General features: G+C 41.2%; 4 protein-coding genes, 2 non-coding genes and 1 pseudogene across 31 annotated transcripts; 2 read left to right on the plus strand and 5 right to left on the minus strand.

Annotated features, from left to right (window-relative positions):
- Positions 1-8,405: 8,405 nt before the first annotated feature.
- On the minus strand, positions 8,406-71,834 carry LOC129051710 (nuclease EXOG, mitochondrial-like; annotated as a pseudogene).
- A 639-nt stretch (positions 71,835-72,473) lies between these two features.
- Positions 72,474-360,180, plus strand: GREB1L (GREB1 like retinoic acid receptor coactivator). 13 transcript variants are annotated; one of them, XM_054538185.2, is made up of 35 exons: positions 72,474-72,580; positions 202,000-202,109; positions 205,141-205,232; positions 218,596-218,761; positions 219,320-219,517; positions 230,444-230,620; positions 236,146-236,322; positions 239,436-239,558; positions 270,217-270,345; positions 274,789-274,905; positions 275,537-275,656; positions 276,670-276,807; positions 279,493-279,678; positions 284,769-285,095; positions 286,285-286,413; positions 287,354-287,488; positions 289,631-289,828; positions 308,213-308,393; positions 312,367-312,559; positions 321,600-321,733; positions 325,697-326,036; positions 331,324-331,439; positions 332,110-332,354; positions 335,383-335,960; positions 336,194-336,296; positions 340,181-340,336; positions 340,581-340,720; positions 342,889-343,050; positions 343,155-343,362; positions 348,594-348,759; positions 350,196-350,423; positions 351,335-351,476; positions 352,763-352,963; positions 355,397-355,535; positions 357,401-360,180. In XM_054538185.2, the coding sequence occupies exons 4-35, from the start codon at positions 218,605-218,607 to the stop codon at positions 357,562-357,564; spliced, it is 5,907 nt and encodes a 1,968-aa protein (XP_054394160.1). In that variant the 5' UTR covers positions 72,474-72,580; positions 202,000-202,109; positions 205,141-205,232; positions 218,596-218,604; the 3' UTR covers positions 357,565-360,180. The 13 variants fall into 13 exon arrangements, with proteins under 13 accessions (XP_054394160.1, XP_054394156.1, XP_054394162.1 ...); XM_063716852.1 differs by lacking the exon at positions 205,141-205,232 and adding an exon at positions 104,287-104,509 and having other exon boundaries at positions 72,493-72,580; XM_054538184.2 differs by lacking the exons at positions 72,474-72,580; positions 205,141-205,232 and adding exons at positions 199,309-199,827; positions 201,032-201,052.
- On the minus strand, positions 285,911-286,014 carry LOC112130000 (small nucleolar RNA SNORD23). Its single transcript, XR_002912323.1, has one exon. It is a non-coding gene; the product is annotated as a small nucleolar RNA SNORD23 (small nucleolar RNA).
- On the minus strand, positions 358,924-430,899 carry ESCO1 (establishment of sister chromatid cohesion N-acetyltransferase 1). Of its 10 annotated transcripts, XM_054538191.2 has the most exons (13): positions 430,507-430,899; positions 416,046-416,176; positions 407,057-407,159; positions 404,699-406,815; positions 399,363-399,477; positions 397,543-397,609; positions 395,579-395,693; positions 392,241-392,372; positions 374,664-374,753; positions 370,801-370,944; positions 367,211-367,398; positions 365,136-365,236; positions 358,924-362,040 (listed from the first exon to the last, which is right to left on the minus strand). In XM_054538191.2, the coding sequence occupies exons 4-13, from the start codon at positions 406,226-406,228 to the stop codon at positions 362,000-362,002; spliced, it is 2,523 nt and encodes an 840-aa protein (XP_054394166.1). In that variant the 5' UTR covers positions 406,229-406,815; positions 407,057-407,159; positions 416,046-416,176; positions 430,507-430,899; the 3' UTR covers positions 358,924-361,999. The 10 variants fall into 10 exon arrangements, 8 of the variants coding, with proteins under 8 accessions (XP_054394166.1, XP_063572925.1, XP_002828146.2 ...); XM_063716855.1 differs by lacking the exon at positions 374,664-374,753 and having other exon boundaries at positions 430,507-430,827; XM_002828100.6 differs by lacking the exon at positions 358,924-362,040 and having other exon boundaries at positions 364,030-365,236; positions 397,543-397,603.
- Positions 430,874-458,778, plus strand: SNRPD1 (small nuclear ribonucleoprotein D1 polypeptide). Of its 2 annotated transcripts, XM_054538195.2 has the most exons (6): positions 430,876-431,021; positions 436,081-436,196; positions 442,088-442,373; positions 452,675-452,751; positions 453,697-453,888; positions 457,621-458,778. In XM_054538195.2, exons 3-6 carry the CDS (start codon positions 442,360-442,362, stop codon positions 457,695-457,697), a joined length of 360 nt encoding a protein of 119 aa, XP_054394170.1. In that variant the 5' UTR covers positions 430,876-431,021; positions 436,081-436,196; positions 442,088-442,359; the 3' UTR covers positions 457,698-458,778. The 2 variants fall into 2 exon arrangements, with proteins under 2 accessions (XP_002828147.1, XP_054394170.1); XM_002828101.4 differs by lacking the exon at positions 436,081-436,196 and having other exon boundaries at positions 430,874-431,021.
- Positions 458,779-478,115: 19,337 nt separating this feature from the next.
- Positions 478,116-533,811, minus strand: ABHD3 (abhydrolase domain containing 3, phospholipase). 4 transcript variants are annotated; one of them, XM_054538193.2, is made up of 10 exons: positions 533,519-533,780; positions 532,593-532,756; positions 532,401-532,487; positions 531,317-531,499; positions 513,073-513,118; positions 493,184-493,296; positions 487,938-488,111; positions 485,832-485,880; positions 485,589-485,754; positions 478,116-478,973 (listed from the first exon to the last, which is right to left on the minus strand). In XM_054538193.2, exons 1-10 carry the CDS (start codon positions 533,663-533,665, stop codon positions 478,801-478,803), a joined length of 1,302 nt encoding a protein of 433 aa, XP_054394168.1. In that variant the 5' UTR covers positions 533,666-533,780; the 3' UTR covers positions 478,116-478,800. The 4 variants fall into 4 exon arrangements, with proteins under 4 accessions (XP_054394168.1, XP_054394169.1, XP_024091876.1 ...); XM_054538194.2 differs by lacking the exons at positions 493,184-493,296; positions 513,073-513,118; XM_024236108.3 differs by lacking the exons at positions 493,184-493,296; positions 513,073-513,118; positions 532,401-532,487 and having other exon boundaries at positions 533,519-533,811.
- Positions 533,812-541,109: 7,298 nt separating this feature from the next.
- LOC112130015 (small nucleolar RNA SNORA81) lies at positions 541,110-541,279 on the minus strand. The gene has a single exon (XR_002912335.2). It is a non-coding gene; the product is annotated as a small nucleolar RNA SNORA81 (small nucleolar RNA).
- Positions 541,280-553,940: the final 12,661 nt, after the last annotated feature.

A 553,940-nucleotide genomic window follows, 5' to 3' on the forward strand; every position in this document is an offset into this window, starting at 1 on the left:
TCAGGAGTTTGAGACCAGCCTGGCCAATATGGTGAAACCTCATCTCCACAAAAAATACAAAAAAATTAGCCAGGCATGGTGGCATATGCCAGTAGTCCCAGCTACTTGTGGGACTGTGGTGGAAGGATCACTTGAGCCCAGGAGGTTGGGGCTGCAGTGAGCTGAGATTGCACCACTGCACTCCAGCCTAGGTGACAGCGTGAGACCGTCTCCAAAACAAACAAACAAAACAAAACAAAACACGCCCCCCACACACACACGCACAAATAAAATGTGTACTGCAAGTGTCATTTAAATATGTAGATATAGATCAATAATTTGATTTATCTAATTCATAAAGAAACATTTCATTCTACAGAGAAATATGACTTGTTAAATAATATGTTCAAGTTGATTAAAACTCACACATAAAGTAATTTAACAATTGAACATATTTTCCCAACACATACCAAATCAGAACAATCTGTCTCTGTAGGATATGATTGAATTCCCAGCAGCAAATAGAACTTGCTGGCCCATTATACTAACACAAAGGCTGTTAGAATGTGAATGCCTGATGCATATTAAGCACTGACATTCAGGGGTCAGGTGGAATAGTGTTTTATAAACTCAATCAGTCTTTATTACATCAATAACAAATAATTTTACAGAAACAATCTCCAGGCTCATGATATCACAGAAGGTGCATATAATTCAAATCTGAATAGCCATATTTGAATGATCAACTGTGTTTTCTATATAAGATATAATAAAATGTTAGCTTTTGGTCAGGCACGGTGGCTCATGCATGTAATACCAGAACTTTGGGAGGCCGAGGCAGGTGGATCATGAGGTCAGGAGATCGAGACCATCCTGGCTAACACGGTGAAACCCCGTCTCTACTAAAAATACAAAAAATTAGCCAGGTGTGGTGGCACACGCCTGTAGTCCCAGCTACTTAGGAGGCTGAGGCAGGAGAATCACTTGAACCTGGGAGGTGGAGGTTGCAGTGAGCCAAGATCGCACCACTGCACTCCAGCCTGGGCAACAGAGCAAGACTCCATCTCAAAAAAAAAAAAAAAATTAAAACTGTAAACTTCTTTTTTTGAGATGGAGTCTCACTCTGGAGCGCAATGTTGCAATCTCGGCCGACTGCAACTTCTGCCTCCCAGGTTCAAGCGATTCTCCTGCCTCAGTTTCCCAAATAGCTGGGATTACAGGTGCCTGCCACCACGCTCGGCTAATTTTTGTATTGTTTTAATAGAGACGGGTTTTCACCATGTTTGTCAGGCTGGTCTCAAGCTCCTGACCTCAAGTGATCCACCTGCTGCAGCCTCCCGAAGTGCTGGGATTACAGGTGTAAGCCACCGTGCCCGGCCATAAAATGTTAATTTTGAAAACATTGCAAGACAGTGGATTCAGGCAGCCTCACTGGAAATAATCTTGTTATATACCCATTTACAGATGAGGAAACTAGGGAACAGCAACACTAGGTTACTCGCTCAAGGTCAGATCAGTAAAAAGTGTCAAATTCGAACTATTACCAATGTGTTCTGAACTTTAAATTTGGGTTATTCCCTGTGGCACCATGCTGCCTGCATCTTTTCAAAACATGAATTGTACTGGGGAGATTATAAAGCAGTTAGCTGGGTGTGGTGGGGCGTGCTTATACTCTCAGTTACTCCGGAGGCTGAGGTGGGAGGATCACTTGAGCCCAGGAGTTCAAGGCTACAGTGAGCTATGATAGTGCCACTGCACTGCAGCCTGGGTGACAGAACGAAACCCTGTCTCAAAATATAAAAATAAAGAAGGAGATGTGAACTCCATCCCACTCCTCACCCCGTATCTGTTGATCTAGAGTCTAATGACCACCTAACTTAATAAAGTCAGGTGCCAGAGTAAATGAACAGTCCACAGATTTGGGTTTCACAGACGTTTCTTCCTGATCCCATGGACTGAATCCGGCCTCTTTTCCTCCTTGGTTGGCAATGGCACTCCTCCCAGGCATTTAGAAGCGAGCAATTGGGCCTTAAAGGAGAGAGCTGGTCTTGAAAAAAGCTGTTCTTCCTGACCTTTCAACTGGCAAAATTCATACTAGCTTTCATAGACCGTATGCTGATTTAGTGAGTACTGACGGTGACAAGTCATTGCACTATTTTACACATTTTATCTTTTGTTTTATCCCTACAAAAACTCACTGAAACATGTAGCATTCTTATCATGTCATTTTACACATGAAGAAACACCTTAAGGGAGGTTAAGTAATTTGCTCAAGATCATGAGGTAGCAAGTGTTGAATGCAGAATTTGATCCAGGGAGGGAGACTCCAGAGCCCAGGCTATTATTCTTTTGCCTTTGAACATAAAAATAGTTGAGGCCATTCTGTGCTGAACTCCCGCCTCCACCTTTAATCATCAGGCCCCAGCAGTTAAGATCTCTTCAAAGGTTCTGCGTGGTTTCAGACTAATTGGGTAACAAAACAAGTATCAGAAGTAAAATATCCATTTTGAATCTAAAAAACAGTCTCTAAGATTTAAAGTTTTCATGGATTAGAAGACTGAATATTTTTGCCAATTCTCCCAAAATTGGTCTACAGATTCAGTGCAATCTCAGTCAAAATTCTAGCGACTTCTTTGTATATATGAAAAGCTGATTCTAAAATTGGCTATGATTCATAATCGCCAAAACAATATTTTAAAAATTGGAGAATTCGCACAACCTGATTTCAACACTTAATCGAAAGCTATGGTAACCAAGAGGATGTAGAATTGGTGAAAAAATAGGGACGTAGATAAATGAAACAAAATGGAGAATCCAGAAATAGACTCACAAATAGATGGTCAACTGACTTTTAACAAAGGAGCAAAAGCATTCAGTAGACAAAGAATACTCTTTTTAACAAATGAAGCCAAAACAATTGGATACTCACAAGCATAAAAAATCAACCTTAATCCACATCCTGCAAGATATACAAATATCAAATTAAAATCTATCATAGGGCTGGGCGCGGTAGCTCACGCCTATAATCCCAGCACTTTGGGAGGCCAAAGTGAGTGTATCACTTGAGATCAGGAGTTCAAGACCAACCTGGCTAACATGGTGAAAACCCATCTCTACTAAAAATACAAAAATTAGCCAGCTGTGGGGGCACACATCTGTAATCCCAGCTACTCAGGAGGCTGAGGCAGGAGAATAGCTCGAATCCAGGAGGCAGAAGTTACAGTGAGCCGAGATTGCACTGTTGTACTCCAGCCTGGGTGACAGAATAAGACTTCATTTCAAAAAAACAAAAAATAAAATAAAATAAAATAGATCATAGACCATTTAAATAAAACCATAGACCATATAGTAAGATCTAAAAATATAAAGTTTCTGGAAGAAGAAAACATAGAAGAAAATTATTATGACCTTGAGTTACACGAAGATTTTTTAGATATGACACACAAAAAAATATGAGCCACAACAGAAAAAAAAATCAATAAATTGGATTTAATAAAATTTTTTTTAAACTTTTACTCTTTGACAAACACTATTAGGAAATTAAGAGACAATTACCTACTGGGTACAATATCTATAAATCACATATCTCTACAATATATAAAGAATTCTCATATATCAATAATAAGAAAACAAGCAATCTGGCCAGTCACAGTGGTTTATGCCTGTAATCCCAGCACTCTAGGTGGCCAAGGCTGTTGGATTGCTTGAGCCCAGGAGTTCGAGAAAAGCCTGGGTAACATGGTGAAACCCTATCTCTACAAAAAAATACAAAAATTAGCCAGTCATGGTGGTGTGGACCTGTAGTCCCAGCTACTAAGGAGGCTGAGGTGGGAGGATCAATTGACCCAGGAGTTGGAGGCTGCAGTGAGCCATGATCATGCCACTGCACTCTAGCCTGGGCAACAGCACAAGACTGTCTCAAAAAAAAAAAAAAAAAGAAAAGAAAAAGGAAGAAAAAACAAGCAATCCAATTAAAATGGGAAAAATAATTGAATAGAGCCTTCACCAAAAAAGATATATGAACAAGATATAAGCACATAAAAAGTTGTGCAACATCATTAGGCATTAAGGAAAATCAAATTAAAGCCATAATGAGATAGTACTCCATACCTATTATAATGGCAAAAAAAAAAAAGAAAAAGAAAAAAACCCAAAAAACATGACAATACTAAATGCTGGCCAGGATGCAGAGCAACTGGAACTCTCATGCATTGCTGGTGGGAATACAAAATGTACAGCCATTTTAGAAAATAATTTGATGCTTTCTTATAAAGTTAAACATATATATGCCGGGTGCAGTGGCTCACACCTGTAATCCCAGCACTTTGGGAGGCCGAGGCAGGCTGATCACGAAGTCAGGAGATTGAGACCATCCTGGCTAACACGGTGAAACCCCGTCTCTACTTAATATACAAAAAATTAGCCGGGCGTGGTGGAAGGTGCCTGTAGTCCCAGCTACTCGGGAGACTGAGGCAGGAGAATAGTGTGAACCCGGGAGGCGGAGCTTGCAGTGAGCAGAGATTGCAGCCACTGCACTCCAGCCTGGGCGACAGAGTGAGACTCTGTCTCAAAACAAAACAAAACAAAAATATATTTACCCTATGAACCACCAATCCCAATTCTTAGGTATGTACCCAAGGGAAATCAAGATATGTGTTCATACAAATATCTGAATATAAATTTTTATAGCAGTACAGCTGGGTGCAGTGGCCCACACCTGTAATCCCAGAAATTTGGGAGGCAGAGGCGGGTGGATCACCTGAGGTCAGGAGTTTGAGACCTGTCTGGCAAACATAGTGAAATCCCATCTCTACTAAAAATACAAAAAGTAGCTGGATGTGGTGGCAGGTGCCTGTAATCCTAGCTACTCTGGAGGCTGAGGCAGGAGAATTACTTGAACTTGGGAGGTGAAGGTTGCAGTGAGCTGAGATAGAGCCACTGCCCTCCAGCCTGGGTGACAGAGTGAGACTCCATCTCAATAAATAAATAAATAAATTTTTATAGCAGCTTTATTCATAACCAACAATGACTGGAAGCAACCAAGATGTCTTTCAACAGCTGAATTGGTAAATACATCATAGTACGTCCATAGAATATCGCACAGCAGTAAAAGGGATGGACTAATTTTATATGCAGAAATATAGATGACTATAGGCCGGGCACGGTGGCTCGCGCCTGTAATCCCAGCACTTTGGGAGGCCAAGGCAGGTGGATTACAAAGTTGGGAGTTCAAGACCAGCCTGGCCAACGTGGTGAAACCCTGACTCTACTAAAAATACAAAAATTAGCCGAGTGTGGTGGCATGCGCCTGTATTCCCAGCTACTTGGGAGGCTGAGGTAGAATCGCTTGAAACTAGGAGGCAGAGGTTGCAGTGAGCCTAGAACGCGCCATTGCACTCCAGCCTGGGCAACAGAGCAAGACTACATCTCAAAAATAAAAAATAAAAATAAAAATAAAATGGATGACTATATAAAGCCTTGTGCTAAGTGAATAAAACCAGATGCAGAAGGCTATATATATACATATATATACACACACACATATGTATATATATACACATATGTATACGTGTGTGTATATATATATTTCGGAGACAGGGTTTGCTCTGTCACCCAGGCTGGAGTGCAGTAGCGCGATCTCGGCTCACTGCAACCACCACCTCCTGGGTTCAAGCAATTCTTGTGCCTCAGCCTCCTGAGTAGCTGGGACTATAGGCATGAGCCACCACGCCCAGCTAATTTTTGTATTTTTATTAGAGATGGGGTTTCGCAAATGTTGGCCAGGCTTGTCTTGAACTCCTGACCTTAGGTGATCTGCTTACCTCAGCCTCCCAAAGTGCTGGGATTACAGGCATGAGCCACTGCGCCCAGCCAGAAGGCTATATATTATATGATTGTATTTATATGACATTCTGGAAAAGATAAAACTATAGAGACCAAAAGCACATCAGTGGTTACTAGGGACTAGGGAGGAAGGGAGGGGTTATCTACAAAAGAGCACAAGGGAACTTTTGGGAATGATGGAAATATTCTGGATACATTCGTCAAGATTCCTACATTGTGCACCTAAAAAGTATGAGTTTACTGTGCCTAGATTATAACTCAGCAAGCCTGACTATGAAAAAAGTAAATGAATAAATGCAGTCTCTAAAGCAAGGGTTTTTCAAATTAGTGAGATATAATCCATCAGTGAGTAAGTTGTGAACTCAGTTTAGTGGGTTGTGACTGGCATTTTAAAAAAGTGAAATTGGCTGGCCATTGTGGGGCTCATGGCTATAATCCCAGCACTTTGGAAGGCCAAGATAGGAGGATTGTTTCAGCCTAGTAGTGTGAAATCAGCCTAGGCAATATGTGAGACCCCAGTCTCTACAAAAAGTAGAAAAAATTTAGCCAGGCATGGTGGCACATGCCTGTGGTCCCAGCTACTTGGGAGGCTGAGGTAGGAGGATTGCTTGAGCCCGGGAGGTGGAGGTTGCAGTGAGCTGAGATCGTACTACTGCACTTCAGCCTGGGTAACAGACAGAGATTCTGCCTCAAAATAAATGCATAAAGTGAAAATAGACTAATATAAGAAATCATTGCACACAGTAAGAGGAATATTGTTAATGAAACATTTGTTTCAGTTTCATATGTATATATACATGTACTATAATAATGTGTCACAAAAAAGAAACCATCATTCGATCTGTTTTTAATATAAGGAATTTAATACAGGAAACTGGTTACACAAATGATAACGCTGAGAAGCCAAATAGGGGAAGGTGAGGTAACCAGAGATTAGCAACAGCAGAAATCACTAATCCTTTTAGACTACAGGGACAAAGAGAGGAGGCAGTGTGGCTAGATCCCAGAACTGGACTCATCTAATGACAGGAGGGCCTTTCTGGCTGGAGCTGGAGCCAGCGAGGAGATTTAGCCACTGTCAGAGATGCACCTCGGGCAGAGAAAGGCGAGGAGAATCATCCTAGCTTTTCCATTCTTCCCACTCTCCAGCGGTGTGGCAGGGCCTCGTATCAGTAGGACCCAGCCAGTAATCACTTAACAACCTGAGAGCCTCAGAAACACAGCCTGTTGGGATCAGCATCCCCATGACTTTGCAGCAGAACAGGAAAGGATTTGAGAGCAAACAGGCCAGGGGCTGCCACAGTTGTGAAGTAATATATATTTCTGATTGAGGTTTGGGTTCTAAAAGATTTAAAAACCATTACCTTAGACGACAAAGCTACCCTGTCAATTTTATGTGGTTCTCTCTACATATTGAAAGAATAAAATCACACTTTTGATCATTAGGGGATAGCAAATTTTGCCCTTTTTAATGTTCTGGTGGAAGGCAGTTTGAACTGAAGAAGTCAGATAGGGAGAATAATCCACTTCTCTCAGTAGTGTTTTGTTTTGTTTTGTTTTGTTTTGTTTTGTTTTGTTTCAGAGACAGGGTCTCACTCTGTTGCCCAGGCGGGAGTGCAGTGGCAGGATCATGGCTCACTGCAACCTCTTCTTGGGTTCAAGTGATCCTCCCACTTCAGTCTGTCAGGTAGCTGGGACTAGAGGCACGCACCACCATGCTCAGCTGATTTTTAAGTATTTTTTGTAGAGATGGGGTCTTGCCATGTTGTCCTCCCAAAGTGCTGGAATTATAGGTGTGAACCACCATGCCCAGACCCTTTTTAGTTTAGGAGTAGTCTTATAAAGGTCTCTTAGTAAAGAAGTTAAAACTTCTAACAGATGCAGGTGAAATATAGGCTAGAAACAACAGAACAGGAAAGAAGTACACAAGCAGCAAATATGTAAGCAAAGGAACCAGATGCTTCTCTCCTTGACTGCGTACATGGAAAATCATAGTACGTGCTTAAGAATTGGCAAGCTGAGTACCAAATTGCCTCTGTTGGCAGCTATATGTGTGAGAATTCTACAAAATTGCCCGGATCCACAAGGACATCAGCGACCAAAATTCATTTACACCACCGTATTTCTGACTGGTGGCTATCTGTTACTCTGGTTCCAAAACTCTGACCTTCAATTACTTTAGATTTCTGATCCCATCCCAAGAAATGGTTCCCAAGGCTCCCTCAGCCCTTTACTACCTCCTTGATTTTAGACCAAACCTAATGCTTGATCCCTTGTGCTTGGAAACATCCTAGCACCCACTTTTGGACTTCTACCCTGTACCGACGGTGCACGAACAATGTACTTCAATCTGTTCATTTTCTCTCTGGTCTCTTTCAGTCATCTTTAATATAATTCTGGCAATATCATTTTAAACTCAACTGTATAATTATCAAGAGTTATTTTTAAAGGCAATGAATATTTGTTGGGTGAATGAGTGGATGGATGGATGGATGGATGAATGGATGGATGGTTGGATGGATGGATGGATGGATGGATGGATGGATGGATGGATGGATGGATAGATGAAGGCAGTGGAAGTCTCAGTTCCACTTTTCAGCCAGGCTGAGGGGAAGTCCTGAAGCCAATATCGTGGCTCTTCGTTTAAAGACCACCAGAATGCCATTGCACTGCCATCTAGTGGTAGCATAGCCACATATAGGAGAAGAAATTGCAGAAAAACAAGCCTGAATGCAAAATGAGTGAATGTCACAGCTGTTTCTCAGATTCTGGCTGCTTATAATTGCCTCTCCTCAGTTGACTATCTTTGATAGTAATACCATTTCACCTTGATTGTTTAACACATGTACAAAGAACACCAGCAGGGTTATATAAATAGATTTCACTAGCTCAGACACCATATGGTGGGATAGGTACTCATCGGTACAATGATGCCAAAGATCTGTGTGTCTTTTGAGACAGTCAATGGGCCCATGGTTTTCTAAAATGTGATAACCAGCTGTTTTCAAAGGGAAGCATGATAACAATGTTATTACTTCCACACTTCAGTTTTAATTTGATGACTTCTTTTAGAGAACATACTTTGTTTCTGGACAAATTGTAGTTTTTTCCTTTATACAATCTTTTCCTGGATAAGTGATAAATTGGTAGAAACTCTTTATCTCAGAATGAAATTATGTAAAAGCAAAATAAAATAGCTGCAAATTGTAGGCAACCAGGAGTATAAAATGAGGACTTCATGTAATAATAAAACTGTATTATTAATAATAAACTGTATAATTAAGTTATCTTGGCTGAAGGGAGTTGAGATTGAGTCAGGCTGGCCTGAGAGATATGAAAACATCTCCCTAAAGGACTTTATATTTGTTTTTCTTTTTTCCCATTATCATCTTATCTTTATCTTGAAGCCTTGGCATTTCTGTTAGAACAAACACACCCTAAAATTTTTTTTCTTGTAATACCACTTGGAAAGATAGCAGTGGTATGTCAGATTCAGACAAATTTGTATGCCCCAAGACATTTTACCACCGATACTCAGGATAGCCCATGAAAGGACCCCATGTAAACCCAAATCTAGAGATCTGGCTCAGAAAAACAGCCACTATTTTCCCCAGAAATGCTGACTGCCTTTGGACCTTTGGCTCAAAGTACCACCTGCCCAGTGCTACCCAGGTAGACAAGCAAGCACAGAGGCCAGCAAACCGTAAGCTGGTGACTGTGGGCAGACCCTTCTCAGCCTCCTTAATCTTAAGAACAAAAAGCTCATCTGGAAAGCAAGGAACATCGATTTGGCACCATCTGGTCACTAAAAGGACTGCTGCCTCGGGCAAGCAGGGGCTCTGATCAACCCTACAAAGTATTGTCCTCTAACTCCCAAGTACCTGTGGTGACCGCCTCCTTCCAAAGAGCGAAGGAAGGTTCAGTTCAGAGGACGTTAAGGTTCCTTTGGCTCACACAGCAGACAAGAAATCAGACCCCTTTTACCAAGCAGGCCTGGGGCCCACAGATACCCATGGAAATCAGTATGTATTTCTGAGTCAAAAACTTCCATCCATGTGAGAGAAGATTTGAGTCAACCTCAGCTATCTTTCTTCTTTAGAACTGTCTGCCTCATACTTTGTGGATGCCTACTTTGGAAAGGTGAACCTTGGGCAAGACATTAAGCTCTCTAAGCCTCAATTTTCTCACAGATAAAATGGGGATAGCTGTATTTACCTCAGAGGGTCATTGTGAGACAATACCTGGCAAGCACTGAGTCTAGTGTATAGAACGAATATATAGAATGCATTAAGTGAGCAGAAACTGTAGTTGTTGAGTGCTTCTACACAGACAGAAATGGAAGAATAGCAGGTTCAGGAGAGGAGAAATAAGAAACAAATACACAGTGCATGTCAACAGGATAACACATAGAGGATTTCTAAAAGCCACCTCCAAGACAAATTCAGGTCCCAGGAGGAAGAGACTGTACAATCCTGAGTTTCAAGAAGGATGAACAGATACATCAAAGGTGATGCATGATTTGGAGGCATAAAACTAAGCAGTGCCTTCACAATACTACACATCCAGAGAAACACAAATGCAGTGTCATCTGTGGACACGGTCCTCCTGTTAACTTCATACAAGATCAGCCCTCCATCTGCAGGTGTCATAGCTTCCTCAACAATTAGTTCCCAAGTCAAATAAAATACCCAACCAAAAAATTGTAGATCTTTCATCTTTTAGGGAAATTTTTAATTGTAAATTTAGGATTCCACCATTTCTTTAAAGCAAAGTCACTAGTAGCTGAGGGTGGTGGCACACGTGGGTGGTACCAGCTACTCAGGAAGTGGAGGTGGGAGGATCACTTGAGCAGCCCAGAAGTAGGAGGCTGCAGTGAGCTATGATTACACCACTCCATTCTGGCCTGGGTGACAGACTGAGACCCCATGTCTTTAAAAAAAAAAAGCAAAAAGCAAAGCCACTATAATATATTAGTGTAAGGAGGGTGTGCCTGCTTCCTTACAGATGATATCACACATGTTCTTGTTTACTTATTTATTTAACTTAATTTTTTTTTAGATAGTACCTTGCCCTGTCACCCAGGTTGGAGTGTAGTGGAACAATCTCAGCTCACTGCAATCTCCGCCTCTTGGGTTCAAGTGATTCTTCTGCCTCAGCCTCCCCAGTAGCTGAGACTACAGGGACTCACCAGCACGCCTGGCTAATTTTTGTAGTTTTGGTAAAGATGTGGTTTCATCGTGTTCGCCAGGCTGGTCTCAAGCTCCTGAGCTCAAGTGATCTGCCTGCCTCGGCCTCCCAAAGTGCTGGGATTACAGACATTAGCCACTGCGTCCTGCCAATATCACACATGTTCTGAGATGAAAACCAGAATGGCTTTCTTGTCTGGGTTCCTGACTGCTCCTTAGCTTTGAGTTCTTCTAGTTTCTTCTCACAGAGACTCATGAAGTAATCATCTGGTTCAATCCCTGCATTCTTCAAAGTTTCCAGGAATTTTTCCAGTGTGTCCGCTGATCTGGCTTCCTCAATCTTTCTTGTGCTCAGGTACAGTGAACTCCTAGAAATCCAGGTGCTTACAAGTGTCCACAGAGGAGCTATTTCTGACATCACTAGTTCTATCCAAACAAGGAAAAAACATCAGTTCTGACAACTTCTCTAGGTCCCAGAGGCTCACTTGGAATCCAGTTAACTAGGACTGAAAGCCAGTGGCTCCACTGGGTATCACAAAGGCCCCTAGTGGCATTAGTTCTGTAGAAACTGGGCTTCTACAGGCCAGGATCACCTCATAAAGGCGTGAAGGGACTGCCGTCTTGTCCTCACCAATCACCTGGTACCTCTTTTCTTTCCATCACTTCTAGTCTGAGGTAAGGTCAAAGGCCCAGATACTACCCAAATATCTTCAAACCTCCCTGTCAGTTCTCAACAGAACATTTCTATTCTGTTTCAACATCCAGAATTATTATGAAATCCCAAGGCACAATAGTAGAAAGGTAAAAGTTTTCAGCCTTTACCTGAACATTTGTTATTTCCAGCTGGAGCCGTGTGTCCTCATGACTACCTGCTTCCAACATGGTCCTCGCTGAAGGCACTGAAGGTTGGAGGGCTATTGGGACCAGGCTGAAATATACAATGTTTTCTGTCTGCATCACCTTGTCTGTGTTCCAGTTAAAGGGAATCCAAATTGTCCCCAGAGCCTTTTCTGCAGATTCATCCAGCCCCCTCACTGCCACCACTGCCTCAGCACCCTGACTCCAGAGGAACTGCAGGGCTGTGAGCCCACCTCCCATGGTGCCCACTATAGCCCTGACCATGCAGCCACTCAAAAAACACCAGGAGCCTCTGAGGTGGGAAGTAATACCCTTGGCAGTTATCTGACCCAAAGTACCACATATTTGCTTTATTTTTTTATTTATTTTTGAGACAGAGTCTCGCTCTGTCGCCCAGGCTGGAGTGCGGTGGCGCGATCTCGGCTCACTGCAACCTCTACATCCCAGGTTCAAGCAATTCTCCTGCCTCAGCCTCCTGAGTAGCTGGGATTACAGGCGCCAGCCACCATGACTGGATAATTTTTGTATTTTTAGTAGAGACAGGGTTTCACCATGTTGGCCAGGCTGGTTTCTAACTCCTGACCTCAGGTGATCTGCCCGCTCAGCCTCCCAAAGTGCTGGGATTACAGGTGTGAGTCACCATGCACAGCCACATGTTTGCTTTACATGGAATGTCTGGGGACTGTTAAACATGTGCCTAGGCATACTTCCACATTCGAATGGGTTCCAAGAGTCCTGTGGAAAAGGAACTGAACTCTCTTCATGATTGGACACATTTGATGAGCAGGTGCGGGGATGGGTGGAGGGAGGGACATGACCAGAGCTGGATAAGGAAAGTGAAAGCCCTTAGGGGAATCCTCCTGAGCGCACAAGTCTGGAGAGTGGGCCAGACTGCATCAATCTGAGTGCTGGGAACGGTGATTCTGAGTAAAGAGTGAGACTATTCTGGAACTACCTAGAGTAACTGTGGTAGAGATGAAAGAACTGAATAAACAGACCAAGAGACTCTTTCGGGGTCCTCTTCTCTAAAAACCTGGGAGTGAGAAGTGGGTTATCGACAACACCTGTAGTGTCAATAATCTGAGCTCCCATTGCAAAGTTCTCTTCCTCAATTATTGATGAGAATCCCTTGGGTGAACTCCAAGTATCCTATAGAATCCACTAGTTAGTGGGTCTTAAATAAGATCTCTTTCCAGTCTCTTTCTAAACTTCAATAAAATCTCGATTTCAGAATATAATCATTAAAAATAAAATCAAATATTTGAAGAGGCCAGGAAACCAGAAGTGTAAAATAAGGAGTCTGTGTGACTTCAGGTGCTCTGATAAGGAAGTACTCGGTGAGAAATATTAGAGATGCAAGAGGTAGATTGGGAGAAATGCCCAGGAGGGACAAGGGGAGCAGGTTGGGCAGGAAGGGCCTTCAGATTTTGGATCTGATCTGACACCTGTGAAAGGCGAGGGGGGAAAGAAGAAAGCTTGACTAGAAAGGGACTCTGTTCTAAGAAAGTTTCACCAGACCAGTGGGAAACCCTCAAGCCAAAGCCACCCATTACAGGAGCACCCTGAACCAGCACTCACAACCATACCCAGTCCTTCACAGGAAAGCAGCCTGGGGAGCACGGTGCTGTTGCAACCTGGAAGGGGATTGGGGAGCACAGTGTTGTTGCAACCTGGAAGGGGATTGGGGAGCGGCAGCTGAGGCTCCCTGCCAACTATCTTCCCTGCGTTAGGAAATCCAAGTGGTGCATTTTCATCCCCGCTCCATAGAGTTCATTCAATAATGTACTATAATCTGTAATAAGGATACTCCGGCCACATGGAGTTGAGGTGCAGCAGATCTCCCACATGCTAAGTGGCATTTCCCTTTCTGATGCCTCTCCAGAACTTTGGAGCAAGGAGAGTATTAAATGTAATCCAATCTGCTGCCTGCAGCTCTGTAGTCACTCTGTTTCATGGCCCACTAACCTTGGCCCTGTTGATTTCTGCCTTCTGCAAAAATTACCTTTTCAGGCCAGGCACAGCGGCTCACGCCCAGCACTTTGGGAGGCCAAGGCAGGTGGATCACTTGAGGTCAGGAGTTCAAGACCAGCCTGACCAACATGGTGAAACCGCATCTCTACTAAAAATACAAAAAATTAGCCGGGTGTGTTGGTGCATTCCTGTAATCCCAGCCACTTTGGAGGCTGAGGCAGGAGAATCGCTTGAACTCCAGAGGCAGAGATTGCAGTGAGCTTGTTGCCCAGGCAGAGACTGCACTCCAGCCTGAGCAACAAGAGTGAAATTCTATCTTGAAAAAAAAAAAATTGCCTTTTCATCCCTTCAAGCCTGTTCTCAGTGCTGGCCACCTGCCATGGCCTAGCACCTCCTAGAAGTCCAGGATCAGCTGCCCAGGAAGCAGCTCCCCAACAAAGTATGAACTATGTCTGCCTCTGCCCACCTCTGGATTTCAGGTGCCCGCTTGCCCTTCCAGGGGTAATTGCTGTCTCCTTATAACAGGTAACCACTGTTCTCAGTGTCTTAGTGTCCTTCCAGTATATAAATGACATACAACTGATATTCATCTGTTTTCTTTCTTTTTCTAGACAAATAATAATGACAACACATACTGTTCTGCACCTTTTTTCATCTAACTACAAATGTTGGCAGTCTTTCTACCATTTCATAAAGTGCCTTGTTTTTTATGGTTGAATAGTACTGTTTGTATAGATGTGCTATGATGCTTTATTCAAGCAGGCCCCTCTTGACGGACTCCTACAAATTAAAAGTTGTTACAAATCTGTGACTATCACAAACAATGCTGCAATGAACTACCTTGTACTTTTCTTTTCTTTTCTTTTTTTCTTTTCTTTTTTTTTTTTTTTTTTTGAGACAGTCTCACTCTATCACCCAGGCTGGAGTGCAGTTGCAGTGGTACAATCTTAGCTCACTGCAGCCTCCGCCTCCCAGGTTCAAGCAATTCTCCTGCCTCAGCCTCTCAAGTAGCTGGGATTATGGGCACATGCCACCATGCCTGGCTAATTTTTGTATTTTTAGTAGAGATGGGGTTTCACCATGTTGGCCAGGCTGGTCTTGAACTCCTGACCTCAGGTGATCCACCTGCCTTGTTCTCTCAAAGTGCCGGGATTGCAGGTGTGAGCCACTGTGCCCAGTCTTTTTTCTTTTCTTTTTTTCTTTTGAGACAAGGTCTCACTCTGTGGAGTACAGTGGCACAGTCATGGCTGACTGCAGCCTCAACCTCCCTGGCTCAAGTGATCCTCCCACTTTAATCTCCTAAGTAACTGGGGCCACTGGTGTGCACCATCTTGCCTGGCTAATTTTTTTTTTTTTTTTTTTTTGTAGAGACTATGTTGCCCAGGCTGGTCTTGAACTCCTGGGCTTGAGCAATCCTCCAGCCTCAGCCTTCCAAAGTACTGGGATTACAGGGATGAGCCAGCATACCTAACCTGTATGTCATTTTCAACATGTGTGAATTGCTAAAGATAATCAAAGACAGACATTAAAGTAATGAAAACAGATTTTATTCAGTAACTACTGACAGTAGCTGAAAGAGGTGAGCTCCATTCCGATTTATCCAGAGGTAACTGAGCAATTTAATAAAAGAATAACGGAGAAAGGAAGGGGAATAAACGGGGGCTCAAATACAGTCAGGGAAGTGAAAAATTACAAAAAGTGGGTAAGAACTTGGGTCAACCTGTCGCAGTGGCTCACACCTGTAATCCCAGAACTTTGGGAAGCCAAGACAGATGGATCACTTGAGCTCAGGAGTTTGAGACCAGCCTGGCCAACATGGTGAAACTCCATCTACAAAAACTACAAAAATTAGCTGGGCCTGGTGGTGCACACCTGTAGTCCCAGCTACTTGGGAGGCTGAGGCAGGAGAATCACTTGAGCCAGATTGTTTGAGGAGGTCGAGGCTGCAGTGAGCTGTGATCTTGCCACTGCACCTCAAATCTGGGCAATAGAGTGAGACTCTTAAAAAAAAAAAAGGTGGGTGAGTGTAAATGTGATTAGGCCAGCTATGTCTACTAGCTGGCTTTTTTTTTTTTTTTTTTGAGACAGAGTATCTCTTTGTCACCCAGGCTCGAGTGCAGTGGCATGATCTTGGCTCACTGCAACCCCTGCCTCCCAGGTTCAAGCAATTCTCCTGCTTCAGCCTCCCGAGTAGCCGGGACTACAGGCGTACAACACCACGCCTGGCTAATTTTTGTATTTTTAGTAGACACGGAGTTTCATCATGTTGGCCAGGCTGGTCTCGAACTCCTGGCCTCAAGTAATCCACTTACCTCAGTCTCCCAAAATGCTGGGATCACAGGCGTGAGCCACCACGCCTGGCCTACTAGCTGGCAATTATTGAAGTTAGGACTTTCCTACAGACTGAGAGACAGGTCCTATCCTTCCTGGTGGTTACATTTCAAAGGAATGGCTTTCAGGTCCCTGAGAATGACATGCCTAGTTTATATGAGATATGTATATATACCGTCGGTATCCATGGGGGATTGATTCCAGGACCCCAAAGATACTAAAATTCCCAGATGCACAAATCCTTGATATAAAATAGTGTAGTATTTACATATAACTTACATGTATCCTGTCGTATACTTTAAATAATCTTTGGATTACTTATAATATCTAATATAATATAAAGCTATATAAATAATTGTTATTCTGTATTGTTTAGGGAATGATGACAAGAAAAAAGTCTGTACATGTTCAGTACAATGCAATTTTTTTCCAAGTATTTTTGATCCACAGTTGATTGAATCCAACAGATACAAAGCACTGGCTCTATAACCCAAAGGGACAAAGGATTTACAAATGTAAGCTGCTTTCAACTAAATTCTCTAAGAAAGAAGGAGTCAGGGCCTATTGTCAGGTGTTGGCTAGAATAAACTGAGCTTGAGCTTTCACAGACAGGAACTCAAAGGGAGCGAGGTTGTCCCAGGGATGCAGCTTTAGGCAGCCAGAAGCCACGCTGGAGTTGGCCAGGTCTCTTAGAGCTCATGTTCTGCCAAGAGTTATTTTGCAGTTCTCAGAATGTAGCCGCAAGATAAATATCATTAAGTTCCGTCACTGGGTCAAATTGCCCTCCTTAGAGAGGACATCAATTTATGCTCCTACCCAGAATGTATAAAAATGCCTGTTCCTGCCGGGTGTGGTGGCTCACGCCAGAAATCCCAGCATTCTGGGAAGCCAAGGCAGGAGGATCACCTGAGATCAGGAGTTTAAGACCAGCCTGGCCAACATGGTGAAACCCCATCTCTACTAAAAATACAAAAATTAGCTGGGCATGGTGGTGCACACCTGTAATCCCAGCTACTCAGGAGGCTGAGGCAGGAGAATTGCTTGAACCCAGGAGGCGGGGGTTGCAGTGAGTGAAGATCACATCACTGTACTCCAGCCTGGGCGACAGAGCGAGACTCCATCTCAAAAAACAAACAAACAAACAAACAAAAAAACCTGTTTCCTCACTTTTCCTCATTCCCAGCTGATGCCAAGTGTTTTCACTTTTTATCATGATGAATATAATAGATAAAACACATTTCATTGTAGTTTCAATTTCACTTATATTATTGTCATTGAGATCTTTTAATATAATTAAGTTTATTTGTATTTTCCTTTTTTCTGAGACAGAGTTTCGCTCTGTTGCCCAGGCTGGAGTGCAGTGGCATGATCTCGGCTCACTGCAACCTCGGCCTCCCGGGTTCTAAGGCATTCTCCTGACTCAGCCTTCTGAGCAGCTGGGATTACAGGCGCGTGCCACCACGCCAGGCTAATTTTGTATTTTTAATAGAGACAGGGTTTCACCAGGTTGGTCAGGCTGCTCTCGAACTCTTGACCTCAGGTAACCTGCCCACCTTGGCCTCCCAAAGTGCTGGGATTACGAGCGTGAACCACCGCACCCCACTCCACTGTAGCTTTAAACAAAGTCTTGAAATAAGGTAGTGTACATCTTCCAGCTTTGCTTTGATTTTTCAAGATTGTTTTGGCTCTTGTTGGTCTTTTGCATTTCCATAAAATTTTTAGAGTCAATGTGTCAATTTCTAAAAAAAAAGTTCTATTTGAATTTTGGTTGGAATTGTGTTGAATCTACAGATCGCTTTTGGAAGACTATTAATCTTAACAATATTGTGTCTTCTAATCCATGATTGTGATATAGCTCTCCATTCATTGATGTTTTATTTAATATCTCTTTCAATGTTTTATATTTTTTTAGTGTAGAGATCTTGCATAATTTTTATACATTTACATTTAAGTGATTTACATTTTTTATGTGATTGTAAATGGCATTTTAAATGTTAATTTTAATTATTCACCAGTTAGCAGAAATATAATTGAATTTTGTGTCTTGACCTTGTACTTTATGACCTTGTACTAATTCACTTAATACACCTAGTGCTCTTTGGGCATTCGTTCTGATGTTTCTGTAGAAACAGTCATGTCACCTGTGGATAAAGACAACTTTACTTCTTTTCTATTCTTTAATTTCACTGTGTTCAAGGAACCTACTCAGTAAAATTTCAATATTTTGGAAATTTTGTGATATGTGTTTTGTGTCTTAACACATGATTCATGTTGATGAATGTTCCAGATACACTTTAAAGATGTTTTTCTATTTTTTTCTGGCATCCACTGTTTCTCAGGAAAAAATTATCCGTCACTTATGTCACTGTTTTTCTTTATGTAATGTCATTCTCCAGCTGCTTTCAATATAATGTCTTTACTTCAGTTTTTGGTAGTTGCACTATGATGTGTCCAGTTATGACTTTCTTGTACTTATCTTGCTGGCATTTGTTGAGCTTCTTGATATGTAAGTAGATTATTTCCACCAAATTTGGGGAAATTTCAATTATTTTTTTCTTCAGCTCTTTTTTTGTTCCATTCTCTTTCCCTTCTCATTCTGGGACTGAAATTATACTTATGTTAGACAATGATATGGTCAGGCTTTGTGTCCCCACCCAAATCTCATTCTGAATTATAATCCCCGTAATCCCCACATGTCCAGGGAGAGACCAGGTAGAGATAATTGGATCATGGGGGTGGTTTCCTCCATGCTGTTCTTCTGATACTGAGTTCTCACAAGTCTGATGGTTTTATAAGTGTTTGGCAGTTCATCCTGCATCATTCTCTCTCCTGCCGCCTTGTGAAGAAGGTCCCTGCCTCCCCTTCACCTTCCACCATGATTGGAAGTTTCCTGAGACCCCCTAGCCATGCAGAACTGTGAGTCAATTACACGTCTTTCCTTTATACATTACCCAGTTTCGGGAAGTTCTGTAGAGCAGTGTGAAAATAGACTAATACAGATCATTTAAAATATCCCACACATCACTGAGGCTCTGCTCATTATTGTTCATCTTTTCTCCCCTTCATTTTCAAAATACGTAATTTCTAATGGTCCTTCTCCAAGTTCATGGACTATAGTGGTCATGAGAATGACCAAGCCTGTAGCTACGGGAAGCATAATTGACTGAGGGTCTGAGCTGCCACACTGAAATTCATCACTATGTTTGTGCTGAGGACGCACTTCCTACAGGCTGCACCCACTCAAACACTGAGTATGGCATATGTTTAAGGACTCTTCTAAGGGCTGACTTTGGCTCAAGTACTCCCCAGTGGCCTTGCTGAATTTTCCCTGGATTTCAAGACAGCCTAGGAAGCTTCCACCTCACCTTCCTTCCCTCTCCCCTTCACTCCAGGACAGACTTGGAGGTTCTCACAGCCTTCCCCAGTTCCCTTCCCCCACATTTTCTATAACAATAATTTCCCTGAATAAAAGCCTTTCATGTTTAATCCAGTCTTAGTGTTTGCTCTGAAGGGACACCTGAATAAAATAAGTTAAATCGTGGGTGGATTGACAAAACACGCAGTGAGGTGAGGCTCTGGGGTTGACTCACCCACTACCTGGCAGGCACACAGGATGCTATTCTGTTGACAAGTGGAGAAAAGAGAGCCCCTGGAAAAAGACAGCAGCTCTATTGTGGAATATTTCACTGGTGGTGAACTGAGAAACTGTATCAGTGCAGAGCGATATTGTAAAAAGTAAGTTAACAGAGACTTTTGAGGCCAGGCACAGTGGGTCATGCCTGTAATCCCAGCACTTTGGGAGGCCAAGGCAGGTGAATCGCTTGAGGCCATGAGTTCAAGACCAGGCTGGCCAATATGGTGAAACCTCGTCTCTACTAAAAATACAAAAATTAGCCGGGCATGGTGGTGCACATCTGCAATCTCAGCTACTCGGGAGGCTGAGGCAGAAGAATCACTTGAACCCAAAAAGCGGAGCTTTCAGTGAGCTAAGATAGGGCCACTTCACTCCAGCTTGGGTGACAGAGTAAGTGAGACTCCATCTCAAACACACAAACAAAAAAACAGAGACTTTTGAAAAATATGGGGAAACAATACCTATAAAGTCAGTGGAGTTGGCTGGTTATTGCTAAATTGCATTGATGTTCTGCGGAATGATAATGAGAGATTGAAGACTATTAGCAAAAATTTAGGGACAAGCCACAGATCTTCAGTGAGAGCTTACAAAGAAGCCTTTATTTCTACAGGGGAATGGTAGGCCCAGCTGAGTGGCAGGCTAAAGACCTAATTGTTAGAGTTGTAGAGCTCCGAAGACATTTGAATGCTCAACCTAGGCAGGATTGTTATGTGAAGGACAGAGGACTGGTGGACAAATCTGTGATCCAGTCAGATGGGATGAAGAGGAGGGATAGGATGAGTTCCAACTGTGGCCCCCGAGAGCAACTATGGTAACAGGGGCTATTGTCTATCACACTAACTTCTCTCTTCTGAGTTTCCCCTCAGGAAGAAAGGCCGGAAGGAGCTATAAAGGAGTTGCTCCTCGTACTTATGTAGAAACATGACTTTGTGGAGCAGAAGTGGTCAGTGGTAGCAGCCACAAGAATATACCTCTCAGATCTCCAGCTTCAGGGACTATAATTGCTCACAGGCCATAGCTACTGTGCTCTGAAATCTATCGCTGCATTTGCATCTGGAGTATGCTTGACGTGAATGACGGTGGCAGGGAGCTAAGGGAAGCCTGCTCCTGGGAGACACTGGAGTCCTCTGCTGGCTGGCTTTGACTCAAGGACTCTCTGTTGTCTTTCCAAACCTCTCTTCTTCACTTGGGGTCAGACTTGCATTACAATTTGATGGTTGTCCCAGTCTTCTCCAGCTCTCTCTCCATTTTCTCTCACAAGTGTTTCCACTAATAAAATCCTTGCAGTTTTGATATGAAAAATGCTCAACATCACTAATTATCAGGGAGAGGCAAATTAAAACCACAATGAGACACCACCTTACTCCTGCAAGAATGGCCATAATTAAAAATTAAAAAAAAATAAATGTTGGCATGGATGTGGTGAAAAGGGAACACTTTTACACTGCTGGTGGGAATATAAACTAGCACAACCATCATGGAAAACAGTATGGAGATTCCTTAAAGAACTAAAAGTAGATCTACCATTTGATCTGGACTGGGTGCAGCGGCTCACACCTGTAATCCCGGCACTTTGGGAGGCCGAGGCAGGTAGATCACTTGAGATCAGGAGTTCAAGACCAGCCTGGCCAACATGGCGAAACCCCGTCTCTACTAAAAATACAAAAATTAGCCAGATGTGGTTGTGGGCACCTGTAGTTTCAGCTACTTGGGAGGCTGAGGTAGGAGAATTGCTGGAACCCAGAGGGCAGAGGTTGCAGTGAGCCGAGATCATGCCACTGCGCCTCAGCCTGGATGACAGAGCGAGACTCTGTCGCAAAAAAAAAAAAAAAAAAAGAATTACCATTTGATCCAGCAATCCCACTACTGGGTACCTACCCAGAAGAAAAGAAGTCATTATATGAAAAAGACACTTGCAGATGCATGTTCATAGCAGCACAATTAGCAATTGCAAAAATACGGAACCAGCCTAAGTGTCCATCAACCAACAAGTGGATAAAACATGGTATATATACACTGTGAAGTACTACTCAGCCATAAAAAGGAATAAAATAATGACATTTGCAGCAACCTGGATGGAGTTGGAGACCATTGTTTGGAGACCATTATTCTAAGTGAAGTAACTCAGGAACGGAAAAACAAATATTATATGTTCTCACTTATAAGTAGGAGCTAAACTATGAGGACACAAATGCATAAGAATTATATAATGGACTTTGGAGACTTGGTAGGAAGGGAGGGAGAGGGTGAGGGATAAAAGACTGTACATTGGTACAGTGGATGTGCTTGGGTGACAGGTGCACCAAAATCTCAGGAATTACCACTATAGAACTTATCCATGTAACAAGAAACCACCTGTTCCCCAAAAACTATTGCAATAAAAAGAAATCCTTGCATGTTTGATTCCTTCTTGGTGTCTACTTCTCAGAAAACTCAGATTAACACACTGACCCTTTCTTCTGCTATCCCCAATCACTATTAAGCCCAGCTAGTGAATGTTTTTATTTCAGAAATTGTACTTTTCAGTTATTGAATATGCGTTTGGCTCTTGTTTTATAGTTGCCATTTCTCTGTTGACATTTCCTATATATTATTCAATAATTATTGTGGTACTTTTCATCAGTACTCTAGGGGAGGAAAAATAGCCCAATTTATTATCTAGACAAGCAAACTTTTTATCTAAAATACAACTGGAAAAGAGCAAAGATGTCAAATGTCCTCAACTTTAAGAACTTCCAGATTTAAATTTGTTCTTTAATTCTGAGGAAATACTATTAAATATAATAAGCACATCTCATCTTAATTGACTAGGAATTTATGTCACAATGTTTTAGAAAGGATGCCATCTTTTCTGGGATAAAAAAATTGTCAAGTTATTGTACTAAAATTATATAAGATGTCAGTTAACATTAGGGGAAGCTGGATGAAGGATATGAGCAACTCTCTGAACTATTTTGCAACTTTAGCTCCTATCCTTTGCTGAAATGGTCCTGATTAATATAGTTCATAAACAGAAAATGTATTCATTGAATATTTGTATAGATAGACCTCAACAGAGAACTTCTGAAACACTGATCCTCATCGGTGAATTAAAATTTGAGATTAAAGAAATTATCTCCTTTCTTTCTAATATATTCTGAACATATCCAAATTCAAATCATTCTTTTAAACTAAGCATTAGTAATGTCTTTTCTATCCATTCTCTTATTTTATACTATATATATTTCCTGGGTGATCTTGTTTACATTGTTTCAGCAACCACCTCTGTGCTGATGAAAGTAAATTTATATCTTCCACTTAACCTTCTCCTCAAAGCTTCAAGAACCAGATATTCAATTGCCTGTTAGCATCAACACATCACTATTTCCCATGCAGCTCAAGGTTAACTTGTCAACATGAAATTAATCATCTTTCCCACTAACTTTACCCTTTTAAATAGAATTTTAAAATGTTAATTGATAAAAATATAATCTATCTGAACTCTAAAAGATGACATCCAACCATCAAACCTAATTATTTTTTTCTTCCAATTATTTGAGTCATCCTTTTTTCCTGCTTACTACTACCATCATCTACTATAATTACATCATAATTTTAGTCTCAATTCCCACCCTAATACATCCCCCACATGCTGCCAGGGTTGTATCTGAATTGCAAGGCTGTTTCTCTGTTTTCTATCTTTATTTATTTTTTTTAGAGACAGGGTCTTGCTCTGTCACCCAAGCTGAAGTGCAATGACATGACCATAGCTTACTGCAGCCTCCAGCTTCTGGGCTCAAGCCATCCTCCTGCCTCAGCCTCCCGACTAGCTAGTACTACAGGGGTGGGCCACCATGAAAGGCTGTCTCTTGAGTGGCTTCCCATTGCATAGAAAATACAAACTCTCTTTGATCTCAGCTTTGCTCCCGTCTCTAGCCTTCCTTCCAGGCACTCACTTTCCCCTGCTTTATCTCAAGCAGTTAAACTTGCCCACAATATCATGTTGTTCTTTGATTTCCCAGCTTGACTCATGTCTTAGACATCAGTGCTCTTCCTGCCCTTGTCACCTGTGACTGTTCCTCCTTTATCAGCTCAGGAGGTAGCTACTTCATGACGCAACTCCTTAATTTCTAAATTCAGATCTGGTGCCCCTCTCTGAGCTCTCAAGAATCATGTCCCTATTTTCAATTGCTGTGGCTATCACAGTGGTCTTTTTCCTTTGTCTCCCTCTCATTTGTTTTTCTGCTGTAATTGAGAAAATAGTACTCTAAGTTACAGATACTCCTAATGAACACTAGATGGCACTCTTATCTTTTGTTTGAGCAAATGAGTTGCTATTCTACCTCTAAACTCAGTTTTTAAAATTGTCGTTTTCCTGGTTAAATCTCAGAGTTAAAAATAAAAGCATTTCTGTCCTGAAGTTGTTTGTTTGTTGTTTGTTTTAATGAAACCAAGTCTTTATATGTATGCAGGTTCAACAAGGAATGACTCAATCCCAAAACAAATACTACTCCATTAAATAAATTGGCTTAGCCCTGCCATCCCAGTTAGTACTGCTATTGAAACAAATATATTGATTTTCAAAAGCATGTAAGTAGTTGTGTTTTGGGAGGTAAAATAATGGAACTTGGAGAGAGGGCTGAAAAATTTGTGTTTTAAAGGTTTTTCTAATCTTCATAAAAGATAAACTAACCCTTTGCAATGCAAATGAGTAGTAAATATTTTATGATCTATTATGATTATCTGTAGAGCTTTCAAAGTGTTAAATAGTTTAAAAGAGGTTTGAGGATTACACCAAAGCAATACTATATCAAGGAAAAAAATTTAGAACATGTTTTCAAAAGCAAAGGTTTGACAGTGCTTTAATTATTTTAATTTTTTTAAATGTTTCTTATACACAGAAGACTCATATCATGTTACCTTTTATCTTCCTTCTCAAATCTAACACTCTCCCAGTTTACCAGCTCTGTAAATGGCTCCACTCCCATTCAATTATTCTAGCCTCAAACTTTGTGGTATTCCTAATTTTTCCCTTCCCTTCATAATCTATAACCAAATCATTAGCAAATAAATCTACTGGTTCTTCCTTCAAAATATATCTCTAGGTTGGGTGCAGTGGCTCACGCTTGTAATCCTAGCACTTTGGGAGGCCGAGGGAGGCAGATCACGAGGTCAGGAGTTTGAGACCAGTCTGACCAACATGGTGAAACCCTATCTCTAATAAAAATACAAAAATTAGCTGGGCGTGGTGGTGGGTGCCTGTAATCTCAGCTACTCGGGAAGCTGAGGCAGGAGAATTGCTTGAACTCAGGAGGCGGAAGTTGCAGTGAGCCAAGATCGCGCCACTGCACTCCAGCCTGGGCGACAGAGCGAGACTCTGTCTCAAAAAAAAAAAAAAATATATATATATATATATATACACACACACATGATATATGTAAGTATATATACACATTATATATATGATATATATAAGTATATATGCACATTATATATATGATATATATAAGTATATATACACATTATATATGATATATATAAGTATATATACACATTATATATGATATATATAAGTATATATACACATTATATATGATATATAAGTATATATACACATTATATATGATATATATAAGTATATATACACATTATATATGATATATATAAGTATATATACACATTATATATGATATATATAAGTATATATACTTATATATGATATATATAAGTATATATACACATTATATATGATATATATAAGTATATATACACATTATATATGATATATATAAGTATATATACATTATATATGATATATATGTATATATACACTTATATATGCTATATATAAGTATATATACTTATATATGATATATAGTATATATACTTATATATATGATATATAAGTATATATATCATATATATGATATATAAGTATATATATCATATATATGATATATAAGTATATATATCATATATATGATATATATGTATATATACACATTATATATGATATATAAGTATATATACATTATATATGATATATATAAGTATATCTATACATTATATATGATATATAAGTATATCTATACATTATATATGATATATATAAGTATATATACTTATATATGATATATATAAGTATATATACTTATATATGATATATATAAGTATATATACTTATATATGATATATATGTATATATACTTATATATGTAAGTATATATATACATTATATATGATATATATAATGTATATATACACATTATATATATATCATATATATAAGTATATATATGATATATATAAGTATATATATATACACATTATATATATATATGATATATATAAGAATATATATATTTATATAATCTGTCCACTACTCTTATCTCCACTGGCACCACCCTGGTCCAAGCCACTGCCTCTCTCCTACCACAAGAATTTTCTTAATGGTCTCTTTGCCCAAGCTGCCCAAGCCACTATAAGCCCTCAGCTCTGGAAAAGAGGACAACTCCATTCTAAATCTATTTTACATAGAACCCTTAACGAACAACTTCAGGTAAAAACTCCTCAAATTTGAACTAATCTAAGAAAGTTCATATAGTAAAAAGAACCATGAAACTGTTTAAGCAACGAATTGTAGGAACATTCGCTAGCCATCACAATCCTATGCTTCCAGAAAAGAGAATTCGATATTGCTTTCTATTACAGCAGATATTACCAACAATGTTCTTTTCCTATTGGATTCTAAATAATCAGAACTTCCCAAAAGGAGTTATTTATATTAGTGAAAGAACAGTGAATCTTGAAAGTATTTCTCCTGTGGCAATAATGCTTTTTGTTATATAGTGAATGCAGCTTCCTCAAATAATTGAAAATTTCATCTTCTTATTAAACAGTCTAGCCTCTTTGCAATCATTTTATTGGAGAACATTTGTTGGACAAGCCTACCCTTCCCGGGTGATTTACACGGATTAAGTTAGAAATGGAGCAACATCTTATTCCTTTCATTAAAGAGGGGTAATTTCTCCCATAAAATTTATTGGTATGGTATAGGGAAGCTCAATCTATTAAATTTTCTTGGAAATTTGTTTTTAGCTCCATTCAGCAGATCAATCTCCAGCCAGCCTGAGCCTAGACAATATGTTTCTTTTGTCATCTGATCTAACAGAGAAACTGAGAATCACATTTTAAGGGACTGGAATGAAGTGTTCCTATCATCTGCTTCTTTTTTATTTATTTTTTTTTTATCTCTCAGTGTCTTCTGAATCCAGTTATTTTTCACCATGTATTTTGATTCAATTTATTCCTCCATCCTCAGTTTACCACAGGGAAGGAACATTATAAACACATATAACTATTTGAAAATAATATTTAGGCACCCCTTTTAAGGCACAGAAGTTATTGCTTCTAAATTCAAGTTAATTTGTTTTCTAATATAGTTTGTGTAAAACTATTAAAAATTTTTTCATTTCTGATTCCAAAAATATTTTTTTCAAGATTGAACAGAAGAGATAGGGAACAACTGTGCAGATTATGGTAGCCAACATTATAAATAGGAGTCATGCCTTAGATATTGCTTCCTTAATATATTGTTAATAACATTGGTTACCATTTATTGAATATATTCTATGTGTCAGTGGCTGAGCTGAGCACTTTCTGTGCTTTCCCATTTAACTTATTTAGTCTTCACATCAACCCTATCAAGTAGGTGTTGCTCTCTTGTTTTATAGCTGGGGAAACTGAGGTCGGTGATGTTAAGAAACTACCCAAACCCACACAACCAGTATGTGACACTGCAGGGCTCAAGCCCCAGTTCTTTCTGGACTCAATCTATGTTTGTTTATTTGTTTTTAACCAAACTACAATTCCTTTGATGCTTGCTCTTCCCTGCAAATGTTCTCAAGTGGATACTCACAAGAATAACTTACAAGCTTCAAGTGTTTGGGAGATTTTGAATCCTTGATATTTTCTATCATGTTCAATGAACTAGTCTAAAATGCACTCAAACATGGAGACTCATCTGAGCCAAGTGGACAATTTTAGAAAGCACTTGCTGGATTGTCTTTAAAATTGCATCCTCAGACTTATAAAACATTTCTCAAAATTAACCGGAGAAATCAGGTACTGCTTTTAGTAATAATAATAATAATAAAAAAGTCCAAACTACTATCTATATACAGTATACGTAAAAGTCCATACAATTGTATATAGAGGTTATCTATATCTATTATCTATGTTTTGTGGCCATGATGGTTGATATAAAAGCCACAATCTTGCATGGCATTTGATTTTGTTGTGAAGTAGATAAGAGTCCTGTAGATTTCTAAGAGCCTAAAAAACCCTCAAGTGCTACTAGTCCTCTGCTCACATTACCAGGGAAAATGATGAAAGTTTAGGCTGATGGATGTGCCTTAGAAGCAGCACCCTGGGACACCAACATAGACTGAGTGCTAAAGGAGAGATGACTATAAGCGAAATAAGTGGAGCATCTGTTAAGACCCAGAGAGGTGCTGCACTGATTTATGATCAGGCTAGTCATAGACTGTAACTATTATTATTATTATTATTATTATTATTATCATTTTGAGACGGAGTCTCACTGTGTTGCGAGGCTGGAGTGCAAGTGGCGCCATCTTGGCTCACTGCAACCTACGCCTCCCGGGTTCAAGCAATTCTCCTGCCACAGCCTCCCGTGTAGTTGGGACTACAGGTGCGCGTCACCACGCCCGGCTAATTTTTTGTATTTTTTTTTAGTAGAGACGGGGTTTCACCATGTTGGCCAGAATGGTCTCAATCTCTTGACCTCATGATCCGCCCACCTCGGCCTCCTAAAGTGCTGGGATTACAGGCGTGAGCCACTGCGCCTGGCCATCTTTTTTTTTTTTAAAGAAACATAAACATAAATTTAACTAGCAATAGTTAATTCATTATTTTATATATAGGACTTTCCTCGTAATTTCTATTATTCTCTAGGAGATTTGCTTTAATTATTTAAGAAATGTTGGATATTAGATGAAAATATCACTGAAGACAGAAAATATTATCTATTTAAAGTATGGCCAGAATATAGACATTTATAACTAATTTTTCATACCTATTTTACCCCAGGGGAAAATGTTAAAATTAAATTTAGGTTTGATCACTAGATAAATCTTTTCTTCCTCACACTATATTTTGATCCTGAAATAAGTTGTGATATTCAGTTATAACAGAGAAAAAAATACGTGGAAAATATGCCACACAAATTAAAGGAAAATTATTTTTGTTCTGATTATAAATTTAGAATTTTACATTATACATTCTAAAGGCAAGATCTAAAGAACTTCTAATAAGTATTTGGGACTTCTATTGAGAGCAAATTAAAAACACCTAATGCATCAAAGAAAGAAGAAAAAAACATAAAACTTAGAAGTTAGAGAATTTTAGAGGGGAAAATGTATAGGCTTAAAAATAATAGCTGGAATATTTTTAAAGCTGTTACATGAGGATTTAGATTTCCCTTCCTCCCTGACCAAGCATGGGAGTGCTATTGAGGGAAGTAACACCTATTTAAAGGATGTTAAGAAAGTAAAATTTTGTTTTGCTTCACACCAATAAGCTAACATTGTAGCATGAAGTTGGTCAGGTAACACGTTTTGTAATTACAGTGGCAGATGCTGGTCATTATAGAGTCCCAAGAAAGTTCCAGGCTCTGGGCTTAAAATCCTGGCTTTTCTTTGATATGGAGGGCTAGAGATTCCTCCACCCCTTCCCAACACCTTCACCTCACCACTCCTCTGCAAAAATTCAGGTTCAGCAAAAACTCATCAAACATCTTTCAACCTCATATTTCTTTATTTGTAGCCTGTTTACCTTCTTTCATAATATTAGTTTTCTTAACAAATTTTCTCTTTTAGCCTTCTGTTTTTCAATACTTTTAGCCAAAATCTAATGGTATAGTAGTTATAGAATATGTCTTTTGTTTTTTAAAAAATGTCATTTTTCATGCATATTGTAATAGCTCTGTCATCACACCCTGTTGAACTTTATATAGCTCAGTCTCAATCACCATTCTTAAACCTTATTTACACAGCACTTAGGTAATTGTTAAAAGTGTTTTTACTTCTTTTTCTTATGTCTTTATATATTGCCTTCTCAATGTATGTGGTCTTTATTGATTAAAATTTGTTGTTGTCACTACTGTTTCATTTGCAGTCTCAGCCCACATTTAAGTAATTTTCACAAATGGCAGCCAGCAAGCGATCTGAACAAGACAAGATACACCAGAGTAACACTTTTTTTTTCCTTTGAGACGGAGTCTTGCTCTGTTGCCTAGGCTGGAGTGCAATGGTGCTATCTCAGCTCACTGCAACCTCTGCCTCCCAGATTCAAGTGATTCTCCTGCCTCAGCCTCCCAAGTAGCTGGGATTACAGGCACCCACCACCATGCCCAGCTAATTTTTGTATTTTTAGTAGAGACAGGGTTTCACCAGGTTGGTTGGGCTGGTCTCGAACTCCTGACCTCAGGTGATCCATCCACCTCAGCCTCCCAAAGTGCTGGGATTACAGGCGTGAGCCACCGCACCCAGCCAATGCTTTTTAAAAAAAGAAACAAGGAAAACAAGCCTAAGTACTTAAAACTACCCAAAGAGGCTTTGATTTGACCACTCCACACACATTCAACAAATCAGCCGAACTGAATTTGAGAATGAATCATCCTTTGAATCTGATCCCAGCCTCATAGCCCATTGTGCTGCATACCTGTCCAGAGCTCAGGTATTCTGGAAACAGCAACAACATAGCAACCAAGGTAAGGTATTGATTGGCTGGTTTTTAGGGATCCATATGCTGCTAGGACATTCGGTGATCACTTACAAAGATAGGTATGGTTACCATGATCTCTCCTTTTCTAGAAATTAAAGATTGTTTATTTTTTATTTATTTATTTATTTTTTTTTTTTGAGACGGATTCTGGCTCTGTCGCTCAGGCTGAGTGCAGTGGTGCAATCTCGGCTCACTGCAACCTCCGCCTCCCAGGTTCAAGCTATTCTCCTGCCTCAGAGTAGCTGGGATAACAGGCATGTGCCACCACGCCCGGGTAATTTTTGTATTTTTAGTAGAGATGGGGTTTTGCTGTGTTAGCCAGGCTGGTCTCACACTTCAGATGATCCGCCCGCCTCGGCCTCCCAAATTGCTGGGATTACAGGTGTGAGCCACCGTGCCCAGCCCAAAGATGGTTTATAAAATTCTGATACTTAAAGAATCACTTCATGATTTCTAAATGGACATATATCCTGATGAGTGTATCCTAGAGTCATTTTTCCACTCATTCCACAGCTGTGTCCTGGGATACAGGCACACATGATACAGATGTGAGGAAGACACAACAATCCCTGATTTCACAAAAGCATTCGTGGCTGACCCTCACCCCTTGACATCCACAAGGGACCCCTCTACCTCTTTGCTCAGGAATCTAGCCAGACCCATCTTGGTTTATGCTTGCAAATGTACTGTCAAGTTTTTTGTTTGTTTGTTTGTTTTGAGACAGAGTCTTGCTCTGTCACCCGGGCTGGAGTGCAGTGGCGCTATCTCAGCTCACTGTAAGCTCCGCCTCCCAGGTTCATGCCATTCTCCTGCCTCAGCCTCCCGAGTAGCTGGGACTACAGGCACCTGCCACCACACCCAGCTAATTTTTTGTATTTTTAGTAGAGATGGGGTTTCACCGTGTTAGCCAGGATGGTCTTGATCTCCTGACCTTTTGATCCCGCCTTGGCCTCCCAAAGTGCTAGGATTACAGGCGTGAGCCACCGCGCCCAGCCTAAGCCATTCAATTTGTTTCTAATCCTGCTTCCAAAGTATTAGATGGTTCATCCTTTCTTTCAAATAACTTACCTGAAGAATTAATATTAATAATAATGGGCTGGGGGCAGTGGCTCACGCCTGTAATCCCAGCACTTTGGGAGGCCGAGGAGGATGGATCACGAGATCAGGAGATCGAGACCATTCTGGCTAGCACGGTGAAACCCTGCCTCTATTAAAAATACAAAAAATTAGCCAGGCATGGTGGCACACACCTGTAGTCCTAGCTACTTGGGAGGCTGAAGCAGGAGAATCCCTTGAACCCTGGAGGCAGAGGTTGCAGTGAGCCGAGATTGCACTACTGCATTCCAGCCTGGGTGAAAGAGTGAGACTCTGTCTCAAAATAAATAAATAAATAAATAAATAAATAAAATCATATATATATATAATATGTTGATAATTAGTACTTGGCTTTACTCCAGGTATTGTGCTAAATATTTCACATGCATGGTCTCATTTAATCCTTGAAACAACCTATATACAGTTGTTATGCTCATTTTACACATAGAGAAAACTGAGGCTTGGAGAAAGTGCAAAATTTTGCCAAAGTTATACCTAGTAAGTGGTGGGAAAATTGATTTGGAGTACTCTGACTTCAAAGTTCCAATTTTTCCCCTTCTTTTCCTATCCCCCCCATTCTCCTCTTTAGTTTAATTAATTTATTTATTACATTGTTATTATTTGGAGACTAGGTTTTACTCCCATTGGCCAGGCTGGAGTGCAGTGGAAGGATGTCAGCTTACTACAACCTGTGCTTCCTGGGCTCAAGCGATTCCCTGGCCTCAGCCTCCCAAGTAGCTGGGACCACAGTTGCACACCACCACACACAGCTAATTTTTATTTTTTGAGATGGAGTTTCGCTCTTGTTGCCCAAACTTGAGTGCAATGGCACAATCTCTGCTCACCGCAACCTCGACCTCCCGGGTTCAAGCCATTCTCCCGCCTCAGCCTCCCAAGTAGCTGGGATTGCAGTCATGTGCCACCACGCCCAGCTAATTTTGTATTATTAGTAGAGATGGGGTTTCTCCATGTTGGTCAGGCCGGTCTCGAACTCTCGACCTCAGGTGATCCGCCCGCCTCGGCTTCCCAAGGTGCTGGGATTACAGGCGTGAGCCACTGCGCCCAGCCCACACACAGCTGATTTTTGTATGTTTTGTAGAGAGGAGATCTCGCTATGTTGCCCAGGCTGGTCTCCAACTCCTGAGCTCAAACGATCTGCCCAAGTTGGCCTCCCAGTGTGCTGGGATTACAGGGGTGAGTCACTGCACCCAGCCTAAAGCTAAATTACTGTTTATTTTTATGACTATGGTCATTATGACTTATTACCAAACTTGTTTTCTATTTTGAATGCGCCAAAGGGTGAATGTCTTCATTCCTGAAGTTCATCAGTGTCTAACGGCACAGGAAACAGGGACAAAATGCTTAATTTAGTTAAGACGCTTAATACCACATGAATCAGTCCTTTTCAAATCTGTGTCAATCAATAACTGAGGAAGATTAATCTGGCAATATTACTATTCTTATAAATTTTTGTTTTAGAGACAGGATCTCACTCTCACTAAGTTGCTCAGGCTGGCCTGGAACAGTTGGCCTCAACAATCCTCCTGCATCAGGCTCCCAAAGCGCTGGGATTACAGCCATAAGCCCCGGTGCCAGCTGTCTGGCAATATTATTTTATTGTTGGTTATGATTGACCTGACTAACAATGCTTACATAAGGAGAATAAAAAGATAACTCTCCACTTTTTTAGATGCCACATCGTGCCCATACATGTTTTTACCATCGTGCTTCAAAATTAAATAGAATCCTCAAGAAAGTATATCTTATTTAAGTATTTGAAAGAGATTCTATAATATTCTAAATGGTATGTGAGATAGAAAATGTATGGCGGACATCCACTGTTTTTGTCTGCCCAGGATAATTTCCTCCTCTTCCGAGGACAATGCCCTGATTGCTATTCTTGGCCTGCGCCTACAGGAGACTGGCCTCATGCCCCTAGTTCAAAGCTTGATCATGTGACCCAGGCCGAATTAACCAGAAGTGCTGTAATTGGTTCAGGGGTGAGCATGTGCTCCTATCCAGGCCAATGAGAGTCAACCTTGGGTTTTTCTCCAGAACCACGGCGAACTATATGTGGTCTTTCTCCTGGGTTTACTAAACTGTTCAGAATTAAGTTGAGTTGCTACTGACTAGCTTTGCTGATACTTGGGAAGACTCTACCTGATCTCATTTTCTCAGAGGAAAGCAGAGATGGAAAAACACTGCTTTAAAGGGCAAGTAAGAATCTGAATAAGGGTAAAGGTTAAGGGAGGGAATTCCAGGTTGGAAAGGCCAGAAAGCAAAACAGTGAGGTGCAAATGTGCGTGGTGAGGGTAGGGGGTAATAAAGAGACAGCCAGGATGGAGTGGAGGTGTGGTGTTAGACGTCATTGAAGGTAAAGATGCACAGGTGAATGGGACCGGGTCTTGGAGGCCTTGAATGTCAAGAAGAAAATTTGTAGCTTTGTGGGGGCAGGCATTAAGGAATCACTATATAAATTTGAGTGGGTGGTTAAATATTAAACAGGAACATTAATCTGACAGTGTTGTGAATGATACGTAGAATGGGAATATGAAAAAAACTGAAGTCAGTGTGACCGGCTGAATGTAATTGATTTTGCTAATTTATTTAAAATTACACTGTAATCAGTGTAGTGACTGAATGTAATTGATTTTGCTAATTTATTTAAAAATAGTTTGGCTTGCTGGACGTGGTGGCGTATGCCTGTAATCCCAGCACTTTGGGAGGCTGAGGCGTGTGGATAACTTGAGGTCAGGAGTTCGAGACCAGCCTGGCCAACATGGTGAAACCCCGTCTCTACAAAAAATACAGAAATTAGCCCAGCGTGGTGGTGGGCGCCTGTAATCCCAGCTACCTAGGAGGCTGAGGTAGGAGAATCGCTTGAACTCAGGGAGGCGGAGGTTGCAGTGAGCCGAGATCATGCCACTGCACTCCAACCTGGGCGACAGAGCAAGACTCTGTCTCAAAAACAAAAAACAAAAAACAGTTCGGCTCATAAGAATAATGAGAGGATGAAAAGTAAAACAAAGTTCTTTTTGAAGTCCCTAGTCAACAATATAGCAACCAACTGAAATGAAATATAATGGTAGAAAATAAGATTACATCAAGCATTTGTACCAAGATCAGAATGTTCTAAGGCTTATTAACTGGTTGGCTTTTTTTTTTTTTTTTAAATAAGCTACAAATCAATGTGGTTTACTTGGCTCCTGGCCTCCTTATAATCAGCCAACACTTGGACACAGGAAGGGGAACATCACACACCGGGGCCTGTCGTGGGTTGGGGGGAGAGGGGAGGAATAGCATTAGGAGATACACCTAATGTAAATGACGAGGTAATGGGTGCAGCACACCAACATGGCACGTGTATACATATATAACAAACCTGCACGTTGTGCACATGTACTCTAGAACTTAAAGTATAATTAAAAAAAATTTTAAAAAGACAAAAAATAATAATAATAAAAATCCAACTAAAAAAAAAAAAGCCACAGTCCCCATTAAGCATTTCCAACAGGAGTAAAAGCAGAAGCAAATAGATACATTATGAAAAGTGAGTTTAACTATTGTCTCTGAAATATCTCCTATCCTTCTCTGCCCTCCTGTTTCTATCAACCCTGTTCAAGTTCAGACTCTCATACCTCTGCCCTGGGTTATTGAATTAGGTTCTTTCTCATTTTCTTGCCTTCTTTTTTTCTCTATTCGATCCAATTTATATATTACTCCCAGATGATCTTCTTAAATTACAGCTAAGATCATATCAACTCCCTGTTCCAAATACCTAACAATTTTCCATTGGGTTCCAAAAGCTTTAATGTTGTATTCAAGGTCATCCAGAGGTCTGTCCTCAATTTCCTTCCCTGGCCTTGTTTCTCAGTACATCCTGCTTTCACTACATCAGATGAAATCATACCATACTTTCCTCACCAAACAAGAGAAATATTTTTATCCCCAAAGCGTATAACCTCTCTGTCCTCAGGGTTCCCATAGTTTTCATTTTAATCTCTCAGAGCACATCACATTAACCATCACCCAAAATCCCTCTTCTACCAACTTGACAATAAGCAGTTTGAGGCACTGGATCTTGTTCATTTTGTATCTTCCACAGCACCAATATAAACTTTTTTTTTTGAGACGGAGTCTCACTCTCACCCAGGCTGGAGTGCAGTGGCTCGATCTCGGCTCACTGCAACCTCTGCTTCCTGGGTTCAAGCGATTCTCCTGCCTCAGCCTCCTGAGTAGCTGGGATTACAGGCACGTGCCACCACGCCTGGCTAATGTTTTGTATTTTTAGTAGAGATGGGGTTTCACCATATTGGCCAGGATGGTCTCAATCTCCTGACCTCGTGATCCGCCCGCCTCAGCCTCACAAAGTGCTGGGATTACAGGCGTGAGCCACCATGCCCAGCCTAAACTTCTTTACTTTGGCTTTTATCAAAATTATACATGCCTATACTTGAAAGAACCAAGTAGTTCTTTCTCAAGGTTTATTGGGAAAAACAGCTATCCTTTACCACTTCTCCTCTTGTCTAATAATTTTGATATTTACCTCTATCTAAATAATCCACTTATACTGCTATTTTATGATTTGTCAGTTTTAGGCATTATGAATAAAACTGCATGAAGGAAGACAAATATTTAGATCTTTCCCCTCCCCCACACGTTCCCACAACATACTTGAGTTCTTCCTATCCTCCATCTTCTTCCTATCCTCCATCTTCCCAATACAGTTATAATTTTTGTTATATCCATATTACTTATTAATATATAAATGGCTGGGCGTGGTGGGTCACGCCTGTAATCTCAGCACTTTGGGAGGCCGAGGCGGGTGGATCACCTAAGATTGGGAGTTCGAGACCAGCCCGACCAACATGGAGAAACCCTGTCTGTACTAAAAATACAAAATTAGCTGGGCATGGTGGCACATGCCTGTAATCCCAGCTACTCGGTGAGGCAGGAGGATCGCTGGAACCCTAGAGGTGGAGGTTGTGGTGAGCTGAGAGAGCGCCACTGGACATCAGCCTGGGCAACAAGAGTGAAACTCTGTCTCAAAAACAAAAAAAAAGTAAATTATATAAGTATTATATTATAAAATTATTATATAAGTAAGATGGATCTAACAAAGATAATGATATAAATAATATGGATCTAACTATACATATACATATTATGACTATGTAAATACTATTCACAGCTAAGCCTTATAGGAAACTATAATTATTTAGTCTTTTCTGTATGACTCTTTATTTTCTTTAGTATTAATTATTGTGTAATGTCTTTCATTTGCCTTGTTATCTATATATAAATATTTTTTCACTAAGTCAACCCCCAAATCTCCACTAATTGTCTAAATCTCTTAATACATTCACATGTATCAGGTGTTTCATCAATTTAATCTTAAGAAGCTTTCCCTGTGTTTTCTGGCTTGTTCCAGTCTGGACCAATTGCCCTCTATCCCGGTAGATAGGCATTGTCTTGGGATATTTCTTCACCATCGTTATGAGAATTCTGTTGGCTTTTCTATTATGTTGGGCCTTTTGTTTCCTGTTTCTTTTTCTTTATTTTATTTTATTTTATTTATTTTTTATTTTTTTGAGATGGAGTCTCACTCTGTCGCCCAGGCTGGAGTACAGTGGCACGATCTCGGCTCACTGTGAGCTCTGGCTCCGTTCACGCCATTCTCCTGCCTCAGCCTCCCAAGTAGCTGGGACTACAGGCACCCACCACCACGCCCGGCTAATTTTTTTTGTATTTTTAGTGGAGGCGGGGTTTCACGTGTTAGCCAGGATGGTCTCAATCTCCTGACCTCGTGATCCGCCCACCTCGGACTCCCAAAGTGCTGGGATTACAGGCATGAGCCACCGCGCCCGGCCAATACTTCTGCTTTAGACTAATACCCCCAGCTGCAGGTGTGCCTGTTGTGCTCACAGGCCAGGAACCTCTGTTTCACCTTTAAAGAATAAACCTCCATTATTTTGCGAGGTAAAAGACAGTCATCCAGCTTTATGGAATTGAAGAGGAGATCTGGGAATGTAACTACTTCATAGAGTTTCGACTTAGCCTTCTATTTTGAGCCCCAACTTCCAACTATAGCTGATGCCACCAATTCCTAAGTCTCTGGAAAATCCTTGTATATGTGTTTGCTTCCAGGCTTTCCTGTTTCCAGTTTAGACATTAGCTTTCTCAAATCTGCTAGATCCGTTGTCGTATATCCATCTCTTCCCAGCTTCCTAAGTTTTGTTACTGTTGTCTGCTTTCTGGTCCTTTATATCCCTATGGATTTCTGTCTTTTAAAAAATCCCAGCTGGGCTTGGTGGCTCAGGCCTGTAATCCCAGCACTGTGGGAGGGTGAGGTGGACAGATCACGACGTCAGGAGATCACGACCATCCTGGGCAACACGGTGAAACCCCATCTCTACTAAAAATACAAAAAAAATTAGCTGGGTATGGTGGTGCACGACTGTAGTCCCAGCTACTTGGGAGGCTTAGGCAGGAGAATCGCTTGAACCCAGGAGGCAGAGGTTGCAGTGAGCTGAGATCGTGCCACTGCACTCCAGCCTGGGTGACAGGGCAAGACTCCGTCTCAAAAAAAAAAAATCCCTTTATTATTATTTTAATAGAGTTTCAGTAGGATGCAAAAATAAATGAATGAGTGGAATTTGTCATTTTCATCCATAAGTTGACTTTGAAATGTTCTAGTCTCCTACAACTATTATTTTATTTTTGCACACAACTAAATGTTGAATTTGGAGTTAAATTTCTCTTAGTGACCATGCTTCAGTTTATGGTATAAAATAAACCATTTATCTACCACTATGCCTTTAGTTTTAGTTTAGTCAGAAATTTGAGGAGCAAATTGCAACATAGAAGGGAACACACATCTGGCCTGGCCCTGGCCATGGCCCTGGCCTTATCCTTCTAAATTTCTTTAACCTCCAAACTCTAGTGTGCCTCTGAGAACAAGGTGATCTTTCCAAGTGTGGCCTTGGCTGTTGGGAATAGGAAGCCAATTATCTGAGTTTCATGGTCCAATAATTTTTTTCTTTTAAAAAAAAAGACCTTTTTTTAAATCTGCCTACTTTATTTGGTAAAACAAAACAACAAACAAAACCTTACTTTTTAGAGCAGTTTTAGGTTCATAGCAAAATTGAGAGGAAAGTACAGAGATTTCCCACATATCGCCTATCCCACATGTGTATAGTCTTGCCCATTTTTAACATCCCCCACCAGAGTGGTACATTTGTTATAACTGATGAACCCACATTGATAGATCATTATCATCCAGAAGTTCATAGTTTACATTAAGATTCACTCTTGAGTACATTCTCTAGGTTTAGACAAATGTGTAATGACATGTAGCCATGATTATAGTAGCATACAGAGTAGTTTCACTGCCCTAAGACTCCTCTGTGCCCTGTTTATTCTTCTCTCCCTCCCATCAACCCTTGGCAACCACTGATCTTTACTCTGTCTCCATAGTTTTGACTTTTCCGGAATGTGATATAGTTGGAATCTTATAACATGCAGCTCTTTCAGATTGGCTTCTTATTTCACTTAGTAAAATGCATTTACATTTACTCTATATCTTTTTATAGCTTGATAGCTCATTTCTTTTCATCACCGAATAATAATACATTGTCTGGATATACCACAGTTTATTTATCCATTCACCTACTGAAGGACATCTTGCTTGTGTCCAAGTTTTGGCAATTAAAAATAAAGCTACTGGCCGGGCACAGTGGCTCACACCTGTAATCCCAACACTTTGGGAGTCCAAGGTGAGCAGATCTTTTGAGCCCAGGACTTTGAGACCAGCTTGGGCAACATGGCAAAACCTACCTCTACAAAAAAACAAAACAAAACAAAACAAAACAAAACAAAAGTTAGCTGAGCATGCTGGCGTGTGCCTGTTTTCCCAGCTACTCAAGAGGCTGAAGTGGGAGGATTACTTGAGTCCAGAAAGTTGAGGCTACAGTGAGCCATAATTGCACCACTGCATTCCAGCCTGGGGGCCACAGCAAGACCCTGTCTCAAAAAAAAAAAAAAAAGAGAAAAGAAGGAGAAGGAGGAAGAGGAGGAGGAGAAGGAAGGAAGAGGAGGAGGAAAGAGAGAGGAAGGAAGGAAGGAATGAAGGAAGGAGAGAAGAGGAAGAGGAGGAAGAGGAGGAAAAGGAGGAAGAAGAAGAAGAAAGAAGAAGGACGAAGATGACTATAAACATTCATGTACGGTACTTATTTGCTATTTGTATATCTTCTTTGCTCTGGTGACTTAAGATCTTTGAGCTATCTTTTAATCAGGTAATTTGTTTTCTTATTGTTGAGTTTTAAGAGTTCTTTGTATATTTTGAATAACAATCCTCTACCAGGTATATTTTTTGAAAATATTTTCTCCCAGTCTATGGCTTGTCTTCTCGTTCCCATAACAGTGTCTTTCACAGAGCAAAACATTTTAATTTTAATGAAGTCCAGCTTATCAATTCTTTCTTTCATGAATCACAACTTTGGTGTTGCATCAAAAATTTATCATGAAACCTGAGGTCACCTGAATTTTCTCCTGTGTTATCTTCTAAGAGTTTTATGGTCTTGTGTTTTTCAAGTCTGTGATCCATTTTGAGTTAATTCTTGTGGAGGGTGTTAAGATCTGTGTCTAGATTCATGCTTCTGAATGTAGATGTTCAGTTCTAGTACCATCTGTTGGAAAGTCTATCCCCTCTCTATTGTATTGCCTTTGCTTCTTTGTCAAAGAACAGTTGACTGTATTCATGTGGGTCTCTTTCTGGGCTCTCTGTTCTGTTCCATTGATCTGTTTGTCTATTCTTTCATCAATATCATGCTGGCTTGATTACTGCAGTTTTGTAGTAAGTCTTGAAGTCAGATAGCATCATTTCTCCAATTTGTTCTTTTCCTTCAATATTGTGTTGCCTATTCTGGGTCTTTTGGCTTTTGGCTCTCCATATCAACTTTTTTTTTTTTTTTTTTTTGAGATGAAGTCTCACTCTACTGCCTCGGCTGGAGTGCAGTGGTGCGATCTCAGCTCACTGCAGCCTCTGCCTCCCAGGTTCGGGCGATTCTCCTGCTTCAGCCTCCCAAATAGCTGGGATTACAAGCATGCACTTCCACACCCGGCTAATTTTTATGTTTTTAATAGAGACGGGGTTTCCTCATGTTGGCCAGGCTGGTCTTGAACTCCTGACCTCAAGTGATCCGCCCTCCTCAGCCTCCCGAAATGCTGGGATTGCAGGCATTAGCCACTGTGCCTGGCCCCCATATCAACTTTCAAATCAGTTTGTCAAAATCCACAAAATAATTTTCTGGGAGTTTTACTGGACTTGCAATGAATCTATAGATCAAGTTGGGAAGAACTTAATAGCTTGACAATACTGACTCTTCCTATCCATGAACATGAAATAATCTCTGTATTCATTTAGTCCTTTAATTTATTTCATTAGAGTTCTGCAGTTTTCCTAATATAGACCTTGTACATATTCTGTTAGATTTAAAATTAATTATTTCATTTTGGGGGGTGCTAATGTAAATGATGCTCTGTTTATTTTTTGTTTGTTCTTTTTTTGTTTTTTTGGTTTTGTTTTGTTTTGTTTTGAGACGGAGTCTCACTCTGTCACCCAGGCTGGATGGAATGCAGTGGTGCAATCTCGGCTCACTGCAACCTCCGCCTCCTGGGTTTAAGCAATTCTCCCACCTCAGCCTCCAGAGTAGCTGGGATTATAGGCATACGCCACCACGTGCAGCACCATGAGACAGAGTTTCGGCCTGTTGCCTAGGCTGGTCTCGAACTCCTGGGCTCAAGCAGTCTGCCCACCTTGGCCTCCCAAAGTGCTAGGATTACAGGCTTGAGCCACCTGATACTGTGTTTTAAATTTCAAATTCCGCTTGTTCATTTCTGGTATATGGGAAAATGATTGACTCTTGTATATTAACCTTGAATTTTGCACCCTTGCTATAGTTGCTTATTAGTTCCAGGCTTTTTGTTGTTGATTCTTTTGGACTTTATACATATACCATCATTGCATCTGCTAGCAAGGAGAGTTTTATTCCTTTCTTCCCAATTAGTATGCTTTTTATTTCCTTTTCTTGGCTTATTGTATTAGCTAGGACTTGGAATACAATGTTGAAACAGAGTGGTGAGATGGACATCTTGCTTTGTTCCTAATCTTAGTGGGAATGCTTTAAGTTTCTCACCATTAAGTCTGACGTTAGTTGTAGGTTTTTGTAGATATTCTATTCTGTTTGTTTGTTTTTTTGAGACAGGGTCTCACTCTGTCGCCTGGGCTGGAGTGCAGTGGTGCAATCTCAGCTCGCAGCAGCCTTGACCTCCCGGGCTCAAGTGATCCTCCCACCTCAGCCTGTCAGGTAGCTGGGACTACAAGTGCATGCCACCACACCAGGCTCATTTTTGTATTTTTTGTAGAGATGGGGTTTCGCCATGTTGCCCAGGCTTGTCTCGAACTCCTGGGCCTAAGCAGTCCTACCGCCTTGACCTCCCAAAGTGCTCAGATTACAGGCCTGAGCCACCGTGCTCAGCTAATTTGTAGATAGTATTTACCAAGTTGAAGACATTCCCCTCTATTCCTAGTTTGCTGAGACTTTTTATCATGAATGGAAGTTAGATTTTTGTCAACTATTTTTTTCTGCATCTATTGATATGATCATGTGAGTTTTCTTCTTTTAGCTGTTGATGTAATAGATTACATTATTTGATTTTTGAATGTTAGACCAGTCTTACATACCTGGAATAAATCCTACTTGGTGTGGTAATATAATTCCTTTTTACACATTATTGATTCAATTTGTTAATATTTTTGAGGATTTTTGTATCTATGTTTATGAGAGACATTGGTCTGTAGTTTTCTTTTCTGGTAATGCGTTTGTCTGGTTTTGTTTTAAGGTAATGCTGGCCTCATAGAATGACTTAGGAAGTATTCCCTCTGCTTCTATCTTCTGAAAGAGGTTGTAGAGAATTGGTATAATTTATTTCCTGAATGTTTGGTAGAATTCATCAATGAAGCCATCTTGGCCTGGTGCCTTCTATTTTGGATTTTTTTTTTTTGAGACAGTGTTTTGCTCTTGTTGCCCAGGCTGGAATGCAGTGGTGTGATCTTGGCTCACTGCAACCTCCGCCTCCTGGGTTCAAGCGATTCTCCTGCCTCTACCTCCTGAGTAGCTGGATTACAGGCACGTGCCACCATGCCCAGCTAATTTTTTATATTTTTAGTAGAGATGGGGTTTCATCATGTTGGCCACGCTGGTCTCGAACTCCTGACCTCGGGTGATCCACCCACTTTGGCCTCCCGAAGTGCAGGACTTACAGGTGTGAGCCGCCGCACCCGGCCTGGAATGTTTTTAATTAGTGATTCAGTTTCTTAATAGATATATTAAAGAATTCATATTATTTACCTTTGGGTGAGCTTTGGCTGATTGTGTTTCTCAAGGAACTAACTGGTCTGTTTCATCCGTGTTATCAAATTTGAAGTCATGGAGTTGTTCATAGTATTACTAGATTATCCTTTTAATGTCCATGGGATCTGTAGTGATATCCCCTCTTTCATTTCTGATATTAGTAATTTGTGTCCTCTTTCTTTTTTTCTTAGTCTGGCTAGAGGCTTATTGATTTTATTGATCTTTTGAAAGAATCAGCTTTTGTTTTGTTGATTTTCTCTATTGATTTCCTGTTTTCAATTTTAGTGATTTCTACTTTTTAAAATTATCTCCTTTTTTCTCCTTACTTTGGATTTAATTTGCTTTTTTATTCTAGTTTATTAAGGTAGAAGCTTAGTTATAGATCTTCCTTCTTTTCTAAAATATGCATTCAATGCTATAACTTTCCCTCTAAACGTTGCTTTTGCTGCATCTCACAAATTTAGATAAGTTGTTTTTTCATTTAGTTCAAAATATTTTAAAATTTCTCTTGAACTTTCTTCTTTGACACATATGTTATTTGTGTGTTGTTTAATCTCCATGTGTTTTGAAATTTTCCAGTTATCTTTCTGTTAATTAACTTCTAGTGTAATCCCATGGTAATCTGAGAGCAGATATTGTATGCTTTCTTTTCTTTTAAATTTGTTCTCACGCCTGTAATCCCAGCACTTTGGGAGACCGACACGGGCACATCACGAGGTCAGGAGATCGAGACCATCCTGGCTAACATGGTGAAACCCCGTCTCTACTAAAAATACAAAAAAAATTAGCCGAGCGTGGTGACGGGAGCCTATAGTCCCAGCTACTCAGGAGGCTGAGGCAGGAGAATGGTGTGAACCTGGGAGGTGGAGCTTGCAGTGAGCTGAGATCACGCCACTGCACTCCAGCCTGGGTGACAGAGCGAGACTCTGTCTCAAAATAAAAAAATAAATAAATAAATAAAATAAAATAAATTTGTTAAGATGTGTTTCATAGCCCAGAATATGATCTACCTTGGTGAAGCCTCCACATGAACTTGAGAAGAATGTGTATTCTGTTATTGCTGGAGGAAGTAGTCTATAGATGTCAGACATATCCAGTTGACTGATGGTGTTTTTTGAGCTGAGATTCAACCCAGGGAATCTGGTTTCTATAGTAGCTGTTAGCCTGTAGTCCCAGCTACTTGAAAGGCTGAGGTGGGAGGATTACTTGAGCCCAGGAGTTCAAGATAGGAAGTCTGGTTCCGAAATTCCATGCACCTAGCTACTTCACTATGTTGCCTCCTGGGGGATTGATTTCTCTCAGTTTATTTCATAATTTTAGAGGTAACCACTTTAGCTGGAATTTTAACATTTCATTTGTATCTTGTAGCTATCTACTGTGTGAAAGACAACATGGAATGAAATACAACAAGGCATTTCTGTTTCGAGTTCATCTTCTCAAATCGTTTTTATTGTAAAGAGAAATTAATTATCATTTTAGCTTGTGATAAAAGGATAAAAATTAAATGTCATCACTGCTGAATAGGTCAGCTTGCTATAATTTATAATTTATTTATAATATAAATAAATAAGTATGATCCAGCTCTACTTACTTGACTAGCCTCATCTTGCTCTGCTCTTCAGAGCATATTAGCTGCCTTTCTGTTCCTGTCCCCCTACCTGTAACTCCTACATACTTCAGGTCTCAGCCTAAATTATCAATTCCTCAAGAAATTTATCACTGCCTTTCCAATATAAATTAGACTTCTCTGATATCTGTTTTTATAGCTCTATGTTTTTCTCTGATGACTCATACTGTAATTATAATCATGTTGTTCTTTGTATATCTGTGTCTGCTATCACTTTTTTTTTTTTTTTTGAGACAGAGTTTCATTCTGTCACCCAGGCTGGAGTGCAATGGCGCGATCTCAGCTCACTGCAACCTCCACTTCCCAGGTTCAAGTGATTCTCCTGCCTCAGCCTCTGGAGTAGCTGGGATTACAGGCGCCCGCCACCACACCCGGCTGATTTTTCTATTTTTAGTAGAGATGGGGTTTCTCACTGTTGGCCAGGCTTGTCTCGATCTCCTGACCTCAGGTGATCTGCCTGCCTTGGCCTCCTAAAGTGCTGGGATTACAGGCGTGAGCCACCGGGCCCGGCCTGCTATCGCTTTTAAACTCGACAGGCATCTTGATTATTTATGCACTGTTTTATCCCCGGCACCTAACACAGGGCCTAGCACATAGTAAGCACTTTGTTTTCTTTTTGTTAATAAACTGCATCTATGTAATTAATAACTCTAAAGCTAATAAGTCAAATTATTGATCTGAGCATGTCAAATGGGTAAAATGGAAAATTGAGCAAATTTATTTATAGGCCACTAAGACAACCATATCTTAAAGGTAATTTTTAAAAAGCAATAGCCCAGTGATTGAAAGTATGTGTGCTTATATACCTTTTCACCTTGTAGCAATCAAGAATTGGGGCATGTAAAATGATTAAAACAATATTGTCTGAAACTGAAAAGGACAGCCTGCCTCCTTTGCCTGGAATGCTGCCTTTCCTTTAATGTTCAACTCCTCTTGTATTTTCTTCATGAAGTCTTCTTGTAAGACTGAAACGCCCAGTGACTTTTCCTCCTCTGAATTTCTGTTAAAGTCCAAGGCCCCAAAGTCAGCACTAGATCCTATAGCCTGCCTTGTATTGTCCATAGCTGCTTTCAATGTTAGTCTTATCTCACCTTATTAGATTGTAAATCCCTGGAAGGGAAGAAACATACCTTTATACCTCTTCTATAATCCCATGGCGCCTAAAGCAGTGCTGAGAACATGATGTCTGCATAATGAGCACTCATTGAGTTGTCTGTAGGCAAAAACAATTAATTAATCTGACAGTTTGCAGTTTGTGGGTCATGGGTGTGTTTGAATCTTTTCAGCACGGAGCTTGCTCTCCAACTACTGTCAGCCTGGATCGTCAGCAATAAGGAGGGATACGGAGTCTCCTTTCTTCCTCTTCGACTTCTCTAAGGTCTTGCCATAAAACAAACTAAAACAAATCATTAGAACTGTTCCAACTCTGGGATTTGCTTCTCTTTAAGGAACACGGTTTAATGGTCAAAAAAGCAGCTGCTTTGTATTCTGGAGAATGTACCTAATTAATCAGAGGCCAAACAAATAGAAATAAATTCAGGCTTCCATTTTATTATTGAGTAAGGCCCATTTGACCTCCAAACAGATTTTGGGCAGGACAGGAGCATGTCCTGCTGATTTGAGGAGCTCCTCACAGATCCGTGGGAATTTTGGTAGGATCAAGCAGCGTCCTTGAGCAATGGCAGCCTCCTTTACTGTAGACCTCTAGAAAAAATTGCCAAGAGGTAATTGCTAGCCATACAATGAGAAGGAAGGGAGAGTGTTGCACTGAAGACAGAAAGGATGTGGATGGCTGGCTCTTTCTGTAATCCTTCATGCTGACCCTATTCCATTCAATTGGTCGTTTGTGAGCTTTTCAAAATTATTTCTTGAGACTATTATGTGACTCAAGTGACTCTAAGGAAAAGTAAGAATTCCTTCTAGCTTTCTAGGAGCTTGCAATCTGCTCAGAAAGATAAGATTACACACGAGGCAGGTAGGTAACAATAGAAGACAGAATTTGATGACATATTGATCAGAGAAGGGCAAAATCACTCTGAATGGGAATTATCAGAGAAGATTCTGTAGGGTAGTGGAAACTCTACTGAACTTTGTAAGGGCCATTTATGGTGATATTTTCATAGCTAGGTCATTAACAGTTAATTTACTTCCTTCCCCAAAATGGTTCAATTTACATCAGATGCTGAGTTATTTGATTTACAAAATCCGATTTAAGAGTCAAGGTGGCTCACACCTGTAATCCCAACACTTTGCGAGGCTGAGGCAGGAGGATATTTAGAACCCAGGTGTTCAAGACCAGTCTGGGTAACATGGCATAACCCTGTCTCTACAAAATATGCAAAAAATTAGCTGGGTGTGGTGGCGTGTACCTGTAGTCCCAGCTACTCAGGAAGCTGAGGTGGGAGGACCGCTTGAGCCCAGGAGGTAGATGCTGCAGTGTGCCATGATTGTGCCACTGCATTCCAGCCTGGGTGACAGAGTGAGATTCTGTCTCAAAAAAAAAAAAAAAAAAAAAAAGCCAGGGGCAGTGGCTCACACCTGTAATCCCAACACTTTGGGAGGCCAAGGCGGGTGGATCATTTGAGGTTAGGAGTTTGATACCAGCCTGGCCAACATGGTGAAACCCCATCTCTACTAAAAATACAAAAATTAGCTGGGTGTGGTAGTGCATGCCTGTAATCCCAGCTACTCGGGAGGCTGAGGCAGGAGAATTGCTTGAGCCTGGGAGGCAAAGGTTGCCGTGAGCTGAGATCACGCCACTGCACTCCAGTCTGGGCAACAGAGAGAGACCCTGTCTCAAAATAAATAAATAAATAATAAAAATAACAATACTGTGTAGCTTACCTACCTATGAGTTTGTCTAAGTAAATAAAGGACTGTTTGGTTAAGCAAATCGGTTTATCCCTGTGTCCTCTCTTTCTATAAAAATGAGGGCATCAGTTTAGAGAGCAGTTTCCCAAAGAAGTTCTACAAAATGTTAATAGATATTAAAAAAAAAAAAAAGGTGGGGGGCTGGGCGCGGTGGCTCACGCCTGTAATCCCAGCATTTTGGGGGCCTGAGACGGGCGGATCACCTGAGGTCAGGAGTTCCAGACCAGCCTGACCAACATGGTGAAACCCCATCTCTACTAAAAATAGAAAATTAGCCAGGCGTGGTGGCATATGCCTGTAATCCCAGCTCCTCGGGAGGCTAAAGCAGGAGAATTGCTTGAACCCGGGAGCCAGAGGTTGCAGTGAGCTGAGAACACGCCACTGCACTCCAGCCTGGGCAACAAGAGCAAAACTCCATCTCAAAAAAAAAAAAAAAAAAGGCAGGGGGGTGCTACATGCTCATGTGTGTTTCACAAACTACCGGTTAAACAAAGTTATACTGGGTTCTTATAATAGAATTTCTTGCAGCCTTTAATATGATTATTTGAATTGTGGCTTCTCAAGATGAGGGTAAAGTATTAATATGTACCATTTCCCAAGCTTATTTGACTATAGGATACCTTTTAAATAAAGTGTCACTAGGACTGTGCTCTAAAAACTTGGGCAAGAAGAATGCCTTTTCTGACTTAATTCTGTGATTCTGCGTTTGTACATTAAATGTATTTTTGTGGATCTATATGAAATCTAATTATTTTGCTAGTGTTAATTTCACTTAGAACATGTAAGAATTAGGCCAGGCGTGATCACTTAGAACATAAAAGAATTAGGCTGGGGCTGGGCGCAGTGGCTCATGCCTGTAATCCTAGCACTCTGGGAGGCCTAGGTGGGTGGATCACCTGGGGTCAGGAGTTTGAGACCAGCCTGGCCAACATGGTGAAAACCCGTCTCTGCTAAAATTACAAAAATTAGCTGGGCATGGTGGCACACGCCTGTAATCCCAGCAACTCGGGAGGCTGAGGCAGGAGAACAGCTTGAACCCAGGAGGTGGAGGTTGCAGTGAGCAGAGATCGCACCATTGCACTCCAGCCTGGGTGACAAGAACTAAACTCCATATAAAAAAAAAAAAAAATTATGCGATCTTTTTAATACATACCAAACTTAGAGAACATGTTTGTTTGTTTTTCTCAAGTAATCTAAACCAGGTTGCAGTTACAGGTAATGTGTTATGCTAAAAGACTGAAATGGTGCCAATTATATAATTGAAGTTCAATATTTTCTTGATATTAATTTTATAGTCTTTTGATTCTCTAGCGTTTTCGCCAAAGATGGCCACCTTAGAAACAACTTTTTGTGCTTAAGTTTGTCCATTAAAAGGACTCTGTTTGATATGAGCCCATTTTTCTGTGGCAGAAAATCACCTGATCAAAACAAGGTTAAACCTCAGAAAAGTTACCTCCTTAAATAAAGCCTGGAGCTTTATTTAATTATGATTTTACTATCTGATAACTACAGATTGCCTCCACTCCCAAGAAAAGATGACAAGTCAAGTTTGTTTGTTTGTTTCCAGAATCTGCAAACACTTACTTTTACATTTAAAAAAGTTACCCTGCCTCGAAATGTCAGCCTCTGGGGTTTTGTGAGACCCCTGCTGATTGACCCTACCCTTGACCTTAGCTCCAAAGCCCAACTCCATTCTGGCATGCTGGTGTAGAGAATTTATTTATTTTAACAGTAGGGAGCCAGAATTCCAGGAATATGCTTTTAAAAAGCCTCAAGAGCTATTTACCAGATCATCAGCTCCACAGGACTGGGAGGCCTCCACTAACACACAAAGTGGGTAGTAGTGGTTGGTGGCAGCCAAGGGCTCCAGGGGCTGGCTCAGCTCTAAGCAACAGGACATAAGGGAGTGTGAAAGGACTTCCACTAGAAGTGGTCTTTTTGATCATCAGGAAAAAAAGGAAAATAGACATATTTTAATAGTAGAGACCTTTCAGTAAAAAGGGGTGGTCCTTTAAGTTCCTCAGGTTATATTTATTAAAGCATGGAGGCAGTCTTAGGGCCAACTCTCCATTTTATCTGTCTGCCTCTATCCATTGATTCTCATTCTCTGTCATATGTCCTGTTAGTTTTACTATAAGATTGTAAAGTATGAGATAATATGCATCTTTATTCTCTTAAAAATGGTTTTTATTAGAATTGGGTAACCTGCCTGTTAAACGTTTGTAAAATACTAAAAAGTACGAAAAGGAAAAAATAAAAATTACTCATATGATGCTATCCAAACACAGCTACTATTAATAATTTAGTAAATTTCCTTTAGTTTTTTCTTGGGTAGGGCAGAGTCTCTTTTTACACATTTATAATAATTTTTATATACAATTTTCTCAGTAGATTTACTTAAATATTTTGAAGCATACAGAAGAGTTGAAAACGTTTTATTGTGAACACCTATATTCTCATCGCTTATTTATACAGTTAACATTTTACTATAAATGCTGTATCACATATCTCTCTATTCATCCTTCAATCCATCTTATTTTTAAACATGTTTCTTTTTATTTTTTGCGACAGGGTCTGGCTCTATTGCCCAGGCTGGAGGGCATTGGCGCCATCTTGGCTTACTGCAACCTCTGCCTCCTGGGTTCAAGCCATCCTCCCACCTCAGCCTCCCAAGTAGCTGGGACTATGGTGCATGGAACCATGCCTGGCTAACTTTTATATTTTGTGTAGAGACAGGTTTTCACCATGTTTCTGAAGCTGGTCTTGAACTTGTGAGCTCAAGCAGTCTGCCCACATCAGCCTCCCAAAGTACTGGGATTACAGGTATGAGAAACATGTCAAAGTAGGCATATAGACATTATTTTCTTTTTCTTTTCTTTCTTTCTGTTTTTTTGAGATGGAGTTTCACTCTTGTTGCCTAGGCCTGGAGTGCAATGGCGTAATCTCGGCTCACTGCAACCTCCACCTCCCGAGTTCAAGCGATCCTCCTGCCTCAGCCTCCTGAGTAGCTGGGATTACAGGCATGCGCCACCATGCCCGGCTAATTTTTGTATTTTTAGTAGAGATGGGGTTTCTCCATATTGGTCAGGCTGGTCTCAAACTCCTGACCTCAGTTGATCTGCCTGCCTCGGCCTCCCAAAGTGCTGGGATTACAGGCGTGAGCCACTGCGCCTGGCCTGACATTATTTTCAATTGCTATATTTCTTGCAGTGAATTTTGACTTTCTTTTAAATTATTTCCCTATGGTTGACCAATTGCTTACTTCCCATTTTTTACTATTTACATAGACTTCATAGGAAGGATACACTTCTAAAATTTAATAGTAATTTCTGGCTATAGTAGAAGAGTAATACTGGAAAAATTGATAGGGACCATGTTGTGGAAGGTTTTGAGTACCAGGGAAGTTACAGCAAACTGTAGTATAGTTACATTCTTGGAATCAGATAGATCATATACTTATTAGGTAACTGACATTGGAAAAACTGTTAAACCTCTCTCAGGCTGTTTTCTCACCTGTCAAGCGGAGAGGCTATTATTACTTGTCTTACAGGGTAATTGTAGGGATTAAGTAACATATATGCTACTTCCTTAAAAAATAGAAGATTTTATCTGTACATAATAAATAGAAGATTTCTCAAAACAATGGTTTCATGTCAAAGTTCATGGAAAAAATGTATTGGAGGATTTTTGAGTAGGACAGAGATGTAGATCAGACCTGATTTTAGGTGGCTTAATGCTGTAGAATTGTGCATGATGCATAAGAGTGAGGGAGAAAGGTTATAAGGAGGTAGATTTGATTCAATTTAATAAATATCTACTGAGTGTGTTTGAAATGTAAAGCACTGTGCTAGGTGCCTTGGGATTATAAAGCAGAGTGAGACAGCTGCCACAGAGATTTTAATTTGGTGGGTAATGCATTGGGTGAAGCAAGAGCTATAAAACCAAGCAGAATCCATCCACCCTGATTCATTATTTACCATCCATCCACCCATCCATCCATTTACTCATCCACCCATCCACCCATGCATCCATCCATCCATCCATCCATCCATCCAATGAATATTGATTTGCTCCTGTCCTATGTCAGTTAGTGTTCTAGATGCTGAAGATATAGCATGAGCAAAACAGAATAAAATCCTTGCCTTCATGTAGCTACATTCTAGTGGAAGAGGAGACAATATATAAATAAATGCATAATAAAATATCACATAGTATAATAATGAGTATCTTGAAGAAAAAAACAATGTAAAGGAATAAAGCCGTGTGGACAACTGGAGCCCTACCTCATATCATATCTTTTTTTTTTTTTTTTTTTTTTTTTTTTTTTGAGATGGAGTCTCATTCTGTCGCCCAGGCTAGAGTGCAGCAGTGTGATCTCGGCTCACTGCAAGCTCCGCCTCCCACATTCACACCATTCTCCTGCCTCAGCCTCCTGAGTAGCTGGGATTACAGGCACCCACCACCACGCCCGGCTAATTTTTTGGATTTTTTTTAGTAGAGACGGGGTTTCACCGTGTTAGCCAGGATGGTCTCGATCTCCTGACCTCGTGATCTGCCCATGTTGGCCTCTCAAAGTGCTGGGATTACAGGTGTGAGCCACCGTGCCCGGCCGTCATGTCATATTTTTAAAACTTAATTTCAGCTGTAGTAATAACGTGAATGTGAAAGTAAAAACCTTAAATTTGGCCAGACGTGGTGGCTCATCCCTGTAATCCCAGAACTTTGGGAGGCCAAGGTGGGCAGATCGCTTGAGCCTGGGAGGTTGAGGCTGCAAAACCGAGATGGCACCACTGCGCTACAGCCTGGGCAACAGAGCAAGACCCTGTCTCAAACAAACAAACTTTATGACTTTGAGAAAACATAGGATAATTATCTTTAAGACTTGGGGGTAGAGGATGATTAAAAAGTATAAACTATGAGAGGTAAAAGATTGATAAATAAAAGTTCACATTAGGAACGTCTGCTCATCAAAGACACTATAAAAAGACTGAAAAGACAGGATATGAAATGGAAAAAGTATTTTTTCTTTTTCTTTTCTTTTTTTTTTTTTTTTTGAGACAGGGTCTTGCTCTGTCACTCAGGCTGGAGTGCAGTGTTGCAGTCATAGCTCATCTCCACCTCCTGGTCTCAAGCAATTCTGCCATCTCAGCCTCTCGAGTAGCTGGGACTACAGGGACCACCACCACGCCTGGCTTATTTTTTTATTTTTTGTAGAGACGGGGTTTCGCCATGTTGCCCAGGCTGGTCTTGAACTTCCAAGCTCAAGGGATCTGCCCACCTCGGCCTCCCAAAGTGCTGGGATTACAGCCATTGCACCCAACTGGAAAAAGTATTTTCAGCACACACGCGCGCGCGCGCGCATACACACACTCTCTCTTTCTTTCTCTCTCTCTCTCTATCTTATTTCAAGGTATTGGCTTATATGATTGTGGGGACTGCCAAATCTGAAACCTGTAGGGCAGGCCAGCAGTTTGGAAACTCTCAGGCAGGAGCTGCTGCTGCTGTTTTGAGTCAGAATTTTTTCTTCCTTAGGGAAACCTCAGTTTTTCTCTTAAGGACTTTCAGCTGGCTGGATAAGTCTCACCCACATTATCAAGGATAAGCTCCTTTACTTAAAGTAAATTATTGTATGTCTTTTTTTGTTTGTTTGTTTGTTTGAGACAGAGTTTTGCTCTTGTTGCCTAGGCTGGAGTGCAATGGCGCAATCTCAGCTCACCGCACCGTCTGCCTCCCGGGGTTCAAGCGATTCTCCTGCCTCAGCCTCCTGAGTAGCTGGGATTACAGGCGCCCGCCACCACACCCGGCTAATTTGTTTGTATTTTTAGTAGAGACGGGGTTTCACCATGTTGACCAGGCTGGGCTTGAACTCCTGACCTCAGGTGATCCGCCCACCTCGGCCTCCCAAAGTACTGGGATTACAGGAATGAGCTACTGTACCTAGCCGATTGTAAGTCTTAACAGTGTCTCCAAAATACTTTCACAGCAACATAAATAACATAAATAACTGGGTGCTTTAGCCTAGCTAAGTTGATACATAAACTCACCATCACAGTCACAAAACAAAGAAGTTATGACACACATTTGTCAAATGCTGTAAAAGCTGGAGGCCAGAGAGAGAGGGTGCTTAAAAGAGTTCACAAGGAGCCTTCTCATACCCTAGGTGAGAATGTCAGTGACTTGACAACATATTCAGGATCCCCTTATCAGAGTGTGGATTGGCCTCAGTAAAAGCAGGGAATATTCCTTTAATGAGACCAAATTGTATCAAGCAGTCCCCGCTTATCAGTGGTTTTGCTTTCTGTGGTTTCAGTTACCCATAGTCAACCATGGTCTGAAAATATTAAATGGAAAATCCCAGAAATAAACAATTCATATTTTAAATTGCACGCTCTTCAGAGTAGCATGATGAAATCTCATGCCGTCCCACTCCATCCTACCAGGGAGATGAATCATCCTTTCGTCTAGCCGTCCATGCTGCACAGGAATACTTGGGAAATGTTGTGGGTTCAGTTCCAGACCACTGCAACAAAGTGCGTATCTCCATAAAGCGAGTCACACAAATTTTCTGGTTTCCCAGTTAGGTTTACATTATACTGTTATTTATTTATTTATTTATGAGACAGAGTCTCACTCTGTTGCCCAGGCTGGAGTGCAATGGCGCGATCTCGGCTCACTGCAACCTCCCCGCTCCAAGTTCAAGCGATTCTCCTGCCCAGCCTCCTGAATAGCTGGGATTACAGGCACCTGCCACCTCACCTGGCTAATTTTTGTATTTTTAGTAGAGATGGGGTTTCACCATCTTGGTCAGGCTGGTCTTGAACTCCTGACCTCGTGATTCACCCACCTCAACCTCCCAAAGTGCTGGAATTACAGGCGTGAGCCACGGTGCCTGGCCTATACTGTAGTTTATTAAATGTGCAATAGCATTGCATCTTTAAAAAGTACGTACCTTAATTAAAATATACTTTATTGCTAAAAAAGTAGCAGTACTAATAATGCTAACAATAATCTGAGCTGTCAGCGAATCATCTTTTTTTTTTTTTTTTTTTTTGCTGGTGGAGGGTCTTTCCTTGTTGTTGATGGCTGCTGACTGATGAGAAGGATGGTTGCTGAAGGTTGGGGGCTGTGGCAATTTCTTTCTTTCTTTTTTTGAGATGGAGTTTCACTCCTGTCACCCAGGCTGGAGTGCAGTGGCACAATCTTGGCTTACTGCAACCTCTGCCTCCCAGGTTCAAGCAGTTCTCCTGCCTCAGCCTCCTGAGTAGCTGGGATTACAGGTGTGCACCACCACGCTCAGCTAATTTTTTCACCATGTTGGCCAGGCTGGTCTTCAACTCCTGACTTCAGGTGATCCGCCCACTTCGGCCTCCCAAAGTGCTGGGATTACAGGCATGAGCCACCGTGCCGGGCCTGGCAATTTCTTTAAAAGAAAACAGTGAAGTTTGCCACCTCGATTGACTCTTTCTTTCAAAAAGATTTCTCTGTAGCATGCAATGCTGTTTGATCCGCTTTTATCCATAGTAGAACTTCCAGAATTGAAGTCAGTCCTCTCAAACTTTGATACTGCTTTATGAATTAGCTTTATGCAATAATCCTTTGTTGTGTTTTTTTTTTTTTTTTTTTGAGATGGAGTCTCGCTGTGTCTCCAAGGCTGGAGTGTGGTGGTGTGATCATGGTTCCCTGCAACCTCCGCCTCTTGGGTTCAAGTGATTTTCCTGCCGCAGCCTCCTGAGTAGCTCAACTACAGGCATGTGCAACCACGCCCAGCTAAGTTTTGTATTTTTAGAAGAAACTGGGTTTCACCATGTTGGCCAGGCTCGTCTCGAACTCCTGGTCTCAAGTGATCTGCCTGCCTCAGCCTCCCAAAGTCCTGGGATTATAGGTGTGAGCCACTGCGCCTAACCCTTTGTTGTCTGAAAATTTCAACGATGTTCACAGCCTCTTCACCAGGAGTAGAGTCCCTCTCAAGAAACCACTTTCTTTGCTAGCTCATCAAGCAAAAAAATTCCTCACCTGTTCTTTTCTTTTCTTTTCTTTTTTTTTTTTTTTGAGTTGGAGTCTCGCTCTGTCACCAGGCTGGAGTGCAGTGGCATGATCGTGGCTCACTGCAACCTCTGCCTCCCAGGTTCAAGCTATTCTCCTGCCTCAGCCTCCCGAGTAGCTGGGATTACAGGCGCTCACCACAATGCCCAGCTACGTTTTGTATTTTTAGTAGAGACGGGGTTTCACCATGTTGGCCCGGCTGGTCTCGATCTCTTGACCTCGTGATCTGCCTGCCTAGGCATTGCAGAGTGCTGGGATTAAAGGCGTGAGCCACTGTGCTTGGCCACCTGTACAAGTTTTATCAGGAGATTGTAGCAATCTAGTCACATCTTTGAGCTCTGCTTCCACTTCTAGTTCTCCTGTTATTTCTACCACATCTGTAATTACTTTCTCAACTGAAGTCTTGAACCCTTTGAAGTTGTCCATGAGAGCTGGAATTAACTTCTTCCAAACTTCTGTTAATGTTGATATTTTTACTTCCTCCCATGATCACAAATGTTCTTAATGGCATCTAAGTGGTGATTCCTTTTCAGAAGGTTTTCAATTTACTTTGTCTAGATTCACCAGAGTAATCACTACCAATGGCAGCTATAGCTTTAAAAAATGTGTTTCTTTTCTTTCTTCTTTTTTTTTTTTTTTTTTTGAAATGGAGTTACTCTCTTGTCGCCCAGGCTGGAGTGCAATGGTGTGGTCTCAGCTCACTGCAACCTCTGCCTCCCGGGTTCAAGCGATTCTCCTGCCTCAGCCTCCTGAGTAGCTGGGATTACAGGCATGCAGCACCACACCTGGCTAATTTTTTTTTCTTTTCTTTTCTTTTTTTTTTTTTTTCGAGACAGAATTTCACTCTTGTTGCCCAGGCTGGAGTGCAATGGGGTGATTTAGGCTCACTGCAACCTCTGCCCCCTGGGTTCAAGTGATTCTCCTGCCTCAGCCCCCCAAGTAGCTGGGATTACAAGTGTCCACCACCATGCCCAGCTAATTTTTGTATTTTTAGTAGAGACTGGGTTTCACCATGTTGGCCAGGCTGGTCTCAAACTCCTGACCTCAGGTGATCTGCCCACCTTGACCTCCCAAAGTGCTGGGATTATAGGCGTGAACCACGGCACCCGGCCTAATTTTGTATTTTTAGTAGAGTTTCACCATGTTGGCCAGGGTTGTCTCGATCTCCTGACCTCAGGGGCCACTCGCCTACGCCTCCCAAAGTGCTGGGATTACAGGTGTGAGCCACCATGCCCGGTCAAAAAGTGTGTTCCTTAAATAATAAGACTCAAGGCTGGGTGCAGTGGCTCATGCCTGTAATCCCAGCACTTCAGGAGGCCAAGGCGGGCAGATCACCTGAGGTCAGGAGTTCAAGCCCAGCCTGGCCAACATGGCAAAACCCGTCTCTACTAAAAACATAAAAATTAGCTGGGTGTGGTGGCAAGCACCTGTCATCCCAGTTACTTAGGAGGCTGAGGCAGGAGAATCCCTTGAACCTGGGAGGTGGAGGTTGCAGTGAGCTGAGATTGGACCATTGCACTCCAGCCTGGGCAACAAGAGTGAAACTCCATCTCAAAAATGAAATAAGGGCTGGGCGTGGTGGCTCACGCCTGTAATCCCAGCACTTTGGGAGGCCGACATGGGCAGAGCACCTGAGGTCGGGAGTTTGAGACCAGCCTGACCAACATGGGGAAAGCCTTTCTCTACGAAAAATACAAAATTAGCAGGGCATGGTGGCACATGCCTGTAATCCCAGCTACTTGGAAGGCTGAGGCAGGAGAATCGCTTGAACTTGGAAGGCGGAGGTTGCGGTGAACCGAGATCATGCCGTTGCACTCTAGCCTGGGCAAAAAGAGCGAAACTCTGTCTCAAAAAAAAGGAAAGAAAAAATAAGACTCTAAAGTCAAAATTACTCTTTGAGCCATAGGCTACAGAATGGATGTTGTGTTAGCAGGCATGAAAACAACTATTTTTTTTTTTGGGGGGGACAGAGTTTTGCTCTTATTGTCCAGGCTGGAGCGCAATGGTGAAATCTCAGCTGTGCCTCCCGGGTTCAAGCAATTCTCCTTCCTCAGTCTCCCAAGTAGCTGGGATTACAGGCATCCGCCACCACGCCCAGCAAATTTTTTTGTATTTTTAGTAGAGACGGGGTTTCTCCATGTTGGTCAGGCTGGTCTCAAACTCCCAACTTCAGGTGATCAACCTGCCTCGGTCTCCTAAAGTGCTGGGATTACAGGAAAACAACTTTTAATCTACTCATACATCTCCATCAGAGCTCTTGGATGATCAGATGCATTGTCAACGAGCAGTAATATATATATATATTTTTTGTTTGTTTGTTTGTTTCTTTTTTCTTTTTTTTTGAGTTGGAGTTTTGCTCTTGTTGCCCAGGCTGGAATACAGTGGTGCAATCTCAGCTCACTGCAACCTCCGCCTCCCGGGTTCAAGCAATTCTCCTGCCTTAGCCTCCTGAGTAACTGGGATTACAGGCATGTGCCTCCATGCCCAGCTAATTTTGTATTTTTAGTAGAGATGGGGTTTCACCATATTGGTTAGGCTGGTCTGGAACTCCTGACCTAAGGTGATCCACCTGCCTCAGCCTTGCAAATTGCTGGGATTACAGGCACGAGCCACTGCGCCTGGCCCCAGCAGTAATATTTTGAAAGGAATTTTTTTTTTCTGAGCGGTAGGTCTCAACAGTGGGCTTTAAAGTATTCAGTAAACCATGCTGTGAACAGATGTGCTGTCATGCAGGCTTTGTTGTTCCATTTATAGAGCACAGGCAGAGTAGATTTAGCTTTTTTTTTTTTTTTGAGACAGAGTTGTACTGTGTCACCCAGGCTTGAGTGAAGTGGTGCCATCTTGGCTCACTGTAACCTCTGCCTTCCGGGTTCAAGTGATTCTTCTGCCTTAGCCTACCGAGTATCTGGGACTACAGGTGTATGCCATCACACCCGGCTAATTTTTGTATTTTTAGTAAAGACGGGGTTTTGCCATGTAGGCGAGGCTGGATTTAGCATCATTTTTAAGAGCCCTAGAGTTTTTGGAATGGTAAATGAGCAATGGCTTCAACTTAAAGTCATCAGCTGCATTAGTCCATAAGAAGAGAGTCAGCCTGTCCTTTGAAGCCAGACATTAATTTTTCTCTAGCTACAAAATTCCTAGATGGCATCTTCTTCCAATGTAAGGCTGTTTTGTCTACATTGAAAAATCTGTGGTCTGGTGTGGTGGTTCATGCCTGTAATCCCAGCATTTTGGGAGGCTGAGGCAGGAGGCTCGCTTAAGCCCAGGAGTTCAAGACCAGCCTGGACAACAAAACGAGATTCTGTCTCTACAAAAAATAAAAATTAAACAAAAAAGAATGTCTGTTGTTCAGTGTATCCACCTTAACCCATGATCTTAGCTAGATCTTCTGGATAACTTGCTGCAGCTCCTACATCAGCACTCGCTGCTTCACCTTGCACTTTTTTTGTTACGGAGGTGGCTTCTTTCCTTAAACTTCATGAACCAACCTCTGCTAGCTTCAGACTTTTCTTCCATTGCTTCCAGCACTCTCAGCCTTCATTGAATTGAAGAGTTAGAGTTAGGGTCTTGCTCTGGATTAGGCTTTGGCTTATGAGAATGTTGTGGTTGGTTTGATCTATCCAGGCCACTTAGACATTCTCCATTTCAGCAATAAGGCTGTTTCACTGTCTTATCATTCATGTGTTCACTGGAGTAGCACTTTTAATTTCCTCCAAGAACTTTTTCCGGCCAGGTACGATGGCTCATGCCTGTAACCCCAGCATTTTGGGAGGCTGAGGCAGGCGGATCACTTAAGGTCAGGAGCTCGAGATCAACCTAGCTAATGTAGTGAAACCCTGTCTCTACTTAAAATAGAGGCATGGTGGTGGGCACCTGTAATCCCAGCTACTCAGGAGGTCGAGGCAGGAGAATTGCTTGAACCCAGGAGGCGGAGGTTGCAGTGAGCCGAGATTGAGCCACACTACACTCCAGCCTGGGCAATAGAGTGAGACTCCTGTCTCAAAAAAAAAAAAGAACTTTATCTTTGTATTCACAACTTCGCTGTTTGGTGCAAGAAGCCTAGCTTTTGGCCTCCCTCAGCTTTTGATATGCCTTCCTCAGTAAGTTTAATCATTTCTAGCTTTTGATTGAAAGTGAGAGACGGCTGGGCGTGGTGGCTCACGCTTGTAATCCGAGCACTTTGGGAGGCCGAGGTGGGCGGATCATGAAGTCAGGAGTTTGAGACCAGCCTGGCCAACACAGTGAAACCCTGTCTCTACTAAAAATACAAAAATTAGCTGGGCGTGGTGGTGGGTGCCTGTAATTCCAGCTATTTGGGAGGCTGAGGCAGGAGAATCACTTGAACCCAGGAGATGGAGGTTTTAGAGAGCTGAGATTGTGCCACTGCACTCCAGCCTGGGCGACAGCGCTAGACTGTGTCTCAAAAAAAAAAAAAAAAAAGAAAGTGAGAGACATGTGACTCTTCCTTTCACTTGAACACTTAGAGGCCATTGTAGGGTTATTAATTGACCTAATTTCAATCTTATTATGTCTCACAGAATAAGGAAGCCTGAGGTAAGGGAGAGAGAAGTGGGAATGGCTGCTTGGTGGAGCAGTCAGAACACACACAACATTTATATATTAAGTTCGCTGTCGTATGTAGATGGGCATGGTTCATGACACCCCAAACAATTACAATAGTAACATCAAAGATCAGTGATCACAGATCACCTAACAGATATAATAATGGAAAAGTTTGGGTGGGGCGTGGTGGCTTATGCCTGTAATCCCAGCACTTTGGGAGGCCGAGGTGGGTGGATCACGAGGCCAGGAGTTCAAGACCAGCCTGGCCAACATGGCGAAACCTGAAACCCCGTCTCTACTAAAAATACAAAAATTAGCTGGGTGTGGTGGTGTGCGCCTGTAACACCAGCTACTCAGGAGGCTGAGGCAGGAGAATCGCTTGAACCCAGGAGGCAGAGGTTGCAGTGAGCCGAGATCGCGCCACTGCACTCCAGCCTGGGTGACAAGAGCACTCCGTCTCAAAAAAAAAAAAGGAAAAGTTTGAAATATCATAAGAATTACAAAAATGTGACACAGAGACATGAAGTAAGCACTGCTGGAAAAATGGCACGCATAGACTTGCTTGATTCAGGGTTACCACAAACCTTCAGTTTGTAAAATGCAGTATCTGAAGTACAGTGAAGTGAAGCACAATAAAACAGAGGTGTCCCTATCTCTGCTACTCACCTGTTAGTCACTTAGCAGTGTCTTGGTTACCGGATCAAAAAAGCACAGTAGATATAGGGTTTGGTACTATCCATTGTTTTAGGCATCCACTGGGGGTCTCGGAATGTATCCCCTGGGATAATGGGAAAGTACTATATTACAGAACATCTGAGGTGAGTCATAGAAATTATGTAACCATGGCATTTTTATCACTGATAACTCAGTAGTGAGGCCAAGGGAGACTGTCAGAGGTAAAATGGAAAGAGGGGAGACAGTGATTACTGGATGACAGGGAAAAGATGTAAAGGTTTACTGTGCATTGTTTTTGGGTTTTTTTTTGAGACAGAGTCTTGCTCTGTCGCCCAGGCTGGAGTGCAGTGCTGCGATCTAGGCTCACTGCAAACTCTGTCTCCCGGGTTCAAGCAATTCTTCTGCCTCAGCCTCCCAAATAGCTGAGATTACAAGCATGCACCACCATGCCTGGCTAATTTTTATATTTTTAGTAGAGATGAGGTTTCACCATGTTAGCCAGGCTGGTCTCCAACTCCTGACTTCAAGTGATCTGCCTGCCTCGGCTTCCCAAAGTGCTGTGATTACAGACATGAGCCACTGCGCCCGGCCAACACTGTCTTTTTAATGCCCAAAACTAAAAGGAGACATGTCCGTGGGGAAAGGATATATCAAATTTGAAAAGAGTTCACTAATGACCAAAAATTCCAAATCATAGCTGGGACTCCCTCAATTTCTTTAACCTTTGCCCAGTCCCTCCACCCCACACTATTCTTCAGCAATTAACTGAATTACTTAAGTTATTAAAATAAGAAAATATCAGCATGAAACGTGTAAGAATGGAAAATAAGTAAATAAATTAAAAATGTGAAAGAAACAAGCAAAAAGTTAAAAAGAAAAACCATTATGCCTGTAATCCCAGCACTTTAGGAGGCCGAGGCAGGCAGATCACCTGAGGTCAGAAGTTCGAGACTGGCCTGGCCAACATGGTGAAACCCCATCTCTACTAAAAACACAAAAAATTAGCCGGGTATGGTGGCAGGTGCCTATAATCGCAGCAACTTGGGAGGCTGAGGCAGGACAATCGCTTGAACCTGGGATGGAGAGGTTGCAGTGAGCCGAGATCGTGCCATTATACTCCAGCCTGGGCAACAAGAGCAAAACTCCATCTCAAAAAAAAAAAAAAAAAAAAAAACTAAGAAAAACAATCCAAGGAAACATGAAAAATTCCAACAACTCGTTCTGTGTAGTCTCAAAAAAATCAGATATTATTATCTCTCTACTAAAAAGTATCTATGAAGAGATGTAAGCATTTAAAGAGGACATTATGAAATAACCTAGGCTAGGTGTGATGGCGCATGCCTGCAATCCTAACTCTTGGGGAGGTTGAGTGGACACATTGCTTGAGGTCAGGAGTTTGAGACCAGCCTGCCCAACATGGCAAAATCCCATCTCTACTAAAAATACAAAAATTAGCTGGGCGTGGTGGTGTGCACCTGTAATCCCAGCTACTTAGGAGGCTGAGGTGGGAGGATCTCTTGAGCCTGGGAGGCAAAGGTTGCAGTGAGCTGAGATTGCACCACTGCACTCCAGCCTGGGTGACAGTGAGACCCCCCCATCTCAATAAAATAAAATAAAATAACCTAGAGAGTTTTAAAAGCAAGCTGGCAAGCCTTGCTTTTAAAGCAAGGCTGATCCATGTGTCAGAGGTCCTTCCTTTTTAAGGTGGAATAATATCCCATTGTATGTATTTATCACATTTTGTTTATTGATTCATTTATTGATTCATCTGTAATGGATACTTGGGTTGCTTCTACCTTTTGACTATTGTTAATAATGCTGCTATGAACATGGGTGTACAAATCTCTCTTGAGTCTCTGCTTTCAGTTCTTTTAAGTGTATATCCAGAATTACTGGATCATGTGGCAATTCTGTTTTTAATTTTTTGAAGAACTGCCATACTGTTTTCCACAGCAGCCGTACCATTTTACATTCCTGCCAGCAGTGTACAAGGATTCCAGTTTTTCCGCATTCTTGGCAATACTTGTTATTTTATTTTTTCTTTCTTTCTAATAGTAGCCATCCTGCTGGGTATAAGGTGGTATCTCATTGTGGCTTTGATTTGCATTTCCCTAGTGATTAGTGTTGTTGAGCATCTTTCATGTGCTTGTTGGCCACTTGTATATCTTCTTTAGGAAAATGTTACTCAAATTCTTTGCCTGTTTTTTGATCTGGTTGGTATTTTGGTTTTTTGTTTGTTTGTTTTTTGAGATGGAGTCTCACTTTGTCACCCAAACTGGAGTGTAGCGGGGCGATCTCGGTTCACTGCAACCTCTGCGTCCTGAGTTCAAGTGATTCTCCTGCCTCAGCCTCCCGACTAGCTGGGATTACAGGCACACGTGCTACCACACCCAGCTAATTTTTGTATTTTTAGTAGAGACAGGGTTTCACCACATTGGCCAGCCTGGTCTTGAACTCCTGACCTCAAGTGATCTGCCTGTCTTGGCCTCCCAAAGTGCTGGGATTACAGGTGTGAGCCACTGTGCCCAGCCTGGTCTTTTGTTGTTGTTACTGAGTTTAGGAGTTCCTTACATAGTCTGAGTATTAACCGCTTATCATATACAAGATTCGCAAATGTTTTCTGTCATTCTGTAATTTTTCTTTTCCCTCTTTGTGTCCTTTGATGCACAGTTTTTTATTTTGATGTAGTCTGTTTTATCTATTATTACTTTTGCTGCCTGCGCTTTCGGTGTCATATTCAGAAATCATTCCCAAATCCAATGTCATAAACCCCTGGTTTTTAGTAAGTGTGTTTTGACTGTTCATAACTTCTAACTAATCTGTAATTGCAGATTATATTTATTTTTATATAGAAAAAATTAACTCATCAAGCAGATTTATTCTTTTAATAATTAATTTGTAGCTTTCTTATTTTAGGGTCAAGAACTATGGCTTAGGCTCTAGATTTCCATTCTTTAGAATTTGTTAAGATTTTCCTTGTGGTTTAGAACATTTCAATGTTTGTAAATATTCTTGGACTTTAGAAAAGAATGCATGTAGGCTGAGTGCAGTGGCTCATGCCTGTAATCCCAGCACCTTGGGAGGCCGAGGCGGGCGGATCACCTGAGGTCAGGAGTTCGAGACCAGCCTGGCCAACATGGTGAAACCCTGTCTCTAGTAAAAATACAAAAAATTAGCTAGGTGTGGTGGTGGGTGCCTGTAATCCCAGCTACTCGGGAGGCTGAGGCAGGAGAATCGCTTGAACCTGTGAGGCAGAGGTTGCAGTGAGCCGAGATCATGCCATTGCACTCCAGCCTGGGCAATAAGAGTAAAACTCCATCCAAAAAAAAAGAAAGAAAGAAAAGAATGCATGTACTATCTTTTTAGAGTTCAACGTTATCTATATGTATTATATGTGTTTTTTTGTTTGTTTGTTTGTTTGAGACAGAGTCTCACTCTGACACCAGGCTGGAGTGCAGTGGCGCAATATCTGCTCACTGCAACCTCCGCCTCCCGGGTTCAAGCGATTCTCCTGCCTCAGCCTCCTGACATATGTGTTTTGTTTATTTTCCAAATCCTCTCTGTTTATTTTTGGTCTATGTGATCTGTCAAATTCTTAAAGAAATGGGTTAAAAATTTTAAAATAAATTCTCCTTTTATCCCCATTAGTTATTTATTTGAATATTTTGGTGCTATGAGCTTGCACTTTAGAATTAGCATATCAGGGTTTGAGTTCCATGTCCATCTATCACTGTGAACTACGAACATCATTTAATCTCTCTGATGTCTAGTCTTCATTTGCAAAATGAAAGAAGGCATTAACCACAGTCATTCCATGGAGTTGTAAAGATTATTTGAGAAGATGTATTTAAAGCACTCTCACTACAGGTGTGTTCAAAAGATACTCACTATTCTTTTGTCTTGTCCTACTTAATGCTTTTTTTTATTCATTCATTCATTCATTTTTTTTTTTTTTTTGAGATGGAGTCTTGCTCTGTCGCCCAGGCTGGAGTGCAGTGGCACAGCTCACTGCAGCCTCTGCCTCCTGGGTTCAAGTGATTCTCCTGCCTCAGCCTCCTGAGTAGCTGGGATTACAGGTGTGCACCACGACATCCGGCTAATTTTTGTATTTTTAGTAGAGACAGGTTTCACCATGTTGGTCAGGCTGGTCTCGAACTCCTGACCTCATGATCCGCCCACCTCAGCCTCCCAAAGTGCTGGAATTACAGGCGTGAGCCACTGCAGCTGGCCCATTCATTGATTCTTGAGATGGGGCAGGTGGCAGCAGGGGTGGGGTGGTGTTCTTGCTATGTTGCCCAGGCTGGTCTCAATCTCCTGGCCTCAAGAGATCCTTCCACCTGAGCCTTCTGAGTAGCTGAGATTACAGGCATGCACCACCATGCCTGGCAGTGTTGTTTTTTTTTTCCTTTGAGATGGAATCTTGCTCTGTCGCCAGGTGGGAGTGCAGTGGTGTAATCTTGGCTCACTGCAACCTCTGCCTCCTGGCTTCAAGCGATTCTCCTGCCTCAGCCTCCCGAGTAGCTGGGACTACATGTGCACACCACCATGCCCAGCTAATTTTTGTATTTTTAGTAAAGACAGCGTTTCACCATGTTGGCCAGTATGGTCTGGATCTCTTGACCTTGTGATCTGCCCGCCTTGGCCTCCCAAAGTGCTTGGATTTACAGGCGTGAGCCACCAGGCCTGGCCCGTGCTTTCTTTTAAATCATCAATTTCACTTTGATTTTATATTGCTACTTTTGCTTCTTTTTGTCTTCACTTGTTTTACCTTTGTTGGCCATCCATTTAATTTCAATCTATGTTGTTTTAATTCAGATATTATTCATAAAGAGAATATAGCTGTATCTTCTTGTTTTTTCAGAGAGATTTTTATCTTTCAATAGGGAAATTTAGCCCACTGAATTTGTTGTTATTGATGCTAAGAATGTATTCATACACCTTAAATTGTGTTTTCTCTTTTTTATACTTTGTTTTTCCCTTTTCTTCCTGACTTTTGTGGTGTTGGTGAAGTGGTATTCGTTTTAGTTTCTTTGTTTTTCTTTCTTCTCAAATTATTTGAAAGTTCTACAAGAAGTTGTGGTATCTTTAAAACAAAACAAAAAAACTGATATGTTTATAAATAACCGATATGCTTATAAAGAAAAAAAGGATGTATCTTTTCTCTTTTTAAGACAGGATCTCTGTCACCAGACTGGAGTGCAGTGGTGCCATGATGGAAACTGTAGCCTTAACTTCCTGGGCTTAAGTGATTCTCCCACCTCAGCCTCCCAAGTAGCTGAGAGGACAGGATCATGCCACCACACCCGACTAATTTGTTTATTTTTTATAGAAACAGGGTCTCACTATGTTGCCCAGGCTGGTCTCAAACTCCTGGGCTCAAGTGATCCTCCTGCTTTGGCCTCCCAAAATGCTGGGATTACAGGCATGAACCACTGTGCCTGGTGGTATATATTTTCTTATTCCCCATTCTCTTCTCCAAACATAATGAGACTTTTAATGGTTAAAATTCACTCCCCAAGGGCCCATACCACCCACATTTATTGAAATAAACTGGGATTTTAATTATAGATTATTTTTAATATTTCAATTTTTGTTTTTTCTATGCTATATAGCATTTGTATTAGATTTTATAAAAACATTATCAATAATTATTTCGATCCCACAGGGCTTTTACTTTCCAGTACTTTTTGTTTACTCTATTTACCTCTTCATTGAGTTTTATTTAATTGCAAGTAGCATCAAATGTTCTTTATATATATACATATATGTTCTTTATATATCTACATAATAGATATTTATATATCTCCATAATAGATATTTATCAGATAGATGATTTGCAAATGTTTTCTCCCGTATTACGGGTTGTCTTTTCACTTTCTTGATTCTGTCCTTTGATGTACAAAGGTTTTTAATTTTTATGAATCCATTTATCTAGCTTTTTCCTTTGTTGCTCATACTTTTGGTGTCATATTAAGAAACCTAATCTAGTGTCAAATAACTCTATAAAGGTAGTTTTACAGTTTCAGCTCTTACATTTAGATCTGTGATCCATTTTAAGTTAATTTTTGTATCTGCTGTAAAGTAGATGTCAAATTCATTCTTTCTCATGTGGATATCCAGCTGTCCCGGCACCATTTATTGAAAAGACTATTCTTTCCCAATGTATTGCATTATTTTGATATCCTTGTTGAAAATCAATTGACCATAGATGCATGGGTTTACTTCTGAACTTTTAATTCTATTCCATTGATCTGTATGTACTTATGTGAGCACCACATTGTCTCGATTACTATGGCTTTGTCATGAGGTTTGAAATTGGGAAGTGTAGTCCTCTGACTAGGTTCTTTTTTCTTAAGTTTATTTTGGCTATTTTTGATCCTTTGCATTCCCATATGAATTATAGGATCAGCTTATCAATTTCTACAAGACAGGCAAATGGAATTTGATAGAGATTATGTTGCATCTGTAGATCAACCTGGAGAGTATTGCCATCTTAACAATGTTAGGTCTTTAAATCCAGTAACACAGGATGTCTTTCCATTTACTTAGGTTTTCTTTCATTTCTTTTAATGATGTTTTGTAGTTACAGTATATAACATGTGCTCCATTTTATTTTTCAAGCTTCCAACATATCAATAATAGCTCCCCTGAATTTATTTTTTCTCTTTTATTTTTTCTTTCACAATTTCAATTTCTTCATCTTTTTGCTCTGTACTCTGGAAATACTGAGATGGTCTTATAATTTACTAATTCAGTTTTCAGCAGTATCCATTTTTTCTATTAACTGCTTCCTTAGTTTTTTCAACTTAAATAGTCATCTACTGTTTAATTTCCAACAGCATTCTGGTTTTCAGATTGCTTCATTTTCACAACCTGTTTGTTACTCTTTAAATTTCACTAAGAACATGAACAAGATTTTTAAAAAAGTTTTGTCTTATTTCCTGCATTAACTCCATTTTAGTGGGTAATATTTGCTCTCGTTTGGTCCTCTTCCTTCAAATGGTAGATTCTCTCCTTATGATTGGTGATATTTTTTATCTGCTCATATTTATAAGTGAAGATCTAGATCATTCAGCATTGGTAACTGGCATCCGATCTGGAATTAGAGAGACCTTTGTTCGGTTCCCCACAGTGTATCTTCCCCTCTGACAAAGATGGTGGTAGGTTGGTTTTCCTTTCCAGTGAATTGGCTTTGAGTGGGAAAGTAGTAGCACCCTTTCTAGTAGAAGGCAAATTTTTTTTTTTTTTTTTTTTTGAGATGGAGTCTCGCTCTGTCACCCAGGCTGGAGTGCAGTGGCACGATCTCGGCTCACTGCAAGCTCTGCCTCCCGGGTTCACGCCATTCTCCTGCCTCAGCCTCCCGAGTAGCTGGGACTACAGGCGCCCACCACCACACCTGGCTAATTTTTTATATTTTTAGTAGAGACGGGGTTTCACCATGTTAGCCAGGATGGTCTCAATCTCCTGACGTTGTGATCTGCCTGCCTCGGCCTCCCAAAGTGCTAGGATTACAGGCGTGAGCTACTGCGCCCGGCCAGAAGGTGAGTTCTTATAATGCATGAGTATGCTGAGCCACTAAGCCTCATATCTTAAATTGAGAGAAAGGGAAACACAGTGAGGAAGCAAAGAAATAAAGTATTTGCAGCTTTGCCCAGGAAAGAACTTTGGGTATGATTACTGGCCCATGGAACTCATAGGAAGAGGATAGTCTACTAAGTGTCTAAGGAAATTGTAAGGTCAAATCAGCTAGAAACCTGACCTTTAAAATGCCTTACATATAGGCCAGGAGTCGTGGCTTATGCCTATAATCCCAGCACTTAGGGAGGCAGAGACTGGAGGATGGCTTGAGCCCAGAAGTTTGAGGCCTGCCTGGGCAACATAGCGAGACCCCATTGTCCACAAAAAGGAAAAACAAACAAACAAAACCAAAAAACAAAACAAAATCCTTAAGTATGAATGAACCCTCAGGACTCCAAACTTATATCAGCAGGAAATGCGCTGTGAAAACTGTGAAGTCTCTGAAGGGCTTACTTCCTAGTGTGCACTTCAGATATGGTCATGGAGAATAATGAACAAGGAAGAATATTCCAGAGTGTGGAGCCAAGGGCCACAGAAATAAATGCAAAATGGTGTTCATCCTTGAGAGCAGAACCAGGACGTAATCATAGAACTTCCTCCACTGCCAAGGTGCAGGATCGTCACAGTAACTACCCAGAAGGATTCTGCCATTTATGTATGAACTCTGTTATGAGTCTCATATTTTTCACTAAATTTAGGGTTTTAAGGCAGCGTATCTATGTAGAAACACTTGGGAATCACTGTTATGGGAGATAGTGGAGGGATGCACAGGCAATGATTACAGTCAACATTTAATAGTGTTCCGGGCTGGGCGCAGTGGCTAACACCTGTAATCCCAGCACTTTGGGAGCCTGAAGCAAGCAGATCACCAGAGGTCAGGAGTTTGAAACCAGCCTGCCGACATGGCGAAACCCCATCTCTACTAAAAATACAAAAAATTAGCCAGGTGTGGTGGCGGGTACCTGTAATCCCAGCTACTCAAGAGGCTGAGGCAGGAGAATCGCTTGAACCTGGGAGGCAGAGGTTGCAGTGAACCGAGTTCGTGCCACTGTACTCCAGCCTGGGCGACAAGAGCAAAACTCTGTCTCAAAAAAAAAAAAAAAAAAAAAAAAAAAAGTGTTTCAGGCACTAATGCATCTTTTTTTTTTTTTTTTTTTTTTTTTTTTTTTGAGACGTAGTCTCACTCTGTCACCAGGCTGGAGTCAGGATTCAAAACTATGGGACCATTTTTCAGAATGTTCTCTGTGAACCCTATCATCTTTTATAATTATGGAGGTCTACTGGGCATGATGAGGGACATAGAAATCCCAAAGGGAAGACAAGGCATATACACAAATTCAGGACAAAGGAGTGTGAAATCTTTTTTTTTTTTTTTTTTTTGAGTTGGAATTTTGTTCTTGTTGCCCAGGCTGGGGGTGCAATGGTGCAATCTTGGCTCACTCCAACCTCTGCCTCCAGGATTCAAGCGATTCTCCTGCCTCAGCCTCCCAAGTAGCTGAGAATACAGGTGTGTGCCACCAACACCTAGCTAATTTTGCATTTTTAGTAGAGATGAGGTTTCACCATGTTGGTCAGGCTGGTCTCAAACTCCTGACCTCAAGTGTTCCACCTGCCTCGGCCTCCAAAGGGTTGGGATTACAGGCGTGAGCCACTGCACCCAGCTGGGAGTTTGTTATCTAATGAAGATAGCATTGAACTCTTTTCAATCTACCAGGATATATAGATTACTCTCACTTTTACCCTTGTTAGGGACTTGCCTTGTTTACTGATAAATCACCACTACTACTGATATATTGTGCCGTCTAACTCACAGTAGGTGCGCAATATCTGTTGAATGGATGAAGAATGAATACCAGAATCCTGTAATATTAGACTATGGTCCTTGAGTGACTGCCAGATTTGCTTTCACATTTCTAGGGTCTAGTGTACTTGGTACTCAACAAATAGTCCTTGAACTAAACAGAGAGAAAACTGCACTGGTGGTTTTACTTTAAAGCTGCTCATTGTTCAGTTTCCTTATCTTTAAATTGGAAGGTGTTCTGCTTCTGCCCAACCCCCACACACTCTGCAGACCTTGTGATGGGTTTTTCCAAAAGATTCTCACCTGCTTTAACTTATATGAGCTTAGTTTATATTCACCAGGTGAACTTAAAATTTCAGGTTTCTACAGCACTGTCTTTTCCACGTGTATGGCCAGTTCTCATGATGAGTTTACTAAGTGACTTTGGATTCTTTTTAGCTATTGCTAATCATCTGCACCTTTCTGTTGTAGTTATTTTAAAGCCCGCACGCGCGCACACACACACACACACACACACACACACTTGAGTCAGGGTCTCTCTCTCTGTCACCAGGCTAAAAGCGCTGGGAATACAGACATGAGCCACCGCGTGGGGCCAAAAACATACGGATTTTATTTACTAAACCTGTATTGTGTGCATGACCCAGAATTATGAGAGTACAGCAATGACTGAGTAAAGCCATGTTTCCCACCCTCGTGGCACATAACAATGTTTCTATGTGTTTTTAAAGGCCGAACAACAGGGATTCAATTGTAAAATAAAAATATTTCGGTACAAAACATTATTGAAAAAAAAGACAACTATGTCTTCCGAATGGAGGAGGGAAAGGACAATCAAACCTCGAACAAATCGTTTATCTTGCTAGTCACAGCTTAGCTATGCCTTGTTATTTTCCGGTGATTCCAAACTTCCAGTCCATTCCCTCTGCATGAATCAAAAGTGACAGGAAAGAAAAAAACGTATTTCGGATATGGCAAAAAAGAAAAATGCAAGACAAGCAAACAAAAGTACTGGGACATCGTATGAGAACTACTTTAATTAACAATGTCTTTAAATGGTACCTAACACTCGACAATGATTCCAACCCACCCGGGCCTGGGCGCCGCGGCTGCCTCCCCACTCCCACGCACACGGGGAGCTCTCTGGGGCTGTACTGCACCAAAGGCACTCAAAATACATCAGCCTTTCCTTACCTAGATTCTTCCACCACATCCAGCATGGAGCTACTGCTTCCAGAGATGTAGTCGCCTATCTGTGGCAACAATTAGTTTTAAAAATGGAGCTGCATCTCTAATAACAAAAGCCTCCAGCTGTGAAAAGTGGAGCGAAATCTCTCTACCGGGCCGCAGCATCTCTCAAGAACCTTTTCCCCGCAGCTCCCGTCAAGACCCAGGGCCAGCTGGACGCGGCTGCCCTGGGGTGGAGCCGTCCCCGTGGTCCCGGGAGGCTCCCGACGAGCCAGGGCCCGGGGCCGGAGGGCGTGCTCCTCCGGGAGGTGCAAAAGTCGGCTTGGGCCCGGAGCTCCCGGGTTTGTTTGGTTTTGTCCGCGCCCTGCCCCCACCCTACCCCCTTCATGCAAAAGGCCAAGGGTTTCCGAGCCGCCACTGCCCAGGCCGAGTTCACGCTTGGGGCTCTTCAGCCGCCGTCCAGTGAACAGAGAAAGCAATCGCGCGGAGGCGAGAGCACGCTGAATGAACGCGGGCTCCGGGGAAATAATTTTTCCTCCTGGCTTCGCGCGTCAGCACACTGGGGTGCAGCCCTCCTTCACAGAAGACGCCCCACTGCACGACCCCCTGTACACCCCTGCCTCCGCACCCCCCAGGGGCTGCGCGTTCCTCTGTGCGGCGGGGTTTGGGAATGGAGGCGTGAGGACCGCGCATCGAGGGCTCCACAGGCTGGGCGGGGGGCGTCGTTGGAGGGGGTGGGGGAGAAATGCGCGCCCACCACCCTCACGGAGGGTGAGGGACCCCCAAAAGCCACTCGCGGACGCGGAGGCAGCGGGAAGGCGAGAGGCGGGGCGGGGGGAGGGGGCGCGGGGGTCCCCGCTGCGGAGGCCAGGGCCGGCGGGAGGGGCAGCACCTGAGGAATCCGCCTCCGGCTGCGGCGACCGCCGCCTCGCTCCGCCCCGGGGAACTGAGCGCGCGGACCGCGCGCCTGCCAGAGAGACGCCAGCCGCCGGCGGCGCTAGCACCTCGGAGTCGGGCGGCCGGAGCAGCGGAGCGCAGCGCGGCGCAGAGAACTGCACTGGGGGTGGGGAGACCAGCCCGGCCGAGCCGAGGGCCACCCCCTGGTCCTCTGCCCTAGCGCCCCGCCAGGGCCAGGTGAGCGGCCGCGGGGACTCCGGGGCGCGGGCGGGGGGTGTGAGGTCGCGAACCGGGCGCGGGAGCTCGCCTGTGACCGGCAGGAGCTGCCCTTTGGCGGGCTGGACGCCCTGGCCGCGCGGGGAAGCGCCGCGGCGGACTTTTCTGGAGGGATGGGAAGCGCAGCGGGGGTGTGAGCGGAGAGCGTGCGGGCGGCGAGGGAGCGCCAGTGCCAGCCTGGGAGTCGCGCCTGCCCTCCCTGCCGCCTCGCGTCGCCCACCGAAGGGACCTGGCCGTGCTGTCCGCGCCCGGAGGCCGAAGGCCTGTCACCGGGCTCTACTCGCTGCCTTTGTGGCGGGAGCGAGGCGGCCCGGGGTTGGGACGAGGGAGCTGTGGCGCGCCGAGTAGCGCGGGGTCCCCGGGCGGAGGCGGCGACGGGGCACCTGGTCTGTCTCCTCGAGCCCAGGGGCAGTGAGGGGGTGCCGGGCAGGCGGGCGGGCGACAGGTAGGGCGCCGCGGAGGTGGCGGGGACAGGATGGATGGAGCTCAGCCTGGGAAAGTTGAGAGCGTCCAGAGGTGGCTGGGCGCTCGCTCGGCGTCTGTGGGTTTTTTTCCTCCACACCAAATGTCACTTCGTCACAAGCGGGCGCGCGTGTCTTCCGGCCAGCATGTCCATTTTTCTGTGCATGGCTGAGGACCACTCTTATTCCGAATGAGACACAAAGAGTTGTGTTGACAGCTCACCCTGACACAAGCAGACAGCGAGTGAGGTGCGCCCTGGCCGGGGAGGGTGAGGGAGACTCGTTAAAGGAAATCCATTCCCGCCGTCCCTCTTCCCAGCTCCATTAAGAGGAAACTCCATGTGGAGATTCAGTGCGTGGGGTTTCTCAGTTACATGAGTCCAAGGAACGTCCCCGAACGCGACTCGTCTGCCCGGAACTGCCGCTGCCTCTAACCGAGGCTGCGGGTCCTGGAGAAGCTCCTCAGTCTTGTCCCTTTCTCCGATGAACGTGACGGTTCCAAGGTCCTTATCCTCCCCACCCGCTCCTCTGGCCCCGGCTGAGACGATAGAAACCACATTTTAATTTCTGCTTTTCACACCGTAAGGTGTTTTTTTCCCCCTCCCCCCGCCTCGAGGCGGGAATCTCTGCTTAAATCACATTTTTAAACCTAGCCATTTAAATACAGGGAAGAGCTTTCCCACAAAAGGTTTTTGAACTCAATCCCCCTTAATAAAACCTCTCATTCATCTATATATGTTCTTAGACTTTAAATCCTGAAATTCTGCTTTGAGTGTTGTGACTGTGTTGTTTCTTCTCTTTGCTGAAATTTTCTAGGAGGTCTTATGAATGATACTGAAAAATTATTTAAAAGAGAAAAAATTAAATTGTTGAGATATTTAGTAATACAATTACATGCATATAGGTATGTATTTCAAGAGGAAAATGTTTAATGAATGAATATTGAAAAGTAATATAAGTAGGGTAAACATTTCAAACAACAGTGAAGAGTATACAGTGTAAATTAAGCCCTCTCTCCTCCCCTCCATACAAGCCTTCATCCTTCTCAGAGGCAGCCATTCTTGTACATTTTTTGTATATCTTTCCGTAAGTCTATTAAAATGGAATTACATTATAGATATAGATGATGAAAGGGATTGAATATAAGACTGAACTATATATTCGTGGTGATGACTATTAACTTGATACCCACTCATGATGACATGAGATTATTTAGCCAAATGTGGACAATTATTATCTTGAAGATCAATTAGAGGGCTAAAAATCTTAGAACAGTATGCAGTGGAAAGCAAAACTATTAAGCGAATATCTCTTCCCGCACACGCACCAGTTTCCCTACACTGATTTTTGCAATCTTTATTGAATTTTTCCTCCATTTTGGAATTCTTTATGAAATAGAGAATGAGAACTGTAGAGTTTACTTTGTCTACTGCAGTGTGTATCTGAAAACACTGAAAGGGCGTATGTATACTCCCATTGATATAATATAAAGATGTTAGTGGTAAAAGATAAATACGAAGGCCAAGTTTCAGATGTTTGGTTGCATCTCTTAGTTCTAGGCCTGGATTTGCCACAAACCCGCCACACGACGTAACTTTTTTTGGGAAGCTTTGTTTCCCACTCGGTTAGATAAAGGAATTGAACTATGTGATCTTTAAGGGTCCTTCCAACTCCAGAGTTCTACGATTAAAGTAGTTGTCCTAAAACTGGCTAAAGATAACCCTTGGACTGTGGATGTTAGACAGTGGGGCGACAAAAAAACATTCCTGAATGGTGGATTCATGAAGAGGAGGGTTAGAGATGTTTAAACTATATCCCTGCTTTTATGAGTTTGATGTCATTGGAGAACAGCTACTCTCCTTACCCACAGAAAGTGTGTTTATATTGCTGATAGAGGCCAAACACCGGGCTGAGGGCCTCTGCATGTCACCTTGTGTGGCTCAGGAGAGTGAATTCTTCTCGCAGCCCACAGTGTCATTTTTAGGAAAATTACTCTTACCAAACTCTTCTTTTTGGTAAAGTGGAAATAAACTTTGAAAGAGACTTGATATAATTTAGTTAATACTTCTCTGAAGTGTTTAGATTATGAACATCCCTTATAGCTAAGATATTTTGGTTACTTGATAAATATTCACTTAGGGAGTACGTTCTTATTAGGAAACTTCTAATTTGTAAAGTACCTGCAGCCTTTGGGCTAATGATGGGGACAGGAGTTGAGGAGTGATTGTAAAGTTGTGAAAGTAAAAATAATTAGTTGATTTTAGTCACTATGTATGGTCTAAATTAAGGAATTTCAAAGGTACACTGTAAGCGGTGATCGCAAAAAGTGTTGATGTTAAGATAGAGATCTCACACTGAAAGCTAAAGCTTTCTAAAAGCACCGCTGATGAAACATATGTAATTATTTTGAATAAGTCTAATATAAATAAATTGTTAATTCGCTTTAGGAATTGTTTGGGATCCTAAGAATAAAAACTAGAAGAATATATTTGTAAGGGTACTTAGAGTAATATTGGTTGATTAACGAAGCTGACAGAAACAAAAGAAAATTCAATACCAGTAGTGAAATTCTTCAAAATGGTAATAGTGTTTATTTTTTCCAGCTCCCTTCCCAATCTTGCCATACGAATGAATATTTTTACAAATGTTTTATATTGCAGATAATTTTCACCCTGATTTTTATAAACATTTTTTCTGTAGCTTACTTCCCGTTATTTACAATAATTTTATAAAAGGTTATGCAGTGGATGTTCGTTATTAACTTAAACCTTCCTATTTTTGATTTTCCAGCATAAAAAATATAATGCCTATTCTTTTTTTTTTTTTTTTTTTTTTTTTTTTGAGATGAAGTCTTGCTCTGCCACACAGGCTGGAGTGCAGTGGTGCGATCTCCATTCACTGCAAGCTCCGCCTCCCGGGTTCACACCATTCTCCTGCCTCAGCCTCCCGTGCAGCTGTGACTACAGGCGCCCGCCACCACGCTTGGCTAATTTTTTGTATTTTTAGTAGAGTTGGGGTTTCACTGTGTTGCAGGATGGTCTCGATCTCCTGACCTCGTGATCTGCCCGCCTCAGCCTCCCAAAGTGCTGGGATTACAGGCGTGAGCCACCATGCCTGGCCTATAATGCCTATTTTTATACATGTAACTTTATTTCTTTTCTTTTCTTCTTTTTCCCTTAAATTCCTTAGGATCGTTTTTTTCTTGAGGGATAGTATAATGTAGTTGTAAATGGGTGGGTTCTAAAATTAGAGGTTCTGGGTTTAAACCTAGCTCCATTACTCGTTGGCAATATTGGACAAGTAATTTATTTTCTCAGAACTTTAGCTTACTAAGATGTAAGATGGGTTATAGTAATAGTTCTTTAAAGTTAAGATAAAAAGCAATAACACATGAAACACAAATATTAACTCTTATTTTTATTAGGAAATTTCTAGATTTACAGTAATTTCCACATTACTTTCTAAAAGGACTATATAAATTTATACTGTCATTAACATATGTGTGTGCTTATGTTTTCTTAAAACATATTATTGTTACTAATTTGATCAGTGTAACATTTTATACCTTTCTTTTGCTTTGTTTTTCTTTGGTCTTACACAAAGTGAGGGATAGATAGTTTTTTCCGCCATATTGCTATAGCTTTCCAAATTGAGTGATGGAAATTTCATTACCTCAGTCATTTTGAGCTGTACCATAAGCTCGACATATAGGAGTGGTCAGTTACACCACTAATGAATGGTGAACCAAATTTTCCAATAGACTTTTTTCAAACTAATTGTAGTTTTCTTGTATTTTCAGTCTATGGTAATATTTATTAGCTATTACTATTATTATTATTTAACTCTTAGAAAAGTAGCTGTTAACTAAGATATAAACAATATTTAAGTGAAAATGCAATCTTCCTTGAAGAGCTGATTTGTGGTTAGTATTGTGATCACAGTTTGCTGGAATTTTACTAGGAATGCTTCTCAAAACTCGAGGAAAAATCAGAGAGAAAATTTATGATCTCCAATCATGTTATCTTTTGGCTACAAATGGATAATGAAGTTATGCCCACTGACTTGAGTTCTTATATAGTCAAGGTAATTTAGACTACAAAAAGCATGCCCTTGTGAATTCTGGAATTCCAGCATCCCTGATATTTTTGGCAAATACACACCCAACATGGATAACAGCAGCTCTTTGTGCTGTTGAGCCCCAGAAGGGCTCCCTATTGTGTACACTTTCTTCCCTCCCATTCTTGACTGGTGATAGCAAGTCCTTCAAGTCCAGTTGTGGAGTCCCACAGTGACTCTTCTCTTCTACCCAACTCTGTATTTGCCCCTACCACCCCACCCTTCAGTGCAGTTGTTTTTGACCTGCCTGTGATGTAGAGAATTCACTATCTTTTCAAGGTTGTGGTTTCAGATTTTATTTTTATTTTTCCCTATGCTTTATGAGTATCTTCAGCAGTCCCTACAGTAGGACTGTCGCCATGTTAGCATAGATTAACACATAATCACTTGATAAATGTTTGTTGCTGTGAGATATATCTTGTATTGTCTTCTCTGTTCCTCGTCATAGTTCTATTTTTATGGTGCCAGTCTGCAGGAGCAAGCACCAGTTGTGTCCTGTATTCCCGTGTTTGCCTATATTAGCAAGGTTAGGAGTTAGGAGGAGACCTGCTTGTTACGGCTCTTCCAACTTTTTGTGTGCCTAGGAGACTTTCTTAACTCCTGTGCTTTACTTTTCTTCTGTAAAATGGGATTAACAATTACTGCTCTAATTACCAACCTTCTGGATAGGTTTATTTTGAAGATAAAATGAAATAAATGTAGACATATTTTAGAAAAATGATCTACAAATTCATATTATGTTGTCAAAATTACATATTGTCACTACCCTTCTAGGAGTGTCCATATCTTTGAGAAAACTTCATCTTGATGTAGAGTTGCACTTAGAGCTTGAGGTTACATGCAGATTCTTGGGGTCCACTCTGACCTGTTGAATCAGAAATTCTGGGGATAAGGCCTACCAATCTGCATTTTAACAACCCTTCTGATACTGAAGCACTGTTCTAGGGAGTCAGAAACTTCAGCACCCACTAAAAAAGTATTCTCCTAATAGTTAAATATTAGTTATAAAATAATCCAGAAATATCATAAATCATTCTTGCATGCTAACCATGGAATGAAAATTAGCTATTATTATTAGCTGCTATTTGTCTTTTAATCTCTCAAAATTTAATTCAGGTAGGAATTGTAAACTCAGATGCATGGAGGCGCCAAGCAGTAAACCTGAGTTGTGAAGCAAGACACTTGTAAAGTAATAGAGGTGATGAGTTCTGGTGGACAAGAAAGTCTGAAGGTGGCAGAGTTTCTAAGTCTCCCCTGATTGTTGCCTTTTGGGGTTGTGGGCCACTGTTGCTAGGCCATTTGATTTTTCAGGTGAAGCCAGAAATTCACATTTTTATATGAATTTAAATGTTGGCAATACATTTTAAAGAAAACACATGGACCTAATAATCTGGAAGCCAGATAACTTCCAACCTCTGTGTTAAATAATATGGGTGAACATATTTGCATTTGAATGAGTGTGAGGACAGAAGAAACAATCCCATTCAACATTATTAATCAAATAAATGTATATTAAAATCACACAGACACTTTTTAACTTTCAGATTACAAAGATTCAATAGATTGATAAAATCTAATGTTGGCAATTGGATAAAGAAATGGTTGTTCTTATACTAAGACTGATGACAAATGATTACAACTTTTCTGGGGAGTAATTTGGCATCATGTTTCAAGACTTTAAATGTCTATACCTGCCCTGTCCAATATGGTAGCCTCTAGCCACATGTGGCTATTTAAATGTAAATTAATTAACATTATATACAACCAAAGATTCAGTCTCTCAGTTATACTGGTTACATTTCAAGCACTTAATAGGTGCTCATGGCTGGTGGCTGCCATGTTGGACTGTGTAGATATAGAACATTTCCATCACTGGGGAAAGTTCTGTTGGACAGTGCTGGTCTAAACTCTTTGATTTGGAAATTTCCTTTTGGAATTTGTTAGAAGAAAACAATTAGACAAATGCACAAAGGCATATAGCAAAAATATCACTTGAAACATTATTTATAAAAGTAAAAAAATTAGAAACCACCTAAACACCATGTTATTAAAAATCAAGTTGTAGTAAATATCTATGAAAATAGTGTTACATATGTTGTGAAACTATTTCTATTGTAGAATCTTTTTTTATATTTCAGTAGATAACTTAGTTACAAGGGGTTTGGGAATCACCTTTTCTCTTGTCACAAACGCAAGTGAGTATGACAGAACTTTCCCTTTTTAGCCTACAGCTCTTATAGTAGGATGGGTTGACTTTCACTAAAACATGAGCAGAGGCACTTGAGAACTCTCTAAATAACATCCGTATCAGCTGGATTCTGGTTAGATATTCAAAATCTCAGGCCCCATCCCGAGCCTACTGAATCAGAATCTCTGGCAGGACCCAGAAATCTTTATTAACAAACTCTGCTTACTAGTGGTATCTGCCTTCTATCACTAAATTGCTCAAGCTTCAGTTGTTTTATCTTGGCCAAGTTAAATCTGACCTCTGTCCAGGTACTGTTCTAAGTGCTGGGGATGCTGCAGGGAAGAAAAGTGAGAGATATCTGGCTGGGTGTGGTGGCTCATGCCTGTAATCTCAGCACTTTGGGAGAGCAAGGTCGGTGGATCACCTGAGGTCAGGAGTTTGAGACCAGCCTGGCCAACATGGTGAAACCCTGTCTGTACTAAAAAAAATACAAAATTAGCCGGGCATGGTGGTGTATGCCTGTAATCCCAGCTACTCAGGAGGCTGAGGCAGGAGAATCACTTGAACTCCAGAGGCAGAAGTTGCAGTGAGCTGAGACTGCACCATTGCACTCCAGCCTGGCAACAAGAGCAAAACTCCGTCTTAAAAAAAAAAAAAAAAAAAGGAAAGTGACAGATATCTCTGTTCTCAGGAGAATCAAACAATGAACAAAAGAAATTGAGGAAAATATGATGTTTTTTAGTGAGAAGTACCAGAGAGAAAAGTAGAGCAGAAAGGGGAATTAGAAAGTAAGCTGGAGGTTGCGATTTTCTACAGGTGTCATTGAGAAGTGACACAAAGAAGTGAGGGACTGAGCCACTGGAAAGGTTAAGGGAAGAGGGTTTCAGCTTGTTGTTAGAGGGGCAACTAGGAGGCCTGGGAGCTGATGGGGAGAGGCAAGCGAGGGAGCGAGTTGGGGATTAGGTCAGAGAGGTAATCTGGATCTTTTTACTTCAAATTCTTTGTTCTCTCTAGTGCACCACACTCTCAGATTCTTTGGTTAATCAGTTTGTAAAGAGATCAAACATCCTGAAATTCACTTTTCTTTAGCGTGATCTGTCAATTCCTTCTGCCACATTTGCCTGGGGTGCTTGTTAAATACGGATTATTGATCACTAGACCTACTAATAAGAATTTCTAGGATGGGACCCACGAATGTGCGTTTAAAAAAAAATGTTCTGCCATAGTCTGAGGATGAATGTGCATTTTAAGTGTCTTCCCAGGTGGTTTTTATGGACACAAGTTTTAGAACTACTACTCAAATGTATCATTCTGTAATTGTAGTTATTTTTAGAGCAGGTGCACTTCAAGTTGTCACCTCTGCCTGTGTAGGTTAGTGTGAAGAGAAGATGTAATTGGTATAATATCTCTCTGTATTTTTAAACCTATTTAAATGGACACTAATATAAGTTAACACGTATATCTTTTTGGGGTGTTCGGGGAACTCTGAGTCTGTTACCATAATTTGTATCCACATCAGATGGTGGGGGAGCCTTTTCACTTGAGAGTTCTGCCTCTCACCCATACAGTCTGTTCTATTTTTTGGAAAGGGCACATTTATATCTCTTTGTTTTTTTTCTCATGTTTTCTTTCTTTTCCTCTTGTTTCCTTTCTTCTTCCTTTTCTCTTCTTGAAATCTAACCACGCTAAGTCAAACATCATCAACATTTTGGTAGCCATTCTTTTATGCATCTCTATGCATATTTATGTATAATCAATATTAATAATCTTACATAAATAGGATCATATTATGCTTTTTAAGAAACTTGTAGGCCAGGCACAGTGGCTCATGTCTGTAATCCTAGTGCTTTGGGAGGCCCAAGTGGGAGGAAGATCACTTGAAGCCAGGAGTTCGAGACTAGCCTGGGCAATGTAATGAGGCTCTATCTCTAAAAACAAACAAACAAACAAACAAATGAAAACTGTAGTTACTTCTTTTTTAAAAATTTGAGGGCTGTCTTTTCCCTTTCCCCTTTCTTTTCACTCCAACAATGTCACTTATCTATTTATGTTGTTACAACTTTTTCCATGATCATGTACCCTTATATATATTTTAGTACCATATATGTACTATCATATCTTTCTAATTTTCACCTAATATTCAATAAAACACAAGGAATATAACTCTAGGCTAACTGGTGTAGCTTGTCTTTATTCTTTTAAATTGTTATGCAATATCCTATAAAAATAATCTATAGCATCTGTATTCCACAGTTAAACAACCATTATTTCATTGAAGGGCATTTATTTAAGCCAAACAAGAAACAAGAGCTATATATTAAAAGATAGACATGTGATAACACAATTTAAAAACATTTTTGTAAAGCAAGCACCATAAATAACTACCATAGACATATGATAGATTGGGGAAAAAATCTGTACCATATGCAAATAAAAGATTACCATCTCAGCTGGGCACAGTGGCTCACACCTGTAATCTCAGCACTTTGGAAGGCCAAGGTGGGCAGATCACAAGGTCAGGAGTACAAGACCAGCCTGACCAACATGGTGAAACCCAGTCTGTAGTAAAAATACAAAAATTAGCCGGGCGTGGTGGCACATGCCTGTAATCCCAGCTACTCAGGAGGCTGAGGCCGGAGAATCGCTTGAACTGAGGAGGCAGAGGTTGCAGTGAGCTGGGATTGTGCCAGTGCACTCTAGCCTGGGAGGCAGAGTGAGACTCCATCTCAAAAAAAAAAAAAAAAAAAGATTACCATCTCTAGTTTATAAGGAACTCTTATAAAATGGTAATAAAGTATTTTATGAAACATAATTTTAAAGTATTTTGCAAACATTGTCACTAGCTATTCACAGAACCGCTATTCCAAATGGTCAATAAGTATGAAAAATGCTTAGCCTTATTAGTTGTTTAGAAATGCAAGTTACAAATAATAGTAAACTATCACTTGATACCTACTTGATATTACTATAGAACTTTAATCAACATTAAAATTTCCAGAAGTAGCTTATTTGTTCTTTGAAAAATCTGTGCAGAAACATTTGTTTTGAAAGTTATATTAGTCCGGGTGCGGTGGCTCATGCCTGTAATCCCAGCACTTTGGGAGGCTGAGGCGGATGGATCACCTGAGGTCGGGAGTTTGAGACCAGCCTAACCAACATGGAGAAACCCCGTCTCTACTAAAAATACAAAACTAGCCTGGTATGGTGGCGTATGCCTGTAATCCCAGCTACTTGGGAGGCTGAGGCAGGAAAATCGCTTGAACCAGGGAGGCGGAGGTTGCTGTGAGCCGAGATCGTGCCATTGTACTCCAGCCTGGGCAACAAGAGTGAAACTGCATCTGAAAAAAAAAAAAAGTTATATTAAAGCGGCCGGGCACAGTGGCTCACGCTTGTAATCCCAGCACTTTGGGAGGCCGAGGTGGGTGGATCACCTGAGATCAGGAGTTCAAAACCAGCCTGGCCAACATGGCGAAACCCTGTCTCTACTAAAAATACAAAAATTAGCTGGGCGTCATGGCGGGTGCCTGTAATCCCAGCTACTCAGGAGGCTGAGGCACGAGAATCGCTTGAACCCGGGAGGCGGAGGTTGCAGTGAGCACCACTGCACTCCAGCCTGGGTGACAGAGCGAGACTGTCCCTCCCCACCCCCCAAAAAAGAAAGTTTTATTAAAGCTATAAAACATAATTTCCCAGGGTTTCCTGTTTGCTCAGATAATTTGAGGGAAATTGACTTTTATTTCAATCTTAGCTCATAAGCCAAATGATGAGAACAGAGCTTAGAAAATTTAATTTTGATATCAATTGCCCATTTGTATTCAAAAGGGTTTCCTTCTAAGACAGAGCTTTGTTGGATTTTAGAGCCATAGATCAATCTACCCTGAGAGGAAAACACTGCAGGGTTTACTTGACTTGCCCAAGGTCACTAAACTAGTCCTGCATGTTTTCTAGTTTACCATATTGTTTCACAGTGTCTTCTTATACTTGTAATTGCAGCTAATATAGAGAAAACATATTTCAAGGATTTTTTTTTTTTTTTTTTTGAAATGGAGTCTTGCTCTGTCGCCCAGGCTGGAATGCAATGGCACAATCTCAACTCACTGCAACCTCCACCTACTGGGTTCAAGTGATTCTAATGCCTCAGCCTCCTTAGTAGCTGGAATTACAGGCATGTGCCACCATGCCTGGCTAATTTTTGTATTTTTAGTAGAGTTGAGTTTTCACCATGTTGGCCAGGCTGGCCTCGAACTCCTGACCTCAGGTGATCCATCCGCCTTGGCCTCCCAAAGTGCTGGAATTACAGGTGTGAGCCACCGTGCTCACCTATTTCAAGAATTTTTTCTCATTTTCAAAAACCAAATATACAACATTTAGAGAAATTATATGTAATGTGTTTAGATTTTAAATAGAAATAGTAGCATGTGAGAATAATATTAACAAATCAGAAACAGAAACATTACTTGTAATTCTGCCATCCTTACAAAGTGAACTGTTATTGCAGTTCTGCTTCAAGTATTTATCTATATGCATTAATGATTTTACATACTGTTAATATGATTTCCCTAATATTTCCCAAATCTTTTGGTAACTTTGACTTCCAGGCTTTTTTTTTTTTTTTTTTCTTAGAGATAGGATCTTGCTGTGTCACCTAGGCTGGAGTGCAGTGGCACAATCATAGCTCACTGCAGCCTCGAACTCCTGGGCTCAAAGGATCCTCCTGCCTCAGCCTTCAGAGTAGCTGGGACTACAGGTGTGTACCACTATGCCTGGCTAATTTGAAAAACTTTCTGTGGAGATAGGGTGTCACTTTGCTGTCCAGGCTTTCAGGCTTTTTTTGTTTTGTTTTGTTTTGATAGAGAGTCTTGCTCTGTCTCCCAGGCTGGAGTGCAGTGGCATGATCTTGGCTCATTGCAGCTTCCACCTCCCGGGTTCAAGCAATTCTCCTATCTCGGCTTCCCGAATAGCTGGGATTACAGGTGCACTTCATCACACCCAGCTAATTTTTGTATTTTTAGTAGAGACAGGGTTTCACCATGTTGGCCAGGCTGGTCTCGAACTCCTTTCCTCAGGTGATCCGCCCGCCTGGGCCTCCCAAAATGCTGGATTACACACATGAGCCACCATGCCTAGCCGCTTTTGGGCTTTTTAAGCTGGTCTGCATGACTCTACTTTCTATCTGTTTTTCACACGTGTCATTTTTAATCCTTGAACATTGTTTTGTATCATTCTACAAATGATCAAATGTCTTTTATAGGTACCAGTTACCTCCCTTAGCATTTCCCAAAGGGTGTCACCTTAGACATTAACACCCCAGTCTTACGCTGTCAGCTGCATGTAAAAAAAACCAGAAAACTAAAGGTATTAAACAGTAATGAGTTTATTATATCACCAACATTTCTCAGGGTGGCAGGAAGGGCACTGCAATTCTTGGGTTAATTTGGGTGCTTGACAATGTCCTCAAGAACCAAGATTCTTTTGGTCATTCTCCGCCATCCTCAGCTTGTTGATGTTCGTCTTCCAGCTTGTCTTTTCACTATCCCAAGATATTTGCAGCACACATGACTCATACCCTCACACAGCTTTGACTGGAGTCAGAAAAAGGCTCTTTATGTTCAGGCTAAATGCTTTTAAAAGAATTTACCTACATACTTTGATGTCCCAAATCTTGGTGAGACTTCACTGCATGGTCATGCGTCAGCCAGTCACTGACAAGGAAAATGGGATTACCATAACTGATGTAGAATATTCAAGATTTACTCCAGAGCCTGGGAAAGGGTCTATTCTTTGAGGTAAGCATGACAAACTGTGGGGTAAATATTGAAGAAGATCAGGAAATGGCTTGATTAGGCAACCAGCAGTGTGTACTATAAAATTGAATTTACTTAGTTCCCTTCAAGGCTCTTCATAATCTGACCCCATGATAATTTAATATAAAACCTCTATTCTAGACAAGTCGATCAGTTGTCTTCCCTGCCTATCTATCCTGCTCATGTGCATTCCTACCTGTGCCTTGACATATGTTATTTCACTTTCTTAGAAAGTTCTCCCTGTTTATTAGAGCTGATGTAGCTATTTTAATTAAAATTTAAAATTTAGTTCCTTAGGCACACAAGTCCCACTTCAGTAGCCCTGTGACTAAGCGGCTGCTGTATTGGATAGTGAAGGAACAGAACATTTCCATAATCACAGGAAGTTCTGACGGAAAGCACTGCTCTAGAAATTCTTACAAAGCATACCTATTATTTACACAGTGTTTGCCAAACTATGGACCACCTAGATGAGAATCAGCTGTTTGAGATGCTGTTTAAATGCAGATTCTGAGCCATAGGAATAGGCCCTGAGCCACTTTCATGCCCAATAAAGATGAAGAACACTGCTTTGAGATCTAGTTTTGTTTCTTTTATGGAAATATACTGACCATTGGAGTTTTCATTAGTTTTCTCCTTCTCTAGATTTCTATAGCATTCATAGTTTGATGTAAAGTTTTAGAATTTCTTTACGATATTAATATTCTCTAATTGTCTCAGAAAGTATTCCTCCTGAATATTAGAGTATAAGCCTTTTAAGAGGAGGTACTGTGGCATATTATCACTTGTATTTTCCAAAATGTCGAATATAAAATTGGGTTCATAGTAAATACAAAGTATTGACTGCTTAATTACATTCTACAGAATTGTCAATCTATAGTATATTCACTTGGCAGTTCTTTGAAAATCATAATACTGTCTGCAATATTGAATATGGATGATAGAGTATTTCTGTAATTTTTTTTCTTTATTTTATTTGTTGGAAATAAACCTGAAAATCTTGGTTATATTTCTAACAAGTAGTATATGAGGATGTTCCCCATAATAAATTAGCATCATTTTAAAAAATGGCTATTTTAAAGTGCTCTGATCTTTTGATTCTCTTTGTAGAACATAAATTAGTCAAACTTCTGAAGCCATAGTTGATAAAGCAACTTTCTGTTGCAAATGAACTCCCCACTTGAACCAGGGTTCTTCTCCAGATTAACTAGAAAATTCAGGTAGCTGTTCTGGCTGCTCTACTTTGATGATTTAATAATGGCCTGAAAATCACTGGAGCAGGAGGTTAAGGTCTTAGCAACATTAGAGAATAGGTGTACATTTTCACAAGTTGGAGCACAGTGAATGATCACGGTGGAATAGTAATAGGGTAGTCATGACTAGCAGCAACTCACTTAGTTCTAAGGTGAGGAATATTTCTCTTTGTGCATAATTTCACAGACTGTATCATTCCCCAGGGTGATGTGAAAACAACTACATTCTCTGGTAGGCTCATTACCTGTTGGTACAAAAATCAATCTAATCTATTAAGAATAAAATCTCTATTGAACAAATAACTACCTTCCTGAGACTCTTGATATTTTTTACTCTGAGACAGTTGCCACATAATTTGATTCCAAAAGAGGTCACATTTCTGAGATAATGAATCAATGCTGCCAAGCATGATGGCTGGTACAAAATAGACTCCCAGTCACGCCTGTAATCCCAGCACTTTGGGAGGCCAAGGCAGGTGGATCACTTGAGGTCAGGAGATCGAGACCAGCCTGGCCAACATGGTGAAACCCCATCTCTACAAAAAATACAAAAATTAGCTGGGTTTGTTGGTACACGCCTGTAATCCTAGCTACTCAGGAGGCTGAGGCAGGAGGATTGCTTGAACCCGGGAGGTGGCGGTTGCAGTGAGCCGAGATCGTGCCACTGCACTCCAGCCTAGGTGACAGAGTGAGACTCCATCTCAAAAGAAAAAAAAAAAGACTCTCAGGAAGTGTTAGTTATTTTTCCTCATTAGACTTGTTGAATTTAAATGACAAGTCTCAGACTTTATTAGAGAGTAGCAATTAGTTGCTACTATGCACGGCTAATTTTTTTGTATTTTTAGTAGAGACAGGGTTTCACCGTGTTAGCCAGGATGGTCTCGATCTCCTGACCTCGTGATCCGCCTGCCTCGGCTTCCCAAAGTACGGGGATTACAGGCATGAGCCACCGTGCCCAGCCACAATTAGTTTTAAGCGTTTGCCTCCCAATTAAAAATGTTACCAAGTTCTTACTTTTCTGGGAAAATTAGACCATGTAAAAATAACCTTTTCCCCCCTTGTTCATTTTAATGGAGCAATAAAATACTAGCTGTGGTATTTTTTACAGTATTGTTGGTCAAAAATTGTATCAGAGTTGTTTCATATCAGTAGGTATTAAATGGACCATTTGCATAATCTACTGAAGATCTTTTAGAGTCTGTAAATGTGTGTCTGGTTATGGTATTTCAGGTATTCTAAACGTTTGAGGTTTTATGCCATCATAAAGACCTCTGAGCCAGTGGTATGCATTATCTCAACTTCTGCCTCCAGAGTAGGAACTGTGATGGAACAGTGTAACACATGGCATAGTTGCATATCTGGAATTTCAAAGGGAACATATGTATGTCAGAGTATGTGTGTATGCACAAAACACAGCTTTTGATTTTAAAAACTGCCATAAAGGTCTTCTCTGCTTAGTCTTCTGCTGTTTATTGATTTAATTAATAGCAGAAATTAATAATTTAATTCAACAATATAATTATTAAAAATGTACCCCACCTCACACATTGTGCACATATAATTTCTAATCCTCACAACAGCCCTGTAAAGTAGGCATCATTATTCTCACTTTTACAGCTGAGATAACTAAGACTCAGATAAGGCTTAGGTAAATTTCACAAGAGCCTTCAGGTAGTAAGTGTAAAGTCAGAATTCAAATCTAAGTCTGGCTGATTTAAAGCTTTTGTTCCTGCCTCTGTACTCTTGGGTACCTGTTTTGTGATTCAACTAGATTATAAGATCTGGATGTCAGGAATTGCATCTTACAATGTGTTATATTACCCAAAAAGGTAACTTGTGGCAAATGTTGCTGTTCTTGCTGAAGGTGCTATAGATAGCTGCCAAGGGACATTTTAGCCTTTGCACATACCACTAGGGGACCATTTAGTGCCATATTTTTGGGTAACAGGCTGTACAAGGCTCAATTTTGGTTGGCAAGGAATGGTGCCAGTGGGGGTCAGATCTTGAGTTTATTCACCAGACTGCAAGTGCTTTGTCCCTTTTGCTCACTGTTCTATTCCCGGCACCTAAGACCAAGCACATAGTTGCCCCCTCAATAAATATTTGTTAATGACAAATAATAATAACAGGTCTGTAGGAACTGTTAACTTTCTTCCGTGGCTATGTATTACATCCTTAACCTAGGCCAAAATTCCTTCTGATCTAAGCCACTGACTACACAGGAATTGGGGCAAGGGTGGGTAATGGAACAACATAAGCTTATTACATTGACTGGAAATACCAACACAAGCCCCATGCCCTTTGGAAGCTAGTTCAGTAGCATTATCTTTTAAATAAAGGATGGTAATGAGGAAAAATAAATTCAAAACAATTCTGTGGCAGAGGTGGAGATACATTTCATTCCCCTTTTGTTTTTGAATTATACAAAATGATGATGTGTTTATAATCCTTTGTGCATGTTCAATTGATCATCAAATTTACTTACTTACAAATGTACCTATATAATTTAAGTAATATGGGCTTTAAATTTGCCAACAAATATCCTAGTTAATAAAATATAGTCTAAGCCGTGTATTTCCAGGATAATACTGCATAGTGGAATAGAACCATGGATTGATAGTCTGGAAAAAAGTGTTTTGAAAAATGTGACATTTCCTGTACAGTATAGATGTTACAATTCATATTGCTTATTAGATTTTAAATGGACAAGATGTCCAAAATCAAAACAGTGTGGGCTTATTTTAGATACTGTTGCATGGGAGATTACCAGACATCTGTGTGGTGTTTACCCCTGGAAAGCTAAAGTTCACATATTGCAAACAGACACCATAATTCTATCCTAGATTAAGGTTTGTTTAACCTGTACTGATTTTTTAAAAGGATTTGAAGTAATAATTGGCAGCAATAATTATCAAACTCTCAGTTTTCATTTGGGTAAAAGGAATGATTTCATGAAATACATTTGTCACTTCTTTAAAAATAATTTTCTCATAATTTTTCTACTGAGCAAGAGGTGTTTATTCAGTGGGGATAATAGAATACACCATTGGGCAGGAAATTAACAATAAGAGTAAGCTAATAAGTCTTTTTTAAGCACCTATGATTGGAAGGGATGCTGTGGAGAGAGAGAGGAAAATGAAGAGCTGTCCCTGCCCTTGGGGAAACTGACAGTCTAGTTAAAACACAGTAATGTGACTTGTGGTTTTCTAGATTCAGATCTCATTTTATTCAAACCATGTTCCTCAAACCATTACTAATATAGGAAAATATTTATATAACATAATATGTAAAGGTGTTTTTTGTCCTGTTTCCCAATACCTAAATTACAAAAGAATTCAGTTGAACTTATATCAAATGGAATCTTATGCCCATTTAATTTTTTAAAAACTAGAAGATGTTTTTAACTTGTTCATGAGGCATTGAACATATTATAAAATTTGAAATGGTATTGGTAATGTTAAGAAAATCATGGTATGATCCTTAAGTTGTTAGCGACACTCATGGATATTAAGGTACCTATAAATAACACCAAAACTGTGGCATTCCTTTTTTTCGTGGTGGGAGTATGAATTTGACCACTGTTCAACTCATATCCTTTTTTTTTTTTTTGTCTTATAGAGCAGAAACTAACTTTAGTTAGTATATCACTTTTGAGATGTTCTTTATATAGAAATTTAAGGCATGGGAAATTATCATTTAGAAAGAAAATGAATGAAAGCTCATTTGGACCTTCAGACTATGTTTAAAGCACATTGTACAAGATTAATTAGTACATAACTATTCTACTGATGTAGATTATATTGAGAAATAAATATTTGAAACATAGATCTTAAAGCATTTTCTTATAAGTTCACTTTTTAGAAATTTGGATTTTCAGCAATTTTATATCACTGAAAGCTGTGTGTACTCTAATTTGGTCCTTGATATGTTTCTCATCATGAGCAGTATTAAAAAACAATAGACAAAATATTTACCATAAGTATGTTATTTTTAAATACATTTCCTTTTAATTGAATGAAATTAAATTTTCTACCTGATTTGTGGACCATCAGAGAAAAGAAGATACATATTAAGGAGTGAAAAAAAGGAAAGAGACTGAAAGATTAATTAGAACTTATTCCTTGTACAATTATATTTTAGGTTTAAACTGTTAGTCCTTTATATTAGGATCCACTAAAAATCTTAAGTTAGCCTGCTAAATTTTAGCTCCTCACAGTAGCTTGTTTTCCAGAGACTTACCATGCAAAGGACCGTCTGTTCCGAGTTGACTTTTGTTAGTAGTAATTCTATTTTGACTTAGGTGTTCAGAAATACTTTTCCCTTAACTCTTACATTTAAAGCATTAACATATAAATCTAATTAAAATTATGTATTAAGTTGACTGATTAAAAATAGTTGTATAGTCACAATTTTCTTTCTCCTAAGAATTAGAGATTTAAATCTCTGAAAACATTAATGTGTGTGGGGTGGTTATGATAGTCCAGCTGCCATTGTGTGTGTTTCATTTAAATGTAAATTTATCTTAGAGACTCTAAAGTTGAGCTCAGAAGGTACAGAATTTTAATTTGAATAGTCATTTTCTTTTTTTCATGAATACTAAAATCGGTTTTATACTAAAGAAAAAAAACCTATTAAACAGCCAATACTCAATTACTTCGTTTTAAAGTTTCTAGTATGATACTGAGTATTATTTTATAGTTCTATGTAAAGGAAAACAGTGGTGTTTTAAAGAGAAATCAGGTTGTGGAAATACATTTCTAATAATTAAATCTGAGCTGTGAAAAAGATTACTAACGTTAGCAGAAACACATTGACGTATGTATGACACATACATATCTATATACTATGTATATATTTAGACTATATATATATTTTTCCAACACACAGTTGCTGGCTTGAATATATTCTTAACCACTGATTAAAATTTAGTCTTACACTTAGTCTGATACTGTAATTATAAATAAACTTCCAGGAGCAATTCTTGAGGACAAGTTTTTAAGGAAGCTTCTGCTTACTGCTATTCTCTTTAAAACAGGTCAAGATTTGAAGCTCTGTAATTTTGCTTTATTTCATAGCTGTTGTTGGCATTGTGTCAGCTACCATGAATTTTCTCTTAAGCAAGGTTACCTTCTGTTGCTTTTAGCAGCCTTTTCTACTTCCCTACAATAAAATAGGCCATTTGTGTGAGTTGCTGTTGATTGCATATTTTGAAGTCATTTTTGTCTTTAGTCATTTAATTACCAGCCTGTGATTATCTTGTGTTAAAAAAACAAACAAGTAGGCAGAAAACCTCTTTGATCTACCCTAACCTTTCTATATGTAAATTTTGGAAAAGCGACACTGTAGCATGCCAATAAAATTTACTCCTGCATTGACATTTCCAAAGTAATTATAAAAAGGATTATAAAATTTACTAAAGGAATTGCTATTTGTTGGTTGACAAAATTTACTTAAGCCACATAAATGTAAATATTTCTCAAGCAACCCCTATAGAGTCAACGGTTGCCATCAAAGAAAAGACTTTTGTTTATTCTAAATACCTTTATTTTGTTTTAATTTTTTATTTTCTAAATACCTTTATTTTATAAAGCTAGGAAAAATTAAAGTGTTTTGAACATTTTGAGGTCTTACATTTTTACTTATGCCATTCTTTAATATAAATGTTTCCATGATTTAAGTATGACATAATTCTGTATGATTTGCTTTAAATTAATAGTTACTGGTTAGAATTTAAAATTGAGTTTTATAGTAACCAGTAAGGATGCGAATTGTGTATTTATGGCAGTATACTGATTTACAGATTCTATGACAGACGGTCAGACACACTGGTTTTTATGAAAATCCATGAGCGTTTTTCTCCTGTTTACTCCGTGATTCCAGAATAATATGTAGGGGTGATTTCCTTGAGAACAGGAGTTATTAGCATCATTCTTAGGGGTAGTAACAGTACCCCTCCTTTCAAACACAGATCTTTTTTTTTGCTCCGTCTCCAACTTCCCTGCCATTCCTCTTAACTTCTGAGGCTTGGAGAAAATGAACTTTAAAAACTAGAATTCTTTCTCTGTTTTGAATGACAGACCTTATGGGGTTACTTATGTGGTTGGGCTTTTCTCATCCCAGATGGAGTACGTAAATACTTCATAAAATTCTTTATAAGATTAGGTGCTTAGAGATGCTTTTGCTTGGTTACACTTTTGCCTTCCCAAACAGTTGTTTCTGTTTTTTCACACAGAAAGCATGTTCTACCTCATTTGCATCAAAGCCCAGTTAGTTTAAGACAGATAATTTTGTAACAAAAATTTTATGTTTCTTAACATGATTTGGAAATTAGTATTCATCATTATTATAATTACTTGTATTGGTAGTTTGTCATTGTAATTGTACAAAGTGTTTCTAGGTTACAAAACCTAGAAGTTCTTTGCAAGGCAATGGGCCAGTGATATCAACCCATGGAAATGGCCATGGTAAAGCAGTTTTCTCTGGGTTCATTTCTAGTTTGTGTCATGGTTTGAGAAAAACAATAGATGAGAACCAGTTAGTATGAATATTTTTAATCATTTCATCTGCTAAAACTTCATGCCATGCCTAAGAAACGATGGGCTTACAGGGGTATTTTCAAGAATTGCTTTATAGAACTTCCTTATTAAACATTTTATAAGGACATTCTGCTTTAACAAATTACATGGTGTTGAGGTGGGGAGTATATGTAATTGTAAAAGGTTTATACCCCACATGCAGATTATTACCTGGTGACTGAAAATGCTGCCTGGATCTTTTTTTGCAGTGCCAGGGAAGGTGGGGGATGGGGAGAATGAAACTTGAATCAGTGGCCATCTGGCCCAGATTTGGCTGATTTCCTGTGCACTGCCCTTTGTTTCAGCCAGACAATGGATTGTTCCTTGAAAAGATAAGAACTCCATTGATGACTTTGTGCTGAATCAGCACGTTTGGTTTGGGATTGCAAGCACAGACTTATATTGAAGGGTTTTCATTTGTTGGTAGGTCACTATCCTTGTCTTCATCCATTACAAAAATAGCCTTAAGGTTGTTTTCTGTAGTTTCTGTGCTGAGATTACAGACAAATTGAATAAAATAATTGGACATGTAGTTTTCTAGTTTTGTACTACCTGTCTTAAACATTGAAATCTCCTTGTCTTTAGTTTCCAAAATTAATATCTCCCTGATCGTGATTTTTGATAAATCTTTATATAGAATCTTTTCTTAAGTCTGAACTTGAATTTTCCATTTGAGTCTTCAATGACTTAAGTTTAATGTTGTCCTAAATCTAAGTTAGACTTTTATGATATGGTTATGTAAATGGTAAATTTTTTGTGACATCTGTCGTCATATATCTGCAAATTACATTTTAGGGTGGTAGAGCTACTCCTTACTTTAAATGCTACCTACTCACTGTGACACTGTTTAATAAATGGTTATTGACTAGAGAAGTAGGGGTCTCTCACCTAGCATTCTAAGTCAGTCAGTCATCAGTTTTTGTAGGTTATCTCAGAAGCAATAGAGATCAGAGAGTAGTTAAGTGTCATTTTTCAGAAGACAAGAACAACCTTCACTGCTACCAATTTGTTGTATGACAAAGAAATACAAAAACAATCATTTTTACGTCTGAAGTCATAGGAAGATTGTTGGCAGATTTTGTCTACCTTTTAGTTTAATTCTCATCTCTTTACAGTTGAGTTGCCTTGTGACTCCCCAGTGCAGAATTTTCTCTGAAACCACTGATAACTTCAAAATCAAGCATCTGAGCAAAATAAACTGCTTTGAGATCTAACCTATAATTCATTTGTGTAGATAAAGGTATGTTGTTTAGGTAGAATCAAAGGGCCTGATCACAAGAAAAAAGCTTAATAGTTAGTTCCTTAGGGATCTAATTACGTAGCAGATGGGACCACACAGCACAGTTCGCTGTTATTTAGTGTAATTAATTTTAGATCTGCATCCAGAAAAAAAAAAAAAAAAAACGATGACAACAAATGACACAAAATCTTAGTTTGCATCCATATAGGGCAGTATCCACTCATAATTGTTGTTCCTCTTCTCTTTTGGATCACTTTAATCTACTCCTTACTCTATTCGATGCTAATAAGGTCTCAGAATTGCTTATTTGCTTTAAATGCATGAGTAGTTTGGATACACTGATATTAAGGGTGTCATGGATGTTCATTGGAATAGAATACTCAGATTTAGAGGATTGGTTAATTAAACTGTAAAATAAGCCAGAGTTAAAAGCTACAACAACAACAAGACCAAGACAAGTTCTACTTTATTTTCCCCCTGCTTTAATCCGAAACTAGTTCAGGGAACTAGTTCGAGGTAGAGGGGAAGGTCTTATCCTTTCTCCCCCTCCCCCCTCCTGGTCACCCTTCACCCCCGCCCCACGCCCCCCAACCTCTGACTCTCCTTCAAATCTCACTGAGGAATTATAGTCTCTGCAGAGGCTTGGTTGCAGATGCCTGGAAAGTTTACACTGCAGAGAGTTGTTTTGTTTGGCATAGCTAATCAGGAGCCAGGCTGGAATTGCTCATAGCTGTCATTCAGGTTTTGTTTCAAAGTCCAAGGACCTGCTGGGAAAAACAAAAAGCTAATGAAAGCTGACTGTATTTAGGCCTCAAATCTGTAGAAACTGAAATGATGTCCTGACAGTGTATTCTTATTCTTCCACATTCTTGCTGTTACTAAGGTAACAGATTTTTAGAGGCTTTCCATCTTCATTGTCAAGTATTTGCTACACTTATTGTTGTTTTTCAGATTAGAGCAATTCAGATTATCTCCTTTTGAGATGAAGGAAAAAGAGAAAATAATGGAAATAAAATGTCTGAATCAAATACCCTGAATGCTAGTAAGATCAGTTTTTTTTAATGCCTTAAAAATTGTTAAATTCATAACACATTAAAATTTAGGACAAGTTCACTTTCCCAACTTTGTGATGCTGTGTGTATGAAATTCCCATTCTTGTAAGGTGAAATAGTACATATTCATATAATCAGTAAAGAATATATCTTATAGGAAAAAGGTATATAGTGAACTATACTGTCTTTAAGATCTTCCTTCCTGAATGAAAAACCAAATTACATAAAAAACTGACGAGCTTGAATTCCTATCTGTAAATGGTAAAATCAAGTAGCCTGAAAAAATGGACTGTGATGGGCATATTTATTGAAACCATTGTTTTTTTGATATTTGTTTTTACAGGAAGATTTGTCTTGATAGATTAGCACTCACCTATATTGAAATGCTGTTGTTTTTACAGTCTATTTGGGGCACATATCAAACCTGTGGTTTGATAAGTGATAAGCAAAAGATTATTTTGTGGAGACAAGGTGTTCTTTGGGTTGGCTTTAGAACTGAGACTCTTCAGGGATGCTTCTCAATAGTGTTATAACCTTTATGAATCCTCTTGCCATGATGTTGACTCATTTGGAAGATGACACAGTTTTTCTTTTTTTTTTTTTTTTTAACGGGCTTATCAAACATCTTCATTAAATACTCTTTTCCCTGTAGCAATGACTGTAATATTGAAATGACTTAATTTTAGTATTGATCAGATCATGTCACTAATTTGGCCCCAACACAGCAACACAGTAAAAGCCTATGTTCATGGAGATAAGATCTGGCTTAATTTTCTTCCAAGAAATAATTAAGAGAGTGGGCAGCTGGCTGAATGGAAAAAAACCCGTAAGGATCTGGAAGAAAAGTATTAAAAATGTATCTGGAGGCCCTTGTTTTAATTTCTGTATCTCTGTTCATGCTAGTTTTCCAGCCTGGAATTTTATCTTTTCTCACCTCTACTTATTAAATCCTATATGTCTCAAGGTCTGGCTCAGGTCTTTCTCCATTCACTAAGCCCTCTTCAGCTGCTGGTGTCCAGAAGATAGTCAAGAGAGGCTGTATCCTCAGCTGGTTACAGTATTGAAAGAACTGTGTTCAAATAGGGTTTCAACATTTTTAGGAGGAGAATGATTAGGATGGGGGAGATACAAAGGGAAAATAACGGATGGAATAGATCATTTGAAATGGGCAAGTTTAATCTAGAAAAGATTTAAAGAGAGACAAGGTATCTGTCTTCAAGGACTGACATATGCAGCTGGAATTAGATTTACTCTAATCAGCTTTAAGGCAGTGGTTTCAAATTGTGCTGTGCAGAGCTTCAGGGATTTTGTGGGGAGACTTGGGCTGCAGGGAGGTAGAGAAGAGCCAGAGACGAGTGGACATGCTGAGTGCCCCCTGCGGCTGCCAACTGAAGAGTTCCACTTTTAACTGCTTTATGTATTGTGTTTGTGCCTACTATTTCTTTTAAAAACACATTGCATGCTTTAAAAAATAAAGTTTTGAAAAACACTGCTGTATAGAATAATAAGTGAGAGAGTTTGGGTTCAAATTACAATAAAATGTTCTAGCAATAAGAGACTTCGAAAAATTAAATGAACTGCTTTGTGAGATGTGAGTTCCACATTAAAGCAGAACATTAATGACCCTGGCAAGGATGTTGGAAGATTTCTGCTTTTGAGGAAAGGTTGAGTTAGATGGCCTCCTGGATTTCCTACAGTTCTAAGATTGTGTGATTTATTTCTTCTCTTATTGTCAGTATCAGATAATCTGACATTTAGCTGTTTGTTTGTTTGTTTGTTTTTTTGGAGACGGAGTCTCACTTTGTTACCCAGGCTGGAGTGCAATGGCATGGTCTTGGCTCACTGCAACCTCCACTTTCTGGGTTTAAGCGATTCTCCCACCTCAGCCTGCTGACTAGCTGGGACTACGTGCGTGTGTCACCACACCCGGCTCATCTTTGTATTTTTAGTAGAAACGGGTTTTCACTATGTTGGCCAGGTTGGTCTCAAACTCCTGGCCTCGTGATCCGCCCACCTCGGCCTCTTTTTTTTTTTTTTTTTTTTTTTTTGAGACAGAGCCCCCAGGGTGGACTGCAATGGCATGATCTTGGCTCACTGCAACCTCTGCCTCCTGGGTTCAAGTGATTCTCCTGCCTCAGCCTCCTGAGTAGCTGGGATTACAGATGCATGACACCACACCCAGCTAATTTTTGTATTTTTAGTAGACACTGGGTTTCACCATATTGGCCAGACTGGTCTGGAACTCCTGACCTCAGGTAATCTACCTGCCTCGGCCTCCCAAAGTGCTGGGATTACAGGCATGAGCCACTGTGCCCAGCCACATTTAGCTATTCTTAATTGGGCTTTTTGAGAAACCCCACCTCCCCATTACATCCTGAAGTTACAGAGAGTAGGAACAATGTCTTCATTGTTTTTGCTTTTGGATTCCTCAGATCCTAGCACAGATGTAGGGGCTCAGTAAATACCTGTTGATAGAGAAATGACTGCAAGAAGCACTTGCTTGATTGCCTTATGACCCCATCCAATCATAAATGATGATAAGGGAAGGTATTTGCAGGAATTTTTTTTTCTACTTTTGCTTTCTGCCCTTAAGAAATAGTAGAAATGACAGAGAGTTGTGATAAGCCAGTCCCACCCCAAGCTCTTTTTTTTTTTTTTTTTTTTGCCCAGGATGCCAGAATACTGCTTTGTCTGAAAAAGTGAACATTGCTCCCAGAGAGCCTAATAGCTAAAAAATTAAACATGGAAATCAGGATTCTCCATACAAATAAGAAACTGAGGCACAGTAGAATGGTGAAGTGAGGAGATTTCCAGATATTCCAAGTGCAAATAGGGGAATATGTTATAAGAGGATCACATTGTCAGCCTTGACTTCAGGGTCTTTTGCCCCCTGATTTCAGTTGGTTCTCATGATATTGAGAACTAGGACTAAAGGATATGAATTACAGGAAAGTTCTTCCAGATGCACGATTGGAATCTAGTAACGGTGGTAGACTTGATAGGGGTAGGCAGGTGCTTGATGAGCACAGCAGAATCAAAAGCAGCACTTTCACCCATAGAAGGCCTTTCATATTTCCTGCCTTTGTCTTGGGTGGGAAAGGGAGAAGTGTTTGTGCCAGCTTCTGGCACATTGCCTTGTGCCAAGTAGACACTAAAGAAGTACTTATGGAATCAAGGTGAAGTTTATTAATGGTACTTTCAGAGGAATTACCAATTATAGTACACACCATAGATGGGAATCATAGTTCTTCTTGCTTGAAGTCCCCTGTTCCTCTACAAAGTCAGGCGAGTTTAGGAACAAGTTTCATGATGTCTATATATATATATATATTTGTTATTTCAGGCAAGGTTTCACTCTCTTGCCCAGGCTGGAGTGCAGTGGCACAATATTGGCTCACTGAAACTTCTGCCTCCTAGGCTCAAGTGATTCTCCCACTGCAGCCTCCTGAGTGGCTAGGACTACAGGTGCACCCACCACGCCTGGCTAATTTTTGTATTTTTTTGTAGAGATGGGGTTTTGCTGTGTTGCCCGGGCTGGTCTTGAACTCCTGGTCAGCCTCCCAAAGTGCTGGGATTACAGGTGTGAGCCACTGTGCCCGGCCCTGGTGTCAGTCTCTTAGAGTTCAAATGAGGAGATTGGTCATATCTGAAAACACAAATAGGCTTGTGAAGATCTCTGTACAAGTTGTTCATTGTTGGTAAGTGACAAGAAGAATGTCTGGAGCCAGTAAATGATTCCAGCACTAAAGAAGCCTTGCCATACCCCAGGAAAAGGGTTACTTTTCATTAGGTGAGTAGTTATAAATGCTAATTATTAATATGTGTACCGTAATGCCTGGGTACTTTCTGGGATGAAGATGTCATAAACAGAAAACTAGATTGCAAAGGGATCTCAAAATTAGTCTAATACTCATGTCTGTTTTACTGATGGAGAAGAAATTGGGGCCCCAGAGATACTTAAAGAGCCAGGATTAGAGCATAGGCTGTTTGATTCCCAGTATAATCGCCTATTCATAATGGTAAAGGAGGAGGATATCTTTATTCATTCCATAAATTTTTTACAATATTTAGGAATGGCCTTTCTTCTCAAAGATGTTTTATAATTTGGGGATTATGCCCAATTCTGGGAATTATTTATGTATCCTTAAAGCTACTGAACATGTCTTATGGCTTTATGCAATAAGAGGACACTACAGGTGTCAAGAACATTGTAGAGCTGCTCATGTAGTATACAAGATAACACTTTAATGCCTTAGGCAACAAGTGCTTTCTGCCAGTAGGACTGAAAATACAAGGCCTATGGAAAAAATTAATTAAAACAAGACATGAGAGTCAGAAGAGGAAATAAACCAATGAAGACAACTGATTTGGAAATGGTGTAATAGTAAGGAAAAAAAAGGATTGTTTAAGCATACTGGAACAAATTTTTAACTCACTTAAAAGAATATGTTATTAATACTTCTAGGGCTTTAATAAAAACTCAGTTGTATATACATATTTATATGATTCTTAGCAACAGTTCATTAACATGTTTATCAATTAATTAGTCAGCATACTTGATTTATAGCGAGCATCTCTAGAGATCAGAAATAGGTAGGATTAGGATAAAAATTTCACAGATGAAGATAAAACATACAACAAGAAAGAACTTAAAAACATATTTTACTTTACTGTTATATATATTAAAGAGTCTAATAATGAAAATTAGGTTGCATTCTACACCTGTTTCCCAGTCACCCAAATCCCCTAACCAGAGATAACTCCATTTCTAGTATACCCTTCCTGAGATATTCTGTGTATGTACATGTATTTAGGAAAATATATTGAACATATCGTTTGGTACTTTGGAGATTGATGAAAACCTATCTATGAGCTAGTGCTCTTAACAGTGTAACATGCTATCTTGTGATGTATCTGGGAAGTGTCACTTGTTCAACAAAGGCTGGAGGATGGGCTGCGAGGAATGTCACAAGGAATGTCACAGGGATTCCCATCCTGGGTGGAAGTGGACATTGATGACATTGAAGGTTCTCCTCCCAAATTCTGTGATATACTTAAGTGCCTACTAGGTGCTAAGCACTGTGGGGACAAAAAAGAAGCATAAGGAACTTAATGTTTTAGTTCGGAAGATAAGATACAAATTCACATGCACACCACAAGAGAGAATGTAAATTCTGTAAGACAAAATAGTGGTATCACAAAGCTATATCAAAATAGTTGTTGAATGACCTGGGTAGATGGCAGTTAGTACTATGAGTTAAGCAAAGGGTGGAAAAGTCTAAGAAAACTTTGTTTACAAGGTGGGATTGCACCTAAGCCTTGAAGAATTGAATTTGGATTAATAGGGAAGAGGTAAAGAGAGTAGTTTATCATCGTTGAACGCTGAAAGTGAATACAGGGATGGCGGGTAGACTGGGATGAAAGTGAAGGAAATAAGACGTTGATTTGGAGTAAAGCTGTTAGGTTAAGACCATGTTATGGAGTCAGTGAAGTCCAGGATCTGAAGTGCAGCCTACATAAAATGAGTAACAAGGGCCCACTGAAAGTTTCTTTTTTTTTTTCTTTCATTTTTAGTTGACACATAATAATTGTACATATTTATGGGATACAGAATATTTCAGTACATGTATACAATGTGTAATGGTCAAATCAGGGTAATTAGCATGTCTATCACCTCAAACATAATTTTTTTGTATTATAAACAGAATTCTCTTTTAGTTTTTTGAACACATAAATTATAGTTAACCATATTCTCCCTAAGGTTCTACAGGACATCAGAACTTATTCCTCTAATCTAGCTGTAATTTTGTATCCATTAAACTACCTCCCCTGTCCTTCCCCTCCCCTCACCCTTCCCTTCCTCTATTATCTACAATTCTACTCTACTTCTGTGAGCTCAACATTTTTTATTTTTAGCTCCCATATATGAGTGAGAATACATGAGTATTTATCTTTCTGTGCCTGGCTTATTTCACTTAACATCATATCCTCCAGGCTCATCCATGTTGCCACCAGAGATAGGATTTCATTTTTTTTTTATAGCTGAATAGTATTTCACTGTATATACCACATTTTCTTTATTCATTTATCTGTTGATGGACATTTAGGTTTATTCCATATCTTGACTATTGTGAGTAGTGCTTCAGTAAACATGGGGGTGCAGATATCCTTTTATACTGCTTTCCTTTCCTTTGAATATATACCCAGTAATGCAATCATTGGATTCTATAGTAGTTCTATTTTTAATTTTTTTGAGAACACCCATACTGTTTTCCATAATGGCTGTACTAACTTATGTGATGGTTGTACTAATTTACACCAACTATATATAAGGGTTCCTTTTTCTTTGCTTCCTCACCAGCATTTGTTTTTTTTTTTTTTTTTTTTTTTTGTCTTTTTCATGGTAGCCATTCCAACTGAGTAGAGATGATATCTCATTGTGGTTCTGACTTGCATTTCCCTGATGATTGGTGATGTTGATCATTTTTTCATATAGTTGTTGGCTGTATACAAAAGTCCACTCAAAGTGGATTAAAGACTTAAACATAAGACCCAAAATTATAAAACTATTAGAAGAAAACAAGGGAAATGCTTCAGAACATTGAGTCTAGGCAACAATTTTATGGCTAAGACTCCAACAGCATGGGCAATAAAACCAAAAACAGACCAATGGAACTATATTAAACTAAAAAACTTCAGCATAGCCAGGGAAAAATATCAACAGAGTGAAAAGATGACTTGTAGCATGGAAGAAAATATTTGCAAACTATATTCAACAAGGCACTAGTGACTGGAATATTCAAGGAACTCAACAGCAAAAAACCAAATAATCTGGTTAAAAAGTGGGCAAAAGATCTGAATAGGCATTTCTCAAAAGGTGACAGACAAATGGCCAACTACCAGACATTTCTTAACAGGAATGTGACAGTGTTGTATTTTAGAACGGCAACTTTAAGCTATTGCATACATATGGGTGCACGTGAACCTGAATATTAGTGTTGGAAATAAAAGAAAAAAAAGAGACTCAAAAAATAAAAGGAAAAGAGATACATGATTGCTGATTGAATTTTGGAGTCAGGGGAGAGGGATGAGAGACTGATAACTCTACGTTTTCAAGCCCAGTTTCCTGGGAGAAAGATGTTGCCATTAACAGTAATAGGAAAGACAGAAGTCAGTGTTTTGGGGATGGAAATGATGAATTTGATTTTAGATTAAGGTTGAGATGATGGAGAGACATTGAAATAAAAGTATGTAGTCGTTGAAAGAGTGGGACTAGTGTTCTTGAAAGAAATTGGATGTGGAAGGCAGCATCCCTAATGCAGTACCCAACTACACCCTGAGTGTACCATCTCTCCGGGAAAGAAAAGCTGTTCTCCTATTTAGCTGAACTCCCATCAGACCCAATTTAAGTGAGAGTGAATTATTTACTTATGACAAGGTAAAGTCCAATATAGGGAGATGAAAAAATGACTATACTTTTATTATTTGACTGAAATATTACATTTCATCTCTATAGGATATATGTTTTTGTTGTACTGTGATTGACATTTGTTTAAATTCTTGAATACTATTTCAGCTGTTTAATTCTGAAAAAGAGTTTTAAGATCGTGTTCTGGTTAAGTTACCCTTCAATATAACATTATAGTCTTTATTGTTATTAACAAATAATAGTTCTTATGTACATTTAAGTAGTGTGAAATTTAGTGAACTTATTTTTATCCTATGGCATATTGTACCTGCCTCTGACTTAGCAGTTTTTTGTTTTGGCGGGCAAAAAAAGAAAAAAAATTTACTAACGACAATGTAATACCCAATATCGAATGATTGGGTGTTTTACTGAATGACTGATCTATATAACTGCTAAGATCACTATGTGCAGATAAGGAAGGGGTGAACTTTATTTATTGGTCTCTTCCTCTTTGGACAGAGTCTTGATGCTCCCCTCCTTGGCCTGGAGCCTCTTATCAGGGAGCTTGCATGCTTCTTTGGTCTCAGACCTGTGGGCCTCAGCCTGGTCAGCCAGGAGCTTCTTGTGGGCTTTGTCTGCCTTCAGCTTTTGGATGTGTCCCATGAAAATCTGCTTTTTTTTCTTTTTCTTTCTTTCTTTCTTTTTTTTTTTTTTTTTTTTTTTTTTTTGAGATGGAGTTTTGCTCTTTTCACCTAGGCTGGGGTGCAATGGCACAATCTCAGCTCACTGCAACCTCTGCTTCCCGGGTTTAAGTGATTCTCCTGCCTCAGCCTCTGGAGTAGCTGGAATTACAGGCGCCCGCCACCACTCCTGGCTCATTTTTTTAATTTTGTTTTGAGATGGAGTTTCACTCTTGTTGCCCAGGCTGGAGTACGATGGCGTGATCTTGGCTCACCGCAACCTCCACCTCCCAGATTCAAGCGATACTCCTGCCTCAGCCTTACGAGTAGCTGGGATTACAGGCATGCACCACCATGCCTAGCTAATTTTGCATTTTTAGTAGAGATGGAGTTTCTCTATGTTGGTCAGGCTGATCTCGAACTCCCAACCTCAGGTGATTCTCCCGACTTGGCCTCCCAAAGTGCTGGGATTACAAGCATGAGCCACTGTGCCCAGCCTAATTTTTGTATTTTTAGTAGAGATGGGGTTTTGCTATGTTGACCAGGCTAGTCTTGAACTCGTGACCTCAGGTGGTCTGCCAGCCTCGGCCTCCTAGGGTGCTGAGATTATAGGCGTAAGCTACTGTGCCTGGCCTAATGCTTGTTTTTGAACGTGCTCCCCTTCACCTTCCAGTATGGGATGTGATGCTAGTGGTGGTCCATCCTCTTAGGTTCACAGTACCTTCTGAGCAGCCAGTGCAGAATTCTCATACTCCTTATGCTGGTTACCGTCTTGGGCATTTGAGAATTGCCTGCCCTTGTGGCGGGCCAAAGTGTTTTTCCGGTATCAAGACTGGGAATGGACAGTCACGGGCTTGAGGATGATCAGCCCATCTTTGATCATCTTCCAGGTCTGCCTGCAGGAGTTGGTGTTGGCAATTCCACTGATCTCATTGGGGTCCAGTCAGACCTTTTGCTATAGCAGAGGACCCTGGAGGTTAGCCTCCTCTGAAGCTGACCATACTCATGCCTGGGGCCTCAGTGCCTGAAGAAAAATTGTTTTAGCAATTTTTAAGCTGAAATGTAATTGGTTGAAACCTCTGGAATATCCCAAGTGAGAAATTATACCTTAAGGTAAGGAATAAGTTTTGTTTGTCCTGAGGAGCTGGTATGCATCCTCTTCTGTGTTGATAAGAGACTGTTGTGTTCCCCCTTTAGTTCCTGTTCCCTAGGAAAGTTAGAGCTAAATTTGATGCTGAACTCTACATCTATTGTTTAGTATATTTGATTTCTTGTATCTCCTGGACCTGAACTTTCTTTTCCTATTTTGTTACATGATGTATATCTCTTACTATAAGCCAGTGCACATCTTGTGGGGGAAGACTAAAGGTACACATAAATGTATTGAACCATTCCCAGAGTCAAGGTTGTGTTTGCTCATCACATAGAATAATTCCAAGGTCATAATAGGTACTCTAAAAATGTTTTGGAATGAAGTTCAACAGAAGTTCAGAAATTTCAGGAAGACTATTTGAGTGGGAAAACTAGAGATGCTATCTTGAAAAGGGGGGCGTTTATGCTTAACTCTGAGAAACAAATAGTGTTTCATAGGCAGAGATGGGCTGATGGGTTTTTTAGGGAAGGGAGTTGCATGAGCAGAGATGTAGAGGCAGAAAAACATGGGCCTTAATCCTTGTTAGGGCAAATAATCATTTTGGAGAATCATGGGGAAGGTGGATGGAATGGTAGGAGGGAAGCCTGGCTGCCTGCGCTGTTAGGATTATCATCTGTGGCTATTCCTTGGCTTTTATCTCTTTCTCATCATGTCTAGAGCCAGGCCCCAGATACCCTAAGCCCAGGGTGTAAGAGTTCATAGGAATAGGAGAGGGCACACACCCACTCTTCGAGTGTCCTCTCTCATCCTGCCCTTGACGATTAGTCATTGACTAATCCTTTACTTAAAACAACTAAGCTGTGATGTTGTTTTAACCCTGCCTAAAATCCAAGGAGTCCACAGGCTGCCAGGAAACCTTAATTATTCTTTAGTTTACTCATCAGGAGTCCCTGAACATAAAGTACGCTTACACACGTAGTCAGCAAGGACTTTCTCAATGGGTTATTTCACTACTTGAAGCTCTCTGGTGAAATTTGGAAGTAATAAAAATAACTGCTTATATTTATTGAGCATTGTGTGCCAAGCACTCGACTGAGTACATTGTATTGATTGTGTCATTTCATCCTTATCACCATCCTTAGACATATATGCTATGATTATCTCCATCTTAGTAATAAAAAACAGGTAGAAGTCTAGTACACTACACTTGAGTTCACACAGTAAGTGCCAGAGCTGGGATTTGAATCCAGGTAGCCTGATTTCAAAGCCTGAACTATTAGCCAGTACATCATATTGATTTAAAGGAAACACATTAAGAAAGTATGAGAGACACATGTTCTATATTCAGTAGATGATGACAAACAATGAAGTGTGACTGTTATTTAACAGTATATAACAGACCTTTATATTTCAAATTTCATGAACTGAGTGGTTTTGGGCCCATTGAGGCCTTTGTTTTGTTATTTTAATATTTAAATAAAAAAAATCTTTGGATGTCTTTAGATGGGGCATGCAGTCTTCTTTCATGCATGTCCCATATCACCCCACAAATTTATGGCGTTAGTGTATTGTCATGTTAGTTCAGAATTCATTTATTGACTGGACATGGTGGCTCTCGCCTGTAATCCTAGCGCGTTGAGAGGCCAAGGCAGAAGGACTGCTTGAGGCCGGGAATTTGATACCACCCTAGGCAACACAGTGAGACTCTGTCTCTACAAAAAGCTAAAAAAAAATAGCCAGGCGTGGTAGCATGCACCTGTAGTCCCAGGTACTTGGGAGGCTGAGGTGGGAGGATACCTTGGGCCCAGGAGTTTGAGGCTGCAGTGAGCTATAGTCTTGCCACTGCATTCCAGCCTGTGTGACAGCAAGACCCTGTCTCAAAAAAAAAAAAAAAAAAAGAATGCATTTATTATGTTAGTTCAGAATGTAGCCCCCACTCATGCAGGTTGCTGTTTAAGTTAAGGAGAGGGGAAAAAGGGATGATGCCAGCCATGCAGGTTTCTTTTATCAGGGAAGGAAAACCTTTCCCAGAAATCCCTGCAGTGGACTTTCCATTAGGTTTCTTAGCTAGAACTAGGCTGCATGACCATCCCTCACTACAGGGGAGGCTAAAAGGGTGGGGAACAGAATTCTCATGATGAGTTTAGACCAACCAAAATCTTCCCTTAAAGCTGTGCAAATTGGCACCCCAAACAAAACTGGAGTCCTGTTAGCAAAGAAGTGGGGGTAGATACTAAAAACAGGACTAAGAATATCTGTCATTCATTATGTTCTTTAAAATTATGATTGACTGCACACTACCCTCACAATGGACTGATTCATTAGGATAAGCTAACTGCTGTAGCACACATCCTTAAAATTCCAGTGGCTTAATTACTTGCTCATGCTGTAGTCTGACACGGTGAGGCACTTCTCCTTGCCATCACTCAGGGATCCAGGTCCTTTCATCTTGTTCCACTACTGTCTTCCAATTCTAGACTCCAAGATTGCTGTGGAAGGAAGAGAGCACATAGGGAAGGCAAACAATTCTTAACTGTCTTGGCCTTCACATCAACCACGTTCCATTATCAGAGCTAGGAAATGTTCGACCTTGTCTCCAGGGAGAGGAAGTGGGTTTGCTGTGCATCTAGCCAGCCTCTGCCACACTGCAGTTGAGTGAAATCTAGTTGTCACTGAAGACAGTTGACAAAATGGATAAAGGTATTTTTTTACAAATGTAAAAAATGGCTTTCATAAGAAGTTATAAATGGACTTATAATTTTTTGATATTTCTTAAAGATATTTCACCTACTTTTCCTCTTTATCAACAGTTAAAATATGAGGCAGCCTCAAGCACGTTATTTCCAAAACACCTTCCTTGACCTCTCCAGACAATAAGCAGCTCACTGCATTTACTTCTGTGCCGGGCTACCCCTTAGCTGTAATAACTGGTTGGAATACATCTCACTTGGCTCAAATCTCAGAGGGTGAAGACTATGTACAGTTCATCTTTTAATCACCAGGGCCTAATGCCAAGAAGATAATTAAAAAAAGATGTAATTGAATTAATGTCTAAATAGATAAATGCATGTATTGACAATAGTAAAACTTCAGACTAAAAAGAGAGAAAGCTAGTTTTAAATTCATGAAAATTTTTATTTATATAATTTTTATAAAAATGCTTTTCTCTGGCAGGCTGGGTACAGTGGCTCATGCCTGTAATCCCAACACTTTGGGAGGCTTGAGGCGGGTGGGTCACCTGAGGTCAGGAGGAGTTTGAGACCAGCATGGCCAACATGGAGAAACCCCATCTCTACTAAAAATACAAAAATTAACTCGGTGTGGTTGCGGGTGCCTGTAATCCCAGCTACTTGGGAGGCTGAGGCAGGGAGAATTGCTTGAACCCGGGAGGCGGAGGTTGCAGTGAGCTGAGATTGTGCCACTGCACTCCAGCCTGGGTGACAGAATGAGACTCCATCTCAAAAAAAAAAAAAAAAAAAGCAAAATTTTGTAGCATAAATGATAATGATAATTTGAACTAGCTGCTCACAAATAATTAACATATGTAGTAATATTTTGTCACATCTAGTTCTATTCAAGTGATTATGAGGTGAAGATCTTAAATTTTTTTCATAAATATATTAAGTATGCTGTTCAGTTTGAGTGGCCTTATATTTCACATCTGTGGAGAATAAATGAGATTTTTCTTTTATTAGTAATATTTGTCATACTTATTTTAATTTTCTATTCATTAATTCAACCAACATTCAGTGAGTTCCTGTGCAAATAGAAGATACTAATAGACACCCTAATCTGTAATTATATAATTAAATGATTTTATTAGTTGGGATGAGGGCTAGAAAACGTTAGACTAACTAGGAGTTCATGATTTGTCTTGGAGATTTAAGAAAGTTTTTGAAGAGGTTTTCTGTGTTGAGATGAAGAGGAAGATTGAGACAAAGCACAATGGAGAGTAGGGGAAAGAGCACTTCAGAATGTTTGAAGGTGCGAAGAGAAAGTGCTTGACACATGGGAGGAACTGAGAAAGAAGGCTAGGGCCATCAGCTGGAGGGACAGGACAGGTGGAGACGTAAGCATGGGCCTCCCAGACCATGGTAAGGCCACTGGACCTTTACTTTAATGCATTTGTGCATGTGATTAAAAAAAATGAAAAGAAAAACTTACCATTTTAGATGAAAATGCGTAATAAACATTTTAGCCATCATAAAATATTTTAGAATAAGATATGTAAATACTGTCTTAGTCCATTTTGGTTGCTATAACAAAAATACCACAAACTGGATGGCTTATAAACAACAAATATTTATTTCTTACAATTCTAGAGGCTTGGAAGTCCAAGATCAAGGCACCAATAGATTTGGTATCTGGTAAGGGCCCATTTCTCAATTCATAGATGATGCCTTCTAGCTGTATCCTCACATGGTAGAGGGGGCAGTGGAGCTCTCTGGGGTCTCTTTTATAAGGTCACTAATTTCATTCATGAGGGATATAACCTTATGACCTGATTACCTCCCAAAAACCTAACTCCTAAAACCATCACCTTGGGGGTTAAGATTTCAACATATGAATTTTGGAGTGACACAAACATTCAGATCATAGCAAATACCAAGTATATATATATATATATATTATATATATATATATATATATACACATACACACAAACAACACAATTTTTATTTCTATTTTTTGAGACTGGGTCTCACTCTGTTGCCCAGGCTGGAGTCCAGTGGCATGATCACAGCTCACTGCAGTCTCCACTTCCCAGGCTCAAGCGATTCTCCCACCTCAGCCTCCTGAGTAGCTGCGACCACAGACATGTACCACCATGCCCGGCTAATTTATTTAGTTTTTATTTTTCAATTAAAAATACTGGCCAGGCACAATGACACATGCCTGTAATCCTGGCACTTTGAGAGGCTGAGGTGGGCAGATCACTTGAGCTTAAGGGTTTGAGACCAGCCTGGGTGACATGGTGAAACCCTGTCTCTACAAAAAAACTAGGCAGGCCTGGTGGAGTGCACCCATAGTCCCAGCTACTTGGGAGGCTGATGTGGGAGGATCGCTTAAGCCCAGGAATTCAAGGCTGCAGTGAACTATGAGTGCACCACTGCACTCCAACCTGGGCAACAGAGCAAGACCCCATCTCTAAAAAAAAAATAATAATTAATTTAAAAAATTTTTAAATACCACACTTGTAATAACAATGAAAAAAATAAAATAGGCTGGGCTTGGTGGCTCATGCCTGTAATCCCAGCACTTTGAGAGGCCGAGGTGGGTGGATCACGAGGTCAGGAGATCGAGACCATCCTGGCTAACATGGTGAAACCCCATCTCTACTAAAAATACAAAAATTAGCTGGGCATGGTGGCACACGCCTGTAATCCCAGCTACTCAGGAGGCTGAGGCAGGAGAATAGCTTGAACCCAGGAGGTCGAGGTTGCAGTGAGCAAAGATTGCGCCACCGCACTCCAGCCTGGTGACAGAGTGAGACTCTGTCTCTAAATAAATAAATAAATAAAAATGTTGGTTATATTTCATAAAGGGAAGGAGAGAAACTAAACTAGGTTGAGAGAAATGTAGGAAATAGATTTGAATAAGTGGGGAAAAATATTTTTGTTACAAGTATGTTATTTTAAAATTTTTGGCTGGGCGCCGTGGCTCACGTCTGTAATCCCAGCACTTTGGGAGGCCGAGGCGGGCGGATCATGAGGTCAGGAGATCGAGACCATTTTGGCTAACACGGTGAAACCCCGTCTCTACTAAAAATACAAAAAATTAGCAAGGCGCGGTGGTGGGCGCCTGTAGTCCCAGCTACTCGGGAGGCTGAGGCAGGAGAATGGCGTGAACCCGGGAGGCGGAGCTTACAGTGAGCCGAGATAGCGCCACTGCAGTCCGGCCTGGGTGACAGAGCGAGACTCCGTCTCTCTCTAAAAAAAAAAAAAAAAAAAAAAAAAAAAAAAAAAAAAATTATTTATTTTTTTAGAGCTGGGGTCTTCTTCTTTTGCCCAGGCTGAAGTGCAGTAGCAGTATATATAATAAACAAAAAGCTTGGCCAACATAGTGAAATCTCATCTCTACTAAAAATGCAAAATTAGCTGGGCGTGGGCGTAGTGGTGCTCGCCTGTAATCCTAGCTACTCGGAAGGCTGAGGCAGGGGAATCACTTGAACCTGGGAGGCAGAGGTTGCAGTGAGCTGAGATTGCACCACTGCACTCCAGCCTGGATGACAGACCGAGACTCTGTCTCAAATAAAATAAAATAAAATAATAAAATAAAATGTTAATATTCTCTGCATATAAAGCATTCTTACCATCAATTTTAAAAGAACAAATACCTCAAGAGAAAGGGATCTAGGGCAGAAGTTGACAAACTCATCCTAGACCAAATCCAGTCCATGTCTTATTTTGAAAATAAAGTTTTATTGAAACATGGCCATGCTTGTTCACTTGCGTATTGTCTGTGACTGCATTTGAGCTACAATGACGGAGTTGAATGTGACGTCAAAACCAGCAATGTTTAGTCTCAGTTTCCTGACCTCTTATATAAAGGAAAATCTACTGTTGGTGGTCTTGGAAGACAATGTAGAGTCTCTTCTCTTTGGGATGGTTTTCAGTGGTTCTGTTTAGCTTCAGGAGAATGGACCAGTTGGGCTCTTGAGGTTCATTCCTCACTCTCATTCTGTTTTATCTTGAACTTGTCTTGGGTCAGGTTTTTACATGGGAATGCCTACATAAGACCTGTCCTCTCTTATGCATTTATTCCCATTGGATCAGTCCTCAATCGACCTATCTTTCTACCCTGACCTTCTGCGACACCACCTCTTCCGTGGTAAACCTGTCCCGGAGGCCTCGTTGTTTTTAAGACCCATTCCCCATTCTCTGACCTTCATCAATACCTAACTCTCCAACCATTTATTCTTCTTTGCTCTTGCACTCAGGTTGTTGACTTTTATTGAAGAAATTCACACAACCTAGGAAATGGGTGGTTCATTCCCACCCGTTGTACATTCACAGTCTCTCCCCTGGGCTGGGAATGCTGCCCTGAAATCTTACATGATTCCAAATAAGCTCCTCTCCAGTTACCTCTAAAGGTTGGCCAGCCTAACCTTACTTCTCTCACATCAGCATGCCTGTTCCACCATCCTTTCCAGCTCTCTGAAAATGAACTTGCCTTTTACTGCACAGAGAAAATGGAGGCCTTCATGTAGTAAGTCCTGGAGCTTAACCTTGTCTCATTCCTCAGAGTGAGGAATCCACTTGTGTGACACCTTCCTTCTGCTGTATTGTAAACATTTTATCTCTAAAATGTTTTCTTTAGCTTATAAATTAGTTCATTTCTAGTCTTTCTATTAAAAAAAGGAAAGGAAGAAAGGAAAGAAGGAAGAGAGAGGGAGATGAGGTGGGGAGAAAGAAGGAAAGAAAGAAAAGGAAGAAAGGAAGCTTTTTTGATACGTCTTTGGATCCTCCATTTCTCACCAATTGTCCTACACGGCTCTCCTTCCCTTTACAGCCCAGCCTTTTTTTTTTTTTTTTTTTTTTTTTAACGGAATCTTGCTCTGTCACCCAGCCTGGAGTGCAGTGGCGCGATCTTGGCCCACTGCAAGCTCCGCCTCCCAGGTTCACGCCATTCTCCTGCCTCAGCCTCCCGGGTAGCTGGGACTACAGGCGCCCACCACCACGCCCGGCCAATTTTTTGTATTTTTAGTAGAGATGGGGTTTCACCGTGTTAGCCAGGATGGTCTCAATCTCCTGACCTTGTGATCCGCCTGCCTCGGCCTCCCAAAGTGCTGGGATTACAGGCTTGAGCCACCACGCCTGGCCCAGCCCAGCCTTTTGAATACAGGCTGTCCACTTGTCACCAGTTCCTGGCTATGTCATAAGATTTAGCCTCCTGTGAGGCTTGTGCAGGTGCCCTGGCCAAGTTGCCATGCTAGGGGTACCCTTTTCATCCTTCTTGGATTCCTTTGTGCTTGTGATAAGAGTTGGCTTTTGCCTCATTCTTAAAATGTGCTTCATTTTCTTTGTTGATATTGTTCTCTTTTAGTTTCCCACTTATGTTTTTCTTCAGCTGGTTTGCATGCTCTTACTCATTTTCCTGTCTCTTAAGTAGAATTTCAATCCTTAGCCCCTTTTCTCACCTTCTTCCTAGGCAATCCCATGACCTTTGTACTAATGATTTGTAAATCTCTACTCCCAGCCTAGGCCTTTGTGTAAACTCCTTCATCAAGTGCCTACTAGGAGATCTGCATGCCTAGATGTTCTAATGTGATCTCAAACTGAACATGGTCAAAATTCAACTCCCTGTCACCCCTGTCATGCCATCCACACCATGCCATGCTGCACCCTGTCATACCGCATGAGCCACCAGACCATAATGCTCTGTGACTTGTCTGTCTGCCCAATTCTATTTTGAGGTTCTTGAGGGCAGGGATCTCATTTTTTATCTCTGTATCTTCAGTGTCCGGTACATTGAGTTTGCTCAATGAATGTGTGAGAGAATGGAAGTAAGGAAGAAGAGTGAAAGCAAGAAAGTGCCAAAAATGTTCTCCTTACTCTAGGGCCTGCTGATAAAACACAACAAAAACTCATGAGGCCTGTCGAAATGGGTCTAGCCATGACAAGTGACTTTTTATTTAGTGTTGAAGCCATTTAGGCTTACAGATTGAAGGATATTAAAGTTACAACAAGGCTGGGCACAGTGGCTCATGCCTGTAGTCCCAGCACTTTGGGAGGCTGAGGCGGGTAGATCACCTGAAGTCGGGAGTTCGAGACCAGCCTGGCCAACATGGTGAAACCCCGTCTCTACTAAAAATATAAAAATTAGCCGGGCGTGGTGGCAGGCGCCTGTAATCCCAGCTACTTGGGAGGGTGAGGCAGGAGAATCGCTTGAACCTGGGAGGCAGAGGTTTCAGTGAGCCGAGATTGTGCCATTGCACTCCAGCCTGGGCAACAAGAGCAAGACTCCATCTCAAAAATAAATAAATAAATAAAGTTACAACAGCATCCTCCTCAAAATATGAAGTTTAGTGGTAAACATTGAGAATTTTACATTTAACATTTAGCACACTTTTGCTTAGTACCTGAATTTTTGGTACTTGGTGGTATTAAGAGCACTTAGTGTAAAGTGTTCTGGGTGTAAAATGTTCTGGTATCAACTGTTCTCAATACTTTGAAGTCAGAATACTAATCCTTGAGCAATTCGTAACACTGACTAAAAGATAAGCAACAAAGAAAACACCAGTCATGTGGTAGATGTGTAGAAAAATTATGGTTTTCAGAGTCCAGATTTGAATTACTAAAATAGCAATCAGAAATCATAAGGAAAAGATATGTATGCCAAACTCAGTGCAGAAACCAATTGATTATCTATTTTTAAAATTCAGATTGTCTTAATGTCAATGTTTCATAAAGAAAAACTCAAGACTTTTGGAAATTTGAAACTAATTAACATTAGAATAGTCTAATAGTTACGTTAGAATAGCAATAGTTCCTGTACACCTGAACGCATGTCCTATGAAGTAGTGTTATTTACAGCTAACTCCATGTTTCTTAATTTTCCTGACAAATATCTTATTGTAAAAATAAGCATTCAATAAAGTAAACAAAAATCATTAAGACATTACCAAATGTAATATTTATATTAAAATCATTCTAAAAATGCAGTTTGTCTCATCATTTCAAATCCCTTACTTGTTTAAAGAAAAGATTACATTTTAGAAAATTTGAGAAATAGAGAAAAAGGGCATCTATAATCCCACCAACTTCATATAGCTTTTTGCAGAAACATTTATTTTCATAATTGTAATTATATATGTAATTTTATATTCTTCTTTTAAAGTTAGTATTTCTCTCATGAATATTTTTCTGTGATGTTACTGAATAGTTATTATTATAATTTCTTATGGAAGCCTAATTCCATCTAATTATATGCCTAAATTTCTTTATCATTTACTGGATACTTTAAATGAGATCCAGTTTTTTACTCTGTACTTATGGATCCCTTCCCAGCATACTTTGTACTTTTTCCTTAGGGTAGATTTCTGAAAGTATAATAGTTCAGTTGAAAGTTATACTTTTAGATACATAATATCTTAATAATTTTCCAAAAGATTCTTCCAATTTTTAATTCCCCCGGAATGTAAGAGTACCAATTTCACTGCGAATTTGGCAGGTTTAAAATTTTTTTCTTAAAGAAATGGGGTCTTGCTGTGTTCATTTTAAGAGGTGGGGTCTTGCTATGTTGCCCAGGCTGGAGTGCAGTGGTTATTCACAGGCACGATCATCATGCACCACACAAACTCCTGGGCTCAAGCAATCCTCCCACCCCAGCCGTGAGAGTAGCTGGGACTACAGGTGCATGCCACCTGTGGCTGTCCTGATTTAGCAGGTTTCTAAAAAACAGTACTTTATTGGTTGTTTTTTGTTTTGTTTTTAGTTTGTAGACTATTTTAGAGCAGTGTTAGGTTTACAGAAAAATGAAGCAGAAAGTACAGAGGCTCCCATATATACTGTTTTGAACCCCTCTTCCAGTTTCCTCTATTATTAGTATTTTGCATTACTGTAGTATATTTGTTACAATTGATGAATGAATATTTACACATTATTAACTAAAGTTCATATAGTTTATATTAGGGTTCACTCTTTGTGTTGTACATTGTATGGGTTTTGACACATATATAGTTTCATCTGTTACTATTAGCATATCATGCAGAATGGTTTGATTGTGCTCTACCGTTGTGCTAAAAATCCTTTGAGCTCCACCAGTTCATTCTTCTCTCCCTCCCTGTAAGTCCTGGGCAACCACAGGTCTTCTTACTGCCTCTTGAGTCTTGCCTGTTCCCAGAATGTCATATAGTTGGAATCAGATAGTAGGTAGGCTTTTCAGATTGGCTTCCTTCACTTAGCAATATACATTTAAGGTTCTACCATGTCTTTTTGTGGCTTAATATCTCCTTTCTTTTTTTTTTTTTTTTTTACTGAATAATATTCCATGGTGTGGATGTACCACAGTTTACCTGTTCACCTTTTGAAGAACATCTTGGTTGCCTCTAGTTTGGGCAATTATAAATAAAGCTGCTAAAAACACTTGTGTGCAGGTTTGTTTGTATAGATATAAGGTTTCAACTTGTGAGTAAAGTATATGTATTTATATCTACTTGTTATTGTTTAATACATATATTATCTTCTCTTCCATCTCGAATGTATTAAGGAAATAAGTGTTTAAACACTTTTTTTTCTGCCTTCAGAGCCTGTTTTCTCCAGGTTGCTTTTTGTTTGCTTGTTTTGTTCTCTATTTTCCATGTCTGAGATGTTTCTCAGTTGTCTAATAATTCTGGTTGTCTGCTCTTATTTAAGAGCAGTGCCCCATAAAGCTGATAAGAAGCTGTAATCCATGATGTCTCGCTATTTCACTGAGGAATACCTACTGTCAGTATGTTAAGCATTTCTTCTTGGACTGGTTAGATTCTACAGAGAAAAACCTAGCCTCCTGTCATGATGGTGTAGGACTGGTTACTATCTTTCTGGGAGCTGAGTTGGAAAAGAGGTCTGGAGGTGGGTGGACTCAGCTTTCAGTATATACAATGTTCACCTAATCCCCTTGTTTGCAGAATGGCACCCCCACCCTCAACTCTGGCTGTCCAGCTTTCTGTAGAATAGGGGAGGTATAGTTGCCTGCCTGGAAGTGAAGAAAGTATCTGGGGATTGAACCGACTTTGTAAAAGAGAATTTCAGTTAATTCTCCTGTTACTAAGCTCACCTTTGTCTCCATACCTGGAACCTAACCTGGTGCTGCCTTTGGGGAGGTGGTGTGGTTTATTGTGTAAAACTAGTTGTTTCTAAGCTTCCCTCATTGCTGAGTTGAGATTCAACTTCTCATTTCTGCAAGGTCAATTATTGCCTGTCCATTTGCTTTCAAGTTTATAAATGTTGTTGCTGTTTCATTTACTTCTGTCTTTTGCCCTTCTGAATTCATGCCTTTAAAAACCTCTTTACTATACTTTTAATTGGGTTTTGGTAGGAAGAGAAAATAAATGCATTTATACAATCGGCCATATTTATGTGGAATACTCATGTATCTTTTTGTTAAAGGGAAGGTTTAAAAAACTCTATAGGTAGTAGAAGCTAATTGGCTAAAAACGTCAGAAAAATATTTTTCAAAATTTTAATTAATTAATATTTGCTATAAACAGACCCTTGCATAAAATTTTGGTACATGTCCATTCTGACTTTTCTGTATGAATACATAACGTGATTTATTTTCATTTTTGTGTGTCTCAAAAATACAATTATTAGAGATAGAAAGCAGATGAGAATTGGCTGCAAACAGGCATGAAGGATATTTTTGAGGTGACATCTTCAAAGTGGATTGCAGTAATGGTTGCATAACTCTACAAATTTGTGGAAAACTTTTGAAATACATACCTACAATGGGTGTGTTTTATGGTATGTAAGTTAAAACTGGATAAAGTTGTTTTAGAAATTTCCCACTAACCAGCCAAATAAAACTCAAATCATTATAACATATATTATAAATATTTGTTCACTTAAAAATTTATTGTGTGGCTAGGCACAGCAGCTCATGCCTGTAATCCCAGCACTTTGGGAGGCCAAGGCAGGAGGATCACTTGAGCCCAGGAGTTTGAGACCAGCCTGAGTGATTTAGTGACACCCCATGTTTATGAAAAATTTAAAAAAAAAAAGCCAGGGGTGGTGGCATGTGCCTGTGGCCCCAGCTACTCAAGACGCTGTCAGGAGGATCACTTGAGCCCAGGAGTTCAAGCCTGCAGTGAGCTGTGATGGAGCCACTGCACTCCAGCCTGGGCAACAGAGCAAGACTCTATCTCTTAAAAAAAATTATGGTGAATACCTTTCATGTCAACAAATTTAATTTAGATCTATAAAGTATAAATGGTGTTTAATTAACACATTGTATTTCTCCCCTACTCTTTTCCCCTCACCTTACAAAATATATGAAATCCACTCTCATAATAAATTTTTGCTTACCTCTTTTCATTCTTGTTTATATGCTTACATACTGATGCATAGTTATAATTATTGTATGAAATTTAAATTGTGATGATAAAACAGCACCCTAACCATTTTTCCATATGCTACATAGTTATTGTTGACAGTTATTGGGTTGTTGCAAAAGTAACTGTGGGTTTTACCATTACTTTTTTCTTTTTTGAGACAGAGTCTTGCTCTGTCACCCAGGATGCAGTGCAGTGGCGCAATCTCAGCTCACTGCAACCTCCACCTCCTGGGTTCAAGTGATTCTCCTGCCTCAGCCTCCCAGGTAGCTGGGACTATAGGCGCCTGCCACCACACACAGCTAATTTTTGTATTTTTAGTAGGGACGGGGTTTCACCATATTGGCCAGGCTGGTCTCGAACTCCTGACCTTATGATCCTCCTGCCTTGGCCTCCCAAAGTTCTGGGATTACAGGCGTGAGCCACTGCACCCGGCCTTTGCCATTACTTTTAATGGCAACCTAATACATAGTACTTCATAAGGTACATGTACATTAATTACCTATTTTTCTATAAGCATTTTTGCTGTTTCAAAATTTCTACTGCCAAAAATGATGTAATGCATACTTTTATGCATTTAGCTTTTTCATCCTTTTTTGATTTTTTACTTAGAATAAATCCCTAGAAAGTCTCTACTGCACTTAAACTTAATCATGAATGACTTCAGAGCAAAACAAACTGGCTTTTACATAATTCCATTTTAATGTACCTCAGAAAATTCCACACATAGGGAACCTATCAGTTATTTGTTGCTAATACCTGTTAAATTGTTCTACATTATGAGTTCTGATATTTTGCTGAACATATATTTTATCAGATATACTGATTCAAAAGAGTGAAGAAAAGCAGGAATTCTGTGGGAAAAAAAATCCTAGATATTATTTTGCTGAAAGGCAGCAGCAACATCACAGTGGTTTTGCTTTACTTAAAATTCCCAAATGAAGAGGTGAAGAACCCACTTTAGTTAGGAAGTCTGAGGTTTCTAATGCCGGTTTATCCTAAATAATTGTCTGTGTTGGGGTATCTCATCATTGATTTGGAGCTGTGCTTTACTGGATACAAGCTGAGAGGCTTTCTTTTAAACCGAAAACAAACTTTAAAAAGCTTTCATTTAGCACGAATAGATCACTACTTGGCCAAGTGGGGAAGTGACTGGGCATTCTGGAGAAGGCTCTGAGAGTTCTCAGCATCTAGGAAACACCTCTAGGAAACAACCTTTAACATGAGCAGGGTACTCAAGTCACTGGAGTCAAGGAGTCTGAGAGTTTTGCTCTTCTGAAATGACCAGCTATTTGCAGTCTGTATTAACTGTCTTTATGATATGAACATCTTGTTCAATGGACAAGTTAGATGGTAAGGGCTTAGGAAGCCCAGGATCAACTTGGTTCCTAAGGAACAATGTGTGTTTTCCTACAATCTTCCCTACACTTTCCTCTGTGCTATAGCCAGGGTATGACAACCAGAGGCTTGTCACAAACATTTAAAAAGACAATTTTTAAAGGTTGTAAAACTTTTAAAGCCAGCTTCCTCCTTTGCAAATGCAACTCCTTCTCACCCCACTTCAGTACCTGGACAGCCAGGAAGCCCAATGTTAGGGGCAAAAAGTGCTCTGTCCCTGCCACCCCCTTTGTATGTGTTGTACCTGTCAGCCTGTCACACACCCCTACTTAATCCCCCAGTTGATTCAAGGGTCTGTTTAAATAAATAAAAAAAAAGCTCTATTGAGCTATAATTCACATAAAACTCACCCACTTAAAATGTACAATGCAGTGGTTTTTAGTATATTTACAGAGTTGCACAACCATGATCACAATTAATTTTAGAACGTTTTTATCACCCTCCAAAAGAAACCTGTACTCATTAGCAGTTACCTTCATTACTCCCCAAATCCCCCAGTCCTAGAGAATCACTGATGTATCTGTCTCTATAGATATGCCTGTTCTAGAAATTTCATACAAATGGAATTATATAATTTGGGGGCTTTTGTGACTGGCTTCTTTTACTGAACATAGTTTTCAGAGTTCATCCATGTACTAATACTTGTTTCTTTTTATTGCCAAATGCTACTCCATTGCATGATTATACCACATTTTGTTTATTCTTCATCAGTTGATAGACATTTGGTCTGTTTCCACTTTTTTGGACTATAATAAATAGTGCTTGCTGCTGCAGTGAACATTGTGTACAAATTTTTGTATGGATGTATGTTTTCAATTCTCTTGGGCACATACCTAGTCCTGGATTTGCTGGGTCATGTGGTAACTCTATGTTTAATATTTTAAGGAAACTGCCAAATTGTTTTTCAAAGTGGCTGCACCAGTTTATGTTCCCACTGCCAAGGTATGAGATTTGTTCTCTCACCATATCCTCACCACCACTAGCTAATGTCTGTTTTTTTCCTTTTAGCCATCCCAGTGGGTGTGAAGTAGTATCCCATTGTGGGTTTGATTTCCATTTCTCTAATGGTTAATAACATTGAGCACCTTTTCATGTGCTTATTGGCCATTTATATGTCTTTTTTGGAGAAATACCTGTTTAAATCCTTTGCCCAGTTTTTGATCATATTTGCCTTTTTATTGTTGAGTTGTAAGAATTCTTTACATATTCTAGATACAAGGCTTTTATCAGATAAATGGCTTAAAAATGTTTTCTCTCATTCTGTGGCTTGTCTGTTCATTTTCTTTTTTTCTTCATTTTTTGTTACTTTTTAATTTTTATCATTTTTAAAATTTTCTGTTCATTTTCTTGATGGTATACTTTAAAGCACAAAAGTTTTTAATTTTGATGATGTTCAGTTTATCTTTTTATTTTGTCACTTATATTTTGGGATTTGTGTCTAAGAAACCGTTGCCTAATCCAAGGTCATGGAGATTTATACCTATGTTATGGTTTTCTTAGTGAAAAATATCCTTTTTGCCACATAGCCCAAATATTATTCTTATTTTCCTAAGTTTTATGATACAAACATCTGTCAACATAGTTGAAAGCACATGAGTTTTTGAGAATACAATCAATGCAGGTTTTCTTGGAGTCCAGGTCATATCTGGGAGAGTAGTGGAAAATGAGACCAATGCAGGAAGAACTTGGAGAGTCCATCTAGGTACAAAGATCCCTGGGAATATAATTGTTGTTAGAACAAATCAACCAGAACCTCCTCATAATGTTCTCTGTGGTTCATGCCGTAGGAGCACTTATTTAAATATTTTTGTCTGAAATTAATTTCTATCTAAAGCATCTTATTAAAATAGTGAATGAAAACCTGAAAGGTGCTTGGAAGGGGCCCCAAATGGACTAACCCTATATAGAATTTAATGCCATACTAAGTTGTTATCTAGCAAAATTCCAGTGGGAAAAATTACAGCTAACACATGTATGTAAATAGGTGACTATACTTGCTTGTGGGGTAGAGGTGGTTCTCTATAGCTTAGCATTGTCTTCAGTGTTCAGATTACCTGAGCTCACCCTTTTTAATAGACAGCATTTAATAGAGCAGGGCAGTATGTTAGAGCAGTGCCTCTCAAATGGTCTGTGATGAAGACCAGTTTATTTTCTTTTCAACTTGAAATAGGACAATAATTTTGTAAAATGCAATAAACATAAATAACTAGAAAAATTAAATTGTGAAAGACATAAAACATACAACTCCCACATTTTCAATATTAGATTAAACAGACATAAAGTTACTCTGTCAAATTGCTGTTCTGTACTTGTCCGAGGACCACACTTTCAGTAGCAGTGGTTTAGGGGGCGAACTATCCTGATAAGCTTATGCCAGGGCTTGAATTACCTGTACATGAAGTTCATTAGGAGATCTCTTTGATTAGAGTGTATACTCAGGGTAACAGGAGATGATTGTGTCTTCCAAGAGATGAGGGCAAAAATTTAGCTATTCTTCATTCTGTAGGGTAAAAAGATTCTAACAGGAAGGAGGAGGGTGTAATAAAATAGAAATGGCATCTCTAGAAATAATGTTCATGTTTCAGATTGATTATAGGGAGGAAAATGAAACACAGTGAGCCTTTAAAAAAATAAGTCACGAGACTTCGGGCAAAAAACAAATAAATATGTGGTCAAGTCTGAGGCTATGGAAGTAAAAATGGAGCAACAGCAGAAGTATTCAGTGAGCCTCTCTTACATACTAAATATGGTTCCCCGCACTTTGCACATATAATCTCAGTTAATCTTCACAACAATCCCATGTGGTATTATTATTATTATCATTTGAGACAGGCACTCACTTTGTCACCCAGGCTGGAGTGCAGTGACCTCAAGTGATCCACCTGCCTCGGCCTCCCAAAGTGCTGGGATTGCAGGCATGAGCCCCTGCACCTGGCCTATGATTTTGATTTTATTTTGATTTTGTTTTTAGAGACAGGGTCTCACCATGTCGCTTAGGCTGGTTTCAACTCCTGGATGCAAGTCACCCTCCTGCCTCAGCCTCCCGAGGTATTGGGGTCACAGGCATGAGCCACTGCACTTGGCCAGATCTTAACATTTTGTAAGGGACCTTTTATAATCTACTTCTAGTCATGTATCTTCTCTGAACTACATGCTTAGGTTTTTAAGGTCCTGTGTCTACCTTGTATATAATAAAGTATTTCATCTAGCCTGCTTTGAGTCCTGTTAGTGCCATGCCTTTTAAAATGAGCTAACCCTCTAGTAGAGCAATTATATAGGAATTTTTTTTGGCCTGAGTTTTTTGTTTGTTTCGAAAAACAGAAAAGAAATAGAATAGAGTATGTGATTAGTCATACATGCTATTTTTTCCCACACCAAGACTTACACCAAGAACTTGTACTAATTGTTCTAAAGAATTGCACACTCCACACTATTGGCACTCTGTAGATGTTAAATAATAACTCCTTGGGGAGTAGGAGAGGTCTTTTGTTAAAATGGAGTGCAATGTTCATTGCCATTTGAGATACATGTTCCCTGATAAATGGCCCAAATATTTGCAGTTGTCTTTTATCATGCATTCATAGTCAGCCCTGTCATCTGTATCTTCTTTCGAAAGATCATTGGAAGAATTGTCTATTTTTCTTACATGTTACTAAAAATGAATTTTAATTTAAAACATAGTCAATATTTTTGTTTCCTGTAGGAGCCTAGTATCTTATGACTCACTCCTACTTTTAACAAGGGAAACATTGCCCTTGAATGTATTTGTGTACCAAGCATGAGAGTTAATAGTTACCATCTTTTCATATGGGTAGACTTGTTGCTCTAGGGAAGTGGAGGAAGAGTCTAACAGGTTTTAGCAGCCTGTGAGAGGAGGAAAAGAATATCAACATTAACTTAAACCTATCTGCATGAAATAAGTTAAAAATCTTTTTTTTTTTTTTTTTTTTTTTTTTTGAGATGGAGTCTCGCTCTGTTGCCAGGCTGGAGGGCAGTGGCATGATCTCGGCTCACTGCAACCTCCGCCTCCCGGGTTCAAGTGATTCTCTTGCCTCAACCTCCCGAGTAGCTGGGATTACAGGCGTACCCTGTAATCTACCACCATGCCCAGCTAATTTCTGTATTTTTAGTAGAGATGGGGTTTCATCATGTTGGCCAGGATGGTGTCTATCTCCTGACCTCATGATCTGCCCACCTTAGCCGCCCATAGTGTTGGGATTACAGGCGTGAGCCACTGCGCCTGGCTTAAAAATCATCTTTAACTTATTAAAAGTCAGTATGATATTATTACTTTTTCCCCCATTCTTTTTTTTTAGTGGGGAGTGTGATGCATAAGACATTTTGGGTTGTGTTAGCTAAAAATAGCCCCAAAAGCTTTTTTTCCCAGAACAAGAAGATTATCCAGAAAAAAAAAAGAGCTGTGATCTTTCTTCCACCTGGGGGAAATGGGTGTGAATCTCTCTGTGGAGGGAGCTATACTGGTCCCTCATTTCTGGTGTGAACACATGTGTGCCACTGCAGGGCTGTAGCCAGATTACTGCTTTTGGACCAAGGACCACTGTCTGGGCTGACTAGTCAGCACCAGTAATTAATGAATAGTGGTAACCTCAGGTTCGAAAAAATACCAAGAGAGTTATTTCTTTCAACAGTAAATAAAAATGAAAAGGCTCCCATTTTATATTAATTGGATATTCTTTTTATAGTTTGTCCCCAATCATACATACAGATTTTTTGAAATAACTATTTCCCTTTTATGTAAGTCTAAGAACTTTTGTGCAGGTTTAATTTTGAGATAAATTCTGGGGGTATGTGGGAAGTTATGCTGTTTACAAAAAGCAGGGAATTGAAACAGGTGGCATAGAACTTGTAAGGCTACCATGCTTTTTTTTTTTTTTTTTTTTTTTTTTGAGCAGAGTTTCACTCTTGTTGCCCAGGTTGGAATGCAGTGGCACGATTTCGGCGCATTGCAACCTCCACCTTCTGGTTTCAAGTGATTCTCCTGCCTCAGCCTCCTGAGCAGCTGGGATTACAGGCGCCCACCACCATGCCCAGCTAATTTTTATATTTTTAGTAGAGACGGGGTTTCACCATGTTGGCCAGGCTGGTCTTGAACTCCTGACCTCGTGATCCACCTGCCTCGGCCTCCCAAAGTGCTGGGATTACAGGCGTGAGCCACCGCACCTGGCCGGCTACCATGCTTTCTTTCTCTTTCTTGATCACCCTCCCAGTGGCTGAGGACAAGAAAATGAAGACTGTGCATCATACCCTTCATTAGAGGCTGAGCTACCCTTCTGTACATTCAAGGAACTCTGACTTACTGAAAGGAAACTGCTAACAGCCACCTCTCTTTCCTTCTGTTTCCTAGACCTACAGTGGTAAAGATTTACCAGAGAGGATCTTCTGTAAAGTATGCTTTTTAGGCCAGGTATAGTAGCTCATGCCTGTAATCTCAGTGTTTTGGGAGACTGAGGCAGGAGGATTACTTGAGCCCAGGAGTTTGAGACCAGCCTGGGCAATGTAAGAGAGACCTCCCCTCTCCAAAAAAACATTTTTTTAAATTAGCACCCAAAGTACCAGCTACTTGGTAGGCTGAGGTGGGAGGATCACTTGAGCCCAGGAGTTCGAGGCTGCAGTCAGTGAGCTATAATCATGCCACTGCACTCCAGCCTGAGAGACACAGTGAGACACAGTGAGACCATCTCAAAAAAAAAAAAAAAAAAAGGCTTTTTAGTCTTATCCTTAACATATGTATCTATTTAAATAGAATGTAAATTACCATTTTACTGATACTGACTTAAATTATTATTTTGTGTATTTTGTGATTCCAGTTTACTTTGCACCCTTGATTTAGCATAGGAAGGGAAACAATCCGTGTTTATTTGGAGGACAAAAGTACAGTCACTGTGATAATCTGGATTGTTTTCTGCTTTATCTAGGCAATTAAATCAGAATTGTATATTTGTCCATGGGTGATATTTGATGGTGATATGCCATTACTATAACAACAGGCTACATTCTTGGTGGCTACTAATTGCCTCCAGAATTAAGAGGACATGGAGGGTTTTTTGTTGACAAGACACATAGTATTTGTAGAAAATGCAAAAAGGATGCTGTCAGAGCTACTTTATTCAGAATCAGCAGCTCACTGACTGCAGTGACTGTAAAAGACGAGACTCCTGGGATTTACCAGTGACTTACTACTGCCTTGTCTCTGTGATTGCTGACAAATGCTATGCTGTTACTTGGCTTCTGGGAAATGGAAAAGGTAGAGTGGGGCTTCGGCCTTGGAGTGCTTCTGTGGAAAATATAACAGTAGATAGAACACCTGCTTTCATATTCTACTTCTTCATTCAACTACCGAATGGATCATTTTAATCGCCCTCTAGATGTAGCCAAAACAAGAGAGTGAGGGGTTTCAGTGCATGCTAATGGTAGTACCATATTCCTTTTAAAGATGAAATAAGTTTCTTAACCTTTAATTTTCGGGCAGCCTTGCTGTATTTTGTATTAAATGGATGAGTCATCTTTTTATATGTAAATCACTGATTTATTTTGAAATCACAATACTCTAATATAAATTCCCTTAAAAAACACAGCTTATATAAATGTTTATATAATCCTTAACTACTGGGCAGATGGTTCCATTTCACTTTTCTGAATCATGGTTTGGGTTTTTCACCCCTAAAACAAGTCCACTTAAGATAGACCATCTCACCAGGTGCGGTGGCTCACGCCTATAATCCCAGCATTATGGGAGGCTGAGGCAGGTGGATCACCTGAGGTCAGGAGTTTGAGACCAGCCTGGCCAACATGGCGAAGTCCCGTCTCTACTAGAAAATACAAAAGTTGACTGGGTGTGGTGGCATGTGCCTGTAATCCTAGCTACTCAGGAAGCTGAGGCAGGAGAAATCGCTTGAACCTGGGAGGTGGAGGTTGCAGTGAGCCGAGATGGAGCCACTGCACTCCAGCCTGGGCAACAGAGCAAGACTCTGTCTCAAAAAAAAAAAAAAGATAGACCATCTCAAGTTTATGGTGAATTTTACTGTCGAGTCAAGGCATGTAACACTTAGCAGACCTGTGAGCTGGCATTAGTAGCTGTTGTTTATATAATGAGACTTCCCCTTTTGAAATGCTTTATAATGAGCAATGCTTGTCCTATAGGATATTTGTCCAGCCAAGCAGTTTATTCTCTAAACATAGTTCTATATTTATTCTACTGATGTCATCAACTAAAAATTAATTTCTAGGCCAATATTCTATCATGTTCTTCAGCCAGGTGATCACACATCACAATCTGGCCCTGTTTCACCTCCTCTCCCACTCGCCCCAGGCAGTACCCTAGCTATACTGAGGACCTGACCCATTGTTCCTGAAACCCAAGCATTCTCACATCTCAGCAACTTTGTACACACCATTTCTTTGCTCACCTGGAGTGCTGTCCCGCCCTGACTCTACCCAAACCTGTTTGCCTGATGACAGCCTGGCTCAGTTGAGCCCTTGGGTTACCTCTTTGTTAAAGCCTTCCCTGACTCGCTATCTACCCTTCACTCACTATCCACTCTTCATGTTAGAGACATGTGGGGCATTTCCATGTTGAGCTCACATGTCTGCTTCACCACTGTAGAGTAAGTGCTTTTTCTCCTTTGTGTTCTCAATACCTAGTACAGTACTTGGTTGGCTGAATGAACAAAGAGGCAGCCTGTGTCATGTTTATTCTTTTTTATTCCTTTATACTATTAAAAGAGGGAGGAAGTGAAGAGCCCATGTTATTTGAAAATACTGTGAACACAATGTCTGTGTATTAAAAAGCATATTGAAATCATGAATCAGTGGCAACCTTCCACAATATTGTGAAGAAGGTGGTTCCCCAAGACTTCCTTATAAGGTTGAACTCATGCATCTCATTGGGGACTAAAACCTTAAAGAAAGAGAAATGGAGGCTGGGCATGGTGGCTCACACGTGGAACCATGAAAACACCCCTGGCCATATGTACAGGTATCTCTACATAATGACACCAAAAGGCTGAAAGATTTGTTAAGAATAACAAAAACCACTGTAAAGAATTACTGGTCTACATAGTTTACTCTGAATATTTGTGTAACATGAACTGTAGAAGATACAGGATGGGCTTGGATGTTATTTTCAGTGGACTAGGGAAGCAATATTTCTACATTGGTTTTAAGTATAGAACAACATTTGAAGAGTTAAATTATCTGCTGGGGCAGTTTTATAGTAAAATTTCAAAAGATACAGAACTGATAAGTTCTGTAAAAAATCGAAGCACCAGAATGAGGGGAAACAAATTAGGGATGAAGACAAGGTAGAAGGATTTACATGGGAAGCCTTGTTAGGTGCTACTGGCATCAATAAGTAACTGTCCAACATAGCTTAATGAGCTGCTTTAAGAGGCTGATCTTCCTTGATGCAGTGTCTGGTGCTGTGTTAGTAGGTTAAAGCTGGCTTTGATGCTTGTACCAAAAAACTGTACTCTAAGTCAAAGGCAGAAACTTGGTTCTTTTTAAAAATTGAGACATAATTCACATACCATAAAATTCAACCTTTTAAAGTATACTGTTTGGTGTTATTTGTATATTCACAGGGTTGTACAACCATTACCACTATCTAATTCCAGAACATTTTCATCACCCCCAAAAGAAACCCCGTACTCATTAGCTATCACTTCTCACTCCTGCCTCCCCCAGTCTTTGGCAACCTCTAATATTTTCTGTGTTTATGGGTTCACCTATTCTGGACGTTTCATTGGAATTATATCATGTGTCGCCCTTTGTGTCTGGCGTCTTTCACTTAGCCTGATGTTTTCAAGGTCCGTCCATGTAAGCATGTATCAGTACTTCACCTCTTTTCAAGGCTGAATTGAGAAATGCAGCTCTTGATCAAAAATCAGATGAGCAAAAGACATTTTGTTACTTCCTGCTATGGGAAATTTTATGGAGTGAAATGAATGCCATCGTAGACTAGGTTCTGAAGTTTGGTCACTGGGAAAGACCTCAGGAATGCTACTGTAGATGTAGTTAGGTTTTTCAACTTGGAGAAGCAAGGAAGAGAGCACAGCAGGGGAACTGTGGGCATCTCAGAGGCATAAAGGTCTTTTTGTAAGGTTTATATTTATGTTGAATGATTCTAAAGAAGGACCAGGAAGAGAGGATCAACATTGGATTGGGTGGCATCACGAACCAGGGGCAGTTTAGCAACTGGATATCTTAACAATCTCTGTTCAGGATGGGGAAGGAACAAAGAGGGGCTGGGGAAGTCATTGGCAAGAAAGCAATAATCACAAAAGGAGTGATTTTGCAGCTCTGGTGTGGCCTTGGCAGAAATATTTTCTGTTGGCTGTGCCACTGGCCTTGTCTGTGCATGTAAGAGACTGCAGAACTGATTTGCACCCTCTCACATGAGAGGGATACGCTCTGGTTCTAAGATTAAGGAGCAAGTAGACTTGGCAACGTGAGGCAAATAAAACACAGCCAAACTACTAAACAGAACTGACCATTCACCCATTGAAAGTGGTAACCCTTGACATAAAATCTCTTTAATGGGAGCAATCATTTTATTTTATGTAATGAAGTGTTACCTGATTAAAAAAAATTCTTTAATGGTCTTCTGGCACAATATGAATTATGAATTACCAGAAGAAGGCAAGGAGTTGGACTTCTTAACCAACTAATTAATTAAGCACCGTTTATTGCCTGCTATGTGATGACCTTCATGCTAGGTATTTTGTATATATTGTGTATATTTTCTCTTATGGGTTTAAATACTAATAATTAATCCCTTTTTATTCAGCCAAAAGAGTATGTGTAAATATGCCTGTTTGCCAATATAGTCACTCATTTACAAAGTCACTATAGTTAGAGCTAGGCTCTAGGAATGAATAAGACACGGTCCCTGTCCAATAGATTATAATAGTGCTGTTCAACAGAGCTTTCTTTCTTTTTTTCTTTTTTGAGAGAGAGTCTTGCTGTCTTACCCAGGCTGGAGTGCAGTGGAGCGATCCCGGCTCACTGCAACTTCTGTCTCCCAGGTTCAAGTGATTCTCATACCTCAGCCTCCCGAGCAGCTGGGATTACGGGTGTGTGCCACCATGCCTGGCTAATTTTTGTATTTTTTTTGTAGAAATGGGGTTTTGCCATGTTGACTAGGCTGGTCTTGATCTCCTGGCCTCAAGTGATCTGCCCACCTCAGCGTTCCAAAGTGCTGGGATTGCAGGCATGAGCCACTGCACACAGAACTTTCTGTGATGATGGAAATGTCCTATTCTGCATGGTCCGGTATGGTAGTCACAGCCACATGTGGCTCTTGAGAAGTTGAAATGTGGCTCATGTGACTGAGGAACTGAACTTTAATTTTTATTTATTTTAAATTAATTTAAATATTCATAGTGGCATGTGAGGCTAGTGGCTATCATTAGATAGCACAGCTCTAGAAATTCACAGTCAAATAATAGAAAAACAGGTAATCAAAATTTAGGGTGTGATGTATCCTCCAATACAGGTCCCTATAAAATGCCCTAGAAGCTCAAGAGATGTTTCTGGTGGTGGAAGTGACGAGAAAAATGCCCAGAGGAGAGGAGATAACATGGAAGTGAGACTTTGAAAGCAAAATAATAATAATAATACAAAGGGAGGGGAGGGAGTGGAGGAGGTTCATTCCAGGCAGATGTGCAGAATCCTTGAGGCATTAGGAACATGTATGCAAGTTCCAGAAAAGCCATGTGGCTTGGTAGGGTCAATTGTATAGTGGTTATTATAATATAATAATGTTATATATAATATAATAGTTATATATAATATAATAATGACAAAAATGGATTTTATGGTAAAGGGTAAAGATTAAAAACAATTTTAACACAGCATTTATTTTATGGTATACATTGTTAGAAGAACTGCCATACTTGTCATTTACAATACTCATTAGCATTCTCATTTCACAGAGAGAAAATTGAGGCCTAGAAAGTTAAAGAAATTTGCCAGGGAACACACAAGGATTGGAGAGTCAGGATTTGAATCCAGGCCTGTTTGACTTAGAGATCAATCTCTTCACAATATGTCTTTCAATTTAAATTTTTCTCAGTTTGGCATTGTGATGAATTTCCCTTGGTATGTGTCCCATGATTCATTTCTGGCCATTAGACATCTTCTATTAGTTTTTTGTCTCTAATTTCATATTTAAAATATTTTCTGGCTAAGAGATAGGTATTATAAGATGAGTCTATCCCATTAACAAAGAATTCCATGAACTCAGATTTTGGAAATTACTAAAAATGTCTCTTCTTTTTCTGTATAGTTATGGCACTAGGAGCCTTTTATATCCTAAAATGGGGTAGTTAGGGAATTCGTCAGTTAAATTGGAGGACCCAGTCCATTCATTCCCAAATTTGAATGGGCTCCTGTGACCATCAGGTCAGAGAACCCTTGCTTCCTCATGGTGAGGAATGGCTTGTTATTCGAGCCTTTCCACATCTTAACCTAAAGGTCATGACCCTAACCTCTGACTTCTTTTTTTCTTTTTACTCTTCCTAAGAGCGAATCTTAGTGACTGGACAGAGGCTTTGCTTTTCTTAGTGAAGAGGAACTGGACATCTGCACCTGTCCGGCAGGCAGGGTCAAGTCCTGAAAATGTCCCTTCTGGCTGGAAAGTGTGCTTTGTGAGGACTTTTTTGTTTTGTTTTTTCTCTTCAGATGCGAAAGAACTTAATATTATTTGCTGAATTTCCCTAAAAATCCGTGACAGAGTCATAGTAAGATTCATCTAACATTTGTACCTGCCAGGCCTTGAGCATATGCGGGAGTATAATAAACACCTGCTTCAAGGAGCGCCCTCCACTGCTAATGCAGGATGAGAGGACAGAAGCAGGCAAGCCCTCCTGGAGGTCTTTCAAGGAGGGCAGGACTTACCTGAGGAGAGAAAGGTCAGGCTATACATGGAGCACAGGTGTGGGCAAAGGCACAGGGTAGAGAGAAAGAGTAGAATGGTTTGGCTGAAGTAGAAAATTCAACTTTGGCTGCACATGAAAATCACCTGCAGAGCTTTAACAACACTTCTTTATTACTAAAAAGTCAAAAAACAATGGATGCTGGTGAGGCTGCAGAGCAAAGGAACACTTATACACTGTTAGTGGGAGTGTAAATTAATTCAGCCACTATGGAAAGCAGTTTGGAGATATCTCGAAGAACTTAAAACAGAACTACAATTTGACCCAGGAATCCCATTACTGAGTGTACACCCAAAGGAATATAGCTCATTATACCAAAAGACACGTGCCCTCACATATTCGTTGCAGCACTATTCACAATAGCAAAGACATGGAATCAGCCTAGGTGTCTGCCAATCAGCAGTGGATTGGATAAAGAAAATGTGGTACATATACACCATGGAATACTACACAGCCATAAAAAAGCGTGAAGTTATGTCCTTTGCAGCAACATGCATATAGCCAGAGGCCACTATCCTAAGTGAATTAATGTAAGAACAGGAAAACAAATATCACATGTTCTCATTTATAAATGGGAGGTGGACATTGGGTACACACAGACATAAAGATGGAACAGTAGACACTGGGGAGTACTGGAAGGGATGGAGAGAGGGTGGCAAGGGTTGAGAAACTACTTATTGGGTACTACTTTCTGTTCCTGGGTGATGGGATCATCCATACTCCAAACCTCAGCATCACTCAGTTTACCTATATACCCCCTGAATCTAAGATAAAAGTGGAAATTATTTTTTAAAAATCACCAGTACATACACATAAATGAAAAAAATACAACAGCACCCCAATCATTCAGCTTTTTTTTGTTTTTTGTTTTTTTTTTGAGACAGAGTCTCACTTGGTCACCCAGGCTGGAGTGCAGTGGCGTGATCTCAGCTCATTGCAACCTGCACCTCGTGGGTTCAAACAGTTCTCCTGCCTCAGCCTCCTGAGTAGCTGGGACTATAGGCACATGCCACCACACCTGGATAATTTTTGTATTTTTAGTAGAGATGGGGTTTCACTGTATTGGCTAGGCTGGTCTCGAACTCCTGACCTCAAGTGATCCACCCTCCTCGGCCTCCCAGAGTGCTAGGATTACAGGCATGAGCCATCATTCTGCTTTAATTGATCTAAGGTATAGCTTGAGCATCAGGATTTTTGAGTTTTACACATGATTTTAATGTACAGCTGAAGTGAGGGACCATTGCTAGAGTCTCTTTACATGGAATGTGGTTCTCTGACCAGCAGAGCCGCCCCACCTGGAAGCTTGTTAGAAATGCAGAATGTCAGGCCCCATTCCCAGACCTAGGGAAGCAGAATTTGCATTGTCACAAAATCCCAGGTAACCCCAATACACATTAAAGTTTGAGAAGCACTGCTATAGAGAAAAGATGAGAAATATGGTTGCAGAGGGCCTGATTACCTAACCAGGTTTCCCAGCCCTTATACTGGGCTGGGCATGAATTACAGGTGTGCAGTGATAATACTGTCCCCTCAAGCCATTAGGAATGCTTGTACTTCTTGTCGGCAAGAAGTCTCCTCTGGTTATCTCTGTGTGCTCCTCGGATATCGCAAGTTCTTTGGGTGCCTTGAGGGAAAAGGGCAGGGGAGCACCAGCCACAGAGCATCTGCCAGGAGTGGAGATCCCCTGAAGATTTTTGATCAAAGGATATTACGTGTGTCATGTTGTGATGGAAGAAGGTCTTGACAGAGACATATAGAATGGACTGTGTTGGGGGTGTTCTGGGGTCTGGGAGGCATGTTAGGAGAAAGTTGCAATAATTCACACACAAGGTGAGAGAAGCCACAACTAAGGAGCATGGTCATGCTTAAGAATCGGGATAGCACTTATATACCATTCCCAAGTCTTCAGAGCAAAGCTTGGAAGGAATTTCAACAGATTCCCTTATGCCTTTCTGAAGACACCTTTTAACTTTGGTTTTGTTTTGGTTTATGCTTGTGTGGCATTATCTCCAAGGGTCGGGAGAGTTCTGATGATTAAAATCTACTTGGCATAAATAAGGTCATAAACATTCAGCACTCACTCTGCATGACCCCCTAGTTCTTGGTGGGTGGGATCATCTGACTTGAGGGTTATTAGTGGATTTCAAAGGAGAAAGGAAAACAATGATGGCCATCATTTGGTGACGGGGCAGCGAGGAGGAGTTTCAGGAAATGGAGAGGTTAAAAGTCCAAGTATGAAAGGCTTGCTTTTGTGGAATCGGGACCATATACTCCAGTAGGGACAGCCCTCACAAGGGAACCCACACATTACAGGAGATTGTTTTATTTGGAAATAAATGTTGAAATTATTGGTATGTCAAATTGATTTATTCTTCAAGGCGAAGCTAGAATTGTACCTCTTCTGGGAATTCTTCCCTAGTTACCCCAGTTCACTGTGCGTCCACATTCACTCTCAGTCTCAGGCTCTATTTCTTGTTCTCCTTTTCTCTCTTTCTCTATCTCTCTCATTTCCTAAAATTCTCTTTAATAGTTCAACAAGTATTTTTTTAGTTTCGATATTTGAAAAGTAACTGTGGTATCTACTTATTTTCTAATAACTTACTTAGAGTTTATTTCATTTTTCTGATTTATGATTATATCCTATCTCCCAAAATACATGGTAAGCACCTTGAGAACGTGGACCATATCTTATTCGTCATTGTCTTCTTAGGGCTTTTTGCTAAGTGTGTACAAATAATGATGATTTTCTAAGATGAGTCATTTCCTTGGGGGATTTGTGACTTTATAAAATAGCTATTTTCAAGGGTGCTCCTGATTGAATGTAACCAATTAAAAATACTTTGCCATATACATTTGTGTTTTTCAAGTTTGTTGATATTTCCAATGAAAACAATGAAGGCTGAGGCAGGAGAATCGCTTGAGCCCAGGAGTTTGAGACCAGCTTAGGCAACATAGTGAGACCTCGTCTCTATGCAAAATGTAAAAATTAGCTGGGTATGGTGGCGCATGCCTGTAGTCCCAGCTACTTGGGAGGCTGAGGTGGGGGGATCACTGGAGTGTGGGAGGTTGAGGCTGCGTATGAGCTGTGATCATGCCACTGTACCCCAGCCTGAGCGACCAAGCAAGACTCTGTCTCTGGGGAGGGGGTTGAGGGGGAATGGAGGGTATAGAAAGGAAAGGCTAAAGAATCTTCAAAAGGCTGGGCCTGGTGGCTTATGCCTGTAATCCCAGCACTTTGGGAGGCCGAGACGGGCAGATCACTTGAGGTCAGGAGTTCGAGACCAGCCTGGCCAACATGGTGAAATCCTGTCTCTACTAAAAATACAAAAATTAGCCAGGCATGGTGGCAGGTGCCTGTAATCCCAGCTACTCGGGAGGCTGAGGCACGAGAATCACTTGAACCCTGGAGGCGGAGGTTGCAGTGAGCCTAGATTGTGCCCACTGCACTCCAGCCTGGGTGATAGAGCAAGACTCAGTCTCAAAAAAAAAAAAAAAAAAAAAAAAGAATCTTCAAAAGTACAGTAAATATCCAGTGTTCATTTTAAGCTACATGGTTTAAAATTAAGCCAGAAAATATTCGGATCTTTTTGTGCTTTCAATGACTCATTTCAAAACAAGTTTTTTAAAAATTATAAATATATAGACTCTCAGTAAATATCCCTGTTTTCCTAACCTTTTTATATGGTACTCATTTTCCTTAGTTGCTTTTCTCCTCCTACCATTTGGGTTTCTTTTTTCTTTCTTTCTTTCTTTCCTTCCCCTCTGTTCGGAAGTGATACCATTTGTCATAGGAAGGTAATCCCTGGCTGCGTTTGTCATCAAGAGTGTCACTAGCCATCTGGATGTGACCCACTAAGATGTTTAACCGTTAGATTGTATTTTATGGGCAGTGTATTGAACTTAAATGCTTTAACAATTTCACTTACTTTCAAATCTTGACATGCTATTTTCACGCCCTTTCTTGGAATTCTGAAACCTAGTTATTTGCCAAATTCAAAAGGCAGATATATTTTGAAACTTGGGACCACTGAAAATTGTCAGTGTCACCTAAATTTTGAAGGGGAAATTATTTTAATTGTAGTCTGTTATGATATTAGACATTATGATAAAATAAATGTGTATTACATATAGGATACCAGCTAGAGCTTGACCAGAAAGAATGAAACTACTTTACTGAAATTAAATCAACACTTTAAAAAAAAATCTAAACCTGGAGAAAATCTTTTTAAAGAATTCCTTAATGCATCGATCAGTAGTTTATATCCTTAAAGAATTCTTTATGGTATAATAACATTTATAACAGAACAGAAATAAGCCATTTCCTAACGCTGGCTTTTCTGCCTACGGAGGTCATAAAAATTGTTAATGCAGATGAGGTTGCCTTCTGTTGTGTGATGCTAATAGGAAATGGATCATTGCAGTTTATGGGGTACTTAGCCATTTTGGTTCATGATAAATGGCTGACTTCAAGTGACATTCCTTCACGGATTTCCCACTATTCATCACCTGAAAGAATGGAACCCAAACATGAAGTTGATTTTGAAGTTGTCAGGAGTTTCACTGTGGTGTAAATCCATCATAAGCCAATGTTTTCATTGATTTAGGAAGAAATTGTACAAATAGAAACACTCTTAAATGTTTTATGCTTCTATTTTCTTTTGCTCCAAAGCCAGTTTTGTGGCTCTCTTATCCTGCTCTAACTTCTGTTACCTCTTCTCTTTCCCATCCCCCTCTCTAAACATTCTCTTTTGAAAACGCCCTAGATTTTATCTTTGCAGAGATGCTTTGATGTAATTACGTTGTTTTAATCTATAAAATCAACCCAACATAAGCAGAAAGAATGGAACATATTTTCACCTAGTCTGTCCATCTAGGTGGCAGGTTTTACACTAGTATGGAGGACTTCTTCCACTGCTGTGTTCTTGCTGTTATCTTATTCTCTTTCCTTTTTCATCATCTTTTCTTGAAACACTCCCTCCTCACCCCTTCTTCCCCAACAGGACACACACACCATCCATGTGTGAGGGGTGGTGGGGGGAGGGAGGCTGCCTATTTGAACAAGATCACATTATCTAGGATCTTGCTCTTAGAAAATTATTCCCTAGCTTACTTTCAGGGAGGCATTGTAAGACTTACTCAAGATCTAGTCATGCCTCACATGTGCCTAAAGGAAGTTTGAGTCTTTCCTGTGTTTTCTTGATGTCTGGGATGTTTATCTCTGAGGTAGAGCCTGTGTTTAATTCAGTAGCATGATGCTTTCTGTGCTACTGGCATTTGAGAGTGTTTGATATCTGGCAGGATGCTATTCGGAAAGAGAATGTAAATATTCCTGCAGGTTGTCTTAGAAGCATTTAATGTAACTGAGATAATTTGCCATTTATTTCATGGCTTCTTAAAGGTATTTTGAGCCTCATTATCTATGTGCATTGTTAGAGTGAAGCTGACAACAGGTTATTTTGTTTGCTTGGTAAAACTTAACAGGAGGAAGCCATCCTTGGCTTTCCTTGAGGTGCTGGTATCTTGGAAGGGAAGCTAGCCAAACTTTTCCTCCCAGAGGCTGTCTTTTGACACAGAACATTTTAGTTCCTACCAGATTTCTCTGAGAGGCTTTCATGGAGCCCAGTTACCCCTTCCCAGTTACCCCTTTTAGCAAATGATATTCATGAATACCCTGCTCACAAAGAAATTTAGGTGAATAAATAGAAAGCATTTGAGATATCTGGACTCTTTTCGTGCTCTAGAACCCCAGATGCTAGGGAAAATTTGGGAGAAAGCCTAGAAGTGGTAGAATTTAAATATTAGTTAGGTTTCTTATGGCCATCTTTCCTATGGAAACTCTAGAAATAGCTCATGGGATATAATTTAATTACATGGTCTTAGATAAATCCTCATCAGTCTTTTATAGCTGGTTATGATATTTGATGAGATAAAACAAACCAACTTTTTTTTTCAGATTTATTGAATGAGAATCACTAATCTTGAATACTTATTCAGCTCAGCTCAAACCAATTAGCAAACTTTAAAAATGGCCAGTTCTAATATGGTACAGGCCATTGAAGCATATTCATAACTTAATTTTTGGCCTGCGTTTGCGTGATCTGGCCATTGGTGGCATTGAGGCTGGGATTGGAAGGAGGTTGCTTAAGGGAGGAAGAATGGACTAAGGGAGAAAAAGGAGGAAACTGAGGAAGAGAGGCTGAGAACATAGATACCCTGGTAGACACATACTTTTGACAGCATTTACCACATTTTAACTCTGGTATGTTGAAATGAACATTGATAGCCTTTTACTTTCTTCCTTCTCTTTTTTGTTTCTTCTCCTCCTCCCTTCCCATGTATGGCTATAAATATGTTGAAACTAAGCAAAAGCCAACTAAGATCTAAGGTATGCAACTTTTTCTGGGATGGAGGGTGGAAGACTGAAAGAAAGACACCTTGTTACCCAAAGAGTGCCTTGGGAATGAATAGTAAGTAGTTGTATGCTTTTTTGGAGGAGGTGGGGGTTCCACATTCAGAGGATCTTAATTATTACTGTCAAAAGACAAAATTACAACAAATTTAGTTTTATATCTAATTGGCTTTTATTTGCAATTCATGAAAGAGGACAGCCTCCATTCTACAAAATAGAATGAGAGCTCCTACTAGGCAATGGCAGAATAGTGGGTTTTGTAAGGTGGAAAAAGAAAACAGAACAATAGAGAGGGAAAGCTGATTGGTTAATGTCAGATTATTTCAGGTTACTGTTTTGTAAGGGTTAAAGCAGAAGGACTTCCTTACTGAACTGCCTCAGGCAGACTGGGACCTATCGGCTTCCTTAAAGCCTCAGTTTGATGATGTGACATTTAACATGAGTGACTCCATTTTGGTTTGATCTGGTCTGTTGGAGCTTAGTGCAGGAGTTCAGTCCAAACAATGGCCTTCCATAATGTTTATTTGTTTGTTTGTTTTGAGACGGAGTCTTGCTCTGTCGCCCAGGTTGGAGTGCAGTGGCGCGATCTTGGCTCACTGCAACCTCCCCCTCCCAGGTTCAAGCAATTCTCCTGCCTCAGCCTCACGAGTAGCTGGGACTACAGTCACGTGCCACCATGCCCGACTAATTTTTTGTATTTTTAGTAGAGACGGGGTTTCACCATGTTAGCCAGGATGGTCTTGATCTCCTGACCTCGTGATCCACCCACCTCAGCCTCTGAAAGTGCTGGGATTACAGGCGTGAACCACTGCACCCGGCCTAATTTTTCTATATTTAGCAGAGACAGGGTTTCACCATGTTGGCCAGGCTGGTCTCGAAATCCTGACCTCAGATGATCTGCCCACCTCTGTCTCCCAAAGTGCTGGGAGCCACCGTGCCCAGCCCTATGTTTATTTAACATTACTTTCACTCTACATTGGCAAGCCTTTTGAACGCAATGTGTTCTTGAAGTCTGGGTCTTCACATGGATACCTTTAAGGTGAACTTGAAGTTTTTATGCACTGTATTCTCACCCCCTGGGTGCAGTTACTATCATCTGTTAAGACTTGCACAGAAATCACCAAATAATCTCTTAGAATTAAACAAAAAATAGGGGGAAAAAAGTTCCCAAATGGAAAAATTCTTGTTCTTTTGTTTTTTAAAAAAATTCTGAAATATATTGGAAATAAATGTTTGGGAGAACTAAACTATTAAGCATAAATATAACATTTTTCCGGAGACTTTATAATTGATGTTGAAATTGTCACTAAAGAATTGGTTAGCTGTTAATGGTTTTCGCTCTTCACTTACTGATTCAAAGGTGTGATGTTAGTTTTACCCTGTAGGCTGTTAGTTTGCTTCTTCGCACTTCAAAAAGATCTAAGGTCACTCACTGATTATGACTTTGCCACTTCCTGCCCTATTGTCCTCACAAAGGGATTTTGTGAGTAACCTTACTGTAAAGAAGTCAGCCCAATGAAAAATTCTTGATATTTGCATGTCTATTAAATTTAACATGTTTGCTTTTTCATTTGAACCTTTAATTGAATATTTTTAATTGTATAATTTATAAGGTCATACTTATTGGGACTTGAGAGTTCCTCTTATGAGAGTTGAAATGCTTTTTGTTTACTTCCCTGGATTATGCAGTAGAGTAAAAGAGGGTCAACAGAAGCTGACACTGTGTTGGGGAACAGCCAAGTCAAGAGATGTTCACATTTCTGTGAAATTTTGTTGATCTACAACCAAAATAGCAAAAAGCATTAATGCATTCTTAACACCTTTTAGTCAGTTGCCCACCCCCCATAGAATTTACTCTTTTGATGTAGCAGTACTGATAAACCTTTCCTGCAATTGTCATGCCTCTTCTTAGATATCATCTGGGTGTGACCTATGTGTCAGGCTTAAACTATCAGAGCAATGCATCTGGTTGTGAATCAGTAGAGTACTGCCTTGACTTACTTTCACATCTTCATTAGTTAAGCCCATATTATTATTATTATTATTTTCTGATTGTGGTCATTCTCTGGTACAAGTTATTGTCAGTCATACAGTCTCTGGTAGGGGAATAATTGAACAAAGTTGGCAAGAGCATTGAGCAAACAAAAGATGATATTTCTGTTTTTGTTTTTATGATTGCTACTTCACATCATTCTGTGTTTTTTCAGCACTTCACTATGTGAGGCACAACAGCCTATAGAGGACATTTAAAGACACAGTCCCCACCTTTCTCAAGTGTATGTTTTTAATATTTTTCATTTGGATTATTAAAAAAAAAAAAAAGTATGTCTGACCTTTCCCTAGAACCCCAGATTTATACATACAACTGTCCAGTCTGTATCTCCATTTGGATATAAATAGGTATCTGACATGTAAGATGTACAAAATGGGAAGAAGCAGACAGATTGGGAACCTATTCTGGAGATAGCCTTACTAGCAGATTGAATGGAGGATCTGTTAAGAGAAAGAAAAAATAAAAAATAACCCCTAGGTTTTTATAACCTGAGCAGCTTGGTATTGTCAGTAACTGAGAGGAGAGGGGTAATGGGAATGGAAAATGCTCATTCCCACCTAGGGGCTGTTATCTTAGCTGATCTTTGTCCTGGAATGCTCTTTCCCCAGATCTTCACATGGCTGACTTCTTCCTGTTGTTCAAGTCTTCCCTACAATGTCAACTATCAGGCCTTTCCTGAACATCTCATCTAAATTATATATCCCTCCCTCCTGTGTTAATCTTTTTTTTTTTTTTTTTTTTTTTTTGAGACAGAGTGTCGCTCTGTTGCCAGGCTGGAGTGCAGTGGCACGGTCTCGGCTCACTGTAACCTCCGCCTCCTGGATTCAAGCGATTCTCCTGCCTCAGCCTCCCAAGTAGCTGGGACTACAGGCGCCCACCACCATGCCCAGCTAATTTTTGTATTTTTAGTAGAGACAGGGTTTCACCATGTTGGCCAGGATGGTCTTGATCTCTTGACCTCATGATCCACCTGCCTTGGCCTCCCAAAGTGCTGGGATTACAGATGTGAGCCACTGTACCTGGCCCCTATGTTAATCTTTATCCCATTACCTTATTTCATTTTATTCCTAGCAAAGATCACTATGTAAAGTTCTTATTGATTTACGTACCTGTTTGATTCCCTTACATAACCATTCTATCTACCTCATACTTGCTTGTCTCCATTTCAGCCCGCTTTCAGTTATTGACAATATCTACCTGCTCTTTTTATTTTTTCTTTCTCTAAACAGATCCCTCATTCAATCTGCTAGTAAGCCTGTCTCCAGAATGGGTTCCCAGCCTGTACGCTTCTTCCCATGTTCATATTCTCATTGTAGTTCCAGCCATCATTACCTGTTACTTGACTGACTACAATGGCCTTCTCTCCCCTGCAGTCTATTCTTCATACAAAGCCAGAATGATTCTTTTAAAGCAGAAGTCAGATCCTCTCCAGCTGAAAACCTTATGGCAACTTCCCATCACTCTTGGAACAAAATCTAAATTCCTTGCCCTGTGAGACCCTGCTGGTCTGGTATCTAGCTAACTTTACTGTCTTATCTCCTATCACTTTCCTTTCACTTACTTGCCTTCTGACTATTCCCCAAGCCTGCCCAGCTCATTCCCAGCTAGGGGCTTTTATCTTAGCTGATCTTTGTCCTGGAATACTCTTTCCCCAGATCTTCACATGGCTGACTTCTTCCTGTTGTTCAAGTCTTTCCTAAAATGTCAACTCCTCAGAGAGGCCTTCCCTGAACATCTCATCTAAATTATATTCCTCCCTCCTGTGTTAATTTTTATCCCATTACCTTACTTTACTTTATTCCTAGAAAACATCACCATCTAAAGTTCTCATTGATTTAGGTATCTGTTTATTGTATTCGCCATCCCCCCTAGAATTATGCACCATGAGGGTTGGGGACCTTGTCTGTCTTGTTCACTGAGGTATCCCCAGTGCTTGTAACATTGCCTGGTATGTACAGTAGGTGTTCAATACATGTTTATGGTTGAATTAGTAAATAAGAATATTGAGACCCATGGGGCATATAAACTGCTGAATCACTGAAGGTAAGTATAGATTATATTTTAGGGGGGATATTCCTGCCAATTTTTCATGATAATTAAGTGGTCTATGGGCAAGGGAATGAACCTTCTCTTCTGGTTATTCAATCAATTTGTGACAAGGAAAAAGAGACTAGCAATCATAGCTTTTTCTCTTTTAATATCTGTGTATATAAACTGGTCATCATTTATCAGTTCTGCATAATTTTCTTTGCAACCTGATGTGTTATGTGCTTGAACAACAGTACGAAGTGTACTCCTTGCAGATAAGAAGAGTCTGAAATTGTGGTAAGTACTCATTACAATGAGAACAGCTTGCACTGAACAGGCAGTAGCCATGCATACATCTCTCTTAAGAAAGAAAACATCAAATTGCAGACTCAGTGTGGTAAACAGCAGTTCATTTAACTGCAAAGCTTCTGAATATATAATGATTTTCCAGGAATTAATGAACATGTAGATAATGACAACTTACTATTTCTTTTGTGACTAAATCTTTGCAAATGAAGTATAATAAATTGGGCATATGCCTATGATTAAGGGAGAAGGGAGAAGAAAACAGAAAGATCTTTTTCTTTCCCTTGCTGTTTGCTGATAAACATCAGTAGATTATAGGGCACAGACTCACCAAAATTAAAAGATGGTGATATGTTTTATCTTTTTTATTTCTGAGACCACTCTAGGAATATTCTTAGACTCTACTTTCCATTATTCCATTGTGTTATTTTCTGTCACGTGATTGATAATGTTTTCCTTTCTACATTCTTAGTAAAAGTAGCAGACTTCAAAGTTAAGAACTTTTCCCACTGACATTCTTCACAAATTTCCCTGTCCCAACTGTCTTCTGTGTTCCACTGCACAGTAGCAATTTTTCCCTTAGGAGTTTTGAGCACCTTTCCTTCCGCTGTTCCAATGGCAAGTACCCAAATCTGAGTTCTGCTACATTCTCTCACAATAAAAGCTTTAGTTACATGCAGCAGTTACCATTAATCCTTCGATCAGTTCCCCTGGTAGGAACTATGCAGGAATCTAGAGCTGGTGGATTTGGGGCTGACCGACTTGGCCTGGTAGAATTAAGGTTCACCGTTTCTCTGTTACTTGAATATAACTTTCTTCTTAATTGGGATCTGATTTTTGTCCTGGATGATATCCTGTTTTTAAATTAGAGAGGTGGTCCTAACACTGAGATTTTGATCAGCAATATAGAATAAGAGTTTAAAGGTGATTCTTTCTCATTGGATTATGGATAGATTGATCATGAATTGGCACCTTGAAGATTTCTAAACATCACTGGTTCAGGGATGGTGATTACCATGTTGAAGATATCTTCCTTTTACCCCTTCTAGTCACCTTTTCACCCTCCTCTACCCTAACTCTCCCTACCCGGGAGGCTGTCTGTGAGGACCACAGTGAGGGGCTCCTGTGCCCTCTGACTTCTGCCAGTAGCAAAGCCCCAGCAGGAGACTCGAGGGGGGAGGAGTGAGGTCAGGCTCATTATTCTCCTGCTCCCTCCTTGTGGGGTTGCCTTGGGCTGCCCGTGCCCCTCGACCTAAGGTCATGGTTCTTCCCTATAAGACTTTCTCCTTTGGGGTTCCTGTAATCAATCCTTCTCATCTCTTTTCCTCCAGGAGTGTTAACAGTTCTGCCGTTACTGTTGCCAAATTAGAGCAGTATCCCTTTTAGTACCCCGACACCATGTCCATATCTTTGCAAATAGTTGCTTTCAGATAAATTTCTACAAGTTATGCTAATTTGGATGTGCCATCTGTTTCCTGTTTGGATCCCATCTGATACAAATGACTTACTGTTTCTTGGAATTTTGACACTATCAACTATTTTTGACTAAGTACCTACTATATACATATCACCTTAATACAGTCTGTGGAGTAGGCACAAAATAGAAGAGTCACTGCCTTCTGGGGTGTCTGTCATGTGAGATAGACAGCTTCTCCTTTACCTTCTTTAGTATTCAGTCAACGTTTATGAAATAGCTACTGTAAACCAGACATGGAGTATGCATCTCAGGCAGATAGAAAGCTGAACACTGTTTGGTCCCTGCCATTATAAATTTTTATTTTAACTGTGTATTTACAGAACATTCTAGGTGTTCAGATAATTGTAATTCACAGTCCTGGACCAGACAGAGATGAAGTCCTTCCATCCCAGCCTCACACATTTGCCAAAACTAAACAATAGCTGAGAGTATCATCACCACTATCACCGTTGTCATCATCGTCATTGGTCCATAGGGACCTGATTGGGAGAATGTGGAGGGATGGGCTTTGCCCTAATTCACCTTTAGAGTATTGGTACCACACAGTGCCTTGCTTCAGCCTGCCGGTGTCTCTCACTCTCACTCTGTGATTTATTTCGTTTTCTTGGGTCATACCACCAGTTTCGTAAACCTCTCTGATGTCCACTTCCTGAACCTTTGTCAGTGCTTTGTGGCCCTGGACTGAGGGGAGAGGTGTCAGCCTGATTTCTGTGTCCCTATAGCTCATGGTGCTATTGACACTCAGTAGTCCTCAGTAAATCTTCTGCCTTGGGAGCTTGATAATCAGAAATCATCAGCTTGTTTAGTTGTGCCTGATGCCTGGGCCTGTCCTATTCTGTTCTAGCCTCCACCTCCTACTTCTATATGGTGACCTCTGTGATTCTCAAGCGTGACCATTTCCGGAGTTCATAACAGGACCTCTTTTGTGCCTTCGTCTCTTTGGATGGGAATCTTGTAGAGTATCAAGGAAACCCTTCTGGGCAGATGGAAGATTTCAGTTAAGCACAAGTCTTTTCTTTATGTTGGCATTGGGTAAAACATACTCAGTGGATATACTTCAGAAGAAGGAGCCTGTAGTTAAATAAACTTGGGCATTGTCTTTAAAAAGTTTCTTCACTGTAGGGCAACTCTAGGGCTGTTGGCCACATTTTAGGAAAACCTGCTTCGTATAGTTGAGTTGTATCCACCAGAACCTTAGGCTGTAGACTTTTCCCTACATGGCTGTCAATGCCTGCTAACCCAGAAGAGCTGTTCAGTCAGAAGACACAGTATCAGGAAGGTTAAAAAAGATCTGACACTCCCTGTTCTGTCCGTGTGAGTGCCCCTGCCCAGTTGGGAAGGCCTCATGGTCATCTTTAGCATCGTTCTGTGAGAGTGTTTTGGCAGCCCTGCATGTCGTATTCTGAACAAGAGACATCATCACTCTGCACTACAGCCAGAATGCTACACTACAGCTGGGGCACTGCACGATGCTGTTTGAGTGATCTAAGGGCCGTGGGGGTAGCCAGAAGGAAATCTACTACTGCACCTTACGGAATGACTAGGACCTGTTATAAAAAAGTAAAAGTCATAATCAGCCTTTTACCCTCTGGCCTTTTACCCTTACTTTGTCTCCTGTAACCTGCCCTAAATCTATTTCTCCTATTTTCTCTCTCAGTTCATCTTGCCCCTTCTCTGTGGGTGAGCAAAACATAATCTATAGCTGTATGGTTTCATCCAAATCAGGGTCTAGCAATGTCTGGAGACATATTTGGTTGTCACACTGAGGGAGTGCTACTGGAATTAGTGGGGAGAGTACAGGGATACCGCTAAAAACATCCTGCAATGCATAGAACAGCCCCCCATCCCCCCTACACACACACACACACACACACACACACACACACACACACACACACACACACACACACACACACACACACACACACACACACACACACACACACACACACACACACAATGAAGACTTATCTAGCCCCAAATCTCAATAGTCCTAAGGTTGAGAAACCCTAATCTGACCTTAACCTGTCCAGTAGAACTTTCTGTGATGATAGAAATGTTCTATACAGTAGTCATTACTATATGTAGCAGTTGAGCACTGGAAATGTGACTAGGGCAACTGAGAAACTGAATTTTTAATATAACTTTTATTTAAACAGCTGCACTCTAGCTAGAGGCAGCCATACTAGACAGTGCAAGTCTAGACCATGTATCCTGTCTAAATACCTTGGTTTACAAATGTTGGGCAGAAAAGGTTGGTAACTGAGAGAAGAGAGGACCGATGAAGGAGTTTAGAGGAAGCTGCAAGGTAAGTGTATCTTCAAGAAGCCATGAGACTGACCAAGTGCAGTGGCTCACGCCTATAATCCCAGCACTTTGGGAGGCAGAAGCAGGAGAATCACTTTAGCCCAAGAGCTCAAGGCTGCTGCATTTTTTTTACATGAAAAATACCTATTTTCTAAAAGAAGAAATGTAATGACAAAGAATTGTTTTATATTTTTTGCAAGTCCTTTTAATGTCTGACTTACTAGAAAACAACTGAGTTCTCATATCTGCTTCTGCATTCAATGTAACATGTCATGTAGCCTCTGGAAAACTCTTCTGTATACTCATGAGAGAATGACTGAAAAAGATAAATTCCATCTTAATGTTATGATGAAAACAGTTTTGACTTTACCGACACCCTGAAAGGATCTCAGATACCCCCACAGGTCCCTGTATCATACTTTGAGAACTACTGCTAAACAGAAAAGTGGCTGCAAAATTTTATTGATTTCATATTCTATTACTAAGAGTTTGACATTTCCGTCATTAGTAATCATTCTCTCTGCTATACGGATACGTTAAATACGTTGTTAAAAAAATACACACAAAAAAATTTTAAATTTGAAATTATAAACATGAATAAGAGTTAAAAATTTTTTCTTCCTGCACCTCAAGTGCTGTCTTGCACAACACACACCTCCTTGGAGACCCATTATTGTAGAGGATGAAGTCTTTGAATGTAAGGCCTTTGGGTTTGGTGAGTAGAGGGCCTATATCGCCAAACTTTGAGAAAACAATATCTATAAAATGGTGATTGTAGAAGTAATGTTTACAAGGAGTGACAGGAGTGATGGAGGGTGAGGAAGTTGAGATAAACTACTTTAACACTTGGTGAGGGACAGAGGACAATAGCTGATTTTCCAGGCAAGGACTAAGCAGAAGGTACACTTGAATCAAGACACTTTGAAAGAGCCAGTTATCAGTGCAAGCATTAGTTATTTTGACTTCTCTCACAAGAGTAAAATAAACAAAACTGTAATGTCTTTGACAGTGGGGTGATAAATGCCTCAAAGCAAATTACACATAAAATTTGGAGATATTCTGACAATGGTGTTTTTGTAACAGAGTCAGACAATATAAATAGTTAATAGGTGTATAGAGGTTTATTCTAAGTTGGTCAAAACAAGTTATTCTAATGGTTTTGGATTGGCATCACCAGGCAGGAGTGACCACTCCTTTAGCAGATAGGTGTTCCTCTTTGCAAATGAACATATTTCCACAAATGAGTCATTGAAGATAATCCTCTGAAAAATGATAAATTATGCCCTAAGCGGCACCCATCCATCTGCCTGCTCAATGTATCTTTCCCTCCTCCAGGTACATGTGCTGCTCAATATGGAAACATTATTCTAAAGATACTATGCACTGCTGGATACCACCTAATTTCCAGAAACAGCTTGGTTATATTGGGTTGGTGCAATCGAATATAACCTGGTTATATTAGGTTTTGCCATTAAAAATAATGGCAAAAATCTCAATTATAGCATGCTGAGATGACAAGCATGTGGAAATGTATACATTTTTTCTGGCCACTCTCAATGGCAGAGAGGATTTTCTTTAACTTTTATTTCAGGTTCAAGGGTACATGTGCAGGTATGTTATATAGGTAAACTCATGTCATGGGGGTTTGTTGCAGATTATTTCATCACCCAGGTACTAAGCCTAGTACCCAGTAGTTATTTTTCCTGATCCCATCCCCCTCCCACCTTCCACCCGCAAGTAGGCCCCAGTGTCTGTTATTTCCCTCTTTGTGTCCATGAGTTCTCATCATTTAGCTCCCACTTATAAGTTAGAACATGTGGTATTTGGTTTACTGCATTACTGCATTACTCTGCTAAGGATGATGGCCTCCAGCTCCATCCATGTCCCTGCAAAGGACATGATCTCATGCTTTTCATGGCTGCATGGTATTCCATGGTATATGTTTAACACATTTTCTTTATCCAGTTCTACCATTGATGGGCATTTAGGTTGATTGCATGTCTTTGCTATTGTGAATAGTGCTTCAGTGAACATTCACGGGCATGTGTCTCTATGACAGAATGATTTACATTCCTTTGGGTATATTCCCAGTAATGAAATTGCTGGGTCAAATGGCAGTTCTGTTTTTAGCTCTTTCAGGAATCACCACACTGCTTTTCCACAGTGGTCGAAATAATTCACACTCACACCAACAGTGCAAAGGCATTTTATTTTTTCTGCAACCTCACTAGCATCTGTTATTTTTGCCTTTTAGTAATAGCCATTCTTTATGTATTCTTTATTATTTTTATTGTTATTTATCTATTTATTTTTTGAGGCAAAGTCTCACCCTGTCGCCAGGCTGGAGTGCAGTGGCATGATCTCGGCTCACTGCAACCTCCGCCTCCCGGGTTCAAGTGATTCTCCTGCCTCAGCCTCCCGAGTAGCTGGGACTACAGACGCATGCCACCATGCCCAGCTAATTTTTGTATTTTCAATAGAGACGCGGTTTCACCATGTTGGCCAGGATGGTCTTGATCTCTTGACTTTGTGATCCGCCCACCTTGGCCTCCCAAAATTCTGGGATTACAGGTGTGAGCCACTGTGCCTGGTCCAGTAATAACCATTCTGACTGGTGTGAGATCATATCTCATTGTGGTTTTGATTTTCATTTCTCTAATGATCAGTGATACTGAGCTTTTTTTCACATGCTCGTTGGCTGCATGTATGTCTTCTTTTCAAAAGTGTCTGTTCATGTCATTTGCCCACTTTTTAATTGTTAAAGTCCCTTATAGATGCTGGATATTAGACCTTTGTCAGATGCATAGTTTGCAAAAATGTTCTCCTGTTCTGTAGGTTGTCTGTTTACTCTGTTAGTTTCTTTTGCTGTGCAGAAGCTAGCAGAGAAGATTTTAATATTTTTAAAAATATTAAATATTTTTATTTAATATTGCTGGTAGTAGAATTTTGGTGACTAAGAAAGAAAAATAAAAGCCAGGAAGGTAATCGCCATACAAAATCATGCAGGCAACTGTGTCTACTCCACCAACTCTGAAAAGTCAATTTTGGGGACTTTAACATATATTATACAATATGAAGACAATAGCAAACAATATTTTATTGAGTACTTACTAAAAGCCAATTATTGTTATGAGCTAACTCATGTTACCTCATTTAATCCTTAAGACAACCCGGCAAGGTCACTGGTATTGTCAGCATTTTGCAGAAGATGAGGCTCTGAGAGGTAAAGAAACGTAGACAAGGTTGCCCAGCTAATGAGGGGCAAAGGAGGAGTGCAAGTCCACAGATGCAGACTCTTCTCTTTCACCCCGTGATGTAGGACAGCCATACCAGCAGTGACTTAAAACAACAGAGCATTTCAAGACATTTGCTTTTGGTTTGTAGTTTTTCTAATGTAATTTGACAACAAGCTAATCATGCCAACACAAAAAAAGAAGGTATCTGGGTTTTAAATACTTTCTCCTCCCATTTGTCTTTCTGCTAAAACTCAAAAACAAAAAACAAAAACATCTTGTGTCAAACCACATTTCTTAGAATCCGCCAAAGTACTTGGCTCAGGTTGATTTTCTTTCCCAAAGCCAAATTACTCTGCTGTTTCCTCATCTTTACAAAGAATAAAAAACAACAGTGGTAGCTTCTTTTATTTCTCTTTACTCACTGTTTGTATGGGTTTTTTCCCTCCTAGACGTGAATTTTAATTTTTTTAAGTAAACGAAATAACTGTTGACCAATCCCTTGCTTATCCTAGTGTCAAAAAGTGGGCATTCTTTTCCCTGACTGGCTACAGCAAAAACAATAAGGGAATTTCTGCAGAAGTGATTACCTGGTACCTAGGAATTGTTTGTCTTGCCTGTTCACCTGCTCTTCCTGTATCTGCTATTAGTGACTTTTCACCAAGGTGGCCTAAGTATTGTGGTTCCAACTCCCAAGTTGCTATGGTGAGGATGCTTCTGTTCTTTGCTACAGTTTCTTTATAATGCTTGTTCCTTACACAACCCATTCCTAGGACCTCAGAGGTGATGGGAGATAGTTTAGGATATAGTTTAGATAGTTTAGGAAGATCCCATTGGTTTTGTGTGAAAGCGTGGAAACTTTCACAGTTTCCACGCTTTCACACAAGGTCAAAAATGATTAATTACTGTTTCATAAGCCCACAGTACCTGAAACAAGGTCTGCTTGACACATAGTAGGCACTTGATAAGTGTCTGTTGAATAGGAAATGATGGCAGCTTGATTAAGATGTCAGCAGGAACATCAAAACAAGGCCAGGGCATCTGACTTGTGCAATGGGGAAGAAGAACCTATTACAGATTTATGACTTCATATTTCCTAATTCCCTGTTTCATGGTTTGTATTTTGTGATAATTTTAGATCATGGATTGGCAAAATTTCTCTAAAGGGCCAGATAGTACATATTTTAGGCTTTGTAAGCCAATCATCTATGATCCGTGTTGCAGTTACTTAACTCTGCAGTTTTAATGTGAAAGCAGCTCTAGACAATATGAAAATGAATGAGCGTGGCTGTGTTCCAAAAATATTTTATTTACGAAAATAGCTTATAGGCTAGATTTGGTGGGAGAGCATGGTTTACCCATCCTTGATTTTAAAGGTGGAAATTTAATGGATTTCAGATCAAAAGATACTAGATGAGTCAGCTTCCTATCTTGAAACAAAATGAACACATATAAAAGTCTTTAGGCTTTGCCTTTGTAACCGTTAATGTAGGTCAGTGGATTTGGCATGTAGGCAGAGGGTAGAGAGTTAAGGATTACATTCAGTAAGATCTGCTTATAATCTATTAGTTTAAGGTTTTTATTTATTTATTTATTTTTATTTTTTGAAGATGAGGTCTTACTCTGTCACCCAGGCTGGAGTGTGGTGGCATGGTTATGACTCACTTTAACGTCAAACTCCAGGGCTCAAGCGATCCTCCCACTTCAGTCTCCCAAGTAGCTGGGACTACAGGCACACGCCACTACGTGCAGCTAATTTTTAAATTATTTTGTAGAGATGGGGTTTCACTATGTTGCGCAGGCTGGTCTTGAATTCCTAGGCTCAAGTGATCCTCCCGCCTCAGCCTCTCAAAGTGCTGGGATCACAGGCATGAGCTACCATGCCTGGCTTAGTTTAAGATATTGATCATTAAGAATTTTTGCCCTTTGGCCCAGTAATTTTTCATCTCAGAGTATGTCATAAGAAATAATCAGCAATAAAGGCAAATATTTATGTACAGATGTTCAACACGTATCATTTTAAATAAAAATTTAGGAATCATTTAAATGTTCAGCATTAGAGGAATAGTAAAGTCTATTATGATATATTTACATAAAAATATGTAAGCCTTCTCCCAGCATTTTTGGGGCCCAGGGCAAGAGGACACAGGGAGGCCTACTAATATATGTCTAAATATTTTAAAGTTATAAATCAAGCTAACAGACTGCTAAAATATGTTTCATCCTTCTGCTTTGGACAAATACACCTTCTTAATGACCTGGAAGGCCAGGTTTAAATCCAGAATTCTCAGACTCTTTGGAATTCCCTGTTGGAATGTGGTGGCTTGAGGAGAGGCAGCCAGCCTGCTCCGCCTCCCAGCTCTGTTTCAGCCCCGCAGCAAGAGGAGCCTTACACAACCCTCACATCGAAGTCCATCAGCACTCTGTAACCCTCCCCTCCCCGTTGTGGGCCTGGGGTGCACACAGTGCTGTGCAGTCTGCCCTCAGGGATAGGCCTGAGGAAGGTGGCTAAGCAGCACCTTTTCATCATGGCATTTCAGGACTCCAAGTACTGTGAGAATGGTCTAGAAGGATGGCTCAGACTCTATAGAGATAACCTTTTCCTCTGTGCACCCGCCCTTCACATGATGAGGAAAGGAGCCAGAGGAGGGCCATAGTGAGGCTGCTTTAAAACACAGGGTCCAGGGCAAGGGAGCATTTGCCTGGTTTTATTTTTTATTTTTTATTTTTTATTTTTTGATATAGGGTCTCATTCTGTCGCCAGGCTGGAGTACGTTGGCATTATTTATTGGCAAAAGTAGGGCATGAGCAATTTCCTTTTGTACCAATCTTTGTCTAAGTGGTAGAAGACAGATCTGGCTCAAATTATAAAAACTCAAAGAAGGTACAATATTATATTAGAATACTCTTGAGGTTACAACTGAAATTTGTCTCCCAGATCTTTTTGTCTCTGCCAAATAGCAGTGACGCATTTTGAAGGCACCTGAAGAGATGAAGCTAGAATTAACAGGCAGAACATCAAGCACAGAGATGGTTATTCCTGTTTTATCCACATGCTTTTGTGTTCTTGGGACTTTCTGAGCTTGCCTTTTCCCATGTTACCTGGCTGTAAAAACCACTTCCTTGCTATTGGGCTGTTGCAAAAGATAATAGATAATAGTTTCAGAAGTTGTTTTAAGTTGTTGAAAATAAAGTATCTGTATAAATACAAAGTTGTATTGTCACCAGTGTTACCATGATTTATGACTATGCCTTTTTTTTTTTTTTTTTTTTTTAAACGGAGTCTTGGTTTGTCGTCCAGGCTGGAGTGCGGCATGATCTCGGCTCACTGCAACCTCTGCCTCCCAGGTTCAAGCAGTTCTTCCTGCCTCAGCCTCTGGAGTAGCTGGGATTACAGGCATGGGCCACCATGCCCGGCTAATTTTTGTATTTTTTATAGACACGAGTTTTTGTTGTGTTGGCCAGCTTGGTCTTGAACGCCTGACCTCAGGTGATCTGCCTGCCTTGGCCTCCCAAAGTGCTGGGATTACAGGCGTAAGCCATCGCATCCAGCCAGGCATCTTCTTTTCTAATATTTTTTTTTAAATCTCCTATCCAAGTGGGTGTCATGTTACGTGCCTATAATCGAGCTATGCAGGAGGATCCCTTCAGCCTGGGAGTTCAAGGCCAGCCTGGGCAACATAGTGAGACCTGTCTCTAAAAATCAATCAATGGATTAATCTATCAATTCAATCAAAAGATCCCCTATCTAAAGTTATACAATGTTAAAAAAAATTGCAAACTCATTATACAATAAATTTGTGATTGTAGGCCTGGCGCAGTAGTAGCTCACACCTATAATCCCAGCACTTTGGGAGACCAAGGTGGGTAGATTACTTGAGCCCAGGAGTTCAAGACCAGCCTGGGCAACATGGCGAAACTGTGCCTCTACAAAAAAAAATACCAAAATTAGCCAGGCATGGTGGCATGCGCCTGTAGTCCCAGCTACTCAGGAGGCTCAGGCAGGAGGATCACTTGAGCCCAGGAGGCAGAGGTTGTAGTGAGCCGAGATTGCACCACTGCACTCCAGCCTGGGCAACAGAGTGAGACCCTGTCTCAATCAATCAATCAATAAATGTGCAAGTATAAAAAAAATTAGTTTATCAAGTATCTTTTATGTGACTAAGAAGTATGATCTGCTGCTCATTTTCCTCACAGCTATGAACTAAAAGCCATTGAGCTGACCTGCAGTCAGTTTCAGCTCTGCTGCTTACATCTGGGTAACCTCATTTAAGTCCCCAATCCTGCTGATCTGTTTCCTTAGTTAGAAAATGAGGATAAATCTGCCAGGCACGGTGGCTCACGCCTGTAATCCCAGCACTTTGGGAGGTCAAGGCGGGTGGATTGCCTGAGGTCAGGAGACCAGTCTGGCCAACATGGTGAAATCCCATCTCTGGTGAAAATACAAAAATATTAACTGGGTATGGTGGCATGTGCCTGTAATCCCAGCTACTCGGGAGGCTGAAGCAGGGGAATTACTTGAACCAGGGAGGTGGAGGTTGCAGTGAACTGAGATCATGCCACTGCATTCCAGCCTGGGCAACAGAGTGAGACTCTGTCAAAAAAAAAAAAAAAAAAGAGAGAGAGAAATAAAAAAAAGAAAATGAGAATAGCCTCCTGGATTTGTGTAAGAGTTCAATGAGATGCTACTGTGAAAATACCCATTTCAGAACTTGGTATGTAGAAAGTATTCAACAAATGTCTAGAGAATCTAAATCTGTTTGATCAAGCCACCGCAAAAGAAGAATGATAAGGATAAAAACAGCAAGTAATAGTAGACTAGTGCTTAAATTCAGATGAAAACCCCCGGTATCTTATAGGTTTTTTTGGATTTTGTTTTTCTTTTCCTCCCAGGTGGGACCTTAAAGACTCTTCCTTATCCTTTCTTAATTCTTTTCATTATGTGCCTCTTAAAAATTGGTCTAGATTCTTCCAAGGATAAAGCGATCACAACAAGGCCCACATCTATGGGTCAAAACCCAGTCATAATTGGTCTGTACCTTCTAATATCTACAATTTTGAAAATTTTAAATAATGTAAATCCAATGAGTATGAAACTCAGATACTTTTTCATGCATATTCTATACTCTACCTTCATAAAGAGGAAGTCAGTGATAAATATGCCAGTATAAGAAATGTATTCCAAAAACAATTTGTGAGATGTGTCAGACTCAGATTATAGTGACAGCTCTTTTAACCTTGTAGGAGTCACCAGGGCTCTCTTTCTCATATATAAAACATGCGTAACAGATGCCCACTGACCGAAAAGAGCTGGGAAAGTGAAGATCTGAAAGGAGGACTCAGAGATCACAGGGTCGCTGACCAGTCATCCTGAAACACTGGTGTGGGTGAACAGTAGGAACTTTGTGGAAGCTGAGTGTGGCCTGCTCTGGAAGAAGGACTTCACCCCATGGAGAGGTCTATGGGGAGCTGCTTAGCCCCCGAGTAGCTGCCTCTGTGAATGCACAGCCAGTAACTGGTGGTGGGCCTGGAGTCCCTCTTGGCCAACAGTCAGGAAGAAAACCTAGATGTGGAAGAGAGGAGAGCAAGAACAAGCAGATACCCATTCTGGCACCAGTGACCATTTGTCAGTTTTTGACTGAAGCAATATTCTAAGGGTAATGGCTGTCTTCACTTCCACTTCCAAATCTCACGCCAACCTCTTCCATACCTACAAACTCTAATTCAAAATCATACAGAGAAGGGGAAACATTTCCTTGGTTAACCAAATTGACGAAGCCCAATCCTGCACATCCACTTTAACTCTTTCTTTCAATTAACCAACCAATTGTAGATCCCAATCATGCCAAATTAAAAGGCTTTTCCTATTATTTATTCTCCTATCTACATTTCAAGTATGTTGATAAATGTTAGGAAATTATGCCGGAAGGCCATATACTCTTATATTGTATTTTCAGAGTTAATAAAAGTTAGAATATTTTAGTTTTAGAGTTAGTGTAATTAGCTGGATAGAATTTCCAATTTTAGTTACGGAGAAGAGTTAGTATTTTTTTCCTTTTTCTCAGAGATCTTACAAAGACAACTAGGAAAAAGAGAAACAGATGTTAAAACTCCAACTTAGACTTTGAAACATCTGAAACCCAAACTATAATGCATGAGCAGGCACTGCCAAATACAGTGAAAGTAAACCAGGGCATGGGTAGAGGCTTAGAGGGGAGAGCCCTGTGCTGAAGATCAGAGACAAAGCTGGCAAAACAGTTACCAAAGGAAAAGGAGCACCCTTAGAGACAAAACCAATAATTTTTTGTTATGAACATTGAGAATAGGTGTGCAAACTAATGCAAGAGCTTCCCTAGAGCTGGTTTGGCCTAAAGAAAAAGCAAGGTTGTTGGAGCTAAATAAGGAATGCCCACAGAAATAACATTCGTATAAAGCAGTCTGTGGGTAAGGCATGGTAAAGGAAAGAGACTCAAATTTTTGAATAGGACTTTAACTTCCACTTCTCTTCTGATCAAGAAGTTAAAGCTAACTCACACACACAACATTGTGTCAAAGAGAGAATTCCTGCTAGCTCAAAATATGGTCCTAGTCTCAGTTCTACATGAATCTGCTGTAAATTGCTGGTCCTAGAACTTGTCTCATTCAAGAATGAGTCATCAAAAAGGAAACTGCACAGAATATGTACAAAGTTACAATCAGGAAAAGGGAGAAAATTGGTAAATGCAGAATACTAACATGCACTAACAAGAAAAAAGGTTGCCTTAGAAGAGCATATAGAAATTGTCACCAAATAAGCCATACACTAAAATATATATATAAACATGTATATATAAAATATTGTAATTATTGTTAAAAAACAAGAGCTTAAAGTGCAGATACAAGAGCTCAGGGACTATATGGCAAGTCAAATGAAAGATGAAATACAGTAAAGCTCAAGAAAACAGATTAGAAAAATAAAATTATTATGCCGGGTGTGGTGGCTCACACCTGTAATCCCAGCACTTTGGGAGGCCGAGATGGGTGGATCACGAGGTCAGGAGATTGAGACCATCCTGGCTAACACAGTGAAACCCCGTCTCTAGTAAAAATATAAAAAATATTAGCCGGGCATGGTGGCGGGCGCCTGTAGTCCCAGCTACTCAGGAGGCTGAGGCAGGAGAATGGCATGAACCCGGGAGGCGGAGCTTGCAGTGAGCCGAGATGGGGCCACTGCACTCCAGCCTGGGCGACAGAGCCAGACTCTGTCTCAAAAAAAAGAAAAAAAGCAAAAGAAAACTATTTTAGTGACAAAGGCCTTCTTAGAAGCAGCACAAAGGAAGAGAAACATTTTGAAACACGGTAAAGGACAGGAGGAGGATTGAAAAGAGAAAGTGAAATGACAATGAAGAGTTCTTAAAGATTAGAGGAAAAATGATACATATGGAAAACAAGTCTGATATTTGCATAACCACTGTTCCTAAATAAGATGAAAAAAGATCAAAAATAATATTTAAAGATATAACTTGGCCTGGTGCGCTGGCTCACGCCTGTAATTCCAGCACTTTGGGAGGCTGAGGCAGATGGATCACCTGAGGCCAGGAGTTCAAGACAAGCCTGGCCAACATAGTGAAACCCTGTCTCTACTAAAAATACAAAAATTAGCCAGGCATGGTGGCATATGCCTGTAATCCCAGCTACTCAGGAGGCTGAGGCAGGAGAATTGCTTGAATCCGGGAGGTGGAGGTTGCAGTGAGCCAAGATCACATCACTGTACTCCAGCCTGGGCGACAGAAGTCTCAAAAAATAAAATAAAATAAAATCTTAAGAAACCTTATCAGAAACTAAAGAAATCTTCCATCAACAGATTGAAAATACTATTTCCCAGTTTTTTAAAAAGTGAAGGATAGTCCAGGCGCGGTGGCTCACACCTGTAATCCCAGCACTTTGGGAGGCTGAGGCGGGTGGATCACCTCAGGTCAGGAGTTCAAGACCAGCCTCGCCAACATGGAGAAACCCCATCTCTACTAAAAATACAAAAAAATTAGCTGGGGATAGTGGCGGGCACCTGTAATCCCAGCTACTTGGGAAGCTGAGGCAGGAGAATCACTTGAACCCAGGAGGCGGAGGTTGCAGTGAGCTGAGATTGCGCCATTGCACTCCAGCCTGGGCGACACAGTGAGACTCCATCTCAAAAAAAACAAAAACAAAAATGCTATGCCATTACCATTACTAAGTAGGGCTTCTGCTAGCAGTTCTAGAATTGTTCAAATAATTTTCTGCATTAATGGAAAAAGCATATCATTATCTCCATAGATGTCAAAAAGGCACTTTATAAATTCAACATCTGTTCTTGGTTAAAATTTCCTAAAAAAAGTAACAAAAGATGGATTTTTTTTTTTGCATGATACACAATATATCCAACCCCAAACCAGCATCATGTTTAATGGGTAAATACTAGGAACATTCCACATAAGGATGTTCACTATTAGCAGCTTGATTTATCATCATTGTGGGCTACTGACAATAAAGTTAAAAAAAATTAGAATAAGGAGGAGGTGAAATTATTATTTGCAGATGTGATTACCTCATAAACTCATGAAAATCAATGTTCGAAAAGCTATTATAAACAGTAAGATAATTCAGAAGGTGGCTGGATGTATAATTTAAATGTGAAAGTAAGTAGTGTGTATGTATAAACAACTAACTGGAAGACAAACTAGAGGAAAATAAATCATTTAGATTAACAAGAAAAGGAAAAAAAAACCAACAAAAAAACTGGTATTAAATTTAAACAGAAGTATGCGTGATCTAGATGAGTGATTCTCAACTGGGGATGACTTTGCCACCCACGGGACATCTAGCAATACCTAGAGACATTTTTTATTGTCTAATTTCAGTAGTGCTGAGGTTGAGGAGCCTTGATCTAGGTAAAGAAAACTTTAAAATGCTACTTAGGACCACAAAAGAAGGCTAATCTATGTTCTTGGATAAGAAGCTCCTAAATAGTAAAATACATAAAATTTTCCTAAATTGTTATATAAATACAATGAAATGTCAGTAAAAATAAAATGAACCAGAAAAACTGATTCTAAAATTCATATATAAAATTAAGCAAAAAATTCTAGAAAAATTCTGAATAAGAACAGTAGTAGTATATAGAGAGTAATCCCTATCCGATGTTAAAACGTATCTAAAGCTATGATAAATATAACAGTGAACTAATTATAATAGACTCAAATACATACTAGAATTTAGGATATAATAGAGAAGACCTTTCAGACCAGACGGGGAAAGATACATTATTTAGTAAATAGACTTAAGTTAATTGGATACAATCTGGAAAAAAGTAAAATTAGGCCCATTTGCCACATCTTACACCAAAATAAATGAAAAATTAATTGAATATTTAAGTGTAAAACTTATGGTAGTAAACATGGGATTTTTTTTTTCTTAATCTTAAGAAGGACTTCTTAAGTTTGCAAATAAAAGATTCGTAAGTTCAATACATAGAAATAAAAATTGTATTGGTTGGGCACAGTGGCTCACACCTGTAATCTCAGTGCTGTAATCTCAGCACTTTGGGAGGCCAAGTTGGGCAGATTGCTTGAGCTCAGGAGTTCAAGACCAGCCTGGGCAACAAGGCAAGACCCCACCTCTACCAAAAATATTTTTTAAAATAGCGGGATGTGGTGGTGTGTGCCTGTGGTCCCAGCTACTTGGGAGGCTCAGGTGGGAGGATTGCTTGAGCCCAGGGTTGGGGAGGTTGCAGTGAGCCGAGATTGCACCATATAGCCCAGTCTGGGTGACAGAGCGAGATCCTGTCTCAAAAATAAAATAAAAAATAAAAATTGTATAATATAAGTTAAAGTCAGAAGACAAAAGAGTAACTGGAAAAATATTTGTAACTGATATTACAGACAAAGGGCTAATTTCCTGACTTTGTGAAGAGTCCTTCTATATCAACCAACAAAAAATGGAAAAATGAATAAAGAATATGAACAGACATTTCATAGAAAAGCTATAAATGGCTCTTAAACTTGAAAGCATACTTAGCCTCACTCAAAATAAAAGGAATACAAATTAAAACTGCAGTGAGCTACTGGTTTTCTTCAATTAAATAATCAAAGTTCTAAGATGGGCACAGTACCGTGTGGCTACTCCAAAGGCTGAGGTGGGAGGATCTTTTTGAGAGGCCAGAGTTTGAGGCTGTTGTGCCCTATGATAGCACCTATACATAGCCACTGCACTCCAGCCTGGGCATCATAGCAAGACCCCATCTCTAAAAACTTTTTTTTTAAATCAAAGTTCTGAAAGTTAGGATAACATTCTGTGGGTGAAGGTGTGATGAAGAGGTGCTCTCACACATTGTTGGTGGGATTATAAATTAATATAATTTCTGTGGACAGTAATTTAGCAACATCTATCAAACTTTTAGAGGCACAGAAGTAATTCAGGAATCAAAAACCAAATACAGCGTGTACTCACTTACAAGTGGAAACTAACCTATGGATACACAGAGGCATACAGAGTGGTATAATGGACATTGGAGATTCTGAAGGAAGAAGGATGGGAAGGGGATGAGGGATGGAAAATTACCTTTTAGGTATTTGATTACCTTTAGATACTGTTTTCAGTCGCCGGGAATTCCAGGTCAGTGACTCCCAGATAGAGAAGTTGTTACTATATTTGAATTGTTGAAAAATTTGGGCATGTACTTATGGTTCTTAACTAATAATATTTAATAAAATAAGCTCAGCACATAGATGGCCAATTCACACTTACTGAATCTAACTGAAGCAGTACTGTATTATCCTGTTATTACAGATAAGAATAAAAGCTGTGTTCAAGAGCTTAGTTTGTGGGAGTTTGGGTGCAGATGTACTGCCTATTTCTACGGTATAATTTGGCTCTTGGGAAAAAGATAAATCTTGATTAAATATGATAGGCATTTTTATATGAGAAAATAACAGATAACTGGAAATTCTAGGTAACTGGACATTTTTGTCTCTCTCAAAATCAACCAGAAAACTTTTTTGTTTTAATCTTTATCATTAAAAAATGCTTCTGGCCAGGCGTGGTGGCTCATGCCTGTAATCCCAGCACTTTGGGAGGCCGAAGCAGGTGGATCACAAAGTCAGGAGATCGAGACCATCCTGGCTAACACGGTGAAACCCTGTCTCTACAAAAGTACAAAAAATTAGCCAGGTGTGGCGGCATGTGCCTGTAGTCCCAGCTGCTGGGGAGGCTGAGGCAGGAGAATGGCGTGAACCAGGGAGGTGGAGCTTGCAGTGAGCCGAGATGGTGCCACTGCACTCTAGCCTGGGCGACAGAGCGAGACTCCGTCTCAGAAAACAAACAAACAAAAAATGCTTCTAAGGAGAATTACTCTACTTTTCTGCCCTAGAAGGAAACGGTATTTGTCATAAGTTAATTGCTGCATATGAGGACTCCTGCTGGTCCTAGAGTCACAGTCCTCAGAAGCAGTTCCATATGGCATGGGTGTAGATTCTGGTAATTTAATACCTAGAATTGCCTTTTCATTGCTCTCAAGACACTTACTGGAATTTCAGAAAGGTTTTAAATAAAACTACTGGTAGAAGTCTGTTTTACTGATCTTTTCCTTATTTTATGTCAAGTTTGGACATAATTTTAGTTTTTGAGCTTCCTAATGACACCAAAGTCTCTTTCTTAGAGAAATCCCAAGTCTTACCTAATTCTGTCCAATTACACTAGGGAATTTGTCTTAGAGATTATAAAGAGAGTGTTTTTGTGGACGTGAACCTTCTAGACTGAAGCTTTTTGGTAAAATGTTAGTTATAATAAGTTGATCCAGATTAGCAGCATTATCTACAATTCTTCTCCACCTTTGGGAGACAAATAACCAAATATCTGCTACATTTTTTCTTGTACCTCTCTTCTATGCTCGAATCCAACAGAAATTGAACTGAATGAAATAATGGCCACACTGCTCAATACTATATGGCAGAGAATATAGTCATGCTGACTTGTTGCGAAGGTACAGGTATATATTTTTTTATGTCATCTAGTAAATTATAATAAACGAGGGCCTGGTGTGATAGCTCACATATGTAATCCCAGCACTTTGGGAGGCTGAGGCAAGAGGATCACTTGGGCCCAGGAGTTTGAGACAAACCTGGGCAACAGAGGGAGACCCTGTCTCTACAAAAAGTAAAAAATTAGGCAGGTGAGGTGGTGCATGCCTGTAGTCCCAGCTACTCAGAGAGCTGAGGTGGGAGGATCACTTGAGCCTAGAGGTTGGGGCTGCAGTGAGCCGTGAATTATGCCACTGCCCTCCAGCCTGGGCGACAGAGCAAGACCTTGTCTCAAAAAAAAAAAAAAAAAAAAAAAGTCCCATGTTCCAGACTACAGGGTTCACATGCACAAAAACACTCTATAATCTCTATGACAAATTCCAAATTCCCTAGCCTAATTGGACAGAAATAGATAAGACTTGGGATTTTTCTACCAAAGAGACTTTGGTGTTATTAGGAAGCTCAAAAACTAAAATTGTGTCTAAACTTGACATAATGTATATAATAAATTAAGAAAATCTAAATAAAACTACTTACTAAATGTCCCCAAGCAGGGAATTGGTTAATAAATGATGGTACTTTTATATTGTAGGATTCAAAGTCTTCAAAGATTTGTCCATAGTTGTTTTTAGCATATGAAAATATCATAAATTGATACATGGAAAAAGAACAGTGTGTATGATATGATACCCACGTTTTTGCGAGAAATTACACACATATGCAGAAACAAAAAAAAAGTTCATATAAAAAATGTTAAAAGGAGTTGATTTTGTTAGGGTTAGGTTTGGCAATAAGTAACAAAGAGCTAAGAAATAGTAGATTAAATAAAATAGAATTTATTTCTCTCTTTTAGGAAGTCCCAAGGGAGGCAATCTAGGTCCAAGATGGTATCAGGGACCCAGGCTTTTTCTGTCTTTTGTTCCCCAACATTCCTACAGACACCAATAGCCGGTCGCTGGGGCTCCAGGCATCCTGTCTACAGTCCTCCCCGACTCTCAGCAGTAATTTTATATTCTTTTTATAAAAGTTAACCTGTTGGATGATCATGTCTTTTAGTGAATAAACCAAGTTGCTTTTCACTAAAGCATCATGTTAATTTTGTTTACATTTGTAACACTTTAGTTCATTGTTAATACAAATCATTTTTAATCTGATATATTAGATAGATGTAAAACAATAACATGAGAATAAGACTGCTACTGCCTTCTGAAAAGTTCTCTTTGACCTAGATCTCTATTAAACTCATCATTAAACAAGTTCTTCCCATTTAGAAACTTCCCGAGCAGTTAAATAGAAGTATTAACCAGCCTGTTGTTCCTTCCTCCTTTTTCCCTAAACTTGCTCTCATTTCCCATTTGGCACATGAAACCTTTTGGTAGATGTCTGCTCTTCTTTTTTTGTTATTGTTTTTTCTCACCTGGCTGTCTCAGGCTTAAAGACTGGTCTAGCCACAAAATCCATTGAGACATTCAGTTTATGAAATAAATCATGAAACCTTGAATTTCTGGGGCAACTGTTAAAAATTACAATCAATATTGTGTGTCATAGGATTCCTTTGGAAAAGAAGAAGTAAAAGGATAGCTTATTACAAACAAATTTTAAAATGCTATTTTCCTAAGGTTCCAATCTGTTCTTGAATTCCCTCCTGGGGAGTCCAGGTGTTAGTAACACAAGGTAAACAAAAAGGCCCTCAGGCATGTCATGATGCAAATTCAACTCACACACATACAAAGGGCAATACTCCCATCCAAATTAATGGGATGACATTTGCTGAAGTCCTCAAACTAGAAACTTCCCAATTATCCTAGGCTTCCCTCCCTTCCTCATGTCCCACACCTGCTGGGTCACTAAACCCTGTCGACTCAGCATCCTATGTAAGCCTTAAATAAATGACATCTCAGCTCCACTGTCCTTGCCAGTCCCTCTTCATCTCTCGTCTAGACCATTGTAGTCATCTCCCTACTGGGCTCCCTGCTTTTGGACTGTTCCTCTTCCTGTTCCCACTCTTCCATTTTTATCTTTGAATTATCTTTTTGAATTATCTCCTGTGAATTATCTTTTTGAAAAGCACATTTGATCACACCATTCTTTTGAGTACTATCTTCAAGGACTCCCTTTTATCTGTTTAAAAAAAAAAAAAGGAAGAAAGAAGAAGGCCCCAACCTTTCTTTTTTTTTTTTTTGGTGGGGTGGGGAGGTGGGGGCACGGAGTCTCACTCTGTCGCCCAGGCTGGAGTGCAGTGGCTGCGATCTCGGCTCACTGCAAGCTCTGCCTCTCTGGTTCATGCCATTTTCCTGCCTCAGCCTCCCGAGTAGCTGGGACTACAGGTGCCTACCACCACGCCCGGCTGATTTTTTTTGTATTTTTAGTAGAGACGGAGTTTCACCGTGTTAGCCAGAATGGTCTTGATCTCTTGACCTTGTGATCTGCCCGCCTCAGCCTCCCAAAGTGCTGGGATTACAGGCGTGAGCCACGACGCCCGGCCAACCCCAACCTTTCTTAACCTAGCTCCACTCTCTAGCCTAACTTCAGGACCCACACAAAGCTACACCTACTTCTGCCTGTTTCTTTATGAAGAATGTCTTCAGCTTCACCCTTTCTCTGTCATGAACTCCTGGTCATCTTTGAAGTCCTGATTCAGTGCCATTCCCCCCCCCCCCCGTTCCCCAGGATGTTTAAGCACTGTGTGTACTCCTCTGTGAGAGCCCTAATCACACTGGATGGAATTGTCTGAGCTGTGAACTTCTGGATGGTGTAGTCTTATTCATGTGTATATCCTCAGCATCTGTCCCATTGAATTGAGTGAAATAAAAGCAAGTACAGGATATGCTTTGTGTATCCCAGTAAGACCCCAACCTGAAAATAGTGCCAAGACAACCAGGAAACTTAGTGGTCCAGCTGAGCTGTATGAAGCAGAATTAGGCAGACAGTCTGCAGTAGTTCAAATGGAGTCCTGAGAAATTGTGTCCAGCCCTCATGTCACCCTGGCCTGCCCTGATTTTCTTTGCTTGTTCTGCCTAACTTCTTCATTCTATTCTCTCACTTGCTCAGGGGGGTCCATTTGGCTTAATCTGTTGGACCTGCCCCTTTCTCAGCACTGAAGGCTGATGCATCTGATATGTGTGTGTGTGTGTGCGTACATGCATATGTGTATATGTGTGCATGTGTGTGTATGTGTCTCAAGATGAACTCCCAGAAATAGAACTGGATGTGTCCACTTAGGGGGTTGTATGAATGAGGGGAAAGGGGACAACAGGAAATGATAGTAATCAGTTACTATGTACTGTTTGCCAAATGTCAGGATTTGTATTTAATTGTTAAAACCACCTTGTGAATGGTAGTCACCATTATTATTATCCCCACTTTACAGATGAGTTAACTGAGGCAAAGAGAGACTGAATCACACACACCCTTGAAATATGGGGGAACTGGGATCCAGTCAGCATATGTCTTAATCCAGAGTCGCTGCTGTAAGCGCAATTAGTCTTAAAATATTGTAATGGAGGCCAGGCGCGGTGGCTCACGCCTTGTAATCCCAGCCCTTTGAGCGACCAAGGCAGGCAGATTGCTTGAGGCTGGGAGTTTGAGACTCCTGGCCAATATGATGACATCCCCATCTCTACTGAAAATAACGAAAATTAGCTGGGCATGGTGGTGTGTCCCTGTAATCCCAGCCAGTTGGGAAGCTGAGGCACGAGACTGGCTTGAGCCTGGGAGGTGGAGGTTGCAGTGATTGGAGATTAGGCCGCTGTACTCCAGCCTGGGCAACAGAGTGAGACTCTGTCTAAAAAAAAAAAAAAAAAAAAAAAAATTGTAATGGACCATATTACAATTGACCCTTGTCTTATAAAGATATCTCTGAAGGGCAAAATAATGAAATGTTTGCTTTTCCTTGAGTTTTTTTGTGAGCACTGGTATTTTTTTTTTCTCATGAATGACTTAACTCCAAGGATAATTGTGGGCAAAAAGATACTCCTTTTGAACTTGGACTTAATCTCAAGGACTTGATTGCTTTTCCACCCAGAGTGTCCAAGGAAGACTTTCCAGACCTTTTCCTGGGTCTTACGCACCTGGCTTTGAGCAGCATTAGTAGCCTATTGCTCAAGTTTCATTCTAACCATTAGTAAATGTTTATTGGTCTCCTTGATGAGATGCCTGATGAAGCAAAATAGGTAAACAAAAACAATGAGGATTGGTCCCCCTTCCCCAAAACAACCCTCACAATCCTGTTAATTTCTGGTCCTCTGCTGCTGAGGGAACACTTTAGAGTTCCCTCTGGGCTGCTGCATGCATTTCCCATCTAGCCCCCTCTCCTGTGTTACTTTCACTACCAGCTCACTCTTTCTTGGTTTCCAGATTCTCTGTATTCAAATTCTGGAGTATATCCTACATTCAAATTTCTTGGCACTCCTCTTTACCCACAATGTTTTTTTTTTTGGGGGGGGGGTCTTTATCTTGGATATAACTTTTTCCCTAGGTCTTCAAAGGGGTCATCAATCCTGCATTTAACTTTGTAACTGAAGAAAAACCATAATTAAACCAGTTCTTATAGAACACCTGGGTCCTGGCTGTGGGTCAGCTGTCAATTGCTCTGTTGTCTGGGTGGCAGGTCAGCTGGAGAAGAAGCCCCAGAGTAGGGCCAGGCAGTGGCAGTTTGTCCTAACCATGCCAAGGGCAGCACCGACGAGCTGCAGCCCTGGCTCGTGAGGGCTGGCCTCATTATTTGGGAATTGGGAAGGATAAACAAATATTTTCACAGGGTGTGTCCAGAACTGAGTATTCAAGGTCACTGTGGTACAGACAGAATGCATGGTGTCAGTGTGTCTTGGTGTCTGGCCTTAAGTGGCCTCTCTTAGCAGTATCTGTAAAGAACACAGAGCATGCTGTAACCTCTGCTGTTGATACTGGGTGCGCTCTTACCACGACTTAGAAATCTCTAGATCTGTTTCCATTTCGTGTTGATTGCTTTGACTGTAGAGCCCAGCTTGCATTTTCTGTGGATTGGACCTTTGTCCTGCATGTTTTGCTCCTCCACTTGAAACTGACCTATACTGCTCTGATTCATTAGTCCCACCCATGGAAGTGGCAGGTACTCACAGGAAGTCTCAAATGGCCTTTGGTTTTCTTCCACTGAGGTGGGGTGAGAACACACAGACATACCTAAGTCTCTCTTTGAAAAAACTTTACTAGAATGAGTTTGAAAAAAAAATTTTAAGGGAATGTCAGAAGCAAACTTGCTTCCTTGACATACCTAATTTTTTTTAGATGATAACATATGCCATCCCAACTCCCCACTTCCTTCCAACCTAGATAGCATTAATGGAGGTAAGAAGCATTGAGTGACTGTTAGAATTTTTAAAAATCACAGTATTATACAAGTATTGGATTTTTCTTGTTCTTTAATGGCAATGTCCATCTGCATACAGTATAGGTTATAACACTTTCTAATATACATATACTGTTCCATAGTTTTGAGAATTTCTTTTTTATAAATCGACATCAGGCTATTTCGTCTGCAGAGTTTTTTTCTGGCTTCAAAATCAGTGCCTTGTCATTAGCAAACTTCACTTACTAGTTTTAGTCAAGTCTGAGCTACACAATGGTTGAATTGATGACTATTATATTTGTTTAACTGCTGTAAAGTAAGTTTGCAACAATAGATGCTTGCACTTAAATAGGCATGCCGAGCATTGGGGCCCTATCAGTCATGCAGAGATTTCCCTCCTGCTGTCTCCTCTGATGGACAATTCTGCTGATGTGGATATTCAAAAAGAAGGGATCAGGAAGAACAGATGATGGATAAAGACAATCTTCTGTCTTGAGAGGAAATCGGAGAAATCCCTTTAAGGAATTTCTTTGTCATGGTGTCAGAAGATTAATTATGCTCGTGTGAGAACAGCTTTCTCATTGGGTAAAAAGAGACATTATCCTTCTGACTTGTGACAGAAGATTTTCAAAGAAAGAGAGTTAAAGATTTCAGCTGCTCTAAAATCTTCTTATTCTGTTGTCTTCTAAGAATTCTCCGAGACCCTTGCATTACATCCATGACATTCAAGGAATAATGAATGAATCTGGAATTTTTGTTTCAAGAAATTCCTCCTCCCGTTCCTCATGTAGAGTTTCAGAAACCTTAATACCTGAGTTTGTATATCAGCTTTAAAAATGACATAATAATGTAGGTGATAACTTATTACAAACCAGGAACAGTTTCTTGTTGTAGTGATATGACAGAGGAGATACGGGCAGTACCACCAAAAAATTGTACAGAAGATTAATAAACACAGTTTTTAACAAGGCAATGAATTCTATAATCTGAAAAGGTATCTTTGAAAAATTCACTCAATTGTATGATTTAATTTAGTTGTAAATAGTGACAATATTTAAGATATTTACATTCTTCACAGCCACTCTGAACAAAACAAATTGGTATTCTGAAAAACCTTTGAAAGTTAGAGACTCAATATATTTCATGGAACATAAGAATAGTAAAGTTGTTCCAAGTAACTTTATTTTCCAGATAACTGAAACTTCAAAACTTAAACAAACAAAAAAAAACATTTCAATGAAAAATCTTCCTAAAATTCATTAGTTAATACTCTGCCTTTTAAATAATGCACATTAACTGACCCAGGGTCATAAATATGAAGATCTGCTGTTGTACTACATTGAAATACATTGTTATCCTCAGGGACTGTTGAAGCATAGTGTAGGGTTATTTGCCTCTATGCTAAGTGGCCTGAGCAGCCCCATTTTTATTTTTATTGTCACTTTTTATACAAATGGAGTCTCTTTCCTTCAGGTAAGTTATCTCTTCTCCCTAGAATGTATGTATCATGTTGCTGGTAAATGGCTATTTTGCTTCATACCTGAGGGTAAGCCTGTACCTACAAAACAAATCAGTTCCGTTTATTTTCTCATTCCACTCTAAAAAAAAAAAAAATTTTTTTTTTTTTCTTTTTTGAGATGGAGTCTGGCTCTGTTGCCCAGGCTATAGTGCAGTAGCACAATCTTGGCTCACTGCAACCTCCACTTCCTGGGTTTAAGCGATTCTCTAGTCTCAGCCTCTCAAGTAGCTGAGATTACAGATGCCTATCACCATGCCCAGCTAATTTTTATATTTTTAGTAGAGATGGGTTTTCACCATGTTGCCCAGGTTGATCTTGAACTCCTGACCTCAAGTGATCTACCTGCCTCACCCTCCCAAACTGTTGGGATTACAGGCGTGAGCCACCACACCTGGCCTACCACTGTAAAAATTTATTTTTGGCCAGGTGCAGTGGCTCAACACCTGTAATCCCAGCACTTTGGAAGGCTGAGATGATAGGATCACTTGAACCCAGGAGCTCGAGACCAGCCTGGGCAACATAGTGAGACCCTGTCTCTACAAAAAGTTAGAAAATTAGCTGGGCGTGATGACATATACCTGTAGTACCACCTGCTTAGGAGGCTGAAATAGGAGGATCAGTTAAGCCCAGGAGGTTGAGGCTGGCTGCAATGAGCCATGATTGCACCACTGCACTTCAGCCTGGGTGACAGAGACCCTATGTCAATACACACACACACACGCACGCACGCACGCACACACACACACGCACACACACACATGCACACAGTCTCTCTTATTTCTGGGTATCTAGGTTCTAGTTACCCAGAACCTGGGTATACTGGTTCTAGGCTAGGTAGTAGAGGTTTCCCAGAAGTCTGGTGTCTGGAAGGACGTAGTACTATGCACGCACATATACACACTCACGTGCATGCACTGGGTTCATTTATTATAACTGGGTTCATTATAACTGGGTTCATTTATTAACTGTATTAATTGTATAGTGATAGTGATACAATATTTACATTATGTATAACGTATCATCTTAGTTACTCTGTGAATATATCATCAGGGTAATACTTTTATATCAGAGCCTTAAGAATAGATTTCTAAGGCCGGGCGTGGTGGCTCATGCCTGTAATCTCAGCACTTTGGGAGGCCAAGGCGGGTGGATCACCTGAGGTTGGGAGTTCGAGACCAGCCTGGCCAACATGGTGAAACCCCGTCTCTACTAAAAATACAAAAATTAACTGGGTGTGGTGGCAGGTGCCTGTAATCCCAGCTACTTGGGAGGCTGAGGCAGGAGAATCGTTTGAACCCGGGAAGCGGAGATTGCAGTGAGCTGAAATCGTGCCATTGTACTCCAGCCTGGGGTACAAGAGTAGAACTCTGTCTCAAAAAAAAAAAAAAGAATATATTTCTAGTCTGGGTTTGGTGGCTCACCCCTGTAATCCCAACACTTTGGGAGGCTGAGGTGAGAGGATTGCCTGAGGCCAGAAGTTCAAAAGGAGCCTGGGCCACATAGCAAGACCCCACCTCTACAAAAAATTTAAAAATTAGCTGAAAGTAATGGCATGTACCTGTAGTCCCAGCTACTTGGGAGACTAAGGTGGGAGGATTGCTTGAGTCTGGGAGGTTGAGGCTGCAGTGCCATGGTTGAGGCTGCAGTACACGGTTGTGCCATTGTACTCCAGCCTGGGTGACCAACTGACGGAAGACCTTGCCTAAAAAAAAAAAAAATTAAATTTCTAGTGACTGTACCACTTTAGGTACTTCTTCCCTACCTTTCCTAGGGCCCCAACATTGCTGTTGTGAAATGGTAGTCACACCTTGGTTTTAAATAAAAATGAACTATTACATTCCTCAAGACAAAATCATTAAAATGTGCATTAAATATTAGCTAATATTAGTAAGTTTTGCAGTAACTATAGTAATTGTACGGTCAGATTCAGATTTTTGTGAGAGTTTGTAGCCATGACCAAGTGAGTCTTGTTTTAATTCACACTTGGTATCAGTACCTGGGTAAATAGATTTAGGTTCAAAATTTAGAATTCTTGAGTTTTGAGCAGGATCTGAACTTTATTATCAGTTCCATATCCAGTTTGAGTTTTTTGAAGATGATAAAACTGAAGTGATGATTCTCATGAAACACACAAAGTGTTTAAGAAATAGCTCCAGGAAAATAAAAGTCCAAAAAAGTTTTCTCCTTCCTTTGTGAAGAGGGAATTGATGATTCAGTTACATTTTGTCTTGCTGGATAAAAAAATCGCCCCATTATTGATCACAAGGTCAGGAGATCGAGACCATCCTGGCTAACACAGTGAAACCCCGTCTCTACTAAAACAAACAACAACAAAAAAAATTAGCCGGGCATGGTGGCACACGCCTGTACTCCCAGCTACTCAGGAAGCTGAGGCAGGAGAGTCGCTTGGACCCAGGAGGCGGAGGTTGCAGTAGGCTGAGATCGCGCCACTGCACTCCAGCCTGGTGACAGAGTATGACCCCGTCTCAAAAAAAAAAAAAAAAAAATTGCCCCATTATTATCCTTTTGTGCTCTCTTTTAGCAGGATGAGTTAACCTTTGAGAGGCTTTAATTAAAACTGGAGGTAATTCACCTTGATGACTTAGAACATTTGAAGATAAAAGTTTACTAATTAATAAAAAATATAGCCAGTTACAGAAAACGTTTCTCTCTTTGTCTTTGTGAGCCTGCCATTAAAAGAGAACGATCAATTTATCCCCCCACTAGCTGTATGAATTCAGTGGAAAAGAACTTTGGGTTTTCTCCTTCCTAAACCCTTGCTACATTGTTCTGGCAGTACATAAAAGTGGGTCATTTGTACCTAACGTATTTTACTGATGCTCCATTAATCTTAGTGACGGTGTTCTCTCTTTCCCTGTAATAAGCAGGACAGCGGGTTATTATGGGAAAAGAGGAGATGGTAAGCATTTCTTAAATGATTGTATAATAGGAAAAGGCCATTTAATACTTTGGAGCCTAGCCTTTTTGAGTATGGATACATGATCAAAATACCCATGATTGTTTTGTGTTTTTTTTGTAGTATTTATTAATAGCATATCATACCTTTAGCATTAAGAAGAATGTTAAAACAATTTGTGAAAAAGATCATGTGTGTCTTTGGATGTATATCAAGAAGGTCTTCATTCCAAAAACAAATGGTTTGTAAGACAAAATTAATCTGAGAAGATAGATGAATCAAGGACAAAAGATTTTTTGGAGTGCTATTTTGTTTTACATGTAAAAGCTCTATCACACTGCTTCTTATACACAATGATTAAAAGGAAAATTAACTTAAGACTTGAGAGTTTCTCAGCCATTGAGCGTTTAAACTAATCTTATGAAGGCCTTGATTATAGCTATAGTGTGTTTTGCATTTCTTTTTTCTTTTTTTTTTCCAAGACAGAGTCTCGCTCTGTTGCCCAGGCTGGAGTGCAGTGGCTCCATCTTGGCTCACTGCAAGCTCCGGCTCATTGCAAGCTCCGCCTCCCGGGTTCACGCCATTCTCCTGCCTCAGCCTCCCAAGTAGCTGGGACTACAGGTGCCTGCTACCATGCTTGGCTAATTTTTTGTATTTTTAGTAGAGACGGGGTTTCACCGTGTTAGCCAGGATGGTCTCGATCTCCTGACCTCGTGATCCACCGGCCTCAGCCTCCCAAAGTGCTGGGATTACAGGTGTGAGCCACTGCGCCCGGCCATGTTTTGCATTTCTTAAAATAATTTCCTCATTAAATCATTCTTCATTCTTTCAGTGAGAGGATGCTAGATGAGCAAGGCTGCACTGACGTTCTATCTTGGTCTCCTCTGTTAGTGGCAGGTTTCAAAGGTTAAACTAGCTACAGGTGAAAGGTAATCACTGGTAGTTTGGTGTCTTTCCAGATCCCACTGGAAACTGTAATAGCCAACTCTGTTCATTTGTAAAGAAAAAAAGAAAAGCCATTCCCTGAGTAGCATGGAATGGGAAGCAACCACCCTCTTCTTCCCTCTTACTTAAATAAACAAGCTAAATGGAAAAATAAACTTTACTTCTTCACATCTGGTAGAAAGCTTTCTCTTCTGTTGAAAGTTTACATGCTCCCTTTGCTGTGCTTGGCCGTGTGAACCAGGTGTCTCCCTTCCTTCTGTGAAATGACTTGTGTAGCTACCATAGTGAGAGACCCTGATTGCTTTACCAGTAATCCAATAGCATTATTATATAGCAATAAGCAAAATAAATCCCTCAGCATTGGGAATTACATGGGATGACATTCACCCCAGCTGCCCACATACCTGTTAGTAGTAAAGCAACAGGATCTTATGACAGTAATGCTGCAAGGAAACTTTGAATAAGCACATAAATTCTGCTGGGTTCCCCTTATATGGAGTCAGATTATACTTATTCTTTTGCATGTGCTCTACTTAATGGGACTAATTTTCAGTTTATACAGTGATCTATTTCTCTTTCTGGCATACACTGACTTTAGCAAGCCAGAGCAGGATGCTACAGGCAGCGGCACCATGATTTCTCAGGCACACTGGCATTTACTTACCACCAGCTTACTGCTAGTGGTCAGAATTTATCTTTGCAGACTCCCTGTGCATCTTTCTATACCCTCCCTACCCCTCTCCAGCCTTTATGCTTCTGGACCACTTTATCAGAACTCTTCTCCTTTCTGTTTTATCCTTCTCTAGTGAAATACTTCAGTAATTGGTATTCAATAATGTGATTTTACTGCTTAACTTTTCCATGAAATGAGGGTGTCAAGTATCATTTGCAGCCTCCTTAACCTCAAAATTCCACAGACTTCATATGTCTTATTACATAGTTGAACATTCCACAGTGTTCTTTAGGAACACATACCCTTCATGTAATGCAGGATCCAGTGATGATTATTGAAATCTTGGTTAAAAGCCATTTTAGAAGAAAAAGTAGAATATAAAACTTGGAGGAATCCCTTTTTCTTCAGATCCTAAGCATACTGTTGAATCTCAGTGATTTTGTGAGGCTTTATTTCTGATGAAGCTGTTGGGATTCTTTTGCCGTTTGTTTTTAGTGTTTTGATTTTTTTTTATGTTTTATAATAAAGAGCCTAGTTGATAAACAGTGTTTAATTTTGTTTAGTATTCTTGTTCCATGATAGTGCTAGCCTGAGAGGAAAAGGTAAAGGTCAAATGCTACAGGCATCCAAGAAGTAGTGGAGAGTGGACGTGATGCTCATCCCAGGACCCGTTGCTGCTGTCATGGCAAAATGGCCTTTTGAAACTCTCTGGTGCTTGTAGGCACCCTTCTTGAGGAATTCTGAGCGCTTTGTGACCAGAACCATAGAATGGCAAGGGGCTTAGGAGGCACCATAACTGATTTGTTTCCATTTTCTGAAGGAGGAGATGGAAGCACAGAGCAGTCAACTATCTAGTCCTAAAGTCAGACAGTGAGAGGTCTTTTTAAAAATTCTTTTTTTTCACCGGGTGCGGTGGCTCACACCTGTAATCCCAGCACTTTGGGAGGCCGAGGCGGGGCCAGGAGATCGAGACCATCCTGGTTAACACGGTGAAACCCCGTCTCTACTAAAAAATACAAAAAATTAGCTGGGCGTGGTGGTGGGCGCCTGTAGTCCCAGCTACTCGGGAGGCTGAGGCAGGAGAACAGCATGAACCTGGGAGGCGGAGCTTGCAGTGAGCTGAGATCGCACCACTGCACTCCAGCCAGGGTGACAGAGCAAGACTGTCTCAAAAAAAAAAAAAAAAAAATTCTTTTTTTCTCCTTTCTTTTTAATATGTTTGGTTAATCCTTACAAATAAGTATCCCATTTAATAATTATACACAATTTTGATCTCTCTCTTAATCCAAATAAGTGGTTTTTCAAACTCTAATGTCATAGAGTCAAGCTTAGGGCTGCCTATTTGCTTAATCCATCAACCCTTTCTGGGGTGTTCAAAATGCAAACTCCTGAGTCCTTTCCTAGACCCACTGACTCATGAATCTCTAAGAGGGAATAAGAGCTCTACATGGCAACAGTGTTCCTCAGGTAATGCTGATGCAGTCCTTGAGCTAAACTTTGTGAGAAACACTGATCTAAAATTCTGAATGTAAAGGGTGTTTCATTGGCCACACCAGTCACATCAGGGAAAATCAGTAGTAATTCCAAAGAGATTTTCTATTTTGTTATATTCAGATCAAATATAGCCCAGGCTGTAGCCGTTGCTGAAACAAATGGAAATATCTGTTCTATTCTTCCTTGCTACTCCAGTTTATCATTCAGCACTTTCTACCACCACCATCACTGTCAGCCAGCAAAATGACTTGCAGAGCCTATCTCTGGGCACCAGGCCTCAGGGCTGACCCACTCCACCTCACTTGTCTGTTGATTGTCTTCATCCACAGCTATGATCACTTGTTTCTCCATGCTGTTTCTTCCTAGGATTCTCCTGTGTTTCTTCACTTTTTACCCCAAAATAAAAATAAGTTGTTTTTCAACTTAAGCCGCCAGCCTACATATCTCAACTCCTTTAGGAGGTTCCTTATATTTTACTTCTCAACAAAGACTTTCCCAAGGCAGATAACAGAATGAAACGTTATAAAGGAGAGTGAGGATCATGTCCGTGGATCAAAAATTATCAGTCTGAGTTAGGTTTTAAACTTATCTTACTAGGCCGGGCACAGTGGCTTATGCCTGTAATCCTAGCACTTTGGGAGGCCGAGGTGGGCAGATTACCTGAGGTCAGGAGTTCAAGACCAGCCTGGCCAACATGGCGAAACCCCGTCTCTACTAAAAATACAAAAATTCCGGGCATGGTGGCAGGCGCCTGTAATCCCAGCTACTCAGGAAGCTGAGGCAGGAGAATTGCTTGAACCCAGGAGGCAGAGGTTGCAGTGAGCCGAGATCGCACCTCTGCACTCTATCCTGGGTGACAGAGCCAGACTCCATCTCAAAAAAAAAAAAATTATCTTATTAGAAAAGTTGAAATTTAAAAGGCACATAGTGGAGTCAGAATGTATTTGATTGTATAGAATCATGTAAGAGTGGACTAGGAATCCCATATTGTTTCTTCAATTCTAAGCCAGTTTTAGGCTGTCAGTCTGACCCCAATCTGCGTAAGTAAAATCATGTTTAACCAACATAGCATTAGTTATTTCTCCCTTGAATTTTGATTAACAATTTTGATTACAGTTTGGACCATTTTACATATTCTTTTCTGTGACTATGGGGAATTCAGTGTAGCTTAGCCTGAAAAGCACATGATAGAGTTTAAAAGATATAGGTTTGAATCTTAGCACTGCTAACTTTCTTGAACAAGTCACTCAACCTTTTAGAGTCTGTTTTCTCATATAATGAATGAAAGGCTCTATCTCATAATGTCATTATAAGAATTAAGTGAAGCAAAGTGTTCAAAGCTTTCAATGCAGTTCTGAGATGTTGTTTATAAATTTTTGGTTAATTTAGACATTGGTTATGTCTAATGACAATTAGGAAACCTCTCTCAACCTTAGACTAAGATAACATGTTGTTGGGTCTGTTGTGTTCATAAGGATTTTTTTGAGCAACCTAAAATAATAACATTCTTATAAAGATCTAGAACCTACAACAATACAATTGTTTTCACTTTTATTCTGATTACCTTTTACCGTGGATGCTTTATTGACAAACCCCAAGTCCACCTCACCTCTCTGGCAGCTACCTAAGTGGTATGGGTTTATTTGTGTCTCTATTTTTGCTTCATTTGTTTGCTTCTAAGATCCCTCCCGGCTCAGGCCATGCTCCTCATCCCCACCCGCAGGATCTGATGCTACAGGAATATAATTGTGGTCCCACTACCACAACCCCTCATTGCAGCACAATAGAAAAACATTGGGGCCAAGCGCGGTGGCTCACGCCTGTAATCCCAGCACTTTGGGAGGCTGAGGCAGGCAGATCACAAGATCAGGAGATTGAGACCATCTTGGCTAACATGGTGAAACCCCGTGTCTACTAAAAATATTTTTAAAAATTAGCCGGGCGTGGTGGTGGGCACCTGTAGTCCCAGCTACTCAGGATGCTGAGGCAGGGCAATGGTGTGAACCCCGGAGGTGGAGCTTGCAGTGAGCTGAGATTGTGCCACTGCACTCCAGCCTGGGCAAGAGAGCGAGACTCCTTCTCAAAAAACAAACAAACAAAAAAAACACACTGGTTTTGGAGTCAGAGGACATGCATTTGAGTATCAGTATTTGGCTACTTATGAGTGTGGTAATTTTATAAAGATTAACCAAGATTTTTTCTTTCTTTTTTTTTTTTTTTTTTTGAGACAGAGTCTTGCTCTGTTGCCCAGGCTGGAGTGCAATGGCACAATCTCAGCTCACTGCAACCTCTGCCTCCTGGGTTCAAGTGATTCTCCTGCCTCAGCCTCCTGAGTAGCTGGGATTACAGGCGCACGCCACCATGCCTGGCTAATTTTTTTGTATTTTTAGTAGAGACGGGGTTTCACCATGTTGGCCTGGCTGGATTTGAACTCCTGACCTCAAGATCCACCCGCCTGGGCCTCCCAAATTGCTGGCATTACAGACGTTGAGCCACCGCACCCGGCCCTAACCAAGATATTAATAATATACATGAAAGAATTCTATAAAGTAGAGAAGTGTGTTCTTCCCATGGTTAGGGATTTATATAAGGAGGAGTGTTAACATTTGTTGCATACCTAATATATGCAACGTATTTCACATACATTATTGTCTTTACTGTAACACTATGAAGTAGGAGATATATCCATTTTACAGATAACTAGCCTCAAGCTACATGATTATGAGGTAGTGAAGCATGATCACCACTGCCTGTCTTGGCTTTCAGAGCAGTAATGGTCAGGCCATTTTTGGTCCTGCCTTGGCTACCAAGAAGAGAGGAAATGAGTAGATGAGAAAATGGAAGGAGACGCTCTGTGTTGCAGTCAGCAAATAAGGAGCTATCTGAGAATTTGTACTAGTCACTGACTTGATAGGATAGATATCTGCCACTTGACTTTGTGACAAAACTGGAAAGACAGGAGAGGCCACAGCACTGGCAAGGGTTCCTCCAGTTGAAAATTTGCGGTGGAGAGCTGTGCCTCTCATCTGCAATCATCTTGAAATATGACTCAGCCACAAGCTTCTTGATTTCTGTACTTCCCTTGTCCTCTGTCAAACGAATGTGATTGCAAGTGCACACTGCAGCCTGGGCACAAGGGATCTTTCCACCTCAGCTTCCAGGATGTACTATCGGCATGCACCACCACACCCAGATAATTTTTTAAATCTTTTGTAGAGACAAGTTCTTGCTGTGTTGCCCAGGCTGATCTCAAACTCCTGGCCTCAAGGGATCCTCCCACCTTAGCTTCCCAAAGCACTGGGATTACAGGTGTGAGCCACCACACCTGGCTACTTATTATAATTTTTAAACCTAAAGGAGTGGTGAAGCCAAAAAGCATTTTGGAGTTCATACTGACTGAATTTTTCTAGTGTTTTTCTGCTTGAACACAAATGAAGTCAAAGCTTTCACCTGGCCTGAAAGCTTCAGCTGACAGCAGTCCATTAGGTGTAAGGTCTTTCCTTCCATGTCAGTGCAGCCTTGCTTATGACCCTATTAGGCTTTGACAAAACAATGGGAGTACCTTTCAAAGGGAAAGTGGCAGCTGAACTGCTTTTGTTGGTGGTGAGGGGCCATTGTTATAATCAAACAAAACTGGGGAGATATGATGAGAAATTAATTTCCTGAAAATAGAAATTATGGGGAAAGGTTTTCATTATTAAACCTCAATTTTGGCTTTAGGGTTTTAGGATTAGCATTTAAATTATTGCAGCCGTTTTTGCCTATGTGCTTATAGGGTCTCTAAATGCATTTGTAAAATTTCAGACTGATTGATGGCCTGAATTGATGTTCAGTCCATCATCATGGACTGAATGTTGAAATGATGTCTACAACAAATTTTAATGTCATTACAGACCTTTAAAATATTAAGAAGATTAAAAGAGAAAAAGGCCACTGTGTCTGGTTCGTGAATTTTGGTCATGAACATGTTATATTCAAGAACCATCCTTAGGTCCTTGTTCTAGGCTTCACTGCCTCAAACACAACTTAGATGGGATTTTTTTTTCTGTAATAATTACACTTAAGCACCTGATGATCTAATGAAGACAATTTCTTAATGTGCCAAAATGAGTTCTTTGTATCTTATTTGAATCTTTTGTTGCTTTAAGCTAATCTGCTTTAGGGTTCTCAAATCCAAGCATTTTACAATGCAGGCTCTAGCAATGGCATTCATCTGGAATGCTGCCTTTTGTTTACTAGCTTTACCAGACGCTCACTGCTTCCTTTGGTCATCTGGTGTCTTCACTAATGTGATTTGTACTCTTAGGCTCTGCAGGTAGCCATGAGCCTTTATAAGTGAGATTTACAATGGGACTCACCACCCTGGCTGCTAATGAAGGTAGCCACAGGGATTTCGTTTTGTTTTTTTCATCTGTCCCCCAAAAGAGTAGAGGAAATTGTGCTCTGGGTTTTCTAATTCTCCTTGTTTTCCATATAATTTTTACAATTGATTTACTAACCACCATACAAAAATATAAATATCTTTGTTTAGGAGTCAGAATGTTTCATCTGCCAGCCCCTCATGCTAATCACTAGAATTATTATTGAACCTGAAAAGAACAAAGTGAAGTCTCTGTTTAAACTTAACCAATTGGCATTTTACCTTCATCTGTTTTTGTCTTTGAGGAAGATTTTTGACCAATTTGGTTATTTAAAAAATAAAAACTGTGTGACTGGGCAACTTGGATTCTGGTTCCAGCCTTGCCATTTAGTACTTAAGTCATGGACACCTTTTGGTTTCTTATCTGGAAAAAAAAAAGGGGGGGGGGTTAGTTAGCAAGGTACATATAAGAGCCAAGATGATGTTTTATATTCTTCTAGCTTTCTTTTCTACTACCATAGTGAACTAAAGTGCCCTGACTGGATTTGTGGGTAAACCTACCATTGAAAAACAACCTTGTATCTGATAAAATGTCTTGCCTAGCTGTCAAAGCAATAAATATAAAATGTTAGTGTCTTCATTTTAGAAATGCTATGATCTCTAGATTATAACCCAGTTTTATAGAGACAGGAATTTGCCCATTTCTAGTAGGGAAACACAGAGCCCATGTATTATTGTGCTTCACAAGACAGTGGTTCTCAGGTATGGTTTAAAGGTCTCCCAAAGGTCATGGCATCTTTGGATTATACAACAAGAGAGGGCATAAGCAATTATTGGGCTCAATCCACTCAGTTTTACTAATGAGGATCAAGAGACCCAGAAGTGCTTAGTAGTTTGTCCCTGGTCACAGAATTTATAGAGCTGCCAGTAGAGCCCAAACCCCAAGGACAAAATGGCCACATACCAGGGTGGACATGTCCTCGCTACCTCTTAATGAAACACAGGGAGCAGAAGGTTAAGAAGAGAGTTTTTTGTTTTGTTGTTTTTTTTTTTTTTTTTTTGAGACAGAGTCTCGCTCTGTCACCCAGGCTGGAGTGCAGTGGCACTGTCTTGGCTCAATGCAACCTCTGCCTCCAGGATTTAAGTGATTCCCCCACCTCAGCCTTCCAAGTAACTGAGACTACAGGCATGTCCCACCTCAGCTTCCCGAGTAGGTGGAACTACAAGCTTGTACCACCATGCCTGGCTAATTTTTGTATTTTTAGTAGAGACCAGTTTGACCGTGTTGGCCAGGCTGGTCTTGAGCTCCTGACCTCAAGCAGTCCACCTGCCTTAGTCTCCCAAAATGTTGGGATTACAGGCGTGAGCCACCATGCCCAGCCTGGATTGTTAATTCCAAGTCTGAACACTTAAAAATCACTGCTTGAGGCTGGGTGCGGTGGCTCACGCCTGTAATGCCAGAACTTTGGGAGACCAAGGCGGGTGGATCACGAGGTCAGGATATCGAGACCATCCTGGCTAACATGGTGAAACCCCGTCTCTACGAAAAATACCAAAAATTAGCCAGGCTTGGTGGCAGGCGCCTGTAGTCCCAGCTATTCGCAAGGCTGAGGCAGGAGAATCGCTTGAACTCGGGAGGTGGAGGTTGCAGTAAGCCGAGATTGTGCCACTGCACTCCAGCCTGGGCGACAGAGCAAGACTCTGTCTCAAAAAAAAAAAAAAACTGCTTGATAGTGTTAGACATTTGGCTTGTTTCTCCCTTGCAACTGACAGCGTAAAGTCAATCCGATCTCACAGATGTTGTACTGAGGTGATGGCTCCTGCAAAGGTGTTGAAACTATAGTTCCTCCCCTCTGGGAATTTACAGTCTAATCTGGAAATAAAACAAGTATACAAGTGGTACTGTGTGAGTTAGTGGGAATACAAATGAATAAAACACAAACTGTGACTCTAAAGATTGCAAAATCTAAAGGAAAGATGGATTTTAATACAACTTCATAGGCCAGGTGTTTAATAGCTGGTTCAGGGTAAATTCAGGGTCGTGTGGGAACTCACAGGCAGTCTTAAATCAGACTGTAAGAAATGAAAGGAACTTACAGTAAAATGCTGGCCAGTGTTCCTATTCTTGAGTTGGTGATTGCTACTGGAGAAAATCCCTCATCATTGCAGACTGAGATCACTCTAAATTCATTGTCCCTATCCCTAAATGCTACCTACTTATATCTTTGACTGCCTTTGGCTGAGTTCCTTTCCTTTTTATCTAATCAGTTATTCCAAATCTATTCCACTCTCTTCAAGCCTGTACCCACCTGCCCCTTTCTCAGCAGGCTGCTCCTCTCACTTCTAGGAATCCCTGAAGAGTCCCATTAATTGCCTTGACTTTAGCTGACCCTAAATACTAGTGAAGCCAAGTTCTTTATCTCCAACCCTGGGTTCCCTTGCACTTCAGACCCTATTAGATTACTGCTGGATATTTCCATTTGGCTGTTTCACAGCCATTTTGAAACCCACGTGTCTAAGAACTGAATGGATCACCTTCTGTCCAGAAATCTCACCTTCTTTCTCAGAATTCCCTGAATCAGAGAAGGTACCATCATCCACCCCAGTTTGCCTGAAAAAAGAACTACTCTGGCTGGAACATGCCATGTCCAGGTAGGAGGCTGCAGTAATCCTTGCCGTAGTCTTTAACACATTGTATATAGTTGCGTGAGAAATAGCATTGTCAAGTGATTAAAAACATGGCTTTTGAAGTATGATGGATCTGTGTTTGATTCCTGGCACCATCACTTATCAGTCAGCTGTGTGACCTTGAGCCAATTATTAAACTTTCTAAGACTGGGTTACCTTTTCTGAAAGATGGAGACCATAATAGTACTTACAGGCCAGGCGCGGTGGCTCACACATGTAATCCCAGCACTTTGGGAGGCCGAGGTGGGTGGATCACTTGAGGTCAGGAGTTCGAGACCAGCCTGGCCAACATGGTGAAACCCATCTCTACTAAAAATACAAAAATGAGCCAAGCATGGTGGCATGTGCCTGTAATCCCAGGTACTCAGGAAGCTGAGGCAGGAGAATAGCTTGAACTTGGGAGGTGGAGGTTGCAGTGAGCTGAGATCATGCCACTGCACTTCAGCCTTGGGGACAGAGTGAGACTCCATCTCAAAAAAAAAAAAAAAACTACTTACAGGGTATTCTGGGGATTAAATGAGATCTCACATATGAAGCAGTCATCATAGGTATTCCTAACTAAGATCAAGTAGAGCAGAGATCATTTAGATCATTTCTGACTCACTCACTTCTGTATCTGCCAGACCTGACACAAAGAAGGCACTCACTAAATACTTGTTGAATGAGAAAATGAGGTAGCGGCAAGCCTAGATAAGGCTACTGACAATAGGGATGGAGAAAAGAAGCAATGCAAGGCAGAGACCTAGACGTCTTCCTGAATTACTTCCCCATGTCATCAATCACTAATTCCCACTGATTTAATTCCTAAATATTTCCCAGGCTCATCCCACCCTCTGTAACCCTCCCATAACTGCACCCACACAGGCTATCATGACCACTCACTAGGACTATAGTAGAAGTTTCTAAACACTCTCCCTGCATCCTGTTTTACTTCCTCACAAGCCCCTACCAGATTGCCACTGGGGAAATCCGTTCAAAGCTAAAATGCGAACATGTCATTTCTTTGCTTAACACCCATTCACGGCTATCTTTTATCTACAGGATCTAGTCTCAGCAATTCAGACCTGGGCTACATTTCCATCTTTCTTTCCGAACATGCCCTCTCTCACATTTGGGAGTCTAGAACAAGATTACTTGGTCTTGGTCTTATCTTCTGGACATACTGTGCTATTTCATGTCTTCATGTTTTTAAGAGGTTTCTGGTTATTCTTCTTCTTTCCACAGCCCTTTCTCCTGTCCTAATTAGGTTTACATTTGTCTGCAAATGACAGGAAACCTGAAACAGCAAGTTAGAAGTTTCTTTCTTCTTGGCATAACATTTGGAGGTAATAGTGCAAGACTGATAAAGCATCTCTGCTATCATCAGGGAGCCTCGGTCCTGTCCCGTGCTTCTGCTATCAATGTGTGGCTTCCATCCTTGTTCTCTCTCTCTCCTCTGCCCCCTCTAGAACCTTATTCCATTAGTCATCACCTCTTCCTTTTCTTTAAGGAAAGAACCTCATCCTGTAAGCATCCCTCCTTCTAATTATTTCTTCCTGCCATTGTACCTTTCTTACAATTATCAACCTATTTCCACCCTTTTTCACCACACTTGCTTCTTGAAAGGCTAATCACGGGAGGGATAGCATTAGGAGATATACCTAATGCTAAATGACGAGTTGATGGGTGCAGCACACCAGCATGGCACATGTATGCATATGTAACTAACCTGCACATTGTGCGCATGTACCCTAAAACTTAAAGTATAATAATAATAAAATAAAAGAAAAAGAAAAGAAAGGCTAATCACATGCCATGGGACATTTTCATTCCTGATCCTATTTGATTTCTCCTACCTTTTAAAACTGTCCACCACCGATCAGCCTGACCAATATGGTGAAACACCATCTCTACTAAAAATATAAAAATTAGCTGGGCGTGGTGGTGGGTGCCTGTAGTCCCAGCTACTAGGGAGGCTGAGACAGGAGAATTGCTTGAACCCAGGAGGTGGTGGTTGCAGTGAGCCTGAGATTGCTCCACTGCACTCCAGCCTGGGCGACAGAGCGAGACTCCGTCTCAAAAAAAAAAAAAAAAAGAAAAGAAAAAAGAAGAAAACCAACAACAACTATAACTGTCTACCACCTTCCATTTCTACAGATTCTCTTGTCCCTCAGCTTTCACCACACTGTTCTGCTCCTGGCTCCCTTCCTGCTTCTGCTGCTCCTTCTCCATCTGCTTTGCTGGTTTTACTCTTCCTTTGCTTCACTCTTTTTTTTTTTTTTTGAGACGGAGTCTTGCTCTGTCGCCCAGGCTGGAGTGCAGTGGCGCAATCTCGGCTCACTGCAAGCTCCGCCTCCCGGGTTCACGCCATTCTCCTGCCTCAGTCTCCCGAGTAGTTGGGACTACAGGCGCCTGCCACCATGCCCGGCTAATTTTTTTGTATTTTTCGTAGAGACAGGGTTTCACCATGTTAGCCAGGATGGTCTCAATCTCCTGACCTTGTGTTCCGCCTGCCTCAGCCTCCGAACATGCTGGGATTACAGGCATGAGCCACTGCGCCCGGCCTGCTTGACTCTTAAATGACAGTGTTTCTCATGGTTTCCTCCTGGACCCTCTCTCATTCCACATACTTCTCCTACCTAGGCAGTCACCAGGTAATCTCACCAGTACCCATAGCAGCTGGGCATGGTGGCTCATGCCAGTAATCCCAGCACTTTAGCAGGCTTAGGTGGGAGAATCACTTGATCCCAGGAGTCTGAGACCAGCCTGGGTAACATAGTGAGACCCCATCTCTACAAAAAATTTAAAAATTAGGCCAGGCACGGTGGCTCATGTCTGTAATCTTAGCACTTTGGGAGGCTGAGGCAGGTGGATCACTTGAGGTCAGGAGTTCGAGACCAGCCTGGCCAACATGGTGAAACCCTGTCTCTACTAAAAATACAAAAATTAGCCAGGCATGGTGGCAGGTGGCTGTAATCCCAGCTACCCGGGAGGCTGAGGCAGGAGAATCGCTTGAACCCAGGAGGCAGAGGTTGCAGTGAGCTGAGATCGCACCATTGCACTCCAGCCTGGGCAACAGAGCAAGACTCCGTCTCGAAAAAAAAAAAAAAATTAAAAATCAGCCAGGCATGGTGGCATGCACCTGTAGTCCCAGCTACTCAGGAGGCTGAGGTGGGACAATTACTTAAGCCAAGGAGGTGGAGGTGGCTGTGAGCCATGATTGCACCACTGCACTCCAGCCTGGGTGACAGAGTGAAACCCTGTCTCAAAACAAGAACAACAACAAAAAACCCAGTGTCCATAGAGGCTATCTCTGTGGCTGCCCTCTGTCTCCAGGGACTGCTTGTTTAGTCCTCACATCCTGAAGTCAAGTCCTGAATTTCTCACTGCACAATGAAGGGGCTTCTCTTCTCTGTTCCTTCCACCCCTGATTATGTGCGACCTCCATCACCTCTTCCTAGACTCCTGCACAAACTTTTTATCTGGTCTCTAATCAAGCTTTCACACTCCCAAAGTTACCTTTTATGTTTTAAAACATCTAATTATGTAATTTTTTTTTGAAAACTTCCATTGGCTTTCTCCTGCTTCTAGGATTATATTCAAATCCCTAATTTAGTGTATAAGGCTCCTTATAGAGACTGGCCCCAACTTACTTTTTAAATTTTTTTTTCTCTTGCCACTCAATCTCCATCCCCCAAATCATGCACCCAACAATTAACTTTAGTATTTCTAAAATACACTATGCCTTTGATAGTCTGCTCTGTTGACCTGTGAGGTCCTCCTAATTTGATGGGTTCCTACTTTGTCCTTTAAAGCAGGGGTCCCCAGTCCCCTGGCCATGTGGCCTGTTAGGAACTGGGCCGGCACAACAGGATGTGAGCCGTGAGCAAGTGAGCATTACCACCTGAGCGCCACCTCCTGTCAGATCAGTGACGGCATTAGATTCTCGTAGACTCCCAAAACCTATCATGAACTGTGTGTGTGAGGGATCTAGGTTGCATGATCCTTATGAGAATCTAATGCCTGATGATCTGTCACTGTCTTCCATCACCACCAGATGGGACCATCTAGTTGCAGAAAAACAAGTTCAGGGCTGTCACTGATTCTATATTATGGTGCATTGTATAATTATTTTGTTATATATTCCAATGCAATAATAATAGAAATAAAGTACACAATAAATGTAATAGGCTTCAATCACCGTGAAACCATCCCCCAACCCTTGGCTGTAGAAAAATTGTCTTCCACAAAACCAGTGCCTGGTGCCAAAAAGGTTGGGGACTGCTGCTTTAAAACCACCCAAAATATCACCTCTTGTGTGATGTTGTTTCTATTTCTTCAGAGTTGCTACCCTCTGAGCTTTTATAGTACTTTGTTCCTACTTCTAATGAACATTTATACATGTACAGATCTGTCTTCATGTCTAGATTGGACTCTTTTTGAGATTAGAGACTGCCTTTATCATCATTCCTAGCACAGTTCTCAGTCGTTTCTAGGTGAATACATGAATAAAATAATAAAATCAGGGAAATGGAATAGATTTTGCTTTTTTTTTTTTTTTTTTTTGAGGCAGAGTCTTACACTGTTGCCCAGGCTGGAGTGCAATGGCGTGATCTCAGCTCACTGCAACCTCTGCCTCCTGGGTTCAAGTGAGTCTCCTGCCTCAGCCTCCCGAGTAGCTGAGATTACAGGCACGCACCAATACGCCCAGCTAATTTTTTGTATTTTTAGTAGACATAGGGTTTCACCATGTTAGCCAGGTGTGTCTTGAACTCCTGACCTCAGGTGATCCACCCGCCTCGGCCTCCCAAAGTGCTGGGATTACAGATGTGAGCCACTGCACCCAACTAGATTTTGCTTTAATAATAATTTCTGTTTTACATATTTTGAACATGTTGAGTTGACATATTGAGTTTGACGGGATGGCAGAACACAAAAATGATGTTCCCTAGATTTTTCTAGCTTGGCAGCAGCAACTCAGAAAAGACTTGATGGGCAATGATGTAGATGGAGGAGTCACCAGCACAGACGATAGGAAACAACTGATTGGATCCCATGTTTTTCAGGAATGAACTGAAGAAAGTTAGAACATCTATAAGAAGTGGGGAAAAGATTGTAGTGGGAATTTGGGATATGCAGGGAGAAAATCCGTAAACAACCTTGCTGGAAAAAAACTGTTTGACACTTTTATCTGAGATCTCTCCCTTCATACCCCGTACGCCATATTCCTGCTGGCTACTTCAACCCCATCTTATTTATTCTCATTCTCTGTTGTTTGGAGGTGGAGGTGGTGGGGGAGTTTGAGTTTCTGCCCCTTTTGTAATAGCAAGAGAGAATGGGTAAGGTGGAAATATATATATTTTGTTCCCCTTACAAAATAATCAATACATTGGAAAAGTTTAATTTATTTTTAAGTGAAATGTAACATTTATTCAAATAGGTTTTTTTTCCTTCTTATCTCTTTCTCCCTGTATTCTACTGTTTTGCTTTCTTAGAGCCTCTAGGAAATATAATACTGCTTTACGTAGATGTTTCTACACAACTGCTTAACATTTTGAAAACTGGTTAATTCAATTATTTAAAAATTAAAACTGTTGGCCAGGAGTGATGGTTCACACCTGTAATTCCAGCACTTTGGGAGGCCGAGCCAGGTGAATCACAAGATCAGGAGTTTGAGACCAGCCTGGCCAACATAGTGAAACCCCGTCTCTACTAAAAATACAAAAATTAGCAGGGCATGGTGGCGCGTTCCTGTAGTTCCAGCTCCTTGGGAGGCTGAGGCAGGAGAATCACTTGAACCCAGGAGGCAGAGGTTGCAGTGAGCCGAGATGGTGCCACTGCACTCCAGCTTGGGGAACAGAGTGAGACTTCATCTCAAAAAAAAAAAAAAAAAAAGGCACAGAGATGGATATGGGCTTGTTATTGTTGGGGATGGCAATAAAATCAAATGGAAAGGAATAGATATTACATTCTGGGGTATGATGGGTGATAAGTTTCAGTAGGCACAGAAAGGTAAGATAATGAAAGTTTTCAAACACTAGGTTGTGAAACTTGTGTTTCATGTACAGGGTATCAGTTTCAGACTACTTCCTGTATGGTCATGGAAAGTTTTGCAAAGCTTCACATACGCAAGCTATTTTATTTTATTTTATTTTATTTATTTATTTTTTTTCTGAGACAGAGTCTCAATCTGTCGCCCAGGCTGGAGTGCAGTGGCACAATCTTGGCTCACTGCAAGCTCCGCCTCCCGGATTCAAGCAATTCTTCTGCCTAAGCCTCCTGAGTAGCTGGGATTACAGGCACGTGCCACCACGCCCAGCTAATTTTTGTATTTTTAGTAGAGACAGGGTTTCACCATGTTGGCCAGGCTGGTCTCAAACTCCTGACCTCGTGATCCACCCGCCTCTGCCTCCCAAAGTGCTGGGATTACAGGCGTGAGCCACCACGCCCAGCCACACAAGCTATTTTAAATAAATTTAACAAATTCATTGGCTTATGATAAAAATAATATATGGATGGGGTATTAAAAACAAGTTATATTTATAGTCTTTACTATGCGAACATCCATAAACTGTACTTGTCACAGTACATTTATCTACAATAAACCTACTGATGTGAAAAGGTATTACTTGTCATGAAAACATCAATGTTTTGCAGTAGCAAATGTCCAAAGTCAATAATGGTATTAGCAATAATAATAATAAATACAGGGCTTAATTAAGTTTGCAGTGTGCTTTTTTATATATATATATATATATTTTTTTTAGGCACTCTGTCGCCCAGGCTGGAGTGCAGTGGTGAGATCTCGGCTCACTGCAACCTCCGCCTCCCGGGTTCAAGCAATTCTCATGCCTCAGCCACCTGAATAGCTGTGATTGCAGGCGCATGCCACCATGCCTGGCTAATTTTTATATTTTTAGTAGAGACAGGGTTTCTCCATGTTGCCCAGCCTGGACTTGAACTCCTGAGCTCAAGCAATCCACCCGCCTCAGCCTCCAAAAGTGCTAGGGATTACAGGCATGAGCCACTGGCACATGGCTTTTATATTTTTAAAGTAACAATTTCATTGTAGAAAATTGGAAAATAATGAGCATAAAGGAAAAAATTTATATTCTATAATCACATCACCCACATAATGTGATTATATCACACTGTATGAATTTATATCTTATTAAATTATTTTTTCCTTATGGAAATGGGACCATATAGGCACAATGGCTCACGCGTGTAATCCCAGCACTTTGGGAGGCTGAGGTGGGCGGATCACGAGGTCAGGAGATTGAGACCATCCTGGCTAACACGGTGAAACCCCGTCTCTACTGAAAATACAAAAAAATTTGCCGGGCGTGGTGGCGGATGCCTGTAGTCCCAGCTACTCGGGAGGCTGAGGCAAGAGAATGGCGTGAACCCGGGAGGCGGAACTTGCAGTGAGCCGAGATTGCGCCACTGCACTCCAGCCTGGGTGACAAAGTGAGACTCCGTCTCAAAAAAAAAAAAAAAAAAGAAATGGGACCATATTGCTTTTATAACATATTTTCCATTTCATATATTATAAATACATATCTATGTCAAAAATATAGTATGATAGTGTTTCACTTACGGATGGATTTGTAAGTGTTAACTGAGACAGGGTGTGCAAGGTACATGGCAGGTACTCAATAGTAGCGGCTATTACTGTTACTAGAATATGCTTAACCATTTCTCTATTGAGGGAATATTTGTTCTCAAGGGTGGGGGTATTAATGTTTTACTTTATTATATATAAAATAGACATTAGCTCCTCATTAGGAACATTTTTCTTAGCTGATTCTTTTTTCATTTTATTTGTTTTAGATGTGTAATATACAGATGTTTTATATTTTCACTAGTCAACTATGTCAACCTTTGTGATTTCTAGGTTAAGAAAGCTAAACTTTCACTATAACATAATAAATGCTGGTAATATATGTGATATATATCAGTGTAATAAATAATTCTGCTTCCTCTTAGTTTTTATATGGTTTGATATGAATGGGCATGTAAATGTATTTATGTATAGACATTTAAATTTAATCTTTTATTCTCTCGAATTTATTTTTAGTGTCTCATATAAGTTCTTTCTTTTCTTTTTGAGGCAGAGTCTCTCTCTGTCACCCAGGATGAAGTGCAGTGGTGCAATCTCGGCTCACTGCAACCTCTGCCTCCTGGGTTCAAGTGATCCTCATGCCTCAGCCTCTTGAGTAGCTGGGATTATAGGTGCATACCACCACACTCAGATAATTTTTTTGTATTTTTTGATATAGACAGGGTTTTACCATGTTGGCCAGGGTGGTCTTGAACTCCTGACCTCAAGTGATCCACCCACCTCGGCCTTTCAAAGTGCTGGGATTACAGGTGTGAGCCACCGCACCCAGCCTATAAATTAATTCTTTCTTAATTGTTATTCTTAAAATTGTTGATCATTATTTTAGGATCATTAAATGAGTAATTTGTCCTTCCCTTTATTATTTTATAATGCCTCAATTGTCACATAATAATTCTTATAAATAATAGTCTTTCAGACTGTCACCATTGAGCTTTTTATTTTGTGTCAATCTGATACGTTAGATTATTATTCAAAAAATAGTTTTGCCCAGGTATGGTGGCTCATGCCTGCAGTCCCAACACTTAGGGAGGCAGAGGTGGGAGGATAGCTTGAGCCCAGTTATTAGGGACCAGCCTGGGCAACATATTGAGACCCAGTTTTCAACAACAACAAGAAGTTTGAAAAAATAGTTTGAGTGCCTCTTATGTTGGTGGGTACTACAGTAGGTGCTGTGATTTCAGTAATAGGCAAAAACAGAAAAACATAATTTTTGCTTTCATGGAGTTTAGAATATAATAGGGAAGATAAACATTAATCATACAGATTATTGTGCAGCTTAAAAGTTAATTGTTAGGAGGGAGACGAACAAGGTTCTATGAGAGCTTTTAGCAAAGGACGGAGGGAGTCAAAGATGGCTGCCATTAGGAGCCATGCTTGAGTTGAAATCTAAAGGGCGAAAGAAGTTTAAATAGACAAAAGTAAAAGATGGGGTGGGTGGTATTTCAGGCAGAGGGAATGTAAGCATTTAAAGGTTGATCAGTGTTGCTGGAACACAGCATTTAGGAAGAGAACGTTGCAAGATAAGGCTGGAGAGATGCGCAGGGATACTTAGGATGTTGATTTTTTTCCTGAGAGAAATGTAAAATCTCGAAGGCTTTTAGCAAAGGGTTAGCATGATTGCATTTGCATTGTAATGCAGAGAAGTGATTGGAAGGTGCTAAAGAGGAGGTAAGGAGGACAATTAGACAAGTTGATACCAGCTCTTGGGAAGAGGCCTCAGTTCCAACCCATGAAGGTCTCTCCACAGAGCTGCTTGAGTGCCCTTAGAGCATGGTGACTGCCTTCCCTCAGAGAAAGTGATCCAAGAGATCAAGTCAGAAGCTGCAGTATCCTCTATGACCTTTGGAACCACATGCTGTCTTTTGTTAAATTTTTTTTTTTTTTTTTTTTTTTTGATGTGGAGTCTTACTCTGAAGCCCAGGCTGGAGTGCAGTGGTGCAGTCTCGGCTCACTGTAACCTCCACCTCCCAAGTTCAAGCAATTCTTCTGCCTTAGCCTCCCAAGTAGCTGGTACTACAGCACGCGCCACCATACCCGGCTAATTTTTGTATTTTAAGTAGAGATGGGATTTCACTGTGTTTGCCAGGCTGTTCTGGCAAACCTCGTGATCCACCTGCCTCGACCTCCCAAAGTGCTGGGATTACAGGCGTGAGCCACCACACCCAGCCTTCTTGTTCAATATTTTATTGATCACACAAGTCAGCCTTGATTCACAGGAAGTAAGAATCACTGGAGTCCACCTTGGAAGATAGCTACCGCAGACTAAACCCTGTGGAACACTAACATTTAGGAAATTGAGAAGCAGCCTATGGATGCAGGAAAACCAGAAAAGCAATGAGATGAAATCTAGCAGAAGGGAAGGAAGTTTCAGAAATCTACTCAAAGGCATGTTAGATGAGAACTGAAAAATGTTCACTGGATTTGGTGACACGGATTTATTGACCCAAAGTTCTTCCTTTATAATATGGTTTAATGTGGTTCTTACTCACCTCCCCTTATAATCTTCTTGAAAAGATTTTTTTCTTGTCTTAAATTATCTTCCTTGTGAACTTATAAATGTTTTTGTAAAGTTCCATAAAAATTCTACTGAGATTTTAATTAGAATTGTGTTGTTTATAATTTTGTATGAGAAATACTTACTTTTAAAATAATTAGGCTTCTTTTTTTTTTTTTTTTTGAGATGGAGTCTCACTCTGTCGCCCAGGCTGGAGTGCAGTGGCGCAGTCTCGGTTCACTGCAAGCTCCACCTCCTGGGTTCACGCCATTCTCCTTCCCCAGCCTCCCACCACCACACCCGGCTAATTTTTTCTATTTTTTAGTAGAGACGGGGTTTCACCATGTGATGGTCTCGATCTCCTGACCTCGTGATCCGCCCACCTCGGCCTCCCTAAGTGTTGGGATTACGGGCGTGAGCCACCATGCCCGATGTAAAATGATTAGGCTTTTAAGAAACCTAGTATATTTGTCTATAATGTGTAAATTTTCACTTAAATCACCAAATAGTTTGGCAACTTAAAAAATAATATCATATAGCTGTCATTAAAATGGTTCCTGAGTATTATTTTTCTGTTGCTATTTTGAATAGAATGTCTTCCTTGCCCCCCCACCACCATAGTGTTTTCTTTTTTCTTTTTAAAATAGTTTTTAACTGAAAAATATAAATTAGGCCAGGCATAGTGGCTCACACTTGTAATCTCAGCACTTTGGGAGGCTGAGGCAGGTGGATAACTTGAGGCCAGGAGTTTGAGACCAGCCTGGCTGACATGGTAAAACCCCGTCTCTACTAAAAATACAAAAATCAGGTGGGCATGGTGGCGCACATCTGTAGTCCTAGCTACGGGGTAGGCTGAGACAGGAGAATTGCTTGAACCCGGGAGGCAGAGGCTGCAGTGAGCCAAGATCATACCACTGTACTCCAGCCTGGGCTGGAGTAAGAATCCATCTCAAAAAGTAAAAATAAAAAAAGTATATATATATTTATGTCTTACAATATGATGTTTTGAAATATGTATACATTGCAGAATGACTAAATCATGCTAACATATTCATTACTTCACTTTTAAAATTGTTTGTTATGAGAACCCTTAAAATCTCCTCTCTTAGCAATTTTCAGCCATACACTACATCATTAACTATAGTCACCACATTGTACAATAGATCTTTTGAACTTATTCCTTCTATCTTTTTTTTTTTTTTAGACAGAGTCTCGCTCTGTTGTCCAGGCTAGGGTGCAGTGGCACGATCTCGGCTCACTGCAACCTCCACCTCCCAGGTTCAAGCAATTCTCCTGCCTCAGCCTCCCGAGCAGCTGGGATTACAGGCATGTGCCACCACGCCCAACTAATTTTTTTTTTTTTTTTTTTTTGTATTTTTAGTAGAGATGGGGTTTCACCATGTTGGCCAGGCTGGTCTCGAACTCCTAACCTCAGGTGATCCGCCCACCTCAGCCTCCCAAAGTGCAGGTACAGGCATTAGCCACAGCACCTGGCCTACTCCTTCTATCTAACTGAAATTTTGTGTCTTTTGACCAACATCTCACCCTATTCCCAGTCCAGCCCCTGATAACTGTCATTTGACTTTCTGCTTCAATGAGTTTGACTTTTTTAGATTCCATATATAATTGAGATTATGCAGTATTTTTGTCTTTCTGTGCCTGGTTATTTCACTTAATATAATATCCTTCAGGTTCATCAATGTTGTTCCAAATAACAGGATTTCATTCATTTTAAAGACTGAATAGTATTCCATTGTGTATATATACCACATTTTCCTTATACATACATCTGTTGATGGACACTTAAGTTGATTTCATAACTTGGCTATTATGAATAATGCTGTAGTGACCAGGGAGATGCACATATTTATTCAGGATCCCAGTATCATTTCTTTTGGATACATACCCAGTAGTGGAATTGCTGGACCATATGGTAGTTCTGGTTTTAATTTTTTGAGAAACCTCCATACTGTTTTCTGTAACGGCTGTACCAATTTACATTCCTGCCAACGTGGTACAAGGGTTTCCTTTTTTCTACATCCTCTCCAACACCTGTTATCTTTCATCTTTTTTATTATAGCCATTCTAACAGATGTGAGGTGATATCTCATTGTGATTTTAATTTATGTTGCCCTGATGATCAGTGAAGTTGAGCATTTTTTCATATACTGTTGGCGATTTGTATGTCTTTTTTTGAGAAATGGCTATTCAAGTCCTTTGCCCATTTTAAAATTAGGGTTATTTGTTCTCCTACTGTTAAATTACTTGAGTTATTTATTTATTTATTTATTTATCAATTTATTTATTTATTTATTTATTTGAGATGGAGTCTCGCTCTGTTGCCCAGGCTGGAGCGCAGTGGCACAATCTCGGCTCACTGCAACCTCTGCCTCCTGGGTTCAAGCAATTCTTCTGCCTCAGCCTCCCGAGTAGCTGGGACTACAGGCGCATGCCACGACATTTGGCTATTTTTGTATTTTTAGTAGAGACAGGGTTTCACCATGTTAGCCAGGATGGTTTCTATCTCCTGACCTCGTGATCCGCCTGCCTCGGCCTCCCAAAGTGTTGGGATTACAGGCGTGAGCCTCTGCGCCCAGCCTACTTATTTATAGTTTGGATTTTAACCCCTAATTAGATGTATGGTTTGCAAGTATTTTCTCCTATCCTGTATGTTGGCTCTTCGCCCTGTTGATTGTTTCCTTGGCTGTGCAGAAGCTGTTTAATTTGATGCAATCTCATTTGTCTGTTTTTGCTTTTACTGCCTGTGCTTTTGGAGTCATAGTCAAAAAAATCATTGTCCAGACCAATGTCATGAGCTTCTCTCATGTTTTCATCTAGTAGTTTTATAGCTTCAGGTCTTATGTTTAAGTCCATTTTGAGTTGATTTTTCTAAATGATGTAAGGGTCTAATTTCATTGTTTTGCACCTGAATATTCAGTTTTCCAAGCATCAGTTATTGAAGAGACTGTTCTTCCCCATTGTGTGTTCTTGGCCTCTTTCTTGAAAATCAGTTGACCATAAATGCATGGATTAATTTTGGGGGCTTTCTGTTCTGTTCCATTGGTCTATTTTTATGCCAGTACCATGCTTTTTTGATTATTATAGCTTTGTAGTAAATAATTGAAATCAGGTAGTATGATGCCTCCAGCTTTGTTCTTTTTGCTCAAGATTGCTTTGGCTATTTGGGGTCTTTTGTTGTTCCATATAACTTTTATGATTATTTTTTCTATTTCTGAGAAAAATGTCTTGGAATTTTGATAGGAATTGCATTGAATCTGAAGACTGCTTTGGGTAGTATGGGCATTTAAACAATATTCATTTTTTAAATCCATAAACACAAGATATCTTTCCATTTATTTGTGTCTTCAATTAATGTTTTATAGTTTTCAGTGTACAGATCTTTCACCTCCTTGGTTAAATGTATTCCTAAATTTTTTTTTATTTTGTAGCTATTATAAATAAGATTTTTTTCCATTTCTTTTTTGGATAATTTGTGGTTAGCATATAGAAATGGTGAGTTTTGAGGAAAAACAGTTATTGTATCTTCTCTTTATTTATTTATTTATTTATTTATTTAGAGACGGAGTCTTGCTCTGTCATCTAGGCTGGAGTGGAGTGGAGTGCAGTTGTGAGATCTCGGCTCACTGCAAACTCCGCCTCCTGGGTTCAAGCGATTCTCCTGCCTCAGCCTCCTGAGTAGCTGGGACTACAGGCACCTGCCACCACACCTGGCTAATTTTTTGTATTTTTAGTGGAGACAGGGTTTCACTGTGTTAGCCAGGATGGTCTTGATCTCCTGACCTCGTGATCCGCCCACCTCGGCCTCCCAAAGCTCTGGGATTACAGGCATGAGCCACCACGCCTGGCCTGTTCTCACTTATAAGTGTCAGCTAAGCTGTGAGGACACAAAGGTGTAAGAATAATATAATGGACTTTGGGGGAAAGGTTGGGAGTGGGGGTGAAAGATAAAAGACTACACATTGGGTACAGTGTATACTGCTCAGGAGACGGGTGCACCGAAATCGCAGAAATCACCACTAAAGAACTTATTTATGTAACCAAAAACTACTTGCTCACCAAAAACTGTTGAAATAAAATGAAAAGATAATAACTTCACGGAATAAAAAAAAAGAAATGCTGATTTTGTATCAACTTTACTGAATTCGTTTATTTGTTCTAACAGTTGTTTGGTGGAGTCTTAAGGTTTTCTATGTACAAGATCATGTCATCTGCAGAGACCACCATAAATGTTTTCAATCTAGAAGTGTATTACTTTTATCTTCATTTTATGGATAAGGAAACGGCAGCCCAGGGAAGATAGGTGTCTTGGCCATGGTTATTCAGGGGCAGATTTGGGAACTGCACATCTTGAGCATCCAAATATTTTCGTGCTACATTAGTAAGAAATCAGGGGCTGGGCACAATGGCTCACGCCTGTAATCCCAGAACTTTGGGAGGCCGAGGCGGATTATGAGGTCAGGAGTTCGAGACCAGCCTGGCCAACATGGTGGAATCCCATTTCTACTAAAAATACAAAAATTAGCTGGGCGTGGTGGCGGGCGCCTGTAATCCCAGCTACTTCGGAGGCTGAGGCAGGAGAATCATTTGAACCCAGGAGGTGGAGGTTCCAGTGAGCCAAGATTGTGCCATTGCACTCCAGGCTGGGTGGCAGGATGAGACTCCATCTCAAAAAAATAAAATAAAATCAAGAACTACTCAGTCAAGTCTTATTCAAGTTAGTATTCCCTTACGTATCACTTTCTTTGGTATTAGACTTCAAAGTGATAATATACATTTTATAGCACATTTCCAGTTTTTAGCATTATCATTTTGAAGTATAGTGTCATGACTTGAGGAACCGCGTCTCATCTCCATTCAGTTCTCCTAAGACTTGATTCCTACCAGACAGGAACTGCTTCTTCTTTGAGGTCTAAATAGCACCTAACAGTCTATTGCACTGAATAAATATTTAATGAAGATTGGATATTTCCTCTGTGGTACATCAATTACTCTTGTTGACTGTTGAGGAAAGCTTCTTTTTGTTATGGTTGTTTTCATGAAGTAGGTTAAGAAATTCATTTTCTTGAATATTGTTACTAATGCCAGTTTAGATATTTGTGTCATCTCAAATATAAATCTGAGAGTCACTGATCTGGTTGTATGCAATAAAGTAATTTGGTAGAAGGGTTGTTTTTTCTGGAATTTGTGGTATTTAGGGCTCTGAAAATGAAAAACATTTGCTAATGTGGTATAAGGATGTTTGTGGTGTATTTTTTAATGGAAGAAATATAACTTTTATTGATAAATACTTCCAAAATTGTGAATAATTCTTTCAGTTGACAAAGAGTTATATTATATTTCTTGTATTTTAAACTCTCAGTCATATATTTATTTTTCTTATTTTTAAGCTTTCTTAACTGATATTAGGGTTTTGGTTTTGGTTTTATTATTATTATTTCTTTGAGACGACGTCTCACTCTGTCATCCAGGCTGTAGTGCAGTGACACGATCTCAGCTCACTGCAACCTCCGCCTCCCGGGTTCAAGCAGTTCTCCTGCCTCAGCCTCCTAAGTAGCTGGGATTACAGGTGCTTGCCACCACACCTAGCGAATTTTTTTTTTTGTATTTTTAGTAGAGATGGCGTTTCGTCATGTGGGCCAGCCTGGTCTCAAACTCCTGACCTTACGTGATCCACTCACCTCGGCCTCCCAAAGTGCTGGGATTACAGGCACGAGCCACTGTGCCCGGTGACTGATATTAGGATTAAATGAAATACATTTATCTTTGCCCATGGAGTCTCTAAACTTATGAATTTAGTGAAATAGCTTGAACATTTTCAACTAGTAAAATTAGATTACTATAGTTGAATCATTTGGTGCAAAGTGTTAATGTGACATTCAGATAGAATTTATCAGACTCAATTAGAAAAACTCCTCTAATTTAAATAAAACAAAAAATTGAATACGTAGAGAAAAGGTTATACATGCTTTTTATTCTCTTTCCATTTTAGAAAGCAAATGAACATAATTATGAAATAGATAAGTCATGCTGAGTGATAAAATATCCTCCATTTTTAAAGAATGATTTCACTGTGTTTCACATTTGGTGACTTTTGGGATCTATATTTCCATTTAAATAACTGTTGACATTGTTGGAAAATTGGTGAGTGTATGTGACGACAGTTACAGTACATATTGGATAACAAGGGTAGAATAAATCAGTTAAGTCGTGGTGGTCTGTTATCTATTTTTAGGTCTTTTTGACCCAGGAGTCTGTGACCTATGAAATCTCCACTTTTTTGGATTTGTTAAGGTATTTTACAATGCAAAGATTTAAATTTAGATGAGTACCACACTGAAGGATATTGGCTAGTGTGGTCCAAAACATAAAGGATATCAAAGTATACACTGGGAAAAGCTTATGAAGTTCCGATAACGTATGTGAGAGGAGAGAGGCTACAGTTAAGGAAGTTTCTTTTCTGCTCTAACTTATAACAAAGAGAATCTGAAATTTAAGCTGGTATTTGCCATGCTCTGATTACTCAGCAGCATGCCATTTTGTGAAATCATTGCTGAGAAAATGTACCCAAATCTTGAGTACAGAGTGTTCCTGCATCTGATTGGAAAAGGGGCACATGAATTGTTTCTAAGGTATTGCAGACCCAAGGCTGCACAAATTAAGGTGGAGACTTGGGGGAGGGATCCAGTCAGGGAAGGGAAGCTTCCTAGACATTACAGCTCTGTCCAGAAGCCAAATGGGAGATAAATCACCACTGGCCACCTCTCTTATTATTGAAATGGTACAGCCCTGGGGTTTAACTGAAGGACTAACGGGGTTTTGAAGTGCAAATAGAGTGGTGAAGAGTAAACCCTTTTAGGGTTTCATTTTGATGGATTTTTTTTTTCCTGTGTGGATTTCTGGTACAGACTGTGATCTGGAAGGGGCCCTTAAAAAAAAAAAAAAGTTTTGTTTTTGATCAGTCAGACAATAAGAACTTTCCACAGGGGTGTACTTTTCTAGCATGCATATTGATTCTATTGTGTTTTAAAGTAGGTCATTTAATTGGATCTTTTTTTGAGCCTTCTGCAGTGGAGCTGTCATTTCAAGGTCACTTCTCTTTCTTGTTATTAATGCCAAAGTTTGAAAGTGTTGAATGATGTGGTACTTTTGGATTAATAGATTGTGGGAGATTACTTAGGGCCAGTGTGTATAAGGCTTTGTTTATAAAGTCTCCTAGTTAAAGATCCAGTCCATATTAGAACAAGTATTTTATGTAAGTGTTCTATAATTATTTAATCTTTTTTCTATTGTGATATGATTTTACATACTCATTTTATTATTTTGTATGTATTCTACTTTGCCAGCCTTAAAAAAAACCCAGAAAATTCTGAGATTATGAAATATTATACTATGTTATTTATGAAAGATACATTGAAGTGTTTGGGGAAATAAGAGAGACATAAAAATGTTTAAGTAACTGATATGTTGATTTATATAAGTTGAAATTTTTTTAACCTCCTCCCCACAAGTAATTCAATCACAGGAGACAAAATATATTTTAAAATTTGTTTTTTTTTTTCGGAGAGTGGGGAGGAGAGAAGTCATTAGTAACCCCAAAGAAAAATGATTGTAGCATAACTTAAAGGCTTTGTGTGCAAACATTTTAGAGAAAAAAATATTTTTATTAAAGAAATGCCATTATAAGTATTTAGATTTCTTCTTAGAAATATTGTCAGTGGGAATTTTCTTAAGCATTTTGGCTTTTTTCTTTAGATGTAACATAAATATTTGTATCATTTGCCCTTTTTGAGAAGAAGAATGTATTTAGCTCCAACAGAGGTTTTCCTGTGTTGCTCGATATCTATTCTAAAAACGGATTGTTAATCTCCATAATTGGCATTGACCACATGATGTTCTTAATTGACCTCCAGGTTAGTTTTTGTTTTTATGTTCTTCGAAATTTCCCCTTCACTGAATTTGTCTGAATGTTAGAGTTATATTTACTTCCTATTGCTGTCTGATGGTTTTAAATAAGATGTTTTAAACAACAGCCACAATGAAAGTCCTAGAACCTAGATGGCATCAAGCAGAGTCTCCTGCATCTACAGCTTCCCTGTCATTAGTTTGTTGCTGGGAGATGTTAATATGACCTTTCCTTTGTTAGAAAAGAGCTGTGCAGCCCTTCCCAGAATCCTCTTGTAAAATGTCTTTTTAACCCAAGTTGGAGGTTGTCTGATGAATGGTTGGCTTTTTCAAATGTGCTGCACATATTGTTGACATTGTCACAGGTTGCTTTTTAATTTCTAATGTATTTTTAATTTGCAAAGCATGCATGTGCCTTTCACTGCAGTAGAATTGAGTCAGCATTTCTGAGTCCAGATATTAAGAGTCAGGCTTAAGAATGCTGTATGGTAGACTTAGATTTCCTGAAACACTTGTGAATGAATTTCACTTTGAATATTGATGAATAAAAGAAGATACTTGAGAAAGGCTCCCCCTGCCACCCCCGCCTCCCCGCCCCCCCACGCCAACACACAAGAACTCCTCCTGCCTATTGGTGAGTGAATTGCCCCAATATAAAAGCACTGGGTGGGGAAAAGTGAGTTACAGAGTGAAAAGGCAATCCACAAATAATCACTCTTTTCTGCCTTTGATTGTGTCAGATTTTTTTTGTGTGTGTGGCAATTGTTTTCTTTTTTGCTTAGAAGAGGTTTATGGTCCAGTGTCTGTCAAGTCAGCCCCTGTCTTAAGCTTGCAGTTGTATTTCTCTCTGGAGTTCCTGGAGGTGATGTTATCTTTTGTTCACTCAGCAGTGTGGTTGTTTCTGAGAGCATCTGTCACTTTAGGCATTACAAGATGGATGGGTCTCCAGTGAACTGCTGGTTGAAGCAAATGGTGAAAATAAGAAAAGTCAAGGGGTTTCAGGGTGTGCAGAGGGGACAGACAACAAGGAAACACTGTTAGAAATCAAGAGTAAGCTGAGCAATAGAGGAAGAGAGCAAAGATGGATCAGATGTCATTTTATAAACATCTTGGAAATCAGAATCTTTTGGTGGCTTTCGTGATCTGAGGGAGACATCTGCATCATGGTAAACAATTCCATGCTTTGGATTTGCAAAATGTGTTTGAATATATATTTTTTAATCTTGGTAAAGTATTGGGAAAGAATCATAATAATACAGAATATATTATTTGAGGATTTTGCTGTTTGGAGAATTAGTAGTCTTTGTAATGTTTTAAAGATTAAATTAAAAATCTAACCTTAAAATTTTTCTGTTTTCTTTTCTTTTTTTTCTTTCCTTCCTCTTTTTTTCTAAATTTTCTTTTTGTAAACAAGTGAGCAAGCATAGACATTAAAATGAAAAGTTTTGGCCACATAACTAATATTCTTATTGTTTACTAAACGCTTTTTGGCACTTTTGTAGAGGAATTCTGAAAATTCAATGCTCAGGCTTTTGGGAGGCTGGGGACAGATTTTAAGTTATTTTCAGTAACCTTCAACTTAAGGGGCTCTTTGGTCAAAAAAAGAAATATAACTGTTATTGATCTGTCAGAACAAGTTGGAGATTTGTATTGTATTTAGAAATTTATTTTGTTGGCAAAGGTCAAAATTTATAAATCCTGGCTAATACAAAGTTCCTCCTGTGAAAGACAAGGAACAGGAAGGAGGTTGGCCAGAGAGTAAGAAAGGAGAAGAGGGGGCAATATGATTGCAAAAAAAAAAAAATGATTTTGTCAAACTTCTTGGCATTTGTCTATGAAAAAGACCATAGGTTGAAAGGCAAAGAAATTAAGATGATTAGAAGCTTTAAGCTATACAAATGGTTGAGTATCTTCCTTCTCTATGGGTGTAAATAATAGATGAAAGAGTAAGAGTGACAACAAAGGATCAGGTCGTTTAAGAGAATGTGTGCAGCCTGAATAGGGGTCTGTGGCCCAGGGCCAAAGGTCTTAGCTTTGAGTGTAATTAGAAGAAAATACAAAAATGTCATTACTAACAGGTGAAGTGTGCAGCACGTGGCCAAAATTAGCAATTTTAGACTCTGAAGCTATTGGAATTAGATTACTGACTTTTTTTTTTTTTAATCATTAGGGTCCTTGTGGAGTAATATAGTTTCATTGGCAGTAATGCAGTTTGACCTTGTTGACCATATGGGGTAATCTTGGGTTTGGATGTGGGTAGCAAGGCTCCTGCTGACTTAGGAAAAGATGTCTATTTATGTGTGGGCAGGTGGGATATATGTGAGTTTGAAAACCTAGAGCTTCCATTTTTAATTATTATTTGGCCTGAAGACATTCTTCTGACAGTAAGAGGTAAGATAAATATTTTTATTCGAAAAATCTAAAATTTTTTTTCTTTCAAGTCGGCATAAGAGAAAAGTAAAACAAAAAAAAAACCATTTTTAGACAACATAAATTAATTTTACTTCAAGTATTTTAGTTATATAAATATTTATATTGAAGTTAGTTTCTTTCTTAGGAAAATCCTCTTTTGTTTTCTTTTTAAACAAAATAACAAAGGACTAGAAATGCTTTTGTGTTATCTATAAAAATCAATGACAAGTAGTTTTCATTTCACTTTATGTTTTACAACTGTATTTCCTATTTTCCCATGCAGTAGTTTATATTGACCATAATCTATTTAGAGGAGGGATGAGCACGCATACTATACTTTTCAACCAATTATATGCAATTATAATTACTTAGTTTAATATCTTCTAGGAATACGCTACTCAGAAGGGTAAGAAACAATAGCTTTTTCTCTTTGCAGGCTTTCTTACTGGAAATTATTCAATCAATGTTAATTATGTTTTACGTTTTTGATAGTTCTTTGAGTAGATAAATTTGGGCCGGGTATCAGGGATTATTACTCTTAAATTCCTTAGATAAGAAAATTACCTTCCACTAATTTCATTCCTAAAAATAGTCTGTTGGCTTTTGATATTATGGTAACATCTGCCATAAATGCAGACTTGACAGACTTATTCAACCTACTTTTAGTGGGGGAAATCATAAGAACAACAGAAATTATCCTTGAGTATATGTAATTAGGAGTAATTATTTTGAGACTATTGAGAAAGGTGGAGTATCTGTATATTTGCTCATGATAATGTATATGGAGTTGGAAAGTGTGAGACTGATCATTTCTAAGTGTGATTTTCATAGAATTATAAATATTTGGATTATTATATTATAGAATATGTATTTGGAAATTAACTCATGTCTTTATGTATATATTTTTATTTTTTGTGTTTTTGCAGGTGCACAAAAAGCTTTAAACAAGTTAAAATCTAGGCAACAGACTCCCTGAAGTGTTGACTGCCCAACTTAATCATGACTGTGATTCAAAAATGTTAATAAATAAACAAAGGTATTGTACAATTATATATGACCCTCCCCAATTTTTCAAGATCAAATTTGTTTTAGGAAGTTGTATTTAGAATTTAAATAAAACTACTATGTTTGCTCCTTAAAGTGAATAAGATATTTCCATGAGTCCCTCTCCTTCCCTGCTTTCCTCTCCCCTCCCCGGTCCGCTTACCCCATACCAGAAAGCTTCTGCAGTGAGTTCTTTCTCTACAACAACCTCTGTATTTCCTATATACCTAAATTAAGAAAATAAGAATTCGGTTCTTTATTCCCTTTTGTTGATTATGATTTTATGCTTCAAATTGTCTAGTAAATAAGACTTCTAGATTATAGGCTTCTGCATAAATACCCAGATTATCCCTGTTGACTGCATATATTTGTCTCATATAACACTATCCTGAGATGTATGTTCTAAAGATTTTATAAAAGTTTTTGTTTTTCTATTTTAGGAGGCTTTTAATTTAGAAAAGGAAAAAGGTGATGCTCCCCACCCCCACCCCATCAAAGAAAATCAGATGCTTGCTTAGAATTGAGAATTTAAGGCTACTGTTTAGGTAACTCCTGTCTGTCAGAAGGGGCATATCCCAAGACTGTTTCTCTCCTTTTGGACGTTACAATGTGCTTAAATAGCCTGGCATTTCCAAGAGAGGCCAAAGATCTTTTCCTCTTTTATAACACGTTGTATCCTTTTGAGGCCAAAAAGAACAAGAGGGTCATTGCCACTTCAGCCTGGTCCCTGTTTGTTCCTTCATGGTGACCACGCAGATACTGAAACCCAGGATGGGCTTAACATTTGGGCCTGGAACATCTGGAAAATGGTCAGAGAGGGAGCGGAGGAGGCAGAAGAAAGAGAACTGTTGCATTTTGTTTCACCAGGTGCTAGGAGGAAGCAACATTAGCCTTTTTGATATGGGAGGCACATTCTGTGGACCCTGGAGTTAGGCTGCAACAATTGAGGAGGTCAAAGGACAGCTGAGTGGGGTCAGTGAGACACCATGGGGTGTATTTTGTTACTTAGTAAAAGGAGCAGCCTCCTAAACCTTAAAGGATTCTCTTGAAAACCTGTGTTGTGAAAAGGTTTTATGAGTCTCATGGCAAAAACTCCTGATTTATCTAAGGAATGCTCGCTTTTGTCTAATGGAAGGATAATCCTTACCAAATGTTGGCAACGTCTATAAGAGTCAATATAGGTCTGAAAGAACAGTTGGAGTTTGAAGTGTACTTTGCTTTTCAAAATGTTTATCATTTTAGTGTTTCTCTCTCAGGAAGAATGTTGCACTGTTGAAATATCACCTTTTTCTTTCCTTGGAGCAGAAAGTGGTAGTGGGTGGGGAGTGAGGGAGGGTGGACGGGGAGAGGTAAGCCGGGAACCTACATTAATTTAAAAATCATTCTACAAGCTTTTGGCCTAATCCGCAAACAAGGTATTATTATTAAACCTTTAAAAACACCAAAACTTGTTAACTCTAAAAAGTAATATTTGAATTTATTTTAACTTATGTAATGGGTGGTACATGAAGTGTCATGTTTCTGGAATACAGATTTTTTTATTTAGTTGTTGATAGAAAGGGCTGTCAGTTGACAAATAACCTTAAACCTCGTGTTTCTTCCTGAATGTGGTCAAGAAGAAAATCAGTGTCAGAGTCAAGAATAGAGAATAAGAAAAGCAATACAATAAGGAGTTTTCTCTTTGAAGGGAAATGGAGAAGGGAAAAATCTGCATATTGTAAAAGCTCTCTTTACCACAACCCATGACCTCAAGAGACCGCTTATATGATTGTGGATACCTTTGAAAGGTATTAGCCACCTGACAGGTTGTGAAAGGAGACTGTTAGAGGAATTTGGCAGTATTTTGATATTCCAGTTTATATACTATCTTTTACATTCCAATCTATACACATATATAGAGAGAAAGCATATATTACAATGTATATAGTAAGGGAAGAAAGATAAAATGATAAGGCCTATAATAGGCCTTGTTAATTTATAAATTTACAATATCTACTACTTGTGTGTGATTTGTTTTGAATTTTTGATAATCACTCGTGTTAAAGGAACATACACATAAATGTAAGGCTTAGCATGTAGTCTGCTCTTTTTCTATTTTCTCAAGGTTAAAGCATCTTTCAACAACTAATTTAGAAACCTAAGTATAGTGACTGATAATTGCCTAGAGAAAACCCACAGCTGTTTAAGAGGCCTTAAAATTGTGGCAAAACTGACAAATACGATTAGCAATGTTAATAAGCTAAGAAGATGGAAAGACAGGGGCAGATGACAGAGTGGAAAGATGGAGGTAGCAAGAAATCATAAAAGAATAGAATGTTTAAGAAAAAAGCAGTGTTCACGGTTGCTTTGAATTTACAGTGCTTTTTCTTTCAAGCAAAGTCTACTTCTTTTATTACTCACTCTCTAAATTACCAGTGGAATGTGTGCTTTGCAGGTTAAATAATTCAAATACATTTGTTCAGCCCCTAATTCACGTCTGATTTTGAAAGAAGACAGCTATTTGGCAATAGTATTTAAGAAAAACAATCAAGTTTTGCTGATTCTAAGGCACAATTTGATTTGCGGTACTTTTTAGAAGTCAGTTTTAAATGTACTTCTGTTTTACTGTAATTACTTTGGGAATTGATTTACCTCTCTTTGTACCCTTGTAATGCTTACTCACTCAAATATATTACACAGGAGACCCTGTTTCTGGGTTTAGTGACCCACCATTATCAAAAACAAAACAAAGCCAAAAAAAACCAGTAGAAGTATTTAATGTGTTATTATTACTAATTATATTTATCTGGTTAATGTTCATAGCCAACTTTGCAAACAACTTTTTTGGGAAAATTAAATGAGGCTAGGTAAATAAGAGAAATCAGTTGAGTGTTAGGTGGAAAATATTTAGTTATCTATGCCTTTCTCACTATACTTTTTAAAGCATCAGATGAAATTTGGAAAATTATTATAGTATCTTTTGAAATTCTACTCTGCATTTGGGAAATTGGCGAATTGTTTTTTGCCTCTGGTGTTTTATGCAGATTTTAATGATTGTTGTGATAAATCCCCAGAAGTTTGTTTTCGGAAACCATAGAGACTCTGAACTCTGAATGTGACAGCGTTGAAAGATGTGGTGAGCCACGCTTTGGAAGCATTTCTGGTTATTTAATGTTTTCTGTTCTGGATTATTGACTGTTCTCCCTGTTGAAAAATTGGTCTCTGGTGACATGGTAGAGGTCACACGTTGCCTATTATTGTTTTGCTTCTTTGATCTTACACAAGGATTGCCTCTGGTAATTATACTAGTTCCAGAGAGTCTTGACAAGAGGTGTTTATTTTACAGAAGAATTTCTGGCATTTCAAGGAAGAAAGTAAAGATTTCCAGTGGTAATGTGTACTTCTTTGTTACAAAGGAAAAATAGCGTTGTAGTCATGATAGTTTTTAGTCATTATTATGAAATTAGTTGGCATAGTACAATAATTATTTCTAAAACAATTTAATACATATTGCATATCTGTAAGTATATTGCTAAAAAGGGTAAATTTTAGGATTAAGTTAATAGGGTTGGGTCTTTATTTGAATACCTAAAATACTTTTGGCTTTACAAACTATCAAAAGAAATTCGTCCAGCCTGGCCAACATGGTGAAACCCTGTCTCTACTAAATAAATACAAAAATTAGCCAAGCGTGGTGGCACGCGCCTGTAATCTCAGCTACTCAGGAGGCTGAGGCAGGAGAATCGCTTGAACCTAGGAGGCGGAGGTTGCAGTGAGCCACGATTGCACCACTACACTCCAGCCTAGGCAGCAGAGTGAGACTCCATCTCAAAAAAAAAAGAAAAAAGAAATCCAAATTTCCAAATTTAAATGTACAAAACTATTAAAGGAGTTTAAAATTTTTGTCTTTTAATCTGTTTGCACTTTCTAAACATTCTCAGCAAGAAGGATGAGTAAAAATGAAATAAAACACTTCTGTTTTGAATGCATGGTTAGCTTTGTGCTTTTATGGAATGTGCTTGGGAAGACATATCTCTTCAGACCTGTTTAATATATAATTGGATAAGACACAAAAGCTCAAGGTCACATCAGTAGGGACACAGCCAAGCCTCTTAGAATTTAAGAAATCTTTTATCTCTCAATCATTGTACATACTCTAGAGTTGTACTGTTCAGTATGACAGCTACTAGTCACATGTAGCTATTTAAATTAATTACAGCTGGGCACAGTGGCTCACGCCTTTAATTCCACACTTTGGGAGCCTGAGGCAGGTGGATTGCTTGAGGCCAGGGGTTCGAGACCAGCCTTGCCAGCATGGTGAAATCCCGTCTCTACAAAAAAATACAGAAAATAGCCGGGCAGGTGGCACATGCCTCTAGTCTCAGGTACTTGGGAGGCTGAGGCATGATGCAGGAGAATTGCTTGAGCCCACGAGGTAGAGGTTGCAGTAAGCTGAGATCACACCACTGCACTCCAGTCTGGGCAACAGAGTAAGACTCTGTGTAAAAAAAAAAAATTAATTACAATTAAATAAAATTGAAATTTTAGTTCCTCAGTCACACTGGCCACGTTTTAAGTGTTCAACTGCCACATGTGGCTAGTGGCTACCATATTGGACAGTCCAGAATATGAACGTTTTCATTATCTTAGAAAATTCTGTTGGGCAGTGCTGTTCTTGGTGTCAAAGGTCATCTCATGATTTGTATATATGATTGTACAATTTCTTAATAAATAAATTGTATATAGTGCCAAATAGCAGCCTTTGGAACTTTTACATTATTTTTCCTAGAAACAAGGCTCCAGAATCTACTGTAGTGTCCAACTTTTATAAAGGAAAGAATGCATCTTACTTTTCTTCATATCCTCAATGTGGCACAATGATACAATTTTTTTTTTTTTTTTAATTTAAAAATGGTTGCTACTGGCCAGGTGCCGTGGCTCATGCCTGTAATCCCAGCACTTTGGGAGGCCGAGGCGGGCGGATCATGAGATCAGGGGATCGAGACCATCGTGGCTTATGTGGTGAAACCCTGTCTCTACTAAAAATACAACAAATTAGCTGGGTGTGGTGGTGGGCACCTGTAGTCCCAGCTACTCGGGAGGCTGAGGCAGGAGAATGGCGTGAACCTGGGAGGCGGAGCTTGCAGTGAGCCGAGATCACACCACTGCACTCCAGCCTAGGAGACAGTGTGAGACTTCATCTCAAAAAAAAAAAAAAAAAAAGGTGCTACTATGGCTACCAACATTTTCTGCACTTTTTCCCTGTGCCAGGCACTATTCTAAAAACTTATTACTGTATGTAAAATCTCATGTATTTTCACAAAAATCTATGAAATTGAAAGTACTGTCTCCATTTTACAGATGAAAGATTGAATAATTTGCCCAATATCATACTAGGAGTAGGTGGGTACAGGATTTGAATTAAGGTCATTGGACTCCTGAGTCAATGTAATTAATCCCTATGACAGTAGAATTCCTATAAATGCTGAGTGAATAATTGTTAAAGTTTAGAAAGTGACATCTGTAAAGAAAAAGTTAATAGAAAACTAGGAAGTTATACAAATTTGTCTTTTTTTTTTTTTTTTTTTTGAGACAGTCTCGCTTTGTTGCCCAGGCTGGAGTTCAATGGCATGATCTCGGCTCACTGCAACCTCCGCCTTCCAAGTTCAAGCAGTTCTCTGCCTCAGTCTCCCAAGTAGCTGGGATTACAGGCATCCGCCACCACGCCAGGCTAATTTTTGTATTTTTAGTAGAGATAGGGTTTCACCATCTTGGCCAGGCTGGTCTTGAACTCCTTCCTGACCTTGTGATCCACCTGCCTCAGCCTCCCAAAGTGCTAGGATTACAGGCATAAGCCACCATGCCCAGCCCCAAATTTGTCTTTTTAGTATTATGCCTGACATGAGAGATTTTTTTGCAATTTGTTTTGTTTTGTTTTTTAGCTCATCAGTTGTCGATAGTGTATTTTATGTGTGGCCCAGAACAGTTCTTCCAGTGTGGCCCAAGATGGCTTTGAATGTGACCCAACACAAATTTGTAAACTTTCTTAAAATATTATGAGATTTTTGCCGGGTGCAGTGGCTCATGCCTGTAATCCCAGCACTTTGGGAGGCCAAGGCAGGTGGATCACCTGAGGTTGGGAGTTCAAGATCAGCCTGACCAATATGGAGAAACCCCATCTCTACTAAAAATACAAAATTAGATGGGCGTGATGGCGGACGCCTGTAATCCCAGCTAGTCAGGAGGCTGAGGCAGGAGAATCGCTTGAACCTGGGAGGTGGAGGTTGCGGTGAGCTGAGATCACGCCAAAACAACAACAAAAAATTATGAGTTTTTTTTGCAATTTTTCTTTTTTTTTCTTTTCTTTTTTTTTTTTTTTTGCTCATAAGCTATTGTTAGTGTTTGTGTATTTTATGTTTGGCCCAAGACATTTCTTATTCTTCCAGTGTGGTCCAGGGAAGGCAAAAGATTGGACACCCCTGTTCTAGAGGGATGACTAAATTCATGATACCCTTTGGCAGGAATGCTTCCTAGGTGGTGAGTGTGCTTCATATCGTCTCCACTGAGAAGGCACGCATCATCTCACTGTCTCACTTTTAGTGATGCTAAGCTCAACCAGTGGATTCAGGAGGTGACAGCGTGATCTCTCCATTATAAAGTTCCCCATCAACCTTCTCTCTCATGGTTTCACTTATTAACCATTGCCTGAACGAAGTTTTCATTAGGGGTTACAAAGTGGTAATTTTATAATTCTGTCATTCTTTGCCCCCTGCCCCTTTTTTTTTTGAGACAGAGTTTTGTGTCACCCACGCTGGAGTGCAGTGGTGCTATCTCGGCTCACTGCAACCTCCGCGTCCCAGGTTCATGCGATTCTCCTGCCTCAGCCTCCCGAGTAGCTGAGATTACAGGCACCCGCCACCGTACCCAGCTAATTTTTGTATTTTTAGTAGAGACGGAGTTTCACTATGTTGACCAAGCTGGTCTCGAACTCCTGACCTCAGGTGATCCACCCGCCTTGGCCTCCTAAAGTGCTGGGATTACAGGAGTGAGCCACTGTGCCTGGCCATCTTTGAACATTTTTTAGCTGGAATTCTTCTTTTAAAAAAATTCAAACTCTCAATAATCAGGACTATTTGGTTACTTGGAAGTACAGAAAGAGCAGAATAAATGGTTTGCTCTTTTCTTTTAGAAGTACAGAAAGAGCGGAATAAATGCTTTGCTCTTTTCTTTTCCTGCTTGTAGTGCTTTGTTTTTGTCTTTCCAAAGGAGCTCTTGCTTTTTCTCCTGTAGTAGCAAAATTAATTTGTGAATTTTTATATTTTAAATATGCTTCAGTCAGTTGGATTTATTCTCTTTTATGTTTGGTTTCTCTAATCTTTAGCCTATGGGAGCTCTTCAAGTAGTCTCATATGTCTTTTAACATGCTTCATTAGTTCTTTTTTTTTTTTTTTTTTTTTTCTTCAGGCCAGGTTTCACTCTGTCACCCAGGCTGGAGTGCAGTGGCACAATCACAGGGTCACTGCAGCCACCACCTCTCAGGCTCAAACAATTCTCATGCCTCAGCCTCCCGAGTAGCTGGGACCACAGGCACACACCACCACATGCCCAGTTAATTTTTGTATTTTTTGTAGAGACAGGGTTTTGTCATGTTGCCCAGGTTGGTCTCAAACTCCTGGACTCAAGCCATCTGCCTGCCTTGGCCTCCCAAATTGCTGGGATTACAGGTGTGAGCCACTGCACCCAGCCTTATTAGTTCTTGATAACCTTTGCTTTCTTGTTCAGATGTTCGAGGCTCATCTTGCGTATTCCCTGCCCCAGACTTGGAACTGGTCATACCTTGAAAAAATCTTCATTCCTTTCAGTGTGGAAGGCATTAGGCCACTACAATCAGAGTATAGGAAGTGCTTATTAATAGTAATTGAATGGTATTGCTTCTCAGATTTTTCAGTAGACAAAGCTTAGAAATACATATTTTAAAACTTAAAATGAGTTATTACTTAGAATATGTACATCCCCATCTACCTGTACCACAGCTTACTTTGCTGTTAAAATCACACAACCCCAAATTAGTGTTTTAGATTCAGTTCTTTTTCTTTTAGCTTGTACATGATCTTTTTAAAAATCAGTGTTTTTCTTGTTCTTCCTTGTCATTTTCTTTTTAAAAATACTTTTAAAAATTAATGTTTATTTGTTTCAGATAGTTGGTATTAAAAGAAACTTTTATTAAAACCCCAAGTGCCATACTTGAAAATATATTTATACTTAATCAAAAGGGGAACTTTTTTCCTTTTTCTTTTTCTTTTTTTTTTTTTTCCACACAGGGTCTCATTCTGTCAGCCAGGCTGGAGTGCAGTGGCATGATCGTGGCTCACTGCAGCTTCGACTTCTGGGCTCAAGCAGTTCTCCCACCTCAGCCTCCCAAGTAGCTGAGACTACAAGCACCTGCCACCAATCTTGGCTAATTTTTTATGTGAGGAGGTTTTTTGTTTTGTTTTGTTTTGTTTTTTTGAGACAGAGTCTCACTCTGTTGCCCAGGCTGGAATGCAGTGGCACGATCTTGGCTCACTGCAACCTCCACCTCCTGGGTTCAAGCGATTCTTCTGCCTCAGCCTCCCGAGTAGCTGGGACTATAGACACGCACCACCACGCCCGGCTAATTTTTGTATTTTTAGTAGAGACGGGTTTCACCATCTTGGCCAGGCTGGTCTTGAACTTCTGACCTCGTGATTAGTCCACCTCAGCCTCCCAAAGTGCTGGGATTACAGGCATGAGCCACCACACCCAGCCCTGATGTGAGGAGTTTTTTAATAGAGAGGTACGGTTATTTTGTTGTGATTTTTAAAATTGTTATTTGGCTTTGTGACTCTTAGGCTCATATCTTAAGTTAAAATTTCCTTTTCAGCATGTCTTGCAACTGTGATAAATAGAGATGAGGCCACATCAGCAAACAAACATTTTCTTTTCTGATTTTTTTCTTTGGAGGTCAGCAATTTTGTAGTACATTACCGAGTTTTCATTTACCCAGTTGGGCCATCTTGGTCAGTGGGTTAGTAGCTTAATGGTCTGAGTGATAAAGATAGCACCTAAGAGAGCTGCTTCTGAGCCAAACTGATTTGGTTCTACCCTGTTTACCTGTTTCCTTGCAGGGTGATCTTAGGCAAGTTCCTTAACTTCTCTAAGTCTCAGTTATCTTGAAAATGTGAGTAATAATAGTGCTTGCTCGGCACTTAGTAAGCTCTCCATGCTACTCTTGCAATCACTGAAGGGATGCTTTCTTTCACATTTTTTGACAACAACTACCACCACCACCACCACCACCACTACCACCACCACCACCACCACCACCACCACCATCACTACTACTAGTAATAATAACAACAGCTACTATTATATTAACTTCCAGTAATGCCTGCCATTGTAACACGTGCTTCACATACAACTTTAACTACAAGTAAGACTGTATATTCTGAAATCAATGCTTTAATTGTAAAAAGTCTTTGAGAGTTAAGGGAAAATTTTATCACTGAGGAGGGCATTTCTCTCTCTCTCTGCTGTATACTTTTTTTTTTTTTTTTTTTTTTTTGAGACAGAGTTTTGCTCTTGTTGCCCAGGCTGGAGTGCAATGGCGTGATCTCGGCTCACTGCAACCTTCACTCCAGGGTTCAAGTGATTCTCCTGCCTCAGCCTCCCGAGTAGCTGGGATTACAGGCGCCTGCCACCATGACTGGCTATTTTTTGTGTTTTTAGTAGAGATGGGGTTTTGCAGTGTTGGCCAGGCTGGTCTCAAGCTCCTGACCTCTCAGGTGGTCTGCCCGCCTCGGCCTCCCAGAGTGCTGGGATTACAGGTCTGAGCCACTGCACCCGACCTCTCTGCTATGTACTTAATAAATACTATAGAAGTACAGTTTTAATAATAGAGTAATTATTAACTATGAAACCTTTCACAAAAAGGAAATGAAAACATACAGTTAAGGAGTACTGTCCCTCAGAGTGCATTACTACTTTTTTCCATTTTCAGAAGGAAAAGGAGAATTGAGGAAAGGCGTGGAAGCATTAGCAGGCACCTATTTCCCAAGCTACTCTTTTTTTTTTTCTTCCAACCTCTCTAGCCCCACTTCCTAAAGTCACCGGAGATACAGGCTGCCTGTTTTACCCACATCCCCATTCTACAATTTTTCTTTCCATGGAAAAAGGGAAAAGGATAGAGCAGAAAGGCTGCAAACCACAATGTTGTGGTGGTTTGTAGTTGATCCAGTGTGCATTTGGAGCAATTAATTAGGGATACAGAAAGACTTGCTCATATTTTTTACTGTCCTTTTCTTCCACATTTTCTCAAAGTCACAGAAGTGCTTGTTAGTATCTCAGAGGTCTGTAGTGCTATGACAAAATATTTAATATAGTTTGTCCTTTTGTAATTTTACAATAAAAAATATGGAAAAGCAATGTAATGGAGTCTTATAAACTTGATGTCAGCCAGATACATACAATACATAAGTATATAGTGGAAATTACAAGTTGGCTTTCTGTCTTTTTTTTGAGACGGAGTCTCAGAGTCTCGCTGTGTCACCCAGGCTGGAGTGCAGTGGCGCGATCTTGGCTCACTGCAAGCTACGCCTTCCGGATTCACACCACTCTCCTGCCTCAGCCTCCCGAGTAGCTGGGACTACAGGCGCCTGCCGCAACGCCCGGCTAATTTTTTGTGTGTTTTTAGTAGAGATGGGTTTTCACCATGTTAGCCAGGATGGTTTCGATCTCCGGACCTGGTGATCCGCCCGCCTTGGCCTCCCAAAGTGCTGGGATTACAGGCATGAGCCACTGCACCCGGCCCTGTCTTTTTTTTCATAATTATGTCTTAGAATCTACAGAAGTGATGTGAGATTTTTGGGCCCCTCAGTTGTTTTTTTTTTTTTTTTTTTTCTTAAAAATAGGCCAGGTGGCTCACACCTGTAATCCCAGCACTTTGGGAAGCTGAGGTGGTGGGTGGATCACCTGAGGTCAGGAGTTTGAGACCAGCCTGACCGACATGGTAAAACCCCTTCTCTACTAAAAATACAAACATTAGCCAGGTGTGGTGGCGGGCACCTGTAATCCCAGCTACTCAGGAGGCTGAGGCAGGAAAATCACTTGAACCCAGGAGGGGGAGGTTGCAGTGAGCCGAGATAGTCCTATTGCACTCCAGCCTGGGCAACAAGAATATAACTCCGTCTCAAAAAAAAAAAAAATAGAGACAAGGTATCATTATGTTGCTGGTCTCAAACTCCTGGCCTCAAGCAATCCTACCTCAGCCCCCAAAGTGATGAGATTACAAGCCACCATGCCTGTCAGAAGTTGCCTTTCTTTTTGCATTTGATGTAATGAGTAGTTTTGAAAAGTATCTTTCCATCTTCTGCCTGAAGTCAAATTTATTCACATTGACTTCCAGTCAGGTGTTATACCATCTCAGGCATGGGGGCTCTTTGAGATTTAGAGGAAACGGAGGCTGGTGGATAATGCCAACAATTTCAGTGACCCTGAATACCATGGCATATGACATTTAGAATATATTACACAGACGTCCTTTGAACTCCACCCTTCTTCTTTGGATAGCATTGGGATATCAAGGGCAGAACTCCATAGTCAGCACTAAAGAAGTCTGAGGTCAGTTATGTAATTCTTTACATTACCATTATTTATTTTTATTTTTTATTTTATTTTTTGAGATGGAGTCTTGCTGTGTTGCCCAGGCTGGAGTGCAGCAGTGCCATCTTGGCTCACTGCGACCTCAGGAGATTCTCCTGCCTCAGCCTTCAGAATAGCTGGGACTAGAGGAGCACACCACCATGCCTGGTTAATTTTTTGTATTTTTAGTAGAGGCAGGGTTTTGCCATGTTGGCCAGGCTGGTCTCAAACTCCTGACCTCAGGTGATCTGCCTGCCTTGGCTTCCCAAAGTGCTGGGATTACAGGCGTGAGCCACCGCACCTAGCCACCATTATCATTTTTTAAATGCCCTGTTATGTTTTTATTTGGAATAGAGTCAGCTAATTCCTTTTATTCTACCAAGTCTCAGCAGGGAATAGATACTTCCCATTGTCTTCATCTGAATATTGCTAATGCTTTTGTAGGATTGTGAAACTCCATTGCCCATTTTTAAATTAATTTAGTGGGGTTTTTTTTGGGTTTTTTTGGTGGGGGGACAGGATCTTGCTCTGTCACCCAGGCTGGAATGCAGTGGCACAATCATAGCTTACTGCAACCTCCAACTCCTGAACTCAAGTGATCCTCCCTCCTCAGCCTTCCAAAGTGCTGGGATTCCAGGCATGAGCCACTAGGCCCAGCCTGATTTAATATTTTTATTCAGCATGATATTTATCTGTCATTTTTGTATGTTCTGTCGTATTACTCCTTAAACTCTAAGTTGAAGAGATTGAGATTATGTGATCCTCCATGTATAACTAGTTTAATTTTAAAATTAAACTAAAAAGACCTGTTGGAGAATGCAGGTTTTCAAGATTTTCTTTTTTATTTTGAAAGGAGTTTTGCTCTTGTTGCCCAGGCTGGAGTGCAATGGCACAATCTTGGCTCACCACAACCTCCACCTCCCGGGTTCAAGCGATTCTTCTGCCTCAGCCTCCCAAGTAGCTGGGATTACAGGCAGGTGCCACCACGCCCAGCTAAGTTTGTATTTTTAGTAGAGAGGGGGTTTCTCCATGTTGGTCAGGCTGGTCTCAAACTCCTGACCTCGGGTGATCTGCCTGCCTTGGCCTCTCAAAGTGTTGGGATTACTAGCGCGAGCCACCACGCCGGGAGGTTTTCAAGCTTTTCAATGATGAAAGGAAGATAACTTGTTGGAGTGGTAATAGATATAGAGGTGGCAATATTTCCAGACATTGGTGCTCTGGAAAAAGGCTGAAAGTTCACTTTTGACGTTATTTCATTGTTCACAGATAAGCAATCCTATGGTTAACTCTGTAGTTCCTAGTCCTTTTCTCTCTTTAGCAAAGAAGAAAGGTGAAATGGTTGTTGGATTTTGATTTAGATGCATAAACTAGTGGCACAGCCTATTTCTCCTCCAACCTCCCCCGTGTTTTGATCATGTGTGGTGCTGCTGAAAAGTAAATTACTTCTGAGCTTTAAAAATTTTTAATGTTTGTATTGTACTGGTGGGGAGGCTTAGGAGCCTGGCCAAAAACTTGGTGTTTCAGGAACATTTCAGTTGACAGACTTTGTTGATTTTCTTCTATTTCTTCATCTTTTAATTGGGTATTTTATATACATATGCAACTTGTAATTGGGTATTGTACATTTTGAGTATAAACTTTTTGTAAAAAAGAAACCTAACAATTTAAATTCATGGCATTTTATTTTTATTACCTATATCAGAAAAGTCACCAAAATAGGACCCTGGCTTTTTCTCCAAATCGTGGGAATCTCTAATAAAGCTTTGACAAACCCAGCCACTCTGATGGAAATCACTGCATACTACTCACTGCCACCAGGAATCACATCAGAAGTCTTCTTTGCTGTGTAAAAGTAGCTCAGGGGCACCAAAATCTTCTGTAGAGCTTTAGTGTGTGTCTGGGAAACTTGAGATAGAGTTGTGGATTCCCATGCATCACCTCGTCTCTGCTCATGAGTGGGCACGTTGGGTGTTGGCACCCTTTCCTGATGAACACTGATGCATCCTCAGGGTTCTTCTCAACCAGTCCTCCAGCGACTCTCTCCAAGGAGTTAATCAGAATTGGCATTCCAGATAAATTTTAAATTCTATCCCTCTCTTTGATAGAAGGGGGGCCTAAGATATTCTCAAAATTACCTGTCTTGAAATAAGATTTATCCAAGGTGAGGCTGTACAGTAAGAGTGCAGGCTTTGTCATCACATGACTAGATACTGAGTCCTGGCTCTATCCCTTATTAGTTGAATGCTAGTGAACTGGTCACTTCGTTTCTTCAAGTTCTGGTTTTTTGTTTTGTTTTTTAATCTGTGAAGTGGAAAGAGGTCATACCTTTTTCAGAATACTGAGGATTAAATACAACAATTTTTATAAAGTGCTTAGTAAACTATCTAGCCCAATAGTTCTCAGACTGTTAGTATTAGAACCCATTTATACTCTTGAAGATTATTGGCCAGGCGCGGTGGCTCACACCTGTAATCCCAGCACTTTGGGAGGCTGAGGCAGGTGGATCACGAGGTCAGGAGTTCAAGACCAGCCTGGCCAAGATGGTGAAACCCCATCTCTACTGAAAATACAATAATTAGCCAGGCACAGTGGCAGGCGCCTGTAATCCCAGCTACTCAGGAGGCTGAGGCAGGAGAATTGCTTGAACCCAGGTGGCAGAGATTGCCGTGAGCCGAGACTGCGCCACTGCACTCCAGCCTGGGCGACAGAGTGAGACTCCATCTCAAAAAAAAAAAAAAAAAAAAAAAAAAGATTATTGAGGACCCCATAGCATTTTTGTTTATTAAAAATTAAAACTGAAAAATTTTACAAATATACATTACTTTTAGAAATTATAATAAAACCGCACTGTATATGAACATAGATAGCATATTTTATGAAAAATAATTGTATTTTCCAAAGACAAGTTAGTGAGTAGCTTATGTGCTTCTGCATTCAACCTGTTGCAATATCACACATCCTGCAGATTCTGGAAAATTCCATGTACACATATGAGTGAATCAGAGTCAAAAAGACAAATAATATCCTAGTAATAGTTTGATGATGTGCCCAAGAATGGACAGCTGACCCATTTCTAGCCAGAGATTCAAGGAAAAGTTTGCTGGGAAGAGGCATTCCATTCCAAATAAAAAGACCAAGTTTTCTAAAAAGAAGGTCTTTTGCCCTTTTGATTATTTGGAATGTAGACATGTTGCTTTGGTTTGTCACAGCTGTTTGGAGACAAGATCAAGAGTAAAAGTCAACACATTCAGGGTGATAGAGCAGAATGACAGGAAGAGCTCTGTTCTTGAGAGCACTGTTGAACAGCTGAACCAGCTCCTACAAGCCTTACCTACCAGCTTTGAACAAAAAAAAATTTTGTTTAAATAGTTTGAAATAATTTTGGCTGGGTGCGGTGGCTCATGCCTGTAATCCCAGCACTTTGGGAAGCCCAGGCAGGTGAATCACTTGAGGTCAGGAGTTCGAGACCAGCCTGGCCAACATGGGGAAACTGCATCTCTACTAAAAATATGAAAATTAGCCTGGTATGGTGCTGTGTGCCTGTAGTCTCAGCTACTTGGGAGGCTGAGGAGAGTTGCTTGAACCTGGGAGGTGGAGGTTGCAGTGAGCCAAGATTGTGCCACTGCACTCCAGCCTGGGTAACAGAGTAAGTGAGACTGTGTCTCAAAACAATTTTTAAAAAAATAGTTTTGATTTCATGGACCATCGAAAGGGTAGGGTCTTGGCCCCACCTCCACCCCCAAGACCCTTTGAGTATCATTAGTTTAGCCATTAATTAGCATCCAATAAATTATAGTTGTTATTGTTATACATGGAAATTTTTTTTTTTTTTTTTTTTGAGACAGAGTTTTGCTCTTGTCGCCCAGGCTGGAGTGCAGTGGCACAATCTCGGCTCACTGCAACCTCCGTGTCCCGGGTTCAAGTGATTCTCCTGCCTCAGCCTCCTGAGTAGCTGGGACTACAGGCACACGCCACCATGCCTGGCTAATTTTTGTATTTTTAGTAGAGACAGGGTTTCACCATGTTAGCCAGGCTGGTCTCAATCTCCTGACCTCGTGTCACCCGCCCCAGCCTCCCAAAGTGCTGGGTTTACAGGCATGAGCCACTATGCCCAGCCTATGCATGGAAATTTTTATAACCAGCAAGTACTATAGTACTATATAAATATTAGTGATGAGAAGTAAAGGTCATGACTTCAAAGCTTTTTGCTATATACTTTCTTGAAGGGTCCCAAATAAGATTGTACTTCAGATGAAGCAAAAGAAACAACAGTGTTTTTCAAATACTAGTAATACATAAATGAATTATTCAACTTGAAAAGGCTCAAGTCTTGCTTTCAGAAATTTAATTAAATATAGAACCATAAAACTTTCATTTTTTTCCAGAAGAGAGCCTTTTTCCCCCATCTAGAGTAATAGATCTTTGTAAAGAGAAAATTCATTACTTACTCTGAAACCACTGATAGAGTTTCTAGGGAGTTACAGTAGCCTCCTATAAAGGTGATATGGCCACACTGTTAACCAGGTTGGGATTCATGACTGACAGGTCAGTCTTGATTTACTGGTTGGAGAGCCTTGACTTAAGCATTTATTACTGTTATAGATACAAAATCCCTTAAAGGGGCTTTTTGAGTTGGGTTTGGGCTGTGAAGACAAAAAGCACACGTGATACGATAACAAGTAACTTACACAAGCTGTCTTAAGATCTCTGGGTAGTTCATATATTTCACATCTTAACAAGATATATGGACATAGTTTAAATTAGCTCTACCTGTACTTTGAGACATAGAACCTCTAATTATATCAATTTTATCCTTTCTTCTTTTTCTTGGGGATGGGTAGGTGTAGATCATGGGGAATTCATATGCTGGGCAACTGAAATCTGCTCGATTTGAGGAAGCTCTCCACAACTCCATAGAAGCCTCCCTCAGATGTAGTAGTGTGGTACCGCGGCCAATTTTTTCCCAGCTATACCTGGACCCTGACCAGCATCCTTTCTCATCTGCAGGTAAGTTTCTCAATCACACACATTTCTGGATTCTTTTTTTTGTTTTGTTTTGTTTTGGTTTTGTTTTGTTTTGTTTTGTTTTTTTGAGATGGAGTCTCTGTCTGCGGCCCAGGCTGGAGTGCAGTGGTGTGATCTCGGCTCACTGCAACCTCCGCCTCCTGGGTTCAAGCGATTCTCCTGCCTCAGCCTCCTGAGTAGCTGGGATTACAGGCGCATGCCACCACTCTTGGCTAAATTTTTTTGTATTTTTATTAGAGACGGGATTTCACCATGTTGGTCAGGCTGGTCTTGACCTCCTGACCCGTGATCCGCCTGCCTCGGCCTCCCAAAGTGCTGGGATTACAGGCGTGAGCCACTGCACCTGGCCACTGGACTCCTTTTTTAAAAAGTGGGATTCTTGTTTTAGAAGTGGGGATTCCAAATCTTGGGACCTCTGAGATAAATTGGCTAAATGTTAGAAAATGCTAGACCTTTTTTCTTCAATTATGTTTTTCAGAACTGTGCATTTTTCCATAAGCATCTTTTATTAAATCTGCTGTGATTTATTTGCTTACCCAGATGTCAAACCCAAGGTGGAGGATCTGGACAAAGATTTGGTAAACCGCTACACTCAAAATGGAAGTCTGGATTTTTCTAACAATCTAACAGTTAATGAAATGGAAGATGATGAAGACGATGAAGAAATGTCTGATTCAAACAGCCCACCAATTCCCTATTCACAAAAACCTGCCCCAGAAGGATCTTGCACTACAGATGGTGGGTTTCAGTTGTGTTTTCTTTTTGCTATTTTCTCTCTAATATTGTCTGACATATTTCTAATTATTACATGCGGTGCTCAAGGCTGGAAACTAGTAATTATCGTATGGAGAGGAATGAGAAATGATTATGCTCTCATTCACATTATCTCCTGTGACTTCGCAACAGATGTCTGTAAGAAAGACAAGTATTATCATCTCATCTTACAGATAAAGAGACTGAAATTCACAGTTGTTGACTTCCCTGAGATGGTCTGTTTAGAATTGCAAAGGCAATTCTAAACCCAGGTCAAGGCTTTTCCAGTATTTCAAGTACTTTCTGCAAGAATGCTACTATTTTAGGACCTTTTTTAGTGTTCCCTCTTCGTACTTCTTTCTATTCCGCAGCCCCCGGCCCTGCAAACAATCAGAGAGATATTAGAGATTTCATATTTACCTTTTACATTTATTTTGAACACTCATCCAATATAGAGGATTAAAATATTTTATACATATTATAAATGTAAAAATTTATAGAGGATTAAGATGTGTAAATTTTGTTAATCCCTTTTTATTTATTAGGGTCAACCTCCTCTTCCACCAAGGTGTCACACTTCACAAGAAAATCCTAGTATAAAGCATTTCCAGTATTTCATGGTTTTGGTGATATCATAACTTAAATTACACTCTCTTCCCTCCATTTAATAGTTTACTGTGCTATTTTCTGACCATCCCAGCCTAATTAGTTCGTGAATAATACTTTGTCCGATTAGCCAGAGTATTGTTATTATACCCAGAATGACTTGGACCTAGGGTGATTTCAGTGCATGAAAATTTTGGAGTGGGGGAAATGGGAGAAGAAGAAAAGGGATATAATTTCAGAACATTCCTCTTACAAAGCTTAAAGTGCAAATAATTAGAGAAAAACTAGAGGTTCAAATATGGAAAGTCAGAAAGCCCTGCTTGGGAGTTTTATTTTCTCTTGACTTTTTTTTTTTTTTTTTTTTTTTGGACAATGTGATAAACAGTAAAGGAGTCAAAATCCCCTACCTAGGAGATGAGGAACCCTGAATAATTCTCCTGGTAGCTTCTAAGTGCCCAATTCACTAAAGATGGCCTCTAGCAATTAGTACTACTGCTCTTTGATTCGGCCCTGCCTGTAGCACATTATTCCTTATGAATTTGTTTATGATTGCTCAAACTTAATATAATATATATGGATTTATTCATTATTGACATAATACAGGCCTTTAAGCCTGTGGAGGTGTAGGAGGTGACTAGCATTATGTTTCTTTTTACTTGCTTTAATGTCCATCTTCATGCCTTTTATTTAATTGAGCTGTCAACTCATTTATCAGGTAACAAAATGGAAGGTGAAATAGTGCTTAAAACATTGTTGGATTCCCATTGAGAATCTCGTTATGTGTGAGAGTTACATAGAGTAAAAGCTTTAGAGGATAATTTTCAAATATCTAATTTTATACCAAAAAATGGGAGAGAGGTTTCCATTTTTCCTGTGCCCTAGGTATGTTTTTAGTTTGCCTTGTAGGGTATCTGGCACTGGTGTTATTTAGGTATAATAAACTCAGTGATCTAGAGATAGCCAGTATTTCTTAAACTTTAAAACATGAGAATATGAGAGTATATGGGAAGGGTAATATCATTTTAAAGATAAAGGAGGTGCAGTTTTTTTTTAACTGTCTCACTCAAGTTCAAGATTTAGATTCCAAGACAATTCAAAAACACTAGTCCTACACTTAGATTCCTATATCAGCTACTTTCGGTTCTTATAATTAATGTCCATTTTTTCCCCTTTTAATTCACCTTGGGGGAAGGCATTTAAAACAAAAAGTTTATAATTAATTTGGTAGTTTATAGTTTGTAGATACCTTTTTTTTTATTTGAGACGGAGTCTCACTCTGTCACCCCGGCTGGACTGCAGTGGCACGACCTCAGCTCACTGCAGCCTCCACCTCCCAGGTTCAAGCAATTCTCTGCCTCAGCATCACACGTAGCTGGGATAACAGGCGCCCGCCACCACGCCCGGCTAATTTTTGTATTTTTAGTAGAGACGGGGTTTCACCATCTTGACCAGGCTGGTCTTGAACTCCTGACCTCATGATCCACCCTCCTCGGCTCCCAAAGTGCTGGGATTATAGGCGTGAGCCACTGTGCCCGGCCAGTAGCTTTTTTTTTTTTTTTTTTTTTTTGAGTCCTCAGCCTCCTGAGTAGCTGGGACTACAGGCGCCCGCCACCATGCCTGGCTTCTTTTTTATGTATTTTTAGTAGAGACAGGGTTCCACCGTGTTAGCCAGGATGGTCTAGATCTCCTGACCTCGTGATCCACCTGCCTCGGCCTCCCAAAGTGCTAAGATTACAGGCGTGAGCCACCACGACCAGCCAGTAGCTCTTTCAATTGAACTCATTCTAAGATAGCTTTAAGAGGCCTCTTACTCAAAGGGAGAACAGTTCTGAAATTTTCCTTATGAAAATGGCAATGAAATAAGGGCAATATACTGCCTGGACTTATTTAAGCATACCACCTTCCCTTCATGGGAAATCCTCTATTTACTTAAGGCTCAAAGAAAGGTAAAGCTGTTTTTAGAGGCAATTTAGATAAGCAAATACTTAACACCTGATGGGCTGCTGGGGTTTACCATTCAGATGTAAATTTTGGTTGCTAATTTCTTATGTAAATTATCAGAATAGTGTAGGTTCCTACCCTGCTGGGAGGCAGTTGATTGTCCAGAGGGGTAAAGGACAACCAAATTTTAGGCCTCCAAATACTGCTTTGATTACTTTAGTTTGTGTTTATAGCTGTTTCTGTAAACTTTTCCCTGCCCCCTTTTAGTTTACTCTGTAACCTTCAAGTTGGAGATAATTGGAGAATGCTAATCTGTTTCTGTGAAGTGAAATCTTTGGCTGTTTTCTTAAGGAAATACAGATGAAGTTTATAAAGAAGACCTGTCTACTATTATTCCTTTTTTAAAAAATTAAAATCATTTGCTCTGGTTTTAGAGCAACATTTCAGTGTTATCTTCAGAAAATGAAATTATTTCAGGGGCAGATTTGTCAAAAAAATTATTTGTATGCCCGTTATCACTAACTTATGTTTCTTTGCTTGTAGACTATGAACAGGCTTAGATCCTCCCTTAGGATACTCTTAACCAGATCTTCTCGTAGCCTCTAAAAGAAGGATCACATCAGTCCTTCAGAATTATTTAGATGTAATTCAGAATTACCCTGTTGGGGAGTCCTAAGGTTTTGTTTTGTTTTTCATTTAGTTCAAGGTTTTAACTGAGATTTAATATTTGATGTTTATTAGACTAGTAATCAGACATATTTCTAGTAGTGGGAAAATAGAACTACCTGTCACACTGGATATTGGGATCCTATAAGTCTTGAGATAGAATATTTCATAGATTTTGTTTTTAGCTATCCACTCTTTTTTACAGACATACACAGCTTATTTTCCATCTGAAAAAACTAAATTAAATATTGCTGTTTGCATAATGTTTTTACTCTCGTAGGGATCCCTCATGATATATTTTGTATATCATTAGCTGATCTGAATCCCAGCAATGAGGATTTGGAGGAAATAGTAAATAGATACATACTTTACAGAAATAGACCAGACCCTTGGCAGGCGAACTTATTCTTAGAATAACTACAAACTGAATTCATAAACTTTTGCTTGACTTAATGAGCATTTTTGGCCTTGAGCTGATTTCTTCTGGACCCTGTTCCTAGACTCAGCCCTGCTGTGCCTTTCTTTCCTATTCTCTTCTTAATTAAATTGCCTGTATGGCTTGTGTTGGCAAATAGCTACATGGTAAAAGATAAAATAGAACTATTTTATTTTATTTTTGAAGAACAGCTTTAAATTTGTGAAAATAAAGAAAATAGTACAGTGTCTATATATCCCCACACAGTTTGCCCTATTATTAGTATCTTAGTATAGGACATTTGCTACAATTAATGAATGAATATTGATACATTTTTATTAATTTTAATAACAACTAAAGTCCACAATTTATTTGAGTTCCTTGGTTTTTTCCTAATATCCTTTTCCTGTTCCAGTATCCCATCCAGGATACAGCATCAGATTTAATTATTATGTCTCCTTAGGTTCTTTTTTTTTTTTTTGAGACTGAATCTCGCTCTATCGCCCAAGCTGGAGTGCAGTGGTGGTGTGATCTCGGCTCACTGCAAGCTCCGCCTCCCGGGTTCACACCATTCTCCTGCCTCAGCCTCCCGAGTAGCTGGGACTACAGGCACCCACCACCATGCCCGGCTCATTTTTTGTATTTTTAGTAGAGACAGGGTTTCACCACTTCCTTTTGACTGTGACAGTTTCTCAGACTTTACTTGTTTTTGATGACCTTGGCCGTTTGGGGAGTATTAGGCATATTGTAGGAGACCCCCCCCATTGGAATTCATTTGATGTTTTTCTCCTTATTAGATTGAGGTTATGGGATCTGGGGAGGAAGATCACAGAGGTAAATTTTTATCTTATTCTTTCAAGGGTACATACCATCAACATGATTTAACACTATTGCTGTTGACCTTGGTCACCTGGCTGAGGGGCTGAAGGAGTGTTATCCCCACTCTCCTTCCACTACATACTGTGGAAGGAATCCCCAGATCACACTTAAGGAGCCGGGAGTTATACTCCACATCCTTGAGGGCAGGCTATGTAAATTATTTGAAATTCTACTGCCTGGGAATTCATCTCTTCTCTCCCATTTATTGATGGGTTCATTCGTTTATTTATGTCATTATGGCCATAAATGCCTACATTTATTTTATGTTTATAATCCAATACTAACTTATTTTGTTGCTCAAATTGTTCAGTTTTGGACATTGGGAGCTCTCAGTTGGTTCTCGTGCCACTTTTACAAACCGCCATCATTATGGGGTGGGTTTTTTTTTTTTTTTCATCAAATAGGAATTTTCTCTTTTCATTGGCACAGGAACCTCTTGACTTCTTTTTTTTTTAAGGGAAGGAGGCTAGGCACACACCTCTCATAGAATACAGTAATTGTTTAATAATTATTGCTTTTCTTCTCTAGGTGTCCTCATATCATAAGTGGGAAAATCCTCAAAGATTGTAATACTAAAAACTATTTGTGTAATTTTCATTTTGTCACAGAAATTGCTCTGAAATAATCTCTCTTCCCTAGAAAATCCTGCTTTCTTCAGGCCTTCTCCACACTAACTGTGCCTTCTCTACTCTATACCTCTTTAGCCCAGAAGCAAAATTGTAACTTTTCCCTCTTAGTCTCCCTTTTGCAATGTATTGCTTGAGAAAGTTCAGCAGAAATGTCAGTCTGTGAGCATGAATTACTTTTGCAGCTTGCCAAAACTTGAATTTTAAGGACTCATTAGCAAGTATGAAATAGGTGAATGCCGACACAGTTAATGGCTGGCAGGGGCTGGTGTATCAAATGATGCTCAGAAATCAATCTGAAAAGGCCACAGGGAAGTCAAGTGATAGGACCCAACAAAAATTAGGCAAGGATGAAGTTATAGGAGAGTTCTCCATCAGACTAGAGGAAGGCGAAACAGTATACAGTCACGTGCCAAATAACACCATTTCGGTCAATGACTGACTGCATATATGACATTGGTCCTGTAGGTTCCAAAGCTGAAAAATGTCTGTTGCCTGATGACATTGTAGCCATTGTAAAGTAGTGCAATGCATTACTCATGTGTTTGTGGTGATGCTGATGTAAAGAAACCTACTGCACTGCCAGTCATATAAAAGTATAGCACATACAATTAGGTACACCACATGATACTAGGTAATAAATGACTATGTTATTTCAGAGTGCACTCCTTCTACTTATTTAAAAAAAAAAAAAAGTTTACTGTAAAACAGCCTCAGGCAGGTCCTTTAGGAGGTATTCCAGAAGATGGCATTATTATCATAGGAGATGACCCTCCAAGCATGTTTTTGCCCTGAAGACCTTCCAGTAGGACAAGATATGGAGGTGGAAGACTGTGATATTGATGATTCTGACCCTGTGTAGGCCTAGGCTAATGTGTGTGTTTGTGCCTTAGTTTTTAACAAAAAAGTTTGTTTGTTTGTTTTTGTTTTTTTTTTTTTTTTGAGACGGAGTCTTGTACTGTCACCAGGCTGGAGTGCAATGGCGCAATCTCGGCTCACTGCAACCTCCACCTCCCGGGTTAAAGTGATTCTCCTGCCTCCACCTCCTGAGTAGCTGGGACTACAGGCGCTCACCACCATGCCTAGCTAATTTTTGTATTTTTAGTAGAGATGGGGTTTCACCATGTTGGCCAGGATGGTCTCGATCTCTTGACCTTGTGATCCACCCGCCTTGGCCTCCCAAAGTGCTGGGATTACAGGCGTGAGCCACTGCGCCAGGCCAACAAAAAAAGTTTAAAAAGTAAAAAACCAAAACAAAACAAAATTTTAATACAAAAAAGCCTTATAGAATAAGGATATAAGAAAGAAAACATTTTTATACAGCTATACAAAGTGTTTGTGTTTTAAATGTTATTATGAATCAAAAGGTTTTTAAAAGTTAAAAAGGTTATAAAGTTAAAAAGTTACAGTAAGCTAAGGTTAATTTATTATTGAAGAAAAAAACATTTTAGTAAATTTAGTGTAGCCTAAGGGTACAGTGTTTACAAAGTGTACAGTAATGTCCTAGGCCTTCACATTCACTCATTACTCACTCACTGACTCACCCAGAGCAACTTCCAGTCCTGCAAGCTCTGTTTTAAGTGACTTATACAGGTGTGTCATTTTTTATCTTTTATATCGTATTTTCACTGTGCCTTTTCTGTGTTTACATATGTTTAGATACACAAATACTTACTGCCTGTAGTATTCAGTACAATAGAATGCTATCCAGGTTTGTAGCCTAGGGGCAATAGGCTATACCATCTAGCCTACATGTGTAGTAGGCTCTACCATCTGGGTGTGTGAAAGTACACTCTATGATGTTCACACAACAAAATCACCTCTTAGAATGCATCCATGTGGTTAAGTGATGAATTGACTGTATATGAGTCATAGAGGTGTTAATGAGGTCAAAGGAGCAGTTAATTAGGAGTTAAGAGACCTGGGTTCTGGATCTACTGTTTCTGGTGGTTGAGTATTTGGCCTTGGGCCACTTTCTTAGTCTCTTGGGGCCCTTCTGTCATTTACATATTAAAGAGGTTAGAACAGATCTGTGTTCCTCAATCTTTGACTCACAAATGTCTCTTATAATAGTGTGTAATCTTTTGAACTCAGAGATTTAAAAACCAATTCTGTCATTACATGGCATGTGATAAGGACTTGATTTTAAATAGAAGGCATTTATTTTAGATTGGTTTGTTTGTTTATTTATTTATTTATTTATTTTGAGACAGAGTTTCACTCTTGTTGCCCAGGCTGGAGTGCAACGGTGCAATCTCGGCTCACTGCAGCCTCTGCCTCCTAGGTTCAAGCAATTCTCCTGCCTCAGCCTCCCAAGTGGCTGCGACTACAGGTCCATGCCACCACCCCCAGCTAATGTTTGTATTTTTAGTAGAGACAAGATTTCGCCATGTTGGCCAGGCTGGACTCGAACTCCTGACCTCAGGTGATCCACCCGCCTCAGCCTCCCAAATTGTTGGGATTACAGGCGTGAGTCACTGCACCTGCCCTACCTAGATCAGTTTATTAATATATTGTTTGATATTCATGCTGTACAAGAAAGATTATCTACAGGGTTAGTACCAGTCTTGAGTGTTGAGAGCATTGAATAAGGTAATCTATATAGTATTTAGCACTGTGCCTGGCTGTGGCAATTGCTCCCTAAGTTTTAGCTGCCATCATCATCATCATCAATTCCCAACTTCCAAACCTGTGAGCCCTGTTCCATAATAGAGGTGGGTGGGCACAGCAGTTTTTTTTTTCCAATGGGTTCCATGTATCCATAGGCTCCAAAAAATGTTTGTAAACTAAGTAATATGACCGACATATTTAATGACTATTTTCCAAATAAATATAAATGATATTTTGAACAAATGCAGATTCATTTAAAATTGCTAAAGAATTCATAAGTTTTTATATTTTTTGTTAATTCATGAACTTCTAGAGTTAAATTGACTTTTAGAGTTTAAATTGACTTTTGTTAATGTTAAAAAGGGATCTATAAGCTTGAAATGATTGAGTCCTGTAGTCTTGATAATTTTATTCTTTCTTCTGTTGACTTTTCTCAATTCTATTAGGCTTGTTTTTGAGGTTTGGTGACCCAAACTATATGGTAAATTTAATATGCCCCACCGCTTCATCCATTTTTTAAAATTTGAATTTTAATTTTTTTTCTTTAAAAAAAAATTTAGACAGGGTTTTGTTCTGTCACCCAGGCTGGAGTACAATGGCACAATCTTGGCTCACTGCAACCTCTGCCTCCCTAGCTCAAGGGATGCTCCCATCTTAACCTCCTAGGTAGCTGGGACTACAAGCGCTCACCACCAGGCCCGACTAATTTTTGTATTTTTTTTGTAGAGATGGGGTTTCGGCCTGTTGCCTAGACTGGTCTTGAACTCCTGGACCCAAGCGATCTGCCTCCTTGGCCTCCCAAAGTGCTGGGATTACAGGCGTGAGCCACTGCACCTCACCTCATCCAATGTTTTCATGGTGTTTTCTTTTTTATTTCTCATGCCAGTAACTGATAGCATTCAATTATCTGTTGACACTTGGTTAAAATCATAACATGAATTGACGCTAGGAGAATCTAGCATGGTTTTTCCTTACTTTGTATTGGGCAATGATAATGGTGCTCTCCTCGGGTTTGTGTAGGGAGAGGTAGGCGTCCTCCTTGCTTCCAAAATTTTCTGAAATAGCGTTTTTTTTTTTCCCTGTTCTTGAGAGCAAGTCTCACGCTGTTGCCCAGGCTGAAGTGCAGTGGTGCAATCTTGGCTCACTGCAACCTCTGCCTCCCTGGTTCAAGTGATTCTCCTGCCTCAGCCTCCCAAGTAGCTGGGATTGCATTCATGTGCCACCATGCCTGGCTAATTTGTTGTTGTTGTTGTTTGTTTGTTTTTTGAGACAGAGTCTCGCTCTGTCGCCCAGGGTGGAGTGCAGTGGCGCGATCTGGGCTCACTGCAAGCTCCGCCTCTACAGGTGCCTGCCACCATGCCTGGCTAATTTTTTGTATCTTTAATAGAGACGGGGTTTCACCATGTTAGCCAAGATGGTCTCGATCTCCTGACCTCATGATCCGCCCGCTTCTGCCTCCCAAAGTGCTGGGATTACAGGTGTGGGGCACCGTGCCCAGCCTTTTTTTGTATTTTTAATAGAGAAGGGTTTCACCATGTTGGCAAGGCTGGTCTTGAACCCCAACCTCAAGAGATCTACCCACCTTGGCCTCCGAAAGTGCTGGGATTACAGGTGTGAGCCACTGTACCCGGCCTGAAATAGCATTTATCATACTTTTATTCAGCCTTTCTCGGTTGCAAATGACAGAAACCCAACTGAAAATGGCTTAGGTAAAATGAAGAAATTACTGAAAGAATCCCAAAGAAAAGGTTTCATGGCCAGACCTTGGGAAAGGCAGATACAGTGGGCTGAGGGATCCAGATACTGCCAGAACAATCTTTCAGCCTCCTGCCTGTGCTGACGGAGTTCCCTCCCAGGTCAAGAAACGGGGCTGGCACTAAGCGGACTGAGCCATGCTCTCCTTGGCTCCATGTTCAGATTTTCTAGGGGAAAGGCTTTGATGGGCCTTGTTTATGTCATATGTCTACCCTTGGACCAATCAACTATGGCCAGAAAGTTGGGCTATCAAAGTAGCCCAGTTGGATCAGGTCCTAGCTCCACATCAATTTGGAGTGTCACAACTCCCTGGGGAAGTCATGTGATTGGAGTACAGACAGAATCACTTCCCAGAAGATTTGCAGCAGAACTGTAGCTGTTCCCTATAACACTGTCTGTGATTCTTGGTTCCTTATACATTCTTCCAAATGACTGCAATGTGAGTTCTTGGAGGAAGATATATTTTGTTCAATTCTGTATCTCCTGGTCTTGGACAGCATCTGTTGCAAATGTTTGTTTAATAAACGATGAACAGATGAATTCATATAATACATTATGATATACAAAGTGGTTATGTAAGATTTTGTCACATCTTGTCATGTCATGTCATGTCATGGTAAAAAGTTAAATGCTGTAACAGTTTTGGCCCGTTCATCTAGGAGTCACCAAATTCTGAGCTTCAGTCTTTTCCTCTGTGAAAATAAAGAGTATCTCTATTCTGACACTGTCCCCATCTAGAGAAGTGAATTTGCATTGGAAGTAAAATAATCGTATTACATGCACATAAAAACTACATGGTTTTCAAAGTTTGTTGTGTATTCATCATTGCCTCACTTGTTGACCAGACTCACGCCTGTAATCCCAGCACTTTGTGAGGCCAAGATGGGTGGATCACGAGGTCAGGAGTTCGAAACCAGCCTGGCCAACATGGGGAAGCTCCATCTCTACTAACAAAAAAAAAAAAAAAAAATTAGCCGGGTGTGGTGGTGCACGCGCCTGTAATCTCAGCTACTCGGGAGGCTGAGGCAAGAGAATCACTTGAACCTGGGAGGTGGAGGTTGCAGTAAACCAAGATCCCACCATTGCACTCCGGCCTGGGCGACAGGGTGAGACTCCATCTCAAAAAAAAAAAAAAAAAAAAAAAAAAAAAAGAAAAAGAAAAAGAAAATATGAAGTTGAAGTTGTCACTTTGGCTGAAGCAGATGGAAATATTTCCTTTCAGTGTCTTTTCAGCTTCGTTCAGAGGGCCACACTTGGTAGATTTGTCTTCTCGTTGGAGTATAGGGGTATAGGGATTTTAGTTTAGTCTTTAATAGTGATTCTCACAAATAAATCTACTCTCCAAATGAGTGACAAGAAGATATAATCTCACTAAACATTTCACTGTGTCCTTTTTTTTAAACTGGTTTTTAGGTTTTTGTCAAGCAGGAAAGGATTTGCGTTTGGTATCACTGTGTATGGAACAAATTGACATCCCAGCAGGATTCCTCCTGGTGGGGGCCAAGTCTCCCAATCTGCCTGAACACATCCTAGTTTGCGCTGTAGACAAGCGATTTCTACCGGATGATCATGGAAAAAATGCACTTTTAGGTGAGTATTTCATGCTTATAAAATTCCTTCCAATATGAGGGAGTTAAAGTACACATTTATTTAAAACTACTGCAGAATTTTAAAAAATATACCGTAGGATTATTTGGGGATTATATAGTTTAGTTCAATTATGAGACATTTTTTTCTTTTAGTAACTTTTTTTTTTTCTTTTTTTGAGATGGAGTCTTGCTCCATCGCCCAGGCTGGAGTGCAATGGTGCAGTCTAGGCTCACTGCAACCTCTGCCTCCCAGGTTCAAGTGATTCTCCTGCCTCAGCCTCCCGAGTAGCTGGGTCTACAGGTGCATACCACTACACCCAGCTAATTTTTGTATTTTTAGTAGAGACAGGGCTTCACCATATTGGCCGGAGGGGTCTTAAACCCCTGACCTCATGATCTGCCCGCCTTGGCCACCCAAAGTGCTGGGATTACAGGCAGTAACTTCTTAAACATTTATTTTCTTTCTTTCTTTCTTTTTTTCTTTTTTTTTGAGACAGAGTTTCGCTCTTGTCACCTAGGCTGGAGTGCAGTGGCACGATCTCGGCTCACTGCAACCTCTGCCTCCTGGGTTCAAGCAATCCTCCTGCCTCAGCCTCCCGAGTAACTGGGATTACAGGCGCCCACCATCACGCCCGGCTACTTTTTGTATTTTTAGTAAAGACAGGGTTTCACCATGTTGACCAGGCTGGTCTCAAACTCCTGACCTCAGATGATCTGCCTGCCTTGGCCTCCCAAAGTGCTGGAATTACAGGCATGAGCCACCACGCCTGGCCTTTTCATTTTTGTTAATTCTCAAAACACTTAGCTTAATTAAATGACTTTTTGACCAGACATTTTTAAAAAGCATGCAATTTATCAAAAATTAATATTTTATAAAGAAAAGAGAATTCACTCTCTATAGTCATTGATATCAAGTCAGCTCTGATATTGGACCTGATATCAAGTCAACTCTCAATTCTTCTTCTGTGGATTATTCACTTTGTAAGTTATTTGTTGTTTTTCCATACCACCCATTCCAATGTCATATAGATAGATATTTCTATCTATACTTGTGTGATGTGATTCTCACTTTATATTTAACATTAGTTCACCCAAAATAACTAGGACTATGTATCTTTATATTTCTATCTATATGATATAAAATGTAAATGACTTTATCTCAGAATTATTTTACTTTCTGATATTAGAGTCTGGGCTTTTTCACAACATAGCTTCCATATATCATAAGAAATAACAGACTTGATTTATTTTATTTTAAATAATTAAAAAGATAAGAGAGCACATGAGATTTGTTGCTTTTCTACTGCTGCCATTTCTCTACTCTTGTTTTTGTTTCTCAGAATTTGTCTTACTATAGATGAAATCATGTTTCAGGCACAAATATCAGTAAAAAGGAAAAAGAATAGAGCAATGAATTCAAATATTATATTGATCATGATGTGTAATTTTTGTAGTTTGATACATTCTTCCTAGTTATATAGTGTCATCAGAAAGTCTAGCAATACACTGATCAATAAGTGAACCTGCACATGCTTTATAGAAGTTCCTTAAATTATAGTTTAAAGACTTTTCATGGTTCATAGGAAAAGAAATGGTAATTTTCATTTTTCATAAGGCTCTGATAAAAAAAGAACATTTTCGGCCTGGCACGGTGGCTCACGCCTGTAATCCCAGCACTTTGGGAGGCCGAGGTGGGCGGATCACGAGGTCAGGAGATCGAGACCATCCTGGCTAACATGGTGAAACCCTGTCTCTACTAAAAATACCAAAAATTAGCCGGGCATGGTGGTGGGCGCCTGCAGTCCCAGCTACTTGGGAGACTGAGGCAGGAGAATGGCGTGAACCCGGGAGGCAGAGCCTGCAGTGAGCGGAGATCGCATCACTGCACTCCAGCCTGGGGGACAGAGCGAGAGTCCGTCTCAAAAAAATAAAATAATAAAATACTACTAATAATAATAATTAGCTGGGCGTGGTGGCGCTTGTAGTCCCAGCTACTCGGGAGGCTGAGCTAGGAGAACGGCGTGAACCCGGGAGGTGGAGCTTGCAGTGAGCCAAGATGGCGCCCCTGCACTCTAGGCTGGGCGACAGAGCGAGACTGTCTCAAAAAAAAAGAAAAAACGTTTTCACTTTGTTTTTGTTTAGTGAAATTGAGCAGATGGTTTAATATAGAGGTCTAATGATAAATCTAATATGGTGGACTAAATTAGCGATGAAGATCCAACTACTCGTTTTTTCATTCAGCAGTATTTATTCAAAATGTACTGTATGAGAGAAATTACACGAGGCTCTTACGTAGGGACAAAACAGTTAAAAGACTCAGTCCTGTTCCTCACAGAGCTTACTACCTAGTAGGCTGTAGTAGAACAACTTCAGAAAACTTTTTAGCATTTGAAAAGCATTATCATCTCATCTAATGATAAACAGTTCAGGTGTGGCTCTGACTGTAGACAATGAAAATCTCTCATAATGCATTTTTTGTTCAATGATTCTGTGACTAGAGAATCCTCTTAGAATATGTCATGGAAAAGACAGAGAAAACACCATCAGAATAATAGACTTCATAATCCTTAGAAATTAGGAGTGAGACCAAAGACCATGTGCTTTAGAATCAGAACTGTGTTCAAATCCCAGATTTGTCACTTAGTACTTTAAGAAGTTCAGCAAGTATTTTAAGAACTTAAAGTCTTAGATTGCTCATGTATATAATGGGGCCATTAACGCCTACCTTGCGGGGTCATAAAGATCAAATGAGATGATGTCCTTAAAGCACCCACCCAGCACAGTGCTTGGGACATAGTATTTGCTCTTCAAATGGCAGTTGTTTACTATTGTATTTATTAAATACCCTTACAGACTTAGAACCTTGCTTACTTTCTCTAGCCTTGTAAGTGGACATAATTTTTTACTAACCACTTCTCCATGTAAAAGTGCAGTGCAACAACGAAAAGGCAGGTTTTTCTTAAATAAGCACATTGCTGGGATTTTTACATGTTTGATACTCTATTGTCCGAAAACTAATATTCATCCAACATTTCTTACTTAAAGTGGATGATTTTCATATGCATTAAAATATAGTGGAAAAATGTTTAAGCTTCCACTATTCTAGAACCCCTGTGGATTCAAATATCAATTTGTCTAAATTTTTATATAAATTATGCAGATTCCAAAGACTATGGGGGAATTGATTTAAAAATATATTGATCCAGTTGGTAGTGCATGTGCCCCAAATCTACCATGCAATTGGAAGACTTGATTGCTAGAAAAACTAGAAGGTAATTTGGCTGTGAGTGGTGTTATTTTTTGTTTTCAATGACAAGAACTTCAAGCAGATAAAATCTCCCTTGAAGGAAGGCTAATGCTGAAGCCATACAGGGTTTGTAAAATGGACTGTAGGATTCTAACTCTTTTATGTTGTTAACTTATCATTAATGTGAAGATTCTCTCCTTTGCAGATTATTCAGACCCATGGCTTTTCTTCTTCTTCACACTCTTGCTTTTCACCTCAGAATAGACAGAGGAAAAGATCAAACTCAACCTCAGTAGTTTGTTAATTCTCACACTAATCTTTTCTAAACCACTTGGATCTATCAGTTAAGCCTCATGTTTTGGCACTGTTCTTGATTACTTTGGCTGTAAGTTTCTTGTAGCTTTTTTCTGTGTTTTGGATGTGGCATATCTACTTCACAGGTCAGGCAGTTTTCCATGAAGGTGCGATGATCAGACCAGAATGTAGTTTCCACAAAGGCAGGGACTTTGTCTGCTTTGTTCAGTGCTAAAAAACCTGGTGCCTGCAACAGTGTCTAGCACATGATAGAGTACAGTATTTGTTGGATGGATGGTTGGATGGTTGGATGGATGGATGGATGGATGGATGGATGGATGGGTGGGGTGGATAGATGGATGGATGGATAACTTTAGTGACCTAGACAGCCACTGGCAACCATTTTTTGGCGGGGAGGGGCTACTGCTTTAAGGTATTGGACAAATTTTCAAATGTTCTCAAATATACTCCATCTCTGAATATATTTTAAGTCATTTATAAAATTATATTGTTTATATGTCTATAAAGAGGCAGTAATAAATTGTTAATTCTATGTGATTGACCAGAGGTTATGAATATCTCTTCTTCATCACTGTTTCCCAGTGTTTAGCAAAATGCCTAGCATATAGGTAGATGCTCAATAAATAGTTGTTGATTGAATAATAACAAATTGGACTTCCCATTTATAAATGCTTTGAATTGATGGTTAGCATTCTGAGATTAGGATATTGTGAAATATTCTATCTTTAATCCTTGTGGCTTTTCTCTTCTCTATTTATATATCTTTGTTAATTATTAATATATATCAAGTTAGCTTAGGGGTCTGAAAAGAGCGTATCACTTCATCAGTGAATTTGTTTTCAGTTATTTACATATAGAAATATTGCCTTTATACGATATGGAATGCCCTTTCTTATTACAACTTTTTTTTTCCTATTCATCTATGTAACAGTAAATGTGTTATGTCCTCATCAGACACAACTAGAAGAACTCACTCTTACTGTCTGCTTTTACTCTGTGTATTAAGGGGGACTGAAAAGTTGATTTTCAATTTTAAAAAAAGGCATGGCTTTTTCATCCTCCCAGTTTTCTGTTTCTTCTTTTTTCCATGTCCCCTGTTCCAACCAGGTCACCAAAATTTTTATTTTGTTTGATTTGTCTGAGTGAGGAATTGTTTGGATATTAGATCTAAAGGAATAAGCCAGTATGAATAAAGAAGTGTTAGAAAAGGGGAAATGGGAATCTCATGGAACTCCTGTCGGAAAGTATAGCTAGATCTCACAGAAACTAGAAGCTGACAAAGCCCTGAATTTGAACATCTGGCCTGTGCTCTGCTCTCCTCTTCGCAGATCAGCTTCCCTTCATGGTTCTTGGTTCCCATACCTTAGCTTACATGTGGCTGACATAACCCTAATTCGGACTCCAATTCTGTAAAACCTTACAAATCCAGGGTCCAGTACCACCTGCCTGACTTTTTGTATTTATTTCGAAATTCCAGCAGAAAGATTCTGACTGTGCCAGACTGGGTCAAACGGTGGGCCACAAGCTTACCAGCTGTGGCCATGGAGGCAAGTTCAAGTGGTAGAGAGGGCAGAGAACCAGGGTGAGGACGCAGGTTCTCTAAGGAAGGAGTATGTGGGGAAGAAATAATAGACATTCTAGAACCAAGCTTTTTATTATATTTTGTGCTTTATTTCCTTAACCTTAACCATTATCTGCTGTATTTATCTACTCTATTTCCTTAACCTTTTAGAGGTTAACCTTTCCTTTCCTTTTAGAGCAGCATTTAAATTATTTCCAGTCTTTCACTGTTATAAAATAACTCTGCTAAAGAAACATGTACCTGGTTTTTTTCCCCTGAATTATTTCCTTGAGATTGAGACATTTTTGGGTCAAAGAATGTGAATGTTTCTATGCTGTTTAATACATAAAAGTATTGTATCAACTTACAAGGCCATTAGTAACATTGGTTTTCCTCACTTCAGGGTTTTCTGGAAATTGTATCGGCTGTGGAGAAAGAGGATTTCGATATTTCACGGAATTTTCCAACCACATTAACTTGAAGCTTACCACTCAGCCAAAGAAGCAGAAGCACTTAAAGTACTACCTAGTCAGAAGCTCCCAGGGTGTACTGTCTAAGGGACCTCTTATCTGCTGGAAAGGTAGTCAATTTCCAGGAAGAAAAGGGGAGGGAATGGAGATTTTACGGTGGTGACAAGTGACCCATACAAGATTCAGAGTTCAGGTGGGATACAGATAAATATCCCAAGTTCAGAAGGATATCCAAAAATTTAAAGCCTTCTGGTAGGTTATTTGACTTGCCCCTTACTATTTTTAACAGAGACAATTCAAGTTTAGGAAAGTGCATGTCTCTGTATTTGTCTCTTGGGAAGGGGGTACAGCTATCAAGGGGAAAAATGGACTCTTTCTACCTCTTCCGTCCTTTAGAGAGGACCTCAGGGTGACAGCTCCTTGGTTAGATGCCCTATTTACTCTATTTAATTTCTTTGGAGATTCTCAAACATCTGTATTTTTTCTATTTTAACTAGACCTAAACATACTTAGAATAAACATTAATGTTCTCTTCATAATACCCGGGAAAATACACTGTTAAGTTGTCAAAGTGTTATTTCTTATAAATTAGGAAGAACTTAACATTTATAGAAATGAATCCAGTTGAAACATCACATCTTCATGTGCTTGATAGGATTGACAGAAGTTCTCTTCACTGTGCTAAAGAAAAGAAGTATTCAATTATTATTCTATTGATCAGTTTCTTAGATACTGAGATTTTTTTCTCCATATAATAACTATTTTTAATGTTTTTCCTGACTATGAAAAACAGCATAATATTCCAAGTTACAACTGCAGATTCGTTTCTGAATCCTTCACCTTAATTTCTTAGTTGTCTTTGAAGTAGCATTATATAGTTCTTTAGGAAATGGGTATAATTCCAAGACACGTATCATCAGAACTTAAAGCTTGTGACCACTGAATCATAAGCTGGTGAATTATAGATAAGTCTTTATCCTATTAAATGACTTTTCTCAGAAAAATCATTTTGAATGTCATGAATCCTAAGAAAACGATAAAAATAGGATAGGTATCACCTCCCTCCCTTTTAATTTCCTTCTTTAGCCTTGTTTTGGTTGCATCAAATATTTTTAACTTCTTAGTTAGTACTCAGTGGCAATTCATCCTTCCTTCCTTCCTTTCTTCCTTCCTTCCTTTTCCTTCTCTTTTCATTTCTATTTTCTTTTCTTTTCTTTCTTTCTTCCTTCCTTTCCTTTCCCTTTTTCTTTCTTCCTTTCCCTTTCCCTTTCCTTTCCCTTTTTCTTTTTTTCTCCCTTTTTCTTTCTTTCCCCCTCCCCTCCCCTCACCCTCCCCCCTCCCCTCACCCTCCTCCCTCCCCTCCCCCATCCCCCTCCTCCCTCCCCTCTCCCCTCCCCTCCCCTCCCCCTCCCCTTCTCTTCCCTCCCCCTCCCCCTCCCCTTCTCTTCCCTCCCCCTCCCCTCCCCCTTCCTCCCCTCCCCTCCCCCTCTCCTCCCCTCCCCCCTCCTCCCTCCCCTCCCCTCCCCCCTCCTCCCTCCCCTCCCCTCCCCCTCCTCCCTCCCCTCCCCTCCCCCTCCCCTCCCCCTCCTCTCCCCTCCCCCTCCCCTCCCCCTCCCCTCCCCCTCCCCTCCCCTTCTCTTCCCTCCCCCTCCCCTTCTCTTCCCTCCCCCTCCCCTCCCGTCCTCCTTCCTCCCCTCCCGTCCCCTCCCCTTTCCTCCCCTCCCCTCCCCCTTCCTACCCTCCCCTCCCCTCCCCTCCCCCTCCCCTCCCCTCCCCTTCCCCTCCCCTCCCCCCCTCTCCCCCTCCCCCCTCCTCCCCCCTCCCCTCTCCTCCCCCTCCCCCCTCCCCTCCCCTCCCCTCCCCTCCCCTCCTCTCCCCTCCCTTCCCCTTCCCTTCCCTTTCTTACACACTCTTACTCTGTTGCCCAGGCTGGACTGCAGTGGCTCACTGCAACCTCTCCCACCCCAGGCTCAAGTGATCCTCTTACCTCAGCCTCACAAGGAGCTGGGACTACAGATACACACCACTGTGCCTGGCTAATTTTTGTATTTTTTGTAGGGACAGGGTTTCGCCATGTTGCCCAGACTGGTCTTGAACTCTTGAGCTCAAGTGATCCACCCACTTTGGCCTCTCAAAGTGGTAGCGTTACAGGCATGAGCCACTATGCCTGGCCTCATTTTTCTGATAAAGAATAACATTTGTGAAAGAAGCCTCACGTTTATAATAGTTGCTATTTTGGAGCTGAAATTATATTTATTTATATAATTTATATATATACACATGTAATATCAATATACATATATGCATATATTACCTATTGGAGATATGCTCTTAGGCCAGAATACAATAGCTCTTCATAGAAGGTCATAGCATAGAAGGTTATAGAAAACTGCTTCCAGTCCTTGTATGTATCTCATAAACTTGGAGACACTCTAAAGGACCCTCTGTAATTAACTTTGTCATATAAAATCATTTATATTCCTTTTTCACATGCTACTTTTTGAGACTAATGGGGTAAAATTTGGTTGGAAGTTAACAGTCCCACAGGCTGTCATAGTATTTACTATCTACTTGAATCAGTACAAAGCACTATTAAAATATACCAGAGGCCCATTAATACTGGCTTACTTAAAATGAAGCTTGGCATAGCATGATCAGTAACCACTTTGACTATTGGCTGTCTCCTTTAATAAGAACTGAGAATAATATTAATTTGAGCATTTAAAATTTTTCTCTACTGCCTATACATTTTTCTTTGCTTCTGTTTTTGGACCTAAATTAAGGTTGAGAAGAGAAGGTTATAGGCAGCCTAGACAGACCCTAGGTTACTGTTCTACATTTAAACCAATCCTAGGTAGGATGTTAACTGGTATTGAAAGGCCTATTAGGTTTTCATAAATTACTAATGTCTTTACCTCTGTCTTACCCATAAAACTAGCATGACTATATTAGTTACGAGTATTTTTCCTCTGGGAACTAGTATGTAGGGAACAAAAGTCCAATTTCTTTGAAACCATTTCTTTGTCTTCCAAACAAAAGCATTGTGTTCACTAGTTGAAACATTCTGTTGGAGTCAGGATGGGGAAGGGGATCTCTAATTAAAGAAGTGGCTGCCGCTTAAGGAGCAGCGATTTAATTTAGAGATTTTATGGATTGTGTCCCCATCAACTGTTTTAACAGAACATTGGTCACTTCATACAATATGATTTTTACTCTTTTCCAGAATGTAGAAGCCGACAATCCTCTGCTTCTTGCCACTCTATTAAACCAAGCTCTTCAGTGTCGTCAACTGTGACCCCAGAAAATGGGACAACTAATGGATACAAATCAGGATTCACTCAGACAGGTATGGGATATTTTCTTTTGGCATTTCAAGCGTCACATGTATATTTAATGAGGCTTTTAAAAATATATACTTACTGCTGGCTGGTTTGAATAGAGATATTTCAAAATAAAGGTATTACTTGAGTTACTATTAGAGTTAGAATTCAGCCTTGAGATGGGTTAATCTGTGGATGACCAGAATCCAAGTCCTCACAGTCCTGACAGCTGGCAGGAAATTTAGCTGGAGCCTAGGACCTCATTCTAGGGGAGACTGACAGTAGGCAATAAGTGGAAATCCAGACCTGAGGGAAGTCTGCATCATAGCCATCCAGTGGCAAGTATTGGAGACACAGTCACTAAGACTGGAGTTCCAGGGTAGGGCTCTAACTAAGCCCACAGAATGTCATAGGGAGTAGTGCACCATCTGGGATACAAAACAAGGTCCTAAGCTAGGGTTGTGGATCACAACGGATGAATCCAGGATCTAGTTTCTAGTGATACAAGAGAGGGACTTGGTTATGAATAACTAGATAAAATCTTAGTGCCTGAAACTAGGTCACTTTATCAGAGCAGGATCAGCAGAATGACTGATCGTACTGAGCAGATAAGCTACTAGTCTAAGGCTTCTAAAAATTCCTCCAGTATAGAGCACCAGCCCAGGCCCTGAGGCCAAGATAAGATTCCAGGTGGAACTTCATGGTTCCAGGTGGCCAAAGGGCTGGAGGGCTTTGCTTGAAAAGATCACTGCAGATAGTCTTTGAGAAAATTACTCAAAACCAGCCTTGGTTGTATCTTAGGCAAGAAGGAAAGTATTTTAAAAGACTTTGTGAATTTTTTTCAGTTCACTTGTTTTTTGTGGAGTACATTTTACTCGTCTGATACACAAACTTCATAGCATATGTACTTTGCCAGTGTTAATCACAAATTGAGAAGAAGGTGGTCTTCATTTGCTACATAGCATACCTCTTCCAAATTAATGTGAAATTCTGTTGAGCTGGTCAATTGTTTCTACTTATTTTCAAGATAGAAGTGATTATTCGAATATGTTAGCAGCAGCAGCAGCAATGATAATACGGCTAACTTTCTTTGGGGCATTTCTTGCTATGTGCCTGTACTCAGCTAAGTCCACCTCTTCCTGGATTGTAAAAAGTTTGGCTTTTAAATTGCGCGGGAGATTTAGATAGAGGCTCTGATCTAAGAGAATAGACCACTTCTCTTTAGAATAAATGAGAGAACATGGTGTCACTAGGTATTCAAGAAAGAAACAAGTTAGCATTTGGCTCTGGCCATTGAAAGTATAGCCTTCATTACATTAATGACACACCTGCATGTCTTTCTTAGAATATCATTTATGTAATTTGATTGATCCTGTGATATGTTATGCTGTGAAATATAATTTTTAAAACCACAGTATTAAAAGCTAAGATTTACTTCATTACAACAAAAACGTATCAAGTGTTTATTTTGTTTTAAGAACCTTATCAGATGCTATAAGGCAGGGATGTCTGTAATGATTTAAAAAACATTCATGGCTGGGCGCGGTGGTTCACGCCTGTAATCCCAGCACTTTGGGAGGCTGGGGTGGGCAGATCACTTGAGGTCAGGAGTTCGAGACCAGCCTGGCCAACATGGCGAAACCCTGTCTCTATCAAATGCACAAAAATTAGCTGGGCATGGTGGCATGCACCTGTAATTCTAGCTACTTGGGAGGCTGAGGCACGAGAATTGCTTGTACCCATGAGGTGGAAGTTGCAGTGAGCCGAGATTGTGCCACTGCACTCCAGCCTAGATGATGGAGTGAGACTCTGTCTCAAAAGAAAAAAAAAACTAATATAAGGGATTAAAGAACAATAAAACAGGGCCAGGCACAGTGGCTCATGCCTGTAATCCCAGCACTTTAGTAGGTAGGCCTAGGCATGTGGATCCCTTGAGGCTCAGGAGTTCGAGATCAGACTGGGCAACACAGCGAAACCCCGTCTCTACTAGAAGTACAAAAATTAGGTGGGTGCTGTTGCAGTGAGCTGAGATACCACCACAGCACTCTGGCCTGGGCAACAGAGCCAGACTGTGTCTAAAAAAAAAAAAAAAAGAAAAGAAAAAGAACAATAAAACATGTAACCTTTCCTAAGAGGGAGAGGTAGGTATGTAAATAACCAGTTGTGCCTGAAAATAATGACAAGATATTAAAATGTTAATAAGAAGTAATGCAATTTTAATTCTACCAGAAAATATACTTTGTAAACAAATTTTGCTTTGAAAGAGGAAATCAAGATTCAGGCTTTAGCAAAGGCTTCCCCAGTTGCCATCATGAGACACAGGCCAGGAGCAAGGGGAAGGCACTGACTGACTCACCGTGAACACAGTGGCCAAGTTTTAATGCTCACATTCTTTTATGTCGCTTGTGAGGATGTAAGTGGTAATTTGACCATGAAAATTAGTTATTAACAATTTCAGATGCAACCCAGAAAATTTAATAAAAGTAAGTGCCTTTATAAGTGATGCTTTGTATCTAAAATTTTTGTATTAATGAATTATGTTTATAGATTCTTCAATAATTTCTTTCTTCTGACACTTGAACATAATGGACTGTAGAAATTTCATGTTGGCATTATGATACCATCGCAAATATTAGCATGTGCAGCACCTCCTTAACTGATGGATTGAGATTCACCTTTCTATAGGAGATTATTTTCTCCCTAATCTTAATCTGCAGTCAGTGACTGTCTGTAATTAACAGTTTTTAGCCTCAAGTATGGGTACACACATTGTATAGTATTTGAAGAAGAGTTTAATGCACTATTTGCATGCCTTTGTCTTGAGTTCTACCTGCTAAGCTATATATATTCTATTCTGGCTTGGTTACCACTTATTGCTTGCATATTTTCTCTTAACGTTTTCTTCCCTTTTTTTTTTTTTTTTTGATATGGAGTCTCACTGTGACACCCAGTTGGAGTGCAGTGGCACTATCTCAGCTCACTGCAATCTCCGCCTCCCAAGTTCAAGCGATTCTCCTGCCCTAGCCTCCCGAGTAGCTGGGATTACAGGCGCATGCCACCACACCTGGCTAATTTTTGTATTTTTAGTAGAGATGGGGTTTCTCCATGTTGGTCAGTCTGGTCTTGAACTCCCGACCTCAGGTGATCCACCAGCCTCGGCCTCCCAAAGTGCTGGGATTACAGGCATGAGCCACTGCATGTGGCTTTCTCTTAACATTTTCATGTAACTGCTAATTCAAATTTTGGCCACCAATCTCAGTGAAATATTTTATCATTTTTACTGAAGGGGGCTATATTTTTATCTATCTGCATTATAAGTGTGACATACACACATATGATGTTTAATCGGGACGAGAATTCAGGAATAGATGAAAAATACATTTGTCTAACTCAGGATCTTGAAAATTTCCAAGTTTTTTTCTAAAGGCTTTATTGTTTTAACTCTTGCAGTTAAGTCTATGAGTCATTTTTAGTTAATTTTTGTATAGTATGAAATGAGAGTTTAAATTCGTCTTTTCATGTGTGGATATCCAGTTGTACCAGCACCATTTGTTGAGCAGACCGTTTTCTCATCAGTGAATTGCACTGGTCAGATGACTCTAAATATAAGGATTTGTTTCTGGAAAAATGGATAAAATGGGCCTCATCAAAATTAAAATATTTTAAACTTCAAAAGTCAATTAACTCTCAATATAAGGATTTGTTTTTGGAAAAATTGATAAAATGGACCTCATCAAAATTCAAAACTTTTACACTTCAAAATTTTAAGGATAAAGAAAATATGGTATATATACACAATGGAATTCTATTTAGTTGTAAAAAAATAAGGAAATCCTGTCATTTGCAGGAACATGGATGGAACCAGAGGTCATTATGATAAATAAAATAAGCCAGGCAGAGAACGACACACATCACATGTTCTCACTTACACATGGGAGCTAAAAACAGTTGATTTCATGGAGACAGAGAGTAGAATGATGGTTACCAGAGGCTGCAAAGGGTGAGGAGATGGGGATGAAGAGAGGTTGGCTAATGTGTACAAACATAAAGTTAGATAGAAAAAATAAGTTCTAGTGTTTGATAGCAGAGCAGCATGACTATAGTTACCAATAATATATATTTTTAAATAGCTAGAAGAGAAGATTTGAATGTTCCCAATACACACACAAAAAAGATAAATGTTTGAGGTGATGGATATCCTACTTATCCTGATTTGATCATTGTATATTGTATGCATGTATCAAAATATGTGTACCCCATAAATATGTACAGTTATTATCTGTCAATAAAAAGACACCATTAATAAATGAAAAGACAAACAACAGAGTGGTAAAAATATTAGCAAAACACAAATCTAATAAAGTATTAACACCCAGAATTTACAAAAGCCCTTACAGCTTAATAAGATAACAATCCAACTGAAATATGGGCAAAGGATTTGGAATAGACGTTTCTTCAAATAATACATACAAATGGCTAATAAGCACATGAAAAGATGCTCAATATCATTAGTCAGGGAAATGCAAATCAAAACCATAATGAGAGCCAGGTGCGGTGGCTCACACCTGTAATCCCAGCACTTTGGGAGGCTGAGGCAGGTGGATCATCTGAGGTCAGGAGTTTGAGACCAGCCTGACCAACATGGAGAAACTCCGTCTCTAATAAAAATACAAAATTAGCCAGGTGTGGTGGTGCATGCCTGTAATTCCAGCTACTCAGGAGGCTGAGGCAGGAGAATCACTTGAACCCGGGAGGTGGAGGTTGCAGTGAGCCGAGATTGCACCATTGCACTCCAGCCTGAGCAAAAAGAGAGAAACTCCATCTCAAAAAAAAAAAAAAACAAAAAAAAAAACGTAATGAGATACTACTTCACATCCTCTAGAACGGCTGTCATAAAAAAGACAGTAACAAGTGTCTGTGGGTGTGGAGAAGTGGGAACCATTATACACCACTGGTAGGAATGCGTTGGTAAAATGTGGCAGCCATTTTGGAATACAGTTTGGCAATTTCTCAAAAAGTTGAACATAAAACTAACATGCAACCCAGCAATTCCACTCCCAGGTATCTACCCAAGAGAAATGAAAACATATGTTCTTGCCAGGCATGGTGGCTCAAGCCTGTAATCCCAGCACTTTGGGAGGCCAAGGCGGGCAGATCACAAGGTCAGGAGATCAAGACCATCCTGGCTAATCTGGTGAAACCTCGTCTCTACTAAAAATACAAAAAAATTAGTCGGGCGTGGTGGTGGGCACCTGTAGTCCCAGCTACTCGGGAGGCTGAGGCAGGAGAATAGCGTGAACCCAGGGGGCGGAATTTGCAGTGAGCCGAGATAGCGCCACTACACTCCAGCCTGGGCCACAGAGCAAGACTCTGTCTCAAAAAAAAAAAAAAAAAAAAAAAAAAGAAAGAAAAAAAAAGAAAACATATGTTCTCATAAAAACTTGCATGCAGATGTTCATAGCATCATTATTCGTTATAATAAAAAGCTAGCAACAACCTAAATGATTGACTTGTGATTAACTTGTGAATGGCTAGACAAAAATGTGATGTATCCATATAACGGAATACCATCCAGCAATAACAAGAAACAAACTGTCGACACAAGCTACATCATGGATGAATCTCAAATATATGATATTAAGTGAAAGAAACCAGATGAAAGAGACCACATATTGTATGGTTCTGTGTATACGAAATGTGCAGACAAGGCAAATTTATAGAGGAAGGAAGTAGATTAGTGCTTGCCTGGAGCAGGGAGTGGGAATGGAGATGAACAGAAAATGGGGTGTGAGCATTCTTATTAAGGGGATGAAAATGTTCTAATGCTGATTTATGGTGATGGTTACACAACTTGGTAAGGCTACTAAAAATCATTGAATTGTATAGATGAAATGGGCAAATTTTATACATAAAGTATACCTCAATTAAGCTATAAAAATAGATTAAAAAGCTGCTCTGAGAAAATTCATAATCCTTTGGGGTGGCACTGTTTCTCTTTCAGTTTAATACAATCTAATTTATTGAGTATCTGTGGTGGGGTGAGCAGTTCTTCAAAGCAGATGGTAAACAGCACAGGGCTGGGAGTCAGAGTCCTGCTATTAAGATACTGTACCTGACATATATTGGCTGAAAATTGGGACAAGCCAATCAATTTTTCTGTGCCTTGGTTTCCTTTCCTCATTTGCAAAAACTGAAATTAACAACGCCTGTTTTGCGACTTTGTGAGGAATGACTTAGCCTTGCTACCACACTTCTGCTTATGTGACACTGTTCCCTGTTATAATGATTTGCGAACCATGTATATTCTCTTATACGCTAGAAGCTTTATGTTCTTTTTGTTTATCTCTGTACCACCTAGTACCAGACAAATGCCTGGAAATAAATGTTATTTGAATTCTGTTTTTATTTAAACTAGAAATTAGCATTTGGGGATTATTAATTTAGTCTTTATTAATTTATTAATAGTACTGGTATATACTGTTTTTCTAAATGAAGATAATATGCTCATTCACCATTAGAAGAACACATGTTTTATCCCCTAGCTTGTAGGGAAGCATGGGGTGAGCCTCCTAAGCTCTGCCCCTGTCACTAATAGTATGGCTTTTAGGAAGACTCTATGAAGCAGGGCCACTTTATGATTTTCTTGGGCCCTAGGTATCTTTGCCTATGTAGGCTCTTCCTCTGTAGAAAAATATGTCAAATTATGTTTTATAACTGTTGGTATAAAGGTGAATATATCATTATAATATTATATATAAAGGCCAGCACGGTGGGTCATGCCTGTAATCCCAGCACTTTGGGAGGCTGAGGTGGGTAGATCGCTTGAGCCCCAAAGTTAAAGACCAGCCTGGGCAACATGGCAAAACCCTGTCTCTCCAAAATCATAAAAATTAGCCAGGTATGGTGGCAAGCGTCTGTAGTCCCAGCTACTGGGAAGGCTGAGGCAGGAGAATTGCTTGAACCCAGAAGGCAGAGGTTGCAGTGAGCCAAGATTGTGCCACTCCACTCCAGCCTGGGAGACAGAAAAAAAAAGACAAAGTGTTGATCATAAAGGAAAAGACTGATATTTTACTACATTAAAATTATAACTTCTAACTATTAGGAGTCACCATAGAGTAAAAAAACAAGCCACAAATTGGGAGATGATATGTGTAATACATAAAACTAACAAAGAACTAGTATTAAGAACATACAAAGAATACTGATGGGCCAGGCACATGGCTCATGCCTGTAATCCTCACTCTTTGGGAGGCTGAGGCAGGAGGATCACTTGAGCCCAGGAGGTTGAGGCTGCAGTGAGCTATGATCTTGCCACTGCACTCCAGCCTGGGCAACAGAGCTAGGCTCTATCTTAAGAAAAACAAAAACAAAAACGAAAAAAAGAATACTTATGAATTAATAAGATAAATATGTCAATAGAAACAGTGAGCAGAAACTTCAACAGGTGCTTCACAAAAGAGAATATCCAAGTGGACAATAAATACATGAAAAGATGATTAACTACTTTGGTAATGAGGAAAATTAGATAAAAAATGCAAGATATTATATTCAGATCCCAAATTGGCAGTGAATTTAAGAATGACAAATAGTTGATGTTAAGGATTTCTTTTTTTTTTTTTTTGAGACAAAGTCTCGCTCTGTCGCCCAGGCTGGAGTGCAGTGGCACAATCTTGGCTCACTGCAAGCTCCGCCTCCCGGGTTCACACCATTCTCCTACCTCAGCCTCCCGAGTAGCTGGGACTGCAGGCTCCCGCCACCACGGCCAGGTAATTTTTTGTATTTTTAGTAGAGACGGGGTTTCACCGTGTTAGCCAGGATGGTCTTGATCTCCTGACCTTATGATCCATCTGCTTCGGCCTCCCAAAGTGCTGGGATTACAGGCGTGAGCTACGGTGCCCAGCCAGATGTTGGCAAGGATTTCAAGTAATAAGAACTAATATATACTGCTAGTAGGAGTGTTAATTGATACCAAATCTCTGTAAGTAGGTTGCAATACATAGTAAAGTAGAAAATGTGCATATCCTCTGATCCAGCTACTCCATTCTAAGGAACTTTTTGTATATGTGTACCAAGAAGTATGTACAAGATTGTTTATGGCAGTGTTCTTCACAGTCACCTTAAACAGGAAACAACTAAAGTGTTCGTTAAAAATACAATGGGTAAGTAAATTGTGAGATATTCATATTTAGGGTCAGATGAGGTGGCTCATGCCTGTAGTCCTGGCACTTTGGGAGGCTGAGGCTGGTGGATTGCTTGAGCTCAGGAGTTCAAGACTAGCCTTGTCTTGAACATAGTGAAATCTTGTCTCTACAAAAAATACAAAAAAAGATTAAAAATTAGCAACGCGTGTTGACACATGCCTGTAGTCCCAGTTGGGGAGCTGAGGCAGGAGGATCTCTTGAGCCTGGGAGGTCAAGGCCGAAGTGAGCTGTGATCTCACCACTGCACTCCAGCCTGGGCAACAGAGTGACACCCTGTCTCAAAACAACAACAATTATATATATAAAATGAAATAGCATATGGCAATGAAAATAAACAAACAGATGCCTACACCTAGCACTATAAAGGAATCTTACAAGGATGATACTGAACAAAAAAGTCATTCACAAAAGACTCCGTCCAATATTATTTCATTTCTATTACATTAAAGAAAGGGCAAAACTAAACTGTTTGAGGAATGCATACAAAACACAGTGATCACCTCTGGGCAGAAGGAGGGAGATGGAATGGGAAGAGCACATAGGAGGCTACCGGCTGCTGACAGTATTTTGTTTTGTTTTGTTTCTTTGACTTGGATGGTGGTTTCATAGATATTTGCCTGTGGTTATTCCTTAAGCTATAAATAAATGTTTTGTGCACTCTTCTGTATTATGATACATCTCAAGGAGAATAAAAGGGTGGATTTACTCCCCCCCCGCCACCAAACTACATACATGTACCAATGTATGTAGTCCTCATACTTTGACAGCAAGTAGTATCATAGGCAGGGATGCTATGGTGTAATAATAATGTTTGTGTCTTTTGAGTTTTTCTGTTTCGCACTGTGGTGATTGTACAGTGGGATTGTTGCTGTCATAGTAATCTCTCATAGCTGACTTTACTGTCTAAGAATGGAGTGGGCAGGAACAACTCCAAATGGAACTCTGTAAGTGTCCAACACTTTTCCTTCCCATCCTCCACCATGGCCTCCTTTCCTTTGCCTTCCAAGAGTTTAGAGCTCTCATGCTGCCTGCTGCCCTCTGTGTGTCCAGAATATTTTGTGATCTGCCACCCCCAACCTAGGCCTACCCTGCTCACACAGCCTATCACTTTGTTTCCATTTCCCCCAGGACTCCTCCTCTGTCCCTGGTGATGGCTGTTTAAGAAGCAGATTGTATGGGAGTGTATCATTCAACTGTCCCTAAGATGTGACCATGTCTGTCTCCTTCCGCTTTGTGTCCTCCTTTGGGCACTTACTTCCCCCTTCCCTCTCTAGGTGCATCAAAAGTTCCTCCAGCATGATTTTCCAAATTTAGTTTCTTATGAATACTCAGTTAATGCTTTTCTAAAACAGTCTCTTTTTTTCCAAATATGGTGGGAACCCTTTGGCAAATTTGCCCGCTTCTAGCCAGATACTGAGAACACGCGGGCTTTTCCTTTACACGGTAAACTCCTTGAGGGTAGGGATTGTATCTTTGTCTTATTCCCCTACTGCATTCCCAGAGCCTAACATAGTACCTGGCATGCTGAAGAGGCTCAATAAATATTTGATGAATTCATGGATGGGAGAGAGAAGGAAAACAATGATTACTCACCTCTGAGACAGCAGAGGAGGCTAAGGGTCATGCATGTGCTTGTGAGACTTCTATTCCTGCTAAGAGAAAATGCAACCCCTTAGTAAGCATGAGGAAGAATATCCCACTTTGTGGAAATGAAGAAACCCATAAGTAATAACAGTGAAGTCATTTTCACTTATTACACTAGCCAAAATATTTTATTTCAGTGATAAAATGCAGTGCTGGTAAAACGACACTCTCAGCCAGGCTGGTAAAGGTGAACAGTGGTGTGACCTTTTAAGAAAGCAGTTTGGCAATATGTAACAAGAACATTTAAAATATTTGTACCTTTTGCTATAATAATCTCACTTTAGCAGGCTTAACCAAGAAAATAACCAAAATGGAGAGTCAAGATATTCACTGAAGTTCCCTTTATATTAACTAAAAAGGAAAAGCAACCTTAGTGTAGAAACAATTGAGCAAATCGTGGCGTACACACATGATAAAGATGCTAAAAAAGATCATTATGAACTTTGCGGCCACCTAGGAAATAATTCTGTTAAGCAATAAAAGTAAAATTGAAATGATTTTTTGTCATATCATGTAAAAAGATAATGTGGATAAAACATAGAAGGGCATGTACTAAAAGAAAAAAAACTGGTTTGTGGGAGAAGTAAGACTTTAGCATGTTTGTTTCTATTTCTGAATTTTCTTTTATGTTATAATTTTCATAAACATAAAAATTCTCAAAATTAATCCAAATGTATACGTTAGTAGAAAATGTCTGCTTTTTACTGATCTCTCGTCAGCTCTGCATGTGTAGAAATAAAGGCCAATACCTAATGTAGGCAAGTTCAAGATACAGGTAGATAACATAACTAGATTTTGAACTCTCTGCTCACTACTGAACAATTATATTTGGCAATTACTGGGTACTAGGAGATGAGGGTACAAAGATGGTATTGAGCTCTACCTAGAGTTCTGTAAAATGCTCACGTATGTCAGATTTCAAGAGCAGAATCGGGGTAGTAGGAACAGGAAAACAAAGGGAGAACACCATGGTTATAGAATCAGTAGCAGATCAGCTCAACATTTGCTCCTGGCCCAAATGGAGAAAAGAGACTGGATTTACCCTCCCCTGGAACAACTGCAACAACAAAATACAGACAAAAATACATTAAAAAATTTTAAATACACTATACATCAGGCAACAAAGAATAGTGATCCCTGAGAGATGGGAAACAAAGTTGAGTCTTATGATTGCCCAAGCTTGCTGTCTTCGCAATTTCTAGACCATGATATAGGGAGAGGAAAGTGGTAGAACCCAGCAGACTCCTTAAGTCAAGTAGAAGGAACTGAGAGGGGAGACCGGAGCAGCTAGAGTTCACAGGACTAAGTACCAGAGGGAAGAGAGCTGCACAAAGAAGAGAGAAACTCACAGATGTGCAGAGGGTCCCTCAAATGTTCAACATAGTATTACTTGGTACCTGCATGTGAAGAAATTACTCAAAGCTGATCTTTAAAAAGTACCATTCAAGCCAAGTGTGGTGGCTCACATCTCTAATCCCAGCACTTTAGGAGGCTGAGGTGAGAGGATTGCTTGAGCTCAGGAGTTTGAGACCAGCCTGGGCAACCTGGTGAGACCATGCCTCTACAAAACAATAAAGAAATTAGTTAGGCATGATGGCATGTGCCTGTAGCACTGACTACTCTGGAGTCTGAAGCAGTAGGAACACTTGAGGCTGAAGTGAGCTGTGATTGAACCACTGTGCTCCAGCCTGGGCAGCGAATGAAACTCTGTCCCAAAGGAAGGAAGGGAGAGAGGGAAGGAAGGACACAAGGAAGGAAGGAAGAGAGCGAGGGGAGGGAGAATGGGAAGGAAGGAGAAGGAAAAGAAAAGGAAAGAAAGAGAAAGAAAGAACCATCCAAAAGGATTAGAGGAAACTGCCCAGCATTCACACAGGGCCAAGAAAAGTGGCTATTCCCACCAGCCACCAGCCAAACAGGAAAACCACATAATACATCAGGCATAAGATAGAGTACTTAGGAAGGTCTTGTCTCAGTAACAGATAATACATAGCCCTAGACTGAGCACTGCTCCAGTCCTGCCTAAAATATCATGAAAGCAAAACCCCAAAAGATCAAATTGTTTCCAAATAATTTAACTGTATACAAAACAAAGCTCAAGGATATTTATAGGAATATAAAAACACTCAGCACCCAACTAGATAAAATTGACAATGCCTGATGTCCAGTGAAAGATTACCAGGGTGCAAAGAGGCAGGAAAATACAACCAATACCAAGGAGATTAATCAATCAAAAACAATGCAGAACTGACACGTTAGAGTCAGCAGAGAAAGACATCAAAACAATTATTATAACTATATTTCATATCTTCAGAAAGTTAAGTAGACATGGCAGATACGAAAAAGACCCAAATTAAACTTCAGTGTTTGAGAAGAAAAGCACACTGGATGGGATTAACAACAGATTAGTCATTGAAAAAGAAAAGAATAATGAAAGCACAGTAATGGAAACTATCTGCAGCTAAACTCAGAAACAAAAGAAAATGAAATGAACATCAGTGAGCTGTGGAACAACTACAAGCAGCCTAGTATACTAGTAATTGGAGGGCCTGAAGGTGTGGGAGACAAAATATATATTTGGAGAAATAATCCCCCACAAGTTCCCAAACTTGATGAAGATTATAAACCCACAGATCCAAGACATTCAGTGAACCCCAAGCATAAGAAACATAAAACTACACCGCGGATCACGAGGTCAGGAGGTCGAGACCATCCTGGCTAACATGGTGAAACCCTGTCCCTACTAAATATACAAAAAATTAGCCAGGTGTGGTGGCGGACGCCTGTAGTGTCCCAGCCTGTAGTGTCCCAGCGCCTGTAGTGTCCCAGCTGAGGCAGGAGAATGGCGTGAACCCGGGATGCAGAGCTTGCAGTGAGCCAAGATTACCCCACTGTACTCCAGCCTCAGTGGGGTGGCTGACAGAGCAAAACTCCGTCTCAAAAAAAAAAAAAAGAAAAAAAAAAGAAAACTACACCAAAGCATATCATTATAAATTGCTCAAGGCTGGGCACAGTGGCTCATGCCTGTACTCCCAGCACTTTGGGAGGCTGAGATGGGCAGATCACTTGAGGTCAGGAGTTCAAGACCAGCCTGGACAACATGGTGAAATCCTGTCTCTACAAATAAATACAAAAATTAGCCAGGTGTGGTGGTGGGCATCTGTAATCCCAGCTACTTGGGAGGCTGAGGCAGGAGAATCACTGGGAGGCAGAAGTTGCAGTGAGCTGAGATCATGCCACTGTACTCCAGCCTGGGAGACACAGCAAGACTCCATCTCAAATAAATAAATAATAAAAATATAAATAAATAAAATTGCTCAAAAGCAATGGTAAACAGAAAAATCTTAAAAGCAGCCAGAGAGAAAAGGCATGTAATTAGTACAGGGGAACAAAAAGAAGCCTGACATCAGATTTCTCATGGGAAACAATATAAATGAGAAGACAGTAGAGCAATATTTTTAAAGTTAACCTAGAATTCTATACCCAACAAAAATATCTTTCGACCAGGTGCAGTGGCTCATGCCTGTAATCCTAGCACTTTGGGAGGCTGAGGTGGGTGGATCACTTGAGGTCAGGAGTTTGAGACCAGCCTGGCCGACATGGTGAAACCCCATTTCTACTAAAAATGCAAAAAGAATTGCCAGGCATGGTGATGTGGGCCTGTATTTGGGAAGCTGAGGCACGAGAGTCGCTTTAACCCAGGAGACAGAGGTTGCAGTTAGCCAAGATCGCGCCACTGCACTCCAGCCTGGGTGAAAGAGTAAGACTCCATCTCAAAAACAAACAAAAAAAATCTTTCAAAAATGAAAATGAAATAAAGACACTTAAGACGTACAAAATATGGAATAGTTCACAACCAGCAGACTCATACTACAAGAAATGCTAAAGGAAGTCATTCAGATAGATAGACATGATAGCAGATGAAAATCCGAATCTTTACAAGGCATTGAAAACCCCTGAAAGTAGGCCAGGCACGGTGGCTCACGCCTGTAATCCCAGCACTTTGGGAGGCCGAGGCGGGTGGATCATGAGGTCAAGAGATCGAGACCATCCTGGCTAACATGGTCTCTACTAAAAATATTAAAAAATTAGCCGGGCGGGGTGGTGGGCACCTATAGTCCCAGCTACTCGGGAGGCTGAGGCAGGAGGATGGCATGAACCTGGGAGGCGGAGCTTGCAGTGAGCCAAGATTGCGCCACTGCACTCCAGCCTGGGCAACAGAGCGAGACTCCATCTCAAAAAAAAAAAAAAAAAAAAGAAAAAAACCACTGAAAATAGTAACTGCATAGATAAATGTATTTAATTTTTAAATTTAAATCTATTTAAAAGATGATTGTTACACCAGTATAATAATATATTTTGAGTTTATAATACATATAAAAGTAAATTGTATGACAATAGTCTAAAGGCCAGGAGGGGAAATATGAAAGTTCATTATTGTAAAGTTCTTATACATGAAATTTTGCAACATCACCTGAGGTTTTACAGTGGCAAGTGAGGATATACAGTCATTTCTCAGTATCCACAAGGGCTTAATTCCAGAACCCCTGCTGATACAAAATTTGCAGAAGCTCAATTCCCTTATATAAAATGGCATAATATCTGCATATCACCTATACATATCCTCCCATGTACTTTAAATCTTCTGTACATTACTTTTAATACTGAATACAATGTAAATGTTATATAAATAATTGTTATACTGTATTGGGTTTTTAAATTTGTATTTTTATTGTTGTATTTTTATTTTTTATTGGTTTTTAAAAAATATTTTTGTTTTGTTTTGTTTTGTTTTGTTTTTGAGACAGAGTATCATTCTGTTGCCCAGGCTGGAGTGCAGTGGTGCAATCTCAGCTCACTGCAACCTCCACCTCCTGGGTTCAAGCGATTCTCCTGCCTCAGCCTCCAAGTAGCAGGGATTACAGGTGCCTGCCACCACGCCCAGCCAATTTTTTTGTATTTTTATTGGAGATGGGGTTTCACCATGTTGGCCAGGCTGGTTTCGAGCTCCTGGCCTCAAGTTATCCACCCGCCTCAGCCTCCCAAAGTGCTGGGATTACCAGCGTGCACCACTGTGCCTGGCCTGGTTTTGTTTTTCATAATTCAGTTTAATCAATAAGCATGTATTTATTGACTATTTTTTTAAAAAAGGAAGTACAGTCATGTACCACATAATGATGTTTGGTCAGTGATGGACCTCATGTATAAAGGTGGTCCCATAAGATTATAATACTGTATTTTTACTATACCATTTCTATATTTAGATATGTTTAGATACACAAATACCATTTTGTTACAATTGCCTATAGCATTCATATAGTAGTTATTCATGTTGTAATTATTCAAAACTATTCATGCCGTATAGTTTTGCTGTAGCCTTGGAGCAGTAGGCCACACTGTATAGCCTATGTGTATAGTGGGCTATACTGTCTAGGTTTATGTAAGTATATTCTAGAGTTCACAGAAGGACAAAATTGCCTAATGACACATTTCTTAGAGCATATTTCTGTCACTAAGCAAACATAACTAAAATTGTCTTTATTGATAGACCACGTGATTGTCTATGTAGAAGACCCAATAAAATCTTTTAAAAAGCTACTAGAACCAATAAGTGAGCTTAAACATTACAGGATACAAGAGCAATATACAAATGTCAATTGTATTTTTAGAAAGCCTAGAAATAAACCCACACATACAGGGACAACTGACTTTTTATTTTTATTTTTTTGAGACAGAGTCTCACTCTGTCACCCAGGCTAGAGTGCTATGGTGTGATCTTGGCTCACTGCAACCTCCGCCTCCCTTCAAGGGATTCTCCAGCCTCAGCTACCCAAGTAGATGGGACTACAGGCGCATGCCACCACATGCAGCTAATTTTTGTATTTTTTGTAGAAACAGGGTTTCACCATGTTGACCAGGCTGTCTCGAACTCCTGACCTCAAGTGATCCACCTGCCTTGGCTTCGCAGAGTGCTGGGATTACAGGCATGAGCCACTGTGCCCAGCCACAACTGACTTTTTAACAAAGGCACAAAGACAATGCAATGAAGAAAGGATAGCCTTTTCAGCAAATGGTACTGGAACAGTTGAATATCCATATGCAAAAACATGAACTTTGATCTATGTCTCATACCACATACAAAAATTAACTCAGATAGGTCATAGATGTAAATGTTAAACCAAAAACTATGCAACTTATAGAAGAAAACATGGGGAAAATATTTGTGACCTGGGTTAGGTAATGGTTTTTTGGATATAACACCAAAAGTATAATCTAGAAAAGAACAAATCGATAAATTAGACTTCATTAAATTAAGAACTTCTCCTTCAAAGACACTGTTAAGGGAATGAAAAGACAAGCCACAGACGGGTGCGGTGGCTCACGCCTGTAATCCCAGCATGTTGAGAGGCCGAGGCAGGCAGATCATGAGGTCAGGAGTTTGACACCAGCCTGGCCAACATAGTGAAACCCCATCTCTACTAAAAATACAAAAAATTAGCCAGGCATGGTGGCGGGTGCCTGTAATCCCCGCTACTCGGGAGGCTGAGGCAGGAGAATCACTTGAACCTGGGAGGCGGAGGTTGCAATGAGCCGAGATGATGCCGTTGCACTCCAGCCCGAGCGACAATGTGAGACTCCATCTCGAAAAAAAAAAAGAAAAGCCACAGGATAGGAGAAAAATCTTTGCAAAGCATATAAAAGGATTGTTTCTGAACTAAAGACCTATAAAAATTGAAAAATAAGAAAATAAGCCAGTTTTTAAAATGAGAAAAGTTATATGGATGGCAATTAAGCACCGTGAAAAGATACTCAACATCATTAATCATAGGGAAATGCAAATTTAAATAACAATGAGATACCAGTATACACCTATTAGTATAGCTAAAATAAAAGACCACATCAAGCAATGGTGAGGATGTAGAGGTGATAGAACTCTAATGCAGTGCTGAGAACATAAAATTATAAAGTCACCTTTGGAACAGTTTGACAGTTGCTTAAAAAGTTAAATATATACCAGCCATATGGTCTAGCCATTTTATTCCTAGGTGTTTACCAAAGGGGAAAGAAAATAAAATCCATACAAACACTTGTATACAATTGTTGATAGCAGCTTTCTTTGTAATAGCCCCAAACTGGAAACAACCCAAAAGTCTGTAACAGGTGAATGGATAAATAAATTGATATATCCAGACAGTAATGAATTATTGATACCCATGACAATGTGGATGAATCTCAATATAAATCTAGTGAGTGAAAAAAGCCAGACCAAAAAGAAAAAAAAAGTGATACTATACAATTCTATGCATAGAAACTCTAGAAAATGCAAAGTAATCTACAGTAGCAGAAAACAGATCAGCAATTGCTTGGGGATGGGAGCAAGGGAAGCATAGGTGGGAGGAATTACAAAGAGGTGCAAGGAAACGTGGGGATGATAAATATGTTCGTTATTTTGATTGTGATGATTTCATGTGTATGTACATATGTCAAACTTACCAAATTGTGTACTTTATGTGCACTTTATTGTCTATTATCCCTCAATAAAGCTGTTTTTAAAATCAACAGCATAAGAATGGATTAGGAAGATACCTGATTTAACATGAGTTTTAGAGGGGAAATATGTTATATTTTAATTAAATGCTAATTCAACTGAATCAAAAATAAAACATGGCTGACATAACTAATGCAGGCTCAGAGTGCAATAATAGGAATATGGTGTCTACATTAGAAGGACATTAATTGCATGTGAATGTGAAAAGAGGTCCGTTGTAGTTAACCCAGGAAAGAAGCAAATTATAGTCTACATTTTGTACAGGCATCAAAGGCAAAAAGAGAGCTCATAAAGACTTAAGCTCTTGGTCATCTGGAAAACCTTTAACAAGATTTAGCAAAGCATTTACTGAATGTCTACTGTGTTCTAGGTTCTGTGCTAAACATATTCATTGCTACTGTGAGGTTGTAGTGCCATTTTGCAGATCATGAAACAGACTGTAAGGAGGGTTAGTAATTGGTGAAATAAGAGCTAGTGAATGACAAAATCAAGATTCAAACTCTCTACTGGCTACGTAATTGGCTCCCTATGTTTTGGAAGATTTTTTCCCCCAGTGATTTTGGGCTAACAGAAAGTAATTGAACTATTGTATAAAGAGGATAAGGAGATTATTTTGGTATTTTTTCCCATTTTATTTCTTTAGCCACAATGTGACAGTCATTGTACCAGGAGCTGGGAATGCCCTCAAGGAGCTGTATGACCTAGTGGGAGAAACAAGAAGTTACAAACTACCACAATGTAGAGAGCAGATCTGTGACTTGCTTAAGGAACTTTCCAAGTTTGTGAATCCTCCAGTGCTTACAAGTTCCTTCTTTAAATGGATATGAAATCATTAGTAGAGAGAATGAGGCCTTGGTGAGATGTAGATGCTGAGCAATCAGCTACTTACTCACTAAGCACCAGGTTCTGCACAGTAGCTTCAGAGCCCCGTGGTTCAAACTTGTGTCTGAGCAAGGTGACAGGGGATCACATTTTGGATATTTGGGGGCTACTCCCAAATAATCAAAACTGTTCTGAAACATTTACATATTTCAAAAATACCTATGTGCGTGTGTATATACATACATATATAATATATTCATATATATGCAGTAAAAAGTTTCTCTTTCATCTCACCTTATTTCTACAGCCTCCTCCCAAACAGGTAGCCACTGTAATTATTTTTCTTATGTATTTTTCTAGATTTTCTTTATATCTATTCAAGCAAGCACAGATACAAATTCTTATTTTTACAACTTTCTTACTCCAAAGGCAAAATTTTGTGTGCACGATTCTGCACCTCACTTTTTCATATTGCTATGTCTTAAAGATCTTTCCAAATCAATAGAGAACTTCCTCATTAATTTTTTACTGCCACATACTATCTGGATATGCCATAATTTATTTAACCTGCTCCCTCTTGATAGGCATTTATATTGTTTTGAAACAATGCAGCAATGAATAACCTCAATATATATCATTTCTCACATCGGTATAAATGTCCAGGATTGCTGGATCAAACATATACTCATTTGTAATATCTATACATGCTGTCAAATTACTCTCCTAACAGGTTGTACCAATATTTCCACAGAGGCTCACTAATTGAGTTTATTTATTGAACTTTTGGATTTTTGTGAATCTGATGGGTGAAAAATAAAATCTGTGTTTTTTTTAGACAGAGTCTTGCTCTGTTGCCTAAGCTGGATTATAGTGGCGTGATCTCGGCTCACTGCAACCTCCACCTCCTGGGTTCAAGCAATTCTCCTGCCTCAGCCTCCCAAGTAGCTGGGATTACAGGCAAGTGCCACCATGCCCAGCTAATTTTTGTATTTTTAGTAGAGACGGGGTTTCACCATGTTGGCCGGGCTCGTCTCGAACTCCTGACCTCAGCTGATCCACCTGCTTGGGCCTCCTAAAGTACTGGGATTACAGGATGAGCCACCACGCCTGGCCTAAAATCTGTGTTTTTTAAATTTGCATCTCCCTTATTTACATTAAGCATTGTTGCATTTGTTTAAAAGCTGTTTGCATTTTTTTCTATAAACTCTAAGTTCATAACCTTTACCCTGTAATTATTGAGTTGCTGGTTATCATAGTTTGGGTTCTGCTAGAATCAGAGCTTAAGGGAAGGACTTGAGTGCAGGTTGTTTATCTGAGAAATAATCCTTGGAAGCAGGAGTAAGCCAACATAAGAGTGATTTTCGTACATAATTCCTGTAAAGCAGAAAGGCTTGAGTCCACTAGATACTCTAAGAAGCATGCAGAATTCCTCAAAGAATTATCCTTCTGAAGAATGGGAGGCTCAGGCCGGGCGCAATCACTCATGCCTGTAATCCCGGCAGTTTGGGAGGCCAAGGCAGGAGGATCACTTGAGCCCAGAAGTTCAAGACCAGCCTGGGCAACATAGGGAGACCTCCTGTCTGCAAAAAATACAAATAAATTAGCTAGGTGTGGTAGCCCACGCTTTTGGTCCTACCTACATGGGAGGCTGAGGTAGGATTGCTTGAGCCAAGGAGGTTGAGGCTGCAGTGAGCCATGATCACACCACTGCACTCCAGCCTGGGTAACAGAGTGAGACTCCATCTCAAAGAAAAAAGAATGGGAGGCTCGGGAGGCTGGGACATTTATTCTTACATCCATTATTAATTTAGGATTGCCCTACAAGCATTATACTTTCTTGCACTTCTGGACTATACACAGGGCTGAGAGAGCTTTGTGGCCTTGGAGAAGGCCCTGAGACAAATAACTAGAAGAAGCTAGTTGTGAGCTTGAGGTAGGATGCTATCCCCAGGAGTCTGAGCTCATGCATAACTGTCCACTAGAGCCTCTACTGAAATCAAAGGTAGACCAAAGGGATGTGATGTAGGGCAACAAAGCATCTGCTTACTACAATCTTTTTCTCTTACTGGCCTCTGTTGACAGTAATGCATAGTATAATTATTTGTGATATTAGTCACAAAATTTTCCCTGGTTTATAATTTTGTTTATACATAGTATTTTTAAAGTAACAACTTTGGCCAGGTGCAGTGGCTCATGCCTGTAATCCCAGCACTTTGGGAAGCTGAGGCAGGCGAATCACTTGAGGCCAGGAGTTTCAGACCAGCCTGGCCCACATGACGAAACCCCGTCTCTACTAAAAATACAAAAATTAGCTGGGCATGGATGGTGCATGCCTGTAATCCCAGCTACTTGGGAGGCTGAGACATGAGAATCACTTGAACCCAGGAGGCAGAGGTTACAGTGAGCCAAGATTGTGCCACTGCACTCCAGCCTGGGTGACAGAGTGAGACTCTGTCTCAAAATAAAATAAAGTGGCAGCTTTATTAAAATATAATTAATATATCATGCAATTCATCCATTAAAAGCATATAATTCAATAAAAAACAAAAAGTGTACAATTCAGTGTTTTTAAGTATTATATTCACAGAATTATGCAGTCGTCACCACAATAAATTTCAGAACATTTTCATCACTCCAAGGAAAAATCCCATATCCGTTAATAGTCATTCCCTGTTTCATCCCTCTCCTCAGCCCCTGGCAACCACAAATCTGTTTTCTATTTCTATGTATTTTTCTGTTCTGGGCATTTCATATAATTGTTACACATGGCCTTTTGTGAGTAGCTTCTTTCATTTGGCATAATGTTTTCAAGGTTCATCCATATCGTAGTATGTATCAGTACTTGATTCCTTTTTACTGCTGAATAATATTCTACTGTATGGATAAACATATGATACAAATAAATTTTCAGTTTTCAATAGGTAAGTTGATACAAATCAATTTTCAGTTTTTCAGTCAGGTTGTCTATTATTGATTTATAAGAGGTTTTTTAAATATTTATATTTGCGATACAAGTTCTTTATGAGATACATGATTTTCAAAGATTTTTCTCCCATTCTGTGGGTTGTCTTTCACTTTCTTAATGGCGTCCTTTGAAGCATAAACCTATGTTTATCCATACAATATACAATCTGTGGATAAACATCATTCATCAGTTGATGGGCATTTGGGTTATTTCCATTTTGGAGTTATTATGAACAATCCTGCTATGAACATTTGTGCACAGGTTTTTGGCTGGATGTGTGTTTTGCCTTCTCTCACATTTCAAACCTAGGAGTGGAATTGCTGGGTCATATGATAACTCTATGTATAATCATTTGAGAACTGTTTTCCAAAGCGGCAGCACCATTTTACATTTCTACCAGCAGTGTGTGAGGATTCAAATTTCTCCATATCCTTACCAACACTTGTTAATGTCTTTTTTTATTATAGCCACCCTTGTGGGTATGATGTAGTAGCTCATTGTGGTTTTGATTTGCATTTCTCCAATGGCTAATGCTGTTGAGCATCTTGTAATCTGCTTATTGGCCATTTGTATATTTTCCTTGAAGAAGTATCTATACAAATCAATTTTCAATTTTTTAGTTGGGTTGACTATTGATTTACAAGAGTTTTTAAAATATATTTGGAATACAAGTCCTATATCATATACGTGATTTTCAAAGATTTTCTTCCATTCTGTGGGTTGTCTTTTACTTTCTTGATGGTGTCCTTTGAAACATGAAGTTTATTTATCTTGATGAAGACTAATTCATCTATATTTTCTCTTGTTTGTGTTTTTGGTGTTACAGCTAAGAAACCATTGCCTAATCCATGGTCATGAAAATTACTCCTGTGTTTTCTTCTAAGAGTGTTATAGCTATTAGCTATTAGCTATTACATTTAGATGCATAATCTATTTTAGGTTAATTCTTTTTTTTTTTTTTTTTTTTTTTTTTTTTGAGATGAAGTTTACCTCTGTCACCCAGATTGGAGTGCAGTGGCTTGATCTTGGCTCACTGCAACCTCTGCATCCCAGGTTCAAGCGATTCTTCTGTCTCAGCCTCCTGTGTAGCTGGGACTACAGGCGCCCGCCACCATGCCTGGCTAATTTGTTGTATTTTTGGTACAGACGGGGTTTCACCATGTTGACCAGGCTGGTCTCGCACTCCTGACCTCGTGATCCGCCCGCCTCAGCCTCCCAAAGTGCTAGGATTACAGGCGTGAGCCACCGCACCCGGCGTTAGGTTAATTCTTGTATGTGATATGAGGAAGAGGTTCAGCTTCGTTCTTTTGCCTGTGGATATCCAGTTGTCACAAAACCATTTGTTATGATGACTAAATTTTTTAACCCCTTGAATTTTCTTGGCACTGTTGTCAAATTTCATTTGCCCATAAAATGTAAGAGTTTATCTCTGGACTCTCAATGTTATTTCCTTGATCTGTATGTCTGTCCTTATGCCAACACCACACTGCATAATTATGGTAGCTTTGTATGAAGTTCTGAAATGGGGATGTGTAAGTCCTCCAGCTTTGCTTTTCTTTTTCAAGATTGTTTTGGCCGTCTGGGTGCAGTGGCTCACGCCTGTAATCCCAGCATGCTGGGAGGCCGAGGCGGGCCGATCACGAGGTCAGGAGATCAAGACCATCCTGGCTAACACGGTGAAACCCCGTCTCTACTAAAAATACAAAAAAATTAGCCAGGCATGGTAGCAGGCACCTGTAGTCCCAGCTACTCGGGAGGCTGAGGCAGGAGAATGGTGTGAACCCGGGAGGCAGAGTTTGCAGTGAGCCAAGATCGTGCCACTGCACTCCAGCCTGGGCAACAGAGCGAGACTCCGTCTCAAAAAAAAAAAAAAAAAAAAAAAAAAGATGATTTTGGCTATTCTGGGTCCCTTGCATTTTTATTTGAATTTTAGGATTAGCTTGTCAATTTCTGTGAAGAAGCCAGCTGGAATTTTGATGGGGCTTACTCTGAATCTTTACAATAGTTTGAATAGTATTGCCATCTTAATATTAACCTTTCTGATCTATGAAGATGGATGTCTTTACATTTGTTTAGGTCTTCTTTAGTTTATTTCAACAGTGTTTTGTGTCCAGATGTGGTGGCTCATACCTGTAATCCCTGCACTTTGGGAGGCCGAGGCAGGCTGATCTCTTGAGCTCAGGAGTTCAAGAGCAGCCTGGGCAACATGGCAAAACCCCATCTCTACAAGAAATACAAAAAATTAGCCAGGTGTGGTGGCATGTGCTTGTCATCCCAGCTACTTGGGAGGCTGAGGTGGGAGGATCACATGAGCCCAGGAACTTGAGGTTGTTGTGAGCCATGATCATGCTACTGCACTCCAGCTTGGGCAATAGCATGAGACCCCGCCTCAAAAACAAAAAACAAAAAAACCAACAATGGTTTATAGTTTTCATAGTATAAGTTTTACAATTCTTTTGTTCTACTTATTATTTATTCCTAAGTAGTTATTATTTCTGATGCTATTATAAAATGGAAGTTTTTCCTTAAGTATATTTTGGGGTTACTGCAATTACATGGGAATACAACTGATTTTTGAATACTGATCTTCTGTCCTGAAGCCTTGGTGAACTCATTTATTAGCTCTAGTAATTTTGTAGTGGCTTCATTAGGATTTCCTGTATATGGGATTATGTCATCTGCAAATAGATGTGTTTTACTTCTTCCTTCAAACCTGGATACATTTTATTTTCCTTCGTAATTACCCTAGATAGAACTTCTTGTACATGTTAAGTAGAAGTGGCAAGAGTGGACGTATCTTCGTCCAGATCATAGTTTGATCTTTACCACTCAGTCTCATGGTAGCAGTGGGTTTTTTGTTGTTTTTATTTTGGGTTTTTGTCTTTTTGTCTTTTTTTTTTTTTTTTTTTTTTTTTGTCCTCTTGTGTTGAAACTGAAGGTAGTGGGTTTTTTGTAGATGTTTTTTATCAAGTAGAGGAAGGTCCTGTTTCTAATTTGTTGAGTGTTTTTGTCGTGAAAGAATGTTGGATTTTGTCAAATGCTTTACCTGTGTCTCTTGAGATGATCATGTGGTTTTTGTCCTTTATTCTATTAATATGGTATATGGAATAACATCAATAGATTTTCATATGTTAAGCCAACCTTGAATTTCAGCTATAAATCTCACTTAGCCATAGCATATAATCCTTTTTTTTTTTTTTTTTTGAGACGGAGTGTTGCTGTTGTCACCCCGGGCTGGAGTGCAATGGCACGATCTTGGTTCACTGCAACCTCCACTTCCCAGGTTCCAGCAGTTCTCCTGCGTCAGCCTTCTGAGTTGCTGAGATTACAAGTGCCTGCCATCACACCTAGCTAATTTTTGTATTTTTAGTAGAGATGGGGTTTCACCATGTTGGCCAGGCTGGTCTCGAACTCCTGACCTCAAGTGATCCACCAGTCTTGGCCTCCCAAAGTGCTGAGATTACAGGCATGAGCCACTGCGCCCAGCCTATAATCCTTTTTATATGCTACTAGATTGTATTTGCTAGTGTTCTGTTGAGCATTGTTATGTACACATTCATGTGTTTCATAAACTATTCTCTGTAGCTAACTTGCTTGCTTCCTTCCTTACTTCCTTCCTTCCTTCCCTTCCCCTCCCCTCCCCTCCCCTCCCCTCGCCTCCCGTCCTCTCCTCTCCTCTCTTCTCTTCTTCCTTTCCTTTCTTCCTTTTCTTTTTGAGACAGGGTCTTGTTCTGTCACCCAGGCTGGAGTCCAGTGGTGCGATCATAGCTCACTGTAGCCTCAAACTTCCTAGCTCAAGCAGTCCTCCCACTTCAGCCTCCTGAGTAGCTGGGATTATAGGTACAAACCATGGCACCCAGCCATTTCATGTCTTTGTCTGGGTAATATTGGCCTTAAGAAGTTGAGTTGGGAAATGCTCCTCCTTCTTCTACTTTTTGAAAAAATTTAAGAAAGCATGGTATTCTTTAAATGTTGGTAGGATTCACTAAGGAAGACTTCTGAACTAGGCTTTTCTTTGTGGATAATTGTGGGATTTATTTTTGGTTTTGTTTTTAACTAATTTAGTCTCTTTGCTTGTTATAGGTCTATTCAGAATTTTTCTCTCTCCTTGAGTCAATTTTGATCATTTCTGTCCTAAGAATTTGTCAATTTCAAATCTAATTACCTAATTAGACTTATCTAATTTGATGGCTATATTAGTTTGTGAGGGCTGCCTTAACAAAATACTACACACTGGGTGGTTTAAACAATAGCAATTTATTTTCACACAGTCCTGGACACTGGAAGTCCAAGGCTGAGGTGCTGGCAGGATTGGATTCTGCTGAGGCCTCTCTCCTTGACTTGCAGATGACATTCTTCTTGCTGTGTACTCACGTGGCCTTTCCTCTGTGTATGGGTACGTTCCTGATGTCTCTTCTTCTTCTAAGGACACCAGTCATTTCAGATTAGGCCCTTACCCTATGACCTCATTTCATCATAATTACCCCTTTAAAGGGCCTATGTTCAAATACAGTCACATTCTAAGGTTTTAGGAATGGGGGCCTCAACATATGAATTGCGGGGAGACAATTCAGTCTATAACAATGGCATACAATTGTTCACAGCATTTGTTTATAATGCTTTTTTTTTCTTTAAGGTTGCCAGTGATGCCCCATCTTTTATTCCTAGTTTTAGTAATTTATATCTTCTCTTTTTTCATTGGTCAATCTGGCTAAAGACTTGTCAATTTGGTTGATTCACTCGAAAAACAAACTTTTGGTTTTGTTCATTTCCACTATTGTTTCTCTATTCTTTACTTTATTCATTTCTGCTGTTGTCTTTATTCCTTTCTTCTTCTTTCTTTGGGTTTAGTTTTCACTTTTTCTAGTTTCTTAAGGTGATTGATTTGGGATCACTCTTAAGGTGATTGATTTGGGATCTTTTTTTTTTTTTTTTTTTTTTGAGACGGAGTTTCGCTCTTGTTGCCCAGGCTGGAGTGCAATGGTGCAATCTTGGCTCACAGCAACCTCCGCCTCCCGGGTTCAAGCCACTCTCTTGCCTCAGCCTCGGGAGTAGATGGGATTACAGGCATGCGCCACCACACCCGGCTAATTTTGTATTTTTAGTAGAGACGGGGTTTCTCCATGTTGGTCAGGCTGGTCTCAAACTCCGGACCTCAGGTGATCTGCCCACCTCGGCCTCCCAAAGTGCTGGGATTACAGGCATGAGCCACTGCGCCTGGCCTCTTTTTTTTAATATAGGCATTTACAGCTATAAATTTCCTTCTAATTACTTTAGTGGCATCCCATAAGTTGTTGTATGTTGTGTTTAATTTTCATTTATTTTATATTTATTTATTTATTTATTTATTTTTGAGATGGAGTCTTGTTCTGTCACCCACGCTGGAGTGCAGTAGCGCCATCTCGGCTCACTGCAACCTCCACCTCCTGGGTTCAAGTGATTCTCCTGCCTCAGCCTCCTGAGTAGCTGGGATTACAGGCGCCCACCACCACACCGGCTAATTTTTTTGTATTTTTAGTAGAAACAGAGTTTTGCCACATTGGCCAGGCTGGTCTCAAACTCCTGACCTCAAGTGATCCGCCTGCCTTGGCCTCTAAAAGTGTTGGAATTACAGGCGTGAGCCACCACGTCCAACCTAATTTTCATTTATTTTAAAGTGGTATATAATTTCCTTTGTGATGTCTTTGATCCATTGGTTATTTAGGAGTGTGTTATTTTTCATAAATCTGTGAATTTCTTAAATTTTCTTCTGTTATTGATTGTTCATTTGAGTCTCTTGAGTTTAGAGAATGTATTTTGTATGATTTTAGTTCTTTGAAGTTTATTGAGGTTTGTTTTATGGCCTAACATATAGTCTATCCTGGAGAATCTCCCTAGTGCCCTTGAAAAGAATGTATATTCTGCTTTTGTTGGTGAATGTTCTACTGACGTCTTAGGCTTAGTTGGTTTACAGTGTTGTTCAAGCCTTTTATTTCCTTATTGATGTTCTCCCTGGTTGTTCTATTCATTATTGAAAGTGGGGTATTGAAGTACCCAACCCTTGTTATTAAATAGCTGTTTCTCAGCTATTTCTTCAATTATGTTCTTCAATTAAATTTCTTCAATTATGTTCATCTTTGTTTCATTTATTTGGGGCTCTGTTGTTAGCTGTATATATGTTTATAATTATGTCTTACTGGTGGATTGACCCTTTTATCATTATAAAATGTTCTTTTTTTCATGTAGTAATAATTTTTGTCTTAGAGTCTATTTTTCTTTTCTCTTTTTGTTTTTCTTTTTTTTTTTTTTGAGACAGAGTCTTGCTCTGTCGCCCAGGCTGGAGTGCAGTGGCATGATCTCAGCTCACTGCAAGCTCCGCCTCCCGGGTTCATGCCATTCTCCTGCCTCAGCGTCCCGAGTAGCTGGGACTACAGGTGCCTGCCACCGCATCCGGCTAATTTTTTTGTATTTTTAGTGGAGACAGGGTTTCACTGTGTTAGCCAAGATGGTTTCCATCTCCTGACCTCGTGATCCACCCACCTCGGCCTCCCAAAGTCCTGGGATTACAGGCGTGAGCCACCGTGCCTGGCCTAGAGTCTGTTTCTTCTGAGATTAGGATGGCCACTCCATCTCTCTCTGGCTACTATTTGTATGGCTATAAAATTTTGCCATGCAGAAATTATTTATTTTTTGTAACTGAATTTATCAGTCTTTTGTTTATGGCATCTGCATTTTGATTAATAATTTGGCTTTTTCCATATCAAGGTGATTATTAATTCTTCCATATTTTGTATTATTTTTATATTTTCAGAGTCTAAGTTTATACCTTTGGTCCATTTGATTTTTTTTTGACACCTGATGTAAGATGTTGGTACAACTTTATTTTTTTCCTATGTACATAACTGCCTCAATATAATTTACTGAATGGTTAACTTAGGTTGATTGGCATCTTTTTGACATTGAATATTTCTGCTCAGAAGCATGGTATGTCTTCATATTTGTTCAGGTGTATGTTCATGATTTTCCTAAGTTTTTTTTTTTAATTAAAAAAATCTTTAACATTTTCTTTTTTTCTTTTTTTTTTTTTTTTTTTGAGACAGAGTCTCGCTCTGTCAGCCAGGCTGGGGTGCAGTGGCATGATCTCAGCTCACTGCAACCTCCGCCTCCCAGGCTCAAGCAATTCTTCTGCCTCAGCCTCCCGAGTAGCTGGGATTACAGGTGTGTGCCACCACACCTGGCTAATTTTTGTATTTTTAGTAGGTACGGGGTTTCCCCATGTTGGCCAGGCTGGTCTTGAACTCCTGACCTCAGGTAATCCACCCGCCTCGGCCTCCCAAAGTGCTGGGATTACAGGCATGAGCCACTGCGCCCGGCCGACATTTTCAAACATATATAAAAATAGAATAATAAAGTAAACCACCACCATGACCTATCACCCAGTTTCAGTACTTATGAACACATAGTGATTATTATTTAATCTGACTTCCTCCTTCAATATGTTAAGACAAATCCCAGATACTATGTCCAGAAATATTATGATGTTTTCTTCATGTAGTTGCATACATTTCTTATTAAGCTTATTCGTAGGCATTTTATTTAACTATGGATTGTTGTTTATATATATGAAGATTTATTTCTTTAGATTAACTTTGTACCTTCTGATTTTTAAAACATTATTCTGTACCAATCTGAATTCATTGTTTTGAAAATATAAGATGAATTATCACTCTTCAAATTAGGGATATGCTAAAATTATAGATATAAACTAGTATAGAAAGCTACTAATCTTCCAAACAATATGACTGTGGCCTGAAACATAATGACAAATCTGTGTAAGAGCATAGCAAACTAAACTCGGATTCTTGTCCTGTAAGGCTCTGTTAAGACATGAAAAACTGGGGTCATCTTCGGTTTCCTACAACTTTGTAATGTTGTGTGTGCACTGGGTCCTTCCAGCAGACCTTAAATCACTCACTGGTGAGTAAGTCAGGCCCTCAGAGAAGCACGTTAACTCATCCAAGCCAGTGGGGGACCATTTCATTCTTTTGAGTTCTGATGAGAAACAATGATTAGATGAATCAGGAATCATGTTGTGGGATGAATAATTTCTAGATAATTTCTAAGGGAGCACCATTAGTAAGTATCCTGTTCCTTAGAGCATGCTCTCAGACTCTCAGAGAGGTTTAACAGTCCCTTTTGACACTTTCCTGTGTTAATCGATCTAGCTGTTCTGCTGCAGTAGTCAGGGATTTGGGGTCTCTACTCATTTAGAAAAACTCTAATTGGCTTGAGTCTTTCTCTCTTCCACAGCCTGTCTCTGAAATAGCATGTGGTTTTCTGGGCTGAATTATTTTCTTAATCCAAAGAGCTTTCTTTTGGATGTTCCTGGTATTGCAGTAAATTAATTCTAATTTATTAAAAGAAAAAAAAAACTAAAGCAACTTTCTTTCAGAGAAAAATGCTTTCTCCTACATTTCAGTGAGTTAGTTTGCATGACACTTTAAAAATAATAAACTCATCTAGGTAGAGATAAATACATCTCATTAAAATCTGGTTTTGAGGCTGGGCATGGTGGCTCACGCCTGTAATCCCAGCACTTTGGGAGGCCAATGCAGGTGGATCACTTGAGGTCAGTAGTTCGAGACCAGCCTGGCCAACATGGCAAAACCTCACCTCCACCAAAAAATACAAAAATTAGCTGGGCATGGTGGCGTGCACCTGTAGTCCCAGCTACTCGGGAAGCTGAGGCAGGAGAATCGCTTGAACCCAGGAGGCAGAGGTTGCAGTGAGCCGAGATCATGCCACCACTGCACTCCAGCCTGGGCAGCAGAGCGAGAATCCATCTAAAAAAAAAATAGTATACATATGTGTGTGTGTGTGTGTGTATGTATATATGTGTGTATATGTGTGTGTATATATATGTATATATGTGTATATATATGTGCATATATGTGTATATATGTGCATATATATGTATATATGTGTATATATGTGCATATATGTGTATATATGTGTATATATGTGTGCATATATGTGTATATATGTGCATATATGTGCATATATGTGTATATATATGTGCATATATGTGTATATATATGCGCATATATGTGTATATATATGCGCATATATGTGTATATATATGTGCATATATATATATATATATATATATATGGCTTTGAGGAGGACTATGGAGACTACCTCCACAGTTAACTTTGACTAGATTAAATGGCTGCTACTATTTAAGGTAGTAATTCTTACCTCACAAAGTTGTTACACGAATTAACTGAATTAATATATTTTAAGTGCTTAAAATAGCATGCATCACATAGTAACTTCTGGTGAGTGTTTGTTAAATAAGTAAAAAATTAAAAACCAGTATACATAGAAATGGACTTTAAAAAATGTCAGAATAGTTCAAGGAAAGGACTGAAATTCTATAATCTGCTTTTTCTCAACTCTTGTTGAATTAACTTCCTTCCTGCATATATAAATAGTTGCTAATTTAAACAAACTCTTTCATTTTAAAGATTCGCCGATTCTCAATCCAGCTAATTCTGCAATCAATTTAAGTGGAGCTCAGGACCTGACCCGGAATAAGAATGTTGTGAAACCACTGGCTTTATCTTTGCAGGTTGTAGGGAAGACTTTTGCTGCAGGTGATGTTTTCCTCACTTATATATCTTTGGTAAATACATAGTCCGTAAACGACTTGTGTGACATTTAATTGACAAATTGATAGAAGAAAACAGAAGCTGCCGCTCTCTACCAGTTGAAGAGAGAAGTGGGGCTGTCTATAATAATGTACTAGTGTATGAAGCTTTGTGTTCTCTACATTCCAACCAGAAGAGTCAGGGAATGACACTTGTTACTTGGAAGTGACATAACAATCTGATTCCATTTAACAAACATTTCTTGGGCACCTGCTATAACTAGGAACTGGGAATACAAAGATAAATAAGGTTCAATCCCTGACCCCCCAATTTCCTTTTAATCTAGTGGGGGAGATAGACCTCTGACAAGATATTTTCAATGTACTGTAGCAAATATGGCAATGTACAGAAGAACGCAGAGCAAAGGGTTTTAGCCCAGCATTGTAGGAGTAACTAAGAATAAGTTCTCAGAGGAGCCTGGTCTTTGACAATGAGGAGATCTTCACTGTACAAAGGAGTAGAGGAAAAGCAATTCAGATTCAGGGAACAGCAGAAACAACGGTTAAAAGGAAAAGAAGGGAAGGGGGAAAAGCAATATGATGTATGCAAGAACTTCCAGCAATTTGGACTTGATAGAACCATAAAATGTAAAGCTCAAAAAGCGGCAAGAGGTGAGTAGGTGGTGGTTAAGGGAAAAGTTATAGGCAGCCTGGCTAAGAAATGTGGATTTCACTCTATAACTTATAGAGCAGAGGAATGGCATGGTTTGATTTGAACTTGAGCTAGATCATTTTGGCTGTAATGTGTAAGAAGAAGACGAGATAGGAAAACTAGTTGGAGATCATTTCACTCGTCTCGGTGACAGATGATGAGGTCCTTGGCTGGAATGATAATAGGTTGCAGAGGAGAGGACAAATTGGAGAACTACTCACAAAGTGAAACCAGCAAGAATTAGCTGATTAACGTGAGCATCAAGGAGAAGAAGGGGTCTCAATAGACATTCATCTTTCTGGGCTTATGGTGATGCCATCATCTGAGACAGGGATACAGAAGGAGGATCAGGTTCTCCAGTGGGAGATTGAGAGTTCAATTTTAGAAATGCTGAGTTTGAGATTCCCATAAGACATCCATGTGGAGCTGTTCAACAGCCATTTAATTTATCATAGGGATAATTCAGGACTGATGGTGTAGAGTAGAGCCACCAACATATAGTTAAAGTCATCAGGGTAAATAGTATAAGCCAAGGAGAGATGTAGGCTGAGGCAAGCTGTGAACAAAAGATAGGCTTCATCCGGCCACAGTGACGCCTGTAAACCCATCACTTTGAGAGGCCAAGGCGGAGGATCATTTGAGACCAAGAGTTCCAGACCAGCCCAGGTTACAAAGTGAGACCTTGTCTCTACAAAAGATAAAAAAATTAGCTGGGTGTCGTTATGTGCACCTGTGGCCCCAGCTACACAGGAGGCTGAGGCGGGAGGATGGCTTGAGCCTGGGAAGTCAAGGCTGCAGTGAGCCATGTTTGTGCCACTGCACTTCAGCTTGGGTGACAGAATGAGAATCTATCTCAAAAAAATAAAGATAGAATCCCATAAAAGTTCAGTGGTGTGTGTGTGTGTGTGTGTGTGTGTGTGTTTCTTTTTCTGAAACATGGTATCTCTCTGTCACCCAGGCTGGAGTACACTGGTGCGATCTCAACTCACTGCAGCCTCAACCTCCTGGGCTTAAGCAACCCTCCCGCCTCAGCCTCCCAAGTAGCTGGGACTATAGGCACATGCTGCCGTGCCCAGCTAATTTTTGCATTTTTTGTACAGACAAGGTTTTGCTATGTTGTCTAGGCTAGTCTCGAACTCCTGGAGTCAAGTGATCAGCCAGCCTTGGTCACCCAAAGTGCTGGGATTACAGGCATGACTCATGGCACCCAGCCAAGTTTAGTGGTAGAAGAAATTTTAAGAGAAGTAGAAGAATGAGCATAAAGAGAGCCTGTCATTTTTGGAAACTTTTCTTTTTTCTTTCTTTCTTAATTGTAGAGACAGGGTCTCCCCATGTTGCCCAAGCTGGTTTCAAACTCCGGGGCTCAAGTGATCCTACTGCCATAACCTCCCAAATTGCCGAGATTATAGGTGTGAGCCATTGTGCCTGGCCATTTTTGGAAATTTTTCAACAGTTAGGCATCATACTTTACACAGCCCACTTCTGTTCTTACTCAGGTCCAACAATTCTTGCAGGATCTATCTTCTGGTTGGATTACAGACTTTGAACAATAGAATCAAGTTTTTACCGCATTAAAAGAATCAAGTAATAGATCAGTAATAATCATGGTTACTAAAGCAATCAGATGAAAGGCTGAACAACTTTATAATGCCAAGGATTATGCTGACAACTTTTGAACCTACTAATCAATCTTAATATCATAAGAAGAGAGAAAACTGGCTTATGTGCCTCCTGATGGAAGTACTGTATACCACAGTACTTATGAGATAACTCTTGCCAAAAAAAAACCCTGAATTTGATCAAACCTCTATATCTAATAATTAGTTTATTAGAAATACAGGGGACAAGAGAATAAGTGACACCACAGGTATCTAATCAGCAAAATCTAGAAAATGGAAAATTCTGCCAGGTTTTCAGCAAATTAATTGTAAGAAAGAAAAGGAAGGGCATCTTATAGATTAAAAGAGGTTTCAGGGACGTAGCCGCTAAATTCAGTATGTGCATCTTTTTTGAATTCCAATTTGAACAAGCCAACTGTTTTTAAAAAAAGTGTTTTTTTAACAGATAATTAAAAGATAGTTGGGGAAATTTTTGAATACTAATAGGATATTTTATGATATTAAGAAATTATTGGCTATATGCGGTGGCTCATGCCATCAAGAAAGATGGGCTGTGTTGGTGAATGTTGAAATTGGATGGTGGGTGTGTAGATGTTTATTATAGGCTCATGCCTATAATTTCAGCACTTTGGGAGGCTGAGGTGGGTAGATCGCTTGAACCCAGGAGTCCAAGACCAGCCTGGGAAACCCTGTCTCTACAAAAAAAATACAAAAATTAGCCAGGTGTGGTGACACATGCCTGTAGCCCCAGCTACTTGGCAGGCTGAGGTGGGAGGACTGCCTGAACCCAGGAGTCAAGACTGCAGTGAGCTGTGATTGCACCACCGCACTCCAGCCTGGATGATGGAGTGAGACCCTGTTTCAAAGAAGAAGGAGAAAAAAAGAAAGTATTAATCACTGCTAATTTTAAGTATAGCAATGATATTACAGTTATTTTTAAAAGAGTCTTTTTCTTTTAGAAACTCATACATAAGACCATGTGTGGTGGCTCACACCTGTAATCCCAACACTTTGGGAAGCCAAGGTGGAAGGATTGCTTGAGGCCAGGAGTTTGAGACCAGTCTGGACAACATAGCAAGACTCTGTCTCTTAAAAAAAAAAAAAAAAAAAAAGACATAACAATTAGCCACGTGTGGTGGCACACTCCTGTAGTCCCAGCTATTTGAGAGGCTGAAGCAGGAGAATCATTCAAGCCTAGGAATTCAAAGCTGCAGTGAGCTCTGAGTCCGCCACTGCACTCTAGCCTGGGTGACTGTGAGACCTTGTCTCAAAAAAAAAAAAGGCCTGGCACGGTGGCTCATGCCTGTAATCCCAGCACTTTGGGAGGCCGAGGCGGGCGGATCATGAGGTCAGGAGATCGAGACCATCCTGGCTAACACGGTGAAACCCCATCTCTACTAAAAAAAAAATACAAAAAATTAGTCGGGTGTGGTGGCGGGCACCTGTAGTCCCAGCTACTCGGGAGGCTGAGGCAGGAGAATGGTGTGAACCCGGGAGGCAGAGCTTGCAGTGAGCCAAGATCGCGCCACTGCACTCCAGCCTGGGTGACAGAGTGAGACTCTGTCTCAAAAAAAAAAAAAAAAAAAAAGAAAAGAAAGAAAGAAGCACACAGAAGTATTTATGTACAAAAATGATGTGAGTTTGCTTCAAAATAATTCACAGCATGCATGTGTGTATGTGGAGGGGATGGAGGTAAGGGTATAGATAAAGCAAGATGGGCTGTGTTGGTAAATGTTGAAATTGGATGGTGGGTATGTAGATGTTTATTATCCTATTCTCTCGACTTTTCTATATATTTGAAACTTTCCATGATGCAAAGTTAAGAAAGTGTATATAAGAATTTTTTTCCCTTCCTCCCACCCATCATCTCCAAAGACTTCACTGAAAATGATTCCAGAAGATCTCTTGGGGTCCTAGGAAATTGTTCCTAAGTGACATTTAATTTTAATGAAGATCTTCCTCTGACAGTTGCAGTTGGTTTTGTATAACTGGACTGAGTCCTATCCGTGAGATTTCTTGGAATCCTAGAGTGTGAGGTCTATCAGATGGTTCCAGCATCCCAGAAAGCAGTGCCCTGCCCAGCCTCTGTTCTGAGCACTCCTCTCCTTGTGTTCTACAGATGCTGCTAATGGAAACAGTAGCCATGGAGGGAAGGGCAGTGCATCCAGCTCCACTCCAGCCCACACAGGGAATTACTCTTTGTCACCAAGACCTAGCTATGCATCAGGAGATCAAGGTACAATACCTGTCGTAGAGTTTTGTAATAATGTACTTACCTGTGGTCAGAAGTGCTCCAGATTTTGTAATGAATTATCTGGCAACACACTCTAGAGTTTTTTCTCAGTTCGTCATACAGTGTTTTGAAAGTTTGTAATTGGTGTGAACAGTAATGAGTAAATATCTTGGGATTCTATATGGATGACCTAACTGGGAAATAATGTTGAAACAAATGTATAAGGAAGTGTCTTGAAAAACCATGGGTTTAGCTGACCAAAGTACAGGATTCAGAGTTCTCTGTTGTGTGATCCTGGACAAATCTGAGCCTTCCTTTCTCCTTTTACAAAATGGGTATAACAACAATATTTGCCCCACAACTCCACAAGATTGTGGGTAGAATCAAATGAAATGACCTACATAAACTTGGGAACTGTAAAACAACATACAGATGTTAAGTGGCTGTTGTTGTAATGTGAGGTTACTAATGTGGCTTTTTTTTAAACTTTACCTCTAAAGGAGTGATTTAGACTTTCTGAGTATAATCAAATTAAAGGTTCTGTATTACTTGTATTACTCTGGCATTCTTTCCTTTCTTCCACATGGCTGAGAACAAGACTATCTCTTTTTTTTGTTTTTTTATTTGTCTTCAGCTACCATGTTCATTTCTGGGCCACCAAAGAAACGACACCGGGGATGGTATCCTGGGTCACCTCTCCCCCAACCTGGCTTAGTTGTACCTGTCCCTACAGTTCGCCCTCTTTCAAGAACGGGTAAGATTTTAACAGGAGATGGATTGTAAGTGTGTTTTTAATTAGCAGAGATATCTTCTACTTCCATTCTTTCCCTGAATTCTTGACGATGAGTTATATGAGGATATTGATAGTAGCTAATGTTTTGTCCCAATCACATTTGCCTTCCCTACATGCACAAGATCATTACAACTGATCTGAATTCAACATTTGGCTTAATTTCAACCCATAGCATTGAAAAGCCATTCATTATATGGGACACAATGCTACCAACCCACCATCATAGGGCCATATATGGACTTGTTTTGCTAGTAGTGATGTTAGATTTTCCCTGCTGTTATCTGGTTCTTTATGTGACCCATGCTTATTATTTCTGACCTGGATGGTTCAGTCTGTGGCTAGAAACCTGAAAAACCAAAACCAACTGGCTCTCTTTCAGAACACCTAACTGTAGCCATTTGGTATCCACAGTTCAAACATTTGTCTACCTTGCTGAACAAACCACAGACAATTGTAAATATACTGGTTCTAAGACATAAATGAGTTATTTAAATGTTTGTTTAAATAAATAGTTTTAAAGACTACATAGACATCTTATATACACAAATAATTATACCAGTCTATCACTATGGTTGCCTGTAGGTAGTACTGGTTAATGATGACTTCATCCTTCTTCACACTTTTCTATACCTTTCAAAATGTATGTAATGAACAGATATATATGCCTTTGATAATCCTGGGGGGAAAGCTAAAATACCAAACAGGATACAAAATATTGCATATGGAAAAAACAACTGGAAGGAAAATCACCAAAATGCTAAATAGTAGTTGTAGCCACATGATATGATTATGGTTAATTTTTTTTCTCCTTTTTTTTCACTTATCACTTTACATAATAAACCTAATGAAAAACACAACAAACCATTAGATTTCTAATGCTTCTCTATTAAAAGTATTAAAACTGCATTGCTTTCTGTTGTATTTCATTTAGTTTTCACATGTCATCTTTCTTGTCAAACTTTTTTTTTTTCCAGAGCCCCTTTTATCTGCCCCAGTTCCACAGACCCCACTAACTGGAATTTTACAACCCAGGCCCATTCCTGCAGGGGAAACTGTAATTGTTCCTGAAAACCTGCTGAGTAACTCAGGAGTTAGACCAGTAATTCTGATAGGTAAGGTAATGGAATTCCAAGTTGCCTGTGTCTGCTGGAATCTAGGAGTGTTTTTCCATTTCATTGTTTGTGTTTTTTCATGTATTCATGAAGATATTCATCCATCTGTTGATTCTTTCAGCTTTTATTGGTCAGGTCTTTCATGCTATATTAAACATGTGATTAGGAGCTGAGGATAAGGCAAAGTCTTTTTGCCCTCAAGGAGCACTGTTTAGTGGGGGAGTCTCACCTCGCATGAGCCACCAGCGTTGGTAAATAAGCATTACAACACATGGGCGATACCATTATAGCACACTGTGACATGTGAGCTCCTTAGAGGTTCACAACCAAGAGCAACCAGAACTCAGAGCTCTGAGAGAGGGCTTATCTCTGCCTGGAGGGGTCTGAGAAGACTTCCCAGAGGTGTCGGTTAAGCTGGGTCCTGAAGGTTGGTCAAAGTGGACAAGGTCAGGGAGGGGACATTCCAGTTAAAGGGAGCCAAACCACAAAGAAGTGAAACAGCCAAGCCAGCTGACAGACCCTACTCGAGAACCAAGAGGCCCCACAGTTGCGGGTCTGAACCTTAGTGTCTTTGAGGAGGCTGAGTCCTTCCAGGTGGTCTACAAGTGGAGGTATAGACATTTAGGGGTCCCTACATTCCAGGACTAACTTAGTGCCTTTCATACCCATGTCAGGAGACTCCTTGGTTTAGGGCTGGCCTAGGCCAGAAGGAGACTGTGTGCTCTACCTTAAGGACAAAATAGATAGGGTGTTTAAGTTCCCCACATCTTTATGGTGTGTTTACATGCAGTGTTATTTGCTTTTTGGGTTGACCTGAGCCTGCCTAATTGGATGGTTTTGCTTGGAGTCATGTCCTTTACCTGGTTGCTCTATCTGCTAATCCTAGATCTGTAGGTACTGAGGGGATCCCAGTTGCTTAAATGCTGTATGGATTAGGAAGCTCTTTTTGAACATTAACATAGTGCCACTAAGCTTTGGAAAGATGCATAGAACGTGGGGACCCTTTGGTCCTTTGGTGCCTGCCTTTTAGAAAGTCTCACAGAGGGACTATCCTCTCCATCAACCACCAAAACAGAGCATATTTTGGACATATTTTATCCTATCTATTTCAAAACAGTTTGAGACTGTTTACTGACATTTAGGAGGACAGCCTCACAAAAATAGCTAAGATAACAAAGGAACAGGGATCTCCAAGCACCTGAAACTAGTAGAATCTTGCTATTAATCAATGAATTTAGCTTACTTTTTTTTTTTTTTAAGAAAATCTCAGGAATATCTCCAGGTGGATAGTGTTGGAAAGGAAAGGAAAGGGGAAAGGAAAGGAAATCTCAGGAAGTGAAACATGTATTGTCTTTTGTTTCTGTTTTTGGTTTTTGTCATTGTTTTTTAAGACAGAGTCTTGCTCTGTCACTCAGGCTGGAGTGCAGTGGCACAATCTCTGCTCACTGCAAGCTCCGCCTCCTGGGTTCAAGTGATTCTTCTGCATCCTGAGTAGCTGAGATTACGAGTGTGCACCACCACGCTCAGCCTAGTTTTGTATTTTTAGTAGAGACAGGGTTTTGTCATGTTGGCCAGGCTGGTCTCAACTCCTGACCTCAAGCAATCTGCCTGCCTCAGCCTCCCAAAGTGCTGGGATTATAGGCGTGAGCCGCACCACGCCTGGCCGGTATTTTTTGTTTTTGAGATGGAGTCTCGCTCTGTCGCTCAGGCGGGAGTGCAGTGGCGCGATCTCGGCTCACTGCAACCTCTGCCTCCTGGGTTCAAGCGATTCTCCTGCCTCAGCCTCCCATGTAGTTGCATGCCACCATGCCTGGCTAATTTTTGTACTTTTAGTAGAGGCTGGGTTTCGCCTCTACTAAAGGCGAAAATGTTGGCCAGGCTGGTCTCAAACTCCCAACCTCAGGTGATCCACCCACCTGGGCCTCCCAAAGTGCGGGGATTATAGGCGTGAGCGACCTTGCCCAGCCATATTGTCATTTGTTTGTTTTCTGATTTCTTATCTGAAAATAAACTTGATCAGGGACTTTATCAGAAACATTTTATCATTGCAGTTTTACAGAGGATACAGACATGTTTTGCAAACTCATCAATCTTCCAGCAAAATATTAACATGTTTCTTCCACGAGAAACAGAGATAATATGAGTACAATCGTCCCTTAGTATCCCTGGGGGATTGATTCCAGGCCCCGTCCCATATCAAATCGAATATCCTCAAGTCCCTCATATAAAATGGCACAGTATTTGCGTATAACCTATGCACATCCTCCCGTATGCATTAAACCACCTCTCCGTTGCTTGTAATACTTAATACAGTGCCTACACATCACGTCATTCACATGAATTTAGCGTACTACTCAGCCCACAGCAAATTCAAGTTTCACTTCTTGGAACTTTGTGGAATTTTTTTCTTCTGACTATTTCAGTCCACGGTTAATTGAACGTGAAACCCACAGATACAGAGGGCCAACTGTATTTTGTTTCCTGTTCATTTAACTTAATATAAGGATAGAATTTGGAGCATTCAAGTGAATTCCCTAGGATTGATATGTTTGAGTGATTTGTTTGGTAGCTATCTCAGAGGGCAGGGAATTTTGTTAAGCATCTTTGATCCTTGTTGAGCAAGTGTACCTGGTTGGACCATAAAAAGAAATGTTGAACTGTACTGACCTGTTTCTATTGGGACAGGCTATGGCACTTTACCCTATTTCTATGGAAATGTTGGTGACATTGTTGTGAGTCCTCTGTTGGTGAATTGCTACAAGATTCCACAGTTGGAAAACAAAGATTTGGAACAATTAGGGTTGACTGGCAGCCAATTTCTGAGCGTGGAAAACATGATTCTTCTGACGATACAGTATCTTGTGCGGCTGGGTAAGTCATTTTCCATAATCATTTGCTGGTGACTACTTTTGAGGTTTTTTTGTGATGTACTTTTTCTTTCTTTCTCACATTTATCCTCCTATCTCTTATTTTGCTTCTGTCACTTCTAATGTTCTTTCCCTTCAACCCCATTCTCTGTAACTTTTCCCTTTCCTCTCCATTTCTTTTCTACTCCTTTCCTTTCCTCTTCTTTGGGTCCTAGAGGAGATGAATTGCACCACCTAGTGTTCAGTCTCATGATGCTCCAAAGGTCTCCAAAGTAGTTAAGGTAGGCAGAACCTTAAAGAGTTGTGCCTTGAGCACCCCTTCCGTGGGGAGCTTGGCCAGGCCACCTTTCTGAAAGTGCACCTACCATCTGGAATGCAAACACAGCCATTGTCTTAAACAATTATTTTCCAGTTTTCCACTTAGCCTTTTTATCTTGTTTATCCACTGGCCCTACACCCATTTTTTTTTCTTCTCCAGCTACACCCCTTTGATGGAGTCCTATCGTGCTTTCCATCATTGAGGTCATAACTATGGACCTCCCTGGAAGGTCCTTTGAGCTATAGGGTAAGGGGGATATGTAGGTCATGAACTCTTCACTTCCTCTATCTGATATATTCTCCTAAGCCCCAAGTAGGTGTATGCAGGTGCCCTGACAATACTAGAGTGGCTTAGCAGCATTTACATCGAAATGTCCTTTATTTTGCAAATGGCAGTAGGCCATCTAATTATACACTCACTCTACGACTTCAAGCCACTGATTTACTTAGAAAAATATTTGAGATATGCCCGGGCGCGGTGGCTCATGCCCGTGATCCCAACACTTTGGGAGGCCAAGGTGGGCGGATCACCTGAGGTGGGGAGTTCGAGACCAGCCTGACCACCATGGAGAAACCCCATCTCTACTAAAAATACAAAATTAGCTGGGCGTGGTGGCGCATGCCTGTAATCCCAGCTACTCGGGAGGCTGAGGCAGGAGAATTGCTTGAAACCGGGAGGCGGAGGTTGCAGTGAGCTCAGATCACATCATTGCACTCCAGCTTGGGTAACAAGAGTGAAACTCTGTCTCAAAAAAAAAAAAAAAAAAAGAAAAGAAGAAAATATTTGAGATGTAAAATTACACATAAAAATATTTGTATGCACTCGTGAAATTTTTTAATTTTAGAAAATACTTCAGTGTTAGGAGATAATAAAAACACTGGTCTAAATAACTTTAAAAGAAAAAAAAAAGCTTTATTAGGGCATATTCAGTGTTTGGTGCGTTAGCTAGCAATCTTGAGTAGAACTCCGTGCCCTGAGAGGCTGCCTTGACGTGGCCTCTGCTTCGACATGGCCTTTTGAAATTTACAAGGCACCAATTTCATGATAAACCTAGGACTTGCTAATGATGCTTATTGAAAGGTAATACAATTATAAAACTCATCTGGGTCCACAGCTTATTTGATGACATGATTTTAATTGCTAAATACTGAAATTAGATTGTAGACTGTGTTCTAAGATCTAAAGCCAACTTCTAAATGCACCCAGAATTAGTAAAACCAGACTTCATAGAGTGATGATATTATAGCCAACCAAGCAAATCACTATAGCACTCTTTTTCAGTTAGTTTGTTTGTTTGATTATTTGTTTGTTTGTTTTGAGACCGAGTCTCACTCTGTTTCTCAGGCTGGAGTGCAGTGGTGCGATCTCGACTCACTGCAACCACCACCTCCCATGTTCAAGCAATTCTCATGCCTCAGCCTTCTGAGTAGCTGGGACTACAGGCATGCGCCACCACACCGTGCTAATTTTTGTATTTTTAGTAGAGACGGGGTTTCACCATGTTGGCCAGGCTGGTCTCAAACTCCTGACCTCAGGTGATCCACCTGCCTTGGGCTCTCAAAGTTGGGATTACAGTCGTGAGTCACCACGCCCGGCCTATTTTTCAATCTTAATAGCAGTTTTTAAAATCAGAGTCTAATTTAATTAAATGAACCAAGTGGTCAAAATAAGATATCTTTCCTTAAAGTACTAAATGCTGTTATCTTTTGTAAAAAAAAAAAAAAAAAAAAGAAAAGAAAAGAAACAATTTCAATTTTATTACACAGATTCTTCTCTGCCCTGCAGGATAAATTCTTTCCAGAATTTGACTTGTAGTCAATCAATTAGGCCTCTCGATATACATGAATAGCTATTTCTCTTTTAAAATCTAAGCTTTGTACATTGAGACATCTCTATCCCTCAACAACTGTTTTGGAGTCCTTTATTTATTTATTATTTATTTATTTATTTATTGCCTCTGGAGGTTTCAAGAAGGCAAGCAAGAATAGTTTCACATATGCCATAGATTATAGACATTTACAAAAATAAATCTAAACTTCTAAAAGGATAATTTTAATACTTCAGCAGCTCAGTTACTTAGAGGTAACAGAGAAGAAAAGCAAGACTCTTCAGAAGGAACCATACCTCTTCACTACAGTCACTTTTAAAAAATCTCAGTCATTTCACAATCAGAAAATCTTTGAAGTAGATAATGAAATCAGCAAATCCAGAGATTCTTGTAAGGCTCTGAGTCTATTTAAACCTTGACTTTTCCTATTAAGGTAGTTCTGTCTGAAAAGTCATTAAAACTGATACCTCGACTAACCTAAGTTATTGGAGATCAGCACTTGAAGGAAAAGATTATTGTTACCAAGCTTGCAAAAGTGGAGAAAAGACACCTGCAATGTAATTGTAAAGGCTGAGGATGAGGCACTGGGTGTGGTGGCTCACGCTTGTAATCCCAGCACCTTGGGAGGCTGAGGCAGAAGGATCACTTGAGCCCAGGAGTTCAGAACTGCAGTGAGCTATGATTGTGCCACTGTACTCCAGCCTGGCAGACAGACAGAGACCCTGTCTCTAATTAAAAAAGTAAAAATAAAAAATTTTTTTAAAAAGGCTGAAGATGAAAAAGTGATAGTTGATTTTTGGAAGCAAGACATTTTACTCTAAGAAGTCTCTTACCTCATTTAAACTTTAATACCTTTTCCCCCACTTCTTGATCCCTAATGGTACATCAGTCAAAACTCTATAAAAGCGAGCTTTAAGGCAACAAGGGATGTTGTGAACATGTTTAGTAATTTTATTTTCCCAGAATGCCTTTGTACTTTGAATTAATTATGCTTCCTGATAGAATATGTTACTTAGTCCTGGAGTGAGTCTTATGGACTATTAACCAGGCCCCTGAGCTTTCAGGTTGTTAATGAAAGACAGTAGGGAATTGGAGACAGCCAGGGCCACCTGCTTTTCAGCTGTCATGTTCTGGTGGAAGAAAGCTTTAAATAGATGACCACCTTCTATCCACTTTGAGCTCACTGAAAAGTGTGTACCTAGTGACAATTAACCATGATGCCAATTTGATAAAACTGAATGAAGATCAGACATCTTGGTGGCTCCTAGGTGATTTTTTTAAAAGAGCATCCCTCAAGTTTTTTGAGAAGGACAGTAGAGGCCAGGCACGGTAGCTCACACCTGTAATCCCAACACTTTGGGAGGCTGAGTAGGGTGGATACTTGAGGTCAGGAGTTTGAGAGCAGTCTGGCCAACATGGTGAAACCCCATCTCTATCAAAAATACAAAAATTAGCCGGGCATGTTGGTGCATGCCTGTAATCCCAGATACTCCGGAGGCTGAGACAGGAGAATTGCTTGAGCCCAGGAGGTGGGGGTTGCAGTGAGCCGAGATCGCGCCACTGCACTCCAGCCTGGGTGACAAAGGGAAACTGTCTCGAAAAAAAAAAAAAAAAAAAAGCAGCAGCAGCATAGAAGAAACCCAGACATAACGTATACATTACCATTTTCTTGCCCTGTTTCCATGTATAGAGGAGAAAAATCTGTTTATGAGAATTCTACTCTCCTACCTCTCCCTGGCCTCCACCCGATCCTGGAAAAACTGTTTTCTCCCATTAAAATTGTTGTTTTTATAATGTATAAGATTTTAATTTTTCATATCTGAAAAGCATTACTAAACACCTCATTTTCGTACTTTCCCAGAAAAGATGGGAAGGGCCAGAGAAACCACTTAGATCCCTATTAGAGGAAGGAATGGGTCTGACTCACTCGTGGTGCCTCCTCATGCAGAAGTCCAGCCCATCACCCCTTTGTTCTTCCATAAGGGGCTTTTAGCCGTGGGTTCTGGGGCTATTGCTTGGTCTCAGATCACAGACACTGAGGTGTCTGAGCTGGTTTATGGGAGCCTGAGTTTCAAATATTGGATTCACACAGCAAAAGAAATAATTGAATAGAGGGAGTGACTGTATTCTCACTGCTTTCAATTTAAACTAAATGTTGAAATTTTAGTTCATTTGTGTCACTTGGATACCAAATATTGACTTGCTTATTTTGTTCTAAAGACTGGTTGAGTTTCTAAAGAGAATAAGAAACAAAATCCCCCTGATTCCAGGGGCCACAGGTCAGCAGTATAAGTTTTGCCCCAACTGGTTGGAGAAGAGGTCCAAATGGCATATTTAACAATCCAGAATGCTGGGGAATAACTAGATCATGAAAGCGTTCTCTATCTGGGAAAAATGTGAGGCTGCCTCCAATATGACTTGGGAGTGAAAAATAATTAAACTTCATTTCCTGCAGAGTATTCTCAAAATTAGGCTTAGAAGCAACACATTAAAATGTTTTCCAAAATGCCTATGAATAAAATGAGAACTGAATGAAACTTAAAATTGGTTATATACCAGTAGGTTGGCTTCTTTTTTCGTTAGTCATTAACGATTTCCATAATGCCAAGCTTAATAGGTCAAGAAATATGCCATGTGCAAGGACCAGCTCCGAGGGCATACAGTGGAATTAATGGTTTCTCTTGGTACCTCCTCTTTTAAAGAGATCAGGAATACAGAAAAACAGAAGCCTGATTTTTTTTACAAAAATTGAGGCAGAAAGAAAAATAATATCACAACAGGGAATGATTAGTTGGGACTCTATACTTGTGACCATTCCAAGAAAGAGGTTATTTTCTAGTTAGAGTATGTATGATGGGCTGAGAAGGACTGCAGGATAGCATGTGGGTGTGTGTCTCTCTCCTACCTGTGATTCTTTAAATTCCAGCTGTAATTCTCTTCTATATAGGTCCTGATCAGGTACCTCTCAGGGAAGAATTTGAGCAAATTATGCTGAAAGCTATGCAAGAATTTACTCTGAGAGAAAGAGCCCTGCAGATAGGTGCTCAGTGTGTCCCTGTGTCACCAGGACAACTCCCCTGGCTTGCTAGATTAATTGCCAGCGTATCTCAAGACTTGGTTCATGTGATTGTGACCCAGAACTCTTTGGCGGAGGGCATTTCAGAGACCTTAAGGACTCTCAGTGAAATGAGACACTATCAAAGGCTGCCAGATTATGTGGTGGCAATCTGTGCATCGAAAATCAGAGGAAATGAATTTTGTGTGGTAGTGTTAGGTGAGTAATTTTTTTGTTTTTTGTTTGTTTAATCAATTCATTTGACCATTTGTCCATTTAAAAATGTGTATTATGTGTTTCAGGCATCCACATAATCAACCTCTGATTAATTGCTGGAGCTTGGGCTCATCCTTCTAATTTTAACTTTCCCTTTCCTTCTCAGATCAGGTTTTGTGTAGCCCTCAGTTTGGCTGGTGCCCCTGTCAGCTGGTTGTGGGAGCATTATTTCAAAGCTCTCCCTAGTAACAGATACCTCTGTCTCATGTAACTGCTGTCCTTTAAAGATTTTGGAAATGTTACTACTCTAGCATGTGATAAAGCCAGTGCCACAGGTGGCCTAAGCCAGTTAATCGAATTTGCCAGAAAAGTAGCTCATATATTCCCCTTCTCACTGGACAGTCTATTTAATATTGTAACATAGTCTCTAAAGAAAAGATTCAGAAAGTTGGTACACTACCAAACTGGGGAGTGGGAGGGGATTTTTGTTTGTTTTGCACTGTGCAGATTTTCTATCAGGCACCTTCCTGGGTAGTCATTTGAACTACATTTTGCTTCTCTCTTCTCTGAAGAGGCTCTCACCTCTTCTAGCAAAGAAGCTAAGAAACCCCCTCACTTTGACAAAACCTGTCTGCCCATTTTTCTGTGCTACATGTATTTCCAGAAAGCTTCATCAGTGTGATACATTAATATTTTTTCATTTTTATGAAAAATAAGAAACAATCCATGTTTATATTTTTAAGGCAAATTCATTATAACCACGCAAGCACAATTTTTATAAGGTTTTTCATACTCTTCCCTAGTCTGTTTTTCCCCCATGTTCTCAGCCCCTGGGCATCTGCCCAGTTGGCCAGCCCTGGGGCAGCCATGGTGTTGCTCACAGCCCCTGGGGGGGACCCGGACCTTCCTTAGTCATTAAACACAAACGTGCGTATTTTCAGTTACAAACATAACGTACATCATTTTTTTTCCTCGATCATCTGTATTATAAACATTTCTGTTTCTGTCTAGAGTCAGAATTGATATTTCAAATGCTGTATAATTGTCCACACCTTTTGATGTGTCATAATTTTCTTAACCCAAGTCTCTATAGTGACATCCTTTGATTGTTTCCAGTTGTTGCCATTATAAGTAATGTTCCAGCAACATTTGTTCTGTTGATGAGTCTTCTCTTCTCCCCTCCATCCTGCAGGTCAGCACCAGTCCCGAGCTCTGGCAGAGAGCATGCTCACCACAAGTGAGTTTTTGAAAGAAATTAGTTATGAGCTTATCACAGGAAAGGTCAGTTTCCTGGCATCACATTTCAAAACCACATCATTAGGTGAGTGGTTGTAAGATTTGGCAACACTGCCAGCCCCTAGTTGTATGATTTTCTGAATTTAAATCTTAGCCTGTCAAGATGAGTGTGGAGCTCAAGCTTGCCAGCTGATCTTTCATTTGAAATGGTTTGTCCTAAGTATTTTGTCACTAACACCACAGGAAGCAGTAAGGGGGTCTAGAGGAAGGCACATTGGTACTGGATTCAAAAGTCTCAGCTCAGCCACAACCTTGTTGAGTGACCTTGGGTGAGTTTCTCTCTCCCTGGAACTCGGTTTGTTCATTTGTTCCTTCCTTCCCTTTCTTTCCTTCCTCCTTCCCTCCCTTCCTCCTTTCCTTCCTTCCTTTTTTTTTTTTTTTTTTTTTCGCAGTGTCTCACTCTATTGCCCAGACTGGAGTGCAGTAGCGTGATCATAGCTGACTGCTTGATACCACCCCCTTCACGGGCTCAAGCGATCCTCCTGCCTCAGCCTCCCAAGCAGCTTGGACTACAGGCATGTGCCACCATGCATGGCTAATTTTTTAATTTTTTGTAGAGACTGGGTCTCACTCTGTTGCCCAGACTGGACTGCAGCTCCTGGCCTCAAGCAATCCTCCTGTGCCTTGGCCTTCCAAAGTGCTGGGATTACAGGCATGAGCCACTGCGCCCAGCCTGGAACTCAGTTTTCTATTCCCATTCTGCCTGCTTTTGAGTATTAGGGAGGTCAGAGAGATACAACATGTGAAAGCATGTAAATTATAAGCACTATATCAATGAGAGTAGTTCTTGCTATAGAGACACCAGTATAGTATAAAGATGGCCAAGTATAAATGCCGATATGAATTGCTGGCTGACCAACAAATCTACTGGGAATAGCCTAACTGCCCAACTTGGGCAGTTAATAAAAATGAAACAAACATATCCTTCCTTGTAACCTTCTTATCTCTACTTTATTTTGTAATAGGCGATGACCTAGACAAGCTGCTGGAAAAAATGCAACAAAGAAGAGGAGACAGTGTGGTTACCCCTTTCGATGGAGACCTTAATGAATGTGTGTCACCCCAGGAGGCTGCTGCTATGATTCCCACACAAAACCTGGGTAATGTCATCTCAGACCAAGAGGAGGAAGTCAGTCCTTGGGACAGACATTGTAAAAACTAAGTCATTCTAAGGGTTTTGAGGATTCTTCAAGTCACAGACCACAACAGCCTTTTCCTGATTGTCTACATGATAAACCTGGTTCAAATTAAAAATGCTTTCCCATGTGGCCTGAATCAAAGGCCTTGTTCCTAGTAAAAGTCTTCTGGAATGAAAATCAAAGTCAAAGACTTTATCTTAAGCACTTTCTCTTTTTTCTCTAAAAGATTCCAGGACATTGGCTCATTTTCCTTAGCTCCACCAGCTGTGCCCAGAGGACTTCAAAAAACTGTCTGAAAGAGTCAGACTACAGGCAGTGCAGAGCCCCCAGCTTCTGCTCTTTCACTTACTCTCTGACTTGTAAAACACACATTATCTCAGGGATAGTGAGACTTTCTTGGCAGATAGAGCAGCGCTACCAACATGTCATCGGCCCTACAACAAGCTTCAGGGGCTCAAAGTGGGAGTGTCAGGGATGAGGAGTCTGATCGTTAAGACTGGATTCGTTTGGGTTCAGATTCCTTCCCCAATTCACTGATTGACAGGAATGACATAGGACAGGACAGAAAAAAGAACAGGAGAAAGGATAGGTGGGAGACAGACCCATATAAGCTGCTGCTGACAGCCACTTGGCCCCCACTTGATAGGAATGTATCATTTATATGTTAGGATTGTCTCAGGCAATAAAAGTAGCATGGCTTGGCAGTCAGCTCTGTTGTAGAAACAAATGCAAATACAGGCAATAAAATGTTTTGACTTCTCAATGGTATTTGGTAATAAAGTGATCATCCAGATGATCTAAAATGTGTTTATATTAACTGTTTTGAATTGTTAACACATTTAGAATTTAAATATTCTGAGAGGACTTACAGATTCCTGAGTACATTCTTGGTTCCCTGTTTAAAAACCTTGTTTAAAGACGTTTTTGAAATAGCAGCCTAACTGTATTAAAAGACAGATATATTTTGATTAGTAGTCTATGGTACAAAGACTATTTGGGCTTCTATTTAAAGTTGCAGGTTTGGGTTTTTCCAGTGGATTCTCTCAACTAGTAGGGAGACCGTCCATCTAAATCTCCACTTGCTGTCAGTGACCATGGTAACTGGGATATGTTGACGGCTGTCTTTGCCTTGGCTGCATTTGATTTTAGAAAACATTAATTAGCACAGGTTAATTAGGCCCTGTTGCAGTTAAACTGCCACGTGTTCCTGATAATAACCAGAGCTTTAAAGAAGCATTGGTTGTTGCTTGCTTGCATGTTTAGCTGACTAAACTTCCTTCATCGTGTGTGTGGATGTGCATGCATGTATAAGAAAGATTGATTGCTTGATTATACTTGCAATAAAAAGCTACTGACCTGCTTAGAGTATCTGGGAAATGTTTTTGTAATACGTCACCTGCTGAGTGGCCAGCTGGCTATGTCATGAGTCAGGTGTCTTCAGATAGTCCAGGCATCAGCACTGGAGCTGGCCACAACCACCTAGACCTGCCAGGTCACAGCACTGGCAAAGTGGAGTCGAGTGGGAAGAAAGGTGAAGGTCATGTCTCCATGACCCACGTTATGTAGTCACTGGGGAGGGAATTTCCGACCATGTTGCAACTGACTTGCTAAAGAGGAAATATTTACTGTAGTGCCTTCCAGAAAAGCTCAGGGGAACTCAGCACCATGGTCATTATGGCATCCCCTCTTTCCTTGAGCTGGGTCGGGGCTGGAGCACTGGCCTATGCTGATATTTCTAAAGAAAACTGTAAATGCTCCCCTTTCCAGGGATGAGTCTTGGCTCCAGCTGCGAGAGTGTAGTCTGTCTCCTCCACTTCTGGGTTGGGATAGGGGTGTTGAATTAGGCATTTGTGAGATAATCAATTTTTAAATAATACATTTGCAAAACTGCAACGTCCACTGCTGAGCACATCCTCTCATCCACATTTCAGGGAAAATAGGCAAATCTATTAAAACTCAATAGAGAGTGCAAATAGCAGGTGAGAATTCGTAGTGAGAGTGCATTACATTACCGTCTGTGTGGTATGTGTCCTGATAGAGATTCACAGTGGCCATTATGGAAGTAAATTAACCTTGTTCTTATGACTTCTTTTTAAATTTTAGATTTAGATAATGAAACCTTCCAAATTTATCAACCGCAGCTAACAGTTGCCAGAAAACTCTTATCCCAGGTGTGTGCTATAGCAGACAGTGGCAGCCAGAGCCTGGACCTCGGTCACTTCAGCAAAGTAGACTTCATCATCATTGTCCCCAGATCGGAGGTGTTGGTTCAGCAAACTCTTCAACGGATTCGACAATCAGGTAAGAGTGAACTTTCAAAGAGGAGCCCACCTAGATCCAGCTTCAGATCCCCTCTGCCTCTTTCTTTTGCTTAATCCAAATGTTTATAGGATGCTTAAAACCTTCTTCAGTAATAAAAATCATAAAAGCACAATTTTCTCAAGGCAAGGATGGCCCTGCATGAGTTGATGGCATCTGTGCCACCTGAACTCCTCCCACATGCAGGCCTCATTTGCATAGGTGGATTCTTGGCCATTTAGCACATTAACAGCACATCTGCAACCTGGAAATCAGAACACCATCACCCATGTCAGCAATGACGTTCTTTAAGAAAAAAAGGTTAGCGTTATTCCTAATAACTTTAAGTATAAAGAAAAAAAATGTTTTTCCCAGAAAACGTGAAAAGGTAGAGAGCAAAAATTGTACAAGTCTGAAAAAAAAATGTTACAAGTCTGTGGTAAATAATATCCCTTTTCAGAAATAAAATTGGTTTAGAATTACAAGAAGGTATAAGGAATTTAGAAACTTGGAACAGCTGTAAAATGCTTGCCTTTGTAAACTAGCTTTAAAAAGGAAATTATTTATTATTATATAATAAATTATTATTTATTATTATATAATAAATTATTATTTATTATTATATAATAAATTATTTATTATTATATAATAAATTATTTATTATTATATAATAAATTATTTATTATTATATAATAAATTATTATTTATTATTATATAATAAATTATAAATTTAATTTTTTGTAGATACTGGGTCTCACTTTGTTGCCCAGACTGGACTCCAGCTCCTGGCCTCAAGCAATCCTCCTGTGCCTTGGCCTTCCAAAGTGCTGGGATTACAGGCATGAGCCACTGCGCCCAGCCTGGAACTCAGTTTTCTATTCCCATTCTGCCTGCTTTTTAGTATTAGGGAGGTCAGAGAGATACAACATGTGAAAGCATGTAAATTATAAGCACTATATCAATGAGAGTAGTTCTTGCTATAGAGACACCAGTATAGTATAAAGATGGCCAAGTGTAAATGCCGATATGAATTGTGCCTCTCAAATTTTATCCTACATAAAGATCACCTGGGGATCTTGCTAAAATGCAGATTCCACTTCAGTGGGTCTGGGTTGTGCTCCGGATTCTGCATTTGATTTTTTTTGTTGTTGTTGCTGTTTTTTGTGAGACATAGTCTCACTCTGTTGCCCAGGCAGGAGTGCAGTGCTACAGTCCTGGCTCACTGCAACCTCCACCTCCTGGGTTCAAGCAATTCTCCTGCCTCAGCCTCTTCCAAGTAGCTGAGATTACAGGTGTGCACCACCGCTCCCAGCCAATTTTTGTATTTTTATTACAGACAGGGTTTCACTGTATTGGCCAGGCTGGTCTTGAACTCCTGACCTCAAGTGATGCACCAGCCTCAGCCTCCCAAAGTGCTGGGATTACAGGCATGAGCCACCATACCCAGCCCGGATTCTGCATTTCTAACAAGCTTCTAGGGATGCCAATGTCAGAAGACCACACTTTGAGTAGCATGGCTCAATAAGAAATCTTGCTTGATTGTACTTTTAAAAGTAACTAAAAGAGTATTGTAATTGGATTGTTTGTAACACAAAGGATAAATGCGTCAGGGGATGGATACCCCATTTACCCTGATGTGATTATTACACATTCCATGCGTGTATCAAATTTTCTCATATACTCCATAAATATATACTCCTACTGTGTACCCACAAAATTTAAAATTAAAAGTTTTTTAAAAAGGCCTCTTGTTCCAGAGGCCAAATGAGCCGACTGACAGTATATTTTTCCCTGTTTCTATCTCTTTAACCCCTCTTGGTGGCTGTGACTGACATGTGAAGTTTTGTCCACATCTTCTGGAGGCCCAAGTGCCTGGTTGACAGTGCAGTCTTCTTTTTAGCCTCTCAGTTTTGGAATGACAAGTTACAAAATGACTTGTTGGAAATATCGACCTGTAGGTGATGAGCTGGAAAAGGTCAAATGCCTTCTCTCACAGCTCTCCCAAAAACCAAAGTGAGTTCTCTCTCTCAGCTACTGGCTTCTTTCTGCATTTATCTTTCCTGCCTCTTCTGCAGTGTGGGGAGTGGGTGGGTGTCGGTCACACCAAGCAGTAGCCAGATTTTTTTGTTATTTCATATGGATTTTTTTCCTTTCGTAACATGGAGGGAGGGCCTTGTCTTTTAGGTATTTTACTTGCACCAGTTGGCATTTGTGGCCTCCCTGAGTTTGTGATCTGATATCCCAAATTGTGCTTGAGCAAACACATCATGGCACCTGTTTGAAGTGACGAAATCATCTGCAGAGCCTTTTCCTGAAATAACCTCTCAGTGACCTGTACTTTCACCTTTCCTAATAAATGCAAGCTCCTAAATAAAGCCTTGCATTTTTGACAGATGAATAAATTATACAGATTTTTTCCTTTCTCTTCTCAATGCCCTCAGATTTTTCTAAAGTATTTTAAGATTATCACCTCTCAAAAAGGTACCAGAATTTGACCAATTATATAAGCTTAGAATCCAGAAAAAAAAATCGATGTAATAGACAGGTTTGGCACACTCAAAGCAAAGCATATTTTTAGAATTATTCACATCTTGCTTTGGCATACATACTGAAATTTTTGCTGCAAAAACAATCACTTCTGTATGTTTAAACATACCTTTATTTTGTTATAAAAACATGATTATGGCATGCATCATTTAAAAAAATAAAGTAGAAACATTTAAACATTTATAATCCTACCTTTCAAGGGTAACCACTGTTAAAATGTTGGCATTAACAAATAACTTAATACCTAGCGTTCCACCTCTCTTCCCTGCCTCTGTTTTTTTCACTTGGCATTACAGTGTGTACCTTTTTCCATGTCATGAACATCTTTTGTGAGCATCATTCTTAATGAATGTATAGTCACATCATAATTACAAAAAAAAGTATTTATTTGGATATTTAAATACCTTCATATTCTTGGAACACATACCAATTGATAGAAGAGAAAGGACTAGAAGCATGTTAAAATGTACGGAGAAATTGTTCCGGGTAGAATAAATAGCAGGAGATCATCCATTAAAATAACTCTTTAAAATCATAGCTGTTAAAACAGAAAGTTTTTAAGAAATCATCTGACTTAGTTTCCTCATATGTCATCATGTGAATTGAGAAGAGCCTAGTTTGCCTGAGGTCACAGAGGGTAGTACCTTGAGAGCAAGGACAGTTTTTTTTTTTTTTGAGACCGAGTTTTGCTCTTGTTGCCCAGGCTGGAGTGCAGTGGTGCGATCTTGGCTCACCACCACCTCCACCTCCACCTCGCGGGTTCAAGCGATTCTTCTGCCTCAGCCTCCAGAGTAGCTGGGATTACAGGCATGCGCCACCATGCCTGGCTAATTTTTTTGTATTTTTAGTAGAGACGGGGTTTCTCCATGTTGGTCAGGCTGGTCTCGAACTTCTGACCTCATGTGATCCACCCGTCTTGGCCTCCCAAAGTGCTGGGATTACAGGTGTGAGCCACTGCGCCCGGCCCAAGGACAGTTTTTTTATTGTTGCATGCCTAGTGCCTCGTTTCATGCCTCTCTTGGGCCTGGCACCAGCAGGTGCTCAACTGATGTTTGAATGGAGGGCTAGAAGGAGAAAGAGATGGGCAGAAGGAGAAACAGTGTCCAAGGTCTCTGTGTCCTGGTTCCATTTGCCTCCTTTACTAAAGAAAGCATTCCAGCAGAGCCTGCCAGGGAAGAGCTGCCAGAGTATGCAGAAAGGGCACATCCTTGGCAGTGCCTGCATGGCTGAAAGTGAAAGGATGAAAATAGAAACCATCATGTTGTTGCAGATCCAGCACTAAAGTGAAGTATTTGAAACCTCAGCTCACATTCTGATGAAGAAATGAAGCAAAGAGGGGAGGGAAGAGGAAAAAGGAAAACAAAACAAAATATCATAGACAGAATTTGAAGGTTAAAAAAAATGAAGGGGGTTTAACATCTTTTAAGTTTGCCTAATGTAGGCTTGTAACTGCTGGAGTGATCAGTGGGGAAGGAGCATTTTTATACTATAGGAAATTCTTTTATTTTAGTGTCATTTTTTTAGAAATCTGAAGTGGTAGCATAATTCTTCTAATTCGGAGGACCCCATATTCTGTGGATGAGAATACTAGCATACTGGTGCAATCCAAAGGCAAGCCCATTTCAGTTCAAGGTGGGAGAGAGAAGTACAGGAAGTGACTATCCATTTTTCGCCTCCCTGCTTGTAAAATGGTGTTGGTGGGAGCCCCAGCAAATGGGAGCGGGTCTGGAGGTATCCAGGCAAGGAAGTTTTATCCTGTCAGGGGAATGACACAACTCTGATACTTTAACACATGCATGATTATAACAAAGCCAGAGAGACGTATTTGTCTGCTGATACAGAGATTACTCTATTCAAATGGACATAAGACAGTTTTAAGGAAGCAGTAGACATTGCGGGGGAAGTGAAGAGAGAGAGGAAGGCATTCCCACTTTCTTTTCTTTTTCTTTTTCTTTACTTTTTTTTTTTTTGAGACGGAGTTTTGCTCTTGTTGCCTGGGCTGGAGTGCAGTGGCACAATCTCGGCTCACTGCAACCTCCGCCCTTCAGGTTCAAGTGATTCTCCTGCCCCAGCCTTCCGAGTAGCTTGGATTACAGGCGCCCACCACCATGCCCAGCTAATTTTTGTACTTTTAGTAGAGGCAGGGTTTCACCATGTTGGCCAGGCTTGTCTTGAACTCCTCACCTCAAGGGGATCTGCCCACCTCGGCCTCCCAAAGTGCTGGGATTACAGGAGTGAGCCACTGTGCATGGCCGGCATTCTCAGTTTCTAAAAACAGATTTTCTTGTGGCGGAGCTTTCTTCTGTAAGATAACAATAAATAACAAAAAAAAATTTTAATAAAAAAAAAAGACATATTTTTTTGGTCTCACCAACCTTATACTCCCTTGCTGGTCACTCAAAATTTCAACAGAAAAAAAGACAGTATTTTTGTTCAGTGACTAAGACACAGGGAACAGGTGCCCAGGAAGAACGTACTGGGAAACTACTGTGTCCTGAGGTAGAGGAAACACGAGAGATTGCTCTGTGCAAGCATTACCCAGCACATGCATTGCTGTCCGGGGGATGGCCCAGCCAGTACCCAGCTCTCAGTACCTTCTGTTCTCACCCTCAGGCACATTTACCCCCCGCTTCACCACAGCCACAACCACTGCCCCCCTCGTCATACCCTGGACCCTGCCTAATCCTGGAATCACCCATTCAGACGTTCCCAATTTCAGGCCACACTCTCCTTTGTGGCATATACAACATGTTCTCACTGTGTGGGGAAAAATCAACCTTTCCAGTTGATGGCGTACTAAATTCTTGTTTTGTTTTTGTTTTTGTTTTTGTTTTTGTTTTGAGACAGAGTTTCGCTCTTGTGGCCCAGGCTGGAGTAGAATGGCATGATCTCGGCTCACTGCAACCTCCACCTCCCAGGTTCAAGCAATTCTTCTGCCTCAGCCTCCCGAGTAGCTGGGATTACAGGCATGTGCCACCACGCCTGGCTAATTTTTTTTGTTGTTTATTTTTGAGACAGAGTTTCGCTTTTGTTGCCCAGGTTGGAGTGCAATGGCGCAGACTTGGCTCACTGCAACCTCTGCCTCCCGGGTTCAAGCAATTCTCCTGCCTCAGTCTCCTGAGTAGCTGGGATTACAGGCATGCGCCACCACACCCGGCTAATTTTTTTGTATAGATGGAGTTTCACCATGTTGGTCATGCTGGTCTCAAACTCCTGACCTCAGGTGATCCACCCACCTTGGCCTCCCAGTGCTGCAATTACAGGTGTAAGCCACTGCTCCCAGACTAATTTTTGTATTTCTAGTGGAGATGGGGCTTCACCATGTTGGCCAGGCTGGTCTCGAACTCCTGACCTCAAGTGATCCACCTGACTCGGCCTCCCAAAGTGCTGGGATTACAGGCGTGAGCCACCGTGCATAGCCCTTTTTTGATTCTTTAGTTGGTTCTCTCTCCCATTCTCCACAGTGGCTGTCATGGACTCCATTTCACTCCTCAAACCCCAGACTTCATCCCTCATCTTTCTCTCTTAGCAAATGACCATGCTACCCCACCCAAAGAAAAAAACAAATAAAAACTTGCCTCTAAGCCAGGTGTGGTGGCTCATGCCTATAATCCCAGCACTTTGGGAGGCTGAGTCAGGTAGATCACCTAAGGTCAGGAGTTCGAGGCCAGCCGGGCCAACATAGTGAAACCCTGTCTCTACTAAAAACACAAAAATTAGCCAAGCATGGTGGCATGCACCTGTAATCCCAGCTACTCAGGAGGCTGAGGTGGGAGGATCACTTGAACCTGGGAGGCGGAGGTTGCAGTGAGCCGAGATCGCATCACTGCACTCCAGCCTGGGTGACAGAGTGAGACTCCATCTCAAAAAAAAAAAAAGGAAAAGAAAAAGAAAAAAAAAAACAACAACTTCCCACCTGGGAATCTAAAAACCTAACTGTGTATACACCTGTCCCCTTCCCTGCTGATCAGTGGAGGAGCTGCCCTGCTCTGTTTCAGCCTGACCCACACACCTCACCCCAGATACAGTTTCCACCTTTGAGGAACCTCACGCTATTGCTTTTCTTCTCTCATTGCTTCAACTTTTTTCTCTCTGGGGTCTCATTCCATCAGTGTCAACCTGCCCCACTCTCTCAAAGACAAAACAAGACTCCGTTAATCCCACCAGCTCCCCTCCTCCTACCAACTGCCAAACCAAGAGGGCTGTGTCCATCCTCACCTCCATCTCCCAGTCACTCCCCAACACCTGGCAGACTGGCTCCCACCCTCACAGCACCCTTACCCGTATCACCAATGACCTTTTCAGTCCTTCTCTGAGCTTTTGGCAACACTGGAGACCTCCATTCCTTTCGTTAGATTCCTTCTGGTTCCTCTGGCTGCCAGGGCATGCGCCTTCCCAGCTTTTCTCTCACCGTGTGTGTGTGCGTGAGCACCACGCACACACTGCAGTTCTCCAGCCCTGGCACTCAACACACTGTGTGTTGTAGTTGCATGTTTATTAATGATCTTTCTCTTCAGCCAGAAAGTAAAATGATATTTTACTATGCATGAATATTTGCTGAACAAATATTCAACATTTTGTTGAATTTTAAGTTCAAATCTATTTTGAAAGGCAAACACAGAAATAATCTTTAAGATTTGGTAGCCCTCTGGTAAAAACAAATTTAGTTATTAAAGCCTATGTTCCAGAAATCTACTTTGGCCAAGAGTAAGAGACATTAGTTAATGTGTTCCCTAAAAGGTTATTAATCTAAACCTTTAGGGAACACGGTGACTCCCAACCACCACTGGCTGTGTTCTAGAACTCAATGAGTTGCAAAATGTCAGGAAGGAAGAAGAGTTACTGGTGCTCCTACGTTCCCACTCATGTCAAAAGTAAGATTTAGTATTTAGTTAGACACAGCCCTGGATCTCTTAGTACCACCATCAGTGCCGCAGGTGCGCGCTGCTGATATCCATGTTTTATTGTGGAGTTGGAAAGATGTGACAATTTGCTTATGATTCATTTGAAAAATAAACTTGTTTCATTCCATAGAACTGTGATAAATTAAGTTAGTAAGGAAACAGAATAAAAGTGACTTTTCTTAGACTGGCCATTGCTCAGCACTTCTGACATTTTCAGATTCCTTGCCTCTGCTTATTTTTGAAAAACAAAACAAAGCATGAAAGTTAAGTCAGAAGCTAAAGAAAAAGTTTATTTGTTCTTTTTGTTTTGTGTTTTGTTTTTGTTTTTGAGGTGGAGTCTTGCTCTGTCACCCAGGCTGGAGTACAGTGGCACGATCTTGGCTCACTGTGACCTCTGCTTCCCAGGTTCAAGTGATCCTCCTGCCTCAGTCTCCAGAGTAGCTGGGATTACAGGTACACACCACCACACCCAGCTAATTTTTGTATTTTTGGTGGAGAAAGGGTTTCGCCATGTTGACCAGGCTGGTCTCGAACCACTGACCTTAGGTGATCCACCCACCTTGGCCTCCCAAAGTGCTGGGATTACCGGTGTGAGCCACTGCACCCGGCCTAATGGAAAAGTTCATCTATGGGATGGAAGAGATAGGTATGGAGTGACTATAATTTTGACTTTTGAGCCTTGAAAATGATTTATATATTCAAAAATAAAATAATGGGGAAAGGCAAACTTAAAATTTAATACAAACAAATGAAGGAACCTAACTGCATATCACATTGATAACATTAACCACACAGCAAAAAGAATTAATTCAAGTAACTTTTTAACAGTTTTCTTACTGTACGTTGTTAATGTGACATATCCTATGGGGAAAAAGATTGGAAAGAAATCTTGAATTTGAATTAGAATGTTTGTTATTGGGAGTATTACTGATAATTTTAAAACTATTTTGTGTATATCATAGGAGAGAGCAAATAGGTAAATGGTTTAATGGTTTTTTTTTTTTGAGACGGAGTCTCGCTCTGTCACCTAGGCTGCAGTGCAGTGGCATGATCTCGGCTCACTGCAAGCTCCGCCTCCCAGATTCATGCCATTCTCCTGCCTCAGCCTCCCAAGTAGCTGGGACTACAGGCACCCGCCACCGCACCTGGCTAATTTTTTGTATTTTTAGTAGTGATGGGGTTTTACCGTGATAGCCAGGATGGTCTCGATCTCCTGACCTCATGATCCGCCCGCCTCGGCCTCCCAAAGTGCTGGGATTACAGGTGTGAGCCACCATGCCCGGCAGTAGTTTAATGTTGGAAACCAGGGTTCTCAAATGAAAGACGGGAACTTCAAATGTGAAATGGGAAAATAAGAAATATTCATTTTAGGTTTAAATTGGCAATAAAAGGGTGAAGTCATAATTTGAAAAAAGAAAAATCCTCCTGTCCACTGAAAGACAGGGTCTCACTCTGTTGCCCATGTTGGAGTGCAGTGGCCTGATCATGCCCCATTCCATCCTCGAACTCCCAGGCTCAAGTAATCCTCCCACCTCAGCCTCCCAAGTATTTGGAACTACAGCCACATGCCACCACACTTGGCTAATTTTTTTTAGAGACAAGATCTCACCACGTTGCTCAGGCTGGTCTCAAACTCCTATCTGTGAGCACATGGAGCATTTAGGTTTGGGCTTTTAACACCATTCCCCACTGTCCCAGCTCTGAGGTGGAAACATTTCTGGAATATTTTGTTGTTCCAGAAAGTGGGAAAGTGCAAAGATTGATTGGAGCATGCCAAAAGGACATGGCAGCCTGCTTGAGGGGATTTATGGCTAAATTTGGAAATTTCGAGCGTCACAAGGAATGATAGCAATGGATTGCAACCTATTAAAAAATTTTTTAAAACCCATGAGTCCAGAGCAATACTAAAAAATAAAAGGAGCAGGAGAGCTGAGAGGTTAGGGGAATGCCTTCTCTACAGAAGAGTACCAGTTAATAAATGCAGGAAAAATGATGGAATTAGAAAATCCCCACTTTGTAGTACCAATGTGTAATTATTGATTCTGACAAAGATGGATACTAAAGCCATTGAATAAAATGTCATTAGGGGGCTGGGTGCAGTGGCTCACGCCTGTAATCCCAGCACTTTGGGAGGCCGAGGGGGGCGGATCATGAGGTCAAGAGATTGAGACTATCCTGGTCAATATGGTGAAACCGCATCTCTACTAAAAATACAAAAATTAGCCGGGCATAGTGGCACATGCCTGTAATCCCAGCTACTCAGGAGGCCGAGGCAGGAGAATCACTTGAATCCAAGAGGCAGAGGTTGCAGTGAGCCAAGATCTCGCCGCTGCACTCTAGGCTGGGGACAGAGAGAGACTCCATCTCAAAAAAAAAAAAATGTCAGGGAACAAATATTCACAGAGTCTCAAAGTATCATCCCATGGATTAAAAGCTAACAAAGAGGGAAAGGTATCTCTACAATGGAGAGATCTGGCAGTAGACACTGCCATAACCAAGTAATCAAAATTTGGCATCTCCAGTTATGAGACAAACTGACATTATGTGCAAAAAAGCACACAATGTCACCTATGAGGTATAATTGCCAAAACTGTTCAACCTGAGTCTGATCACAAGGAAGCTTCCAGACAGATCCAGATGGTGTGGCATCTTACAAAACAATTAGCTTGAATTTTAAAAAATAACGTCATGAAAGATTAAAAAGAAAAAAAGGTAAAAGAAAAAAAGGTAAAAGAAAAGTCAGGGAGGCTGTTCGGTTATTTTAAACATGGAGAATAAAGAGACATGACAACCAAGTATAATACTTAACTCATTTATTTTTTAATGGACAAAGATTGTATATGTTTTGGATATAGAACATGACATGTTAAGTAAACATTATGGAATGGCTAAATCAAACTAATGAACATATCCATTACCTCACATACTTATTATTTGTTTGTGGTGAAGAACATTTAAAATCTACTCTCTTAGCAATTTTCAAGTATAAAATATATTATTATTAACTATAATTACCATGTTGTACAATCAATTCCCTGAACTTTTCCTCCTGTCGAGCTGAAATTTTGTGTCCTTTAACAAACCTTATCTCCCCAGCCCCAAAACCCATGCTTAATTCTTAATTGGATACTTGAGTAAAATATAAAAAATTAAAACACAGCTCTGGGACAATTACTGAAACTCGAATATGGGCTGTGTATTAAAGAATATTATACTGATGTTGGTTCATTTCCGTAGATGTAATAATAATATTGTAGTCTTATAGGAGAATGCCTTTGCTCTTAGGAAGAGCATATTGAAGGATTTAAGGGTAAAGTATTATGATATATGTTACTTATTTCCAAATTATTTAGCAAAAACACAATACATAAAAAGTAACAAAGAAAAAAGCAAATGTAGCAAAATATTAACAACTGATTCATCTAATTGAAGAGTATACAGGTATTTATGACACTAGTCTTTCCATTTCTGTAGTAGTCAAAATAGAATGTGAAGTTAAAATAGTTGCTGCTTTTCATTGATGATGTATCTGTCAGATGGAATTCTGTAGAGTTATTATTGTCCTTAAGTAGTTTCTAAAACATGGATAGGTAATTTACATTCCCCCTTTTTAAGAAGTTTTATTTATTGAATAGATCAAATTTATAAAGGATATTTTAAAAATCACAATGGAATGAGCACTCATTACCCACCAAAATAAGGAACACAGAAGACTGTTCCTCCCTAGTGCGCCTCCTTGATGCTAATGTCCCTCTCTTTTCAAAGGTAACCATTACACTGAATTTTGTGTTTATCATTCCCTTGCTTTTATTTATAGTTTTATCATAATGCCTTAACTTCTAAACAATAGGTGCTTAATTTCATATGCTTTAAACCTAAGTGGAACTACATTCTACGTATTCTCCTGTGATTTATTTTTTATGCTTAATGTTACGTCCCTGAAGTTGTTCCTGCTGTTGTTTGTAGCTGTAATTCATTCATTTTACTGATTTTTAGTATTCTTTTGTATAAATACATCACTTATCTTTTAAAAAGCACAATTCTACTACTGATGTACATTTGTAATGTTTCTAGTTTTTGATTCCTTCAAACAGTGCTGGTACACATATAAGAGTTTCTCTGGGAATAGAATTGTTGGAGCACAGCTTATGAACATTTTAAATTTTATGAAAGAATGCTAAATTTTTTCCAAAGTGATTGTATTTACACTCCCACCTGCAGTGTATGCGCTTCAGTAAATATTTGGTATGCGCATACCTCCTTAAATTTTTTTATTTTAAAATAATTTTAGACATTAAAAAGTTGTAAAAATAGTACAAGGGATCTGAAAATGAAATTAAGAAAATTTTAATTACAAGAATATAAAAAAATAAAATACATCGGAATGAATTTGACAGAAGAAGTGCAAAACTTATGCTTTGAAATAATGAAGCATTGCTGAATGAAATTAAAGAAGACCTAAATAAATGAAAAGACATTTATATTTATAAAATTGAAGATATATTAATATTTTTAAGATGACCATATTCCCCCAAATTGGTCTACAGATTCAATGCATCCCCTACCAAAATCCCAGCTGGCTTCTTTGCAGAAATTTACAAGCTGATCCTAAAATTCATGTGGAAATTTGAAGACCCAGCATACCCAAAACATTATTGAAAAAGAATAACGTTGGAAGACTCTCACTTCCCTATTTTAAGCTACAGTAAACTATATAAGCTACTGTACTGAAGACAGTGTGGTGATGACAAAATGATAAACATATAGATAAACAAGATGGTATTGAGATTCCGGAAATAAACCTCCCATTTACAGTCAATTCAATTTTGACAAGGGTGCCAAGACAGTTTAACAGAGAAAGAACAGTCTTTTCAACGAATGATGCTGGGACAACTGAATATCCACATGCAAAAGAATAAAGTTTGACCTCTACCGCACATACAAAAAATAACTCAAAATGGATCAAAGACCTAAATGTAAGAGTTACAATTACAAAATTCTTAGAAGAAAATGAGTATAAATGTTTGTGACCTTGGAATACTAATAATTATTTCTTATATGTGACACCAAAAGCATAAACTTTTATATACAAACTGGACAATCCTCAAAATTTTAAATATTTGTACTTCAAAGGACATCATCAAGAAAGTGAAAAGACAAGCCACAGAATAGGAGAAACTATTTGGATATCATTTATCTGATACAGGACTATATCTACAATATTCAAAGACCTGTTACAACTCAATAATAAAAAGACAAATTGTTTAATTAAGATATGGATGAAGGATCTGAATAGGCATCTGTCCAAAGGAGATACATGAATGGGCAATGAACACATGAAAAGATGTTCATCATTAGCCATTGGAGAAGTGCGAATCAAAACCACAATGAGAGACTACTACACACCCCACTAGGATGACCCATAAAAGAGAGATAGTAAGAATTGTCAATATTTGGAGAAATCGGAACCTCGTACACTGCTGTTAGGAATTTAAAATGGTACAGTCACTTTAGGAAACAGTCTAGTGGTTGTCCAGATGATTAAATATAGAGTTACTCTATGATCCAGCAATTCCACTCCAAGATATGAAATGAGCCGGGCGCGGTGGCTCACGCCTGTAATCCCAGCACTTTGGGAGGCCGAGGCGGGCGGATCACAAGGTCAGGAGATTGAGAGCATCCTGGCTAACACAGTGAAACCCCGTCTCTACTAAAAATGCAAAAAAATTAGCCGGGCGTGGTGGCATGCACCTGTAGTCCCAGCTACTCAGGAGGCTGAGGCAGGACAATGGTGTGAACCCGGGAGGTGGAGCTCGCAGTGAGCCGAGATCATGCCACTGCACTCCAGCCTGGGTGACAGAGCGAGACTCCGTCTCAAAAAAAAAAAAGATACGAAATGAGAGAGAAGTGAAAATATACGTGCATGCAAAAACCTGTACACAAATGTTCATGGCAACATTATTCATAATAGCCAAAAAGCAGAAAAACCCAAATATCCACCAAGTGATGAATGGATAAGTAAAATGTGGTCTATCCATACAATGGAATATTAAAAATAAAGAGAAATAAAGTATTGATGCATACTACAATGTGGATGAAACTGGAAAACATTATTCCAAGTGAAAGAAGCCAATCACACAAGATTGCATCTTGTACCATTCCACTTGCATGAAATGTCTAGAATAAGCCAGTCTATAGAGACACAAAGTAGACTGTGATTGCCTAGGGATAGGGGTGTTGAGGGAAGAATTGAGGGGTTAAATATATGGAGTTTCCTTAGGAGGTGATGAAAATGTTTTAAAATTGTGGTGACTGTTGTCCAACTCCATGAATATATACTAAAAGCCATTGAATTATACATTATAAATGGGTAAATTATATGGAATACATGCTTATATCAATCACTAAAGCTGTTAAAAAATCATAGAGTTCGCTAAACCCTTCACTCAATTTCTCTTAAAGTTAACAACTTACCTAACTATAATAAAATTATCAGAGCAGGAACTCAATGCCAGAGTGATACTGTTAACGAAAGATCTCACCAATCTTTCTCTTCGTGTTGTTTTTCCTGTTCCAGGTTCCAGTCCACGTTCACACATTGCATTCAGTTATGTCCTCTTCATCTCCTCCAATCTATGACATTTCTTCAGTCTTTCCTGGCTTTTCATGACCTTAAGTTAATACTAATCAATTGTTTTGTGTAGGGAATGTTTGCGTTTTCTCACAATTAAATTGAGGTTTTGAGTTTTTGGCAAGAAAACCACAAAAGTGATACTATGTCCTCATTGCATCATGTCAGGGAGTACATGAGGTTGATGTTTTATTATTGGTGATGTTAACCTTGATCACTTGATTAAGGCATGTCTGCCAAGTTTCTGCATTGTAAAGTTACTAGTTTCTTCTTTGGAAGTGATTTAAAATCTTGTGGAAATATTTTGAGCAATGATAATATCCTGTTTTCATCAAACTTTCAACCATGAATTTTTGCATCCATTAGTGGATCTTGCCTGCAATTTATTGTAGTATTTCCAAGTTGATGATTTTCTGTCATTTTTTCCCTACATTTACTAGTAGGAGTTTGTTAATTAAATTCTGTAAGGAAAAGCTGTTCTTCCTCATTTATGTATGTATTTATAAATACAGGTCATTTTTATTTTATTCTATGGGTTATCTCCAACACTATAGTGATGATCATTATTATTTTGCTCAAATTTTCCAGCATTGGCCATTGGAGGCTCCTTCAGGGCAGGCTCTTGTGTTGTTTTTTTTTTAACATATTATCATCCATTTTCATACTGTTTTCTTACTTTCTGAAACCATAAGACATTCGAGGGTTACTTTTTATTGTTCTACCTCAACACTGGGATTAACCTTTTTTCCAAGAAACCTGATTCCTTGTATTGAAGAATGGTATTTAGAAATCAAAATGTGGGCGTTAAGTGTGCCCATTGCTACTAGGATGTCATTGTGCCTAAGTCCACTCAGCAGACAGAGCTAGGAAATTACATGTATGTATATTAACACATGAATGCACACATATACCTCTCTATTTCTATATCTACCTATCTATGTTTAAAAATATGAGTTATTTGTAACTTCTTTCTCTGACAGGAAGAAACCTAGTTCTCATTATCTACAATATATTCACTTCTTTGACTTTTTTTCTGATAATTACACAATTACTAACTCATACCTCTGTGCCCAAACCACTGTCTTATTAACAAAGAAATTCTTAATTAACAAAGAAATTCTTAATTTCCAGTGAGACAAACCTCTCCCATGTTTTCTACTTCAGAACTATCTTGACTCTTTTTGGTTCTTTGCTCGGCCATATACATTTTAAAAACATTTTTTCAAGTAAAATAAAAAAAAATCAAACCTGTTGGGCCAGGATTGTGCCTATAATCCCAGTGCTTTGAGAGGCCAAAGTTGGAGGATTGCTTGAGGCCAGGGGTTTGAGACTAGCATGGGCAACATAGTGAGACCCCCTTCTCTATAAAAAAAAAAAAAAGCCAGGCATGCTAGCACATGCCTGCAGGCCCAGCTACTCAGGACGCTGAGGCAGGAGGATAGCTTGAGCCCAGTAGCTCAAGGCCACAATGAGATGTGATCACACGACTACACTCAGCGTGGGTGACAGAACAAGACTCTTGTCTCTTTAAATTTTTTAAAAAAAGGTAATTTTATTGGAATTACATTGAATCTCTAGATAAGTTTGAGGAAAATTTAATTTTAACTTTATTTTATGATGTAGCTCTATTTAGGTCATTTTTAACGTAATTAATAGTTTCATCATTTTCTCCATAAAGGTCTTACATACCTTTTGTAAGATTTATTCCTAGATACATAATATTTTTTGAACTTACTGTAAATTTTTTTTAAAGTGCACTTCCTAACTACTGCTTGTGTACAGAAATGCAACTGATCTTTGTAAATTGATTTTGAATCTATCAACTAAATTCTTATTGACTCATCCATAGATTATTTTGTGTTTTCTAGACAGACATATTATTAGTAAACAATGATAGTTTTGTTCTTACTTGTTTTGTTTCTTTCTTTGTAGTTATAAGCCAAATATATATATATATATATATATATATATATATATATATATATATATCTCAGGATATACAATTACAGAATGTGAGTCAGGCTGTACAATATGCTAGAAAAAAAAACAGGAAAGAAAGCACAAAAATGGAAGCAGTGAATTAAAGAATTATGGATACATTTTTATTTTTAAATGTATCTCTATACTTTCCAGTTTTTCCAAAATAAGTATCTATCACTTTCATTATGAGGAAAAAAAAAACTTAAAAATAAAAGCAAGTCTATAACACAATTTAAAAGTAGGGATGATCTCCTAAAAATGCCCAGCTACAAATAAAACAATCAAGTAGCTCTGATGTGCCTGCTGAGGACAGAGCCAGCACCCTGCATAGTTATGGACTAATATACCAGGTTATATCCAAGAAAACAACCTCTTAGATTCCTGGAACTTTGTTTTTGCAGTAAGGGAATGTATGGAATTGACCTGTCAAAGATATACAGTCATCTTTATACTGGACCTTAGCCAAAAAGCCACGTTCAGTCTTTATTTCATTTGTTTTGAAAGGCAGCAAACTCTTATTTATCAATACAGTATATTTTATCCTCTTTATGAATTATTTATGATCTTTTTAGTATGCCTTAACTCACGCTGCTTATTTCCTAAGGATAAACAGGAAATACAGACTAATTTGCAACTGGTACTACACTCCCTATTTTACAGATAAGGAAACAGACACTTTAGAGATTAAGTAGGTCCTTTCTGTAATGCCTCTACCAGCTTCTTCTACCTACCCTATAGTACCTTGTCTCCATCATGACACTCATCAGAATTTTCTGTCTTCTCCACCATAAACTCCATGAGATTTAGATCTTAGTCCTGTTCCCCTCTGTATCCCCCGACCTAGCACAGTAAGTGGCATGGCACATAGTAGATGATCAATAAATAGCTATCGAAGGTTGAATGAGTTTTTTCCTCTCTTTTGTTTCTTTTCTTTTTTTTGAAACAGTCTCACTGTATTGCCCAGGCTGGAGTGCAGTGGTGTGATCTCGGCACACTGCATCCTCGGCCTCTTGTGTTGAAGCAGTTCTCCTCCTTAGCCTTCTGAGTAGCTGGGACTACAGGCGTGCGCCACCACACCCGGCTAATGTTTGTATTTTTTATAGAGATAAGGTCTCACTATGTTGCCCAGGCTGGTCTGGAACTCCTGGCCTCAAGTGATCCGCCTGTCTTAGCTTCCCAAAGTGCTGGGATTACAGGCATGAGCCACCACACCCGGCCACAATCCACTTTCAAAAAAATCCCAGTACCTGACAAATTAAATGTTTGATTGATTGCTTTTGGAAATATTCACAACAAAATTTGACTACATTTGGGTGGGAATTGAAAACAATCGGTGAGTAAAGGCTCCTCATGAACAGTGTTTGAAAGCAAAATTACCTTTCTCTCCACCTTTTCTGGTATAAAGAATTTTTCAAATGGTAAAACTTTTTTTTCTGTTATACCATTTAGGCCTGTTAGTATTACAGATTCTAGATGCTAATTGCATGTAATTGTTCATTGAGCTGCATTTATATTAAAAGAAAAGACAGATAAAATTAAGTCAATATAATTCATAAAAGTCTCTTCATTTAAAGGAAGATTTCTTCTTTTAATCAGTTATCTCAACAACAGTTTTATGTGCCTAGAACTACTTTAGATGTGTGTAGAAGTAATTTTATTATAGACAGAGATAATGATACAGTATTAAACTTTCATAGTTTCTAACATTTTGAGAATATAGCAATCATGACTAATTCAGTTCAGTTTATTAAGTTGGTACATAAATCCGACATTCATTGAGGTCTGCCAGTGCTCTAAATACTGTGCAAGATGGTCACTGTATAAAAATGAGTAAAACACTACCATAAAAAGCTCACAGTCTAACGTGGTGTCTTTGAACATTATAGTGGTTTTTTTTTCTTGTATATGGTTTGTTGCCAAATTTAGGGTAAAGAAGGCTTATATTAATTTGGTCAAGAGCTGTAGCCCAAAGCTTAATTTTTTTCCAGGTGGCCTGTTGAAGCCATTAGCAGCAGCACGTTATATACAAATAGAATTTAATGAAGCAAAGGTCTCATACACTCAGCTGCTTTTATCTCATATACCAGAATGTTCCCTGTATTTGTGTCAGGGATGGGAGGTGAGTGGCAGTGTTACAAAGAAAAGAATATCTGATATTTCCTCCTCATACTGTGATGGGGAACATAAAAAAGAAAAAATATCTGCTCTGTAAATCTCTTCATACAGTTGGTACCCAGTGTCAGCTGACAGTGAACTCAAGTCTATCTCCTGTGTGTGTGTATGTGTAAAAGTGTGTTAAAAGATGAACTTTTTTCTTCTTGGCAGGTGTCCTTGTAGACTTGGGTCTGGAGGAAAATGGGACAGCCCATCAGAGAGCAGAAAAATATGTTGTTCGTCTAGACAATGAGATTCAAACCAAGTTTGAAGTTTTTATGAGGAGAGTGAAACAGAACCCGTACACACTGTTTGTGCTAGTTCATGACAACTCCCATGTGGAACTAACGAGGTGATTGGTTCAGTGTGAGCAAATGGAGTCTCCCTTCTACAGGAATAATTGTTACCTAATGAAAATGTGTTAAAGATGGCCGGGCGCGGTGGCTCACACCTGTAATCCCAACACTTTGGGAGGCTGAGGTGGGTGGATGGCTTGAGGTCAGGAGTTAGAGACCAGCCTGGCCAACATGGTGAAACCCCATCTCTACTAAAAATACAAAAATTAGCTGGGCCTGGTAGTGCATGCCTGTAATCCCAGCTACTTGGGAGGCTGAGGCAGGAGAATTGTTTGAACCCAGGTGCTGGAGGTTGCAGTGAGCCAAGATCACACCACTGCACTCCTGTCTGGGTGACAGAGTGAGACTTTGTCTCAAAAAAAAAAAAAAAAGAAAGAAAAGAAATGTGTTAAAGGTGATTCCAAAGCCCAGGGACCCTAATGTTTGCCATCTTCTTACTGGTAACTTTTTCCTACCCTTTTCTTGCTTCCTCAACTTCTCTCATCGATTTCATGTTGGTTTTATGTTAACTACATACATTAGTCCATTTTCATGCTGCTGATAAGGACATACCTGAGATTGGGAAAATTTACAAAAGAAAGAGGTTTCACTGGACTCACAGCTCCTCATAGCTGGGGAAGCCTCACAATCATGGCATAAGGCAAGGAGGAGCAAGTCACATCTTACATGGATGGCGGCAGGCAAAGAGAGAATGAGGAAGATGTAAAAGCAGAAACCTCTGATAATATCATCAGATCTCTTGAGACTTACTGTCACAAGAACAGCATGGGAAAGACCCGCCCCCATAATTCAGTCATCTCCCACTGGGTCCCTCCCATAACACGTGGGAATTATGGGAGCTACAAGATGAGATTTGGGTGGGGATACAGAGCCAAACAATATCTTTCCGCCCCTTGCCCCTCCCAAATCTCATATCTTCACATTTCAAAACCAATTATGCCTTCCCAACAGTCTCCCAAAGTCTCAACTCTTTTCAGCATTAACCCAAAAATCCAAGTCCAAAGTCTCATCTGAGACAAGGCAAGTCCCTTCTGCCTATGAGCCTGTAAAATCAAAAGCAGGTTAGTTACTTCCTAGATACAATGGGGGTACAGGCATTGGATAAATACAGCCATTATAAATGGGAGAAATTGGCTAAAACAAAGAGGCTACAGGCCCCAGTAGGAACTCTGTGTGGTGGGTCTGACCCCACATTTCCCTTCCACACTGCCCTAGCAGAGGTTCTCCATGAGGGCCCCACCCCTGCAGCAAACTTTTGCCTGGGCATCCAGGCATTTCCATACATCTTCTGAAATCTAGGCAGAGGCTCCCAAACCTCAGTTCTTGACTTCTGTGCACCCACAGGCTCAACACCACATGGAAGCTGCCAAGGCTTGGGGCTTCCGCCCTCTGAGGCAACAGCCCAAGCTGTACATTGGCCCCTTTTAGTCATGGCTGGAGCAGCTGGGACACAGGGCTCCAAGTCCCTAGGCTGCACACAGCACAGGGCCCGCCCCACAAAACCACTTTTCCCTCCTGGCCCACAAAACCACTTTTTCCTCCTAGGCCTCTAGGTCTGTGGATGGGAGGGGCTGCCATGAAGACCTGTGACATGCCCTGGAGACATTTTCCCCCATTGTCTTGGGGATTAACATTCGGCTCCTTGTTACTTATGCAAATTTCTCCAGCCAGCTTATTCAGGGAAACTCCCCCTTATAATACTATCAGATCTCATGAGACTTTCACTGTCACAAGACCAGCATGGGAAAGACCATCCCCATAATTCAATCATCTCCCACTAGCTTCCTCCCACAACACATGGGAATTATGGGAGCTACAAGATGAGATTTGGGTGGAAAAACAGAGCCAAACCATATCACTACACTCTGGATGAATTTAGAGATTCCTGAAAAAATTTTGTTTTAAGAGCTTTGTGGAACTGAGCTTCATCAGAGAAAGGACAGCAATAAGGAGGTTAAGATGAATGAGCTCCTGGAAGGGAGATGTGCTTCCCTCTCTGCCTCCACCCCACTTTTCCATTTGGCCTTGCTTCTTTTCCTTCCTCTCCCACTATTTCTCCTCTTCCTTGCCCTTCTCTCTTCCCTGTTGCCTTTAAAAGCAGTAGAGATTCCACTTTCATGACCTGAAACCTTCTCCAGTTTCCCAGTTTAAACAAGAGAGTATCATATTTACTGGATGAACTTATTATTATTTTTGAGATAGAGTCCCGCTCTGTCACCCAGGCTGGAGTGCAGTGATGTGATCTCGGCTCACTGCAACCCCCACCTCCCGGGTTCAAGCAATCTGTGCCTCAGCCTCCCGAGTAGCTGGGATTATAGACGCCAGCCACACGTCTGGCTAATTTTTGTATTTTTAGTAGAGATGGGGTTTCACCATCTTGGCCAGGCTGGCCTTGAACTCCTGACCTCGTGATTCACCCACCTTGGCCTCCCAAAGTGCTGGGATTACAGGCGTGAGCCACCGTGCCTGGCCTGGATGAACTTATTAATGAAAGAGAGGTTGGCAGGGTGCAGTGGCTCACGCCTGTAATCCCAGCACTTTGAGAAGCCAAGGTGGGTGGATTACTTGGGGGGTCAAGAGTTCAATACCAGCCTGGCCAACATGGTGAAACCCCGTCTCTACCAAAAATACAAAAAAATTAGCTGGGCGTGGTGGCACATGCCTGTAATCCCAGCTACTCAGGAGGCTGAAGCAGGAGAATCACTTGAACCCAGGAGGCAGAGGTTGCAGTGAGCGGAGATTATGCCACTGCACTCCAGCCTGGGTGACACAGAGAGAGACTCTGTCTCAAAAAAAAAAAAAAAAAAGAGTCAAATGGGGAGCCATATTTGCTCCCAGATCAAATTCTAGTAATTATCTGGTAGGGGGCATCTTTGCTCCTATGGATTAAAAAGCAAATCGGCAGGGGTCAGGGGTGGCAAATAGTCACCATGTATTACATATCATGGTTTGTCCTCACCATGTAGTGAGGAGAGAAATTTCAGACATCATCAGGCATTTATAGATGTCCTTTTCTCCAGGAGATGCTGAGGTTAAGAATCTGGAAGTTTTTGGTTTGTGGTAGGGAAATGTCAGAATTGCAAAGCTCTTTTTCAGAAGCCAGAAAGTGTTTGATAATACTCCACAATCTGAAACCTAGAGCCATACATAGGTATAAATAAAATCTTGTAGAACTTGTTAGATTTCGAAGAAAGGAAGGAAGGGAGAGCGAGAGAGCGGGAAAAGAAATTTTGCCCACATCTGTTCAGGTCTTGGTAGTCTTCTATGAGCAGGAATAGCTCATTGACCCCGTACACCTCATCTTTGAAAGTTTTGGGTGATATTTCTGAGGATACGTGTTGGGACTTCTCTGAATTTAATTTTTGTTGTTGTTGTTTTTGGGTTGTTTTTTTTTTTAAACAGTCTCACTGTGTTGCCCAGGCTGGAGCACAGTGGCGTGATTTCTACCCACCGCCACCTCCTCCTCCTGGTTCAAGCAATTCTCCTGCCTTAGCCTCCCAAGTAGCTAGGATTACAGGCACACACCACCACACCCAGCTAATTTTTTTTGTATTTTTTTTTTTTAATACAGACGGGGTTTCACCATGTTGGCCAGGCTGGTCTTGAACTCCTGACCTCAGGTGGTCCATCTGCCTTGGCCTCCCAAAGTGCTGGGATTACAGACGTGAGCCACCATGCCCAGCCCAACTGCAGATTTAGATATCACTGGCCTAAATGACTGAGTTTGCACTTTGAGGTATATTGGGAATAAAGTGAAAAGGAAAAAAAATACATATTCCTGAAATCTGTCTGAAAAGAAGGAATGTAAATTTTTTTTCCCTTCCGTGTCAAATTTTAGTTGTTTCTTCTCTGCTCCCAATTGAAAAGAGATAGAAAAATAAAAACTAAAACAGTATCTCCATGTTAGTGTCTGATTCTATATCTACTTGGTTAAATGAAGTATTAATTTGACTTTCAATTTTTCTACAGTGTCATTTCAGGCTCTTTGTCACATGGCGAACCCAGTCATGGGCTAGCTGATAGAGTCATTAATTGCAGAGAAGTTCTGGAAGCTTTCAACCTCCTGGTCCTCCAGGTCAGCTCCTTCCCATACACTCTGCAGACCCAACAGTCCCGCATTAGCTCTAGCAATGAGGTTCACTGGATACAGCTGGATACTGGGGTGAGTCTCTTGCCTGCTCTCTGATACACTGTCATGTTCTCAGTTCCCCAGAGGGTAGGACCTTGTAACAAAATATGTCACGGCTTAAGACCATATTCATAAGAATTCAAAATCTAACATAATGCTTTATGTAAGAGTTCAAAAATCTGGCCGGGTGCGGTGGCTCACACCTGTAATTCCAGCACTTTGGGAGGCCGAGGCAGGCGGATCACAAGGTCAGGAGATCGAGACCATCCTGGCTAACACAGTGAAACCCCGTCTCTACTAAAAATACAAAAAATTAGCTGGGTGTGCTGGCACACGCCTGTAATCCTAGCTACTCAGGAGGCTGAGGCAGGAGAATCACTGAAACCCGGGAGGCAGAGGTTGCAGGGAGCGGAGATTGTGCCACTGCACTCCAGCCTGAGGGACAGAACAAGACTCTGTCTCAAAAAAAAAAACAAAAAAAAAAAACCCACATAATACTGTACCTTCCAAAAGTTCCATATATTTACAATTATTATAAGACTAAAGGCTTGTGAATAGTATCCTATATAAATTTGATTAGGTGGTTCTTAGGTATCATGCAGATACAAAATTATCTGTCCTATATAATTTTTCAAAAAGAAAATGTTGATGTTATCTGAGGCCATCATCAATATCCTGGATTTCCTTTGTGCCTTCATATGATTAATTTCACCCTGAGACCTGGAAATTTTATTGTCCTCTTGGATGGGCTTTTTGTCATGTTTTAGTCTGATGATCTCTGCATCATTGTTAATTACTCTCTTGCTCCTCCAGCAACTGGGTTTTTGTTTTAAATCACTTTTCACAGTCTTCTGTATGAAATGGGATGATGGCACTGTTACTTTAACTCCATAGTAGTAGTGAATGTGTTAAGACTACCCATCTCAACATTGGATATATCCAGGGATTTATAGTTTTTACTCCAATCTCTAATATTGAAAAATATTTTCTGTGACCTGCAAACTGTATGCTAAATATACTATCAAAGAAAAGAAATGTGAGTTGCATAAAAATAATAAAAATTAACCATTAAGCAATGGATCCCTCATTTAAAAATACTGAACACACTGGATATTTTTAAATAAACATGTTTAAGTTAAAAACACCAAAAATGCCTTACATAAAACTAACATTTGTTTTTCAACCCAGTGCATTTTATTCTGTCATGAAGTAGGTAAGGTCTCTGACTTGTCGCTCTTATCTTCAAGCATTGGTTTGTTCCTTGCAAGCAGGAAGCTCAGGTCCTTGAATCTTGTTGTCTTCAGCAGTCACTGCCTTATGAGAACTAACTCAGTGTGTTCTATCACTAGGGATTACTTTGAGCTTTTGCTTTCTTGGTATCTTCTCCATGCCAGCTCCAGCCATTCATTGGGCAGTTGAGGTAGGGATGAGATAACAGAGCTGCCAGAGTTCCTTTGCCTCCAGACTACAAGGGGAGCCTGTGGGCTACTCAAGTAGCTGCTGGGTTGCTCTGACAAAGAATGGGATTGCCAAGAGAATGAATGGAAAGAATAATTATTTTTTAATTATTTTTTTTTTTTGAGGCGGAGTCTCGCTCTGTCATCTAGGCTGGAGTGCAATGGTGCGAACTCAGCTCACTGCAACCTCCACCTCCCAGGTTCAAGCAGTTCTCCTGCCTCAGCCTCCAGAGTAGCTGGGATTACAGGTTCCCGCCACCATGCCTGGTTAATTTTTGTTTTTTTAATAGAGACCGAGTTTCACCATGTTGGCCAGGCTGGTCTCGAACTCCCAACCTCAGTTGATCCACTCATCTCGGCCTCTCAAAGTCCTGGAATTACAGGTGTGAGCCACCATGCCCAGCCAAGACTAATTAATTTTTTAATCCCCCAGATAGTTCTCCTGTTATACATTAAATTTCAATATATTGTTGGAGTGTAGAGAGAACTGTCCTAATTCAGTCCTTTCCAAAAGGGATCACACCCCAGTGATAGGAAGAAGGACCAATAGCCTCTGCCCTTTATTTTCTCCTATCATGACATAGAGAAACAGATTTAAAATAATTTTCCTTAAAAGTCATTTTAGCCAGGCACAGTGGCTCACACCTGTAATCCCAGCACTTAGGGAGGCCGAGGTGGGTGGATCACTTGAGCCCAGGAGTTCAAGACCAGCCTGGGCAACATGGTGAAACCCCATCTCTACAAGAAGTATAAAAGTTAGCCAGGCATGGTGGCATGTGTCTATAATCCCAGCTACTCGGGAGGCTGAAGTGGGAAGACTGCTTGAACCCAGGAGGTCGAGGCTGCAGTGAGCTGAGATTATGCCACTACACTCCAGCTTGAGAGACAGAGCAAGACCCTGTCTCAAAAAAAAAAAAATCATTTTAAGGAAATGATTAATTTTTAAGGTTTAATAATGGTATTACAGTTATTTATTTTTATGTTTTTTTGAGTCAGGGTCTGACGCCCATGCTGGAGTGCAGTGGTGCAATCATGGCTCACTGCAGCCTCAAACTCCTGGGCTCAAACAATCCTCCCACCTCACCCTCCCAAGTAGCAGAGCTACACGCACATACCACCATGCCTGGCTAATTTTTTAAATATTCTGTAGAGACGGTGTCTCACTGTATTACCCAGGCTGGTCTCAAACTCTTGGCCTCAAGCAGTCCTCCTATCTTGACCTCCCAAAGTGTTAGGATTACAGGCATGAGCCACTGTACCCAGCCTGTGGTTATGTTTCTGAAAAGGGTTCTTGGCCAGGCGCGGTGGCTCACTCCTATAAACTCAGCACCCTGGGAGGCTGAGATGAGTGGATCACTTGAGGTCGGGAGTTCGAGACCAACCTGGCCAATGTGGTGAAACCCCATCTCTACTAAAAATACAAAAATTAGCTGGGTCTGGTAGCAGGCACCTGTAATCCCAGCTACTCCGCAGGCTGAGGCCAGAGAATTGCTTGAACCCAGGAAGTGGAGATTGCAGTGAGCCGAGATTATGCCACTGCACTCCAGCTTAGGCGACAGAGGAAGACTCCATCTCAAAAACAAAAAGAGGGAAGGAGCTTCTTATCTTAGACGTATCTAGTGATGTACTTCTGGATTAAAGATATGATATCAGGTATTTGTTCAAACTAATTGAGAGGTGAATAGTTATACTCTTCTTCAATTTAAGATTTAAAGAAATCATCCCTGAAATTGAGATCAACATGGGATAAAGGAAAAAAAAAGCATTTAATTTAACATACAACAACCTTATACATGTAAGGGAGAAGCTCCTGATGATTAGCGTCCTTTAGTTATATTGAAGCCTATATCCCAGGAGGAGTAATTGGAAAAAAGCAAATTAATTTAATTCAAAAAATATGATTGAGCACACTAGTGGACTTGTGTTGAATCTTGCAAAGAACACACAGAAAACTGATGGTTTAGGCCGAGCACAGTGGCTCACGCCTGTAATCCCAGCACTTTGGAAGGCCAAGGCAGGCAGATCATTTGAGGTCAGGAGTTCGAGACCAGCCTGGGCAACATGGTGAAACACCATCCGTACTAAAAATACAAAAATTAGCCAGGTGTGGTGGCAGGCAACTGTAATCCCAGCTACTCGGAAGGCTGAGGCAGGAGAATCACTTGAACCCGGGAGGCGGAGGTTGCGAAGAGCCAAGGTAGCACTACTGTACTCCAGCATGGGTAACAGATTAAAATAAAATAAAATAAAGAAAGAAAAAGAAAACTGATGGTTTAGAGGAGAAAGCAAAGTACATATCTAAGTCACTATTATCCAGAGGAGAATAAGACAATTTCAAAAAATCAAAATGCTGCGGGAGTTGAAGTGAGGGAGGAGTCACATTTATTTGAGAGGTCCAGAGGAAGCTCTGTGGAAAAGAGAGAACAGGGGATGGCCCTGGAAAGACAGGAAGGCCTGGGCAGGGGGGATGGGGGCAGGAGGAGGCACTCCTGGCAGCAGACAGTGTGAGCAGGGGACACAGAGGAGGAAACTGTGGGCATTTTTCAGAGAATGCTGGATAGGAGGCAAAAGAAGACTGGAAATATACACATGGAGGCTGTGAGTGCCAGGCTAGCAAAGTTTACACTTATTATACAGGCATTAAGGATTTTTAAGCAACAGTATATATGTATGTGTGTATATATATACACACACACATTATATACATATTATGTATACATATGTACACATTATATAATGTACATATTACATAATGTACACATTATATACAGTACATATTACATAATGTACACATTATATACAGTACATATTACATAATGTACACATTATATACATATTACATAATGTACACATTATATACATATTACATAATGTACACATTATATACATATATGTATACATATTACATAATGTACACATTATATACATATATGTATACATATTACATAATGTACACATTATATACATATATGTATACATATTACATAATGTACACATTATATACATATATGTATACATATTATATAATGTACACATTATATACATATATGTATACATATTATATAATGTACACATTATATACATATATGTATACATATTATATAATGTACACATTATATACATATATGTATACATATTATATAATGTACACATTATATACATATATGTATACATATTATATAATGTACACATTATATACATATATGTATACATATTATATAATGTACACATTATATACATATATGTATACATATTATATAATGTACACATTATATACATATATGTATACGTATAATGCACACATTATATACATATATGTATACGTATAATGCACACATTATATACATATATGTATACGTATAATGCACACATTATATACATATATGTATACGTATAATGCACACATTATATACATATATGTATACGTATAATGTACACATTATATACATATATGTATACGTATAATGTACACATTATATACATTATATATAGAGAGAGCATTATTACAATTTACCTGTTTCTTGTTTATATTAACAATGCAAATGTACAGCTTGATGAATTTTCACAAACTAAACACACCTGTGGGACCAGCACTCAGATCAAGAAACAGAATATTACCACCACCCTAGAAGTCCTGTGTCCCTTCTAGGCACTGCCACTAAAGGGTAACATTATTCTGGCCTCCTGTACTACAGATTTGTTTTGCTCAGTATGGAGCTTATATCAATGGAAACATGGAGTGTGTACTCTCGTATCTGACTTCCTTTGCTCAACATTATGTTTGTGAAATTTGTAGTTTTCATGAATCGTAAATCATTCTTTTTGCTCCGTGTGTGTGTTACATTATATGTCCACCACAATTCATGTATCCATCCTATTTTATTTTACATAGTACTGCTGTAACATCCTGGCACACCCTTTAGTAAACGTATGTATTCATTTCTTTTGGGTCTCTGTGAGTGAAATTGCTGTGTCATCAAGTACTCATATGTTCAGCTTTAATAGCTACTGAGAGGCAGTTCATTCAATCTAGAGGCTAAGTCAAAGTGATTAGAGTAGATCAGTCAGTGGCTTTTCTGATAATTTGGGTTAGAATGAACAAATATATAGGCCGGGCGCGGTGGCTCACGCCTGTAATCCCAGCACTTTGGGAGGCCGAGGTGGGCGGATCACAAGGTCAGGAGATCGAGACCATCTTGGCTAACATGGTGAAACCCCGTCTCTACTAAAAATACAAAAAGTTAGCCGGGAGTGGTGGCGGGCACCTGTAGTCCCAACTACTCGAGAGGCTGAGGCAGGAGAATGGCGTGAACCCAGGAGGCGGAGCTTGCAGTGAGCCGAGATCACGCCACTGCAGTCTGGCCTGGGCTACAGAGTGAGACTCTGTCTCAAAAAAAACAAAAAACAAAAACAAAAAAAACAAATACGTGAATCAGAATGATGGTCCTGGTAGTAAAATGGATGGGAGACATGGTACATTTTCTAGGATTTGTTTATTCAGGGAGAGAGAAGAACCAGAAATATTTTTGAGGTGTTCCGTTTAGTTGGAAAAAAGAAGTTGAAAGAAGTTTTTTGTTTTGTTTTGTTTTTTGAGACAGAGTCTCAGTCTCACTCTGTCAGCCAGGTTGGAGTGCAGTGGCACGATCTCGGCTCACTGCAACCTCTGCCTCCCGGGTTCAAGCGATTCTTCTGCATCAGCCTCCTGAGTAGCTGGGATTACAGGCGTGTGCCACCACGCTTGGCTAATTTTTTATATTTTCAATAGAGATGGGGGTTCACCGTGTTGACCAGGCTAGTCTTGAACTCCTGACCTCAAGTGATCTGCCCTTCTCGGCCTTCCAAAGTGCTGGGATTATAGGCCTGAGCCACCACGCCTGGCCTGAAAGAAGTTTGATTTGTGGAGAGCAGATGAGACTGACTTTGAGTTAAGATGCAGGTGAGCACACCATTGTGTAGATTACAGATTTTTTTTTTTTTTTTTTTTTTTTACAAACAATGATTATTGAAGCAGCTGGTGTGGTTAGAATCATGGAAGAAAATAACAAAGAGAACTGCCAAGAGGGTAGTGAGGCCAAGGGCCAACAAGTCATCACCACTGGCGTTGGCCTCAGGAGTCCTTGGTGACCTTCCAGGGAACAGCGTCTGGAGAGCAGAGTGTTGGACAGGAGCAAAGGCAGAGACAGCAGCGAAAGCACAGGGAGCATGGAGGGTCACTGAGAGGGCAGGCCTTCCACAGCGGGGAGTTTGCCTTATGAGAAAGGACATTCTCCCCCCGGAAATAGTGATTCAATAAGTCATACAATTTATGATACCTGAAACATATCTTTATAGTAAAATCATTCAGTTTCATAACTGTTTAAACATAGTTTAAAGGATGGTTCCGCTCATTTCTATTAAAACTTTTGTAACACAAAACCATAGTTACAGTTTAATGCAAACAGAACAGATGGGGAAACCATTCACTTCTAATTCTAATTTTTAGTAGCTCTAGTTCTTAAAACCCATACTGGCTCTAGTTAATCACAGGCCATCTATTTACCAACCTGCTAAGAATAAAGAGAGAGAAATAAAAACTAGGAAAGGTGGATGCAAGGTGGATGCATCGTATCCAGCAGTTCTGATGCTGTGTCAGGAAGAGCAGCAGGCTCAGAATAGGATTTGATATTTTCCCAAAGAAACAGGGGCCAAGGGTGAGAGGGAAATGTGAAGACCAAGTACACACTTCATAAAGCTTTTCCAAATGACTCTGTGTCTGCAGTCCAGATGAGGAGGGAAACTTAGATGAATGACTTTTTTCCCTGTGAAATGACTTATTTGACACAGTTACCCAGAACACAGCTAAGCCCAGAAGGAAATAAGTAAAGGCTTCTAGCCTTGAAAATAGATGTCATTCAATCTATGTTGTCAGTCTCCAGTATCTCTAAGAACATATTCCGGTGCTCTCATAAAGCCTCTTTACTCTCAAACCCTATTCCTAAAAGCAGGGTTTTGGGGGGGCCTCAAAAAATAAAAAGCTGCCAGTTAAAACATGCTTTATTTTTATCTTATGGACCTTATAAATCATACAGTTGTTTCTCTTTAGATGGTTACTGAAAAGCTCAGAACCAGCCGGGCACATTGGCTCATGTCTGTAATCCCAGCACTTTGGGAGGCTGAGGCAGGAGAATATATATATATATTTATATATATATATAAATAATTTTTTTTTTTTTTGAGATGGAGTTTCGCTCTGTCGCCCAGGCTGGAGTGCAGTGGCACAATCTCGGCTCACTGCAACCTCCACCTCCGGGTTCAAGGTATTCTTCTGCCTCAGCCTCCTGAGTAGCTGGGTCTGTAGGCACCCGCCACCACGCCTGGCTAATTTTTGTATTTTTAGTAGAGATGGGGTTTCACCATATTGGCCAGGCTGGTCTCAAAAAAAAGTGCTGGGTTTACAGGCGTGAGCCACCATGCCCAGCCTTTATCTTACTACATTTTCTAAAGCTGCCTTATTTCCTTTATGAGTTGGAGAGTGCTTAAATAAAAACGTCAACACATAATAAATAACAAAAGTGGGCCAGGCACAGTAGCTCACGCCTGTAATCCCAGCACTTTGGGAGGCCGAGGCGGGCGGATCATCTGAGTCCAGAAATTCGAGACCAGCCTGGCCAACGTGGCGAAACCCCGTCTCTCCTAAAAATGCAAAAAATAAATTAGCCGGGTGTGGTGGTGGGCGCCTGTAATCCCAGCCACTCGGGAGGCTGAGGCAGGAGAATCGCTTGAAACCAGGAGGCAGAAGTTGCAGTGAGCCAAGATCACACCATTGCACTCCAGCCTGGGCAACAAGAGCAAAACTTGGTCTCAAAAATAAAATAACAAAAGTGAGACCAAATGGCACAGGCAACATGACAGCAAGAAGTGACTGTAAAAAACTAATGTAGAAAAGATGCAAAAGAAAACTATAAACAAAAACAGATTCATGAACTCAAAAAGCTTATTTAATATCGTAGAGCTTCTGAGTTTAAGGATAAACAACTTGTCACACTTCTCAAGATCCTCTGAGGGCATCCTTGTGTCATATCCTGAAATAGCTATTCATTTTCATAGTGATGACTGACTCATCAAGAGGGGGCTACGTTAAATACTGTGGATCCTGTTAAAGGAAAGCATATATTCCATTTTTAAAGTAAAATTTGTTTGCAAAGATAAGCTTTTATGAGTTCTCATTATGAAATGATGTCAGAAAAGTTAAGGTTTCTGTAACAGAGGAGTTTGTCAATCTCTAGAGCGTTCTGAGGAGAGCCTATTTATCTGTATAGAGAACTACTTCCAGCAGGGAGGCTGTCTGACCTTGTGTATCCCAACAAAAGAAAAAGAAAATGAACCATGTGCCTGAAGGAAGTGTGTCAACTTTCCACTAATCACATATTCAGTTCCTTTGAAATTAAAACAAGTTTCACTTAGTGCCTCAGAGATGACTTTAGAGTTGGTGTCGGGTTACATAATGAAACAATATTTTTTCTTACTTGTCAGGAAATAACCTCTTACAGGGGTTATTTCTGTAAACCCCACTTTCTGGAAAACAAGACACACTGTATCCTGTCCTTATTGGGTTTTTGCTCTGTATTTTGAACCAGGAGGACGTGGGCTGCGAGGAGAAGCTGTACTTTGGCTTGAATGAGTACAGCAAGTCTCTGCAGTGGGGGATCACGAGCCCACTTCTGAGATGTGACGAGACTTTTGAAAAAATGGTGAACACACTCTTGGAGAGGTAAATAGTAAATAAGGCCTTCTGCTCTTCTCTCTAGCTGTACTTGCAGATCTAAAATAGCCAAAAGCCTTTTGTGTCAGTGCTACGGGGTGTTTGATGGAGCCCTTGCAGATGACATGCAAAGGCCAAATTAAAACAGCCTTTCCTAAGATGCCCTACTATTGTTTTATGTGATCATCCAAGACCAATGAAGGAAAATACAACCAAAGTGGGCCATTGCACTACTTTTCATGCTGAGTCAGCTCCCGGTCATACTTCATTGCCATCATCAGGAGATGGATAGGGCAGAGAGGGATTTGCTTATTCAAGACCTGCTTCTGGCTGGGCGCGGTGGCCCACGCCTGTAATCCCAGCACTTTGGGAGGCCGAGGCGGGCGGATCACGTCAGGAGATCGAGACCACCCTGGCTAACACGGTGAAACCCCGTCTCTACTAAAAATATGAAAAATTAGTCAGGCGTGGTGGCGGGTGCCTGTAATCTCAGCTACTCGAGAGGCTGAGGCAGGAGAATGGCGTGAACCCGGGAGACGGAGCTTGCAGTGAGCCAAGACCACGCCACTGCACTCCAGCCTGGGTGACAGAGCGAGACTCCGTCTCAAAAAAAAAAAAAAGTCCTGCTTCTCTGAGCTCCGGCCTCTCCTACCCTACGCCTCAGACTTTGACATTTTTCCCTCTTTTCTCCCCTGTCCACCACAGGCAAGGACCCTAAGATGATTCAGTAAAAACTAAACTTTACTATGAGAGATTTGAAGTATACACTGGAAGAAATTAAAAAGCAATCAGATAATTGAGGTGAATTCAGTTCTTGGGGCGCCTCCTCCAGTCCCTGGCCTTAGGGATTAAGGAACATAACTCTGCTGTCTTCTCTTCCCTTTTCTAAAAAAAGAAAAAAAAAAAATCCCCATTTCCAGATTAAACTCTGAAAGAGTTTTTTTTCCCTCTGTGACCTTGAATCATAGATTCAGAGGTAGGTAGAGACATTAGAATTTACCTAACCTAATAAAGGTCCCTTTCTGCCCTCCACAATATTCTGTTTGATCATCCAATGTTGGGGCGATTGGGCTTTATTTTATGAGGCGAATTCTAATTTTTAGTAGCTGTAGTTCTTAGAATGGCTTTAATTGATCATATTATTTAACATCTATTTAACAAACCTGCCCATGATTTTGCTAAGAAAAAAGAAAAGGAAATTAAAATGAGGACCTATGGATGCATCCTATTCAGCAAATTATAATACTGCATTCGGAAAGAGCACAGGCTCAAGTAGGGTTTGATATTTTTGCAGCTGTTGGATTTGGGAAGTCTTAACTGACACTGTGACATTAATCCTTTCACAGCACATGTAGTCTTAATTTTCCAAAACCATTCCATGAGTACCCCCTTTAAGCGTTCCTACCCACCTGTTACATCTACCAGCTTGAAATGCATCTTCTTTTTCTGGTAACATCATTCAGAGTTTCCTAACTTTTATTTTAAATGATGATCCCATCAACTTCCTATTGTAGTTTTGTGCTACAAAAGTTGTAAGTATTGTTTAATGCAAGCTTAACAGATTGGAGAAGCTGTGCACTTCTAACTTCATGATTCTTTCAGAGTATGAAACAGAAATGCCAGATAGCAAAGTTACCATTTATTCTAACTTTGGCTTTTCTACGTGACCCAGCAAAAAGCATTAAGCTTGAAACATAGATTATCTATACTTATTTCCTCCAACCCAGTCACCCCAGCCTAACAGTAGCTATGACTTACTGAATACCTGAAGGGACCAGCCCAGGATTTATTGAACTGAAGGATTTCTTCATTTCTACCCAACCAGCTAAATCCTTGCAATGTGTGAAGACATTGGTAGAGACTGGATAAAATATAGACCTAGCTTTGTCTCTGATCAGTTGTATGAACTGGGACAAGCAACTGAACTTCTCTCTGCCCCTGAACTCATTCTCTTTCTATGAAAAGGCAGAGTGGGCTAGGTGCGGTGGCTCACACCTGTAATCCCAGCACTTTGGGAGGCTGAGGTGGGCGGATCACCCGATGTCAGGAGTTTGAGACCAGCCTGATCAACATGGAGAAACCCTGTCTCTACTAAAAATACAAAATTAGCTGGGCACATGCCTGTAATCCCAGCTACTTGGGAGGCTGAGGCAGGAGAATTGCTTGAACCCGGGAAGCAAAGGTTGCAGTAAGCCGAGATTGCACTACTGCACTCCAGCCTGGGTGACAGAGCGGGACTTCATCTCGAAAAAAGAAAAAGAAAAGGCAGAGTTGTTCATATACAGGGCATCTTGGTCCTTTCCAGTTCTAAAACACCTCAAAAGTGTTCATGTGTTATTCATTTGATAGCTGTCATTGGCATTTCTTTGACCTGGAGGTTTTCTGTGCAAGGCCAGTGGACCACTTGTTGTATTTTAAGTAGAATTATAGAATGGAACAAAGGTGAACTCCCCCATCAGCCTACCCAGCTGCTGGTGGCTGCACTGCTACCAAATGGCAACCAGAAAGAAAGTGCACAGCCCCAGCCTTATTCTACCAGGTGCCACGAGAGCCCTGGCCAACCTTGGACCCAGGGCCCACTTTGCCAGCACCTACTTTCTTTCTTTTTCTTTTCTTTTTTATTTTTTTTAAGACAGACTCTCACTCTGTAGCCCAGGCTGGAGTGCAATGGCATGATCTCGGCTCACTGCAACCTTCACCTCCCGGGTTCAAGTGATTGTCCTGCCTCAGCCTCCCAAGTAGCTGGGATTACAGGCGCCCACCACCATGCCCAGCTAATTTTTATATTTTTAGTAGAGATGGGGTTTCACCATGTTGGCTAGGCTGGTCTCGAACTCCTGATCTCAAGTGATCCACCCACCTTGTCCTCCCAAAGTGCTGGGATTATAGGCGTGAGCCACCGCGCCCAGCCTACTTTCTTTTTTAAAAAATTTTATTTTTATTCAGCAGCAGAAGTACTGCTGGGCAGTGTGCCCAGGGTAGCCAAGCACCTGCTTTCTTGACTAGCAGCTCTTCATGCCTGTAACTGGGTCCTCTTTGCCCATTTGTACTCATTTTGTCATCAGGCCTGGCTGAGGCGTAGCACCAAAAGGAGAGATTTGTTTTCTACCTCCTCTACAATTGTAAAAACTGCCAATTTTAACAAAGGGATCCTCTTCCCTGGCAGTCCAGGCTTAGGGGAAAATGGTACCAGAGGCTGCTGCTGCTGCTACCAGGCTCAGATTTGCTTGGCTCCTTTGACGTAGCCAGCTCTCAGGTGATGAAGCTACAACACTAGGGGGTGCTATTTCTCCAGTCAGCTCTAAGTTTCTCCAGCACCAAGGAACAGTTTATGGAAAGATAGAGATTGCTATCTGTGAGGCTGACCTCAGATTAGTAGTAATAATTACCCTTTTTATGTCTAATACTCGACAGATATTACATTAATGCCTCAGTTTCCTGTATTGTAATCTTATATATCAGAGAAATAAGTGGACAGTGCTGCCGTTCTAACCCAGTACCACCAGCAAGAGGTGAGGATCCAGGGATTATCCATAATGACTATGCTGGCAATGAATGGAATAGACCAGTGTGTCTCAGAATTTAATGTGCATGCAATTCCCCGGGAGTCTTGTTAAGCTTCAGATTCTGATTAGTAGGTCTGGGGTGTTGAGATTGAGCATTTCTAACAAGCTCCCAGGTGCTGCTGCTGCTGGTGGTCTATGGACCATACTTTGAGAAGAGAGGGTCTCTAGACAATCTCTAAACCCCTTTACTGTGCTGTACTTATCCCAACAGGTTGACTCACATGCTTTGGAAGCTCGACCTTTTCCTTCCAGTGATGTGGGATCCCAGGTCATTCTAGAGCTAAAGCCCCACCACTGATCAGTAGCCGCTTCCCCACCATGCTTAATCTGCATTCTTACTGCACAGGCCTTGCTGCTCCCAGCTGGCCCTGCTGCCTGAGTGCTAGTGCCTTGTGTTCTGTTGAAGGTACCCCAGGCTGCACAGCATGGTCGTCCGCTGCTATCTTCTCATCCAGCAGTACTCTGAGGCCCTGATGGCTCTCACCACCATGGCGTCACTCCGAGACCACAGCACACCAGAAACACTCAGCATTATGGATGACCTCATCAGCTCCCCAGGCAAAAACAAAAGTGGGAGGGGACACATGCTCATTATCAGGGTGCCCTCGGTGCAGCTGGCGATGCTAGCCAAGGAGCGGCTACAGGAGGTGCGTGACAAACTGGGTCTGCAGTATCGGTTTGAGATCATCCTTGGGAACCCAGCCACCGAACTCAGTGTTGCAACTCACTTTGTGGCGCGATTAAAGGTTAGCAATGGACAGACATTTCTCCTTTAAAATACCATTTGTTTCTCTTTTCTAGGAATCCTACATAGGTGGCTCAGGGGCCTGAGTTTAATAGAATCACATGTGTGATTCCATGACAATGATAATGCTAAATTAAGGGACATATTCACTTTCTTAATTAGAACCAGTTTGTAAAGATTGCCCAGCCCCTTTATAGCATGCAGTTAGTGCATGCAGTTGGTCTTCCATGCTCTCCAACTGCAGGTGCAAAAAATGAGATGACCCAATTTGACCCCATGTTTATTGGCCTTGTTCAAGATGCATGTAGCCCATGGCCATCTGTTTTCTCAGAAAAAAAGGTAAGTTGTCCTCTGAGACCTCTGTGGGGTAATGTTTTAAGTATCCTCAACTCACTAATTCTTTTCTGTTCATCTAGCCTCTCTGTGAGCTCATGTCTAGAGTCGGTATTCTGTTTCATCTTCAGTACTCAGAACTGTTCCTAGCCCTCTTGCATGTGGATTCCTCAACAGTTTGTTGTTTCTTTTTACTTGCTTTGACCCTCAGCCCCAAGGCTTTGGCTGGACTGAGACTTCGCCAGGCTCGCTACAGAAGGGTTTAGTGCATGACTGAGTCCCTCACTGCTCCCTCTGCACGGCCAGTGATTGACTGCTTCTGCCCTTCCTCTCCTGTCAGGCATCAGGGTGAGAGGAGTAGAACCCTCAACCAACTAACCTAACTCCCTACCTATGCCTGACTCGGTTTTTCTGGGCCTGTAATCCAGTGGGGCCTAGCCATTAGAAAGCATTTAATCAAATATCCACCTACATGTTGGTATGGAACTGAGCTAGCTACTGTATGTCTGAGTTAGACCAACTTGTATCTGCACCCTATACATTAAATACTGAGCTAAATTGGGTTAAGGAAAATCTGGTTCAGCACAAATTTTATGAAAAGAAGGCACATAGTCTTGGGGGAATTTGCATTTTCACCCTGGGCTGCGGTTTCCCATCCGCAAAATGAGAGAATTGGGCTGTATAATCTCTAAGACTTCTAATTTGGGGATGATTATTTAGTGTTCAAAAATTGTTCTGGGCCGGGCGCAGTGGCTCACACCTGTAATCCCAGCACTTTGGGAGGCCGAGGCAGACGGATCACGAGGTCAGGAGATCAAGACCATCCTGGCTAACACGGTGAAACCCTGTTTTTACTAAAAATACAAAAAAAAATTAGCCGGGCGTGTATTCCCAGCTACTCGGGAGGCTGAGGCAGGAGAATGGTGTGAACCCAGGAGGCGGAGCTTGCAGTGAGCTGAGATCGCACCACTGCACTCCAGCCTGGGCGACAGAGCAAGACTCTGTCTCAAAAAAAAAAAAAAAAAAAATTGTTCTGGAGATGTAAATCTTCTTCTTGTGTTCAGTTAGCTAACCTAAATTGAATAATCCAAAATGCAGACAAAATATCTTGTATTAGCTTGATAAGCAACTGGAACAAATAAAATTGTCCAAAAAATAGAAACTCCTAAATTTAGAAGTTGTAACATTTATGTTTCATATATAGATACATGTTCACAATTTTATGTTATAGTCATAGACTACATTACAGTGGAATTCCTAGGATGAATTACAAAACTCCAGAAACGCTTCTTACAGTATAATTCATGGAGACCTGAATTATGGGCTTGAGACCATTTGAATATTGCTAATGATGAAGAATTTGGAGGCCGGGCACAGTAGCTCACACCTGTAATCCCAGCACTTTGGGAGGCCGAGGCAGGCAGATCACAAGGTCAGGAGATCGAGACCATCCTGGCTAACACGGTGAAACCCTGTCTCTACTAAAAATACAAAAAATTATCTGGTCGTGGTGGCGGGCGCCTGTGGTCCCAGCTACTTGGGAGGCTGAGGCAGGAGAATGGCGTGAACCCGGGAGGCAGAGCTTGAAGTGAGCTGAGATTGTGCCACTGCACTCCAGCCTGGGCGACAGAGCAAGACTCTGTCTCAACAAAAAAAAAAAAAAAAAAAAGAATTTGGAAAGGCGGACAATCAGCAGCACCATGCTGATTCTCCCACATCTGTTGCCAGAGATGACCTAAATGCACGTGAGGCTGCTGGGTCTTCTCCTAGTCTCTTTTGACACTGATTAAGTGAAGCTACTTACAGAGTCTTCAATCATGTGTTCAGAAGGGCCAGTCACTAAGTCAGTATAAATCAGTCTGTCCTAAATAATTTACCCCTCTGGACCACTGTTGGAAAACCACAGTCAAGGCCTGAGGTTCTTCACCTGGCTGCTAGCTCATCAGAATCACCTGCAGGGCTTTCAAAGGGACATTAGTTGAGGATCACTGTGCCCTAAACGAAGGGGGCCTCAAGTTATGACTTCTCAAGGCAGTGACATCTTCCTCAATTGGTATGAGTAGCTGCCAGGCAACAAGTACGCATAAGAGAGTCCCATATTCTGGCCGTTGTGATGGCTCATGCCTGTAGTCCCAGCTACTGGGAGCCTGAGGCAGGAGGTTTGCTTGAGCCCAGGAGTTTGAGGCTGCAGTGAGCTATGATCCCACCACTGCACTCCAGCCTGTGCAACAGAGTGAGACCCTGTCTCTTAAAAATATATAAAAATAGACAAGTCCCAAATTCTCAAAATCACTGGATCACATCAGTCCTTTTTATACTCTGTATTTGTGTGGGAGTAAACATATGAGATCATGTTGGGACGTTCACATCCTAAGCAAGACTGAATTGTCAAGTAGATTCTGGTTCACTCATTTATTTCTAAGTTACCAACCTCCTTCACCATTTTCAGGATAGCAAGATTGTGCCTTCTATCTCTACTTTTGGGTAAAATCTAACACTACTTCTATTATGTGATCTTATTTTTGTGCTTACCCCTAATTATCCTGTTGTGTATTGTGGTTAACTTATACTGATCATGACCCCTTTGGAAGGATACGAAGTTTAAGTCAGTTCCTCCAGAAGGCAGGTGAAGCTTTCATTAGATGTCCTTGGTCTTAAGCCTTGTATTATCCTTGAACTCAGTGATCATCCCATCTTTTGTGTTAAGTGCTTCTGCAATAAAATCATCTTGAGGGCCTGATTGACGCACAGTAGAACTGTAGCCATCAGTCATCAGAAGAAGCAATGTGATGGAAAAGCATTTTATAGTGGGTTTGGCTAGCTGTGGTTGATCAAGAGTAAAAGTGAGATTTGACTACTAATTTTCTGAAAATAAATATCCTCATATAGGTCAGGTGCAGTGGCTCACGCCTATAATCCCAGCACTTTGGGAGACTGAGGCAGGCAGATCGCTTGAGGTCAGGAGTTCAAGACCAGCCTGGCCAACATAGCGAAACCCCATCTCTCCTAAAAATACAAAAATTAGCCAGGTGTGGTGGTGGGCACCTGTAATCGCAGCTTCTCAGGAGGCTGAGGCAGGAGATTCGCTTGAACCCGGGAGGCGGAGGTCGCCATGAGCCAAGATTGTACCACTGTACTCCAGCCTGGGTGAGAGTGAGACCCTGTCTCAAAAAAAAGAAAAAAAAAAGTCCTCATACAGTAAAACATTTTAACTGTTATTCCATTAATATAACCTGACCTCTTCCTGGTAAAGCCATGACCTATATAGAGATAGTTCTGGGAGATAAAACACATTCAGGGAGAAACCCAGTGTCAGGGATACCATGCGTCCAGTGTGAAGGTAATCAGTGAAGTGATTTCTATTCCAGAATGGTTTGCTTTAAATGAGACAATGTTACGGTTCCCCCTGACATGAAATGGTATGGAAAATTAAATTTTCACAGAGAATTTTTCTTCTAGCATTAAAAAAATCTTTTTGACACATTGATTTTTCTAAAACACGGAAAGTCTGTGAAACTCGTGAACAGTTACGTAGATTCCCTATTTCCCCTTAGTATGCACATATATAATAAAAGATTGGACAACAAGTAAAAGCCTAAGAATGGTTAAGCTTCTTCCAGTTTTACAAATTATAGAAATTTTATTTGAAGTGATTGTGGGAATGTTTATTTCTAAAGACTGGCTTTTCTTTATTGAGCCTTTTCTAGGCATCAGCAAATCATCAATCAAACCCTATTATCTTTTGCCTGGTGACTTTCTTTTTATCCCATTTTGTGCTTAGCAAAGGAAGTACCAGTCTATTTTAAAATAAAATTGTATGCATTACTGGCCGGGTGTTGTAGCTCACACCTGTCCACGGCACTCCAGCCTGGGCAACAGAGCAAGACTCCATCTCAAAAAAAAAAAAAAAATTGTATGCATTACTTAACACCTTGCTTCTTAGTCTGTTCCCCTAAAACATTATCAGAAATGTCAGTTCATTGCTTATAATAACTCCTGCTAGAAAGGTAATAAAAAGTATAGGTACATGCTACACACTTAATGAAAAGTAGTAGAAACCACCTTATCTACTTAAGAGATGGTCATTTTTCTTTCTGTTCTAAATAAAATAGACACATTTGTAAGATCATTTTACTTTTGAATATTTTTCAGATTGGCGGGATTACTTTTCATTGATATATTCGTTTTCAAGATTGGTGTTCCATTTATTAAAGATGTGTATGTCTGTGTATATGTGTGTTTATATGAAAAATTGATACTTAATAGATTCTTTGAGAAACCATGAGCCAATTACATTACCCCTCCAAATGAGGGGCAGTTTCGTTTTGTTGTTTTTTTCTCAATCCAGGTCTGGTTATATTTTTAGCCTTCTTGAGAGAGATTCTTTCAAGGCCCTAAGCCAATAATTGCTTATTAGTTATTTTAAAAGTCAGTAAAGCAAGAAGGAGGGAAAATAACTATCAAGAGTGGTTCAGTGTTTTCATATTTTCTTGGTGAAATGTCTGTTGTAATGGTATTCTGAGATTCTTTTCTGAGTCATTCACAACTGAAACTCTTTTTCAGTCTTCCGATCCCAAGAATTTCTCCAATGTGTGAAGAAAGTATATTTAAGTGCCTTGATTCAGGTAGTTTAGCCAGGATTTCTGTAAGGTTTCCATCACTAGTGGGGTATTTCACATTGTATGTGTTTTTGGCTTGTGTTACTAATGTCTGAGGTATACCAGCATCTCCTGTTTTATCCTACTGAGATAAAAAACTACAGCCCTCATTCCTACAGAAGTGCCTTGTATATGTGACGTAGTAGCAGTTAAAATATACATAACATACACATATATAAACACTTAGTGGAGTAATTTGAAAGCACAGTGTGTCTAAAATCTGGACTTAGAAACCTGTAAAAAAGGTGGAAACTTAAATGAGAGTTTTAGTTTTAATATATGGGTCTCTTTCTATAGAGTTGGAGAGGAAATGAACCAGAAGACTGGATCCCTCGGACATACCAAGATTTAGACGGTCTACCTTGTATTGTGATATTAACTGGCAAAGATCCTCTTGGAGAAACCTTTCCCAGGTACAATTTCAATAATTAATTCTATTTTTCATCAGTTGCCCAGCTGAACTGATGATTAAAACTTGGCTAATGGCCCAGTCATTTCCTTTGTTTGGCAGGTAATGAGAAGGAGGATTGTTTAATGCAGGGATATAAGAAATACAGCCATACAACCTTCTTTTTTTCTTTTTTTTAGCTTTTCAGAGAGCACCCAGCAATTTTGGGAATGGGCGATAGCCACATTTGAGAAATGTCAGAGAGGCAGGGAGGAAAAGCAGGATTTTTTTTTTTTTTATAAAGTGCTTTGTCTTTGTTAATCTGCTATTCCTGCACCCCTCAAGGATCTAGACTCCGTAGACTGGAGGGCAACAACAACAACAATAAAAGCATTAGTTGAATGCTCACTGTGCATGTCAGGCAGTGCCCTAAATGCCTTACATGTATTCAGTCCTTAAAACAACCATATGAACCCGACACTATCCACTCTTTTTATATTCGAAGAAAATGAAGCACAGAGAAGTGAAGGTCATAACAGCTGGGAGGTGGCAGAGCTGAGGTTTCGGTCAAGGCTCACCTGGCACTGAAACCTATGATTTTAACTGCTGTGTGTTGCATCCAGATCACCAGGCACACATACACACTGCGTGCCTGGCCAGATAGACTCACCAACAACACAATTACTTTTGTTCAGGTCTTTGAAGTACTGTGACCTCCGGTTAATTGACTCAAGCTATTTAACTCGCACGGCCTTGGAGCAGGAGGTGGGTCTGGCATGCTGCTATGTCTCAAAAGAGGTCATCCGGGGACCCACTGTTGCCCTGGACCTCAGCGGGAAGGAGCAGGAGAGAGCTGCTGTCAGTGAGAATGACTCCGATGAGCTGCTCATCGACCTGGAGCGGCCCCAGAGCAATAGCAGCGCTGTCACAGGGACCTCGGGTCAGTACTTTCTTTTCTCTTTCATGGAGTGAGAGACATGAGTCAGGAGGTGTGTAGGAATTTGGAAGGCAGAGGCATTTACTGACACCCCAACGGCCTTCAGAGGAGCCTTCAGGGACTGGCATCCTCTCCAGACCCAGCTCCAGGGGGGAGATGCTTGGAAAACTTGACTGTTGAACAGCCACAAAATACTTTTCTGGGTAAACATTTAAGGAAGAGCTTGGTAATAGGCTAAAAACAATTTTATCAACTCTAGCCTGTACCATTTTCCCTAGTCTTTTCTACCCTTAATCTTCTCATGGTTATTATGCATCTCTTATTTGCACAAAGGCCCTGTTTTTCTTCCAGGTCCTAAAGCTGTATGTTTGTGCTAAATGGCTTAGTACCTGGCACAAAATGTTTCCTAGAATGAATGAATGAATGAATGGCTTTTCTAAACAGTTAACAGCAAGCATTGTATGCTGAGGGCTCCTCTGGGGCCACTGTCAGTGGTGAAGGCCCCACCCTGTAGCCTGCTGGCCTCTGTCTTGCAGCATTACTGCAGTTCTATGGCAGTGCCTGGCATGAATTTTCTTCTGATAAATTGTAGTATAGCAAATGCAGCACTCTTTCCATTTTTTCTGATTATGAAAGTAATAAAGCTTAATGCAGAAAACATGGAAAATGTCGGCCGGGTGCAGTGGTCCTGTAATCCTAGCACTTTGGGAGGCCGAGGCGGGTGGATCACCTGAGGTCAGGAGTTTGAGACCAGCCTGGCCAACATGGTGAAACCCCATCTCTACTAAAAATACAAACAATTAGCTGGGCGTGGTGGCTCACGCCTGTAGTCCCAGCTACCCTGGAGGCTGAGGCAGGAAAATCACTTGAACCCAGTAGGTGGAGATTGCAGTGAGCCAAGATCACACCACTGCACTCCATTCTGGGCGACAAGAGGAAAACTCTGTCTCAAAAAAAAGAAAGAAAGAAAGAGAGAGAAAAAAAAGAAAGAAGAAAGAAAACATGGAGAATGTAACAAAGTACAGAGAATTCTGAGATTAAAAATGAAACACACTCCCACTTCCAGAGGTAACCACTCTTAATGTTGGGTCGCATGCCCCTCCTTCTCCCCTCACCCCCCCCTTTTTTTTTTTTTGTTGAGATGATGGAGTTTCGCTCTTGTCCCCCAGGCTAGAGTGCAGTGGCACAATCTCAGCTCACTGCAACCGCCAGCTCCCGGGTTCAAGCGATTCTCCTGCCTCAGCCTCCTGAGTGGCTGGGATTACAGGCGCCTGCCACCATGCCCAGCTAACTTTTGTATTTTTAGTAGAGATGAGGTTTCACCATGTTGGCCAGGCTGGTCTCGAACCCCTGACCTCAGGTGATCCACCCGCCTCAGCCTCCCAAAGTGCTGGGATTACAGACGTGAGCCACTGCGCCCAGCCCCTCACCCTTTTTTTGAACTATCATTGAGATCCTTCCATCACTCTGACACATACATGCGAACACACCATAATTTTGTCCAAAAGCAGCACTGGTCTTCCTGTCCATTCTGGCAGCAGCTGCTGGATGGCTCTGGGCAGGAACGAAAGAGGAGGGGTCTGTGGGGTTTGCTGTTGATAGTGACCCTCAGCCTGGAGTTGCTGGAGCTGCCCTGCTCGCCCAGCCAGGGGTTAGGGCTGACCGTGTGGACCACTCTACCTGCCTCAACCCCACTGCAACAGGCTCCCCAATTTTCTCTCTGAGAGCAGTTTCAGAATAGAGTCAAGGAGTTTGAAGGATAGTAAAAGTTCACAGAAGGGGGGTGGGGGATAACATCTGGAAGCTTTTGGATACCAGCATGAGGAGGAGGAGCGCAGCCTGTCTTCCTTCCTGTGGTTCTTGCATCCCACTCCTTCCTCTCCCTCACTTGAGCTGCCCCACAAAGTGAGCGCTTCCCTGGCTTTGCTCTGCTGAACTCACAAAGGTGGTTTGCCCTTGGCTACTGTGTCCCTCCCTACAGACCACGCTCACAACACGGAGCACAGGGACCCCAGCCATGGCTGACTCAGAGGGTGACGGGGAGGTTCACTGCCCAGAACGCACAGTGCTGCGGGGAGAAGGCAAGCTCTCCCCCAAGGCAGAGGGACACAGGCAGCTGAGCAAGTGAAGGGGTGGGTTTTAATCATGTCTTGTTGATGGCTGTTCATTCAGGATCTCCCAAGGTTGCGATTCGACCTCCATGTCTGGGCAGCAACAAGCTGAGCTCAGAGAGGGCCTTTAGTTGAGCTTTTGCTTTGTCTTTAAACCAAAGAGTGGCTGGTCTATTAGGAGGACAAACACACTTGAAAGGAACTGGTCAAATGTGTGGGGCTACTTTAGGGAAAAGCCACCGGCCTTGGAGTCGCATGTGCCTACGTCCCGCTTCGCGCAGGGCATCCCCCACCCTAGCTTCGGAGTCCATGGCAGGGGTTGCAGTCCGGGGACCTGATCTGAAGCCAGAGGCATGAGGCCCTCAGCCCCTAGAAGGAAGCCAGTTCTGCCAGGACAGGACTTGAATGTGGAGCCTGTGTTGGGTGGGGTCCTGGGAGGAATCAGAGGGCAGACCCAAACCAGGTCATTTGAGGAGAGTTTAGTAGAGGGACTGTTTACTAAGATGTGAACAGAACTTGGAAAAGGAGCAAGAGGTGTGCTGTGCCGGGGGGTGGTTAACCCCAGGGAGCCCTGGCCACCGTGGGCCTGACACAGGGAGGGGTGGGAGCACCTCTCCAGACCTGAGCCGCAGCCCACAGTAGAGAAAGGTGGTTCACCCCTGGAGACCATGCAGGGGGAAGCCAGGGAAGAAGCACCCCATCTCCTTCTGGTGGCTGCCATTGGCCAAACCCACTGAGAAGCCAGGGCAAGGAAGCAACACGGAGCAGCGTGGAGAGCGGCAAAGAGAAGACTTCTTGCTCAGGGTCTGCAGCTGCGGAGCCGAGCCCAGTGTCCGCTGCTTTCCTGGCCTTTGCCTCCTTCCACACCTTAGATCAGTAACAGGGCTGCTGTGGGGTGGGTTCTGTCTGTTCTCTCACAGGTTCCATCATGGAGAATGGAGTGAGCTCTTCCAGCACAGCTGACAAGTCCCAGAAGCCGTCCCTGACCCCCAGCTTTCAGAGCCCAGCCACCAGCTTGGGGCTGGATGAAGGGGTCTCCGCCAGCTCAGCTGGAGCTGGAGCCGGGGAGACTCTGAAGCAGGAGTGTGACTCCCTGGGCCCCCAGATGGCGAGCAGCACCACCTCCAAGCCATCATCGTCGTCCTCAGGACCCAGGACCCTCCCATGGCCGGGACAGCCCATCAGAGGCTGCCGGGGCCCACATGCAGCCCTGCCACCAGTGGTGATCCTATCCAAAGCGGCCTACAGCCTCCTGGGCTCCCAGAAGAGTGGCAAGCTGCCATCCTCCTCGTCCCTGCTGCCCCACGCCGACGTGTCCTGGGTGAGCTCCCTGCGGCCGCTCCTGAGCAAGGACATGAGCAGTGAGGAGCAGTCCCTCTACTACAGGCAGTGGACCTCGGCCCGGCAGCACCACGCCGACTACAGCAACCAGCTGGACCCGGCCTCTGGCACCCGAAACTTCCACCCCCGGCGGCTCCTGCTGACAGGGCCCCCACAGGTAGGGCCAAGCCAGCCGGGGCCGTTTCTTAGGCTGGGGTTGGCACGTCTTCCTCAAGAAGTAGAAGCCAGAGAACCTCCTGGGGGTGGAGCAGGTGTGACAGAGCAGTGAGGACCTCATTCAGGCTTCTCAGGCAGGAGACACTGCAGAGCCAAGGTGTAAAATCTCTTTTCTCTTTTCCTCCCCACTCTTTCCTGCCTCCACTCCTCCCCAATTAAAAATCTTTCCGTTAGGTGGGAAAGACGGGCTCCTATTTACAGTTCCTCAGGATCCTCTTCCGCATGCTCATCAGGCTCCTGGAGGTGGATGTGTATGATGAGGAGGAGATCAACACCGGTGAGTGCTGAGCCCAGGGAGTGGGCAGAGAGGCAAGAGACAAAGACATTGAACTGCAAATCCCGGGAACTTGCTTTTGGCTTCTGGGATTTCTACAGTGCCTAACCTGCAGTTATTGGGAGGCTAAAGATAATGTGCCCAAGGCCGGGCATGGCGGCTCACGCCTGTAATCTCAGCACTTTGGGAGGCCGAGGCGGGCGGATCACCTGAGATGGGGAGTTCAAGACCAGCCTGGGCAACATGGTGAAACCCCATCTCTACTGAAAATACAAAAATTAGCCAAGCATGGTGATGCACACCTGTAATTCCAGTTACTCAGGAGGCTGAGGCAGGAGAATCACTTGAACCCAGGAGGCGGGTTGCAGTGAGCCAAGATCAGGTCACTGCACTCCATCCTAGGTGATGGAGTGAGACTTTGTCTCAAAAAAAAAGAAATTAAAAGAATGTGCCCAGCAAACAGTTCTGAGTAAACTGTAGCCTTTTTTAGCTCATTGAGGTCAGGGATGGTGTATTCTACTTTTAGCCTCCTCTCTACAATGTCCCGCGAGGTGCTGGGCAAAAAGGCGTTTTGGTTTTTGGGTTTTTTTTTTTTTTAATTTAAGTTCTGGGATACATGTGCTGAATGTGCAAGTTTGTTACACAGCTGTATACGTGTGCCATGGTGGTTTGCTGCACCTACCTACCAACCCTTCATCAATGTTTTAAGCCCCGCGTGCATTAGATATTTGTCCTAATGCTCTCCCTCCTCTTGCCCCTCACCCATCCTGTGTGTGTGTGTGATGTTCCCATCCTGTGTCCATGTGTTCTCATTGTTCACCTCCCACTTATGAGTGAGAACATGCTGTGTTTGATTTTCTGTTCCTGTGTTAGTTTGCTGAGAATGATGGCTTCCAGTTTCATCCATGTCCCTGCAAAGGACATGAACTCATTCTTTTTTATGGCTGCAAAAAAAAGGTATTTTATAAAGGCTTTTTAGGTAGATTAATTGCCTAGATGGTTAACTGTTGTAAAATTCGAGTTGTAGTATTCAACTGCTTAAGGATCCAGGGCATATTTGTATTCTGGATACTAGTCCTTTGTTGATTGGTCAGAGTATGTCTTATATTTTACCCATAGGCTCTGAGTGAAGGCACAGGATTACTATAATGAGATGAAAACTTCTATGTGTAGAACTGAACGCTGGCACTACGAACAAAACATCGGCACTAAGACACAAGGGCAGGTGCTTGATAGGGCTGTGGAAGCCAGTGGGCACACCAAGACCACTCCAGCTGTCTTCCCCAGCTGGCACCAGGGAGATGATTCCACTCTGCCGCTAAGAGCAGTGTGGCTTGGCTCGGCACTGGCACAGTGCAGTAGCTCCCGCCTGTAATCCCAGCACTTTGGGAGGCCGAGGCGGGCGGATTACCTGAGGTCAGGAGTTCGAGACCAACATGGTGAAACCCCATCTCTACTAAAAATACAAAAATTAGCCGGGGGTGATGGTGGGTGCCTGTAATCCCAGCTACTTGGGAGGCTGAGGCACAGAATTGTTTGAACCTGGGAGGGGCGGAGTTTGCAGTGAGTTGAGATCACGCCACTGCACTCCAGCCTGGACGACAGAGCGAGACTCTGTCTCAAAAAAAAAAAAAAAAAAAGAAGAAGAAGAAGAATAGTGTGGCTCAAAACTGTGGCTTCAGACCTCCCGTCAATTTGACTGTGCTGGCAGGGAACTGTGGGAAGTAGAGGCAACCAGGTGGAAGTTCTTCTCAAGCCTCTCCAAGATGAGTCTGGAATAGGGAAAGCCCTTGGCATCGTCTACCAAATTAGCTCTTGGAGATCTCACCTCACTTGTTTTACCTAAATAGTTGAACCTGTTCCATGACCAGCCCAAGAAATTAGTTTAGTGCCGAGCAAGAGTAGGTAAAATCAGCCATATTTAACCACTTTTTATGGCTTCAGGCCTGTTTCCATTTCTCATCAATTCACATCCATGATTTTAGACACACACACATGAATTCATCTTCCCATCTACATCTCCTTGTTTTTTTTCCCAGCTAAGCTGCACTAGATCGTCGGGCCCACCAGGTTGGCCTCAAAACACCCCAAGGCCCCCGGAAGGAGCTGAGCCAGAAGGGCAAAGCCAGAGCCAAGCAGACCGGGCATCGAGGCCTGCCCTTCTGCCAGCTCTCCTGCCAGGTTCGCTGGCACCACAACAGAGTGATGCCTTTGATTTTTTTCCTCAGATCATGCTACAGTGATCTTGACTCTTACTCTGTGCCGGTGAGCTGTGAGAGTCTGTTACAGCCTGTTTGACCTTTGTAGTAAGAAACACTGTTAGTTTGGCTTTCTTCCTTCTCCCTCATTTTAGTGCAGGTTAATGCAACAGTGCTCTCAAGAGGCACAATGACACCTTTTTAAAAACGAAACTAGGCTTGAAAGTGCAGACTTTAGTTCAGGGATATAAAAATAAATGTATTATATGTGTTAAAAAGATATTAGCTGTACCTCCTATCTTTAGCCTTTTTTGGAAAGTTTCTTTTCTCCCTTTGAAAGTTATCTTAAGCTACTTTTTCATCTTATACATTTTATTTTATATATATATATATATATATATATATATATACACACACACATATATTTTAAGATGGAGTTTCTGTCGTCCAGGCTGAAGTGTAGTGGTGTGATCTCGGCTCACTGCAACCTCTGCCTCCTGGGTTCAAGCAATTCTCCTGCCTCAGCCTCCTGTGTAGCTGGGATTACAGGCTCACGCCATCATGCCCAGCTAATTTTTGTATTTTTAGTAGAGGTGAGGCTAGAAGTCTGAGATCAGCCTGAGCAGCAGGGAGACCCCATCTCTCACAAAAATTTTAAAACTCTAGCCAGGTGTGATGGTACACGCCTGCAATCCTAGCTACTCAGGAAGCTGCAGTGGGAGGATTCCTTGAGCCCAGGAGTTCAAGGTTGCAGGGAGCTTAAATTGCGTCACTGCATTCTAGCCTGAGTGACAGAGTGAGACCCTGTCTCCAAAAACAAAAAGAAAATGGTCTGGTATGGTGGCTCACACCTGCAGTCCCAGCACTTTGGGAGGCTGAGGCAGGATGATCGCTTGAGCCCAGCAGTTCAAGACCAGCCTAGGCAATACAGTAAGACCCTGCCTCTACAAAAACGTTAGCTGGGCATGGTGGCACGTGCCTGTAGTCCCAGCTACTCAGGAGGCTGAGGTGGGAGGATCATTTGATCCCAGGTGGTTGAGGCTGCATTAATGCTTACAATAATTTGGGGACTCAGGGTTAAGTACAGTGCCTGAAGGTGTGACGTTGTAAGGGGCAGGGCCAGGATTCACACCCAGGTCTACTGGCTCTCAACCGTGACTACACATTGGAACACTCTGAGGAGCCTTAAACAATATGACTGGATCCTGGGCAGTCAGACATTCTGACTGAACTATTTCTGGGATGTGTGGCCTGAGTGTGGAAATTTTTACCAGCTCCCCAGCTGATTCTAACGTGCGGAAGACATTGGGAATCTTGCTCAGTGCATCCTAAAATCTCTTGGGTGTCAGTATATTAACACCCCACAGTTAAAATCTCAAGACAGAAATAAGATCATCCAAAATTAAACTTTTAAGGAAATTTGGCCTGGTGGAGACTAGTTTATCTTACAGATGCCAGAGTTTGTGAATTGGGTCTGCAGAGACGAATGCTGGGGGCCAGTGAGGGCAAATGTTCCTCTCAGCATGGGTGTGAACAATTCTGCCTCCTCTACTGGGATAGGGGAGCTCATTTTTCAGAAATGCGTTTGTCCACCCATCCGGGCTCTACATCCCATAAAAGCCATTCTCTCTGACACATGGGGAAAAGGGAGGCCAGTCACCTGCTCTGCACACTTCCTTCTTGTCCTAGATCACAGTGAAAGCAGTGAAGTGAGCCAGTCAGAGGGAGAGCCCTGGCCTGACATCGAGAGCTTCAGTAAAATGCCTTTTGATGTCAGTGTGCATGACCCCAAGTACAGTTTGATGAGCCTGGTGTATACTGAGAAGCTGGCAGGGGTCAAACAAGGTCAGTGCAATCAGCCAAGTTCACCTCCTCTCCGGGTCAAGGGGACACTAACTCAGGGCGCCTATTACATCTCACTTTTCTTTCGCTCTTATGCGCATCATTTTTTAAATTTTCATAACTGTTTCTTAGGGCATAAATTACAGAATACATGGAAAAGTCATTTTGGGGAAAAGGGGACTTTTCTTTCCAGGCATAGGGAAAACGTGTTATCTCATGGGATGGCTTTTTGCCCCTTTATACACAGAAGTGATAAAGGAATCCAAAGTTGAAGAGCCCAGGAAACGGGAAACTGTGTCCATAATGCTGACCAAATATGCAGCCTATAACACCTTTCACCACTGTGAACAGTGCCGCCAGTACATGGACTTCACTTCTGCCTCCCAGGTACCATCCCACCTTCGCCCTCGCCCTCTGTCACCCAGTATGGATTTTGTATGCAAGGATGGGGGGTGGAGGGATGAAAAATAAGGCCCCTAGTTTCAGGCCTCTGGTAAAGGATAGTTTACTCATAAGGAGGAGCCACTCATTGGTGAGAAAAATGCATGAAGGCTGGGTGCAGTGGCTCACCCTGTAATCCCAGCACTGTGGGAGGCCGAGGCGGGTGGATCACCTGAGGTCAGAAGTTTGTGATCATCCTGGCCAACATGGTGAAACCCCGTCTCTACTAAAAATACAAAAAATTAGCCGGGTGTGGTGGCACATGCCTGTAATCCCAGCTACTCAGGAGGCTGAGGCAGGAGAAACGCTTGAACCTGGAAGGTAGAGGTTGCAGTGAGCCGAGACCACGCCACTGCACTCCAGCCTGGATGACAGAGTGGGACTCCATCTCAAAAAAAGAAAAAAAAGCGCAATGCATGAAGCGATAATTAAATGAATGTTGGGTTTATTTGGATTGTGGGAGGGAGAGGAGGCAGCTTAGTTTTAGTGTCTTGAATTACTTCTTCAGATGGTTACACGTGTCATGTTTAGGTTAGGGAGTAGCTGAGATGTTTATTTGCAATCCACATATTACAGTATATTTGATAAAAGGGTTTCCCCCTCTTCCCTTTGGATCACTGACTAAAATGGCACTATTATCTCAGATCCACAGGGTGTGCCCTTTGAGCTGTGATTCTAACAAGTCTGTTGATTTGCACCAACCTAGTCATATTCTCACACCTGCGTGGGGTGGCTTGGCCAGTGGAGTCGGTTTGTTTTATGCAGTGAGAACTGAGACATAGGAATGAAGAACATGGGCCAATAACCCTTAGTATGTGGCTTCTTTTTGGCCAGTGCATCTTTAAGCACAAAAGATGGAAAGGCAACAAATGATAGTAATATCCAGAGCTTACTTCTCCAAATTCATCTTTATTTTTATGACTTGGCTCTGAACACACAGAAACAACTCCTGCTTCTGGTAGGCCATACTGACTCCCCTAAACCTGTTTCTGCTCTTCAGGGCCAGGTTGTCACCCTTTTCCCACATCTCATCCTGAAATACAAATAAGTACTAGAAAGGATATACTTTAAAAAACTGATCGAATCATTCTGCCCTTCTAATACAAGTGACCTTTTATATCCCATTTGTTTTCTTGGTGTTACTGAAAACTTTTGGTGGGCTGATTTGAAATAAGCTCATAAAAGCTTTATAGAATATAGAAGACCCAAGTCCCCTGGTCTACAGATTATAGGTTTTTAGAAAATCTCTTTATTAGAAACCCTCTATTCATAAAGTTTCTGTGTGACTACAGTACTAAGTAGTATATTCCCACATTTCTGAGGCAGAATAAACTAGAATTAAGGGAAGAAGTGTAATGTTATTTTTCTATGAAATATAGTCTTTTGGTTAAAACCATTGGGAAACCTACTTCGATTCTAGTTGCTGATAAAAATTTATGGTATCCTTTTATTAAGCCAAATCTTATCCACATTAAAAGCGTGAAAAGACCTATTATATAATTATTCACTGAGATAGGTTTCTGAAAAAATGTGAACTCTGCAGCACTTTAAATGTAGGTCAGATTTATATTTGGCTTCAGTGAGTCAAATAGTCTGTTTTCTGAAACCAGAGTTCTGGGCTAAATGATTGAACCTCTTCAGCATCCACTGTAGCCCGGAAAGATGGGGCTGGAGAGGCATTTTAATGTCAAACCTGATATTTAGAAAGCTGATATTCATTTGATCTGACCCACATAGAGCAGAAGTGTTTCCCTCCAATTAACAGGGGACCTTTGGGAATGCATACAGAGCAGGACATCCCACAGATATATCTGACCTCTGCACAAGATGGAGCAGCTATGGCTCTGAGAGCATAAAGAATGCAGTGCCAGGCAACAAGTACTTCTCCCACTGAGGCTATGCAGGTGCAAGATGGCGGGCTGTCATGTCAGTGGCAGCTCCTAAATGAAGTGTTTGCCTTATCAACCTTTTAGAAGTGGCTGCTCACAGCCTGCTCTGGTGGCACTTACCAGTTCATGTTAGTTTCCATCTCTTAATAACAACCTGAAGGAGTGGCCTGAAGTTTGGAAACTGGGCTTACTTATGTTCCCTCCCTTTCTTCTTTGCAAATGTAGATGTCTGACTCCACCCTTCATGCCTTCACATTCTCTTCTTCTATGCTGGGAGAAGAGGTTCAGCTCTATTTCATCATTCCCAAATCCAAAGAGAGTCATTTTGTCTTCAGCAAGCAGGGCAAGCACCTGGAGAGCATGCGGCTGCCCCTGGTTTCAGACAAGGTGGGTGAGAGCATCTGGACTGCCAGGCACCAGACCTAGTTCTTTAAGCATCCTCAATCTAGAGGCTTTAATTTCCCCTTGTGGTCTGTATTTTTCCCTTTCAGCAGAATTTGAATGCAGTCAAGAGCCCAATTTTCACTCCTTCCAGTGGTCGACATGAGCACGGACTCCTAAACCTTTTCCACGCCATGGAGGGCATCAGCCACCTTCACCTCCTGGTGGTCAAAGAGTATGAGATGCCTCTGTACCGCAAGTACTGGCCCAACCACATCATGCTGGTGCTTCCCGGCATGTTCAATAATGCAGGCGTGGGTAAGGGGCCCCCCTGGGATGGGGAGAAGGGCTTCGAAGATAAACTGAGCTCCATTCCCCTTTCAGATTCCCCTGCCTCTAGAAATTGTCCTGCCCTCCTCACCACTCTTTGAAAAAAAAAAGCTTTTTGACTCTTACTTGAATTTGAGCTTTCTTTTTCCCTTTATCTGCACTTTTGCAGAATTAACTCTGAGGACTAGTAATTAAGGAAGAAGTCACTGGTGTACTGAGCACCCTGGGAAAGTTTGGGATTCCTCCCCATGTAGGCTGCAAATGTTCCTGAGCTGAGCACTCTGGGGCAGGAATGTAACCATGAGAAAAAAGATGGTCTAAGGGAGAGGCAGCATTAGTGGTTCACCCAGATCAGGAGGGGCCCCTAGGTCATCTCATCTTTAAGGCACGTAGCAAGTTATAGGGGGCTGCTGTACAACCAGGGAGCTGGAAGCATTGTTACTGCCTATGACACAGGAATGTGCCTGAAAGAAGTCCTCCTGCTTTCCTCCTGGGGTTTAAGAGCAATGCTCTGATTTCTCAAGGGGGCCAGTGCTTGTTGTATGTATGACAGAGCTGTGGAGACTGGAGATGTCAGAATGCCTTCGTTTTCCTTTCTCAGGCAGGACATCTCTAACTGAATCCAGTATTTTAGAGCTGCGCTCTTCTGGACACTTCTTGCGCTGCAGTTCTAAACAGTTTGGCCCATCTGCTTCTGTCGGTGCCTCAGTGCCAAGTCAGGAGCTGCTTGTTCCCATTTTAAAGGGAAGTTATAATAACACCCAGGCTAGAGCTGGACTGGAAGGCAGATAAGACCTGAGTAGTTTTCTTGAACCCACATGTTTCTTCTCTCCAGGGTCTCATCTTTCTCCACTGTCTCCCAACTTAGCCTCTGCCTCTCCCTTCCTTCTTAGGTCTCTCCATTTCTTGTTCCTTTCTATGCCTTTTCATGTCCTTCAACTTCAAACAGCCTTAATATGGGCTTAAAATATTTTCAAAAATGGTTTTGTTTTGAATATAATTGTGTTTATCACTTTATATCAAGTGAATTAAGGCTTCTGTATATTTCTGTTCCTTCAGCCTCCCCAAAACCACCTATACTCATACTAACTGAAGCCTTTTTCTGTATGAATATGACCTTCTTCTGTGCCTGCCTGATCCTTAGGAGAAAGTTTTCTCATCCTAGATCTGACCGAACTATTTAGTACTAGTTTTACCATTTTTGCAATAATTTGGGGAGAAAGAAGCCAACACACATATGCAAATGAAATATACAAACTATTATTTTTATTTTTGGTAAAAATCACATAACATAAAATTTACTGCCTTGGCCGGGTGCGGTAGCTTACGCCTGTAATCCCAGCACTTTGGGAGGCCAAGGTGGGTGGATCACCTGAGGTCAGGAGTTTTGAGAGCAGCCTGGCCAACATGGTGAAACCCCATCTCTACTAAAAATACAAAAAAAAAAAAAATTAGCTGGGTGTGGTGGTGTGCGCCTGTAATCCCAGCTACTCAGGAGTCTGAGGCAGGAGAATCACTTGAACTCAGGAGGTGGTGGCGGCAGTAAGCCAAGATCACGCCACTGCACACCAGCCTGCACAAGAGTGAAACTCTGTCTCCAAAAAAAAAAAAAAAAGTACTGCCTTAATACTTCTAAAGTGTTAAAGTTCAGAAGTGTTAAGTACATTCACATTGTTTTAAGACTGATTTCCAGAACTCTTTTCACCTTGTGAAACAGAAACTCTATACCCATTAAACAACTCCCCATTCCCTCCCTCCCCTCAGCGCCTGGCAGCCACCATTCTACTTTCTCTAAGTGCCTCATATCAATGGAATGGTACAGTATTTGTCCTTTAGTGACTGACTGGCTTATCTCACTTAGCATGTCCTCAAGGTTCATCCATGTTGTATCATGTGTTAGAATTCCTTCCCTTCTTAAAGGCTGAATAATATTCCATTTTATGTATCTACTACATTTTGTTTATCCATTCATCTGTCAGTGGACACTTGGGCTGTTCCCACCTTATGGCTGTTGTGCATCATGCTTTTATGAACACAGGTATACAAATATCTGAGACCTTTCTTTCAATTCTTCTGGGTATGTATCTAGAAGTCAGATTGCTAGATCATGTGGTAATTCTATTTTTAACTTTCTGAAGAATCACCATACTGTTTTCCATAGTGGCTTGCACCATTTTACCTTCCCACCAACAGTGCACAGGGATTCTAATTTCTTCACATCCTCACCAACACTTTTTTTTTTTTTGAGGTGTTTTGCATTATGATTTTGTTTTGCATTCCCCTAATGATTAGTAATATTGAACATCTTTTTGTGTGCTTGTTAGCCATCTGTATATCTTCTTTGAAGACTTGTCTCCAAAGTCCTTTGTTGAAACATCAACTGAATTATTTTGTTGTTGTTGAGTTGTAGCAGTTTTTAAAAAATATATTCTGGGTATTAACACCTTATCAGATATATTCTTTGTAAAGATTTTCTCCTAGCCGGGTGCAGTGGCTCACACCTGTAATCCCAGCACTTTGGGAGGCTGAGGCGGGCAGATCACCTGAAATAGGGAGTTCAAGACCAGCCTGACCAACATGGAGAAACCCCGTCTCTACTAAAAATACAAAATTAGCCTGGCATGGTGGCACTTGCCTGTAATTCCAGCTACTCAAGAGGCTGAGACAGGAGAATCACTTGAACCAGGGAGGTGGAAGTTGCAGTAAGCTGAAATCGCACTGCTGCACTGGGCAACAAGAGTGAAACTCCGTCTCAAAAAAAAAAAAAAAAAAGATGTTCTCCCATTCCATGGATTGCCTTTTACTCTATTATTTGATTAAGTCCAGTTTGTCTATTTTTTTCTTAGCTTTTGTTTTTGATATCATATGTAAGAGATCACTGCCAAATTCAATGTCACAGGCCTTCCCCTATGTTTTCTTTTAAATGATTTATAGTTCTAGCTTTTATGTCTAGGCTTTGATCCATTTTGAGTTAATTTTTGTGTAGGGTCTAAGGTAAGGGTCCAACTTCATTCTTTTGCATGTGACTATCAGGTTTTCCCAGCACCATTTTTTTTTTCTTTTAAGACAGGGTCTTGCTCTGTCACCCAGGCTAGAGTGTGCAGTGATACGACCATAGCTCACTGTAGCCTCCAAGTTCTGAGCTCAAGCAATCCTCCCACCTCAGCCTCCTGAGTGGCTAGGACTATAGGCATATGCCACCATGCCTGGCTAATTTTTAAATTTTTTGTAGAGACACGGGTCTATGTTGCTCAGGCTGCTCTCAAACTGCTGGCCTCAAGTGATCCTCCTACCTCAGTCTCCCAAAAATGCTGAGATTACAGGTGTGAGACATCATGCCCAGCCCCCAACTGTGTTTGTTGACAAGACCGTCTTTTACCCACTGAATGGCTTTGGCACCGTTGTCAAAAATCATTTGACCATATATGAGAGGGTTTATTTCTGGGCTTTCTATAGGCCCAGATCAAAACTACCATACTGTTTGCATTACTGTAGCTTTGTAGTAAGTTCTGAAATCAGGAAGTGTGAGATCTCTAACTTTGCCTCTCTTTCAAGATTGTTTTGGCTATTTGGGGTCCCCTGAGATACTGGATGAGTCGCAGGATGGATTTCTGTATTTCTGCAAAGTCTTTGGGATTTTGATAGGGACTGCATTAAGGCTATGTGGATCACTTTGGGTAGCACTGATATCTAATATCAAGTCTTCCAATCCATAAACACAGGATGTCTTTCCATTTATTGGTGTCTTCCTTAATTTCCTTCATCAATGCTTTGTACTTTTAACTGCACAAGTCTTTTGCCTCCTTAGTTAAGTTGATTCCTAAGTCTTCAATTCTTTTTGATGCTATTGTAAATGAACTCTTGATTTCCTTTAGATTGTTCACGGTTGAGGTATAGAAATGCAACTGATTTTGGTGTTGATTTTGCATCTGCATCTTTGCTGGATTCACATATTCGTTCTAAAGGGGATTTTTGGTGGAATTTTTAGTTTTCTATGTATATGTTACCTGGGAACAGAGATAATTTTACTTCCTTCCTCTTTGGTTGCCTTTTTTTTTCTTAATTTCTCTGGCCGTGACTTCCAATATTATGTTAAATAGAAATGGTAAAAGTGGCATCCTTGTCTTGTTCCTGATCTCAGTTTTGGAAAAGCTTTCAGTCTTTCACCATTGACTATGATGATGTTAGCTGCGGGCTTTTCATATACGGCCTTTATTATGTTGAGAATGCAAACTATTACACACACGTTCTTGGAAGGTAGATTTTCCTAAATCCCAGTTTTACCCTTGATCTTTTCACACTGCTTTGGGTTCTTCCATAGATTTAATAGCTTTTCTTTCATTTATCACCTATATTTTGTTTCATTTTAGGATGGCCCACTCATAAAATTTGGCTGATTCCTGACTATCATCTTGATAATCACTAACATTGACCGAGTACTTAGAGGGTGCTAGGCGCTATCCTGAGCATCATACAGCAACCCTATGAGATCGCCATTATTATTGCCTTCTTAGAGGTGGGGAAGCCAAGGCACAATGTGTTTAATTTGTTCAGGGTCACATGGCTAGAAAGTGGTGGAATTAGGATTCAAAATCAGACAGTTTGGCTCCTGTCTATTCTCTTAATCTCTACACCATATTGCCTCTTACAAAAGGCAGATCTAGGGAAAGGGTGCCAGTTTCCAGAGTCGTCGTCTTCAAAGAAGCTGCTGTCAGTTTCCTTGAAGTATCTAAAGCAGGAGACATATCAGTGGAATTGGCATACCCACTCACTGCAGCCCAGTTAACTCCGTAGTACAGGACATGTGAGTGGCTGCTTCCAAGTCTGAGAGAGCCTCTTGTCATGCTTCAAGGAAGTAAACAGTAACAGCATTTCCTAGATGTGGATTTCTTTGTCCTATGAGGGAAACTGGATTCTTGCAATACTTTCAAAGTGTGGTTCATATCATTTGCATCCTCAAAGATATCTCTGGTTTCTGGCCCTTCACCATACCTACTCAAATGCACCTCTAGTAATGGACTCTAAGAATCTACATTTAAAAGTGATTCCCCAGTAACACTGGTTTGAGAGCCACTGCTCTGAACATTTGGTTGGCTCCCACCTGCATGGTTCCCATGTGAACAGGCATTCTGTGGAGAGAATATAGCTGCCTGTGGGGCTTCAGCCAAGCCTGAGTGAAGGATGTGTGGATATGCAGATGTGGTTATGTTGCCTTCCAGGTGCTGCCAGGTTCCTCATCAAGGAGCTATCATATCACAACCTAGAATTGGAGAGAAACCGCCTGGAGGAGCTAGGCATTAAACGCCAGTGTGTCTGGCCTTTCATCGTCATGATGGATGACTCATGTGTCCTATGGAACATTCACAGTGTTCAGGAGCCATCCAGGTAGACTTCCAAGCTGTTCTGGGGGCGTATGACACAATGCTGTAGACAGGACAATACATTTCTTGACTGCAGTTACATACAGAAGTAAGTAAGAGAGAGACAGCTTTCCAGAGCAAAACAGTCAACCATGAGACCACCCTCACTAGAACATTTTGTGGTGACTTAGGAATCTTTTAGACATTCAGTAGCCCATTAAATTCCTGGACCATTCTGGGATCACAGCATTGGTTAGCTATTAAAGTCTACTGAGGCGAGGCACGGTGGCTCATGCCTGTAAAATTCCAGCACTTTGAGAGGCCAAGGCGGGCTGATCATTTAAGGCCAGGAGTTCTAGACCATCCTAGCCAACATGGCGAAACCCCATCTCTGCTAAAAATACAAAAATTAGCTGAGCTTGGTGGCGCATGCCTGTAGTCCCAGCTACTTGGGAGGCTGAGGCAAGAGAATCACTTGAACCCAAGAGGCAGAGGTTGCAGTGAGCTGAGATTGTGCCACTGCACTCCAACCTGGGTGACAGAGCGAGACTCTGTCTCAAAAAAACAAAAATAAAGTCTGTTGAGACACTACGATTTACAGAGAAAGACTGCTGACATCTCAAATCAGGAGACCTGGTTTTAGCCCCAACTCTGTTTTTTGTTTATAATTTTTTGTAGAGATGTTGCCCAGTCTGGTGTTGAACTCCTGGGCTCAAGCAATCCTCCCGCCTCGGCCTCCCAAAGTGTTGGGATTACAAGTGTTAGCCACCACACGCAGTCATGCTTCTTAACTGTCTGTATGAAAAAGGAAAGTCATCTCACCTCTCCATATCTCAAGTCCATCACCTGTAAAATTACGCCTGGGCCAAAATCAGTGGTTCTCTTCCTGGGGTAGTGCCCCCTCACATTGCTAGGGGGTGCTGGTCGGGGCATCTGTGAGGACCAGAGAATGCCAAACTTTTTAAGAAGTCCAACACAATAAACCCTCAAAATTCAATAGCACTCCCATTGCGACACTGTGCCAGCTGACCTTTAAGCCCCTCCCAGCTCAAACATTGTGATTTTGTGTCCTTGTTCCTATTTTGGATTTGAAGCCAGTGAAATTTTCAAATATTCCTTATTATACACAATTACCAGAACTGGGAAGGATACCTCTATGCTTCCAACCTCCGGCTACCTCTTCTTTGGCAACTCTTTATTCATTGTTCACTCTGACACAGGGGCCGGATTTCTTTCTTTGCCCGAAAGTGATAAGCCCCATCCCAAAAGGCAGTTTCTTTATAATAGTGACAGGCAGTGTGAAAACTGGGCTTGACATTCTTCTCCATTTGCTAATATGAAGTAAATCAGTTAATTTTATCCTTGAGAGTATTACTGGTATATAGTAGTGTGTAGACACTTCACAAATGATCCTCTCTTCTGTAATATTTATCAACATCTTATATAAACTATATTTCATAGCCAGCCCATGGAAGTAGGAGTTTCCAGTAAGAATGTGTCCTTGAAGACTGTCTTGCAGCACATTGAAGCCACACCAAAAATTGTCCACTATGCAATCTTGGGCATACAGAAATGGAGCAGCAAGCTGACTTCTCAGAGCCTAAAGGCCCCATTCTCTAGGTGTCACGTGCATGATTTCATTCTCCTCAACATAGACTTGACTCAGAATGTGCAGTATGACTTCAACAGGTAAGTCAGGCCTCATGGATGCAGGTAATCCTGGCATCTACTGATTGCTTCTGCCCAGCTCTAGCCTCTGTAATGCTTTTATTCGTATGTCTTCAATTGAGAAGCTGACTCTTTATGTGGGCAAGGAGAAAGGGGGATCACAAGCCCCAAAGTGTGCCCCTTTATCACCAAACTGACCTAGACCTTAACAGGGGTTACAATGTGAAATGCTTAGAGAAAACACTTTAGCCATCTCATTATTCAACAAGAACTCAAGACACAAAAACTACTGACTCAAGTCAGTGTGTGGACCCACAAACATCTAAGACTAAGCCTCCTTCACCCTCCAGACTCAGAAGGAAATCACTTTTCCTGAATGTTAGTAGGATTCAGGGAAATCCCACTGTAGGGAAAAGGCAGCAGATGGGGATGAGCAGGGTAGCCATGGCCTTGCCTCCCAAATAAATTATGTCCAGGTTCCTACAAAACCTGAGAGGGCCAAGCAAGAAGGCAGGAACCATAAAGTCCTTATGCCAACCTTACGGTTATAGAATAGCTGCTGCTTTCACTTCTGTTTTAAATTTGACAGAGGCTTCATCCTGCTTGTAGCCAGAAATTTAAAACTGGGAGCACCTCTGCATTCCTGTTTTGCTGGAGTGTATCAAATAGGAATATAGTCCTGTTTTTGCACAGGGATACCTAAAACCTGTGACTTGGCTGGGACAAAGATCATCTCACTTTCCCCTTCCTTTAAAGGCTGTAATGCCCAAATCAGAGTTTCTCCAGGTCAGTGTTACGAGGGCCAGCTCCACAAAAGCAGGGTTGATTATTTTAGGCTCCTAATATCTTGCCACACATTTATTTCTCTGTGTATAGTTATCATGGTTAAGATATGCCAGCCGAAGAAAACTATTGTTGTGGTTACAATTTAGGTATTTCTGTGAAGATGTTGACTTTAATCTGAGAACGAATAGTAGTGGCCTGCTCATCTGCCGCTTTAATAACTTCAGTCTCATGAAGAAACATGTTCAGGTTGGAGGGCAAAGGGACTTTATCATTAAACCAAAGATCATGGTGAGTACCGCAAGCTTGATTCAAGTGCTGAAAATAAGCACGATGATAATGACTATCTTTGTTATTAGATGTTGGCATTAAGCACTTTCTATTTTATTAGAAAAGTGAAATAACACAAGGGAGTTGTTTTTTTTTTTTTTTTTTTGAGACAGTGTGTCCCCTAAGCTGGATGGAGAGCAGTGGCGTGATCTCGGCTCACTGCAACCTCTGCCTCCTGGGTTCAAGCGATTCTCGTACCTCAGCCTCCCAAGTAGCTGGGATTAGAGGTCCGTGCCACCACGCTTGGCTAATTTTTATATTTTTAGTAGAGATGGGGTTTCACCATGTTGGCCAGGCTGGTCTTGAACTCCTGACCTCAAGTGATCTGCCCACCTTGGCTTCCCAAAGTTCTGGGATTACAGGCATGAGCCACCACATCCGGCCATTAGGGAGTTCTTAATGTCAAATTTTCAATCTCATTTCTGTTACTGAGACTCATCTAGCGCCAAAACATTTGTTTTGACAATCCAACAAAATTACTTTAGATGTCAGCCTTAAATCTAAGTTTCTTTGGATTTAAGCCTTAACACATCCTTCAAAGCTTTAGTTTCAAGATGGCAAACTTTACATTTTTACTTTCTTTTTTTCTGAGACAGAGTCTTGCTCTGTCGCACAGGCTGGACTGCAGTGGCGTTGATCCCGACTCGCTGCAACCTCTGCCTCCCGGGTTCAAGCAATTCTCCTGCCTCAGCCACTATGCCCCACCACATTTTTACATTCTTTATGTAATACACGAGAGAAATATAAATCAAGATGCCAGTCTCGTCCTTTGCTAGAAGTTTCTTAAAAGACAGTAATATAGATCAAAACCTGTATTACTACCCTTTTCTAAGAAATCTACTGAATCTAGTAATTCACAGCATGTGGGCTACTAGTGGAGCTTAGAAACCTCTTTGCCATTTTTTTGGTGGGGTTGTGGGGTGGAGTTAGGATGAGATAGGATTTAACCCATACACACTGTAAAAGGCTTCCGATTGGATCTCACAATGTACCTGTTAAATGTGGTAACTTTCAGAGAAGCCTGCTTTCTTCTGCCCTCGCTGTGTGTAACTTACATTAAATCCTATTGTACTATTCCCAAGAGAAAAAAATTTTCAGGACCCTTTACTAACATACATTTGAACCTAGCACCCCTCACTGTGCTACTGCTATTATTTGGGGACTGTTAGGATACAATTCAGTGTTTCCTCACCTGTTTAATCCAGTGACAGACAAGTTTCCCATGATCATCTCGCCTCTGATTTCAGGTGTCAGAGAGCTTAGCACCCATCTTGCCCCTTCAATACATCTGTGCTCCCGACAGTGAACACACGCTACTGGCAGCCCCTGCACAGTTTCTCCTGGAGAAATTCCTTCAGCACGCCTCATATAAACTCTTCCCCAAAGCCATCCATAACTTCAGGAGTCCTGTGCTGGCCATTGACTGCTACCTTAACATTGGACCAGAGGTAAAAAGGGTGTGGGGGATACTGTGCTTACCTACATCCATCCATTTCTTTCTCATTTTAGCTGTTTGCAAAAAAGGAGCCTGTGACATGAAATATAAATCAAGATGCCAGTCTGGTCCTTTGCCAGAACTTTTATTAAAGATAGTAATACAGATCAAAACTTGTATTTCTACCCTTTTGCATACTCACTTATGCAAAGGCTCACACAACATGCAATGGCAGTTTGCCCTCCCCATGCCTATTTTATTTCCACAAATGAGCCAGATAATATACAACTCAGCTGTCAGCTCCTCTGAGAAGCCTACCTCAGTGACTTTGGGCAGCAGTTGCTTGCTCCCACTTCTCTTAACATTCATCAGATTATATTGTAATTATGTGGGTTTTTCTTCATAGAAGTGTGAGTTCTTCAAAGACACACAACGTCTTAGCCATTGTTTTAGACATACATAAGAGGAGCTCAGTGATTACTGAACAAATAAATGTGTACCACCTGAAGCCTTTAGAGGTGGCATTTCTCCACTTCCCACCCCTTGGACTTCTTTCTAAAATTTTTCACGTTTTAGTTTTTTTAAAACTGCCACTTGCACCTCCAGGCTCCTGCAACTGAGCTGTCCCTTTAGAAATGATTACTGTACTACATCCTCCTTGTAAAAAATGTTTTAAAATCATAAGAAAGTAAAGTCACCTGCCAGAAGAACATTTTGGTGTACTACATTTCCTTCCACGGCTTTTTCTTTGTATGTATTGAAAAAAACACACATATCCATACACATACTCTTTTAATGCTAAAGTCCAACTGTATACAGTTTGGAAATTAATTTTTAAAATTTGACAATGTAAACATTTTACATTCCCATTTTTATGTTTCAATAATCTACACTGTAGATTGGGTAATGAATTATAGAATTTTAGAAATAGAAGGAACCTTAAAAACCATCAAATGTAAAGGCCAGGCATAGAAGCTCATGCCTATAACCCAGCACTTTGGGAGGCTGAGGTGGGAGGATCACTTGAGGCCAGGAGTTCGAGACCAGCCTGGACAACATGGTAACACCCTGTCACTACAAAAAATAAAAATAATTAGCCAGGTATGATGGCACATGCCTGTAGTCCCAGCTATTCAAAAGGCTGAGATGGGAAGATCACGTGACCCCAGGAGTTCAAGGTTGCAGTGATCTGATTTGTGCCACTGCATTACAGCCTAAGTGACAGAGACCCCATCTCAAAAAAAAAAAAAATAAACCCACACCCACGAGATCTAATAACATCTTTTACAGTATGTATGTAAGTACTGTAAAAGATGTATGTAATTTACATGTCTGATCCAGATATTCCAATTCCCCTATCCTAGAGTCCAGGGCTCTAGGTATTAACACAATGTCAATACTTAACAGCTAACATTTACTGAATACTAAGTTATTTAATTCAGAAAACATCCTATGAAACAAGTACTATTGTTATCTCTACAGATGAGGAAACTGAGGTATAGTGAAATGAAGGAGACTGCTCATTGTTCCATGGCTACTAAATGGAGGAACCAGTATTTGAACCCAAGCAGACTGGCTCATGCATTTAGCCATTCCACTGTTTTAACTCCCAACTATCTTACTTACTTCTCTGTAATTTTTGCAGTTATCATCTGTTCACAGAAGCCAGATAGAACCAAAAATTTAAATTAATGCACTGTCTTTTTTTTTTTGAGATGGAGTTTCATTCTTGTCACCCTGGCTGGAGTGCAATAGTGCAATCTCGGCTCACTGCAACCTCCACCTCCAGGGTTCAAGCGATTCTCCTGCCTCAGCCTACCGAGTAACTGGGATTACAGGTGTGCACCATCATGCCTGGCAAATTTTTTTTGTATTTTTTAGTAGAGACGGGATTTTGCCACGTTGGACAGGCTGCTCTCCAACTCCTGACCTCAAATGATCCATCCACCTCGGCCTCCCAAAGGGCTGGGATTACAGGCGTGAGCCACCGTACCCAGCCCATGCACTGTCTTAAGCTTCTATCCAATTGAAAATTTAAGTATATCTAAATGGAAAGCTGATCAAAAATATTTTTTATTCTCACCAATAAGGCAATCCAAACATTTAATCTTTCCTAAGTATGCTTTTTTTGTGGAAGGTAGTTTTTTAAATTTGATAAAGACTCTTAAATGGAAGGGCTTGTTTCTTACTACTAATTTGTCTCCAATAGTCCTTTATTATGAGAAATAAATAAGAGAAGCTTTAAACAGGTTAACACCTGGCACGCTACATAAAAGAGGCTGCAAAGCTTAACTAACCAAGCCATTTAAGTTAACATTGGAAAAAACTCATCTCCTTTACCTTATCCTGAAATAGACAAAAAGGAAGGTACTGAGTCATTCTGCTGAACTGCAGATATTTTGCTTGCTCTTGAAATGCCCATGCTATTTCTGCTTGATGATTTCAGGTGGCCATATGCTATATCAGCTCCAGACCCCACTCCAGCAATGTCAACTGTGAAGGGGTGTTTTTCAGTGGACTCCTTTTGTACCTCTGTGACTCTTTTGTAGGTGCTGATCTTCTTAAGAAATTTAAATTTCTAAAAGGTAAGTCAAATTTAGTATCTTGCTTGTAATTGCTATTGGTTCCCACTGAGCAAAATACAGAAGATAAAGATATTTTTAAAAAGCACTTGAGGCCAGGTGCAGTGGCTCACGCCTGTAATCCCAGCACTTTGGGAGGCCGAGGCGGGTGGATCACGAGGTCAAGAGATCGAGACCATCCTGGCTAGCACGGTGAAACTGTCTCTACTAAAAAATACAACAAAAATTAGACAGGCATGGTGGTGTGCGCCTGTAGTCCCAGCTACTGGGGAGGCTGAGGCAGGAGAATGGCGTGAACCCGGGAGGCGGAGCTTGTAGTAAGCCGAGATCGCGCCACTGCACTCCAGCCTGGGCAACAGAGCAAGACTCTGTCTCAAAAAAAAAAAAATAAATAAATACAAAATCAGCCGGGCATGGTGGCGCATGCCTGTAATCCCAGCTACTTGGGAAGCTGAGGCGGGAGAATCGCTTAAACCCAGAAGGCAGAGGTTACAGTGAGCCAAGATCGTGCCATTGCACTCTAGCCTAGGCAACAACAGTGAAACTCCATCTCAAAAAAAAAAGAGAGAGAGAGACTGGCCTAAGAACAAACTAAGATTAAACATCACAGATAATCCTTATAAAATGACCTTTGAGATCAGTGAAGAAAGTGAGGTTCAGAACACTGTGCAGCATGAGAACAGGGAGCGGGCTTGTGGGGGGACTGTGCATTCATTCATTCACTTATTTATTTATTTATTTATTTAGAGACTTATTGGGGATGGGGGAGTGGTAGATTTTGCCTCCCAGGAGACAGAGACACTTCTGATTGTCACACTAGAGGCTGCTGCTTGCTGGCATATAGTGGGCAGAAGCCAAGACTGCAGGATGTTTAGATTCTAAACATCCTACAAGACACAGAACAAGGCTAGGTGTGATGGCTCACGCCTGTAATCCCAGCACTTTGGGAGGCCAAGGTGGGTGGATTGGCTGAGCTCAGGAGTTTGAGACCAGCCTGGGCAACACTGTGAAACTCCATCTCTACTAAAATACAAACAATTAGCTGGGAGTGGCGGTGTGCACCTGTAGTCCCAGCTACTTGGGAGGCTGAGACAGGAGAATTGCTTGAACCCAGGAGGCGGAGGTTGCAGTGAGCCAAGATTGTGCTACTGCACTCCAGCCTGGGCAACAGAGCGAGACTCTGTCTCCAAAAAAAAAAAAAAAAAAAAGGAAGACACAGAATAGCCCCCACAACAAAGAATTATCCAAGCCACAACAAAGAATTATCCAAGTCCAATAGTGCTGAGGTTCAGAAACCCTAATCTAGGAGGAACAAATGAGAAACATAACATTAGTTATCACAGGGAAGAGGGAATGTGGTTGGAAAATTACTTACTTTATACTCTTTTAAAAATTACTGAATTTGGGCTGGGCGCAGTGGCTCACACCTGTAATCCCAGCATTTTGGAAGGCCGAGACAGGTGGATCGTGAGGTCAGGAGATCGAGACCATCCTGGCCAACATGATGAAACCCATCTCTACTAAAATACAAAAAAAAATTAGCTGGGCCTGGTGGCACACGCCTGTAGTCCCAGCTACTTGGGAGGCTAACGCAGGGGAATTGCTTGAACCCAGGAGGCAGAGGTTGCAGTGAACCGAGATCGCACCACTGCACTCCAGCCTGGAGACAGAGCAAGACTCCATCTCCAAAAAAAAAAAAAAAATTACTGAATTTGCAAAACTACTTAATAAAATTAAACAATTCTGATAGATTGCTTATCCATCTGTTGGTTCTCAGATGTGTTAGCTTAGGAAATATAATCAGAGATAAAGTTCATTATAAACTCAATCCCTGAGCCTAGGACATATTTCTGTCTTTTTTCCTGAAGGTGCTACGCTGTGTGTCATCTGCCAAGACAGAAGTTCCTTGCGCCAAACAATTGTCCGCTTAGAGCTAGAAGATGAGTGGCAGTTCCGCCTCCGGGACGAGTTTCAAACTGCTAACAGCAGTGATGACAAGCCTCTCTACTTTCTTACTGGACGTCATGTATGAGCTTTTGAAGAGACCAAAAACAGCAAAAAGATGCCTAGGTGGGATGGGACAGAAACAATTTGGGATTTTTTTTTCCTTTAAAGTACAATCACTGCGGAGCAAAGTGCAACATATTTGTCTAAATTCTCCAAAGAACTCCCCAAATCTGATCCAGGTCTTTGGGGACATCACTTTCCTTCAGTTCCAATTACAGGACCCTTAAATTCAGGTAAACTCTATCCTAGGCAGTTATGCAATTACTTAAGGTACGGTCTGCCCATGGGATCCTGAGGAGGATATAGTTTGGAGAGTGAATATGGAGTTTCCATTATTTTTTTCTATTATACTATGTTAGGGGGAAACTGACTGTCAGGATTAACTAGCCTGAATGTGTTACATGAGACTCATGCCATTGGTGTGGAATTAAGTGAAGATTAACGTTTGAGGCCTGAACCCTCAGTTTCTCTTCAGATCTGTACTTTGGTACAGTATTACTCAGGGGTTTGAAATGATAGAATGTAGACGATATTTGTATTTAAAAAAAAGAAATAGCTTTGTCTTTCTCTGTGCAGTGTTAGTTTAAGATTTATAATCTTCTATGTATTGAAACTTTTGGCAAAATTTCCACAGGAGTTAAAGTTTACTATTTAAACTGAACAAACAAATCAGTAAATGCAGAGCAGGCATTGTGTGCATTTATACATCTTCTCCTAGCCTAATTCCTTTGCTTTACCCATTCTTTAAATGTGTTTCCAGTCTTTAAGAATATCTTATCTATGAGACTATGGAACAGTGATTAATCTTTTGCAAGAACTTGATTAAGTCAGTTGAGTTAAGAAGCTTTCAGCAGGTAACCTGCACCCACCGTTTGGTTGGAATTAAGCAGTTGGCACCAGCAAACCTAAATGTCAGGCTGAGGTTCTGTTGCAGAGTGAAACTAGTTTGTTTCCTTTCAGGGACTCAAGCAAAGCTTCCTTTAAAAGATGCACTAAATATTACCACCTTACACTGACAACGCCACAGAAATTGCCGAATTGGGAAACAGCCATAGAAAGACAAATGTTTTTTTACTTAATCTTACCAGTGACTCTTGTGAGGAGTAAGGAAGACTGCATTAAGAGTCTTTTTGATTCATTAAAATCAGCAGGGGGTGTTTGTCCAGTATCGGCAATGGGAGGCATATGTTTCTACAGATTTCTCAAATATTTTAATCAAAAACATTACTTTTATTTTAGAAAGTGTTCTAGACAAAACTAAGTCTTAGAAGTTTACTCTTAAGTTACTCCAGTTCTCATCATTGAACAATCTCTTGAGAGTTTTCTCATTAGCCCATATTTACTACTTTATCCCCACTTAAAATGGCCATTTTTACTTGAATCGATCTTGTTTGTGACCTGAAACTACTGAGGGGCCTACTAAGCCTGCATTTACTTAGAACAAATAGTGTTAATTGACCAGCTTTATTATCTTACGACAACAAGGAGTTTACAAAGCTAGTGAAAAAATGGAATGTATTAGACTAAAAATGGTTTGCAGATCTCTTGGTTTTAATATAGCTACTTATAATGCTTTAACTGTATTTTGAAGTGAACAATTCCTTTTAACCCCATTTTTAATTGTCCTTCAAAGAGGACCTGCCTTATATATGCTTTAAAAAATACTCCTTAATTTTAGTACAGCAGAATTTTTGGTAAAGAGGTATGTTTTGAAGCAGTTTGGTTTAAATATGAATGTATTTCACTTGTTCCTGTTTTGTTGAAAGGGCCTAATGCAAATAATACCAAGAAACCCACTGTCTGTGCAATATTCCAATAACATTTACATAGGGCAAATAAAATACTTGAAAGAATTCTAAAACAATTGTACCTGGGGTGGATGGCCTCTCAGGGTTTCTTCTGGCTTTATGACTTCATAGTTTAAATAACTTTTTTTTAAGTAGTTACATCAGATGCAGGTACTCCATTAGTTAGGGCTGCACTCTGAAAATTCAAATTATTATTATGAGCTCTTAAATACTATTTAACTCTGTGGAAGAGATATGCCAGAATAAAGCCAAAAGACCATCACCCCTATAATAGAGAAATTGACCTGCCTATTCTTTTCAAAGCCTATCTTACTAATGTTTGGATCTTTTAAAATCATCTTATCAGTATAATTCTTGAGTATGTTAGGTCCTTCTTTAAGGATAAAATTGCACAAGCACAGGACACCATGATTTGTATATATATATATCCTAGTGTGTTCAGCTTTAAGCTTTGCAATCCCTTAGGACACTGATGTGGGATGAATGGATTCGCTAGGCCCACACAGTAACTCACCTGTAGACCTGCTGAACCTCAGCATGTATGACAGTTCACACAGGTTAATACTGAATGTAAACTAAAAACTAGAAGAGAATTGTTGTAGTCAATTTTTTTTGGCTGTAATTTATGCAATTGCTTTTTGTGATTTTTAGAAAATGGGGCACCTGTGTTACTTTATTACTGTAAAATGTTCTTAACCAAAATTTGGTGAATTTCACTAGTCTACCTCACATTTTGTTAATGATTCAAAATTGTCTTGTGTCTACTGTTATGTTTTTGTCCTTTGATTTAATTTGCTTAACGTATTAAAGTTATCTCCCACCCCCTCCAAAAAGTTATTTTTTCTTTATAGTTTTTCTGGCATGTTAAGAAAACAAGCTCCCTGACTCTGGCAATGTCCTAAAAAGGCTGGAAGTCACATTATAGGTTGGAAAACCAAGATTAAAGAGGTGTTGAAAACATACATAGTAGATCCCAATCTTTTATTTGACAGATTGCAACTACACTCACTTTGATGTCCTTTTGGAAACAGAACTTTTTGGGTTGCTAAAACTAATACAAGGTGTTTGTTATTGTTAATCTCCAGTTAAAACTTCTCAAACTTTTTGAGAGCGTCTCAAAGTTGCTAGAACTATGTAGTATGAAGATGGTGTTGTTGTTATTGTAGTATGAATTATATCTTCTTAAAAATTTTTACCAACTTTTGAGAAGAAATAACTTTGTTGTCCCAGAAAAATGGCTTTCAATCTATTAATAAAGTGTAGTAAATTAAAAGAATTTGACATAGATTCCACGAAAACAATCTTCTAGGCCAAAGGACCCTCAGGAAGGGCAATAAATATTTGTAAGTGTAATGACAGACTTTCAGAGGAAAGTAAAGACTGCTGGTGTTCCACTATACATTCCAAAGCAGCTGCCTTGAAAAGACTATTAACTGTGAAACTGACTGCTGCAACATCACACTAAACTACTTAGGCCTGAAACAACATCCAGGGAATGAACATTTCTCAAGGTTCTCTTTAGACACAGAAACTGGAAACTGGTCCTTAAAGCTTCCTCTGAGTCTAGGAGAATACTACTCTAACACTGAAACCTTGGCTTCACTGGAAACAAAACAACAGTAAAAATACTGCTAAAGATGACTTTAGGAATTGCCTCTAAGGCCAAAGAAAAAGTCATTCACATAATAAATTCACTGTGTTCTCAACTATCAAGTGTTGAGTTAAAGCATCTACTTCAGTGACTATGACAATAGATAGTATTAAGTTAAAAAAAAAAAAAGGCAACACCAGTAAGTTGTTTTCTGACCACTTCATTCCAAATATTTTATTTTTACTAGTCCAATGTATTTTATTTTTACCAGAAGGGTGGTGGGGGTGGGGGGTTGCTAAAAGACAGAACTCATCCCTTTTTCTGCCAAAAGACTCAGGAGCCATGAGAAAGAAAATGTATGTGTGGAGTCACTACCCTAGAAATCAACTCAGCAATCTCAACCCTAGCTGCAATGTGGATGGGCAGGAATACAGCTGTGTTCCCATCCAGAAGGATAAGACTCTATAGCTGGGCAGCCTTGCAAAGTAAACAAGAACAATTAAAATAACACTGCAGGTTTGTTGTACTCACTGACTGTCCTTACAACAGTCAGGCTTTCAGTAGATAAACCAAGTTCACTCTTGCATATTATGAAGTAGTAAAAAAATACTGCTTTTTATCTGTGTGTCCATGCAGATGAAGGCATCACCCATAAAATCTTGTAGTTCCTGACTATATTTGTGGCTCTTACAATGTCTCTATGCTAGACATTTTTATAAACAACCAACAACTCATATGAGGGCTGCTAACAAAAAATGTATAAGCACCTTTATATCGTCAGCAATTACAGACTCACCCTCTTCTGCAGTCTGTGGCCATGAGTGTATACTCACTGTGTCCCTGCTGCCTCCACCACTCCACTGAGACTGCTGTTTTCCTAACATCACTTGGGCTCTCTTCAGTCTTCAGTTGTGGTATGACAGGGTTGACCATTCTTTGATTCTTGCCATTTTTCCCTTGGTTTCTACCACTCTCTTCTGGCTCTCCTGCCTTGCTGCTCATGCCTTCTTATGCAGTCTTCTTTGAGACTCTTAAATGATGGTGCACCTCACAACTCTCTTCTACCTTCTCATTTTACAAACCCCAGGGTGACCTTCTGAACCTTCAAATAAATAAGTAAACTCATAAATCTGTTTCTCAGAACCTTTCTCAAACTCTAGATTCACATATCCAATTGTATACTAAAAGGTGTCTCCACTTAGAGACTCTTTCTACAACCACCTTAAAATCTTGACCAGAACTGACGGCATCCCCATCCAATCCTCCCAACCTAATTCCCCTGTATTCCCATCTGTCAATCTAACTCAATTACCCAAACCAAAATTCCCACTTACCTTAACCTCTTTGCCATGATCTTTTTCTGGTTGTTTATAAATTCCTATCAATTCAACTGTGTCAATTCTTCAGTTTTTATCTTTTCAGTGTGTATCTGTCTCGTCTTCATCTCCACATCACAGCTTTAGTTCAGTGTTTCAACACTTTTCACACAAACTGCTCTTAATTATCTTCTAAGTTCCAGATTCCTTAATTATAAACCCTACCTCACAGGACTGTCGTAATGATTACATAAAATAATGCAGCACTAAACACACAGGGTCTGACACATAGCAAACACTCAAATGTTAGGTATTAACTAATAATACTATTCTTAGAGAAATACCTAAATTGTAAAATTTGGGAGGCTATATCTTCAGTATAAACATGAAAATAAACTGGTTTCTCAGTAACAGTAACATTTAAACCAACCACCCAATATACCCTCTTCCACCTCCAGGTCGCCTTGAAACCAAGTCAAAAGTAGTCAAAGTAGTATACTATTGTTTATGGAAATTGGACCTGTATTATGAGATTAACAGTTACTACAGAGTCTACACTATATCCCAAAATTTCATTGTTTTTTTTTTTTTTAAAAACCATGGTACCTGTCAGGCAAACAATGAGACCAGGACTGACTCTTCTAGAGTCTCAAGCCCAAAGGGAAATGATAGTATCAAAAGCTAGGGCCAGGTGCGGTGGCTCACACCTATAATCTCAGCACTTTGAGAGGCCGAGGGAGGTGGATCACGTGAGGTCAGGAGTTCGAGACCAGCCTGGCCAATACGGTGAAACCCTGTTTCTACTAAAAAATACAAAAACAAATTAGCCGGCCGTGGTGGCAGGCACCTGTAATCCCAGCTACTCTGGAGGCTGAGGCAGGAGAATTGCTTGAGCCCAGGAGGCGGAGGTTGCAGTGGGCTGAGGTCATGCCATTGCACTCCAGCCTGGGTGACAGAGTGAGCCTCTGTCTCAAAAAAAAAAAAAAAAAAAAAAAAAAAAAAAAAAAAGCTAGACCAGCATGATGAATCACAGGGAAATATTTACCATGCCCTATCATTCTACCCATACAAAATGTATAGAGTCTTATACTACTCTAGAAATTTTTTTTTTTTTTTTGAGGTGGAGTTTTTTGCTCTTTTTGCTCAGGCTGGAGTACAATGGTGCAATCTCTGCTCACTGCAATCTCCACCTCCGAGGTTGCAGCTATTCTCCTGCCTTAGCCTCCCGAGCTGGGATTACAGGTGCATGCCACCAAAACCAGCTAATTTTTGTATTTTTAGTAGAGACGGGATTTCACCACGTTGGCCAGGCTGGTCTCGAACTCCTGACCTCGTGATCCGCCTGCCTTAGCCTTTCAAAGTGCTGGAATTATAGGCGTGAGCCACCGCACCCAGTCTAGAAATTTTAAAAGCAAAAATTTATAGGGAAATAAAATGTATACCTGTTAATTTAAGGCCCTAAATTTTAGCCAGTTTTCAACTGAGATATGATCATTTCAGCTCATAAAAATAACCTAAGTTGAACCACAGTGGTAATTCATTCTTGGGCTGTGGGCCCTTCATTTATTTGAAACATCATAAAAGTACCATGTTACTAAAATAATCAGAAAGGATTTTGCCTTTGGAGATAAAGTTCAGCTGATTTGCTGCTGACATAATGATCCTTTGGCAAACTGGTGGAAACTGCCTTTAGGAAGCCAATGTTTTAATCATACTTCAAGATATCAAACCAAAAAAACACCCTGAAAAAGCACAAATGACAACACACCATTATCTCAGTTAGTACATTGGTCACTTAGAAAAAGCTATCAAGTATTTTATTATTTTTATTCTACATTATATACAGGTCATAAAAGGCCACAGCAGTTTTTCAACATATAAACCCTTTAAAAGTAGAGGGCACTATGAAGGATAGACAAGTATCAAAATGAAGTCCAGTAATGAGGGCATATACTCAGTGCAGTATTTCTGAGGAATAACAAAGCAGATACCGAGTCATCCATACTTTGCTTCCAAGTATTCTATACGTTTTTATAAACCTCTTTGAGATTTGTTAACAGCCTAGGTGTGCCAAGTTGCCATTTATTTTAAAAGTGAAACCGGAATGAAAGAATAATGAATCTAGGAGGGTACCTTTCCTAATGCTTGTCATTTACAGCTCTCCAAGAAGGAAAGCCGCAATTCTTTACCACTTTCTACTTCCTCGTTCCATCAAAGATAGGAAAGAGAAAAATCAGGAAAAAAAACCTCAATATTCTAATTCTTCCTATTTAGCTGGAGCTTTCCTTTTCTATAGGGGTTTCTTCAACGTATAGTTCAGGCCTTCTAAAAATTAGCTTCAAATTCCAAAACACTTAATATTGCACCCTCCTTGAACAATAACTAAAAAAACTGGTTTCCACTCTGTGAAAATACAATCTTTAAGCCTATCACTGGTATCAGCAGATCAATATAAAAAAATACAGTACCAAGCTACACTGGTATATTTCCATATTAAGAACTTCAAAATATACTTATCACTGAGACCATAGTCCTTGCATTAGTTTTCAGTCCACTATGAACAATTATCTGCTGCATGTAAACATGTCTAAATAACTATAGATAAAATACATCAATCATAAATTTCTGTAAAAGATAATAAAATATCTTCTTTAAAAAACAAAACAATAAGCTATTACTGCATTGTTTCCAATTTTATGAAAATGGAACAACCATATGGTTGTTGCCAGTCCTGAGTTCATTGTAATAAAAATGGCCCTAGTTCCTGGTTAAAGTCAGCAACCAATCCATTCTCTTCAACAGATGTCTTCTAGTGGTGTAGGCAAGAATTTGTTTTATGTGCTATTCTGTCCATTAATAAAATTATATACCAGAAACTGACCAGTGCCACAGTACTGTGTTGCAAACAGCTTTCCATCAGGAGTGGGATCTGAGAAAGCAATTTCTTCTTTGCTCAAATATGAGCCATATATAAAGTTACTCCTATTAAAAAAAAAGGGGGGGAAGGGGTTAAGCATGAAATGTTAAAAATTCTTTCTAATCAATCATTAAAACTGGAATAACCTGTCAAATACAATTTGACTAAAAGAGCTTTTTAGGTACTGTTGTATGTGCTCAAAATTGTTGAAAATAATTATTCATCTATAATATCAATAACCTGAGGTTAAATTTTAATAAAAGCAACAATATAAAAACATTTACCCAACATTTTTCATGATAAAAAGATTCAACTAGGAGTAGAAATATTTCCTCAACCTGATCAAGGGCATCAAGGAATAATCAGAGTTAATGGTGAATGACTGAAAACTGTTCCTCAAAGATCAGGAATAAGAGAAGACTACTCTTACCTCTTCTATTCAATATTGTATTGGAGGTTCTCGTCATGAGGAAAAGAAATAAAAATCATCCAGATTGGAAAGAAAGAAATAAAACTATCTCTTTTGCAGATGAAAAGGCCTTGTTTATAGAAAATCCTAAAAAATTCACAAAAACAAAAAATCTAATAAACGAATATGCAAGGCTGCATATTCAAGATTGATATTCAAGAGTAAACTATTTCTATACACTTGTAATGAACAACCTAAAACTGAAATTTAGGGGGGAAAAATTCCATTTATAATAACATCAAAAAAATTAAATACTTGCCAGGCACAGTGGCTCACACCTGTAATCCCAGCATTTTGGGAGGCCAAGGTGAAAGGATTGCTTAAGCCCAAGAGTTCAAGGCCAGCCCAGGCGACATAGCAAGACTCCGACTGTACCAAAACAAATGAAATTTTTGCCAGGCACATGGCTATGGTCTCAGCTACTCACGAGGCTGAGGCAGGAGGATTTCCTGAGCCCAGGAGGTTGAGGATGAAGTGAGCTATGTTTGCACCACTGCACTCCAGCCTGGGTGACAAAGTGAGATGCTGTCTCCAAAAAAGAAAAAAAAAATACTTGGGAATAAATGTAACAAAAGAAGCGTTAAGACTTGTACACTGAAAACTATCAAACATTGCAGTAAGACATTAAAGACCGAGGGCCAGACACGATGGCTCACACCTGTAATCCCAGCACTTTGGGAGGCCAGGGTGGTGAACTGCTTGAGCCCAGGAGTTCGAGACCAGCCTGGGGAACATGGCAAAACCCCATCTCTACAAAAAATAGAAAAATTGGCCAGATGCAGTGGCTCACGCCTGTAATCCCAGCACTCTGGGAGGCTGAGGTGGGTGGATCACTTGAGACCAGGAGTTCGAGAGGTGGTGGGTGCCTGTAATCCCAACTACTTGGGAGGCTGAGGCAGGAGAATCATTTGAACCTGGGAGGTGGAGGTTGCAGTGAGCAGAGATCACACCACTGCACTCCAGCCCGCAACAACGGAATGAGACTCTATCTCAAAAAAAAAAAAAAAAAAAAAATTGGCTGACCTAAAAACCTCTTTTGAATAATTAATTTTAACCTCCTTCATTAATCTTTATCAGAGGTACTTTATAGGACAAAAACCAAAACAATTTTTTTGAGTCTCCCTTTGATATCTCTGACAGTTAAGTGATAAAAGAAAAACTAATAAGAGATTTCGATAGTTTACAAATAATATTCTTGAATTAAGATAAATTTCTCTAAAAGCTGAACTCCCAAGGAACTCTCCACATTTCTTTGGTTATATTTAAAATTCTTCAAAATGAAGCACAACGTGAAACAGGCAGGTTATTTTGGCCTAACATCATAGTTACAAATAAGTAAGTTGAAACAGCTTAATATTAATAGTGTTTAGCCTATAGTGCTTTCTTCTTCCTCACATTAAATTCTCATAAAAAGTACTTACAGATCCAATACACTGATAACCTCATGCAAAATTTGTAATTAATACAAATAAAGATTATACACATGTTAATTAAATGCCAATCTTTACACTAAAGCTCTGCCTAAGTCCTAAACTACTAAAAATGATTTGAAGGATTACATTCAAGTTACCTTAGGCATTCAATCATGCGAGAAGCAATTTTCTTCCGACGCATCATGCTGAATACCCATATTCGACTGATCCCACAGATTGCAGGCTCTGGTAATGTTGAGCAGCACCAGGCTTTTTGCCTTTCAAATCTGACTTTTTCTTCTTCTGACCTGGTAACTGGAAGTTTCTCTTCTATAACTCTGTAGCCCTACAGGTGTCAAAAATGGGGAAAAAATTTAAGTGAGATTATTAATTAGCAACTAATACTGATCTAGTTGAGGAGGTTATGACATTTGACTGGCTTAACAAACTATGGGGCCACTTATGCTTTCACTCTCATTTTTAGGAAACAGACAACCTGGATCTGCATTATGTTCCAGTTCACTTACTAGTTGTATGACCATGAAAGTAAGTTACAATTTCTTTAACCTTTGGGTTCCTCACTGGAGATATCCATCATCTCTCATTTTGAGAGATTAAACCAAGTAATATATACAAAGTACCTTGCCATCATGAGGAGCCCCCTCAATAGGAACTGAACATTAGTTCTCTCTACCTCCCGCACTCCAAGAACCAGCAAAAGTACATGTTAAGAACACAGCAGTAACTGTTTCTGTGATTGCTGTCACAGTTCTAGATTTCACAGTTGTACAAGAACTGAGACTAGGGATAGCAGAGAAATTAATAATTTAAAAAGCCATGTCATCACACTGCAATCTCTTTTTAAAAAAAAAAAAAAAAAAGTACCTTAAAAAACATGTATCTCTTTTATGGTGGCTGTCTTTATGGGAAAATAAAAATAAAAAATATCTCTGCCAGTCTAGCTGCCAAAAAATAACACAATTGGTTTTTTTTGTTTGTTTTTTTTTGTTGTTTGTTTTTTTTGAGACAGAGCTTCTTCTGTCGCCCAGGCTGGAGTACAGTGGTGCGATCTCGGCTAACTGCAACCTCTGCCTCCTGGGTTCAAGAGATTCTCATGACTCAGCCTCCTGAGTAGCTGAGATTACAGGCATGCACCGCCATGCCCGGCTAAGTTTTGTATTTTTAGTAGAGATGGGGTTTCACCATGTTGGCCAGGCTGGTCTTGAACTCCTGGATTACAGGCGTGAGCCACTGTGCCCAGCCATGACTAGCCTTCTGATGGGACAAGATATAAAACTTAAAAGCAAACAGACAACACAGTTAAGAGTCAGCAAAAACATCCCTAACAAACATTACATAGTTATCCTTCTAGTCTAAACACCACTATAAGTCATTTATGGATCTAGGTGGAATAGAACCTTAAAAACACAATAGTTTGCACTATGTAAAATTAACTCAATTTCAGTATGGCAAATTTCTATGAGTTAGTCAATTTATATCAAATTAATTTCCCCAAACTACCCTATCAGTTACTTATTTAAATCAATTTTGTTATTATAGCAAGGTTCGTAAGCACTATATAATAATTTCAGGCTAAATATTTATTTATTCATTTATTATTTTTTCTTAAGAGACAAGAGTCTGGCTATGCTGCCCATGCTGGAGTGCAATGGCTATTCACAGACACGAACATAGCACCCTACAGCCTCAAACTCCTGGGCTCAAGCAGTCCTCCGATCTAAGCCTCCCAAGTAGCTGGGACTACAGGTGCCACCACACCAGGCTGAATTTTTAAAACATGTAGCTTAACATATATAGAGAAACTCCTGCAAACTTGCTTTGACTTTTCACTTTTTTAGAAATTTTTATGACCAAGCATACATCTGTGCAAGCAGCTATTAACCCACTTATGTCTAGTGTTCCATTACTGGAACACTAAGCATGTGGGAGTTATTTATATCCTACTGCTCAAGGTCATCGCCAAGGTCTTATTTTTCACTCATGCAAAAAATCAAAAAATTGTTGCAACCTTTGGCATAAATGAGTTAATATGCTAAAAGACACCATCTGAACAGTAGTCACACACAATGTACACTGAGTTCATGAGCAAGAACTTAGCTGGAAAAAGACAGAATTCAGGTCTGCCTCAAAGTGAGCATTATTAGGGAGTCCAGAAGCTTCTGTTCTCTTAGGATGGTCTCGGCAGTTTCTACTAACACTCATAATGTAAACATACATGATTCCATTGTTTGTTTTTTTGTACAAATTGGCTCCTAAACACAAGATAACTACTCATTTGGAGTTCAACAAAGAAAGTGGTGATCTATTCCAGGTGTGGGCCCCCTTTTTTTTTTTTTGAGATGGAGTCTTGCTGTTGTCCAGGCTGGGTTCAGTGGCACGATCTCAGCTCACTGCAACCTCTGCCTCCCAGGTTCAAGTAATTCTCCTGCCTCAGCCTCACGAGTAACTGGGATTACAGGCACACACCACTACATCTGGCTAATTTTTGTATTTTTAGTAGAGACACGGTTTCACCATGATGGCCAGGCTGGTCTCAAACTCCTGACCTTCTGATCTGCCCACCTCAGCCTCTCAAATTGCTGGGATTACAGGTCTGAGCCACTATGCCCGGTGGTGTGGGCCTTTTATAAAGGTACAGATAGTAAATATTTTAGGCACTACAGTCCACCTGGTCTCTGTTGCAACTATTCAACTCTGCCTTTGTAGTACAAAAGTAGCCACAAATATGTGAGCCAAATGGGTGTGGGTGGGCGACAATAAAATTTTTTTACAAAAACAAGCTGGATTTTGCCCACTCTAGTTCGCCTAGCCTTGACTTAACTCCAGTGCTAAAGGGACTAACTGAGAAAGACATTACATTGGTATCTAACATGGAAACTTCCAAAATAAACTTTGATAGTATTACGATTTTTTTTTTTTTTTGAGACAGAGTCTCACTCTGTCACCCAGGCTGGAGTGCAATGGCGTGACTTTGGCTCACTACAACCTCTGCCTCCCAGGTTCAAGCGATTCTCCTGCCTTAGCCTCCTGAGTAGTTGGGATTACAGGCGCACACCACCACACCCGGCTGTTTTTTTTCTTTTTTGAGACCGAGTCTTGATGTGTTGCCCAGGCTGGAGTGCAGTGGCGCAATCTTGGCTCACTGCAACCTCTGCCTCTCGGGTTCAAGCGATTCTCTTGCCTCAGCCTCCCCAATAGCTGGGACTACAGGCACGTACCACCATGCCCTGCTCATTTTTTGTATTTTCAGTAGAGACAGGGTTTCACCGTATTAGCCAGGATGGTCTCGAACTCCTGACCTTGTGATCCTCCCACTTCAGCCTCCCAAAGTGCTGGGATTACAGGCATGAGCCACCACACCCAGCTAATTTTTGTATTTTCGGTACAGACCAGGTTTCACCATGTTGGCAAGGCTGCTCTCGAACTCCTGACCTCGTGATCCACCTACCTTGGCCTTTCAAAGTGCTGGGATTATAGGCGTGAGCCACTGTGCCCAGCCTGATGGTATTCTGATTCTATAGAATTTTTATCTTACTGACTTGAGAAACTAATTCCCATGCATAACCATTACTCCACTATGGTGAAGACTCACACATGGGAATTCTTGCATTAAAACTGTTCCTTACATAAAATGGAGACAAATTTATCGGATTTATGTTATTTGGGATTACGTTGTAAACTTATTAAACACCAAATTACTTAAGAACACTCTTTAAAAATCACTTACCCATTGGATATGTTCCGCAATTAGGCAGCCAACTACTTTTTTGTCATTGGAAATGAAGAGAAGTGTTTTAGTTCTGGAATAGCACATTAGTGGAGCCTGTTGAAAACCTAAATCATTGTCAACCATCTCTCTAATCTCGTCAACCTGCCAAATAAAGAACAGTAATTATTTTTAAATGAAAATATTATATACATGTAAAAACACACTATTTCAGTTCAGTAGATCAACTTTATTCCAAGCAGGGCATCCTCTAAAGAGTTCTCTGGGCTGGGCGTGGTGGTTCACACCTGTAATCCTACCACTTTGGGAGGCCAAGGCAGGTGGATTGCCTGAGCTCAGGAGTTCACGACCAGCCTGGGCAACATGGTGAAACCCCGTCTCTACTAAAATATAAAAAAATTAGCCAGGTGCCGCAGTGTGTGCCTGTCATCCCAGCTACTCCAGAGGCTGAGACAGGAGAATCCCTTGAACCTGGAAGGCAGAGGTTGCAGTGAGCCGAGATTGCACCATTGTACTCTAGCCTGGGTGACAGAGCGAGACTCCATCTCAAAAAAAAAAAAAAGAGTTCTTCTGAATGACCGTACTGATCAATAACTGTTTTTTAACCCCTTTGGAACACTTTGCAAAATGAAGGAAGAACTGGAGGGAGATGCCAAACCCAACAGTCTAGAGAACAAGAGGGATGGGGTGAGAGCTCCTACAATAGATTATTAGGAACATTAGGACTTCTTATTAGAAGTATCTAATTTGTGAATTGAAGAGAACTTCACTGGAATCTTAGCCAGGCAAGCCACTTTTCTTCCCAACCCTTAATTAGTACTCTCATCGGTAAAATGAAAGCGAGTATAGAGAAAAGGAATTCATGTTTACTTCCTATCAACCACTTATAGGCCAGACATTATTCAAAGTACTTTACAAATATTTCGCTTAAATCCCACATTTCTTGGAGGTTTATGGTTCTTCACTTTACATATGGAAGAAATAAAACTCAAAAGTTAAAGAACTTTCCCATGTCAGATACTGGACATCTAAAAAATCAAGCAGCAGAGTCACATGTGAACCCAAAATGTTACTATGGCATCAAACCATGCTTCTTACAGTTTAGCTCCAAACTGACCAAAGTCAAACATGGTAAGCTCAAACTGTTTGCAGGCAATCAAAATTAAGACCTCTGTAGGTACTCAACCATTAGTTCCTTCCCCAGTTAAAAGATATTGCAAACAAAAGCCGGGGAGCAGTGGCTGATGCCTATAATCCCAGCACTTTGGGAGGCTGAGGCTAGAGGAGTTCAAGGCCAGCCTGGGCAACACAGCAAAACCCATCTTTACAAAATTGTTTTGTTAGCCAGATGTGGTGGCACTTGCCAGTAGTCCCAGCTACTCAGGAGGCTGGGGCAGGAGGGTCACTTGGGCTCAGGAGTTTGAGGTTACAGTGAGCTATGATCACACCACTGCACTTCAGCCTGGGTGACAGAGTGGAATTCTCTTAAGAAACAAAACAAAACAAAAAACTAAAAATAGAGTCCAATAACACTCATTTATGTTATTAAGTCCTCCTAATCCTGAGACAGCATCCTACAACTCCTAATTCCTAAAGACGAGTAATTCACAATTCCCTAGATTTTAATTTTTAACCTATTATGGGTTACTAAGATTTTGTTCTAATAAACTAAAATGAGGAAATTAGCATCTGCTGAGGGTTCCTTCTGAGAAGTCTGGTTGCCACATATGGTAGTGTAGCAAAAGTTCCCACTGTGCACTTCCAAATGTGAATAGCTGGAATTCCAAAAATTCATTAATTTAATTTTCATTTAAGTTGACCCTTGAACAACAAAAGTTTGAACTGTGTGGGTCCACTTATATGTAGGGTTTTTTTCAATAAATATATTGGAAAATTTTTTGGAGAATTGTGACAATATGAAAAAACTAGCAGATGAACCATGTAGCCTAGAAACATAAAAAAAAAAATCAAGAAAAGGTTAGGTATGTCATGAATGCATAGAATATATGCTAGTTTAAGTATGGGTTTAATCAATTATTTATGTTATCAATAAGGTTACCAGTCAACAGTAGGCTATTAGTAAAGTTTTGGGGGAATCAAAAGTTGCACTTAGGCTGGGCAGGGTGGCTCACACCTATAATCCCAGCACTTTTGGAGGCTGAGGCAGGAGGATCCCTTGAGACCAGGAGTTCAAGACCAGCCTGGGCAACAAAGTGAGACCCTGTCTCTTAAAAAAAAAAAAAAAAAAGTTATAGTTGGATTTTTGGCTGCATGAGAAGCCGGCACCCATAACTACTACACTGTTTGTGGGTCAACCGTGGTTCATCACTGATCCAACATTAATTCAACAAGAATTTACTATTGTGCAAGAATCAATGTTTCAAATACAAGACAGGTTGGGCATGTTTACATGTCACTGTAAATACTGTTGTCTATTCTGTTAGGCAGCAGTAATATGAAAGCTTATTTGGGTATCTAAGATTGTCCATTCGGATAAACAGAGTATCTAAAGTTAAGAACCAGAAAATAAACTTACATATTTTAAATAGATTATTAGCTAAACTTTCAAATAACAGGCGCAAAGTATTTTCCTTCAACCAACTTTTCAGGTGAAGTATTCTTAAGTTTAAAGAAGTCCAATTGTTAACCTAAAAAAAAGTATAATAAACTGTTTTCCTCCTGTTTCCAGACATTTGAGACACACTCTAGTATAATTACTAAAGTTTTTCAGATAAACAACTGAACCCATTGCTTACATTATGAGGTATTTCTTCTGAAAAAGCATCCAGAGGTTGAAGAAAAACATACTGAGTATATTATTTGAAAGTGTAATGAACATATTAAACTTATTTAAAAATAAGTTTACCTTATGGTTCCTGATTTTTAAAATAACCTATATAATAAAATGGTTCCAGGATTCATTATCTGGTTCATTTTTCAACACAATAAACTCTCTGAACACTTGAAGTATGGAACTCTAAGTTAGACTAACACCTGCCTCACACTAGATAAGATAAATTTTTATGTTTCTGCATTATATTTATAAACTGGAATGTATGCTTATATCTTAAAAATATTATAAGATTGAGTCATGTTTAATTTCAGCTTTACTGTGACCTACTTAGCAATCCCCTTCTGCAATAAGCTTTTATTTAGAAATTTTCCCTTAGAATGAAACTTTACATTTTATTAATTATCCAAATTATTATAATTCAGCTTTTATTTCTGATCGTGAAATCTTTTAGTTGGCATTATTCACTTAACAGAAGATAAGCATATCTACTTTGGCACTCAAATTATTAACTACTACTAATACAGGACAATTTAGTAATAATACTGGACTCAATTAGTACTCAATTCATTTAGAATTCATATACTGGACACACTACAAAGTTTAACATAATTTTTGAATTGGGTTATACCCTTTAAATGCTTATTTCTTGTTTTCAGAATAGGTGTTTAAATATACTATGCCAGCAATCTGTTATCCTCTCAAAATTAACTGCAAAATGGGCCAGGCGTGGTGGTTCATGCCTGTAATCCCAGCACTCTGGGAGGCCAAGACAGGCAGATCATGAGGTCACGAGTTAGAGACCAGCCTGGCCAATATGGTGAAACCCTGTCTCTACTAAAAATACAAGTTAGCCATGTGTGGTGGCACACACCTGCAGTCCCAGCTACTCGGGAGGCGGAGGCAGGAGAATCGCTTGAACCCGGGAGACAGAGGTTGCAGTGAGCCGAGATTGTGCCACTGCACTCCAGCCTGAGCAACAGAGCAAGACTCTGCCTCAGGGTAAAAAAAAAAAAAAATTAACTGCAAAATGATATTATCCACTCTACATGAAGTTTCACCAGAAATTTACCTTTTTCAGGGCATACTTTGGGTCTTCAGGAAGAACCATTATTATCCTGCCATCAGGGTATTCAGCCAGAATTCTTTCTTTCTTCCAGCCCTAGATATATATATATATATATACACACACATATGTAAAGTATGAATTTTATGTATATTCTATTCATTATATCCACGTACAAGATAAGTACATCAATTTGTCTAAAAATTGCAAACATGAAAAATATATGCTCATTAATGCTTAATAAAGCATGATAAATCGGCTATTTTGTTAAGCATACAATAGGTACAAGGCAAGCTAATTTCTCTCTACTACTCAGAGATATATCTAATACCACAAGAGTATTTCTAATTTATCATTTCCCATTTTAAATTAATTTTGAAAGCCACACATCAAAAGCAAGCCCCTTAAAGTCAGTAATTCCCAGAAACTATAACTCTCCCAGATTCTTGATAAAAGAATTAAACTCTTATATTTCATTGGAACATGGTTACCTCCACAAACAAACACTCCAAGTTTTATGTCTGGCATGCCAAAGACCTCCAGGAGGTTTTAAATGAACTGATTTGCATGCAGTAGCCCAGTATGAAAGGAATAGTCTTATGCTTATTGATCACAACTACCAAAGCCACAAGAAGGAGACTATAAAAAATATAACTACCTTCTAAGAATCTAATAGGGAAGGAGAAGCTACGTTGTGTGTATCTGAAGTTAAACATACTCAAAAAAAGAGGTAATAAACTCTTCTTCAGATCCACACTCGTGGTGATTAATGAGCAGAACCTGCATAAAAAAACAAAACAAAACAAAAGCCACTTAAATCTAGTAAGATGGGACTGAACCAGAGGTTAAAACTAGGAGCTTTGAAGTTCAAAATAAGTACAGAAGGAATGAGCTTAACTAGTTGTTCCAGTTGTCTTAACCCAACCAACTTTACATAAAAAGGCCTTTCCAGAAGCCATTTATACTTTCAGAAGAGAAAACCACCATATTTTTTCTGATGTTTCTTCTAAGAACACAAAAGCTCAATGAAACCAAGAAAATGGCAACTAGATTTCTTTAAAATATACTATGGCAAGTATGAAAACAGATTCGTTTTCTTAAACCATCAAGAATTTTTTGGAGGAGGGAGGGCAGAAAGATCATAGTTGGGAACAAAAATTCTAATTAATAAGCTTGGTATATGTAACAATTTAAATTAAAATATTTAAAATCCAAAATTTGTTTACATAACAGAGTACCCAAGTTAAATTCAGATGATTAAAATTATGATTGGTAAAATGTTCTCAAGATTTGAAAAGAAAGGAGCAGAAACAACAGCCACAGAAGTCCTTTTTTCATCTAAGAAACTAAATCTGTAGTTCTTCAACGTAAATAAGGTTTTAAAAAAGAAACTTAAGGCCGGATGCAGTGGCTCATGCCTGTAATCCCAGCACTTTTGGAGGAGGGCAGATCACGAGGTCAGGAGATGGAGACCATCCTGGAAACCCCGTAGCTACTAAAATACAAAAAATTATTGTATTTTTAGGCGGGTGTGGTGGCACGCGCCTGTAGTTCTGGCTACTCAGGAGGCTGAGGCAGGAGAATTGCTTGAACTCGGGAGGTGGAGGTTGCAGTGAGCTGAGTTCATGCCATTGCACTCCAGCCTGGGTGACAGAGTGAGACACTGTCCCCCGCCCCAAAAAAAAAAAAAAAAAAAGAAAGTAAATCTGAATCATATACAGATCTGAATATAGGTAAACAATTTTTAGAAGATTTACAAGACATCACCTCTTTTTTAAAAACAAATTTCTATTAGTAATGTTACTTTATGAAAAAGCTTTCAAATTTATGAACCTATTTTTAATAAAATGAAGAGATTTTCACTTTAAAACATCAAAAAGACCTAAAAATGTAAGTAACCTCAAGTTACAAGAAAACCATTCTTCCTGAACTGAATCATCTAAAGACAGTTCCATAAACTATTTTCCTATTAAATGCCTTTGAAAACAGTAATACTGGTTTCATGTCATTATATTGCATTATAGACATCAGACAAATTAATTTTGCTTTACTAATTTTTAAGTGCAAAACTTTCTCTTGAAACAACTTCAGACTTGTATGTTCATGCTGAAATTTTTATCACAATTTCATTTGATATAATTTTATGTTTTAAATAGTACCGTTTTTTTCATGTACTAAATAAAAGCCCTTTAAGAAGCAAAGGCTGCAAAGGGATACTTAGTATTCCTTAGATTCCTAATGTTCATGACAGCAAGTTTTATTTATTAATGTAATTTACTTATTTGAGACAGAGTCTCACTCTGTCACCCAGGCTGGAGTGCAGTGGCAAGATCACAGCTCACAGCAGCTTCAAACTCCTGGGCTCAAGCAATCCTCTTGCTTCAGCCTCCCAAGTAGCTGGGACTACAGGCGTGCACCACCATGCCAAGCTAAGAAAGCATATTTCAGTGAAAACTTTTAAGTAATTCTAGAGTAAAAGTTCAGGGTTTAGATCCTTGTCCTTGGTAGTTACTAGATGCATGGCCTTAGGCAAATCACTGGAAGTCTGATTCTGTTTCCTGATGTAAGCATTCTAAAAAATGGCTATCATCACCTCCATCACTTGGGTAGGTACGAGGGTGCTATATTTAAGATGACTGCTCAAAGAGTAGCCACTCAGTAACTCTTAGTAACTTCCATTCTCCCTTCTTACTAGTATCAAACTAAGATCAATGCACTAATCTAACAAAACGGTCAATCAATAAATGTTCCCAAGGTTAAATACAGCAATAAATTCAAATCATAGACAAAGAAAGGATGAAAGAAACAAGTTAGCTAATATTTGTTCAAATAACATACTCAAGACATATCTATGCCTCAACTACAGTTAACTGCTAGTCACAATAACCACATGACCCTCCTCACTTCAGAGAAACTTAGAGGCAATAAAGTCCAACCAACGCTTAAAATTAACGCAGAGGAGAAGCAGGGTTCAGGAAAGAGTGCATGCAATTTAGAAGAATAATCAAATAGCCACAACGTTTTTGCAAAGATATAAATTCCAACGCAGCGCACTTACACTTCTGACCTTTAGCTCCAACATATTTCAGCACTAGTATGTTACACATAACCCTCTGCTAACAAGCAGTATTTTCCAAAACCCATTTTTTTCTTACTTCATCCATTTCTGCTTCACGAAAAGCAGAAAACTTTATATTCCTAATCTGTATTTCTAACAGCAAGAAATTATTAATATTATTATTATTTTTTTTTTTTTGAGACAGTTTCATTCTTGTTGCCCAGGCTGGAGTGCAATGACGCAATCTCGGCTCACTGCAACCTCTGCCTCCTGGGTTCAAGCAATTCTCCTGCCTCAGCCTCCCAAGTAGTTGGGATCACAGGCATGTGCCACCATGCCCAGCTAATTTTTTTGTATTTTTAGTAGAAATAGGGTTTCTCCATGTTGGTCAGGCTGGTCTCAAACTCCCGACCTCAGGTGATCCGCCCGCCTTGGCCTTCCAAAGTGTTGGGATTAAGAAATTATTACTCTTTTCTCCTTGCTATTGGAGTTACCCTAAACTGTACAGTCTAAAGAATGGATTTCTCCTTTTTCCATCAAAAAAAGGATTACAATTGGAAACAAAATACACTGAGTGGTAAATACACTGACATACATACAACGATCAAAATTCAAACCAAACACTTAAGATGTGTAGATTTAATTGTATAAATAATACCCCGACTTTAAAAGTTCACATTAATCACAATTTCATGAAAAGGTTGAATGAGAATATACATTTGAAGGAATATTTGAAGAAATAAAACCAACAACCAGCTTTTTAAAAAAATAAATATTACAAGGGAAAAAAACAGATCCAGGGAGAACCTTGGGATTAAAAGATACTAAAGGGACATACCAACCAATGTAATATATAAACCCTAATTCAAACAAATAAGCAACATAGGAAATCATGAGCTATTTGGGAAGCTTTGAACTCTGATAGAAAACTTGATTTCAACAATTAATTCATTTATTGAAGGTGTAGTTACATTCTTTAAGGTACTTTTATGTTTAAAAAAGGAATAATCTTTGGCCAGGCGCAGTGGCTCACACCTGCAATCCCAGCACTTTGAGAGGCTGAGGAAGGCGGATCACGAGGTCAGGAGATCGAGACCATCCTGGCTAACACGGTGAAACCCTGTCTCTACTAAAAATACAAAAAAATTAGCTGGGCGTGGTGGTGCACGCCTGTAGTCCCAGCTACTCGGGAAGCTGAGGCAGAATTGCTTGAACCCGGGGGGCAGAGGTTGCAGTGAGCCGAGATTGCACCACTGCACTCCAGCCTGGGCGACAGAGCGAGACTCCATCTCAAAACAAACAAAAAAGGAGTAATCTTCATCTTTAAGCAATACGTATTTAGAGGTGGGGCATGGTGGCTCATACCTGTAATCCCAGCACTTTAGGGGGCCAAGGCAGGCGGATTACCTGAGGTCAGAAGTTCGAGACCAGCCTGGCTAACCTGGTGAAACCTTGTTTCTACTAAAAATACAAAAAAAAAAAAAAAAAACTAGCTGAGTGTGGTGGCATGCGCCTGTAATCTCAGCTACTCGGGAGGCTGAGGCAGGAGAATCACTTGAACCCAGGAGGTGGAAGTTGCAGTGAGCCAAGATCATGCTATTGCACTGCAGCTTGGGCAACAAGAGTGAAACTCCATCTCAAAAAAAAAAAAAAAAAAAGTACATACTTAGAAATATCTACTAAAGTAATAACATGATGCCTGAGTTTACTTCAAAATAATTGGGAAAGTTAGATGAAGATGATTATCCATGAATTGTTGAAGGCAGGTGATCAGTACAAAGGGGTTCATTACTCTGTGTGTGTGTGTACTGTATTAAACTTGTTTTGGAAAATTCAAATTGCCTATTGTCAAAACTGTACCAATGGCCCAAGGTTTGTTCAAGTATTTAGAAGTAAAAAATAAATGCAAAACTAATCTAGTCAGCATTGCAGCCAGACCCGAGGTACAGTAAAGTAGTGACTGTAACAGGAGCAGCTAAACCTGAAGTGTGATAAAGCAGTGACTGTAATAGGATCACAAAGGAGTTTTGGAGGTGCCAGTAATGTTGCTTCTTCTTACATGGGTGTGTTCACTTTGTGAAAATACACCATTATTAAGCTGCGTACTCGCTGTGTACTTTCTTTTCCTTTTTTTGGTTGAGATGGGGTCTCACTATGTTGCCAAGGCTGGTATCAAAGTCCTGGGCTCAAGCCATCCTCCCACCTCAGCCTCCTTAAGTATTGGGATTACAGGTGTGAGACACCATGTCTAGCCTGTGTACTTTCTTTACATGTTATAAGTCAATACAAATTTTACTTAAAAATAATTACTGGACAGGCGCGGTGGCTCATGCCTGTAATCCCAGCACTTTGGGAGGCCAAGGTGGGAAGATCACCTGAGGTCAGGAGTTCGAGACCAGCCTGGCCAACATGGCGAAACCCCGTCTCTACTAAAAACACAAAAATTAGCCAGGCTTGGTGGCGGGCATCTGTAATCCCAGCTACTCAGGAGGCTGAGGCAGGAGAATCCCCTGAACCCGGGAGGCAGAGGCTGCAGTGAGCCGAGATCACGCCATTGCACTCCAGCCTGGTTAACAGAGCAAGACACTGTTTCAAAAAAAAAAAAAATTTACTAAAGGAATTTGAAAAATAGGCATTTCGATAGTAATTTAAAAAGTTAAGTTGAGGCCAGGCGCAGTGGCTCACGCCTGTAATCCCAGCACTTTGGGAGGCTGAGGCGGGTGGATCTCCTGAGGTCAAGAGTTCGAGACCAGCCTGGCCAACATGGTGAAACGCCGTGTCTACTAAAAATACAAAAAATTAGCCGGGCATGTGGCGCACGCCTGTAATCCCAGCTACTCAGGGGGCCGAGGCAGGAGGATCACTTGAACCCAGGAGGCGGAGGCTGCAGTGAGCAGAGATCATGCCACTGCACTCCAGCCTAGGTGACAAGAGCGAAACTCCATCTCAAAAACAAAAAAAAAACAATACTGGTAAAGATGTGTGTCTAATCTATATGGCCATATTGAACTTCAAAGTGTTGAAAAGTCTTAGATATTACTACTAGTTTGAAAGTGACATATACATGGAAAAATTCTCTCAATTCAATAAATTTGTACTGACTACCTACCATGTATACAAACCATTATCTTGGCAGTATAGCATAGTGGTAAGGAGGATTTCAAAAATCAGAAAAACCTAAAATTCAAATGCAAACTCTGCTACTCACTTGCTGCACTGCTTTGGGCAAATTACTTAACCTCTCTAAAACTTGGTTTCCTCACCTATAAAATAGATATAAAAACAGGCCTGGTGCAGTGGCTCACACCTATAATCCATACTTTGAGAGGTAGAAGAAGGAGGATCACTTGAGCCCAGGAGTGCTAGACCAGCCTGTTAGAGCAGCATGGTGAAACCCTGCCTCCACCAAAAACAAATAAAAACAAAAAAACAACAGAAAACGACTGAGAAGCTAAATGAGAAAACACTATAAAATGTTGACCACAGGGCCTAGCACAATAATATGTACTCAATAAATAACAGTTCCGATTATTACAGCAACTAAGCATTTTAGTTGGTTTAGTAGGTTTTGGTTTTTGTTTTGAGACAGGGTCTCACTTTGTTGCCCTGGCTGGAGTGCAGTAGTGCAATCATGGCTCACTGCAGCCTCAACCTCCTAGGCTCAAGCAACTCTCCCAACTCAGCCTCCCGAGTAGCTGGGACCACAGGCATGCAGCCCAACACCCAGGTGATTTTTCTATTTTTTGTAGAGACAGGGTTTTGCCATGTTGCCCAGGCTGGTCTCAAACTCCTGAGCTCAAGTGATCCTCCCACCCTGGCCTCCCAAAGTGCTGGGATTAAAGGTGTTAGCCACCGTGCCCGGCTGGTTTAGGTTTTTATATCTTCAATGCCTTCATGCCTTACAAGGTCATTCATGATCTGGTCCCCCATTTACCTCTTTCAGCCTTATCTCTTGCAGCTTTTCCAATACAACACAGTCACAAGTCATAATGAAATACTTATATTTGCCTGGCCTTTCACATACTGCTCTCTTGGCCTGATATGCCTTTGCTCTATACCCTTCTGAGCTCAAGGGACTCCTACTTATCCTTTCTGAATTTATTAAGTGCTAACCTGACTTTTCCAATCTTTGTCATATGTCCTTGCTCTATGCTCTATATAGTACCCTGTATATCCTAAAATACTACTGTAGCATTTTCCACACTATTTAAATGTTTATCCATCGTCCCTCGCACTGATCTGTAAACTTACATAAAAGATCTTTATAATAATTTTTAAAAACAAGGTCGACAGTTAATAAATGTTTAAGAAATAAATAAGCCTAGAAAAAAATTATCACATAAGATATTACTGTCATTGCTTACAGATTTGAAGAAAAAAAAAAAACTAAAGAGAAAAAGTTAATTTGCTATGGTCATACAACTAGTGAGTGGCTCATTAGGAAACCACATCTCTATAGTTTAAGCTCACTTTCTTTTCTACTATGCCACAATGACCTCAAGAATCTTATAAATCTAATAGGAGAAACATATAGTATACAAATGTCTTTAATACAAGGTGCAATAAAGTATATGCTTGAAAGGAAATTTTCCTTGATTCTAAAATAAGCTTTATTATACTTCAATGTTCCTGAATCCAAAATCAGTCTATCAATATGTATATTTAATTTTTTCTTAATTCTCAAAAAAACAGCTATCAAATTGAAGCAGGAACCTACAAGAAAAGGCAAAATAATGTAAGCAAAGTGTTAAAATAGTTTTAGGAAGATAGAGAAAACCCTTATTGGGATAAGAGACGAATAAAAGAAAAATATTCATAGAAAAGAAGGTATTTCTGGCCAGGCGCAGTGGCTCACCCTGTAATCCCAGCACTTTGGGAGGCCGAGGCGGACAGTTCACAAGATCAGGAGATCGATACCATCCTGGCTAACACGGAGAAACCCTCTCTCTACTAAAAATACAAAAAATTAGCCAGGCGTAGTGGCGGCACCTGTAGTCCCAGCTACTCGGGAGGCTGAGGCAGGAGAGTGGCGTGAACCTGGGAGGCGGAGCTTGTAGTGAGCCGACATCGCGCCACTGCACTCCAGCCTGGGCAACAGAGCGAGACTCTGTCTCAAAAAAAGAAAAAAAAAAAGAAACACAATGTCTAAATGAACTGATTTTCAGAGATGAACCAGCCCTTCCTAAGTGAGCAGAGACCAGTAGCCATTTTTAACCATAAGATGTTGACCAAGTCTGGAAGCATGAGTGAACAAGCAAGCCTGCCACAGACAGAGGACAAGGAGAAGAGTCTCCTGCTGGAACAAAGAGAAACCAACCAGAATTACGTGGCCTGACATGGCAGTCCGAAATCTGAAGAAACTCCAAATACAGCAATAATTATCTACCAATTCTCTCCCATGGGACAACTGCACAGTTGGGCTGGAAGGTTTAGAGAGTTCTAGTGTCGTGTGGAGCTTAGATCCCCAATCTCAGCTGGAGAGAGACACCTAATACCAGAACAGAAAACTAAAGTTTCAAACCCAACTCTGACCTGACCCAGTTCAATTTCTAATTAGGTCTAAGCAATCAGCCCCTCACCACAGTTACGACAAAAGAAAAGAGAAAGCACTCATGGGTAAGGGAAAGGATACTATCTACTTCAGTCTCTACTATTCGTTCACACACAATCTCCAACGTCCAATAAAAATTTACAAAACCAGACAGGAAGACTCAATATTGTCAAAAGGTCAGTTCTTCCTGATTTAATCTACAGATTTGATGCAATCCTAATAAAGATCCCAGCAAGCTATTTTGTAGATATTGACAAACTAGTTCTAAAGTTTGTATTGAGAGGGAAAAGACTTAGAATAGCCAACACAAAATTGAAGGAGAACAACAAAGTTGGAGGACTGACACTACCCAATTTCAAAACTTACTATAAGGCTAGTTATCAAGACGGTGTGGTTGATATGGTTTGGCTGTGTCCCCACCCAAATCTCATCTTGAATTGTAGTTTCCATAATCCCCACGTGTCATGGGAGCAACCCGGTGGGAGGTAATTGACTCATGGGGGTAGTTACCCCCATGCTGCTGTTCTTGTGATAGTGAGTTCTCACAAGATCTGATGGTTTCATAAAGGGGTTTTCCCCGTTTGCGCGGCACTTCTCTCTCCTGCCACCATGTGAAGAAGGACAAATCTGCTTCCCCTTCTGCAATGGTTTTAAGTTTCCTAAGGCCTTCCTAGCCATGCAGAACTGTGAGTTAATTAAACCTCTTTCCTTTATAAATTACCCAGTCTCAGGCAGTTCTTTATAGCAGCGTGAGAATGGACTAATACAGTGGTACTGGTGAAACAACAGATCAATGAAACAGGACAGAGAACCCAGAAACAGACTCACATAAAAAGTCAACTGATCTTTGATATAAGAGAAAAGGCAATATAATGGAGAAAAGATAGCCTTTCAACAAATGGTGCTGAACTGGACATCTACATGTAAAAGTAATCTAAACACAGACCTTGCATCTCTCACAAAAATTAACTCAAAATGGATCTAAACATAAAATGCAGAAATATAAGATAACATAGGAGAAAAACTAGATGACCTTGGGTATGGCAATGACATTTTAAGTATACCAAAGGCACAATTCATGAAAGAAATAACCGATCAACTGGACTTCATTAAAATTTAAAATGTCTTTTAAAAGATACTGTTGGCCAGGCATGGTGGCTCACACCTGCAATCCCAACACATCGGGAGGCAGAGGCAAGAGAACTGATTGAGCTCAGGAGTTTGTGACCAAGCTGGGCAATATAGGGAAACCTCAACTCTACAAAAAATTAAAAAATTAGTCAAGCACGGTGGTGTACCCTCGTGGTCCCAGCTACTAGGAAGGCTAAGATAGGAGGATTGCTTGAGCCCAGGAGGTCAAGGATAGAGTGAGCAGTGATCACACCACTGCACTCCAGCCTGGGTGACAGAGCACAACCTTGTCTCAAAAAAGAAAAAGTGTATAATTAACAGGATTTTTTGGACTGGGCACGGTGGCTCTTGCTTGTAATCCAGCACTTTGGGATGCCAAGGCAGGTGGATCACTTGCACCCAGGAGTTCGAAATAAGCTAAGATGACACAGCAATACTCCATTTCTATTTTTATTTAAAAACAAACAAACAAAACTTTTTTTGAAAAAGACACTATTAAGAGAATGAGAAGACAAGCCACAGGCTGGAAGAAAATACTTACAAAAGAAATATCTGATTAAAAAACTGTTACCTGGCTGGGCACGGTGGCTCATGCCTGTAATCCCAGCACTTCGGAAGGCTGAGGTGGGCGGATCACCTGAGGTTGGGAGTTCGAGAGCAGCCTGACCAACACGGAGAAACCCTGTCTCTACTAAAAATACAAAATTAGCTGGGCATGGTGGCACATGCCAGCAATCCCAGCTACTCGGGAGGCTGAGGCAGGAGAATAGCTTGAACCCGAGAGGTGGAGGTTGCAGTGAGCTGAGATTGCGCCACTGCACTCCAGCCTGGGCAACAAGAAGGAAACTCTGTCAAAAAAAAAAAAAAAAAAAAACACACACACAAACACACAAAAAAAACTGTTACCCAAAATATACAAAGAACTCTTAAAACTCAATGAGAAAACAGCCTGATGAAAAAATTAAAATTAAAATAAAATAAAAAATGGGCAAAGGACCTCACCTAAGAAGATATACAAATGGAAAATAAACACATGAAAAGATATTCCATATCATGTATTAATAGGGAAATGCAAATTAAAACAGTAACATACCACTACAAGCCTATTAGAAAGGCCAAAATCCAGAACACTGGTAACACCAAATGCTGGTGAGGATATGAAGCAAGGCAAACTCTCATTAATTGCTGATAGAAATGCAAAAGAATACAGCAACTTTGGAAGAGAGTCTGGCAGTTTCTCACAAAACTAAACACACTCTTACCATACGATCCAGCAATCAAGCGTCTTGGTATTTACCAAAAAGAGCTGAAAACATGTCCTCACAAAAACCTATACACAGCAGCTTTACTCATAATTGCCAAACTTTGGAGCAACCAAGATATCCTACAGTAGGTGAATGGATAAACTGTGATACATCCAGACAATGGAATATCACACAGAGCTAAAAAGAAACGGGCTTTCAAAGCCATAAAAAGACATGAGAGCCCAGCTCAGTGGCTCATACCTATAATGCCAACACTTTGGGAGCCCGAGGCGGGTGGATCACTTAAGGTCAGGAGTTCAAGACCAGCCTGGCCAAAATGGTGAAACTCCATCTCTACTAAAAAAATAAAAATAAAAAATTAGGCAAGGCGTGGTGGCTCACACCTGGAATCTCAGCACTTCGGGAGACTGAGGGGGCAGATCATTTGAGGTCAGAAGTTCGAAACTAGTCTGGCCAACACAGTGAAACCCCGTCTCTACTAAAAATACAAAACTTAGCCAGGAGTGGTGGTGCACAACTGCAGTCACAGCTACTTAGGAGGCTGAGGCAGAGAATCGCTTGAACCCGAGAGGCGGAGGTTGCACTGAGCAGAGATCACGCCACTGCAATCCAGCCTGGGGGACAGAGTGAGACTCCGTCTCAAAAAATAAATAAATAAAATAAAAAATAAAAAAATTAGCCGGGTGTGGTGACACACGCCTGTAGTCCCAGCTACTCGGGAGGTTGAGGCAGGAGAACTGCTTGAACCCAGGAAATGGAGGTTGCAGTGAGCGGAGATCACGCCACTGCACTCCAGCCTGTGTGACAGAGCAAGACTTTGTCTCAAACTAACTAAATAAATAAAGACACGGGAGATGTTTAAGTGCATATTACTAAGTGATAAAAGCCCATCAGAAAAGGCTACATACTATATTATTCCAACTCTGACATTCTAGAAAAGGTAAAGCTATGGAGACATTAAAAAGACCAGTGGTTGGCAGGGATTAAGGTAGGCAGAAGGGATAAATAAGCAAAGCAGAATTTTTAGCACAGTGCAACTATTAAGTATGATACCATAATGGTGAATACATGGCATTATATATTTCTCAAAACCCACAGAATATACGAGAAAATCCTAATACGAAACATGGATTCTGGGAAATAATGATGTGTCAGTGTAGGTTCACCAATTATAACAAATGTACCACTATGATAAGGGATGTTGACAGTGAGGGAGGCTATGCACGTGTGGAATTAAGGAGTATACGGGAACTCTCTGTACTACCTGCTCAATTTTGTTGTGGATCTAAAACAGGTCTAGGCCAGGCATGGTGGCTTACACCCATAATCTCAGCACCCTGGGCAACAAAACAAAACCCCATCTCTACAAAAAACTTAAAAATTAGCCAGATGTGGAGGCACTCGCCTGTAGTGCCAGCTGCTCAGGATGGTGAGGCAGGAAGATAGCTTGAGCCCAGGAGGTTGAGACTGCAGTAAGCCATGATTGTGCCACTGCACTACACCCTAGATGACAGAGTGAGACACTGTCCCGAAAGGAAAAAGAAAAATTAGCCAGGCCTGGTGGCCTGTGCCTATAGTCCTAGCTACGCAGGAGGCTGAGAAAGATTGAGCCCAGGAGTTTGAGGTTACAATGAGCTATGATCGCGCCACTGCATTCCAGCCTGGGCAACTCAGCAAAACCCTGTCTCAAAAAATAAAACAGGCTGGGCGCAGTGGCTCACACCTATAACCCCAGCACTTTGGGAACTCAAGGTGGGCAGATAGCTTGAGCTCAGGAGTTCGAGACCAGTCTGGGCAACATGGTGAAACTCTGTCTCTACAAAAAATACAAAAATTAGCCACGCATGGTGGCACACAACTTAGTGCCAGATACTCAGGAGGCTGAGGTGGGAGGATTGCTGGAGCCCAGGAGTTTGAGGCTGCAGTGAGCTATAATTGTACCACTGCACTCTGGCCTGAACAACAGAGTAAGATCCTGACTCAAAATAAAAATGAAATTTAAAAATCAGAAAAAAAATCTCTAATCCTGCTCTACTACTATTCACTTCTCTTTTCTCTAATGCCCAGTTTCCTCTTTTTCCTAATAATCTTGAAAAGGAATAAAGAAAAAGTATACATAATTAAATTATATGCACTCAAATTTCACATAAAAAAATAAAGATTAAGCAAGAGTTACTGGATTATGGTTTCCCTAAATCAAAAATTTAATCACATGTAACTTCTTTCCTCAACTTTCTGTAACAGCACTATCCAAGAGAACGTTCTGTGTGATGATGCGAACATTCTATATACCACCTAACACAGTAGCATCTAGCAATGTGTGGCTTTTAAGCACTGGATAGTACAACTGAAGAAGGGCATTTTTAATTTCATGTAGCCTAGTGGCTACTTCACAGGATAGCACAGCTCTGTAGCCAATCAAAGATCTGTCAACTCTTTCTTTTTTTTTTCCCTTGAGATGGAGTCTCGCTCTGCTGCCGAGGCTGCAGTACAGTGGCACGATCTCGGCTCACTGCAACCTCCGCCTCCCAGCTCAAGCGATTCTCCTGCCTCAGCCTCCTGAGTAGCTGGGATTACAGGCGTGCGCCACCACACCCGACTAATTTTTGTATTTTTACTAGTGATGGGGTTTCACCATGTTGGTCAGGTTAGTCTTGATCTCGTGATCTCAAGTGATCCACCCCCTCGGCATCCCAAAGTGCTGGGATTACAGGCATGAGCCACTGTGACCAGTATTGTCGACTCTTTCTTCAAAGTTTCTCATCAATGTTCTTTCCTATTTCTACCAATGCCATAGTAATTCAGCACTATACACACCTAATATGTATACTACTCTCTATATATGCCATTGAAATATTACTTCTCTCCCTACACTTCATCAAAATATTGTTTTAACGTTATTTAAATTTTTATCATTCAAAATGTTCGAGATTCTTCAAAACTTAAAAGAACAGAAAGAATAAAGTCCATATAGCTTTCAAAATCAAAGTATCACAATTTGACTTGATTGTATTTTTCTAGTCTCATTATCCACAAAAATCCTCATTCAGTAAAAAAGATCTACTCATTATTCCTCACAAAAATGTTAAGCTTTTTCTTTAGTTGTACTGTTACCAATCATAGATGACTATCTATGTTCATTTTAAAAATCAAATCTTAACTCTTTCCTGTCTATGAAAACAAACCATGCTGACCACTTCTAAGTTGCAAAGCTAATGTATGATTTATTTAGTTAAATATTTAATATTGATTTATTGCTTTAATGGTTACTTAGATCTTTTATTCACTTTTCATTTCTTTCAGACTTTGTTCCTAAACTTGAAGGAAAGGGCATAGCCCCGAGAGTAGTGCTCTCCACACAGCATTCACTCAGACGTGAATTAATTCAAAGGAGTTAAGAAGGATAATACAGGAAAAAAGGATTGAGTTTTTCTCAGCCAAGAACCCATACATTGTTCTTTCGCATTACTAAAAGCTCAAAATATAGCTGAGTTCCTGATAGGTTCCTGATAGGTTTCTGGCAGTTTCCTGGCCTCGCAACGTGGCTCAATACGCCAGGGGAGAGAACTCGTGCTTTCTCTTCACATCTTTAGGGAAGAGTACCTTAGTTCTGGAAGGAAACTAAAGTAGTTTCCTAGGTCTAAACCAGAGTCCAGACTCCACCTGAAAGCATTAAGAGGTTTCTTCCTAAATAGTTTTTTGGCTTTTTTGTTTTTTGGGTTTTTTTTTTTTGAAACAGGGTCCTGCTCTGTCACGCAGGCAGTGATGCAATCTTGGCTCACCTTAACCTCCTGGGCTCAAGCCAACCTCCCAAGCTCAAGCGATCCTCCTGCCTCAGCCCCACCGAGAAACTGAGACTACAGGCGCATGCCACCACGCCTAGCTAACTTTTTTTGTACAGATGGGGTTCCACACGTTGCCTCGGCTGCTTCCCAGTTTCTAATAAGTCAAATAAAATTCATTTCCCCAAATGGTGTCAGCCAAGCAGATGGGGTAAAATGAAAGAATACAGTAAGAAAAAATTATCTACCTTTTATTTTAACCTTTGAAAATACGACTTTCAGCCATTTCCAATTGTTACCAGATTATTAATCTGCCTCGAAAAAATTTTTACCCAAAGAAAAAGGTACTTATCTTATTTTCTACAGAATGTTTGATTAAAATCTTGGCCAGGCATAGTAGTTCACGCCTGTAATCCCAACATTTTGGGAGGCCAAGGTGGGTGGATCACCTGAGGTCAGGAGTTCAAGACCAGCCTGACCAATATGGTGAAACCCCATCTCTACTAAAAATACAAAAATTAGCCGGGAATGGTGGCATGCACCTGTAGTCCCAGCTACTTGGGAGGCTGACAGGAGAACTGCTTGAACCCAGGAGGTGGAGGAGGCAGTGAGCCAAGATTGCACCACTGCACTCCAGCCTGGGTGACAGAGCAAGACTCTGTCTCCAAAAAAAAAAAAAATTTGTTTTAAGTAAAACTAGTTGTTTCTAATTTATTCTATTTTTAGTCTTAAGTAGAACAAAACTTTATTTCCAGTTCCTGATACTGTCCATTTAACAATTTAACATGAATTAACACCAGAGTACCAAATGACTTCTTCTATATACTTCTCACCAACAGACAAACCTAACAGATAAAATTGGCATTAAATAAAATTAAGATATTTTGTCAAGCATTTGTGAGTACTTAATGTCTATGAAAGGCATAAAATGAAAAGCCCAATAGATGTTTTAAAGGCACAACCCAAAATCTAGAACTGTGATCACAGCAGAACAGCTTTAAGATAGGTACGTTTTCTTCTTCTCTCCATACACTATAGAATACCACAATGTTTTGGAAGAGTCTCTTCCTTAGACTCTATGTATACCTGCATTTGAAAACAGCAAAAGATAATATCGACCTTGAAAACAGCAAAGAATGGCCAACTGCTAAACTCAATTCCTTCTCTTGAGCTTATTTCAAAAATGAAAAAAATAACCCATGGCTCTGTCCCATCAAGTGGGGGTTGGAGGAGGGGTCCGGCTGGGGCAAGAAATAATCTTCCCTAGGTTGCTACATTGCTTTGCAGCTTTGCAAGAGAGCCAGAATGTGTTTGGAAGATGATGACTTCACCTTGTTCCATGAATCAACTTCCCTGACATCTTGGAAGAGTAGAGCAGATATTTCCTGATTGATTTATTTACTCTTCCTCTCAGAAATTAAGAATTTTCCTTAAGGTGAAGAATTAAGACTTTGAAATCAAATGTTTTTATAATTTTAGGAAACTAAATGATCACCAGAATTGAATAATGTACACTGAGTAGAATTTACTTGAACTAACTTCCTCTACGAGGTTTGTATATAAAATATACCAAACTATTTTTGTCCTAGAAGTATTCTATAATTTAGCTTCCTGATAGAACTATTTTTCTTTTCACAATGCAAGGATATTAACATAGCCAAACTGAAAAAGTACAAATTTCAAATGATAAAACAATATCCAGCTATAGACATTCTATGTCCACGCACCTTATATTTGGTGAAGTGGTAGGAGAGAGTGTGTGGAAAAGTCAGATGAAATAAGAAATATAAAGGATGACCACAGGTAGAGAACCAAAAAAGTAAAAACTCACCCTATCCTGGGTAGAAGTAGCTGGATGGATGAAACAATGAATACAAACCCTTCAACCGAAGGTAAGTATTAATACAAGCATATGAATTTAACGGAGGCCAATAAAGACCTTTAAATAATCCAGTATCTGGTACCTATATAAAGATTTATATGAAATGAATTGGTGATCTCAGTTCAGATATCCTGGAGGTCTTATTAATGTGAGTGTACAGTACTGAAGGTAACATGTATACAATAAAAAGAGATTCCATTTCAGATATGGGTAAACAGCAATTCAATTAAATTACTATTTTCACAAGATATCTGAAATGGTTCAAAATTGCTAAAAAAAATTTTGCTAGTTCCACAAATATTAATACCCATTATGCCTAAAATGCACTTACATTAAAAAATATATTTTGTACTAAAACAGATTTACTCTGTGGGAATTTTTATTTTTATTTTTTTAGTATACTACAAATTCTGAGGTCTTAATTTTCTAGAATTTTTCTTTTTTAATCTTATAAAGAAAAACCCTCATGATAACAAAGAGAAGGTAAAGGAAATCTCCAAACAACCTACTTGGTATAATACCTATCATGATCAATCTCCAGTATAAAACTGTGCCAAGAAATGTAAATATTAAATAGATTTATCAACAGTAAATAATTACTGAAATCAAAGGAAATTTTTTAAAAAAAACATACAAGTTAAATAGCATTACTTCTGACAAGTACAATCACTACTTCAGAAAAGTAAAATTTAAATTCAAAATCCCACAACATAAACCAGTCAGAATAAATTAGCTGGTTTTTATGTTTGGCTTTGATTTTAAAAAGCCAGTATACATACTACATGTGCTTCGTACATACTATTATCTCTTAAAAACATAAATTTTTCAGTAATTTAAATTTGGCAACTCATCTCATTAAGAGACCCACCTAATTGTCTGATTTTTGCATTTCAGAATTCACAAATTCCACTTACCACATATTTCACAGCACTTATAAACTGGTTGTGGAAAAGCAGATGCTGTGTTTCATCTTCTGGATTTGAAGCTGTATACAGCATTCCACAAACATTACAAGAAACTGCTCCAAATCTTTTTTGTCCTGCATCCTATTTACAAAAAACACACAAAAGTTTTTTTCCTCCCAAAAGAATTATTCCAGAATATCAGCCTCTAAGGCTATAGTGTGAGCATAAAGTAAGAATTGTTTAATCTACAATGAATAACATTCAATGTTAATTACTAAAAATAACATGGTAATCTTTGAAATCTGCATGTAATTTTACTAAGAAATGTTTCCACTTTAGTAACCTGATCCACAGCATATAACAATTTTTAAAAAACTGACAAATAGCTTTAACATTACAAACTCAGTCCTAAAGCCCCAAATAGGAAATACTCTATGAATGAGAACTAATATATATTTCGTATTTGCAATAATTATACTACTAGCGTGTAGAGGAAAAAGTTTTTTTGATACAGGGTCTCACGGTCTCACTGTGTCACCCAGGCTGGGACTACAGGGATGTGCCACCATGTCTGGCTAATTTTTGTTTGTTTTTGTTTTGAGACAAGGTCCCACTCTGTCACCCAGGCTGGAGTGCAGTGGCACGATCTTGGCTACTGCAACCTCTGCCTCCCAGGTTCGAGCAATTCTCCTGCCTCAGCCTCCCAAGTAGCTGGGATTACAAGAGCGTGCCATTGCACCAGACTAATTCTTTGTATTTTTAGTAAAGATGGGGTTTCACCATGTTGACCACATTGGCCTTGAACTCCTGACCTCAGGTGATCCACCTGCCTTGGCCTCCCAAAGTGCTAGGATTACAGGAATGAGCCACCACGCCTCGCCACCTGGCTAATTTTTATATTTTTTGTAGAGAGAGAATTTTACCATGTTGCCCAGGTTGGTATAGAACTGAGCTCAAGTGATCCTCCTGCCTTGGCCTCCCAAAGTGCTAGGATTACAGGTGTGAGCCACTGCACCCAGCTAGACTTTTTTATGTTTATTTTTAATTTGAGACAGAGTCTTGCTCTGTCACCGAGGCTGGAGTGCAGTGGCGCCATCTTGACTCACTGCAACCTCCCACTCCTGGGTTCAAGTGATTCTCCTGCCTCAGCCTCCTGAGTAGACGGGATTACAGGCACCCACCACCATGCCCAGCTAATTTTTGTATCTTTTAATAAAGACCAGGTTTTGCCATGTTGGCCAGGCTGGTCTCAAACTCCTGACATCAGGTGATCCACCTGCCTCGGCCTCCCAAAGTGCTAGGATTACAGGCATGAGCCACCGCACCTGACCCACTCCATTTTTTAATGTCTTAAAAGTCTGGGGGGCCACCTGAGGTGGCTCACGCCTGTAATCCCAGCACTCTGGATCACGAGGTCAGGAGTTCAAGACCAGCCTGGCCAACATGGTGAAACCCCGTCTCTACTTTTACAACAAATAGCCAGGCACAGTGGTGCGTGCCTGTAAACCCAGCTACTAGGGAGGCTGAGGCAGAAGAATCACTTGAACTCGGGAAGCAGAGGTTGCAGTGAGCCAAGATTGTGCCACTGCACTCCAGCCTGGGTGACTCTATCTCACACACACAAAAAAAAATTAACAATTAGCTGTGTGTGGTGACGCATGTCTGTTAGTCCCAGCTATTCAGCAGCCTGAGGTGAGAAGATCACTTGAGGCTGGGAGGTTGAGGCTGCAAGTGAGCTGTGATCACGCCACTGCACTCTAGCTTGGGTGACAGCGTGAGACCCTATCTTTAAAAAAAAAAATCCTACTGATTATGTTGACTGTAACTACATAAATGTTCCTAGTACTCTGGGTGCCTTAATTTTTTTATATTCACTCATTCAAGTTAGATTTTATCAATCAAAATATCTCCTCTTTTCCAATTTATCTTCCTGTAATTTAAAATGTAATTTTAAAATAATAATGTATTCTGCAATACAGATATTCAAAATCATTTTATACATTAAGTTCCATGTTATTATTATTATTTTTTTTTTGAGATGGAGTATCTCTCTTGTTGCCCAGGCTAGAGCGCAATGGCGCGATCTCAGCTCACCGAAACCTCCACCTTCTGAGTTCAAGGGATTCTCCTGTTTCAGCCTCCCCGAGTAGCTGGGATTATAGGAATGCATTACCACGCCCAGCTAATTTTGCATTTTTAGTAGAGATGGGCTTTCTCTGTGTTGGTCAGGCTGATCTTGAACTCCTGCCCTCAGGTGATCCGCCTGTTTCGGCCTCCCAAAGTGCTGGAATTACAGGCATGAGCCACTGCGCCTGGACAAGTTCCATGTTATTTTAACATTTAAATCAACTACTGAAAGGAGGTAGTGATCAAATGACAAATCTAAGAAAGTAACAGATGTGAAATAAAGTATCACAATTTGTTATAAAAGTAGAAGTATGAAAACAATTATTGTTACAAGACAAAGTCACTATTTAAGAAGGGAGTTGTAATAACACCAGGAATATTTTTCTGAGACAGGGTCTCGCTCTGCTGCCCAGGCTGGAGTGCAATGGCGCGATCTCAGCTCACTGCAACCTCCGCCTGCCAGGTTCATGCAACTCTCCTGCCTCAGATTCCTAAGTGGCTGGGATTACAGGCATCTGCCACCACGCCTGGCTAATTTTTGTATTTTTAGTAGAGACAGGATTTCACCATGCTTGGCAGGCTGGTCTCAAACTCCCGACCTCAGGTGATCCACCCGCGTCAGCCTCCCAAAGTGCTGGGATTATAGGCATGAGCCACTGCACCTGGCCTGGGAACATTTTTCATAATAAAATTTATTATGACAAAAAGGCTCTTTGGCAAAAGTGAATGAATTTATTCTTTAAAACCCTGCATAAATACAATGCTGCTATGATTTTGATATGATTTATCTTCACCAAAATTTACGGGGAAATTTGATCTCCAATGTGACAGTGTTTAGAGGTGGGGCTTAGTGAGATGTGTTTGAGTCATGGAGGTGAATCCCGCACAAATAGGTTAATGCCCTCGAATGCTCTCCTGCTGGGGTGAGCAGGGTTAAAAAAAAAAAAAAAAAGAGTCTGGCTTCCTTGGTTTCTCTCTTTTGCTTCCTCCCTTACCACATAGTCTCTCTGCACATGAGCTCACTCCCTTTCTGCTTTCATCCGTAAGTTGAAGCAATCTGCGACCCTCACCAGATGCAGATGTCAGGCCATAGAAGCATAAGCCAAATAAACCTCTTTTCTATAAAAATTACCAACCTCAGATATCGTATTACAGCAACACGAAATATACTAAGATGGTTCTAACAACAATTCACCAAAATGGTCAAGTTGTATACTTACTATAATCAACTGTTTTTCATCAGTTTTCTCTGCTTCTTTTAGTTTCAAGTCCTTTGGAATTGTTATCTCCAAATGGGAATTACACTTAGGCAAAGAATGATTTCGTGGTGTCTCCCTTAAAAAAATAAAATAACTAAATGTTACAGATGCAAGTCATTTCAAATCATTGGAGGGGAAAAAATAACTTATTTTCTTTTTTTTTTTTTTGAGACGAAGTCTCACTCTGTCACCCAGGCTGGAGTGCAGTGGCGCGATCTCGGCTCACTGCAAACTCTGCCTCTTGGGTTCATGCCATTCTCCTGCCTCAGCCTCCAGAGTAGCTGGGACTACAGGTGCCCGCCACCACGCCCGGCTAATTTTTTGTGTGTATTTTCAGTAGAGACAGGGTTTCACCGTGTTAGCCAGGATGGTCTTGATCTCTTGACCTCGTGATCTGCCCACCTCGGCCTCCCAAAGTGCTGGGATTACAGGCGTGAGCCACCGCGCCCGGCAAAAGTAACTTATTTTCTACACAACGCTGATAAATTTCAGCTTCAAGAGAGGGAGAAAAACCTTTTAAAATTCAAGGGGCAGGCCTGGTGTGACGGCTCATGCCTATAATCCCAACACTTTGAGAGGCCAAGGCAGGCAGATTGCCTGAGCTCAGGAGTTTGCGACCAGCCTGGGCAACACGGTGAAACCCTGTCTCTACTAAAATAAAGATAAATAAATAAAATAAAAACTAGCCGGGCATGGCACCGTGCGCCTGTAGTCCTAGCTACTCAGGAGGCTGAGGCAGGAGAATTGCTTGAACCTGGGAGGTGGAGGTTGCAGTGAGCCGAGATCACGCCACTGCACTCCAGCCTGGTGACAGAGCGAGATTCCATCTCAAAAAAAAAAAATAATAATAATAATAAAAATAAAGGGGGAAAGAAAATTACTAATTTTCAGTAAAAAAACAGAAACTAATTTTCAGTAAAAAAACAAAAACTAACTTTCAGTAAAAAAAAAGGCAACACTTACCACAGTTTGAATATGCTTTTAAGTTTTATAGTTTTAGCTATCTAAGTCATTCCAATTTGTACTAAATACTGTTTGTTGTTAATCCAAAAGGCAAAATAAGTCAGATCTATTTAATTCTGACATTAAAAAGAAAACAAAAAGCTTTTAATCTTACTTAAAACACTCTTACATGTTGCTAATACCCAGTATTTCTAGAAGTCTAGGGAAAAGGGCATTCTCGAACACTATTGAGACAGGCCCAACCACTTTGGAGGAAAGTCTGGCAATGCGGGATAAGTTCTATAGCTATGAGATACAGACACACAAGTAAGCAAAGATATATGTGTTTAACATAGGATTTGTCTTTTCTGGATAGATATGAACCAGAAATATCCAAAATGTTCATAAAGTATAGAACTGTTAAACCACGGTAAAGTCACACAATGAAATTTAATGCAGAATTTAGAAGAATAAGGTAGCTGCCAGATACTGTGGCTCACACCTATAATCTCAGAGACTTGAGAGGCCAAGGTGGGAGAATCACTTGAGGCCAGGAGTTCGAGACCAGCCTGAGCAGCATAGCAAGACCTTGTCTCTAAAAAAAGAATTTTTGTAAATTATCCAGGTATGGCGCCACACTATAGTCCTAGCTACATGGGAGGCTGAGGCAGAAGGATCACTTGAGCCCAAGAGTTCAAGGCTGCAGTGATTGTGCCACTGCACTCCAGTCTGGGTAACTGAGCAAGACCTCAACTCTAAAATAAATAAATAAATAAATAAATAAATAAATAAAAAGAATGAGGTAGTAGGGTAGAAAAAATGTCCATAGTAAACAGTATTTATAGGCATAGAAAAAGCTGTAATGAAAACAGAATCTGTAGGTAAACTGAGGGTTACTAGCATAACTTTTTAGAGAAGAATCCCCTAAACTCAAAACTTGTAAGTTAAAACCCTTAAGCTCTAAAATTTAATTAATAGCTTACCTGTTATCACTGCTTTTAGATGTCTGGTTATTGAGAATACTGTGCTGTTGGGGAGCTGAACCTGTAACTTAATCAAGAAGGTGGGTTATATATTGAGTTTTATACTAGTTTTCCATCTAATGGATAAAATCACTATACATAAAGAAAAAAAAACCTTCAATGCATTAAATGACTTATTTTTAATAAAGACCATCTGATAAAATTAGAACCTTCTTCCTAGATACCATTCTTCAGACAAAAGGCAGAAAGGCTGTCTCATACTCAGACTACAAAGCTGCAAAGAGATGTAATGGTAGATTAGCTTGCCTCTAATTTAACCAACAATTATTAGGACTGAATAATAAGGAAATTGTTTCGATGCCTGCATAATTATACAATCTCTAAGTAGAAATAAATGAAAACATTTTCTTGTTTAAAAAAATAAAAATAAAAAAGACGCTGGGCACGGTGGCCTCACATCTGTAATCCCAGCACTTTGGGAGGGCAAGGCAGGCGGATCACCTGAGGTCAGGAGTTCAAGACCAGCCTGGCCAACATAGGGAAACCCTGTCTCTACTAAAAATACAAAATAAGCCGGGTGTGGTGATGTGTGCCTGTAATCCCAGCTGCCCAGGAGGCTGAGGCAGGAGAACTGCTCGAACCTGGGAGGCAGAGGTGGCAGTGAGCCGAGATCGCGCCACTGCACCCCAGCCTGGGGGATAGAGCGAGGCTCCGCCTCAAAAAAAAAAAAAAAAAAAAAAAAAGACGGTCTCTGGAATTTTAGTCAGAATAATAAATAAAGGCAATAAGCAATCCATTTTTATTTTCTAATGAATAAATGCATTTCTCATATTTATATTACATTCTCTCTTCCCCAACTCAGAGAAAAAGTTAAATCATGTCAATGATTATCCGAACATTTTGCTCCATGTATACCTTTCCTTTAGCAGAGAAACAACAGGAATTAAGAGATTTCTTTTCTATACCCTCTGCTGTCTCACCCAATATAAGTGAGCAAATCCTCATCCAACAGTTCAAATAATTTTTTTTCTTTTGGTTTTTTGGTTTTTGAGACAGATTCTCACTCTGTCACCCAGGGTGGAATGCAGTGGTGCAATCTTGGCTCACCTCTACCTCCCAGGGTCAAGCAATTCTCCTGACTCTGCCTCTCAAGTAGCTGAGATTACAGGCGTGCACCACCACGCCTGGCTAATTTTTTTCTTGTATTTTTAGTAAACAGAAACGGAGGTCTCACCACATTGGCCAGGCTGGTCTCGAACTCCAGGCCTTAAGTGATCTGCTGCGATTACAGACGTGAGCCACCACGCCCGGCCCAAATAATGTGTTATAAAAAAAAAAGTTCACAAGGTTCCAAAACTAAAGCTTTTGGACAATTTGCAAAGTGGACAATTTGCAGCACTTATTAAATCCTTAATTTAGAGATAGGATCATTCAGATGGAAAACTGAGTAAATAAGGGTTAAAGATAAGAACCTGAAATGGTAAAGCACAAATAATAAAGTACTTAAGAAATAAGCTGCTACCACTATTTTATGCAATTCATTAAGAACACTTCTCAAGAAAGTAAGTCACAAATAAAGTTGTTTAAAAAACAAAAGAACTTTTGGTAGGGAGTCAAAGGGTAGTACTTAGGTACTTTAAACCAGTCAACAGAAGTAATTCTGAAAGAATAGGTGATAGTCATGATAATCACGTATTTGAAAAATACAGCAATGGTTAAAAAGAATTTAACAACCCTATTTGGTACATAACATTTTCTGTAATACTGACAAAAACGTCACTGAAGACTATGAAATCCAAATAATATTTCCAAAGTATTACCTGGAAATTTATTCTCTCCTGTATCAATTTTTGCTTGACTGAGCAGAGTCGAAACAGCAGTAACATTTTCCACTGGACTGTTTTCTAGCTTGGATTCCAAACATTGGCTGAAATTCTGAACACATATAATTCAAAATTTTTATATCAACTTTGGGTTTTATCTAAATACACTTTCGGTAAATTTTAGCATACTAAAAAAATTTAAGATACTTTTTATTTGGAGTAATTAATACAGACATGAAGTCTCCCCATGATCTTGCTACAAGCTACCCTCTCAGCATCAGGGCCCATTATTACCCTTCGTGCTAAATTTAAAAACAAGCAGGGTACAGCAGTGCATGCCTGTTGTCCCAGCTACTCAGAAGGCTCACTAAAAGGGGAGGATCACTTAAGCCCAGGAGTTTGAAGCCAGCCTGGACAACATAGTGAGACCCTATCTCAAAAAAAGGAAATATCTCTCCCACAGATATATTCAATAGTTTCCCGGCTCTATACCTTTTTTCCAAGTTTCGTCCGCCTAGACTATAATGTCCAATATGGTCATCACTCCCACATCTAACTAGTGAGCGCACTTAAAATGTGGCATCACTTGAAATGTGTTGAAAGCATAACCAGATTTTGAAAACTTAAGCACCCATTAGCCAGGCACAGTGGCTAATGCCTGTAATCCCAGCACTTTGGGAGGCCGAGATGGGCGGATCACTTGAGGTAAGGAGTTCAAGACCAGCCTGACCAACACAGTGAAACCTCATCTCTACTAAAAATGCAAAAATTAGCTGGGCGTGATGGCAGGCACCTGTAATCCCAGCTACTCGGGAGGCTGAGACAGGAGAATCACTTGAACCTGGGAGGCGGAGGTTGCAGTGAGCCAGGATAGTGCCACTGCACTCCAGCCTGGGTGACAAAGTTAGACTCATCTCAAAAAAAAAAAAAAAAAAAAGACAGATTAAATAAAAGATATTAAAATTAATTTTATCTATTTCTCTTTACTCCATTAATGTGGCTACCAGATAATTTTAAATCATGTATGTGGCTCATTTATATTCCTACTGGATAGTGCTGATCCAGAATATCTTTCCCCCTATACAAATTCAACTCATTCCTCCTCTTCCATAAAGCCTTTCCCAATCTTCTCTAGCTGTTCTTCATCTACTTTGTCTAAATCTCTTTCATGTGCTTATCACTTTTTATTTTCAATCAGTTATTTGTGTCTGACTTACCTATAAAGCCTAAAAGCAACAACCATATTATATTTACCTTTTTATTCCCAATAGCCTCTAATTCAGAACCTTGCCAAAGCAAATACTCAATTAGTAAATAACAAAAGAAAATACTTCAGGCCGGGCGTGGTGGCTCACGCCTGTAATCCCAGCACTTTTGGGAGGCTGAGGTGGGTGGATCATGAGGTCAAGGGATCGAGACCATCCTGGCCAACATGGTGAAACCCTGTCTCTACCAAAAATACAAAAAAATTAGCTGGGCGTGGGGCCGGGCATGGTGACTCACACCTGTAATCCCAGCACTTTGGGAGGCTCAGGTAGGTGGATCACCTGAGGTCAGGAGTTCGAGGCCAGCCTGGCCAAGATGGTGAAACCCCATCTCTACTAAAATACAAAAATTAGCCAGGTGTGGTGGCAGGCACCTGTAATCCCAGCTACTCGGGAGGCTGAGGCAAGAGAATCACTTGAACCCAAGAGGCAGAGGTTGCAGTGAGCCGAGATCGAGATCGTGCCATTGCACTTAGCTGGGTATGGTGGCGGTCCCAGTTACTCAAGAGGCTAAGGCAGGAGAATCACTTGAACCCGGGAGGCAGAGGTTGCAGTGAGCCAAGATCACACCACTGCACTCCAGCCTGGCGACAGAGCAAGACTCCGTCTCAAAAAAGAAAAAAATACTCCAAACTCCATCAACAGTGGCTATCTCAGGGAAATGGAAATGGAAACTCCTTAAGGGCAGAAAACCCACCCACGTTCTATAGCCCTAGCACAGCACGGCACCTTGAACGTAGCAGGCACTGAAATGTCCTGAACCAATATGGTCACCACCACATTTCCTGATCACTCTGTGACAGTGGTCAAAATGTTGAGATTAGTGAAAAATGATTGGAAACAATCTGAAAGGTGAAAGTCTTCTTTTTCTTTTGAGACAGAGTCTCACTCTGTCACCCAGGCTGGAATGCAGTGAAATGATCACAGCTCACTGCAGCCTCAACCTCCTGGGCTCAAGAGGTCCTCCCGCCTCAGCCTCCCAAGTAGCTGGGACCACAGGCACACATTACCACTCCAAGGTAATTTTTAAATTATTTTGTAGAGAGAGAGTCTCACTATGTTGCTCAAACTTGTCTAAAACTCCTGGGCTCAAGAGATCCTCCCACCTCAACCTCACAAAATACTGGGATTACAGGCATGAGCCACTGTGCCTGGCCCAAGGTGAAAGTCTTTTCATAGAAGAAAAGATAAACTTGTGGTATATTCCTATAGTTTTAAAAATACCCAGGTATCAATAAGTATCACATATAATGTTGATTACACAAAGCCAAGTTACAAAAACATATGTGCTAGTATTTTTGTAAAACACTGAAACACAAACAAAGCTAAGTATTCTTTATGAATTTATATACACATAAAATCACAGAAATAAAAACTGAAAAGATCCACATCCACTTTAGGAGCACATTTAACTATGGGGAGACAGGTAAATTGAATAAAGAGTTGCAGTCTTCGGCCAGGCGTGGTGGCTCACACCTGTAATCCCAGCACTTTGGGAGGCCGAGTTGGGAGGATCAGGAGGTCAGGAGATCGAGACCATCCTGGCTAATGGGTGAAACCCCATCTCTACTAAAAATACAAAAAATTAGCCGGGCGTGGTGGCAGGCGCCTGTAGTCTCAGCTACTCGGGAGGCTGAGGCAGGAGAATGGCGTGAACCCAGGAGGCGGAGCTTGCAGTGAGCCGAGATGCACCACTGCACTCCAGCTTGGGCGACAGAGACTCCATCTCAAAAAAAAAAGAGTCGCGGTCTTTATCTACACCTGTAATGTACCTTTTGTAACTTTAAAGGATTTTCAGTAACTTTTTTTAAATGTTAACTTTTGTCAAATCTGGGTGGTAGACATATGAGAGTAATGTTAATCTCTGCTATATTCTAAATGTTTGCAATATTCCAGAATTTCAAACCATAAGATTTTTAACATAGCAACAAATTTCTTAGCATATTTTTTTTTGAAGACAGACTTTCACTCTGTCACCCAGGCTGGAGTACAGTGGCGTGATCTCGGCTCACTGCAGCCTCCACCTCCCAGGTTCAAATGATTCTTCCGCCTCAGCCTCCTGAGTAGCTGGGATTACAGGTGTGCACCACCACACCCAGCTAATTTTTTGTATTTTTAGAAGAGATGGGGTTTCGCCATGCTGTCCAAGCTGGTCTCGAACTCTTGACCTCAGGTGATCCAACTGCCTCAGCCTCCCAAAAGTGCTGGGATTAAAGGAATGAGCCACCATGCCCGGCAGGATGGTTTCTTATAATGTTCCTCCAAACAGAGGGGCTGCATAAATTCAAAGTATCTTTCAGTAAAAGCAATGTTATCAAAGGTCAAAATAATGTGGTCTACATAAACATCTTCACTCAAGTAGAGTTTAGTACAAAGGAATGAATTAGATTTCATATCTATCAATATACTCTCCATAAACTTTCTGCCTTCTGAGTTTTGACAGGCATTTATGCACCAAGCAGTTAAAAGACACACTCTCCAACTGTATCTGGAGACACAATCCTGAATAAAAAGCCACTACATCTCTGCAAGAGGCCACAACTTATTACTCATACTACAACTCACTACTTATTTCTAATTACTATCACGGACTGGTAAAATCTCTCTGAACAATCATCTTTTAATTGATGCTTGCATTCCTATCTATATAGAAAACAAAATCTGAGAGTACAATATGGTGTCTTCTCCCTTTAAGAAAAATAATAGACACTGATCTATTTTCATGGCTTCTGGAATAAAGCCCAGACTCCTAACTCACTCACATTTGCTCCTAGACAAAATGTCTCAAAAGAGAACTTTAAATCACTTGCAAAACTTTGAAATGATTTGACTTTTTCTCTATTCATGATGACTTTTTTTGCTCAAATGATTTCTAATGTTCAGAGTATGTTGTTTTAGAAAGAATGCTGGGCTAAGAATTAGAACACCTGGATTCTAATTCTATTTGTGCCACCAAACATGTTGCCTAAATCACATTCCACTCTCAAGTTTTCTTATTATAAAATTAAACAGTACAAATAAATGAGTTTGATCTATGTTAGAGTTCCAGGGTTCTATGCATATAAAATTTCTGCTTATTGGTTTTATATATTAGTAGTCTACATTTAATTTACTTTAGAAAGAAAAGGGCTCAGACGCTTTCATAAAGTTTAAAACTACTTTCTTAGATAATCAAAATTTATTCCAGATACAAGACTCTGGTTTTTAATTTACTTTTCCATTTCAGAGTCTTGGCCACTACAATTTTATTCTTAGGCTGAAAACTGAATTATTTATACCTCTCAGACATTCTACTTGCCAACTATTCAAAATGGCCACAAAGGTCATCTCCTTAAAGATGTTTAACTTTTAAATTATATCCAGTAGGAAAAAAGGCTGATTAGTCCTAGTTGAAATTACTTTTAATATTTAGGTCAAAAGTAGTCCCTAAAGGCCAGGTGCAGTGGCTCACGCCTGTAATCCCAGCACTTTGGGAGGCTGAGGCGGATGGATCACCTGAGGTCAGGAGTTCAAGACCAGCCTGATCAACATGGAGAAACCCCGTCTCTACTAAAAATACAAAATCAGCCAGGCATGGTGATGCATGCCTGTAATCCCAGCTACTCAGGAGGCTGAAGCTAGAGAATGGCTTGAACCCGGGCGGTGGAGGATGCAGTGAGCCGAGATTGTGCCATTGCACGCCAGCTTGGGGAACAAGGGCGAAACTCCATCTCAAAAAAAAAAAAAAGTAGTCCCTAAGAAACATACTTTCTATGGTTATAATTAATAGGAAAATCAGTGTGTTAAATTTAAAAGAAAAGCTGGAATTCAACTGGCTTATGCTTACATAAAATAAAAATGAAGAGTAAAAATGAGGAAACAATGAGAAGCACCCCAAGTAAATGTGAGACATCTAAAGTTCTATCACAACAAGACTGGGTGAATAAAACTCTCGCTAACAACTTAACAGGAGAACTTAAAACAACTCTTCAATCTTTTATGACTTGATTCTTATGCTAAAATGTTATAAAGACATTTCTTACAGAAAATATTTAGGCACCTCTATTGTGCATAATAAAAACAGATTACCTTATTTGATGCTGAATCAAAAGAATGTTTCATCTGATTATCCACTGGTGGGTCAGAAGGTTTTATCTCATTAGCCAAATGATAATTTTCAGGAGAGTTTTCTGTGGTTTTATTAATTTCTGCTGTAATATCATTAATTTTCACTTCTTCAGAATTAATTTCTTTCATTTCTTCCTGCTGGCAAGTTATATTTCTATCATGTGGCTTTGTCCCTAAAAATGTACTTTGAGTCACTGGATGATGCATTTCTAAAGCTGGTGGTGAAAAACTGGTTCGTAATAAGCCTAATTTAGGGGAAACTTGAGAGTCCAACTTATTGTGCTGCACAGAGTTAAATTTTGAGAGTTTAATTTTAGTCCAGTTGGAGTTCTTCTTGGCTGAGCTGTTTATTCCATTTAGTATACATTTCACAGGCTTTGTTTTTCTACTTGGGAAAAAACGATTACATTGCACATCCTGATTTGTTTCCTTCTGATGAAGTATTTGTCTTTCAACATTGGTCTCTTCCAATTTTATTTCCATGGGCTTTTCTTCCTTTACACTTTCCATTTGTGAAGATTCCTTTTTTACCTCAACATTATCTGACTCAATTTCACCAGCAATTTCTTCACAGAGCTGGAGAATACTACCTCGTTTGCTCTTTCCTGCTTGCTCCAGCTCATTATCACTTTGTTTAGGCACTGATGGCTGTGGACTTTTTGGGAGTGTTGTGTTAGTATTCACTTGTGTATGAACCGACTTCTTCATCTCATTCTTTTTCGAGACCACTGAAGTAGGCATTTTTGATCTTTTCACCTCAGAAGTTACAGGCACAGGTTTCGTTTCGTCTCTTCTAGTAGTCTTCTGAGGACACTTTTCAGATCCTTGTATGCATTGAGAACTCCAAGCACAAGCTGTCTGATGTTCTACCTTGCGTTTTTTCCCTTTGGGAGAATTTATTACTTCATTAATTACTAGATTTTCATCTTCTTTAGAGTCAGACTTTACTTCCAGTACTTTTCTCTTCACATGTTTTTGACGTGTTTTATTAGATTTACTCTGAGTACTGCTACACTGCTCTTTTTTAGTTGGTGGCAAACTCTGTTTAACTGCTTGAACTTGACCCTGAATTTCTCTACTGCGTAACGACCTTCTTGAAACCTCTGTTAATTGTTGTAGCCTTTGTGATCTCCGGTTAAGCTGTTCGTTTGCTTTAGGGTTTTCATGTACTAATTTTTTCTGAGATAATTTCTTTTTTGTAGATTCTTGTGAATGTCCCCTCACAGTCACCGTATTTTTATTAACGGATTTAGTAGCTTTATCATTAGATGCTGCCTTTGATGACCTTGTACTCATGCGTGTTTCCAATTCTGGCTGATTTATTTTACTTTCACTGGAAGATTTAGCCTGTGATTTTATAGTTTCCTTTGGACCTGATTTTTTTGCTAGATTCTTTTGAGAATCCTGAATTTCTGTTTCTGAATTCTTATCTTCACCTTTTTTAGTAACTTTGGAGGAATTCTCTTTTGATTTCTCCTGAATGGACATCATTCCTGAGTAATGACTTTCTTTTCTGAGTAGTTTTGAAGAGGATTTTTGTGTCCTGGTAGGCGTGAATGCTGATTAGCTAGTACTATTACTGAGGAGCAGGTCTGAAAAATCAACTTTAACTGATGCTGATATACATTTTCAACAAAAATACTAGTTTGCTTCAAGTAAGGTTTCTGTCATTCCTAGAACATGAGAAAAGCTGGCATGAATGCTAAAAGATACTTGCTTTACTTTGGACAAGGTAATAAAAATTTGAGGAAAATTTTGATTATTTTTAACAAGTTTTTTTATCAAAAGAAATTTAATTCAGGTTCAATCTGTTTTGTTAATTTTTTAATTAATTTTGGTTTCAGGCCTAGCCCTATTACTGGAGGAGTTATTTATCAGTGACCTGTTTTGATAAAATTTTTGAAAACTTTTTTCTTCTGAAGTCTACAGTTATTGGACTTCGATTCACTTGAAACATGTCTTATGGCTAACACGTTTCTTTCCTTGTTTGCTGAGTCTGTTGGTTTGCAGCTCTTATCTAACCTCCTTTGTTCAACAAAATATTCTATTAATATAGATTTCCTTTTGTGCTGCCATTTCTGAAAAATTAAAAAACAAAAATAAAGTTTTGTACAATCCATGAAATATGGCAATGCTAATACTACACAGAAATAACCTTGATTTAAGTAAAATCTAACTCCTCCTCTTGAAATATCTGGTCAGTACACTTAAGGCTAACAGAATGAAGTATCCCAAGTATATTCCTATGAATAATCAATAACTTGTCTTATATAAGAATAGAATAGTTGAAAATCAGTGTATTCCTTGAGGTTTACTTACAGTTTTTGCCCCAAAATATAGACTCGATGTCTCAGCCACCATAACTCATGAAAATTAGACAAAACCATTCCTTATAATATGCTCTTAACACATTATACAGCACCTGAAAGAAAAAGGGTTTTTTTTTAATGTTTAAAAGGACAAAGGAAAGATGTAATCATCCTTTCAGCTCTCATCAAACATAACGCTCCATAATTTCATCCTGTCCTACCATTAGTCATTATTTCCTCAAAGCTCATATTACACGTACAGTATTTAATTTTAGTATTTCTAATTTGCAGTCAACTATATGCAGCCAATGGACTAGTAGGCATTCATTCATGTTGTGAAAAAAAGTTTTAAAATACGAAAACAATTCATAATATAAGCATAAAATGGGTTAAACCAATAAAGTAAAATCCTATTTTGGGGAAAAAACAAAGCACATAGATAACTATATACATAGAAAAAGACTGAAATACAGTTAAAGAAGGAAGATTTAAGCAAACACATTTACCTCTATTCTGATTCAAACCCTACTGGAAAAAAAAGCAATAGAGGGACTAAAACAAAACAAGACCCAGTTGTGGTGGCTCACACCTGTAATCCTAGCCACTCCAGAGGCTGAGGCAGAAGGTTAAAGCCAAGAGTTTGTGACTAGCCTGGAGGACATAGCAAGATTCTGTCTCTACAAAAATTAAAAATTAGCCAGGCATTGTGGTATGCACCCATAGTCCAGGTTACTTGGGAGACTGAGACAGGAGGATTATTGAGCCTAGGAGTTGAAGGTTGCAGTAAGCTATAATCATGCCAGTGCATTCCAACCTGGACAAAAGAGTGAGACCCATATCTAAAAATAAGTAAGTAAATAAAAAACCAAGACAAAGCCATAAACCCAAAGGATAAAGAACAAGAGAGTAGATGATAAAAATGTAGAAGTACAGATGCTACAGAGAAGGACAAATAATTGACTTAGTAGGTTCAAGAAAATCTGAATCTTCAGGTAGAAATGTGGAAAACTGAGAAGATCTATTTATACCCAAGACTCAGGAATTGGCAGTATCGGACTCCATAGAAATGGGGATGAAAATACGACTCAAAAGGCCGGGTGGGGTGGCTCACACCTGTAATCCCAGCATTTTGGGAGGCCAAAGCAGGTGAATCACGAGGTCATGAGTTCAAGACCAGCCTGGCCAAGATGGTGAAACCCTGTCTCTACTAAAAATACAAAAATTAGCTGGGCATGGTGGCGGGCACCTGTAATCCCAGCTACTCGGGAGGCTGAAGCAGGAGAATTGCTTGAACTCAGGAGGCGGAGGTTGCAGTGAGCTGAGATTGTGCCACTGCACTCCAGCCTAGGCGACAGAGCGAGACTGTTGTCTCAAAAAAAAAAAAAAAAAAGAAAATGGGACTCAAAAAAGCAGACAGGGCCGGGCACAATGGCTCACGCCTGTAATCTCAACACTTTGGGAGGTCGAGGCAGGCGAATCACTTGCAGCCAAGAGCTCAAGACTAGCCTGGCCAACATGGTGAAACCCTATCTCTACTAAAAATACAAAAAAATTAGCTGGGCATGGTGGTGCATGCCTGTAATCCCAGTTGCTCAGGAGGCTGAGGCAGGAGAATCACTTGAACCTGGGAGGCGGAGGTTGCAGTGAACTGAGATCATGCCATTGCACTCCACCCTGGGCAACAAGAGTAAGACTCCATCTTTTTTTAAAAAAAAAAAAAAAAAAGGCTGGGCTCACACTTGTAATCCCAGCACTTTGGGAGGCCGAGGCGGGCGGATTCACTAGGTCAGGAGGTCGAGACCATCCTGGCTAACATGGTGAAACCCCGTCTCTACTAAAAATACAAAAAATTAGCTGGGTGTGGTGGCAGGTGCCTGTAGTACCAGCTACTGGGGAGGCTGAGGCAGGAGAATTGCTTGAATCCGGGAAGCGGAGCTTGCAGTGAGCCGAGATCTCACCACTGCACTCTAGCCTGGGCGACAGGACGAGACTCTGTCTCAAAAAAAAAAAGCAAACAGACTCCCAGATTGCCATTCCCATTACTAGCACTCAGAAGACTAGTGGTGTAAATCTCTAGAAGGAGTGAAACAGAAGGGCTACAGGCTTAACAGGCACAGTTGAGGATGGAAGTATCATACTGACAACAGAAGGAATAAATAGGAATATACACACTGATTGCTGAAACCCACTCTGTTCATTCAAAACCCTCTTTGCCTACTCAAAGGCTCCTAGAGGATAGCAACCAAGCCTGTACCTTCTACTAAGGAAGTGGAAAGATTGTGTTCTACTGATCGTTCTGAAGATGAGTACTACTGAATTTGGCAAGCCCTAGAGAAAATACCTAAAAATACTGATAAGGTCTACCTATAATCACTAAGACACACACACAAACACACACCCTATAATCAGGAGTCTACCAGCTACTCCACCATCCAAATACACACAATTTCCAATCACTTTTAACCATGAACAGTTAAACAAGAATCACCATAAATACAAGAAAAACCTTAATACGAAGAAAAAACAGGAAAAAATTAGCTTTGAAGACAAAATTAGAGACAAAAACTAAAAATAAGCTAATTTGTCATGAAACAGATATACAAGAACAGCATACAAAAAAGAACTCTTGAAAATTAAAAACACTATAGAAAAAAGTGAAAAAGTCAACAGATGCATCAGAAGGTAAAGACAAGGAGCTCTCCTATAAAGTAGATCAAAATGACTAAGATGGCACATGGGAGAAAAAAAAGAAAGAAAATTAGAGGACGAGCCATGAGGTCCAACCCGCCATTAACTGGACCTTTCAGAGAATAGAAAAAAAGCACTGGGGAAAAAAAAAAATCAAGAATTCAAGAAATTTTCCTAGACCTGAATAACATGAGTTTCCAGATTAAAAGGACCAAGATTGCCAGATGCAGTGGCATGTCTATAATCCCAGCTACTCTGGAAAGCTGAGGCAGGAAGATCACTTGAGGCCAAGAGTTCCAGACCAGACTGAGTAACAGAGCAAGATCTACCACGAAAAAAAAGAAAAAAAAAATTTTTTTGAGACAGAGTCTCACTTTGTTGTCCAGGTTAGAATGCAGTGGCGCAATTTCAGCTCACTGCAACCTCCACCTCCCAAGTTCAAGCAATTCTCGTGCCTTAACCTCCCAAGTAGCTGGAACTACAGGCATGCACCACTATGCCTGGCTATTTTTTTTTTTTTTCCCAAGATGGAGTCTCACTCTGTTGCCCAGGCTGGAGTGCAGTGGCACCATCTCGGCTCATTGCAGCCTCCACCTCCTGGGTTCAAGTGATTCTCCTGCCTCAGCCTCCTGAGTAGCTGGGATTACAGGCACGCGCCACCACGCCGGCTAATTTTTCTGTATTTTTAGTAGAGATCAGGTTTCACCATGTTGGCCAGGCTGGTCCCGAACTCCTGACCTCATGAACTGCCTGCCTCGGCCTCCCAAAGTGCTGCAATTACAGGCATGAGCCACTGCGCCTGGCCTTTTTTGTATTTTTAGTAGAGACAGAGTTTCACCATGTTGGCCAACCTGGTCCCAAACTCCTGGCCTCGAGTGATCCACCCACTTTGGCCTCCCAAAGTGCTAGGATTATAGGCATGAGCCACTGCACCTGGCCAAAAAAATTTTCTAATAAGCTGAGTATGGTGGCACACACCTGTAGACAGGCCCAGCTACTCGGGAGGCTGAGGCAGGAGGATGACATGAGCTCAGGGGTCTGAGGCTGCAGTGAACTATGATCATACCACTGCACTCCAGACTGAGTGACAAAGCAAGACCCCATCTCTTTAAAAAAAATAAAAATAAATAAAAAAAATTGGGGCCAGGCACAGTGACTCACGCCTGTAATCCCAGCACTTTGAGAGGCCGAGGCAGGTGAATCACAAGGTCAGGAGTTCAAGACCAGCCTGGCCAACATGGTGAAACCCTGTCTCTTCTAAAAATACAAAAAAATTAGCTGGGTATGGAGGCAGGCACCTGTAATCCCAGCTACTCAGGAGGCTGAGGCAGGAGAATTGCTTGAACCAAGGAGGTGGAGGTTGCAGTGAGCCGAGATCACGCCACTCACTGTACTCCAGCCTGGGCAACAGAGCGAGATTCTGACACACACACACACACACACACACACACACACAGAGCGAGATTCTCACACACACACACACACACACACACACACACACACACACACACACACACCACACACACACACACACACACACACACACACACACACACACACACACACACACACACACACACACACACACACACACACCAGGGAGGGGACCTGGGCAACAGAGTGAGATTCTGACACACACACACACACACACACACACACACACACACACACACACACACACACACACACACACACACACACCAGGGAGGGGACCTGGGCAACAGAGTGAGATTCTGACACACACACACACACACACACACACACACACACACACACCCCACACACACACACAGCAGGGAGGGGACCTAAAAATATCTAGAACAATGGATGAAAAAAATTATCTATTTTTTAGTATTATTTTTTTTTTGAGATGGAGTCTCCCTCTGTTGCTCAGGCTGGAGTGCAGTGGCGCAATCTTGGCTCACTGCAACCTCCATCTCCCGGGTTCAAGCAATTCTCCTGCCTCAGCCTCCTGAGTAGCTGGGATTACAGGCACATGCCACCACAGCCGGCTAATGTTTTTTGTATTTTTAGTAGAGACGGGTTTTCGGTGCATTGGTCAGGCTGGTCTCGAACTCCTGACTTCAGGTAATCCAACCACCTCGGCTTCCCAAAGTGCTGGGATTACAGGCATGAATCACCGCGCCCAGCCCCCAAAAAATTTTTTTCAGCCTTTCTATGTTTCTGCTGGCAATGAGGAAAAAAACTTTTTAATTTTTAAAAAACCTATCATAAGGATAAAAAGATGACTCTCAAACTTCTAGAGGGGGGAAAAATCCTGACCACATACAGAGGATTAAGATCAGAATTACAACAAACCTTCCATAGCAACACTGGAAGCAAGATAATGGGAAAATTATTCAAAATGCTGTAAAAAAATTATGTCCCAAGTAGAATTCAATGCCCAATTAAGTGTGGAGTCTAGAATATTTTTCAGATATGCAGGGTGTCAAAAAATGTAACTCCCAAACATCTTCCTCTAGGGTCTACAAGAGAATGTGCACCAAAAAATAAGCGTGTTAAAATGAAGAAAAGAGGAGGGAGTTTAGAAACCAAACAAAAAAATGAGACTGCACATGTGTGTGCTTACTGAAGTTTATATGAATAAATCTAAGTATAAATAAGTTAGTTTAAAGGAATTTTTTAAAAAGAAATACTATTGGCCAGGCACGGTGGCTCACACCTGTAATCCCAGCACCTTGGGAGGCCAAGGAGGGCGGATCACCTGAGGTCAGGAGTTCGAGACCAGCCTGACCAACAAGGAGGAATCCTGTCTCTACTAAAAATACAAAATTAGCCAGGCGTGGTGGCGCATGCCTGTAATCCCAGCTACTTGGAAAGCTGAAGCAGAAAAATCTCTTGAACCCAGGAGGTGGAGGTTGCGGTAAGCAGAGATCGCGCCATTGCGCTCCAGCCTGGGCAACAAGAGCGAAACTCCATCTCAAACAAAAAAAAAAAAAAAAAAGATTTTTTTTTTTTTTTTAAACGGAGTCTCATTCTGTCACTTAAAAAATAACAGGGTAGGCCAGGTGCAGTGGCTCACGCCTGTAATCCCAGCACTTTGGGAGGCCGAGGCGGGCTCATCACGAGGTCAGGAAATAAGAGACCATCCTGGCTAACATAGTGAAACCCGGTATCTACTAAAAATGCAAAAAAATTATCTGGGCGTGGTGGCGGGTGCCTGTAGTCTCAGCTGCTCGGGAGGCTGAGGCAGTGAGGCAGGAGAATGGCGTGAACCTAGGAGGCGGAGCGTGCAGTGAGCCAAGATTGCACCACTGCACTCCAGCCTGGGCAACAGAGCGAGAATCCATCTCAAAAAAAAAAAAAAAAAAAAACAGGGTAGATTTACACTGATATTAAAATACACTTAGCTGTAATATTTAACAGTTTAGTTCCAACATATGAATTTGTAGAGATGAACAGAACAAAATAGACTAAAAATAGGCCTGAAATACAAAATTAGCTGGGCATAGTGGTAGGCGCCTGTAATGCCAGATACTTGTGAGGCTGAGGCAGGGGAATCGCTGGAACCCAGGAGGCAGAGGTTGCAGTGAGGTGAGATGGCGCCATTGCACTCCAGCCTGGACGACAGAGCAAGACTCCATCTCAAAAAACAAATAAATAAATAAAATAAAAATAAAAATAGGCCCTAATCCATCAGGGAATTTAGTACATATAAAGGTGGTATTGATTTTATTAATTTCAAATTAATGAAAATAGATTACTCAACAATTGCTGTTAGCTGGGCGCACACACCTGTAATAACAGCTACTCCAGAGATGAGGCAGGAGGATTGCTTGAGCCCAGGAGTTTGACACCAGCCTGGTCAACACAGCAAGATTCCATCTCAAAGAAAAATTTATTAATCAGAGTTTGAGACCAGATAGGGCAACACAGTGAGATCTCATCTATACTAAAAAAAAAAAAAAAAAAAAAAAAAGAATCAGCCAGGCGTGGTGCATACCTATAGTCCCAGCTATTCAGGAAGCTGAGGTGGATGGATCGCTTGAGCCTGGGAGATCAAGGCTTCAGTGAGCCATGATTACGCCACTACACGCCAGCCTGGGCGACAGAGACCCCATCTCCAATAAATGAATTAATTAGTTAATTAATTGGTGTTAGAAAAACTGGGTAACCATCTAGGTAACCTATTCTAGTTCATGAGTAAGAAAATGTTCAAGAAAAATGTTAATCATTAAAATAAAAACATTAAAACACAGATTAAAGTATGGGAAATCTTTTTTTTTTTTTGAGATGGAGTTTCGCTCCTGTTGTCCAAGCTGGAGTGCAGTAGTGAAATCTTGGCTCACTGCATCCTCCGCCTCCTGGGTTCAAGCGATTCTCCCACCTCAGCCTCCCGAGTAGCTAGGATTACAGGTGCACACCACCACGCACAGGTAATTTTTTGTATTTTTAGTAGAAATGGGATTTCACCATGTTAGCCAGGCTGGTCTCAAACTCCTGGTCTCAGGTGATATGCCCGCCTCAGCCTCTGAAAGTGCTGACATTACAGGCATTACCGTGTCCAGCCAGGAAATCCTTAAATATTTGTTTTCACGTGAGAAAGGCCTTTTAAGCCTTGTCACAAAATTGAGAAGCCAAGTTTGAAGGGCGAAACTGGGGAAAAATACTGGCAAGAAATAGCGAAAGCTAATAACCAAAATATATTTACAGGGAAACAACTATAAATGGCTGGTATAATAGATAACAAGATAATAATACAAATTAAAACCAACACAAAATATCATTTTTCACCTATCAGACTGGCCAAAGATCAAGAAGTTTAACAATACACTCTTGGTAAATGTTTGTGTCAGGTACCTTACATTACTGTAAGTGATTCAATGTCTATGCAGGACAATCCACCTATCAAAATTATAAGTGCTAATTTTCAAACAGTTTAATTTCAGGCCTGGCGTGATGGCTCACGCCTGTAATCCCAGCACTTTGTGGGGGCCAAGCTGTGCGAATCACCTGAGGTCAGGAGTTCGAGACCAGCCTGGCCAACATGGCAAAACCCCATCTCTACAAATATACAAAAATTAGTGGGCGGGCACCTGTAATCCCAGCTACTCAGGAGGCTAAGGCAGGAGAATTGCTAGAACCCAAGAGGCAGAGGTTGCAGTGAGCCAAAATCTTGCCACTGTACTCCAGCCTGGGCGACAGAGTGAGAATCTGTCTCAAAAACAAAACAAAAAAACAACAGAAACAAACTACTAATAGTAAACAATATGGATGAACCTTGCAATCATTCTGAATAAAAAAGCTAGACACAAAAGAGTACATACTATATGATTCCACTTTTCATGAAATTCTGTCTTTTACAAAGGCACTAATAAAAAAAGAAAAAAAAATTCTAGGCCAGGCAGGGTGGCTCACACCTGTAATCCCAGAACTTTGTGGGGCCAAGGTGGGCAGATCACGTGAGGTCAGGGGCCTGAGACCAGCCTGGGCAACATGGTGAAACCCCGTCTCTACTAAAAATACAAAAATTAGCCAGGTGTGGTGGCGTGTGCCTGTAGTCCCAGCTATTCAGGAGGCTGAGGCAGGAGAACCGCTTGAACCCAGGAGGCAGAGGTTATGGTGAGCCGAGATCATGCCACTGCACTCCAGGCTGGGCAACAGAGCGAGAGACTGTCTCAAAAAAAAAAAAAAGAAAAGACATTCTAGAGAAAGCAAACTAATCTACAGTGACAAAAAGCAGCTCAGTCATTGCCTGGGATCAAGAGTGGAGAGAGGGAGATTAACTTTTGGAGGTGACAGAAATGTTCTTTATCTTGACTGTAGTGGTGATTCCATGAATATTTAAATCTGTCAAAAGCTACCAAATTGTAATTTTAAGAGAGTACAGTTTATTATACATAAATTATGCTTTAATAAAGCTGTCCAACAAATAGAGATATAAGTTATATGAAACCATGACTAAGAAACATTACTAAACCAAAAAAGCAAAGTGCAGAAGAGAGAATGTAGCATGTCTCCCTTTGTGTAAAGAGAGAAAAGGGAGATGGTGGAAGGAAGACAATACACAGAATCATATGCCTTTTATGCAAAAAATATATCTGGAAGGAGACACCAACTAATAATAGTGATGATTTCTAAACAGGAGAACTACTAGACCACCAAGTGCCAGGAGTATGAGAAAAGCTTACTTTTCACTATATACCCACTGAAATGTTTTATCATGTAGACATATAACCTTGTTGAAAAATAAAAATGTAAGTTAAAATTCTCTGAAAATATAAAGTATATTTGGCACACTGATTAATCATCTTGGAAGATACTAAATCATAAAATTATATGCCACTTACCTTAAAGAAATAATATATCACCTTTTTCTTCAAGTTGACTGATGGATGATGCTTCTAATGAATGATACTTCTTATCACTTCCTGTATGTTTAGTAATCTTTAAAAAAAAAAACTCTATAGCCAAAGACAATCTGTTGAAAAAAAAATAAAAACACAAAAATATCACTATTAACAGAAACATTAAAACAACTTAGACAAAGCTAGACTAAAAAATGGCCCAGTCAGGTGCAGTGGCTCATCTCTGTAAATGTAGCACTTTGGGAGGCAGAGGTGGAAGGATCAAGGATCAGGGATCGCTTGAGCCCAGGAGTTTGAGACCAGACTGGGCAACATGATGAAACTCTGTCTCTTCAAAAAATACAAAAATTAGCCTGGTGTGGTGGCACGTCTGTAGTCCCAGCTACTTCGGAGGCTGAGGTGGGAGTATCACCTGAGCCCAAGGAGATAGAGGCTGGCAGTGAGCTGTGATCATGCCACTGCATTCCAGCCTGGGTGACACAGTGAGACCCCCATCTCAACAACGACAACAAAAAGCCTGTGATGATTTTTCACTATTATATGCAAAACATTACACAACTGCTGTAATCCCAGAACTCTGGGAGGCCGAGGCAGGTGGATCATGAGGTCAGGAGTTCAAGACCAGCCTGGCCAAGATGGTGAAACCCCGTCTCTACTAAAAAAAATACAAAAAATAGCCAGGCGTGGTGGCGGGTGCCTGTAATCCCAGCTACTCGTGAGGCTGGGGCAGAGAACTGCTTGAATCCGGGAGGCAGAGGGGTGCAGTGAGCCGAGATCGAGCCACTGCATTCCAACCTAGGCTATAGGGCAACACTCCATCTCAAAAAAAAAAAAACTTACACAACTGCATGGTCACCATCTCAATCTTATACCATATAATACAGTTTTCTTAAAATATAATCACTAATTCTTATCCCACCTCCATGAGAGAATTATACTTCCCTTCTGAAAAGATACGAGGCTTGGTCACATGCCTTATTTTGGCCTCAGTGGGGACAGAGTATCTATACTTCCCTGACCTGATCGTCTTGGCCACCTGACTTACTTTGGCCAACCAGATGCCAGCCTATAGTTATCAAGTTGTACCAGTATCATTTGTTAAAAAATAGTATTCTTTACCCATTGAATTGTCCTCATACCTTTTTTAAAGATCCATTGCTGTAAATGTATGGTTTTATTTCTGGACTCTCAATTCTATCCCATTGGTCTTTATGATCTTATACCAGGACTACACAATCTTGATTACTGTAGCTTTCCAGTAAGTTTTTAAAAGATGAAGTGCGAGCCCAAAACTTTGCTACTCTTTTTCTTTTTTTTAGAGACTATGTCTCTCTATGTTGCCCAGGCAAGTCTCAAACTCCTGGCTCCAAGTGATCATCCCATCTCAGCCTCCTGAGTAGCTGAGGCTACTCAGCTGTGGATACTGTGGTATCCACAGGCACATACCACCTTACCTGGCTAATTTTTTTATTTTTTGTAGAGATGGGGTCTCCCTGTGTTGCCCAAGCTGGTCTCAAACCCCTGGGCTCAAGCCATTCTCCCACCTCGGCCTCCCAAAATGCTAGGATTACAGGTGTTTGCGCCACTGAGCCCAGCCTAAAAGAATTTTTTTATTGATACATAATGATTACACATATTTCTGGGGTACATGCGACATTTTGATACAGACATACAACCATGTAATAATCAAATCACGGTAACTGGGATAATTCATTACCTCAAACACTTATTACTCGTATCAGGAACATTTCAAATCTCTTCTAGTTATTTTGAAATATGCAATAAATTATTAACTACAGTCACCCTAGTGAGCTACCAAACACTAGAACTTATTCCTTCCAACTGTATTTTTATAACCATTAATCACCTTCTCTCTATCCTCTCCACCCCACACCCTTCTTAGCCTCTGGTAACCACTATGCTACTCTCTACCTCCATGGGATCCACTTTTTTGTGGCTCCCACATACGAACGAGAATATGCAGTAAATCTTTCCATGCCTAGCTATTTCACTCAAAATGATGTCTTCCAGTTTTATCCATGTTGCTGCAGACAAGATTTCATATTTTTATGGCTGAATAATATTCCATTCCATACCACATTTTATCCATTCATCTCCTGATGAACACTTACTTGGGTTAATTCCATGTCTTGCCTATTGTGAATAGTGGCACAATGAACATGGGAATGCAGGTATTTCTTCCATATACTGATTTATTAAAGCAATTATTTTCTTAATTTCCTTTTTGGATGGTTCATCACAGTGTACATAAAACTAATTTTTGTACACTGATCTTGTGTCCTGTAACATCGTTAAATTTAATTAGTTCTAATAGGTTTTTTTGTGTGAATTTCTTAGGATTTCCTACATGTAAGATCATCTCATCTGCAAAGAGAGAGAGTTTTACTGCTTCCTTTCCAACCTGGATGCCTTTTATTTCTTTTCCTTTTGCCAATCTACCTTGGCTAGAACCTCCAGTGGAAACCTCCTCCTTTCCACTGTTGAAAGAAGTGGCAAGAGCAGGTATCTTCATTTTATTCCTAAGTTTAGGGGGAAAGCTCTCAGTCTTGCATACAGTTAGGTATGATGTTAGATGTGGATTTTTCACAGATGCCCTTCTATTTCTAGTTTCTTGAGTGGTTTTATCATGAAAGGATATTGGATTTTGTCAGATTTTTTTTCTGCATCTATTGAGGTAATCATGTCCGTTTCTTTCCTTTATTCTATCAACATGGTGTGTCATACTGATTTTCATATGCTGAACCAACTGTGCACTGCAGGGATAAATTCAACTTGGTCATTGTGTATTATCATTTTTATAAGTTGCTGGACTCAGTCTGCAAATAATTAGTTGAGGATTTGTGTGGATATATTCATAAGCAATATTAATCTGTAGTTTTCTTGTGATGTCTTTGCCTAGTACTAAGGTCTTTTTAGTACTGTGATGTCTTTTTAGTATCAAGGCAATACCAGCCTCATAAAATGAACTAAGAGATCCCTCCTTTTCTATTTTTTGAAAAGTCTATGAAGGACTGGTGTTAATTCTTCTTTAAATGTTTGGTAGATTGCATCAGTGAAGCCATCTGAGCCTGGGCTTTTCATTTTTGGAGTTATTTTTATTCAATCTGTTTGTTATAGGTCTATTCAGATTTTCTATTTCTTCTTGAGTCAGTTTATAGGAACTTGTCTATTTTATCTAGGTTATCGAAATGGTTAGCATACCATTGTTCATATTCCCTTTTAACCCTTTTTATTTTGGTAATATCTCTCATTCCTTATTTTAGTAATTTGAGTCCTCTCTCATTAAAAACTTTTTTAAAAAAGATAAAAGTAGCCAGGTGTAGTAGCTCATGCCTATCATCCCAGCACCTTGGGAGGCCAAGGTGGGAGAACTGCCTGAGCCCAGGTGTTCAAGACCAGCTTGGGCAACATAGCAAGACCCTATCTCTACAAAAAATAAATTAGCCAGGTGTGGTGGCACACACGTATGATCTCAGCTACTTTGGAGGCTGAGGCGGGAGGATCATTTGAGGCCAGGAGTTCTACTCCAGCCTGGGCAACACAGCAAAACTTCAAAACAAAAAACAAACAAACAACAACAACAACAAAATAAAACACAAGGTGCCCCTGGGTCTGGTAACACATGCCTATAGTACCAGCTACTCAGGAGGCTCATGTGAGAGGATCACTTGAGTCCAGAAGTTTGAGCCTAGACTGTGCTATGATCCTGGCTACAAAGAGCCACTGCACTCCAGCCCGGGCAACCCAGCAAGGATCCATCTCAAAAAAAAAAAAAAAAGCAAAACCCACAAGGTGGGTGGATTTGTCCTATCAGATATCAAGATTTACTATAAAACCACATTAATGTGTGATATTGTTTCAAGGATAAACAAACAGACCAATGGAAAAGATCAATGACACAAAATAGACCAGATTCAAACCAAGTATTTAAAATATACGATCATTTGGTTTTTAAGAGACAGCACTGTCGCCTTAAAGAAATAGTACTGGGATAACTGGATATCACATAGAGGAAAAATGAAATTGGATCCCTAGGCTGCTCTGCCTAAGGAGTAGCAATTTTTTATTCCTTTACTTTGTTAATAAACTTGCTTTTACTTTACTCTAAAAAAAAAAAAAAGAAAAGAAAAAGAAATTGTATCCCCACCTCATACAATACTGAAGTCAATGCCAAATGGACTGACTACAGACCTAAAATGTGAAAGGTGAAAATATTAACTTACAAAGGATTGGTATGCACAGATTATACAGTATGTATAAGACATCCTACAAATTAATAAACCAGCCAACCAGAGAGAAAAATGGGCCAGGTATGGTGGCTCACGCCTGTAATACTAACACTTTGGGAGGCTGAGGCATGCAAATTTCTTGAGCACAGGAGTTTGAGACTAGCCTGGACAACATGGCAAAACCCTATCTCTACAAAAAATACAAAAATTAGCCGGGCATGGTGGCGTTCACCTATAGTCCCATCTACTTGGGAGGCTGAGGCGGGAGACTGCAGTGAGCCTTGATCACACCACTCCACTCCAAGCTGGGCAACAGAGTGAGACCCCGTGTCAAATAAATGAATAAATAGGATACAGAGATGATTTAATTTTAGAAATGTTAATAATAGGTAACATTGGCTGGGCGCGGTGGCTCATGCCTGTAAGCCCAGCACTTTGGGAGGCCGAGGTGGGCAGGTCACCTGAGGTCAGGAGTTTGAGACCAGCCTGGCCAACATGGTGAAACCACATCTCTACTAAAAATACAAAAATTACCCAGGCATGGTGCGCATCTGTAATCCCAGCTACTCAGGAGGCTGAGGCAGGAGAATCATTTGAACCTGGGAGGTAGAGGATACAGTGAGCTAAGATTGCACCACTGCACTCCAGCCTGGGCAACAGAGCAAGACTCCGTCTCAAAAAATAATAATAATAATAATAATAATAAGTAACATCAACAAGTCAAATAAAAACAATTACCCTATTACTTCAATGTAGCCACTTTCCCCCTCCAAGTCACTTCTTAAAATTAATCAGCCTTTTTCCTACATAACCCTAGGACTATTTTGCCCAACCTCATCTTGATTTTTTTTTTTACTTTTTTCTTTATTTTGTTATTTATTTATTTATTGCCCTTAAATAGTCTCCTATCCAATCGTCTTGTATTTCAACACACCACTGGAAACTTCTAGCCATCTCAAGCTACAGTAACTCCATCAGATTTACTGCAGAATCAAGTCCAGTATACCTCTCATTCCCAACATAATTTACTGAAGGACTTTTTCCCCAAGCTGCTATGAAAACCTCTTCAGTTCCATAAAACACTGGTGCAAATTCAGAAAGCCATCTAAACAGCTGGGAAAGATTTCTCTTCTGGGACAACAGAGTAGAGAGTAAGTTCTCAGCAACACTTAGCTTGAAGATGGCACAAAGCAAAGACGGCAAGGTCTACCAAGAACATCAGACCTCTCACACTTAAGGCCTTCAATTTGCACAGATCCATTCCCACCAGTCAAATGCAAGTCTGTCTTTTTTTTCTCTCTCTTTTTTTCTCTCACTGTGTCACCCAGGCTGGAGTGCAGTGGCGCAAGCTCGGCTCACTACACGCTCCGATTCCCGGGTTCACGCCATTCTCCTGCCTCAGCCTCCCGAGCAGCTGGGACTACAGGCACCCGCCACCACACCAGGATAATTTTTTGTATTTTTAGTAGAGACGGGGTTTCACCATGTTGGCCAGGATCGTCTCAATCTCCTGACCTCGTGATCCGCCCGTGTCGGCCTCCCAAAGTGCTAGGATTACAGGTGTGAGCCACTGCGTCCGGCCACAAGTCCGTCATATCAGTTATTTTCCCTTACTACCTTCCTTCTAACTCTCCTGACACTGCTGATCACTTCCTTTCTTAAACTCACCCACATGAACCCTTTTTCTTTTTTTTGAGACTGCCTCTCACTCTGTCGCCCAGGCTGGAGTGCAGTGGCGTGATCTCAGCTCACTGCAACCTCCACCTCCCCAGTTCAAGCAATTCTCTTGCCTCAGCCTCCTCAGTAGCTGGGACTACAGGCATGTGCCACCACACCCGGCTAATTATTGTATTTTTAGTAGAGATGGGGTTTCACCATATTGGCCAGGCTGATCACGAACTCCTGACCTCGTGATCCGCCCACCTCAGCCTCCCAAAGTGCTGGGAATACAGGTATGAGCCACCGCACCCAGTCATGAACACTTTTTCTATGAAAAGCAGCTTTCTACATTCAATCTCTTCACAATACAAATTCTACTTTAATTGAATTTGTATTTCAATTTTAATTGAATTTGTATTTAATTTAAATTTAATTTAATTAGCCTTAATTGAAAATTCACTCTCAGCCAGGCACAGTGGCTCACACCTGTAATCCCAGCACTTTGGGAGGCCGAGGTGGGTGGATCATGAGGTCAACAGATCGAGACCAACCTGGCCAACGTGATGAAACCCCGTCTCTACTAAAAATACAAAAAAGTTAGCTGGGCATGGTGGCGCATGCCTATAGTCCCAGCTACTCGGGAGGCTGAGGCATAACTGCTTGAACCCAGGAGGCAGAGGCTGCAGTGAGCCGAGATCTCATTACTGCACTCCAGCCTCACGACACAGCAAGACTGTCTCAAAAGAAAAAAAAAAGAAAAAAAATCACTCTTGAAATTATACCCTTTTCTCTAAAACTCTCCAGTAGTGGCTAAATGGTGGCCCCCCAAAAAATACACCTGTGTCCTAATCCCTGAATTAGGGATTGTGAATGTATCTTATTTGGGGAAAAAAGGTCTTTGCAGACATAATCAAATTAAGGATCTTGAGATGTGATCATCCTGGATTATCCAGGTAGGCCCTAAATCCAATAACAAATATCCTTGTAAGAGAGTGGCACAGATATCCTTGTAAGAGAAAGAGACAGACACAGACAAGAGAATATAATATGAAAATGATGGCAGAGATTGGAGTAATGTGGTCATAGGCCCAGGAATGCCAGGGCAACCACCAGAAGCTAGATGAGGCAAGGAACAAATTTAAGATAATAAATTTCTATTGTTTTAAGCCATCAAGTTTCTGATAATTTATTACAGCAGACATAGGAAACTAGTCTTTCCTAAGCAGGCTATATCACATCAAGAAGCCTAGTTTTCCAAGCACAACCATTTTTTATCTTACACAAAATTCTTTACACGTCTCTTTTAAGGTTTATGCCATTCTGCTATCAAACTTACTTTCTTCATTGTTGTATTCCTACTGATCACCAGAAATTCTTCAATCATAGTTTTCTTCTCCAGTCACACTGTTACCACCATCAACTCCAAAGTTCACATGGATCACCACAGATCGTTAATCTCCTTAATAATTTACCAATTCTTAATACATTTCAACTATACAACCTTTTAACCACATCAAAGGGACAAGAGAGAAGTATTGACTGCAAATCTGAGTCTAGTGGCTTGTCAAATTCATAACTCCTTTCTGAAAAACTTGCCATGGTCACAGGCACCTCCTTTAAAAAAAAAAAAAAAAAAAAAAAAAAAAAAAAAAAAAAAACCTTAGACAATTCATAGTTACATTCTGAAAGTCCTGACCCTGCTATGGTTTCCATAGCTAACTAGATCAAGTGTGGTTTGTGACCCAAGAGGTGCCAATATCTAGTCACTATAAAGCAGCGTTTTCCAACCTCACCACTATTAACATTTTTAACCACATAGAGTCTTTGTTATGGGGGGGCTGTCCTGTGCATGGAGGAGCAGCAGCCTGTTTAGCAACAGCAGCAGCAGCCCCGACCTCCATCCACTAGATGCCAGTAGCAACCCTTCCCCTAGTCCTCACAATCAAAATATCTCTAGACACTACAAAATGTCTCCCCAGAGGCAAAATCACCCTGGGTTGAGACCTACTACTATAACAGCAAAGAACTAAATTAAGAATTACAGGATACCTGCTGCTTGAAGAATTAAAACAAGGCAAGCCTACCGCTAGAGCTGTACTATTCTCAGCCACCTTGAGTCCTGAGATATATTCAGGTTTATGTAAGACCTGGTGAATTGTTCTTCAGCAAAGTCTAGTGTTTGGTGATTCCTGTTCTTTTCTTCCACAAGATCTAGCTCTGTAAATAGTCTTCTCTTTCTACATATCCTCACAATGAACTACTATTATTTAAGGTAACCCAAGTATTTCTCACATTCTAAAATGCCTAATAGATCACTTAAGCTCAGGAGTTCGAGACCAGCCTGGCCAACATGGCGAAACCCCATCTCTACTAAAAATACAAAAATTAGCCAGGCGTGATGGTGGGCGCCTGTAGTCCCAGCTACTCGGGAGGCTGAGGCAGGAGAATGGTGTGAACCCAGGAGGCGGAGCTTGCAGTGAGCCGAGATCCCGCCACTGAACTCCAGCCTGTGTGACCGAGTGAGACTCCATCTCAAAAAAAAAGATTAAATTTATCTTCTGAAAATTATCTATTTTGGAAGAAAAATTTAATCTAATGTCTTGTGATAACAACAAACTTTCAAACACTAGTTGAACAAAACACAACAGTAAATTTCAAATTTCCATGGGAACAAGATTATCTTCTTAAAAGCAACAAGTATTTGTTTAACAACTCGATTTTCTTATGGGCTAAAATAGTCTACAACTACTGTGTGTGTGTGTGTGTGTGTGTGTGTGTGTGTGTGTGTGTGTGTGTCTGATGGGCTAAAATAGTCTACAACTACTGTGTGTGTGTGTGTGTGTGTGTGTGTGTGTGTGTATCTTTTTTATATATGAAAAACTACAGGAGAGTGCCACCATGTCTGGCTAGTGTTTTTTTGTAGAGACGAGGTTTCGCCATGTTGCCCAGGCTGGTCTCAAACTCCTGGGTTCAAGCGATCCACCTGCCTCGGCCTCCCAAGGTGCTAGGATCACCGGCGTGAATGTGAACCACCATGCCTAGCCTATGGTATATATTTTAAATATATATATATTTTAAATATATATGATAGATAGGCATATTCCCCACCCTCAAATAGCTTATGGAGAAATTATCTAAGTGGCGTATATCTTCTAAAACTGAACAGTATCTGTGTTACAAAGAATAATGCTTGGCCGGGCATGGTGAGCCGAGATCACGCCATTGCACTCCAGCCTGGGCTGCAAGAGCAAAACTCCGTCTCAAAAAAAAAAAAAAAAAGGGGGGGGGGGGTTGGCGCTGTGGCTCACGCCTGTAATCCCAGCACTTTGGGAGGCCAAGGCAGGTGGATCACGAGGTCAGGAGATCGAGACCATCCTGGCTAACACGGTGAAACCCGTCTCTACTAAAAATACAAAAAATTAGCTAGGCATGGTGGCAGGTGCCTGTAGTCCCAGCTACTCAGGAGGCTGAGGCATGAGAATGGCTGAACCCGGGAGGCGGAGCCTGCAGTGAGCCAAGATTGCCCCACTGCACTCTAGCCTGGGCAACATAGCGAGACTCCGACTCCAAAAAAAAAAAAAAATAGGCCGGGCCCGGTGGCTCACGCCTGTAATCCCAGCACTTTGGGAGGCCAAAGAGGGGGGATCACGAGGTCAGGAGATCGAGACCATCCTGGCTAACACAGTGAAACCCCGTCTCTACTAAAAAATGCAAAAAATTAGCCGGGCGTGGTGGTGGGCGCCTGTAGTCCCAGCTACTCGGGAGGCTGAGGCAGGAGAATGGCGTGAACCCAGGAGGCGGAGCTTGCAGTGAGCGGAGATCACGCCACTGCACTCCAGCCTGGGAGACAGAGCGAGACTCCATCTCAAAAATAAATAAATAAATAAAATAAATAAAAATAAATAAATAAAAAGAATAATACTTGTCACAAAGACTATACTATTTATAGGGGATAAAAGTAAGTTAAATTTAATCCTCTCCAACGATGCCATAATAGAAACCTTTCCTGGGCCAGGGGTGGTGGCTCATACCCGTAATACCAGCACTTTGGGAGGCCAAGGTGGGCAGATCACTTGGGCCCAGGAATTTGAGACCAGCCTGGGCAACATAGTGAAAACCCGTCTCTTCAAAAAAAAAAAAAACAAAAAAAGAAAGAAAGAAACCTTTCCTAATATAAAGCTACTTGGAGTCCTACATAATTTTTAAGAGTATAAGGGGATCCTAAGACCAAAAAGTTTGAGAAACACTGCATTAAAGTAATACTTAGTGCCTCCTTTTAATTTACCCTCTGAGTTTTTATCTGTGAGAATCTTATGTATACTGCCATAAATGTTTAAAGTTCTTAGAAAAGCTCCTGATATATCACCAGTGCTTAAGTGTTAGCTATAATAATATTAATAATTAGCTATAATAATATTACAGGGAAAATGTTTTTATGAAAAGATAGAAAATATTGGCCAGGCATGGTGGCTCACACCTGTAATCCCAGCACTTTGGGAGGCCGAGGCAGGGGATCACCTGAGGTCAGGAGTTCAAGACTAGCCTGGCCAACATGACATGGTAAAACCCCGTCTCTACAAAAATATAAAAAAACTAGCTAAGCATGATGGCAGGTGCCTGTAATCCCAGCTACTCGGGAGGCTGAGGCGGGAGAATCGCTTGAAGCCTGGAGGCAGAGGTTGCAGTGAGCTGAGATAGCACAGCCTGGGCAACAGAGCAAGACTCCGTCTCAAAAAAATTTAAAAAAATTTACTTAGTTACTCCTGGCTTCACTTAACTACTTGCCAACTCAATTTCCATATGATCATTACCCCCTTCAGTCAACAACTACATTAATTCTAAACATTCAATTATTTACCTTAAAGCAGTAGTGCTCAAAATGTGATATGGGGACTCTCAGGATTCCTGAGATCAAAATCACACGAGAGCAAAAGATTAAAAGTACAAAACAGACCAATGAATTCTAACGCAACAGAATGCAAAACACATGTAGACATGGTTTCAGATTCTACATTGCAACTAACCTTTAGGAAATTACCACTTGTTGAGTTTTGTTGCAGAATCAGAGTATTACAACTATCTGAAAAAGCTAAAATACCCCACCCAACATACTGGTCATAAACTTCAACCAGAAACATATATAGCAACAGACTGATAGGAGAATCCAGCTGTCTTCTATCAGGCCAAACATTAAGGAGATTTACAAAAATGTAACACCATCACCATTCTTTCACTAAATTATTTTTGGAATATAGTTTTTCATTAAAATGTTATTTATTAAATATATTAAGCTGGGTGTGCACACCTGTAGTCCCACCTATTTGGGAGGCTGAGGCAAGAGGATCACTTCAGCCCAAGAGCTCAAGGTCAGCCTGGGCAACACAGTGAGCCCCTGTTACTAAAAAAAAAAAAAAAAAAATTTAATTAAAATTAAAATGTTATTTATATTAAACTGTAGTTTAATTATTTCATATGAATTAATATATATGAAATTAATTCCTAACACAGTAACTATCAATAGATATAAACCTATATAAAGAAAAGCTACTTGGAATCCTACATAATTTTTAAGAGTGTAAGGGGATCCTAAGACCAAAAAGTTTGAGAACCACTACATTAAATACTTAATACCACCTTTTAATTTACCCTCTGAGTTTCTGTGTGAATCTTACATGTGCTGCCATAAATGTTTAAAGGAAGCTGAACAGAGCAGAGGATATAAATCTTCCTTTAAGCATTGTAATGCACTCAAGCATAAGATGTATATGCCCCTTCCCCTCAGGAAAAGACATGATGGCCGGGTTAACAGAATGCTCTTATTTGCCAAAAGTAACTACAGTATTATAATACAGCTATAATACAGAACTTACACAGAAAAAACAGAACCAAAGGATTTTCACTGAATGATCCACAGAAAAATATGAAAGTCAGGGTTACAAAAGGGGTAATATAGTCCTTAAGTTAATTATCTACAGTAACAATTTTACTGGAGTTGGTTTCTAATACCTAAATTTTAATCACCTTCAATAGAAGGTATTCCAAGAACTCTATGTGGAACAAAAATCTGCCAATAAAAGTCATGAAAAAATATTTAACTATTACAAAAACAATCCATTATTTGAACTGTGCAGCGCTGGTCACCTTCATTAATAGAATAAATACAATCAGCTCTGCATAATAAATTACCAAGCTAAAAAGGACTATCTGGCAAAAGAAGTTAATGGCATTCATTAATTAGGGTACTTTCTTAGTTATTCTGTGAAGCATAATTTATCAATTTAAATGCCAGCACCTTGTATGGGATGGACATTAAATAAATTACTTGGCCCGGCATGGTGGCTCACGCCTGTAATCCCAGCACTTTGGGAGGCCGAGGCAGGCGGATCACCTGAGGTCAGGAGTTCGAGACCAGCCTGGCCAACACGGTGAAACCCTATCTCTACTAAAAATACAAAAAATTAGCCGGGCGTGGTGGCACTTGTCTGTAATCCCAGCTACTCGGGAGGCTGAGGCAGGAGAATCGCTTGAACCCAGGAAGCGGAGATTGCAGTGAGCCGAGATCTCGCCACTGCCTTCCAGCCCAGGCGACAGAGTGAGACTCCATCTCAAAAAAAAAAAAAAAAAAAAAAAACAATTACTTGTTCACTACAGGATTATAATATTGATTGAGAAAGGTGAAACAATAGCATATTTTCCTCAGTTAGCAATGATAAAGGAGTTCTAGCTCGTAAGCCAGGACAAATTTTGGAATTGTGCTTCCGAAGTCACACATCTGACCCAACAGTGATATTCTGCATTCTGCCTAAAAGGGAAAAAGTGGCTCTGTTACAGTCCTAGTTTCCTCATTTCCTCACGTGCGCTAGGCCTGAATTTGCGGCTTCCAAATTAAGCACTTTTTAAAGCACTTCTCATCCTACTCCCATGTCTAATTCCATTGATTAGATTTTTTGCTTTTCAAATAAAAAAAAATTCACCAGGCACAGTGGCTCAGGCCTGTAATCCCAGCACTTTTGCAGGCCCAGGTGATCACTTGAGCCCAGGAGTTCGAGACCAGCCTGGGCAACATGGCGAAACGCCATCTCAACAACAAATAGAAAACTTAGCCTAACATGGTAGCGGACGCCTGTAGTCCCAGCCACTCAGGGAGGCGGAGGTGGGAGGATTGCTTGAGGCCGGGGAGGGAGGTCAAGGCTAGAGTGAGCCGTGATTACACCACTGCAATCCAGTCTGGGCGACAGAGCGAGACCCCGTCTCAAAATAAAATAATAACTTAAAACTTTATTCGTGTTGGTGTCCTGTGTAAAGCAGAAACTAAGTACTTGATCAGAAGACAAAGTGAATATAGCATAGTTCACTGCAACCTGGATATTTTCAACTGAAATCCATGTTTTATCCACTTTTTTAAAAAAGCCAATGTTGGTGGGGGGACTAACCACACCTTAGGCCACCAAGTAGTGCTTTTGTTTCCTGCGAAGGTTATTTATTGAGATACCATTTTGTTATACTATCTAGATACTGTGTGCTGCGATTCCTGTTTAAAGGAGTCTCATTGCAGCTAAGACTACATAAAACATCGTTCACAGTACTTCTCAAATAGCAAAGCTTGAGTTCCTTCCTCCTCCTCTTCCTCCCTCCCCTGGTCCCCGCTGCGTCCCCATCGCCCCAGAAAATAAAGCACACGCCGGATTTTCGGACGCATCATTGAGAGGCGGAGGGAAAGGAGGTAGTCTTCTAATTGTTGGACTTGCTATCCCATTCTGCCTGTGCAAAATAAACCCCCATAGTAAAATAATCTTGAACCGTGATAAAAATCGAGGACCCAATTCTCTTTGGCTCGCCTCTCTTCATCGCTATAAACTTCACTGCGGCCCTCAATGCACTCATTTCTACTCCAGAGCTGCCCTACCTGTGCCGAGAACCCCATCTGCAGCACGAGTTACTCTATGACCTTGGGCCCGCTCCCCTCCCAAGCTGAAGGCTGTAAAACCAAGACCCCACATCGCGCCCCGCAGACTGCAGAGGCCTCCAGGCTCAGGCCGGGTCAGCGGGTTGCGGCGGGGGGCGGCGAGCGACTGGCTCCGGGGAAGCGCTGGGAGAAGAAAACGCTGGGGGCGGAGACGGGGCCCGGAGCTACCTGCGGGACCAGCACCGGCGCTGCCCCGGTGCTAGCAATGGCTACACGCCACCTCGGGGCTCCTGGAGCCCTCGCGGCAGTGCTGGGAACTCCGGCCCTGCCCCGTCCGCGGTCACGACCCCTTATGAACTCCGACCGCCCAGCAAACAGCGGCAGGTGGTGCGCGGCCGCGCGAGCACGTTAGCTGCCTACCTCAAGCGACGGCGTCTTGGAGCCTAGAGCCTCCCGCCTCCCTCCCAGGGGCGCGAAAAGCTGGGACCGAAGCAGTAGGAAGAGGCTTGCGAGGCAACACGCCACCGAGGGTGGAACAGGAAGAGGGAGAACTGTCCGCTCCCTTAAGGGGCTGGCAAAAGGGAGGTGAAGACACAGGCGGCGGGGACCGTCAGGGACGCTCGCGTACCTTCCTTTTGCCTGGCGGAGGGTCAGACTAGAGCCAGCGGATCGCCTCACATCCGGGTATCAGGAGACACTCAGCTGCTTCTGCTGCGGCCGCCGCCTCCCCCGCGGCGCAAACACCAAACTTCCGGCGACGACGGCGACGCCTCGCTCGTCAGATGGGAGTTACCTGTGACCGTCTTGGGTGCGCTTGCGCAACGCTCCTCTTCAGTCCTAACCGGCTCAGCTGACGTGCCCAGAAGACGAAGATGGCCGCCACGCTCACTGCGTGTCACGCAGTTTTTCACCCCGGCCCGGACGGCTGGGCGTCGGGGAAAGGCGAGCTAGTGTCCATTCTCAGCGCAGGCGCGGTGGGAGGCCTAGCGCGCGCCTCCGCGGGTGGTCGCCTGGCGGGGAAGTGGCGGCGCCCCCTAGCGGCGGCCGCTTGTCGTTCCTGGGGGTCATCGCTTTGAGCTAAAAACCACCCAGGCTCCCAGCGGTTGTGGTTTACCTTGGAAATTTGTCGCAACTGGTTGCCATGTAGGTTTTGGCTGCTTCTGTCCGCGATGTATAATCCAAGTGCCTTTGGTCTTCCATATGAGCCAATGTAAAGAAGGAGGGTGGGGCCGGGCGCGGTGGTTCACGCCTGTAAATCCCAGCAGTTTGGGAGGCAGAGGCGGGTGGATCATTTGAGGTCAGGAGTTCGAGACCAGCCTGGCCAACATGGTGAAACGCCGTCTCTACTAGAAATACAAAAATTAGCCGGGTGGTAGTGGCGTGCGCCTGTAATCCCAGCTACTCGAGAGGCTGAGGCGGGAGAATCCCTTGAGCCTGGGAGGCGGAGGTTGCAGTGAGCTGAGACTGGGCCACTGCACTCTAGTCTGGGCGAGTGAGACCCTGTCTCAAAAAAAAAAAAAGGAGGGTGCAGTCCCTGCACTACCCTCCAGCGCCTCCAAAAAATGCAGGGCTTCACCCTCTCCTTGCACACTTTCCTCCTGTGTATCAGAGTGCAAGAGCCATCAGAAATTGTAGAATATTCCGCTAGACTTAGACTGAGTGTTCAGACAAAGCTTTGGCTCGCTCTTGGAGGCCTCTAGAGATAGAATCCAAGATTCTATCACTAGGATTCATGGTTCCCACACTTTTTTGTGTGTGTGTGACAGGAAGGATCTTGCTGTGTAGCCCTGGCTGGTGTGCAGTGGCACAGTAACGGCTCACTGCAGCCTCGACTTGGGCTCAAGTGATCCCGCCTGCCTTAGCCTCCCTGAGAACTGCATGTATGAAGCCCACGACACCATGCCAGGCTAATTTTATATTTTGTAGATATAAGGTCTCACTGAGACCAGCCCAGGCTGGTCTCGAACTCCTGGCCTTAAGTGATCCTCTCTTCTCTCCTTGGCTTCCCAAAGCGCTGGGACTACAGGCCTAAGCCACTGCTCCGGCTACCAGACTGCTTTTGAACATATGTTCTGTGCTACCCTTTACTTATTTGCGGAACTGTGAGGCTAGTTCGGTACTTGTGCATTTCACAATGGGAAGAGGTGATCATAAATAGGTTTTCCTCTTCCTGCCCTCCTTCTTTGAAGCCAAGTACAACCAAAATGTGCTCTAAGTTTGTCAAACCTGATATTTTTCTGACAATTCATCTTCCACGAATAGCGAGCTGCCTGTCAGTTTGCTCAGGGAGATGTTATAGCTTAAAAACAAAAACGAGGCTGGGGGCAGTGGCTCACACTTGAAATCCCAGCACTTTGGGAGGTATTGATGGGTGAGGCCATTCTTCACATTACCATAGTTGTGTTACTTGGCAAAGACCTGCCACTGCTTCCACCTTCACCTCCAGTCCCTGATACACACTTTAATGACATATGCCAAACAGCTCAAATTGAAGGGAGGAGGAAGAGGAGTAAACTACTGGTCTGGTTAAAAGCTGGTTATTTATCAGGAGACCTGACCTATGTTTCCCTTCATCTTCATCTTCTGATTGGCAGACAACTGGTGGGACTTCTTTTGGTTGGATAAACTACTTTGTCTATAGTAATTCAAATTCTGGCATACAAAGAAACCATATTTATGAGTGTCAATTCTCACAAAATAGACCTCTGCTTCTGAGTAGTCTATTCCACTCTATGTGCTATATTGACCTCAATCAGGAGCATAGGAATTCGTGCAAATATCAGACCATATGAAATCATAGCCCTCCTGCTAGGGGCCTAGGCCATAGCAGCTTGGTGCTCTGCTGACCCTGGTGTCTGATCCCAGCCGGTGGCCTTAAAAAAACAAGAAAAGAAATAAATCACATGTATTTTCGCTACATAATTCATGCCTGCAATTTATGCTATATTTTCTTTTTCTTTTCTTTTCTTTTTTTTTTTTTTTTTTGAGACAGAGTCTTGCTCTGTTGCCCAGGTTGGAGTGCAGTGGTGTGATCTCGGCTCACTGCAACCTCCATCTCCCTGGTTCAGGCAATTCTCCTGCCTCAGCCTCCAGAGTAGCTGGGATTACAGGTGCCCGCCATGATGCTCAGCTAATTTTTTTGTATTTTTAGTAGAGACAGGGTTCCACCATGTCAGTCAGGCTGATCTGGAACGCCTGACCTCAGGTGATCCACCCTCCTCGGCCTCCCAAAGTGCTGGGATTACAGGCATGAGCCACCGTGCCTGGCCTTATTTTCTTTTCTAAAACTATATGTAATTAGTTTCTGTGAAAAGAATAAATAGTTTGCGTTCATGGGAAAAAATGAACTTTCTTGAGCATTATTCTTTATCATTTTGAAGGATATTTTTCACTTCCGATTCACGAATACCAGTAGTCTCAATTTGTAGTGTAATTGATTAAATCTTACTCTGAACTATTATATCATATTTGTTTTTCCTTCTATCGGTAGTTTTCTTTTAGAGCATTCTATCTATGAGCTTTGGAATTTGGTTCATTTAATTTGGTTGTCTACTAAGAAACAATAATAATCTGATTAAATAATAATCCATTATTATTTAAATATCTTTGAGATTACAGTCTCTTTCAGGAAAGAGTAAAGAATTAAAGTTGGCCGGGCACTGTGGCTCATGCCTGTAATCCCAGCACTTTGGGAGGCCGAGGCGGGCAGATCATCTGAGGTCAGGAGTTCAAGACAAGCCTGACCAACATGGTGAAACCTCGTCTCTACTAAAAATACAAAAATTAGCTGGGCATGGTGGCACCTGCCTGTATTCCCAGCTACTCAGGAGGCTGAGGCAGGAGAATTACTTGAACCCTGGAGGCAGAGGTTGCAGTGAGCCAAGACCGTGCCACTTGGGCAAAGACTTCATCTCAAAAAATAAAACAAAAAAAAAAAACAAAGAATTAAAGCTTTTTGAGGAAGAGTGGGAGGAGGGAGAGGAGCAGGAAAGATAACTGTTGGGTACTGGGTTTAATACCTGGGTGATGAAATAATGTGTACCACAAACCCCCATGACACGTGTTTACCTATGTAACAAACCTTCACATGTACCATCAAACCTAAAATAAAAGTTAAAAATTTTGTAAAAAATAAAAATAAAAATATAACTTATAATTTGGAAATATAACTATTACTTATGTCTACATCTAAAGCATTTTATTAGTGAATGAATAAATATTTTTAAATGTTAAAAGTTTTACAATTAGTCAGTGAGAAGCCTAGCATTGAACAGGTAGAGAATTATAGATCACAATTGAAAGAATCACAAGTTTTAGTTCGAAGGGGGTCTGAGACTAGCAAGAAAATATTTTTTCAGATAACTGTAGGAAGACATTCAACTTAGAAAAAGAAAGTAGTGTTTGATAATCCAAACAAAATGTTAGTCAGGTCTCTTTAGTTAGAAAATGACTGAAATCCAGCTCAAACTCATGTGAGCAACATTAAAAAAAAAAAAAAAAAGTATTGCTGCCATAACCAGGAGCTATAGAGGAACTGCTGACCTCAGGTCATCCTAAAACCTGAGGATGTCAGATGATGTCAGCAGGACACTCTACAATGCCCAGCTCTTCTTTCATCTGTATTAGTTTCATTCTCAAGTATGCTTTCCGGACAACTTGGCAGAGATTACATAAGTTCACAGCAAACTGGTTTCAGTGAAAAGAGTGGCCCCCATTCCTGAGATCTCCCAAGAAAGTCCTGGGGAGATCTTTGATTGTTTCAGCTTTGCTGTGTACCAGTGCTAGAAATAAACGCTATAACCTAGATGACACATCGTGGTGCTCAACATTATAGTTACATAAGTGGTGAAGGTCTTTTTCACACCCCTTACAGCAACAATGACAAGACCATGTTCTCCTGCTGAACTCAAAACCATGAATGTAATTTCCTGGACTTGTTTAAATTGCTTGTTTCCTTGCTGACTCTAAATTGCAGTATATACTTTTCTGCCTTTGCTTATCAGTAGGATGTCTACTTCTGAAAACTGATAATGGAATAGTTGCATTGCTCCATGTATTATTTTCCCATTTCCTTGTTCCTTTTCTTTCTTGTGACCAATCTAAATGCCTGCAACAGATAAAGCCTCTGCCAAATCACAGAGGACAGGACAATCTCACTTTCAGATTAATCCTCCTGCTAGCAGGAAATTAAGGCATTATTTGTTGCTCCACTCTTGTTGACTTTATTTCAGGACTCTTTGATGGTTTTATACTATGAGAAAGTAAAAATCCTAAAAAATTTTTGAGCTAGAAAATAAAAAGTACAGCAATTTAGGATAAATCAACTGACAATGACATTTCAATTTGCCATCTGGGAGACACATCACTACCATACAAATAATAATGCTGGCCCCACATACTTGAGAGGGGATGAGTAGGTGTTAGCCAGATTAAACAACTGTATGTATGAAAGGCTGGAGAGGAAGTAAGCTTGATGAATTGCAAGAATTCCATTTTTGTTTTTCTTTTTTTCTGAGATGGAGTCGCACTCTGTCACCCAGGCTGGAGTGCAGTGGTGCGATCTCAGCTCACTGGAACCTCTGCCTCCTGAGTGCAAGTGATTCTCCTGCCTCAGCCTCTCGAGTAGCTGGGACTACAGGCACCCACCACCACAAGCAGCTAATTTTTTGTATTTTTAGTAGAGACGGGGTTTCACCATGTTGTCCAGGCTGGTCTCAAACTCCTGACCTCCCATGATCTGTCTGCCTCAGCCTCCCAAAGTGCTGGGATTACAGGCGTGAGCCACCACGCCCAGCCCCAAATATTCTTACACTATTGAGGGGAAAAGGGATGGCTTAAGAAGTACGCAGGCCCCTGTCAACCTAAAAGGAAGAGGCTGAAACACAAAATGTGATTTAAAGAGTTTGCTTGAGCCAAAGTGAGGACAGCTGCCCGGAAGACTCAGACACAAGTAAACTTGAATATGAGCTCCTTTTGGCCTTTGTTACAAGCAGGTTTTTAAAGGCAAAAATCCTGGACAGGGAGTGAGCTGATAGAAAGTTGTTTTTCAAGAATTATCATTGGCTTACAGAAATAACATTGATTAGTGATGGACTATGCATTGTTAAGCTATACAGTATGGGGTTTAGTGTCTGGTGTGGCATTAGTAGGTAATTTATAGCTACTTGTAATAATAGTGAACAGTTTTTTTTGTGTGTGACAGGGTCTGGCTCTGTCGCCTAGGCTGGAGTGCAGTGGCACCATCTCAGCTCACTGCAGCCTCCACCCGCCTCAGCCTCCCAAGTAGCTGGGACCACAGACGTGCACCACCATGCCCAGGTATTTTTTTTATTTTATTTTTAGTAGAAACATGGGGTCTCAACATATTGCCCAGGCTGGTCTTGGACTTCTGAGCTCAAGGGAGCCTCCCATCTTGGCCTCCCAAAGTGCTGGGATTACAGGTGTGAGCCACCAGGCCCGGCCACAAACAGTTTCAATAGATGAATGAGATGTGTGTCTCGTTTTAATGTTTCTCTGGGCTTGATAAAGTTAAAAAACTCTGATTCATCAAATACAAGTTATTTTCTTTTATCAGCCCAAAGTAGGAAGGGCCTTCAAGATATAGAGAGGAGTACCACCCTATGCTCAGTACTGGGGATGCTGCAGAGAACAAATACATTCAAGTCTCCTTCCTCATGGAGCATACATGCTAATAGAAGAGGCATTCAGTTATTATTATTATTTTTTGTTCTTTTTTTTTTTTTCAGACGGAGTCTCGCTCTGTTGCCCAGGCTGGAGTGCAGTGGCGCGATCTCGGCTCACTGCAAGCTCTGCCTCCCAGGTTCACGCCATTCTCCTGCTTCAGCCTCCTGAGTAGCTGGGACTACAGGCGCATGCCCGGCTAATTTTTTTGTATTTTTAGTAGAGATGGGGTTTCACCGTGTTAGCCAGTATGGTCTCGATCTCCTGACCTCGTGATCCGCCTGCCTCGGCCTCCCAAAGTGCTGGGATTACAGGCGTGAGCCACCGCGCCCGGCCTATTATTATTTTTCTTTGAGATGGAGTCTCACCTTGTTTCCCAGGCTGGAGTGCAGTAACACAATCTTGGCTCACTGCAACCTCTGCCTCCCAGGTTCAAGCCATTCTCCTGCCTCAGCCTCCTGAATAGCTGGAATTACAGATGCCTGCCACCACACCCGGCTAATTTTTGTATTTTTAGTAGAGACAGGGTTTCACCATGTTGGCCAGGCTGGTCTTGTACTCGTGACCTCAGGTGATCCACCCACCTGGGCCTCCCTAAATGCTGGGATTACAGGTGTGAGCCACTACTCCTAGCCAAGGCATTTAGTTATTTCATAAATATTTATTGAGGGCATATTAACAAAGCATTATTTTAGATGCTGGAGGTGCTGCAGTCAACAGAAAAGACATAATTCCCTCCTTTCGGTTTCCATTCTTGTATCTGACAATAAATAAGTAAATAAATAATTAAATGCTAAGAAGGAAACAAATATGGTCCTCAAAAAACACTGTACAGTCACACTTTCTGTGATGATGGAAATATTCATATATCTGCATTGTTCAAAAGGGTAGCCATAGACACATATGAGTATTTGAAATGTAGTTACTAGGCCAGGCATGGTGGCTCACGCCTGTAATCCCAGCACTTGAGGAGGCCAAGGAGGGTGGATCACAAGGTCAGGAGTTCAAGACCAGCCTGGCCAAGGTGGTGAAACCCTGTCTCTACTAAAAATACAAAAATTAGCCGGGCAAGGTGGAGGGCCCCTGTAATCCCAGCTACTTGGGAGGCTGAGGCAGAGAATTACTGGAACCCAGGAGGTGGAGTTTGCAGTGTGAGCTGAGATGGTGCCACCGCACTCCAGCCTGGGTGATGGAGCAAGACTCCATCTCGAAAAAAAAGAAAGAAATGTAGTTACCAAAATTGAGGAGCTGAATTTTTTTTTCTTTTTTTTTTTTTTTTTTGAGATGGAGTCTTGCTCATCACCCAGGCTGGAGTGCAGAGGCGTGATCTCGGCTCACTGCAAACTCCACCTCCCAAGTTTCATCAATTCTTCTGCCTCAGCCTCCCAAATAGCTGGGATTACAGGCATGCACCACCACGCCCGGCTAATTTTTTTGTATTTTTAGTAGAGATGGGGTTTCACCATGGTGGCCAGGATTGTCTCGGTCTCTTGACCTCATGATCCACCTGCCTCGGCCTCCCAAAATGCTGGGATTACAGGCATGAGCCACTGCACCCAGCCTGAGGAGCTGAATTTTTAAATTTTATTTAATTTTTTTCATTTTTGAGATGGGGTCTTTCTGTGCTGCCCGGGCTGGCCTCGAACTCCTGGGCTCCAGTGATTCTCCTGCCTCAGCCTCCCAAGTAACTGAGACTATAGGCATGCACTGCAGGGCTGGCTATTTAATTCTAAATAGCAACATTCAGGCATTATTCATTATCTAGGGGCTCATTGATATCATCACAGGTTTTAGTTTTTTAGAAACTCTATCCTTGGCTGGGCACAGTGGCTCCCTGTAATCCCAGCACTTTGGGAGGCTGAGGTGGGAGGATCAATTTATTCCCAGGAGCCTAAGGCTGCAGTGAATTAGGATCACACCACTGCACCCCAGCCTGGGCAACAGAGCAAGATCCTGTCTAAACGAACAAACAAACAAAGAAACAAACAACACTATGTCCTGAAATTGGTTCTTCTCCTGGTTGTAAGGAAGTTCCCAACAGCTCCAGGGGTTACTCCCTTTCCATTCATAACAAAAGAAAAGAACATTCCCTCCAAAGGTCCGATTGGATCAACTTAGATCCCAAACGTACTGTGAACAAGTAATGGAATGGAGTATTAAAAGGGTAGAGTCAGCTTTCTTAGGACCACAAGGATCACCAGAAGAATTTTAGGAACATTTGGCAAGACAAGAGAATAGATGTTGAGAAGGCAACACACAAATATCCGTTTAAGCCTTGCTACTCAAATTCATGTGCATAGAGTAGGGGCAGCTTCATCAACTGAAGGCTTGTTAGAACTGCAGAATTGTAGGCCCCACAACAACCGAATCAGATTTTCATTTTAAAGTTTCCAGGCTGGGCGTGGTGGCTCAAGCCTGAAATCCCAGCACTTTGGGAGGCCAAGGTGGATGGATCATCTAAAGTCAGGAGTTCGAGACCAGCCGAGCTAACATGGTGAAACTCCATTTCTACTAAAAATACAAAAAATTAGCTGGGCTCAGTAGCGAGTGCCTGTAATCCCATCTACTCAGGAGACTTAGGCGGGAGAATCATTTGAACCCAGGAGGCAGAGGTTGCAGTGAGCTGAGATCGTTCCATTGCACTCCGGCTTGGGCAACAAGAGTGAAACTCCATCTCAAACATAAATAAATAAATAAATAAATAAATAAAAATAAAGTTTTGGCCGGGCGCGGTGGTTCACGCCTATAATCCCAGCACTTTGGGAGGCCGAGGTGGGCGGATCACGAGGTCAGGAGATCAAGACCATCCTGGCTAACATGGTGAAACCCTGTCTCTACTAAAAATACAAAAAATTAGCCGGGCATAGTGGCGGGCACCTGTAGTCCCAGCTACTCGGGAGGCTGAGGCAGGAGAATGGCATGAACCTGGGAGGCAGAGCTTGCAGTGAGCCGAGATCGCGCCACTGCACTCCAGCCTGGGCGACAGAGCAAGACTCCATCTCAAAAAAAATAATAATAATAAAAATAAAAATAAAATAACGTTTCCCCAGGTGAGTCCTAAACACATTAAACTTTGATAAGTATTGTCCTTTTTGTTTGTTTGTTTGTTTTGTTTCAGACTGACTTGCTCTTTTGCCAGGCTGGAGTGCAGTGGCACAATCTCCACTCACTGCAACCTCCGCCTCCCGGGTTCAAGCAATTCTTCTGCCTCAGCCTCCCGAGTAGCTGGGACTACAGGCATGCGCCACCACGCCCAGCTAATTTTTGTATTTTTAGTAGAGACGGCGTTTCACCATGTTGGCCAGGATGGTCTCGATCTCTTTACCTCGTGATCCGCCCATCTCGGCCTCCCAAAGTGCTGAGATTACAGGCATGAGCCACCATGCTCAGCCGATAAGTATTGTCTTACAATATCTAAGAGTTCTGTTGATCAGGGATGAAGTCTAGGCTAGAGATACAAATCAAAGTCATGGTTTTGGAGGAGATTACCAGGTTAAAAGAAAAAGTATACATAAAGAGACTACAGCTGCAAGCCAGGAAACACTCTGACATGTATTGGCTCCATAGAGAAGGAGGAACCGGCTAAGGAGATTTAGAAAGAGGAGTTAGAGGCTGGGCATGGAGGCTCTGGGCCTGTAAACCCAGCACTTTGGGAGGCCACAGCAGTGGAATCTCTTGAGCCCAGGAGTTGGATACTAGCCTGGGCAACATAGTAAGACCTCTTCTCTACGAAATGAAAAATAAAATATTAGCTGGGCATGGTGGCACGCACTTGTGGTCCCAGCTACTGAGAAGGCTGAGGCAGGAGAATAGCTTGAGCCCAGACGGTCAAGGCTGCAGTGAGCCCTGATTGTGCCATTGCACTCCTGCCTGGGCAACAAGGCGAGAAACCCTGTCTACAAACAAAACAAAACAAAACAAGAGTAGTTAGTGGGATAAGGAAAAAGGCCAGGTGAGCTTGGCATCTTGAAACCTGAAAGAGGAAAGGGGAGTGTTTGTGTTAAATTTTGATGAAGCTCACACCCATAATCCTAGCACTTTGCAATTTGGGAGGCCTAGGTGGGCAGATCACTTGAGGTCAGGAGTTCAGGTCATCCTGGCCAACATGGGGAAACCCTGTTTCTACTAAAGAGACAATAATGCTGGGCACGGTGGCTCACGCCTGTAATCCTAGCACTTTGGGAGGCCGAGGCGGGCGGATCACGAGGTCAGGAGATCGAGACCATCCTGGCTAACCCCGTCTCTACTAAAAATACAAAAAAATTAGCCGGGCGTGGTGGCGGGCGCATGTAGTCCCAGCTACTCGGGAGGCTGAGGCAGGAGAATGGCGTGAGCCCGGAAGGCGGAGCTTGCAGTGAGCCGAGATCGCGCCACTGCACTACAGCCTGGGCGACAGAGTGAGACTCCATCTCAAAATACATACATACATACATACATACATACATACATACTCACATAAAAAGACAATAATTAGCGGGCCATGGTGATGCGCGCCTGTAATCTCAGTTACTGGAGAGGCTGAGGCACGAGAATCGCTTGAAACCGGGAGGCAAGGGTTGCAGTGAGCCGAGATCACGCTACTGCACTCTGGCCTGGGCGACAGAGTGAGACTCCACCTCAAAAAAATAAAAAATATATATATTTTGATGAGATGTTGAGAAAGATGAAGATTGAAAAGTTTGTCTTATAGATTGGAACTTAAAGTGAAAATAATCCGCTACATTGTGTGATTTTATGTTTTAATTTTTATTATTTTTTGAGACGGAGTCTCGCTCTGTAGCCAGGCTGGAGTGCAGTGGCGCGATCTCAGCTCACTGCAACCTCTACCTCCTGGGTTCAAGCGATTCTCCTGCCTCAGCCTCCCGAATAGCTGGGACTACAGGCGCGCATCACCACGCCCCGCTAATTTTTGTATTTTTAGTAGAGACGGGGTTTCACCATGTTGGCCAGAATGGTGTCGATCTCTTGACCTCGCTATCTGCCCGCCTCGGACTCCCAAAGTGCTGGAATTACAGACTTGAGCCACAGCCCATTGTGTGATTAGCTTCAGGTACATTAAGCAATGCTAAGGTTCCTGGTGTTGGAACAGAATCAGCATAATACTTTGGGCTTCTCTAAGACTTTCTTTGCCTTCAGTGAGGAATTTGTATTAGGTGCTGCACTCACAGTGCCCTGCTGTTCAGAAACGTGATGGTGACAGTACTTTTTTTTTTTTTTTTTTTTTTGTGAGACGGAGTTTCGCTCTTGTTGCCCAGGCAGGAGTGTAGTGGTGCGATCTCGGCTCATTGCAACCTCCGCCTCCCGGGTTCAAGCGATTCCCCTGCCTCAGCCTTCCGAGTAGCTGGGATTACATGAGCCCGCCATCACGCCCAGCTAATTTTTTGTCTTTTTAGTAGAGAGGGGGTTTCACCCTGTTGGCCAGGCTGGTCTTGATCTCCTGACCTCAGGTGATACCCCCACTTCGGCCTCCCAAAATGCGACAGTCCTGCTAATTGGATTTAATCTCTTCGAATCTCCCTCTCTTGCAGGACATTTTTTTCCTAGACCAGCCCTCGATACCCTCAGCCGTCGCAAGGCAACCTCCAGCCGCCAGGGGCCGCAGTCGCGCTCCTCGCGGCCGGAAGAGAGTGCGGCCCAGCGCAGCCTCGGCGTTTCCGCCGTGCGTCTGCAGTGCTCCGCGCGCTCCTGACGTCCGGAGCCCCTGGAGTAGGCGCTTCCGGCCATTCATACTGCAGTCGGTCAGTGTTCGGTTGAAGGATTCTTTGTGCTATCGGACCCAGGGGGTGACGGCGCCGCTAGGATGAAGCTCGTGAGGTGAGGGAGTGACCAAGCAGCTCTGGGGGCTGTGAAGGGAGGGCTTGGCCCGGAGTCCGGAAGGCTGGGCTCTCCCAGTTGCAGGAGGCGGGAAAGCCGCGTGTGCGCGGCCTGCTAACGGCCGGCCTTACTGCGCCCGCAGCTCGTGCTCGGGCCTGGGCTTCCGCCTGGGTCGTTCGCGGATCCCGCGTGTCTTCCAAGAGATTGGTATAAAGGCCGAGCCTTTTCTTCCCGCGTAGTGACTTAGAGGCTTTAAAGGTGCAGCGCCTCCTGGGACACATCTCCCTCTTACAGTTACTCATTTTCTTTTTGAGTGGAACTCCCCAGTCCTACTTAAGAGTACTTAGAAAGCTGTATGAGCTTATCTGGAAACAAACCTGTTTGCAAAATATTTTAAATCGGAGAAGGACTTCTGGCTTCACAAGTTTTTGTTTTTTTTTAAATAAAGACGGTGTCTCACTTTGTTGACCAGGCTGATCTCGAACTCCTGGGCTCAAGCTTTCTGCCCGCCTCGCCCTCCCAAAGGGCTGAGATTACAGGTGTGAGCCACCGCGCCCGGCCGATTTTTAAGTTTATCTTTTGATCCTCCTTAGACGTATGATTGATTATTTCCACCTCTATTTCCCTTTAAGGTAGGCTTTTTATTTAGGAAAATCTCCCAATATAGGGCAGAAATTATCACAACGTAATTGTGGCTGATTACCCAGATAATATATAGTTTTATTTCTTAGGAAATAAATAGACCCTGTCAGTTAGGTGAGTCTTCTGAAGACTTGTTTACTGATGTGAATAATTCCAAACTACCTGCAAGTAGATTTGGTTTTGGTGTTTTTCCTTGAGACTAAGCCTGGAACAGAGGCAGACGTTTCTAATAGCTAAGCCAGCAATTATAAATATTTAGCTTGTTTTTTCCTGTTGAGTCAAGGATTGTCAATGTCTGCTAAATAGTTATTGGGCACCTGTTACATACTAGGCGCTGGTAATAGAATTTTTTAAAAGGCAGAGTACCTGCCTTGTTGGAGTTTTCTGGTTAGTGAGGATGACAGACAAGTAGATAACGTCTGAAATAGCGTTTGTTTGAAACATTTTAAATAACACATAAAAGCCTTCAACATTCAGGAAGGAGGCCAGGCGCAGTGGCTCACGCCTGTAATCCCAGCACTTTGGGAGGCCAAGGTGGGTGGATCACTAGGTCAGGAGTTCTAGACCAGCCTCACCAACATGGTGAAACCCCGTCTCTACTAAAATTACAAAAGTTATCCGGGCGTGGTGGCGCGTGCCTGTAATCCCAGCTACTCAGGAGGCTGAGGCAGAAGAATCGCTTGAACCCAGGAGGCAGAGGTTGCAGTGAGCCGATATAGTGGCACTATGCTCCAGCCTGGGCGACAGAGCGAGACTCCGTCTCAAAAAAAAAAAAAAAAAAAATTATATTCAGGGAGGAGTTGGTACAAAAGACATTTAAGGTTAATTTTTGGTATATTCTTATTTGAACTATAACTTTGGATAGGAAGTGGTAGACTTTAAAGTGCATTTTTTAGGCTGGACGCGGTGGCTCATGCCTGTAATCCCAACACTTTGGGAGGCTGAGGCAGGCGGATCGCCTGAGGTCAGGAGTTCAGGAGCTGCCTGCCCAACGTGGTGAAACCCATTCTTTCGAAAAAATACAAAAATTAGCCGGGCGTGGTGGCGGGCGCCTGTAATCCCAGCTACTCAGGAGGCTGAGGTAAGAGAATCACTTGATCCCGGGAGGTTGCAGTGAGCTGAGATCGCACCACTGCACTCCAGCCTGGGCAACAGAGCGAGACTCGGTCTCAAAAAAGGAAAATTACATTTTTTGAAATTTCTCCATACCTGCCAATCTGAATCTTAATCTACTCATAGTTCAATTTTGTGTAATACACCTTGGATTCCATTTGTTCCCTTTAAAGATACTGCATGTTATGACAATTTTCCAGTAATTTTTAATACCTGTACTGAATCCTGTTTTGTGTCTTAGGTAAAATATAGAAACAAATTTTTTTTCTTACTAGAGAATGTATTTTTCCTCCAGAAAATGATTGTTTGACTAACTGGTTTGCATTTTCAGTAGACTTATTTCTGTATCTCAGTTGGCAGCATTGTCATCCTTATTCTCACTGTCACCCTAACCAAAAACCTGGGAGGTGAGCTTGACTTTTTCTCTCCTGATGTCCTTGACATTTGATACATTGCCAATTTTGCCAGTTTTACCTACTTCATAAAAGTGGCCCACATTATCCTGTTTGGTTTTTGGGTTCAAATAGTGTGTTTTGATACCGAGGGACACTGCGTTACTATTTGATATCCAAGTTTCACTAAGTAGAAAGAATTAAGACAGTGAAAGATTCATCTGAAAATAATTTGAATCCATTTGGTTCCTGGGCTCAGTTAGGGAGGGATAATTGTGTATTTGTCCTGCCCATAGTAGCCTCCTTTCATTCCAGTCACCACCATTGAGGTTCAGGCCCTTTTTATCCCACTCATGGATTTTTGTTTTCCTTCTTTAAGGTAAATATCTTATACAATGAAATGCAGTGTATATTTCCTGCTATTGAAAAATGTAAACACTTTTGTAACCTAAACCCGTATCAAGAGAAGTAACATTACCAAAACCTCAGACAGTTTCGTCAAGCCTTTCCCAGGCAACCTCTGGCTCCATACCTCTAGATGCAACCAGTTTCTTCCACCATAGATGAATTTTGCCTGCACTAGAATTTCATATATTTGGAATCACAAAGTATTTTTGTGTAAAACTTCTTTTACTCACATGTTTTTGAGATTCATCCACATTGTGAAGTGTATCAGTAATGTGTTCATTTTTATTACTGGATATTAGTGCATTGTGTGTTTGGAAGTTCTGTATTTTAGGCCGGGCGCAGTGGCTCACGTCTGTAATCCCAGCACTTTGGGAGGCCGAGGCGGGTGGATCACCTGAGGTCAGGAGTTTGAAACCAGCCTGACCAACATGGTGAAACCCCGTCTCTACCAAAAATACCAAAAAAGTAGCTGGGCGTGGTGGCAGGTGCCTGTAATCCCAGCTACAAGGGAGGCTGAGGCAGGAGAATCCCTTGAACCCAGGAGGTGTAGATTGCAGTGAGCTGAGATCACGCCACTGCACTCCAGCTTGGGCAACAGAGCGAGACTCCGTCTCAAAAAAAGAAGAAAAAAAAAAGCTCCATATTTTAAAAAATTACAAGAAAAGAAAATAAAAAGTTATGTATTTTGTTTACAACTACGTTGAATATTCTTCAGGTTTTTGGAGGGAAACAAACTTTCGTGGGTAAATACTCAAGAGTGGAGTTGATGGACTGTAACATAGTTATGTGTTTAGCTTTATAAGAAATTTCCAGACCATTTTCCAAAGGTGTTGTACCATTTTACACTTCCATTAACAATATATTAGAATAACAGTTGGTCCACATCCTCACCAGTATGTGGTGGTGTTTGCTCAGTCTTTAATTTTAGCCATTTTAGTGGGTATGTAGTGGTATCTCCTTAGGGTTTAGTTGGTTTTTTGCTTGTTTATTTGTTTGTTTTTGAGGCGGAGTCTAACTCTGTCACCCAGGCTGGAGTGCAATGGCATGATCTTGGTTCACTGCAACCTCTACCTCCCAGATTCAAGTGATTCTCCCACCTCAGCCTCCTGAGTAGCTGGGACTACAGGCGCCCGCCACCATGCCTGGCTAATTTTTTGTATTTTTAGTAGAGACGGGGTTTCACTGTGTTAGCCAGGATGGTCTCAATATCCTGATCTTGTGATCCGCCTGCCTCGGCCTCCCAAAGTGCTGGGATTACAGGCATGAGCCACTGCGCCTGGCCCAGAGTTGTAGGAATTAGATCTGTGTCCTGGATACCAGTTCTTTGTCAGATGTGTTTTCTCTCAGTGTGTGGTTTACATGTTCATTTCCTTAATAGTGTCTGTCTTCTTGTCGCCCAGGCTGGAGTACAATTGTGCGATCTCAGCTCACTGCAACCTCTGCCTTCCAGGTTCAAGCGATTCTCCTGCCTCAGCCTCCCAAGTAGCTGGGAGTACAGGCGCCCGCCACCACGCCTGGCTAATTTTTGTATTTTTAGTAGAGACAGGGTTTCACCATGTTGGTCAGGCTGGTCTCGAACTCTTGACCTCGTGATCCATCCGCCTTGGCCTCCCAAAGTACTGGGATTACAGGCGTGAGCCACCGCGCCTGACTGATCGATTTTTATGTATCTGGAACTCTTTAAGTCTTTTTTTTTTGAGATGGAATCTTGCTCTGTTGCCAGACTGGAGTGCAGTGGCGCACTCTCAGCTCACTGTGACCTCCACCTCCCAGGTTCAAGTGATTCCCCTACCTCAGCCTCCCAAGTAGCTGGGACTACAGGCATGCGCCACTATGCCTGGCTTATTTTTTTGTATTTTAGTAGAGATGGGATTTCACCACATTGGCCAGGCTGGTCTCGATCTCCTGACCTTGTGATCTGCCTGCCTCAGCCTCCCAAAGTGCTGGGATTACAGGCGTAAGCCACCGTGCCCAGCCTATATCTGGAACTCTTGGGCTCAAGTGACTATTATCCATCTTGGATTACTTTTGGAAAATGGTGTTAGGGGTCCAGGTTCATTTTTTTTCTGTATGGATTTCCAGTTATTCCAGCATCATTTGTTGAAAACATCCTTTGCCTGTTACACGTCTTTGGCACCTTTGTAAAAAATCAACCATATAAGGCCAGGCTTGGTGGCTCATGCCTGTAATCCCAGCACTTTTCGGAATCCAAGGCAGGCAGATCACCTGAGGTCAGGAGTTCGAGACCAGCCTGACCAACATGGCGAGACCCCGGCTCTACTAAAAAAAACCAAAAAACAAAAATTAGCTGGTTGTGGTGGCGAGCGCCTGTAATCCCAGCTAAATCAACCATGTAAATGTGGGACCAGAAATAGATCTGTTTGCTTGTATTGTTTCATTGATCTATTTGTTGTTCCTTATGTCTCGATTACTGTAGTTTTAACTTGTATGTGTACTGTTCTAGTCACATAATTTGTCTTCCTAGAGATTATACTTTGGTCTCTTGTCCTTCTAAAATCTGTTTCTGAACATTTGCCCTAGGTTGTCTTTTAAATGTGAATATGAGCCTGGTACTCCACTTCATTGATGAAAATCCTTCAGTAGCTCTCCTAGAGGAATTCTTTAACAGAGCTTAGGCTTCCCATGAAAGGAACCTGCCTAACTCCTCTCTATTCATAGGACCTTAAATATAGAACTTAACATTTCATTGGCCAGGCGTGGTAGTTCATGCTTGTTATCATAGCACTTTGTGAGGCCGAGGCAGGCAGATCACTTGCGGTCAGGAGTTCGAGACCAGCTGGGCCAACATGGTGAAACCCCGTCTCTACTAAAAATACAAAAATTAGCTGGGTGTGGTGGCATGCGCCTGTAGTCTCAGCTACTTGGGAGGCTGAGGCACAAGAATCTCTTGAACCCGGGACGCGGAGGTTGCAGTGAGCTCAGATTGAGATTGCGCCATTGCACTCCAGCCTGGACAACAGAACGAGACTCCATCTTAGTATCTATAATTACTCTGTGTCTTATGCTGTGTTTTTTCTTTTGTTTCTTCTTGCTGCATATTTCCAACTTTTCGGGCTTCTTACTAGAAGTCTGCTAATACCTGACTCCCTTCTCCACATGCTACAATATACTCTTAGTAAAAAACCTGTGTGTAGCTGGGTGCAGTGGCTCACGCTTGTAATCCCAGCACTTTGGGAGGCCAAGGCAGGCTGATTGCTTGAGCTCAGGAGTTTAAGACCAGCCTAGGCAACATGGCAAAACCACATCTCTACAAAAAATTTAAAAATTTAAAAAATATTAGCCGGGCATGGTGGCATAGTCTCAGAAAAAACCTAAACTAAAAACCTCTGTAAAAAAAAAAAAACAAAAAAACCTCTGTATATCTCTATTGCTTTCTACAACTTAGTTATTTTTACGTATCTTTTATGTATCTGAGCCACTGCGCCTGGCCACATAAGGTTTTTTTTTCCTTTTATTTATCTTCTTTGCTTCCAAAAAATGATTTGAAGAACTTTTATAGTAAAAGTTCTTACTAACTGGGATAGTAAATTCGTGTAAAAGATAAAAACAAAAACTTGATAATGGGAGGAAGCCATTAGTTCAGAATTCTAGGCTTTTCTAGTTATAATTGATTGTTAAATTCTCTGGTGAAGTAAAGTGTTACCAATTCATTGAGAGAAACATTTTCTTGATGTCATATATAAAAAGAGATTCAACTCATGAGTCTTCTTAAAGTTTGAGGCTTGTTACATCCCAGACCAAGTAATTTCTTTTTTGTGATGGCTGTCTATACCATTAAAAAAAAAAGAAATTTAAAAAAGACATTTTAAGGTTGGTTTCCCTTTATTCATTGAAACATTTCAGCCAACATTATTCAGTGCCTATTAGAGTCTAGGATTAGATATAGAGGTTACGATCCCTACCCTCAACAATAGTCTAGTGCGGGAGGATAATAGGTTATCTTATGTGTACCATTTAGTGTGATAGATGATAGGATCTATTAATTCAAAGTATATATTATAGACCAAAAGTTTTTATATGAACTGTGTATTGTATGATAGTGTGGGGTTCATTTTCTTAGATGTGATTGTGAGATTATGATTATATAGGAGAATGTCATTAGAAAATGCATGCTGAAGTGTCGTAATGCCTACAGCTTTGAGATGGTGTGATCAGTTTTTTTTGGTTTGTTTTGTTTGTTTGTTTTTTTGACAGAGTCTCGCTCTGTCGTCCAGGCTGGAGTTTAGTGGCGCAATCTTGGCTCACTGCAACCTCTGCCTCCCGGGATCAAGCAATTCTCCTGCCTCAGCCTCCCCAGTAGCTGGGATTATGGTCGAGTGCCACCAAGTCTGGCTAATTTTTTTGTATTTTTAGCAGAGACGGGATTTCACCATGTTGGCCAGGCTGGTCTCGAACTCTGACCTCAGGTGATCCGCCTGCCTCGGCCTCCCAAAGTGCTGGAATTACAGGCATGAGCCACCATACCTGGCGAAGACTGTCTTTAAAAAAAGGGCCAGGCCTGGTGGCTTATGCCTGTAATCCCAGCACTTTGAGAAGCCAAGGTGGGCTTCTGATCACCTGAGGTCAGAAGTTCGAGACCAGCCCAACTGGTGAAAACCTGTCTCTACTAAAAATACAAAAATCAGCCAGGTGTGGTGGCAGGCGCCTGTAGTCCCAGCTACTTGGGAGGCTGAGGCAGGAGAATTGCTTGAACCCAAGAGGCGGAGGTTGCAGTGAGCCAAGATCATGCCACTGCACTCCAGCCTGGGCGACAGAGCAAGACTCCGTCTCAAAAAAAAATAGAATTTTTAAAAAAGACAGAGTCTTGCTCTGCCACACAGGCTCCAGGGCAGTGACACAGTCATGGCTCATTGCAACCTCAAAGTCCTGGGCTCTAGCAATCCTCCCACCTCAGACTCCAAGGAGCTGAGACTACAGGCATGAGCCAACAGGCCCAGCTAATTTTTTTATTTGTAATTTTTTTGAGATGGAGTCTTGCTCTGTCACCTGGGCTGCAGTGCAATGGCATGATCTTGGCTCACTGCAACCTCTGCCTCCCAGGTTCAAGCGATTCTCCTGCCTCAGCCTCCTGAGTAGCTGGGATTACAGACCTGCACCACCACACCTGGCTAATTTTTTGTATTTTTAGTAGAGATGGGATTTCACCATATTGGCCAAGCTGGTCTCCAACTCCTGACCTTGTGATCCGCCCACCTTGGCCTCCCAAAGTGCTGGGGTTACAGGCATGAGCTACGTGCCTGGCCAACTTATTTATTTATTTATTTATTTATTTTATGTAGAGACAGGATCTTGCTTTGTTGACCAGGCAGGTCTCGAACTCCTGGCCTCAAGCGATCATCCCACCTTGACCTCTCAAAGTGGTGAAATTACAGGCATGAGCCACTGCACTGGCAATTGACAATATTTGTAAACCCTTTAACTTTTCTTCCTCTACAAAATTTTATAAAAAGGGGAGAACAGAAATCTAGATGAAGTGAGAAGTGGATAGATTGTTCATTATATATTATCAAGGCAACTGGCTATTCAGTTGGGAAAAGTAATAAAGACAGATTTGTGCCTTACACTGCATAAAAAAGATCAATTCCAAGTAGATTAAAACTCTAAAAGTAGAAGAAAATAAGACACTATTTTTTTACAATCTTTCCTAGGCAAATTATGTATCCCAGGAGGATGAACAAATTCAAAACATAAAAGTGAAAAAAGTTTGTGTGACTAAAGAAACCATAAACAACAAACTTGAATGACTGGCAAACCAGTAGAAAATAAAAGAAAAACTCAACCTAATTGAGAATATGTCAATAATGTGAACGGGTAATTCGCGGAAGAAATAGTTTTCCCATATTAATGAAAAGATATTCAGGCGGGGCGCGGTGGCTCAATGCCTGTAATCCCAGCACTTTGGGAGGCTGAGGTGGGCGGATCACGAGGTCAGAAGATCAAGGCCATCCTGGTTAATATCGTGAAACCCCATCTCTACTAAAAAAAAAAATGCAAAAAATTAGCCGGGTGTGGTGGCGGGCACCTGTAATCCCAGCTACTCAGGAGGCTGAGGCAGGAGAATGGCGTGAACCCAGGAGGCAGAGGTTGCAGTGAGCCGAGATTGTGCCACTGCACTCCAGCCTGGATGACAGAGCGAGACTCTGTGTCCAAAAAAAAAAAAAAAAAAAAAGAAAAGAAAAGATAATCTCACAGGTAATTAAGGAAAAGCAAATTTTTCCCCCATCAAATTACCAAAATTTGAAAGACTTATAGCAACTTGTGTCGGTGAGTGTTTGCATAATTGGGTTTGTAATGGGAAAAAAATTAAACCAAAGTAATGTCCATCAATGGGGTAATAAATTTTGACATTTCCATATAGTGGAATACTTTCCAGTTCTTAGAATGTTATTTTGTTATTTTGGCTTTTTTTGAGATGGAGTCTTGCTCTGTCACTCAGGCTGGAGTGCAGTGGAACAGTCTCACCTCACTGCAAACTCCACCTCCTGGGTTCAAGCGATTCTCATGCCCCAGCCTTCCAAGTAGCTGGGATTACAGGCGTGCGCCACCATGCCTGGCTAATTTATTTACTTATTTATTTATTATTTTTTTTTTTTGAGATGGAGTCTTCCTCTGTCCCCAGGCTGGAGTGCAGTGGTGCGATCTCGGCTCACTGCAACCTCTGCCTCCCAGGTTTAAGCGATTCTTCTGCCTCAGCCTCCTGAGTAGCTAGGATTACAAGTGCACGCCATCCTGCCCAGCTAATTTTTGTGTTTTTGTAGAGATGGAGTTTCACCACGTTGGCCAGGCTGGTCTTGAATTCCTGACCTCAGATGATCCGCCCGCCTCGGCCTCCCAAAGTGCTGGGATTATAAATAGGCATGAGCCATCATGCCCAGCCTCAGTTCTTAGAATGTTTTGTATGTTGAAATGGAAATATGTCCAATATAAACTGCTAAACAAGGACTACAAGTTATAGACGTGAATAAAATATGACCCAATTTATGTAAAAAGAAATCTGTATATGTGCTTCTGACTGCATATAAAATGATCTGGAATAATATTCCTACATACCCACGGTGCAGGGAGTTAGGAAGGGAGATTTTTACTTTATAGGCATTATAATAAGCTTGTAATCTTTTTACCAACTGTAATTCTTTTTTTTTTTTTTTTTTTTTGAGCTGGAGTCTCGCTCTGTTGCCCAGGCTGGAGTGCAGCGGCGCAATCTCGGCTCACTGCGAGCTCCACTTCCCGGGTTCACGCCATTCTCCTGCCTCAGCCTCCCGAGTAGCTGGGACTACAGGTGCCCACCACCATGCCCAGCTAATTTTTTGTATTTTTTAGCAGAGATGGGGTTTCACCATGTTAGCTAGGATGATCTCGATCTCCTGACCTCGTGATCCACCTGCCTTGGCCTCCCAAAGTGCTGGGATTATAGGCGTGAGCCACTACGCCTGGCCTATTTCTTTTTCATGGTTTATAATGAGTCTAAGATCTTGTATGTCTGGAATTCAGGTTTGAGAATTAGAAATGTCCAAATGACAGTTTATGTTAGTATTGTTGTGTTCCTTCATAAAGGTTGAGGATATAATTCAGGAAAGCTGAAATTGTTATGCAGATTATTGATAGGAATTGATGCAGATAGCATCTAGCAAATTTTCAACATCGAGATGTTTCACCCTTTCACCTTAATAAATGTGATTTTAAAGTGTTACAGGTAAAAATTAATGGTTTTATTCCTATTTATAGATTTTTGATGAAATTGAGTCATGAAACTGTAACCATTGAATTGAAGAACGGAACACAGGTCCATGGAACAATCACAGGTACGGAGGTTGGACTGCTTTTGTAACATTTTTTTCTTCTCTTTTACCTAGCCAGAGTTTATTTTTTGATTGCTTAATGAACATTATTGTAATACAGATCATTATTCTTTTGTCTGAATTATGTAATTTTTTTTTTTTGAAAGTTTTGCTCTGTCACCTGGGCTGGAGTGCAGTGGCACGATCTCAGCTCACTGCAACCTCTGCCGCCTGGGGTCAAGCAATTCTCCTGTCTCAGCCTCCCGAGTAGCTGGGACTACAGGTGCCCGCCACCATGCCCGGGTAAATTTTTTTTTTTAGACGGATTCTCACTCTGTTACCCAGGCTGGAGAGCAGTGGCACAATCTCAGGTCACTACAACCTCCGCCTCCCGGGTCCGGGTTCAAGCAATTCTCCTGCCTCAGCCTCCCAAGTAGCTGGGGTTATGGGTGCATGCCACCACACCCAGCTAATTTTTTATATTTTTGGTAGAGACGGGGTTTCATCATGTTGGCCAGGTTGGTCTCGAACTCCTGACCTCATGATCCATCTTAACAAAAGCAGTAACAATTTTTATATACAGAGAGAAGCAGAAACAAAGGTGAGGATAGTTTGGTGGAATGGGGATTATGAGGAAGTTACAAAGACAGTGGGAGAAACATGAAAGAAATACCTGTCAAATCAGTAATGAGCCTAAAGCCCAGTCAGGGTTCTTCCATGGCTTGCTGCATTCACTTCTGTAAGCAAAGCATTAGTGTGCTAGGAAAAATCTCTAGGAAGGAAACACTGCTGATTTATACTGACATTCCCCCATTTACCAGTTGCACATGTGCTAAATTGTGTCATAGAAAACTTGCACTTTGTAGAAGAATACTATTCTTTTGTAGTTCAGTATTTACTGTGGCTCAGATTAATTAGTTGCCTTAACTTGTATCATACTAATAACTGCCCAATTATTTTCCTCTTTAGGTGTGGATGTCAGCATGAATACACATCTTAAAGCTGTGAAAATGACCCTGAAGAACAGAGAACCTGTACAGCTGGAAACGCTGAGTATTCGAGGAAATAACATTCGGTATTTTATTCTACCAGACAGTTTACCTCTGGATACACTACTTGTGGATGTTGAACCTAAGGTGAAATCTAAGAAAAGGGAAGCTGGTAAGTTTGAAGGATTATAAACATTTTTGTGAATGCTAATCCTAATCCACACTATTCATAATATAGATATTTGCAAACCACACAAGTGTCTTTGTTGTTTAATATTTCCTATAATATGTATTGTAATTCTTGGTGTTGCTATTAAAAACATTGAGCAGCTGGACGCAGTGGCTCACACCTGTAATCCCAGCACTTTGGGAGGCCAAGGCGGGTGGATCACAAGGTCAGGAGTTCGAGACCAGCCTGGCCAACATGGTGAAACCTCGTCTATACTAAAAATATAAAACTTAGCTGGGCGTGGTGGTGGGTGCCTGTAATCCCAGCTATGCAGGAGGCTGAGGCAGGAGAATCGCTTGAACCCAGAAGGTGGAGGTTGCAGTGAGCCGAGATCTCACCACTGCATTCCAGCCTGGGTGACAGAGCCACTGTCTCAAAAAAAAAAAAAACAACAAATATTGATGCAGTCGGGCAGGGTGGCTCACACCTGTAATCCCAGTACTTTGGGAGGCAGAGGCGGGCAGATCGCCTGAGCTCAGAAGTTCGAGACCAGCCCGGGCAACATGGCATGAACTTTGTCTCTACTAAAAATACAAAAATTAACCAGGCATGGTGGCAGATGCCTGTAATCCCAGCTACTCGGGTGGCTGAGGCAGGAGAATTTCTTGAACCCAGAAAATGGAGGCTCCAGTGAGCCAAGATTACGCCACTGCACTCCAGCCTGGGTGACAGAGTAAAACCCTGTCGCCAAAAAAAAAAAAAAAAAACTACAACAAATTAAATAATGAATAATGAGTCTTCATTTCAAGTTTGTCATAGTCTAGTGTTAGGGAGTTATTTAAAAATTATTGGTTTGGGCCAGGTGTGGTGGCTCACGCCTGTAATCCCAGCACTTTCAGAGGCTGAAGCAGCTGGATCACAAGGTCAGGAGTTCAACATCAGCCTGGCCAAGATGGTGAAACCCCATTTCTACTGAAAATACGAAAATTAGCCAGGTGTGGTGAGGGTCATCTATAATCCCAGCTACTCGGAAGGCTAAGGCAGGAAATTGCTTGAACCTGGAAGGCGGAGGTTGTAGTGACCCGAGATCATGCTGCTGCACTCCAGCCTGGACGACAGAGAGAGACGTGGTCTCAAAAAAAAAAAAAATTGTTGGTTTGTTGTTTGTTTGGTAAGAGACAAGATCTCATTGTGTTGCTCAGGCTGCAGTGAAGTGGCATGATCATAGCTCACTGCAGCCTCAAATCCCTGGCCTCAGGCTGTCTTCTGCGTTGGCCTCCCAAATGTTTGGATTTTTTTTTTTTTTGAATAAACATTTATTTTCTTTCTTTAAAAAAAAAAAAAGGAGAAGAAGCTGGGCGCGGTGGCTCACGCCTGTAACCCCAGCACTTTGGGAGGCCGAGGCAGGTGGATCACCAGCCTGGCCAACATAGTAAAATCCCGTCTCTACTAAAAATACAAAAAATTAGCTGGGCGTGGTGGCGGGTGCCTGCAGTCCCAGCTACTTGGGAGGCTGAGGCAGGAGAATCGCTTGAACCCGAGAGGCGGAGATTGCAGTGAGCAGTTGTTTTCTTAATTTATCTTTCTTTTTTACAGATATGCACCACCAAACCTGGCTAATTTTTTATTTTTTGGTAGAGACAGGGTCTCCCTATGTTGTCCAGGATAGTCTTGAACTCTTGGTCTCAAACAGTCCTCCTGCTGTGGCCTCCCAAAGTGCTGGGATTACAGGTGTGAGCCACCATCATACCTGGTCCATTTTCTTTTCTTGGTTATTTTTTATTTTTTATTTTTTTTTTGAGACAGAGTCATCCTCTGTCGCCCAGGCTGGAGTGCCATGGTGCGATCTCTGCTCACAACAACTTCTGCCTCCCAGGTTCAAGCAGTTCTCTTGCCTCAGCCTCCCAAGTACCTGGGATTACAGGTGCCCAGCCCTTTTTTTGTTGTTGTTGTTGTTGTTGTTGTTGTTGTTTTTGCAACACCCCTCCAACTCTGTTTTTCCCCCCATTTTCTTTATTTTTTTTAACACTTCATTTTGAAATAATTTTAGACACAAAAAGTTGCAAAAATAGTACAAGGAATTCCCATACACTTTTCACCAAGATTGTCTAAATGTTAAAATCTCATATAACTACAAAAAATTAGAAATTTTACATTGATGTGGCACTACTGTATTATCTAGAGACCTTTCTCACATTTCTCTGATTGTTCCTCTAGTGTCCTTTTCCTGGTCCAAGATCCAATCCGGTACAACAGGTTGCATTTAGTTGTTATGTTTCCTTAGTTTCCTTTAATGTGTATCAGCTGGTTCTCCTCAGTTTTCCTTTTGTGACCTTGATATTTTGTAAGAGTATGGGCCAGTTATTTTGTGTAATGTCCCTTAATTAGCATCTTAAACTTACTATTTATTGCTTAGAATGGTAAGACTAGAATCAGTGTGTACAAATTTCTAATGTGGCCAGGTGTGGTGGCTCACACCTGTAATCCCACCACTTTGGGAGGCTGAGGCTGGAGGATTGCTTTGGCCCACGAGTTCGAGAGCAGCTTGGGCAACAAAGGGAGACCTCGTCTCTACAAAAATTTTAAAAATTAGCCAGACATGATGGTTTGTACCTGTAGTCCCAGCTACTCAGGAGGCTTAGGTGGGAGGATCACTTGAGCCCGGGAGTTCAAGGCTGCAGTGAGGTGTGATTACACTCCAGGTGGGACGACAGAGTGAGACCCTGTATTTAAAAAAAACAAAAAACAAACAAAAAAAACCCACACATTTAGAATGTGACTGACTTCTATGTCAGGATTTTCTAATATTCTTAGCTGTCTGAAGATGAAATAAGTTTATTTGGGTGATGAATTCCCTATCACCATGATACTCAACTAGAGTTAGGATGACCCAGTAGGGATATTACTATTTGGATTAAAGCACTAGATTATGTGTAGGTCAAATGAGTTTTAATTTTCTGAAGAGTTAATAAGATTGTGATTTGATGTAATAGATTTAAACTTTCGGCCGGGTGTGGTGGCTCACGCCTGTAATCCCAGTGCTTTGGGAGGCCGAGGCAGGCAGATCCGAGACCATCCTGGCTAACACGGTGAAACCCCGTCTCTACTAAAAATACGAAAAAATTAGCCGGGCGAGGTGGCGGGCGCCTGTAGTCCCAGCTACTCGGGAGGCTGAGGCAGGAGAATGGCGTGAACCCCGGGGGGCGGAGCCTGCAGTGAGCTGAGATCCCGCCACTGCACTCCAGCCTGGGCAACAGCGAGACTCCGTCTCAAAAAAAAAAAAAAAAAATAGATTTAAACTTTCCTGGTTTTGAATTAACTTGCTTGGATTTTATTCAGTTACCAAAACTCTGACATCAAGGTGATCATGTTCTATTCTGTGATATAGATCTTCCCTTTTTTTGTGAGGTTCAAATCATTTTATAGTGAATTTGAGACATGATATAAAGAAAAAGTATTTTTAAATTTGACACATTTCTTAGTAAATAAATTGAAATGAAACAAATAATAATCTCCCTAGGTCTTTAGTTCTTGGTTCTGCATGATAATGTGTTGGGAGGTGGGGGGAATCTGAAGTCTAACACATTTAACAGAAGCTAGTTAAACTTTATTTACTGTAGCTACTAATAAAGAGCTATAAACAGGGAAAGGTGTGTGTGTAAATGTTGTTTGTGGTGTCTAGGTAACATTCATGTAGGAGAGAATTGAACTTGGTTTGTTTTTCTTTTCCTTCAGTTGCAGGAAGAGGCAGAGGAAGAGGAAGAGGAAGAGGACGTGGCCGTGGCAGAGGAAGAGGGGGTCCTAGGCGATAATGTCTCTCAAGATTTCTAAGTCATATGGGATTTGGGATATTTTTTGTACAGGTTGTGTTTGTTTATGTCAGTTTTTAATAAACATAAATGTGGGACAGAGCTGTCTATTTAGTATATCAAAGTTTTAGTAGTTTCCTCCACATTTACGAAATTACCACAGTGAGAGCTAAGCATTTCTACTGGGCAGTTTCATTTTTAGATGATCAGGTTTTAAGTTTTTGAACTAAAATTTTTCTTTTTCTTTTCATGATGAATAAGGTTAAAAGAAAAGCCTTAGACAAATTAAATTTGGCAGAGTTTAATTGAGCAAAGGACAATTCACAAATCAGGTAGCCCCTGAACCATAATAGGCTCAGAGGCTTCAGCCCAGCTGCATAGTTGAAGATTTATGGACAGAAGGAAAGTGATGTATGGAAAATGGAAGTGAGATAGAGCAACAGCCGGATTAGTTACAGTTCAGCGTTTGCCTTATTTGAATATGGTTTGAACAGTTCGCTGTCTTTGGTTGGCTGAAACTTAGTGATTGGCACAAGAGTAGGGTACCGTCTGTTTACACATGCAGTTAGGCTACAGTTCTATGTACTGAGAAACCTTTAAGCTGAACTTGAGATATGTAAAGAGACTTTAGGCTAAACTTAACAATATATATAGAATATATACCTTCTACTTCACATGCACTGAATATGCATTTTATTGCTTTACTCTTCATTCTGTGGCACCTACCCACAGGGGAAGTAAGAAGTTCGTTTTGGTATTTCGGAAACTAAAGTCCTTATGGGATGGAGTCTAGAATTGATTCTCCTTTCCTGAGTTTTACTCCACAGAGTCTTAGGTACCTGGTAAAAAGTTGTCTTCTAAATTAAGGGTCATTACTTTGTTGTCTAGCTGCTAATGTCTTGTTTCTTTTGCTTTTTAATCAGTTCTCAATAGGATATAGTTTTATGTTTTCCAAGTTATAATTTGGAATTAATGGTCACTAGATTATCAGTTATGAGCAGTGTTAAAATCTGTTAATGTGTAATGTACCTGTCAGTGCCTCCTTTATTAAGGGGTTCTTTGAGAATAAAAGAGAAAAGACCTACTTTGTTTGACAGCAAAACTGTTCTAATTGTTAATAAGGATTTTTAAAAATTGTTTTTAATTTGTTAAGCTTAGAAAAAATGTCTCTCAGTGCATCAGTTCTTTGTAAAGCTTACTACCAAGTATTTATATGCTAAGGAAAACAACTGAGGATGTGGGTGGTTTAAATCTGTATTTTCATCATGTATGTGAGTTTTTATTTTGTTTTTTAAGTAAAGAAATTTTCTGCAAAGATTGTTACCTTAAAAAAGTTTAGCCCAGGCGTGGTGGCTCACCCTGTAATCCCAGCACTTTGGGAGGCCGAGGCAGGTGGATCACGAGGTCAGGAGTTCAAGACCAGCTTGGCCAAGAGGGTGAAACCCCATTTCTACTAAAAATACAAAACTTAGCCAGGTGCAGTGACAGGTGCCTGTAATCCCAGCTACTCATGAGGCTGAGGCAGGAGAATTTGCGTGAACCCAGGAGGCGGAGGTTTCAGCGAGCCGAGATTGTGCCACCGCACTCCAGCCTGGGCGATGGAGTGAGACTACGTCTCAAAAAAAAAACTGAGAGAGAGATATATATGTATTTATATAAATATATACTAATAGATACATTAGTATACATGTAGAATGTACCTGTCGTACATATTAGATATATAAATTTATATATTGGTATAAATACTAGATATATATATTTTTTAAGTATAAGTATCTTACCTCATCAAGTAAATTCAAATGCTTTTTGATTTTTCCACAGTTGATATTCTGTTTTTTTTGTAAGTCATTGAAGTTATGTAGTAATTAGCTTTTTTTCCCCCACAAATTATTGGCAGTGGTCACCCAGTTTTATTACAGGTTCTATGATCCAAAAAGGGATGTATGAAATTCATGATGATTAAGACAATTTTTTTTTTCTTTCTTTCTTTCTTTCTTTTGAGACGGAGTCTTGCTGTGTCACCCAGGCTGGAGTGCAGTGGTGCGATCTTGGCTCACTGCAACCTCTGTGTCCCGGGTTCAAGAGATTATTGTGCCTCAGCCTCCGGAGTAGCTGGGATTATAAGTGTGCGCCACCACACCCAGCTAATTTTTTTGTATTTTTAGTACAGATGGGGTTTCACCATGTTGGCCAGACTGAAGACAATTCTTTAATAGTAAATATATTAAAGGTGAGTTGGCTTGACAAGATACAACCAATATGTAATTTTTCTCCATACCTTTTTTTTTTTTTTTCCTAGAGACAGTCTTGCTCTGTTGCCCAGGCTGGAGTGCAGTGGCGTGATCTCGGCTCACTGCAAGCTCCGCCTCTTGGGTTCAGGCCATTCTCCTGCCTCAGCCTCCTGAGTAGCTGGGACTACAGGTGCCCGCCACCATACCCGGCTAATTTTTTGTCTTTTTAGTAGAGACGGGGTTTCACTGTGTTAGGATGGTCTCGTTCTCCTGACCTCATGATCTGCACGAGGCCTCCCAACGTGCTGGGATTACAGGCGTGAGCCACCGTGCGTCCCCGGCCTATACCTTTCATTAATTAATAAGCTGGGGGAATAAATAACTGGATTTCATTCTTCTCCATCTTCTGACCTGTTGGTGCTCCTATTGGTTGCATCCAAGTAGAAGGCAAAAGGCAAGAGACCCCTGTAATGCAGCAGGTGGAGAAATTTGTTGAAGGGGTCAAACAAAACCCTGCAAGAGTAGGAAATAAACAGTTGGCTCTTGTCCTCGTGGAGCTTATAGACAGAAGCAGATATCAAATAAAAATTGGAGCTGGGTGCCGTGGTGCACACCTGTAGTCCCTGCTACTGGGGAGGCTAAGGCAAGAGGATCGCTATAGCCTGGGAATTTGAAGCTGTAGCGTGCTATGATTGCAAGCAGCCTGGGTAACCTAGTGAGACCTGGCTCTTAAGTTTTAAAATTTAAATGAAAATGGCCACATAAGAGATTTAAAATTACGTTTTAGCCTGGCATGGTGGGTCACGCCTGTAACCTCAGCACTTTGGGAGGCCGAGATGGGCGAATCACTTGAGGTCAGGAGTTCGAGACCAGCCTGAGTAACATGGTGAAACCCTGTCTACTGAAAATACAAAAATTAGCTTGGTCTGGTGGCGGGTGCCTGTAATCTCAGTTACTCAGGAGGCTTAGGCAGGAGAATCACTTGAACCCTGGAGGCAGAGGTTGCAGTGAGCTGAGATCACGCCACTGCACTCCAGCCTGAGTGACAGAGTGAGACTGTTTCAAAAAAAAAAATTGTTTTGAGATTTTTTGTGTCTATGATGTTGCAGTGAGAAACCAGTCTAGTAACAGTTTAAATGTAATAATAAATCACAGTGGGTACTAGATTGAGTTTATTCCACTAGAGGTCATTATTTCATTTTCATGTGAAAGAGCTAAAATTGTGTGAAGAAAAAGCTATTTGAACTGATTGCCATCATTTGCTATAAAGGAAGCATTATAGTATGAATAGAAAACAGACTAGAGTTTAACATGCTTCTCTTGACCCCTCTTCACCACCCCCTAAAAGGCAGATGGGATCTTAGGACTGCAGCATTTTGTACACATCTGATATTTAATGAGATGTTACATATGAACTTTAGTTTTTTTTGTTTCTTCTTTTTTTTTTTTTTTTTTTGAGACAGTCTGGCTCTGTCGCCCAGGCTGGAGTGCAGTGGTGTAATCTCGGCTCACTGCAAGCTCCGCCTCCCGGGTTCACGCCATTCTCCTGTCTCAGCCTCCCCAGTAGCTGGGACTACAGGCGCCCGCCACTACGCCTGGCTAATGTTTTGTATTTTTAGTAGAGACAGGGTTTCACTGTGTTATCCAGGATGGTCTGAATCTCCTGACCTCGTGATCCGCCCGCCTCGGCCTCCCAAAGTGCTGGGATTACAGGCGTGAGCCACCGTGCCCGGCGGAACTTTAGTTTTTTAAAGAAATGTATTATGAATATAGATAGAACACCCAAAGTGAAGGAATAGAAAATGAAATTTCAGTTTCTTTTAATCTATCATAATTATGTGAGCATAGCTTAGTATTTTGAAATAGATTAATGTAGTCAGCAAACAATTCATGTATTACCTATAATAGCTATCATATAACATTTAATAACATACAGTTGTTGTTCCTGAAGACCTAACCTAGAAAATACCTCCATAACAAGAAGAATCTCTGTCATAATAAACCAACAGGAGACTAAAGGCATTAAAAGTATATCTGATACTGGCCTTTATTAATGTGAAATTCTTATGGATCTGTGAAATAAAGAGGAGTACTTTATTTTCCTTTTTTTTTTTTTTTTGTTTGAGACAGTCTCACTCCTTCACCAAGGCTGGAGTGCAGTGGTGCGATCTTGGCTCACTGCAACCGCTGCGTTCCGGGTTCAAGCAATTCTCGTGCCTCAGCCTCCTGAGTAGCTGGGATTACAGGCATGTGCCACCACACCCAGCTGATCTTTTTATTTTTAGTAGAGATGGGGTTTCACCATTTTGGCCAGGCTGGTCTCTAACGCCAGACCTCAAGTGATCCGCCTGCCTCGGGCTTCCAAAGTGCTGGGATTACAGGTGTGAGCCACTGCGCCCAGCCAATAGGAGTACTTTTGAAAAGGAAGATAAATTTTTTTTTTTTGAGACAGAGTCTTGCTCTGTCACCCAGGCTGGAGTGCAGTAGTGCAATCTTGGCTCACTGTAAGCTCCACCTCCCAGGTTCATGCCATTCTCCTGCTTTAGCCTCCCGAGTAGCTGGGACTACAGGCCCCCACCACCACGCCCGGCTAATTTTTTGTATTTTTAGTAGAGATGGGGTTTCACCGTGTTAGCCAGGACGGTCTCGATCAGGACGGTCTCGATCTCCTGACCTCGTGATCCATCTGCCTCAGCCTCCCAAAGTGCTGGGATTACAGGCGTGAGCCACCACACCCGGCTGATAAACTTTATAATATTAAGTTCTTTCTGTGTGGGAACATAGTAGTGTTCTCTATCTGAACCAGCTTTTCTTCTCAGTGAAGTTTTAGGGTTTTGTTTACGTATTCCATATATTTCGAGAAATGTTAGTAAACAGTGAGATTCAGTTTATGAAGAAAATAGTAATAATAGCAAGGCTGTAGATACCCAGTGCAGTTAATTCTTGGAATTTTCAGTAGTTGCATAAAGTTGCTGTTAATACTAAACCACTACTTCTAGGGAAAATATAGGGTTAAGTTCCTGCAAGCCTCTAGTCACATTTTCATCAGCCAACCAATACATAACCTTGTTTTATGAGTGTTTCTGTTTAGAGACATATATATAGTAGTATATGTAATACATATATACTACTACTTTGTTAATTCATGGCTAGCAGCACTAACTCATCCATGAACAAAGCTTATCTAACACTTATTTTCTCAGAAAGGCACATCACAGCCTTGAATTTAGGAACACGACAGCACTAAACCTGGGGGCCATTTTAAATGTCTCAAAAAAAAAAAAATAGTTAAACAGGCTTGTTTAAGGTCTTTGCCGTCCCACAACACACGCTGCCTACGCACAACTAGTGTTTTCCTACTTCTGTGGCTTTGTGCTTGTCCTTCCTCTTCTGTAACATTCTCACCTTCCCAAGTTCTCTGTGTTTGTGCTTAAGAATCCTGTATCATAGCTGAAAGACATTACAGACCATCTAGTCCTTGCCTTCTGTTTTCAAGTTGAGCAAACTGAAGCTGACAGAGGTGGAACTTATTTGCCCAAGGGCCACAATAAGCCACTGGTGTCTGGAGGATACACGGGCTCTGTGCTTTTCCTGCCTCCTAGGATGTATTCCCTGGTTGCCCTCCTTCACTCCCTGTCACAGTCACTGATGGCTTCCCCTTGTGAGGGTTTTCTCCGTGCTAAGCTGTCCTGTACTACTCAAGTGCTATTCAGCATATATCCTTAAGTCTTGCTGTCTTGTTCAGTTTGTCTCCAGCCGTTTTTAATATTTTTAGGGTAGAAATCTTTTCTTCTTTTCTTCCTTTTGTATTCTCCATTATGTGTCTCCCTCCCTCCCTCCCTCCCTTCCTTCCTCTTCCTCTCTTTCTCTCTTTTTTTTTTTTTTCTTTTTTTCTTTTTAGAGGGAGTCTCACTCTGTTGCCTAGGATGGAGTGCAAGGGCATGATCTCAGCTCACTGCAATCTCTGCCTCCCAGGTTCAAGCAGTTCTCCCATTTCAGCCTCCCTAGTAGCTGGGACTACAAGTGTGTGTCACATGCCCTGCTAATTTTGTACTTTTTTTTTTTTTTTTTCGAGATGGAGTCTCACTCTGTTGCCCAGGCTGGAGTGCAGTGGTGTGATCTTGGCTCACTGCAAGCTCCGCCTCCCGGGTTCACGCCATTCTCCTGCCTCAGCCTCACGAGTAGCTGGGACTACAGGCACCTGTCACCATACCCGGCTAGTTTTTTGTATTTTTAGTAAAGACGGGGTTTCACCGTGTTAGCCAGGATGGTCTCGATCTCCTGACCTCGTGATCCGCCCACCTCGGCCTCCCAAAGTGCTGGGATTACAGGTGTGAGCCACCGCGCCCGGCCAATTTTTGTGCTTTTAGTAGAGACGAGGTTTCACCATCTTGGCCAGGCTGGTCTGGAACACCTGACCTGGCCCACCTTGGCCTCCCAAAGTACTGGGATTATAGGTGTGAGCCACCACACCTGACTCCATTATGGCTTGATACAACAAAGGTCAGTACAGACTGACCTTTGGGTAATTAAAGATAAAAGTTGATGGACTCGAAAATAAAACATGACAATCATATTGAAACCACTATAATCAAGACTGTTTCCATCTTTCTACAGTGACGCTCAGGAAAATTAAGCAACAATTATATTTTTACCTGAGTGTACCCTAGAATTACCAGTGAGGAACACACCACACTGGGTCAGCCTGTCTTTAGGAGAGGAGGTAAGAAACCATCCAATATCTCTTGACTGAAATAGGGTTCCAATAAGCTATATGCTCTGGAAACAAAACCTCTCTATCAACTCTCATTCCAAATCACTGCATATCTCATAATAATTGGCTCTTGTCTGCTGGCTGCAGGGGAGCACTAGGTCCTGGAGGAGGGGAACTGCAAGGCAGCTAAGGCCACGATTGTCCTGTATTTACTATTAAACAAGCTTCACAGTGACAGAGCTGGCCATTTGAGGACAGACCTGACCCTGAGCCTTCCACTCTGGGGAACCTTTCGGGTAAGTTTGATGTATCTGGGGATGAAAATCAGCCATGGAATTCTAGAAGCTAAAATAAAATATGGAAAGGCAACTGATGAAAACTTCCAAGACTAGAGCTTCGGTTTTCTTTGTCTTAATCCATGGTTGGTTGAATAGCCATTCAATGGCTACTTTTTTTTCCCCAGTAAGAGCCTTCTAAATCAGGGATGAGATTTTGCAGTTTCAGAAAGATTCAAGGCTGGGCGCGGTGGCTCACTCCTGTAATCCTAGCACTTTGGGAGGCTGAGGCAGGCGGATCACGAGGTCAGGAGATCGAGACCATCCTGGCTAACACAGTGAAACCCCGTCTCTACTAAAAATACAAAAAAATAGCCAGGCGTTGTGGCGGGCGCCTGTAGTCCCAGCTGCTCGGGAGGCTGAGGCAGGAGAATGGCGTGAATCTGGGAGGCAGAGCTTGCAGTGAGCCGAGATCACGCTACTGCACTGCAGCCTGGGCGACAGCAAGACTCCGTCTCAAAAAAAAAAGAAAGATTCAGGTTCCAGCAGGATGTTTCCAATTAAGAGTCACTTCCATGTCTGCTCCTTGTCACAGGCTGATGTATATTTCGGCACAATCGGAATCCGTCTTCTATTCTGAAGTTTTAAGATTTGAGTCAGAGGGCTGGATGTGGTGGGTCACACCTGTAATCCCAGCACTTTGAGAGGCCGAGGCAGGCAGATCACCTGAGGTCAGAAATAAAAATTAGCTGAGCGTGGTGGAACACGCCTGTAATTCCAGGTACTCAGTAGGCTGAGGGAGGAGAATTGCTTGAACTCTGGAGGCGGAGGTTGCAGTGAGCTGAGATCATGCCACAGCACTACAGCCTGGGCAACAAGAATGAAACTCCGTCTCAATTAAAAAAAAAAAAAAAAAAAAACGGGCACAGTGGCTCACGCCTGTAATCCCAGCACTTTGGGAGGCTGAGGCGGGTGGATCACAAGGTCAGGAGATCGAGACCATCCTGGCTAACACGGTGAAACCCCATCTCTACTAAAGATACAAAAAAAATAGCCGGGCATGGTGGCAGGCACCTGTGGTCCCAGCTACTTGGGAGGCTGAGTCAGGAGAATGGAGTGAACCCCGGAGGCAGAGCTTGCAGTGAGCCGAAATCGCGCCACTGCACTCCAGCCTGGGCAACAGAGCGAGACTCTGTCTCAAAAAAAAAAAAAAAAAGATTTGAGTCAGAGGCCTAGCATTTGTTTTTCTTGATTACTTCCCCTTAACTGTGCACGATTAGAGCATTTGATAATTATTTTTTGTTCTTGCTAGAAAGATTACATCATCTGAGGGATTTGGCTAGCATGCATCTAAATATATGGGTTGCTATAGTTTGGGTGTTTGTACTTCCAAATCTCATGTTGAAATTTTTTTTTTCTTTTCTTTTTTTTTTTTTTTTGAGACAGAGTCTCATTCTGTTGCCCAGGCTGGAGTGCAGTGGTGTGATCTTTGCTCACTGCTACCTCCGCCTCCTGGGTTGAAGTGATTCTCATGCGTCAGCCTCCCGAGTAGCTGGGATTACAGATGTGCACCACCACGCCCGGCTAATTTTTGTATTTTTAGTAGAGGCAGGGTTTTGCCATCTTGTCCAGGCTTGTCTCAAACTTCTGACCTCAGGTGATGCGCTTGTCTCTACCACCCAAAGTGCTGGGATTACAGGTGTGAGCCAACACATCGGGCCAGGACATTAATAGATTAAAGAAAACGAATCAACTATTTGGGGGGACTGTATTAGGATTCCCCAGGGAAACAGAACCCATTGGAGAGATACAGAAAGAAACTTATTGTAAGGAATTGGCTATGATTATGGAGGCTGAGACTAAGACAAGTCAGTAGCATAGTTCAGGGTGAGTCCCAGTGCCTGATAACCATGAACACTGATGGTATGAATTCCAATGTGAGGGCAGAAAACCAATGTCTCAGCTCAGACAGGTGGAGAGAGCAAATTCCTTTTTGTTTTGTTCAAGCTCTCAATTGGTTGGATGAGGCTTACCCACATTTGGAAGGGCAATCTTCTTTACTCAATCTGTTGATTCAAATGCTCATCTCTTCCAGAAACACTCTAACAGACACACCCAGAAATAATGTTTAACCAAATATCTGGACACCCTGTGGCCTTGTCAAGTTTACACAATAAAACTAACCATCACAGAGCCCAATTCTTCACATCTTCTCTCCTGATCATCACCTCATTTGCATATCTACTCACCATTAGTCACTTTCTTTTTTTTTTTTTTTGAGACAGAATATCACACTGTTAACCTGGGCTGGAGTGCAGTGGTGCAATCTCAGCTCACTGCAAACTCTACCTCCCAGATTCAAGCAATTCTCCTGCCTCAGCCTCCTGAGTAGATGGGATTACAGGCACCCACCATCATGCCCAACTGATTTTTTGAATTTATAGTAGAGACAGGGTTTCACTATGTTGGCCAGGCTGGTCTCGAACTCCTGACCTCATGATTCGCCTGCCTCAGCCTCCCAAAGTGCTGGGATTACAGGCGTGAGCCACTATGCCCGGCCACTTTCACCTTTAACCTAGTTTTTCCCACCCACTAAATTGCAACCTTGCCTTTCTGCATCTATCTTCTATATTTATTTACATTTTGTGTGTAACATTGACAATGTCTGTTTATGTGGATGTTTTGTTGGCATCCAACTTAGAAGAAGCAAATGGTCTATTAAGAACATACTGTAGTTCAGTGAGAAGCATGTTCATTAGGCCAAGGTCTCTTTGGAGTTATAATTTTGAATTTATTATGGATTTATTTTTTATGGATTGTATTTCAGTAAGAAATAATGTGCTTCAGTTTCCTAATCATACTTAACAGGTTCTAGCCTTTATTAAATGTTCTCATAAAATGACACCTCTCAGGGAATATTTATGAAAATTTTAACCTATAAATTATTTATTTATTTATTTTTTGAGATGGTTGCCGAGGCTGGAGTGCAGTGGTGCGATCTCAGCCCACTGCAACGTCCACCTCCTAGGTTCAAGTGATTCTCCTGCCTCAGCCTCCCTAGTAGCTGGGATTACAGGCGCCTGCCACCATGCCCGGCGAATTTTTTGCATTTTTAGTAGAGACAGGGTTTCACCACTTTGGCCAGGCTGGTCTCAAACTCCTAGCCTCAGGTGATCCACTCTCCTCGGCCTCCCAAAGTGTTGAGATTACAGGCGTGAGCCATCGCGTCTGGGTAAATTATCTTTTGTATAAGGGCAACACATTTCTTCCTCTTTCCATATTCCTGCCTGAGCCTATAAAATAGAATACAGTTCATGAAATATTTAGGGTAGAAGAGGGTTGACCATTTTGTTTCCCTCCCTCAGCAATGGAGTCTGTGTTCTGCTGGCATTCCCTGGGGGCATCCACCAAAAGGCAGGCCTGGAGGAGCTCCACGCTATATGGCTTTCTTTTCTGTGCGTGACCCACACTCGGGGTAAATGTGCTCTGTGCATTCAGCTCTCCCTATAAACTCATCCTGAGTTGTGCCTTGGGGGAAGGCGGGCATTTCATTTTATCTTCCAATCCAATGTATGTTTTAAATCTAGCTTTACCATTAATAAAGCAGATAATCTGCCCCCATCTGTTTTCTCAATTTAATTCAAAGTCTGGAGATGGAGAGTATAGTCAATTGGTACTTTTGAAACCCCAAAACTTTACAATATATATACAGATAGGATCCAAAATGAATTTGATTGCTTGTTGCTGATGCATATTTGTGACATACATGCATACATTTTATCTGACTGTCTATCCTTCCCTGCTTGTTTTTTTAAAATTTAATTTTTTTTTAGAGATGGAGTCTTATTCTTCACATAGGCTGGAATGCAGTGGCATGATCATAGCTCATTGTAGCCTCAAACTCCTGGGCTTAAGCAATCCTCCATCTCAGCCTCCTGAGTAGCTAGAATTACAGGTGCATGCCACCATACCCACCTGATTTTTTTTTTTTCTTGTAAAGATGACGTCTCTATGTTGCCCAAGCTGGTCTCAAACTCCTGAGCTCAATCCGCTCACCTCAGCTTCCCAAAGTGCTGGGATTACAGGTGTGAGTCACCAAGCCTGGCCCTGTTTGTTTTTTTTACTCCATTTTAGGTCTTCCCTTATTAAAGTTTTCCAAATTCTGCATTTTGCAGATTGCATCCCCCAGCGTATCTTTTTTTTTTTTTTTGAGACAGAGTCTTGCTCTGTCGCCCAGGCTGGAGTGCAGTGGCGCAATCTCAGCTCACTACAAGCTCCACCTCCCAGGTTCACTCCATTCTCTTGACTCTGCCTCCCGAATAGCTGGGACTACAGGCACCTGCCACCACGCCCAGCTAATTTTTTATATTTTTAGTAGAGACGAGGTTTCACCATGTCAGCCAGGATGGTCTCGATCTCCTGACCTCGTGATCCACCCTCCTTGGTCTCTCAAAGTGCTGGGATTACAGGCCTGAGCCACCGCGCCCGGCCCCCAGCTTATCTTTTAACGTGCTCCTCTGTCCCCTGAATGTCTCCTAAACCGGAGGTTTGATCTAGTTGGACTGATACTCTTCAAGTTTAGTTTTTTTGTCTCCATCTGAAGGCTCTGGGAGAAAAAAAAAGAAAAAAAATTTTTTGTCAAGAATACTTCATACCTGGCATTCATACTGTTTATCATTTTAAATTTTTTTTGGTCTTTCCTTTTGTCGACTATTTGACGCCTTCCATTACCATACTGTTTTTCATTCTTGTGTTATTTACATTTTCTTTTCTTTTCTTTTTCTTTTTTTTGAGTCGGAGTTTCACTCTTGTTGCCCAGGCTGGAGTGCAATCGTGCGGTCTCGGCTCACCACAGCCTCCTCCTCCCGGGTTCAAGAGATTCTCCTGCCTCAGCCTCCCGAGTAGCTGGGATTACAGGCATGCGCCACCATGCCTGGCTGATTTTATATTTTTAGTAGAGACGGGGTTTCTCCATGTTGGTCAGGCTGGTCTCGAACTCCCAACCTCAAGTGATCCACCCACCTCGGCCTCCCAAAGTGCTGGGATTACAGGCGTGAGCCACCGCACCAGGCTAAATTTTCTTATACAGTGTAACATATTGATGAAAGAGGGGATTCCTGGAGCCAGACTCTGAATTTGAGTACTGGCTCTGCCCTTCAGTTCTTTGAGTGACCTTGGACAGGCTATCTAAATTTTCTGTGCCTCGTTTTCCTCATCCATCAAACATGAAAGGTGCATTGGGTGGATTAAAAAAATAATAAATACATGTAAAGTACTTTGAATAGTATTTGGCATAAAGTTTAAGATCAGTAGATGTTAGTTATTATTATGAATTATTATTATCAGTTGGGGTTTTGTTTGTTTTTAGAGACAGTCTGTCACCCAGATTGGAGTGCAGTGGCATGATCAGAGCTCACTGCAGGAGCTAGGTATGGTGGCTCATGAGCCTAATCCCAGAACTTTGGGAGGCTAAGGTGGGAAGATGGCTTGAGCTCAGGAGTTTGAGACCATCCTGGGCAACATGGTGAGACCCCCATCTCTAAAAAAAAAAAAACCCTAAAATTAGCCAGGCATGGTGGCCTGTGCCGGTAGTCCCAGGTATTCAGGAGGCTGAGGTGGGAGGATCAATTGAGCCTGGGAGGTCGAGGCTGCAGCAGTGAGCCGAGATGGCGCTACTGCACTCCAGCCTGGGTAACAGGACAAGACCCTGTCTCAAAAACAAACAAATGAACAAACAAAAATAGCTCACTGCAGCCTGAAACTCCTGAGCTCAAGAATCCCCCTGCCCTAGCTTCACAAATAGCTAGGATGACAGGCATGAATCACTGCACTTGGCCCATATTTGCCTGTTTTTGAAGAGCAGTATACTACTTTTGTTTTTAACACTTTGAGTATTTTTACTTTCATTTAATAACATACAGACTGAATTCATGGTGGGTGCTATGATCAGAATGTTTGTGTTTCCCCAAAATTTATATGTTGAAATTATAACCCCCAAAGTGATGGTATGGCTAGGCGTGGTGGCTCATGCCTGTAATCCCAACACTTTGGGAGGCCGAGGTGGGAGGATGGATTCATCCCAGGAATTTCAGACCAGCTTGGGCAACATAGTGAGACCCCCGTCTCTACAGAAAATATAAAAAAGAAAAAAAGGAATAAAAAAGTAATAAAAGTAAAAAACAACAACAAAGTGAAGTTATTAAGAGGCGAGGGGAGAGAAATGGGGAATGACTACTAATGGTTATTGAGCTTTTCGGAGGATGATAAAAATGTTCTAAAATTGTGGAGATGATTGCATAACTCTGTGATGAAACTAAAAACCATTGGATTCTACATTTTAAATGAGTGAATTGTATGATACAGGTATTGTGTATCAGTAAAAAAATTGGCGTCCTAGCTACTTAGGAGGCCAAGGCAGGAAAATTGCTTGAGTCCAGGAGTGCAAAACTTTAGTGCTTGATGATTGTATCTGTGAATAGCTACTGAACTCCAGCACAGGCAACACAGCAAGACCCCATCTCTAAAAAATAAGCAATTTTTAGCCGGGTGTGGTGTCACGAGCCTGTAATCCCAGCTACTCAGGAGGCTGAGGCAGAATTGCTTGAACCCAGGAGGCGGAGGTTGCAGTGAGCCGAGATCATGCCATGGCACTCCAGCCTGGGCAACAGAGCAAGACTCTGTCTCAAAAAAAACAAAAACAAAAACAAAACAACAATTTTTTTTTTTAATTGGAAAATGCAATTCAAAGAAAAGAAAGCCTTTGGGAGGTGATCAGATCATGAGGGCAGAACCAGAGTGATATTAATGTCCTTATAAAAGAGGCTGGATGGAGGGAGTTCTTAGAACTGTGAGACCTTTATGTCTGCTGTGTAAAGCCACTCCATTTATGGTATTCTGTTATAGTAGCCTGAAGGGACTAAGACAGTGGGCCTCTCCCTCTCAAAGTATGAGGTTTTTGTTGTTTTTTTTGCTAAAGCTGGAGACAAGGTGCATAGAGAAGGTGTCACCTGTTACTTACCTTCTGTAGGAGAAAAATCGTGGTGTGAGAAGTTAGGGAAAAGAGAAAATGGGGTCAAATTTAGCGCTTCTGCTTTTGTTGAATGTGTCAGTTATTTGAACCATTCACTCAATTTTCTTATCTTTTTATGCAGAGTAACTTTTGTTTATTACTTAATTAGATTAATACTGCCTTAGTCTGTTTTCTGCTCCTAATAACAAATATCTGAGATTGGGTCATTTATGAGAAAAGAAATTTATTTCTTACAGTTAGGGAAGCTGAGAAGTCAAAAGTCAAGAGCTACGTTTGGTGAGAGCTGTCTTATGGTGGGGACTCTGAAGAGTCCCGAGGCAGTGTGGGGTATCAGGTGGCCAGGAGGCCGAGCATGCTAGCTCTGGTCTCTCTTTCTTTTCTGATAAAGCTACCCAGTACCCTCCCATGATAACCCATTAATCCATTAATCCATGAATAGATTAATCCATACATAAGCGCTAAGCCCTCATGAGCCAATCACCTCTTAAAGGCCCTACCTCTCAAAATTGCCACGTGGAGGATTAAATTTCAACATGTGCTTTGAAGGGCACATTCAAACCATAGCAGATACCATTTATCTTTCCAGAAGCTTAAACAACAACAACAACAACAACAACAAAGAACTAAAAAAGAAATGAGAGTATAAATATAACTATTTTAGATTAACTATTCCCATGCCTTTTCTCTGCCTCTCATTTTCTGGTATTTCTTAATGTTTTCACTTCTTTTCTTTGACAGGCACATGCCACTACGCCTGGCTACTTTTTGTATTTTTAGTAGAGATGGGGTTTCACCATGTTGGCCAGGCTGGTCTCGAACTGCTGACCTTGTGATCCACCCGCCTCAGCCTCCCAAAGTGCTGGGATTACAGGTGTGAGGCACTGCGCCCGGCCATCAACTTCTTATATTTTAATAGTACTCAATAGTTCAAGCATTTTTATGTTATCTTTCTAATCCTCATACAAACTCTAAAATTGATATTACTATCTGCATTTTATAGATGAAGAAACTGAGGTCTAGCAAGGGTAAATGATTTGCCTCAGGTCAAATGGCAGATCAGCAGCAGAGCTAAGAACCAAATTCAAGTGCTCAGAATTGAAGTCCAAATTTCTTACCCAAGAAAAGAACTTACAAATACTAGGATCAATGATTAATGATTATAAAGAGCTCTAGGTATATATATAGAATATTAGGCATTTTTTGTGTGTAAAAATCTATTTCTAAATATGTATCATGAAAATATATATACTAGTTTATTCTACATCATGTTTCTCCAAGCATTACTTCAACTCTGTAAGAAAACCTGGAAGTTTCAACTGTCATATTGAAACACTTCTGTATAGCATTAGGAAAAATAAACTATATTCAGGGACCAGGAGTTAAGTACAGAGCTTGGAAAAATAGAGGCCTGAAATCCTTGCATCTGCCCATAGGTAAAGTAAAATAGATAAACAGTATATTTAAAATTTACAGATACTAATTAGTGGGTTAACAATTTCAAGCAGAGAATAATGCTCTTCCCCCCGCCCCCACTGCCTCCCAAGATGGAGTATCACTCTTATGCCCAGGCTGGAGTACAGTGGCATGATCTCAGCTCACTGCAAACTCTGCTCCCCAGGTTCAAGTGATTCTCCTGCCTTAGCCTCCTGAGTAGCTGGGATTACAGGCATGCGCCACCATGCCCGGCTAGCTTTTCTGTTTTTAGTAGAGACGGGGTTTCACTATGTTGGCCGGGCTGGTCTCGAACTCCTGACCTCAGGCGATCCACCCGCCTCGGCCTCCCAAAGTGCTGGGATTACAGGCGTGAGTCACCATGCCCTGCTGAATAATGCTCTTTTGGGATCATTCAGATCTGTTAATGTATTGCTAGCTTGTCTACCAATAACCAGCTGGTATTTAGTTCTTGGTAATATGATCAACAAACCTGAAGTATGGATAGAATAGATATGATTATTGTACTGTTTGCAGGATTTGGGTACCAGTATCTAACTCTAGGGGGAAGATAACTATTTGTAGAAGGCACAAATAGACAAATTGTCGAGTTATAAATTAATACTGAGTCGCAGTCTTAACAGTGACAAGAAGTCTTTCTTATTTGATCCAAGTAATTATTTTTATTTAAAAGATGTTCAGGGTCAGGCGCGGTAGCTCTCGCCTGTAATCCCAACACTTTGGGAGGCCAAGGCAGGAGGGTCACTGGAGGCCAGGTTTGAGACCAGCCTGGCCAACATTGTGAAACCCCATCTCTACTAAAAATACAAAAATTGGCCAGGTATGGAGGTGCATGTCTGTAGTTCTAGCTACTTGGGAGACTGAGGCACGAGAATAGCTTGAACCTGGGAGGCGGAGGGTGCAGTGAGCCGAGACTGCACCACTGCACTCCGGTCTGGGTGACACAGCGAGACTCCGTCTCAAAAAAAAAAGAAAAAAAAAGTGAGAGTCAAAAATACTGTCTTTTAAGTGATACCTCGAGTTAAAATAGCACATTTCTTAGGTATTCTTTATCACCTGACCTTGCAAATTGTCCTCATCAACTCCAAATTAAGTTCTAAAATGTTGAGTGCTTACCTTGTGACTGACCAGTGCTATATTACGTTCAGAGTAACTGTGAGATTTTAAAAATTACCATGTTGATTCTGAAGTCTGCAGGGGAAACAGAATGCTTTAACAGATGCTCTGCTTCAGAGACAGGTTGCAAAAATCTCTCCTCTCCCCACTCCTGATTTGCAAGTCCTACCTTTCCATCAGTGTCAGGGCCTAACATTCAAGTATTATTATTATTAACAAATAATTATTAAGAATTTTGAATGAGCCAGACACTATACTGGCCCCAGGGGAAAAAAAAGGAGGGCAAAAAAGACATGTTTCCTATCCTCACTGTGCTTATAGTCTGCTGGAGAAAGCAGGTAAACAAAGAATCTATCAGTAAGTGCGATGACTGCTAGAGAAAATAGTGATTTCCTTAACTTCTAGTAACTTCTAGAATCCCAGTGTTTTTCAAACTGCAGGTTGCAACTCATTGGTATGTCTCAAAAATAAATTTTTAAGTAATTTTTATTTATTTATTTATTTACAGAGTCTCACTCACTCACCCAGGCTGGAGTGCAGTGGTGCGATCTCTGCTCACTGCAACCTCCACCTCCCTCCAGGGTTCAAGCGATTCTCGTGCCTCAGCCTCCCAAGTAGCTGGAATTAGAGGTGTGTGCCACCATGCCCAGCTAGTTTTTGTATTTGTAGTAGAGACAGGTTTCCCCATGTTGGCTAGTCTGGTCTCGAACTCCTGACCTTAGGTGATCCCCCCGGCCTTGGCCTCCCAGAGTGCTGGGATTACAGGCGTGAGCCACCGCGCCTGGCCTCACTTTCATTTTAAAAATAAAAACGGGCTGGTTGCAATGGCTCACACCTGTAATCCCAGCACTCTGGGAGGCTGAGGTGGGCAGACCACCTGAGGTCAGGAGTTTGAGACCAGCTGTGCAACATGGTGAAACCCTGTCTCTACTAAAAATACAAAAATTAGCCAGGCCTGTTGGCGGGTGCCTGTAATCCCAGCTACTCGGGAGGCTGAGGCAGGAGAATCGCTGGAATCTGGGAGGCGGAGGTTGCAGTGAGCTGAGATTGCACCACTGCACTCCAGCCTGTGCAACAGAGTTGAGACAGTGTTTTAAAAAGAAAAACAAAACGAAACAGTGTTGTTCAAGTAAAAAAAATAGACCAGACTAGAATAGGATGGGCTAGAAAATATGAGAATGTATTGCATATAATACGAGTATTGTTCTATAAAATGTGTGTTTATTGGCCGGGAGTGGTGGGTCACGCCTGTAATCCCAGCACTTTGAGAGGCCAAGGTGGGCGGATCATAAGGTTAGGAGTTCGAGACCAGCCTGGCCAACATGGTGAAACCCCCATCTCTACTAAAAATACAAAAAATTAGCCAAGTGTGGAGGCACATGACTGTAATCCCAGCTACTCAGGAGGCTGAGGCAGGAAAATCGCTTGAACTCAGGAGACGGAGGTTGCAGTGAGCCGAGATCTCGCCATTGCACTCCAACCTGGGCGACAGAGCAAGACCCTGTCTCGGTCGGGGGGCGGGGGAGTGTGTTTATTTATTGGGTTCAAGGTGTAAAAAATGTTTGAGGCTTCTCCCCCACCCACCCCGCACCCCGCCCCACCTCTGGCGAAAAAAAAGAAAAGAGAAAACTGTATCTATTTTCATCCCTAGTGCTGAATACAATGCTCTATATAGAGAAGACTTGGGATAAATGTTCGATGACAATATACAGAAACATGAGAGGGAAACTAGAAAAAAATTCCATGATATGCTTAAAATGAACTTTTCAAAATAAGCGCTAGCTCACAAAGTTGTATTTTCATGTTTATACCACTATTACTCAGCTAATTTTGACTAAGGACCTACCGTGTTTTAGGCAATATGCTAGTTGCTTGGGATATAAGAAATAATTAAAACACAGCCTTTCTTTCTCAGAGCTTGCTAGTGTGTGAAGAAACAGCTGGGGAGAATAATCTATCCTCGATATACAAGAATCAGTACTTGAAAATATTCACCTCATTATAAATAACAAGTACATAATTACATGCATGTAGAGTTGTATTTTATTTTTGTTTTATGCTGGTGGTTATCTTTAAATCTTTAAACATTACAGTGCTAGTTCATATTTTGGTTTTGGTAGAATATCATGGTTAAAACTTACAATTCAGATTCACTAGGATGTTTATAATAAATAAAACATACAATAAGTGTTGGTGAGGATGTGGAGAAATTAGAACCCATGTACATTGCTGGTTGGAATGTAAAATGGTACAGCTGCTTTGGGAAAGCCTGGTAGTTCCTCAAAAAGTGTAGAATTACCATATGACCAGGTATATACCCAAGAGAAATGAAAAATTTGCCCACACAAAAACTACACAAATGTTCATTGCAGCATTATTCATAATAGCAAAAAGAAATAACCTAAATGTCCATCAACTGATGAACAAAATTTGATCTCTATCTGCACAATGGAATACTATGCATCCATAAAAGGAACATCTGGCTGGGCGCCGTGGCTCACACCTGTAATCCCAGCACTTTGGGAGGTTGAGGCGGGCAGATCACGAAGTCAAGAGATTGAGACCATCCTGGCCAACATGGTGAAACCCCGTCTCTACTAAAAATACAAAAATTTGCCGGGTGTGGGGGCGTGTGCCTGTAATCCCAGCTACTCGGGAGGTTGAGGCAGGAGAATGGCTTGAACCAAGGAGGCGGAGGTTGCAGTGAGCCGAGATTGTGCCACTGCACTCCAGCCTGGCGACAGAGCGAGACTCCGTTTCAAAAAAAAAAGGAACTTCAAGAACTGGTACCTGCCACATATGGATGAACCCTTAAAACATTATGCTAAGTGAAAGAAGCCAGTCACAAAATAGCATACATTGTTTTACTCCATATACATAAAACAGCCCAGAACAGGCAAATCTATAGACACAGAGATTAGCAGTCGTCTAGGGCTGAGGGATTAGTGACTTCTAAAGGGGTAGAGGGTCTTTTTTTCAGGGTGATGAAATGTTCTAAAGTTAGATTATGGTGATGGCTGCACAACTCTGTGAACAAACACCACTGAATTATGCCCTTTAATTTTTTTTAGAGATGGGGCCTTGCTGTGTTGCTCAGGCTGGAGTGCAGCAGATGTTTAAAGGTGTGATCATAGCTCACTGCAGCCTCGAACTCCTGGGCTCAAGTGATCTTCCTTTCTCAGTCTCCCGAGTAGCGAGTAGCAGGGACCACAGGTGCATGCTCACTGCTCTAGCTCCAAATTGTGAACTGCAGCAGCCACCCTGTGTTTAGGAGATAACTAGCCACCGTGATAAGGATGGAATAGAAACAGCCTGGGTCTTTGATGACATTGGTAAGCCTCTGCACCAGCTCTGGCCTGTCCACCAGGAGAATTCTTATAATACAAGTTAATGAGATATAATTTTTCCTTAAGGCACTGTTAGGTTTCCTGCAGCTGAAAGTATTCTTAATTGGTACAAGTGGTGTGAGCTCAATATTCTGGAAACAGTAAAGCAAAACAATATTAATGTTTCTTACTAATGCATTAATAAAATTATCATAAATTACTTTCTAGGGATTACTTTCTGGGCCCTTTTAGCAGATAAAAACTCACAAAGGACCAATTTAAAATGGTATAATTTATTTTAATATAATGATATATATGTGTCCACATATACTATTTTAAAAATAAGCATGTAAATTATAATCATTATAAAACATAAGTTAGTCCTTATTTAATATTATCAGAGTAAAAGAGCACATATAGAAGTCAGTCTAACATTGTTGCACTTGTCTTTTAAAGTTAGAATACATAAAAGATTTAGCGCATTGTATTTTATTTCAGTTTTCATGTTATCGTCAACTATAAATACCCTTAGGAATGTACCACCTTATAACTTACATTCAAATAGTCAATATTTCTTAGTAGTTATTAAAGTACCATTAAATCACCTAAAACAAATGATCTAAAAAAATACTAGTTTAAATTAAAACCCTGAGGAATTAAAATTTTTTTTACACAATAGTTTTGGTTAAGTGCAATTTCATGTACATACTACCTTGTTTAAGGATGTACTTGGTAAGGCATAGTAAAAATAAAATCTACATAAGTAACAATCTAATACTATATTTAATTTGTTGCTACAAAGTTGTTTTGTTTCTCTAAAAAGTAGTTTTTGCATATCATTCTGGACCTCTTCACCCATCTGCTGGCTTATTTGCTTTATATACAATAGTTAAAATTTGTGCACTAAGCTGAGCTGCCTTCACAATTGTGGTTCAGACAAAATGCACCTGAAGAACTACATGTTAAGAGAGTTCATGTCCATGCTCAACCATGGCTTGCACAAATTGCTTGAAGACACGATCCATGTAAGTGGACTGTCTTGGCCAGATTCCCTCCAGAAAACCAATATGGCCTCCATAAGAAGTAAGGACCAAAGCAACATTAGGATTTTGCTTAGCAGTTTCTATTGGAATAGCTTCAGACCAGAAAAAACATGGCAATAAGAGAGAAGGAGAGAGAAAAATATTATGTTTTTGTTAGGAAAAGCATATACCTTTATCATATCTAATAAACAGAAATCAAAACACCATTATATAAATATATGTAATAAGCATAGTTAAATGGAATGAGTCTGACTAACTTATATCAACTATCTATATTCTTACAACAGTTCATATATATGGTCATGTACTGCACAATCATTTTGGGAAGAATCAATCCAAGATTGATCTTCATAACACAAAAGTATACATCAAGTCTTATTTTGAGAAATTAAGACAATTCAAGGAATGGTGAATCCTCATAATATGCTATAAAATTCCCACTGAGGTGTTACAGCAGGGAAAAAAACTAAGCTTAGCATCTTTGTGAGAGTTAGAAATTCATTAGGTATTATTTTGATTAACTTTACATGATGTGGCTGGGCATGGTGGCTCATGCTTGTAATCCTAGCACTTTGGGAAGCCGAAGTGAGAGGATCACTTGAGCTCAGGAGTTCGAGACCAGCCTGGACAACATAGTGAGACCCCATCTTGAAAGAAAGAAAACAAAGGACAGGAAGAAGAAAGAAAGGAAGACAGGAAAAAAGCAAAGAAAAAGAAAGAAGGAAAGAAAGAGAAAGACAAAAAGAAGAAAAAGAAAGAAAGAGAGAGAAAAAGAAAACAAAGGAAAGAGAGAAAAAGAGAGAGGCCAGGTGTAGTGGCTCATGCCTGTAATCCCAGCACTTTGGGAAGCTGAGGCAGGTGGATCACGAGGTCAAGAGATCGAGACCATCCTGGCCAACATGGTGAAACCCCGTCTGTACTAAAAATACAAAAATTAGATGGGCGTGGTGGCACGTGCCTGTAGTCCCAGCTACTTGGGAGGCTGAGGCAGGAGAATCGCTTGAACCCAGGAGGCAGAGATTGCAGTGAGCCGAGATCGCACCATTGTACTCTAGCCTGGCAACAGAGCAAGACTCCGTCTAAAAAAAAGAAAGAGCTCAACGCCTGTCATCCCAGCACTTTGGGAGGCCGAGGCGGGTGGATCACCAGGTTAGGAGATCAAGACCATCCTGGCCAACGTGGTGAAACCCCATCTCTACTAAAAATATAAAAATTGGCTGGGCGTGGTGGCACGCACCTGTAATCCCAGCTCCTGGGGAGGCTGAGGCGGAGAATTGCTTGAACCTGGGAGGCAGAGGCTGCAGTGAGCCAAGATCACGCCACTGCACTCCAGCCTGGGCAACAGAGCAAGACTCCATCTCAAAAAAAAAAAAAAAAAAAAAAAAAGAAAGAGCTGGGCGTGGTGGCTCACGCCTGTAATCCCAGTGCTTTGGAAGGCAGAGGCAGGTGGATCACGAGGTCAGGAGTTCAAGAACAGCCTGGCCAACATGGTGAAACTCTGTCTCTACTAAAAATACAAAAAATAGCCAGGCATGATGGTGCACGCCTGTAATCCCAGCTCCTTGGGAGGCCAAGGCTGCAGTGAGCTATCGCACCACTGCACTCCAGCCTGGTGACAGAGCAAGACTCTGTCTCAAAACAAACAAACAAACAAAAAGAGAAAGAAAGAGAGAGAAAGAACAAACGAATGAACCTTATATGATGTTAGATTCCTCAGGCCATCTGTGGATGTATTAAGGATTCAAAAGTATAAATATAATTTATATAATAAAAACATACAGATAACCAAAAGGAATGAAATTCTCTCAAATAGTAACAGTGTTTATCTTTGGGCAATGAAACGGGTGAATTTTTCTTTTTCTTCCTTCTCTGAATTTCTATTTATGGTAAAGACTAAGGAAAAGTATTTAAAAAACATAGTTGCGGCCAGGTGTGGTGGCTCACGCCTGTAACCCCAGCACTTTGGGAGGCGGAGGCAGGCGGATCACGAGGTTGGGAGATGGAGACCATCCTGGCTAACACGGTGAAACCTCGTCTCCACTAAAAATACAAAAACAAAATTAGCCAGGCATGGTGGCGGGTGCCTGTAGTCCCAGCTACTCGGGAGGCTGAGGCAGGGGAATCGCTTGAACCAGGGAGGTGGAGGTTGCAGTGAGCCGAGATTGCGCCACTGCACTCCAGCCTGGGCGACAGAGCAAGACTCCGTCTTAAACAAAACAAAACAAAACAAATCAACAACAAAACAAAAAAAAACATAGTTGCTGGCCGGGTGCGGTGGCTCATGCCTGTACTCAAAGCACTCTGGGAGGCTGAGATGGGTGGGGTGGATCACTTGAGGTCAGAAGTTTGAGACCAGCCTGGCTAACATGGTGAAACTCTGTCTCTACTAAAAATATAAAACAATTAGCTGGGCATGATGGTGGGCACCTGTAATTTCAGCTACTTGGGAGGCCGAGATAGGAGAATCGCTTGAACCAGGGAGGTGGAGGTTGCAGTGAGCCGAGATTGCGCCACTGCACTCCAGCCTAGGCGAAAGAGAGAGAGACTCTGTTTCAAAAAAAAACCCCAAAAACCAAAAAACAGAAACAAAAATATAGTTGCTGTATTTAATATAATTCACCAGTAATGAGTCTTTTTTTTTTTTGAGACGGAGTCTCTGTCACCCAGGCTGGAGTGCAGTGGCGCAATCTCAGCTCACTGCAACCTCTGCCTCCCTGGTTCAAGTGATTCTCCTGCCTCAGCCTCCCGAGTAGCTGGGACTACAGGCATGCGCCACCACACCCAGCTAATTTTTGTATTTTTTAGTAGAGACAGCGTTTCACCATATTGGACAGGCTGGTCTTGAACTCCTGACCTCGTGATCTGCCTGCCTTGGCCTCCCAAAGTGCTGGGGTTACAGGTGTGAGCCATCATGCCTGGCCTCGACAGTCTTTTCATATGCTCTAATAAATCCACCTTGAGTATAAATTTTATTTTTATCTTTTTTATTTTTTATTTGTTTTTGAGACAGTCTTACTCTGTGGCCCAGACTGGAGTACAGTGGTGCAATCTCAGCTCACTGAAACCTCTGCCACCTGGGTTCAAGCGATTCTCCTGCCTCAGCCTCCCGAGTAGCTGGGATTACAGGTGCTCACTAGCATGCCCAGCTATTTTTTGTATTTTTAGTAGAGACGGGGTTTCACCATGTTGGCCAGGCTGGTCTAGAACTCCTGACCTCAAGTGATTCGCCTGCCTCAGCCTCCCAAAGCGCTGGGATTACAGGTGTGAGCCACCTGTCTGGCCTGAGTATAAACTTTAAAAGATATGAATTAAAGTTTTTTTTTCTCCCATGCTTAGAGGTCAGTGAAAATGTTTTGATATAAGGTCTCTAATGGATCAAAACCTGGCATGAGAAGTGTTTTGATTTCAGATACTGCCAAATCTTATCTCCCTAATTAAGATAACATGGTTGAGGCCAGTGTGGTGGCTCATGCTTGTCATCTCAGCACTTTGGGGGGATCTCTTGAGGCTAGGAGTTTGAGACTAGCCTGGGCTGCATAGCAAGACTGACCGTGTCTTTACAAAAAATGTTAAAAAAAAAAAAAAAAAAAAAAAAAAAGCCTAGTGTGGTGGCATGCACTTGTAGTCCTAGCTGAGGCTGAGGTGGGAGGACAGCTTGAGCCCAGGAGTTAAAGGCTGCAGTAAACTTTTCTTTTTTTGAGATGGAATTTCACTGTTGTTGCCCAGGCTGGAGTGCAATGGTGTGATCTCGGCCAGCTTACTGCAACCTCCGTCTCCGGGGTCCAAGCAATTCTCCTGCCTCAGCCTCCTGAGTAGCTGGGATTACAGGTGTGTGCCACCACGCCCGGCTAATTTTGTATTTTTTTTTTTTTTTAGTAGAGATAGGGTTTCACCATGTTGGTCAGGCTGGTCTTGAACTCCTGACCTCAGGTGATCCACCCACCTCGGCCTCCCAAACTGGTGGGATTACAGGCGTGAGCCACTTTGCTCAGCCTGACTGCAGTAAACTATGGTAGTGTCACTGGACTCCAGTCTGGGCAACAGAGCGAGATCCTGTCTCCAAATATATATATATATAATGTGATTGATGCAATAATTACAACTTCACAACTTGGGCTGAGTTTTAGGGGCAAACAAGCTAATTAAAGGTAACAGCTTCTCTACCTCACCCCCTTGTAAGAAGAAAAAGGAAGCTAAAATTCACTAAGAGAACTGGGGCCTTTCCACAAATTGACTGTTTAGACAGTGCTCTAAATTTGACCCTTCATAACACTCTAAAGAATAAACCGATAGCCCTAAAGCAAGGCTCAACAAGCTAAGTTCTTATCAAAAAGTGGTCCTGAGTTCATGTCCTTAGCTAGCCACGTCTGTCCCAAGGAAGAACACCTAAAAGTGAACATCTATCTTGGGATCAGGTGTGGGTACTTAAGGGGAAATGGCTGATACTATTTTTGCTTTTCCTTTTTCACCAAACATTTAGAGTGTTTCATTTGCCTCTAAAGGAATTATCAAGAGCCTAAACTTCACACTCTGGATACATTCAGAAATTTCTAACAGAGAGTTACAGTCATATCAGAAGAACAAAAGGCTGGGCCACATTTGAGTCATGCGAAAGATGCTGGCTGCCTGTTCTCTCAGACTGCAGACAATTGTCCACTATTTCATTGTGGCAAGACTATTTTAAAGGCTTGGGAAAGAATAGAAAATAATGAGTTCAAACTTCACCCAAGTGGGTAAGGTTAAAATGTTGGGAATTTTTTATTGGTAAAAAGGTCAGTGAAATATAAAAATGGGTAGAGAAATACTGGACTTCCTTAATCCAATGAAAATATGCTAAAACAATCACCATGTAAGTCAACTGATATTAAAGTTCAGAGTTTCATTTTCTAAATTGTGGTCAAGGCCGTAAGTTTCAGCTTCTAAGATTACCTGTAATTAATCATAAATCACACAATAAAATAGGATCTCCTAGAGAAATGATAGGTAATTTAAAAATATATGTATATACACACACACATTGGGGATTTTCTGAAAATTTCACGACATATTTGTTATGTTTATAGTCAGAAGCATTTTTTAAATGAAGTATTTGGGGAAAATGGTTTTAATGTATTGAGGGGAAAGAGAGAAAAAGTTTTTGTTTTTTTTTTTTCGAGATGGAGTCTCACTCTGTCGCCCAGGCTGGAGTGCAGTGGTGCAATCTCGGCTCACTGCAACCTCTGCCTCCTGGTTCAAACGATTCTCCTGCCTCAGCCTCCCAAGTAGATGGGATTACAGGCACGTGCCACCATGCCCAGCTAATTTTTGTATTTTTAGTAAAGGTGGAATTTCACTGTGTGGGCCAGGCTGCTCCCTATCTTTGTTATTAAATTTCATATTTCTTAAGAAAGCAGGAAAGTTGGCGGGGTGTGGTGGCTCATGCCTATAATCCCAGCAGTCTGGGAGGCTGAGGCAGGCAGATCGCCTGAGGTCAGGAGTTCGAGAGCAGCCTGGCCAACATGGTGAAACCCTATCTCTACTAAAAATACAAAAATTAGCCAGGCATGGTGGCGGGGCACCTGTAATCCCAGCTACTTGGGAAGCTGAGGCAGGAGAATTGCTTGAACTTGGGAGGCGGAGGCTGCAGTGAGCCGAGATCGTGCCTTTGCACTCCAGCCTGGGTGACAGAGTGAGACTCCATCTCAAAAAACAAACAAAAAAAAACAAAAAAAAGGAAAGCAGTAAAGTTTAGGCTGGGTGTGGTGGCTCACGCCTGTAATCCCAACACTTTGGGGGAACCAGGCAGGCGAATTACCTGAGGTCAGGAGTTTGAGACCAGCCTGGCCAACATGGTGAAACCCCGTCTCTACAAAAATACAAAAATTAGCCAGGCATGATGGCGGGTGCCTGTAATCCCAGCTACTTGGGAGGCTGAGGAGGGAGAATCGCTTGAACCCGGGAGGCGGAGGTTGCAGTGAGCCGAGATCATGCCTTTGCACTCCAGCCTGGGCGACAGAGTGAAAAAGAAAGAAGGAAAGTTTATTTTTGAATAATTTTCTTTTTTTAAGAGGCAGGGTCTCATTCTGCTGTTCAGGCTGGAGTGCAGTGGCATGATCACAGCTCATTGCAGCCTCAAACTTCTAGGCTCAAGTGATTCTCCCACCTCAGCCTCCCAAGTATCTGGGACTACAGGCACACATCACCATGCCCAGCTAATTAATTTTCTTTTATACAGTATTCCAGGGAAAAGGAAAGAATGTTTCTCTTTAAATATGACCTTCTAGTCCAAATATGCTTCACTAATTGAGATATTCAAAGCCACTGTGTTTATAAAGTCTCAAGTTCTCTTCCAGCTTAAAAGGGAAGAAAAACTTCAAATTCTTCTTTATAGGAATCTCAGGAAGAAGAGGCAAGTGATGACAATATTCTCTTGAGGCAAAAGGACTGTAACATAATCTGTCCAAAGAACAGTGTATTTGGTAAGAAGGAAAGGTTATAAAAATGAGAATGAGCAAAACAGTGAGTCATAATTTGTTCTGAGCCTCTCACAATGGACTAGATAAGGGTCTGTGAAAATATTTAAGTAATCTGAGACATTTAGATACTGTGTAATGAGTATCTAGTTTATCATAATGGAAATGACACATTTTATTACTATATTTCCTTAAAAAGAACAATATATTAAAAGTTAATTCATGTCAAAATATATAAAAATATGTTAATTTTACCATGACTGGGTGAGAAAACATCATCCACAGAATTTAGACACAATACTGGAATTCCTACTGACTTCAGTCTAGGACTTGGACTGGCATCAGTATAATAATCATCAATTGTTTGGTATCCAAACATGACTGAAGTGAATCGCTTATCAAACTCTCTGATGGATTTAGCCTGAAACACAAAAACAAATTATATCTAGTCTTGCCCAAAAGAAGAAATAAAAGTATTACATAAAGTTTCTCTCCTACCTTCATGACATGATCCATATCAACTTGTTTTACAAACATATGTCGGTGCCTGGAACAAAAGAATTTCGGAAGTAAAAATCAAGGTCATTCCTACTCCATCATACTAAAAAGACTTAAAAACAAATTACTAAACAGCCTACCACAGGGCACAAAGTTGGCACTCAACAAATATTTGCTTAATCAGGTACGGCAGGATTAGTATAATAATGTTTGTGCTGAAGATATTTTCTTCAAGTACTTTTTTTTTTTTTTGAGACAGAGTCTTGCTTTGTCGCCCAGGCTGGAGTGTAGTGGTGTGATCACAGCTCACTGCACCTTCAACCTGCTGGGCTTTAGTGATTCTCTCACTTCAGCCCCAGAGTAGCTGGGACTACAGGTGTGCGCCACCACACCCCACCAATTTTGTGGGTTTTTTTTGTTTGTTTGTTTGTTTGATAGAGATGGGGTTTTGCCATGTCATCCAGGCTGGTCTCAAACTCCTGGGCTCAAGTGATCCACCCTCCTCGGCCTCCCAAAGTGCTGGGATTATAGGCATGAGCCACCTTGCCTGGCCTGGTAAATCTAATCCAGTGTTTAATGTCAACTTCCAGGATAACTATGGTTTTCAGTAAGTCATGTGCAAATCAACAGTACTTTTAAAGTTTATATTCATCAATTCACTTAAAAGTACGTTGTAACAGTCATAAAAAAATAAAGATTATGTGCATTGCATGTCTGTATCAAAATATCTCATGTACCCCATAAATATATACACCTACTATGTACCCACAGAAATTAAAAATTAAAAAAATTAAAGAAAGAAATATGCAAACAGAAACATCCTGCTGGGCGGGGGGCTCACGTCTGTAGTCTTAGCACTTTGGGAGGCTGAGGTGGATGGATTGCTTGAGTTCAGGAGTTAGAGACCAGCCTGGGCAACATGGCAAAACCTCGTCTCTGCAAAACATAAAATAATTAGCCAGGTGTGGTGGTATGTGCCTGTAGTCCCAGCTACTTGAGAGGCTGAGATGGGAGGATCACTTGAGCCTAGGAGGCTGAGGCTGCAGTGAGCCATGATCACACCACTGCACTCCAGCCTGGGCAATAGAGACCCTGTCTTAAAAAAAAGAAAAAGAAAAAGAAAAAAAAAAAAAGAGAGAGAGAAAGAAAAAGAAAAAAAGAAAATACACAAACAATTCCAGAGAAAACTAATGCAAAGATAGTATTTTGGTAGTATAAGAGCTGTGAGGGCTGAGATTATCTAAGTGAACTGCATTCTCCTGTCTCTAAAACATACTATGCTCGTAAGCACACCCTCAAGGAGCCGTATTATTCAGCAATGAAAGTACTTACTACATTACTTACTATCCAGGAAAGACTTAGGTATTATTAAGATTAGCAACAAGTAGAAAATCCAGGGAAACAGCCCATCACACCACTTAACACATTCCATACTAACATTTTTAGTCTTTTAGAATAATTTAGAATGGTGATTAGAATAGTAACCTTCAATAGTGTACCTTCACTAAAAATGGGGCACATACTTTAGGGGTTGTACAAGACAATCCACTGGGGTTCAGAAGGAAAACATTACAACTTTTAGCTACATTTTTAACTTATGCTTAAATTTTAACTGATACTTACATTTTTTATTTATATGCATTTACAACAAAGATAATATTTTGGTACAGTAGTAAATTTATTCAGTGTATAAATACATATATTGGTAGTATTATGCTTTAAATTTTTTTACTGTTGGGGCATGTAATCAAAACATTTGGAGACAACAGGATTTTTTTTTTTTTTTTTTTTTTGAGACGGAGTCTTGCTCTGTCACCCGGGCTGGAGTGCAGTGGCATGGTCTCGGCTCACTGCAACCTCCGCTTCCTGGGTTCAAGCAATTCTCGTGCCTCAGCCTCCTAAGTAGCTGGGACTAGAGGCGCACATCACCATGCCCAGCTAATTTTTTTGTATTTTTGGTAGAGACGGGGTTTTACCATGTTGGCCAGGATGGTCTCAATCTCCTGACCTCGTGATCCCCCCGCCTCAGCCTCCCAAAGTGCTGGGATTACAGGCGTGAGCCACTGGGCCCGGCCCTGGAGACAACAGATTTTAAAGATGACTCACTTATTAACTGAAGACTGAAGGCAGGTTGTCAAATAGTAATTAAAAAGTAGCCAGTTCAGTGGTTTTTCCAATGACTCTGAGCAAGCAAAGGTGTTCCAACCAACGGAAAAAGTTGCAGCTGCCATCAAAGGAGTTTTGGACCCAATTTTGCCCAGGTAATTTAGAAGCAGCATTCTAAAATGGGGAGAAACAGGAAACTCAGTGATTAATTTGCTGTATCACAGAAGACATCCATTTCTAACTACAGACTTTATATTAACTACGGAGAAGAAAAATATAAACTAGTGTTTAAGTCCTCTATCCTGGAAAAGCATGCAAGCATTTTCATTCTTTCCTTATATTCATATATTTATTTGTCTTGCAGTCAACTATGTGGTAAATAGGACAAATCATAGTTATTCCTTATATATGTATTCTATGAAGTCAAACATAAGAGAAATCCACCCTAAGAGTAGTTTTTAGACGTGACTGCATGCTGAAATCACCCAGAGAGTTTTTGTATGTGTGTGTGTGTGTGTGTTTTTGAGACAGAGTCTTGCTCTGTCACCCAGCCTGGAGTACAGTGGTGCGATCTTGGCTCACTGCAACCTCCACCTCCCGGGTTCAAGCAATGATCCTGCCTCAGCCTCCCGAGTAGCTGGGATTACAGGCATGCATCACCATGCCCTGGTAATTTTTTGTATTTTTAGTGGAGACGGGGTTTCCTCATGTTGACCAGGCTGGTTTTGAACTCCTGACCTCAAGTGACCCGCCCACCTTAGCCTCCCAAAGTGCTAAGATTACAGCCGTTGCACCCGGCCTCGTTTTTCTTTTTTTTTTTTTTTTGAGATAGGCTCTGTAGCCCAGGTTGGAGTGCAGTGACACAATCACACCTTAGGGCAGCCTTGATCTCCTGGGCTGAAGTGAGCCTCCCACCTTACCCTGCCCAGTATCTGGGACTCCATGTGTCCGCCATCATGCCCAGCTAATTAAAAAAAAAAAAAAAAAGAAATTTTTTTTTTTTTTTTTTGTAGAGATGAGGTCTCACTATGTTGCTCAGGCTGGTCTCCAGCTCCTGAGGAGTTTGTAAATGACTACTGATGTCTGAGTCTTACCCGGAGAGATTGTGAGTTAACTGGTCTGGATCACTACCCTAGCTGCCAAGGATCCTTGCACCCTGTGGCAAGTTTCTAAATCGCTCTCTAGTCTAGACTTTCTGAGTTGTGGTAGAACAGTTGACCCCTAAAGTAACTTGTTTTCTCTTTCTATTCCTGTTATTTGTCCTTATTTCCTAACACATATTTTCTTCTTTTTGTTCTACTAATTTTCTTGATTCTATGCTAATTCTCTTTTGGTAAGAGAGACCATAATCGTGTTTAATCTACATACACAATGTTGAAAATCTAAAGTTTAACGCTGCCAAGTAACAGGATGATATCCTAATTGTTTCTCATTATATTTTTTGTACTTGATTTCTTCAATTATCCAGGTTTTGAAATAGGAGAAATGGGTAAAAATTCTCCCTCATTCTTTTTTCCAGTCCAAATGACTTGCAGGGGTGAATATGATGAAGTTTTAGATGGAAAGTGGACATTTAGCTTTTGAAAATGATCCTTCGTAACAACTGAACTATCTGTATACAGTATTGTGATTCACCAAACCGTATATAGGACAATGCTTACTCTTCTGCAAAGGGTTCATTCTAGAGTCCTAGTTTTGGTGGCCCTACTCTTTGATGGGAGGTCAGATATTGTTGGGAGGCTGGTAAAATGCACAAATTGGAAGGGCTTGAAGGGAAACTCAGGACTGGGAAGATTCAGAAGTAGATATGACCAAGCAGGTGGGATACGTCTTGGTTATTACTCAGGAACGAAATGATGTCAAGATGTTATCCCCCAAAAGACTGTTTTACTTCTATAGGAAAAGGACCCTATTTTCCCACCAAAAGAAAAAAACTACAAGCTAAAAAAAAAAAAAAAAAAGAGAGAGAGAAATAACCCCTGGATTAAGAGACTTAAAAAGCATACCAATCTCAATGTATAGACTTTTCCTGGCTCCTAACTAAACTAAAACCAAACAAGCAAACAGACTATTTGGGAAATGTGAACACTTACTGAATACTGGATGATAGTTTGAAATTAGTGTTAATTTTGTTCAGGTGTAATAACAGTAACATGGTTTTGTTTTTTTGTTGTTTTTTAAGATAAACTCCAGCCAGGTGCAGTGGCTCACGCCTGTAATCCCAGAACTTTGGGAGGCTGAGGTAGGTGGATCACGAGGTCAGGAGTTTGAGACCAGCCCAACATAGCGAAACTCCCTCTCTACTAAAAACACAAATATTAGCTGGACATGGTGGTGGGCGCCCGTAATCCTAGCTACTTGTGAGGCTGAAGCAGGAGAATCACTTGAAACCAGGGGACAGAGGTTGCAGTGAGCTGAGATCTCACCACTGCACTCCAGTCCAGGTGACAATTGGAGACTCCATCTCAAAAGAAAACAAACAAACAAACAAACAAACAAAAAAACACAAAACATAAACTCCACTTTTTTTTTTGAGATGGAGTTTTGCTCTTGTTGCCCAGGCTGGAGTGCAATAGCACAACATAGGCTCACCACAACCTCTGCCTCCCGGGTTCAAGTTCTCCTGCTTCAGCCTCCTGAGTAGCTGGGATTATAGGTATGCACCACCATGCCCAGCTAATTTTGCATTTTTAGTAGAGACGGGGTTTCTCCACATTGGTCAGGCTGGTCTGGAACTCCCGAACTCAGGTGATCCGCCTGCCTTGGCCTCCCAAAGTGCTGGGATTATAGGTGTGAGCCACCGCGCCTGGACTTTTTTTGTGTGTGTGAGACGGAATCTCGCTCTGTTGCCTAGGCTGGAGTGCAGTGGCGTGATCTCAGCCCATCGCAACCTCTGCCTCCTGGGTTCAAGCCATTCTCCTGCCTCAGCCTCCTGAGTAGCTGGGATTACAGGCCTGCACCACCATGCCCAGCTAATTTTTGTATTTTTAGTAGAGACGGGATTTCACCATGTTGGTCAGGCTGGTCTTGAACTCCTGACCTCGTGATCCACCTGCCTCAGCCTTCCAAAGTGCTGGTATTACAGATGTGAGCCACTGTGCCCAGCTTTTTTTTTTTTTTTTTTTTTAAGACGGCATCTCGCTCTGTTGCCCAGGCTGGAGCGCAGTGGTGTGATCTCAGCTCATGGCAACCTCCACCTCCTGGGTTCAAGCGATTCTCCTGCCTCAGCCTCTTGAGTAGCTGAGATTACAGGCATGCGCCACCACATCCAGCTAATTTTTGTATTTTTAGTAGAGATGGGGGTTTCACCATGTTGGCCAGGCTGGTCTTGAACTCCTGACTTCAGATGATCCGCCCGCCTTGGCCTCCCAGCGTGTTGGGATTACAAGCATGCACCATCATGCCCAGCTAATTTTTGCATTTTTTATAGAGATGGGGGGTTTCACCATGTTAGCCAGGCTGGTCTCGAACTCCTGACCTCAGGTGGTCTGCCTGCCTCAGCCTCTCAAAGTGCTGGGATTACAGGTGTAAGTCACCACACCTGGCCCACCTTTTAGAGATATCAACTATTTATAAGTGATGTCTGAGATTTGGTTCACAATAATCAGAGTTGGGAGGGAAAGGGGAGGGGGTGACACTGATGAAACAAGATGATCCATGAGTTGCTGGCACTTGGCCCCAGGGGCATCACAGGCTCTATCACAGGGATTACCCCAGTCCATGGGGCACTGGGCATAAAGATCGTCCATGGACTGTTTTTGTGTGTTGCATCTCCATAAGAAAAAATGTGTCAAGATATAAAACACATCCCCAAGTGGTAAGCCCACTTGAGATCGTGTCACAGTGCTAGGCAACTAGAAGGGGTGCTTCCGTCTAACAATTCACAAGACATTAATGTTCAACCAGCTGTAAAGGCTAATGGTCAAGTTCTGCCTTCAGGCACTGAGGCTTCAATGCGGCATGAATAGACATTTCCCAGGAGCATGTGAATAGAGAATCTGAACCTGTTTATGTAAGCTCTGGCCTTTAGAAAAGCCACGCGTTTATATGATTAAGGGAAAAGTTCAGCTCTCACCCTGTCCTTTAAGGTTCACATCATGCGGGAAAGGAAAGTGACGCTAAACTCTGTCCATTAAGCACAATTCAGAGTCTGCGTGGGTTTTCTCCATTGAGATTTCTTCCTTTAGTAGGTCAAGTCAGACCTTCCATGCTAATGGAAGAAATGTATTCTTTTCTTCTTAGTTTTATGTTTATCCGAATCTAAAAAGCTGTGGTTAAAGGCCTGTTTTTTAGTCTATCATTTGTAAATGCTGTTCATTTTCTTTTTAAAAAAATTAAATTTTTTTCTTTGTCACAGCCACTGGCTATAGAAAAAGGCTGTTCATTTTCAAGTGATTCATGTTCAAGATGTTCTAAAAACTGAAATGACAGATAAACCAATTATAAAATTATGAAAAAATATCATTTTCTATCTTAAGTATTTGCTGATTTAAAAAACTAGTTTTGGACAATGGCTTCAGGAATCTAAAAGCTTAGTAAAATTCCAGATGATAAAAATTTTGGATTTCCTTAAGCTCACTATCACTAGAACAACCATAAAAAACCCCAAAAACAATTAGTAGAAATAAGCCTAAATAAAAAAGTTCCAAATAAGCCCCAAAGTAATTGCAAGCAGCACAAATGACAATATCCATATGCTTAAAATAGCAGCTGGAGTAGGGGGTTAACAAAATTTCAGTTTCTAGGAGAGCACTCCACAGTAGGTCCATTTGCCCAGCAACAAAACAAAACAAAACAAAATACCACCTGGGGAAAAATAATTTTGAAGGCCACTGCAGCTGGAGAGAGCAATAAGTGATTATTTCTCTAACTGGAGTGATGAAAGTCATGCTACAAGTTCAGCTTCAGAACGCAGCTCCAGGGATGGCTGGGAGTGCATCAGGAATCAGAAGGTCAACATGGCAGCCAGTGAGTGATGCAATCGACTTCATGGGCTTCGGACAAGCCTTCAGGCTCACAAAATCCGCAGTCACAGAGACCCGTAGTTAAGAAAAATATTAAAATTCACCTGAATTAATTCTTTCCTTCCTTCGTTCATTCAATCAGCCGCATTTAATAAAATATGATAAACATAATCAGACATTTATTTAAAAAGTGTCCATATAGCTAGCTTATAGTCCTCTCAAAGAGACAGCCAATAAAATAGCTTCCCTCTCAGAGATTATTTTAGAAAGGGAAAACCTTACCCTCCCATTGAAACCCCTGCTGCCAGGAAAGGAGCAGAAGAGTACAGGCTGTGTACATGGTGAATAACTGTCTCCAAGTCTTCAGTGTTAGCACAACAGTAAGTCCTTGGCGTCTGGAAGTAGTGACAAGTAAAGCACAAAAATTACAATGTGAGGTTAATGATTTGTAAAATGCAGAAATGTAAACAGGAGCAAGAAGTCATACATATGAGCAAAGAACCTTTGTTTGCACATACTGTGGTATTAATAATTTATCATTTTCCTGTCTTGCAGTGTGCATATATGCCATTTAAAGTCAGCACAGTTAGCGTCGGCACCAACAAAAAGAACATGAACATGCAAGGAAGGCTTGATGCAGATGGGGCAAGACCAATCCAAATACCTTAAATTAAACAAAGTACCATACTCAAATGTGTCTCCAACTTAACCAGAGAAGTTTAGGAAAAAAAGCAGAGAACTGTGCTTTCTATTAAACAAAAAACAACCTGTACCCTCAAAGCCAAAATAACTTTTTTTTTTTTTGGAAAGACAGGGTCTTGCACTGTCACTCAGGCTAGATTGCAGTGGCATGATCACAGCTCATTGCAGCCTCGACCTCTCAGGCTCAAGCAATCCTCTGACCTTAAACTCCCAAGTAGCTGGAACCACAGGTACAGGCCACCACAGAGATTTAAAAAAAAAAATGTTTTGTAGAGACGGGGGTGTCTTGCTATGTTGTCCAGGTTGGGCTTAAACTCCTGGGTTACAGTGATTCACCTGCTTTGGCCCCCCAAAGTGTTGAGATTATAGGCGTGAGCCTGTGCCTGGCCCAAAGTAACTTTAAAAATATTATTTTTGAGATGGAGTTCTGCTCTCTTGTCCAGGCTGGAGTGCAGTGATGTGATCTCAGCTCACTGCAACCTCTGCCTCCCAGGTTCAAGTGATTTTCCTGCCTCACTCTCCTGAGTAGCTGGGATTACAGACACCCACCACCATGCCTGGCTAATTTTTGCATTTTTAGTAGAGATGGGGTTTCACCATGTGGACCAGGCTGATCTTGAACCCCTGACCACAAGTGATCCACCTGCCTCAGCCTCACAAAGTGCTGGGATTACAGGTATGAGCCACCACGTCTGGCCAAAAAAAATTTTTTTGAGACATGGTACTACTCTATTTCTAGGCTGGAGTGCAACGGTATGATCACAGCTCACTGTAGCCTTGACTTCCTTGTTCAAGTGCTCCTCCTGCTTCAGAAGCCTCCTGAGTAGCTGGGACTATAGGCATGCACCACCATGCCTGGCAAATTTTTAATTTTTTTGTAGAGACAGGATCTTGCTATGTTGCCCAGGCTGGTCTCAAATTCCTGAGCTCAAGTAATCCTCCTGCCTTGGCCTCCCAAGCAAAATCATTATTTATTAAAAAGCAAACAAGCAGCCAGGCACAGTGGCTCACGCCTGTAATCCCAGCACTTTGGGAGGCCAAGGCAGGTGGATCACGAGCTCAGGAGATGGAGACCATCCTGGCTAAAACAGTGAAACCCTGTCTCTACTAAAAATACAAAAAATTAGCCAGCTGTGGTGGTGGACACCTGTAGTCCCAGCTACTCGGGAGGCTGAGGCAGGAGAATGGCGTGAACCCGGGAGGTGGAGCTTGGAGTGAGCTGAGATCACGCCACTGCACTCCAGTCTGGGTGACAGAGCAAGACTCCATCTCAAAAAAAAAAAAAAACAAAACAAAAAAAACCAAAAGGGGCTTTTCAATAGTGTACCCCAAATCCCCAAAATTTTAAATTGTAGCTCATTTCTAATTGGGGAACTGTTTTCTCCACCTTGAATGCTGTCTGCCAATGAAAGAGTATGGTTTCCTAGTGCTGTCTTCACTCTAGATCAAGCAATCTATGGTCTAATTTATTAACTGAATTTAATTTTTTAATTTATTTTTATTTTTTTTGAGATAGAGTCTTGCTCTGTCGCCCAGGCTGGAGTGCAGTGGCACAATCTCAGCTCACTAGTACGCCTCTGCCTCCCAGGTTCAAGCAATTCTCCTGAGTAGCTGAGACTACAGGTGTGCGCCAGCTAATCTTTTTTTTTTTTTTTTTTTTTTGAGACACAGTCTCGCTCTGTTGCCAGGATGGAGTGCAGTGGCGCGATCTTGGCTCACTGCAACCTCTGCCTCGCGGGTTCAAGTGATTCTCCTGCCTCAGCCTCCCAAGTAGCTGGGACTACAGGTACGTACCACCATGCCTGGCTAATTTTTGTATTTTTAGTAGAGATGGGGTTTCACCATGTTGGCCAGGCTGGTCTCTAACTCCTGACCTTGTGATCTGCCCACCTCGGCCTCCCAACGTGCTGGGATTACAGGTGTGAGCCACCGCACCCAGCCTATTTTTTTTGTATTTTTAGTAGAGACAGGGTTTCACCACGTCGGCCAGGCTGGTCTGGGACTCCTGACTTCAAATAATCCACCCGCCCTGGCTTCCCACAGTGCTGGGATTACAGGCGTGAGCCACTGTGCCCGGCCAAATATTTTCTTTTCTAATAGTATGTATATACAGATAGCCTCAGCTGTACTACACTGCAGTAGACAGTTAAAATGTTAAAATATGTAAAGTTGATCATGCTTCAATATATAACGCATTTAAACAAATGGTTTTTATGTGAACGTCATCAATAAGGGCTCTGTTTATAGCAGAAAAGCATCACAGATGCTTCACCTGAGATCTGGGAGGAGGGGGCAATCCTCTCTGTAGAATATATGTGAGTGTGTGTGTGTCAGAATTAAGTACATGTGAGAAAAAATAACCAGAAATTTAATAACAAGGAGAGGAATCTGGTAACATTACTCTAAGAAAACATGGAAAGTAGTTATCTACACCACCCAATTTCATTATGTCAATAAACCATGATCATACTAGGAAGGTTTTGTATCACCCACTATTCAATCACTAATGAGTAGCCTGAGAAAATTACAATTTTTTTTTTTTTTGAGACGGAGTCTTGCTCTGTCACCCAGGCTGGAGTGCAGTAGCGCGATCTTGGCTCACTGCAAGCTCTGCCTCCTGGGTTCACGCCATTCTCTTGCCTCAGCCTCCCAAGTAGCTGGGACTACAGGCGCCTGCCACCACGCTCAGCATTTTTTTTTTTTTTTTTTGAGATGGAGTTTCGCTCTTGTTGCCCAGGCTGGAGTGCAATGGCGAGATCTCGGCTCACCGCAACCTCTGCCTCCCAGGTTCAAACAATTCTCCTGCCTCAGCCTCCTGAGTAGCTGAGATTACAGGCATGCACCACCATACCCGGCTAATTTTGTATTTTTAGTAGAGATGGGGTTTCTCCATGTTGAGGCTGGTCTCGAACTCCTGACCTCAGGTGATCCGCCCACCTCAGCCTCCCAAAGTGCTGGGATTTCAGGTGTGAGCCACCGCGCCCGGCTCTAATTTTTTTTTTTTGTATTTTTAGTAGAGACAGGGTTTCACCGTGTTAGCCAGGATGGTCTCGATCTCCTGACCTCGTGATCCACCTGCCTCAGCCTCCCAAAGTGCTGGGATTACAGGCATAAGCCACCACGCCCAGCCGAAAATTATAATTTTTAACAATTGCCTCAATTAAACTCATCCCTAAAACAGCCTATTCCCTACTGGCATCTTTTGGAATCTGCAAATATGACTGTCCGAGAGAAAAACGTTAACCTGACAATATTTTCCACAGCTAACATTTATTGGATCATTAAATTTGTGTCCACAAAACCCTGAGGAAGATCCCAGTGTATCTATTTTATAAATGAGGAAACTGAATTTAGAGAAGTTAAATAACTCCTGTAACATCTTAACAGCTAATAAGTGACTATGCTCAGATACTTAAAAAAACATACTTTGTGATTGAATGCACTTCAGTCACAAGGGGGGGGGGGCACAAATTCAACGTAAAATCTAAATAGAAGTGGTGGCTCACGCCTAGAATTCCAGCACTTTGGGAGGCTGAGGCGGGTGGATCACCTGAGGTCAGGAGTTCGAGACCAGGCTGACCAACATGGTGAAACCCCATCTCTACTGAAAATACAAAAATTAGCCAGGCGTGGTGGCGGGCGCCTGTAGTCCCAGCTACTGAGGAGGCTGAGGCAGAAGAATGGTGTGAACCCGGGAGGCAGAGCTTGCAGTGAGCCGAGATCACACCGCTGCACTCCACCCTGGGCAACAAAGCAAGAATCTATCTCAAAAAAAGAAAAAAAAAGAAAAAGAAAAGCAAATATCTTCTACTATGCTCATTCATAGTGACTTCAGAATTTGTCATGAGAACCTGGGTGATGAAATCATCCTTACTCAGCATTTTTATTGCAGGTGAGTCTATCCACACTGCACAGCTTTAAAATTTCTGAATTATTTCTGAATAGTCCCCAACATATATTCTTATTATATAGGCTTTAACTATATGTGTATATGTAAGAATGCATACATATAGACACATACAGAGTTAGGGCATAAGAAAAATGCCCTAAGGAAAATTGCTAGGATCACAGAATCTTTGTGTCAAAAGGACCATAGATGTCACCTGGTTCCTTATTTACACATAAGGAAATTAAGGCCCGGCAAGGTTGAGTAATTTGCCAAAGGTCACAAAGTAGCAGAGCCTGCATTACATGTTTGTAGTAAGAACCTAATTCTTGTAAAGCACCAGGGTTCCATGAGGTATACAGTGAATAAATCATTATCTGGTACCCTCAGATATAGGGGCTGATTTTTCCCTAGACGTTTTTCTCCAAATAGATTGCATTAAGATCAACACTGATAATAATATTGCCAATGAAGGAGTATGGATTTCTGGCACTGCCTTCATTCTAGATAAAGCACTATACAATCTGATATATTATTTTCTTTCATAATAGTATAGCCGTATAGCCCCAGCTGTGCTACACTGCAGTAGACACTTAAAGTGTTAAAATATGTAAAGCTAGGCAGGTGTAGTGGCGTATGCCTGTAGTCCCAGGTACTCGGGAGGCTAAGGTGGGCCAATCGCTTGAGCCCAGCAGTTTGAGAGCACCCTGGGCAACACAGCAAGACCCCCGTCTCTAAAAAAAAAAAAAAAAAAAAAAAAAAAAAACAAAAAAAACCACACCTAAAATTAGCCAGGTGTGGTGGAGGATCACCTGAGACTGGGAGGTAGAGGCTGCAGTAAGCTGTGATCATGACACTGCACTCCAGCCTTGGTGACAGACTGAGACTCTGTCTCAAAATGAATAAACTATATAAAGCTCCTTATGCCTCAATACATAATGATCCAATGGTAAAGACTGACAGGTTCCAGACTCTGAAATTCAGCAAATCTAGAACCTTTCTATCATAGTCGGCCTCCTGCTAGCTCCTCCCCTGGCGGCTCTGCTAGCTTTCCATTTCCTACCCAGTCTCTCGCTTTTCCCCCAACCCCAAATGCAGGTAGGTATTCATTCCCAAAAGTTTTGTCTTAGGCTTGTATCTGCTTATTTTCTGGTCAATACCCAGTTCTTGAAGCTCTTATCTACTCCCATATCTTCATCAACCACCTCTCCCCAGTGACTGAACCTAAACCTCCACTGTCACTTTCATCCTCAGCTCCAGATCCAAATTTCCAACTTCCAGCAGGCAGCTGCCCTGTAATGTTCTACCAGTACTTCAGACTCAAAATGCACAAAGATTAACCCATTTTCCTTCTCATGAAAACTCCCAACACTTCTCCTAACTTCCCATTTCCCTATAAATGGCACTTATATTTTCCTAGTTAAAATTGTGGGCGACATGGCGTTCTCCCTCTCCCTTAACTGCACAGCTGATAAACTGCCCAATCCTGTAGCTTCTTCCTCCTCAGTGAAAGGAAACTCCTCTCCTCTTGAGTACAGGGCTGGTAAGTTGGATTCTCTCAAAAGGGCCCCTGAAGCAAGGATGTGAGTGCCAGCAGTTCATATGGAAGGCGACACCAGGAAGCACCCGCGGCAGAGTGGCAGAGTGAGTCAGGAAAGGCAGGAAGTCAATAAGAAAATGATATCAGGCAGTTTACGGCTGTGGGCAACTGGGACTCAAGCTCCTTGGGATAGTCTGGCAGACTGTTGAACAAGGCTTACAGTGATCCCCACTGAGTGGCAAATGAGCTATTTATCCACCAATTCCCTTTCAGCCACTCACTGGTTGAAGGCTATCCTGGAGGATGTTAACGCCCCGGTACTTCTGGTCTGCCCTAAGTGCAGTTCCAGCAGGCTCCGATGGCTAGAGAAGGCCCGCAGTCACAGAGATGCAGGAAGCCCTCAAAAAGGCATACATGGGAACGGTAAGTGCCAAGGGGGTAAGGATGTAGCACCAGCTGTCTTTGCTACAAGGCCTTTTTGCCTCTCACCTGGACTGCCACAAAACTTAACTGGTTAACTCTCAGTTTTTCTTGATAATCATTCATAATCCTACATTCAATGCACTATCAGATTAATCTTCCTAATGAACACTTCTAGCTGTAATCATGACAGTCTTTCTGCTTAAAATTTCTCATTAGCTTTCCACTGCCTACTGAATTAAGCCTCTGCCAAGCATTCAAGACTTTCCACAATATGACGCCGAGCAATCCTTCCAGCTCTGTATTTTATTATTTCTCCAAATGTACAGACGCAGACCAATGGGATACTGTTCTCTTGCCTGCTAGGCCCCTTAATATCCTTGCCACCTGTGACCTTCACCTGCCTGGTGTCCTTCTCTGTCAACCTTGCCTGTTGAAATTGTGCATGGAATAAATGTCACAAGAAGGCTGGGCATGGTAGCTAGCTCATACCTGTAATCCCAGCACTTTGGAAGGCTGAGGAAGGCGGATCACTTGAGGTCAGGAGTTCGAGACCAGTCTGGCCAACATGGTGAAACCCCCTATCTACCAAAAAATACAAGTTAGCCAGGCGTGGTGGCACATGCCTGTCATCCCAACTACTTGGGAGGTTGAGGTGGGAGGATTGCTTGAACTTGGGAAGCGGAGGTTGCAGTGAGCCAAGATCGTGCCACTGTACTCCAGCCTGGGTGACAGAGTGAGACCCTGTTTCAAAAAAATAAATAAATGTCACAACAGGTGAGACTTGGCCCCTGTCCTTTAGGACCTCACAGCTGTTCTCAATCCTGCTCCTAATTGCCCTGTCCAGCCTGCTCCATGCCCTATCCCATGTGAGTCTCTATCACTGTCTTTTCACCTCTAGCTCTGTTAATAAACCCTTGTCAAACTGAACTGACACACAGGACTAGAAGGGAGGAGACCTGATGAACGAATAAGTTCTGATATACACAACTATGCAGTTCTATCACACAGCCTCTTGCTGCTCGATGGGTTCCAACAGGAAACATCATCTGCCTTCTTTCTTCACAGGAGCTGAAGTTAGAAATAAGCACAGCCTACAGAACTTGGGACCCATTAAAGATTCACCCAGAATACACAGCAAAGACATTTATGGGGCAGTATACTGAATTGGTAGGCTTTGCAGAAACTGTCTCCAGGCCTGAAGATACAACTAGAAGCCTTTTAGACAAAAAACTCTGGTTAAATTCTGTTACTCGGGCTAGTAATGCAACTGGCAGCTATCCTTCTGGTAGATGAAATCACATCTACTCAGAAGAGAGATGAAGGAAGACCTGGGAGGATTCCGCTGGGTGGTGAAACTCCTTCTGGGTGGGATGAGGATGGGAAAAATGTAAAAAATCCAAAAGATATATCACTTCCAGCAGATATTTGGACATAAACATTCAATAAGTTAGAATAATTTGATAATAATTACAAACCAAGGTTGTTTAAATTATCCAACTGTGACTATGATCAGAGAGCAATGACAGTAATTTATTATCATTATTATTTTTTATAGAAATGAGGTCTCACTATGTTGCTCAGGCTGGTCTCAAACTCCTGGGCTCAAGCAATCCTCCTGCCTCAGCCTCCCAAAGCATTGGGATTACAGGTGTGAGCCACCATGCCTGGCCAACAACAGTAATTTAATGGCTGAAAGAGGTTAGTTTTAAAAAATGCATTGAAGAGAATGAAATATCATTAATTACTATTATTCATATATAATAGAAAAACAATAAAGCATATATTTTATATTTACCTATGGACATCTAATTTATCCTTCTTAATCAACTAAGGGCTTCTTAAAAGCTGACAAACTGATTTCTCCTAACCTGACAGTTTTCTTGTACCAGATTTAGAAAATGTTTTAGAATTTAAAATTCTCTTCATTAAAAAAAAGATTTTTCACCTAGACTCAAATTTTAAAATTCCCTCTGTTAATCAGGTAGCCAGACTCTCCCTAGCTATTCTTGGAGGAGATTAATTTGCTAATCTGCAGTGGAAGCCATAACTCAGAATCCTTCTCTCTCAGGGCTGGGGTTACCGCACTTCCAATGCTGAACTAAGCTATCTAGAATTTTAGTTTTCTGTCCAGCAAAGTGAAAACTGAAAAAGACACATGAATGCCTCGTAAAAAATCATTTACGTTTCATATTTACTTAACTGTAATGTTTGATGATCATCAGGATCTTAGAATATTTCATTGAGTATTCCTCTCTCAAGTACTGATTTGCACTCAAATATTTGATAAGATACATTTAAATGAACTCTGTGATTCCTGTGTGGATGTCGGCCTCCCCAAAAGGAACAATGCTTTTAAAATAGGACTAATTATGCTCTTTAATTGATCTCTACAGTGTGATGTGGTTTTCATTCCACCCATCCCCTGTCCAGTACCTAGTAAACTGCCTAAGTTGTCCCTAGGAAAATTGATTTTATTTTTGGAATATGAGTTAATAAGGAGTCAGAGAGAAGAAAAATTATTTGCACATAAATAAAACCAGCAGTTTAATGAACAATCATTTCACCCAGTCATTGATAGACATATTAAATGACCAACTGTCTAAATTTGCCTGGGAGTTTGCTAATTTTAAAAAACAACTAACCATAAAACAAAGGGCCCCAGGAAATATCCTGGCCAGCTTTGAGGCTGGCCTCTGTGTCACATTCCTGCCAACGCTCCAGATGACTGCCGTACATGCTCATGATGTCAGGTTATACAAGCTACACCAATAAATGAGCAGTTTTGTTAGTGGCTTACAGCAGGTCAGCCAGGAGTTATTTTCAGTCCAGGCTCCTAAGAGGCAAATCTCGTGACTCACCTGGGTCATGGAGGCTATCACATGCAGCACTACTCACCACCTCCCAGGGATATTCAGCCCTGTTTGTACATTAGACTCACTAAGGAGTGTTTATTTAAAATAAATTACAGATACCTGGACTCCACCCTGGACTCCACCCTAGACCAAATGAATCAGAATCTCTGGGGGATGGGGTTCAGGGATCAATATTTTTTGAGATGGAGTTTCGCTCTTGTTGCCCAGGCTGAAGTGCAGCGGCACGATCTCAGCTCACCGCAACCTCCGCCTACCAGGTTCAAGCGATTCTCCTGCCTCAGCCTCCAAGTAGCTGGGATTACAGGCATGCACCACCACACGCCTGGCTAATTTTGTATTTTTAGTAGGGACGGGGTTTCTCCATGTTGGTCAGGCTGGTCTGGAACTTCCCACCTCAGGTGATCTACCCGCCTTGGCCTCCTAAAGTGCTGGGATTGCAGGCGTGAGCCACCGCGCCCAGCTGTTTTTTTGTTTTTTTTTTTTTTTTTTTGAGACAGCGTCTTGCTCTGTCGCCTAGGCTGGAGTGCAGTGGCAGTCTCGGCTCACTGCAACCTCCACCTCCTGGGTTAAAGTGATTCTCCTGCTTCAGCCTCCTGAGTAGCTGGGATTAGAGGCACCCGCCACCATCCCTGGCTAATTTTTGTAGTTTTAGTAGAGAAGGGGTTTCACCATGTTGGCCAAGCTGGTCTCAAACTCCTGGCCTCATGCAATCCACCCGCCTCTGCCTCTCAAGTGCTGGGATTATAGGTGTGAGCCACCACGCCTGGCCAGGGATCAGTATTTTTCAATGCTTCCCAGGGGACTCCAATGGGAGGCCAGAGTTGAGAACCTCTGCAACAAGAGAATAAGTAGGGTGAGAGCTAAGCCAAGAGGAGGATGCTGCAGTGGTAAGAATGGTAAAACCTATCTTGAGTGACTTGGGAGAAGGGAAATCCAGTTCTATATGGGTCTGAACCTCTTGGATTCCTTGAAGTGTATGGGGAAGTACTCCCAAACATCTCATACCTTACAGGATCACCTGACACATATTAAGCATGATAGCTAACTATTAAATTATTATTTCTAAAACTCTTCCATTATTCAAGAAAATATTCTTTCTCTTTTATTTTGAACTTTTTTTTTTTTTTTTCCTGAGCTAGGTTCTTGCTCTGTCGCCCAGGCTGCAGTGCAGTGGTATGATCATGGATCGCTGCAGCCTCGACCTCCTGGGCTCAAGCGATCCTCCTGCCTCAACCTCCTGAGTAGCTGGGACTACAGGCACGTGCCACCATGCCCATACCCAGCCAATTTTTAAATTTTTGTAGAGACAAGGTCTCATTATGTTGCCCAGGCCGGTCTCCAACTCCTGGACTCAAGCGATCTTCCTGGCTTGGCCTCCCAAAGTGCTGGGACTACAGGTGTGAGCCACCACACCTGGTCACAATCTTCTACGTTTAAAATTTTTGTGATTATTGGACTGCACCTATCAATGTTGGGAGAAAATTCTCAAGGATTAAATGTGTTCACACCTACACCTGGCTGAGACCAGCCTTCCTGGGTTGTTGTATATATAGATGAAGGTAAGGGGAGCAGGGATAGGTTATTTTTGAAGCACTTAGGAAAGGGCCGACTTGCTTGGAACAATATGTCCAGTAGGGAGGTACTGCATGTGAGAAAGGCACTGCCTGAAGGTAGAAGTTTGAAACTGAATTGTGCCTTGGCCGGCCCTGACCTCTACACCCTTCCTCCCTCTGGCTATCAGGGAGGTCCCTTAACCTTTCTAAATGCCTTCTTCAGAAAATGGCCCACAGTGGGGTGGGGTGGAGGAGCTGGGGGGATGGGGTGGGGGAAGAGCTCTAAGTCCCTCCTACACTACTAGCTTCCATGGAAAAGCTAAGGTGGAAAAGCTAGTACAAAACAAGAACAGATTTCTCTAAACCTGAGTCCTTAACCCCAAAGAATGTGAGGTTGGAGGGACGATCCTCTCTCTGAAAACCCTCCTTCCATCTAGCCCCAGATTTTCAGGCTGACTTGACTGGAAGACAGTACTGAAAGGTCAAGACACCAGGCTGTACAGCCTGAGTTCCTGCCGTGAGACCACTCATCAGCTTTATGACTTGATTGTCACCCCACTTCTCCAGAGGTGTCCTCATCTGTGGAATGAGGTGGGTTTCCTTTTTTTGAGACTCAGTCTCACTCTGTTGCCCAGGCTGGAGTGCAGTGGCATGATCTCGGCTCACTGCAACCTCTGCCTCCTGGGTTCAAGCAATTCTCCTGCCTCAGCCTCCCGAGCAACTGGGACTACAGGTGCCTGTCACCACGCCCAGCTAATTTGTGTTTTTAGTAGAGACAGGGTTTCACTGTGTTAGCCAGAATGGTCTTGATCTCCTGACCTCGTGATCCACCCACCTTGGCCTCCCAAAGTGCTGGGGTTACAGGTGTGAGTCACCACACCCAGCCTGAGGTGGTTTTGTTTTGTTTTTGAGGATTTGTGGACCTCTGAAGTAGAGCCATTCAAAATGCCAGTTCAGGATAAGCTGCTGGCATCGGAATGTAAATCAGCAAGCTGCTTCTCTCATTAAGGAAATATTGTGATGAGGGAAAAAAAGTCAGCTTATCTAAATAGTGTACAGAACTGAAATTGGTTTATGTGCTTTTAAAGTATATTAACCATTATTTAAAAAAAAAAACAACTTACGGGCCGTGGACCTGGTAGTTCATGCCTGTAATCCCAGCACTTTGGGAGGCCAAGGTGGGCAGATCACTTCAGCCAAATTTCAGTTAGATAGGAGGCATAAGTTCAAGGGATCTATTGTACAACATGGTGACTATCATTCATGACAATGTATTATATACTTGTAAGTCTTCCCATGGTGGAGGGAGAAAGCTCTGATGTCTCTTCCTCTTCTTCTACAGGCACTAATTCCATCATAGGGACGCTGTCTTCATGATCTCGCCTAAGCCTAACTACCTCCAAAGGCTGTGCCTCCTAATACCATCACCTTGATGGGTTAAGGCTTCAACATGTGAATGTTGGGGCAGGGAACACAAACATTGGGTCTACAACAATATTTTATAGCCATCATGATGTGTAGAAAGTGCTGACCAGGGAGTCAAAACCAGCTCTGAACTCATCCACCAAACTTAGGTAAATCATTTACTCATTTAAATATTCTCAGGTAATGTATATGTTGATTAGCTTGATTTAGCCATTTCACAATGTATACATATTTCAAAACATCATGTTGTACACAATAAAGACATACAATTTTTGTCCATTTTTAAAACTAATTAACTTTTTTTTAAGGCAGAGTCTTGCTCTGTAGCCCAGGCTACACACAGTGGTGTGATCTTGGCTCACTGCAACCTCTGCCTCCCGGGTTCAAGTGATTCTCCTGTCTAAGCCTCCCAAGTAACTGGGATTACAGGCATGTGCCACCACGCCCAGCTAATTTTTGTATTTTTATTACAGACGGGGTTTCACCATGTTGGCCAGGCTGGTCTCGAACTCCTGGCCTCAAGTGATCCACCCACCTTGGCCTACCAAAGTGCTGGGATTACAGGCATAAGCCACCGCATCCGGCCCTAAGTTGGCTGACATTCTATCTCAGCTCCTTATCTTGTCTGGGACTAGTCAGGTACCCTGAGGAATAGAGTTGGTCCACAGGCCACATTTTGGGCAGTGCTGCTTTAAATTATTTTCCAGCTTCTGCTTGACTTTCTTGGCCCTCCCTCACCTGCTGAGCCAGCCCTAACTTGAACTAGAAAGCACTTAAAGGAGGATTTTCTTTTTAAAAGCTTTATGAGATGTAATTTGCATACCATAATTCATGTACAAGTCAATGGTTTTTAATATATTCAGAGTTGTGCCATCATAATTTAAGAATATTTTTATCACACCAAAAAGAAACCTCCTACTATTAGCAATCATCCTCCACCTCAAGCCTTAGGTGACCAGTAATCTACTTTCTGTGTCTGTAGATTTGCCTATTTTGAATATTTCATATAAATGGACTCATACAATATGTGGCCTGTTGAGATGAGCTTCTTCACTTAGCATAATGCTTTCAAAGTGCCCATACATTCAAGACTTCATTCCTTTATTTTTTGAGACAGAGTCTCGCTCTGGTGCCCAGGCTGGAGTGCAATGGCACAATCTATGGCTCACTGCAAACTCCACCTCCTGGGTTCACGCCATTCTCCTGCCTCAGCCTCCCGAGTAGCTGGGACTACAGGTGCCCGCCACCATGCCTGGCAAATTTTTTTTTTTTGTATTTTTAGTAGAGATGGGGTTTCACCGTGTTAGCCAGGATGGCCTCGATCTCCTGACCTCGTGACCTGCCCGCCTGGGCCTCCCAAAGTGCTGGAATTACAGGCGTGAGCCACCGCGTCCAGCCGACTTCATTCCTTTTTAATGTGAAACAGTATTCCAGGATATGGAGCTATCACATTTTGCTTATCCATTCATCTGTTGATAAATATCTGGGTTGTTTCTACCTTTTGTCTATTATGAATAATGCTGCTGTAAATATTTATGTACAGGTGGTTTTTAGTTCTTTCTTTCTTTCTTTCTTTCTTTCTTTATTGAGATGGAGTCTTGCTCTGTCGCCAGGCTGGAGTGCAGTGGCATGATCTTGGCTCACTGCAACCTCCACCTCCCGGGTTCAAGTGATTCGCCTGCCTCAGCCTCCTGAGTAGCTGGGACTACAGGCATGCACCACCGCGCCCGGCTAATTTTTTTGTATTTTAGTAGAGACAGGGTTTCACCATGTTAGCCAGCGTGGTCTCGATCTCCTGACCTTGTGATTCACCCGCCTCAGCCTCCCAAAGTGCTGGGATTACAGGTGTGAGCCACTGTGCCCAACCTATTTTTATTTTTTAGAGACAGGGTCTCTGTTCCCCAAACTGGAGTGCAATGGCACAAACACAGCTCACTGCAGCCTCAAACTCCTGGGGCTCAAGCAATCCTCCTGTAGCCAGCCTCCCAAGTAGCTGGTACAACAGGCACATGCCACCACACTTGGCTATTTTTTGTTTTTGTAGAGACAAGGTCTTACTATACTGCCTAGACTGGTCCTGAACTCCTGGACTCAAGTGATCCTCCTGCCTCGGCCTCCCAAAGTGCTGGGATTACAGGTATGAGCCACTCTGCCTGGCCCATGTATAAGTTTTTGTGAGAACATATATTTTCATTTCAGGAATTTCTGGGTCATATGGTAACTCTATTTTCCAAAGTGGCTAGGATGCTTTTCTTATTGGATTAGGAACACAGAAGTCTGCATGATCCTATAAATAAAAATAGGGAACCCAAGATCCTATAACTTTATATAGGATCTATAATTTTAATTATAGATCCTGTAACTAAAAATAGTTCTCTGTGTCTACAGATTTGCCTATTTTAAATATTAGTTATAGGATCTATAACTAAATTTGTAGCTTTTAGTTATAGATCCTATAACTAAAAATAACTTTCAAGAAATTTTGGCTAAGTTATTTGTAAATCACCATTCCTAAACTAAGTTTACAAAGTAATCAACAATGTTAGAGAATTTGTGGGTAGCTTGGATGCCTATCCTTGAAAACCAATGTGCAGGGCAGAAGAAAAAGTCCCGTCTATTCCAAGGCTCCTAGAATCCTACAGGAATACCTGAGGTTTGCTCTACTGAGACTAGGACTGTCTGTCTCCCGCAGGAAACAGACCCAAGGAGAAAAGGTGTATAGGATACTCATTTCCTAATAAGAAAGGTCTTTGGCTTTCCCTCAATCCTACAATAACTAATTGGAAATGAGGACAGAATGGCAGTGGAAAATTTCTACTTCCTTATTCTCCTTTGTAGGAGCCATAGTAATCTCTATAAATTCTAAGTATATCTCTAACATTTCCACTCCTAGGAGAACTGCTTACCCTAAATCTCATTTCACCTTTGCTAGTTCTTGTGAGCTAATTTCTGTTAGAGACAGTTCCTTCCTGTTTGATCTCTGCTGATTCATCTTTTGTTCTTTTTTATGCCTACCCTAAAGTCTCGCTTACTCTGGGTCTGAGCTACATTAAATTCTTTCTGGAACAAGGTGAGGTATAAATAAACATCAGAGTTCCCTAATATGAAACAGTAATTGTTCTTAGCTTGAAGACAGAAAGAAGCAGGATTATCAAGGGATCTAAATACCAACGTTAGCTCTAATAATCAATATTAGCATCTCATTTTTTGATCCAACTCAAGAAAGAGTAATAAGGATGTAGAATGACCAAAGGTAATTATAATCATATCCATTTAGAACAAGTACTTTAAAAAAGAAATTCAAGGAAGTAAACTAATTAATTAAATGTATACTTCTTATACCCTAATGATCTAATGAGTTAATACAGTAGCAGTTATGCCTTGGGTTATAAAAAACTTTTTTTAATTTTAATTTTAATTAATTAAATTTTTCTGAGACGGAGTCTCGCTCTGTTGCCCAGGCTGGAGTGCAGTGGCACGATCTGGGCTCACTGCAGCCTTTGCCTCCTGGATTCAAATGATTTTCCTGCCTCAGCCTCCCGAGTAGCTGGGATTACAGGCATGTGCCACCATGCCCAGCTATTCTGTATTTTTAGTAGAGACAGAATTTCGCCATGTTGGCCAGATTGGTCTCAAACTCCTGACCTCACGATCCGCACACCTCAGCCTCCCAAAGTGCTAGAATTACAGGTGTGAGCCACCGCACCTGGCCTATTTTTAATTTTTATTATTTTTTAATTTAATAGAGATGGAGTTTCGCCATGTTGGCCAGGCTGGTCTTGAACTCCTGGGCTCAAGTGATCTGCCTGCCTCAGCCTCCCACAAAGTGCTGGGATTACAGGCATGAGCCACTGCGCCTGGCCCTAAAAAGCTTTATCTTGCAAGATATTTCAAGTTTATTATTTCTTTTTGTTTGTTTTTGAGATGGAGTCTTGCTCTGTCGCCCAGGCTGATGCCATCTTGGCTGACTGCAACCTCCACCTCCTGGGTTCAAATGATTCTCCTGCCTCAGCCTCCTAAGTAGCTGGGACTAAAGGTATGTGTCACTACACCTGGCTAATTTTTTTGTATTTTTAGTAGAGACAGGGTTTCACCATATTGGCCAGGCTGATCTCGAACTCCTGGCCTCAAGTGATACGCCCGCCTCAGCCTCCCAAAGTGTTGGGATTACAGGTGTGAGCCACCGTGCCCAGTCTCATGTTTATTATTTCATGTGAACTTGAAACATCCTTATGAGGTGGCAAGTACACATTATCATATTTCAGTTAAGACAAAGAAAAACAGAAAGGTTATCTGACTTGTACTTTATCATTTATAGCTGGTTAGTGGTGACAACAGAACTTGAACTTGGGACTTCTTACTGAGTCCGAGGTACTTTCTGCTACATAAACCCAAGCTGCCTGCCAGACTATAACTCTAACAGCTTAGTGTGTTATTAGCTATTTTGAGACACATATTTGCTGGGGGGTACTAGTTAATCAAAATTTAACTGACACACTGTGTAAGACTCCAGAGACCCAGCTACTCTTATCTTACTTAGAACTCAGTGAATTCTTCTTGGAGGTTTTTCAAAAATACAATTAAAGCTTATGGGCTGAAAATTACTGGGTTGCTGTACTATTTCAAAGCAAATTTCTAATTAACTTTAAATGCTAAGGAGAGAATGTTTTTACAGCATCCTTCTCGTTTTCTCTCCTTCCTATTTGTTGTTTCTTTCTTTTTTAAATGTGTGTGTGTATATATATATATACACACACACATATATATTTGAGACAGGGTTTCAATATGTTGCCCAGGCTGGTCTTCAACTTCTGGGCTCAAGTGATCCTCCCACCTGGGCCTCCCAGGTGTTGGGATTGCAGGTGTGAACCACGACGCCCAGCCTGCTGTTTCTTAAGCTTCTAACCACCAATCTCCCCTTCTACTCTACACATGCCCTAACTAATCTCAACTACTCCTGAGCTTCAACTTCTACCTGCACACTGATCATCTCAGTCTGTCTCTCTCTTGCTTGCCTATTTCTCCTGAAGGCCAGTCCAGTACATCCAAAAACTTACTAAAAATTTCCACCGGGATGATCTAAAAGCACCCTAAACATCTAAAATGGAATCTGTTATCTTTGTTACATCATAATCTCACAAATTGTTCTAAATTTCCTATTTCAGCAAATACCAGCATCTTCCATCAGCCAGCCAAGCTTGAAATATTACCCTTGACTCCCTTGTCTTTACTTCCTACAATACAACTAATACTATTTTCTTCCCCTTGAATACTACTCATTTTTGTTCTCTCTTCTTTATTTCCCTTCCATCTGCTTTCAAACTCCAAACTCCATGTAGGTCTGTAGTAACTGCTTTCTAACTGGCCTCCCAGCCTCTAGCCTCCAGCCTCCTTCCCCTCCATCTCTTTCTTTCCTACACACCACTGCCATGGTTCTCTTTCTAAAACATGACCATGATCAAATTATGCCCTTGCTTCAAAATATCAATGATTCAATACCAGGTTCTTAGGATTCTACATGTGATTCTGGCCCTACCCTTCTAGAAAATTCCTGTCACTTCCAGAAAAGTAAGAAAGCATAAAGCATAATGGTCAAAAACATAAGCACATAGATCACCTGGGTCTGAATCCTGGCTGTGTCATTTATTGGGAGGGGTAAGTTCCTAACCTACCAGTGTCTTGTTTTCTTCATCCGTAAAATGCAGGACAGGGGCCAGGTGCAGTGGCTCACACCTGGAATCTCAGCACTTTGGGAGCATCGCTTTAGCCCAGGAGTTTAAGAGCAGCCTAGGCAACAGAGTGAGACCCCATCTCTACAAAACAAACAAACAAATAAATAAATAATCAGCCAGGCATGGTGGCACACACCTCTGGTTCCACCTACTTGGGAAGCTGAGGTGGAAGGATCACTTGAGCCCAGGCGGTCGAGGCTACAGTGGGCCGTGATTGTGCCACTGCACTCCAGCCTAGGCAACAAGGCAAGACCCTGTCTCCAAAAGGAAATGGGGGATAATGGGGGCTATACTTACCTAAATTGTTGGGCTGTTTCTATTTCTGAAGATTAAATAGGAAAAGACATAACTGATACATTCTACGGATTACATAAATATTAGATAAAATTATCATCATCATCCAGCCATAGTAAGTAGCTGCTACTGCACGCACTTTATAATACCTTGGTCTTTGCGCTGAGAGAGCCTCTCTCCCCTTTGGAGGTTCAATACCACAGCCTTCAAGATCCAACTCAGAACGCTACCTCCTCTCTAAGTTCTCCCACCTCCCCCAGGCGCTTTGTTCCTCTTTCCCTTTGTGCTCTGTAGCCTTAACAAAGGCTACTGTTAAACACTTAGCACTGTGTATATTTTTATGGACTTGACTCTCTCTCCCACAACTAAAGTTTGAGCTCCTAAAGATTAGGGCTGTGTCTCATTAATATGTATATCTTCACCCTATTGCCTTGCACAGTGCCCGATTTAACAGGCACACACCACGGCTTTGCTGAATGAACAGGTCTTTGTCCCTCACTTCATAAAGAACTAACAAGCTTGGCTTTGCAGCACATTATTTCCTTGAGAGCCTCCGACCATGTCTTCTCCCGCGCTTTGTGTCCTGGAAGAATGCACAGCAGACAGGAGCTGCTGAAAATGATTTGCCTGGGCCAGGGCCACAGTGACACATTCAAATCTTTCCCTTTAGAGTACTATCTGTCTACGAGATTCCTAAAGGGCTGGACTGAATGAGGAAATGTGAACCTTCACATCAAGCTATTTATTACAAGGCACTTGAGTAAGACCAGAACACTCTGTAACTTTTGCTTTCGAAATCGTGTTGATCTTCATTTCCTCCAGTGCCTAAGTCACTGTAAAGCAAAGTATAAGAGGTTTTTTCTTCCCAAGTTCTTATAAAGTGTTGACATTTGTGACCTGATTGTAAATTTTTATTTCCAGCATGACTTATTTATAGTCTTAATGTCATTCTCTATCAATGACCCAAAAAATGTTTCTTTCAATTCTAGTAGAATTGCCTTTGACCTGTTGAGATTGTAAAAAGTTAAAAAGCTGAAGAAAATTTTAGCAAGTGGAATATTTCTCATTCCATCTCATGGATTTAAACATCAGATAGAGTGATTTTCTAAGAGGTGAAAGATCTATCCTAGCAAAAACTCAGAATTAGAGGGGGAAAAAAAAAGACCTGATATAAATTTTAAAAGGTTTCAATAACATTTCCACCATGTAAACTTCAGCTGGCAAACAGGCATATAACGTACAAAATTGTTTCATGACAAATGTAAATTTCATAAGTGGAAAAAAAATCACTGTATTAATTTGTTTTGCATTGGTTAATTTTTAAGGAAAATGTGTTTTGCATTAAAAATGAGGCCTTGTCTTCCCACTTCTTCCCAGAGTCAGGAAAAGCTGGGTTGAGAGGGTAGAAAAAAAATGATGTACGTGAATAACTACTGATGCTAAAATGTAGTAAGTACAAAAGTTTAGTTACAAAATAGAATCTTAATTTTTATAAAAATAGAAATATATTATATATATTTTATTTATATATGAAATCTGAATGAACACAGACTAAAGGAATTTCCTTGGTTATATAATTATCGGTCTTGTAAATTTCCTTTTTTTCCATATCTGTATTTTCGTATAATAAATTTGTATTGCTTACATAAACAGTTATTTTAAATAAAAAGAATATGCTTTTTGTTATAAAACTAGAAATGATTCTTTAAAAAGTTAAGACTGTTGTCATTTAAATTTACTTACCAAAAGATTCTCCCCCGCCACTCCTCTGTTGTTAAAAACCACACATCTAAAAACCAGGAAAGCAATTTTTGTTATTTTTACACATGATTCTTGCTCATGATATAATATTAAAGTCATCTTACTGACACTGATTTAGAGCACTAAAAGATTTAAAAAATCTGTCTTATAGGTGTAATGTTTGACAATTTCATCTAAATGCAATGCCCTAAAATAAAATTCCAGTTCTCTAAATTCCACATGTGGGTTCAAATTAGAAAACTATATACTGAAGTGATGTTAATTTTTCCTACCAAGAGTAGAATATTTCCAACTTCTTCCTACACACATATGTGGGCCTCCAACAAGTGTTTTTAAAACAATTCTAAATACAAGTCAAATTTAAATGTTTTTGCTTTTTTTTTTTTTTTTTTTTGAGATGGAGTCTCACTCTTGTCACCCAGGCTGGAGTGCAATGGTGCAATCTCGGCTCACTGCAATCTCCGCCTCCCAGGGTTCAAGCGATTCTCCTGCCTCAGCCTCCTTAGTAGCTGGGATTACAAGCGCCCACCACCATGCCCTGCTAATTTTTTTTTTGTATTTTTAGTAGACACAGAGTTTCACCATGTTGACCAGGCTGGTCTTGAACTCCTGACCTCAGGTGATCCGCCCACCTCGGCCTCCCAAAGTGTTGGGATTACAGGCGTGAGCCACTGAGTCTGGCCTTGTTTTTGCTTTAAACAAAGAAAAAATATATATCCTCTACCCATTGCATTTGTAACATTCATACGTATCTATTTATATTCTAAGAAACAGCTCTTGTTCCCTTAAGGCTCAGCAAACATGGACACCAGAATTTTACATGAGGTGTAATCACAGGTAGAGCCACAAAGAGCCTGGTGCCTGAGCTGGTGGGATGGGCCCCATTATGCTACTGCTTAGTGTTCAGTTGACCTAGGGAGGAAAGATGACCTTGTGCTTTCTCTGATCCTTTTTGCATCTGCTGGGTAAATGGGCTCAGATCAATGTAAAGGGTTTAGATCAATGTGGGCTCAAGTAAGTACTTGGTGAAAGTTAGCTGTTAGTAATAATGGTAGTTGTAGTGTCGTGCTGGTTTCAAAAGTTATTCAGTATTTAAAATATGTAACTCTCATTTAACTTTCAGGCAGCCACAGGCCCAGATATGTATTTTTACCATCCTTAGACAAAATCTTGATTTGTGTCCACACAGGTTCTCACTGATTTAGTGAGTCTATATTCATAACAATTAAAATTCATTTTGTTTTTGTCTGATTACCTATTCAACCAACCAAGGCCATTTAAGATTCCAAATCTCTTCTTGCAGGGTGCTGCTGGGCACTGTACAGGTTCTAAGCAACAAAGAACCTACTGCTGTATAGAGCATACACAAGTCTGACTCTCTTCTCAGGGAGGTTAGATCTCAAGGCACACCAGCTTCATTTAATGTGGTATGCAGGCTATGTTCTTGCAAAGGAATTTTCTTGCAACTGAAAAGTCATACAGAAAATTTTATTAGGCCCAGTTGAAAGAAGAGAAATGTTTAGAAACCTCAGAAATCCTATTTGAGAAAAAGCTAGAAATATTACATTTTATTGACTCACGTAAGATAAATCTTTTTGTTGTTTGAGACCATGGTCTCACTCTGTCACTCAGGCTGGAGTGCAATGGTGCGATCTCGGCTCACTGCAGCCTCAGCCTCTCATGCTCAGGCAATTCTCCTGCCTCAGCCTGCTGAGTAGCTGGGACCACAGGTGCACACCAACATGGCTCAGCTAATTTTTTTTTTTTTTTTTTTGAGACAGAGTCTCGCTCTATCACCCAGGCTGGAGTGAAGTGACATGATCTCGGCTCATTGCAACCTCCATCTCCCAGATTCAAGTGATTCTCCTGCCTCAGCCTCCTAAGTAGCTGGGACTACAGGCACATGCCACCACGGCCGGCCAATTTTTGTACTTTTAGTAGAGATGGGGTTTCCCCATGTTAGCCAGATTGTTCTAAAACTCCTAATCTCAAGTGGTCTGTCTGCCTCGGCCTTTCAAAGTGTTGGGATTACAGGCGTGAGCCACCGTGCCCAGCCAGCCTGGCTAATTTTTATAAGTTATTTGTAAAAACAGGATCTCACCATGTTGCCCAGGTTGGTCTCTAACTCCTGGGCTCAAGCGATCCTCCTGCCTTGGCCTCCCAAATGCTAGGATTACAGGCATGAGCCACCGTGCCTGGCCAGAGAAATCTTAAATAAACTATAAATACATTCAGAAAAGTCAGAGTAGCCTCAGTGACTCCTTTATCTTTTCTTGCTAAAAACAATGGCAAGATGTCTTGATATAAATAAAATTTCAGTTGGCCATTTGTATTTACTTGCATAAGCACTTAAGTCACACAGGAACCAGTGCTAAAGTTAATTATGACCTTGAAACTTGAAGCTCCCAGTCATTCAGAAAAGAACCACTTTAGAGTACAAACATTAAATAAGGATTAAAATGGCTTCTGGAGCAAGATGTCATCATGTGACTGCCAGTGAGAGAAGCCAAGAACACTAGTGAGGGCAAAGAAAAAGATGATCTGCAAACTCATGAAAAAGCAGCCTGTACATCTGGGATTTTCTTCTAAACTGCAGAGTGGGATATTTGCAGTTTCCTTCAGGCAACTTTGGAAAGTGGATCATAGTTCTGGTAGCTCTTGCTAGAGGACGAATTGTACTGACCACTCCGTAAGGCTTTGATCCTAACAATGTTCAATCAGTAGCAGTCATCATTGCATACTTCAAGCCTTGGACGTGGGGCAGAGAGGTAAGAATGAATGAGGAAGCAAAGCAGCTACAGAGGATGGCAGAAAGAAGGGTGCCATCCTGCCCTTTCTCCCACTCCAGCTGGGGATGAGCAACCAGCTCTTTTCATTTAACCCCTTTGCTACCCTGACAGTAATCAGGGAACACTGAGCTAAAAGGGCTAGCTGTGAAACTACTATTCCTAAGGCATTGAAAAATCTGTTAACCTTTTCTTTTTTTTTTTTTTTTTTTTTTTTTTTTAGAGATAAGGTCTCACTGTTGCCCAGGCTGGAGTGCAGTGACACAATCACGGCTCACTGCAGCCTCAACCTCCTGGGCTCATGTGATTCTCAGCCTCCCGAGTAGCTGGGACTACAGGGGCATGCCACCACGCCTGGCTAATTTTTAAATTTTTTGTAGAGACAGGGTCTCCCTATGTTGCCCAGGCTGGTCTTGAACTCGTGAGCTCAAAACAGTCCTCTCATCTTGGCCTCCTAAAGTTTTGGGACTACAGGTATGAGCCACTGTGCCCAGCCTGTTTTTATTTTTATTTTTTGAGACAGAGTCTTGCTCTGTTGCCCCTGCTGGAGTGCAGTGGCGCAATCTCGGCTCACTGCAAGCTCCGCCTCCCAGGTTCAAGCCATTCTCCTGCCTCAGCCTCCCAAGTAGCCGGGACTACAGGTGCCCGCTACCACGTCCAGCTAATTTTTTGTATTTTTTTTAGTAGAGACAGGGTTTCACCGTGTTAGCCAGGATGGTCTCGATCTCCTGACCTCGTGATCCACCTGCCTTGGCCTCCTAAAGTGCTGGGATTACAGGCGTGAGCCACCACGCCCAGCCGCCTCTGTTAAGCTTCTGTAACAGCTCTCTCCAATTAATTTTTACAGTTACCTCAAACAATTCTAAAGGGCGTGTATATGAGGAAAATTGTTCTGCAAAGCATATTTTTCCTACATATTTGAACTATATAATTTTTTTCCTCAAAACAAGGAAAATATAAAGAGAAGAAATATCAAATAAAGAACAAATCTGGTAAGAAGAACTTTCTGTGACAAGATAACCCAGTAACCAGGGAAGCAGGTGGGTGTCCTTTAATGAAGGTTAAATAAAAGGAAGAGACTACCTATAGCACAGAGTTTCTCAATCTTTAGTACTATGGACATTTCAGCCCAAATAATTGTAGCAGTGCTGTCCTGTGCATTATAGGATACTCAGCAGCATTTCTGGCCTCTACCAACTAGATGCTAGTAGCACATGCCCCAGGCATAACCACCAAAAACGTCTCCAGACATTGCCAAATGTTCCCTGGGGGAAAAACTGCCCCTAGGATGAGAACCACTGTCACAGTGACATGGACCAGAGAGCCTCGAATCTGCTCAGGCTTGAACCCTGGAAGTCAAGGTTACAGTGCTGTGATCACACCATTGCACTCCAGCCTGGGTGATGGAGAGCCTGTCTCAAAAAACAAAAACAACAAAAAAAGTAGCAGGCTCTGAGCTTGGGCACCTAAGAAAAGCAGCGAAACTTCCATGGGTTTTGAGTACCTGTCTAGGCCTAGTTTCCAAATCTGTAATTTTATCAGGCAATCTGAAATATTTCAGTTCTAAGATTCCCCAAATCTTTTGAGTCTAACAATAGAAATGATAATCAGCAAAGGGTACAATGAGAGGAACATTCAGGGATCAGCTAGTCATATGATTGATTTCAGGTAATAATAATAACAACAGATACTGTTTACTAGTGTTTACTAGGTGCCAGATCATGTTCTAAGCACTTTACATGAATATTAATATTGGAATAACTCATTTATTCATTCAATAATATTTACTGAACTAAAGACTGAGTTAGAGCCTGTAGTAGTAGAGACACAAAATATCAACATAAGGTTCCTGGCCTCAAGGAGGGTACAGTCTAGTTAGATTGAAAAGATATGCACCGTATTTTCAGTTGAGTGACTACAACAAAAGTAATAAAACAAGACAGTACAGGGTAAATGTCCAAGGAGTGGTACAGACAATAAAACCCTATGAGGTCAGGATGGGCAAAATTGATTAAGAAAGGCTTCATAAAAGGTAGATTGATCTTATGTTAGGACTTGAAAAACATTAAAGATTCCAGCAAAAGGCAAGTGTGAGACACACTGTAAAGGGAGTAATCCAAGCAAAGATATAATGTGAGAATGTGTTAAATGTTCTAAGGGATGAAAAATCAATTATCAGTTGAAAAGTGGTTACACGGACAGTAACAATAGAAAATAAGAATGGAAAAACAGGTTAGGACAAAAATAAACATAAGGCTCTGAATTCCAGGTAAAGAAAAGATAAGGAAGTTCTGCCTCTGGTAATGTCCAGGTAGATCCTTTAGGGCCAAGCTTTCCATAGAATAATAACTATACATTCTTAAAAAAATATAAAGGCAGTAGAGAACAACAACAACAACAAAAAGCACGCAGAAACTGAATGGGAGTTGACACTAGGAAAATGAAAATCATACTGGGTGAGTTTTCAATTTTCACAGCTTCTCCTTTTTTTACCTGAGGGAAGGCAGTAGTTGGGTATTACTCAATGATAAATAAAAGTTGGGTAGAAATGCTCAGTCTCTTGGCTGGGCACAGTGCTCACACCTGTAATCTCAGCCCTTTGGGAGGCCAAGGTGGGTGGATTACCTGAGGTCAGGAGTTCGAGACCAGCCTGGCCAACATAGTGAAACACTGTCTCTACTAAAAATACAAAAATTAGCTGGGTGTGGTGGCAGGCACCTGTAATCCCAGCTACTTGGGAGGCTGAAGCAGGAGAATCGCTTGAATCCGGGAGGTGGAGGTTGCAGTGAGCCAAGATCACACCGTTGCACTCCAGACTGGGCAACAAGGGTGAAATTTGGTCTCAAAAAATAAATAAATAAGGGAAATGCTCAGTCTCACAGGCTTGAAGAACTATTAAAACAGTTTGGGGCAACAATACAAGTTGAAAAACAAGCAGAAAAAAATCTTAGAACGGATACACAGAGAAAGAGCACTAAATTCTGACTAAAAGCTGGGCCCAAATCTCTAGCTGATCCCTCATCTATACATATGTGAAACACACTACAAGCAACCCAATGAAGGCTAAAAAACTGGACAAAGATTTCAACTGCGATCTACAACAGAGGAGAAAGAGTTTGAAGTTTGAGTGCAGCCAAGTTAACTATCTAATAAAACAAACAAAAAGCAACACTCTTTGGGAAAATGTAACAGAATCCAGTCTCTACAATGGATCATTCAAACTGTCCAGAACACAACCCCAAATTGCTAGACCGTGAAGAAACAGGAAAACATGACCCACACTCAAGAGATAACCTAACTGGCCCCGAGATGGTCCAGATGTTAGAACTAGCAGATGAAGTTTTACAGCAGCTACTATAACTCAAGGACATCAAGGGTGGTGGGGTAGGGGAGCTTGTAAAGAATTAAAAAAAAATAGAAAATCTCAGCATAATAAAATTTATTAAAATGGAAATTCTAGAAAAAAATATAAAATCTGAAATAAAAAATTCACTGGATTTGCAAATTGCAGCTCGAACACAGGATAAGAGGAAAAAGGTCCAAAAAAAGTAGAACCCCTGTGATTTGTGAAACAATACAGAAAAAAAAAACATACATGTAATTGTGGGCTGGGCACGGTGACTCATCCCTGTAATTATAGCACTTTGGGAGGCCGAGGCAGGCAAATCACTTGAGGTCAGGAGTTTGAAACCAGCCTGGCCAACATGGTGAAACCCCGTCTCTACTAAAAATACAAAAATCAGCCGGGCGTGGTGGCAGGTGCCTGTAATCCCAGGTACTCAGGAGGCTGAGGCAGGAGAGTCGCTTGAACCCAGGAGGCGGAGGTTGCAGTGAGTCGAGATCATGCCACTGCACTCCAGCCTGGGCGACAGAGCAAGACTGTCTCAAAAAAAAAAAAGAAAAAACAAAAAAATCCACGACAGTAACAATTACATTAAATGTAAATGAATAAGAACCTTAATTAAAAGATGGAGATTGTCAGACAGGATTTAAAAAAAGCAAGATCTGGCTGGGCGCAGTGACTCATGCCTGTAATCCCAGCACTTTGGGAGGCCGAGGCAGGTAGATCACCTGAGGTCAGGAGTTTGAGACCAGCCTGGCCAACATGGCGAAACCCCGTCTCTACTGAAAGTACAAAAATTAGCCTGGTGTGGTGGTGGGTGCCTGTAATCTCAGCTACTTGGGAGGCTGAGGCAGGAGAACTGCTGGAACCTGGGAGGCGGAGGTTGCAGTGAGCCAAGATCATGCCATTGCACTCCAGCCCAGGTCAACAACAGTGAGACTCTGTCTCAAAAAAAAAAAAAAAAAAAAAAAAAAAAAAGAGCAAGATCTAACTACATGCTATCTACAAGCAATACACTTTAAATATAATGACATAGATACTCTGAAAGTTAAAGTGTAAATAAAGATACATCACACAAACACTCAGGAAAAAAAGAATGAAGTGGCTATGATAATATCAGGTAAAGCAAACTTCATGACCAGAGGTTAAGAAGAACATTTCATGATGATAAAAAGTTAATTCACAGGAAGACTAACAATCTTAAATGTGTATGTGTCTAACAGAGCTTCCGTATACATGAAGCAAAATTAATAGAATTAAATGGAGAAATAGAAAATCTACAACTATATTTTAAAATGCTTCTATCAATAAAAGATAAAAGTGAGCTGTAAATAGTCATTGTCAATATTAACCAAATTTAAATGTATAGAACACCACATCCAACAAGAGAATACACGTTCTTTTCAAGAAATGATACTATCTAAACATTTCCAAGCTTACTAAGGTCATAAAGGTGGTAAAACAAATGAACATAATTCATGTACCTTTTTCTAAGATGCTTCAGAAATCAAACGCAGTAATTAACGTGAGTGTATTATTCACTATTACATGCCTAACTCATGATTATCACATGGTAATGGAGAACACTGAAAGTCGATTCATAATTCAGGAACCTCATTATCTCCCGTTTCAACTCTTTCCCTATAAAATCTATTATCTGAGTAGGAAACATGACTTGTTTGCCTGTCATGTCTTGAATTTCCCTGATAAAACTGAGTCCCAGTGATATCACAGGTATACATTATCATACTCAGCAACAATCATGGGATTGGAAGAGCTATGTTTTCCCAAGCTAAGAGCCTAAGGCATCCAAGGGTATAAAATAGCAGTAAAGAAGGGTTTTCAGGAACTATCAACATTTCAAAAAGCCTCACAGAAATCATATGTTTATCTGTAATAAACCTGTACATTCCAATCTTTTCTTTTCTAAGACGGAGTTTTGCTCTTGTTGCCCAGGCTGGAATGCAATGGTGCAATCTCAGCTCACTGCAACCTCTGTCTCCCAGGTTCAAACGGTTCTTCTGCTTTAGCCTCCCAACTAACTGGGATTACAGGCGTCCGCCACCACACTCGGCTAATTTTTGTATTTTTAGTAGAGACAGGGTTTCACCATGTTGGCCAGGCTGGTCTCGAACTCCTGACCTCAGGTGATCCACCTGCCTCAGCTTCCCCAAAGTGCTGGAATTATAGGCATAAGCCACTGCACCCGGCCCTACATTTCAATCTTAACCCTGTCACACACCAGCTAATTTTGATCAAATTACTAACTTTTGTTAGTAATTTCTGCTTTTTGTTTGGTAAAATGGGGTTTATAATATGTATCTTGAGCTGGGTACATACTAAGTAGGATAACCTATGTATAATGCCTGGCATGGGGCCTATCATGTGGCAGGCACTCAGCAAAGCTAAATTTAATTGTAACCAACCAAAGTGGCAATTCTGGTTATTTCTTGTTGATCATGAGTTCTAAGCGGCCCTATGAATTTTTTAAAAAAAGAATAGTAAGTTAATATTTAATTAATGCAGTTTACTTTTTTGGTATATTTCAAAACCAGTGGCCACAAGGGAAAAAGAGTCAAAGGTATCTTTAACGTGAGGAAGCTGAAAACGAATGATACAACCAGCATCGCTAATTCTTTCAGTGATCTTATACTATTTTATCGCAATCGTTTCCCTTCCCTGCTTTAGCTGTGATCCTAAAATTTACTCAGCTGCTTTCTGATGTTCTCATATTTCATTTCACTCATTTGATTTCTAGCTGTGTCTCTGGTATTTTTGTAGATTTTGTCAATAAACACCCAGTTGAACTGGCCCTATTTAATAAGCAAAGTGCTCTAAATTTATAGTGCTTGTAAGTAACAGTTGTTACTCCAGTGTCACAAGTCACTGCTGGAAACTGTATTACCCAAAACAGACTCAGAGACATGGATTACAGGACACTGTCGATTCCAGCGGCCACTCTGCCTTAGCAAGACATTTCCTTCCTTCTCTCTGCACTACCCTTTGGCTTGCCAGGCACACTGTTGTCTCTGGGCTCTCTTGGAATGGCATCTTCTTGGTATTAATAACAGTAAGGTGTAGGCAGTAAGTAGCTCATTTTAATCTGACCAGATTACAACAGTGGGGCTCTTTCCTAAGCCATACAATGGTTCTAATTCACTTCTTAAGGTTTCATAGCTAACACTTACAAAATGTTTGCCATAAGCCCTGTATTAGTCAACATTCTTTCTACACATTACATGCAATCCACACAACCCTATGAGGTCTAGGTATTGTTACAGATGAGAAAACAGGTGCTGAGAATGACATAATTTGTCTGTGGGTAGGCAGGTAGTGTATGACAGAGCTAGGATCTGAACCCAGGCAGATCCGACTCAAGAATCCACTTAACCACCTCACTTCACTGCCCAGCACTACCTAAGCTGTAACACTCAGGTCTCTTTTTCCAAAGAAGACGGGTGCTCTGAACACAGAGTACCCTTTGAGGGCATGCCAATTCTGATAAAAAGAGCTTTGTCCCTGAAGGTTTAATTGAGGTGCCATGTTACAGTGGAACAGCTAACAATTAGTGCCCTAGAGAATGGGACCACTTGTCAGTCTCCACCATAACTTTTTCTGGAATACCAAGAAAGAAGCTAACCTCTTCATTCAGTGCTCAATCTGGCTAGTCTCACAAATGATCAGTTAACTGCCTTATTCCCAAAAGTTTAAAAACCAAATAGTTTTAACAAAATGAGTTACTAAGAAAAAAATATTCTGGTGGTAATTTAAAATAATTTCTTATCTAAGACATTGCTTTCAGATGAGGGAAAGCATGGTCAGAACTAACCCTTTTGTTCTGCTGTCTCGTTTACCTTAGTTCAGCCTCTCTCATCCTTCCTCCCTCAGGAAGTCTGTAGCTAGACTCCCCACCCGTCCCCCACCAAGGCACCTCTAATGCTGCAGGAAAAGCTAAATTGCATCTAGAGCTATGATAACTTCAAATGACATTTACTTGCTACTTCTTCTACATAAAATATTCTCAGGATCACATTTTTTTTTTAAACTTATTTTTTATTTTTTTTGAGACTAAGTCTTGCTCTGTCACCCAGGCTGGAGTGCAGTGGCACAATCTCGGCTCATTGCAACCTCTGCCTCCTGGGTTGCAGTGAGCCCCCCGAGTAGCTGGGATTATAGGTGGGGGCCACCATACCCAGCTAATTTTTGTATTTTTTAGTAGAGATGGGGTTTCACCATGTTGGTCAGGCTGGTCTCGAACTCCTGACCTCAAGTGATCCGCCTGCCTTGGCCTCCCAAAGTGCTGGGATTACAGGCATGAGCCACTGTTCCTGGCCAGGACCACATTTAGAAGCAAATTTTAACAACTTTTAAATAATCTCCTACACTGAGTCTCTCAAGAATATAAATGATGAACAGTGACATCCTTGCTACCAGTAGGTGGGCTCTGCAACGAAGAATAAGAGATCCTAATTCTGTCAAACCATACCAAAAAATTAGTTTTTTCCTCTTACCAAAAAATTAGTTTTTTCTCTAAGTAGGAAATAAAGTAACAGGACGGTAAGAAATGTCTTAAAACACAAGTTTACAATCTTGCAAAAATCCCTCGAGTGATCCTTTTGCCCTCTTCTAACAACTGTCCTGTTTCTCTCCTTTCTCTGTCGAACTCATCGAACGTGTGATCCATTCCTGCTCTGTCTATTGAGGTCATCTACCCAGCAGTTTGGCTTCCTTCCTCATCGCTCTACTGAGATCCTCTCAGGTTTTGCTTTATTCATCCTCTTTCTCCTTTAAGTTGTATGTGACACCGCTGATCTACTCCTTCCCTCCATAAAATGACCCTTTTGGCTCTTCTGATATTTCTGAATCCCAGTACTGCCAACTCTTGACTACTCAGCGGCACGAGCTGCTAGTCACCTCCCAATATCCATCCTTCCCTTCTTCCTCAGCAACGGAACTCCCAATTTTAGTTGGTACATGGCTGTCCAAAATAAAGATATGACTTTTTTTTTTGAGATGGAGTCTCGCTCTTGTCACCCAGGCTGGAGTTGCAATGGCGCAATCTCAACTCACTGCAACCTCTGCCTCCTGGGTTCAAGCGATTCTCCTGCCTCAGCCTCCCAAGTAGCTGGGATTACAAGCACCCGCCACCATGCCCAGCTAAAGTTTTTGTATTTTTAGTAGAGACGGGGTTTCACCATGTTGGCCAGGCTGGTTTCGAACTCTTGTCCTCAAGTGATCTGCCTGCCTCGGCCTCCCAAAGTGCTGGGATTATAGGCGTGAGCCATCGTGCATGGCCAAGATTTAATTTTAAAGCTTCCCTTGCAGCCAAGAGCGGGCCAATGTGATACAAGCAAAAGTGGTGTGCACAATTGCTGCGATGCATCTTTAAAGGAAGATGGTACTTTTCCTATTCTTGCTTTTTTTCTCCTTCTTGGGTGTTAGAATGCAGATGTGATGGCTACTGCTGAAGCATCCATGTTATGAAGCAACACACTAGGTTGGTGCAAAAGTAACTGGGGTTTTTGTCATTAAACATAATGGTAAATTACTTTTATTTTTACCATTATTTTTAATGGCATTAAATTTGCCATTACTTTTAATGGCAAAACCCACAATTACTTTTGCACCAACCTAAGAATAAAAGCAGCTTAGGTTCCTGACACTGACATGTGCCATGTGCCACACAAGCTGTGATCTACCTTCTTAGATTTTTACATGAGAGAGAAATAAGTTTATATCGTCACTATTGAGTTTTTTGTCACTTACAGCCAATTCTGCTCCTTTCTGATGTACATTTCCCTGTTGCTGCACAGTCTTTGCCACTTCGACTAGACTGTATGCTCTTTGGGAATAGGTTCTGATATTGTACTTTGCAGCACCAAAATACTTATGACTGACCTAGATTTCAATGAACTTACAACTGTATAATTCTGGATGGGTCATTCTTGTTAATAGTAGTTGGGGGTGGAATACAATGGTAAATGAAGGCTCTTGGTTTTATTTTTTTTAATTTAAATTTTTTTTCCCCCAAGTAATAATGGCTCTCAATTTTAAAAAGTCAAAAGATGATTCAGATTTTGTTGCAGTTACTGTTTTTCTCGTTTTTTTTTTTTTGAGATGGAGTCTTGCTCTGTCACCCAGGCTGGAGTGCAGTGGCACGATCTCGGCTCACTGCAAGCTCTGCCTCCCGCGTTCACAACATTCTCCTGCCTCAACCTCCCAAGTAGCTGGGACCACAGGCACAGGCACCACCACGCCTGGCTAATTTTTTAAAAAATATTTTTAGTAGAGACAGGGTTTCACTGTGTTAGCTAGGATGGTCTCGATCTCCTGACCTCATGATCCACCTGCCTTGGCCTCCCAAAGTGCTGGGATTACAGGCGTGAGCCACTGTGCCCGGCCTTTCTCCTTGTTTTTGTTGTAGTACTAGAAATCAATTCAGAAAACGGGAAAAGGATTTAAGAAAACAAGATATTATTCATGTACATAAAATAATACCTATTAGGCTATATTACTGGAGATTTTTTGGAATGAATGGTAAGGTTTCTAACTACTTTATCAATCATATAGGTGTAAATTGTTAGAGAGAACTGCCTTTTCTCCAGCTTTCTGGTTTCCATGAAGAGGGCTTCTCTCTAAACATAATTATGGTCTTTTATTATTATTATTCATTGTTATTATTTTGGGTTTTTTTTTTTTTTTGGTAGAAATGGGGGATCTCACTATGTGGTCCAGGATGGTCTCAAACTCTTGGGCTCAAGCAGTCCTCCTGCCTTAGCCTTCCAAAGTGCTGGGATTATAGGAATAAGCCACTGCACCTGGCATTCCTGGCCTCTCTTACTTTACTTACCTTCCAGGAGGTGGTAGACATAACTGATTAATAAAATTTGAAAGAATTTATCTGGCTTAGCAACTTTCTCCTCGTGGGGGCAGGAACTATCCAAAAGAGTACATACTGCAATCCACCAGTGAAGATTATCTTCATGTAGGCAGGCCAAACATTCCCCATCTCATTCTATTTACCTTTTTTTTGAGCCAGAGTCTCGCTGTGTCGCCCTGGCTGGAGTGCAATGGTGCGATCTTGGATCACTGCAACCTCCACAACCCGGGTTCAAGTGATTCTTCTGCCTCAGCCTCCTGAGTAGCTGGGACTACAGGCACGTGCCACCATACCTGGCTAATTTTTGTGTTTTAGTAGAGACGGGGTGTCACCGTATTGGCCAGGCTGGTCTTGAACTCCTGACCTCGTGATCAACCCACCTCGGACTCCCGAAGTGTTGGATTATAGGCATGAGCTACCGTGCCCAGCCTATTTATCCTCTTATTTTTCAAAAACTGAGCCAGAGTCTCACTCTGTTGCCCAGGCTGGAGTGCAGTGGCGTGATCTTGGCTCACTGCAACCTCCACCTCCCGAGTTCAAGTGATTTTCCTGCCTCAGCCTCCCAAGGAGCTGGAATTACAGGCACATGCCATGATGCCCGGCTAATTTTTTGTATTTTTAGTAGAAACAAGGTTTCGCCATGTTGGCCAGGCTGGTCTCAAACTCTTGACCTCAAGTGATCCAGCCGCCTCGGCCTCCCAAGGTGCTGGGATTACAGGCCTGAGCCACAATGCCTAGCCTCATTCTGTTTACCTTTGACTTACATAGTAAAGCGTTTGCTCACAATTATCTTAAACAAACTTAAGCCTAGTTTCCATCCCATCCTTCCTGAATTTTGAATTAGTGCACCTTAACAGAAAAGTACTTCGTTAGTTTTCAGGTAGAGGGAAAAAAACAATGGTTTAACATCAACAATAAACCATTATGTCTCCTTTGACCATATGCTGGGAGTTAGGTTCTAATATCTAAATCGTATCTCACCAGTAAATCATTGACAGTTCCCTGGTGACCTGACATAATCCATGACTCTCCTTAAACCTTCAACCTTTACACAAGATAGTAACTGGGACAGGATGGCGAATGCACCCTGTGCTTCAAGGATGTTCATACTGAAGGTACTGAAACTCTCATTTATAGCAGACATGGTTAACATCTATGTACTCCCACAAGGAAACTACATGTTTCTCTATCCCAAGAGGTAGATTTGCTTGTACTCGTTCTTTTGAATTATAAAACATTTTCTTTCTTTTTTTTTTTTTTTTTGAGATGGAGTTTTGCTCTGTCGCCCAGCCTGGAGTGCAATGGTGCGATCTCAGCTCACTGCAACCTCCGCCTCCCGGGTTGAAGCAATTCTCCTGCCTCAGCCTCCCAAGTTGCTGGGATTACAGGCCCCTGCCACCAGGTCCAGCTAATTTTTTGTAGTTTTAGTAGAGACGGGGTTTCACCATGTTGGCCAGGCTGGTCTCGAACTGACCTGAGGGGATCTGCCCACGTCGGCCTCCCAAAGTGCTGGGATTACAGGCTTGATCCACTGCGCCCGGCCTATAAAACATTTTCTACCCTGGCCAGGGAATAGAAGATGAGGGAAGGAAGACATAAATATTTTCTTTTTTTTCTTTTTTTAAGACAGAGTCTTGCTCTGTCACCCAAGCTGGAGTACAGTAGCTCATTGCAACCTCCGTCTCCCGGGTTCAACCATCTTGGTCCACTGCAACCTCTGCCTCCCGAGTAGCTGGGATTACAGGTGTCCACCACCACACCCAGCTAATTTTTCTCTGTAATTTTAGTGGAGATGGGGTTTCGCCATGCGGGCCAGGCTGGTCTTGAACTCCTGACCTCAGGTGATCCACCGCCTTGGCCCCCCAGACTGCTGGGATTACAGGCATCAGCCACTGTGCCTGGCTGACATAAACATTTTCTAAAGACCCACTTTGTGCAGGACACCCAACCAAGTACTTTATGCTTATTTTTTTTGAGATGGAGCCTTGCTTTGTCTCCTAGGCTGGAGTGTAGTGGCATGATCTCAGCTCACTGCAACCTCCACTACCCAAGTTCAAGCGATTCTTGTGTCTTAGATTCCTGAGTAGCTGGGATTACAGGCGCACGCCACTATGCCTGGTTAACGGGGTTTCGCCATGTTGACCAGGCTGGTTTCGAACTCCTAACCTCAAGTGATCCACCCACCTCAGCCTCGCAAAGTGTTGGGATTACAGGCATGGGGCACCACACCCAGCCTACTTTACATATTCTAACTAAACCCTGTGAAGTAGGTGAGAACACTGTGATGAAGGAAGTTAAATTAACTACCCTGGGTCCCTTAGAAAGTGGCAGTTCCAACATTTGAATCCAGCTTGATTCCAAAGCCCAAGCACATTCCTTCATATTACACAGCTTTTCACAAACCCTGTTATCCGCTAGATCCCATGCTACAGTACCAATGACTTAGATCATTTTGGTACTTAAAGACTCAACTCAGCCTTGCGCCAAACTTCCAGATCTATTTTTATTCTTAGTGGTCTTTAAAACTACCTGGCTTTCTGTGGTAGGTTGCAAAAATATTTTGAAGCTCTTCCTATCAAGAGGCAGAGTCTATTTCCCTACACTTTGACTCTGGGCTGATCATGTGACTTGCTTTGACCAGTAGCACTGTGGGAGTTCTCAGCCTGGGCCTCAAGAGGCCCTGCAGCTTCTGCTTTTGTAATAATTTTTTTTTTTTTTTTTTTTGAGATAGAGTTTTGCTCTTGTTGCCCAGGCTGGAGTGCAATTGCGCAATCTTGGCTCACTGCAACCTCCACCTCCTGGGTTCAAGCGATTCTCCCTCAGCCTCCTGAGTAGCTGGGATTACAGGTACGTGCCACCATGCCTGGCTAATTTTTGTATTTTTAGTACACATGGGGTTTCACTATGTTGGCCAGGCTAGTCTCGAACTCCTGACCTTGTGATCAGCATGCCTCAGCCTGCGGATGAGTGCTGGGATTACAGGCGTGAGCCACTGCGCCCAGTGAAAATCTGGCAACCTTTACAAGCAATGGACAAAAGGTATGTGCACTGGCAACTCCAGAGCTTATAAGACTCAGTCCTTGAGTTTCAACCACATTGTTTTTATTTTTTTATTTTTTTGAGACGGAGTCTCGCTCTGTCGCCCAGGCTGGAGTGCAGTGGCGCGATCTTGGCTCACTGCAACCTCTGCCTCCCAGGTTCAAGCAATTCTCCCGCCTCGGACTCCCGAGTAACTGGGATTACAGGCATGCGCCACCACACCTGTCTACTTTTTTTGTATTTTTAGTAGAAACAGGGTTTCACCATGTCGGTCAGGCTGGTCTCAAACTCCTGACCTTGTGATCCGCCCGCCTCGGCCTCCCAAAGTGTTGGGATTACAGGCGTGAGCCACTGTACCTGGCCCCAATTTTTTTATTTTTATTTTTTTTGAGACGGAGTTTTGCTCTTATTGCCCAGGCTGGAGTGCAATGGCACAATCTTGGCTCACTGCACCCTCTGCCTCCCAGGTTCAAGCAATTCTCCTGCCTCAGCCTCCTGAGTAGCTGGGATTACAGGTGCCTGCCATCACACCTGGCTAATTTTTGTATTTTTAGTAGAGACGGGGTTTCACCATGTTGGCCAAGTTGGTCTTGAACTCCTGACCTCAAGTGATCCACCCGCCTCGGCCTCCCAAAGTGCTATTATTACAGGTGTGAGCCACTGCACCTGACCCACATTGTTTTTAAAAGCAGTTCTAAGACTTGAGAGACAGCTCAGGCCAAATCTAGAAGCAGTAATTTAAATATGTACAAAAGGCTTTATGATCTTCTGTACTTTCTGAGCATGACTAAGTTTTAGCCAAAAAAAAAAAAAAAAAAGGAACCAGGCTGGGAGCATTGACTCACGCCTGTAAGAGACTGCAGTGAACCAGTGAACCATGATCATGCCACTGAGCTCCATGCTAGGCAACAGAGCCAGATTCGGTCTCAAAAAAAAAATAAAGGAACCAAGCCTCACATCTAACTGTATGGTGCTTAAACATGGAATAATGATGAATTCCTGCTACTGCCAAGCAAATTTCTTGAATATAATTCTTGAACATCACATCATAGTTCTTGAGAGAATGTTACTTCATGGACAAAATAGGCTATTATTTATAAAAGATCAGAATTAACTTGTTAAAATTGAGTTAGCTATCATGGAATTTTCCCCTTTACATCAAACATCAAAATGTTCTTCTTTTCTTTTTTTTTTTTGCCCAAGGTGTCACTCTGTCATCCAGGCTGGAGTCCAGTGGCACGATCATGGTTCACTATAGTCTCTACTCCCTGGGCTCAATTGATCGTCCTACCTCAGCCTTGTCAGTAGCTGGAACTATAGGTGCATGCGCACCATGCCCGGCTAATTTTTGTAGACTAGGTCTCACCATGTTGCCCAGGCTGGTCTCGAACTCCTGGGCTCAAGCAATCCACTGGCTTTACACCTTCCAAAGTGCTGGGATTACAGGCATGAGCCACTGTGACCAGCCTAAAGTTATTTTTTTAACGTAAACTTACCATCAGCTTTTCACACAAGTGTTTCAAGTTTAACAAAAGATACAACTCTACTTTAAATACAACTCACAGAGTGTTCCAGCTCAGAGTATTAAGCTCCAGTTCCAGAGTATTAAGCTCAGTGGTGACTGAGCTTAATAATGGTTACTCAGAAAAGCTGTGGCATCATCAACTGGAGACTAGCCAAGTGCACCTGCAAACTCAGGTGGTCAGAAGAGGCAGAGATCACCGTTGATAAATAGGGACGACCTACAAGCCGATTCTGAATATTTTTTGCACTTGGGAGCTGAGCCACGGCGACAAGATTAGTGAATCCAGGCCCCAGAATGTGCCATGACGACCACTGTGTACCCTCTCAGGGGTTTGTAATTGCTGTTCTCCCTGCATAACACTCTCTCCATTGGGGTGGGGATGGGGGGAAGGGCTCAGTCAATGCTCAGATGACTCTAATTTCATTCATTAATTCAGCCTAAATCTGCAGGGTGTCTACTATGCTAAGTGACATTTCCTGTGAGATGATTCAGTTATGCATCTTCCGGAAAAAAAGAATGCAGAGAAAAATAATAATTTAAGGGACTGCTTTTCTATGCAAGAAGTACTAAGTATTTCTGAAACAAACATGTAGATATATTTGTACTTCATTTGGAATGGATCAAGTGGAAAAAAAGAAATCTTTTACTGGTACCTGTATCCTAATTCTTCACTAAGGTGGATCATATGAAGGATATATGACTCCTTGCTTGTTCCAGTGAGGCCAGGCAACAATAAGATAGTAGGTCTGGTGCTGGCATCCATATAACACGTACTGTTATCATTATCAAACCAGTCCAGTGAAATCTGTCCTCCATCTGCAGTTTTAATAAGTTCACTGAAAGGAATAATTCAGAAGACATTACTATTTACATGTTTTAAGTCATGTCTTAATTTTCTGTTTTAATTCTAAACACATGACATTATTTGGTCATCGAAAAATAACATTTTTCCAGCATTCACGAACACACACCCATATCTCGATCTACATATCATTTTCTTTCATTAGAAGCATTTTATGAAGATTAGTACCATCAAGTATTTCCAATAACCTCCGTACAAGGTCGTATATAAAAATGAACTGCTAATTATTAAGATAAATGAGTACTTACTCATTACTCTAAAACACCCAGCATTTAACCCTTGTTTGATTGAGGTCACTCAACTAACGCGACAGGGAAGTCTGAATAAGTAAAATGCTGATCTAATCTCTGACCACTGCTCTAGATCTTTGGACTCAATAATGCAGTCTCCTTGTATAGTATACTTCAAGATTTTCTTCTGAAATAATTTAAAGTATTTCTCACTAGTATTTATGAACTTACAGAATTTTCCCAAACAGTGCAAGTTCCAGGCAACAAAATAAACTCCAGAAGGACAGATGACTAAGGGAAATTAATAACCGGCACCATTTAAATCTGGTTCCTGATAAATCCTGGACCGTATCTTTAACACATCAAGAGCTATTATCATCAAGATCCCATTTGCCTGTCAATAGGAAGTCATTTTACACCAATAAATCGCCCAAAACCCAAATTAAGTGGCATCCTTCTCACCCCACCCCCACCCCCAGTATCTGCTACATATCAATGAATGAATGCAGATCATCAAAAGATCTGGGTCTTTCTGACAGATGTATGAAAAACTGCGAGGCAGTAATCCCCAAACACTTCTCTCATCCTAAACATAAACCATTTACATCAAGTTGGCGGTTAGGGCGGGGGCCAGGAGGCAAATACCTGCAGCTGGGGTATTTTCCTGCAGCTGGAGATGGAGCCGGGGACATACCTTCCATTTTAATTCCTTCTTTCTGTTCTACATACTTCCTAAAGCAGAGATTCTATTAACTAAGAACTGGGAATAAGCAAGCAAGCAAACAAACAAAAAAACTGTGATTTTGCAGAAATGACTGAAAACGGAAATTCACTTACTTCCTGTACTGCACCGGGGGCTTCGAAGTGATGAAAGGTCTAAGCAGGGTCTGTCCTCGACCCTCCCAGCACCAGACCGTCGGGTAGTACGTTTCTGTAACCACCGGACAGTGGTCTTGAAGGAAGCGGCTGAAACTCTCACCCCCCGTCACTAACTGGGGTTTCTGAAGGGAAAAGCAGTATCAGAGAAGGGCCCAGAGCAAAGTTTCTGCCAACCGTAAACCAGAAACCGGCAGACTTGCCTCTCGCGCGCGCGCTCCCTCCGATTACATCTCTTTCTGGAGGGCTGACGCAAAAAATTTACGGTCACAGAGGACTGAAACGGGGGTTTCGCCAATGCCACGAGGGGAAGGCGAGAATCGCGATAAGGGAGTTTGTTTGTTTGTTTGTTTTTACCTCCGCCTCCCGGGTTCAGGGGATTCTCCTGCCTCAGCCTCCCGAGTAGCTGGGATTGCAGGCGTCCGCCACCACGCCCGGCTAATTTTTTGTAATTTTAACGAGGTTTCACCATTTTGGTCAGGCTGGTCTCCAACTCTTGACCTCAGGTGATCCACCCGCCTCGGGCTCCCAAAGTGCTGAGATTACAGGCGTGACCAACCATGCCCTGCCGGGAGTCATTTTCAAAAGCGCCACGGCGTTCCCGAGTGCGCCGCCGGCTTCGCGATCGGTGACCGGGCAGCGCCGCAGCGCTGAGGTCAGCAGGGTTCAGGCTTCGCTCCGAGGACCACCCCGCCGGGACCCCCAGGGGGCGGGCGAACGGGCGGGGGCTGTTGGCTTTCCCGCGCGCGCTGGGGGCGGCCGCTCGGGAGCAGCTCGCCGCCTGTCCCCAGGGCTGCCGACCGCCCCTGGGAGCGCAGCCTCGCGCCGCGCCCGCTACCCTCGCTCCCGGCCCAGCAGCCCGCGGCCCTGCGCCACCCCCGGCTCACCTTGGCAATGCTGCTCAGGTAGTAGCAGGCATAAGCGACACTGAAGCCCAGGATCAGGGATAAGCCCACCCCCGAGCCGAAGAACCCCACCCGGACTTGGTGTTCCAGGTAGAGGGAGAGCTCCCGGGACAACATCCGCAGATCCATGGCCAGGCACTGCCTGGCCCCCGGAGCGCCGCGCGCGGGTCCTGCAGCGGGAGGAGAGCCGGCCGGCGAGCGGGCGAGAGCGGACGCGGAGCCGCTGCTTACCCCGGACTACAGCGTCTCCTGCCTGGCGGAGCTTGGCTTCCGACAACGGGCGGGGCGGAGCGGCCCAGGGAGGCGTAGCCCGAGGGTCCGACCGCCGCCAGCTCCGCCCCGGCCTCCTGGAGCCGCCCCCACTGCCAGCCACTCAGGAACCTTCCAGAAGCGCGGTTCCAAGACCGGCCGCCGGGAGGGCGGGCGGACCGGGTTCTCCCAGCGAGGTCGTAGTGGGCGACGGGGATCCCCAAGGGTGGGCGGAGAGCTGACGGGTCGGCAGCGCTGGTTAAGGCCCCGCACCTGCTGCCCCAGTGACCTTGAACGATTCCGCTCTGCGGCAGGTGTCCCTAAACTAGCGATTTAGGGTGTCAGGTAAGTATGCCTTGCATTCAAAGCTTTGGGGAGTTAATGCCAAAGATATGTTAGCAAGTAAGAATCCCACATCCTCTAGACATTTGCGTTGGTCCTCAAGACTATGGAAAGAGAAAAAATATTCTATGAGCATTGAACAGTGAGGACATCATACTCGACTCTGAATCACTCTGTGAATCTTTTTAGTTGCTAAGTGTCACTTAAATGAAAAGTGGTCTCTGAAAATAAATGAAAATGTCAGGAATAGCAACCGGGATTCAATTGTTAAAAGCCTATTTGTGGTTCATTAATGCTTTGAATTTAGAGACTTATGGAAATTCACACCGATTACCTAATGTACAGACAAGAAACCATTTATGAAGTAGGGTCTCCTAGGCTTATTTATGGCAATATGATAAATCAGGATACTTATGGGTATCTGAAATGGTTAGAAGATTTAATAGCCTGTGCTTATTGTTATGAACTCCTCCCTCAGAGAGGTAGGAAGAATGGCAAGACTTAGACAAAAGAAGGGAAAGTCCTGTCTAGATTATGAAAAATGTCACAGGATTGTAAATTAATGATGTAATTTAGATGGCGACGTGAGACGGGCCAGAAGTGAGCAATTTATTTGGCTTCGATTTGGTCGTTTCAACTTGGTGGTTGGCTGCAGCACCCAAAATAATTCAATTACCTTTACTGAGCCTGTTTTTTTTCTTGTTTTAATAATCTGTAGTGTAACAATTTCTACTTTATAGAGTTCCCGAGAGGACAAAATAGTGTATGTACTGGACTCCACGTGAGCAGAAGTAATTTTCACGCTCTGGCTCTCACACCTGAGCACACACAGCAAACGTGAATGCATATGCTGGTTGCCATACTTGAAACTTCATAGCATTCTTCATAACCCCTGCACCAGCCTTCTGCACTACCTACCAATAAATGCATGCATATTTCAGTTTAAGTTTGTTCTGTTTTTTGTTTTTTGTTTTTTTTTTTGAGGCAGAGTTTTGCTCTTGTTGCCCAGGCTGGAGTGCAATGGCGAGATCTCGGCTCACTGCAACTTCCACCTCCCGGGTTCAAGCGATTCTCTTGCCTCAGCCTCCCGAGTAGCTGGGATTACAGGCATGCCCCACCACGCCCAGCTAATCTTGTATTTTTAGTAGAGACAGGGTTTCACCATGTTGACCAGGCTGGTCTCGAACTCCTGATCCAACCGCCTTGGCCTCCCAAAGTGCTGGTGAGAGGTGACAACGTGCTAGCAGCCCTCGCTCGCTCTCGGCACCTCCTCAGGCCATGGCATTCATTCTGGCCGCGTTTGAGGAGCCCTTCAGCCCGCCGCTGCACTGTGGGGGCCCTTCTCTGGGCTGGCTGAGGCTGGAGCCAGCTCCCTCTGCTTGCAGGGAGGTGTGGAGAGAGAGGCGCCGGCGGGAACCGGGGCTGCTGTGCGAGGTGATCGCTGGCCAGCGCGAGTTCTGGGTGGGTGTGGGCTGGGCGGGCCCTGCACTCGGAGCGCCGGCTGGCACCGCGGGCTCTGGCCAGTGAGGGGCTTAACACCCAGGCCAGCAGCTGCGGAGGGTGCCCAGGGTCCACCAGCAGTGCCAGCCCGCCAGCGCTGCACTCGAATTCTTGCTGGGCCTCAGCTGCCTCCCCACGGGGCAGGGCTCAGGACCTGCAGCCCACCATGCCTGAGCCGCATCTCCTGCCCCACCGTGGGCTTCTTCCGGGCAGAGCCTCCCCCACGAGCGCTGCCCCCTGCTCTGCCGCGCCAGGTTCCATCGCCAGGTTCCAAGGGCTGAGGAGTGTGGGGCTGAGGGGCAGGACTGGCTGGTGGCTGCGGCCCTGGTATGGGATCCACTAGGTGAAGCCAGCTGGGCTCCTGAGTCTAGTGGGGACTTGGAGAACCTTTATGTCTAGCTAAGAGATTGTAAATACACCAAGGAGCACTCTGTGTCTAGCTCAAGGTTTGTAAATGCACCAATCAGCACTCTGTATCTAGCTAATCTGGTGGGGACTTGGAGAATCTTTATGTCTAGCTAAGGGATTGTAAATACACCAGTCAGCACTCTGTGTCTAGCTCAAAGTTTGTAAATACACCAATCAGCACTCTGTATCTAGCTAATCTGGTGGGGACTTGGAGAATCTTTATGTCTAGCTAAGGGATTGTAAATACACCAGTCAGCACTCTGTGTCTAGCTCAAGGTTTGTAAATACACCAATCAACACCCTGTGTCTAGCTCAAAGTTTGTAAATGCACCAATCAGTGCTCTGTGGGGACTTGGAGAACTTTTGTGTCCAGTTCAGGGATTGTAAATGTACCAATCACCACCCTGTCAAAACGGACCAATCAGCTCTCTGTAAAACAGACCAGTCAGCTTTCTGTAAAATGGGCCAATCAGCAGGATGTGGGTGGGGCCAGATAAGGGAATAAAAGCAGGCTGTCCAGCCAGCAGTGGCAACCCGCTGGGGTCCCCTTGCCGGTGATGGAAGCTTTGTTCTTTTGCTCTTTGCAATAAGTCTTGCTGCTCACTCTTTGGGTCTGCCCTGCCTTTATGAGCTGTAACACTCACTGTGAAGGTCTGCAGCTTCACTCCTGAGCCAGCGAGACTACAAACCCACCAGAAAGAAGAAACTCTGAACACATCCGCACATCAGAAGGAACCAACTCCGGACATGCCGCTTTTAAGAACTGTAACACTCACCGCGAGGGTCCGCGGCTTCATTCTTGAAGTCAGTGAGACCAAGAACCCACCAATTCCGGACACACTGGGATTACAGGCAGGAGCCACTGTGCCTGGCCAAATTTAAGTTTAAAGTGAAAATATCATCAAATAAAATGTTTGTCTGAGCTTGGGCACTATAACAAAATACCTTAGTCTAGGTGACTTATACATTTATTTCTCACTGTTCTGGAGGCTGAAAGTCTGAGATCAGGGTGCTGATGTGGTTGGGTTTTGGTGAGGGCCCTTTTTTGCCTTGCGGATGGCTTCTCTTTTGCTGTGTCTGCCCACGGTAGAGAAAGGAAGCTCTGATGTCTCTTCCTCTTCTTTTACAGGCACCAATTCCATCATAGGGACCCTGTCCTCATGATCTCACCTAAACCTAACTACTTCCTAAAGGCCGTGCCTCCTAATACCATCACCTTGAGGGGCTAGGGCTCCAACATATGAAGGTGGAGGTGGGGGATACAAACATTGATTCCTATAATATTTTATAGCCATCATGGTGTGTAGAAAATGTACTGACCTAGGAGTAAAAAACAGCTCTGAACTTATCCACCAAACTTAGGCAAATCATTTACTCTTTGGGGGCCTCAGTTCCTTGTCTGTAAAATGAAATGATTGAGTTGGAGGTTGTCCAAGTTTATTTCCTGTTAGAAAAACATTCGCCATCTTTCTTTAGAACTACTATTTTGGCTGGGCGCAGTGGCCCACGCCTGTAATCCCAGCACTTTGGGAGGCCGATGCAGTTGAATCACTTGAGGTCAGGAGTTCAAGACCAGCCTGACCAACATGGTGAAACCGCATCTCTACTAAAAATACAAGAAAATTAGCTGGGCATGGTGGTGGGTGCTTGTAATCCTAGCTACTCGGGAGGCCGAGACAGGAGAATTGCTTGAACCCAGGAAGGCGGAGGTTCCAGTGAGCCAAGAGCGTGCCACTGCACTCCAGCCTGGGCGACAGAGGGAAACTCTGTCTCAAAAAAAACAAAAAACCAAGTAACTGTTATTCCCAATTTATACATGAGGAAATGAGAGCTCAGAAAGTTTAATTCATTCATTCAATCAGTTTCTTCTTGGGTGATTACAGGGCACTGAGGATCCAATCATAATAATACTTAGAGTCTAGTGTGGCAACAGAGGAGTAAGCAGTTACATTACAAAAAGTGTGGTGTCTGGGGATGGTTCCAGATGCAGCAGGTACACAGGGTTCTTAGTAGCAAACAGCAAAAGTCAATTTGGGCTTACCACATGCAGAAAGGAAATTTATTACAATGGTATTTGATAGCTGATGAAACTCCAGAAGGGCCAGAGAACAAGGCTTAGAAGTTGGGAACAATGCCTTTAAAAGTCATGGCGAGGCCGGGCGCGGTGGCTCACGCCTGTAATCCCAGCACTTTGGGAGGCCGAGGCAGGCGGATCACGAGGTCAGGAGATCGAGACCATCCTGGCTAACACGGTGAAACCCCGTCTCTGCTAAAAATACAAAAAAAATTAGCCGGGCGCAGTGGCGGGTGCCTGTGGTCTCAGCTACTTGGGAGGCTGAGGCAGGAGAATGGCCTGAACCCGGAAGGTGGAGCTTGCAGTGAGCCCAGATAGTGCCACTGCACTCCGGCCTGGAGTGCGAAAGAGTGAGACTCTGTCTCAAAAAAAAAAAGTCATGGTGCTGGTCCTGTGATGACAATACTCCTGCTCTCTCTGGGCTACACTCCATGGTTTTTGGCATCCAGACCAGCTACACTGGGCACGAGGCTGTGTTCTAAATCCCTGACACTGTTGCCTCTGGAAACAGGGTGTTACCACCTCTGCCCCCTCACTACAATGGATTATCCCTGCTTCTTAATTTCACTGTATCCTTATTTATTCAAAGTCTGTTGTGAGTGGAACTGACTGGTGCAGTCTAGGTTGTATCTCACCTTCCTCCCAACTGTGGAGGTAGGAAAACAAATATCTGGCATTTTCAGTGTCTGTTGGGGGGGCATGCACGCTGCTTCATTTGGTGAAGAATCCCCAAACACAGATGAAGGTTCAGATGCTGGACAGTCAAAAGGAATGCAAATGTTTACCTCAAGCGTGTAATGGAGCAACTTAGCCACATCAAACAGCCTAGGGAAGATCAGAAAAGACTTCCTGAGAGAGATGTGAGCAAAGACCTAGATAAGAAGAGATGAAGGTGAAGAGTTTGTATAGGACGATTGAACTGCATGTGCAAGGGTCTGAAGATAGAAGCAAATATCAAGTGAAATAAGTTTCCATAGCAAATGAGTGGGGTTTGAACCAAAGACTGGGTGGTTCCAAAACCCGTTTTGGGAATTACAATGCTACATTACAAAATATTACCTTTGTGATGAAGAAACAAAGAAAATGAAATCATTGCTTCAAAATTTTTTAAGACACTTGCTTAGAATATGCTTATGTTTTTAATTTTTGTAAACTAATGAAATTCTTTTTTTTTTTTTTTTTTTTTTTTTTGAGATGCAACCTCTCTGTGTCGCCCAGGCTGGAGTGCACTGGTGTGGTCTTGGCATACTGCAACCTCCGCCTTAGCCTCCCAAGTTAACTGGGATTACAGGCGTGCACCATCACGCCCAGCTAATTTTTGTATTTTTAGTAGAGACGGTTTCACCATATTGGCCAGGCTGGTCTAGAAATCCTGACCTCAAGTGATCCGCCCACCTGAGCCTTCCGGAGTTCTAGGATTACAGGCGTGAGCCACTGCACCTGGCCTTGAAATACTTTATTGGATAAATACAATACTAAACAAAATTCATTCAAATACTTTCCCCAAAAAATCCATTTTTGCCCAGGTGCAATAGCTCGCACCTCTGATCCCAGCACTTTGGGAAGCCTAGTTGGGAGGATTGCTTTAGTCCAGGAGTTTGAGACCAGCCTGGGCAATATAGTGAGACCTTATTTCTACAAAAAATGTGAAAATTAGCCAGGTGTGGTAGTGCATGCCTGTAGTCCCAGCTACTTGGGAGGCTAAGGTGGGAGGATCGTTTGAGCCCAGGAGTTCAAGACTGCAGTGAGGGGTATTCACACCACTGCACTCCAGCCTGGGTGACAGAGTGAGACCCTGTCTCAAATATATAAAGCCTTTCTATTCAGGCCAATGACAAACACACAAAAAATAGATATGCTAGTTTAACATAATTGGCTGATTTTTTTTTTTTTTTTTTTTGAGACAGAGTCTCTGTCGCCAGGCTGGAGTGCAGTGGCGTGATCTTGGCTCACTGCAACCTCTGCCTACCTGGTTCAAGCGATTCTCCTGCCTCAGCCTCCCAAGTGGCTGGGATTACAGGCAAGTGCCACCATACCCAGCTAATTTTTATATTTTTAGTAGAGACAAGGTTTCACCATGTTGGCCAGGCTGGTCTTGAACTCCTGACCTCAGGGGATCCACCTGCCTCGGCCTCCCAAAGTGCTGGGATTACAGGCGTGAGCCACTGCACTCGGCCTAATTGGCTGGTTTTATACAGCACTTACATCTTTTAGTCCACAAGTATATTATTAAATGATAGAGAATACCTAATAACTGCCATTTCTACAGAACTAGGAAATAAATTTCTAAGAAAGAAAGATTTTCCAGACCCCACCTTTTATTTATTTATTTATTTTTATTTTTATTTTTTGAAATGGAGTCTCACTCTGTCACAAAGGCTGGAACGCAGTAGTGCAATCTTGGCTCACTGCAACCTTTGTCTCCTGGGTTCAAGCAATTCTCCTGTCTCAGTCTTCTGAGTAGTTGGGATTGCAGGTGCCTGCCACCATGCCCGGCCAATCTTTTTGCATTTTTAGTAGAGATGAGTTTCACCATGTTGGCCAGGCTGGTCTTGAACTCCTGACCTCAAATCATGCGCCCACCTTGACCTCCCAAAGTGCTGGGATTACAGACATGAGCCACTGTGCCCAGCCAGACCCTATCTTTTATACCCACCCCAGCAATCTAACTCTAAAGAGGATAAAGCCAATGACTTTCCTCACAAGAGCTCACGACTTATGTCAGTTTGGTGTCATAATCTTTCTTTCTTTCTTTTTCTTTTTTGACAAGGTCTTGCTCTGTCACTCAGGCTAGCACGCCATGGTGTGATTACGGCTTACTGCAGCCTCGACCTCCCAGGCTCAAGTGATCCTCCTGCCTCAGCCTCCCAAGTAGCTGGGACCACAGGCCCATGCTACCATGTCTGGCTAAGTTTTTTCTTTTTTGTAGAGACTGGGTCTCTCTGTGTTGCCCAGGCTGATCTCGAACTCCTGGGCTCAAGCAGTCCTCCTGCCTTGCCCTCCCAAAGTGCTGGGATTACAGGTGTGAGCCACTGCGCCTGGCGTCACCCTAGTCTTTATAATCCAATGCTATTATGTTTATTCTTCTGTGTACTCTGCTAGCATTATCACAAAAACCAAGATATGGTCCTAGTTTCTGCGATTTTAGCACAGTGCTTATACAGGAAGTTGTTTCTTTTTAAAAATCCTGATCAAGTCTGTACCTGAAGCAACAGACCTAAAGCAGCACAGTTGACCTTTATAGGTTGGTATAAAATGCTCATGAAGCTCTTTGTCATTTTTTTTCTAACTCTATTTGTATTTCAAAGGAGAAATCAGAATTGCGTAGAGAATGTGTGGTAGGCAGACTCTAAGGAGACTCCCAGTGATGTCTGCCTCTTGGTTCCCTTCTCCTGGAGTGTATATAGGACCTGTGATTCATTTCCAACCAATACAGTAGAGATAGCAAAGGTAATGGGATGTTAACAGTCCTGTGATTACACTATGTTATATAAGACTCCTTAGCAGACTGGAGCTAGACTGTCCTTTCAGCCTTGAGGAAGCAGCCATGTGAACTGCCCTGGAGAAAGCCACATAGCAGCGAACTGTAGGCAGCCTCTGGGATCTATGGGTGGCCTCCATCAGACAACTGCAAAACACTGGTGACCTGAGTCCTGCAAGTGCAAGGAAATGAATTCTGCCAACAACCTGAATGAGTGTGGAAGGAAATTCTTTCCCAGTCAAATCTCCAGATGAAAATATAGCATGGTCAACATTTTAACTTCAGCCTTGTGAGCCCCTGATTAGAGGACCCAGTTAAGTTGTACCTGGACCTGTGACCCATGGGAACTGCTAGATAAGAAATGTGTTGTTTGAAGCTGCTGTTTGTGGTAATTTGTTATGCAGCAATAGAAACCTAATAGAGAATATAAAAGGGTCCTACAAAATCATTTAAAGATTAATAAATATTAATGGCTCATTTTTTTGCCCACCAATGTATCTATTATAGGAATATTTTATATTTATTATTATTATTTTTTGAGATAGGGTCTTGCTCTGTCACCCAGACTGGGGTGCAATGGTGTGAACACCTCTTACTGCAGCCTTGAATCAGTCTTGGGGTCAAGCAATCCTCCCCACTCAGCCTCCTGAGTAGCTGGGACTACAGGTGTGCATTACCACACCCAACTTATTTTTTTGTTTTTGTTTTTGTTTTCATAGAGACAGGGTCTCGCTATGTTGCCCTGACTGGTCTTGAACTCCCGGCCTCAAGCAATCCCCCCATCTCAGACTCCCAAAGTGCTGAGATTACAAGCCTGAGCCACCAAGCCCATCTGGAATATGTTTAATAAATTAAAGATCTCTGGGCAAGGCGTGGTGACTCACGCCTGTAATCCCAGCACTTTGGGAGGCTGAGGCGGGCAGATCATGAGGTCAGGAGATTGAGACCATCCTGGCTAACATGGTGAAACCCCGTCTCTACTAAAAATACAAAATATTAGCCAGGCGTGGTGACAGGCACCTGTGGTTCCAGCTACTCGGGAGGCTGAGGCAGGAGAATGGCGTGAACCCGGGAGGTAGAGCTTGCAGTGAGCCAAGATTGCGCCACTGCACTCCAGTCTGGGCGACAGAGCAAGACTCTGTCTCAAAAAAAATTAATAAATAAATTAAAGATTTCTGGCTGGGCACGGTGGCTCATGCCTGTAATCCCAGCACTTTGGGAGGCCGAGGTGGGCGGATCGCCTGAGGTCAGAAGTTCAAGACCAGCCTGGCCAACATGGTGAAACCCCGTCTCTACTAACAGTACAAAAATTAGCCGGGCATTGTGGTGGGCACCTGTAATCCCAGCTAATCGGGAGGCTGAGGCAGGAGAATTGCTTGAACCCGGGAAGTGGAGGTTGTAGTGAGCCAAGATGGTGCCATTGCACTCTAGCCTGGGTGATGAGAAAAAAAACTCCGTCTCAAAAGAAAAAAAAAAACTATCCCTAATCCAATGTCTTCCTGTAGTTACCGGTCCACCCGTCCTCCACATCATCACCAATATCTTAAAAGAGTAGGGTATCAGACAGAAATTGCATATTGCTTACACAGGGGACTTCGTCAAGATAGGGCCTCTTCTTTTTCTTCTTTTTTGATTTTATTATTTTAAATTGACCCATAATAATTGTACATATTTTTTGGGGTCCAGTGTGATATTTAGATACATGTAAACAATGTGTAATTATCAAATCAGGGTAATTAGCATATCCACGATCTCAAACATTTATCATTTTTTTGTGTTGGGAACATTCAAAACCTGCTCTTCTAGCTATTTAAAAATATGCAATAAATTGTTGCCAATGATAGTCACTCTATTGTGGTATATAAAACTTGAGTTTATTCTTCCTAAGATAGGACTTTTTCTTTCGTGTGACAAAAAGTCTAATGGCAGGTATCCCAGGGTTGTGGCCACAACTCAAAGGATGTCGTCAGTGTCCCTGGCTGCTTCTTTCTGCTGCTCAGTTTGTGGTTACTTTTATGACTCCCCCAATCATTTCAACTGCGTCTCAGGCAGGTGCTTGCAGAGGTGATCTCCTGTTTAAGGAGCTATCTCAGACAGCCCACTCAATGACCTGCTTATATATCTGATTATATAGAACTGTGTCACATGGCAACATCACCTCTATAGGTCTTTGGGAAAGATAGTTATTAGTTGGGTACTTCCCTCAACAAATCTGGGCTTGGTTAGTGAGCAAGATGGTGTCATAGTCTCTTCGGGCTGCTATAACAAAATACCTTAGACTGGGTAATTTATAAACAATAGAAATTTATTTCTCACAGTTCTGGAGGTTTAGAGGTCCAAGATCCAAGATCAAGACACCAGCCGACTTGGTGTCTGATGAGGGCTCCATTCCTCATAGATGGCACCTTTTTGCTGTGTTCTTACATGGTAGATGTTGCAAAAGGGCTCCCTCAAGCCTCTCTTTTTATGATGATTATTATTTTCGAGAAGGAGTCTCGCTCTGTCACCCAGGGTGGAGTGCAGTGGCATGATCTCAGCTCACTGCAACCTCTGCCTCCTGGGTTCAACTGATTCTCCTGCCTCAGCCTCTCAAGTAGCTGGGATTACAGGCACCTGCAACCACACCTGGCTAAGTTTTGTAATTTTAGTTGAGACAGGATTTCGCCATGTTGGCCAGGCTGGTCTCGAACTCCTGGCCTCAAGTGATCCGCCTGCCTCAACCTCCCAAAGTGCTGAGACTACAGGAGTGAGCCACTGCACCCAGCTCAAGCCTCTCTTACAAAGGCACTAATCCCATTGCCCTCATCACCTAATGACCTACTAAAGACTCTACTTCTTAATACTATCACATTGGAGATTGTCAACACATGAATTTTTTGGGGGACAAACATTCAGATCACAGCAATCTATGTGCCTTGCTCTTGGACTTTGCAGCCTCAAGAACTGTGACTAAGGTATCTTGATATAGCAGCTCAAATGGACTAAGATGGTTGGAAAGAATGAATATTGGATCAAGAACTAGCCATCTAGGCCAACGTGGTTGCACTATCTCACCTTCCTTGAATTCCTTCATTCTTCAGTCTATTTATTGTAGTCTGATTTGTGCCACCATGAAGCTTCTGAAATTACTCTTTTCAAGGTCATCAGTGTCTTCTTTGTTCCTGTGTCCTTTAGATCCTTTTGGTTTTCATGTTTTCCTTTCTTCAGCTCATATTTCTCCTCCAAGCTTCCAAATTATGTTTAAAAAAATTAACACTGGGCTGGGCGCAGTGGCTCATGCCTGTAATCCCAGCACTTTGGGAGGCCAAGGCGGGTGGATCACCTGAGGTCAAGAGTTCAAGACCAGCCTGGCCAACATGGTGAAACCCCGTCTCTGCTAAAAATAAAAAAAAATTAGCCGGGCGTCGTGGTGTGCGCCTGTAGTCCTGGCTACTCAGGAGTCTGAGGCGGGAGAATTGCTTGAACTCAGGAGACGCAGGTTGCAGTGAGCAGAGATTGCGCCATTGCACTCCAGCCTGGGAGACGGAGTAAGACTCTGTCTAAAAAAAACCAACCATGCCATGCTTTTGTTGTTCTCTGTCTCAGTGAATGGCTCTACCCTTTCACTTGGTTGCCCAAGCCAGAAAGCTGTAATTGCACTGGTCCAGGTCACCATCTTCTCTCAATATTAGTTTGATGGTCTGCCAAACAATTTCCCTGACTTAAATCTCATTCATTTCAAATTCATTATTTATAATGTGACTAAATTGCTTTTTGTGAAATCCAAATTTGATCATGTCACTCCCTCCTTTAAACTCTAATAGCTTCTCATTGCTATTAGGATAAATTTCAACACAGTCTTGCAGGCCCTGTACTTCTCTCTCTTGTTCTTTGTTGAAGCCATGCAGATCTTTTGGTTTCTCCCGTGTTTCATGCTTTCCCCCTCTTTTGCTTATGGGCTTTCATGTATGCAGTCCCTTTTACCTAGAAATTTGGAATTCTCTTTTTTACTTTCACCTCCTGAGTGAATTAGCCAACTTGTACTTACCTTTCAACCCTTGGTTAAAAATATTTCTTTGATCCATTAAAATGGACTTAGGTGACCCTCTCTGGGTTTATTCCCATCAAATACACTTATCCTTCTGAATTGTATGTACCTGAGTATTGGTTTTGATTTCCCACCGGATTATAAGTTTCTGGGGTGCAGTGACTGTCTTTCTCATTCATCAATCAACCTCCAGCGTGTAGGTACTTTATTTTTGTCTAGCTTCTTTCACTCAGCATAATTATTTTGAGATTCATCCAGGCTGTTGCATGTTTCAATATTCATTTCTTTTTATTGCGGAGTATTATTCTATTGTATGACTATACTGCAAGATGCTGATCTATTCACCTGTTGAAGGACAGATGATATTTTTGCCAGTTTTCAACTATTACAAATAAAGCTGGCCAGGCGTGGTGGCTCACGCCTGTAATCCCAACACATTGGGAAGCCGAGGCAGGCGGATCACGAGGTCAGGAGATTGAGACCATCTTGGCTAACACGGTGAAACCCCATCTCTACTATAAATACAAAACATTAGCCGGGCGTGGTGGCGGGCACCTGTAGTCCCAGCTACTCGGGAGGCTGAGGCAGGAGAATGGCGTGAACCCAGGAGGCAGAGCTTGCAGTGAGCCGAGATTGCACCACCGCACTCCAGCCTGGGCAACAGAGTGAAACTCCGTCTCAAAAAAAAGCTGTTGTGAACATTTGTGTACGAAACTTTGTGTGAATATGGAGACTTCAAAAGCATTGTGGAAAAATGGAATTAAAAGATAAAAATTAAAAATGCAAACTTTATTTCCCAACATAAGCTCCATAAAGTTTAAGACACTTTTGTAAGCAATGATTCTAGCCATTTTGTCCATCCCTAAGAACGGAGGGTACTGGGAATTTAACCATATTGATACAGTCTTTTTTACACTAAAGAAGAAGAAAAATGGGTGCCCTTTATTGAAGTAAAATGGGTGCCCTTTAAATATATATATACTTTTTGACAGCCAGGCGCGGTGGCTCATGCCTGTAATCAGCACTTTGGGAGGCTGAGGCAGGCAGATCACTTGAGGTCAGGAGTTTAACACCAGCCTGGCCAACATGGCAAAACTCTGTCTCTACTAAAAATACAAAAATTAGCTGGGTGTGGTTGTATGTGCCTGTAATCCCAGCTACTAGGGAGGCTGAGGCAGGAGAATTACTTGAACCCAGGAGGCAGAGGTTGCAGTGAGCCGAGATCATGTCTCTGCACTCTAGCCTGGGCAACAGCGTAAGGCTCCATCTAAAAAAAAAAAAATTTATATGTACACACACACACACACACACACACACACACACACACACACACACAGAGCAAGAGAGAGAGAGAGAGAGACAGGATTGGCCTTGCTCTGTTGCCCAGTCCGGAGTGCAGTAGCATGATCTAGGCTTACTGCAACCTCCATCTCCTGGGCTTAAATGATCCTTCCACCTCAGCCTCCTGAGTAGCTGGGACTACAGGCATGTGCTACCATGCCTGCCTAGCTTTTTGATTTTTCTGTAGAGATGGGATCTTGTTATTCATGACCAGGCTGGTCATGAATTCCTGGGATCAAGCGATCCTCCCACCTTGGCCTCCCAAAGTGCTGGGATTATAGGCCTTAAAGATTTTTTAAGATTAGGAAACAAACGATTTTTTAAGGTTAGTAAACAAAAAGAAGTTAGGCAACAAGAAAAAGCCAAAGCAGCACTGTAGGTTGGATGCCTAATGATTTCCCTTAAAAACTCTCACAAAATATCCCTTGTTTGAGGAGAGGAATGAGTAGAAACACTGTTGTGGTGGAGAAGAACTCTCTGGTGAGGTTTTCTGGACATTATTCTCAAAACACTCTTGTAATAAGCAGATGTTATTGTTTTTTGGCTCTCCAGAAAGTCAACAAGCAAAATGCCTCCAGCATCTCAAAAAACTGTTGCCATGACCTTTGCTTGTGACCGGTCCACTTTTGCTTTGACTGGACCACTTCCACCTCTTGGTAGCCATTGCTTTGATTGTACTTTGTCTTTAGGATTGTACTGGTAAAGTTGTGTTCCATCGCTTGTTGCAATTCTTTGAGAAAATGCTTCAGGGTCTTGATTCTATTTGTTTAAAGTTTCCTTTGAAAGCTCTGCTCTTGTCTGCAGCTGATGTGAGTAAAATAGTTTTGGCACCCATTCAGTGGAGAGTTTGCTTGATTTTAATTTTTCAGTGGAATTGTGTAAGCTGAACCGAGATGTTTATAATGTATATAAATTTTTTGAGATCATACTTTCCTACAGCCTTGAACTCCTAAGCTCAAGTGATCATCTCGCCTCAGCCCCTGAAGTAGGTGGGAGCTGGCTACCGGCGTGTGCACCCACACCTGACTAATTTTTATATTCTTTTAAACAGACTGGATCTTACTATGTTACCCAGGCTGGTCTTGAACTCCTGGCCCCAAGCCATTCTCCCACCTCAGCCTCCCATGTAAGCCTCCTGAGGGAATAAAGGTGTGAGCCACAGCACCTGGCTGGTATTGCCTATTTTTGTGCTGTTAATAGTTGGTCCTCTTCAATTAGGGCATGAACAAGATTAATTTTTGTTTTTACAAATTGAGCTGGAGGGTCTGCTGCTGTAGGCTTTTCTACATCATCTCGTCCTTTCTTTTTTCTTTTTTTTGAGATGGAGTTTCGCTCTTGTTGCCAAGGCTGTAGTGCAATGGTGCAATCTCGGCTCACTGCAACCTCTGCCTCCTGGGTTCAAGAGATTCGCCTGCCTCAGCCTCCTGAGTAGCTGGGATTACAGGCATGTGCCATCGCGTGCAGCTAATTTTGTATTTTTAGTAGAGACAGGGTTTCTCCATGTTGGTCAGGCTGGTCTCAAACTCCTGACCTCAGGTGGGCCCATCTCGTCCTTTCTTAAAATGAGTTATCCATTTAAAAACTGCTGATTACTTTGGGGCATTGTCCCCATAAATGTCTCATTAAGCATCATTGATTTCGCCATTCTTCCATCTAAGCATCTAAGCCTCACCATAAATATGATATTTGTCCTTGCTTTGATTTTTTTTTTTTTTTTTTTTTTTTGAGACGGAGTCTCGCTCTTTCGCCCAGGCTGGAGTGCAGTGGCACGATTTCGGCTTACTGCAAGCTCCGCCTCCCGGGTTCAAGCCATTCTGCTGCCTCAGCCTCCCGAGTAGCTGGGACTACAGGCGCCCGCCACCACGCCCGGCTATTTTTTGGATTTTTATTGGAGACGGGGTTTCACCATGTTAGCCAGGATGGTCTCAATTTCCTGACCTCGTGATCCACCCGCCTCGGCCTCCCAAAGTGCTGGGATTACAGGTGTGAGCCACTGTGCCCGGCTGTTCTTGCTTTGATTTTAATAGAATTCATGTTGCTCTAATAGGGACTCTTTTCTTTTCTTTCTTTCTTTCTTTTTTTTTTTTGAGACAGAGGCTTGCTCTGTCACCCAGGCTGGAGTGCAGTGGCACAATCTCAGCTCACTGCAACCTTTACCTCCCGGGTTCAAGTGATTCTTTTGCCTCAGCCTCCCGAGTAGCTAGGACTACAAGCACATGCCACCACGCCTGGCTAATTTTTGTATTTTTAGTAGAGACAGGGTTTCACCATGTTGGCCAGGCTGACCTCGAACTCCTGACCTCAAATGATCCATCCACCTCAGCCTGCCAAAGTGCCGGGATTACAGGCGTGAGCCACGGCTCCCAGCCAGGGACTCTTCAAACTAATGTCTTATCCTTCATAGTGCTTCAAACTAGATCCTGTTCAGACATGTTATAACAAGTCAGTAGGAGTTAATTTTGGTACACAAAAAATGGAACTCCATGCAGTTTTTTCATAATACACATTTTCCATGAACATTTTCAAGTCTCCTTGTGTATTTTCTTTCCTTTTGGGTAAGTACTGAAGAGTGGAATGGCTGGATCATATGGCAGTGTATGATTAAGTGTTGATTTTAAGAACATGCTGGCTGGCAAGGTGGCCTAATAGGAACAGCTCCCGTCTGCAGCTTCCAGCGAGATTGATGCAGAAGGCGGGTGATTTCTGCATTTCCAACTGAGGTACCTGGTTCATCTCACTGGGACTGGTTGGACAGTGGGTGCAGCCCACGGAGGGCAAGCTGAAGCAGAGTAGGGCATTGCCTCACTCAGGAAGCACAAGGGGTCGGTGGATCTCTCTCCCCAAGCCAAGGGAAGCTGTGAGAGACTGTACTGGGAGGAACGGGGTACTCCGGACCAGATACTGTGCTTTTCCCACAGTCTTCACAACCAGCAGACCAGGAAATTTCCTCCGGTGCCTATGCCACCAGGGCCCTGGGTTTCAAGCACAAAACTGGGTGGTCATTTGGGCAGACACCGAGCTAGCTGCAAGAGTTTTTTTTTCATACCCCGGTGGCATCTGGAACACCAGCAAGACAGAACCGTTTACTCCCCTGGAAAGGGGGCTGAAGCCAGTGAGCCAAGTGGTCTGGCTCAGCGGGTCCCATCCCCACAGAGCCCAGCAAGCTAAGATCCACTGGCTTGAAATTCTTGCTGCTAGCACAGCAGTCTGAGGTTGACCTGGGATGCTCAAGCTTGGTGGGGGGAGGGGCATCCGCCATTGCTGTGGCTTGAGTAGGCGGTTTTACTCTCACAGTGTAAACAAAGCCGCCCGGAAGTTCAAACTGGGTGGAGGCCCTCTGCAACTCAGCAATGACACTGCAGCCAGACTGCCTCTCTAGATTCCTCCTCTCTGGGCAGGGCATCTCTGAAAAAAAGGCAGCAGCCCCAGTCAGGGACTTATAGATAAAACCCCCACCTCCCTGGGACAGAGTACCTGGGGGAAGGGGCAGTTGTGGGCACATCTTCAGCTGACTTAAATATCCCTGTCTGACAGCTGTGAAGAGAGCAGTGGATCTCCGAGCACAGCGTTCGAGCTCTGATAAGCGACAGACTGCTTCCTCAAGTGGGTCCCTGACCCCCATGTATCCTGACTGGGAGACACCTCCCAGTAGGGGCTGACAGACACCTCATACAGGAGAGTGCTGGCTGGCATTTGGCAGGTGCCCCTCTGGGACGAAGCTTCCAGAGGAAGGAACAGACAGCAATCTTTGCTATTCTGCAGCCTCTGCTGGTGATACCCAGGCAAACAGGGTATGGAGTGGACCTCTAGCAAATGCCAGCAGACCTGCAGCAGAGGTGCCTGACTGTTAGAAGGAAAACTAACAAACAGAAAGGAATAGTATCAACATCAACAAAAAGGACGTCATCTGAAGGTCACCAACATCAAAGACAAAAGGTAGATAAATCCACGGAGATGGGGAGAAACCAGCACAAAAAGGCTGAAAATTCCAAAAACCAGAATGCCTCTTCTTCAAAGGATCACAACTCCTCGCCAGCAAGGGAACAAAACTGGATGGAGAATGAGTTTGACGAATTGACAGAAGTAGGCTTCAGAAGGTCAGTAATAACAAACTCCTCCAAGCTAAAGGAGCATGTTCTAACCCAATGCAAGGAAGCTAGGAAAATTGAAAAAAGGTTAGATGAATTGCTAACTAGAAAAACCTATTTAGAGAAGAACATAAATGACCTGATGGAGCTGAAAAACATAGCACGAGAACTTCGTGAAGCATACACAAGTATCAATAGCTGAATCGATCAAGCGGAAGATGGGATATCAGAGACTGAAGATCAACTCAATGAAATAAAGTGAGAAGACAAGATTAGAGAAAAAAGAGTGAAAAGAACAAAGCCTCCAAGAAATATGGGACTATGTGAAAAGACCAAATATACGTTTGATTGGTGTACCTCAAAGTGACGGGGAGAATGGAACCAAGTTGGAAAACACTCTTCGGGATATTATCCAGGAGAACTTCCCCAACCTAGTAAGGCAGGCCAACATTCAAATTCAGGAAATACAGAGAACACCACAAAGATACTCCTCGAGAAGAGCAACCCCAAGACACATAATCATCAGATTCACCAAGGTTGAAATGAGGAAAAAATGTTAAAGGCAGCCAGAGAGAAAGGTCGGTTTACCCACAAAGGAAACCCATTAGAAGGGGAAGCCCATTAGACTAACACTGGATCTCTCGGCAAAAACCCTACAAGCCAGAAGAGAGTGGGGGCCAATATTCAACATTCTTAAAGAAAAGAATTTTCAACCCAGAATTTCATATCCAGCCAAACTAACCTTTATAAGCAAAGGAGAAATAAAATCATTTTCAGACAAGCAAATGCTGAGAGATTTTGTGACCTCCAGGCCTGCCTTATAAGAGCTCCTGAAGGAAGCACTAAACATGGAAAGGAACAACTGGTACCACCCGCTGAAAAACATGCCAAATTGTAAAGACCATTGACGCTATGAAGAAACTGCATCAACTAACAGGAAAAATAACCAGCTAGCATCATAATGACAGGATCAAATTCACACATACCAATATTAAACTTAAATGTAAACAGGTTAAGTGCCCCAATTAAAAGACACAGACTGGCAAATTGGATAGAGTCAAGACCCATTGGTGTGCTGTATTCAGGAGACCCATCTCATGTACAAAGACACACATAGGCTCAAAATAAAGGGATGGAGGAATATTTACCAAGCAGATAGAAAGCAAAAAAAGGCAAGGGTTGCAATCCTAGTCTCTGATGAAACAGACTTTAAACCAACAAAGATCAAAAGAGATAAAGAAGGGCATTACATAATGGTAAAGGGATCAATGCAACAAGAAGCGCTAACTATCCTAAATATATATGCACCCAATACAGGAGCACCCAGATTCATAAAGCAAGTTCTTAGAGACCTACAAAGAGACTTAGACTCCCACACAATAATAGTGGGAGACTTTAACACCCCACTGTCACTGTTAGACAGATCAACAAGACAAAATTAACAAGGATATCCAGGACTGGAACTCAGCTCTGGACCAAGCAGACCTAATAGACATTTACAGAACTCTCCACCCCAAATCAATAGAATATACATTCTTCTCAGCACCACATTGCGCTTATTCTAAAATTCTAATATTGTTATGTGTGAATTTGGTCCTGTCATTATGAGGCTAGCTGGTTATTCCACATAATTGGAAGTAAAACACTCCTCAGCAAATGCAAAAGAATGGAAATCATAACAAACAGTCTCTCAGACCACAGTGCAATCAAATTAGAACTCAGGATTAAGAAACTCACTCAAAACCTCACAGCTACATGGGAACTGAACAACGTGTTCCTGAATGACTACTGGGTAAATAAGGAAATTAAGGCAGAAATAAAGATGTTCTTTGAAACCAATGAGAACAAAGACACAATGTACCAGAATCCCAGGACTCATTTAAAGCAGTGTGTAGAGGGAAATTTATAGCACTAAATGCCCACAGAGAAAGCAGGAAAGATCTAAAATCAACATTCTAACATCACAATTAAAATAACTAGAGAGGCCGGGCACGGTGGCTCACGCCTGTAATCCCAGCACTTTGGGAGGCCGAGGCGGGCGGATCACGAGATCAGGAGATCGAGACCATCCTGTCTAGAACGGTGAAACTCCATCTCTACTAAAAATACAACAAATTCGCTGGGCATGATGGTGGGCGCCTGTGGTCCCAGGTACTCGGGAGGCTGAGGCAGCAGAATGGCGTGAACCCAGGAGATGGAGCTTGCAGTGAGCTGAGATCACACCACTGCACTCCAGCCTGAGCCACAGAGTGAGACTCCATCTCAAAAAAAAAAAAAAAAAAAAAAAGGAAAAAAAAAAACCTAGAGAAGCAAAAACAAACAAATTCAAAAGCTAGCAGAAGACAAGAAATAACTAAGATCAGAGCAGAACTGAAGGAGATAGAGACACGAAAAACCCTTCAAAAAAATTAATGAATCCAGGAGCTGGTTTTTTGAAAAAGATCAACTACTTAGATAGACCACTAGTCAGACTAATAAAGAAGAAAAGAGAGAAGAATCAAATAGATGCAATAAAAAATTATAAAGGGGATATCACCAACAATCCCACAGAAATACAAACTACCATCAGATAATACTATAAACACCTCTACGCAAATAAACTAGAAAATCTAGAAGAAATTGATAAATTCCTGGACACATACACTCTCCCAAGGCTAAACCAGGAAGAAGTCGAATCCCTCAACAGACCGATAACAAGTTCTGAAATTGAGGCAATAATTAATAGCCTACCAATCAAAAAAAGTCCAGGACCAGACAGATTCACAGCCGAATTCTACCAGAGGTACAAAGAGGAGCTGGTACTGTTCTTTCTGAAACTATTCCAAACAACAGAAAAAGAGGGAATCCTCCCTCCTTCGTAAAACTCATTTTACGAAGCCAGCATCATCCTGATA

The sequence above is a fragment of the Pongo abelii genome, chromosome 17, assembly GCF_028885655.2.
Source record: "Pongo abelii isolate AG06213 chromosome 17, NHGRI_mPonAbe1-v2.0_pri, whole genome shotgun sequence".
Classification (NCBI taxonomy): domain Eukaryota; kingdom Metazoa; phylum Chordata; class Mammalia; order Primates; family Hominidae; genus Pongo; species Pongo abelii.

Coding starts and splice junctions, on each gene's coding strand:
- ESCO1 (XM_024236112.3), bottom strand. CDS start 406,228: ATGATGTCCATTCAGGAGAAATCAAAAGAGAATTCCTCCAAAGTTACT. Junction 395,694..397,542: donor TCTAAAAGCAGTGATAACAG/GTAAGCTATTAA, acceptor TATTTTTTTAAG/GGAGACACCACGAAATCATT. Junction 365,237..367,210: donor CGCATGATTGAATGCCTAAG/GTAACTTGAATG, acceptor TTTTTTTAATAG/GAGTAACTTTATATATGGCT.
- ABHD3 (XM_054538193.2), bottom strand. CDS start 533,665: ATGGATCTGCGGATGTTGTCCCGGGAGCTCTCCCTCTACCTGGAACAC. Junction 513,119..531,316: donor AGTGAAGAATTAGGATACAG/GTACCAGTAAAA, acceptor CCTGGTTTTTAG/ATGTGTGGTTTTTAACAACA. Junction 485,881..487,937: donor CTTCAGTCTTCAGTTAATAA/GTGAGTCATCTT, acceptor CTTTTGTTCCAG/GCACCGACATATGTTTGTAA.
- GREB1L (XM_054538185.2), top strand. CDS start 218,605: ATGGGGAATTCATATGCTGGGCAACTGAAATCTGCTCGATTTGAGGAA. Junction 219,518..230,443: donor AGGATCTTGCACTACAGATG/GTGGGTTTCAGT, acceptor ACTGGTTTTTAG/GTTTTTGTCAAGCAGGAAAG. Junction 236,323..239,435: donor ACCTCTTATCTGCTGGAAAG/GTAGTCAATTTC, acceptor ACTCTTTTCCAG/AATGTAGAAGCCGACAATCC.
- SNRPD1 (XM_002828101.4), top strand. Junction 452,752..453,696: donor GGTCCATGGAACAATCACAG/GTACGGAGGTTG, acceptor TTTCCTCTTTAG/GTGTGGATGTCAGCATGAAT. Junction 453,889..457,620: donor ATCTAAGAAAAGGGAAGCTG/GTAAGTTTGAAG, acceptor CTTTTCCTTCAG/TTGCAGGAAGAGGCAGAGGA.